The 576,716-nt window shown below is 37.7% G+C and overlaps 2 protein-coding genes, 2 long non-coding RNA genes, 1 other non-coding gene and 1 pseudogene across 7 annotated transcripts; 1 reads left to right on the top strand and 5 right to left on the bottom strand.

Annotated features, from left to right (window-relative positions):
- Positions 1–33,740: 33,740 nt before the first annotated feature.
- Positions 33,741–33,932, bottom strand: LOC123582260. Its single transcript, XR_006704291.1, has one exon. It is a non-coding gene; the product is annotated as a U2 spliceosomal RNA (small nuclear RNA).
- Positions 33,933–72,718: 38,786 nt separating this feature from the next.
- Positions 72,719–73,712, bottom strand: LOC123600357 (annotated as a pseudogene).
- Positions 73,713–171,028: 97,316 nt separating this feature from the next.
- CHSY3 (chondroitin sulfate synthase 3) lies at positions 171,029–455,208 on the bottom strand. The gene is made up of 3 exons (XM_045487784.1): positions 454,058–455,208; positions 451,333–451,616; positions 171,029–173,437 (listed from the first exon to the last, which is right to left on the bottom strand). Exons 1-3 carry the CDS (start codon positions 454,863–454,865, stop codon positions 171,875–171,877), a joined length of 2,655 nt encoding a protein of 884 aa, XP_045343740.1. The 5' UTR covers positions 454,866–455,208; the 3' UTR covers positions 171,029–171,874.
- Positions 455,209–468,327: 13,119 nt separating this feature from the next.
- LOC123603205 lies at positions 468,328–540,212 on the bottom strand. The gene is made up of 4 exons (XR_006714786.1): positions 539,992–540,212; positions 522,523–522,626; positions 471,724–471,770; positions 468,328–470,627 (listed from the first exon to the last, which is right to left on the bottom strand). It is a non-coding gene; the product is annotated as an uncharacterized LOC123603205 (long non-coding RNA).
- On the top strand, positions 538,461–550,419 carry LOC123603198. Of its 3 annotated transcripts, XR_006714783.1 has the most exons (5): positions 538,461–538,601; positions 539,104–539,155; positions 541,199–541,304; positions 542,603–542,736; positions 550,322–550,419. It is a non-coding gene; the product is annotated as an uncharacterized LOC123603198 (long non-coding RNA). The 3 variants fall into 3 exon arrangements; XR_006714780.1 differs by lacking the exon at positions 538,461–538,601 and having other exon boundaries at positions 538,979–539,155; XR_006714779.1 differs by lacking the exons at positions 538,461–538,601; positions 539,104–539,155 and adding an exon at positions 540,322–540,454.
- An 8,795-nt stretch (positions 550,420–559,214) lies between these two features.
- On the bottom strand, positions 559,215–576,472 carry MINAR2 (membrane integral NOTCH2 associated receptor 2). Its single transcript, XM_045482441.1, has 3 exons — positions 576,213–576,472; positions 562,941–563,168; positions 559,215–559,402 (listed from the first exon to the last, which is right to left on the bottom strand). The coding sequence occupies exons 1-3, from the start codon at positions 576,375–576,377 to the stop codon at positions 559,223–559,225; spliced, it is 573 nt and encodes a 190-aa protein (XP_045338397.1). The 5' UTR covers positions 576,378–576,472; the 3' UTR covers positions 559,215–559,222.
- Between the last annotated feature and the right edge of the window lie 244 nt (positions 576,473–576,716).

The following is a 576,716-nucleotide window of genomic DNA, read 5'->3' as shown; positions in this document are numbered from 1 at the left end:
TTAAGTAATTCTGCTCATTATTCATTGTCTCACCGAGGCAACCATTATTGACCATCCTATCATGGAAAATACAATACTACCAACATTAGGATCTGGAAAAGTATCTTTAGGAACCAAGGTGTGAATATACACTGGCACTTCTCATAAACAAAACAAAAAAGACCACAGAGACAATCCTTAAACTTGGGAAAGATCATACCTTGGCTTAGATAACATACTTCAGATGGCCCTTCTCTGGTTTGTCTTTCACTGTGCCCTAACGGCTATGAGTTGGGACTCCAAGGGACAAACTCACTGTGATACTGTACGCTGCCCCTGACCCCCACCAGTAAAGTCATGCATCTGGTGCCTGAAACCCTGGTAAATTCCCAGCCCAAATGGCGCCAATAGCATATCCAATACCTGTAACCAGCCCTTTTCCGTAGGAGCACTTTCTTGAATTTAGACATCTTCCGGGTGATCATTCCTAGATTATAGGAATTGCCAAAGACCATTGACTTGTTTGAGAAAGAGAAGCTGGATAAGACAAACAGCCGGGGGAAGGAAAAAAAGGAAGGTGGGCTAGAGGCCAGAATTTCCCCCATGGCCACCTCTGCACCTTTGCTCAAGCTGTTCTCTCCATGTGCTGCTCTCCTTTTTCTCCTAGTAAATTCTTATTCTTCCATGCTAGCTTCAAGGCATACCAATGATTACTCAATTTATACATGTTTCTACTATTGTACTTATGACATTATGTTTCTTTGCTTATCTATTTCCCCGTTTGAGCTCTTGAGTGCTGATAAAATATTTTATTAATTTTTTGTATCCCTAGTGCCTTCCCAAGTGCATGTTCCAAATTATCATATGATGGACATCAGTGAACTCTTTTGAGCTACATAATGATCACATAATATCCATTTAAATAAAATCTGAGATTCAGTTACAGCTGTTTAGTGAGGGACCCATATGAATTTATTGTGTAATATCCTTGTCACTGTGTAATTGTTATTCTAAACATGTATTATGGAATATGTAGGGGGGGTTGATTAATATTCTCTTTGTTAAATTGGCATGTAAGTACAAAGGAAAATTTAAAAAAAGGCTAGAATTAAGTTAAAATCACTAATTCCAGAAAGTTCTGATTAACTGTTGAACTCAGAAAGTACTCAGAAATCTAGAGGATGACTGTTAATGGACACAAAATCCATGGTGTAATGGAAGTTTGTGTTTTAGTCTATTTCAAGGAGACTTTATACTTGGTAGTATAAATGTGTCATCCACATTAAGAGCAATAACCCCATTTCTCTGTGTCTTATACTACTCTGTGGCAAACTGGGTCTTGTATTATTCTGTATGATTCTGTGTAAAATTGTTCGTGTGAAATGCTAAGTAAGTCACCACAAATACGGCTTTATAGAAAGCGTCAAGAAGCCTATAAATCCCCCAATATTTACTTCCACAGTTATGATGATTTGAAATTCCTGCCTAAACATCACTCCATTTAATACTTCCAGTAAGCAAATAACAAATTCTACTATTGAAACTAATGTTACACTATATGTTAACTAACTGGAATTTAAAAAATATCTCTAGGGGCGCCTGGGTGGCGCAGTCGGTTAAGCGTCCGACTTCAGCCAGGTCACAATCTCGCGGTCCGTGAGTTCGAGCCCCGCGTCGGGCTCTGGGCTGATGGCTCAGAGCCTGGAGCCTGTTTCCGATTCTGTGTCTCCCTCTCTCTCTGCCCCTCCCCCGTTCATGCTCTGTCTCTCTCTGTCCCAAAAATAAATAAACGTTGAAAAAAAATAATAAATAAATAAAAAATATCTCTAGTAAGCACCTCTTAAAGTTCTATTCAGTTACCATCTGTTGAACATTTTTTTTTTTTAACTTGGCCCTATGCCATACAGCTTCCAAGAGAAATAATAACATTGTATGTCATAATTCAAATCATGAGGACTTTCTAGAAAATAAGATCAGACATATTTGGAGAAACAGAAAGGAGCAAGAATAAAATAAGTAAAGTATGCAGCAAGGGACTTGGAAAATTTAGGAAGAAGGACTTAAGAGTAAGCTAAAGGTTTCAAGTTGGTTCATGGACAGCAAAGGCTTGCCTGGGCCTTGTAGGGTAGGTAGAAATTAAATAGCTAAAGTGAGGGGCAGGGGCTAGAAGTGGACCATGGTCCTCTGTAAGATGGAACACTATTAGAGCCATGTAGAACAGAGCAAGTAGATAGCTGGTTTAAGATGACATTTTAACTCATGAGAACCAAACATTAACCAACTGTCTTATTAGATTGGCTCAGAATGGGACACAGAGACAATAGATTTGACTGGAAATAAAAAAACAACAGCAACAACAGGAAATTCTAAAAAAAACACAACTTATTCATTACTATACTATTTAACCCAAGGTACTACAGAAAAGGAAGGGCTCTGTGATACACCCTCCAGAGACCTGACACGGATTATTTGACTGGTGGCCTGAAACATCTGAATATGGCTTTTACATGTGTGGAAGATGAGGAATGGGAGGACTTCTAGGTCACTGGTATTAGAAGCGGTGTGCAGTGTTTTATTCAATAATATATAGGAAGACAGGTAAGGGGGGCTATAATCAAGATTGATAGCAAGGACACAAATGCTATTTGCATGAGTTTTAATTGAGTTGTACTTAGTTCTGAACATATGACATTATCAGTAGAAAGGAGAATTCTCTCACAAAATCTATATATTGATGATCTCTAATTATATATTTGCGGGGCACCTGGGTGGCTCAGTTGATTAAGCATCGGACTTCAGCTCAGGTCACAATCTCACGGCTTGTGACTTCAAGCCCCATGTTGGGCTCTGTGCTGACAGCTCAGAGCCTGGAGCCTACTTCAGATTCTGTGTCTCCCTCTCTCTCTGCCCCTCCCCCACTGGCGCTATGTCTCTCTCAAAAATCAATAAACATTTAAAAAATTAATAAATAGATAAATATATATTTGCAACCCAAATCACTCCTCTGGGTTCTACACTCCCATTTCCACATGAACTCCTAACAGTTATAACTGAGTATTTCAAACAGGTCAACTCAACATGCAGAACAGAATCCTTTTATTTTCATTCATGTATCAGTTTCCCACTTATGATTAAATGTTCTACCATACATCCAGTTTAAGGCAGAAGTTTAGAAGTTAGTATATTCTTCCAGTTTGTTGCCAATCCCTGCTTGCTACCACATGAACTTTGTCATCAAGTTTCAACAATTTGTTTTAATTGATCTACCTCTGAAACATATTATGAATACCTCTACCTTTCTGTATCTACTCCTACTATACCTGTCAATCCTGTCATCTCTCACCTGAACTCTTGTAGCCTCCTTTCCAGTTGTCCCTCCTGCTTGTACCTCTGACACCACCAATCCTTCCCTACATATCACCTCTGTTCCTTATCTACTTGAAACCCAAAGCTTTCCCATTGCACTTGGGATTGAAATTCAAATGACGAACACACCTTCTGGTCCTTCTTTGCTTTCACCCTGGTTTATTGCTCCAAAAGACCTTACTACATAAGATACCACTGATCAGCGTGATCCTGCCACATTTTTTATTATTGACTTCTGTTTGTTATTCACATGGCTACTGCCTTTGATTTATTCAATTCTCAGTTTAAACACCCATTCCTCAAAGACGCTTTCCCACATACAAAGTAATTCCATTCCACACACACACACACACACACACACACACATTTTTCTCCATTCCACTTCATTTCGTCAGTAACATTGACCACAATTTATAAAGATTTTTTCATTTGGTAGCTTTTATGCCTATGTCTTTTATTCTGTGAGAGCAAGAACCATTTCTGCTTGATTTGCTACTGTATTTCCAACACACAGCATACTAGTGCATAATAGGCACTCCAGTATTATCTGTTTAGTAAATACATGGACTTTTTTTTGTACATTTACTGATATACAGCCTTCTAAAGCAACCTAAAAATATTTTAATGTAAACCATACTGATATTTTTCTCTTAAAACTGTATTAGGAAAAAAATGGGATTTAAGTTCATAAATAATCAAGCAATACAATTTTAGGTTCAAATTAGAAAAGGTAAAATGATAGAGCCAAAATGTAAAACAGTATGGAGATTCCACAAAAACTTAAAAATAGAACTACCATATGTTCCAGCAATCCCACTTCTGGGTACATAATCCAAAGGAAATGAAGTCAGTACCTTGAAAAGATATCTGTGCACTCATCATCCCTGCAGTATTATTCACAGTCAAGATATGAAAATAACAGAAGTATCCATCAAAGGATGAATGAAGAAAATTTGGCATACACACACAAACACACACACAGGAATATTATTCAGTCATAAAGAAGAAAATCTTGCCACTTCCAACAACATGGATGAATGTAGAAGATAGCATGCTAGGTGAAATAAGCTAGGCACAGAAGGACAAATGCTGTGAATTCACTTACATGTAGAATCTAAAAAAGCTGAACTTTTGGAACCAGAGAATAAAAATGAGGTTGCTAGGGCCTGCAGGGTACAGGAAATGGTGAGATATTCATCAAGAGTACAAAATTTCAGTTGTAACATGAATAAGTTCTAGGGATCTATGTACAGCATGGTGACTATAGTTAATACAAATTTTTTTACACTTGAAATTTGCTAAGAGAGTAGATCTTAAGTGTTCTCACCACACACACACACAGACACACACACACACACACACACACACACACATACACACAAAAGGTAACTATGAGGTGATGGATGTGTTAATTAAGTTGACTGTAGTAATCATCTCACAATGTATACATGTATCAAATCATCACTTTGTATACCTTAACTATATGTAATCTTTATATGGCAATTTGGCCTCAATAAAGCTGGAAAAAATGGTGAAGGTAATATATAATTCAATATATCACTATTCTACAACCCTCAGTAATCTTTGATATACCAATCAAGAACATACCAAGGCTTTTCAAAATATCCATCCTGAGGATGGTGAAAGGCATTTGCTATTTTCAAACTAGGTTGATTCTTATAATTGCATTTGAGGAAGATGAACCCCTTAAAATGTCAAATTTCACCTATAATTTCATATTCCACCTCATAATTTAAAGGTGACTTCCATCTGTCAGCGAGGTATCTATCAAAAATAGGTCTATAAATATCCTTTGCTCATTTTTGAAATGAGGGAATTGAGGTGTGAAAGAATATTCAAAGTTTTTACAATTTCATGCAAAAAACAGTCAAGTTTTCTGAAAAAGAAAAAGCTATTCTAGGCATGCTTGTTTTTCATAGTTTGGTTTGGGTTAAATTAAACAACACAATAGATCAAATCAAATATGTTGTGATATGCTAAACTAGCCAGTTTAATATTTTCACAATGTGCTAGATTTTGTCACATGCATGTAAACAAAACCTGTGCCTAAATGCTGAAAATGAAATGGATGTTTAAAATGACAAAGATACCAAATATATGACAATGATACAGATGGCCAGATCAAATAACAGATAACTCAGATCTTAATTAAATACTCCTTTGGGCTGAAATTTTCAGGTAACTGAAATAGAAAATGTTTTGTTTTGTTTTGTTTTGAACCCAAATAACCCCAATGTTGTACTTGTTTACTTTGTTTTGGTGTAGACTCAGTCTATTTTTGGCCATTATAAGACCAAAGAATTTGTCCTTAGGTATAAAGTGGAAATTCATTCCAATCCGTGTTTTCTCTACAATTCTGTATCTTGGGGAGAATGCTAGTAAAGAGCCTCTGTAAGTAGTAATATGAAAACAAACCATGCTAGATGAGGTATGAAATGAGATAAATTTTAACATTTATATGTTTATTTTTCTCTCTTCTGTAGAACCTTAGTGAACAACTGAATTATTATGAAGCAAAGAAATATTTGTGTTTTTATTTATTTTTGAGACAGAGAGAGACAGAGCATGAGCAGGGGAGGGGCAGAGAGAGAGGGAGACACAGAACCTGAGCAGGCTCCAGGCTCTGAGCTGTCAGCACAGGGCCCGACGCGCGGCTCGAAGTCACGGACTGTGAGATCATGACCGGAGCTGAAGATGGACGCTTAACCGACTGACCCACCCAGGCACCCCATAACAAAGAAATATTTATAGTAAAAGAATTACATTACTGAAAGACACATTTTGTGTTTTAATCCTACTGTTTTGAAGCAACTTCTCATTTTGGTACAAGCTTCACTGTGATTTTTCTACTTGCGATGAGTAAAAAACTTCAGAACACTAACAGAAAGGAAACAGTTAAAGGATTTATATTTCTTTTCATGCCCTATGGGGGAAAAATGTGTAAACCACATTCAGCTTTTATTCATTATGCTTTCCACTATCTCTGCCTGTTGTGGCAAATTCAATGGTCCATGCAGACTTAGGCCCCAAGCTGTTGCTGTTTTGATATTTTGGGGGCAAACTGGGGAGAGGGTGGATCATAGCCTCTATCTGCCTGTAAACATGATGTGCCAGTCTATTTTTAATTTTTTTAATGTTTATTTTATTATTTTTGAGAGAGAGACAGAGTGCAAGCAGGGGAGGGACAGAGAGAGAGAGAGACACAGAATCTGAAGCAGGCTCCAGGCTCTAAGCTGTCAGAACAAAGCCTGATGCAGGACTCAAAGTCATGAACTATGAGATATGACCTGAGCTGAAGTCGGACGCTTAACCAACTGAGCCACCCAGGCACGCTGCCAGTCTATTTTTAATAGACTAATGTGTCCACAATCTAAGAGTGCAAAGTTGAGGCAAATGATAAAATTCATACAATGCTACACTGCTGTATGCTGTAATTCCTAAGTAAGTTCTTAAAAAGAACAATAGATATTTTCCCAAATAGGTTTATAAAGAGCAATCATAATATTTCTGAACTAAAAAACTTAAAACCAGGACATACATTCAATACTATACAACCAACTTGTTACATATTTTTACAGAAAAAAGGGAATACTTTGTGAGAGCACAGTTTATAATTCAAAAAGGTATCTTTTACTATAAGCAGAGTTATTGTGTGGGTGGAAAAGAGATTAAGGTTTCTCCTAACTCTCCCATGAAAATCCTAGACTATAAAATCAAGACTGAACCACCATATCAACTGGGTCTCTATTAACACTGGAATGAATTTTATATTTAGGAACCATCATAAATATAAAAGCCATATGTAAGCCATAACATATAAACCATTATAAATAGTCTAGCTTATTTTGTGCATAGGAAGATACTATGATGGAGGGGAGAAAGGCAAGCTTTTAAGAGCCACACATTTTTAATGATTTCACTTGATTCAAGAGATTTTTGCTATGGAAGTTTTAATAGCAAGACAGTTCACAAACAGGCAATTTTATAAGATGTAGCTTACCAAATGGTATTAGCCAAAGCATCTAGTAATCCAAAGTAAGAAAAAGTGAGATTTAAATGAGGAGAACACTTGAATTAAATCAGCATATCTGCCTGCGAACCTGATGAGCTTACATTATAAGTATTCTTTGATTCACTCCAGCAATCCAAAATTGCTTAAGCATTCAGCTGAGCAGTAATTTTATTTGAAATTACTTGGACTTCATATATGTAGAATGGTGGTGACTTGTATTTTTGTTTGTTTTGAATCAAAAAGATAGCCTTCCTAGGTATTCTAGAGGTTAACATTCTATGTAAATGTTTCTTTTTAAGAAGAAGCTGCACATTTATCTCAAATACACTGCATATTCTTAGCATATTCATGAAACGCTCTGTCTCACCAGCCTCACCCAAAACAGGTCATCAGTTAGCTCATCCTTCCAATGGCCATACTTTCTACCTCCTTCCTGTTTACCCACAGATTCTTATATACTCATGTACTGCCATCAGCACCTGGGAACAGTGATTTGTTTGATGTTCAGACCCATCTTCCTGAGAGCCACAGCCACGAGGGGATTTGTTACTGCTATGGAAGGTCCAATCCTGGCCAACCCTCCAAAAAGGACACGCAATGAACATTTGCAGTTTCGCCATGTGGAAGAAGGCCAGACCTGTGAAACTTCAGGCATGTTTCAGCACATTATGAGGAAGAATTCTAAAATGTCAGCCATTCAGCATCCCTCAGAAATTATGGTTGCCACCACTAGAGTTTTCAAACAGATGGCAAATGGCCAGTTTGTCTTAAATGTCAAAGAGATTTGTATTCATCCATTGAGGGTTATACAAGCTAACTATTAAAGTCTCTTGAAGTCCAAGGTAATATTTCATAGTATTTTGCCCTTCTAATTCTGGGAGGAAAAAAATCTTTACCCTCAGTTTTTAAAGAAAAAGTCATTTGACAAATGTGGGAAGCAAGACAGTCTTTAACATATATATTGGGCCTGGAGTATGTAACAGATTACACATTGGGTAAGTCCTATGATGCAAAGACATCAGACAGACTGGAGTGAACAGGGCCATGAACAACAACAACAAAAACCAGAGTTTAAGTCTTCTATTCTATATGCTGAACCTTGGGCAAAAGTCTTATCTAACCCAAGGTCTTAATCAACCCATCCACAAAATAATGGGGGTGGACCTTATTTTATTCATCAAATATTTCTTGAATATTTTCTGTATTTCAGGTTCTGAAGATAAAGGTAAAGATATATTCTTCAAAGTACTTACAGTCAAGTTACATATGGTGTGATAGAGCCCAGTGGGGATGGCATTTCAGGAAAGCCTTCCTGGAGGAGGTGAACTCAGAATCTGAAAAAGACAGGAATTGAGTCAAGGAGCTTATTGAGAATGTGATAGATATGAACCCCAGGCCTGGCACAACTGGAAAGTGTTAGTGGGCAAAGTATGTGTGATGGGATTTGGGTAATGGAGAGAAGTGATGACAAGTCCTACTAAACTTTTAGCTCCTCTGATTGTTTGCTGCTATACTGATCTTTTAAAAAATTTGTTCATGTTCCATTTCTCACTTCATTGTTATTTCTTAATGACAGAGATCATATTTTAATGTTCCTTTGGATTTTTCTTCCTTTCCACTCTAGCTTTCTAAACCTCTACCCTAGTACCCTCCACTTACAGTGACTGTTCCTGGGAGACCCCACTAAGTGGGCTGAGAAACAGATGCTATTTTCCTTTTCCCCTAGTTAAGGGTGCACAAGCTTCCAGGCATTTAAGTGTAACCTTGGCTTTTTGCATACACGAGTCTTGGTTCTCCTCCCTCTATTCCATCCTGCAAAGTTTTTTTGTAGTTTCCCTCCACTTCCTCCCAACTTCTGTACCTCAAAATGATCTAAATGGAGAATTGGTATCATGCTTAAGGGACATCAAGGTGAAATGGAGTCTTTAACTATGAAAAATACTATGTAACATCCCCTCAACCTCCCTGGAGGGAGAACCTGAGAAAGCAGTTAACAGGGTGCTAAAATTTGGTGGTAGGCTAAGTCTGTTTTGTCAAGCAGTTCTGTGTCTTGGGGTTTTCCTGAGAGCTCTCTAGAGCTGCTTTATGCTATAGCCTTTTTTTCAGACAAAATTATTCCTATGTTTATTCATTGCTCACTAAGTGGCTGGCACCAGCTTCAGAGAAACTATATACAGGAACTCTCTAGAAGGTGGTAAAGGCAGCTATTGTGCATGAGACACAGGTTTGCTGTTGAGTATTTCTGTGCCAAGCTAAGGAACGAATGTCTTTAACTGGCCACTTAAACAATTACAGGGACTTGATTCATTTCAAAGCCAGTAAGTATAAGTATCAATCAACAATCAACACTGTGTTTTTATCATCCAGGAGTAGTAAATTCTCCATGTGTCGAGTGAAAAAGGAATCTTGCATTAGCCCTGCTAAGGGCTGTGTATTTGAGAACAGTCCTTTTTCCTTTGGTTTCAGCTTATTCTGGTGGCTTAAATGTGTATGCTCAGGTCCAGAGTCTGAATCAGGTGAAGTGATTTCCTTTTAGTAGTAGGAGTAGGAGAAAAGAGTCATTTGTCCCATCACTAGAATATATTGATTTGGTACTAGAAAGAAGTAAAACAAATGGGCCATGTGGGCTACGTGTCTAACTCCCTTTAACAAACATTGACATAATTTGAACTAGGAAAAAAAAAATGGTCACTTGTGAGAGAAGTCCTTATGAAAAAACAAGAGAATAATATTGAGATCTCTCTTTCTTGGACATTTGAAAGTAAAATATACCTCAATTCTACAGAAAATTATATAATGGCATTTGTAATGATAATTCACTCATAACATAGGTTAGCGCTTTGAGAAAGATATCTAATACTTGTGTACTTCCCTAATAAATGCTCACATAGGGTACATTAAACTTTATATAAGACAATTTTCTCATTACTGATAGAGGAGGAAATTACAGAGTATCTTTTATTTGTTAAGTCACTAGATATTGGTAAAGAATTCCTTGAACTTCCTCAGTCCTCAGTATAACACCCATGGAGAGGCACAGTAGCATATGAATTATATCATAAACTTTGGAGTCATGCAGAGCTGAGTTCAAGTCCTATCTCCATTACTGTATCACAAAACAAAGTTTCAACTAGCCTAAGCAAGTAAAGGGAATTTGTTTGCACATATAATTGAAAATTTCCAGCCTAACTAAAACTTTGTACCCTTTCAGCAACATCTCCCTATAGTGTCTACTCCCCAGCCCCTGACAGCCACCTTTCTACTCTCTGCTTCTATGAGTTGGGACTTTTTAAGATTCCACATATAAGTAGTATCACGCATTTGCCTTTCTCATTCTACCTTATTTTACTTTGTATAATGTCCTCCAGGTTCATCTATGTTGTCACAAATGGCAGGATTTCCTCCTTTTTCAAGACTGAATAATATGCTTGTGTGTGTGTGTATGTGTGTGTGTGTGTACAGAACACATTTCCAAGGTTTCAGTTATGGAAGGTGAATAAGTTCAGGAGATGAAAAGTAAACCATGATGACCAAAGTTGTTAATAGTGGATTGTGTACTTGAAATCTGCTAAGACAGTAGATCTTAAATGGTCTCATCACACACACACACACACACACACACACACACACACACACACACACACTCTTACAAAGGTAACTGTGAGGTGATGGATATTTTAATTAGCGTGACTGTGAAAATCATTTCACAATGTATACATATATCAAAACATCACCTTAAGTATATAAAATTTTATCTGTCAATTATACCTCAGTAAAACTGGAGGAAAAAAAGAAAAATTACAGGGGAATCTGGATTTAGGGAGAATCAAAATTCAGGAATCAAACAGTATCATCAGGACTGAATTGCTCTCCAACTCTTGGCATGATTTTCTCTCTTCCATGTTATGATTTTATTATGTTGGAAAATAAATGCAACTCCATATTATCTCAGGTTACATACCAGCCAAGAAGACCATGGGTTTGTAGAGTTTGCAAAACACATGACCTGAAAATTGAAGGCTATTATTGCAGGTGAAGTAAATTGTTGCTTGGTGACAAAAATGCCATTTCCCCTTAAATTCATTTACTAACTGTGTGATCTTGGATAACTTAATTAACATATTCAGCTTCAATTTCAATTATAAAATGGAGATCACAATGTTGACTACTTTCTAAGGTGTACTGAGATTTAAATAAATTTTTAAAAAATTTCTAAGGCTCTTGGCACAATGTATAACCAGAAGACAATAATAAACAGAGGACAAAACTGCTGAAAAATGCTCCTGAGAAAACTAAGCGGAGGAAAATGGGGTCCTGATCTCAACCCCTTGTCACTGGGACTGAGGATCTCTCTAAAGCAGAATACCACATTTCTGTGACAAAAATGCATTTGAAAGTGTGTGACTAAGTGAACACAACAGCTTAAACTTACCAAAGAAAATTACATCAGCGTTTATGAAAGATGTAGCATCTTTGGCGGAGAGAAAGAAATAGAAAAAAATAACCATATCCTCGCATATGAAAATCCATCACTTGTTTTTAATACTTCCTTCCACCTACAGGGGAAAAGAAGAGAATCCAGGACAAAACCATAGCTTCAGGCATATGCATCACTTGGGTATAGAAAATTGGTGAGAATTCTTTCTAACTGGCCATGATCTTCAGAAGGATTGTTCAAAGTCACCCACTGGACTAGAATGATGAGAGAGAGAGAGGGAGGGAGGGAAAGTAGGGACTGAGGGAAGGAGGGGAGGAGGCAGAGGGGGAAGGGAAAGGGGAAGGAACAAAGGATAAAACACAGATATGTACATTATTCCACACTGGCAAGTGAGGGAGGGGCTCCTGAACTCTTTGAAAACATGCTAATACCCTTATCCTGATTTCCCTATAAGCAATATGGATTTCCAGGAGAGCAACAAGAGATAATAGCCCTAATCAGAGAAATGACTGAAATTGAAGCACTGATTTCAAAAGCTCTCTGATACTCCTGGGATGCCTCAGTGCAAGGCATATTTCCTGGAGACAGAGAGTAGACTATGGAGGGGAAATGTGGTGGTTACTCCAGCACTTGAGGTGTGCTCACTTTACACTTTAGGTGTAAAGATAGTACCAAAAGTCCAACAGAGCAAGCTGGTTGATATGCTATGATAGGTTTGGCAATTATCTTCTTTTAATTTCTGTCTCAAAGTCACATCAGGCACAATACATATTTTTACAGAATGATGTTCAATATACGTGTATGGTTTTATGACAGAGATATTTCAATTCATCAGCATGCTTTCATAATCAAGTATGGAGCAACTTGGAATGGATAATTATCAAGAATATTTTAACATAGTACATTGAAGATATCCTAGTGATTAAATTTTTAAGGGCAGAAATATTAGGAAGAGCAATTAAGGACTCCAATCATTCATATGACAAAGAATGGTTGACAAAGCCACCTAAAACTCAAGGGCTGACCCACAGTTTGAAATTTGGGGGAATTATTTAAGATGGTACAACCAACATTTTACTTCTTACTAACCTTGCACTAAACAAGAAACCACCCACTGATGTTACATAAATCTCAAATACATTGTGTTCTTTAAACTTTAAATTGTCAATTATTTTTAGAGTGATTAAAATTAAGACAAAAATGTCTTTTATATTTACCCTTAATTTTACCTTTTCTAGTCTTTTCATATTTTTTATGTAGATCCAAATTTCCAGTTTTTATAAAATTCCCTGCAACTGAAGAGCTTCCTTTAATATTTCTTCGATGGCAGGTGTGTTCGCAATGCCTTCTCTCACATTTTCTAAGAAAATCTTTGCCTTCTTATTGAAGGATATAGGTGCTGACTATAGTAATTTGGCTGAGTTCTTTTAATTTCAGAATAAAAAGATATTATTTGTTTACTATTTTTTGACTCACATATTTTCTGATGAATGGTATGCTATAATTCTTACTTTTGTTTCTCTGTACCTAACAATTTTTTTCTCTGTATATTTTCAAGGCATTTTCTATATTTCTGGTGTCCAGAAACTTGACTATAATGTGTCGAAGTAGTGTTTTCTTTTGTTGTTTATTTTTTAAATTTTTGTTTATTCTCTTAGGGTTTTATAAGTTTCTTCAGTATATTCTTTCACTAATTTTAAAAATTCTTGGCCATTATCTCTTCAAATATTCCTTCTGTCATGTTCTGTCTTGTCTTTTTTGAAGTCTAATCACATCTATGTTAGACTCTTCAATATTGTCACACAGCTGTCTGTGCATCATAGGTTTCAAATTCTTCCAGCCCTAGGCTGCTGTTAGCATATGTTCAGTATACGGCCTGAGATGCCAGAGTATTTTACTCACTCTATTCCACCTTCAGTTTCCAGTGCTTCCTGATGTCTGTGCCACAGAGAGGGCATTTTCTTGCTTTTCACTGTTGATAAACTTCTGGGCTTATGTGGTGCAGCAGGCAAGTTCTCAGTTCTATTTGTTGCGCCTCAATATTATGCAGGCCTGTGCTGAGCACTGTATATGGGCCTTTTTAGCATTTCCACTCCTCTCTTTGGCAGCTAAACTCTACCTGTATCCATGCTAGGTCTTGGGCAAAAGAGAAGGGGTGCCTGGGCAGCTCCATCCGTTAAACATCTGACTCTTGATTTTGGCTTAGGTCATGATTTCACAGATTCATGGGGTCAAGTTCCATGTCAGACTCTGCACTGACGATACAGAGCCTGCTTGGGATTCTGTGTCTCCCTCTCTCTCCACCCCTCCTCTGTTGGTGCGCTCTCTTTCCCTCTCTCTCAAAATAAATAAATAAATAAATTCAAAAAAAAAAAAAAAAAAAAAAGGAGAAGAAGAAGGAGAGAATTTCCTGCTTCTCTTCCAACTGAACAGATTCCTGTTTTGTGTTGATGCCAAAGCCTGGAACCAAGTGAATTTCCTACATCTCACCTCAGACAGAAGGCCTTTTTGTCTCTACCCTTCTCTAGAAGCAGTGGATCTTTTTCTGAGTCTTAGGGTTGGGGAGGGGGGCGGGGTGTTTATTTTAAATGAAAGTAGGATCCAAAAAGGTAGCCAGTGTTTTGTGCCTGACTCAAATGGTGTTTGATAACCATTTGCATACCTGAACAGTGAAGGAGGCACTTTCCAAACTCCTGCTTTATTGTGGGCACCAGGTAGATAAATAACTATGGAAAAGAGCCTTCAAGTAAAATGGCCTCCCTTCCTGACTGGAGTTCTCGGTTATTCTGAACTGATCTGTCAGCCCTGGTTAGTTGCCCTACTTGTTAAACAGCTATAAAGGAGGTAAAGGGCTATGGGCTATACTCTATTACAGAGGATATAACCATTGCCATGAATGCACAGGAGATCAGGAAGAGTGGCTTTTTTTCTCATGCCCTTAAACTTAAAGAGGAATAAGTGGCTTACAGAAAATTAACACATTTTAAGAAATGAATTTTCAAATTTTTCAGCAGCATAAATCTTTTTTCATAAGAAATGTTAAGTGGCATCTCAAAAATCAAGAGAAAAGAACCGAATTTTATTAATATTATTTAACTATGTAGGATTAAATACATAACATTTACTCTTTAAAAAGTAAATGAAATGACAAAGTAAGTTTTTGATGAACATAGGCATTTACAATTTGGAGTCATGGGCAATGGCTGAAAATAATACATGCATCCAAATTTCACTTACATAGACAACTGAGGGGTTATGGTAAAATGTTTTTAAAGTTTATCTTGAAATCTTAGAATATTCTTCAGTTAAACAGAATTGCCAAGAAAAGATTTTCTCCTTGAAAACTGCATAAATATGAAGAAGTCAGCATACTAATCATCTTAGTATGTTAAACTAGGCTACATAAAACATTTGTGTTTTTAATTATGTTTTTAATAATGTATAAACATATTTAGTGAAATTTGAGCGAAATTCTGTGAGATCTGAGGAACCATCTCTAGAAACTTAGCACCCACCTGAGGCATTATTTTAAAAGTAAGAGTTATCATAAAAATACTGAAATAAAAAATATATACAATTTCTAATTCGTCTGATAGAGATAAATATACTAGTTCCCACTCTCAGCTACATATTTAGAATAAGATTCAACACCTTGTTTGCTCTCACATTTTCCCCTGAAAATAATTAGCTATGATTTTAGGATATTCAAAGACCTTTTTCAAGAAATTTAGCTTCATAATACCAACTAAAATAGTTCTCTTGAGAGGGACTGAGCCATTATATCACTTTGGTAAAAGCATACAAGTTATTTTTGTCTGTGTATAATTAAATTCACCTAAAATCTTTTAGAGGTGTGTGTGTGGGGTGGGGTGGGGGGAACAACTCCCAGCATCAAAAAAAAAAAAAAAAAAAAAAAGAAAGAAAAGAAATATGCATTGTTGTGCCATAAAAACCAACGCAAGATGTGACAAGTCAAGTCCTTAAAATGATCATGTTTATGCCCAGGACATGTCTATTTCAATGACAGCTTTATCCATGGGAAAGTACATTTTAGCTTCCCAAACTCACTGCTACAAATTCAGCCTCTACCAAACTAAGAACGTTTTAATCTCTCCACAATGCCCTCTGGCTAGAGATTTAGACACCTTTCAAATATGAAGTGATTAGCATTCAAACATTTCTGCCTTTCAAAAAAATCTTCTGGACAAATTGATGTGTAAATTGAACAAACTATCAGCTCCATCTCATTATTAAAGAACAGCATTTTGGCACTTTCTCTGCCAGGTCCTTTGTTTTATGAAAAACCAGCCTACTATTTATGATAGATGGAGTCCACTGGCTTATTTACAATGCTTTCATCAGGTCTCCTGTGTGTCTTGGAGACCAGCTGAATCTCATTTTCCTTCCATTTTGGATTATACATTTGGAGGACCATGTAATGGCCTTGGCTATGTGAGGAGTAGCAGAATGATTCCAGAACTGTTCCAACCATTGCTTTCAGCTTTAATTCACTTTCATTAGTCTTTGATTGTGTTGACAAGACCCAGCTGTGAATTTGATTATTAATGCTTCTATAATGTCTTGGTGCTTATGATACCATCAGTGCAGGAGAAATCAGAATGGGTATCTTAACTAAACAGATTATAACTTCAAGTGATGTTAAATTATCTAATAACAATGTGATGCCACTTTTTGATCAAACAGAAGATGATTCTTCTACCAGAGCAAAGAAAAAGGAGAAAAACTTTGTATATACTAACATTATGGTTTTGCTCATAGTTTTGAACAAATGGGACCTATAACATTCAAAAATTATTGACATACAGTCAGAGAAAGACAAATATCATGACTTCACTCATATGAGGAATTTAAGATACAAAACAGATGAACATAAGGAAAGGGAAGTAAAAATAATATAAAAACAGGAAGGGGGACAAAACATAAGAGACTCCTAAATACAGAGAACAAACAGAGGGTTGCTGAATGGGTTGTGGAAGGGGGATGGGCTAAATGGGTAAGGGGCATTAAGGAATCTACTCCTAAAACCAGTGCTGCACTATATGCTAACTAATTTGGATGTAAATTAAAAAATAAATTATTGGGGCGCCTGGGTGGCGCAGTCGGTTAAGCGTCCGACTTCAGCCAGGTCACGATCTCGCGGTCCGTGAGTTCGAGCCCCGCGTCAGGCTCTGGGCTGGTGGCTCAGAGCCTGGAGCCTGTTTCCGATTCTGTGTCTCCCTCTCTCTCTGCCCCTCCCCCGTTCATGCTCTGTCTCTCTCTGTCCCAAAAATAAATAAACGTTGAAAAAAAAAATTAAAAAAAAAATAAATTATTACAAAAAAGTTACTAACATAAAACTAGGATTAAACAAAAAGAATTTCCACTGGCAAATATTTTAAAAAGCCATTAATTATTACACAAATTCCTATAGAAAATACTATCACTATTACTTTTAGGTTCATTTTTAGCCTAACTCATTCTGTTAGACATGTGGGAAGATCATTTTGTTGGCCATTTGCTTAATATTTTTTCCAGTTGTGGTGGATAAAATTTCAGGTAAATCATTTATCATTTGGGGGGAATAGCAACGGCTATGTAATGTGTCACTTGGTTAAGTTGAAAACTACATTACCCAGAACTGCCTTTTTTGTATGTTTCCAATTAGGGTGAGCCAGAAGGAAATTCTTGCAAGACTTGGAAGAACTAGGAAAGGAAGCAACCATTTTACTGCTTACCTCTACTGCTGCTGATTGCTTAACACATCTCAAAGGCATGAAGCACCAGCAATTGTTCTGCCTTCTCTAGATTCACTTCCAGTTTTTCTGATTCCTAAGGCAAGGTACGTGGTTAGCTCTGCAATTAAGACTTCTGCAGGATACTCTTTTCACCAAGGTCAGAGGCAACAAGAATAGACCTAAGTTTCAGTTCATCTTCATGGAGTTTCAGCACATATTCATGGGGTTTCAACTTATGCTCACAATTTTCCCTTCCTAAGGGTCTGACTGTGGACTTCAAGTCCAGTTTTAAATGTGGAAACAAACATAGCTTTAAAAAGACTGTTTAACTAGTCCTGATGATTGTGTAAGCTGATTACCTGTAACAAATGTATGTAAGTATATATAGGTATGTATGTGTACATAAAATGTCTCTTATTGAGTCTACTTCCCTGGTTGAAGCCAGAATTCCTAACCAAGCACTGACCCTAGCTGAAGAATATAGAATCAACCCTGTATCTGCTGTGGGAGGTATGGTATTTTTTGTGCTAGAAGAAGGGAAGGCTGTATCCAGAAAAAAAGGAAAGGGAAGAGACTAAGATTGTGGATGGTAAAAAGCATGTGAATATAGTATCCTCCTGGGTTTTGTGTGTGTGTGTGTGTGTGTGTGTGTGTTTTGTTTTGTTTTGTTTTGTTTATTTATTTATTTATTTATTTATTTGGCATCTTGTTTCTCTCACCTTTCATGAACTCAGTGTATTTACTTAAAGACATGCACATCTAAAATTATCTTCATTTCTTTCTTTCTTTATTTATTTAGCATCTTGTTTCTCTCACCTTTCATGAAATCAGTGTATTTACTTAAAGATATGCATATATAAATTATCTTCATTTCTTTTTCTCATACTTAATAAAATACTATTTCTGCAGTTAAAACCATAGATTGATAGCCAATATAGTTATTACCTAGTTACATAAACAAGTTGTCCCCAAAGATATTAGAATTCTCACAATAAATATAATTACCACCAATACTCAAGAAACTAAAAGCTAGAAGAAAATGGACAAGTATCTTCACAGCTCTGGAGGGAAATAATTTTGAATCTAGAATTTTATATACAGTCAAACTTTTAGGCATAGAAGAACTCAGAAAGCTTTCTTCCTCTATACTCTTTCTGAGAAAATTAACTAACAGGCAGTCTACAAAAGCAAAAGAATCCAAGAGAGAAAGTACATGGAATCAGAGAAAAAGGGACACTAAACCACAAGAGCAAATGGAAGAAAACAGGAAAGACAGCTAGGCAGTAAGCCTGAAAAGTAAATAGTCCAAAATGGATGAGGGAAGTCTTAAAATTTCAAGACTATACTTAGGAAGAAAGTAGACTTACTGCAACAAATAATATGATGAAGACAGTTTACAAGCTTAGGGGTAAAAGTAATTCTTAATCTCTTCTTTTCATCAAGAAAAAAGAACGGTCACTATTAACTCCAGAGCTACAGAATACAGACAGTAGCACAAGGAAATCATGTTCAAAACATATAATTTTTAGCAATTTTGTGTTAGAAAATAGGATGTATCAGAGACAAATATTATGCCTTTTGGCTGCCGTAAACCTTTTGCATATCCCTTCCATGCTTGGAGAGTTTTTGTCCCTGTATATAACCAACCCCAAGGCAGAAATCCCAAAGTGATTTCTGCAGCCTTCCTTTCAGTCTCATTTGTGATCCAGGCTCTGCCATTCAGATGAACCTTGTAAAACCTTGACTGAAAAGCAGATAATATGACGAAGCAAGCACCACTGTCCATCATGGAGTTGGCAGGAATGTCCAGCATTGACTGAGATACAGTTGGAGAAAGTGATAGAGATGACAGACCACAGGCTGACTGATGAGCAGGACCTGGGCAATTAGAGGCTTCTCACCCTTTCCTCTGTCCTTGGAATACACATTCTCCCTCCTGTTTCCCCAGTAGGTGCTGTTCCAAGGATACAGTCCTGAGAGAGTAAAGTGTTGTTGAAACTCTCTTGGTAGAACATATGACGGAACCCAGTTAAAGTATCTACATATAAATTTTTAAAATTTGGCCACTTGGTGTGGAGATCTTCTCATCATGTGACCACTCCAGACAAGCCTCGTATGTAAGTCCTCTTGCTTATTAAAACTGCCACTTGCCAGTCTGGGGGCAGGGGGTGGTCCACCATGCCCTCGGTCTCTCCCTACCTTTTATGTATGGGGTCAAATTATGAATCAACAGAGAAGAGGCAGAAGTTTAAACATCAAGTGGCTAGGATATACACATGTACTCTGGCAACTGGGTTTTGGGTGGTAGCAATGAGGCTCTGCTGGATTGTTTTCACAATATTATTTGTCAGTGTTGCTCCTTATATTGCTTGCAAACCTCATTGTCTTGCCCTAGCACAGAATCTGTAAATGAATTTATTTTCTGTTTAAACCACCCATAATAGATTATGCCATTTGAAATGCAGAAAAATCACTAATGTAGCAATTGGTACTGACAGTGGTGGCAAGAAGCAGAATTTGAAGGAAATGAGAATTAAAAAGTGGTTATCTGACATAAGTGAAAATCTCACTAGTATTTGGGCATCCAACCCTGGCAACCCACCAGTGACAGAGGTAAAATAGTTAGCTGAATTAGCAAGTGTAATTTCCTGGAATAAAGAATAGAGTGAAGGCAAAACTTCTGAAAACTTGTAATTGCTGCCTATTAACAATATAAAGGACTCTTTAAATACTGGAAAGATTAAAGAAATAGATTGACATGTTCAGTGCTCTAAATTAATGGCTCAAATCATGGATGAAGAGTCAGGGACTTTTACAACCTTACCAAGAAACTTTCTAGTCTCTTGCTTTCATGGTGCTGAAGTAACTTAAAAATCAATAATAATTTAATTTTATAAATTGCTAAATTATGTCATTTTAATTTGACATATCAGCTGGGCTTTTATGGGATAATTAGAATACTGGTTAGAAAAGAGTGGCATCCATGGGGCACCTGGTGGCTCAGTTGCTTAAGCACCCGACTTCAGCTCAGGTCATGATCTCAGGGTTCATGGGTTTGAGCCCCACATCGGGCTCTGGGCTGACAGCTTGGAGTGTGGAGCCTGCTTTGGATTCTGTGTCTCCCTCTCTCTCTCTGCCTCTACCCTGCTCACACTCTGTCTCTCTCAGTCTCTCAAAAATAAACGTTAAAAAAATTAAAAAAAAAAAAAGACAAGAGTGGCATCCTAGGAATTAAAAAGGGAGCCACATAAGTATATTAGGATAACTTAGAAAAGTCCAAATTTCAGGGTACTGCAGTCATCTTAACAAACTGGCAACCCCTTCTTTTCTGCCTGAGAAGGCTGTTCCTTCCTGACACAACTATCCACCACTTCTTTTCTTCTCTTCTCATTATTCTCTCTGGAACCTTAGACCATAGTTAACAAACCTATCTTGTTGGGAACTCAATCTATCACTCAACTCTTTACACTCCTTTATATCCCTTTATAACAGGCTCTTATAAGGATCTTGCAAGTTGCCACTACATTCTAAAAAGTAAAGAGCTGAATAAACTGAAACCTCAACAACTCTTGGGGCACCCAGATGACTCAGTTGGTTAAGTGGCCAACTCTTGATTTCTGCTGAGATCATGAGCTTCTGGTTTGTGAGTCTGAGCCCAGGTCAGGCTCTGAACTGACAGTGCAGAATCTACTTGGGATTCTCTCTCTCTCTCCCTCTTTCTTTGCCCCTCCTGTATGTGCACATGTGCGCACTCTCTCTTTCTCTTTTTCTCAAAAGAAATAAATAAACTCAAAAAACAAAAAAAGAAAGAAAAACCAACAACTCTTCTTAGAGCCATAAGAGAAGTGAGGTCACAAGGCAACATGCTACTCCTAAAACTAGAGAGACCAACAGGTAAGCAGAGAATCATAACTTACTAGCAACAGAAACTCATGAGCCAAAACTCTGTGGCAAACAATTTCTGGGAGGAAAAGCTGAATTATAATTGAAAAATTGCTGAAGGCTCAGAGGAAAAGTCTGAGAGTTAAAAATCCTAAGAGACTCAGTATAGGGGTGGGGAGACGGCACAATTTTCTAAGTTTTACCTCCAAGATCATTACCACAGTCTCAAAATAAATATCAGAGAAAAACACCCTCATGCTTCCTGCAGGGGGGAGGAACAAAGGAACCATTTTGAAAAACTTGAGAACACCCTGTTCTTAACAAGTCATGGTGGTAGGAGAAGCCAGTTAACCAGAACCTGACCTGCTGGGGTATTATCAGAGCTTAAAGGGCCTGGAAAAAGGGAAATACTGAACTCTAGCCCACTTTAGTCATTCTCTCCTACCTGAGGAAGAAGATGAAAACTGAGAAACACTTACAAAACTCATAGTCCAGAGGTATAGGTGCACTACAAGACTAAAACAAATCAAAGGACTATAGCTCATCTTCCCTCCCCCACACCTCACATCAATTACTAGAGGCCAAATACAGCAGTTTCTTTTACCCAGTATTTCATGTCCAGTAATCAAGAAAAAACTACAAAGCATAGCATGAGGCAAAAAAACATAATTTGAAGAGATATATCTCAAAACCAAGCATGGCAGGAATGTTGTAATTATCAGATCAGAAATGTAAACAATAATGGTTAATATGCTGAGGACTCCCATGGGTAAAGAAAGCATACAATATGCAATAAAAGGAAGATAGTGTAAACAGAAATGCAAATCCCAAGAAAGAACCAGAAAGAAATGCTAGACACAAATAAATACTCTCAGAAATGAAGAATGCCTTTAAATGGTTTATTAGCAAGCTGAATTCAACTGAGAAAAAAAATCTCTCAGCGTGAGGATATCTCAAAAGAAACCTCTAAAACTGAAAAGCAAAGAGAATATTGAAAAAAACAATATCCAAGGAGTATGTTATATATACATATATGTTATATATATATATATATGTTATATATATATATGTTATATATATATGTTATATATATATATGTTATATATATATGCTATATATGTTATATATATATGCTATATATGTTATATATATATGCTATATATATATATGTTATATATGTTATATATATATATGTTACATATATATAATATATATATAAAATGAGATGGCCCAAAGGAGAACAAAGAGAGAAAGAGAAAGAAAAAGTATTTGGACAATATGACTGAGAATTTTCCCAAATTAGTGTTAGATAACAAAGCACAGATCCAGGAAACTCAGAGAACACCAAACAGGATAAGTGCCAAAAAAATTACACAGAAAATTAAAGATAAAAAAATGCGAAAATAAGTCAAAGGAAAAAAAACACCTTACACAAAGAGGAACAAGAAGAAGAATTACATCTGACTTGTCCTCAGAAATCATGCAAACAAGGAGAGAGTGGAGTGAAATATTTGAAGTGTTGAGGGAAAGAAACCACCAACCCAGAATTTTATACCCTGAAAAATTATCTTTCAAAAGTGAAGAAGAAATAAAGCCTTTCTCAGACAAAAATATTAAGACAATCTGTTGCCTGTAAACCTGGCTTGTAAGAAATATTAAAAAAAATTCTTTAGAGAGAAGGAAATAATATAGGTCAGAAGCTCGGATCAACATAAAGGATGAACATCAAAGAAAGTAAAAAAAAAAATTTTTCTCTTTCTTTTTCCTAATTGATCTAACAGATAATTTTTCAAAATAATAGCAATAATATATTTGATTATGCAAGCTTATATGTATGTATATATGCATATACATACGTATATATACATATATACACACATACACACACATGCTTTGTATATTTATATATAAGTGAACTGAATGAGAGTAACAGTACAAGGGATGTGAGGCAGGGTTTAAGATTATTTGGTTACTATAAGAAACTTACACAACCAATGAAGTGCTTTAGTGTTTATTTGAAAGTGGACTTGAATTAGTTGTGTTAATTGTAAACTCTAGGGCAATCACTAAAAACAGTTAAAAAGGAAGTATAACTCATGTGATAAGAAATGTAATTAATATGCAATAGCCCTAGCAAACTAATATAATAGGAATATAAAAAAATTGGTATTAATTATATATTAAATAATAGATGCCCTGTATAGGATGCACAAAGGTTTTATACTCGTCATATATAAATAATGTCTACATTGCAGTAAGCAAAAGGTAAATGATTAAAAGTGGAAAAAGACTAAGTAACAACACACAGGAGTAAAAGCAGACCATATTTATACAAAAAGATGACCTACCTCACTAAAAATCAGAAAAATACATATTAAAACAATAATATATTTCATTTCTCAGACTCAATAAAATTACAACAACTATCGTGGGATCATATGTGAAAGTCAAAGGAAATTAACAAAATTATTGACAGCAGTATACATGGTACAATCTTTTTTGGAATTAAATATTGAAACAAACATGGGATTTATATATTGTTTGGACACAGAGATCTAATTTTGTAATCTGTTTCACAGGAATACCTACATCAATCTACCTATATGTGTACTTAAATTTTTAATGTGTGTTTATTTTTGAGAGAGAGAGAGACAGAATGTGAGCAAGGGAGGGGCAGAGAGAGAGGGAGACACAGAATCCAAAGCAGGCTCCAGGCTCTGAGCCATCAGCAAAGAACCTGTGGCGGGGCTCAAACTCATGAACCGTGAGACCATGACCTGAGCTGAAGTCGGATGGTTACCAACTAAGCCACCCAGGTGCCCCACTATAAAATAGAATCTCTAAAAATATCTATAACATATGTATAAATATATTCATTATGGTAATGATTATATTAGTAGAAAATTAGTAGAAACTTAAAAGTTAACCAGTAAAGGAATGGTTAAATGAATTGTTACCTCCATAGAAATTTGCAGAGTAGTTAAATGAATCTGAATGTTCTGCAATGGAAAGACTGCGAAATCACACTGCTAAGAGTAAAAATAAAATTAAGAAGCATTTATACCATGATTCCGTTCAGGCAGAAGTTTATATTTCTTTCTATATAAATTATTTATTTTTATAAATCCATACAAAAGTCTGAAAGGCGGACATTAAACTTTAAAGCGGTTAAGTGTCCCTGGAATGGGATTGGAGTAGAGTCTAATAAAGCAAAATCCCTACTCTTTCCTTTAAATCCTGGGAATATATTATATTCATGTTATTATTGTGTATTTACTTTTTAGAAGTATAAAAAACATTCAATTTGTTTACAATTTTTCCCATCGCTGTATCCCTGCACTCAGGAAAGTATATGACAAATAATAGATACCCATTAAATATTTTGGAATCAATGAATAGGAGGAAGATGAATGGAGGTAAAAATAAATCTTAAAAGAAAAATTATTTATAATGAATGTCAAAGGCACAAAATGAAAAAAGTAACATAAAGAATAAGATATGGTTAGGAAAGAACGAAACAGAGTTAAATGTAACTGTATTTTGGAAATCTACTGGTTAGGGAGGAGGGATACAAATCAGAAAAATCAAGTTGGAAATAAATCCTGCTTTTCCCTCCATATAATGGATGTGGGGCCAAGCAGTATGTGAGAAACACAAATATCATAGAATTTTGACAGCCTGATTTAAGAAAAGTTGTGGCCTTTCCATGTAAGCAAAACGAATTTATTAAAATTCTCCTACTATTCTCTGGCCAATTAATTCATATATACAAAGACTTTCCCTAACATTTCTCCAAATATGAAATGTTTTGTTATGTTAATAAATGGAACATAAAAAAATATGAAGAGAATCTGGACACTCTACATGGCAATTGGTAAAAATAAAATCATCAATAATAAAGCAGTTCTAAAATGAAAGGCGAACCCCGGCTTAAATTTCTACTTGCTTTGTGGGTGAGAAGACATATCTCTTATATTTAATAAAAAGAGTAAACTCCTGTGTTTTTTTTTTTTACTTTTCTAATTCACGTTAGAATAAGCAGGTTAATCAAATGTTTGGTACGTGATATGTGGTATAATAATCAAGCTAACATCCATACCACTTTAGTATTTTAAATTTTTTAAAATAAAATTTCGTATTTTCTTTGAAACACATCTGACAATCTCAACTAAATGTGAGTTCGTATTTACCCTTTAAAAAGTATTTTTTTGAATACTATACACACACACACAATACTTAAATTTATATATTATTTTTGAGAGACAGAGAGAGCGAGAGAGAGCATGAGCAGGGAGGGGTGAAGAGAGAGAGAGACAGAGGATCCGAAGCAGGCTCTGTGCTAACAGCAGACAACCCAAAGCACGGCTCAAACTCACAAACCACAAGATCATCACCAGAGCCGAAGTCAGACATTGAACTGAATGAGCCACCGAGGCACCCAAAAGTATTTTAATATAAACTTTTGTGTGCAACCTAAATGATAATCTTGCCAATCTTGTCAACAGTCTTTTTAATGATTAAGATCAGGTAAATGATAAAATAACAGCTATCTTTACCATTTAATAAGACCTTGTTAAAATACCTGTTAGATCTCTTATGAAGACTCCTGAGAACAGTATCCTCCAAATTATTAGCTAATTTTGATATGGAAAAAATTTTTGACTAATTAAAATTTATCTTGGGATTTCTAACCTTTAATCCTATATTCCTTCTCTCTTTATCAGAGCTGTGAAAAGTGGAAAATTTCACATCATCCTATGTAATTAAACAGCTGCTCCATCTTCAAGTTCAGCTTTCCTAATCTTATTTATAAGATCAAGTCTCTTAAATTTGCAGAAGCCAGTCTCTTCCTAAACATCAAAGACTATAAATATCCCTTGTATTCATAGGACATATAGGAACAGATGTTACATGATTAAATTCTTTCCCATTTAGAACATTTCAGTGAATTTTACCACTGGTTTGATATGGTGTGATATTTGATATTTTCTGAATCCCAAAACAAGTGTCTTACTTCACATCTCCCAGGCAATACTTATTATATCTTATGTATGAAACTGATGTATTATTATTTTCCCACCATCTATGTGACAAAGAATACCAACTTGTAAAGGTGAAATCTTCATATATATTCTAAAGTTAATATAAGGTCACCATGACCCAACAAATGACCCGTCATTTTCTATCATTCAGAGTTTTTTGCAGACAAAAGATATCATTCAAGGTATTTAAGCAAGAAGCTTAATATAAGGAATTATAACAGCATTCAAAGAACTGAAGGAGCTGACTGTAAGCATAAGCAATACCTCCAGGAATAACTTCCAGAAGAACAAAATTATTGAAAAAACTCAATTTACAACAGCATGAGAAAGAATAAAAGACGTAAAAATACGTTATAAAAAAGAAGTGCAAAACTTAAAACAGAATTTAAATTTGGTCAGGAAATTCCTGAACTGAAATGAATTTCTTGAAAACATCTAGACTAAGTTGCATACAATAATGCAAATTAGGGTTTAATTATAAAATATATAAAATTCCATTTTTTGACATCTGAGCTTGGAGACCACTGGAACCGTGCAGTTACATGAATCTATACACTCTGAATTTCTGAAGACACAAAAACTGTACCTTCATATTTAGAACACATAAGCTTAACTGAATTCAACCCAATGACTTTTTAAAAAGGTATTTAAAAATCTACTAGATAATGAATAATTAATTTGACTCAGTTTTTCACTTCCAAATGAGTTGGGTATTTTTCCTGCAGGATATATGGCAAATACTTATAAAATATAGATGTTGGCAAGTTTTTATTTTAAAATACAGCTTTTATTCATTGTTTCAAGCTCATTTCTTTTAGCTCTCATTTGATTGCTACTAAGCCCATGGGATGTTATAATACACTGTCACATTTTATTAAAAATATTTTTGTTATGGAAATTAATGTGTAACTGCAATTAAAGAATACTGCATCATATCCTAACCCAAATTTACTTAACTGCATGAGGCAACTACGCTGAGTTTTAGCACCTAAAAATTTTGTAGCACATTCAAATCTTTCTTTCCCATTATTCAGAGAATAAATTACAGGGAAAGTCACAAATAAAACCTATTCCCTGAACCTAGTTACTGATGATGGTACACTTAGTTGTATCCAAAATGAGTAAGACTGTGGAGCATAGAGGTAGGAGTTAAGAAGAAACAGAAGAGGGCCATAATAGCTGATATTACAAGGTATCAAGGGAAATCATTGAAAATGATTCATAAAGCTTTCAAAGTAGACAAATGGTCCCATATATGTTATTACCCTTAACAGCAACTATTTCCACTTCTGACAGCTCAGAGGTACAGGAAGGAGCTATTAGAGGCCATCAGAAATTACTTGTTTGATTCTGTTGTACCTGCATCATTTAACCAATAAAAAAGAAACCCAAGGCAGCTGCAGCTAGAAATCAATTTTTCTGCTGCTTCATTTTAAAAATGTTATTGGCTAAGTCGACACTGAATTATAATGCAACTAGATTTTTTCACTGCATTTAGCAGATTCTTCATTTGAAATTCTGCTTCTAAAGTTTCTACAATTAGAGATCTTAATTTGTGTACACTAAAATGTTACGGTTCATTAAAAATCTGTCCCTCTGTTCTAGGGATTTCCTCGGACCTCATATTTTGCAACTGGGAAAGTGACTTCTCTCTCCCAAGTTTAGTTATTTGGGGGCAATGAAAGCTAAACAGAAAATTGGAATTTATAGTTGATTTATATTCAGGATGTAAAAATTTGGCAGGGAGAGAATTATTTTCTATAATGCTTATGTAACATTTACTATACTCCATTATATATTTAATATTCTTTTGAATATCATGTCTTTCAAAATCTGTGGTTAGGGGTCATTGGTGTTAACTTTCCATGTCCCACCAGAGCATGTAACTTCACATGCAGTCAAAGAATACTGGAACCAGAACAGAATCAATTCATCAACACCCTCATATCACAGATGAGCAAACTGAAATACATCTGTTCAGATGACTTTCTCAAGGTCAAAGAATTGCCACTGTATCCACCCTTAGCTCCAGAGCCCTGGATTTAGAGATTTTAGGGGGGGGGGGGGGTTTGGAGAAACAGCTCCTAATCTCTTCCCAAAAGAATTGATTTCACCAGAGAAAGTGAAGCCTAAGGTTACTCTAAAAAAACAGTAGAGGCTGCAGTGAAAGGCAAGTGGGATGTGATTTCAGATTAGGCTAATCCGTAGGTTGCCTCATTAATAAGAGAGAACTATAGACAAACTGGATAAACAGAAGATCAGCAAAGAAATAGAAGGTATAAGATACCTATGGAATACTCCACACAACAGCAAGAGAATATAGGAGGAGGTGGTTCATGATGGCAGTGTAGAAATATGGGGAATACCCCTCCTCCTATGGACACAACAGGACTACAGCTACAGATGCAACAATCCCCTCTGAAAAATCTGAAAACTACCTGAGCTGCTTCTCCACAGCAAAAGACAGAAGGGCCACATCAAGATGGGGAGGAGAAACAGAGATGGGATATTACCCAAAACCCCCACACCCAGCATGACAACCCACAAATGGGACGGATCTCACAAGCATGAAGCTTCTCCTTGAGGAGCAAGGTGTTTGTGCCCCACATGAGGTCCCTGAGCCTTGGGACCTACCTCTGAGAGAGAAGCCCACAAAACATCTGACTTTCAAAACCAACAGGGCTAATATCCAGAACCATAGGGCTGTAGGGAATGGAGATTCAACTCTTGAGGGCTTGCTTGCAGATTCACTACCCCGGGCTCAGTGCAAACACAGCATTTGAAAAGCACAAACACCATATGAGAAAGAGATTCACTAGCTAATCTTAAAGCATCTTCTACATGAGCAGGAGTCTGTTAGAACTTTCTGTGGGGACTGAGGCACTGGTTCACACAATTTATTGCATTCTCCCTCTGCCTCGCTAGCACTAGAGGCACAACCTACCCCCATGCCACTCCCAGGGACTGAGTAAGGACAAGGGGAATGACTCGCCCCCACACCACTCCTATGGCCACATGCATGGCCCACACAGTATCCCCTTGAGCACCTGGCTCTGATGGCCAAGATAAATTGTATTCTAGGCCCTGTGGGTTCAAGATAACCACAGAAACAGTTGTTGGCAGGCCCTTAGGCCAATACAAATAAAGTAGTCTAAAACAGAACTCTAGTCTTCCTGTAAAAAAAAAAGGCTTATTTATTTGTTCTGGAGCTTCAGGCTAAGGGATGGGCTTCAGGCTTACCACATATCTAGAGTCTATGGACATGCTCTCCAGAAACATACACTGGAAGATGCCATCTTTTCACTCCCTCTTGGCACTACAGCTTGCCAGCACCTCCCAGAAAGGACCTTATACACTTGTCTGGAGCCCTGATTTTTCAACTGTTGTCAAGGGAACCCTTTAGAGTTCCTGGTCTGGAAGCCAAGAGGATTTATAATTGTGGTGTCATATGTCTGTATATATTTTCATACCTTAATAGATGCTGCCTTAAGGTACAGCTTCCAATCAGCCTGAAACTAGGTGCTAAGATCCCTCCCTCTGGAACAATGATCTTGTTAGCACATTCTCAACAGCTGGACCCTTCCAAGAAGAAATCAGGCTGCTTAGATAATCACAAGGTTCCAGAGACAATTAAGAGCTAAAGCAAGATGAAATATTGAGGTTCAGGTCCTATACAAGGCCACTCTTTGAAGAAAGAGCTATTTTGCTTAATACATAGAAAGAAACACAGAGTCAAGTAAAATGAGGAAAGAGAGGAGTATGTCCCAAAGAACATGATAAAACCCTACCAAAATAAAGCACCTTAATGAAACAAAGATAAATTTAAGTCTAAGCTAAAAATAAAAGGTACAAATTAATAACAAGAAAACACGTGAAAGTAAAAATCACACTGGTAAAGATAAATATAGAGTAAAGGTAGTAGGCTAAGCATGTATAAAACTAGTATGAAGGTTAGACAAAAAATGGTAAAAGTAACTATAACTGGAATAATTAGGTAAGGGCTATGCAAAATAAAAAGATGTAAAATGTTACAACAAAAACATAAAATGGGAGAATGGGAATGTAGCATTTTAGAGTGTGTTCAAACTTAACTTGCAATCAACTTAAAAGAGACTATTATATATGTTCACTATTCTATTTGAGCCTCATGGTAATCAGAAAGCAAAAACACATAGTGGATATATAAAAAATAATGAGAAAGGAGTCTAATCATAACACCACAGAAAGTTATCAAACCACAAGGGAAGAAAGCAAGATAAAAGAGGAACAGAGAGGAAGTATAAAAACAGCCTGATAACAATGAACACAATTGCAATAAGTGCATACCTATCAAAAACTACTAAAATATAAATACACTAAATTTTACAATCAGAAGACATAAAATGGCTCAATGGAAGAAAACAAGGCCCATCTATAATATGCCTTTAAGAAGCTTACTCCAAATGTAAGGACACACACAAACTGAAAATAAAGGAATGGAAAAAGATGTTTCATGCAAACAGAAATCCCGCCACCCACCACCCCACAAAAAAACCTGGGGTAGCTACACTTATATCAGATAAAACAGACTTAAAAAAAAAAAAAAACATAATGAGATGTCTGGGTGGCTCAGTTGGTTGAGCTACCAACTCTTGATTTCAGCTCAGGTCATGATCTCAGGATTGTGAGATCAAGCTTTGTGTCATATTCCGCACTGAGTGTGAGCCTACCTGGGATTCTCTGTTTGCCTGTGTCCCTCTCCCCTGCTCACTTAAATTTTAAAAAAAGACTGTAATAAAAGACCAGGATGGGTATTACATAAGGATAAAGGGGTCAACCCAACAAGAAAACAGAACATTTGTGGGGTGCCTGGGCAGCTCAGCTGGTTAAGCATCGAACTCTTGATTTCGGCTCAGGTTATGATCTCACAGTTATGTGATCAAGCCTTGTCTTAGTCTCTGCTCTGGGCCTGGAGCTTTCTTATTCTTTCTCTCCATCTCCCTCTGCCATTCTACCCCTCAAAAAACAAAAACAAAAACAAAACAAAAAACCAAAATATAACATTTGTAAATATTTAGGTACCCAACAGTAAAGCACCTAAATATATAAAACAAATATTAACAGAACTAAAAGGAGAAATTGAGAGCAGTATAATAATAACAGGGGACTTTAATACCCTAATTTTACCAATGGCTGGATCATCATGACAAAAAATAAGTAAGGAAATATTCGTCTTAAATGATATATTAGACCATACTGGACTTGCTAGATATATACAAAATATTCCACCCAAAAGCAGCAGAATACACATTTTTCTCAAGTGCGCATGAAACATTCTGCAGGACAGATCATATTTTAGGCCATTAAACAAGTCTCAATAAATTTAAGAAGACTGAAATTTTAAGAAGTATTTTCCATGACAAGAGTAGCATAAACATAGAAATCACTTAATTTTGTTTAATGTTTATTTATTTTTGAGAGAGATAGACACAGTGTGAACAGGGAAAGGGCAGAGAAAAAGGGAGACATAGAATCTTAAGCAGGTTCCAGGCTCTGAGCTGTCAGCACAGAGCCCAATGCAGGGCTCGAACTCATCAACAGTGAGATCATGACCTTAGCCAAAGTCAGATGTTTAACCAAGTGAGCCACCCAGGCACCCCAAAACATGGAAACCATTTAAAGAACACTGAAAAAAGTCACACATATGTGGAAATTAAGCCATAAGCTACTGAACAAACTATAGCTCAATGAAGAAATCAAAGGGGAAATAAAAAAGTACCTTGAGACAAAAGAAAATAGAAATACAACAATTCAAAATCCACAGAAATACAGCAAGAACAGGTCTTAGAGGAAAGTTTACAGTGATACAGGCCTACCTCAAGAAAGAGGAAACATCTCAAATAAACAATCTAACTTGACACCCAAAGAAACTAGAAAAAGAAGTATAAATAAAACCCAAAAGTATTAAGAAAGAAGGAAATACAGATCAGAACAGAAATAAATGAAATAGAGAACAGCTAGAAAAGACAACAGAAAAGAGCAATGAAACTGAGAGCCAGTTACTTGAAAAGATAAAGGTGACAAAACTTTACCTGGATTTACTAAGAAAGAGCTCAAATAAATAAAATCAGAAATGAAAGAAAAGTTACAAGTGATAGTGCAGAAATACAAAGGATATCATAAGAAATTCCTATGAACAATTATATACCAACAAATATAACAACCCAGAAGAAATGGATAAATTCCTATAAACATACAATCTCCCAATACTGTATCATGAAGAAATAGAAAAGCTGAATAGACCAACTACTAATAAGGAGATTGAATCAGTAATCAAGGGTGCCTGGGTGGCTCAGTTGGTTGACTGCCCAACTTGTAATTTCAGCTCAGGTCATGAACTCACAGTTTGTGGGTTCAAGCTCCAGGCTGTCAGCACAGAGCCAGCTTAGGATTCTCGTTCTCTCTCTCTTCTCCTCCCCTGCTTGTGTGTGCTCACTCTCTCTCACCAAAAATTAATAAATAAACATTTAAAAAAACCTCCCAAACAAATGTCCAGGACCAGATCATCCAAGCGTTGAATTTAACCGACTATTAAAAGACTGAATACCTATCCTCCTCAAATCTTCCAAAAATTGAAGAGGTGGGAACACTTTCAAGCTTATTTTACAAGGCCAGCATTACTAAAACCAGACAAGGATACCACATAAAAAGAAAATTATAGGCCAATATCCCTGATGAAAATGGTTGCAAAAAGCCTCAACAAAATCTTAGCAAACAAAATTCAACAATACATTAAAGGATAACTTACTATGATCAAGTGTGAATTATCTCATGGATTCCAAAGACAGTTTAACATCCACAAATCAACCAATGTGATACACCACATTAACAAAAAAAGGATAAAACCATATGATTATCTCAAGAGATGCAGAAAAAGCACATCAAAATTCAATATCCATTTATGATACCAACATAAACCAAGGTGGACAGAAAAAATGTACCTCAACATAATAAAACCATATATGATAGGTTCTCAGCTAACATCATACCCAAAGGTGAAAAGCTCAAAGCTTTTCCTTGAAGAGAAGGATACCCACTCTAGCCACTTTTTTTTTAATGTTCTTATTTATTTTTGAGACAGAGAGGGACAGAGCACGAACAGGGGAGGGGTAGAGAGAGAGGGAGACACAGAATCGGAAACAGGCTCTAGGCTCCGTGCTGTCAGCACAGAGCCCAATGCGGGGCTTGAACTCATGGAGTGTGAGATCATGACCTGAGCCAAAGTGGGACGCTCAACCGACAGAGCCACCCAGGAGCCCCTCTAGCCAATTTTATTCATAGCCCTGGAAGTCCCAGACAGAGTGATTAAGCAGAAAAAATAAATAAAAGTCACCCAAATTGGATAGAGGACATATTAGATATTAAACTGATAAGAACAGATACTACACATGATCCTACCTAAAAGGCCGAGAAGCGATAAGCAAATTGGAAAGGAAAAAGTAAAAGAGCCACTATTTGTGGATGACATGGTTTTATATACAATGAACCCTAAAGACTGCATTAAAAACAAAACAAAACAAAACAAAAAAACAGAACTTGAGCACTTGGGTGATTCTTTAAAAGCAAAAAACAAAAAACTATTAGAACTAATAAATACAGCAAAGTTGCAGGGTATAAAATCAATATATGTTTGTGCTTTTAGACACCAAAACAAATTATCAGAAAAAGAAATTAAGAAAACAATCCCATTTACAGTTGCAACAAAAACAGTAAAATATGTAGGAATAAATTTTAATCAAGGAGGTGAAAGACTTATCCAGTGAAACAATAACACGCTGAAAATGATACAAATAAATGAAAAGATAGTCCATGCTCATGTATTAGAATTAATATTGTTTAAATATTTATATTACCCAAAGCAATGTACAGATTCAGTGTGATTCCTACCAAAATTTCAAAAGCAGTTTTCAAAGAAATCAAACAAACCATCCTAAAATTTGTACAGAACCACAAAAGATGCTGAATAGCTAAAGTAATCTTGACAAAGAATAGTACAAAGTGGTAATAATCAAATAGTATGGTATTGGCATAAAAACAAATACAAAGATTGATGGAACAGTGATCCCAGAAATAAACCCACATGCATATGGTCAGTTAATTTAGAGCAGAAGAGCCAAGAATTTACAACGAGGAATGGACAATCTCTTCAATACATAGTGTTGGGAAAACTGGACAGCCAGATCCAAAATGACACAACTGGACTTGAACATTAGACATGAAACCATAAAACTCCTAGAAGAAAACATAGTCAGTGAGCTTCCTGACACAGGTCTTGGCAATGATTTTTTCGATCTGACTCCAAAGGCAAAGTCAACAAAAGCAAAAATAAACAAATAGGATTATATCAAACTATAAAAGTTCTGTACAGTGAAGAAAACCATCAACAAAAGGAAAGGCAATCTAATGAATGGGAGATATTTGCCAATCATATAACCAGTAAGGGGTTAATATCCCCCAAATATGAAGATCTCAAACAACTCAATAACAAAGTAAAAACCATCTGATGAAAAAATGCCAGAGTAACTAAATACATATTTTTTCCAAAAAAGACATATAGATGACTAACAGGTATATGAAAAGATGTTCAACATTACCAGTCATCAGAGAAATGCAAATCAAAATCAAAATGAGCTATTAAAAACATAAGAAATATCAAGTGTTGTCGAGGATGTAGATAAAAGGGAACCATGCATGGTTGTTGGGAATATAAAGTGGTGTAACCACTAAGAAAAACAGTATGGAGATTCCTCAAAAAATTGAAAATAGAAATATCATATGATATAGTAATTCCACTTCTGGGTATTTATATGAAGAAAACAGAAACACGAATTTAAAAAGATATATGGCACCCTGTATGTTGTTTCAGGATTACAAAACCCCTGGGGCCCTGATTTTCTACTCTTCTGTTTAATTTATCTACTAATGGACATGTCTGCATAAAGTCATTAATGAAAGTGTTGAATAAAAAGGGTCTACATCATAGACCTTTGCTATTCCACTGAAGATATTTCTTTACATACCACCTAGTTACAGGTTCACCTTTTTATACTAAACTCTGTCCCATTTAATCAATTTATACAATATTAAGAACTTTGCACAATTTTTTTTATTAATACCCCATCTCTTACTCTATTTAGGCTGCTCTAACAAAAACACCATAACCTGGGTAGCTTATAAATAATAGAAATATATTCCTCACAGTTCTGGAGGCTGGGAAATCCAAGATCAGGGCAATGGCAGATTCTGTGTCTGGTAAAAGCCCCTTTCCAGGTTGTAGACTGCCAACTTTTCTCTCTGTCCTCACATGGTAAAAGACATGAGGGAACGCATTCAGGCCTCTTTTATAAGAGCATTAATCTCAGGGCACCTGGGTGGCTTAGGCAGTTAGGCATCTGACTTTGGATCAGGTCATGGTCTCACAGTTCCTGGGTTTGAGCCCTGCATTGGGCCCTGTGCTGACAGATGGGAGCCTGGAGCCTGCTTTGGATTTTGTCTCCCTCTCTCTCTGCCCCTCGTCCACTCACATTCTGTATCTCTCTCTCTCTCTCAAAAATTAATGAACATTAAAAAAAATTTTTTTAAAAAGAGCATTAATCTCATTCATAGGGCATCTGCCCTCATGAACTAATTGCCTTTCAAAGGCCCACCTCCTAGTATACAATAATAATAATAATTATTATTATTATTAAAGCCTAATACTAATAATATAATAATTATTACTATTATAGCCTAATACTTGGGCATTAAGATTACAACATATGAATTTTGAGAACACACAAACATTCAGCCCATAGCACCTGGTATATTTTTATCTACCTCAAGTTCCTTAAAAAACAATAGCAACAATAACAGCCATAAAATAGTTTACACTTTTTGAGCTGCTATCATGTATCACACAGTGTTCTAATGGCTTTAAAACTAGTATTCATGTCATAAGAGCTCAAAAGATGAAAGTGAACATTATTGCTATTGTTATTATCCTTACAATTATTTCTATTTTTATTGTCCTTAGTATTTCTATAAACTACCAATCTCATAACCTTGTCAGAAAAAAAATTGTAATAGTTATTCTGACATAGTTTATTTTAATGAGGCCATGTAGCTTTAAGGATTACTGCTTTTCTTCCCAACTGGTCATATATCAACCTTTTAATAATGGATTTTAAATTTGGGCCTAGAATGAAGGCCAAGTTTTCTGGCTTACAGACTGTACATATTAGAACTACTTTTTTCCTGTTTTTGTTTGTTTCTGCAGAGTACCTTAGATTTACTTAACATTATCAGTAAGAGAAATATACAATTCTTGGAATTCTGGGGTCAAATTATTAATTAAATTCTATTTATTTGAAAGGCAGGAGTGATTAATACTTCAGTGCTATTTAGACCACCAAAGTACTGATTAATTTGTCTAAGTAATTCATTTTATATATTCTAAGGAGGATTATATTACTCTCTGTATAGGCATATGTGATTACCTAAGGGTTTTTGAACATTAAGTTGAAATTATCTTGATTACAGCAGAAGACAGCATTTAGACCTATAGGCAGTCTGTAAAGATGTTATTTGTTATGACTAACATGTAATATTATGGAGGAATCTCCATTCCCCTGGTTTCATTTCTTCATGCAGAATGACAATGACCCTGTAATACCTAGACTTCTTTCCTCATCCCTTGTTTATTCCACTCCATATATAAGGAGTGGAATATATATGTCCTTGATTACCAAGGGTCTGATAGGCATTGATTCATGTTTTGTTTTAATTAGCAAAACTAATCTATTAAACATCTGTAAGAACTAGGGATTAGTTTTTTTTCTTCTCTGTCCATTGAAAGCAGTTACCCCTGGACAGTATATTTGCTTTAAGAGACCCAAAGTTTCTTTAGCAAGTCCTTTGGTCTGCACACTAAAGCCATATTCTATGATTAGCTTTATCAGCATCAAAGCCAATATTAGATCTCTACCAGTTTCTTTTCCAGGGCTCTAAGTTCAAGATGGAAAAAAGATGTGATTTACTGGTTTTCCCACACCCCTGCACCTTCACTTCCTGTCTCTCCTCTTGTTTTCTTAAGATTTCCAAGCACCTGGCACTCTGCAGCCATGCAATGAGAGAAAACCCATTTTACTACATTACTCTGAGCAATTGGCAATGACATTTCCAATAGGTTGTTCTGGCTTTGTGTCAAGGGTCTACACCTACAGTAAATATCCAGTTCTTATAATGGCCATCCTTATCAATGAACATGTAAAGATGGGTTTACATAATGAATCATCTTCAAATTAAAACAGAAGTAGATGAAGTGTTACTCATCAACAGTCTTCCTCTCACTCATGTTCTCTCTCTCTCTCTCTCTCTCTCTCTCTCTCTCCACACACACACACACACACACACACACACACACACACACACACACACAGAATGAATTAATGTGAATGCTACACCACCTCATAAAATGGACAGCAGGTGAAGAGTTTTTTCCAAGCTGAAAAAAACAATGGACTCCTAATAGTGATGGGGAACAGAGGTGATAGGAACTTCTGGAAACCTCATAATGATCTATTTCTTGATCTGAGTGGCAGTTACATTGACACTGATCACTTAGTGAAGTTTCACCAAGCTGTACGACTTGTGATTTGTTCACTCTTTAATATGTATGTTATATAAGAAAGAAGCTTACTTTAAAAGTCACGTAAGAACCAAACAAATTAAACAGTGAAAGCTCAAAGAGTGGATGAAAGTTAAATTTGAAATTTAACTGAACCCTAAAATATTTGTAAAAGGAATTAAGTTCCTATTTTTATTGGATGTATTCAGATTTTCCACTGGCACATTATAATACTGAGAAGCTCTATATTCTATATTTGTTAGCAATTACACCTGACAATACTGAAAATAATCACAAATGGTGGCAAATTATTGGATGTTTTCTAAACATTATTTGTCTAAAATTGTAGTGTGCATGAAAACAAAAAGATTGTACCTGCAATAATACTTCTGTTAAAATATTTCCATATTTTATTACAAAAATTATAACTGACCATATTTTTCATTTAGGAGAATTTTATCTGAGGTTATCAGGAATTTCTTAGCCATAAGAATGCAATTTTAATAAGACTAGAGGAAACATTATGAGAAAGAAAAGAAAGAATAAGGCCATAAAACATGCATTCTTGACAAGAACTCCATTGACCTGATACTAGACGTAAGGCTGGAAAAAATTACAAATATGTAACAAAAATAATTATTTTGCTCATGTCACTTTTCATGATCTGATAATCAATATAAAGAAGCTTTTGTTTTAATGTACATAGATATGTTCTCCCTATTTTTCAAAAGAATTTTAAAAAATAGTTTCCAATGGGTGTATATCATAGATTCACCAGTACATTAAAAGCAATTTGTAGGGGCGCCTGGGTGGCGCAGTCGGTTGAGCGTCCGACTTCAGCCAGGTCACGATCTCGCGGTCCGGGAGTTCGAGCCCCGCGTCAGGCTCTGGGCTAATGGCTCAGAGTCTGGAGCCTGTTTCCGATTCTGTGTCTCCCTCTCTCTCTGCCCCTCCCCCATTCATGCTCTGTCTCTCTCTGTCCCAAAAATAAATAAATGTTGAAAAAAAAAAAAAGCAATTTGTAAACACTCAAAAAATGTAATACTAAGCCATGGTATCGAGATACTTCACAATCCTGCAATCTGCGGTGGCATGCAAGAGAGCAGAGTGGTGTGTCAAAGGAACTTCCCCAGGTCTCAGATCCTCAGGGCTACACTCTGATGGCGTGGCCAGTGACAGCAGGCAAACAGGAGATATCGAACTATTATCAAAACCCTACTGTTAGAATCTTATATACCTTATTTAATCCTGTATTTCTGACTTTTCTAATTCATTAGTCTATCACTTTAATTCCACTTAAAGTGGAATTTGGTTCAAATCTATAGCCTCACTGACAAAAGAGAGAAATGAAAATTTTACTCTGTTTAATCATGTAGACATTTCTCAAAGCAAATTTCCAAAGTATCATTCCTTTCCTGGTCTACCCTTTGCCTCTCCTGAGATTTAAGTCATGCTCCATACTTGCCTAGTGACTCAATTCTTGAAGAGAAGAGAAGATAGTAATGTGCTGTTTTGCTTATTTTTGAAACATAATGGACAACAGAACAGGAAAAGTCCTAGTAAGAAAATAAAGACCTGTTCAATTTTAAGTGATACAAACCCCATTTCAACTAGTTTAAGCAAAATAAAACAAAACAACTAAAAGGACCTCAAAGGCTCTATTAACTGGAAAAGGAGCAAAGGATGCTATGTTACAAAAATGGCAGGCAAGCACCACATTCCACTACTTAGCCTCCTTGCATGCACCCACAAGGACTTCCTCCCAAATATAAAGTGCATTTTTTACTGTTTGTTTGGTATTATCTATACCATGACACAAGGAATATAGAATACACTCTCATTGTTAAAAAAAAGAAATATTATAGATTAAAGTAAAATCCACTCTGACTACCACAGATAATCCCTGTTATCAGATTAATAAGTATATTTCCAGGCTGTTTTATGTTTTAAATATACACACACACATTCACTCAAGTATTTAGAGAAATATACAGTGTTAATGTGTGTATGTGTATGTTTATATTTTTGGCAGAAACTCCCTATTATATGTATTATTATAAAAAGCAATTCCTTCCCTCTTCCCCCTTCCAACCACAATTCCCTCAGAAACTTTTCCATGCCATTTTCAAAACTGACATATAGTATGACATAATGTGTACAGACCATGATTTGTAGTTTAATTAGTTCCCACTAAAAGAAATAGAGGTTGTTTCCAGTTTTTTTTAACAATAATAAACAACAATATAATGAAAATCTTTGTTATTCCTTCTTGTTCTTAAGTGTATTAAAACTGGAGGGGCGCCTGGGTGGCGCAGTCGGTTGGGCGTCCGACTTCAGCCAGGTCACGATCTTGCGGTCCGTGAGTTCGAGCCCCGCGTCCGGCTCTGGGCTGATGGCTCAGAGCCTGGAGCCTGTTTCCGATTCTGTGTCTCCCTCTCTCTCTGCCCCTCCCCCGTTCATGCTCTGTCTCTCTCTGTCCCAAAAATAAATAAACGTTGAAAAAAAAAAAATTTAAAAAAAAAAAAAAAAAACTGGATATATAACAAGAAATAAAACACACAATTTTTAAATTTTTTGATATTACCTATTTCCCATAAGTCTATCATATTTAATATTAAACTCTTCAGCCAAGTGAAAACAATTACTTGACTGTTTTCATATATTTCTTGACCATACGCATTTTCTGCTGTGTAAATTAGTGTTTATATTACCTGCCTTATTTTCCATTAGTCTGTTATTTTCATTTCATAAACGCTTCACATATTTTAATATGAATTCAATGTCTGTTATATATGTACTCTTCCCTATCTGCATTTTCCTTCTAGTACTATTTATGGTAGAGTTTTTTGGTAACAGAGACTTTTTAATTTTTATATAATCAAATTTATCAATCTAGATTTATGGCTTATAATTTTGGTTTACATAACCCAAAGTCACAAAATCATTCTCAATTATTTCCTTTTAAAACTTTAAAATTTTTGTTTATTATATTTTAGAACCTTAATTCAACTAGAATTCATTTTTTGTGACTTAAGTGGTGAAGATGGGTAACTCTAGGTTTTACCAAATACTTGTCAAGTTTTCCAATTTTTAAGTAGTCTGTAGGTTCTCTACTAATTCAAATCAGTTATAATTATTCGGTAATAATTTTCCATATACATGCAGGTCATTTTCTTTCCAAATGATCAGTTTTTTTAATTATGTACCAAATAACAAGTATTTTCATTATTTTCTACTATGGCAAATTCTCTCCTATCTTAGCTGTAAATTGTCTTAGTTGATTTCTACTTTCAACTGAGATGGAATGGGAGGGACCAGACTTAACCTCCTAACATAAACAATGAAATACATACAACAATATTTTTCAAGACATTTAATTTTAAGTAAAAAAGGAAAGAGTGATCACTCACAGCCAAGAAACAAGCAAAATTAGCCCTACAAGCGCCATAGCCCACTGTCTTGAGTGTTTCAGAAAATGGAGCAGGGAGGGGAAGCCCACACACAGTCTAGTAGACTTCCTGACTTGAGATGCTGGAGCTGGAAATCTGAGGAAACCCAGGTAGCTTTAAATAGGCCTGACCTAAACGGATGCTATGTTACTCACCTAAAAAAATCTCACAAGTAGGAACTGTTGCCAAGTAACTTAACTGCATCCCAGAACAAGTTCAATCATACTTATATCAACACAAAAATGTCCAGCACCTAAGAAGGTAAAAGTTACCACATCTAGCATTCCATTTTAAAAAGGAATGGGAGGGGCACCTGGGTGGCTCAGTCAGTTAAACAGCCAAATTCGGCTCAGGTCATGATTTCCCGGTCTTGTGAGTTCGAGTCCCGCGTCAGGCTCTGTGCTGACAGCTCAGAGCCTGGAGCCTGTTTCAGATTCTGTGTCTCCCTCTCTCTGACCCTCCCCCGTTTATGCTCAGTCTCTCTCTGTCTCAAACATAAATAAACGTTAAAAAAACAAAAAAATAAAAAGGAATGGGAAAAGAAATACAACCCCAAATTAAGAGAGAAATTACCAATCAAATGTAAACCAGAACAAGGTATTAATATTAAGGGTAATGGCACTAAATTGGTTATTACAACTGTATTCCACATGCTTGAAAGTTAAGGGAATTATAATAGAGTATGCTGAGTAGAGACATGGAAAATATAAAAAATATTAAAAAGAGTCCAAATCAAAATTCCAGAGCTTAAAATTGCTATGTTGGAAATGGAAAAATCCTCTGCATGGCTGATTAGATATTATAGCAGAAATAAATGATCAACTTGAAGACCTAGCAGTAGAGACTATAGAATATGAAACAGAGATCGAAGGCTAAAAATATAATGAAGAGAGAATTACTGAGCTATATGACAACTTCAAACAGAGTAATGTAGATGTGTAATTAAAAGTTCCATAGGGAGAGGAAAAGAGCGTGTACAGAAAAAAAAATTGAAGAATAATGGCTAAAATTCTACAAGTTTGAGGAAACTAGAGAGGACAGTATGAAAAATTCCCCAAATGCAAAAGGCAAGACACTTATTTAAAAACTGCACCAAAGCATGTCATGATCAAATTGCTCAAAGTCTTAAAAGTGACCAGAAAAAAGGAGACACATTACATATAAAGGAATAAAGACAAGGATGACAAAAGATTTATCAGAAACAATGTGAGCCTAGTCATAGTAGAATAACATCTTCTAAGTGCTGGAAAAAAACCTGTCAACTAGAAATCTATACCTAGCAAAGGACATGGAGGTAAGGATGGAGGGATTATAAAAGACACAAGGAAATTTGAGGAGGGATGATGAATACGTTCACTATCTTGATTGTGGTGATTTCACAGGTATATACATATGTCAAAATTTATTAAACTATGCACTTTTGCGGACTTCAAGCTGTATTACAAAGCTGTAATCATCGAGACAGTATGGTACTGGCACAAGAATACTCTGATCAATGGAAAAGAATAGAAAACCCAGAAACGGGCCCACAAACACATGGCCCACTAATGTTTGACAAAGCAGGAAAGAATATCCAATGGAATAAATATAGTCTCTTCAGCAAGTGGTCCTGGGAAAACTGGACAACGACATGTAGAAAAATGAACCTGGACCACTTTCTTATGCCATACACAAAAATAAACTCAAAATGGATGAAAGACCTAAATCTAAGACAGGAAGCCATCAACACCCTCGAGGAAAAAGCAGGCAAAAACCTCTTTGGCCTTGGCTGCAGCAACTTCTTACTTAATTAGTCTCCAGAGGCAAGGGAAACAAAAACAAAAATGAACTATTGGGACCTCATGAAAATAAAAATCTTCTGCACAGCATAGGAAACAATCAGCAAAACTAAAAGGCAACCGATGGAATGGGAGAAGACATTTGCAAACGACATATCAGATAAAGGATTAGTATCCAAGATCTATAAAGAACTTAACAAACTCAACACCCAAAGACAAATAATCTAGTGAAGCAATAGGCAAAAGACATGAATAGACACTTCTCCAAAGAAGACATCCAGATGGCCAATCGACACATGAAACAATGCTCAAAATCACTCATCATCATCAGGGAAATACAAATCAAAACCACAATGAGATACCACCTCACACCTGTCAGAATGGCTAACGTTAACAACCCAGGCAACAACAGATGTTGGTGAGGATGCGGATAAAGAGGATCTCTTTTGTACCACTGGTGGGAATGCAAACTGGTGAAACCACTCTGGAAAACAGTGGGGAGTTTCCTTGAAAAATTAAAAATAGAACTACCCTACAACCCAGCAATTGCACTACTAGGTATTTATCCAAGGGATACAGGGATGCTGTTTTGAAGGGGCACATGCACCCCAATGTTTATAGCAGCACTATCAACAATAGCCAAAGTATGGAAAGACCCCAAATGTCCATCGATGGATGAATGGATAAAGAAGATGTGGTATATATATATATATATATATATATATATATATATATATATATATATATACACAATGGAGTGTTACTCGGCAATCAAAAAGAATGAAATCTTGCCATTTGTAACTACGTGGATGGAACTAGAGGGTATTATGCTAAATGAAATTAGTCAGAGAAAGACAAGTATCGTATGACTTCACTCATGTGAGGACTTTAAGGCATACTTATTTTAAAAATGCTCCAACGAACTCTTCAGTGTATAAACAACAGTGGAATTATCCCTTCACCAAAGGATAACATCTAGTTTTCTATCCAATAACATCCAGTTATTGTCCAGTAATATCTATTTCCTCTACACTATTTCAAATTTCGCACCTCTGACTAATCAGATTTGGAAATGGTTTCTCAGGATTCCATAAAGTGTGATGAATCTATCTAAAACACAAATAGGGGAAAAGGTACTGGTGGTAGTGACTACAGTCCAGAACTTAGCTCATATCCACCCAGATGGGCAGAATCAGCAAAGTTTTCTTACTCTGCACTTGGTGCAAGTTTCTCATTCTGCCTATCTGGCTGTCTCTGGCTGTGCTCACTGCAGCATCTCTCTCCCTCACACTTGAAAGTGCACTGGGAAAACTTCCAATGCTGGTGACTATGCCAGGTCAGCCGTCCAATTGCTCTTGCTGCCAGTTTTATGGCCTAAAAATCAACATAGGTATTGGGCAATAAAATGCCCCTGGATGTCACCCTCAGACTTCTCTGACAATCCAGCTCTCATAAAACTCCAGCTGGCTGGCTATTCATTTTGCTCTTATGGATTCTATCGCCTAAAAATCAAAGTCAAAATTTTTATCAGTGGAAGCTTTGAAGTGAGGGAATGTTGAGTATTTTCTATACCTTAGCAATTGGCATGGGGGTTTTATCCTTGGTCCTAATTACCAACTTAGAGCTAGTGTTGCATGCTGCCTAACAGCAAGATAAAATTATATGCTGGGATTTGAAGGAAAGATAATTTGTACTTTCCCCCATCCCCAAGTTTCATCCCAGGAAATGCATATTTTAATGCAGGAAATTATCATGTTGCACAGCATAGAGGATTGCACAGCATCAGGTAGTTGTGAATAATGCTGCAAGGAACATGGGAATGCAGATATACTGTTTTTACTTCCTTTTGATAAATACTGAGAAACGACAATGCTGTATCATATAGTAGTTCTAGTTTAAAATTTTGAGGAACCTCCATACTCTCTTCCATAGTAGATACACCTATTTACATTTCCACCATCAGTGCACAAGAATTCCTTTTTTCTCCACACCCTCACCAACAGTCGTCAGTTCTTGTCTTTTTGAAGATGGCCATATTAACAGGTATGTATGAGGTGACATGTCATTGTGTTTTTGATTTCCAGTTCTTTGATGATAAATGATGCTAAGTACCTTTTCATGTGCCTGTTGGCCATTTGCATTTCTTCTTTGAAAAAATTCAGTTCCTCTGCCCATTTTCAAATCAGAATTTTTTTTGGTACCGAACTGTGTGAATTCCAATATATTTTAGATATTAAGTCCTTACCAAATATACGATTAGCAAACTTTCTCTACCATTCTACAAATTGTCTTTTCATTTTAATACAACTGAGTTGATTTCGTGTGTGGTGTAACATAGGGATCCAGTTTGCCCAACATCATATATTGAAGACTGTATCCTTTACCAATTGTATATTCTAGTAGTCTTTGCATTTCTGTACCTCCCTCACAAGGTGAACCCTTCTGCTTCCCTCTATGTGTGTGTCTCATTCCCTCCTCCGTATGTGAGCAAAAGATGATGAGGGATGACATATTTGCAGACAGCCTCAGGTTTACATGATGCCAGCTTGCTGATCCCCAAGTATGCTCTATATATTAATATCTACATAAAGATAAGCTAGCCCTTCTTTTGTAACATTTAGATAATACACTGGTTGTCTGGCCAGGCCCTGATCATATTACCCTTGTTAGGTTTGATAGAATATGATTGACATCCCTGTCAGGGAAGGGAAATTTTCAAAGGAAATTGTGTGTACTTACAAGAAGGTGGAAATGATCCTCAGCAGATAAAAGAGTGAATGTTTCTTATGGGAAGAAAAAGAGAAGCTCTAAAAGCAAATGAATCAAGGACTGACATGACCTCATGCAAACCAGTTCTTTTCTTTGACCCTAAACTCCATCAAGTAAGCAAAAGACCTCTCACATGTGATAGAAATTCCAGTGGATAAACAAAAATATGTACGTGCTTAGCACACCAAGCATTCTTTGCTTTGCGTTGGCCGTCTCTGATTACAGAAAATTCATGCTTATGAAGTGAAAATAAAATATTAATAATTGTCAACATATATATAGTATTCATTATTTGCTACATTCTAAGTACTACACATATATTAACTTATTTAACCTTCCCAACAACCCTGTGATGAAGCTATTATTAATATTGCTAGTTAAGAGGTTAGTAAACAGCAGAGCCAGAATTGAGACTCAGTCACTGTCTGCTGCGGAATGTGATCACCTCTTCCTATGCTTCCTTTATCTCAGTATGTAGTTGACTCACAATATGACTTTTCAGAATGTGGAGTACACAACAAAATATAGGCATTATAACAGAAGAGCCTTGTATATTTTCTTTTTTCTTAATCATGAAACACTACCCTTCTCTGGGTAAACTTTAAGGAACGATTTTAATTCTCTTTAAAAATTTCTCTACTATGGGGTGCCTAGGTAGCTCATTTAGTTAAGCATCTGATTTCAGCTCAGGTCAATATCTCAGTTCATGGATTCAAGCCCGACGTCAGGCTCCACACTAGGAACCTACTTGGGATACTCTCTCTCCCTTTCTCTTTGCCCCTCCCCGACTCGTGCTTTCTCTTTCTCAAAATAAGTAAACCAAAATATTATTTAAAAATTTCTCTATTAGCACATTTGGTTTCATAACAGCTGTGTTTCTTATCTTTAGGGTATTCTTAAGATACTGGTCACTTCTTTTTTTTAATTTCACGTGTTATAGGTACTCTGATGCATTCAATCTTTTGAAAGGCCAGAAAGTGTTTGCTATTTAAGAGTTGCTTAACCACGGGAAGAATCTTAGTTCTATATACCACTTCGCTAGAGATGAGAGGTTTTGAGGAGGTTAACACTTTCTTCACTGCTGTTTCACAGGAATAATAATTCGGGTGCCTATCCTGTACCAGGCCCCATGGTGAATACTTTTTCACCTCTATCATCCCCTTAGTCAGAGGTATAGAATCAGCTCTCCATAAGCAAAGGCTATTCTGTGTACACACATAATTGTATGTCTTGTTATCAAAGGGGTTCTCAGGCCCTCTTTCATCATCATCACAGGCAAAATTCTCTTAATTGAGCACAAGTCCTCTAAGTGGGTCTCTGAAATAGGCGGAAAGTAATTTTCTGCTGAATTAAGCAAGGTTGTAAACTCAAAGAGGATAGCTCCCTATAAAGGCTTATGGGATTGCAAATCAATGTAAACAATTTACTTCAAAGGCCTCTGCCTGATTTGGCATTTAATGGGGAAATGTGCTTCAATAGTACTTCTAAAGCTTAAATAAAATTGTCATATAGATTCTCCACATTCTGACATTTCTAATTATTATAATAATTTGACAGATTTTGGGGAATGCAAGCTGGTGCAGCCACTCTGGAAAACAGTATGGAGGTTCCTCAAAAAACTGAAAATAGAACTACCCTACAACCCAGCAATTGTACTACTAGGCATTTATACAAGGTATACAGGTGTGCTGTTCTGAAGGGACATATGCACCCCCATGTTTACAGAAGAACTACCAATAACAGCCAAAGTATGGAAAGAGCCCAAATGTCTATCGATGGATGAATGGATAAAGAAGATGTGGTATACACACACACACACACACACACACACACACACACATGATGGGGTATTATTCGGCAATGTAAAAATGTAAAAGAATGAAATCTTGCTGTTTGCAACTACATGGATGGAACTGGAGGGTATTATGCTAAGTGAAATTAGAGAAAGACAAAAGTCATATGACTTCACTCATATGAAGACTTTAAGAGACAAAACAGATGAACATAAGAAAAGGGAAACAAAAATAATATAAAAACAGGGAGAGGGACAAATCAAAAGAGACTCATAAATATGGAGAACAAACTGAGGGTTACTGGAGAGGTTGTGGGAGGGGGGATGGCTAAATAGGTAAGGGGCACTAAGGAATCTACTCCTGAAATCATTGTTGCAGTATATGCTAACTAATTTGGATGTAAATTTTTTAAAAATGAAGTCTTCAAAAAAAAAGACATAGGGTACTGAGTAACATTACTCTATTTTTCTTTTTACTAATTTACTCTAATACTGTACTAAAGAACATACATGAAATTTCCCTATTCTAAAGGATGTATGCCTATTATAAAGGATAAATACCTATTCCTGCAAATGAGAAGTCCAGATGCCATTATATGGTGTTTTGTACCCTTAAATCAAATATTTTTTCTTTAAAATTATTTTCCATATTAAACTAAACAAAAATATTTGAAGTAGCCAATTTATAAAAAAAATTTTAAATGGCATCTATATTATATCTTAAAATCAAATTAAACATACAAAATTATACAAACCTGTTTAAATACTTTTAGGTAGGAGGAAATCTGAGTGTGATTTTTAGAAAGTGTTACTGATCACAGAAGTTAAATTAATGACCCTCTAAATCACCTGCATGGTATCAACACCATTCTCAAGTAACAAATAGAGGTTTTGAGTAAAGGTCTGACTAACCTACAGGTTAGTTTCTGAATCTAACATTTAATAATTCTACAGAAGTTTTGCTTACCTAGAATCATATTACAATAATATTTGCTGTTTTGAGGACACATTATAAAATAATGAAAACAAACAAATAAGAATACTTCATACTACTACAAAACCCCTATTATGAAGCCTGTAAACAGTGTGTCAGAAAGAGTATAATTTTTCTCATACTTCTCAGCTAAATGTCCACAAGTGTATGCTAACTAGTGACTGAATAATAAAAGTTAATATGCTGGCATTTTGCAGTATCATGTTTTATAACCTATGATAGCGACTCTATAGTTTAAAATCCACTATTTTCCTTAATGTAGAACCAACAAACCCATGTTTAATTCAGACAGTACCTGAATACCATCTAAAGATGAGAGCATTCTTGGGCATCTCTGCCCTAAAGAACTGTAATTTTGTCTTCACATATGGACCACCGTGCTTGTGTAAATATTCTTCAAATCAATAACCTGTATTTAATATGTGTAAAAAACAGAGAAATGGGGTTCAAATGCTTTGGCACAGACCTTTATTCCCTTGTTCTGTTTTATTACTAAAAAAAAAAGTCAGCCATGTGCATTTCAGTTATTTTATTATTGTATCATTACTTTTGACTACACTGAGAAGAATTTTCATGGACCAAGTTTCATGAAACTTTACTCTCAAGTAGATGAGAATAACAGAGACAAATTCTCATTGTGAACATGTTTATAAAATGTCTTTTAAAAAAGATTATTCACACAATTCTAATAACATTCTTTTCTTTAAATTTTGGACTTTAGTATACAAGTTACTACCTCAAAGGACAATGCAAGAAAACTCTTATTTTAATTTTTTATCCCCCTTTCCCCCTATTTCTACACCTCCTTCAACTTCTGCAACCAAACAACCATTCTATACTGTTAAGTGATTTTTTTTGTTTCATATGTGTTTTATAAAACATGTATTATTGTATTATGTATATGTATTTTTAATTTTTATGAATGCTAATGGACTTAATGGCTTACTTTGGTTTGTTTCACTCTCCTCACATGAGCACTTAGGTTTTTGTTTTGCTTTGATTTTCATTTTTTATCATAAAATTTACCTACAGTAAAATGCACAGATCTTAAGAGTACATTTTGATGAGTTTCAATCAAAGCATTAATTTGTATAACTATTACCCCCAATGAGATATAGAATAGTTCTATCACTGCACAAAATTTTCTCTTCACTCCTTTTATCAGTCCTCAACCACTATTTTGATTTCTATCAATAATATGAAGACAAAATTTGCAAATCAGAAAATAGTTAAAATTATTCCAGAACAAGTGAGGAACTGAACAAACTGAATGCTAAAATATCAAACAGTTTATAAGACTTATTCCTGAAATTCTGCAATTGAATTGTATGATATCATGACTTGTTGGAAGAATCTTTTGACAGAACGCCTATTTTTAATTGGAAAAATTTACATTCTATACTAGAGGATTAAATTGTGAAGGCCTATGATTTGCATCCAAATATGGTAAAATATTCAAAAGGATTTTAAATAGAATGTATGAGTTTGGGGTTTAGAAAGAAAGGTTTTATCAAAGAAACTTCTAAAGGAGGCTAAAGTCCGGAGGGAAGATGGCGGCGTAGGAGGACGCTGGGCTCACGGCGCGTCCTGCTGATCACTTAGATTCCACCTACACCTGCCTAAATAACCCAGAAAACCGCCAGAGGATTAGCAGAACGGAGTCGCCGGAGCCAAGCGCAGACAAGAGGCCCACGGAAGAGGGTAGGAAGGGCGGCGAGGCGGTGCGCGCTCCACGGACTGGCGGGAGGGAGCCGGGGCGGAGGGGCGGCTCGCCGGCCAAGCAGAGCCCCCGAGTCTGGCGGGCAAAAGCGGAGGGGCCTGACGGACTGTGTTCCGACAGCAAGCGTGACTTAGCATCTGGGAGGTCATAAGTTAACAGCTCTGCTCGGAAAGCGGGAAGGCTGGAGGACAAAGGGAGGGAGAGCTGCTGAGCCCCCGGGACGACAGAGCTCAGTTTGGTGGGGAAAAAAGGCGCTCGCCAGCGCCATCTCCCCCGCCCACCCCCCAGCCAAAATCCCAAAGAGAACCAGTTCCTGCCAGGGAACTTCCTCACTCCGTGCAAACACCCAACTCTGTGCTTCTGCGGAGGAGCCAAACCTCTGGCAGCGGATCTGACTCCCTCCCGCTGCCACAGGGCCCCTCCTGAAGTGGATCACCTAAGGAGAAGCAAGCTAAGCCTGCCCCTCCTGCCCCTGTGCACCTTGCCTACCCACCCCAGCTAATACGCCAGATCCCCAGCATCACAAGCCTGGCAGTGTGCAAGTAGCCCAGACGGGCCACGCCACCCCACAGTGAATTCCGCCCCTAGGAGAGGGGAAGAGAAGGCACACACCAGTCTGACTGTGGCCCCAGCAGTGGGCCAGGGGCAGACATCAGGTCTGACTGCGACTCCGCCCACCAACTCCAGTTATACACCACAGCACAGGGGAAGTGCCCTGCAGGTCCTCACCACGCCAGGGACTATCCAAAATGACCAAGCGGAAGAATTCCCCTCAGAAGAATCTCCAGGAAATAACAACAGCTAATGAGCTGATCAAAAAGGATTTAAATAATATAACAGAAAGTGAATTTAGAATAATAGTCATAAAATTAATCGCCGGGCTTGAAAACAGTATAGGACAGCAGAGAATCTCTTGCTACAGAGATCAAGGGACTAAGGAACAGTCACGAGGAGCTGAAAAACGCTTTAAATGAAATGCAAAACAAAATGGAAACCACCACGGCTCGGATTGAAGAGGCAGAGGAGAGAATAGGTGAACTAGAAGATAAAGTTATGGAAAAAGAGGAAGCTGAGAAAAAATCCAGGAGTATGAGGGGAAAATTAGAGAACTAAGTGATACGCTAAAAAGAAATAATATACGCATAATTGGTATCCCAGAGGAGGAAGAGAGAGGGAAAGGTGCTGAAGGGGTACTTGAAGAAATAATAGCTGAGAACTTCCCTGAACCGGGGAAGGAAAAAGGCATTGAAATCCAGAGGCACAGAGAACTCCCTTCAGACGGAACTTGAATCGATCTTCTGCACGACATATCATAGTGAAACTGGCAAAATACAAGGATAAAGAGAAAATTCTGAAAGCAGCAAGGGGTAAACGTGCCCTCACATATAAAGGGAGACCTATAAGACTCGTGACTGATCTCTCTTTTGAAACTTGGCAGGCCAGAAAGAATTGGCACGAGATTTTCAGTGTGCTAGACAGAAAAAATATGCAGCCGAGAATCCTTTATCCAGCAAGTCTGTCATTTAGAATAGAAGGAGAGATAAAGGTCTTCCCAAACAAACAAAAACTGAAGGAATTTGTCACCACTAAACCAGCCCTACAAGAGATCCTAAGGGGGACCCTGTGAGACAAAGTACCAGAGACAACACTACAAGCATAAAACATACAGACATCACAATGACTCTAAACCCGTATCTTTCTATAATAACACTGAATGTAAATGCATTAAATGCACCAACCAAAAGACATAGGGTATCAGAATGGATAAAAAAACAAGACCCATCTATTTGCTGTCTACAAGAGACTCATTTTAGACCTGAGGACACCTTTAGATTGAGAGTGAGGGGATGGAGAACTATTTATCATGCTACTGGAAGCTAAAAGAAAGCTGGAGTAGCCATTCTTATATCAGACAAACTAGACTTTAAATTAAAGGCTGTAACAAGAGATGAAGAAGGACATTATATAATAGTTACAGGGTCTATTCATCAGGAAGAGCTAACAATTATAAATGTCTATGCGCCGAATACCGGAGCCCCCAAATATATAAAACAACTACTCATAAACATAAGCAACCTTATTGATAAGAATGTGGTAATTGCAGGGGACTTTAACACCCCACTTACAGAAATGGATAGATCATCTAGACACACGGTCAATAAAGAAACAAGGGCCCTGAATGAGACATTGATCAGATGGACTTGACAGATATATTTAGAACTCTGCATCCCAAAGCAACAGAATATACTTTCTTCTCGAGTGCACATGGAACATTCTCCAAGATAGATCATATACTGGGTCACAAAACAGCCCTTCATAAGTTTACCAGAATTGAAATTATACCATGCATACTTTCAGACCACAATGCTATGAAGCTTGAAATCAACCACAGGAAAAAGTCTGGAAAACCTCCAAAAGCATGGAGGTTAAAGAACACCCTACTACCGAATGAGTGGGTCAACCAGGCAATTAGAGAAGAAATTAAAAAATATATGGAAACAAACGAAAATGAAAATACAACAATCCAAACGCTTTGGGACGCAGTGAAGGCAGTCCTGAGAGGAAAATACATTGCAATCCAGGCCTATCTCAAGAAACAAGAAAAATCCCAAATACAAAATCTAACAGCACACCTAAAGGAAATAGAAGCAGAACAGCAAAGACACCCCAAACCCAGCAGAAGAAGAGAAATAATAAAAATCAGAGCAGAAATAAACAATATAGAGTCTAAAAAAACTGTAGAGCAGATCAACGAAACCAAGAGTTGGTTTTTTGAAAAAATAAACAAAATTGACAAACCTCTAGCCAGGCTTCTCAAAAAGAAAAGGGAGATGACCCAAATAGATAAAATCATGAATGAAAAGGGAATTATTACAACCAATCCCTCAGAGATACAAACAATTATCAGGGAATACTATGAAAAATTATATGCCAACAAATTGGACAACCTGGAAGAAATGGACAAATTCCTGAACACCCACACTCTTCCAAAACTCAATCAGGAGGAAATAGAAAGCTTGAACAGACCCATAACCAGCGAAGAAATTGAATCGGTTATCAAAAATCTCCGAACAAATAAGAGTCCAGGACCAGATGGCTTCCCAGGGGAGTTCTACCAGACGTTTAAAGCAGAGATAATACCTATCCTTCTCAAGCTATAGAAATAGAAAGGGAAGGAAAACTTCCAGACTCATTCTATGAAGCCAGTATTACTTTGATTCCTAAACCAGACAGAGACCCAGTAAAAAAAGAGAACTACCGGCCAATATCCCTGATGAATATGGATGCAAAAATTCTCAATAAGATACTAGCAAATCGAATTCAACGGCATATAAAAAGAATTATTCACCATGATCAAGTGGGATTCATTCCTGGGATGCAGGGCTGGTTCAACATTCGCAAACCAATCAACGTCATACATCACATTAACAAAAAAAAAGAGAAGAACCATATGATCCTGTCAATCGATGCAGAAAAGGCCTTTGACAAAATCCAGCACCCTTTCTTAATAAAAACCCTTGAGAAAGTCGGGATAGAAGGAACATACTTAAAGATCATAAAAGCAATTTATGAAAAGCCCACAGCTAACATCATCCTCAACGGGGAAAAACTGAGAGCTTTTTCCCTGAGATCAGGAACACGACAGGGATGCCCACCCTCACCGCTGTTGTTTAACATAGTGTTGGAAGTTCTAGCATCAGCAATCAGACAACAAAAGGAAATCAAAGGCATCAAAATTGGCAAAGATGAAATCAAGCTTTCGCTTTTTGCAGATGACATGATATTATACATGGAAAATCCGATAGACTCCACCAAAAGTCTGCTAGAATTGATACATGAATTCAGCAAAGTTGCAGGATACAAAATCAATGTACAGAAATCAGTTGCATTCTTATACACTAACAATGAAGCAACAGAAAGACAAATAAAGAAACTGATCCCATTCACAATTGCACCAAGAAGCATAAAATACCTAGGAATAAATCTAACCAAAGATGTAAAGGATCTGTATGCTGAAAACTATAGAAAGCTTATGAAGGTAATTGAAGAAGATTTAAAGAAATGGAAAGACATTCCCTGCTCATGGATTGGAAAAATAAATACTGTCAAAATGTCAATTCTACCCAAAGCTATCTACACATTCAATGCAATCCCAATCAAAATTGCACCAGCATTCTTCTCGAAACTAGAACAAGCAATCCTAAAATTCATATGGAACCACAAAAGGCCCCGAATAGCCAAAGGAATTTTGAAGAAGAAGACCAAAGCAGGAGGCATCACAATCCCAGACTTTAGCCTCTACTACAAAGCTGTCATCATCAAGACAGCATGGTACTGGCACAAAAACAGACACATAGACCAATGGAATAGAATAGAAACCCCAGAACTAGACCCACAAACGTATGGCCAACTCATCTTTGACAAAGCAGGAAAGAACATCCAATGGAAAAAAGACAGCCTCTTTAACAAATGGTGCTGGGAGAACTGGACAGCAACATGCAGAAGGTTGAAACTAGACCACTTTCTCACACCATTCACAAAAATAAACTCAAAATGGATAAAGAACCTGAATGTGAGAAAGGAAACCATCAAAACCTTAGAGGAGAAAGCAGGAAAAGACCTCTCTGATCTCAGCCGTAGCAATCTCTTACTCGACACATCCCCAAAGGCAAGGGAATTAAAAGCAAAAGTGAATTACTGGGACCTTATGAAGATAAAAAGCTTCTGCACAGCAAAGGAAACAACCAACAAAACTAAAAGGCAACCAACGGAATGGGAAAAGATATTTGCAAATGACATATCGGACAAAGGGCTAGTATCCAAAATCTATAAAGAGCTCACCAAACTCCACACCCGAAAAACAAATAACCCAGTGAAGAAATGGGCAGAAAACATGAATAGACACTTCTCTAAAGAAGATATCCGGATGGCCAACAGGCACATGAAAAGATGTTCAGCGTCGCTCCTTATCAGGGAAATACAAATCAAAACCACACTCAGGTATCACCTCACGCCAGTCAGAGTGGCCAAAATGAACAAATCAGGAGACTGTAGATGCTGGAGAGGATGTGGAGAAACGGGAACCCTCTTGCACTGTTGGTGGGAATGCAAATTGGTTCAGCCGCTCTGGAAAGCAGTGTGGAGGTTCCTCAGAAAATTAAAAATAGACCTACCGTATGACCCAGCAATAGCACTGCTAGGAATTTATCCAAGGGATACAGGAGTACTGATGCCTAGGGGCACTTGTACCCCAATGTTCATAGCAGCACTCTCAACAATAGCCAAATTATGGAAAGAGCCTAAATGTCCATCAACTGATGAATGGATAAAGAAATTGTGGTTTATATACACAATGGAATACTATGTGGCAATGAGAAAAAATGAAATATGGCCTTTTGTAGCAACGTGGATGGAACTGGAGAGTGTGATGCTAAGTGAAATAAGCCATACAGAGAAAGACAGATACCAAATGGTTTCACTCTTATGTGGATCCTGAGAAACTTAACAGGAACCCATGGGGGAGGGGGAGGAAAAAAGAAAAAAAAAAAAAGAGGTTAGAGTGGGAGAGAGCCAAAGCATAAGAGACTGTTAAAAACTGAGAACAAAGTGAGGGTTGATGGGGGGTGGGAGGGAGGAGAGGGTGGGTGATGGGTATTGAGGAGGGCACCTTTTGGGATGAGCACGGGGTGTTGTATGGAAACCAATTTGACAATAAATTTCATATAATAAAAAAAAAAAAAAAAGGAGGCTAAAAAGGCCGTACCTGGAAAATACATGGATTAAAATATTTATATATATCAATAGGGGCAGAATGAAGATTGAGAATATTTACCATTTAGATAAAAACCTGCTTGGATGTTTCCAGGTGACTCACCAAGGAAAGAATATTTTCTCTATTTAAAAAATATGGTCTTTCGAGAAGGAGTTCATTAAAAATATAAAACGTTTCAAAATTACTAATTATAAAATTGTTTTTTTAATATTTTATTTTTTAAGTAATCTCTGTACCCAACATGGGGCTCAAACTTCTAGCTCTAACATCAAGAGTCTCATTCTCTCTGACTGACACAGCTAGGTATACCAATAATAAAATTACTTTTTAAAGTACTGGAATCATCTGGCAAAATAAAAATAAAACCTGTTGAAAAAAGGGTCCTTCAGAAAAATACCTGTAATACAGTATTATAAAGTTTAAAAAGTGATTAAAATATGTGCATATGTACCAAAATTAAACATTCAAATTGTGCTATTTCAACGTTAGAAAATCAATGATTCAAAAAAAATTTTGCTTTAATGTACACAAATGCATGTTATTTTCATTTTGAGAAAATTAAAATTAAAAATAATTTGAGAAAAAATATTTTATAAATTCATACAGATAATAAAGCTAATTTCTCAGTCAACAAATATTTAAAAACTAAATTACTTCAATTATTTTAGCACCTTAGTGCCCTTGTTTAGACAATAAATTATACAGTTGTCATTATAAAAGGGAAATGTCCTTGAGACTTTTAAGTTTATTTATTTGAGAAAGAGAGAGCATGTGTGCAAGTGAGCAGGAGAAGGGGCGAGAGGGAGAGAGAATCCTAGGTAGGCTCCATGATTAGCATGGAGTTCTGGAGCCTGACATGAGGCTGGATCTCTCTAATCATGTGATCATGACCTAAGCTGAAATCAAGAGTCACACGTTTAACCAATGTGGCCACCCAGGCACCCCTCCTTGAGACTTTTTATATATGACATTTGCTCTCTAAGAACATAAAAGTAAAATCTACAATTATGGATTACCTTTTTTGTTTCTTCTTTGGATACTTCTTCCTCCCTGGAATGGTAGCTCTCCATGGGAGCACAGACATTCTGTCTCCTTCACTACTTTAAGGCTGAGCATTTAGAATACTGCCAAAAGTAGTACAGGATGACTAACAAATTTTCAAATATGGTCTTTCATATGGTATAGGTTCATTTTCATCAGAATTAATAGGAATTTGCATTCCCCCCGTATCCACTTTTATGAAATTGTTTTTATTTGTGACCAGACGGTCAGGGCAGTAAAATGAATTTTACCTTATATTTATTGTTTATAACATTTTTAAAACTATTTTTGTATTACTAATTTATGATAGAAAAAATACTTACAATATTCAAGAGTTTTAAAAGTTCAATATTAAAAGATTCTCTATTTTTAAACACAGCCAGAATTTCCCCTGGAATAACGGTATTGAGTTATTTCTCAGTATTTCTGCCTAAATAATCAATGGTTCTGCATTAATGTATATTTACCATATCAGTCAGCAGTAATGGAAACTTGTGAATTAATGATTTGCAAATCACAATGATTTTATGTTTTTAGTGGGTGGCAAGAAGCATGAGCAATCAAAGATCACCTAACTCTTTTCTAAGCATTGAGATTTTTTTTGAAGATACATTTCAGTCCCTCCAAGTAGTGAATCATGAGGTTGAATTCCAATAAAAAAAAAAAAAAAAGGTTAGAGAGGGAGGGAGCCAAAACATAAGAGACTCCTAAAAACTGAGAACAAACTGAGGGTTGATGGTGGGGGCTGGGAGGGACGGGAGGGTGGGTGATGGGTACTGAGGAAGGCACCTGTTGGGATAAGCACTGGGTGTTGTACGGAAACCAATTTAACGATAAATTTCATATTAAAAATTAAAATAAAGTAAAATAAAATTAAAAAATAAAGATAGAAATCCCCCTGTAAGTTGATACTAGCATTTGAATCTGCTTTCTTCCTGCAAACATGACGATTCCAGAAGAGGAGGCAAAGAGATTAAGAAAATGAGTAGTGCTTTTGATAGCCTACCAGGCCAGGAAGACAAAAAATAAGAAGCATATTATTATTAGTTTCCCTAAGAGGTTTTACTGTCCAGCAGATAATAGACTGACCTGTACATTTAACTCATCTCTTAAGAATATTTAATTATTTTGTAATACAACTATGTTTTTATATAAATCATATTAACTTTTCCCTTTTGAATATCATTAAGGAGTAGTAGATTCTCACAGACTCAATTTGTTCCAATTAGCAATAATTATTAGTCTTTTCAAGTCTTACTTTGTACCAATTTAGCTAATGGAAACACCATAAACTTGGCTTCTTCAAGGCTATGCTAGTATTTCAAAAGACCTTTGACTTCTGGCAATAAGATATTTCAAACACTTTTTATTTTTAACGTTTCCCTGGCCAGAGACATGAAATCATGTACTCTTCAAATAATACTTCTAATGTACAGTGAAATAGAGTCTAAAATATAAGTAGTAGGTATGAATATTATATTTTTTCCTCAATACCCATTACTGGTGTTTACATTCTGTTGGTTCTCTTTGGTGACAATGCTGAAAAATACACTTTTACTAGAGTCATTAGTTCATACTCAAATTTCCTAATGAACCTCAATTAATAAAACACTTAATTTTTTTCCATTATAAAATTTTAAGTAATCTTTCTACATTGTACCTTCTTGATTTTTACCATTCTCCCAAGCTTTAATTTTTCCCAATTTCCCTTACTAGAGTTTGCACTGACCATACCTACACACACACAAATAACCTACTACATTAGATTCAGCTCAGGCTCAAACTATCACTACCAAAAGCACAGTAACAGAATATCTGTGAACAATTAACTGGGATGTGAACTTATTTTTACTAGTATGTCAAAACCACATTTGCTAAATTAATCATTGTTATACAAAGTTTAGCCCCACTCAAAATTATGGATACCCATTGCCAATTATCACCTCTAATTTTGATCATTTCTCCAATAACATTTTCTTCATGTCCCTAGCTTAAAGAATTTAGAGTCATTTCTTACTTCTGGTCAAATAAAATTTACTTACTTCAGAAAATATTTAATTATAACTTAATTTTATTTTGATCAAAGGGTTACAGATACTTACTGTTATGCCCAGAATTCATGATCCCCAAAGACCACCAGGGAGCCGAGTCCGATGCAAAAGCAAAAGAGCCTTTATTCGAGCTAGCTCGAGCTCAGTCCCCTACCTGCACCGATGCAGCGGTGAGATACCAGGGAGAGAGAGAGAGTTTCAAAAGCACAAAGGTTTTATAGGGGTCTAGGGGCAGCCGATTGGCTGGGGAAGGGGCGTGGCCTCGGCCGATTGGCTGGGGAAGGGTCAGAGTCCCGCCACGCAGGTCGCTGGGCGTGTTTTGATCAGGAAGCTTGAATGGGTGAGCGGGAGGTCACTCAAAGGGAGGAGGCATGGTCTAGGTGAAGGACACATAACAAGATGGAGCCGGCCGGCGTAGGCCCGCCCTTTCACTTACTAATATAATAAGATGAGAGTAAGAATGGAACTTCCTCTTCTAATAATCACAAGCAAGGTAATTCAAACCAATAGTCCCAGAGAGAATAACTAGTAACTGGACAAAATATTAATAGTATCTGCTGAAGGCACTGGAGACCCAACAAGGCACTAAAAATTTTGAAACGCAGACCCAAAAGAAGGCAGTGAGGGGAGTCCAGCATTTGGAGCTACATTTCTCCAAATGCTACTTGCTAAATTGAGAAGAGGTTGAGAAGATGAAAAGCTGAGGTATGATTTTGACAACCGCATGCTAGTGGAACAAAATTAGAGTCAGAACGTAAGAAGAGGCACCTCACATGTCTCGACTCTCTGTGCTGAGGTCATTTAACATGGGAATAAGCATAAATGTGGAAACATACTAGCTCTATGACTTTAACTTGCTTGAGCTACCTGTCAGAAGCAAATACATTCCTGTGAAGGAAGAACATCACCCAAAACTTAAAATTATTTCTACATTTTGTTTTCATACTACATGTGTGACTGCCATTCAAAATTAAAGTGGACTATGAGGAATAAAACAACATAAATATAAAAGAAGAGAAACAACAGACAATAAAAATGAATGCTCATGGAATACAGATAATGAAGGCATAAAGCCTATAATTAAAATAAATGTAGTTACAATGTTCAAGGAGATAAGATGAAAATAAAATAAGGCTTACAGGAGAAAACTGGAAAAGAAAGTCTAAATTCTAGAACTGAAAAATACAATCTCAAAAGTAATAACTCTAAAAATGGATTTAATAGCATATTATAAAAATAATTATTCATTTACTGGAAATAATCAACAGAAATTTTCTAGCAATAAGTATGGAAAAATTTTTTAAAAAGAAAAGAAAAAAAGTAAAGAAAAATACAGAAGAAAGAGTAAAAGACCCAGGGGATAGAAAGAAAAATTGCAATATATGTATGTGTGTAATTGGAATGGCAGAGAAAAGGGGATAGAAGATAGGCAGGAACAAGACTGGAAAAGAAATGGTGGAGAAATTTCGAAACTGAAGGAAAAAAATCAAGCCATAGCTGCAGAGCACCCAACAAGTTAAATCAAAATAAAAACATACGATTTCTACTTCTATCCAGATTCACCAAAAAATAAGAAACAAGTTAAAACTGAAACACAATATACAAAAGAATGGTTTTCAACATATAACACATCAGGAAATGAAAGACAGTAATTCCTGAAAGGAAGGAAATAAATGAGCTGAGGCCTACAACTGCCAGAATTTACATCCTGGATAAAGAATCCAGTTCATGTACAAAGAGTGGGAAGCCAATAGTGTCTTGATTCCCTGAGGTGAGGTAACAGAGTTGTGAGTCCTACACAGCTATGACATATATAGTAGAATTCCAGAGACAAGAGGGCTACACCAACAGAAACTCTGGAAACCTACAGAGGTTTCAAGTCTTCAGTTGAGGACTCATTTGCAAAGGTGTACGAGGACACTATATGAACAAAGAGAAAGCATCATGGAAAAAAAGGAGAGGAAACAAACAGCAATGGTCTTCCTTCAGCCAAAGTGATAAATCTCAATTACAAAAATATAGCACAAAATATGCAGCACCAAAAAAGTTAAAATTCACAATGCCTACCATTCAACAAGAAATTACTGGCAAAAAAAAAAAAAAAAAAAAAAAAAAAACAAGGAAGAAGGAAAATATGGTACATAAGAAGGAGAAAAATAAATCAAGAGAAAGTGACAGAGTAATAACAAAGATAATAAAACTAGTAGACAGGAACATTAAAACAGGTTTATAGCTGTACTTTATAACTTAAAAAAACCATAGGAAATAATGACTTATTAAAAAGAGATGAGAGATATGTATTCTTTAAAAAGACCCAAATTGTACTTTTAGAGATGAAAATAATAATATCAAAGATAAAGCACACGCACACATACACACAGGCTATGATTAATAGCAAAGTGGACACTGCTGCCAAAAAGATTAGTGAACTTAAAAACTAAAAAAAACTGTACAAAATAAAATAGAAAAATAAAAATACATGAACAGTGTGTGAGTGAGCTGTTGGACAACTTTGAATTGTCTAATATATATGTGCCCATAGTTCATGAAGAAAAAGTAGAAAGAGAAGGAAAAAACCATGTACCTAAACAAATAATGCTTGAAAATTTCAATCTCAATTAAAACTACCAACCACACAGACCCAAAAACCTTAAATCACCAGAAGCAAAAGAACCAAAACTACATCAAAGCACATCTAAATTAAACTGCTTAAAACTAGAGGTAAAGAAATAATCTTACAATTAACCAGAGGGAAAAATACACAGTATACACACATGACAAGAAATAGAGATGACAGCATACTGCTCATTGGAAGTAAGGCAAGCCAGAAGACAAGAGAATAACATCTTAAAGGACTGAGGTGGGACGGGGGAATACTTGTCACTCTAGATTTATATTTCCAGCAAGTATTTTTAAAAGATAAGAAAAAAGTGAGGTTTTTTTAATCACACAAAATCTCAAAGAATTATCACCAGAAGACTTGCGATTAAAGAAATGTTTAAAGATGTCCTTAGAGCAGAAGGAAAATGGTAACCAAATGAAAATATGAATTTATACAAAGTAAGAGAAAATACCAGAAATAACTCAATGGGTATCAATAAAATATATTCTTATTATTTACATATTTTTGAAAGATTACTGACAGCTTAATGTAAAAGGAATAACAATGCACTAAGGGAATTAGAACACATGGAGAAGTAAAATATATGACAATGAAGGTACAAAAGTCAGGCAAGGAGAGATGGATATATTCAGTTTTAAGGTTCATGCATCATAAATGAGGTGGCATAACATCTATTTGATGGCTGATTGTGATATATCAATGATGGATACTATATAACCCCAAAACAACTATAAGCATAATACCAAAAAAAGTTATAGCTAATAAAATAACAAAGAAGAGAAACAAAATACTAATAAAATTAATTCAAAGAAGGCAGAGAAGAACAGAAATAACAGCATGATAGTAGATTAGTAGCATGCTAGATTTTAACTTAACCATATTAATAATCACATGAAATATAACTAATCTAATCATTCCCATCAAAAAGCAAGGACTATCAGGGGATGGGAGGCTGGGAAGATGGTTGAGTAAGAGGACCCTAACTTCACCTGGTCCCACAGATATAACTAGATAACATTCATATCAGTATAAATAGCCCAGAATACTACAAGAAAACTGACAGAACTCCACAACTAAAGGTAGAGAAGAGGACACATCAAAGACAGTAGGAAGGGCAGACATGCAGTGGTAAGCTAAAGGGACCACAGTATCCACACAAGGGAGGGACCTGTAGGCACAGATAAGTGAGAGAAACAGACTATCACACCAAGCAGCCCACACAGGGAAGATGAATCCCCCTAACATTTGGCTAAGAAAGCAAGAAGTGCCAAATTTCATGAGTTCTTACAACCAATGGGACTTAAAGCCTGGAATTTCAAAAATAAACCAGCTTGGTTCTGGGAGGGTCCCAAGGGAGATGGGAAGTTGAGTGACTGCCCTTAAAGAGAAAGCACAACAAACAATCTGCAGAAATATAGTGTACAACCAGCAATTTGAAAAATGCCTGGAACACATGGGAGGGAGAATTATTTACTCATCTCACAGAGTACCTGGAGGGTCAGGATTCACAGGAAGACTCCTCCAGTAACAAAGGAGCTGGCAGTCACCATTTCCCTCCCTTGACTCACAGCATAAATTCAGAGCCACCTGTGGGAAGCAGCACGGCACCCACACACACTACCTAACTTGCTTACACCAAGCCCTGTCACCCATGAACTTCTGGGGATCTTCCATTTCTAGTCACATTTGCCTTGGTCCTGGTAATGCTGGTCCACTCCACCAGAGGACTGACACAAACCTTGCCAATACAATGTCTCTCCACCTGTACATTTCACCTGCCTTGGTCTGGTGCCAGCAGGGAGCCCTGTTGAACCCCACCCACACCTTGTTAAAACTGTGCACCCCACCCAGGCACACACTGTGGATGGGCCGAAGCACCCCTGGTCCAAGTGGCAGGAGGGGAAGGTCTTATTTTATAAGCAGACTGGTGCATACCTTATTAAAACTATGTAACCAATCCCAGCGAGGGATCAAACACTGCTCACAATAAGCAAAGAGAGCCACTGCAGATGAGTGGACTGAAAGAAAAATCAGCCAGAACATAACAGCAGGGCACATACAACTTACATAGGAAAAAACCTGAAGCACCAGGTTCTGGTGAACAGGGGACATGGCACTGCAGTGTACTACAAGAACTTTCTTCATAAGGTTATTACTATAATGAGCAGGAGAAATAGATGAATTTCCAAACACACAGAACCAGATGCAGAGAATTAGATGAAATGAGGAGAGGAATATGCCCTCAGTGAAAAAACAGGACAAAGCCACAACAGGAGATCTAAAAGAAATGGATATAAATAATACGTCTGATAGAGAATTTAAAATAATGATCATAAATATACTCCCTGGACTTGAGAGATGAGTGGAAGACATCAGTGAGACCCTGAACAAGGAGATTAAAAAAGAACCAATCAGAGATGAAGGACACAATAAATGAAAGTAAAAATACACTAGATAGAATATATAGCAGGTTGGAAGAAGCAGAGGAATGAGTAAGTGACCTGGAGGACAGACTAATGGAAAGTAATCAAGCTGAGCAGGTAGTACAAAAGAAAAAATAGATACAAAATAAGAATAGACTTAGATAACTCAGTGACTCATCAAGCATATTAATATTCCCATTATAGGAATCTTAGAAGAAAAACAGAGATTAAAGTGGGCAGAAAATTTATTTGAAGAAATAATAGCCAAAAACTTCAGTAATCTGAAGAAGGAAACAGATATCCAGATCCAGGAAGCACAGGATGCCCCAACAAAATCAACCCAAGGAGCTTCACACAAAGACACATAGTAATTAAAATGGCAAAAAGCACTGATACAGAATTTTAAAAACAAGATGAAAGAAGACAGTTACATACAAGAGAAACCCCAAAAGGAAACCCCATAAGTAGATTTTTCAACAGAAACTTTGCAGACTAAAAGGAAGCGACATTATAGATTCAAAGTGCTGAAAGGAAAAAAAAAAATGTGCAGTCATAAATACTCTACCCAGCAAAGCTATCATTCAGAAGAAAAGGAGAGTTAAAGAGTTTCCGAGACAAACAAAAGCTAAAGGAGTTTATGACTATTGAATTAGTCCTACAGGAAATGCTGGAGGGGATTCTTTGTGTGGAAAGGAAACACTGTAAAGAAGAGTAACAAAAGTAGGAAACACAAAAGCAGTAAAAAGAAGTATATCTGTAAAAATCAGTCAAGGGACTCACAGAATAAAAGATGTAAACTAGGACACCATATACCTAAAATGTTGGGGTGGGGGGGAAGGTGGTAAGAGGGGTAAAGAATGGGTTCACTTTAGTGACCATCCTTAACAAAGACTACTATATGCAGTTGTTATGTACAAACCTAACGGTAACTACAAATTAAAGAACCAGTAATGGATACACAAAAGATGAATAATAAAGAACCAAAGTATATCACTAAAGAAAGCCAGCACACCATAAGAAAAGGTCACAGAAGAACTACAAAAACAACAACAAAACCAGTAACAAAATGGTAATAAATACCTATCAATAATTAATTTGCATGTAAATGAACCAAATGTTCCAATCAAAAGATGTAGGGTGACAGAATGGTTAAGAAAATAAGACCTATCTATATGCTGCCTATGACAGACTCATTTCAAACCTAAAGACACATGCAGACTGACAATGAAGAGATGGAGAAACACTTACCATGCAAGTGAATGTCAAAAGAAAGCCAGGGTAGCAATACTTATATTGGACAAAATAGACCTTAAAACAAAGACTGTAACAAGAGACAAAAAAAGAACAACAAATAATAATAAAGGGGATAATCCAACAAGAAGATGTAATGTGTAAATATTTATGCACCCAACAAAGAAGCAAGATAGTAATACAATAATATCACAGGACTTTAATACCCCACTTCCATAAATTAACATGTCACACAAACAGGAAATCAACATGGAAAGAGTGACTTTGAATACCACATTAGACCAGATAGATTTAACAGATATATTCAGAACATTTTATCCTAAAACACCAGAATACACATTCTTTTCTTTTTAAAATTTTTTAAAATGTTTATTTATTTTTGAGAGAGAGAGAGAGAGACCACAAGGGGAAGAGAGAGAGAGAGAGACACAGAATCTGAAGCAGGCTTCAGGCTCTGAGCTGTCAGCACAGAGCCCAACACAGGGCTTGAACCCACAGACCATGAGATCATGACCTGAGCCAAAGTTGGACGCTTAAGCGACTAAGCCACTCAGGCACTGCCACATTCTTTCCAATGTTCAATGCAATCTTCCAATGTTCAATGGAAGGTTCCAATGGAACCTTCTCCATAACAGATCATGTATAAGGTCACAAAACAAGTCTCAAAAAAGTCATAAAGATCAAAGTCATACAGTACATCTTTTCAGACCACAACACTATGAAACTAGAAATCAACCACAAGAAAAATTCTGAAAAGAACACAAATACATGAAGGTTAAATAACATGCTATTTGGGAAAACTGGGAGGTTCATTCAGTTAGGCATCTGACTCTTGATCTCAGCTCAGGTCTTGATCTCAGAGTTTTAAGTTCAAGCCTCATGTTGGGCTACAAGTAAAGAGCCTATTTAAAAAATAAATAAATGTCACTAAACAATGAATGGGTCAAGCAAGAAAGCAAAGAATATCAAAAATTACGTGGAGAAAAATGAAAATGAAAACACAGCACTACAAAATCTTTGGGATGAGGCAATTCTAAGAGGGAAGTTTATACTAATACAGCCCTATCTCAAAAAGCAAGAAAATGTCAAACAACCTAACCTTACACCTTGAGGAACTAAAAAACGAACCAACAAACACAAAACCAGTACAAAGAAGGAAATAATAAAGATTAGAGCAGAAATAAATGATCTAGAAACTAAAAAAACAATAGAACAGATCAATGAAACCAAGAGCTGGTTCTTTGAAAAGATCAACAAAATTGATAAACCTCTAACCAGATTTATCAAAAAAAAAGTAAAATAACTGACACCACAGAAATACAAATGATTGTAAGAAAATATTATGAAAAATTATATGCCAACAAGCTGGACAACCTAGAAGAAATTGATACATTCCTGGAACAGGAAGAAAGAAAATTTGAACAGATGGATTAACAGCAAGGAAATTCAATTAGTAATAAAAAAAACTCCCAACAAACAGAAGTCCAGGACGAGACAGCTTCGTAGGTAAATTCTACCAAACATCTAAACAGGAATTAATGTCTATTCTTCTCAAATTATTCTACAAACTAGAAGAGAAAGGAAAACTTCCAAATTCATCTTATGAGGAGAGCATTATCCTGATACCAAAGTGAGATAAAAACTCAACAAAAAAAGAGAACTACAAGCCAATATCCCTGATGAACACAGATGCAAAACCCACAATATATTAGAAAATTAAATCATACAATACATGAAAAGAATCATTCACCATGATCAAATGGGATTTATTCCAGTGATACAAAGGTGGTTTAATACTTGCAAATCAATTCACATGATATGTCACATCAATAAGAGAAAAATAAAAACCATATGATCACTTCAATAAATGCAGAAATGTATGTGACACAGTACAACATCTATTCATGATAAAAACCATCAATAAAGTATGTGTACAGGGAACATAGCTCAACATAATGAAGGCCATTTATGAAAAACTCACAGCTAATATCATACTCAATGGTGAAAAACTGAGAGCTTTTCCCCTAAAACTGGGAACACAATAAGGATGCCCATTCTTACCACTTTTCTTCAACATAGTACTGGAAATTCTAGCACAGCAATCAGATACCTAACTAAATAAATGGCATCCAAGTTGTTAGGGAAGAAGTAAAACTTTCACTATATGTAGATGACATGATACTATATAGAGAAAATCTAGACTGCACCATAAACTTCTAGAACCAATAAATAAATTCAGTAAGGTAATAAGATACAAAATCAATGTAGAGAAATCTGTTGCATTTCTATATATTAATTATGAAGCACCAGAAAGAGAAATTAAGAAATCAATCTCATTTACAACTGCACCACAAATAATAAAATAGCTAGAAATAAACTTAATCAAAGTAATGAAAGACCTGTATTCTGTAAACTATGAAAACACTGATGAAAAAAATTCAAGACGATCACAAAGAAATAGAAAGACATTCCATGTTCATGGTTTGGAAGAAAAGGTAGTGTTAAAATGTCTACACTACCCAAAGCAATGTACACATTTCATGCAATCCCTATCAAAATACCAATAGTATTTTTCACAAAACTAGAACAATCCTAAAATTTATATGAAACCACAAAACCAAGGAGAGTCAAAGCAATCTTGAAAAAGAAAAACAAAACTGGTGGTATCACAATTCCAGACTTCAAGTTATATTACAAAGCTGTAGTAACCAAAGCAGTATGGTAATGGCACAAAAATAGACATGCAAATCAATGGAACAGAAGTGAAAACCCAGAAATGAACCCACAATTATATGGTCAATTAATCTTCAACCAAAGAGGCAAGAATATGCAATGGGAAAAATACAGTGTCTTCAACAAATGATGCTGGGAAAACCACACCTCTTCATGCAATAAAATGAAACTAGACCACTTTCTCACTCCATACACAAAAATAAACTCAAAATAGATTAAGGTCCTAAATGTGATATCTGAAACCATAGAAAAAAACCCTAGAAGAAAGCACAGCCAGTAATTTCTCTGACATTGCTGTAAGAATATCTTTCTAAGTGGGTGATGGGCACTGAGGAGGGCACCTGTTGGGATGAGCAATGGGTGCTGTATGGAAACCAATTTGACAAATTTCATACAAAAAAAAGGAGCATCTTTCTAGTTATATCTCCAGAGGCAAAGGACACAAAAGCAAAAGTAAACTATTGGGACTATATCAAAATAAAAAGCTTGTGCACAGCAAAGGTAACAACCAACAAAACTAAGACAACCTATGTAATAGGAGAAGACATTTGCAAACAACATACCCAACATATGTAAAGAAATTATACAACTCAACGCCCAAAAAGCAAATAATCTGATTTAAAAACGGGCAGAAGACATGAACAGACATTTCTCCAAAGAAGACATCCAGATGGCCAACAGACACATGATGCTTATGATGTTGATGCTCAACACAACTCATTGTCAGGGAAAGCAAATCAAAACTGTAGTGAGATACCACCTCACATCTGTCAGAAGGGCTAAAATCAAAAACACAAGACACAGTAATTGTTGATGAGGATGTGGAGAAAGAGGAACCCTCATGCACTGTTGATAACAATGCAAACTGGTGTAACCACTCTGGTAAACAGTTTGGAGGTTCCTCAAAAAATTAGAAACAGAACTACCCTATGATCCAGTAATCATACTACTGGGTATTTACCCAAAGAATATGAAAACACTAATTCAAAGGGATACAAGCAGCTCTGTATTTACTGCAGCATTATTTAAGATAGCCAAACTATGAAGGCAGTCCAAGTGTCAATCCAAAGTTGAATGGATAAAAAAGATGTGGTTTATATATATAAGGTAATATTATTCACCCATAAAAAAGAATGAAGCCCCGTCATTTGCAACAATATGGATGGTTCTAGAGAGTATAAAGCTAAGTTAAATAGGCCAGTTAGAGAAAGACACCTCCTATATGATGTCACTCAAATGTGGAATTTAAGAAAAGAAACAAGTGAACAAAGGGAAAAAAGAGCAAGAGATAAGGCAAAAAACAGACTCAACTATAGAGAACAAGCAGATGGGGGAATGGGTGAGATAGTTGAAAGGGATTGAGTACTCTTATCTTACTGAGCACTGAGTAAATATATGGATCTGTTTAATCACTGTACTGTATACCTGAAACTAATATAACACTGTATATTAACTACACTGGAATTATAATTTTAAAAATGGAATAAAAGATTAAAGGGAAAAAATGGGGGGGGGGGAAGCAAGGATTGTCAGATTGGATGAAAAGATGACACTCAACTATATGCTGCCCAAGAAATACTCTTTAAATATAATACCACAAAGAAAATCAATGGTAAGATATATTTAATGTTGGGGCACCTGGGTGGCTCAGTTGATTAAATATGTGACTCTTAATTTCAGCTCAGGTCATGATCCCACAGTTCATGAGTTCAAGCCCTGCATCGGGCTCTGTGCTTATGGCTCCTGATTGTCTGTCTCCCTCTTTCTCTCTCTCTGCCCTTCCCCCTGCACATGTGTGCTTTCTCTCTCTTACTCTCTCGCAAAAATAAACATTTTAAAAAAGATATTTAATGTTAAGCTAGCAGTAATCACAGATTAGAATCTACACTCAAAGTAGATTACAGAGCAAAATATTATCTGGGTAAAAGAAGGTCATTTTATAATGATAAAGGGGTTGCTTTCTCAAGAGGAAATAATTTTAAACATTTATGCATCTGATAACAGAGCTTTAAAACACATGAAGCAGAAATTGATAAAAAAGCAGGGAGAAATCGACAAATACATATTTAGATGTCAGAGATTTTAACAGTCCACTTTCAATAATTAATGGAATAGAAAATTAGGAAGGGTGAGGGGCATGTGGGTGGCTCAGTGGGTTAGGCATGTGACTTCAGCTCAGGTCGTGATCTGACAGTCCATCAGTTTGAGCCCCACATTGGGCTCTGTGCTGACAGCTCAAACCCTGGAGACTGGTTTGGATTCATTCATTCATTCATTCATTCTCTCTCTCTCTCTCTCTCTCTCTCCCTCCCTCCCTCCCTCCCCTGCTCACACTCTGTCTCTGTTTCTGTCTCTCTCTCAAAAATAAATAAACAAACAAAAGAATATCAGAAAGGGTGAATATTCCCCCAACAACAAAAGAATACAGTCTGCATTTAACTATACATGGAATATTTACTAGTTAAACTATAGCCAAGTTTCAATCAATTTTAAATAATTCAAGTCATACAAAGTATGATCACTGACAAAAATGGATTTAATTTCAATAACAGAAGGATATCTCTAAACATTCAGAAACTAAGAAAACTTAGTTCTCAATCATCCATGGATCAAAGAAGGTATTACAAGTGAAATGAGAAACTATCTTTAATGAAAAGAGAACAGGGAACACATCAAAATTTGTGTAATGGAACTAAAGCAGAATTTAGAGGGAAATTTATAGTATAAAATATCTATTTGTATATAAAGAGATACTAAAACTATGGCTTCAGCTTCTACCTTAATAAACAAAAACAAACCAAAAAAAGAAGTGTAAATGAAATCCAAAATAAGCATACAAAAAGGAAAGGATAAATATCAGACCAGAAATCAGTAACATAGAAAACATAATCAATAAGGAAAATAAGTGAAGACAAAAGTTGTTTGTCTTAAAGAACAATTGATATGTAATTGATAAGCTGCCATACCTAAAATGCACATTCTGACATACAATGCCACTGCTAGGAATTTTCCTATATAATACTCATGAATTTTTACCAAAATTTATATACTCATTTTAGCATGAAACATTATAGCAAAAACTTATAAGCAACCAAAGTAACTAGATCTAGTATAATTACTGAGATGTCTAGATATATTCTGACACTTTGTTTATAATATGATTTATTTTTTCTTGTTTTCACTGACCTTCCCTAGCTGTGGGTCATATTGGTAAGGTTTTCTTAACTCTTCTTCGCTACCTGGAAATTATAAATTCTATTTCTAAACTTTTGCCGATTACTTTTGAATTTTCAGTAAACTTATGTAAGCATACTTTTTCATCACTGTGGTCAAACATGAATCTCCCAACTAAAAAAGACAAGATCTTCAGCACCTTTAAATATAACATGTTACACATCTCAACCTAACTTATTAAACACTAACCTCTGGGTTACCTCTTACTTAAAACTATTAATTCCTGGTATTCCCATTTCAATAGATACCACCACTATCTACCCTGTTGCTCAAACCAAAAATCTAAGAATCAGCCCACTACGTGGGTCCAAGACACCATCACTCTTGTCCAGACTACTGTCACAAACCAGTCATTGGTCTCCCTTCTTTTACATTGCCCTTATTTAGCTCATTTTCCACATGCCCTTATTTAACTCATTTTCCACATAGCTGATATACTGGTCTTGTAAAAAAATAAAAACCAGATGATGCCACCTTCTGGGTAAAACCTTCGATGGAAACTAACTGATAAGAAATATAATCCAGACTCTACATTGTTCCACAGGGCATTTCTTGATATGTACACTACCTGGCCTTGCATCATTCATACCCTTTCTCATTATGCTCCAGTCACACTGGCCTCATTTAAATTTCTTAAAGATCACTTCCTTCACCCTTCCCATATAAACAGGCCCCATTGCTTACTATTCCTCTCCTTGGAATGCTCTGCCTTCTAACTTTTCATATGTTTGGTCATTTTCTTCAGATTTCAACTTAAACCTCACATCGCCACAGACTCTTTTGATCACCCCACATAAAAGTGATTTCCGTTGCTCTTCAGCATCTCACCTGAATTTTAATCTTTTCCAGACTTTATCATAATATGTAAATTTCTTTGTTTGCTTATTTACCATTTGTATCCTCTAAATTTTAACTTTTTTTTTATTGGTGTGTGTGTGTGTGTGTGTGTGTGTGTGTGTGTGTGTGTGTTTAATTGAAGGTCCCTTACTGGTCCTGCCTCCATCAGTGGCGAAGACCAGGGGCAAAAGGGAAGGGAACCAGTGGCGCAAGGAGGGGTCATCTCCACAACATTCCTTTTATACACAGGACTAAACAGACAAATACAGTCACTATTGCCGTTAAAAGTTGGCAGCATGGGAAAAGGGGGGTACAGGTGGGGAACTGGGGTATCGTTAAAAAAATACAGCCCCCCCCAAACTGGGGTACCTGGGGGGGGGACTTGGTCTGCTTCAACCCAAGAGGAATGAGAAGATTAAAAGCAGTTTGGGAAGTCCAGAACTGTCAGGGATGGAGGTAGGAGGAAGGTCCAGGGGGTGAGGAGGCTGTTTGGCAACTGAGGTGAAGGGATTGTCCTTCCCCTGCTGGGATCCCCCCAGCCCCTCGGGTCTGGCAGGAAGGGGGCAGCCTGCAACCCCCATGGGCAGGTCTGGGGCTGCCAGATGCTCCAGGCAGGGGGCTGGAGGGGGCTCACAAAGGCTTGCCCTCCAGGGAGATGATGGCGCTGCCCCCAGTTTCTCGTCCAGGGTGCAGCGGTCCTTGACCTCCTCGTAGCAGTTTGCTTGTAATTCATGCTTGATCCCTGTCAGCTTCTTCTTGGTGGCGTCCTTGGATCTGGCATAAATCATTTTGCTCTTAAGAGGTGCACATTCAGGTGTCCAGAAGGTAAACACCAGGTCCTCCTTCTGCTCTCCTTGGTCTCGTAGGTGGCATCATAGAGGGCATAGTGGCAGCCCTTGTCTGGCAGCATCCTGACAAAGGTGGCATAGGGGTCGTCTACAGTCTGGTCCACATCACCCACCAGGATCTACTTGCTCTCCTCCAGGATGATGTTTTCTTGTCCTCGCTCAGGCAGAAGGGTACCGCCTTCTTGCGCTTCTTTACCTCCTCTGGTGTTGAGGACTTACGAACCTTCATGTCATGGAACACTTTGATGACACCATCAGAGACCGCCACACCAGAGGCCCGCCAGCCGAGGGAGGGTGAGGGAGGGTGAGCAGAGGCAGTAACAGCCCTTGGGTGGGGTGCGCGCGCCAAGACCGTTGGCGCACTTTTCCTTCCCTGACCCTGTGGCCGAGTTCCGATGCTGCATGCTCCCATTGAAGGAGCTCCCCGACTTGCCTCAGTGCCCCCACCCCCCTGCCCCACTGCTGCGCCTAAATTTTAACTCTTTGATGACAAGCACCTTGTTTGGTTTGTTCATGTCTGAGTATCTCATGCCTAGATCAGTGCTTGTCGTATCATATGGACTCAAAAATGTTTTAGCTGAATCAAACGATTTAAAAAGAGACATTTATAATAACTGACATAGATAGGTACGTTACTTGAATTGCTTAAATAACTGTGAAACTAATTTACCCACCAGGCTTCTTTATAATGAAAGGGATGAATATTGACTCTGTATAAGTGGAACTTTTTTTGAGATAAATAGATGGAGAGTAGGCATTCAAGATGGGGCCTCTAAGATAGCTAACACAATGGATGACTTATACTGGGAAGAACACCAAATGCATCTGCCTTTTCTTACTATTTTCTCTATTTTCATTTTGGTATTACCTTAGGCTGTGACTTGTTTTCTTCTATCCCATATGCCCAGTGAGGTGAATGCCCACTTTGCTTAGTTTACTGTATCACCTGGGCTTCAGATTACCAAAACCAGACAAAGACAGTGGAAGAAAAGAAAGCTACAGGTGAATATCCCAGATAAATAAAGACGCAAAAACTCACAATAAAATTAAGGAAAATGAACTCAACAACATATTAAAAGGATCATACACCATGGACAAGTGAGATTTATCTGGGATGCAAAATCCACAAATCAATAATGTGGTATATCACATTAATGAAATGAAAGCTAAAAATCACATGTTCACCTCAATAGATGCAGAAAAAGCAGCTGACAAAATACAACTTCCTTTCATAAAAAAAGTGTCAACAAATTGGGTAGAGATGGAATATAACTCAACATAATAAAAGTCCTATACCACAAACCCACAGCTAACATCATAGTCAACAGTGAAACACTGAAAGTTTTCCTCTAAGACTAGGAATACCACACCACTCTCATTCACCAAAGTACTAGAAGTCCTAGTTAACAGCAATTAAGGCAAGGCAAAGGAATAAATTATATCTAAATCTTAAAGGAAGAAGTTAAATTATTATGTGTATATATGTTCTTACATACAGAGAATCATAAAGCTTGAGTCAAATTTCCCATTCTGAGAGTTTCTGAGAATGTAAATGGCATGTCCTACCCAACACCTGACAGGAAGGTCTGTGATCACCTACATTCTCCCCTTAACTCCACATTTGGAATTTCTAGCAGGAAAACCAATCCTCATCTTGGCAGGAGGTATGTGCATTGTGTACATGGTCTCCAGTGACTTTGTTTTAAATTTACCTATCAATCCCAAACCATGTTTTTACTGTTAACTGAAGGTTCCTCAAAAAACAACCATTCCCGTTAGCTTTTTTTTTTTCTAGTTACTCTTTGTTATTTCAAAAGGAATTTGGAAACAGGAAGAAATGGTAATGCCACATTTTCAATGTGCCATCTCAATCAGATAATCATTAAGTACAATTTTGAGTAACTCCAACTGTACATTTAAAAGAAAACTGGCCATGGATGATGGGTTCAGGAAAAGATCATCACAATATTTAGTTGCCTGAAGAACAGTTGGTGAAATCAGTTTAATTTGTGATGCTCTACAGGAAGTAAAATTGAAGTTATGCAAATAAAAGGGATTATAAAAGTATGGTACCAAATTTCTAACTTAGACTAAAACTTGGATGAATATTTCCCTACATTTACATTGAACTCTTCGAGAATGGAATGCATGACTTATTCATTTCTCTATTCCCAATGTATGCACAGGATTTTCTACATATTCAGGCAATGTTTATTCAATAACTGAAAACAAAGCCTAACATTCTAACATTTGCACTGAATTTTAAGCAGCAGGGGCACAATTTTATTTACATTTTTGGCAGTGGTTCAACATTTCTATCAGTTTGGAGGCCCTTCCAATTAATACTTTTTTTTTTTTTTTTTTTTTTTTTTTGTTAGAGTGAGAGTGCATGAGCAGGAGAGAGGGGCAAAAGAAAGAGAGAGAAAACCCTAAGCAAGCTCCATGCCCAGCACAGAGCCTGATGTGGGGTTCCATCCTATAACCCTGGGATAATGACCTGAGCTAAAAATCAAGAGTCAGATGCTCAACCTCCCAGGCACCCCTATAACGTATAATTTTTAAGTCACATTCGTTTACCTTGTGCTTCCCTGATAATTATAAATGAGTGTAACAAGAAGTGAAGGAGCATGAAGCCCAGGAAAATACTGTTCCTGCTAGAAGAACAAATCTGTCATCATGTACCAACTTTCAAAAACAAATAAAAGCATGATTTTATTGGGTGAATATATAAGAATCCAAAAAAATCTGAAAAACATTGCTCTGCTGACTAATGGTCAGAATTTTTTTGTAGAAATTTCCAAAACAAGTTTGTGAGAAAGTGTTACCCTTTCTGTCCCTTTTTTGGCTTGTGTTTGATTTTAGTTATTTTAATCAGTGTTTTTTCCAAGACTAAAGATGTTGTTTTCTAGTCTCCCCATGCTACATCAAATTAATTTGAATATCCTCTGAGACATCTAAATAGCAACAACAGTAAATATTCATCATGTGGACTTAATAATGGCATCTTGAAATGTCCTTTTTTCTTTTCTTTCTTTCTTTTTTTTAACCACAAAGGATTACCATCCAATATGGTATTAAAAACAAAAGAGGGCCATGGATAGATTTTATATCACACTGACAGGAGAAAAAGCAGAACTGTGTGAACACCCTGGCGATAAGTGCTGAATAACTCACCTGCAAAGCTTCAAGGTTTATCAAGTATACTGGGAACAAGAGAACTGGGTTTATGATGACTCAAGTGAAATGAACTAATTACTTACGGATTGACTGGATAAATGAGTGTCTAGGAAATACTAATGTGCAATGCAATAAAATTTCAAATGAAATAGCTTTCTATTGGTGCCAAATACTTATCAGACTTATAAAAGTGAACATTCTCAGTCAGATGTTAAATAGAGCAAATAAAGGCACTTTGCAGAATGATATTAAGTGATTTATGATTTATGGAAAAAGCTTTATCTTGAATCACATTCAGTTAGTAGACCTTGTTTATTTGTTATTAGTGAGTGTAATAGAGAAGGAAATGAAAGAAAAAGGGGCAAGATGAATAAAATAACAGAGGACTGAAGTCACTGAGATTTTTTTTAAATGTGCTTTATTGGTTGGGTGGTGCTTGTTTTTGGCCTATATTCTCGCCTTTCGTGTTTAAAATAAACTTTAAAAGCTAGAAAAATAACTAAATCTGCCAATTGTTGTGGTCACTTTTCCTTCTGCCACTTTTCTCATTAACATTTTCTTGGAAAAAGAAAAGACTCCAAGAATTGGTGACAGTAATTTTAGTTCCATGTGTTAAATTTATTTTATTGAACTGTTTGGAAATTTCACAATTTCAGGCTAGCTTGATATCAAAATTAATATATTTAAAATGTGTTTATCTCTACTAACCACCAAAAGATGTTTAAATGCCTAATTTCCAAACAACTAGAATAAAGAGAAAAGAACAAAGAAAACTTAATGAGTTAGTAAAAGGCAGGAAAGATAGAAAAATTTAAAAAAAAACCCAAACTTCAAAAAAATAATAATACAGATCTTGACAAACCCAGAGTGTCTGTTAGTTAGATTGACTTTACAGACTATTTGGGGCACAATTTACATATTCTCTCCTTTATAAACTTTTCTTAAAACTCCATTAAATATTGAGATTAAAGGGTCCACTGGTTCTATTTTCCTGGCAAACAAAAGAGTTTCCATTTTGTCAAACATTTGGAAATCAAATGTTGGTATTTTTCTTACAATTTTTGTCAAGAAACATTTCCTAAGGGGTATCAAACTGGTTGTCACTGGAAGAGACTCAAAAAACACATTTCACCATTTGTTCTTCCTCCAGAGATCATTTCCCTTTGCCACCTCTGTACCAATTGGTAATGAAAACACATCTGAACAAATTAAAACTAACAATCTGAACAACACCCACTGCCTTCAGAAGAGGCCAAAGAAATGTCACTGGTGCCACTAGTATAATTTGAATTTAGATGCAATTAGACTTTGACCCCTGTTTTATTAATGCTGAAATCTGATCTGTTTGCTACTATTTCTTGAAGATCCTTGTACTTCACCAGAATGTTTACTTCAAAGGCACCATAAAAATTCTTCTTATGAGAACACATGACTTTTTAGAGATTCTTCACTTAAGCAAAAGGACTTTCCTTGTCTCCTTGTCTCCTAATATGTATGTGAGGGTGGTGGGGTGGGGCGTCTAATAAAGTTTCCAAAGATGGCTAAGGAGAAATCAAAATTTTAAAAATATGTTTAAGCAGGAGTATTACTTCTATTAGTAATTGTAGGTGCATGTTTTCTAGAAAGAGTTGAATGAAACAAAACAAAGCTAAAGTTAGACAAAGATCAAAATGGATGATTTTCTTTTTTGTCTTTTTTCTGTTTTGGGGAAAGAAAATAGGAAGATTTAACTATATATATTTGAATTTGTAGGAGTCCCACTTCATGTTTATTAAGAATTTATCCGGATGGACTTGACAGGCCCTGGGGCAGTACTAGAAGCTGAATAAATAACAAGTATTATTATAATCTATTGTAAATTAGAAACAAGATTGGAAGTTAAGGTTAGTCAAATTAGTAAACTCAGGTTTCCCAGGGAAAAGTCTCAGAATACAGGTGACTGAGAAGTATAAAGGTGTAAGTCGAGAGTGTTCCTCCATAGACTGATGGACAAAACAGAGAATAGACTACTTATGAATGATGAAATTTAATATGACACATTTTAAGATGGAAAATACTCCTGGTGACCTAATCATGAAATTGATCACTGATGGTTTAGTTTTTTTTACAAATAACCAAGAATAAAAAATCCTAATATTAAATAGCATATCAATATAGGTACCTGCATTCACTAGTGATTACAGGGCACATCTTCCAAAAGCACCAAGGAACAAGTATATCAAGAAATGCGGTGGTGCCTGGGTGCCTCAGTCAGTTAAGCATCCGACTTCAGCTCAGGTCATGGTCTCATGGTTCATGAGTTTGAGGTCGAGCCCCTGCATCTATCCGGCTCTGTGCAGACAGCTCAGAGCCTGGAACCTACTGTGGATTCTGTATCTCCCTGTCTCTCTGCCCTCCTCCTCCCACGCTCAGTTGCTTGCTCATGCGTGTGCTGTCTCTTTCCCTCTCTCAAAAATAAATTAACATTACATTTAAAAAAAAAAAAAAGAAACATAACGTTGTGGTATTTACCCTAATGAATTTAACTTTTAACATTTATTTATTTTTGAGAGAGAGAGAGAGCGCGCTCACACGAGCATGAGCAGAGAAGGGGGAAGGGCAGAAAGAGAGGGAGACACAGAATTTGAAGTAGGCACCAGGCTCGGAGCTGTCAACACAGAACCCGACATGGGGCTCAAACCCATAAACCATGAGATCATGACCTGAGCTGAAGCAGGACACTTAACCAGCTGAGTCACCCAGGCACCCTCCAATGAATTTACCCTCTGTCTATCTATCATTATTTTTTTGTGTGTAATGAGAAAAAAACCTAAATACCAAAGAATGACCACATTACCCTTGCGGATATCCTAAAAGATATACTGTGCAGGAATTAAAGATGCTTATATTACACTTAAAGTGACATGAAAATCTTACACTGTTATAATGATAAACTAATAAAACTTAGCACAAAAATTCGCATACAAAATTTGATTATGTAGGTAAACCACAGCTTATGCACGGATACACACCAAAATCATCACCAAAGTTTTCCTTAGGAGCTGATGCCATCAATAATATGTATTTCTCTTCTTTTTACTTTCCTCCAACTTGTAAATTATAAATCTTGCAGTACACTGCACTTTTATAAAATGTAAATTTTATTTAGCATCACCCAGGCTCTGCAAAAGTGTCCCATTTCTTTCTCTTTCAAGATATTATTTATTTTCATTGCATTCACTTACGTCTCCTGATGAGTTGGAAATTCTTTTACAGATCCTGCGGCTTTTCTTTCATTTGTTTCTTCTTTAGCCTGAATTTAAATGAACCAAACAATCAATTGACAAAAAACTGACAATAAAGAATAATAATTTTGTTTTTCTCACATCTGACAGATTAGATCTTTTTCTTTAATTAACTGATTTATTTGACAGTGTAATGCTTACCCCAAGAACTGCATTCTATTCTTCCAATATATTCTTCAACCATGATACAATTAATGTTACTGCCCCCAAATATGATATCAGACGCAAAACAGTGTCATATGTGTAAGCTGATGGAAAACTCTACAATACCCAAATTTAGTTTTTTAGGCTAGCAACAAGAGAAACCCAAAACAATTTATCCCACTAAGCCTGGAATTTAGTTTGTTCCTTTCTCTTAATTTCCTAAAGCATTCCATCAGTTTTTAAAACTTTAATTGTCTTCAGTTTTTACATAACTATTTTAATAAAGAGTTTTTCCTTAAGGAAAAAGGTCATTACAATACAAGGATGACATCTATTTCCAGTCTTTAATGATATGAATAGAAAGGCATCTAGCCACAGCTAAGACATTCAGAATATACAGGTCTACAGGAATCCTTGCATTTGGTACTTGTGTAGAGTCACAGATTTTATATCATTTAATTTTGCTAATTAAGTTTCATAAAGGCCAAAGTTCTAGTATATCCCTACATCCTAATGACTTCAATTTGTGTCTAAATTTTGTTAGTACTTCCATGCATAGTTGAAATAAAATACATAAGACAAATGACCATGTCTAATTGGTCTATTGTGACAGGTGGAAATATTTCAATGCTCATTAAAACTTATTTTAAAATATGAGAAAATTTTCTTCTCACACTAATTCTATTTATACATGATTAAAGACCAAAACCAGCAAATTCCAACAAGAGAATGAAAAGAAAAAGAGCACGTTATTAAGAAAAATTGTGACTGATTAGCGTAATTGCTCCTATTTGCTTGATGGTAGTCCCAGTTTTGCTCATATATAGTAGGTATTTCAATTTAAAAAACTCTGAAATCTTCATGGAAGTCAAAAATTATAAAGTGGAAATCAAAAGTGCAAAACATAATAAGGTAATTTGTGTAATATGCCATAATGTAATTTCTCATGTTTAGGATTTTGTATTGAGGGCCTCTGATTTTCAGGTATCTATAATTATCAAGTAAATAATGGTATGGGAAGAGAATAGGAAAGGAATTCTGTTCTAATTAGAGAGCCTGTCAATAGAACCAAAAGACATATATTATTACTACATACATGTTGATAGTACCATGGTTCATAGTTTTATTGATAACTCTTTACTGATAAATACAAAATTTTATCCTCTTTTTTGTTTGTTTGTTTCCTTTCTCACAGAATTTCATTCTCTTCCCATACCTGTCTTCCAAGGATAAAGAAGCAGACGATGGGATAAGAGCTTTGCATATGGAGACAATTAGTCACCTTTGCTTCCTAGTTCTCAAGTAACTTATACCAACTGTTATTTTTCTGAACACCAGAAAATGTTCTCCTCTAAAAAAGTATATACATATATATCTGTTTACATCTCAGTAATTTTGAATTTTAATGGAATTATGTTAGTAAAATCACACTGAAAAGTATAGTAATATAATTTCAGTATTCAATCTTAGCATGTAGAAGCTTATTAATAATTATTTCAAGTATTTTAATGATTAACTATATGTAGGATAGCCAAACAAGTTATTCCCCAAAATATATAATGATCTCTCCAGGCAGCACATGTATGATGAACCAACTTAAAACTACTGAGCAGGATGAGTCTTCAGCATATAATTCAACACAAATAAATTCTAGAAGTTAAAACTTTAAAACTGCCAACTTGCCAAATGCCACATATATGTAAAATAACTGAAATGGAATATTAGTATTATTTGAACAATTCAAGCCCAAATGCCTTTTTTTCCGCAAGTAATTGCTTTTGAAGTTACTTACTTACTTACTTACTTACTTACTTTATTTATTTATTTATTTATTTATTTAGAGAGGGGTTGTGAGCAAAGAGAGAAAGGGAGAGAGAATCTCAAGCAGGGATTGTGACAGTGTGGAGCCAGACGCAAGGCTCGAACCCATGAAACATGAGATCATGACCTGAGCCGAAATCAAGTTAGACGCTCAAATGACTGAGCCACCCAGGCACCCTGAACTTAATTTTTTTTAAGTAGATTTGATCTGCTTTTCACTAATTTAATTTTCCAAAAACTCTGCTTAGTGCTGTGCATAAATTCCCTATCATAATAATATTCCCATGTAATCGGTGTTACCATCTTCGTTTTTCAAACATGGAAACTAGTTCCCAGAGGTTACACAAAGTTTTGCCTGAAAAAGACATGAATAAGCTATATTTTGGTGACTATGTAATGTAATGAAGATATACTCCTTAAAGTTATAATGAAAAACATGGTTTGTGTGAATCCAAAGTAATGTCCTTCAGTACTACTCAGTCTCAGTTTTTAAAAATAATGCCTGACATATGGCAATTGCCAAAATGGTCTCTATCATTGTCAATAACATTTATAACAATCACAGACAAAATCATGAGGAATTGCATCATGATAAGAGTCTATAAAGATCTCTTTATACTATTATCAAAATTATTCAAATGATATTTCGGACAGATAATGAAAAGCAAATCAGTTTGGCAAGTTAGAGTGCTTTTTTGGTCATAATTTTACAGGTCACTTATATGCATATTGTAAATTAATCAAATTTCCTGGGTTCTGGCAGCATATCAGAATTAAACTGCCTAGAGTGTTCTTTCGAAAGAGATCATTATATTGCAGCACCATTAGATTAACAACTTCATTGTTTCAGAGGAAAGAGAAAGTCATTTAATTTATAAAAGTGATAAATTACTTTGATTCAAAATTGAATTAATCAGTAAGTACACATTCAGAAACAATGAAGTTCAAATCCTCAGCAGACTTACAGCCCCTTTTAAAAACAAGTATGCCCATTATCTTCAATACAATGAAACATCAAATATTACTAAAAGCAAAATTTTCTATTAAAATCATATTCATTTTTAAAATAGTTACAGAAAGCAATTAGCTATTGAAAAACCCAGATATATCTATATTTTAGTACTCTACTGATAATAACTGTAGCAAAAACTGATTTGGCTTTATAGACAATTTAGATAGCTAAACACAATAATCAGCAATTTCCAAAAACACATGGGAAGAAAGTTTTCCCTTTTAACAAAAGAAAAGATAGTCCACTTAAAACTGGAATTGTCAAAGGTCCACACAGTGTTTACTACTTAAAATTACTACCCTGAGTTTCTGGTTGGTTGTTCTAAACATGAACTTCATCTTGACTGTATTTAGAGTAGTTAACTGAAGAACCTCATGAACGTGGGGCCACGAAATGAGCTATGCCCTATGTTCTCTCCCATGACTTGACTGGTAGCACAGAGACAGTAAGGAGATGTGACCAGATGCATGATGAACCTATGATGGAGACAGCAGAAAAGTACACAAAAGTCATCAGCCACATGCAAATCTTCCTGGTAGCACTGTGAAGTTCTTGAACTTGCAAAGCTTCTTAATTAGATCAGACACTCAAATAGAGACAATTAATACATGGTCTTATTTTTACTGTTTTTCATAGTGCTCCTGGTTGCTCTTTAGATGACATGACTATTGAAATGACATAGCCTCTTGAAAGGCCCAGCTTGGATACCTGCAGGAAACAGGAAACAAAGGAACTTCTGCCAAGGAGTCAACTAAAAAGATTTTTAATGACACAGCTCTGGGCCAAATCTTGTTATGGCATCTTCCCAGGGGCCCCGTTTGCCAGCACTCCTCGCTTCCTATGAATATTGTTTCCTCAGACTCCCTCTTCAACCACTTACTTGGCTGCTTCTACACGTTCTTGCTCTGTGCTATCAATCAATTCTTCTTAAGGCATTCATTACAGAGGACTCAGTAAGATGATAACTCATACAGAAAGTTGTCTGATTTCCCCATCCACTAAAAAAGCCTGTTGTTCAGGGTTGTCCAATAGGCTTGCACTACCTCTGCCACTGGGTAAGCTTGGCGACTTGTCTTTTTTTTTTTAATTTTTTTTTTAATGTTTACTTATTTTTGAGACAGAGGGAGACAGAGCGTGAGTGGGGAAGGGGCAGAGAGAGAAGGAGACGCAGAATCTGAAGCAGGCTCCAGGCTCTGAGCTGTCAGCACAGAGCCTGATGCAGGGCTCAAACCCACGAACCGTGAGATCATGACCTGAGCCGAAGTTGGACGCTCAACCAACTGAGCCACCCAGGCGCCCCGCGACTTGTCTTTTTGAGAAGCAAATTCAGTATAATTGCTACCTTCTTCCTGATTACAAAAGAGAAATCTTCCTTTCTTCCATTCACATAGAACAAATCAAATAAAGAATTACATTGCCACTGAGTTTTTATGAATCCCCCTAACTACCTGAGTCTTGTATAATGGAGGAAATGTGCCACCTGTGTGGGCAATCCACTCACTAACCCACAGCATTTCTTAGAATGATAGTCACTGCTGTGAACAATCCCTGAAGCTAAACTTAGAAATTTGTTTGTCTAGTTTTCCTTGGGTTGCTTTGGTGACTCTAAACCAGTGAAACCACTGATTTGGGGATTCAACTTAACTGTGCTGTAGGTAATAATATGGGTGACCTGGTCTGTGGCAAATTTACTGGCGTGGTCTATATATACTGGAGTATATATAGAAGGGTATCTGCACCAGAGTACATGTGTATGCACACGTGTAAACACACACACACCCACACACACACACCCACGGGCATGTGTGCATATGTGCAGGTGATGGTGCTAGGGTTTTCATGACAACTAACCTATTTTTTTATTTTACGCTATCTTTTAAAATATTTTTTTTCTAGGAGCGTCTGGGTGATTTAGTCAGTTAAGCGTGTGACTTTGGCTCAGGTCATGATCTCACAGTTCGTGGGTTTGAGCCCCACGTTGGGCTCTGCGCTGACAGCTCAGAGCCTGGAGCCTACTTTGGTTTCTGTGTCTCCCTCTCTCTCTGTCCCTCCCTTGCTCTCTCTCTCTCTCAGAGATAAACATTAAAAAAATATTTTTTCTAGCCCACAGTCTGGTAAAAAAAGCAGAATAGTTTAGCTCACATCTTGCTCTATGGAAATTAAGAGTATAAACTACAGAGCATCAATTCAGGCTAAGGAAAAGAATTAGATTCAGTATAAGGAATTAAAATTGTAACCATTTTTAGTATTTAGGATGATTATAATAACTAAACATTATTTAGATATCACATGTGTGCCAAGCATTATGCTAAGTGTTATACATGAAATATTTCATTTGTTGCTTTTAGCAACTTTTTGAGGCAGATTCTATTATTATCTCTATTTCTAAAGTAAAGAACCAGCTCAGAGAGGTTAAGTCCCTAGCCCAAAGTACTAGCCAAGAAGTGGCAAGGCCAGAACTGGAACACGGGTCTCCTTCGGCCTGATGCCAAAGAGCCTTATCTCTATGGCAATACTTTAGAACATTTCTCCCCTAGTTCTCTGTGTCCCAGCCACTTTGGCCTTCCTCCAATTTCTCATATTCTTTATGTTCCTTCATATATTAGGATCTCTCTACATAATAATACTAGTCCTGGACATACCCCATTTTATTTTATAATCATCTATCCATTGTGATTATTTGATTAATTTCTTTCTCCACCACTAGTGAAAGCCAAGTACCATGTCTAGTTTGCTTATGATTATTTGAGAAGAAACATTATAGAGTGATGCTCAAAAGCATTTAGAGCCAGACTGCCTAGATCCTGGCTTTGCTAGCCAACGTCATCATGACTGAGTTATTTAATTTCTATCTCAATTTTCTTTTTTAAAAAATGTTTATTTGAGAGAGACAGAGAATGAGAGAGAGAAAGAGAGAGAGAGCACACACAAGGAGATAAGAGGCAGAGACAGGGGGAGAGAAAGAATCCCAAGCAGGCTCCACGCAGTTAGCGCAGAGCCTGAAACAGAGCTCTGTCTCATCAACTGTGAGATCATGACCTAAGCCAAAATCAAGAGTCAGAAGCTCAACGTACTGAGGCACCCAGGTGCCCTTCAGTTTTCTTTTCTACAAAATGGGGATATCAATAATATCTACCTTATGATAAGTACTGAGGAGTAAATGGGTAAAAAAATAAAGTCCTTAAACCATATCCTGGTACCAGGAGGACTTAGTAAGAGTCAGCTATTGTCTATTCCTGACACCTACTGCAGTGCTGGTTAAATAGCAGGCACTCAATACCTAATTTCTGAATAAATGCATGCATGCATGCATGCATGCATGCATGAATCTTCTGAAGTTACCCGAATACCTTCACTGGTGGCTACTCAAGCTATGATACTGCCTACCAAAACTTTAGCCAAGGGTTAGTGCTAGTGAATACCAAGGCAAGAAACAGTCATCATCTCTTCAGATGCTCTGGAAAAGGTTCACTCACAAATGAATAGTAATGTAATTGCTTGATACGAGCATCTTCAAATACTTTGTTTTTTAAGAATACAGAAATTCATCAGCTACATTTGAGCTCAGAAAACCTCATAAAAAGTTATGAAACTCATAGAAGTTAAAGAACTTGAGCAAAATCACACAGCAAGAAAAGCAAGAAGTGTGACTGGAATATTACACCACCTCATTTCATTCTTGTATATTTTACTCCTTATTCAAAAGCACAAAATACCTTCCAAAAGAAAGATAATTGTTAAAGGTTGCATTTTTAATATGTTGAAGGCAATTAGTAAAGATGTTAAAATATCATCAGTAAATGTGGCTTTCTTTCAAATATCAAAGATAAATATTAAAACATTTTTGGCATCTTTATTGGACATCCAAACTTTGGGAACAAACTAAGGCTATGGTTTTAGTCATGCTTCCTCTGCAACATAGCTAAGATTTAGTGGGTAGATGAAATTTAGTTTGGAGCTACTGTGTGTCACTGTCTCTTTTAAAGCAGATGTTAGATCCTGTCATTGTCATCCTATTTGCAAAAAAGTACACTTTCATTGGCTTTACTGTGTGAAAAAGATCTTTGTTAATAGAGGAACCCTGGAAGCTTTTCCAAGGGGAAAAGCCTATTCCCAAGATGACTATAAAAGCATGAAAAGCATTTATTTATTCACACTTAATCTTAAAATCCTGTGATCAGACATAAATGGCCCAACAAACCTCATTAGGATCTATCCTGCAGGTGAGAATAAGCTGGCTCCACGAGGAAAAGCAGTTAAGGAGTCAATCTAGAAAAGAAAAGTCAGTTTTCCTTATCTTCCTTTAAGTTGAGAGTCAAATACACAGTGATAGGTCCACTCACTAAGACGGCCTTAAGATTCTCCTGTGTGACTGAACTTTAGACAAGTTCCTTTCTCATTATGACCCGGATTTCCTTTACCTAGACCATGTACTTTTGAAAACTTGACATTATAAATTCTCTGTCTCTCTGAAATGCAAATCTTCTCCCAGCCTCTTGCCACTTTTACAACTCAGGAAAGTCTTTCTCAAGGTCCTGAGAGCTATCGCTTGGAAAAGAAATCATCAAGAAAGATACAGCCAAAGCCCCTAACTCCCAGTTTCAGTGCGAGGGTGGGAGCCTAACATAAATGCCAATTAGCAAACACAGATGATCTAATCATGATCTATCTCCGCACCACCAACATCATCTAGTACTTCTCTACTAGATTGCTTCAGTGTGAAAAACTCTCCCATTTTTTTTTTAGATTTTTTAAAAAAGTTTATTTATTTATTTTGAGAGAGAAAGTGGGGATGTGTGTGAGTGCAGAAAGGCCAGAGAAAAAGGGAGAAAGAGAATCCCAAAGAGGCTCCATACTATCATCGGAGAAACTGACGTGAGGCTCAATCTCACCAACTGTGAGATCATGACCTGAGCGGAGATCAAGAGTCAGACGCTTAATCAACTGAGCCACCCATGTGCCCTAGATTTTAAGTAATATCTACACCAAATATGGGGCTTGAACTCACAACCCCAAGATTAAGAGTTGTATGTTCATGGACTGAGCCAGCCAGGCACCTCTCAACCTTTTTTTTTCCCCCAAAAAAGTTCAGTTCAACCTCTAGTCCTCCTGCAATAGTCCTGAATCAAGTCTTCCTTGTACATTTATCTCTATTCAGTGCAATTTTTCTTTGACACCAGAGAACAACTTCTTTCAGAAATATACAGCAGGATGGCCAACTCTCTAAAAGCTCTACATTCCACTCTATAATCAAGTTGCCAATGTATACGCAATACCCACTCTAGCCATTATAGCCTATTACTTGCTTTGTGCATGTTTCCAACATAGAACAAATAACACCAAGTTATGAATATTTTTTTGTCCCTTGGACTGTGACCTACGGGAAGAAATAAAGTTTTTATTCACTTTTCTGTTTCCAGTGTCTCCGGTTGATGCCTACAAGACACACTCATATCACCCTAGGGGGGCACCCAAGCAATCTTCTAGTTCCTTATATGTGGAGTGACCATATAATTTATCATCTACATCAGGAGTTTTGAGAGTAAAAGGAGGCACTAAAATAATGTTATAAATTTTTTCAAATATTTTTACTTCCAGATAAATTCATTTCATTAAGTTATGGTTAAGAACCCCCCCAAATTTATTTTTTTAATGTTTCACTAAATTTAGATTCTAAAAAATCAAGGCTGCCTTCTTTTTTTTTTTAATCATAAGCCTTCTAAATCTCAACCCAGTGCAGTATAGAATATCAATTTAAGCTACAAATACAACTTCAAAGATTCCTCTCATAAGTGGAGATATTCCAAAGCACAGTTAAAGAATTTCGAAATTCATCCATCATTTGAATTTCTCATCGTTCCATTTCTTTAGTACATCCCTTGCTTTTGTAGGGATAAACTTCAATGCCTATTTGCAAGCTTTTTTTTTTTTTTTTCAAAAATTCAATTTGATAAAGCTTAAGGTTTTTTGTGCACTGTTGAATACTTTTATTAAAGATTTTTAATTGATTAAAAAAAAAAAGAAACCAAAATTTTCTAGCAGTGGTCTATACTATGAAAGCATTTAGAATGAAATGTTCTCCCAAAGATCAGCACTAAGCAACATGGCTTCATTAGGAAACAACTTGAAGTCCAGTTACTATATACAATGTCACTTGTTTATTTTAATTATTTTTGCTTCCATGTAAATTGGTAATGCATTTCAACTTTTTTGGATACATTATGAATTCATTTCTGCCCCATAAATGCTTTAATTTGTTAAGAACATTTTTTTTAACTATGATGCTCTGAACTACCAAAATCTGTATTTATATAATCAGCACAAAACAAATCATTTTAACTTCATTTTAACTCCTAAATCAACTGATACGTCTTCCAGTAATGTCACTTTTGAGAGAACTAACTTGTGAAAGCTTTCTTTTCTTCCATGAATTGGATGAAAAAATGCAATCAATGTTAAAATTCACTGGTTTCTATTTCAAGGAAGTGACGATATTGACCTAAAAGTGATATCACTGAGCAAATGCCCTTTTGCTAATGCACTGATAGCTATCAATTCATTCTATGTACATACACAAGAAAACATGAAGTCATAATGAGCAAAAGTAGTATTCATGAAGAAGAGTTATTTAACCTAAAAGAAAAGTCGTGTCACTAAAGTGATAGGCAAATTGACCTTTGTAGATACAAGTGTTAAATCATTGTCTTTGGTCACCATCCTAAAATAATAAGTTCTGAAATGGGGAAGTTTCTTAAGCAGATTTGTGTTGTCTGCTATCTATATTATCAATGTTATCACTTTGGTGCCATTGGTGGATGGATGCTATATGTTCACAAACATTTTAAGTTAAACATGGAGTATCAACAATACTGAAAAACAAAAATGTATTCATTTTTTCATTAAATATGTGCTTTAGTTTTTTAAACATATTGCTGTCCAAATGACTTAAAAATGAAAATATTACCAAACAATAAAATGAATAGCTGTACATTAACAGCACAGAAAAAGTGGCCAAGTCATTGCCGGGAGACAGTGAATATCCCCTTCACATACTCCTCCCTCTAATTCCCCCCGTTTACTCCGACCCTCTCCTGGGAATGGCCCTGTCCCTTCTTACCGCTAGAAGGCTGAGACACCAAGTGGTCAGGAGGAAAAGTAGTGGCAGATACTATCCTCACTAATTCCTGGGAGACTTCACCAGGAAAAAGACAAAAATATAAATCCAAGCTTATGAATAACCCCTTGAAGGAAGGCTGTGCTTGTGTGGGATAATGAATCTTTAACATGATTAGCTCCACGACTTGGCAGCTTCTAGGAGCTGGCCAAGCAGAGAGGGCTCTGAGTGTAGACCAGGTGAGCAAACAGAAGTTCTAAGCATCCCGGTTCGACAGAGAGTTAACAGGAGACGAAGTTGCTGAGGAAAGCAGGAAGCAGGTCACCTAAAAATGGATAATTTAGGCTAAGGAATTTGAAGAGGATGAACAAATAAATAAGTGAATGAAGAAATGAATTAGGAGGAAAAGAATCGTACTTGGGTTTTGCAGGAAGAGGATGGGACGGGATGCGCTGAGCATGAGTGGTGGCGCAGAGAATGCCGGAATCAGGCTGGAGGCGCGCAGCTGAAGCCCCTTGTCTTAAGAGATCCAGGACACTGGCAGGGAAGTCCTGGGATGAAAAACACCTGGGACCTCAGCGCCTAGGACCCTTCCTCCCAGACTCTCTATAAGGTCGTGAACTCACAGTAGCCACTACAAAATCCCCAGTGCTTGTGGATGCCTCTTTATTCCCCCGCTCAGTCACAGTGTAGGTTCACCTGCCCCAGAAATCAGGCCAGGTGCAGGGACTTCACTCTGGCCCTGCTGTGTGTGGGACCCACCCAAGCCAGGATGCGAGGGTCAAGTGCGCTTGCTCTGGAGTAAAATCCTATAGCTTTCCCAGAGCACTAAGGGCTCAGGGCAGTGACCCCAGGTTCTGCCATGGAATGCCAGGGCCCCAATCTAATGTCTCCCAAGGTCCAAGGCCTCAGCAACCCAGATGTGTTTTCCATTGCACATCCTCATGACTCATTCCTCCCGGCATCTGCGAAGTGTCTAAAATTTGTCCCAAGGGACTATTTCCGCCTGTTCCTGGAGCATTTGCCTTGAAGAGCAGCCTCAGGGCCTTAGTGTCTCTCTGTTTCTGACCCAGCACATCTATGAACACTGTGCAGTGGTGAACTGCTGGCTCCTTCACCCGATATCCTCCATCATGCAACATTCTTTCTTTTTGAATTCCATGGTGGATAGAACGGGCCAGGTTCTTTTCAGGTGGGCAGAGCGTGGGGTTTCCCAGGAAGGACTGGAGAATAAGAAAAAAGAGAAACATTTCTTCTTTGATCCAAAGGCAGCCATCTAATGGTACCCAACAACAGAAACCTAAACTGTTGGTTGGATGAGCGTCTGTCACTGCCATGACCACCCTGACTCCATTTTCTCATCCACAGAATTTGAGAATTGGGGTAATGCTCCTTATGCCTCTAAAATCGAGTTTCACAATTCTCTGAAAACATTCTTCTTTCCTTACACTGACTTTGAGGTTGATGTGAACAATAAGTTTCCATCACTCCCTAACTCCAATGTGAATTTTAGTTATTTTACTGTGCTATCTTTTCCAATATTAGGATGACAAAGACGTACTCATCTCTGAACCCCCTCAAAGTGACAAGCAAAGTGTCCAGCACATGTCTGTCATATCAGAAAGACTTTGCCACATGACAAATAACTCCAAAATTTAGTATCTAAACCAGCAAGTATTTATTATTTCTCACAAATCAGGGGTTAAGTTGGCATTTCCTCCAGTATAGACTAGCTGGGTTTAAAATGGTCTTACCTACATGTTTCTTAGTCTATGAAACCCTGACTGGGGTGGCTGAGATGGTCTCCCTCCTGTGGTCTCTCAGCCTCCAGGAGGCTAGTCCAGTCTTGTATACATGATATAATACATGTTCCAAGCAGCCACAGAAGTGAAGCTCCAACTAACAGGCACTTTTCATTCTTCTGCCTAAATCATGTTTGCTAATGTGATCCCAACAGCCATGGGACTACACCCAGATTCAGAGGGTAGAGGAAGACTCTGCGTCATGATGAAATGAAATGAAACACTAGTATTTATAATAAATACTAGTATTCTGTATTATTTCTACTTCATCCTTTAGGCAACACTGAAGCAAGAATGCAAGGAATTTCCAATATATCTCTCTGTCCATGACCTGGTTGGACTATAGTAGTCCCCCCTTATTCAAGGGCAAGATACATTTCAAGACCGCCAGGGAATACCTGAAACCACGGATACTACTAAACCCTATATATACTATGATTTTTTCCTATACACACACAGCTATGATAACATTTAATTTATAAATTAGGCATAGTAAGAGATTAACAATAGTAAAATACAACTATAACAGTACACTGTAATAAAAATTCTATGAATGTGGTCTCTCCCTCAAAATATTTTACCATACTGTATTCCCCTTTCTTCTTGTGATGATGTGAGCTGATAAAATGCTTACGTAATGAGATGAAGTGAGCTGAATGATGTAGGCATTGTGACACAGTGTTAAGCTACTAGTGACCTACTGAGGATATGTAAGAAGAATCATGTGCTTCTGAACCACGGTTGACTGCAGATAACTTGAAAGTATAGGAAGCAAAACCATAGATAAAGGGGTGTGGGGGACTAGTGAATAGGCTTGGGGGAAAATGAACAATGTGGCTCTGTTTGTAGGCAAACTGGAGAACAGGAAAGAAACGTTTCCTCCTTGTGAGTATCTCCAGTACTGTAAAAAATACTGGAATGGAATAGAAGTCAAACAAAAAACCTTGTGATATTATACCTAATTGATGTTCAAGAAATCTCATTTTAAAATGTTCCATTTTATACAACCAAGGTTTGTTAGTGTGGAGAAATGCAAAGACTATATATTTTGGTTTTAGATCATGATTTGAATTCCATCTAGGACATTTACCAGTGTGAGATCTTGACAAAAAAACTTAAACACTTATCCAAAGTTTCCTAATTTCTTAAATGAGATCATACCCCAGAAGACTGTTCTGAAGATTAAACAATGCAACATACAAGCTTTATACATGTTAAGCACTCACAAATTGGTTTCCTTCCTTTCTTATATTTATACTTACTTCTTTGGCTTATATAATATTATGTACTTTTAATTCCTCAAATTTTAAAATGCTTTCTATGTTACCAGCTAACACACACACAAATTCATGTATAAAGGTATATGGTAACACTATTGAACAGAGAAAAAAACTGGAGAGACATCTCTAACACCTGGTAAGAAATGAAGATGAAGTCCCAAGGCAGAGCAGTGTGTCCCGGTATGTCCTCCTAATCACTGCGGTAAGCTGCCATGCCATCTATGACAAAGATTCACTGCAGATGTAATTTATAACACGACTTTAAAAACCAGTCTGTTCTACTAACAAAACTGAAATGTAATTGTGTCTAATTTAAAATAATGACCAGATATTTTTTCATATACTTGAACTTATTCCCTCTCACAAAATGGCTTTGTTTTGGCGGAAAAATCTAGAAAACAAAATACCATCCACACTGAACTGCTTGTTTTCCTAAAATGGTTTTGGGAGATGGCCTAAATTCGAGAAAAATACCACGGTATTATAGTCTTAGTTGGTCACTATGGTGCCTTGCAGTTCAGAACACATAATGTTTTAAGTTTGTCCCAACAAGAACAGGTTGAATATATTAAAATGTGCCTCAACCTCAGTAAATTTTTGGAATTAAAAACGGGTAGTCATTTTGAAAAGGACAAGGATGTGGTAAAATATTCAAAAGGTCAAAGGCAGATTTTGTTACACCTAAAATACTCATGCTTTTTCACACAGTTACAAATACCACCTAGGGTGCAAAACTGTACAACCATTCTAACTCTATTTGCATTTGTGAAATGCTAAAAACATACTGGATAGGCATTTTGATAGAGATGTACATTTTTTTAAAGAAAGAAATTCTTTCTTCCAGAGAATTTAATTCAGTATTAACAAAACTGAGTCCACTAGATACACTCATGTAGCTCAATAGTGAAAATACACGATTGGAAAAATCCAGCATCTCTTACTTCATGGAGGACAGAGCACAAGGTCTTCCTCTAGCGCTGTTTCCTACCTTGCCAAGATTTCCTTTTCTGCCATCTTTACTCAGTGCATCAAATGATTAGTGCCCTTCCTCAGCTTAACTGAACTTTACTTACTCTGCAATTTTCTGCTGAAGGGGCCATTCAACCTTCTTTACCTTAGTTACCTCAAGACTCAGGTTAGGATAAGACTGGTAGTCTGCACAGCATTGCTATTTTTCCCTGGATCACTGCCCATGCCTCAAGCTAAAATCCCTGCATTTCTGAGATTCTGTCACTGGGATCTATAGCATAATACCCTCCTAAACTTCTGTTCTGAAGTTTACCCCATATTTTGGGCAGCTGATTCAACACTCCCCCTTTATTCTCTGTTACAGATCTTCTCTCCAATTTATTCACTTCTTCAGGTCCAGGAATCTTCAGCCCCATTCTAACTACAGCTACTCACACATACATCCTCAATTCCAACCTTGCTATTACCCAGGACACCCTACAGAATAAGCTCCTTTAGCTTATTATAGTATCTCCAGGGTTGAACATTATGTTATCAACAATTAGCATAGCATCTGGTATAGATTAGGTTTTTAAACAGTTATTAAATAAATGAATACATTAACAATACATTTGTTATAAGACATTATATCAAAAAACTTAAACACATCATTTCATCTTTTTCTTTAAAAAAATTTTTTTAATGTTTATTTATTTTTGACAGAGAGAGAGACAGAGCATGAGTGGGGGAGGGGCAGAGAGAGGGAGACACAGAATGAGAAGGAGGCTCCAGGCTCCGAGCTGTCAGCACAGAGCCCGATGCGGGGCTCGAACTCACAGACTGCTGAGATCACGACCAGAGCCAAAGTCGGACGCTCAACTGACTGAGCCACCCAGGTGACCCTCATCTCTATCTTTCTACCCTCTTAGGTCCCAAATTCCACCATTCATTTTATATCACAATAACTACTATCCCCAACCTTTCTCTATTTCCTCCTAATCTCTCAGCCATCCTCTGTATTCCACATATTTTCCGGACCAATACAAATAAGATGAACCTCTCCTTACCAAACACTCCTCCCTATTTATATGCCCATTCCTACAAAGCAAAGAGTCATTTGGCAAAACTCTGAATCACTCTGGTATTGATGCTACTCCTTCTTCCACTACTACTGTGTGAGAGCAAGCACTTTTTTTTTTTTTAAAGCTTATTGATTTATTTCGAGAGAGACATACAGAGTGAGCAGGGGAGGGTCAGAGAGAGAGGGAGACACAGAATCCGAAGCAGCTTCAGGGTCTGAGCTGCCATCACACAGCTGGATGTGGGGCTCAAACTCGTAAACTGCAAGATCATGACCTGAGCCAAAGTCAGACGCCTAACCAACTGAGCCACCCAGGTGCTCCTAAGAACAAGTACATTTTAAGATGTGGTTCTAGAAATCAGAATTGAGACTTGGGGCAGAATTTTAAAATACACAAAAATGTGCACTTGTGATTATATGCATCTATAAAATAAAACAGCAGGGGCGCCTGGGTGGCGCAGTCGGTTAAGCGTCCGACTTCAGCCAGGTCACGATCTCTCGGTCCGGGAGTTTGAGCCCCGCGTCAGGCTCTGGGCTGATGGCTCAGAGCCTGGAGCCTGTTTCCGATTCTGTGTCTCCCTCTCTCTCTGTCCCCCCCCCCCCCCCGTTCATGCTCTGTCTCTCTCTGTCCCAAAAATAAATAAACGTTGAAAAAAAATTTTTTAAATAAAATGGCAATAGAAATGACTCATTGTATATTCATACATAAGACTTACTTAATGAGAGCCTATTCTCTGCTAAGAATTCAACCAGGTTCTGAGGAGATGAAGTAGAAAATATGTGTCCTGCTTTGAAGAGTTTGCTCATAATCTACTAAGGTAGGTGATAGATATTCAGACTTGGTCCTCTCCCACACTGTCCTGTACTCCAACATGTGTTGTGAAGATGGAAAATTTGACAGGAGTGTAAATATGGTGTAAATTATAGGACACCAAATAAAGACTATGAAATACATTTTATTTTATTTAAATTTGTGTCACGAAGCCTGAAAATGATTGAGATAACCAAATTGCCAACACAAATTCTTTACTAAGAAATAATGAGAACTATTTTAAAACAAGTAACATGAAGCATTAATATCAATTTAAAGTTAATAAATAAATAATGTTATTTACTCTCAAATACTGCTCATACACTATCAAATCCTAATGGTTGAAGTCTATTCACCTTGCAAAGGCCATTCCGAAATTGCAGACACTAAAGCCTAGAGCAAGTTAGGAACTAAATAAATACTAGTTCTGTTGCACTTCCTGTACTCTATCCAGTGCTGTCACAGAGTGCCTAAGGCAATGACAAGAAAAGCAATTATCAGAGTTTGAAATTCACAAAAATTTTGAGCAGTGAAAAACTGAGAGGGTAAGACTGAGTTAGGAATCTCACCAGGATTAGGAGAGTTCTTGGGTCAATAGATGATTATTTATTACAGGTATTAAACCACTTTAGTCCATTCTTAGTGAGATGTTGTTACTTAAATGTAACCTGAGGTCCATATGCATCAGGCTCACGAAATGCCCTATTATTCTTTGGCTTTTTGAATCAGTGATTTTGAAGCCACTGGTAAGCTCCAACCCTTTCACAGGATCAAACTTTCCTTAATATGTTTTAAAAACTTATTGACATAGTCTTATCAAATCTGTCACCCCTTAGTAAAGTTAAATTATCTCTGAGATGTGTAACATGTTTCATCAGAAAGCTGGAAGAAGTGGGGTTAATATTATTGTCAAGTAACTTAAACAAACAAAAAAAGTGAGTCTGCCTCAAAAGAATTCATTCCAGGACTGGTTCTCAGTGGGAGGTTTGCCTGAGGAAGAAATCCACATCTCCAAAGGACTAGTTTTAGAAACGTCTTCTTTAATATACCTAAACTTAAAATTTTGCTTTATCACAGAAAATTTTTTTCAGAATTTTTTTCCAGTTTTATACCAGACAGAGCCAAATAAACGCACAAGAATGCTCCTGACATAAGACCCACTCTTGGGAAGCATGTACAGAATCTAACAGATTGGTAAGGTACAATTAACCAAGATAGTATTTGTGATATTGTGATAAGAAGTATATATATTTGCTCTTTGTCTCTATTTCTGGCATAGAGCTCCTAAAACCCTTGGAATTTCCTCAGTAGTAAGAGCCATCAAGGTGTCTTTTGTTATGTTAATGAAGAGACACAGACACCTAAAATTGGGGGTTGGTTACCAAAGGATTCAACCATGTCCTTAGAGGGTTGGAAATTTCAGTCACAACACCCCACACCAACCCTGAGGAAGAGGGGATAGGGGGCTGAAGACTGAATCAACTGCCAATGGCCAATGATCTAATCAATTGTGAATATGTAATGAAGCCTCCATTAAAACAAAAAAGGATGGAATCTGGAGATCTTCTGGGCTAGTGAACACATGGAGGTACTGGGAGCACTTATGAATGCTCCATGCCCTTTCCCCATTGCCCTATGCGTCTCTTCCATCTGGCCGTTCCTGAGTTATATCCTTTTACAATAAACCAGTGATTTATTAAGTAAAATGTCTGAGTCCTGTCATCTGCTCTAGCATATTATTTGAACCCATGGAAGGGGTGGCTGGAACTTCCAATCTATGGCCAGTCAGTCAGCAGCATAGGTAACAATCTGGAATTGTGACTCGTGTCTGAAGTTGGAGGGAAGGGTACAGTCTTGTAGGATAAACTTTAACCCGTGAGATCTGATGCTATCTCCAGGTAGCATCAGGATTGAGTTGAATCTCAAGATGGTGCCAGAGAATTGCTTGGTGGCGTAGGATCACCCCTACCGAAATACACATTGGAAATGACCAGAATTGTTAGTATTTAACTTATGACTCACTGATTTAGGACTCTATGAAGACTTAATTAGATGCACAATACTAATTTTATGCAAGAAGAGCTATAAACATTTTGTTGATACATACTAATGAATTCAAGTTACAAAGACTATTTAGTGGATTCTGGTATCAACAGCCAGACATTCTATACTAAGGCATCAGTGACAATCCTTAATTGAAATGGTTAGGTGAAGAGTCTCTGTACTCTATTTTGGGGAGGTGTAGGGGGCTCCAGAAAGACCTTTATCTATACAGACTCTAGACTTGACCGAAATAGATACTTTATTCTTCACGGCCATTATTCCTGTATCGGATAATTGTTATAATTTCCTTATGGACAGGTTTTTAGAAGCAGAACTTTATTTATCCTCTCCAAAAAGGACTATGACTATGTTTCAGCTCTGGCTTTCTGACCTCAGTGTTTTATTATGAGCAATCTTTGTTACAATGAATGTATTTTCTCTGTACAGTTATAGGAGGGAAGGATCTTTTCTTTCTTGTAGTTTTTGGAGAGAAGGATTTTTTTTCTTTTCGTTTGAAATGAAAATAAGCTTCCTCATTTTTACATCTTTCCTGTGCAACATCATTAAGCATCCTCCAGAAATGACCAAAACAGATGAATCATTTTATCATCACTTACAGTCATAGCATACTTAGAACTCAGGAAAGCTTCTCGCTCAGTGTAACACATTCCAGGGTGGGTGGATGCCTGCAGTCTTTTCTGGAAGACTCCTGGTAAGAAAATGTAGGGGCCAATGGCAGGCTACCCCCCAAGCTAGGCGACTTTATTATGAAGATTATTCTGAGCTGAAGACAATAGAGACCCTACAGACTTAATGAGGTTTTGGGGTGATGGAAGGGGGTCCAGAGACAACGACCAAGAAAGAATTTTTGAAGACATCTTTGGTGCAAAAAGGTGATTTTATTAAAGTATGGGGAAAGGACCCCTGGGCAAAAAGAGCTGCACTGGTATTGTGAAGAGTGACTGGTTATATACTATGGAGTTGGGGGAGGTAAAAAAAAAAAAAAAAAAGGGAGGCCTCCAAAAGGACTTTGATATGCTAAAGAGGACTCCTAAAATACTTGAGGCCTTGTTATTGTCAAGCTAAGGTTGTTTTCTCTCTAGTAAGGTATTAACATTAAGACAGTAGGGAGTTCCAAGAGAAACATTTTATCCTGCCTTCCTCTTATCTGTCAATGGGCTGCAGGTAATAGAGAAATTTAATTTTACCTGCCATTTCCTTCTTGGCTTCATTCCCCTTATCACTGTGGAGGTGTGATGCTGGGGCTCCAGGAACTGAAGTCTACAGGTTTCTGGAGATGACGCTATTGATAAGATTCCCTTTTTCTTGTAATTTACTAAGATATTTGTAAACTGATGGAGACCCATGTCCTGTATAACTGTGATCTGTATCAGTTGGCCATTTGTTTTCTTTCCTTTCCTTTGTCCTTGTGCAGCCAGGAATATCTGAGGAATATCACACATATCCCACCTGGGGTGGGTGGGGGGGTGTGTGTGCTAGCTTGTATTTTGCTCTCAGCCTACCTTATGCTCCCTCATCAGTCTCAAGAGAAACTTTTGCCTCTCCCTTAACTACAGATAAGAATCTAAATTGAGGGTCTTTCCCAGAATAGGGGTTATTAGCAGAGATAAATTTTACCCAGTGACCCATTGGTATGTTAGGGTACACATGGAATTACCAAGAATCTGCCCTTCTTCTTGCCCTGTATACTGCATTCCATTCCTCTGAAGTCCCAGACCCCTAACGCCTTCTCTTCCGTTCAGGATGACTATACACCTCATATTGCCTGTCTTAGGAATTTCCATGTCTGTGTGGATTCCTGTTACATACACTATTAAATTTGATTTTCTCCCGTTAATCTGTCTCAGGTCAATTTGATTCTTAGTCCAACTAGAAAGAACTTGAAAGGGACAGGACATTCTTGCTCCCAAATAGAACAAATCTAGAGAGCATGAGGAAGGTCTTCTCATTTTTTTGATTACTCTCAAAATGTTGGTATATTTTTACATTATTTTAAGCCTGAATCTATTTCTCTAACTGGAACTTCCATCTCTTGATTCAAATTTATTTATTTATTTATTTCAAATCTGGAGCATGATGTGAAAGCCTTTTAGCCATTAGAGTTACCGTACTCTCTTCCCTCTTCTTGCCCTCTGATTTATACACTTTCTATTGTTTGAAGGATAAATGGATTAGTCCATTTTTTTCTATATAGGTGGTAATTTTTTGTACTAAAGAAAAGAACAAAACACAGTTTGTTTAAACAAAAAAAAAAGGGGGGGGGAGAATTGTTAGAAAATTACATGGATATATCAAAGACTACACGAGAAGGGCAGACATGTTCCTTGAAGATTTTAACAGGGAATAAAAGCCACCAGGAATAGAGGCATTTGTGCTTTATTGTGTCTTCTTACTATCAGGATTTCTTTCACCTCTGCTTTTCTCAGTGGATCAGATTCAATCACCACTCTCTCTGAAGAGAGATTTCTCTGGTCCTCTTGCTCCAGCAAAACATCCTCTCAGACCAGCATGACTGACTCAGACTCAGTTTTACATCACTTTTTGTGTTGTGTTGAACTGACCAACAAATAATTTAGACTTTGTGTCCTAATACCAAATTCCCAGAGGAAGCATATAATTAGCTTAGCTTAGACTATGGATTAATATCTACTGATTTGGTCAACTACCTTGACAGCAGGAATTCACCTATGGATTGAAGGTGGGAGTGAGTGTTTTCACAAAAGGAGAGTGTAGAATGAACAGAAATTTGACAATATTTTACCCTCTTATAATGATCTATAGCTGTAATATGGTATTTCAGATATGAACTGAATACACTAGAGTATGTTGAAAGGCCATGATTTCTCCATCCCCACACACATTGTAGCTCACTTAATGAAGCATTAGATTGTATTACAGCAATATTTTTGGAATTTTAATAACTTAATTATCAAAGAGACCAATGATTGCAAAGCTTCTGGAAGCTTTTTCTTTGATATTTATTACTTGATTAAAGAATGGCATTAATATATATTTGAATAGTTGCAGTTCAATGCTATGAATAAGTGCTACTTGTACCTTTCAAACAAATCATTAGCCACATGTGTTACTATTGAGACTAGTTACGTTATAGTATTCCTTTTGTCATGTGACTTGAATCCTGAGTCAAGAAATCCTGCAGATCATCAATGCATCTTACCCAATTCTACTAACCAATTATGTTGATCATAGATTTAAAGTATACAAGTTTTCTTAAGAAGATCGTTAAAATGGTATATAAAATCAAGCAATTAAACTAATGAGTTATTAGTCCATCCTTTATAATAAATCATGATGATTTATGACTTGAAATACATGTGATAACTTTAACAAAGCATTAGCAATTTTCTTTAATATAGTCTCAGCAATTTACCATATTCTCAGAAATTTTAGTAAATTTTATTTACCAAATTCTCAGAAAGTATTGAGGTAGCAAACTTAGCCATGAAAGCATCTTGCATAGGCCAAACTTTTAAATACACTGCGTTTTATTCTTGAACCACCTGTTCTAATAAAAACATACATATTCTTTTACAATATAGAATGTTCTTCAATCCTATTTTTTTCCATTTACTCCCCAGATAGATGTATTTACTGCACTATTTGTATCACTGGCTTAGTACTGCTTCAGGTGAATGAATGAATGAATGAATAATAAAATTACTTATTAGTTTACAGCATGAAAGGCACTTTGTTAGGCAGGGAGGCTGAACGTTCAATCCTAGAAATCTTACAGTTACTGAATTATTGGTAAATTCATTAGAAGTGTGGCAAAAGCCTGAGAAATTAACAATGACAAAAAGAAGTCATGCAGTTGAAATTCTAGTTTATCCTTGCTTTCAGCATTTTAACTGTCAAGAATCCTGGTGGTGTCTTTGCTCTCCTTTTTCATATGAAGACAACAGAAATACAATGAACTTTTTGCCCGGTATTAGTGAAGTTCTTTGAATATTCAAGATACGTATATTTGAAATATAGTTTATAGGTTGGAATTAGTCACTTGCTTCCAAGAACAAAGTATGAAAAGAGAAAATAATAACTTCATAGTGGAGAAAATAAGCAGACACTACCTCAACCAAGTGACCAAGTTTAACATCATCAGTGATGTCTTGTATCGCCTAACATGATGTGAGGAGAACACTTCATCTCTTTCCCAAAACTCATACAGCCCAGTCAAATCATGCAACAGACACCAGACAATTCCAAATTGAGGCACATTCTATGAACTTGAATCCTTAAACTGTCAAACTTATAAAGCAAGGAAACTTGCTGGACTCTTCAAAACTGTTAAGGTCGTGAAAAACAAGGACAGTCTGAGAAACTGTCACTATTCAGAGGACAATGAAGAGACATGACAACTAAGTGCAATTTGATATCTTGGATTGAATCCTGGAACACAGAAAAGATGTTGGTGGAAAAACTGTTGAAATCAAAATTATGTCTTCAGTTAATACTCATGTACTAGCATTTGTTTCTTAATCTGAATAAATGTTTCATGGTTACGTAAGTCGGGAACAAGAGGAGAAACTAACTGAAGCATACGCAGGATCTCTCCATACGATCTTCGTAAATTTTCTATGAAGTTAAAATTATCCCCCAAGAATTAATTTTAAAATATATGATTTAAATAAACAAGGTTTTACCCATGAGAGCTACTCAAAAGTCTCCATTTTTCAATTTTACCATTTTGTACTTTATCATTTTTCTATTTTGTTTTACCTTTGAAGGAAGTAAATGTGTGGATGTTTGACAATTCTTGAAAGCATTTTGCTCCTCAGTTTTTATATGGTTATAAGAACAAAAAAAAAAATGATGGCTTTAGAAAAGGTCTATCATGCAGTCCTTTACAAGCCTGGAGCAGTAACTAATCTGCTAATAATATTTAGGATAGTTTTAAGTGTATTTGATAATACACATTATAAAAAGAGCTATAACTGTTCAGTGTTCTTGGAAGCCTTTTAGACAAACAGTACAAAGTATCTTCGAACACCCTATCATTATTTTTCTTTTGCTAAATTTATTTCAAATGTCACACTCAGTAATGTTCCTGAAGGCAGAGTATTGACAGTTCCCACTCATGGAGGCCTTGCCCTTGCCAGAGCGCTGACAGACTATTTTCCCCACAGAATCCATTTCAATGTTATTTCAAATATAAACATTTTTGGGTAATATTCCAATTGTTCTTCTTTGTACAAAAGGTTAAGGTAAGTGGTTAAATCTCCCTACATTAAACTGAGATGAATGAGCAGGGTTGGTATCTTTGGTGTTTATTAATTTTAAATGCAAATTGTCATGTCTTGCTTTTAAGAACTTTTTGCTGCATTATCCAAGGTTTCTGTCCAGCTTTTGTGAATAGCAAATATCACAGAATGTGGGTAGAAGGAACAAAGAAGTTTGATGTGCACATGTAATAACAGAAACTTCTCTAAAAACAGCCTATCATCAAAGGATATCCAAATTTGAGTCTTTCAACAGAAAATTCAGTGCTCCAAGTTACAGATATCTTCTTTATCATCAATAAAACTTACTGTGGATTTTACTGAGAGTCTAGTCAATGCAAAGAGGCATGCAAAAAGGAAATAAGAGGCAGAATAAAAAACTGCCTCTACTGAGAACTGATATGATTGCCTATGTAGATAATTCCAATAAGCCTACGAAAGCAAAAAATCTATTAGGATTAATTAGGGGTTTTAGCAAGGTAGTAAAATGTAAAGTCAACGTACAAAATCAACTGTATTTTTATGTACCAGCAATGAACAACTAGAAATTGAAACTTTAAAAAATGTTTTTTATATAGTACAGAGAAATGTGAAATACATATTAATCTAATAAATTCTTAGTAAAACAAGTGTACTGGTCACTGCAAGACACTTAAGAAAGCAAAGGGAACCTAAATATGTGATATATACTGTATTCATATATAGAAGACCCAATAGTGTTATTTCTCCCAAAACTGATATAATGCAATCACAACAACAAAAAAATCCCAGCAAAAAATATTTTTTTGCAGAAGTTGGGAATTAGATACTAAAATTTGTATGGAAAAAACAGACTATCTAGAATAGCTGAAACAATTTTGGTAAGAAGCAAAGGTAGAGGAACAACTATCAACACTTACCCTCAAGTTATAGCAATCAAGACATTGTGATATTGGCAAAAGGATTAACACAAAGATAAATGGAACAGGAAAATAAGTCCAAAATAAACCTCACATGTATGCGGTCAACTGATTTTGACAAAGATCAATTTTTGACCAAGAAAATTCAATGGAAAATAGTTTTTAACACAGAGTGCTGGACAATGGACATTCATATGCAAAAACCTTTAAACATCTATCCATGGACCACAGACTTAAATTTAAAATTGAACTGTATAACCCCTAGAGAAAATAAAGGAAAAAACGATTTCTTAGATGTGATACCAAAAGCACAATCCATAAAAGAAAAGGCATGGGAGACAAAATGGACTTCAAAGAAATGTGAAATCTTCTTTTTGCAAGACAGTGTTCAAAAAAAGAACACACAAGTCACAAAATCTGAGAAAATATCTGCAAAGCCTGCATTAAAAAAAAAAAGTACATATATATCCGGAAGATATAAAGAATTCTCAAAACTTCTTAATAAGAAAACAAATAATTCAATTAATAAGCGGACAAGAGATGTGAAAAAACAAAAAGATACACGAATGGGAAATAATCACTAGAAAAGATAATGTACTATGCTAAACATTAAAATCAGTATTAAACTTAAAATTAGTAAGATGTCACCAACCACATACTGGAATGACTGTAATAAAATTATAAAAATTAACACCTGATGATACCAAGTGCTGGCGAGGCTGTTGTGCAAGTAGAATTTTTTTTTTTTAAACATTTATTCAGTTTTGAGAGACAGAGTGGGGGAGGGACAGAGACATAAAGAGACACAGAATTCCAAGCAGGCTCCAGACTCTGAGCTGTCAGCATAGAGCCAGACACAGGGCTCAAACCCACAAATCCCGAGATCATGACCTAAGCCAAAGTCAGACGCTTAACCGACTGAGCCACCCAGGCGCCTCGCAAACAGAATTTTCTAACTGAACAACTGGAATTCTCAAACACTACTGATGGGAATGCAAAATGGAAAGTATCTTGATATTTGTTATAGAACTGAACATCCCATTCACAGAAGCCATCAATCTTACTCCTAGGGATTTATCCAAGTGCAATAAAACTGTATGTGTGGATGCTTATAACAGCTTTATTCATAATTACCAGAAGTTGGAAATAATTCAGATTTCCTTTGGCTGGTAAACTAATAAACTAACAAAGGAATGCCATTATAAAATAGGAAGATATAAACTACTAATACAGGAAACAAGATGGAAGAATTTGAAATGTATTATGCTAAGAAAGAAGCCAGACTCAAAGGGCCAAATACTGTATAATTCCAATTACATAGCACTCTTGAGTGAGCAAAACTATAGGAAGAGAAAACTGATCAACAGTTATTAGGCCTCGTGGATCAAAGGAAAGTTTGTTTTAAAAAGGCACTGACCTTTTAATCTAAAGAGCAGATGATATAGTTAAGATGTGATAGCACTTTAAGCAGTAACAGTAGTTCAATATTAAACATTTGGCCTTATAATAGAATTATTAAATCAACATTATGGAGGCCATGTAACCAATATGCTTTATGCTGATCATTTCCTATCTAATGTTTTCAATTCCTATGTCATATTTCAAAAAGGATATCTGAAAAAAGACATAGAAGCAGTTGTCCAAAATTAAGTGTTTGATAACCATGTCGTATTTTGAATATCTGAAAAAAAGGTTTAACTTAAAATAATTATTTTTTAAAAGGGAGAGAAGAAAATACAAGTGCCACAAAAAAGCACCAGTCTGTACACTTTTTTTTCCCAGAGAACCTAGACATGATGTTGAAGCTATAATGAGGCATGCTTAGGTACCAAATAAAGACAGCCAACAACTAAAGGACTGCACAAGAAGTAGCAACATAATTATACCTGAATACCTTTGGTCAAAAATTGGGTAACCATATGTTAGAATGCTTTGAAAGAGATTATTTTATTGATGAGCAATTTAACTAATTATAGGGGCTATGCTAGTGGTCATGACTATTCATGCAGTAACTATCAATGCACTGAACATTAATACTAAGACAGGCATTGTGCACTAGAGACAGTCTAGTGCATTCAGCCTTCCTCATAAAAATTTTCTATGCCTGATGGAGGAGAGTAACATGATATTGTGATTTACAATAAGGAATATGTATTTGGTCATTGCCCATGGTTTCTGGCTCAGGGCTCCCAAAACTCTTGGAATTTCCTAAGTGATAAGAGCAGGAAAGTTGTCTTTTGTTTTCTTAATGATATATTTGGACTGAACCTAAGGATGGATGCTGGTTGCCAATGCAGCCAACTGTGTGATTAAAGGATTAGAACTTCTAGCCCAACCCTTCTTCCCAGCAACTCTGAGGAAGGAAGAAGGGCTGGAGATTGCATCAATCACCAGTGGCAAATGAATTAATCAATCATGCCCATATAATGAAGCCTCCATAAAAATCTAAAAGACCTGAGTTCAGAAGTTTCCAGGTTGATGAACATGTAGAGGTATCAGGAGAGGGCAATCAAGCTCCATGCCCCTTCCCACTCACCTTGTCCTATGCATCTCTTCCATCTGGCTGTTCCTGAATTACATCCCTTTACAATAAACTGGTAATCTAGTAAGTAAAATGTTTCTCTAACTTCTGTGAGCTGCTTTGGCAAATTAATTGAACCCAAGGAGGGGGTCATGGGAATCTGAGCTGATTGGTCAGAAGCACAGGTGACAAACTGGGCTTGCAAGTGGCATCTAAAGTGAGGCGGGATAGTCTTGTGGAATTGAGCCTGCATTCTGTGGATTCTGATGATATCTCCAGGTATTAGTATCAGAATTGAGTTGAACTTTGGGACACTTAGCTGGTGTCCAGAGAATTGCTTGGTAGTGTGTGTGGGGAACACCGCCCCCCCCCCAACACACACATTGAAATTGGATCTAGAACCTAATTTAGAGACATACACAAATGATTATAATATACTGCAGTAACCGCATGTAAATTTATCCAAAGAATATTGAGAATACTAAGGAAAATGAAATTGACTAACACTCCCAGCCCTCTTAATCCAGGTTAAGAGACTGTTTCCACACAGAGTAGAAATGTCAGCTAAAAGAGTAAAACGATTGGTTTTACAGGAGAGAGAACAGCTTGTACTTTTATATAGCCATGGGAAAGAGATGGCCATGTTCATAAACCACAAGTAATGTATTTCAGCTTCAACAGTGGTCTACAAACCTGGCAGAATATTTAGACTTTGAAAGCATATGAACACATGGTAAATATTAAGGGATTTATTTTTAAATCCTCAATTCTCTAAATTTGTTTTCATAAAACTGATATACTTAAGAAATCACCTTTTTTTTTTTTATGACCTTATGGAGGATGGAGAATCGGAACATTAGGGCCTGTGTTGGGATGTTTTACGTTTCAATGTACTGTCCACTGGGACAGAGGGAATAATGCCAATTATCATATAAAAAACCTTGCTGTTTCTCATATTGGGCTTTCTAAAAACATATCACTCTCAAGGGAAAGAATTAGTAAAAAATATGGAAGCCAACAGGACATTATTTTCTACTGGTGACAAACTCATGGCAAGGTTCTGTGTCTTGCCCATCTATCTTACAATGAGATTTTTCTAAGACTTATATGAAACAGGGAGTGAAGAGTGTCCGAGAAAGTTTTCTCCTACATCCTCATTAAAAAAAGTGCATGGGGAGAACTCTCATACATCAGTGTCTTACATGTTTTGCATAATATTAAGCATGAAGAAATTTAATAATCCTACTTTTATTTCTGACAGATGAATGTTACATTTTCAAATAAAAGAAAACTTATAAAAGAGGCTAGTTAATGCTTGAAATATTCGTGAACATTTACATTTATTCAGACTCATTTAAGATATGGTTCCATTAAGGTTTGCCATGAGATTTATTGGAAGCTATAAATCCATTCTCATTTTTCATTCAAATGAAAGTTTCCTACTCATTGTTACTTGTCAAACACTTCTCTGCTTCTTTAGTCATTTGAACAAAATGCATATTAAATATAGATTAGCTTACTCTGAATGTTTTGCATTCTACTTTAAATAACGCATATATTAAGTCATTAACAAGGTTATGAAGCCCTTATGTACCAGGGGGTCAATGCCTTCTTTTTGGCTGCTAACTTCAACAAATTAGACTAAATTTCATTTTGTAAAATGGAATAATAATATTTGTTCATATACTCATAGGACAAAAATGCTCCCAGAATCCAATTTAAGACATAATGTCCTTAACTTTAGAAAATAGTTTTGTTTCATTTTGATTAATTCCTCCATCTTGCATGTTGACATAGTGTTTTAATTCTGTTAAACCAGGTTTATAAGTGTGATGATTATCAACCATGAAATAGTATTTAAAATATAACTAAGGGTAATAATCTTCAAGTGTTCATATTGCTGGCCTGTGTGGCATGCCTTCATAAGGTCCTTCTAGATAATCTAAAGCAAATATAAAATTTGGCCTGAATGTACAGCTCTTTGTTCATGAAGAGGAAAAAAAAGTCTTCCAGTAGGTACAAGTTATTTTTCCCCAGGGGCATACCATCAACAATGTGCCTTCCAATGAAAGCACAACAAATAAAATTATCATTGAATAAGTCTTGGTAAAATTGTTTTTGGATAATTTCCAAGAAACTGAAAACCAAATGACTGTAATGACAAAAATAAGAGCTATTTTTCAGGTCAGGTGATTTTGATTTTTTGTATTCAACAAAACTGAAGGCAGTCTAATCAAACAGCCAAATACTTTAAGTAATATTTTATGATAGAAAACAATGTGGTTATTATCCTGTAACTCAGGAGTTCAAATAATGAGTGACTTTGAACTAATAAAATTTCTTCCATTCCATCCAGTTATCTGTGAGAATGAAGCTTCTCAGATTTCATATCTATGTAAAGAAAAGCAATGCCATCTATATATTTAAGGAACGGGTTTCTAATAAGTTGTTAATTTTTAAGTTGGATACTTACTATTAAAATGACCAATATAGGGGCGCCTGGGTGGCGCAGTCGGTTAAGTGTCCGACTTCAGCCAGGTCATGATCTCGCGGTCCGTGAGTTCGAGCCCCGCGTCAGGCTCTGGGCTGATGGCTCAGAGCCTGGAGCCTGTTTCCGATTCTGTGTCCCCCTGTCTCTCTGCCCCTCCCCCGTTCATGCTCTGTCTCTCTCTGTCCCAAAAATAAAATAAAACGTTGAAAAAAATAAATAAATAAATAAAATGGCCAATATATGCTGTTTTGATGGAATATTTACTATTAATACTTGTATCATTAGTTCAATCCAGAATAAATATGTTAACACTAAAATCCATTGGTCACAGGAAACTCAAATCAATTTCAACGTTTAAATATATTTTTGTTGGAGAACCTCAGAAAACAGATGCAGTCATCTGGCCATGTGGAGGGGGAGAGCAGAAGAGATATTTAAGAACAAGAGGACTGAGAAAGGGAAAAGAAGGAAAAGAGCCATAAAATTTAATTTGACAGAAGCCAGAGAGGTAGGAGACAAGTTCAAGTGGGGGATTTGGATTCAGACATTTTAAGAAGGAAAAAAGCAAAAAGCAAACAAAAATTTCCCACTATCATCAAATACTGCTGTGAGTAAAGTAAGATAAGAACTAAGTCGTATCTACTGGATGTAGTAATAAAGTCAGTCACTGGTGATTTTTTAGTGCATTACAAGCATATCTCAAATAGCTAAGAAACTTAAAAGATATTATCTACAGGTGGGGAAAAAATTATACTCTAGCATTAGTGCCCCCAAACACAAACAATCTTGTCCAATAGATTAATAGAGTTTATTTCTACATGAGATTTACATGATTATTTCTGTGTAGTCTCTGCAGCTTCTAAAATAAAAAATATTGCTTTAGCCCAAAGGAATCTACCCAATGTATTTTCTTTTTCTATGAATGTTTTTGTATTAAGCCATGGCTAGAAGTCTTAATTCTTGTCTTTCCTAATAATGGTTTATATTTAGCTCACCCATTGCCCTTGACTAATTTCAACAGGACTCACATCAGAGAAAAATAAAAGGCATGTGCTTGAGCATTAAGGAAGTAGTGGAATTCATTATTTTTAATACTTTCTGGCAAACAAACATTTATCAGTGCATTATTTAAAGGTATAGTCTCAAAAGAGTGCTGAACTAAAAAGAATAAACAGAAAAACTATTGATTTTCCAGTAACATAAAGCTGAAAATACCTTAAATTTTAGTAATGAATGTTTCAAAAAATATAGTTTAGAAACAGACTTTGACAAAGACTCTAGAAAGTGGCTTATTTCCTATTTGCCAGTTTGCACAAAATGTACACTACTTATCAACATGATAAACAAACTTTATTTTCAAATTGAAGAAATTTACTAGTGTATATCAACATTTCTCAAGACCTACATTTCTATAAACACTATGAAAACAAAAAAACAACAATTTCACTGAAGACAGTCAAAAAATTCCTTTGGAATTAACTGACAACCTAGAGGAGTAGACGTTCCTCCCAAAAAAGAGACAAATTTTCCAAGGCCTACAAAATCATTTTAATAAATACTTGACTTGAGGGGCACCTGCATGGTTCAGTCAGTTAAATATCTGATTTTGGCTCAGGTCATGATGCTGTCATTTGTGGGTTTGAATCCTGCATTGGGCTCAGCTCAGAGCCTGGAGCCTGCTTCAGATTCTGTGTCTCCTCTCCCTTCCCTGCCCACGCTCTGTCTCTCACTCTCAAAAATATATTAAAAAAAAATTTTTTTAAACAAATATTTGACTTGAATGCTTTGAGGTTGAGCAGCACCCTCTAGGTTGATGAAACTTCCCCTGTGCCCTATGTCTTTCCCTCCAGTCAATGCACTCCTTTACCAGCCTAACCCTGAAGGTTTAGAGTCTATATCCTTGAATTAGAACTCTATTCTGGCCATATTGAGCAAAATGTAGGACAAACACAGTGAATTTTAACCCATATATTTAAAGAGGTGTGCTAAAATTTGTTTATTTGCTATCCTGGGCTTATATATTTGAGGCTAACAGTGATGTGATAAGAATTCAAACTATGTGATATAGATTTATAATGTGTTTAACAGAAACTAATTAATGCCTACTTCATCAAGGTTCCTTTTGTCCTTCCAGCATGAGACACTTGAGGGATATGTCAGGGTCCATTGGCATATCAATAAAATAGCTTGATGTCTGCCCAGAGTTACTGACCTGTTGGCACTGGGTAGAACTTCACCAGATGCTAACTAAGGCAGAATCTAGTTAATGACAGCATCAGTAACCTAGGTAGATTAGTTGCGTTTTAATACATTTTTCTTTAAAAAAAATAGAATGATTTGAGATTTACAGAAAAATTGTGGAAGGTAGAGTTCCCATACAACATACATTCAGTTTCCTCTATTAATATCTCACATTAGTATGGTGAATTTGTTTACTTAACGAATCATTTTTGATACGTTATTAACAACAATTCACTCTTTGCCTGGATTTTCTTAGCTTTCACCTAATGATTATTTTCCTGCTCTAGAATCCCATCCAGGACATTACTTTACGTTTAGTCACTCACTGTGTCTCCCTAGGCTCCTCTTGGTCTGACAGTTTCTCAGACTTTATTTTTGATGACCTTGCCAGATATAAGGAGTACTGCTTGGATATTTTGTGGAATGTCTTTCAATGTGATTTATCTTAAATTTCCTCATGATTAGAACGAGGTTATTGGATTTGGGATGAAGACCACAGAAGTAAAGAGCCATTTCTGTCATGTCTATCAAGGGCATATACTGTCAGTATCATTTATCTGATGATGATGACCTTGACCACCTAAGATAGTATTTGTAAGGTTACTCTACTTGCAAGTTAACTCTTTTTCTTCTCCTTTTTATACCACACTTCTTGGAAGGAAGTCTCCATGTGCAGCCAAGAGTTAAGGAGCGGAGAATTCTGTTTCACCTTCTTGAGGGTAGAGTATCTATGTAAGTTATTTGGAATTCTTCAGGTGAGGTTTGTTTATTCTCCCCCACTGATTTATTTATTCAATTAGTTATTTATATCAGTATGGCCTCATGGATATGTATTTCATACTTTGTGTTATAATACACTACTACTTTGTCACTCAAACTGTTCTAGCTTTGGTCATAGGGAGCTCTTTCAGTTGGTATGTGCATCACTCCATCATTACAGATTTTTTTTTCATTCTTCTTTTATTTTCTTTCTCTTTTTCTCTCTCTTTCTCTTTCTTTTTCTTTCTTCCTTCACTTCTTTCTTTCTTTCTTTCTTTCTTTCTTTCTTTCTTTCTTTCTTTCTTTCTTTCTTTCTTCCTTCCTTCCTTCCTTCCTTCCTTTCTTTCTTTTCAGTACTTCCTTAGTTTCTGACACTATAAGTTGCCCCAGGAATATTTTGTATATTTCCTGTCCCAGGTAAAAATTTTAACAAATGATTCTTCAGGGTAGAGGAAAAGCCTTAATTTGTTGCACTTGCTAATTTCTGTGCTATAAATGCTATATTGCGGTCAGTTTCAAACTACCAGTATAAGGTTACTGAATGCACAGTTGGGAAGGAACATGCAGTAGTAGCACACCATTATACTGTGTTTTAACCATACAGCTGCAATGGACTTTGTGCATTTAACCTCAAGAGCATAAATACTATAGAATATACTAAAATGATCACAAACAGATCTTTTTAGTGTCTATTACATTTATATTTCATATAATTTAATTGTAAGCTTATAAAGTTAAATTTTTAATAATAGCTATGTTTAATAACAGTCTCACAAATTCGTGAAAATTTACAACTGGCTCTCACAAGTCAGCTATGGCATACAACTGAACCTGATCATAGGCAAATAGGTAGAATTTATCGTAATTACCATGACTATGCAGAAAGAAAGAGGATGAGAGATCTGTTTGAGATGTGCTTGTGCTATCAGAAACATGTGAGCATTTTATATGTGTTGTTTTATTTAATTTCACAAATAAACCCATGGGACCACAGAATCAAGGAAATGAGGAACCCCAGGGCAAAAGAAATCCCCACGAAGTAAAAGATAATCATCATCAGTTATGTTTTTTCTTTAAAAAATTCCCTTTCATAATTTCTCCTTATGTCCCAAATTTATAATACATTAAAGCAGGGAAATATATCTTCACTTTAATATTTTGAAAATTCATTAGTGCCACTTACACTTACATGTTTTTCTTTTACTTAAGCCATACAGGGACAAATAATTGGTTACTGACTTTTACAGATTAAGGAGGGAGGTAAGGGTTATGGAAAACATGCAAGTTGGCATAGAAAATAAACATGATGTAGTAATTATATTCAATGTAATTCAGTTAAAAGTAGTTACAACCATAATATATCATAATAATTAATTGCATTTAGGATACTTTGTGACATTAAAGCAGTCTTTGATAATTTAAAAATATAAAATTTCATGCATCATTTCATTAAAAGCTTTAGAGAAGTATGTTGGCACTGGCATTTGGATGGGGTTATTAATAAGTGCCCCATAATAAAACGATAAACTAAAGAGGGTGAAACCATCTGAAGTTTCTTTACTTTTAAAAGTACGCAAGATGTTTTTGCAATATTACTGGCATAAAAATTATCAAGCTGTTACTATCCACACAAAGCCTTCTCTGAAAACAAACTCCCTCATAATATATTACCCCTAATACAGACTATGCTGATTGTACATAAAGTCATTTCTGAAGCTAATGAAACAAATGTTGAAAAGCCCAATGATAATATTGTCTTATGCTGTGGGCTCCAATGCAACCAACTTGAAGATGCTTAAGTACATGGTAAGGTTTCATAGTCCTGTCCTCCAAGATGCCACCCTGGTTTTTAGCCTCAGTAATCAGCATTTATTTGGATACATGATTTCCTATCTTCAGTACCAGATTTTATACTACTCATTGAAAGTTTCTTTATGAAAATTAAATAGAATATTATTAAACATACTTGTGATTTAAGTGTTGTGATATGTGTGTGACACTAATCTGTAATAAGATAATTTATCTTATACCAACAATCCCTTGAATAGTCGAATATGAAGAACTTTAGACTCGTCCTTCCAAGGTGGTAGTCACCAGCCAAAGTGGCAACAGGATGCATGAAACGTGGCTAGTGACACATGCTGAAATAATAGTATTTTGCATCTATCAGATTAAACTAAATATATTATTAAATTTATTTTGCCCATTTTTTTAATGTGGCTACTAAAACATTTTAAATGAGGCACATAGCATGCTTTCTATTTCTACCAGACAGTACCAGTAAGCTATGCCCACGCAAACCATACGCCAAAAAGGAGAAAGAGGCTTTCATTATCAAGAGCAAATGTCAACTATTAGAGGTGGGCTCCTGGAGAAGAGGGTGCTTTCCCTATGGAGAAAAGCCATTTGGCTGAGGGTTGAGGGAAGGGACTTGGGCATTAAAAGAGGTGAGGTTTAAATTTTTGTTCCACTTAAAAGTTTTGTGGCTCTGGGGCGCCTGGGTGGCGCAGTCGGTTAAGCGTCCGACTTCAGCCAGGTCACGATCTCGCGGTCCGTGAGTTCGAGCCCCACGTCGGGCTCTGGGCTGATGGCTCAGAGCCTGGAGCCTGTTTCCGATTCTGTGTCTCCCTCTCTCTCTGCCCCTCCCCTGTTCATGCTTGGTCTCTCTCTGTCCCAAAGATAAATAAACTTTAAAAAAAAAAAAAAGTTTTGTGTCTCTGGACAAGTTATTTAATTGCTCACACTTGTGTCTGGTAAAAAAAAAAAAATGATGATATTACTTTTATGCTAGGAGTGCTCTGGGGAACAAATGAAATAACAGCTGTACAAGCAACTAGGCTGTTGGCTTGGTACACAGTAAGCACAAAATAAATGCTACTTATATTTTTGGCATTCTGATTACTATGATTATTGACATACATGAAGTATATACACCTATAAGGATTAGACAGTGATAAATGATGATCAACACCTGAAATAAAAAATTTTTAAATGTATAGCAAGCATGTTCTTTGACTATCAGCCATGCTCCAGGCACTGTGCTGAATACATTAAGGATTTATCAGTTAAAACTAAAAACAATAGTAAAATGATCTGTGATAGCAGTTTGGTGGAATAAAGTACAGGGATCTTTACTCATTAAGATATGTAAAAGGTACTTGTCTGTAGTCTGCAGAAGTTTAATTTACGTAGACTGTGACCAACCAGGAAATAAATGTTGTTTCACTAAAAGTTGTTAGAAGAGTTTCTTTTGACTTTGATCAACTATTTGAATTTAGTAAATATTTAACATGTCAAATATTACCCATTTTTGTGATTTCAATGAGTAAGTTGACTGGATGGACACTTCTCTATAAATACCTTATTATTTAAAAATCTTTAATGTAAAGATATTCTTATTTAAAAATCTTTAATTTAACCTATTGGGAAGAAATGTAGTTTTCTATTTATTTTATTCGGTGAGAGTGCTTGTAAAATTAGGACATTAAAAACTGTAATTATTTTAACAATTATATTCTAATAAACTAAAAATTTAATAAAAGTTAATAAGACAGGTGGAAGTCTAGCAAACCCACTGCTAACAGAATAAGAACTATGTATTTTATCATTTTAAGACTGATTTTGAAAAATAGCAGTTCCTCTTCAACCGTCAAAGGGGTTTTATCTATGAGAAAGGAATATAATTTTATTATAAATGGAAAAAGGGCCATTTCAGATATTCTTGCAGACAACTAACATCACATTACTGGACAATTTTGCTTTCGTTGTGGCTAAAAGGTGAAGGGAGAAAATTGATCTGGGAAATGCCAATAGGGTCTTTCCAGCTTCTAAAGTTGTAAGCAAGTAGTAATCAATTCTCTCCTGATGGAAAGAAGATTAAAGGCTTTTAAAATAGCCCCCTTTTGTTTTTCTGCAAAACATGTACTTTAAGCAGTTTTAAAGGCTTCTGGAAGGTAGGATTGCTCCAAAATTCTAAGATGATTTATTTCAAATCAAATGAACCAGAATGGAAAAAGAAGATTTTTCTCATGACTACTGTGATCAGTGACTCCTAATATTAAAAATTAGTGAGAAATAGGGGCGCCTGGGTGGTTCAGTCCGTTGAGCATCTGACTCTTGACTTCAACTCAGGTCATGAACCCAGGTCAAGGGATCAAGCCCTACATCAGGCTCTGTGCCGAGCATGTAGCCTGGTTAAGATATTCTCGCTCGCTCTCTCTCTCTCCCTGCGCCCCTCCTCCCTGCTCACACTCTCTCCCTCTCTAAAATAAAAAATATATATATTGAGAAATCTACTTGAGTTGATTCCGTGTTTAGTATTTCTTTAAATCAGAAGCAACTATTATAATCCTTATAAATGAATTGTTGAGAAACACTGAATGTTCATGAGTCTCCTCTTTTTTCAAAGAATTTTTAAAGTTCATACATCTTTAAGGTTAATATAAACACTTATGATATGGGGCAAAACCTCTTAAGTATTTTACATCTATTATTATATTTACTGCTCAATTCATCCAGGAAGTAGGTGCCACTGTTGTATTCAATTTTACAGTGAGAAAGTTGGGATCTAAAGAGGTACAGTAATGAGTACAGGGTTTAGAGCTGGCAGATGTAGCCTGTAAATGAAATAGCCAAATTCCAGAGCCCAACATGAGCAATTAGAAACCATACTAGAAATTAGCTTCACAGATTCCCAAAGTCCTGCCCAAGAAAGTCAAATCAAGAGATCTGAAGAGGGGTCCAGCAACCTTCCTCTTTTACACGTATAATAAATACTGTGTTGGTTTGGTATTCTCTTGTTTCCCCAGGGCTGTCTCCATCCAGTTTTGAGGCCCTGGCTAGAGGCCAATCACTTGCCCTTCCTGAGCAGCTTATTAAAATCTATACCAATCACTTCCCTTACTGGCATTCACACTCTGGGCCACTAAATGCCCACGCTAATTGCCCCAGGGCCAAGTACCAGACACAGCCCCAATACTCTGCAGCCACTGAAATTATTCAGATTAGCTAATCCCCAGGAAGGCCACAAAGCCTAGCTAAACTCACTTCGTTTGTGACAGGCCAGTGTCCCTCTGCTGCTGCAGTTTACCCACATGTGACCTGCTGTGGGCCGAGCCCGGCAGCCTTTCTGTTGGCTTCCATCTATTCAAGTGTCAGGGTGTTGGGTCTCACCATCAGAAGAATCTTACCAGTGACACAGTGAGCAGGATGGCATGGCCATAACCGCTGACTCTTTTTTTTTAATTAATTAATTTATTTATTATTTTTTTTTATTATTATTTTTTAACGTTTATTTATTTTTGAGACAGAGAGAGACAGAGCATGAACAGGGGAGGGGCAGAGAGAGAAGGAGACACAGAATCTGAAACAGGCTCCAGGCTCTGAGCTGTCAACACAGAGCCCTACGCGGGGCTCGAACTCACGGACCATGAGATCATGACCTGAGCTGAAGTCGGATGCTCAACCAATCAAGCCACCCAGGCGCCCCAACCGCTGACTCTTAAATAGCTTCCTGGAGGTCTGTTCTTGGTTTACAATTTCATTCCAAAGCAACCCAAGAGCAGCCTGAGCAGGAACTGGAGCTTCACTTTAGCCTTGCTGCTTACATCTCTGTCTGCCTGTCATAAGAGGGCATTTGAAGCCTGAAATATGAGGTAAAAAAAAAAAAAAAAAAAAGGAGGGAATAGTCCAATTTACTTTGGTAATAATAGAATTGGGGAGGATAAGGAAAGATGTAAGTCGCCACCTCTCTCTGTGGGAATACTCAATACAAGCAAGGCTAACTGGCTAAACCCCAGGGACTTTAAAACTAGGCCAGGTGAAGCCTTCTTAAGGCAGTAGGAGGATGGGTCTCTAGAGCCTTCCTTTCCTGGGATCAGGACCTTTTATATGGGACCTAATTAATGACCAGGTCATTAACCTCACTTCTTTTGCATTGGACAAGCCAATTTTTCCTGTTCCTAACTTTGAAAAAAGTTAAGTGGTGCCTCACAGGGGATTACTGAAAACTTAATGCTGTGGTACCATCCATTAAGGCCTCAAACCCAATACCCAGTATTATTAAAATTACTAACCCTGTCAGGGTGGCTTCATGGCTTAGTTGGTTAAGCATCTGACTTCGGCTCAGAGCATGATCTCACAGTTTGTGGGTTCGAGCCCCACATCAGGCTCTGTGCTGACAGTTCAGAGCCTGGAGCCCGTTTCAGATTCTGTGTCTCACTCTCTCTCTGCCTTCTCCCACTAGCACTCTGTCTCCCTCTGTCTCAAAAATAAATAAACATTAAAAAAATTAAAAAAAATTACTAACCCTGTCTCATCAATAACCGGTAAATATGTTATAACAGATTTGGCTGATAAGTTCTGGTCAGTACTTTTTCACAACTTCTTAGTCACAGTTCACCGTCATCTGTGAAGGGGCACAATGTGTCAGCATTAGGCTACCATGGTGCCTCAGCAGCCATGTCATCACACACAGTCTTGACAGACAAGATCTTAAGTGCATACATCTTTCTCTATGAGCACAGGTATGATATTACATTGATGATGCCTCCTCCAAGGTATATGGTTCACATACTCATTAAGGACATACAGGAGCACCATCTTTTAGTCCTTTTTGGCTCTGGAGACAACATATTTCTCATTCACAAATTTTACTTAATCCCACTGATGCTGCTACTTACGAGTCAGCCCACTTTAAATGGAGCCTGCTCCAGCAAAAGGCTCTGGAATCAGTGTAAATTAAAATCTATAAGCATTCCCATCAGTGCCTCACACTCCTACACTGTAGAAGTTTAAGAAGTTCCTTCTCACGTTTCCTGGCATCTGGACCTAGAATCAGATATTTGATTAGCAGTGGTCCTTATTGCACTTGAAAACACGAGTGCACCATATTGGTGACCCATATTTATACATATGAAATCAAAGAAAAGTCATAAGGGAGCATTTGAAGCCTGAAATATGAGGTAAAAAAAAGTGAGGAAATAGTCCAATTTACTTTGGTAACAACAGAATTTGGGAGGATAAGGAAAGATCTAAGTTTTTATTTTTTTAAGCATTACTCTATTTGAAGAGAGAATAAAGCTCAGAGAGAATAGGTACAAACATACTATAGGAAGGACTCTGATGTATTAAGAAATGATAAGGGCCTAAATTAAGAAAACAAAAGTGGGGCTAAAAAGTTCAGTAACAGTTCTGAGACAGACTCTAATCAACTGATAAGAGTGTTGACGTTAAAGAATTATCTGTGGGGGCTAACCCACCTGACTCTCGATTTCAGCTCAGGTCATGATCTCACAGTGCATGGATTCGAGCTCCACATCAGGCTCTGCACTGACAGTGTGGAGCCTCCTTGGGATTCTCTGTCTCCCTCTTTCTCTGCCTCACCCCTGCTCTCTTGCTCACTCTCTCTCTCAAAGTAAATAAATAAACTTAAAAAAAAAAAGAATTATCTGTGAAATATTAGATATTTAACATGAGACAACAGCATAGCTGGTGACAACTGTCGATTACAGCAGAAGGGCTGACTCTTTTCTAACTTTCTTGAATTGTTTAAGTTCTAGGATTCTGTCCTGTCAAAACAGAGGGGGATGACTTCCTAAAATAACTACTAAGATGGGCTATTCTGTCAAACTTGGCCATGTGGAGGCCAAACAACATGTGATATATTTAGAAAAGAAAAAAAGGGTGGTGATCTATATACCTTATTATGACTTCCCCGAGAAGAATTTATCTTAAGCCACTAGATTTATCAATTAGGAGGTCTTTGCTACCATGGTAAAATTAGTTTCAATATAACATGCTTCTTTGGTGGCAGGTGGGGGTTGTTTATGCTAGGCATTTTGTAACGTATGTTGAGGAGACTGCCTTTGTTAATGGTTGACAGTGCAGGGGTGGGTGAGGGGATAAAGTGTGGGATAAAATGAGTATGTTATTTTTGTTTGATTGTTTGCTTAAGACTTAATTGGAAATGGAGAGGAAAAAGCCCTAAGAAAGGTAAGTACATTAAATATAGAGGAACACTGGCATATCTCAGGAGAAAGTCTCTAGTACATAGGATTTCTAATCTTTTTTTTATCAAATTTTAATCTTCATCACAGAATCCTATCATAACTATATGCAAATAGGATAATATATAAAAGAAGTCAAAAACATTTTGGTGAATAATCATTTTGATTACTCTGAAGTGACTCAGATAACCAACAAAAGATTTCACTGATGTATGTAAGAATCACTAAAAAGAAAAAAATTATTGAGTATTTTTAAAAAGTAACTACAATGGTAAAAACTGAGTCATTGGCCCGAATTATTAACTAAAGAGACAGATTGATTGAACTTGGTGAAGCAAAATGAACTATTTTAAAATGCATTAATTCATTGCTGCTGATGAAAGAACTGAATTCATAAGGAAGGGCCATAAAGTATTTTTAGGAAATCAGTATTATCATTTAATCAGAAGAAAATAAAAGATGAATAGCATTTACACCTACATTGAAGGAAGAGAAAGAGAACTTTGCAAGATGAAGAAAGGAACCATTTAAACCAAGTTTGGGGGGGGCCTGGGTGGCGCCATTAGGCATTCGACTTCAGCTCAGGTCATGATCTCCTGATTCGTAAGTTTGAGGCCCGCGACAGACTCTATGTAGACAGCTCAGAGCCTGGAGCCTGCTTCAGATTCTGTGTCCCCCCTCTCTCTCTGTTCCTCCCCCATTTGCACTCTCTGTGCCTCAAAAGTAAACATTAAAAAAAGTGTGGAGGTGAATATATCATATTGATAGAAAAGCAAAGCAATCAGCCACTGAGAGACTGAGTTTAATAAACAGAATTGGGTTAAGGTTGGGTTAGGGTTAGGTGGCTCAGTCGGCTGAACATCCAACTTCAGCACAGTTCATGATCTCGCATCCATGAGTTTGACCCCCATGTCAGGCTCTTATTTTTTTTTTTAATAAGCAGAATAGGATTAGATCAGTGGTTCTCAATCAGGGCCTATTTTGCCCCTCAGGGGACATTTGTCAATGTTTGGAGACATTTGTGGCTGTTACAACTGGACAGTACTACAGGGTTAGAAGGTAGAGAGTAGAGAGGGTGGTAGGCAGAGTTTAAGTTTGCTACTAAAAATCCTATAATGCACAAGATAGCCTGCCACAACCAAGAATTATCCAAGGGTGACAAACCTAGAGCCCTAGAGCCAAGGGTGACAAACCATGGCCTAGATTAAATTAGAGTTTGGCTTCTTATAAAAGGAAGCAAAGAACCACTAAACTGTTTGATCGGCTGGTGACACAATGTAATCATGCTGAGTGCCTGGACTAAAAGTGATGTGGAGGATGGTAAGTGAGGACACGAAAGCAGGGAGCAAGGAATGTCCCTGCAGGTGCGAGGAAATGCTGAGGAAGTCTGGGCTGTTACCCTGGGCAATGAAAAGGAAGAGCTCAACCAAAGGGATATTCTGAAGAAAAAAAACATCTCATAGAATTTGAAAATAACTGGCTTAATTCTAGAGAGGGAAAGACAGTATTTCTTACTCTGAAAATTTAGAGAACGTTTTTGAAACCTGAGCCCATGTATAATTGATTTACCCCCAATTTTATCCTATCAACTAACAAGACTCTCACGTTCCTCAGTATTCCTAATCTAGTTCTTTTATTGTTACATCATTTTAAATGCTTGGATGAAGGTATTTTAAACTACTGCATTTCCTGGTTTCTTTTTTTTTAAATTTCTGAATATGTAATATTTTTTACAAGGTTCTTAAAATAAAAATGCACAGAAAGTATACATCTCCCTCAACTTTGTTTTCCAGCTGATGGCTCCCATCAACCATCTCCTTTGAAGTTTCTTATACATCCTTGTAGGGTTTTTTCCCTCCTTACTAACTCAACCAAAAGATTCCTGTGTTTTTAAATCAGTAACACTTTATTAATCCTAAGAAAGTTTTTATAAGTGGAGAATAACAATTACAAAAAAAAAAAAGCAACTTTCAACTATTTGAATACAAGTACAGAAAATAAAACAGGGAAGTCAGGATGGGACTTATGTAAACACTATTCTTACCTCTGTTTCTTGTTTTTTTTTTTCTTTTTAAATATTTATTTATTCTTGACAGAGAGAGAGAGCGCGCAAGCAGGGGAGAGACACAGAGAGAGGGAGACACATAATCTGAAGCAGGCTCCAGGCTCCAATCTGTCAGCACAGAGCCCTATGCAGGGCTCATATTCCTGAGCCGTGAGATTATGACCTGAGCCGGAGTCGGACACTTAACCAACTGAGCTACCCAGGTGCCCCTCCTTACCCAGTTTCTATGTGCAAAGAAATGGATGTAAAGAGAAAATCACTGCTACAACTACAGAGTGAAACAGAAGTTTCTTTTGATAGGAAGCCTGAAACACTGAATATGTTTCCAACACAACTGAACTGCTGAATAACTGGCTCACAATAAGCTGTCAGAGAGGATATGACAAGGCGAGCAGTCCAAAAGATCTGGTCTCTGAGTTAGAAATCAAACTGATAATCCCCGGAGAACTCTGATCAAAGTCTCTACAAAGCTTGGGCTACAAAGTCAGATTGAAACCAACTGACAATAAACGATGAAAACTGTTTAACAAACCAAAAAGGTGTTGCTGTGTTAGGATTACATGTACATGAGTATTAAAGTAAAAATATGTTATTAACTAAAAAAGAGAAGAATTGTATGTAAGAGTTATGACATGAAACAATTAGAAATGGAAGTACAAAGATTCCAAGATTTCTTCTTGACAAAGAGGAAATGGGAGATTTTAGTGTAAAGTTGTATATATACAAGATATGCATTTTAAATCATGACAAAAAGACTGTCTAAAACACTTCACTCATTCAACAAATATTTTTTCAGCTCGTCCTGGTGTTCGGACTGATACAGGTGGTGCAAATCCAGCAGGACATGAAGCAAAATTCCAGTGGTCATCATGCTGATATTGAATGGGGGAGAATGGAGACAGGAGGTGAGCAAAATGGATGAGAAATAAACAAATACAAAAATTCATTCCCTTGGAATTCCCTTAGAACTTGGGTAGATGGACAAGGAGAAGAATTCTCCAGTTCCTATTTTGTTTTCTTCTTTCTACAAGAAGAATCATATTCAAAGTAGAAAGGCTAGAGAACACATAGAGAGCAAAAAATAGGCCAGAAGACATGAAGACAGAAATTAGAATAGAAATTCTAGAATAGAAATTAGAAATGAAATTCCCCCAAAATCCTATTTCAGAATATTGGAAAGATGTGCAGATATAATCACAAATCATTACCCACTTTTTGAAGTTGTATAAAGCTAAAGGAAGCTCCAGAAAAACTGGTCAGAAGTTTCTAAATTAGGGTAAAAAAAATTGTTTTATTAAACTTTGGATCTATGAATTATTGATCCCTATGAGAACTGTAGAACTAAATATTACATAGACTGGTTCTAAATCTTTTTGTAAAGGATGTGTTGATTGCTGAACTATCAATGGATTAACTGTGTCCAAGGTGTATAAATTAGAAGAAATATCTTGAAATATGTTACCTTGATTTATCAAGGTATTTGCAAAAATTTCTCCTGAGACTTTGGTACAAAATAGAAAAATATGGCTTTTGGAAGTGCTTAATGTTTCAACTGACTAAAGTGACATAACAGAACTAAGAAACAATTTAGTAGATGCATGTATAAAATTTGGCCTTAAAAAAAATCTTGGAAGTGGGTACCTGGGTAGCTCAGTCAGTTAAGCATCTGACTCTTGATTTCGGCTCAGGTCATTGATCTCACAGTTGGTGAATTGAAGCCTCGCATCAGGCTCCATGCTGACATTGTGGAGCCTGCTTAGGATTCTCTTTCTCTCCCACTCTCTCTGCCCCTACCCTGTTCGTGCTCTCTCTCTCTCTCTCAGAATAAATAAATAAACTTAAAAAAAAAAACTTGGATATATCCATATGGAAATGAAACATAGTGATAACTCAAATTCAACATTTTTCTGCTATAATTAGGAAGAAATAGCCAAACAGCATTCAATTCCTAAAGGATATACCTAACACCACTGATGAAGTCATCTTGCAAATAAAAACTGAACTGAATCTAGTTTTCTCATTTTTTAAATGAAAACTCATATAAAACATTTAAGGAAAATATTGTATTTCAGCTAGTTTTTGTGAAAGCTAACATTTATAACTAATCAGTGGAGAACAGATAAGGAGGCTGAGTGGACAACCATTTAGGAAATTGTTCCTGGGAACATGCCCATTAGCCATCTGGAAAGCTTCAGAAACGGCTGGTCAGATAATTTGGAAAAGTTCACGTGTGGAAATGAAACTGGTGAGTATGTGTTTCAATAATTTGGTTTGCAATAGTGATTGTGATTAAGAATTGCCTTCACTCAACATTTTACCTGAGCTCACATTTTCTCTGGATATTCCCCTGGGGCTCTTCATACCACACAACTAATGACCTCCAATGGTCAATTCCCTGTCCTTATCTTACCTGACCTACCAGTAGCATCTGCCCATTTGACCACACCCTCCTTCTGAATACACTTTCTTTATTTGACTTTTGGATATCACTCTTTGTTCTTCTTCTGTTTCATAGGACATTTCTTCTCAATATCCTTTATGGAGTTCCCTTTTCCTTCTAAATCTCCAAGTACTAGAAGTTTAACTAACACTCATCTTTTCTTCACTTACTCTTCATCAGCAAATCCTGAAAGCCAATGTCTTCCAAATACATCCCAGATCTGGCCAATTATCACCACTATGGCTATCACATTAGCCCATGTTTCCATTATCTGTCACGTGCACTACTGTAAATGGCTCCAAAATAGGTGTGTCAGCCGTCTCTGTTGTATTATAACAGCAGAATAGAATAGAGCACTGTTCAGCCAGAAGAATTCTTTAAAATATGTTCCATCATGTGACTCAGGGACTTAAAACCCTTCAACTAACTTTACTTCTAAGATAAAATCCACAGTCCTGTCTCTAAGGCTGTGATTACCTTCCTGCCCTCATTTCAGGTCACTCTTTGATGTCCTCTGGCCACCCCGACCTCCCTTCTATGCCCTAAATTCCCCATACATACCATGATCGCACCCATACCATACATTACTGGCTCTTTCAAAGAGAGTCCTATCTCAAATAACACCCACTATCATTTCTTTTCAATTACCTCATTCCATTCTTCATATCACTTAGAAATAATTGAAGTTCTATCCTAAGTCTATTCGTTAGGGTCTACTTTTCCTCATGAGAATGTAGGCTTTATGAACATAACATCTTTATCCCTTTCCTGCTATGGTGTACACCTAGCACAAGCAGGATGTCAGGCATGGAAGAGAAGCTCAATGGATATTTGTAGGATAAATGAAACAATAAGCCAATAGCAGAATAAAGTAATAATCCCACTATATTGTGCTCTGGTCAAAACTTACTCAGAGTGTGTTGTTTAGAATTTAGCACCACGTTTTAAGAACATTGGCAAGGTAACTCCAGAGGAGGCTGAAAATGGTATTAGGGGTTGAACTCTGTCCTCCTCCCAAATAAGATATGTTCAAGTCCTAGCCCCCAACCCTTGCCAGTGGATGTGATCATATTTGGAAACTGAGTTGTGGCAGATATAATTAGTTCACATGAGATCACACTAAAGTAGGATGGACCCCTGCTCCAGTATGACTGGTGTCCTTATGAGAAGATAGCTTTTTGAAAACACACAATGCACACAGGAAAAAGAGCACAAAGGCATGACAAAGGCAGAGATTAGCGTTATGCAGCTATAAGCCAAGGAACACCGACATTTGCTAGCAAACCACCAGAAGCTAGGAAGAGGGAAGAAAATATTCCCCTACAAATTCCAGGGGGAGCAGTGCCCTGCTGACAGATTGATTTTGGACTTTTAGCCTCTAGAACTGAGAGATAATAAAGTTATTTTGTTTTAAGCCACTCACTTTAGAGTACTTCGTTATGGCAGAACTAGGAAATGAATACAGATGGTAAGTCTAGAAAATCATGTTTTTGAGGTAGACATCTTTTACCTAAAAAAAAATGCTTGCATAAAAATATGATTTTAAGCAAATATTAACAAGCAACTTTAAATGCTCCTCTGTATACTGTTTGAGTATCTTTGAAGGACATATCCTAGGTTATATATTAATTGGAGTAATGTCACTGTGTTGTAAAATATTGGGTATTTTGGGTTTACAGCCTGAGTAAGAGAAAGCCAGATATGTCTGGTCATATCTGGTGACTAGTCAGAGAGGATGTGCCAGATGCTTATGTAAATGGGAGCTGAGAATTCCGCTGGCAAAGAACTCAAGTGGTATACGTTGGTGAAGTTCAAACACTTCTGTGAAGTTCTGGCAAGCTATCCAAGTAGAACCAAAATATTCACTGTTTGGGGAGTACTGAAGAACTCCAAGGAAAAAAAAATCAAGAAAAAGCAACAAGGCATTCTGAGGGTCCATTAGTTAGGTTCAAGCAGAGAAGGAGGACTGCTGTGAACAATACAGAATGAGGGTTACTATGAGGACTGGATCTTACACAACTGTGGGAGCTGGTAAAGAAATCTATGAAAAGCGGCTGCTTCTCCGTCTGGTGGTGGGCCTGAATTTATTGTAGATCGGTGAGACCAGAAGAGGGGATGAAGTACGGTATGAGGCAGGGGAGAAGGAGGATAAGCTGGAGTCGAGAACCCATAGCAACAAACTGGAATCACAAGGTCAAAATTTAACCCATGTCTATCTCTCCCCACCATTGATCTCAACCACATGGGATATCTTCAGAAGAAAAACATGCCCTGCATGACAGAGCTGCACATGTGTCTGTCCCAGCATTACAGAAGCTGGAGGAAATCTGGCAGGAGCTGGATACAGGGCCAGGAATTGAGACGCTAGACCCTAAAAACGAGTCCCTCACCCATAATCTCATGAGATGCCAAAAACTTAGTAGATGGATAATGTTTTAATGTAATATTATAAAAGTTAAAATTTGTGCAAAAAAATCTGTGATGGACAAAATTTTAAATAAAGACAGTGAATATCCAACACAGATTAGGGTAAGGCTAGTGAGGCCAAGTCATGCAGGGGCAGGCTTAGATCCTGGGTTTGAACAATTCTAAGTGTTAACAGCATACATTTTTGTCAATATAGCAGGATCCTTTTTCTTTTTTTTTTTTTAACGTTTATTTATTTTTGGGACAGAGAGAGAGCATGAACGGGGGAGGGGCAGAGAGAGAGGGAGACACAGAATTGGAAACAGGCTCCAGGCTCTGAGCCATCGCCCAGAGCCCGACGCGGGGCTCGAACTCACGGACCGCGAGATCGTGACCTGGCTGAAGTCGGCCGCTTAACCGACTGCGCCACCCAGGCGCCCCAACAGGATCCTTTTTCAAGAGAACCCAGACTCTGTCATTAGAAGGTCTCGGAGTGGATGAATCAGCCTAAGCTTGGGAGTGGCTAAAAACATTCAATTCAGACTTTTATTTACCAAATGAGAAACTGGATATTCAAAGCAAGTAATACTTTAAAAATTTGCCTCATATATTTCAGTTCTAGGGACAGCTTAATCAATCAGCCAACGCCAACAATCTCTGAAGATCAAATCCATTCTACTTAATCCTCCTCTGGTGCCTGTTATAGTGCCCAACTTGTTGCTAGTAACTTTCAACTACCACTCAGCTTCCAGCACTGTAGGATCCTATCATCTCCACTGAAATCATGCCTTACATTTGATAACAGCAGTACCCAATGTCATTTCTCACCTACCAACCAAAGCTATGACAGAGCCCTTCAAGGATGCTAATGTTAATTTCTCACAACTGTGGTCGAAGACACTGTTCTCTGAAGTTGTGTAAGTAACTTACATAATAAATCCATTTTAGAATTCTGATTTCCTTAAGCCATTAGATACCTTCCTCTATGGTACACCAAATAACTTCTGACAACTCAACTTTTTTCAGTGTGGGCCAACTCTGAGTCCAAGTTTCTTTCAGTTAACCAGTAAAGGAAATTGTCAGAGCCACTCTGAGCTGCCCCAGTTAACACATTGAATCCAGAATCTCTGTTTAGTGAAACCAAAATTACAAATTCAGTTCCGTCCAACTTTATATTTCCATAACCCTGATTGAATATTTCTTGTGATTCATTCTCATATTTGTTCCCTAGATTTGTATCAATATGAAATGGCAAAATCTTGGAAGTATTGATGTGGTATGAGACTCCTCAGAGGCGGTCTTCTGGGACTTGAACCCTGTTACAGGTCTAGGAGGAAGAGAGGTATTGTAGTTAAGTCCTTAGGAGGATCAGTAGTACCTTTGTAATGAAACCACCACCGGGGAAGGAGGTAAGGGAATCCTAACATGAAAGAGGAGGAAAAATTATGTCTATTTAGCAAAGAAATTTGGCAAAATGTAGTGGTGAAGGTCATCAGCTTTACTGATTGCTGCCCTATCCCAACAAAACAAGCCAGCAGATCATCAGCAATGTGTGCTAGGTATGAATGATGGTACCCAGTACCATACAATGACCTTAAGAGCTAAACGGTAATCTACTTCCCCCTTCCAAATCTTAGAATTTCTCCTGTGGCCAACTCCTACTCAAAACCATAAGGGTTATGGGGCGCCTGGGTGGCGCAGTCGGTTAAGCGTCCGACTTCAGCCAGGTCACGATCTCGCGGTCCGTGAGTTCGAGTCCCGCGTCGGGCTCTGGGCTGATGGCTCAGAGCCTGGAGCCTGTTTCCGATTCTGTGTCTCCCTCTCTCTCTGCCCCTCCCCCTTTCATGCTCTGTCTCTCTCTGTCCCAAAAATAAATAAACGTTGAAAAAATTAAAAAAAAAAAAAAAAAAAAAAAACCATAAGGGTTCTTGGAAAAGTAGTTTTAGCATGGCTAATTTTCTGTTTGTCTATATCTATAATTTTGTACATCAAACCACAGTACACTAAATCTCATACTTATATTTTCTGATGAAAAAGAAACATGTTTCTGCAAATATACTTGTAGGAAGGGTACATATGGTTCGAATGCAAAAGAAATATATATATATATATACATATATATATATATATCATTTATTTTATTTTTATATTAAGGCTCAAAATGTTTCATCACTTTCATATGAGCCCAAACCTTGGAGATACTTTAATTTTGGCTCTTTATAATGGACTCACTTTAATTATCATTAATCACTGGATAATAGAAATTGGTAGTGTTTCTAACCTTACCATCTCCTGGATACCACATAATAAAGGAAAAATAAAAGAAAATTACAGAAGGAATTCAATTTCACATGCTCCACTGTAGGCTACTGTCAAAGCTATTTTCTAATATATGAATCAGTGTTTCCTGAGAGAAGACAATAACCGGTAGGAACATCAGCATTGCATGTACGAAATGAGGGTAGGAGCACTGCCTGCGTTTAGAAAAACTGTATCAATTTCTACCTGTGTAAATAAATAAAGTGGTTAGCATTTGCCAAAAATCACATGGTTCTTGACACTGCAAAGTCTAAAAAAAAGCATTTATAGGACTATCACAGGCCAAGTTAGAATATAACTAAATTCTGGTTTAAATTAAGACAGAAGGCTTTGGTATAAATCACTATGGTTAACTGATAGAATCAGATCAGAAGTTTGAGAAAGTGAGTGGTGTGTTTTAGTGTGTTTTCCATGAGAAACCATTTAATCATCCAGCTCCTTTTGACATGAGTCCTGCACTGAGTACCCACATATTCCCAAATGTTCCCTTTGACACAGGAAGTTGTATCCCATTCCTTGTGGGTAGTAGGCATCATAGATCCTATGACAGTGTTATCTACTGGATCCTCTGCCTCAACCTTGCACCCCTCCTGACAGCATAAGAGGGACAACCTTTCTCCATCTTCCCTTCCTGGTGTGTTTTCTCCAAGTGCTTGATATTTTCAAGCTGCTCTTTCATTATCTGAGGTTGCTACTACCCTTTCACCAGCACAGGGTCTTGATTACCTGCGAGGATACCTTTAATTAGATCCATCTAAGTTCACAGCATTCTTACACTTGCAAACAATTCCGTGCAGGTGCCTAAAACAGTTCATTGTTAAACTGTTAAATTCCTCTATCTACTATATATTGTGCTATAGTTAAACACATTATTTCATATCTTACAGTATACATATGAACTTTGGTATGCTTTAAGTTGTATTATCCTAAGTTGTGAATTAGTGGGACCTCACTGATTATCATTATACTTAATATTTTTCTATCTAGAACTTGAAATACAATGAAATCTACATATATTATTTTACCTCCTCTTTTACTATATGCCATAAAAAATGTAATACTTGATAAATATAAAACATATATAGCACACAGGTAAGTTACACATAGGTAAAATAAAAAGGACATCCAGAATTCCACTAACCAATTTAAGTTCTAAGAACACGACTAGCACTTTGTATCTGTTTATTCCTCTCCTAGTTCATTTCATTCCTCCATTCCCTCAACAATATCCTACATTAATTAATCTCTTGCTTTTTCTCTATAAAGTTTTATCACACATGTATGTATTCCAAAAAGACATGGTGCTTGGTTTTGTTTGTTCCTGAGATTTATTTCTGTATGTGGAATCTCTTTAAGGACTTGCTTGTTTAGTGCCAAAGTAAGTTTGTATGTAATTTCCCAGAGTCCTTCTTTATATAGTATTCCATCATGTACCTATACTGCAATGTATTTATCCATTCTCCTGCCAGGGGGCATTTGGGGATGTTTCGGGTTTGCCGCTAGTATAAATAGTGCTACATTCTTGTAAGGTTTAGTGGTTTCCCTTCTTTGTGGTGTATGCCTAGGAGCAGAATTGCTGGATTTTCAGTAATGCAAACAAAGACACAATAATCAAAAATGTTCTCCTGCAGCGGTTGTATCAATTAACTCTGCAGCAGTGGGTAGGAGTTTCCATTTATCGATATACTCTCCACCACTTGTTAGTCTCAATTTAGTAGATATTAGTTTGCAAATCCCAAATGTGAAATAAGGTTTAGCACAATTTTAGAATTTTTATTTATGATTCATCTGTCTACATTTATACAATTTTTCCTACACAATTATTTCTCTTACTGATTTTTAGCCCTTCCTTATATATTCTGGACACTAAGCTTTGTAAGTTTTAAGTTTTGAAAATAAGTTCTCCAAGTTTGTTACTTGCCTTTTGACTTTTTAATTCTGTGTTTTGATGAACATAATTTGTTAATTTTAATGCAGTAAACTTAATTTACGTTTTTATGGTCTTGCCTATTTTAATGACAGATGTTATTAAATATATTCTTATAAGATGTTTAGGTATTTTCTTTTGCTTTTGTGTACTTAATCAGTTGAAACTGAATTCTGCGTTTTTTTCAATATCCGACCACACTCATTTCCACCTCATTCATTAAACAGTTATTCATTTCTCAGTGATAAGAGGATACCTCTACCATACATACTTTCCATGTAAGACTAGGTCTTTTTTTAGTTTATCCATTCTATTCTCTTCCCAATTTATTCATACTTTTGTCCAGAACTGGTACACCGTATCTACTTTTGTTTTTCTGACTTGTCAGACCTTTATTCTGATTGGTCAGAAGTCTCTTCTGACTACTTAGCATCAGCATTTTATGAATCATTAAAAATTTTAATGTTTTCCAAGGTGGAACCATTATATACGGTCTTGATTATTACAATTTGAGAGTTATGATAACTCATAGGGCAAGTTCTTATACTCTTCTCTTAGGAGGTCTTGTCCACTCTTTGGGCTTTGTGCTTCCATATAAATTTTAAAAGAGATTCCTTTCTTTTTCTTAGTTTATTTGAGGGAGGGAGGGGCTGAGAGAAAGGGAGAGAGAATCCCAAGAAGGCTCCACAATAACAACGCAGAGCCTGAGATGGGGCTCAAACTCACAAACCATGACATCATGATCTGTACCAAAGCCAAGAGTCGATGCTTAACTGACTGAGCCACTCAGGTGCCCCTAAACTTTAAAAGAGATTCTCAAGTTGCATATAAAAACTGCTGGCACTCTGAGAGAATCACCTTAAATGTAAAATTGGGAAGACTATTTATGATTTTGTTTTCCTTTCTATAAATATGGAATACATACCTATTTATTCAGAGCTTCTTTAATAACTTTCAATAATACTTATTTCCAGACAAGTCTTACTCATCTGGTTACTAAATAGTTTTGTTTTAATATTATTAATTCCTATTATTAATGGTGTTTCTCCTAATTATATTTCTAAACTCTAATTAGTTTCTACTCCTTGCTTTCTCTGATTTACAACCCATTCATTTTTACTGTGGTTAATCTCCTCAAGCTTACTTGTATTATCTTAACTTTTCTGCTTGTCCTATATTTCTATGCTATTGCCTTTGTTATTTCTTCTTACTGTTTTACCAATCCTATATTTATTTTAGCTTTTATCCTTGAAGATCACCAAAAAATTCTAATATTGAACAATTAACCATTCTTCAGAAAAATATATGACTTTTTTTTAAAGTTTATTTGAGAGAGAGGGAAAGAGAGGGCTAGTGAGAGTGGGATAGGGGGAGAGAGAGACAGAGGCAGAGAGACAGAGGAACAGAGAGAGAAGGAGGGAAAGAATAAGAATCCCAAGTAGGCTCCACACTGTCAGTGTAGAGCCCAATGCAGGTCTTGAACTCACGAACCATGAGATCATGACCTGAGCCGAAAACCAAGAGTTGGCTGATTAACCAAATGAGCCACCCAGGCACCCTGAATATATGACTCTTAAAATAATTTAATAAAACACTATACACACACACACACACACACACACACACACACACACACACACATTCAGTTGGTTTAGGTTTACACACATCTTTCATTTCATTTCCCACCAACTCCTTTATATTTCAGGGTTTTTTCTCCCTTAAAAGCATATTGTCTCATTACGAGAATTTCCGCAGACAAGCAAGTCTGCCATTCTGGCAAAAGCAAAGTATCATGTGATTAATCTTAAAAATATTCTCAAAGAATAAAGCTCATCTATCTGCTCTACCCAGGATGAACACTAAATTCAAAGAGTTTTTTTCCTAGAGTTATAACTATTCATTCCTTAAGCAAATTCCAAATCTGGCAGAAGTATTCACCCAGCTGGTATATGAGACAGTACTACAGCACTTTTAATTTCGTATAGTATTTTATTTTATAGAAGTTCATGTCTCTATTTCATAGATCTTTCCAAAAGTTCTGATTTGTTCTCAAAAATAGTGCTCCATTCAATAATCAAGAAATAGGGTGTTTGTTGTCTTACGGCATTACATCATTTATTTTATTTTTCAGAGATCTCTTGTGAACTGTGATCACAGTCTGAACTACTACACAGGCACCATGAAAAACTAACCCAACTTTCCTTTGAAATCACAAAAAATTCACCTATAAAATTGGGAGGCTAAGAACCAATAGAGTATACAAAAATCATGCTCAGCCAGCTGTATTAGAGATATTAAAATGACACAGGCATTTAGATAGACTGAATGCATCATTAGTGTGGCCTTTTCTGCCAGTTTGGTCATTTACTTATCAAAGGAAACCTCACGGTCAGGATCTGCATTCTTCACTACCTACAGTGATGCACAAAACTTCTGTGAAGTATCTACCCGGCAAATAATTAGTTTCATTTCTAAAAGAACTTTGAGCATTCTTATGTACAGTGTTCAAAAAATACTTTTATTTGCCATACAGTGCTAGCCAAAAGTGTATTTCCACACTTCTCTTGAAGAACCACATTTTAATGAAAATTAGCCCAGAAATCTTGTAGATACTCTAGGTATTTGTGACAATAAAAAATATTTCTTAAAGGCTGGGTAAGCAGATGACACTAGGAGTTATCACTTAAGTGTCTGGTTTTAAATAAAACTCTAGCTAAGTTACTAAATTGCTACATACAGTACTGTGCAAAACAGTAAGTTTTATGCCAGTATATTCTAACATCAAGTTTTTACGATTCCTACAACTGCCTTTGTCTCTCCTCCTTTGGTCAGTGGCCCACTGAAAATCTGCTATTTTCAGATTTGGATTAAATAACACACTGCAGGGTATGGGACTCACTATTTGAGTCACCACTCTAAGTCCAGATGATGCAGTTCAGAATCCTCAACCCTCTTGGGATAAATACTGAAAAATAATAAATGGGATAGAAGTTGCTAGTCAGACAAATATCTTTCTCTCCCTCTCTCTCTCTCTCTTTCTCTCTCTCTCTCTCTCTCCTACAGGTTACTTCAAATTCAATTCTTTGTGTATTTCTTCCTGAGAAACCCTGCACTTGGCCAAGTAAACAAGTAGGCCTCATCACATGCTTTATGTATCATATTATACCTTGTTTCATTTCCATTTTCTCTCACCTTGCATGCCTTGGGCTTCTATTCCCAAAGTACTGCCAACATGATTACTGTCTCTGCTCTGTTTTCCAGAAGACTCAGGCAAAGGCAGTAGTACTGCATCTTTGTAACAAAGATTATACATATAATTAAAATTACACATATAATTGGGATTGTATGTACATAGGTAGTTACAGGAAAAATATATTGTGTCTTTATATAAATGTGTCTGTTATCTCAAATTTCTTTCCTTAGAAATTAAAATCTTTCAGGGGTACCTGGATGGCTGAAATCAGTTAAGCATCGGACTCTTGGTTTTAGCTCAGGTCATGATCTCACGGTTCACTGGTTCAAGTCTCAAGTTGGGCTCTGCACTGTCTGCAGAGCTTGGGATTCTCTCTTTCTGTCTCTCTCTGCACCTCCCCTGCTCACTCACTCCTTCAAAGTAAATAAGTAAAGTAAATTAAAATCTTTCTCATATTCTGAAATTTCAAGAAATACCATTATTAAATTAAATATTAATTATGCTCAGGTACAATATTAAAATAGATTTTCAAGGTTTGATTCAGGCACCAAGACAAGCCAGAATTCTTCAGAAATTATGGGAAGATAATTAAAATTATAAAGTACTGTGATCATTCTGATGCAGTTTTAGAGTGGTGGGGGTCCAGAGCTGATAGCCAGGAAAGAATTCTTCAGATATCTTTGGTGCAATAAGGTGATTAAAGCACAGGTACAGGACCCATGGGCAGATAGAGCTTTACTGAGGTAGTAATGGGTAAAAACTCAGTCATGAGACCCTTCAGATATGTATCAGTGGACCAGAAGCTTGGAGTATGATTACCAATCTCTATATTGGTAGGGGGGAGGTATATAAACCAAGTTTCCAAAGGAATTTTTACATATTAGGGTAGACTTACAGGATGCTGGGGGTTGGGCTAAGAATTCCTTTTGCCCTTAGCAAAGTGTCACTATCAAGGCAGCTGAGTCCCTAGAGGAATGTCACTCTGCCTGTTTCAAGGACTCATCAAATAGGCTGTAGATAGTAAGGAAATTTAATTCTTCATTTGCCTTTGTTTCCCTCATCAATTCAGTAAGAATACTAGACATTAGTTAAGAGTAAGAGTTCCCAGAATAAATAGGAATAACCTTCTGATAAAGTTTTTTCTACCTTCTAAAATTTTCGTTCCCTCATATGCATATAGTGTTGTTTGACAGGGTAAAGTAATACGTGAAAGGAGAATTAAAGAACTATTCTACAGTGAAAAAAAAATTCCTTGTAAAGATTTCTTCTCTGAGTCAGGCTTGGTCTAAGAATTTCCTTGCTTCTATGAATTTGGGAATGCCATGAAGAAATGAAATCATCTCAAGTTTATACAACCAATTGTCTGTGCTTTGCATATTTTTATTTTTAGTTAGCAGTCCCAAATAAAACTTTTTAATTTTTTTTTTTATTTTAGAGAGAGAGAGAGCAAAAGTGGGGGAGAGGGGCAGAGGGTGAGAGAGAGAAACTCAAGGAGGATCCATACTTAGCTCAAAGCCCAATTCAGGGGTGATCCTACAACCCTGGGATCAAGACCTGGGCTGAAATCAAGAGTCGGACACTAAACTAACTGAGCCAACCAGGCAACCCAGACCTCACTGTTTTTCTAAGATATCATTAGATGGCAATAGAAGATTCTGAAAATATGGTCTCATTTAAGCTAACTTATGTGTTGAAATGCCAAGACACAAATCTACAAAGACCACAGAAAGTGAGACTTCATATATTGTTAAAGTTTAAGGGTAAGTCCAACGTTTGTAAAACTACAATTTTTAAACACTTTATTATTCAAACAATAGTCCTGAGATCAGCAGTGCAGGTATCAGCTGAAAGCTTGCTAGAAATGGAGAAATTAAGGCTTTCCTCCATACCTACAATACTAGAAGTTCATTTCAACAAGGTCCCCAAAATAGACTATACACAAATGTTGGGTCCAGCTACAATCAAGAGAAGCATGAATGCAATAAATTGCCTAATTTAACTTTTGCTGAAACCAAGAGGATATGAAAAACTGTTTTCTAGTTTGTTTTATTTTTTCCATACATATATGTATATATACACATATACATTATTTAAAATTTTTTAAATGTAAAATTTATATATATAAATATTTTATATATAAAATAGCTGAAATATATATATAGCTATCTGTATAATATCTCTTTATATATGGACACAATATACCTATATGTATAAATATATGAGAAATAAGATTTATTGGAAGGAAATGGCTCATGCAATTATGGAGGGTGAGAAGTTGTAAGATCCATATTTGGCAAACTGGAGACCCAGGAGACCCAAAGGTATAGGTCCAGTCTGAAAGACTGCAGGCTCAAGACCCGGAAAGAGTTGATGTCTCAGTTCATGTCTGAAGGCCAGAAAACACCAGCAGCCCTGCTCAGGCAGTGAGGCAGTGAGAAAATTCCCTCCTAACACCACCTTTCTCTCTTCAGGCCTTCAAAGGATTGGATAAAGCATTCCACATTAGAGAAGGCAAACTGCTTTACTCAGTCTATCAATTCAAATGTTAATTTTATCCAGAAACATCCACAGAGACACAGAAAACTGACACGTGAAATTAACCATCACATCTGGTGGGGTCCAGAACTAAATGCTGGTAGCTCCACCAGAGAGTGTTTAACCGTAAATCACTAAAGAAATAACCTAAATGCAGATCTGGAATTAAGAAAGCAGTCCTCATGGGGTCCAGGCAGAATCATTTCCCAGTCCTTCATACAATTTTCATTGAGTTTTAAAGTAAATTAACACCTTCAGACCTAAAACAGATTCCAAATTAAATAACTACAGGCAGGTAATTCAAATGAAAAAAGCAGAGCATGTGTTAAAAAAAAATCCAACTATCAGCAATATAATCTCAGAATAAACATTTAGCAAAACAAAATGAAAGTAATACTTTACAAAAAAAAAAAAAGAAGAAGAAAAAGAAAGAAAACAGAAAAGAAAAAGAAAGTAATACTGGACATTAATTTAAATTGTAGCAATATTTAGTTTTTAAATTTTTCTCTTCTGACATGTTACTGTTTTGACTTATAATCTGAAATCTGACATATTTCTATGGCACCAAACTATAAAAATCAGGAATTATTTCAGTTTTTGATCCTTTAACTTGGTACAGTATTTATTTTTAAACAGTTTATTCCTTGAAAGAGTGGTATACAAAAATAGGTACTTACAAGCATGGATAATATTTTGTAGCAGGCTTTGTATTTTTATAGATACGACTACTAAGATATTTATAGAATTCTGGTTTCTAATATTATCCCATTTCATTTTAGTACTATGTAGTCCTATAATTCAGTAACATCCCTTAGTAATTTTGCAGTCACACTTTCAAATGTATGAGAGAAAGTGAACTGGAAAATTATAGTTTATTTTCATAAAGTTTGTAATGAAAGAGAATTTTTTTTGAAAATTGATCTACAACCCCCAAATTTTTGGAATGCAACTCAGGCCATTACTTACATTTTGAAAACCAACTTGGGCTGATGGAGGCAAACCAGTTTGTGTCTCACAAATAATTGAGTTTTGATTGACAGGATTTCCCACAATCATAATTTCACAACAAGTAAGCAAATCATTATACCGTTATACAACGGTACAAATTCTTTTAAAGACCTTGCTAAGAAACAGTCAAAGGATTTCAAGAAGTTAAAATATTCATCCAAAAGGTTCTGATCCAGTCTTCATTGGTTAGCTGATTTTAAATGTTTTAAAATTTCCATAGAAGGATTCAGCACCACTTCTTAAGAAAACTACCTAACCTCAGATGAATAGAGCCAACCACCATACTGTAACTGCAGTTCATCAGTCAAGACTGAACTGTCTCCAGTTCAAGCCAGGAAAACACATCTAAGATAACAGGGTCTATTCTCATGTAGCATATACATCCATTTTCTTCCATCCCAATAGAACCCTGACTTTTTTCCTAGAAAATCTAAGTGTTCATGCATCTCAGGGGAAAGTGACCCAGCTGAGGCTTCCAGGACACGCTTCACTAGTGTACATAAAATCCCTCTTTCCAGTGATTGTTTTTCCTCCATCTGGATATTAACATTTTAAATAAATGTGTTCCGCACCTCATCAGACATCTTGCTAAAGCCTGAATATAAAATTTACATTGAGGAGGAGCAGCACATGGGCGGCTCAGTCGGCTAAGCTTCCAACTCTTGATATCAGCCCAGGTTATGATCTCACAGTTCGTGAGATGGAGCCCATAACAGACTCTGTGCTGATAATGTGAAGCCTGCTTGGCCTTCGCTCCCTCTCTTTCTCTCTTTCCCTCTCTCTTTCTGCCCCTTTCCCTCTATCCCTCCCCCATGCTTGCTCGCATGCACACACACACTTTCTAAATAAACATTTTTTAAATTTTGACGTTGAGGATGTATATGGTCTTTAATGACACAATGAAGTGTTGAATCCATCAATCCTAAAACCCTCCCTTTCTCTGCAAGTTCTGCTTATGAAATTATTAATTTTCCTTTTTTTAATGTTTATTTATTTTTAAGAGAGAGAAAGAGCATGAACAGGGGAGGGGCAGAGAAAGAGGGAGAGAGAGAATTCCAAGCAGGCTCAGTGCTGTCAGTAGTGAGCCCAAAATGGGGCCCAAACTCATAAAACAGGAGCTCATGACCTGAGCCCATACCAAGAGTCAAAACTTAACTGACTGAGCCATGCAGGTGCCCCAATTTTCGTATTTTAAGCCAATTATGAGTTGGAACCTCTTAATCCTTGCACTGATATAATCTTATATAATACATGAAGGATTTCATTTTGAATTTTTTTTAAGTAAGCTCTATGCCCAACGTAGGGTTTGAACTCATGACCCTGAGATCAAGAGTCGCACGCTCTAATGACTAAGCCCACCAGGCACCCCACTTTGAACTTCTGAATACAATTCCATCCTGTTGAATGATACAATGAACTTATGTTCGTGCAATATCACGATATGTTGTCTCCTTCTATTTTTCTCTAACAGATCCAGTGTCAGAAGGACCAATCCTCAGCTGTACTATGTGTAGGCAGTGTTAACAATTTTGACCAGTTGATGTTAAAATTTATAAGATGCTTTTTAAAACAAAAATATAATGTTCTTTATACAGAGCTTGTCATGGGCATCATGTCAAATGCAAGAGTCCTATCCAAATGTTATCTAGGTGGAATTATTTACATCTGTATTCTCAACACCTGCCAAGGAATAATTTAACTCTTTTCATGCAATTGTTCTAGAAATTATCAGCTAAATCTTCAACATGCCGATGAGTAGCATTTCTGGTAAGAATTAATTTAGAAAACATCATTTGTGGTTTTTAGGTTCACCATTTTTGCTGCATTAATACTTACTCTCATCTGCCAGAGGTTTTAAAAACCTAGATAATATTTTTGCTTAAGACTTAACTGCATTCCACATAGTACTAGTTATGTTTTTCACATACTGAAAAAAAGTGAAACTTGTTAAAACTATGGTCACTAAGTATTTTTTTAATTTTCAAAACTTGTAATTCTGACCAAGTAATCATGTTTCATAATAATGTCTTTGTATTTTTCTAACACAGACACATTTGGTTTGCATACAAACAAGTAGCATTCTCTTCCATTCCTAGTAAAAAATCCGTGATTCCCGTTTTTCTTTAAAAATATATTGCTCTCTCATTTTTATTTCCCAATTTTGAGAGAGAACTATTTCTCCTGACTCCACTGTAAGAAAGCAAGAGCACAGCACAGTAATAAACGGCAATTGACACTTTGTTTCATTGTCAAAGAAAAAACAGGAAGTGGTAGAGACTGGAGAGAACTAGAGAGGGCAAGACCCAAGTGAAATGGGCTGTTGCTATTCAGCACCAGCCACTTTGTGTCACACTGGAAGGTGACCCAAGTGTTGCCAGAATCTGATTTTTCAAAGGAAACCGGAAATTTTGTGTGTATGAATCACCCAACTTTAGACGATGGAACCAATTTACACTTGAAAAGCCCTCTTTGGGCCAACATTGTGCAAAACATAAAACACCCATCTGTGGACCAGGTATAAACTTCAAGCTACAAGTAGAAAACCACTGGTCTAAATGTTAATGAGTATTCAAATTCATCAGAGAGTATCAAAGAAAAGGTCAGTATCCAAAATATATCAAGAACTTACAAAACTCAACACCAAAAAACCAAATAAACTAATCTAAAAATGGGTAGAAGACATGAACAGATATTTCACTATAGAAGACATACAAACTGCCAACAGGCACATGAAAAGATGCTCAATAACACCCAGCATCAGGGAAATGCAAATCAAAACCACAATGAAGATACCACCTCACACCTGTTAGAATGGCTAAAATCAAAAACACAAGGAACAACAAGTGTTGGAGAGGATGTGGAGAAAAAGAAACCCTCACGCACTTTTGGTGGGAATGAAAACTGATGTACCCACTGTGGAAAACAGTATGGAGGTTGCTCAAGACATTAAAAATAAAAATTATCATATAATTACAGTAATTCTACTAGGTATTCACTCAAAGACTACAAAAACACTAATCAGAAGGAATATATGCAACCTTATGGCCACTGCAACGTTATTTCTAATAGTCAAAATATGGAACTAATCAAGTGTCCACTGACAGACAAATGGATAAAGCAGATGTAGTATACACAATGGAATATTACCCAGCCAGGAGAAAGAATGAAATCTTGCCATTTGCAACAGTATGGAAGGTTCTAGAGGTATAATGCTAAGTGAAATAAATCAGTCAGAGAAAGACAATTATCATATGAATTCACTCATATGTGGAATTAAAGAAACAAACCAAAAAAACAAAAACAAAACAAAAAAACCCAGAATCTTAACTATAGAGAATAAGCTGTTGGTTAGCAGAGGGGAGATGAGCGGGAGGATGGGAGAAACAGGTGAAGGGCATTAAAAGTACACTTATCATGAAGACTACTGAGTAACATAGAGAATTGTTGAGTCACTGTAACGTACACCTGAAATGAATATAAGACTGTTAACTATACAAGAAAGAAAAGAAAGAAAGAAAGAAAGAAAGAAAGAAAGAAAGAAAGAAAGAAAGAGGGTAGGAGGAAGGAAGAAGGAAAGGAGATTGATTCATCAAGGAGCTGTTACCAGGCAATAACCAACAAGCTATGAGCTAGGAAGCTTTAAGATTAGGGCCTCTTTTTAAAAATGTAAATTTACCTTTTATTTCTCTAAAAGATATTCATGCACAATTTGAAGGGAAAATGGTAACGAAAGCTTTAATATGAAAAACAGTAGTCCTCCTTTCAAAAGAAAGCTAGAGTAGTCAAATTTATATCAGATAAACTAGATTTTAAAACAAAAACTATAATAAGAGAGGAAGAAGAGCAATATATCCTAATAAAGGAGACTATCCAACAAGATCTAACAATTGTAAATATTTATGCATCCAACTTGAAACACCAAAATATATAAAATAATTAACAACAAACATAAAGCAACTCATTGGTAATCTACAATAGTGAAGGACTTTAACACCCCATCTATAGCAATGGACAGACCATGTGAGCAAAAAAACCAACAAGGAAACAGTGGCTTTGAATGATACACTGTACCAGATGGACTTAACAATTACATTCAGAACATTTCATCCTAAAGCAGAATACACATTTTTTTCTAGTGCATGTGGGACATTCTTCAGAATAGATCACATACTAGGTCACAAATCAGGTTTCAGTCAAGTACAAAAAGAATGAAATTATACCATGCCTATTTTCTGACCACAATGCTATGAAGTCAACTATAAGAAAAAATTTGGAAAGACCACAAACACATGGAGGTTAAACAAGTTACTCAAGGATGAATGGATTAATCAGAAAATTAAAGAAAAAATAAAAAAAAAATACATGGAAACAAATGAAAACAGGACAGTCCAAAACCTTTAGGATGTAGCAAAAGCAGTCATAAGAGGGAAATATTTAGCAACACAGGCCTAACTTAAGAAGCAAGGAAAATCTCAAACAAACAGCCTTATCTTACACTTAAGGGAGCCAGAAAAAGAACAAAAAATGAAGTCTAAAGCCAGAAGAAGAAAAATAATAAAGATTAGAGCAGAAAGAAGGAAACAAACAACAACAACAACAAAAATAATAGGACAGATCAATGAAACCAGGATCTGGTTCTTTGACAAAATTAATATAATTACTAAATCTCTAGCCACACTTACCAAAAAGAAAAGAGAAAGGACCGAAATAAATAAAATCACAAATGACAAAGGAGAAATAACAACCAACACCATAAAAATACAATTATGAGAATATTATGAAAAATTATACAACAAATTGATAATCTGTAAGAAATGGATGAATTCCTAGAAACATATCAACTACCAGAACTGAAACAGGAAGAAACATAAAACTACACATATCAATAACCAGCAAAGAAATTGAATCAGTAATTAAAAATCTCCCAACAAACAAAATCCAGGGCAAGATGGCTTCATAGGGGAATTCTATCAAACATTTAAAGAGTTAATATGGGGGCATGTGGGTGGTTCAGTCAGGTAAGTGTCTGATTCTTGATTTCATCTCAGGTCATGATCTCAGGGTCGTGGGATCGAGTTCCATATGGGGCTCTGCGCTGATAGCTTAGATAGCCTGCTTGAGTTTCTTTCTCTTTCTGCCCCTCCCCAATTCATGGGCACACGCTTTCTCCCTCCTTCAAAATAAACATTTAAAAAAAAGGAGAGTTAATACCTATTCTTCTATTCTGAAAAATAGAAAAAGAAGGAAAACTTCCAATCACATCCCATTAGGCCAGCATTACCCTGATTCCAAAACCAGATAAAGATTCCACTAAAAAAGAGAACTACAGGACAATATCCCTGATGAAAATGGATGCAAAAGTTTTCAATAAAATACTAGCCAACTGAATCCAACAGTACATTAAAATAATAATTCACCACAATCAAATGGGATTTTTTTCCCTGAACTGCAAGGGTGGTTCAATATTCACAAATCAACCAATGTGATACACCACATTAATAAAAGAAAGGATAAGAACCATATGGACCTTTCAATAGATGCAGAAAAAGCATATGGCAAAGTACAACATCCATTCATGATAAAAACCTCAACAAGGCAGGTTTAGAGGGAACATATCTCAACATCATAAAGGCCATGTAACAAAATCCCACAGCTGGTATCATCCTCAATGAGGAATAAATGAGAGCTTGTCCTTTAAGGTCAGGAACAACAGAGGAATGCCCACTCTCAAAACTGTTATTTAATGTAGTCCTGGAAGTCCTAGCCCCAGCAATCAGACAGCAAAAAAATATAAAAGGCAGTCAAATTGGCAAACAAGAAGAAAAACTTTCACTATTTGCAGACAACGTGATACTCTATATAGGAAATCCAAAAGACTCCTCCCCAAATTTTCTGGAACTGATATACAAATTCAATGAAGTCAGAGGACACAAAATCAAAGTACAGAAATCTGCTGCATTTCTATACACCAATAATGAAGCAACAGAAAGAGAAATGGAGGATTCAATCTCATTTACAGTTGCACCAAAAACCATAAAATACCTAGAAATAAACTTAAGCAAAGAGGTAAAAGAGCTGTACTCTGAAAACTATACAACACTGATGAAAGAAAGTGAAGAGGACACAAAGAAATGGAAAAGCATTCAATACTCATGAATTGGTAGAACAAATATTATTAAAATGCCCATGCTACCCAAAGCAGACTACACATTTAATGCAATCTCTATCAAAATATCACCAGCATCTTTCACAGAACTAGAACAAACAATCCTAAAATTTTCATGGAACCACAAAAGGACCTGGATAGCTAAACCCATCTTGAAAAAGAAGAGCAAAGCTGGAGGCATCATAATTTTGGACTTCAAATTATATTACAAAGTTTTACTGATCAAGACAGTTATGGTACTGGAACAAAAAGAGACACATAAGATCTTTGGAACAGAATAGAAAATCCAGAGATGAACCCACAACTATACGGTCAACTAATCTTTGACAAAGCAGGAAAGAATATCCAATGGAAAAAAAGACAATCTTTTCAACAAATGGTGTTGGGAAAACTTGACTACAACATACAAAAGAAATAAAAGTGGACAACTTTATTACACCATACACAAAAATAAATTCAAAATGCATGAGAGACCTAAATCTAAGACAGGAAACCATCAAAATCCTAGAGGAGAACAAGGCAGTAACATCTTTGACATTCACCATAGCAATTTCTTACCAGACTCATCACTGGAGGCAAGGGAAACAAAAGCAAAAATAAACTCTTAGGACTTCATCAAGATAAAAAGCTTCTGCACAGCAAAGGAAACAATGAACAAAACTAGAAAGCAACCATTAGAATGGGAGAAGATATGTGCAAATGACCTGATACAGGGTTAATATCCAGAATCTGTAAAGAACTTATAAAACTGAACTTCCAAAAACAAGTGATCTAGTAAAAAATGGGCAGAAGACATACGTAGACATTTTTCCAAAGAAGACATCCAGATGGCTAATAGATACATGAAAAAGATGTTCAATATCACTCATCATCAGAGTTATACAAATCAAATTACAAAGAGATATCACCTCGCACCTGTCAGAATGGCTAAAATTAACAACACACAGGAAACAACAGGTGTTGGGGAGGACACTCTTGAGCTGTTGGGGGGGATGCAAATTGGTATAGCCACTCTGGAGAACAGTATGGAGGTTCCTCAAAAAGTTAAAAATAAAATTACCCTACAACCCAGCAACTGCACTACTAGGAATTTACCCAAAGGACATAAAAATATTCATTCAAAGAGATAACATGCACCCCAGTATTTACAGCAGCATTATCAACAATAGCCAAATTATGGAAAGAGCCCAAATGTCCATCGACTGACAAATGGGTAAAAAGTTGTGGTAAGTGTGCATATACGTGCGTGCGTGCACGCGCATGCACACACACACACACACACACACAATGGAATATTACTCAGCCATGTAAAAGAATGGCGTCTTGCCACTTGCAACAATTAAATTCCATTGTACATGTTTCCATTCACTATGACAGTGTTTAGGCAAATTTGGAGTATCTGTCCACCTTCCTCCCTTTATTTGACTCCCCTAAAATCTTTTACAATCTAAGTAAGATCGCAGCACTTCTCTGTTTACAGTGTCCTAAGGCTTTCCATTTTTTAAGTTAAAGCCAAAGTCATTATACCTTATAATGCCTTATATAACCTCTAAGTTACCATCACTTACCACTTCGATCCCCACTGCTGTTTTATAACCACATGTGCTTCTTTGCTCTTCCTCTAAACTCAAGTACAGTCCCATCTTAAGACTTTGCACTTACTATTCTCTTTGCTAAGGAAACTCTTATCTCAGATATAAGTCTATCCTTACTTAATTCAAATCTCTGCTCAACTGTCACCTTACTAGAGAGGGCTTCGCAACCTCCATGTGTAAGGCAGCAACCTCTGGTCACTCTGGTCCTGTCTTCCTTAGCCCACTTTACTTTTCTTCATAACACATAATATACTCTGACATATTTGCCTGTTTTGTTTTTTGTTTCCTCCAGTGGAATGTGGGTATGGCACTTTTCATCTCCAGTGCCTGGAATGGTACTTGACAGTTAGTAGATCCTCATTAAATACTCACTGGAAGGTTGAATTCCTAAAGCATTTGGTACTATTTCTGTGTTGCTCATTATACTCAGATTCACACTGCAGTTCACATTCACACCTGGTTTGTTTTGTATATTACACTGCCAGATTTCTGAGTAGTAACATTATGCAAAACCCCAGTATGAGCACATAAGAATGGAAGAGATAAACAAATGCATATTGTTGCAGAGACACAAGACACATTCCTTGATAAGAAAGAGGATACTTAGAGGAATAAAGCATGCACATGTCGAAGAAATCAAATATATAGAGATATCTTTTGTCCACTTAGTTCATCCAGAACTTTGAGAGGGATCAATAGCTTTTAAAATATATTGAAATACTGAGGACCTGACGAGACCCTTCTTTCTTTTATGTGATTCACCTTACTCAGCAGCCAGTATGCTCCATCTCCTAATTGAGTCCTATTTAATTTAGTCCCGAATATTCTCAGACTTGGTTTATAATGAATAAAATAACTGAGAAGCAAAATAGGATGAAGTAATAATTTTTCCAAATATCTTTCCCCAGGGAAAATTCTGCTTGTTAGTACTAGCCTGAGTTGATCTGAAGGCTTATAAAGAGAAAATGAAGATTTGTAAATGGTTCTGTTTGTTTTAAGTAAAAGTAAGAACGCATTATTTTTATTCTCTAGGGGGAAAGTATGCAGCAACTTGATTCTACTCTTTCCACTGCAGCAGCCAGAAGCAATTTCTTCATAAGCATTTCCATTCTTTTTCTCCAAGTTCTCTATTAAGTATTTTAACAGCAAAATGTTCACTAAAATAAACAGGGGAGTTACGTGAATATAAAACAAAAGTGAGTATTTAGGTTGTTTAGGTTAAAAAGGAAATCAATATGATCTACATGACTTCTACTTTTGTGAATTTATGGAGGTTGGTTTTTTTGTGTGTGTGTGTGTGGCCTAATAAATAATCAGTTGTACAAGTTTTATCAGAATACACAAAGAAAAAGTATTCTCTATTGTCAGGGTATTGTGTTTGAGACATGCTGATTAGGTCAACCACCTGATTTATCATATAATGCACTCTTACATATGTTGGGGTACCTCATCAATCATCAACTGACAGAGTTTATTTAAATTCACCTACAACTATTAAGAATTTCCACTAGCATTTTGCTTTATGTATTTTTGTGGTATGACAGTTGGTAAATAAAGATGCCTCAAAGTTATAGACTTCTTGTGGACTGCATGCTTTATCATTTAAAGGGCCCTCTTTTTCTCATTTAATATTTGCTTGGAACTAAACCAATTCACCAAGTCCACTACTTTGTTAAATATCCAAATACATCCTTCATTCCATTTGTAACTATTTCAATATCTGGCTATTTTTTATTTCTAACTTTAGTCACAGTGCTACCATGATATACTGAAAACTCAGAACTAAATTATACCTTTAACCACCACCAGCACATGAAATAGTAAGGAAAAAGAAAAAAAAATGGGAAAACTGATTAAGTTCATAAATATACAAACAGCAAAATTGGAAACAAATGAAAATACACAGTTTGTAATTAAAATTGATTCTTTAACTGGTACTGAGGTCAGAGTTGGTATGATCATAGAGCCATGTTCTTCAGATGGTAGAGTTGAGTGATACAAATCTTTTTTCCTGTGGGGGGCTGAACTTTGGTAGTTGTGGTGGTTGTAGTTACTATTATTATTATTATCATTATTATTATCATAATCATCATCATCACTGGTTTGTTTGAAATCTCCATGAACATTTTCAACTGGATGTGTAAGCGCTAAGAGGCATCCTGAGATTTTCTGGAGTTTCAGACATATTTCTCCTTTACTGTGTAATAACATCAATCATATTCACTGTGGAATCAGTCACCAAAGTTTATCAACTACCTTCTTAATAATGATTCAAGGGCAGGAGAAGCCCCAAAGGTCAACAGCATGAACAGCGAGGTCAACCGAACCATTATTTTGCACCCTTGTGAAAACATTCTTGCCTTTGGAAACCAAAAATTCTAAATTATCAAAAGCACAGACGGAGAGAATGAAAGCAAAATCTTTACAAGAGAGTGAAATAATGAAAAGTACTATGCCCTTAGTGGCTGTATTCTGGCTCTGGGGCAAAAGAAAAGAATCAGATATTAGCTACCGGTTCAAAGCAGACAGAGCACCCTGTGGGACAGCACCTCAAATTTGAAAGTTGTTGTCCTACTGAAGTAATTTATTGACAACTGCACCATTTTGTAATGAATTCTTTAAGCATCAGCATGTTTTCCCACTTTTTCACCATAAAATGGTTTCTTTGTTAAGAGCAATGCATAAGGGATACAATAATGAGGAATAAGGCATTTATGATTGTCTAAAAAAGACAAATCGGTATCTAGAATAAATGTTTATTCCAGGAAAGGGGAATTTCTGCCCCATCCATGCTGATGTGGTTGGTTTTACCCTCCCTAACGTAAGGAAAAAGGGTCAGTTTTTGTCTCTGCTGTTAGCAGATGAGGCACTTAGCAATGGGGTTCAGTTCAACTTTGCTGAGCGAAAGCCAAAGTTGTGGAGAATCCTATAAATCCCATCTTCACCACCTTGGCCATTTATTAACCCAAAAAGCAAACAAAGCGCTGAGATAACTGGAAAGAATTACACAGACATAAAAAAAAAAAAAAAAAAAAAAAAAAAAAAGTCATGTTGTCCACTTCATAACAGAAAGCCTGTTCTGCAAAGAGCGCCCTTGATGACGATTCAGATGGGACACAGGTGTTCTTACACTCTGGGCCCATTCTGAGAAGACTATCCTTAAAGTGGGCTCAAATCTTGTTCCTAGTCCTCAAATACTTCTTCCAATTATCTGACCATTCCATCTAAACATCAGCCACTGTTTATGAATCGGTTTACAGTCACACTTCTTGCCATCTTTTTCCAAGCCCTCCAGACATATATTAGGACACAGCCAACAAGACACGACCACTTGCTTATTACAGTTCAAGGACACCCCGGGGATAGCGCAGGAGTTCATTTCTGGGTAGTACCATCATATTGTGCATACATACCTGCAAATCAGGTTTAGTAATTTACTTCCTCAGTCAACTCTGTCTCCGGGAACTTGACATGTGGCCACAGATACAGGCTGAGGCAGAGAGAGCTGGGCCACAGAAGGAGATGCACTCAACATCCAAGCGCACACGTGTGTGGAGTATGCAATCTTTCAGCAGGCCTGGACCTATGAGCCCCCCAGGGCTGCGGGGCCGCGGTCTGTCCAAACCACCTGACTATTGTTTTGGGTGAGGGGTCCCCCTCGCAATATGATCTGATACTTGGGACGGCAAAGGAGAGGACGGTGAATCCGCATTTGGTCACGCGGCTTGTCTGGACACGGGCTTCTCCACGAACCAGTACTCCCAGGTGTCTCTCATTCTACGACCCACAGTCCTCGCCAATGAAGGCTGCAGTGTTCCTGTATCTGACTTCAAGATGAATAAAGGTCTCTGCGCAGGTGTGAGCGGAGACCACGCCAGATGCCTGGTTTGCCTCAAGAATTCCCGAGTGGAGCCTGGAAACAGGCCTCTCCTGAACTGGGTCATGCCGCTGGGTTCCATCTCCCCTCACTCCAGAGAGCAGCCACCCACCAGCTTGCGCGGGATCCTGGGCGGGCGTATTGGCATGCGCACGCGCTCTCCGATGGCCCCGCCCCCTAGCAACCACGCCAGCAACCAGGATTCCCAAATGCGTCTTCCAGGAGGTTCCAGGCTATCCCCTTCCCATCGTAACCTGACAAAACCTTTGAGTTCCTTCCAGCTCTGCCTTCATGGGGAACACGTGACATTAGGTAGGGTAGGGGTTGGAATTAGATGCCTCGGATACCTCATAAACCCCTACAGTGACCTGGCGCTTCCCTACCCTTCAACTGTTCCAAATCTCAGTTTCCCCGAACTTTGAGGCATGGGCATGCGCAGAACGGGCCTTTCCCCTAGGCGTTGGGCTTTGGGGCTATGCAGGCCTGTGGGGCCTTGGCGTGTCCAAACCTCCTGCATTTTGTCCTGTGTGGCGGGGGTCCCCTGCAATACGATCTGAAATGGGGACTACCAAGGTGGCGACAATCAGTCTGCTTTGGAACCTTCATGCAAACTACACAAAAGATATAAAATAAGACAGGTATAAGCATCTGAAACATCTGAAACAACAGTAAGGGCTGTAAAAATGGGAATACCGAAGCTAGTGACATTTGTCCATCTCATTACATGTGTCCACAAAGTGAGAAGGAAATATAGGAGGTAGTGTCACATAGTGGTTATGATTGTGAGCTCTGGAGACAGAGAATACTAGTCCAACCACTTAATAACTGAGTGATGGGTCAGCTAGTTTTTTGGGCCTCATGTTTAACTATAAAAATGGCAATACTTGAGGTATGTACCTCATAAGGTTGTGGTGAGGCTTAACTAACATAATATATATAAAACATTTAGAATAGTACACAGCATATGAAAGAGCAGAGTAATGTTAGCTATCAAGATTTAGATTATAAAAAGAATCTCCCTTGGGATGCATGAGTATAAAAAAATACAAAATACAACGTAGGATGCAGATGATCTGGGGGAAGCAGAGAAATGATAGATATAATTGTAAAGTTGAAAAAGCTGTAGAATAACTATATGAAAAGTATTAAACAATTGATACGCAGGCGAGAAAAAAGGGCTCCAACTGAGAGATAATCTCATTGGAGGACAGCACAAGAGGAAAAAAAGTGCATGAAGGAAGGGAATAGCATCCCAAAAATTTAATGGAAGGAAAGCACAAAATAGCAATAACTTTTATAGAAAGAGAAAACACTCAAGAAAGAGGGAGGAGGAAGAAACAGAAGAATTCAGAGGACAATTTAAAGGGTGAGAAGGAATAGGTGGCATCTACATTCAGTAGAAAGTTGGGGTGATGGGGATGGATGTGTTGTTAAATTGGATGTTGGGGCACCTGGGTGGCTCGGTCGGTTAAGCGTAGTACTCTAGATTTCTGCTCAGGTCATGATCTCATGGTTTGTGAGTTTGAGCCCCATATCCAGCTCTGGGCTGACAGCACAGAGCCCGCTTGGAATTCTGTCTCCCGTATTCCTTTCTCTCTGCCCCTCCCCAGCTCATTCCCTGTCTCTCTCAAAAATAAATAAACTTAAAAAAAAAAAAAAAAAAAAAAAAGGTTGGATGTTGATCACAGGAGCAGACATAAAAAGGCTCTACTCTGTAAATGATTAGAAGTAAAATACCTCACGAGGACAGGGACAAAGTTATTACTTCAGGAAATTTTTACGATTACCTACTGTGTGCTAGGTCCTATGCTAAATCCCAAGACTAAAGAGGTAAATAAAACATAATCCCTGCTTTCCAGAGTTCAAAGTGTAGTGGAGGAAAGACAAGAAAAGCAACCAATTATAATGCAGAAGGAATAAGTAACTGTAGAGTTTAAAACGTAGTTCTTTAAGAGAATAAAGGAAAACTACAAAAGAAGGAAGTGTGGTTAAACTGGAAAGACTGAATCTAGCTTCCAAGAGGTTATTTTCCTCATTCATTTATTCATTCATTCAATGTTTAGCAATCCCATGCAATAATTCCTGATAGCATCTCAAAGAATGAATAGTGACTGGTCAGGAAGGCAAAGCAGAAAAAAGAAAGGGAGTGGGAGCATACTTGGTATACAGCTGGATTACAATGTGGACAGAGGATACTCTCCAGCTCACTTCCTTAAAGAGAAAAGGAATTGCTTGAGGGAAAGATGATGGAAAGGGGGAGTTACATATACAGTAAAGTAGGAATTACACTGTCCTTACATTCACATGGAAAATAATCGAGAAGCTGGAAAATAATGGAGTAGTATAGTTGCTTTATATTCTCCTTTTCCCTTTCTAGGACTCCCTTTCCCTTTCTAGGACTCCACTTTTTAGTGGAGTATATTCTCCCTTTCCCTTTCTAGGACTCCACTCTTATCTCCTGGTTCTTGTCCCCAAAAGCTGGTTTTTATGCACTGCATCAATTATACTACTTGTCCTCTGGCTTCTTGAAGGTTTCAGCCAATAGCAATGAGTAGTACCAGGAAATAAATATGGGGTTATTTATTCCCCCCAGCTTCCTCTCTGCCAGGCCCTGCTTTGACAATTACTATGTTCCTCTACCTAAGACCACAGCTCCTTCTCACCAGTTCTGTCCCTCCGGATGACACATTTTTAGAAGAGAGATAAGAGAAGTGGCAAGGTCTTTAAATGAAAATTGACACCATTCCCTCTGCCTCACTACACAATATATTGCAATTTAGAACATTCCAACCCAGGCCGTAATACCGTGAATCTCTATCCACGTTGAGGAGGACTTAAAAGAAGGCACTTTCACAGGCACATCAAATCTGGAAAACTTGAACATCTTGAAATAAATCCTTTAATATTTACCATGTGTTCACACTCGTTTAAAGTCTTAATATGATACCCATAGTTCATAAATCCAATTTGAAGACTGCTTTCTAGCTATATTAAATACTTATGGTTTATGAACATCATCATTCCTTTCCTAAAGCTATATAAAAGGGTATTAGCTGCTCTCTCTTCTTTAAAACCAGTTATTTCATCCTTTACCAAAAGATAGTAATTCCTGTTTTCTTCACCTCTAGTGGGCTTCCATCAACCATGTCCAAACCTAGTAAATATTCCCTTCCTTAAACTTTCTTCATTTCTGCATTTTGAGTATGCTATCTCTTTCCTGGCAGAAACATGACTAATAGAGCCAATGTAATGAAGTTTTATGAATCATGTCTTCATGCTTCTTTGCACCATTAACTGACCCCATGATTCAGGTAGTGGAATAATTTCATATATCCATTGGTTAATGTGGAAGACAAATATAGGTAGAAAAAAGAAGTTAATTAAGCTCTTAACAGAAAAGATCATCTTAAAAACTATGAGTCTTCATTTCAAGAGCTAGAGAAAAGATTTCCTTGAATTCCAAATGATTGACTTCTCATATTGAGAACCAAAGCCAAGAGAACTATAAATATGGGCTAGTAACATAAACCATAAAATAGGAAAAGATTCAATATTATGAGAATAGGGTTTTTTTGTTTTTGTTTTTGTTTTTGTTTTTGTTTGCCAATGTGGAGCAGGGACGCTTTTTCAATTATAAAAGGAGGAGGTGGTATTTTGGAGAGAAATGTCTGAAAAAAAGTAGAAAAAAAAAAGCATAGATGCAAATGTGAAATCCTGTCTTTGGTTCTCCATTGGATTGAGATCCTCAGGATCAGCTGAAAGGAATTCCACATAGATTTTGGTGAATCTGAGAATAGATAAACTTATTCTTCACCTTGTGTGCTCTAAGGCTTTCTTGTGCCTCAGAGGAATACACATCTAAATAGTACCCAGGCAAGGGCTGAGTGGGTGACCTAGGCAAACGGTCCAGAGGCAAATTCCTGGAGTCCTTTATACACCACAGCAGTGATGGAAAGCATCAGACAAGAGTCCCAGCAGGAAGAGAAGTATGACTAAGAAAGAATAAGGAAGACAAAGAAGATACAAATTACAGGGATATCTTTAGTATTATCTGATAGCTCAGGATGATAGGGATCAGGTGTGATGCTCTTCCTCAACAGAAGCCAAAACCAAGACTCAAAGGGTATGACCACATGATAACTATCTCTTAGTGCCACAATGGTAAATGGCACATTAGACTCTAGGTATGTAACCAAGTAAGAATGAGAAAGAGGAGGTGGGGACCTGGATTGGACTGGATATTTACCCAAAGTGATTGAATTCTAAAGCAGACATGACTGAGTTACTAGAATTGGCATATTTAAGTGTTCTACCATCAACAGAAATGGTAGTGCTTGATCTTTCTAATTGATTTATATATAAATATTTTCATCTTCATACTTCTAAATATTGTGGATTGTCATAACTAGCAAAGATGTAGTGATGGACAGAATTCCAGAGCAAATCAAGCCCTTTATAGGCAAACAGAGCCATATTAGCATTCATACTCATAGAAAGGTGACTGCTCTGGGTACAGGTAGGGATATAGGGGATGTTGGAGAAACTTTACATGAAGAAGGGGAAATCATCTGGGTTTTTGAGAATAGAATGGATTGCAACTAGAAATGAGTTAACTATAAGAAGAAACAACTGGATCATTAATTCTCCATCTTTTAATTTTGGTCAGAAAACAATGTTAAAGGAGGGATTGATGAACAGAAAGAAATCACATAGTGCATCACCAATGTAATTGGATTCTGCAGCCCATCTAAGTTGAATCCAAAGGTGAACCACAAGTATCTAAAATTTCTGCCAATCCTGTCCCTACACAAATAATGAATATAACAAAGAGATGGCACCTCGGAGAATAGTGACTTGAGATAATCATGGTAAATTCAATCTATTTACAGCTTCAGCCTAGCTCCAGCTCAACATAGCCTGGAAGGAATCTGTATAAACAGCCCTGAAACAAGCTGCTAGACACAGGAAAGGGCTTGCACACTCTGAGAAATAAACAAAACATATACATTTAGTCTCCAAGATTCTTTTATAAATAATTCTCAGAATATAATAAAATACATTAAAAACATAAAGAAAGTGGAAAGTGTGACTCAGAATCAAGAGAGGGAGTCAATAGAAGCAAACTTGCAAATAGGCAAGTTACTGACATTAGCAGACAAGGAATTTAATACAGTTATTAACAATATATTAAAATATTTAAAGGGAAACATGGATGTAATTTGTAAAGAGATGGGACACTTTAAGAAAAAAATAGGAACTCTAAAATAGAACTAGGTAGACATTTTAGATCTTAAAACTCAGTAACTGAAATAAAAATTTTAATGGATTGTTTTCCTTGCAATGCCCAATCTGTTTTTAAGTCATGATCCAGTGATAGCTGAGTAAAGTGAGGTTAAAACCAAAATAAAATATCAGAAAAACTAAAATTAGAAAGACTTACGTGTACTGAAGACATTGTAAAGAAAAGTGGTTCTCATACATAGCTGGTAGGAGTACAAGTGAAACAGTAAACCACTCTGAACAACCCGTTGCACATAGTAATAAGATTAAATATACACCTATTCTATACTCTAGCAATTTTATTCTTTGGATTACGTGGCGAAGGGAAACAAGGGCACATACACACAAAAAGGATTTATTCATGATAGCCCCAAACTGAAAACAATTCAAACATCCACCCATAGTATAATTGATTAAGAGTGTGGCATACTCACTCAGTGGAATACAGCAAAGAAAAAGAAAATTACTGCTACATGTAACTACATGGGTAAATCACAAAAACGTTACACTGAACAAAACAAACAGGACTCAAAGATATACCTACTGTATGCTTCTGTTTATATGAAATTCAGAAAGGGAACAAAACTAATTTATGGTGGCAGAGTTTAGGATGGTGGTTACGTCTGGGTGCACAGTTATTTACTAGAAATCTTTAGGGAAAAACTACTGGGGAAAAGGGATATGTTTTGATCTGGGTGGAATTAATATGTTTACATATGAAAATTCATTGAGTTGTACTAAGATTTGTGCATTTTATTGAATTCATATGATACTGCAATAAGTAAAAGGAGGACACACTTTAGCATCAGCTATTACAGCAAAGGAGACATTTTGAAAATTTCAGGATGACACAGCTAAATAAAAAAATAAAGTAGCAAAATAATAAATATGATATGCTTAGAAATTGTCAGAATGTAGGACAATATCTATTAAGTGGCTACTGGTACCATATTTTGGGGGGGGGTCTCTTATGTGAAATAGTTTACACACTCTCAAATCTTGGTGCCTGTATTACAGTCCTTGGTGTTCCATCTCTTGGCCAAGAGACCTGGGCAGAGTAACTTAATCTCTGTGTTTCTGCACCCTCATTTGTAAAATAGAGACAATCATAATACTTAACTCGTAAGGTTATTATAGAACAAAATGAGAAAATGTCTATAATCAGTAGAGTACTAGAAAATGACCAGACATCAATAAACTTATTATTTTTATTATTATTTGCAGTGTTATCTAAACCTGTATCCTTTTCAGATACAAATATTGGTTAAGAATAACCCATGTATCTTTTTCAAAGAAGGTCACAAATACCGGATAAGGAATTCTTTCATGATAAAATATTTCTGAGGATTTATTCTAAAAAGTAAGAAAAGATATGTAGGAAGGCAAACTCATTCAAACAGAAAGATCTAGGGAAGGGAGAGCACTTTACAGTCTTATATGCATGCATGGAGAGACAATTTTATAGACAATATGTTGAAAATTTTCACAAAATTGAAGATAAAGGTCATAGACTTTAACATTTGGTTGTGAAAAATAATTGTAAATGCATGTTTATTCTTGTCGTTATCTAGCCCTTGTTTACAGAATAAATTCCAAAGTCCTTAGTATGACACTAAAGGTCTTTGGCCTTTTGTGGAGAAGATGATGCCTGCCTTCTCTCTTTTGTCCAGAAGGGTAATTTGCAGACTCTGTTGACTCTCCAGTGCATTCCTCTACCATGGCATTCCATGTGTTTTGCAATGGCTCTTCTTCCTCTTTTGCTAGGCTATAATTTCCTTAAGGGCAACAGCCCTAAGAAATTAGCCCCAGAAATTAGCGCCGTGGTCATACGGAGAGGAATATAGTGGGCACACCAAAACTATTTACAGTATGAATAACTATTTAAAAGTCTAGAATTAATAAGAGAAAGTGGGAAGGGGAAAGTCAGAGAACACACACAGCTATCTAAAGTTATCAGAAACATTTATTCTTTACATCAACGTATAATGTGACGAGCAGGAGAGCCAGCATCTGCCTAAGGGGAGAATGCTAAGAAATAAAGATAAAAATAAACAACTTCTTTATGTATCATTTTCAGAGCAATAAGCAGTTATTTGGAGCCATACATCAACAATGACTTAAGGGAGGAAAAACGATGATGATGATGATGATTTACTACAATGGAAAAAAAGAAAGGAAATAATTTGGAAAATCCCATTATTGAAAATTAAAAGTTTCCATGAATATTGAAATGTATGTAAATCAAAACTGTTCTGAATGATAAAAAAAAAAAAATCCCAAACATAGGGTACAGAAGAGGGTGATAGATTGAAAGGAAACAAATCACTAGATTTATAAAACCCATGTATGTATTATCTATTGGAGTATAAGTGATATGGTTTGGTTGTAGGACAATTTGAAACATGAGATTTATCTATCATTCTTTTATGTAAAAAAGAGTTCCTCTTTATTTTTCAGGTTATCTTATGAACGGATAAACAAAAATGCTGGATTTACCTGTGTGAAAGTGCCACATTCTTCAGAGCACTTGAAAATGGCTGGAAAGATAAAGCAAGTAAACATGCTCTTCTGAGATTTAAGTTTCCTATGTCTAACACTTTTCTCTAATCACGACTCTTGATTGACACATTCTCCCATCATGGCATTTGCAGCCTGCTAGAAATCCTTTGTCTCTGTGAGAGACTGACAGGCAATGTTATAAAAAAAAGTGTGCTGCGAAGTGCTTTTTAAACCTATTTTCAATGAATACACCTGCCTTCTTGAGAAAAAAAGAAGTTCAACTCTTGCTCCTTTTCTTTACAGTTCAGTACATCGTTTTGTTTATTTCAATTTGTCTGATGATACTGAGATTGAAATTTCAAGCTTCAAAGATAGTTGGTGTTTCTTTCCCTGGCTTTAATCTGCAGTTTTTAGGGGAGGGAGATGATGAAATAAATTTCTATGCATACTGAGTGTATTGTAGATTTAAAAGGGCCACATGTTCTTTATAATTATTTCCAATCCTCCTTCCTGAGTGACTTCCTTGATGAGCAAACAGAATGTGGCAGATTTCTTTTTTTTTTTTTAATGTTTATTTACTTATTTTGAGAGAGAGGGAGAGAGAGAGAGCCTGAGTGGGGGAGGGAGACAGAATCCCAAGCAGGTTCTGCACTTTCAGCACAGAGCCTGATGTGAGGCTCAAACCCACGAACTGTGAGATCATGACCTGCGCCAAAATCAAGAGTCGGATATTTAAGCAACTGAGCCACGCAGGCACCCAAGTGTGGCTGATTTCTAAAGGTAGGTTACAGGAAGATTTCCAGACTCTGTCTTGTTCTCCTGGAACACTTGTTCTTGGACCCCCAAGCTACCTCATAAGAAGCTAACTATCCTGGGGCAACCATGCTTTCTGAAGCCCTAGTCACATGAAGAGGGCTCTGGAGGATGGGACACCATGTGGAGAGAAACAGCCAAGAGCAGCACAGCTCCAGAAATGGCAGTGAAGACTCCATCCTGGACGTGGACCCTCCTGCCCCAGCCATCCCAGCAGATGCCATGGGAATCCTCTGAGCCCTTCTTGTATTCCTGACCCACAACATTATGAGCAATAAAAAATGTTTGCTTTAAGCCACTAAAGCTTTTGGGAGTAGTTGATTATGTAACAAGAGTTAACCAGAACAAACGGGAATCTACTGAAAACTTCTCAAAAAATTTTTTTATGTTTATTCATTTTTGAAAGACAGAGAGAGAGAGAACACAAGTAGAGGAGGGGCGGAGAGAGCGGCAGAATCTGAAGCAGGCTCCAGGCTCTGAGCTGTCAACACAGAGCCTGATGCGGGGCTCAAACTCACCAACAGTGAGATCATGACCTGAGCCAAAGTTGAACGCTCAACCAACTGAGCCACCCAGGCGACCCTCTACTGAAAATTTCTTATAGATTTGTAACATCAACTCTGCCTTCTATTTGAGTTTCAGTAGAGCATTTGGATAAATAATGAAATAATGATTAAATTATAAAGGCTGGAAGAGTTGTCCAATTTGCATATAATAAGGTTACTCAGAGAATGTTAAACTAAAATACACCTTTTGAGTACAGAAATAATAGTAGTAACAAAAAATTGATATTCTTCACACCTATTCTTAATTTTCACCTAAGCAGTGATAAAGTGTCAAAATTTCTACTACCTAAAAATTTCTGCAGAATGTTGTGTGCCTTTTTGACCTGGCTTAGAACTGATGAGAGAAGAGGATGTCAAGTTCATAAAAATGACAAATGCTTCTGTCATTAGCAGATGCATTCATCTCTGTCAGGACAAAACCTTTGATTTGAAAGATAAGTTAAATAAAATTCTAATGCTGAAATTCCATTCCAATTGAGAATAACCCTTTAATACCTAAACTTTCATTTGGGGTGAAATTGTTTTGTTTTGCTTTACTCATAAGTGTAGACACTTAACATAAAATAGTCACATTGCCACCTAAACAATAAAATCTCTACGAATGGTTCCAGATCTCAAAGTAAACCATGACAGAGGGAATCCCTGTTACAAATGAGCAGTATTTTTTCAGGAGCAAGTTTCTAAGTTTTCTAGACAAAAACATTAAGTCACTCTTGATTTTTACCCCCCTTTTTTTAAAGAAAAAGTACTTAATCGCTTCTTTTAGTTTTCTGAATCAATATAAAAGTGAACCTTCAAAATCTAACTTCATGAGTTACTGACAGGTAAGAGAACAAGAAGACGAGAAACTCACCCTGATCTCCAAGGACTAAAAGAAGTTGCAGCATTTTGTTTTTAATGTTTTTTTTTAATGTTTACTTATTTATATTTTGGAGAGAGAGAGAGAGAGAGAGAGAGCGAGCACAGCAGAAGGGCAGAGAAAAAAGGAAGACACAGAATCCGAAGCAGGCTCCAGGCTTCCAGCGGTCGGCACAGAGCCCGACGTGGGGCTGCAACCCATGGACTGCAAGATCATGACTGACCTGAGCCGAAGTCGAAGACTTAACCAATTGAGCCACCCAGATGCCTCAAGAAGATGAAGCATTTAGAAACAGGGACTGAGACAAAGTATAGTTACTTTCCGACCCAATAGAAAACGAGTGTATGGCTCCAGACCCTGCCATGTTGTGTCATATACTGTCACATCACTATCATCTTGCGATCTTGCAAGTGAGTACACCGAGTTTCAGGAGACATTGTTCCATGACTCCTGTCATGTTTCTTTATGGTCAGAGCTTTCTGAGCAGACATTGCCAGAAACTGGGGTTAAGATGAAAGAGTGGCACACACACCATGGAAGCTAAATTGAGATACACCACAGAGAAAGATTTACAGATATAGTGCCCCTCCAACAAGAGTTTAGGTTACAAGGGCAATGGTTCTGGCGTCCTTGCTCTCTTCTGGTCAGAGAGGATTTATTCATATTAGAAAGATAAGGTCTCTCCTCCTGAGTAGACAATGGGCAACTCTGCCAGGCATTCTATGAAAGCTCCAAGATTCATAATTTGAGAGTTCATCTCCTGTGATATGAGTCTCCACCCCTTGCACACTTTCAGGTATGTCTTGCTTTCATGGCATCACCCCGTAGGCAGCTGGGGTATAGGAAACCAATGCGCGATGTTCCATAAGTAAACGATCGACTGTTCTCTAAGACAGATACCTCTTGTATCAGCACAAAATAAATATAGGTTTAAAAACTTAACGGGTTTGGGGTCTTTGGGGATCAAGTCCCCAGCCTTGTAGTGAACGTTATATTGTTTGGGGCTTAGAGGTCCCTGAGTCTGCTTAATCAGGTTTCTATTCTTATTCTTTTTCTGTAATTTTCAAAAAATAAAATATGTTGATAAAGGCGGTGGAATCTGTTGGAAAATACTATTAAAGACAAGAAATAAGCATTTTAAAAATAGAATCATATACAGATTTTAGCTAGACTCCCATACTCTGTGCAGGACTAGAACTTGATTGCAAGGGCAGAAATGGTCACCAGTGAAGTGGAAAATTATTTCTCCCACTTACATGAAATGGAGAATGGGGATGAAGTACAGGCTTTGCCAATTTCATACCTCTAACCTTGGCACAGAGCCTTGTATTAGCTGGTTTTAATAAACTCGAATAGAGGTGTGTGGTTTCTGGGACTACAGACCCACCCCCAGACCTCATGGATTCAATGTAAGGATGAAGTCAATAAAAAATAATCTGGAGCACCTGGGTGGCTCAGTCGGTTGAGCGTCCGACTTCGGCTCAGGTCATGATCTCACAGTCTGTGAGTTCGAGCCCCGCGTCGGGCTCTGTGCTGACAGCTCAGAGCCTGGAGCCTGTTTCGGATTCTGTGCTTCCCTCTCTCTCTGACTCTCCCCTGTTCATGCTATGTCTCTCTCTGTCTCAAAAATAAACATTAAAAAAAATAAAAAAATTATATAAAATAATCTGTAATCTAACCGTATTTAACACATGCCTCATAAAGCCATATTGTCATGATAGAAGAATAATGTTGTGCATACAAGCTAGAACAGGGGCAAGAACAAGAGGCATTTCTTACAGTACCTCCATGATTTTAGAGAGACTGGCAGACTGGAATTTTCTAGCTGCTTGGTAATTACTTGCTTACAGTTAAGAAGTCAGAGCTGGTCTGGATTTAGTAAAGGTCAAGGTGAAAGTCACACCTCAAACAGTTTGTTTTCTGTATAACCCAATTCTCTCTCATTTGTACTTACATGTGTGATGGATATGACATATCAATTAGCAATTAGTCATTAGCTGTGGCTAGTCACTTTCTCAATAACGTAGAATTTGCTGCCTTCATGTACTGCTTTTTCAGTTTAGTTGCAAAGCACACATTTGATTGCAAAGTTCAAACAGTTGAGTTAAAATAAAGTGTGTAACTGAAGTGAGTTCAAGGCACTGAAAACTTCTGAATATTTTTCTCTTTGTCTTTTTAGCCTGATCATTAGTCACCGATGCACATTAGTAAGAATGCAGGTTTTTTTTTATAATTGCTCTTGCATAGAGTGCAAGATTTTAGTTTGCCCTAGTTGATATTTTAAAAATATAATTTAATAAGCTCTGAAGACTGAAAGAGTCCAAAATATTTTGCCCTCTAAAACATGGCTGTACATGCACTAGGATACTAGACTTTATTCTAACAGTGCTGTAACTGAAGAGGGAATATAGTAACATGCATTGGAAGGATGATTAGTAGCCCATCTGAGATAAAGACTTATGGTCCAGGGACACTCTTGCTTTACGCCTTTGACTCTCAGCCCCTCAGAGCTTGATGGCAATATGGCTTATCATCATCCGTTTTCATTAACTCCAAACCTGTGCTTACCAGATACCCCTTTTTCTTGAATTTTGCTTCTAGGAAGCTCTGGATATTGAAAAGATAATAACATGGAGCCAGCCAATATGCCTTTGTAAATTAATCAGCATTGTTATCGTTGTATTGAGGAGCCACTGGAATTCTTTGCCTTGTAAGATTTGTTAACACAGATCAGTCAGTCTCAAAATCTGCTTAAAACCCTTGATAAGGTGGATCCCTGAGTCCACGACGGTCACTGATAGACCCCAGGGGTGTTTCGATTTCACAGAAGCGTAGACTCCCTTAAATCAGAGTCTTTGATCTACAATTTCAAACATAGGAGAGATCTGAGAGCATGGATTAGGTGATAGTACAATGACAACTGGAGACCTGGTTTATTTCCATATTCTGGAAATAAAAACAGCTTTTAAAGGGAAGCACTGCCACAACTGTGCAGAGTAGGAGGAAGAAAGAAATAAGCAATAGTATCCTTGCTGATATCAGGGAGAACCCTTTGAACTTGGGGTTGGTTTTTTCGTGTTTTGTTATTCTTTAAAAAAATTTTTTTTAATGTTTATTTATTTCTGAGAGAGACAGAGACAGAATGCGAGTGGGTTAGGGGCAGAGAGAGAGAGAGCCACAGAACCCGAAGCAGGCTCCAGGCTCCGAGCTGTCAGCACAGAACCTGATGCGGGGCTCGAACCCACAAGCTGTGAGATCGTGACTTGAGCTGGAGTTGGACGCTCAACCAAACTGAGCCACCCAACTGCCCCTCATGTTTTGTTATTCTTATGAGGAGGGAGGTATTTTTCCCCCCTGTATTGCTTACTATTTAACAAATATTCAGCTTATGCTAAAATATGAAAAATTTGCTGATGGATGGGCAGAGGAGTAAAAGGAATAAAATGATGCATGACACTGAATACAATGAAGCTACAAACTCACAGAGCTAAAATAAGTGAAAAGGTGCGTTAAGGAAGAAGAATAATTGCAGGGATAGAGAAGAGAGAAATGGAGAGGAGCCTGATCAATACAAGCAGTGTTCTTTAAGTCAGGGTCACGCTCCCAGCACTGAGATCCCTGAGCCAGAGTGAGAGTTCAGCTAAGCACTCGTCTAGAGCCTGAGTGCACAGCACTGAGCAAGACAGTAATGGCCCGTGCTCTAATGGAGTGTATTATTTAGAAAGGAAGGAGACAAGGAGAGAGGTATATAAAAAAGCAAACAATGAAAAAAACACCAGATTTACACAAACAATATGCCAGACAAAGGTATATGAAATGCTTTCTCAGGGTAATCATGATGATCTGATGGTGATAAACAAGAGAGGTTAAGGAACATAGATGAAGTGGCAGGTTGCTATTTAAGACTGATGGTGAGCAAAACCTCTCTCCAGAGATGACTTCTGTGGTGAGATCCGAAGTACAGAAAGGAAGCCAGCCATGAGAAGAAGATCAAGATCTCAAGGATGATTTTTCCAAGTTCAGGAGACAAGTAGGGCAGGGGCCTAAGCATGGGAGCGAGTTTGGCATGCTTAAAAATCTGAGCAGAGGCCAGTGTGATGGGAACAGAACACAGCAGGGTGTGGGTGAGGAGACAGGGGATGGGGTAGGGGAGAAGCAAGGGCAGATCACCAGGCACAAGCATTTGGGTTTCATTCTGAGTAAGCTTGGAAAACTTTAGAGAGTTTTAAGAAGAGAGTAACAATGAAACTATATATAATCAAAATCCTGCTTACTTGTGGAGTTTTATAACATACTAATTCAAACAACCACAACTTGGGTCTTCAAAAGTCAGTGCTGAATCTTATCCAAATGGAGATTAAATATCCTCAGATATTTTTTTTTCTACATTTTAAAATTTAGATGCAAGTTAGTTAACACATAGTGTAGTATTGGTTTCAAGAGTAGAAACACCCAGTGCTCATCACAATTGTCTTCCTTTAATGTCCATCACCCATTTAGCCCATCCTCTGCCCACCTTCCCTCAATCAATCCTCAGTTTGTTCTCTGTATTTAAGACTCTCTTCTGGTTTGCCTCCCCCTCTGTTTTCATCTTATTTGATTTATCTTTTCCTTCCCCTATATTCATCTGTTTTGTTTCTTAAATTCCCCATATGAGTGAAATATTAGTTTAAAACAAAGGTGACTCTGGACATTTCTAAAGCAAATTCTAGTTTTTAAAATTACAGTAACAAAGTGCATCTTTCTGAAGTCATTTTGCTCATCTGTAAAATGGGGATAATGGTACATACTTGAGAGCTGATGAAGCTCAAAGGAGAGGTTTCCTAAGTAACAGTGCAGAGTAACATTTAATGAACAATATTGTTTTGCAGCACAGTAAGGAGTCAAATAACATAAACAAATCACTTTGCCTTTTCCCTTTCCTTATTAAAATGACTTCCTAAGTGAGGTGATAGGTGGCAGAAGTGTTTGGAAACAAAAGGATCCTTTTCTAAATTAACGACACATTGTCTAAAGGGTAGGGGTAAAAGAAGTATGGGTAATTAATTATGAGCAATAATGGTTCCTTTCTCTTCAGAACTCTCTCTGAGTCTTAGCCTTCGTAAAAGAATTCTGCTTGTCTTATGTAGCATATGAAAATATGAACATTATTGATATTGGGAAAACACACCGATAAGTTTTTAAATCATATGATTATTTGATATTCTTAAGGAAGATCTATGTAATAATGGATCACCAGAGGGGTGTTTGGGTGGCTCAGTCAGTTAAGTGTGGCACTCTTGATTTTGGCTCAGGTCATGATCTCAAGGTCATGAGATAGAGCCCTGTGGCTGGCTTCACTTGCTGAGTGTGGATTCTCTCCTTCCTGCTCCCCATGCCCCTCGCCCACTTGTGTGCCTGAATTCTCTCTGTGTTGATAAAAAAATAGATTACCAGAAAAATACTATAAAATATATGCAAATCGGTATCTTTTATGATAAATTTAGTTTACAAAAGCAAAATGATTTCAAAAAATACACATTAAGATTTATTCCTAAAATCTATTTTCTTTTAACTGAATGATTAGCTCAGTAAACATTTTGATGCAACGTTTTTTCCATCAAAGCACAAACCTGAATTTAATGTTGAACAGATTAATTGAGAAACGGGAAGCACTTGGAGCCGATCAAAGAGTTTCAAAGTTCTCTTCTTTCAGTTTCTAGTCCAAATGCGCAAGGGGCTTTGTAAAATCCGTGCCCTTGAGATTCCAGTTGGCTAACAAGGAGGATAGATGAATCCCAGCGTACTTAAATAGACCAGGGTTGCTAATGAAAAAGAGTTGAAAAGTTTATCTTAACTTCAGCCTTCAAGCTCATGATTTATATAACTTCTCAAAACCAATACCAGGAATTTACAGTCTAAAGCTTACATAGTATCAAGTAGCTCCAAGTGGGAGTGGGGGGAGGGACAGGGAAGAACCCAGTGGCAGAGAAAATAAAAATATTAAAAAGAAGAGTAGGTTATCGGCCTATTAGAATGGCATGAAAACTAGGAGACAAGTGAAAAAATAATTCAAGGATACACAGAACACTGCTTTTCCTCCTCCATTTTCTTAGTATTACTGCGTTTAACATTTGACTTACCACCTATCAAGATTTTGGTTTCAGAAACAGGTGTTGGAGCCACTTTGGTAAGTTTGGGAAAGAAGGGGAAATAAACCTGAGGCTGATTGTGAATAGTTAACAGATTAGATACAGAAAGCTATTACTCCTAATGTTGTGGTATATATTTTCACTTTTATATGAACTTCTGGCCCTGAGTTATTTTTGACTGATGTGAAGTTGAACACCTGCTGCCAGAATCAAGGCAAGAATCAAGGTGGGTTCATATTTCTGTATTTGAAATTCACCTTCAGATCTCAGATTCTATTTGGCATATACACATACTTCTCCCCACTTGGATAAAATAAGGAAATGTGAAGGCTGTGGAGATTTAGGGAATAGGAGTTGGGGAAGACCTGATAAGGAAATGGAGAACAGCTCCATAGGAAGCCTGAGTGAAGCTCTAAGTTTGCCTTCAGGTGACGCATATTTTCAGTCTTCGAGTTCCTGCTTGAGCTTTTTGTTCCCAAGAAGTTCTCAATAAATATTTGCTAACTGGTTAACACTTTACCAAAATAAAGAGCATTCTAGGAAAAAAGAAAAGCATCTTTTTTTTTTTTTCTGTTGAACACTCTCTTTTTATATGATAGGTCTATTTTATTTTATTGCTTTCGAAATGTTTATTTGAGGGGCACCTGTGTGGCTCAGTCGGTTGGGTGTCCGACTTCGGCTCAGGTCGTGATCTCAGAGTTTGTGAGTTTGAGCTCCATATCGGGCTCTGTGCTGACAGCTCAGAACCTGGAGCCTGCTTCGGATTCTGTGTATCCCTCTCTCTCTGCTCCTCCCCTGCTCATGCTCTGTCTCTCTCTGTCTCAAAAATAAATAAAAACATAAAAAAAAATAAATGTTTATTTGAGAGAAAGCATGGTTGGGGGGGGGGGAAGGAGGGGCACAGAGAGACTAAGACAGAGAATCCCAAGCAGGCTCTGCACTGTCAGTGCATAGCCCACTGCTGGGCTAGATTCCACAAACGATGAGATCATTACCTCAGCCAGAATCAAGAGTCAGATGCTTAAATGACTGAGCCATCCAGGCACCCCAACAGGCCCATTTTAAATCATTGTAAATACATTTTTTTTCCTTCCAATCTTATACTCACCAATTCCATCAAAATTGATCCTATAATGACTGCAGCAGGGAATGGAATATCAAGAATGTATACTTGTGCATGATGGATAATAAAAACTCAGTATGTCTGCTTTTTATTTTTTATTTATGTAAAAAAATGTTTTTAATGTTTACTTATTTTTGAGAGAGAGAGAGAGAGAGACAGAGTGTGAGGGGGGAGGGGCAGAGAGAGAGGGAGACACAGAATCTGAAGCAGGCTCCAGGCTCCTAGCTATCAGCACAGAGCAGGACTCAGCACTTGAACCCATTAACTGTGAGATCATGACCTGAGCCGAATCAGACGCTTAACTGAGCCACCCAGGCGTCCCATCTCTACTTTTAAATCAACCTACAGATGAATACATATCTATTTAATTCAACTGAAGTAAAATCCTTCATGGAAGAGAACGCTAAATATGGCACAGCCCTTGGCAGCTTCCAACATGAGAAAGGAAGAGGGAAACAGACAAGTGGATGTCAAAATTGAAGATGGAAATGAAAATGCTGGCAGCTTTGTGCCAGCACCAGGTGCTTGGCAGATGTGACTATGTCGCCACCTGGGGGCATGAATCACCGCCGAAGGAAGTCTCCTCATCCCCACCATCTGTCAAGGCAACGTTGGCAGTGCAGCTGGTGCCTGCGAGAGGCTGGGGGGCACACAGAGGCCGAGCTGCACTGGCATCTATTCTGCATCTCCATCCTGCCTCTACTGTTGGCACTGCTCAAAAACTGAAGATCTAGAAGGCTTCTGGACTCAGCACGTATTGTATGTTTGACAATAATTGGGATGCTAATAAGAGTGGAGATGGGGAGGGGCGCCTGGGTGGCTCAGTCGGTTGAGCGTCAGACTTCGGCTCAGGGCATGGTCTTGCGGACCGTGGGTTCGAGCCCCGCGCCGGGCTCTGGGCTGACAGCTCGGAGCCTGGAGCCTGTTTCAGATTCTGTGTCTCCTTCTCTCTCTGACCCTTCCCCATTCATGCTCTGTCTCTCAATGTCTCAAAAATAAATAAACGTTAAAAAAAATTAAGAAAGAAAAGAGTGGAGATGGGGAGGGTAGACAAGTCAGCAGCACTAAGAAGTGATAACAGATATCTGTGTTGTCCCTTAGGACACGATTTTGCCCACTTGCCTTGTAATATCCATAATCACAGAGATACGCCTTCAATAATCAAGCACAAAGGAGAGCTTAAGTGTACAATTTCCTGCAGAATTTAGCAGTCCCTTCTTACAGACATCCCTAGGGTAAGAACTTTGAAGGGGACTTGCAGTGACTCAGAAAGCAAGTGGTATGAAAAGAAAGGCAACTTGGCCACATAATTCAAATGTGTTGATGCCTTCCTTCTCCTATACAAATCTCATCACCACGGCTGAAATAGAGCTATAGCTATTTTACTGGCTCTTTGCAACTCATCTTGGTATATTTTACCTGCTTAAAAATATTTTGTGTTGGGTGCAGAGAGGTAAAGAGGGAAGACACCAGTCTCTTTCTAGGACCACGTCTGGCTTAGGCCATTCCCTCAAGAACAAGACAGTACCAGGTGAGGGCTTAACAAACCTGGCAGCATGACAGGCAATCTGGGCAATCCAAGCCATTAGAAAGGACCCTTGTCTTCTAGGTCCTCTTCCTGGAAGAAGGAACTGCCCAGGCCTGATCTGAAAATGCAACCACGTGAAACCAGAGTAGCCCCGAAATGGAGCTGCTGACTGGAGGAGATGGGCTCCAGCTTTCTTATGTTAGAAACAGTGGGACGTTATAGTTTCCCTTTCAAGGGAGTATTCCATTCTGTTGTTTGGACTATCAGTTCACACACTTGGGGATTTTATTCCTATTGTTCTTCGTCTATTACTAGGCACAATGGGTTCAACTCTTAGATTCAGAAATAGCTCCAACAAAATTGCTTTATGCCAAGTCTGTATGGCTCAAATGACATAAATAATCACACAATTACATGGTGGTGCTCATGGCAGACAGCTTCTGTACTCAGCAGGCTGACACCACAGAGATAAGGGCTGCTGCTGGCATCAGGAACGCTCAGCATTTTTTTTCTACTGGCTGATATCCAGTGACCTGTGAGCAAGCAATTAGAAGAAACCTTTCCCCAACACAGTGCTACTCAGAGGGAGCTAGCAAAGTGGTGGAAGACTGGGATGAAAGCCTGAACGGGCTCTTACTGACCAAACATCAGCAAACTAAGTTTGGCCCAGAATGAGCATACAGCAGACGTAAGCTGAACGGCAGATCAAACGTGTTCATGGTGTCAGCCAGAACTTTGCCCACTGTCTTCTATATCACCCCAACAGCTGAGAAGCCTTGGGTTCACGTGGAAAGAGAGCTGCTCCAGATCTGGACAAGAGTTAACTTAAATCTTAAGGACAGTATGCCAGTAGTGTAACTCAGGACATGTGACTTCATTATTCATGGCCTCAGTGTCCATATCTGTCGAATAAAGAAAATAACATCAGTAATCTGAGAGATGTTGAGAGGATTATGTTTAAAAATACAATGCAAGTAGGGGCACCTGGGTGGCTCAGTCTGTTAAGCATTGAACTCTTGATATTGGCCCAGGCCATGATCTCAAGTTTCATGAGACTGAGCACCGTGTTGAACACCACGCTGAGTGTGGAGCCTGTGTGGGATTCTCCCTCTCTCTGTCTGCCCCACCCCTGCTCATGCTCTCTCTCTCTCGCTCTCTCAAAATAAATAAATAAACTTTAAAAAATAAAAAAAATTAAAGGATAATGCAAGAAAAATGCATAGAATGATATTGAGTGGACAGAAGATGATCACTAGGATTGAACTATTGGAGTGATGCTTAAACAGGAAACTCGCAGCTATCCAAATAAGGTAATGGTGGTAACATACATATATGATGCTTCAGGTTGCATTCATGCTGTGTTGCCCTTCAACCTTAAAGGAGTTTTAAATAATAGACACTGCATAGACAGGAAAACACTCTTAATTTCACTAATATAATTCCAATAAATCTTCAGTCAGGAAATACTGCAGTGCCTGAAAAAAAAAATCATAGGAAAGCCTAATGCAAAGTCACAAAACAGAACTTAAATGCACTTATCTTAATTTTAGTACAGTATGTGTGTATGTAATTAAGGTCACATGAGATCTCTGCATTTCCTTGTTTCATCAGTATAATTCCATGAGTATTACAGAGAATGCCACTTCATCCCTGGGTAGTTGCCTCACAACTCGGGCTCTTTTTCAGTTGTCTAAGCTAAACAGATGAGCAGACCCTGATTTCTTTTCTTCATTAATGAAATAACAATTATTAGTTTGCAGTAGATCTTTCCAAATGACTATCTTTACTGCATGATAATATATTTACTGCTCAGGAAAATAAAACCCGCTGAAAAAGTAAGCCACATGATGTAGGAAAATATGCTATTAAAGTAAGGGTTTATGAAGGCTGAGAAAATATTAGAGCAGAGATCAATTCTGAATTGTTGGCCCTGTCAAGATTTTTAACGTCTAAAAGTGCCAGTACTTCCTTTCTAATGAGTCTGACATTATTAAGATTATATGTTATGGTCAAGGAGAGTGCCATCATATTTGTCACAACATTAAGCAATGTTATCTATTTTTGAGGCTCCCCAAGTGTCCTCTCTAAAAGAGACTATTACCCTGTACAAAACCCATCGCTAAGGCAAATGCTGTATGGCCTCCTGGCAATTAGTTCCAAATAATGGTAGCAACTTACAACAACTTTCAAATCAACTTTGATGCAACTTTTGGTCCTATTGTGTGAAAAAAGAAAACGAGAGTGTAGAACAATATGTACAATATGCTACATTTTGTGAGAACCCAAATTAACCCCAATTAAAGGCAGTTTCTGACCTGTTCTTGGTTCAGTTTGATCACAAAGCTGAAGAGACTGAGGAAGAATGCTTCTCCTGGAACGTAAGTTATTGAATAAAGAAGCCACTCATTTTAATCAGTTGTGAAGGCCAGGATTTAAAGCGTAACAAAACAAACAATATGCCTATAATCCCTTGTTAACTTTTCCAGTCTCTATAATAAGCACATTTGGGTGAGTATGACCCCTAAGAATTACATCAAGTATGACTGAAAGGAAACAACACAAACTTTTCAGTGTTTTTGAAAAAGACTATTGTTATACCTGTGTTTTATTATAAATAACCAGGTTCTGTCATAGTTTATCTTCTTGCCAGCAAATGAAGGACATCGTTTCATAAAGCTTCTAAAATGTACATGAATATTTAATTAAATCATATTTCCTTGAGAAAATAAAGTTCATTCGCATTTATAGCAGACAGTTGTGAGGAGTACATAATTGTCAGAAGACCAGGGTAGCCCGTACCGGTTGCTTGTGGAACAAAACTCCTCAATTTTTAAAACTTTTTTTAAAAAATAAACATACAATCATAAGTGTTCATTTACTTTAAAAATTCTAAAGATGAAGAAAATTATTGTCTATATTTTTAAGTCCTTGTATAAATTACAAAACTCAAGTTTATGTTACAGAGTCCCTTCCCCATAGGAAGCATAAAGCACTTTTGTGGTACCTTTCACCAGTAAATATTTGTATCACATTGAATTTAACAAACGAAATAAAAGTCGATATTGCATCTTTAAGCCCCAAGAGAACATTCTTCTAAGCTGTCTCTCACGATGAATGAGCTTCAAAAGTCATTTGATTGCCACGATTTAACTCAATCTCGAATAAAGATATATAAAAGTAATACATAATTGACTTCAGTAGAAATCTGAAATATCAGTGAACTGCAGACTCTTCTTGCTTGAGGTCAACAAACACTCTTTGGAAGATAACCAAGAGTAGTTTAAGACCAGGATAACAAAATAAAATTATAACAATAATAATTATAATAATAAAAATAACAATAATAAAATAAAAATAACAACAACCAACAATGAGGTAAACTCCCCTTTAAAAAGGCAATATGTGTTGCCTGGACTGTCAGGAGAGAGTTCGATTATACCTGACACCCAAATGTTTTTCCAACCAGAGTTCAGCCAGTTGCATGGTCGAGGCAAAAGTACTTGCCTTGGATCCTAAACACATCTTATACTGCTTAGGGTCCAAGTTAGGGTCACAATGGACTGGATGGAAAATATGCACCACTCCTACTTCTTGGCTTCTGAAGGGCCTTAAGCCAGATAGAATGACTTTATTGTAGAGATCTACATCTTCCAGTCCCCAGCCTTGTATTGAGGTATCAAATCCACCTGCACCCAGCAGATCACTTTTATAAATACAGGTAATTCCATAGCCATAGTCTCTCCAAAATCCAGTCTTCTTTGAGAAGACAAAGTCATCATCAGTGGGAGGATTTCCCCCATTGGTTACCTTTGGGTCATACTGGCTAAAGATGATGGGGTAGTACACCTGTTGTCCCTGAATTGTATTGTCCCTACATCGTTGGAGAAAGTCTCCTCTGAAGATCAAGTCAACGTCACAAAATAGCAGCAAAGTATCATTGTCAAACTGGGAAGAAGCCATTTCAAGACCAAGACCTCTGGAAAACTCTCCCTTCATTGGGATCAGGGTCATTTCTGCTTTAGGGTACTTATTCTGATATTCCTTGATCAGCTCAATATGCTTGTTGGAATCTTGGCCAGAATCCCTACTGAAAAGGGTGATGACCAGCTTTACATTCTGCTTTGGAATAAGACAAGTTTTTTCAAAGTTGTCCATGAATCGCAAGAAAATGTCATACCTTCCAATGAGAGGAACAAGAATGTGTATTTTCTTTTCATTGTGCCCTCCCATGTCTTTGGCACCTTGAAAAGAAGATAGTATCTTTAAAGAATTAGATATAAAGGAGAATGACTGAGTGTCACTGTTAATGCTCTCAACAAGCCTGTTGACATCTAGCTCTTCAGTTTCTCTAAAGAAAGGCTTGCTGAACAACTGCTGAAGATAGGCATGACGTCTCACTGGCACAGTCAGTTTCCTCCCCTTGTGTCTTTTATATAAGAGGAGTAAATCCAAAATGTACTCCACCCCATGCATGGGATCAACCCTGCGGTAGCCATACTGAATTTCCTTGAAGTCAATGAGCCGTCCCCTACTTTTGGCATTTTCATTGATCATCTCCATCACCTGTAGGACTGTGTCATCCAGTGCTGTTCTTAGGATGCTGTTGATGCTCTGTCGAGGAGGCTGGTTCTCAGATGCTGAGTAAAGGAGCTTCCCTGTCAGGAACTCCCATTCTATCACTTCATCTCTCTCCCGAGGCTGGAAGTGGTTGAAAGAAGGCATCACTCCCAGCTGCTGGTCCTCTTTACTCACTTCACTGTTACTGAGCTTGCTCATCAGAGCACTCTCCCGGTGGAGCTGGATGGTGCGGTAGCGAAGTTCAGAAATTTTGCGGCTGAGCATGTAATTGTGAAGCCTGTATTGGTAGGCAGGCCTTTTGTTGGGATGCAGTGTTATGGCTGCATGGATTTTGCTGTTGTGAAGGTCCTGGATATAACCCTTCCGATTATGTTCGTAATTTTCATGGAACAGTTGTTGCATCTGAAAAGTAAAAGAAATCAAGAAGTTACAATAAATTTAAAAATAAATAAAGCAATAAGTGAAAACCTTTAAACTTAAATTAAAATATTTAAAGAAATTAGTTGGAAAATGAATTGTCAAATTTATATATAAAAGAAATGAAAACAGTTTTAAAATGTCAAACTCACACGCTCAAACACTGTAACCTAACCTCCCGTTACATACATATACTGCACACTAAAGTCCAGCTGTGTATTCCAAAGTAAAGAATCTTTGTCCTTCTATTCCTTTTTTTTTTTAATTTTTTTTTCTACGTTTATTTATTTTTGGGACAGAGAGAGACAGAGCATGAACGGGGGAGGGGCAGAGAGAGAGGGAGACACAGAATCGGAAACAGGCTCCAGGCTCTGAGCCATCAGCCCAGAGCCTGACGCGGGGCTCGAACTCACGGACCGCGAGATCGTGACCTGGCTGAAGTCGGACGCCCAACCGACTGCGCCACCCAGGCGCCCCTTTCTATTCCTTTTGAAGTCAACGCAAAACATCAAAGAAAATATGAATTGAATACATCCAAAACCCATAAAGGATCATTGTGAGGGACAGGCAGTGTGGAGAGATCATGGGCTTTACAAAATAGAGGGTTAACCTTGAGGAGTAAACCCCATGACTTGTTGCTTGGAATGGCCATAACAGCCCCAAAGGAGACCTAAGTTTTATTGAGCATTCTGATATACCATGTTTACAGAGTAAGTTCTTTTTTTCTTAATTTGCTTTAATGCTTATTTATTTTTGAGAGAGAGCATGTATGTGTGCATGAGTGGGAGAGGGGCAGAGAGAGAGAGGGAGAGAGATAAAGGGTCTGAAGCAGGTCCCAAGCTGACAGTAGAGACACCGATGTGGGGCTTGAACTCACGAATTGTGAGATCATGACCTGAGCTGAATGAAGTCAGACACCCAACTGAGTGAACCACCCAGGAACGCTCAGAGTAAGTTCTTGTTAAGGTAATGTGGAGCAGAAATTATATTGATCTACACTACTGATCTAAAGGATCATGTCCCAAATTAGACATGTTTCACACCCTTACGAGCCAGAAGGTTTCTATGCTGGTGTATGACAAGTTCACTACTTCAAATAGAAACAAAATGAGGGAAAATCTAGAGTTATGAGATCATACTGCAAACTGCCAGCTGACTCTTTCTTCTCTGTCAATAAAGAAACCTCCATTACACTCGTTCAAGAGAAGTACCAGTGGAGAAGGAAAAGGAGGGGGCGGAGGAAGAACAGAAGGAGAACTACCAGTGGCAGCAGCGACAGGAGATAGCTGTAAGTATATTGATGAATAAAGAGGAAAAGAATATTGCAAACTTATGAATACATATCTAAAGCAAGTGAAAATTATAGACAAGTCAAAGAAATTTAAAAAAATACAATCTCTATAAATAAGAATTCAAGAAATAGATACATGAGCTTAAAGAAAAGAACTAAAATGAAAGATAATCACATTACAAGAACCCAAGAAAAAGATTTGTGGAAAACTCAGGAGAAAGATACTTGAGAAAATTTAGCCGAATAATGGAAACATAAAAGAGGGGATAAGAAGTTTGGAGATATAAGTCTTTGTGTATACATGCATACACATATATAAATATAAATATTTATACGCATTTAAACGCTTGAATATATGTTCAGTACACATAGATATACATTTAAGATAAAATTATATATGTGAAATATACCTGAGGGACATGTTTCCCTGAAAATAGAGGCAGATATATATCTATGTGTCATTAAGCCAAGAGAAAAAAAAGAGAAGAATGAACAAACAAAACCCACTTTGGCTCTAAGTGGGAAAAGAACAAGTCTTGTCACAACATTTTCCATAGCAACATCAGTGCTGAAAAACAGTAGAGTACAGCCTAGGAAGACCTCAAGGAAGCAAATTAATGACTAATTATTTTTTAGTCAATCAAGGTAGGGGCTCAAGTTTACTGCAAAAAATAACTAGCTCCTAACTTGTAAAAGAACTTGTGGCAGAATAGCACTGATAAATTCTCTGATGCTCCTCCCATCGAGAGACAGGTCTTTGTCCCTTTCTCTTGGACCGCGGTGATTCTGTCACTACTTTAACTAAGAGACCACACTAGAAACAACACTGCACCCGTTTCTAGATTGGCAGCTTCCACTTCTTGTCTGTTGGAACTCCCACTCTGCAGAAGCCAACTGCCAAGTCACAAGTCTGAGTTAGTTTCCTTGTTTCGGGCCAGGATCTTCAGTAAAACGTGGTATAGCACAACCTTGTTCCGATCCCAGACTCAGAGAAGAAGTTGTCATTTTCTCTCTTTAAGACATTAAATAAGTTCCTTTCTATTTCTAGTTTGGTAAGAGCTTTCATCATGAATGACATTTCAAGTTGATCCAAGGTTTTTTTTCCTGCATCCATTGAGAAGACTGTGTGATATCTTTCTTTCTTTCTTTCTTTCTTTCTTTCTTTCTTCTGTTATGGTGAATCACTAATTGAAATTCCAATATTAAACAACCATTTTGTCCACTGACTAAACCCATCATCATCCTGATATATCATCCTCTTTATACACAGCTGGATTATATTTGCAAATGTTTGTTCAAAATATACCATGAAATACCAATTCTCAATTTGATATATAGGTTCAATGCAATTCAATACTAATCCCACCCTTTATTAAAAAGAAAATGTTGCTCTTGATATTAACAGGATGATTCTAAAATTTACACAGAAATGAGGGGTGCCTGGTTAACTCAGTCGGTTAAGAGTCCGACTTTGGCTCAGGTCATGATCTCACTGTTCATGTGTTCAAGCCCCACATTGGGCTCTGTGCTGACAACTCAGAGGATTTGGATTCTGTGCTTTGGATTCTGTGTTTCTCCCTCTCTCTTCCCCTCCCCTGCTCATGCTCTGTCTCTCTCTCTCAAAAATTAATAAACATTTAAAAAATAATAAAAATATAAAATTTATAGAGAAATGAAAAGCCAAGTATATTCATGACAACGTTAAAAAAAGATATACTGCAGATTAAAAAGTTATAGAAATTTAGACAGTATGATCCTGATACAAAGATAAACAAATAGAACAAAAGACCAAAATAATCCATAAATAAACCTACCACATGATTTACAATATCACATAATTTACAACAAATAAAGACACAGAAGAGTGGAGAAAGGATGGTCTTTTCTGTCAATAATGCAAGGATAGCTGGATATTCATGTGGAAAAAAAGGAAAAACTGGTCCCCTTCCTCCCCCTGCCCTCACATGGAAAATATATCCCAGATGGATTGTTGTTATAAATATAAAAGTTTACCCAATAAAATATCTGCATGACTTTTGACTGTGTGAAGAACTCTTAAATATGACACAAGGTACCAACTATAAAAACAGATTGATGAACTGGACTACATTAAAATTAATAATTCTGTTCCTCAAAAACATCATTATAAGATTATAAAGGGTAAATTATGTACATTTGAAAAAAAAAAGAATTCACACACACATACATACATACACACACAAACATACACACACAGAGGTAAACTACAGAATGGGAGAAGACATTTTTTAACAGATCATACCAAAAGGACTAATACCCAGAATATGTAATAAACCTATACAAATTAGTAAGCAAGAAGGACAAACCCAGCTGCAAAATGGAAAAAAAAAAAAAAAAAAAAAAAAAAAAAAAAAAAAAAACCCTTAATGGGCACTTCACAAAAGAGAATATGCAAATACACAATTAACATACAAAAACATTCTCTATCTCATTCATCATCAGAGTAATGCAATTTAAAGTAATGATGTGATAACATTACAGACCTATAAGAATGGCTAAAACTAATCAGACTGATAATGTATTGTTAGGATTTGGAACTCTCATACATGTGTGGTGAGGTTGTAACTTGGTTCAACCAGTATGGAAAATGTATCAAGTAAAATGACCCCACACATTTCCTATGACTCAGTAATTCTACTCTTAGATATATACCCAATATAAATACAACCATCCATACACCTAAAATATATATATATGAGAATTTTCATAGAAGCATTATTCAAAATACTCCCAACTGAAACCAACCCAAATGTGTATCAAGAGTAGCATAAATTAATGTCACATATTCATATAATAACAAATAAAACATCAGTTAAAATAAATATACTACTACAACAATATGGACAAATCTCACAAACAAGTGAAACAAGACATACACAAAAGAATGTGTTTTGTTTGACTCTATTTACATGGAATTCAGACACAGGTAAAGCTAACCTATACTATTAGCTGTTAGAATAGTAATAAAAATTCAAGAAAGAGGACAGGGAGCTGTTAATGCTCTATTTGTCGATCTAGTTCATGGTGGCATGTACATATTCTATTTGTGAGCATTCATTGAAATATTACTTAAGATATGTTTGTCTGTTATATTCCAATTAATAAAAGATTTTATTTTGAAACTGTGATATACACGTATGTAGAATTAGGTAGGATTTTCTGATATGTATGTACATAAATATGTGTGGATATGTGGCTGGAGGGGAGGAAAGGAGGGTGGGGAAGACAGAGAGAAAGAAAGAGAGAATATAAATCATAGAAGTTTTCCTATAGAAGGTCACCTAAAAGGGGTAGGACCCATACTATAGGAGATTCTTTATCTCCAGTAAAACTGAGATACTCAGATTTTCAAATCACCATGATACGACTTTGAAGAATATAACAGCAGATATTTTGAGAAGGATTTTGGACTTAACTCAAGACATAGTTTAACTGCATCCATTTTCTTTTCTCAAAACACATGATAATTTTTATTTAACATTCTGATTGATGATAAATCAAACTGAATCCATAATTTACAGTGAGCTGTTGTATCTCTACTTCTGTGGTATTAATATTTTATACCTGAAATTGCTTTCAATATTTTACTGTATTTAACTTTCCATGCTTTTTTTTGTTTGTATGGAAGAAGGCAAAAAAAATATTTCTGATCATATATGAAAGACTAATTATACCACCTGTAAAAGGTATTGGCTATATGAAACTATTCTTTCTTAAGACATGCTTTACAGTACTAAGAAGAAGGGGCAATGTTAAATTAAACAGGAAACAATGTTCAGAGGCAAACTGGGAAATTGCTGACTTAATCTTGCTCTTTTAGTGCTATTAAAGGGATTAATACAGCACAATTTGATAAAGGTGACATTTTGTTATAAAACAAATACTATCTAAGTATTGAAATGTTTAACTAACTCATATCACTCACATCATTATAGCCCAAGCTGTATCCATGGTGCTTATCTTTCTAATGTAATCCTTTGCAGAAATATTACAAATAGACAAAGACCACGATGGAGGCAATCCTTGGAAACCATGTATTCAGACACATTCCAGGAAGTACAGTAATGATGAAAGCATCTTGAATTCGTGCCACATTTTCCATGAAGAAACATAGAACATATCCAAATTTCCTATTTTTATATGTAGGGAGGAGGTCCAAGCTATACAGCATAAATGTGAGAACATTTAAGAACCTGGCTATGGAGTTAGCCAGATTGGGATTTGAAGACTGGCTCTACCTTTCTAAGCCATTTCCTAGCCAACCTGTCTAAATCTCAGCCTCCCTATCTATAAAAGAGAAAATGTTAACTGCCACACTGTATATTAAAATGTTGCTCTATAAGAAAAATATATACACAATGCTTAACATTGTGTCTGGCATATGGAAAACACTCAGTAAATGGCAACTGTACATAAGTAACAGTTCAAGGATTTGCCAATCTCCTCCTGAGGCTGTTCTTTTTAGCTAGGAATTTTCATAGAAGGAGAGTGGCACCCTTTCATTGGCTTGCCTCATCTTTGCTCATCTCTGGAAACGCTTGGAAATGGTTACAATTTGGCTGCATACACTCAGTGCTTCAATACATCTAACATGCCACTGAGGCATCCTCTCCTAACAAGAGTCCTCCTAACAAAAGATAAGTTGTTGAGGAAATTTCAGGAAACCAAGGTTCATGCTTAAGTTATTTAACCCTGAGTCAACTGAGATATAAGAGATCACAACTACAACCAGAATAAACAGCTGGTTTTATTGTTTATCACATTAAATTGTGAATGTAGCAAAATGGTTTTAAGAAAAAGTATAAAATTTACTTTTAAAATTATATTAGCTTGTTTGAAATAATTCAGGAACTCCAGTGCAGACGGGCTGCTGCTTCTTTCTAGAACTTCCAATTGATTTCTCGCTACTTCCAGAGATTGATACGGGAAGGGGAAAAGCATTCCACACCAACAAAATCACAGCAACAATTAACATCAGTGGGTCCTGACAGACCCCAGTGCTTCAACTGTCCCCTCCAACAAATCTCACTCTCTGATAAGAAAATTACCTAAGAAGCTATAGAAAACTCTATTATAAAAATCAGAGAGAAGAATAGATGCCAAGATACAGTTGTATATTATTATTAGTCTCCTACTATATTAACCTTCCATTTCCCCCCTTAGATTTATGAATAATGAAAACATAGCATAGATAATTTTTGGAATGATCATAGCCATATCAGTAAAGGACTTCCATTTCAGCAAATACATTTTCAAAGAAACAGTAAGGGGTTGACCGCAAATAGGCACAACAAAGTCGCTTTTGGAGCATCGCAATGTTCAGAAAACTAGACTTGTTAATGGTTGCACAACTGTATAAATTTACTAACTATTACTAATCTGTACATGTACAGGGGAGACTTTGGTAGAATGTACATTAGACCTTGATAAGACTTTTTAAAAGACATAGCAAATATTAAAAATCATATACAGCCAACTCCATCTTTAAAAAGCAAGAAGACCAGAACAGTACGTAGTCACCAAAATATGTGTGAGTTTTCCAAAAGCTGAGATTGAGCAGGGGCATCTGGAAGCAACTGGGGACAAAAGGCCAAACACAGCAATGTCAGGGGCAAAAGGGTTCAAAGGACAGTAGATCTCTGAAACAACCAGGAAAGACACGCTGCCTGACAATGTAGGGTATCAAACCTACTCTGTGTAGACAATTATGGGTGCAGGAGCTGAGGTGATTGGGAAGGGCCGAATAAGCCCCGGATGGAAACGGTTTGTTTCAGAGAAGAGAAGGAGCTACAGAAGTCAAAGAATTAAGTCATGAAGTCATGTTTAAAAAAAATTTTTTTTAAGTTGATTTATGTATTTTGAGAGCAAGAACATGAGCTTGAGCCAGGGAGGGGGAGAGAGAGGTGGAGAGGAAGAATCCCTAGCAGGCTCTGCGTAGTCAGGGCAGAACCTGTGAAGGGCGTGGACTCACGAACTGTGAGATCATGACCTGAGCAAAAGTCAGGTCACTTAACAAAAGTAACGACACTTAACTGACTGAGCCCCCCAGGTGCCCCTAAGCCATGTTTTCAAGAAGCAAGTTTACCGTGAGGTAGTAGAGAGGACCAAAGCCTTTTCTCCATTGAAATCAGTAAGCCTAGAACACTAACAAGCATCCCTGCCAAAATATCTATGGTGAAGAGCTTGTCCAGGGAAAAGGAATTTTTCCAGGGATAAGTATGTTTTCCAAAAAAGGAACACAGACACATTACCCCAAAGTTTCCATATTAAAAAACAAACAAACAAACACTAGATGAAAAACTTGCCTCTGCCCTCTCCTCCACACACCCTCCTGAAAAACAGAAGCCACGGAACTGAGGGAAACATTAAGCAAGTGCTTTAAAATCATAAGAAACAATTTCCTCTATCTTTTTTTTTAAATTTTTTTTAACGTTTATTTATTTTTGAGACAGAGAGAGACAGAGCATGAACGGGGGAGGGTCAGAGAGAGGGAGACACAGAATCTGAAACAGGCTCCAGGCTCTGAGCAGTCAGCACAGAGACCGACGCGGGACTCGAACTCACGAACCGCGGGATTGTGACCTGAGCCGAAGTCAGCCGCTTAACCGACTGAGTGACCCAGGTGCCCCAATTTCCTCTATCTTTGAAAACAACAAAGGAGAAATAAAATATCTCAGAGATGTGACAGGGAGACGAAATGTCAGTTCACAGAACTAAGAAAGAAAGAAAGCTTAAAAAGTAAACTATGAAAAAATCAGGAGGAAAGGAAAAGAAGAGACATCATGGGGAGTTCAGTAAGGGACAGAAAAGATAGAAAGTAGGAAAGCTTAGGGGTGTCTTGCTGGTTCAAGTCGGTGGAGAGTGCAACTCACTCTCGAGTTTGTGAGTTTCAGCCCCTGTGGGGTATAGAGATTACGAAAAATAAAACCTTAGGGGCACCTGGGTGGCTCTGTTGGTTAAGTGACCAACTCTTGATTTTTGCTTCAGGGCATGATCTCACAGTTTGTGAGTTTGAGCCCCACAGTGAGCGCATAGCCTGCTTGGGATTCTCCCTCTCTCTCTGCCCCTCCCTCCCTTGGTTGCTCTCTCTCAAAATAAATAAACATTTAAAGAAAAGCAAAATATTTTTTTTAAAAAGGCAGGAAAGCTTAAAAAATGGAATAGAAATAGTTACAAAGGATTAGAGAAATTAACATACCTAGAAGAGTACTAGGTATATAGTAATTGCCATTAACAAGAGTATTAATAATCATTAGGTATTATTACTGTAGTTATTTGTTTTTACTATTATTATTAGTGTAGGTATTGAAAAAGTGAGCAAATGAGAATGGCCTTAAGTTTTCCTTAAAAATTAATTCAAGTATGCTCAGTGTAGCCATCATTTGACTTCATATCATCATCTAAAAACTAAAAAGCTAAATTGTCTTTATGAGGTCTCTGTCGAAACAAAGGAGAACGTGAAGGCCATGCCATTATCAGAAACCTGTTCATGAACATCTTTCCTGTTCTCTATTAAGAACGTGGCTGCATTAATTTTTTCTCCTCCAAGGAGAAAATTTCCTTACTTTGTGTAAAGAGGCTCTTTCAATTTAGTGCAAATTCTTTTGTTCTCCTTATCCTGCTCCATTTTTTGTTATAAGAAAGGATCTTCTAACTTAGAAAATTTTCTTTGAATCTCTTCCTACAAATGAGATTCAGGAGAATTTGTAGGAGAAAAAAAAGTCATTCTTGTTCTAGGAAGTACAGACTCTCTGTAAATCAGAATAATGTATGGATGTGAACAAGAAATAATAAATCATTAAAGTGGTCTAAAATATAATGGCAAACGTGTACCTAAGAGTTGGTTCATTTGCTTTGCAAATGTTTAAACTCATTTTATTCTCTATGATGTAGTGATGCAATACTACATAACTAAATGAGGAGTCTTATTACCCTCAATGAAAATGCCTTATGATCTTTCTTTTATTTTATAAAACCAGTAAATATGAAGGTAATAGGCAAAATAGTGGATTTTCAAATTAACACTATTATTTTCCCTCAATTATTGTCTTCAAATATTAATAGTAAAGTTCTTACAGTATGTCCTACTTCTCCAGTGATAATGCCATAATGAAAACTGTACCCAATTCTAAATATTAAAGAGAAGACATGAGTTTGGTAAAAATAAATATTCATATATCATTCTCTAATCATACAGTAAATGACAAAAATCTTAAAGGGTACAGCTTGGATAAGTTGTTGAATGCAAAGTTTTTATTCTTATTTTTATATAAAAACATTTTTTTAAAGTAAGTTTTTATTGGGGCGCCTGGGTGGCTCAGTCAGTTAAGCACTGACATCAGCTCAGGTCATGATCTCACGGTTTGTGGGTTTGAGCCCTGCGTTGGGCTCTGTGCTGACAGCTGGGAGCCTGGAGCCTGCTTTGGATGCTATGTCTGCCTCTCTCTGTCCCTCCCCCACTCATGCTCTGTCTCTCTCTCTCTCAAAAATGAATAAACGTCAAAAAAATTTTTTTAAGAAGTTTTTACTTTTATTTATTTTTATTTACAATTTTTTTTTTTAAAATAAGCTTCGGGGCACCTGGGTGGCGCAGTCGGTTAAGCGTCCGACTTCAGCCAGGTCACGATCTCGCGCTCCGTGAGTTCGAGCCCCGCGTCGGGCTCTGGGCTGATGGCTCAGAGCCTGGAGCCTGTTTCCGATTCTGTGTCTCCCTCTCTCTCTGCCCCTCCCCCGTTCATGCTCTGTCTCTCTCTGTCCCCAAAATAAACAAACGTTCAAAAAAAAAAAAATTAAAAAAAAAATAAGCTTCACATCCAGTAGGGAGCCCAAAGTGGGGCTTGAACTCACAACCCTGAGAGCAAAACTTGAGCTGAGATCAAGAGGCAGGCACCTAGTCTGACTAGTTTAGTTAGTAAGATCTAGTTTAAATATAAGATATGCTCTTCCTCATATCATCTTTATATGTTTGTCACATAAAGTTAAGAGCATTATTTTGCTACTAAGATAAATAAAAATAATAGCATCTTGGAAATAGCCACATCTAATCCACATACTCTAAAAATTCAATGTACACATGTGATAAAATTGCATGGAACTAAAGACACGTGTGTGTACATACCCACACATACCCACACACAAAAATAAATGCCAGGAAAATTGCAGTAATCTGAATAGGATCCGTGGAACAGATCAATGTCAATGTCCTGGTTGTGATATTTAACTACAGTTTTGCAAGGTTTTGCCACGTTAAGGTGCACATGGGATTGGATTTCCTTGCAATACTTTTTTTTTTTTTTTTTTTTTTTTTTTACAGAAGTACACAAATCACCTAATTACCTAAAAGTAAAAGGTTTAACTAAAAATCACATGCAAAAATTTTAAAAGAAAATGTTGTAAGGGCATCTGGGTGGCTCGGTCAATAAAGTGTCCTACTCTTGATTTTGGCTCAGGTCATGATGTCACAATTTGTGGGTTCGAGCCCCTCATCAGGCTCTGTGCTGACAGTGAGGGGCCTGCTTGGGAGTCTCTGTCTCCCTCTCTCTCTGCCCCTCCTATGCTCTCTTTTGCTCTCAAAAATAAACAAACATTAAAAAAAATTTTGTCACATTTCTTTTTTTTTAAATCACCCCCAAAGGATACTGAAAACAGCAAGCGTTGAAAACTTGTAGTTCAAAGAATGCAGATGTGATGGTGACTTTTTTTTTTTTTTTTTTTTTTTTTTTTTGGTAAGCCAATGGTCTAAATGAATTTGAGTTTAAAAAATGTTAAGTGAGCAGTGCATTTTCTAGCTATTGTCAGTCTCATAGAGTTTCTTTATGTTTCCTTCGTGAATTTCAGTTGCCAGAGGGTATCTGAGTTCTTGGATATCATTTTCTTGTAACTTTTAAAAAATGTTTACTTATTTTTGAGAGAGAGAGAGAGAGAATGAGCAGGGGAGGGGCAGAGAGAGAGGGAAACACAGAATCCGAAGCAGGCTCCAGGCTCTGAGCTGTCAGCACAGAGCCTGACGCGGGGCTCGAACTCACAGACTGTGAGATCATGACCTGAGCCGAAGTCAGACGCTTAACCGAGTGAGCCACCCAGGTGTCCCTGTTGGATATCCTTTTAAAGAAACTTAAAAAATCTTAAAATGTCTTTCCCTGTCGAAATCCTGTCACATGCTACAACATAGATGAACCGGGAAGACATTATGCTAAGTGAAATAAGTCACAAAAAGACAAATTCTTTATGAGTCCACTTATACAAGTACCTAAAGTCGTCAAACTCATAGAAACAGAAAGTAGAATGGTGATGTCCAGGGGCAGGGTGAGTGGGGAATGCAGAGTTGTTCAATGGGTATAGAGTTTCAGTTTCGCAAGAGGAAAAATTCGAGAGATTTATTGCAAAACAATGTGAATATAGTTGGCACTATTGAACTCTACACTTAAACACGATTAAAATGGTTTTAAAAAAAAGTTCTTTGTTTTTTATTTCACGTGATCCTCACCTTTCCTAAACCAGAATACAAGTCACAGTGTGGCTAATTAATATACTTTGTTATAAATGGTTTACTTCAATTAAGCTTTATTTATGGGCAAGTTCTCTCTCCTGATAGCAAAAAATGGCTCCCGTTGGCCATAGGTACACATTCTATTTTTTTTATTTAAAAAAATTTTTTTTAAATCTTTGTTTTTGAGAGAGTGAGAGAGACAGAGTGAGAGCAGGGGAGGGGCAGAGAGAGAGGGAGACACAGAATCTGAAGCAGGCTCCAGGCTCTGAGCTGTCAGCACAGAGCTGGACGCGGGGCTCGAACCCACCAACCGAGAGATCATGACCTGAGCCAAAGTCGGACACCCAACCGACTGAGCCACCCAGGTGCCCCCACAGGTACACATTTTATACATTATAATTCCACAGTAAGAAAAGCAGACCTTGACACCCACACAAGGGCAGAGAAGTGATAGAGGAAAGACTGAATGCTGTTGACAACAATGAATACAGCACTGAGCTGTACCTCAGGCCAGACTACTGTCAGACTTTCTGGTTTCCAGGGACAGTACTTCCTTCTCTGTTTCAGGTAGTTTAGGTCTGCAGCTTAACTTGCAACCCAAAGAATCTTGTCATAAATGATCTGATAGGTTGCTACATTTTAATTTCAGCTCTGTACTAATGCTCTATATGATTTTCCCCTGTTTAATTAGCTAATTTAATCTTGATTGAAATCCTATGGGGGCGCCTGGGTGGCTCAGTCGGTTAAGCATCCGACTTCAGCTCAGGTCACGATCTCACGGTCCGTGAGTTCGAGCCCCGCGTCGGGCTCTGGGCTGATGACTCAGAGCCTGGAGCCTGCTTCTGATTCTGTGTCTCCCTCTCTCTCTGCCCCTCCCCTGTTCATGCTCTGTCTCTCTCTGTCTCGAAAATAAATAAACGTTAAAAAAAATTAGAAAAAAAAAGAAATCCTATGGACAGTCTGTACCATTAAAACTGGTACTCATCTTCCTGCTACAATTCATTTTCTTAGCTATGTTAGTTAAAAAAACAAAACAAAAACTGTCAGACAACACAGAAAATAGCTTCCAGATACCAATTCTTATATGTAAGTTTTCTCAGCAGTATGTATTCTCTACAGTTTAAAAATACTTCAGACAACACAGAAAATAATCATGTGATATAGATTCCCCAGCAGGGAAATTCTAAACACATACTTTCTAAGGCAAATATCAAAGAGATTTAAAATCAGAAAGAAACCACTAAGTTAATGAGCTTTCATTTCATAATAGTATCATGACACATAACCATTTCTTAGTTTTTTTTTTTTAATTTTTATTTATTTTTCTTGAGTAGATTCCAAGCCCAACGTGGGGCTCAAACTCAGGACCCCAAGATCAAGAGTTTCATGCTCTGCTGAATGAGTCAGCCAGGTGCCTCAAGCATTTGTTAGTTTAAATAAACCCATACACCTTAATTAAAATAAAATAAATAAATAAATAAAATAATACTCCAATCAAAAACACAAAACTAAACTAATGATAATTTAACTTGGCCGCACATTAATTTGCCTGATTTAGCTTGACTTACCTAAATTTAGCATAAAGATGCTTCCTGATGTATAGTTAATAGTTGATGATTGTTGAAATGTAAACAATTCATTTCCCTTGTAGACATTTTAAAAGTTTTGGTAAATTGTCAAGTAAATGTTCTGTACTCATTCTTTCCTTAAACATTTTTTTCTACTCACAATTTGATAGAAGAGGCAAAGAGGAATTTTAAGGCCTTTTCAAGTTGCCACTTTGCAAACACGCACACAACCTTCATTCATGCAATACCAACATAAGTTAACTACTCCCTTCACTGGCGATTTGATTGTCACATCACAAGTAATAATAGACTATCCAAGAGATATAAAAATGCTAATTTGAAGGAGCACATGCACCCCAATGTTTATAGCAGCACTATCAATAACAGCTAAATTATGGAAAGAGCCCAAACCTCCATCAACTGATGAATGGATAACAGTTGCCACAACATTGTGAAAGGCATAAACACAATTAATGAATGTATTGTATCCAGTGGAGGAAATTCATTGACTATTTGATGGCACTGACCATGTATAAAATTATACCTTGATTTTCAAATAAAAAAAGAGAAAATGATCTCTTTTTTTAAGTTCATGGATTTTATTCCAGTTATGAAAGCTTTCAAACTCCAAGTAGAGTCCTATTTAACTAAAGTTAAAGGCAAAGATTTTCTTTGCTGTTGGTGCTAATTTTTTATTTCCTTTTTTCCTAAATTCAAGCCACCAGTCATTTATCCTAATGAAAGACTTATCATAACTTATCTAATTCTGTCTGAATATCAAGTCATCCACAAATGTAGAAGGTATAAGAATGGGACAGATAAGGACTGGGGCTGTTAAAATAAAAAAACAGAAGAGTGACCAGTCTTGAAAATTCCCTGAGCTGACAAAAGCAGTGTAGGCATACTGTAGGCATCAATTTAGCTTATTTGGCAAGACTAACTTGATCTGGGTCACTTCTTGCTTATGCCCCTGGAAATCATAAGCAAAACTTGAAAGGTTTCCCAAGGTCGATATGAGGTAACCACTGAGCAATTCCTTATCATTTAAAAAAATCCTAACATTCGACTCAATCACTGAAGAATAAACAGTCACTGCCATCCCACTATATAAGCTGCCTCATAAAAATAGACCGCTGAGCCTCTTTGTATGTTTTGGTTTGAGTGCTCCTGGTTTTCACACTGTCTTTTTGGTGTGTGCACGATAAACTTTTACTAATTGCTACTTCTGCTGATTCACCGGTTTTACTTCTGTTATTTCTGAACTTTTGACAGGGCACACTTAACGATATTTTGTCTAAAGAATGACATACACTTCTGTAATTATGGACTTTGGCTACAGGACAATTTTTAGTGATAGTCATTAATATTCCTGTAGTAACCCTCAGGGCAACTTGGAGTGCTGTTTGTAAGAGGCTAAAACTTGATGACCTTCCAACAAATAGAAGGAGGGCCATTATACAGCATTCAATGTTAATTCGTTTGTGCAGTGTCTTATGTCAGTAGAAGGTCTATGTTCAAATATAGTTTGAAATGAAAATAAGACATTATATTGTTAAGATTTAGGAGTAAAAACTTCGTATTCATTATGTATAAAATCAACTTCAGCTGCCAGTACATTCAGAATACAGTCTAACTGGATAAATTGGATTAGAGAACACAGTGAACTGGCATGTGCATTGTAGATGCTCAAGAAAGGTGGTGGCATCCATTTGATATAAACATTGAACACATGAGAAAGATAACATAATACATTCTATGACAATTTCTTTTGGTAACTTTCCCTGCCCACACCATTCCTGATTCGGTCCTCCCCAACCTTTTGACTGCCTCTCTTACTTACAGAATAAATGACTCCTTCATCCATTTAAAAATATTCACTGAGTTTCCAAAACGTGTCAGTGGCCATGCATACAGCCACAAAAGAAACATGGTCCCTGTGCTCGTGGAGTTAACTGCCTAATGAGGAGACAAGCAGTAAATATACAGATTCATAAGTAGCTGTCTGATTTTGACAGGTGCTCACTGCACTAATTATACCATATTGTATTTGTTGCTTTACTTGACCGTGTGCCTTTCGAGATGGCCTATTCCCAGAGGGTAGCCTGGGTCTAACACTTGATGAAATATTTATAATTAATTTTTAGTAAGTTAACATATTCCACCCCACCAAACAAGTTGGTAACCAAAACAGGGATCAAAATATTTACTGTAAGAACTTTAATTCCCTCCAAGAAAATTCTCAGCGTTCCACTTTATTTCCTAGGCCTCTAAATGTTTCCTCAAGTTAAAAAGTAAAATGTAACACAAGACTTCAAATATCTATGTTGTGGATGGCTTGGCACTTATCTTACAGCTTTTATATCTTACTTAAGTAGAGACTCACAGTCCGTACTACCGTACCATGACTGATGGTGGTCATACATCTCTTTACTATTTCCATAATTGATGCAGTCATCCAAGCAGGGAGAAAGGTCGAGGACACCCATCATCATTTCTGCTTTGTGCCACTGGAATGTGAAATGATTGTAGGAAACTAAACTGATTCTAAATCATTGTGGGTTCTGTCACATTAATAATTTCTGCACAAATAAATGAGGTGCTGCTGGGAGACCACAGTTAATGAGAATAAAAGCAATGCTAGAAGAAGGTCCTTCCACCTGTATGGAGACAAGAGTCTTCCCTTCAAGAAACAGAACTGTGGTTTATGTAGGAATTGTTAAAGGACTGTGGAGTTAGGCCTGGCTTTGGGGGACATTTCAATCATTTAAAAGAAAGGAAAAAGAAAAATGAAACTCTACTGTCTGTTTCTCTGTCATTCTTTTGGCTCATGTTCATGTGTATCTATCTGGGGCTAAAATCCCGGCTTTGCAATTCCAGGCCCAGTTTTGAGATATGTTCTTCCACTTCCAGTGTGACGTACAAATGACAACTTCTAAGACAAGAGGGACTGCTGGACTATTTTCTATATTATATGAAACATGGTTAAAACACTGTCTGGCATAGATTAAGTACTCAACAGGTGTCTCTGTATTAGTGCTTAGTAAACTTTAGATGTTGAAATTTCTTGCACTCTAAAGCAGATTGCAAAGATAGCCCCATTATCTCTAATTTGGCAGGTTACTAATGAGCAACTTTTAGTTATAAAGTTTAAAGATTGTAAGATTGTGTATCCATTTGCCTGTAGGAAGGGACTTGTACTTTTAGATCAGTTCCCAGATCATCAGCTAAAATCTAGAAGTCCACCAATGGGTGACCAACGTGGCCTTAACACTCCCTTCAATTTGACTAAACTTTAGACAGACTTTCTCCTGACTACAGGTCCCTGACCTCCCTTTTCTTAGAGCCTTTACTTTAGAAACCTTGCATACATTCTTCCTCTGCTCCTTTGATGTGGACATCTTCTAGCCTCTCGCCAGCTTTACAACCCAACAATGTCTTTCCCAAGGACCTGGGAACCATTCCTTCGAAATGTAATCAGTGGGAAAGAGCCCCTATCTCCCAGTCTTTGTGGGAAGGGAGGGAGCCCAAGTTCAATGAGCACTCATTAAAAACACAGATGGCCTAATAACATTGACCAACATCCTTGCTAAAGTCCTCCAGTACCTTTTCATTAGCTCACCCTAGTGCTTAAAAACTCTCCTGCCTTTTATTTCAGCAGTGCTTGAATTCAATCTCTCTTCCATACTGCAATAGTTTTGAATAAAGTGTTTCTCGTGGGTCACTGGCAACACTGGGCTTGTGTTACAGCCCTTAGATCCCTTGATCTGCTTAAAACTCTGCTCTCATTAGCTTAAAAAAAAAGAAGAAAAAGAAAGGCTCAAATTAAGATCCTATTCCTTATGGTGTAATCAAGGAGATAAGTAGCACTTCCTTCCAGCTGATTTTATTAACATTAAAGTTTCATGATAAATTATGATGATCCCTAGAGCTAAACACCCAATTAAAATAACATAAGCATGGCAGGATGTCTATTATAATGTTTTTCCTAGAAGAAAATTCCTAATTATAGTGTTGTAGACTTCTGCATGGGCACACACTGCTGTGGGAATGGATGGGAATCACAGCTTTAATTAGCAGGTAGGTGTTTCCAAGATGGTGCTAACTCAGAATAAGTGAAGCCTAATCTTTTAAAAGTCAAGTTTTCTGGAAATGAAAACACAAGGACTTGAGTCATTTTGACCCTGCTAATTACAATGACATTTCCTTACTGCAGACTGGGTATACCTCATCTGTGTTTCTCATATATAAAGTTGTCATAACAGGAAAGTGTAATTTACATTAAAAATTAATAAAATCATTTCTTCGGACCCAGTAAGTGTCACAATACACTCATTACCTTTAGTAAAAGAGTAAAGGATAATCTGGGTTTCACAGCTGCACAGTGATCCTTCAAAATGGGTTAAAAGGAGTTTAAATCTTTGTCCTTCTTGAGAAGATAAAATAAAATAAATGACTTATTTTTAGTCCTAAAAGTCACAGGTAGAATTCCAAGGAGAAAATGAATGAGAACTCAGGAAAATAACAATGATTAGTATATTCAGTGAGTTAAAAAGCTGTATTTGATAAATAAGAAAACTGTCCACTCCAGATCTCACTAGTTATTGGATTTGTTTTCAACAGTACTGCTCCCAATATTGGACAGCATTTTAAATTTGTCTTACATAATGTTTACAGTGTTCTTTTTAAAAAACAGATCACTTAAAATTTTCATATGAATATCAAATCCAATTTTTTAATGCTTTGTAGGGCTAATGTCAGTGGAATATTCATCGTGAAAATAGTTCACAAAAAGGCAAATGACTTGGAATCACAAATTAATATACAGGTTATAGGACAGTTAACTATTTACAAGGAAAAACAGGTCCTTGGTTCTTTCCCTACCTCACATCTTATACTGAATACATTATATGCATATATATATATATATGTATATGTGTACGTACATATATGTGTATGTATCTCAGATGTATTAAAGACCTAAATCCTGTTAGTTCCACACCTACAAAAAGGAAAAATACAAAAAAATAATGGAAAGAAAATGTAGGGAAACATTTACATTTTCTAAGCATGTTCGGAAGTCCTGTTTTTAATCAAAAAATTTTGTTTTTAATGTTTATTTTTGAGAGAGAAAGAGAGAGACAGAGCCTGAGCGAGGGAGGGGCAGAGAGAGAGGGAGATACAGAATCTGAAGCAGGCTCCAGGCTCTGAGTTTTCAGCACAGAGCCTAGCATGGGGCTCAAACCCATGAACTGTGAGATCATGACCTGCGCTGAAGTCAGACGCTCAGCTGACTGAGCCACCCAGGCACCCCGGGGATGTCCTTTTTAAGCAAAAACAAAAGCATAAACAAAAAATATAAATGAAAAATAATAGGTTTTAATAATACATTACAATAGTCCCATATCAAAAGCACCATAAATAAAATTAAAAAGCAAACATTAAGTTGAGAAAGTGATTTTTGCAACAATGATGCCATGTCAAGAGTTACTATATACTTAATATATCATTAATCTAACTTTGCTTTCCTTTAACCCTCATCATCAAGTCCAATCTGTTTTACGTCCTTTATGTCTCTTGGATCTTGATTCTCTGCTTTACATCTTCAGGACAGCTGCTCTGGTTCAAGATACCAAGAACTTTTTCTGCGTTTATGCAGCAGTCACCTGTCTGTGTCTCATCTGGCCACACTCTAAACAATTCTCCAAGATGCAACACTAGTCATCTTTCCAAGACCCAGAAATGATCGTGTGACTCTCCTTTTCCCTATCAATGAAATCCAGTGCCCTTAGAATAATAATGCTCTTAGAAAAATGCATTCCTCTCCAGCTTTCTCTGTTACCTCTCACCCTCTATGCTTCAGCCATAATGGGTTCTTCCCTCCTTAGTGTCTTTGCACATGCCCTTCCCTTTCCTTGGGATGTTCTCCTACCTGTTAATTCCATTTCTTCTTCTATTTAACTATTTAACTATTACTATCTTCTATTTAACTATTACTTAGCTATTACTTAACTATTATTAGTTATCTTAACTATAACTATTACTATCTTCTATTTAACTATTACTTAGCTTGACTATCATTGCTTCATGGATCCTTTCTCTGACTAGTCCAGGACTGGTAGATGTTCTTCTGGCACTAGGTACCATTCTGCTCCACGTATTTAGCACAGTTTTAATTTTACGTTGGTTTATTCATCTAAAAATTAATTTGGGAGTTCTCTGAAGGCTAGGACCAGGCCTTCTTATTATTCTATCTCCAGCGCCTAATAGGCCATAAATAATGCAGGACTAGGGCTGTGTGGGGATAGGAGCCTTGATGTACATCACAAGTCTATGAGTAGATTCCAGATTTTCAGACAAGATACACACTTAAAGATCCAACTAGTGTAAATTTGGTCCTTAAGTCCGTGCCTTAAAACCCATCTCAGCACAGTGATATATTGAAAGGGGAAACAATAAATAAAACATATACATAGTAAAACAAAGAAGCCAATATAATTTCTTCTGATTTCCCAGTTCTCTACCTGGTACAGTTATTTTTTTTTACTGATATGTATACATATATACATATCACTTCAGCAACATCTCAGACTACTTTTTTCTACTTCCCACCATCCTTTTAAAAACATTTTATTTCCTTTTAACGAGTGCTTCCTAATTATCCTTTCTTTTTCTTTCCCTTTTATGGCTTGGATCATGGTTCAAGTCTGAATTATTGCAAACATCCCCATTATGGGATGCAGACATCAAAGAAATCACAAAAGATAAAGATACAAATGAAATTTCATGGATAATTTTGAACATACTAAATCAGAAATTCTGGAGAAAGCAGGAGGACATATTAGCAGCACCCTGGTCCCTCCTCCATTCAGAGCAGCTCTGATGCAAGCTGTTAGATACTAGGTTTGTAAGTAATATTTTACTTGAAAAAAGTTTCTGCAAAAGGTAAAAAAGTGTTTGAAAATCACTCTTCTCAATCACCTGAGATTGCTCTCTCTGCATAGCCCTACCAATTCAAATGCTACTCATCCTTTAATTACAGCTACATTCCTACTATACACACGCATCTTCTATCAATTCTAGGACAGGCTTATCTTTCTCAGAGCTCCCTATATCATGCAGTTTGGTGTTTACTATAACATCTGGCTTTCTCATTTTTTCTTCTGTCAATTAGAGATCTATGTATGTATGTATGTATGTATGTATGTATGTATCTATCTATCTATCTATCTATCTATCTACCTAGTTAATTATTTTCAATCCTCCCCTATCCACAGTTAGGTTGTAAAGTTATTTTGGCAAAGATGCTATCTAACAGATTTTACACTGACCTCACTATGACTAGTGTTGAGATGGTTAGGGATAACAAAATCTGATTAAATGATCATAATATTAATGAGGAAGAAAAAAGAAATACGTTGTTTTAGGAAAAAAATATTCTTAGAGAAGAATTTAGAACAAATAAGAGCAGCTCTTTGGGACCCCAAGTTGAGAAATATTCAGAAGTTGAAGGGAAAAAATGCCATGATCCACTGGGAATGAAACCCATGGGACTGGCATCTGGCATTTGTGGTAGGAAATCAAATGCAAAGTTACTCTCTTTCTGCTTAAACATGTTTGTCAAGACAGAACTCCTATGTATGTTTACACGAGTTATCTAAAAAGAAGGAAAAACATTTAAAAATAAATAAAAAGAAGGGGGTGCTTGGATGGCTCAGTCAGTTAAGCACCCAACTTTGGCTCAGGTTGTGATCTCATGGTTCATGAGTTCGAGCCCTGTGTCAAGCTCTCTGCTGTCAGTGCAGAACCCGTTTTGAATCCTCTGTCTCCCTCTCTCCCTGCCCCTCCCCCATGCTTTCTCTCTCTCAAAAATAAATAAACATTTAAAAATAAACAAATAAATCAATAAATAGAAGACAAAATTAGCCAAGCACAAAATATACTTTATGTTCATTTTTGACAAATATTTTCCATTTCTCTATAAAATAAAATCATGTATATTACTAATAAGTTTATTCTACTCTTCACACATTAAGTTTTATCTTGAAAAAAATTATTTTGAGAATAAGAACCAACTCAGATATTCCCTTTATATTTGCTTTCCACGTAATCGTTCCTTAAACTTCCTGATCTTTTTTTTTTCAGGAGAGTGTAGCTGGCCATTAAGAAGTGCATGATAAATGAATTAAATAATTCATATACCAGAGTGCTGATTTGCACAAGCTGCACTGATTGAAAAATTGCTTGTTTGATGACAAAATAAACTTGAAAGTAATTGCAATTACATAGAGAAGGTACAATATTGCTACATTCACATCACCTGAGTTTAGATCTAAGTTGATTGTGCCATTGTAATTTATTCCCTTTATTACTGTGAGATCAACACTATGATTGGCATGGACTTTCAAGAAGCTCTTCTTACGTGTCCTTGTAGCTCTGCCCCAGAACTGCCACTTGCAGAAAGCATAATGAGAAATAACATACAAACGAAAACAAAACCAAGGATATGAATCTTGATTGTTGGCTTCATGGCTTTTTGCAAAGGTTTATAGGAAGGAGTTGATTTTCCAAGTAAGACCATTGGACTGACAGTCTACTGATCAGCCCTGTGATAGTGACCACATCACATGATTTGTCTGTGTCAATCTTCTCACCTATTAATTGGGGAGAATAAACCATTGCCCATTCACATGTACAATGTAGGTGTGAAGATCAAAGTACAGTTTTGAGGCGCCAGGGTGGATCATTTGGTGGAGTGTTCGACTTTGGCTCAAGTCATGATCTCACAGTTTCTGGGTTCCAGCCCTGCCTCGGGCTCTGTGCTGACAGCTCAGAGCCTGGAGCCTGCTTCAGATTCTGTGTCTTCCTCTCTCTCCCCCTTCCCTCTTGCACTCTGTTTCTCAAAAATGAAAAAAACACTAAAATTTTTTTTGAATTACAGTTATGTGAAAACATTAAATATATTTATATCAATGATACATTATTTAAATTTTTTAATGTTTTTCTTTATTTTTGAGACAGAGAGAGACAGAGCATGAGCAGGGGAGGGGCAGAGAGAGAAGGAGACACAGAATCTGAAGCAGGCTCCAGGCTCTGAGCTGTCAGCACAGACAGCAACGTGGGGCTTGAACTCATGAACTGTGAGATCATGACCTGAGCAGAAGTCGGAGGCTTAACTGACTGAGCCACCCAGGCGTCCCGTCAATGATACATTATTTAAATGAGCGGTTTAAAATAAGAGATGTAGAAAATATGTATCTTCGGTTATATGTTAATGTTTAATAAATGTCCCAACAAATCAAGGAATGACATTTATTACATAGACATATTTATTGATAAAAGCTCTTAAGAGAAGTAAAATCAATTGACAAAATAATAATTAAATAAAAGTCTTTTCTAACCTAAATTCAAAACATTACCCAAGGATACTGTTAAGTTTTCAACTATTTTTCTAGTAAAAAAAAAATCAAGCATTATTCGTCTGAGGTCAGTAACTCTCAGTGGGGTAACAGTGTATGAAAAGCTTGGGTAGGATATATAGATAGTACAGTTTGAACACATTCTAAAATTATCATTGCTTTAATATTTTATTAACCATGTTTTCTCAATCTAAAGGGTTTTTTTTTTTTTTTGGTCTTAATTTGAAAGAGAGAGAGAGAGAGAGAGAGAGAGAGAGAGAGAGCGAGCGCACCAGCAGGGGAGAAGGGCATAGGGAGAGAGGGAAAGAATCCCAAGCAGGCTCAGCCCTGTCACTGCAGAGCTTTATCTCAAGAACTGTGAGATCACAACCTGAGCTGAAATCAAGAGTTAGAGGCTTAACCAATTGAGCTACGCAGGTGCCCCTAACTTACAGCAAGGAAGGACAGTAGGTTAACGGAAGTTAGTTGACACAGACCAGAAAACTTGGTTTTCAATAATTTACTTTGGAACTCAAGATTTGTTTTAAGTTTATTTGTTTATTTTGAGAGAGAGAGACTGGGGGAAGGGCAGAGAGAGAGGAGAGACAGAGAACCCCAAACAGCCTCCAAGCTGTCAGCACAGAGCTGGACATGGGGCTCGATCCCATGAACCCTGAGATCACGACCTGAGCAGAAACCAAAAGTTGGACACTTAACTGACTGAGCCACCCAGGCACCACAGAACTCAGGATTTCTTATGACCCTCCTTTATCAGGAAAATTAAGGATGCTTTCATGTTAGATATTATCTTATTTCTGAGTCCCAAAAATAATTTTAGGGTCTTTTTTTAAGACAAAATAGTCAAACTACATTGTAAGGGATTAAAATCACTCAATTCTAAATCAGAAGCATTATGTTAAAATGAAAGTGGTGAGAAGACGCCTTGAGCATTCTCTTATTGTGACAAGTTTGTAATGATTGTGTAATTGACTGATACACTTTGCAAAATAACCATGCCAACTTTATAATATGCATTACAACGTACCTTCAAAAATCCTAGTAAGAAATGTGTAATAGTTACTAAAGAGAATTTAAGAATACAAACTCTGAATAAATTAGAAAATTTATCAAAATCCTGAATGAGGAAGCAAGTCTTTAAAAATTAATTGCTATATTAGTTACAATTACTTAATTAGAATTTATTAAAAGGCCTTTTAAACAAACAAGGCAGTTCCCGAAAATATATCAACTTAAAAAATGTAACTCGGCAGGCTTGCCCTAAAATATCTACATTGGTTTAAAAAAACTAGACAGAAAAGTTTTGAAAAGAAGGTCATCACATTTCTTTGAGTAATGTAAATAGTATGGTAACAGTACAAGAACAGAGAAATAGATCAATAGAATGAAAAAAACAGAAAGAGACCTACACATATACGGAAATCTAATAAATTAAAGGGTAGTATATCTAATAGGTAAGTAAAGCGATTATTCAACAAATGCTATGTCCATAATATAGGAAAAATAAATTTGATTCCTAATTTTAAACACACCCGCAAATATACATTCTGGATGATGACTGATCTATATGCAAAAACACAAAATTATGTAAGTATTGCAAGAAAATTACCTTTCTCACATGTGTGTTCTTTTAAGATGGGATACTTTATTCATTTTTAATGTTTGTTTATTTTGAGAAAGAGAGAGAGAGCGGAGCAGGGGGAAGGGCAGAGTAGAGAGAGAATCGCAAGCAAGCTCCATTCTGTCATCATGGAGTCCCACGTGGAACTCGATCTGACAAACCATGAGATCATGACTTGAGCCAAAATTAAGAGTAGGCTGCTTAACTGATTGAGCCACCCAGGTGCCCCAAGATGGGATACTTTAGACTTGAATAATGATAAGAAAGATTTTCATAGGGGAAAAGAGCACACGTTATGGAGTATACACAGAAAAAAAAAAGCACCAAATGGAACCCAAGAATTCTGTTCTGCCACTTTGGGACTTTACTTTCATAAGAAAAGACTCAGATTAATACATTCTACTCTTTGTTCTTTCAACTAAGGCACATTAAACATACTGAGTATATGTGTCTATGGGAGAACAGGACACTTTTTGTTGAGACTTCTTGATGTTGTCTTCCTAAACAGATCACTGAGAATCTTGCAACAGGGATGAGTAGGCTGGCTCTGGTATCAGACCACCTGATAGGACCCAGCATAAATCATTTAATATTTCTTTTTTTAATATTTATTTATTTTTGGGAGAGTGCAAGCAGAGGAGAGGAAAAGAGAGGGGGACAGAGGATCTGAAGTAGGCTCTGTGCTGACAGACTAACAGCAGCAAACCTGATGTGGGCTTCAAACTCATGTGGCACGAAATCATGACCTGAGCCGAAGTCGGACGCTCAACCAATTGAGCCACCCAGGTGCCCCTCATTTAATATTTCTTGATCCTGGTTTTCATACCAGTAAAATGTGGAAAACATTATGATGATCATGAAGGTTACACAGTATACACAGCATGTTCAGAATGGCTGACATATGGTAAACATATAATAAACAAGCATTTTACCATGAAGAGAAGTAGTAATTGAGTATCACCCTAAGCCCATAGGCTATACCTGCTGGAAAGTAATAAAAAGGACCAGAAAACTTTGCTCCACATTCTGGAGCTTCCCCTGGTCTTCCCTCCAAAGGTTTAGCTGCCACTATGATGAAACACCCTCTCTTGGCCACCCCTTCATCCTTTACCTTTACCCTCTTTGGCCAAGTGAGCAACGCCATCCAAGTTAGAACCTGACTAACAATTGAAGATTCCTTTCTGGAGGCGCGAAGCTGAAACCAATATAGGTCCCTTCTAGCAGCTGTTACAGTGTTGTACTTAACGACACAGGGAAATGGAGGTCTCTGAGCATCTTCCTTCTGTGATAATGAAACAATCAAAACTCTTTGGCTCAGAGACAGGAAGCATAGGAGAAAAGACACTGACTGTGTTACAATAAGAGACAATGAGGAGACAGGAGTGCAGACAGGCAGGAGTAAAGATTGGTGGTGGGAAGATGAGGGTCTGCTTGCATTGTGACTTCTAAGGAACTACTTTTAAGTAAGGCAAGTATTGGGAATAAGACGGTCAGGGAACTTGATTGCTGTCGATTCAACTCTGCTTTGTTGAAATGAGTAAATCTGTGGTTCTGATTTACATAATCTTTCTATGAATAAAAATAGGATGCAAAAACTCAATCTGTTCCAGATTTAGATCCAAACTGGAATGCAAGATATGACAGAAATCATCTTCTAAGATGGAATTGTCTTTAAATGGTGCTAATGAATCTCAAAATAGATTATCCTTCAAACACATATGCCTCCCTTTTCTGTAACCAGGGTGACACCTTCAAGCTCTTTTCAAACCACTATGCTGCCTATGATTTTTGTAAAACAAAACAAAACAAAAACAAAACAAAGAAACTAAGATTAGAGATTTTTTGGTTGGAAACATTCCATGTCACATTAGGTATGCACTTCTACCAAGATGCTGTTCCATGGGAAGTATTGCCAGTAACCAATTACATTGGATACATTTCTTGGTTGACCTACAGCAATCACCGATGCCCATCTCTAACCTTCCTTGCTCTTCCTTTCACATACTGCCAATACCCACGTCCCACTCCTCACACCTCTACTCATGTGTACAAAAATTGCTAAGTATAACTGACATGCTAATTTGGTTGCTTAAAGTCATTAGATTTAATTTATATTCCTACAGAGAAAAGTCATATTACATAATTAAGATGCTGCATTCCAGCTTTTATTTCATTTATTCATGATGCCTCAATTGAACGTGTTGAAAGGACACAGAAGAGAAGATCCGATATGTAAAAGAAAAGTACTTACAACTAAATTTATACTTGACTCAGGTACAGCTTCTGGGTGCAACATGCTTTAAAACATCTTAATACACAACTAAGGAACACATTTTTTTTTTTTTAATTTTTTTTTTTTTCAACGTTTATTTATTTTTGGGACAGAGAGAGGCAGAGCATGAACGGGGCAGGGGCAGAGAGAGAAGGAGACACAGAATCGGAAACAGGCTCCAGGCTCTGAGCCATCAGCCCAGAGCCCGACGCGGGGCTCGAACTCACGGACCGCGAGATCGTGACCTGGCTGAAGTCGGACGCTTAACCGACTGCGCCACCCAGGCGCCCCATTTTTTAAAATATACTGAAAACCTCCCTGACCACAGTTTTCTTTTTCTCTCTTTACACTTCAGTAACACTTTCGGAGACATGGTGCAGAAGCTTGGAGACAAACTTTCAACTCATTTGTATTTTCCTTTATGAAATATCACCACTTAAAAAATTTATTCCCCTGTTTAATGTCTGCCCCTGATTAAGAAATCAAAGGCTCTCCAGGGTATAATATTGAGCCCTTTGAAGCACATCTTGTCTAGTCTCTAACTGATGTTAAATGCATTCCATTTAGATCCCTTTAAACTAAGAAACTGATATTAAGTATTTACCAGTTGCTCTTGTTGGCCATGAAGTACTTCGGGAAATTTAATGTAAGGTAGATCCTGTGGTTACTTGTTTCTTTAAGGGCAAGGTAGCATCAGAGCCAGTGGTAGAGTTGAGACTCACACTCTTGCATGTCAGGCTCCAAAGGCATGCTCCTGCCATTCACTAAACCATTCAAAGGACTTTAATGGTTGGGATCTGGTACCTTGCTGGTTCATTGATTTATTGCTTGGATATAGCTGACCATCATAAAGATGTTCTCTCCTAAGATCTTTGGCCCTCTAACTCTTAACCACTGGTGTTAATTCCAACATGTAGTGGTTTAGCGCCTACTGAAAAAAGAAAACTGCAGGATTAAAATGGTGTCACTTACACTGAGTTCCCAAACCCAGGCTTAATCCACAACAAATTGCAGTTTCAACCTCCCCCAGAAATGGGGCCTGAACCAATCAAGTCAGGAAAACTTTTCTTTCCATCAGCACCTACGAGTTTGTCACCCAGGTCCTTTCCATCCCCCAAAGAGAGATCAAGAAATCTGTGTAAGATGCCTTGCTTTTCCCTTAGCAAGCAGCCTCACTTGGAGCAATCCTTTTCTTTCGCTAATAGCTTTCTTGCCCAGTCCTCTGTCTGTAAAAACCTTCCATTTTGTACACCTCCTACGAGTGCCTCTCTACTTGGTAGGTGGGGTCCTGCCAATTCATGAATTGTTTAATAAAGACAACCAGATCTTCAAATTTACTTGAATTAGAAAAAATTAATGTTTATTTATTTTTGAGAGAGAGAGAGAGAGAGAGACAGAGAGACCGAGCACAAGTTGGGGAAGGGCAGAGAGAGAGGGAGACACAGAATCCAAAGCAGGCTCCAGGCTCTGAGCTGTCAGCACAAACCTGAAGCAGGGCTCCGGCTCACCAACTGTGAGATCATGACATGAGCCAAAGTCGAATGCTTAACCGACGGAGCCACACAGGCACCCCTGAATTCTGTGATTTAATAAGCCAAACCTAGATCCTATTTCTTCTTCCACACAACACATTTTCAGGTAAAAGAGGGCTATGATCAGTTGGATCTTCTGCTATACAACCTAAATAGCTCCTATTGGCACACTAATTACTTATTCTAAACATGTTTTTGCTGGTCTTTAGTACTCTTAGAGTATAATAAACCAAACTAAACACTCACCAGCTCTTTAGTGTGGCCTGATTAGCATAACATTTGATTTGCCTCACTGTCTTGGCCTTTTGAAAATTTAGTGTATTCTTAGGGTGCCTGGGTGGCTCAGTCGGTTGAGCGTCTGACTTCGGCACAGGTCATGACCTCACGGTTTGTGGGTTTGAGCCCCACGTCGGGCTATGTCCTGACAGCTCATAGCCTGGAGCCTGTTTCAGATTCTGTCTTTGTCTCTCTCTGCCCCTCCCCTGCTCACACACTCTCTGTCTCTCCCTCTCAAATATAAATAAACATTTAAAAAATTTTTTTAAAAAGAAAATTTAGTGTATTCTTATTCTCCTAACATTTATTCTATTAATCTACACAGGGTTCTTTTTTTAAAAGTTTATTTTTTTGAGAGAGCACGAGTGAGTGGGGCAGGGACGGGGGGTGGGTGGGAGAGAATCTCAAGCAGGCTCTGTGTCATCAGGAAACAGCCCAACACAGGGCTTGATCCCATGAAGTGTGATCATGATCATGACCTGAGCCAAAATGAAGGATTGGACACTTAACCAACTGAGCAACCCAGATGCCCCAATCTACACAGGGTTGTTAAACACGACGTGCTTGCTTTCTGTGCCTTTGCCTGAGCCACTGATAAGAACAAGAGAAAGAGAAGTCAATGCTGGGTAGTTTGCCAGGAAAAGTCTCCCTCCCGACTGACACTTAACCTCATCACTTGCACATTTTGGACCACAAGTAAACCCTTCGTGAACTTGTGTTTGGATTTAAGCCTTATCTTGAGTCAGTTAAGTGACAGGGACAAGGAATTTAACCTATAAACCTTAATTCCTTAAATCCATCAACCAGGATTGGTAATACCACCTCATAGGTGTCACAGCAATGACCTTTGTAGATTCTAAGATCATTTGCATGCAGGGTGGATGCTAAATAAAAAGTATTTCCTTATAACTAAAAACAATTTCTATGATGTCACAGAGATGATGCCAACAAGCCTATTCTATGGTTTCAGTCAGCAGGTCTCCATGTGACACAGCTGGCTTACACACAGGAGAGCTAGTTCCTGTAATAATCAACTAGATGTGCCTTAGTGGCTTAGTCCATTGAGCCTCTGACTCTTGATTTGGGTTCAGGTCATGATCTTGTGGTTGGGGGGATTGAGCCCCAAGTCAGGTTCTGTTCTAACTGTGCGAGTCTGCTTGGGATTCTCTATGTCTCTCCTTCTACTCCTTTCCCCCACTCTCTCTCTCTTTCTCTCTGTCTCAAAATAAATAAATAAATAAACACTGAAAAATTAGTCAACTAAACTCTCTACTAATTCGTTCTTTTGCTGCTTAAGCAAAACTATCTTTGCATTTACTAATAGTAAGCACCCTCTTAACACTGGGTGGAGGGGAACCAATGCTCAAGAGAGTGCCACACGTTTGAACTCGAAGGCTGGTTCAATGAATCCACTCTATTTCACTCTTCTGCCATCCCATGTTTCTGATCTGTAAAACGGAGATAATGACAGTGACCTATCTCACAGGCATCCTGGGAAGAAATGCTAATTAACGTTCAGAAAACACTCTGAAAATGCAAATTGCTATTTAAATGCTAAATATGTGTATTCAACAGTAGACAAGTGTACCTCGGGATTAACATGTCCTAGATGCTGAAATGGCCTCCACTGGCTCAAAGTAGGAAACCAAATAAACAACCTTACACCTGCTCAAAATACACACTTGGTCAGGCTCCTACTGTATTTTGAAGCAACACAATTTTTATAGATTTTGTGGCTGAAAGTTACAAATAGGCGGTAATGTGAATGTCTCTCTTTTCAAAAGGTAGGGGCTATCTTTTAAGGGAATGTCAGAAAGAGAAGCAACTACGTTGCTGGGGGGTGGTGTAGGGGGGGTGATTTCAGGTAGTATATGGTTAGAGACCTGACAGCTCAGGATTCTTTGCTATAAAAACGCAATATTAGTAATAAAGGTAAAACTGCACTCTTCTTAAGCAATAGAGCCATTGATTTGGATTAACAGACACAGCTTGCTCTCACATTCGAAACTGTCAGGTTAAGACAACATTTTGAGATTGCAAAATAGATCAGGAGCATAAACGTTTAAAACCAGGAGACTACATGAGCCATCCCAGCCTTCTGCTAAGGCAGCTCCTACCAGGGATGAACAGCTGCTCAGCAGAGTGTCACTAATGTATGATACCCAGCAACTATGCAGCGGCCTTCACGGGCTTCTGGGAAAAAAAAGAGCTGCGAAATATTCCTCAAAATGACTTTTTACTAACTCGTCCAGTTTAGGATTCCTCCCTTGCTTGGAGAATATAAAGAACATAATGCCTAAACCATCTGGAAACGTTTTATTTGAGTTGTCTTTTTACCCCATCAGGGGCCTGTGGCAGGATTTGCATTTTTAGGGCTTTTCAATTTTAAACAGTTAATCATCTTAGAGGATAGGGATATGCAAAGCTGGCAGTGTTTCTTGGGAGACTTGATAGCAACTCAGTAGAGGAAAAGAAACATTTTTAGTTTGAAGTAGAAGGTTGCATTCAACATGAAATAAACACTCCTTCCTGTACTGCCAGAGTCTAAAAATAGGCCCCTGAACAGATTTTAAAGTGCCATTCTATGCTTTCTCCAATGAAGCCACTGGCACTATTAGCCTGATTACTCCACAAGGAGAGAGCCAGATGGCTTGCCCTTGAACTGAAATCAAAGGGTCTTCCTTTATGTGAACATTTTTTCAGAATAAGGGAATCCTAAATACATAAAGGTACCATGTTTACTATGCACAGGGAATCTGTTGGCCCATTACAAACTTGTAATGCAGAGTCCAGTATTCAGTTTTCTTGGCACACTGAATAATTAAGGCCAAAGTTAAGTAAACTCCTGTAAACACCTCTCACCGCCCTTTCTTCAGATTGCAATGTGTCCTAGAGAGGTGGTCTACCACTTAACCAACATGAAATTCTCTATTTCTAAAACTTTTTTAAATTCTTTCTTTTTTTAATATTTATTTATTTTTGAGAGAGGGGTGAGGTGGGACAGAGGATCCAAAGCAGGCTCTGTGTTGACAGCAGAAAGCCCAATGCAGGACTCAAACTCGTGAACCGTGAGATCATGACCTGAGCCGAAGTTGGATGCTTAACCGACTGAGCCACCCAGGTGCCCCTGAAATTCTCTATTAAAGAGTCAAATATATATGAATTCTTGTCCAAGGTGTCAGCATGGGTATCACCTTGGAACTTGTTATAAATGCACATTCTCAGGTCCCACCCTGGACCATCTGAATAAGGAACTACAGTTTAACAAGATCCCCAAGTAATGTGCAGGCAAGTTAAGAGTTTTAGTAGCAGAGGGTTAGTCAGTTCTATCCATTTCCCTGTGTCCTCAGGAAGATCTCTAGGTCCCTGAGTACTCCTATTGTCTCATCTCACCTTCAGAACAATAACTTATAATGCTACAATATAATATTGAATGGAAAAGAATTTAATCTGAGAGTCATACAGTAATACCACAGAGACACTTCATGTCAAAGTTACTTAATTAACACGTTTTAGGCATACCTGGGAGATACGGCAGGTGCAGTTCTGGACCACTGCCATAGAGCAATTATTGCAGTAAAGCAAGTCAAATTAACTTTTTGGTTTTCCGGCGCATATAAGTTAAGTTTCCACTGTACTGTAGGCTGTTAAGTGTGTGACACATCTAAGAAAACATGTACACACCAAATTTAAACATACTTTATTGACACAGAGGCACAAAGTGAACAAATGCTGTTGGATAACTGACGCTGGTAGATTTGCCACAAACCTTCAGTTTGTAAAAATTGTGGTAGCTGTGAAGCGCGATACAATGAGACACGGCTTTACTACTGATTGAACATCTATGTGCTATATAACATTCACAAATAAAAAAAGACACACTCTCAACCCAAAGAGTTATCAATGTATGAATAATCACATTGCTGCTAGCTAGGATGCAAGAAGTTAGGAGGGCTGAGAGCTATCAGTAGGAGAGTGGAGGGAGAAGGAACAAAAGCAAGGAAGAAATGTGTTTTGTTTTGCAGAACCTGCAATTCCTGCCAAGAGAGATACCCAGCTAGGTGTTTTGCCTGATAGCCTCTTATGTGAGCCAGTTTGAGCTGGTCTGGAGCTGAGGACCCTAGCAGAAACCCCCCTGAGTTGTCCCGAAATTACTTTTAGCTCATTATAATACAAAAATCTCCTCCTATGGGTAGGGTTTTCTGCCATTTTTAAAACATATGTATGATGTATGTTCTAGTATGTTGACATGCTAGGTATGTGCAATTGAACTGGAGTGCTTAACAGAAGATGTGTAAGTTCCCCTTAATATGTACACATTCCCTGTCCTGTCTCCAACACACTACATAAAAGATTCCTGCACTAACCCCAGGGAGAGACAGTGCTTCGAGAGCTATTTCCCCGTCTCTTTACTTGTAATAAGTAATAAAAGTTGTTTGCTTTCAACACTTCCTTGGGTTGTGTTCAAGTGAATGCACCGCAAACGGCAAACCCCTTGAGTTCATTTATAAGTCTGATTGGATAGACACAGAGAAACGTGGCATTTAAGGAAGCTCTGAGACATTGTGAAGGGGGTAAAGTAAGAGCATATGAGGGTTCATTGAGATACACAGATACTCTAGGATTAGCTATATGATGTCTTGCACTCCATTCTAGGGCATCTGGGATTTAAATGTGGGGGTGGGACACAAATTCGATTAGGGTCAGGAACAAATAGATGAAGGGGATTAAGTGAAAAGGTATTTATCCTACTTGAAAAGTCAGCTCCAATCTGTTGGGCCTAATGCTGCTATATCTTCTGACTTTTATTTATTTTTTTTTAATTTTTTTTTTCAACGTTTATTTATTTTTTGGGACAGAGAGAGACAGAGCATGAATGGGGGAGGGGCAGAGAGAGAGGGAGACACAGAATCAGAAACAGGCTCCAGGCTCTGAGCCATCAGCCCAGAGCCTGACGTGGGGCTCGAACTCACGGACCGCGAGATCGTGACCTGGCTGAAGTCGGACGCTTAACCGACTGCGCCACCCAGGCGCCCCTCTTCTGACTTTTAAAAATAGCCAGAAATCCAGATTTGTAGGACATGTGCTATCACCTAACTTTTAAATACTGTGTACAAGCAATCAATCAATCCATCAATCACCAACCGACCAACCAACCATGAATGGACCAAACAAAACACCTCTGTGGGCTGAAGTCTGCAGCCTCTACTTTAAACTCCAGGGTATACTGACCCACCAAAAGCTGGGCAGCAGCCTCACGGTGGAAGTTCCATGATGAGTAAAACTAGTTGTCACTTTTCCAGGGGCAGACAGTGTGAGGAAGCACAATGTGATGTGTGCTGAAATAGAAGCCTGTGTGCAGGCAGCTATGGATGAAAAAGAGGCTAATTTCCCAGAGCAATGAGGAAAGGCTTTCCAGATTGGGAATTATATGCTGAGGTTTTAGGGAACAAAAGGTGCAAAGTAAAAGGGAAGAGAGACATGGCAGAAAATGTTCCAGATCAGAAAAATTAATTTGCAACACTTAAAGGCTTGAGAGAGAGAATGATATTTTGATGAAATGCAGAGTTCAGAATGACTAGGAGGAGAGTATACACAGGCAACAAATATGCTTAACTTTAAGCAGCTGGTGAATAACACCATATGATTTCTTCTTAAAAATGATCATTCTCCAGGATGGGGCAAAAAAAAGTAGGGAACCTTCTTTTATGAGTAGTTGCTTTTGTAGGATATATCTGATTTGACTGGAGATATGGAGAAAATCCACATAGAAGAATTGTATAATATTTCACTGAATATAAACTTATCACGCTACACCAAAAGGCTCATAATAATTCCTTCAGTTGTTAGAAATTACTGAAGGGGAGCAGAATTTGTCGCCCCCAAAATATGGTTCTTTGGCATACGGACTGTCTTGAGCTGATTATTTTTAAGAAACAGCAGACACAGGAAAAGCACTGAAAACCAAGTAGAATGTATTCTTTTTTTAGTAAGGGATGTTCACATTTATAGGGGAAATCTCCATTTGTAAGGATGTCTCTCCTCTGTAGCAAGAAGAAAAAAGGATGACTAAATCACTAGAAACTCATTAATGGGGAAAGCAATGACTCAGATCTAACAACTTTACCTTTGTTTATTGTGCTTTTCTAATAACTTCTGTAACTGGTCTTCCCCCAACCCCCAACATCTTATTTTGTCTCCAGCTGGAGATGGTATTTAAGGTGATGGCTTGGGCCATTGTGGGGAGTTAGTTTTCCTGGGTCTCTCCCATGTATACAGGAGGTATATATGTTATTAAACTTCTGTTTATTTTTCTCCTGTCAATCTGTGTTTTATTATAGGAGGTTCTTAGCCAAGAACCTGGAAGGGTGGTGGGAAATTATTTTTCCTCCCCTACATTATCAAACATGAAAGAAGAGATTTTAACAGATGTTCAAAGGGCATTAAATATTATCAATCAAGCTGGCTTCATATTTCTTCCCCAAAAAGCTTTAAACAACAGCTGTGATTCTTTTATTTGCTGCTTTTGAAGAAAAGTTTTATGTCTATTGCTAGATCTGTAATTTTAATTTTAAGTATTCCATCTGTGATTTTTAATTATTTATTTACCTCTAATGTTAGAGAAAGTGCATTGATTAGGAACTTAAATAACTCTCCCCTCTTGCTCACCATCATAGAACTGATAGGAAAAATTTTAATTGCTCTTTAGTAAAGAAAAAAAAACTCAGCACAAAAATATCTATAAAAATTACAGGAAGAAGAAAAATGATGAAATTTATTAGAATATTAAAACATGCTGTTGGGGCGCCTGGGTGGCTCAGTCGGTTGGGCGGCCGACTTCGGCTCAGGTCATCATCTCACGGTCCGTGAGTTCGAGCCCCGCGTCGGGCTCTGTGCTGACAGCTCAGAGCCTGGAGCCTGTTTCAGATTCTGTGTCTCCCTCTCTGACCCTCCCCCGTTCATGCTCTGTCTCTCTCTCCCTCTGTCTCAAAAATAAATAAACGTTAAAAAATAAAATAAATAGAACATGCTGTTAAACATATTTTACTTAATTTTTAATATGTGCTCTGGAAATCATTAATGTAGTCAGTGTGAAGCTGCTTCTTTCCAAATATAGAGTGTTATAATGGGAAGACCACACCTTTCATGGCAAATCAAAATTTTGGTTTGGTTATGGTCACAAATTTGCAAATTACTCTGGCCTCAAATGCTTTTCTCTCTTTATGTCTGCATAAAAAATATTAGAAACAAATGCCTGCACCAGTGGTTTTTGTGTATTTTTTTAATTTAAAAACATTTTTTAAGTTTATTTATTTATTTTTGGGGAGAGAGAAAGAGAGAGAAAGCAGGGGAGGGGCAGAGGCAGAAGGAGAGAGAAAGAATTCCAAGCAGGCTCTGTGCCATCAGAAATTTTAAATTAAATTTTAAAATTAAAATTTTAATTTAAATGTAAAATTTTAAATTAAAATAAATTGGAGCCACTTAATTGAGGTATGATTGACAGGAAAAAGATGTATACATTTAATATACACAATTTGGTGAGTTTGAGGATAAGTACACACCCATTACCACCATCAAGGCCACAGACATATCATCCATTACCTCCTAGAATTTCCTCTCATCACCTCACCATTATTATTATTATTATTATAATATTATTATTATTTGCATGTATGTGAATACATTAAGAACACTTAATATAAGATCTATCTTCTTGGATCATTGGTTTTAATATATTTTTTTGAGTTTATTTCTTTATTCTTAGAGGGGAGGGGAGCAGAGAGAGAAGGAGAGAGAGAATCCCCAGCAGCCTCCATGCTCAGCACAGAGCCCAATGTGAGCCTCAATCCCACGACTGTGAGATCATGACCTGAGCCCATATCAAGTCAGATGCTTAGCCAAATGAGACCCAGGTGCCTCTGATCCCATTTTTCTTAAAGGTGACCTAAGTGATTATGATGCAAATGTTTCCAAAACTATTTTTTCAAAGATGCTGGGCTAATCACACACACTGAGTGTCTGGCCCAGCCACGTCTTCATGGAATGGAAAGCTTTTGAGATGTATCCACAGTGATAATGCAAGTCACTACAAGCTCTGTGATGGAATGGATTTTGCTTGTTTTGTTCACAGCCATGTCCCCAGCAATGAGATCAGCACCTGGCACAAAGGGGGTACTCCATAACCATAGGTTAAGTAAATACAAGAAGAAAGAATTGAACATGTCAACACTTGCTTTCTGAAATTCATGACCTTTACTTGGTTGGTTCTCTGTCTCACACAAACCATCAGGCAGATAAAGGACTCATCACAACTGTTCATCAACAGTGTATTAGCATGCTCAGAATGATGACATCCTACACAGCCATCAGCAGTCTTGAAACTATAATGTTAATTAGAGTTTTCCTCTCTAACTACCTACAAAACTGAGACTGTGCCTGAAAGAGTTGCACATCCTTGGTGGGTGATGATGAGTCAGCATCCACATTCCACATATCACTTAAAATATGGCACCCATAGTCCCAGGAAAATGTGTGCATCTTAATGACAGTGGACTACAGTTTCTTCTTCTTTTTTCCAGACATTGTGAGCTCGTGAAACATTTCTGTATTAGTCGTCAAGCTCTGAAACTAATTTGGTGTGGTGTTGCAACTAGATCTAGAGGTAATGGTGGGGGGGGGGACCCACACAAACACATGATTTCTTTTAAAACATCTTTTATTATTTCTCTAGGGTGCATGGAAGTATTTTTATGGAGCCTCAAAGTTACATAAAACACAGAAGGAGAAACCAATATAGCTGCAAGTTTTATTCCTCCTTGGGGATTCAGAAGAGATGGAAAATCCATGGTATTAATACTGGAGCAGATCCAGTGCTACTTCAAATGTGCTTTTCATTAGCAAGAACGTAAGTGCTAATGCAGTTTATGATTCTGACTGAGGTCCTAATTTATGTGTAAGTGAGCACACTTAGCATAAAAGGTCACCATGCTCTTAACACTATGGCTAAAAGTAATCCTTCAGAGACTGCCTTAGCTCTAAATATCACGTAATCATTAGAATTCTGTTAAGAGTATATCATCAAGTATTTACTGTTATTAATCAATACCAGTTGACTAAACATTTCTCTGCTTATCAGCAGTATTTTCAGTGGTTTCTCTAGCACATCATAATTTCTAGTATTTTTTTACCTTAAAGTAGTAAGTAGTAAAGCCAAAAGAAAGTTGGGGTAGCTATACCTATATCAGGTAAAATAGACTTTAAAACAAAAACCGTAATAAGAGAGAAAGAAGGGCAATACATAATGATAAAGGGGTCAATCTAACAAGAGGATATAACATTGTAAGTATTATGCGCCCAACATAGGAGTGCCTAAATATATAAAGCAAATATTAATAGATGTAAAGGTAAACATAGCAATACTATAATAGTAGATATCACTAACATCAATGGACAGATCATACAGACAGAATATTAATAAGGAAACATCAGGCTTAAACAATGTGTTAAAGCAGATAGACTAAACAGATACTTACAGAACACTCCATCTAAAGCAACAGAATCTTATTTTGTTTTCAAGTGTACATGGGACATTTTTCAAGATATATCTAGTTTTGGTCATAAAATGAGTCTTAACACATTTAAGAAAATTAACATCATATCAAATACATTTTCTAACCATAATGGAATGAAATCAGTAATTAATTACATGATGAAAACTGGGATGTTCACATATGTAGAGATTAAGCAACATGCTACTGAACAACCAGTGGGTCAAAAAAGAAATTAAAAGAGAAATATAAAAGATACCATGAGACAAATGAAAATGGAAACGGAACATACCAAAATTTATGGGATGCAACAAAAGTAGTTCTAAGAGAGAAATGTGTAGCTATCAATGCCTAACTCAAAAGCTGAAATAAGTGAAATAGGGACTAAAAAGATAATAGAAAAGATCAAGAAAAGTAAGAGCAGATTCTTTGAAAAGATAAACAAAGCTGACAAACCTTTAGCTAGGCTCACCAAGAGAAAAAGAGACAACTCGAATAAATGAAATCAGAAATGAAAGAGGAGTTGTTGTAACTGCTACCACACAAATACAAAGGATCAGGAGACTACCATGAAAAATTACATTCCAATAAATTGGATAACATAGAAAAAATGGACATTCCCATAAGTATACAACCTACCAAGACTGAATCATTATAAAACAGAAAATCTGAAAAGACCAATTACCACCAAGGAGATTGGAATGGTAATCAAAAACCTCCCAACAAACAAAAGTCTGAGACTAGAAGGCTTCACTGGTGAGTTCTACTATCTCTTCAAGGAATTAATACCAATCCTCCAACTCTTCTTAAAAATACAAGAGTGAGTAACTCTTCCAAGCACAATTTAGAGGCCAGCATTGTTCTGATACCAGATCCAAAAAAGGATGCCACACACACAAAGAAGAAAATTACAGATCAGTATCCCTGATACACACAAACGCAAAAATCCTCAACAAAATATCAGCAAATCAAATTCAACAATATGTTAAAAGATTCATTCATCATTATCAAGCGGAATTTATTCCAGGATGCAAGATGATTCAACATCCTTTTATGATAAAAATCTCAACAAAGTGGGTTTAGACGGAATATACCCTCAGCATAATAAAGGGCATATATGACAAGCCCCTAACTAACATCATACTAAATGGGGAAAGGTTGAAACCTTTTCCTTTAAGATCATGAGCGAGACAATAATGCCCACTCTCAAACTTTTATTCACACAGCACTGGAAGTTCTAGCCAGAGCAATTAGGCAATAAAATAAGTGTCATCTAAATTGGAAAGGAAAAAGTAAAGTTGCCACTGTTTGCAAAAGACATGATATAATCTATAGAAAATGCCAAAGACTCTATCAACAAACTGTTAATACTAGTAACCAAATTTAATAAAGTTGAAGGATCCAAAATCAATACACAAAATCTGTTGTTTCTTTACATTAATAACCAACTATCATAAAGAGAAATTAAGAAAACAATCTGATTTATAATTACATCAAAAAGAATAAAACACCTTGGAATAAATTTAGACAAGGAGGTGAAAGTCTTATATATAGAAAACTGCAAGACATTAATAAATTAAAGAAGACACAAATAAATGTAAAGATATTTTGTGCCCAAAGATTGGAGGAATTCATAGTGTTAAAATGTCCATACTACCCAAAGCAATATATAGATTCAACGCAATACCTATCAAACTCCAATGGTATTTTTCACAAAACTACAACAAATAGTCCTAAAACTTGTATAGAATTTCAAAAGATCCCAAGTAGTCAAAGCAATCTGGAGAAAGAAGAACTAAGCTGGAGGCATCATACTCCCTGACTTCAAACTAAACTACAAAGTTACATTAATTAAAACAGTATGATACTGGCATGGAAACTGACACATAGATGAATGGAACAGAACAGAAAGCCCAGAAATATACAGATAATTAATTTATGACAAAGGAGACAAGAATACATAATGGGGAAAGAATAGTCTTTTCAATAAATGACATTAAGAACATTGGACAACCATGTGTCATAAAATGAAACAGGACCAGTGACAACATACACAAAAGCTAACTCAAAATGAATTAAAGATTTGAATGTAAGACTTGAAACCATAAACTTCCTAGAAGAAAACAGAAACAGTAAGATCCCTGACATAGGTCTTGGCAATGATTTTCTTAATCTGACATCAGAAGCAAAAGCAACAAAAGCATAAATAAGCAAGTGGGACTGCATCAAACTAAAAAGCTCCTATACAGCAAAGGAAATGATAAAACAGAAAGGCAACTTACTGATTAGGAGAAAATAATTGTAAATCACATATTTGATAAGAGGCTAATATCCAAAATAACAAAGCACTCAGACAACTCAATAGCAAAAAATTAAAACACTCTGATTAAAAAATGGGAAGAAGATCTGAGTAGACATTTTTCCAAAGAAGACATACTGCAGATGGCCAACTAGTACATGGAAAGATGCTCAACTTCATTAATCATCAGGGAAATGCAAATCAAAAACACAATGAGATATCATCTCACAACTGTTAGAATGGCTGTTATCAAAAAGATAAGAAACAACAAGGATTGGCAAGGATCTGGTGAAAAGGGAACCCTTGTGCACTGTTGGTGGGAAAGTAAATTGGTTCAGCCATTTTGGGAAACAGTATGAAGGTTCTTCAAAAACTTAAAAATAGAATACCATACAATCCAGCAACTCCACTTCTGGGTATCTATCTAGAGAAAATAAAAATACTAACTTGAAAAGATATATGCACCTACATATTGATTGCAGCATTATTTACAGAAACAACCTAAGTGTCCACTGACAAATAAATGGATAAAGAAGATGTGAGATATATATATATGTATATATATCTATATATATATATATATAGATAGATATAGATATATATAGATATATATAGATATATACATATATATCTCCAATGGAATATTATTCAGCAATTACAAAAATGAAATCTTGCCATTTGTGACAACATGGATGAAGCTTGAGGGCATTATGCTAAGTGAAATAAGTCAGAGAAAGAAAGACAAATACTGTGTCATCTCTTTTATATGTGGAACCCCCTAGCAAACAAACAAACAAACAAACACCAAAAAAACATGCCCATAGATCTACAGAACATATTGGTGATTGTAAGAGGCATGGGGTAGGGAGTGGAAGAAATGGGTGAACTGTTACTTGTTTTGTTTTTTGTTTTTAGTTTAAATTGAGTAAAATTTTAAAAGGCTTTTTTGTTTTTTTTGGGGTTTTTTTTGTTTTTTTGTTTTTTTGTTTTGTTTTTTTTTTTTCCTGTTTAGTTACTTTTGAGAGACAGACACAGCACACGCAGGACAGGGGCAGAGAGAGAGGGAGACTCAGAATCTGAAGCAGACTCCGGGCTCTGAGCTGTCAGCACAGAGCCCTGTGAGGGACTTGAACTCACAAACTGTGAGATCATGACCTGAGCTGAAGTCAGATGCTTAACTGACTGAGCCACCCAGGCACCCCAAATTGAGTAAAATTTTTAAAAAATGAATACTTATGTACAAAATTTGGGAAGTATAAAAAAGTTGTCAAAATATACTCTTGCTTTCAAGATCACGAGTCACTACATTTTTATATGTTTTCAGTCTTTTTCTACATATCATACATAGTTGTGATCATAAGGCACATATCATTTCATAATATACTTCTAAAGCTAGTTATTTCAAATAGTTCGTAAGCATTGTTAGTGACTGCACAAAAATTCCAATCATAATTTACATTTAAAAAATTACTGTAACATTCCACTTCACTAAAGAAGCTTGGACATAGAGGCTGGTGTTTCTACTAATAACTGCACAGCAGCAACTCTGTCCAGTTCTTGGAATTGATATGACCCTTGGTATACCAGACTTTGTATCCAAAATGCAGTTCTTATTCTTTGCATGCTCAAAATTGGTCCCATTTAATGTAATAACCTGTTGTAATGAGGTGCCATTACATGCAGTCAAAATCCTCAATGTTGTAGAAGTTAAACACATTTTAACTGAAACTTGAGGAATGGACTATCACCTTCCAGTAATATTAAGTAAGACACTTAATCTTTCTCTGACTTGGTCTCTAATTTTTTTTCAAAAGAATACTAACATATAAATTAAGATAAAGTGATCATGCAAATTAGTAGTGGTACTGAACACCTGGAATCAATAAAGCCCAGGTGATACAATAGTAATTCTTATTTACTTCGAAGACTCGTTCACAGATCAATGTCTACCTGTGGGAAGAAGGAGCTTGCACCCTGAACGTCTGAATCTCAGGCTAAAACTTAATGTAGAGACATTTTCTCTAAACAAAGGTTTCTACTTTTTAACTGCTCAGGATCTCAATTGTATCATGTGAACAGTACTGTCATTAGATAACAATATGTGAAAACCCTTACAGGTTTTAGAAAGATATTTCTGTGTTCCATTATTGGAACATACATATAAAGTACCGTTATTCATATCAAAGTCATTCAAAGGTTTGCCATTAGTAAACATGGAAGTACTTCTGAATAATTTTAAAACTTGGAAGAATATCTTTAAAGAATGAATACATCTGGAACTCTTTAAAGATAGTGACCCAAAGGTAACCTACAAATCACTCCCTTCGATGTCTATACACCCTTAGATTGAATGACTTCGAAACAGAAGACAATGTGAAAGTGCCCCTCTGATGTTTATTTTGTGACATGAGTTCTCCTGAATATAAAAGTAGTATTTTCATCTGCTATTGGTGGAAGTATAAAACTGGTTTAACCACTCTGTGAAATTATTTGGGAATATCCAATACAGCTAAAAATCTGTATCTTCTGTGACCATTAATTCTACTCCTTGATATGTAAAAAACACGTATATACGTTCGCTAAAAGGTAGGTGTAAAACTTTTCATAGTATGTATTACTCATAGTAGCAATAGCCCCAAGTTGGATACAAATATCAATCAACCAGTAGAATGAATGTATGGTGAGAATGAACAAACCAGAACTCCACAGAACAGCATAGGTGATTCAAGTGTAATGCTAAATGGCAGAAGCTAGACACAAAACAGCACATACTATATGAATTCATCTATTTAGATTTCAAACAGCTTATATTAATTTGACCTATCTTTAGAACTCTGGTACCTCAGTGGGTCTTTTCAGACTTTTTGGCTTCATGTTATACTTATTTTTCCTAGTGGATTTAGTATTATATCTTGCTATTACAACCATTCTCATACTTACCTAACTCCAGAGGAGGGCTTCCTTTTTGTTTCACCTGGTGGAACTCAGACCAGCTGTGACAATTATCGAAGGAAAGAAATAGTCTCAAGAAAGTACTAGCTCCTTCTACCAAGCAACCACTACACTTTTATCTACAAAGAATTTTGCTATTGTAATTAAGGATTTATTTTTTTCAGATAGACACATGGAAATCATAGCAATACATATTAGTTAGAAAACAAATGTATTTAGGCTTTAATACATTTCCATACTTGTAGAGAAGAACGCAGGACCAGTTCCAGGTACATGATTTCTGTCTCTTGAAACTGTGGCTCCTTGTCTCTTTTTTGCCATCTCCTATGTTCTGACTGATGGGAAATCTTAAATTCCACCCACAAAATTTCATCTGATTTTGTCCTATTTCCAGGAGCTCGGCTCTTCCAAGTGCAATAGAAAACTCACTAATGCAGCCATTAAGGGGAAGGACACCAATTTTCCATCCTTGGAAAGTCGAGATTTGGGACTTGACCGGATGTTCTAGGAACTCCCTACATATTTAACAGCAGCCAAGATAATTTTTGCTCAGAAACAGTATCAAAAGTAAGGTTTTGATGATTTAGTTCTTGATATTATGCAATTAATTCCTACACCACCACCACCACCACTACCAATAACTCTTTAAAAAACAGATTGGCTTTGGGGTGCCTGGGTGGCTCAGTCAGTTGACTGTCTGACTCTTGATTTCCATTCAAGTTATTATCCTGGGGTCATAGGATTGAGCCCCTTATAGGGCCCAACACTGAGTGTGGAGCCTGCTCAAGATTCTCCTTCTCCCTCTCCCTCTGCCCATCCCCTGCTTCCCTTGCACACTCTTTTGGAAGGAAGGAAGGAAGGAAGGAAGGAAGGAAGGAAGGAAGGAAGGAAGGAAAGAAGGAAGGAACGAAGGAAGGAAGGAGAGAAAAGAAAAGAAAAGAAAACAGATTGACTTTGATGCCATACTTGAAAAGTATTTTCTCAAATCTAATCACACTGGAATATTTTATTTCCTCTTTAGCTAAAAGCAACATTTTAGGAAAGCAAGGTTTCAACTCTCCAATTGGAAGAGAAAAATTATAAACAAAAGACTAAGATTCTTACATCAGAGAATAAATGTTTGAGTCACCAAGTGAAATAATAGCTATCAAATGAAGTCACAATTTGTTTTAAATAAATGAAATCATTGTCTATCAATCCATCCATCCGTCCGTCCATCTAACCATCTATTGAGTTTCAAAGTACTACAAGATCCTCATCTCTTCTATCTGTGGCTTTAAGTATCGGCCCTGTGAACCAGATCTAAATAAAATTCAGAAAATACTGATTGCTAGTCCAGTGATGTGAAAACCACATTACTATTGCAATTTTAAAAAATGCTTCAAAAACCGCCATGGACCTTGACTTGATAGCTAAATTTTATGAAAAGTAGTTGCAGTTTTGGGGTAAGGTTTCCTGTAAACACATTGGCTAAAAGTTTGTTTTAAAACCACACTACTAAGAAATCTCGTAAGACAGAAGCCTTAAAAATATGAGGTTTGGGGCACCTGGGTGGCTCAATCAGTTAAGTGTCCAACTTCAGCTCAGGTCATGATCTCATGGTTGGTGGGTTTGAGTCCTGTGTTGGGCTCTGTGCTGCCAGCTTAGAGCCTGAAGCCTGTTTTGAATTTTGTGTCTCCCTCTCTCTCCCCCACTCCCACTCTGTCTCTTACTCCGTCTCTTTGTCTCCGTCTCTTTCTCAAAAATAAACATGAAAAATTTTTTTTAAAAATATTAGGTTTGCTTCCAGTTCTCCACAATAGTCAACATCTATTATAATGGCACCCCTAATGATTATTGTGAATATTCTTTGCCATATTTTAAGTACAGAGTAATCAGAGTGTAACTGCATGGTTTGGTATTCTGTTGTAATAACTCAGAGGGCAGCCACATGTTCCCAATAGCAGGACAGAAGAAAACCTCTTGAACGTAAAACAGCAATTATTCTAAAAATAATTAGATCTTGTTTAGATCTTCTAATGAAGTGTTAGTTAACGCTCATCTCTTATGATTAACAGCTTCCTGCTGTACCAGCTACCTAGGTTTCAGTTTCAAGATGTAAAGTTATCATATTCATTCTAACCAGGAGCTCACTCGAAGAGTTCAGTGTCCTGTTGAAGTATGATAGAGCCCACACAGCTTGCTCTGAGCTTCTGAACCTCAAAAAATGGGAAACATCATCAATTACTGTTATCTGGACTTCTCTCTTCAAGGTTATTTCCCATGTGTCTTGCCTAAGGGAACTCTGATCCAATCAATTACTAGCCTTGGAAGAATCACACCGTTTTGGATAGATTTCTTTTCTTTTTTAAAATTTTTTTAAAAACATTTTTATTTATTCTTGAGAGACAGAGAGAGACACAGTGTGAGCAGGGAAGGGGCAGAGAGAGTGGGGGAGACACAGAATCGGAAGCAGGCTCCAGGTTCTGAGCTATTGGCATAGAGCCTGACGTGGGGCTTGAACCCACCAACTGTGAGATCATGACCTGAGCTGAAGTTGGATGCCTAACCGACTGAGCCACCCAGGTGCTCCTGGATAGATTTCTTTTGATAGTCTCATCACTGCTCTATTTGAACAAAAGGGATTCAGGTCCAATCTGCAGGAACTGTATCAGCTCTTGAGTTAATACATCATTATATTATAATTCATCACTATTTTAGCTATCTCTTGCTGACTGCTAAAGCAGAAGAAGGGATTATTTCCCATGTGGCCTCTATTATCTCTATATTATCTATGCAAATGATTATGAAATGTAGCCAAATTGGCTACGATGATCCATTTTATACATATTACATAAGATTGCTCCCCAAAAGATAGTTCCTTAAAAATTTATGACTACGATTTAACAGTTAATATTTTAATATGTACTAGTCTACCCTTTTGGGGTCTGCAAGTAAACAAACGCTGACCTCAGAAAGTTTTTTCACCATGAAACAAAATCTTCTAATCCTGTTATTAATCATCATTCTTATGAAAAATGCATCTCCCATAAGCACAGATTAAGAGGGAAATTTCATTTACCTCTCTCTTAGAAGACCTTAAACCACCTTCCATACTGTGAAACATTTATTCACTCAACAAATACTAATTAAGTACCAATATACACCATATGCTATACCAGACTAGGTATATGCTCAGTGATACAGTACGGCCCTCCAGACTTTTCTTTAGGCAACTTTCTTTTTCTTTTCATACAGTTGATTTCAGAATCTTTTTTTTTTTTTTAATTTTTTTTTTCAACGTTTATTTATTTATTTTTTTTTTTGGGACAGAGAGAGACAGAGCATGAACAGGGGAGGGGCAGAGAGAGAGGGAGACACAGAATCGGAAACAGGCTCCAGGCTCTGAGCCATCAGCCCAGAGCCTGACGCGGGGCTCGAACTCACGGACCGCGAGATCGTGACCTGGCTGAAGTCGGACGCTTTACCGACTGCGCCACCCAGGCGCCCCTGATTTCAGAATCTTACAAGGATTATCAATATTAGCTGTAATTATGAAAACAGCTAATTTTTGGTTATTATATTTTGGTTCTTATCCACATGGGTAGATGAATGTGATTTTTAAATGTTGTAAAAGTTCCTAGAACCCCCTTCCTGTCTACCTCTGCAGAACAGATAATTACATATAATGAACCTTGTATAATTTTTGAGGCATATTCCATTCAAAAATAGGTAGGGTGTGATAGCCTTCCTTGTTTGACTTCCTAAGGAAAAGATAAAACCATTATACAAGAAAAGTTTTGGAATTACAGCTGCAATAGAGATCTTTGATCCAGGATTCCTTTCCCTAAAGGCCCACCTTTCTCCAGAATCTCTGATTTTCTTATGTGAACCTCATTTTTAATTTTTTTAAAGCTTTGTCAAGGGAGAAAGAACAAGAAGATGTACTAGAGATCTTGCATACAAAAATTTCTCTTCAAGGAATTCTGTTTTAGGAATATAAATATACATATGTAGGCTTTAAATTTATATATATAAGTTATTTGATATATAGCATTTATAGGCTAGGAAGATTATATAATATATATCTTATATGTCTCATATATATAAAAACTCTAGCCTTGGCTGAATCAAGATATTTTCCTTTGATAGTTTCATCATTGCTCTACTTTAATAAAAGTGAAGATACACACAGACACACACGCACACACACAGACACACACACACACCTATTTGCATATTTCAAATTATCTTTAATCCTAGGGTTTTTAGGTAAAGAATAAAATTGCCTCTGTGATAACAGAGCACTTTTTTAAAAAAAATTTGTTTACCACACTTATGTTTGCCCTGCCCTCCACTTTGTCACCTGCACCCCATCCCTCACCTTCTACCTGCCAGGTGCAGCCTCACTCTCAGCTCTGGAACCAATCCTATTTCTGGGTATAAGGAATGTAAGGGCCTCGGCTAATAGTTCAGCACGAAATCAGACTTGATTTGCTGTTCTATTACTTGCTCTCCGTCTTGCCTTCCCGGTAACCTACTTCTGCCCTGAAAACTGTATCACTTTCAGAATTTCTCCCTGGCTGACTGCCTCTGAATTCCCTATCTCTAAGCTATGCCCATTACCTGGGCTTCTATGGAGCCCTTCTTCTTTGCTGCACAAGCCTTTCAGGTAAAGCCTGCTCATGTTTAGGTAGTTGTGAGACCTCCTTAGTGCTGCTGACAGACTATGTCACCTTTGGCCACAGCCTGTCACCAGACTCCTAAGGAGATGCTGCCCTTGGCTCATCTAGATATATCCTGGCACCTGGTCCTGGCTCAGCCCTTGCATGGCCTCCTCAGCCCAGCTGTGCCTCTTTGGCTCCACACTTCTGCCAAATGAGCTTCAGTTCTAAAAACAACATCTGGAAGCAGTGGTTGGTAAGCAGGAGTTACAAACCTGCCATGTCTGGCCTACAGATGTATTCATGTGTTTTGCTTGGCTAGCACAGTATTGATATACAGAGATTTTTTCCTTTCTTTCTTTTTGTTAAGTTTACTACTGACTTCTACAAATTAGAAAATTTCGCACAAAAAGGCAAGCAAACAAGAATACAAAAACAAATTTCCAGGCTGACTTGAAGGTGGAAGCTGTAACACGTCAGATCCATGCTGCCACGTGGCAACCCCCTACTTGAAATGAGCAGTCCTTGTTTACTCAGGTTGTGTGTGATTTCTGTCTCCAGATGGTACAGTTGCTGGGTAACCTATTGTCTTCTGCAACTGTAACCAAATGTCAATGATCCTGGACATCATGTTGGTACTGCTGCATTTTTCCATATGCCAGATTTAAGTGGAAAGTTGATAAAGTCTTCTAACTTGTCTCAACTAAAAGTGGGAAAACAAATAATTGATCTAGTTACATGCTAATAAAAAAGAAGAGAGAATAGTTCTAATGGTATGGAAGCATTCCTAAATGTGCAATATGCAACATTTCTGACATCTTTCCAGTTGAATTCACACATTTGTGTTACTAGCCCAATTCTTGTTGGCATTTAAGTTTTTTTATCCATAAAATAGACCACTTCGGAGAAAAGGGTCAGGATGGTGAAATGATTCAAGACCAAGAAGAAATACTAAGAATATTGAAATATGTAGCTGGAAAAGAGAAAACTTAGCAGATCACAATAATCTTCACATATCTGAGGAGTCATTAGAAGAAGAAGTAAGTCTTTTTTACTATTTTTTCATGTTTATTTATTTCTTTTGAGAGAGAAAGACAGTGCACAGGTTGGGGAGGGCCAGAGCGAAGGAGAGACAGAATCCCAAGCAGGCTCCATGCCATCAGCACAGAGCCCAATGTGGGCCTCAAAGTCATGAACTGTGAGATCATGACCTGAGCCGAGATCAAGAATCGGACACTTAATAGACTCCCCCACCCAGATGCCCCAAGAATTAACTCTTGCTGTGTGGTTTCACAGGACTGATGATGGGAAAGAGTTGTAGGGAGACATGTTTTGGATGCATGAAATAGTATGGAAAACCACAGGATGTGACAAGTTCTCTATCCCTGCTATTGTGCCAGAAGCATCTACAGCAACACCTATAGACCCTAATTTTGCCTTCAGACCTAAATGCCTATGATTTTTCAGTAAAAAGAGACATTACACTGAGAACACTGATTTTTTTTAAAAAATCAGTTTTATATAAAGAGTAGAGGCGGGATAAAGGGAGTGTGTAAGGGAAAAAATGCAGAAAGAATGAAGGTAGGTAACGGTTTTGAACATTAAGCATTGTTTGGGGCCAGTGAAAGATAAGAAAACCCTAAGAATTTTGAGGTTATACTAGTCATTTTCAGGCTTATTAGGCTTTTGGCACTGAAATACACGCTTCAATTCAGAGACAATACATTTGGGTATTTCTATTGGTTTCCATCCCTAGAACATACTTTGGTGATTCATCATAGAGGTACCTACCATTTCTGTACAAGTTAAATGCCAACCAAGGCCTTTTCACATTTACTTTAGACATATGTAAGGATCATCAAAATAATATATACTTTTTAACAAGAGTGACTCTTTTGGTAAAAATATATTCTTGTCCTTGAAAATAATCCCTAGAAAATACTCTGTGCATATCAAATGAATCTTTTACTCTAGAGTACTTTTTGCTCATTGAAAGAAATAAAAAATCAAAATATAATAGTTCATTATTTTTTTCCTCCTCATGTATAAGTTTTTGATGAGTTAAGGTATATGTTTACTTAGCACATAACCCAAAGCCCTGTATACAGGGGTAGTTTAATAAATGTTGAACACTGAACACATTTTATTAAAGAAATCTATAACTCCCCTGACATTTTTACATGTGACCCCCACGTAATTTCAGTTGTTCAGTTTAGTTTTGCCTCAAAATTCACATGTAATTATGGAGTACTTTAAAATCTCAAAACTGATTTCCTTCACACATCATGCTATCTGTATAGATCAGCAGTGATTAAGATGAAGTCTAAGTGTAAGCATTTAATCGATTTTCTAAATGGGAGGGAGAAGAGTGTCAAGAAAATACAAATCTAAGTCTCTCCAGCAAGACAAGGAAATGATTTAGCATGTTCAGAATGCACAGGCCATTTGTGCATTCTGCTTTATCACAGCCAATAAAATGGAACCACTATCCCAGGAAAAGAGCAAACATGTACTCAGGGTAATTAGCAAGACCTTCAAAAGGATATCTATATTAAAAGGTTTCCTAATAAACAATTCTGACAATATTCTCTTATTGTTGTCTTTCAGAGACCAGATTTAACATTCTCTGTGGTATTTCTTTCTTTCTTTCTTTTTTTTCCTGCTCTAACTTCTTATCTTTGAGGAGGAAATGTTAGGAATATTTAGAAAGAAATAAAAACAACTTGTCAGTTGGAAAGGAAGTGTTTCATCAAAGATAAAAGGGGGAAAACCCACTTTATTACTGGTTCTACAGCCTTCTCTCATATCTTCTTTCAAACCTAAGTCTTAAAGATGTGATGACACCATGGGAATTTCAACATTTTTTTTCTAGTTATACAATGCATTCACCAGTCCTTACTTGTCATTTTGTGGTATATCTTCACGTTATTATATGGAACAGTTGGATTATCCATTTCCCTGATATTTTGAATTTGCAACGGAATAAAGGAATCAAAAAGATATATATGTGTGTGTATATATATATATATACACACACATATATATGTACATATACATATGTATATATATATGGATGCATGATTATATATGACACACATGATATATATATATCATATGTGTGTATGTGTGTGTGTGTGTGTGTGTGTGTGTGTGTGTATATCAAGGACCCATTTGTTCTGTCTCTGAGCCCAAGCTTCCTCATTTGCTAAACAGAAAAAAATACTATCATGCCTCCATTAATATTCTTTAAACATGTCCGAAGTGTCCATCTTATGGAATGCATAGACATAGCTACAATACCATCTATACCTTACGTCTTCTCATAAAATTTGAGGAAGTATAGGCACGAATATTTTTTGATGCAGTGAAACTTGCCTCTAAAGTGAAAAGGAAAGTCACAAACTGGGAAAAGATATTTACAGTACATACAGCTGGCACAAATTTAGCATATAGTACACACACACACACACACACACACACACACATACACACACACACAAATAACCAAATCAACAGAAAAACAGGCAAAAGACACAGACATTTCACACAAGAAGAACATGAATGGTCAGTAAATTTTGAAAAGATGTCGCCTGCAAAAGTAGTCAGGGAAATGCAATGAAACCTCAATAAAAAATCATTTATATTTATCCAACCTGCAAATAGTAAAAAGCCAGAAAATATCAGTGATGATTGGACGATACAGGGACCTATACACTGCTGCTGGGAGTGTAAGCCAAGACAGTGATTTAGAAACAATTTTCATTACTTGGCCAAGTATAACCCTATGGCAAGTCGATTTCTAAGACTATAAGGCAGTGCTTCTCAAAGTGTGTCCTCAAACTTTTTTACTGTCTGCAATAAGATTGGCACAGAATAACGACACCAGAAAAAAGAGAACTACAGGCCAATATGTCTCATGAATATTGATGCAAAGACACTTGACAAAAATTAGCAAACCGAATCCAACAATATATTTAAAAAAATCACACACCACAGCTAAGTGGGATTTATGCCCAGGATACAAGGATGGTTCAATAGTGCTAAAACAATCAACATGATACATCACATTAATAAGAGAAAGGATAGGGGTGCCTGGGTGGCTCAGCTGGTTGAGTGCCCAACTCTTGGTTGCTGCTCAGGTCATGATCTCACAGTTTATGGCTTCAAGTCCTGCATAGAGCTCTGTGCTGCCAGTGTGGAACCTGCTTGGGACTTTTTTTTCTCTCTCTCTCTCTTAAAATAAATTTAAAAAAACTTACAAAAAACAAAAGAAAGATAAGAAAAAGGATTAAAACCATAAGATCATTTCAGTACATGCAGAAAAAGCATTGGACAAGGTACATCATCATGATAAAAACTCTCTGCAAAGTAGGTCTAGAGGGAACATATCTCAAGATAATAAAGGCCTTATATGAACAACTCATAGCCAACATCATACTCAATGGAGAAAAACTGAGAGCTTTACCCTAAGGTTAGAAAGGATGTCCACTCTTACCACTTTTATTTAACATAGGACTTGGAGTCTTAGCCACAGCAATTAGACAACACAAAGAAATAAAAGACATCCAAATTAGTAAAGAAGAAATAAAACTCTCACTATGAAGATGACATGATATTATGTATAGAAAACCCTAAAGACTCATCCAAAAACCCTACCAAAAAACTACTAGAACTGCTAAATTAATTCAATAAAGTCACAGGATACAAAATCAACACACAGAAATCTGTTGCATTCCTATACACCAATAGCGAAGCAGCAGAAAGTGAAATTAAGAAGAAAATCCCATTTACAATAGCACCAAACAACGAAATACCTAGAATAAACTTAATCAAAGAGGTGAAAGACCTGTATTCTGAAAACTATAAAACACTGATGAAAGAAATTCAGGAGGATGCAAGGAAATGGAAAGACATTCCATGCTCATGGTTTGGAAGAACAACTATTGTTAAAATGCATAAAGCATTCTAGTGATTTAATGTAATCCCTACCAAAATACCAACAGCATTTTTCACTGAACTAGAACAATACTAAAATTTGTATAAAGTCACAAAAGACTTTAAATAGCCAAGCAATCTTGAAAAAGGAAAACACAACTGAAGTATCACAATTCCCGATTCGAAATCATATTACAAAGCAGTGGTAATTAAAACAGTATAGTACTGGCGAAAAACCAGACACATAGGTCAATGGAATAGAATAGAACACTCAGAAATACACCACAGTTATGAAATTAATCTTTAACAAAGGAAGAATGACTATCCAGTGGGAAAAACACAGTCTCTTCAATAAATGGTGCTGAGAAAACTGGACAGCCACATGCAAAAAAAAAAAAAAAAAAAAAAAAAGAAACTGGACCACTTTTCTTACACCATATGTAAAAATACCCTTAAAATGGATAAAAGAGACCTGAAACCCTAAAAATCCTTGAAAAGAGCATAGGCAGTGATTGCTTTTGACATCATCCATGGCAACATCTTTCTAGATATGTCTCCTAAAACAAAAGTAAAAGGCAACCTCCTGGATGGAAGAAGATATTTGGAAATGACATATCCAATAAAGGGTTAGTAGCTAAAATATAAAAGAACCTCTAAAACTTAACACCCCAAAAATGAATAACCCAATTTAAAAATGGGCAGAAGACATGAAGAGACATTTCTTCACAGAAAACATACAGAAGGACAACAGACACATGAAAAGATGCTCAACATCACTATCATTAGGGAAGTGCAAATCAAAACTACAATAAGTTGTCTATCGCCTCACATCTGTCAGAATGGCTGAACTTGAAACACAAGAAACAAGTATTGGTGAGAATGTAGAGAAAAGGGAACCCTCTTGCAATGGTGGTGAGAATGCAAATTGGTGCAACCACTGTGGAAAACAGTATGGAGGTTCTTCAAAAAAAATTAAAAATAGAACTATCCTATGATCCAGAAATCTCACTACTGGGTACTTACTCCCAAAATACAAAAACACTAACACACCCCTATGTTTACTGCTGCATTATTTATAATGGTCAAACTATGGAAACAGCCCAAATGTCCATCAACTGATGAATGAATAAAGAAGATGTAGTATATATACATACAATGGAATATTATTCAGACAATAAAAAAAAAAAAAAAAGAATGAGACCTTACCATTTGCAATGACATGGATGGAGCTAGAGAGTATAATGCTAAGTGTAATAAGTCTGTCAGAGAAAGACAAATACCATATGATCTCACTCATATGTGGAATTTAAGAAAGAAAACAAGCAAAGGAAAAGAAAAAGAGAGAGAGAGATAAAGCAAAAAACAGACTCTTAACCATAGAGAACCAACTGATAGTTACCAGAGGGGAGGCAGGTGGGGGGAATGAGGGAAGTAGTGGATAGAGATGAAAGAGCTAGTCAAGATGAAAAAAATTAATAAAATAATGAAAAAAAAAGAGGCACAGAATAAATTACTTCAACAGAGTAATTCACCTCTGTTAAATGTGACCCCAAAATTAGGAATGGCTTTCACGTCTTTTTTCATTTGAAAGAAATAATTTTTGTTGTCTTCTCCCTCTCCCTCTGTCTTTTACACAGGATATTTTAAATCTTTGAAGTATTGGAAATAAGACCACTAAACAAGAAAAACAAAACTGATTATTCAACAAAGTTTGCGAAGCAGTGCCCTAGAGAACTCTTACTGCTAGCAGGCTGTCAAGAATGTTCATCATGATACCGTTTGCAACAGGAGAACAAGTACAACAAAGACCCTGAAATCAAAAGTGAGACAACCCACTCTCCTTCCCCCCAAAATAAAGGGAAAAATAGGTAGGTAAGCCATGGTATATTCACACAATGGAATATTATGTGATGGTAAAAATTAAGGAGCGATAATGATGCAAAATAACATGAATGAATCTTTAGAAAAGTAATGCTCAGAAATAAAAGCAAGCCCCAGAAGTCTCTATATAGTGACATCATTTTATAAAGCTCAATAACATAATTAATCAATTGGTTAATTAATGTATTCATTAATACAGTTTTTAGGCATATATACTCTCATGATAGAACTAATTTTTTTAAAGCAGGAAAAAGATGAGCTCCAATCCAATACAGTGGATATTATGCCAAAAGAGGGGGATGAGTATAAGAAGAAATAAATAGACTCACTTACTGCTGATGATCTGGTTCTTGAGTTAGATGATGGGCTCAAAAATGTTTATGTTATTATGATGCATTATATTTTAAGTAAATGTCATGTATATTTTGGTGCATAAAATAACATAAAAATAGAAAAGCTGTTCCAAATAAAATCCAATTTCTTTTGGAAAAGAACTGTCAAAAATTTTGTGGCTACAGTGTACAAATAATGAGATTCTGTCTCAGATCTAAAGATAATGAAAATCTCCACTTACGCTATGCAATCTAAGTATAAAATGTTTAAAGTTAGGTGCTGTAGTAATACATGCTAAGATAAAAACATATATAAGACATATGAACATAAAAAAAAACTGTCAAGATCTTTCTGGAAATGCACACTGAGTTGAAAACAGGAATAAAGCCAACAATTATACAACCCATGTATATAAATAAAAACACATCTGGCATAAGGAATTTGGCATTCTTTCATAGTTCATATATTTCTCAAGCACTTAATATATCTTGGGCACAAATCTGGGGCTGGAAGTACAGTGGCAAAAATGATAGGTAAAATCTTATTTCAATGTGCTTCAAGATGGAGGGATTTAGGACAGATATGCAACACCAAACATGCGATCAATCAGAATCCTAGTGCTATGTGCTACGAAGAAAGTAAAAGAAGGGTAATGTAGTAGAGACAACAGGGATGTGAATGGGGAGAGTCTAATACAGGGTGCTCAGAGATGTCTTCTCTGAGGAAGAAGCCATCAAGCAGACCATTTTCTGTAGGAAAAAAAAAAAAGTTCTAGTTTAATGGCCTTAAAGGGGAATGAAGTTTTGGAGTATCAGAAAACTCAACAAGTTCTATAAGACTGAAGCCATGGAGGGGTCACAAGGGGAGGTCACAGAGCCTTACCCATCACTCAAAGGATTTTTCAGAAGTTTGTTCATCAACTTCTTTGGGGCTCCATTAGCACTCTCTTCCTGCACATTCTGATTTATCTTCATAGATTCAGCCACCAACTGGACTTCTCTGCTTGATATTTCCACAGGTTCCCAAAACCCAACAGAACACAAACCTAACATATCATCTTTCCCACTAATGCAACCCATCTGGTGATGCTCCTGTACTTATTGGCCCAGTTGGCCATTCCAGAATTTAGGAGTCATCCTTAACTTTGTTGTTCCACTCACCCATCTAATTTATAACTGAGTATTACTGATTCTAACTCATAATACCAGCCTTGTTTGTGTCCTCCCCGTCTTCTGACTATGAGTTTAGCATTGTCACCTCCCCTAAATTATTCAACTGGCCTTTTTACTGTTGCCCCGCCTGAGTTCTTGTCCCACCTCCAAGCTGTTTTTCATATGATTTTCATGGTAAACTTTCAAAAAAGGCATATCTGGCTTAAAACCTGCCAACTGCTGGGCCCCCTGGATGGCTCATTCGGTTAAGCATCCGACTTCAGCTCAGGTCAGGATCTCACAGTTCATGAGATCAAGCCCGGCATCAGGCTCTCTGCTGTCAGCGTGGAGCCTGCTTCGTTCAGGTCCTCTGTCTCCCTTTCTCTCTATCTCTGCCCCCCTCTCTCAAAAATAAACATTAAAGCAAAAACAAAAACAGGCAAAACAAAAAACAAAAACAAACCAATCAAAACCAAAACAAACAAACCCCCCCCCCAAAAAAACCCCCAAAAAACAAAATAAAACCTGCCAACTGCTTTCCTTGCTTAGTGGACAAACTCCAAACTCTTATGAGGCATGTGAGGCCTCTGGGATCTGTTCACTGACTCCTTTCCATGCCATTCATATGCACAGCTCTAGCCTGAGACTAGCAGTTCACAGATAGAAGTGATTACTCTCTCCCTTGGTCCTCATTGCACCAAGTATAAACTCCCAACGCAGGGTGGAGACTATCATTGCTCCCATTTTGTCTGTTTTCTTCATACGCTCCATGGATCCTCAGGATTTGAGGCAGAGCTTACCAGTCAGTAGGTCGTGAGTACTTTCTTGTTGAATGACTCAGGAGTGAATTAAGCCCTGTCTGTTTAATTTCTAGATAAATCTCAAACTATTTTTTTTTTTTCCATCATCCCTGCCAGTACTTAGGTCTGTGTCTCATCAGCTCTTGCCTGGACTATTTCAGTAGCTTCTGAAATGGCCCAGTCTCCTCTTTCTCCACTCCATCTGCCACACAGCTGCCGGAGTTAAAATCCATTGGTACTGCTCCCTGCCTCCAGTTTTCAGTTGCTCAAAGCTCCTTGGCAGGAGGCTCCATGACCGTCCTGGGATTTCTCTGTAGCCATTGCACACGCAATGCATTCCAGTTACACAAAACTACTTACGTTCTCCCAAATATATTATGCTGCTTCTTGCCTTGGATGGAGTTTATTCCTTGTGCCTGGACCCTTACCCACTTCTCTACCTCTTGCACCACCCCTCCCCAATCCTTCTCTCTGTGGCTTAATCTCCTCAATCATTAAGATTCAAATCAAGCATTGCTTTCTCAGTGAAGCCTTCCACTGACCCCTACATGGCTACATGAGATAGTCTTCTGATTCCCACAGTACCAATGCAAACCCTGTTTATATAATACCACGGCCAATTATTTTTACCCACTTGTTTATCTCCTTCATTAACTTTTACTAAACGCAAGGGTCTGGAAATTTTCTTACCGAATCCTGAACACATGGCTTAATACCTAGGAAATGGAAAACCTTCCATAAGTGTTTGGAAGAACAAAAAATACTTAACGGTCTTAATTTTGCTATATTGGTCTTAGATAGTCTCTAAACAATTATATAAATGATTGTTTATATAAACAATTGTTTATATAAACAATTGAATTTTTAAAAATTTCCTCTAAGTCAAAGATTAATGAGGGTAGCAAGATAATTTTCTATCTCTTTTGCCTTTATGAAGAGATATATGATCAAGACATGGTCCCTCTTGAGAAGTGCTACCTTATTTCCAGAGAAATGAGTAATGAGTTCAGTACTAGCTGAAAAGCCTGAGAGCTTTCTGAACAGTTTTTCAGTGACAGTTTTGACATGAAGGGAAACCAATTCATTGTGATACAACGAGGTGGAGAAAAACGATGGTAACAAACAACAAACATAATTGAATCTGAAAGCATAAAAAGTCACGAAAGGATATGACTGTCATGAGCTCCAATGCTGAACAAATGAAAATCTATGAAAAAAAGAATCAAACGTTTACTTCAGACAGTTAAAATCCTTCATACCCTGATTTTCCAAAGACAAACATCAACATCTCTAAAGCAATTCATTTTGTAGTCCTTAAAAGGAATAGTGTAAATTTGTATTTGTTAGTGTGGAGTAGGTTTTAAGAGAAATTTAAGTTTTAAGAAATACTATGGAGTGAACGTAAACAAAACTATATAACACTTTCATATAATATCTTCACCTTTACAGCCAGAAAGAAGAGACCACACACACACAAGTATGTGTATGGGTCTGTATATAAATGTGAATGTGTGTATCTATATCTATGTCTATTTATGTCTATATGCAAATAATTTTTTTTTTGGAAAGGTAAGATTGACTCTGGAGAATGGGCTTTAAGAGTCTGGTGTTACAGGGGTGCCTGGGTGCCTCAGTCGGTTGAGCGTCCAACTTCAGCTCAGGTCATGATCTCACAGTCTGTGAGTTCGAGTCCCGCATCGGGCTCTGTGCTGACAGCTTGGAGCCTGGAGCCTACTTCAGATTCTGTGTCTCCCTCTCTCTCTGCCCCACCCCTGCTCATGCTCTGTCTCTCTCTGTCTCAAAAATAAATAAAAATATTTTTAAAATTTTTTAAAAAAGAGTCTGGTGTTAAAGAGAAACATACTTTTCATTATTTACCTTTTGTAGTTTGTGAATTTTTAGTCACATATGTGAATTTTATGTCACATAATACTCAAAGGAAAAACTCCACAAAATGTGAACGAACCCTTAAGTAAATAAAACTAGAGATGACTGCAATTTAATCATTCACACTGTTTTAAGGAACGTCTGTGCTAAAGTTATCCTTACCATTAAAACAATGATGTATGTGATATTTTGTGGGTAGGTAAATGCTGCAAGCAAAATTGGAATTACTGTTTGTTTGTTCTTTTAGCTAAAGCCTTAAATCAGAGATCTTAAATCATTATAGTGGTTTCAATAGTAATTTGTGATGTTAAGATGATACAATGATTTTTAGGAACAGCATTAAAATTTTTTTAATTTAATTTTAGAAAGAGAGAGAGAGCACAAACAGAGGGAGGGGGGCAGAGGGTGAGAGAGAGAGAGAGAGATAGAAAGAGAGAGAATCCCAAGGGGGCTCCATGCTCAGTGTGGAGCCCAGCGCAGGGCTCTATCGAATAACTCTAGGATCATGACCTGAGACAAAATCAAGAGTCAGCCACTCAACTGACTCAGCCATCCAGGCACCCCAGGAACAACCTTCTAAACTCAGCTAAGTTTCTCCTCAGCAGATGAAGGCCCTCTTCAAGAAAGGTAATGTCTTTAACACATGTAAGTAGAATGTTACATAACCTCATAATTGTAGTTTACAATTGGTGAATATCAACAGGATTCAGAAAAATGCTGTATGTTCTTGACTGTTACCTGCCAATGTCAAAGTAATAATCCTAAATCATTGTGTGCCTTACCAAAATTTTACAGTATATATTTCAATTTCTAAGGTTCCCCTTCTAAAATTATCATAAAACTTATGAATGTACCAATGGAAGCAAAAAACAAAACGAATTAAATTGTTCAAATGTTAAAATAAATCACCATGCATGCTAGTATAGCAATAACTTGGAGATTAGGACCAGAGACTGCGCATGCAACCAGACAAACCTGGACTTAAATCCAAATCATCCCCTTATAAGCTCTGTGACCCCAGGAAAGCAATATAGCTTCTCTAAGCCCCATTGTCCTCTTCAGAAACAAGGGAACATATCTCACTGAGTTGTTTAAAAGATTAGTGGGATTAAGATGCACAAACTTCCAGTTATAAAATAAATTAAATCATGGAGACAAAAAGTACAGCATAGGGAATAAAGTCAAGAGTATTTTAATAATGTTTATGGTGACAGCTGGTGACTACCTTTATGGTGGAGAGCTTTCCATCAGGTGGAAAGCAGGCAATCAGAATAAAGGGAGTGTAGATTTTGGAGCAAACCAAAACCAGCTTTGTCCACTGCTTCTCTCCCTTAGGTTGGTAGCCCATTATCAGAGACATTTTGACTGTCTTCTTACATTATAAACTTATCTTTATGTTTAACCTCTTCCGAAAACCCACTCTTTTGAAATGTAGTGAAAATCATAATATTCCATTAATTCCACATTTCCAACAGCCGAAAGTATAAATTAGGTGTCCCAGATGACACCCTAGGCCACCCAACAATCACGCATGTCTATGCACAGCAAGGGGTCAATTCCAAGACTGACTGAGAGGAGAAAAATTATACAAGTCATCTGCACAATTATCTCACAGACGATTGAGAGTTTAATGGAAGTAAAATTATTAAAACTTTCTGACTCTCGCCCTTGTAATACTGCTGAGACTACAAGTCCTTCTTATATCTACCAAGAGGAACTTTTGGTAAATTGGCAAATGACTATAAAACGTTTTAAGTAAAAATCCCAGGACTCAGTGCTAATAGCACCTCTCTCCAACATGTCCTATATTATTGAAAGAGTCAATAAGGGGCACAGTTTATACTCCCACAGTAATTTCTAATAAAGATCTTCTGAATGAATTATACCTAGTAAAGGGGCTTAGGAAATATTAACTATAATGTTTATGATGGTTTTGGGGAAAGACTATAGAAGTCTGATTTTAGTCTATATTTAGTCTATATTAGGCTATCTCAGAGTTTTCCAAACTTGGTAATATTGGCTTTGTGGGCTAGAAAATGATTTTGTGTGTGTGTGTGTGTGTGTGTGTGTGTGTGTGTGTGTGTGCTCACGTGTGCACGCACATGCAAAGGAGGACACCCTGCACTATAGGATGCTTGGTAGCATTCTGGCTTCTACTGACCAGATGCACCTCCCCCATTGTAACAATTGTAAATGTCTTACTGGAAAATGTCTCCTGGGGTGGGAGGTAAAATTGCTTCCAGTTTAGAAGCATTGGCTATTTGTATGAACCAACTCAACTCTTGCTACCTTAAGCCTATTCATTTTCTCTAAGAGTGTACATATTAAATATTTAATTTACTTCGCAGGTGGGGAAGGAGGAGGTCCCAGTCTTTTAAGCAGTTTGACAATATTATTGTTCCCTCATCAATTTATTTATTCTATTTCTAAAGAAACGATCAGTAGCTATAAATACTATTTTAAAAGTCCTTTGGTGATATTTATGAACCTACGCTGCTCCATTATGTCAGAATGATGAAACTTTGACTAACAAGGTTTTTGTTTGTTTTTAATTTTTTTAATGTTCATTTATTTTTGAGAGAGAGAGACAGTGTGCGTGGGCAAGGGGCAGAGAGAGAGAAGGAGACAGAAAATCTGAAGCAGGGCTCGAACTCACAAACTATGAGATCATGACCTGGGCAGAAGTTGGACGCTTAACCGACTGAGCCACCCAGGCCCCCACTATTTGTTTTGTTGTATTTTGATTTAATTTCCTACTCATTCTCTTCAGTATAAATAACTAGAACAATGCCTTAGTTACTATAATAATAATTATTATTCTCCTTCCTGTTTAATTTCTCATTGTGGACACAAGTCCACTGTACATCTTATTTACTATGTTGGCGATTTTGATATATCTGTGGGGAGATACATATGTATCTTCATAAACACATGCACACACACACCCATGTGGAAGCATTTGATGGAGACTAGAGGTAGACAGGACATGGCAATAGTTGCTGGGAAGGATCTTATGTGGCTCATAGCTGCAGCCATCTCTCAATATAGATTTGGTGCTCAATTTTTTAAAAAAAGCATTTAAATTCAAATTAGTTAACAGACAGTGTAGTACTGATCTCAGGAGTAGAACCCAGTGATTCACCACTTCCATATAACACCCAGTGCTCATCCCAATAAGTGCCCTCCTCAATGCCCATCACCCATTTAGCTCATCCCTCCCCCCACCTCCCCTCCATTTTTAAGACAGATTATTGAGAAATTCAACAAAAAAGGGTAAAGCTAAGTTCATTACAGTGGGGGCATGAGATGCTGTAGACAGAGGGTGAAATTGGATCTCTGGGGAGTTAGGGACAAATGTATGAATAGAGTAGAATTAGATACAGTGTTACAAGAAAGAGTAGAGAAAAAGAACAAGGCAGGGGAACAACAGACATGAAAGAAAGCATGCCTTCTAGAAAGGTCTACTCATTGTGGAGTCATTACTGCTGAGGCAGAAGCCAGAGCTTGAGAAAGAGCTCACATCAGCAGGAATCACCAAGCAATATCATGTGCAAAGCAAATTGCTATTTGTCCTCTGAGGAAGGTCAAAATCAAAGCAAAGAGCATCTTCTTGTTGAAAGATTTAGGGCAGACTATAGTTCAGATCCAACATGGCTCCCTTTCTGAAGTATCTACCTAGGATATTACACTACATATATTATGTATATACATTGCAGGTCTGTCAGAAAAGGTCATATATCAACTTGGAATTTGGCACTGTGGCTTAAGATACCAACAACATGGGTTATTCTGTAATAACTTATCATATTATAATTATTTGATGGTACGTTATTTTTAATGTTTTCTCTTTTGTGGACTGTGAGCTCTCTGAAGTTCAAGACCATGTTTAAACTTCTCATCGTGGTATCTCTAGTTCCTAGGTGAGTTCCTGGGCCTCATAATAAATGGCTTAACATCTTTGGCATTTATGAAGGTATCAGGAATAACTATGCTTGTCTGAGATCTCTGAGGGTAAAGAGAGCTCAAAGTTGAAAATGGAAAGTAGGTTCATTCACCAAATATTTCTTAAATGTCTGCTATGGGGGACACTAGATTTACAACAGTAAAAATGTCTATGCTCTTGTGGAGTTGACATTCTACCAGGTAAGTGAAAAAAGAAAAGAATAGGGGGCGCCTGGGTGGCTCAGGCAGTTAAGCGTCTGACTTCGGCTCAGGTCATGATCTCACAGTTTGTGAGTTCGAGCCCCGCATTGGGCTCTGTGCTGACGGCTCAGAGCCTGGAGCCTGCTTTGGATGCTGTCTCCCTCTCTCTCTGCCCCTCCCCCACTCATGCTCTGTCTCTCTCTCTCTCTCTGCCAAAAATAAATAAACATTAAAAAATAAATAGAAAAATAAAAAATATATAAAAAAAGGAAAATAATAAATTGGTTAATAATAAGTTTAAATTTGGATACACAGAATGAAGGAAATTAGTTGAATTATGAGGTAAGAATGGTCAGATACAACTTAGTATACATAGGGTGGTCACTGGGGGCCTTTTTGCGGGATTTGAGAATAGGAATTAGTTTAGATAGCATCTTACATACAAGGAGGATGTTTCTATATGGTATGGTTAAGAATTGTGTCCAGAGGGGTGCCTGGGTGGCTCAGTCGATTAAGCGTCCGACTTTGGCTCAGGTCATGATCTTGCAGTCTATAGGTTTGAGTCCCGCATCTGGCTCTGTGCTGAACCTGGAGCCTGCTTTAGATTCTGTGTCTCCCTCTCTCTCTGCCCCTTCCCCCTCATGCTCTGTGTGTGTGTGTGTGTGTGTGTCTCTCAAAAATGAATAAACATCAAAGAAATTAAAAAAAAAAAAAAAAGAATTGTGTGCAGGTAGACGGACCAGCATGGACAAAGTTCACGGGCGGGTAGAGCTTGCCTGCCAGTACACACATTGTTCCACATATGGGAACATAGCAATTAATCAAGTTGATTAACATCTTCCTCCTTGTGGAGCTTATGGTCTAGTGGATACAGTCAGGCTGAATGGGTGAACAACGGGCACCTGTGCAGTGCTTTTGAGCAGCAAACCTGCACTCATGATAGAGACTCTGGAGGCACCTGCCTGGGTTTTCATCATGCATTCACCCATTATTATTAGTGATGTTGGACAGTTTCCAGTCTTCTCTGTGCCTCAGTTCCTTCTCTATTCAATTAGGTTATTAATGGTTCTTCCCTCATGGGGTGTTTGTAGTTAAATAAAAAGACACATTTAAATATTCATTATTATCTTGGGCTTCAAAAAGAGACTTGTTGTTTTTTAATGTTTATTTATTTTTGAGAGAGAGAGAGCAGAGGAGGGGCAGAGAGAGAGGAAGACAGAAGATCCAAAGTGGGCTCTGCACTGACAGCAAAGAGCCCAAGATGGGGCTTGAACTCACAGACTGCGAGATCAAGACTTGAGCCGAAGTCGGGCACTTAACTGACTGAGCCACACAGGCGTGAAGATACTTGTTTTTTATTTTAAGTAGCAATATAAACATTCCTGGGTTTTAAATAGGCAAATGGCATGATCTGATTTATAACTGTAGAGGTGCTTTTTGGTTGCTGTGTGGGGAGCTGAGTGGAGACAGCTGAGCTTAGGTACAAGGCTTTCGCTCATGTCCCTAGTAAAGCCCACTGTGGTGTGGGCAATAGTGGTGTGGAGACATAGAAAAGCGCACCAAATGAGGATATGTTAGGGATGCTAGTGAGAGAAAGGGAGGAATCCAAGAACATTCTGGAGTTTTCAGCTTGACCCATTCAATGATTTCCTAAGGTGGAGAAGACAGTGAGGAAATGAATTTGGGGGAATATTCCGGAGCATAATCTTAACCGTGGGTGGCCCTGCCTTAGGATGTTTGAGTAGGTGATGAGCGGGCAGTGGGCTTTGCAAGCAGTGAGAGTAAATGGTATCACTTAGCCAGATGTGTGGGGATGAAAAAGGATGAAGGGTGAAGAGTAAGCTCTGAACAAGCTTCAGGGAGCAGTGAGGAATTACAGAGTATGGAGAATCACGACAAGAGAACATGTCTGGGAGACCGCCATAGGGACAGCAGGAAACAGAATACAAGATGACGCGTTACTTCTTAGAAACAGCCTCTGCTAGAAATGGGTCAGAGAAGTACCTCTTAAAAGAAAACAAACACTTGTGTGAATGTTTGTGGACATGAAGGAATAAAGAGATTGGGAAACATGCATGTGAACACAGAGAAAGGGGAGAGAATTACAATCATCACAGGGATAAGTTCCAATTGCCTGGGTGGATTGAAGGAAAGCACAGGCACTCCTGATGTCGTGAACCAAGCGGGGGGCGGGGGGGGGGGTCAGGAAGTGTGCTGGAGTGAATGTCAATAATTGGGTCATCTTCTGTGAGTCTCTCTCAAAGACTAGGAGGAGTCTTAGGGTTCCAAGGAGGAGATGTGACTGGAAGATGGGGTCTTGTAATCCTAACGCTGGCTGCTGAGGAGAAATGAGTTAGTGAAATAATGACAAGCCGAAGAAAAAGTGATTGTTAGAATCCCAGGGATTGCGAGAGCTAGGGAGGGAAGAGTAGAGCGGAATTTCAGGTACACGCAGATTTAAGAATATAGGTTTCAAAATAGTTACATGGTATGGAATTCTGGGAGAGAGGGTTCAGAAGAATTGACAGTATGAAATTAAAACAAGTAAGTCATTCAAATGAAAATATGTATTTACACCATTGGTTTATAAACCCTGATTTCCTAATAGAATAAACATTTTAAAAAGTTGTATTATAGTTAAGATAATTAATTTCCTCTATTTCTAGTTTCTCATAAAATCCTTTTGGTGTAGAAATTTGTGAAATTAATTGGTTTTTAAAAATCATTGTGAGGATGGACTGCCTGGTTGGCTTAGTCGGGTAAGTGTCTGACTTCGGCTAAGGTCATAAACTCGCAGTTTCTGGGTTCGAGCCCTGCGTCAGGCTCTCTTCTGTCATCGTGGAGCCTGCTTCCGATCTTGTAAAAGAAATCATTGTGATGGTATTTTCCGCATCCAAAGCCAATTTTGTTTCACTTAAGATTTAGGAAAAGTATGTCAAATGAAATATTTTTAAAAATACCAGTTTATATGTATATAGTATGGTATAATTTCTTAAGGACTATAATGTGCTTTCTTTCATTGTGTAGTCATGGTCACTCTGAGAAATCTGGCATCGTTGGCTCTTTACTTACAAGAGAAATGAGCCTCAGATGCTACAGCTTTTTCTACAGGCACACAGTTAGCATGTGGCAGATTGCCCATTGTTCTTGCCATTATAACAGGTTTTATGACGAAACTCAAAATTAATTATTTTAATATTTATTTTTCTAAACTTCTTTGTGTACCTGCATCATCGTATCTCTCTAGGAGGCGAGAGGCCTCAAGATTTTCATAGTTTTGTAAATAGCACATGTATAACCACACATGGGAAGGTTATCATTCCATTTTGTGACTTGGAAAGATAAACGAGATAATGAAACTCTTGTGTGTTAATAAATTAATTTGTGTTCTGTAAACAAGGAGAAGGCCTGACAAAGCCAAGTGGTTCCTTTGCTCACCTAAAACCTTAGGGACATGTAACTCTATACTACAAGTAGCACACCACGAATAGGGAGCTTAGAAGTCCTTGTTTAACCCATCCTTTTAGAGCGATGCCACGTTTCAAGTTGGTCAGACAGTGATTCAACCCATATGACATGGCCTTTCAGTCCAGGGAAGATCTGAGCTAAACTGATGATATCTTTTGTCAGTGTTATACTTTAGGCATATTAAATAGTAGAGAATAAGACAATAAGCACTGCGGACCTTCCACATAATCAGCATTGATAATCTTGAGGGAACTTGACACACGGGACTGACTTTCTATATCTGGCCAGTTAAGATGTGTATCACTAGAAGAGAACAGAGCAGATAAACGTGTGCCTATGCACATTTCCCTAGAGTAGTGGCCAGTTAAAGTAGCCATAACTCTGCTTGAGGATTCTCTAGACAGAGATGTTGAAAAAAGGAAAAAAAAAATCTCAGTTTCATCAACGCACACATCCTTTCCTTCAATGAGAAATAAAGGCGGTTAGGGAGAATCTTTCAATCTTGGTAAACTCTGAGAGCAGAATTTTTAAAAGAGACTGGCATTATTTTTTTTTCTTTCTTTCCTTCTTTTTTTTTTTTTTTTTTTTTTTTTTTACTTTGTGGGATTTTGGTGTTTTCATTCCTCAGAATGTGTTCATTGTTAGAACTGGAAACATTTCCTTGGAACAAGCTAAAAACATTACTTTCTGTATTAAGTGCTCCATTAAGGATGAAGTTGGGATATATTTCTTTCAAACTCTGCGAATAATGTGAAGTTGCACATTGTCAGTGTGGTGGTAATAATTTAGGTACATGCTTCCTTTCTTGGTTGATAAGGTGCTAGAATTGCACCTCACTGCTATATTTTAAAGCATATATTTATAGAATTGAGAGCACCAATAACGTAAAATCATAATAAAGCATCCCACGCTCTGAGATAATCTTTAGACTAGAACAAAACCTTGTTAGTTCATCTTCATGGAGAAAAATCACAAGAAACAGGTTAACCCTTAAGCAGCTAACGCTGTGTTAACAAGCCCTTACTTACCTAACCTGAGAACTTGTTAATTTTGTGACTGTCTATTTTCTTAATTTATTGCTTAACAGTGATATAAGTAACATTAGAATAAAATACTTTATTCACAAATGTATAGAAAATGGCTGTGGTCAGATAGCTCAGGGTAAAACATAATTATGTTTTAGAGAGTTGATGGTGGTTATTAATTAAAGAGACATCAGGGTTTAGGAGAAGAACATGGGCTTATAGTTAGATAGATCTAAGATACAACCCACAATCTACAGTTTACCTGACTAGGCAAATTTCTTAATTTCTCTCTCTTCTTTTTCCTTCCGATTTCACATGGGGATATAACACGTAGCTTGCAGGGGTGTTTTAATGATTAGAGATAATGTAGGAAAGTGTCTGGCACAGTGTGTGGCATGAAATAGAAGCTTACTTTGGAAATATTAATATGATTGGTATAATTACCACAGATTGAAATTTAGCAATTTCATTAAGCCCATGATGATTTGGTTCAAGAGAAAAATGTGAAATCAGTTACACTTATTCATGCTACAGCATTTTTGTTCATCGTGGTATATTGATAATATATACTTGGAAAACAAAGTTGCTGCTTGATTCGGATTAGATTCCCTGATAGTGCCCATATATGTATCAAAGAAAAATAAGTACAGCCTTCACTGGAAGATGCTGACATCTTTTACATCTCTTTGAAAGATGTTCCACTTGATGCAAAGCCAGAAAGCATTAGGAGAGCCACACAGCCAGGAGCAACCAAACCACACCAAGGCCCTTTCTGGCATCTGTTGACGTCAGATCAGGGGTGCCTCACAAGTGAAATAACAGCTTAAAGGGGGGAAAAACCCAATAATGACAAGGTGACTTTACAGTGCCCAATTGTACTTTTCATTCTTACATAATTACAAAAGTGTCCCTTTTATTAGCCACGTGTCCTTGTATGTATGATCTATTATGTGGTCTTACTACTATTGGATTTTATGACCAAAAAAAAAAAAAAAAAAAACCAACCAACCAAACAAACAAACAAACAAAAGTCAAGGAATGAAATATGAATGATCTAACCATTCAAGTTTTAGCCTACCAGAACAAAAACGCAAAATCCTAAGATCAGTGTGCATTTTTCCATTTGCAGACAGAGAGCTCTTGCTCTCTCCTAACTGAATTATAAGCCAATCTTATAATTACAGGAAAGAAAAGACAGGCGGGCACCATTCTTACTAGGACATTCTGCTTAATACCACAAGCATAGTTATGTCCTCATTGATTCAGAGTTAGTGTCTTAATGAGTATAAACACAAGCTCAACAAATTGCATAAGAATTTGGAAGCACAACAGCAAGATTATCTAATGCTACAACCTAATACCCAACATTTTCTACTCAATCTATATAGCCAATAATCATTGGTCTTTCTTCCTCAGGTGAGCTTAATGAGCCCAACAGAGGGCATTCAGCAGAAAATCAATACACATATACTTATCAAGTACCTGCAATGTGTTAGGGATGCTGTATTGATAAGAAAGCCATACCGGAGGCAGACATGAAATCAATTTTCATGCAACTTCAAAATGTGATTATTAAATAGAATAGCATTCGACAAAGAACAATGAGAAAATAAGTATATAAAAAAGGAATTGCAAAAGCTAAACCCAAGTTATCCTAATGATCAATATCATTTTTACATATATTTAAAAAATAGTGTGTGTGAGGGAGGCATCTTCAAAGCGGAGAGGCTACTGTCAGCTTAAAAGCTCTAATTAACTGTTCTCATTTTTATCAGCTATAGAGTGGGAGGGATGACATTCATGGGATCAGTTTGCACAATGATAAGAGACAGATTCACAAAATATAAAATTCAGGCTTGCTATCCAAGGGGACCTTAGACAGCAGCACACCCTCACAAAAGCAGCTCTCTGGGATCACTTATCGCTTTGCTTTTGGTCCTGCCACCATCAATCCAACAGATTCCAAGGCAAACAGACCTGTTTCCAAGTGACCATCACACTTGTGTACAGCTTTGAGACCAGACTGGAGATCAAGAGGCTAAATTTTGCCTCTTCCCCCCTTATTCTTATCTTAAATTAGATATTTACTTGGAGTTCATCACCTTCTCTATATTGAAATTTTATTATTTATAGCTCAGCATTCCATTTCTAACCCTTACTCTTTTGTTCTCCAAGGATAAAGTGAAAAAGAAGAAAAATGCGTCATGGCTGCTATTGAATCCATTTATTTTTTAACAAGCATTTTCTCTGCTAGAATTTTTACCGACACTGACAGCAAAATGTGAGAGAGAGGCCTGAAGAATAAGGAAAGAGAAATCACACTTAGAGTCAAATTTAAAAAGCTGCATTTTTAAAGATTATAGGAACATAATTCCTATAGGAACATAATGTTCATATGGAACATATATAGGAACATAATTTTCATATGGAACACATATAGGAACATAATTCAACAGGAATGTTTCTTGGTATTCTTACTGAAATAACTTCCCAGCAAATTGAAGCATGGATACATCTGTAAGACACAAACATCACTTCCTCATTTTACAGATACGATTATAAGGATTACTACTGTTGGTTCATTCTCAGTAGGGTGTTCCCACGAAGCGGATTTAAGGGCAGAGAACATAGCAGGAAAATAGGGGATACAAGTTGGACCATACAGACTGAGGCTGGCTTAGAGAGGCTATTTCAGACCTCTGAGACCAATCTTTTTCTTTGCCCAAATCTTAGCTGAAGATCTAAAAAAAGTTATAACTCAACTCCAAGAAGAAATATGGTCTAATAATTACAGAGACAGGGGGGAACAACAAAAATAGCAGACCTCTGAGACACTATCTTGACACCAGGGCACTTATCCTAGGGACTGCATGCTATCCAGCAAATTCTGTCTCTTCTGTTTTATCACACGACTTTTAAAAATCTTGTAGTATTCTATCCATTCTGTGCTTTCCCTCCTTTGCTCTTAGAACTGCATATCCTTATTCCTTACATTAATTTTGTTAACACTGTCATAAACTCTTTTTGGACACTGATTGTGTCTGTGTGTCCTGGCACTTGAGAATTTGCGAAAAAGACAGAAAGAACAGTAGCTAATGGGCTCTAATAAGCTCATTCAAAAAAACCAGCATATTCATTAGACTGAAAATGGTGAATTGAAAACCTACTCCTTTTCTCAGTCTCCCTATTTTGAGTCTCAAAAGAAATGTTTTCAAATTACTATAATTTTATTTTTAACACAGTGGCAACCTATAAAATTAATCTTTTATTTTATAAATATATGATGGAAATGTTTTTAATTGATGGCTCTGTGCTATTAAACTTTTAAACTAACCTTTTTTTTCCACTTTATTGAGTAGGGATCACACCTACCAATTCAAGAAAGGGCCAGTAGTATGGAAGCCAGAATATTTGTTCCAAGTACATAAAATCTAAAGGTGGGGCAGCATCTAATATCACAGAAATACTGTCATGTGGTGAGTCAACATCACCTCTCTTGACCACTGAAGTGAGAGCAAATAGATACTGGAAATGCATTTCTTATGTGTGTAATTTTCTCACATTATATGCTGCTTTTAATATGTGTTGGTATGAAAGAACATTTATAAATGACATGAAAGGGAAGCACACAGTATGCTTTAATAAACTTATTCCTGGCTGGCAACCACCTTTTTTTAATCATTAGATATTTACGTACGCCAAAATATTTATCAGTTTCTCCAGAAAACAGTATTCAATTTTGGAAGCAGCATACGCAAAACTAACAACCTCAACTCTCAACCTAACAGCAAAGGCTGGCTGTTGCCTATCTACAACTATGGAACTGTCTGAATGTTTCTCTTTATAAACCGACACAAATACCCTCTGGAAGACAGTGTTGTCAGGAAGCTGAGTGCTGTCGTTGTGTTACTTGCCCCAGGCTTGGAGAAAGATGTATACTTCTTTTTTGTTTTCTTTCCAGAAAGCCATCATGTGTTGAATGATATTCACCATTAAGTAAAGGCCACACAAAGCAACAGTTCTGCTCAGATGAGACCAATCTTTTGCTTTGCCCAAATCTTAGCTGAAAATCTAAAAAAAAGTTCTAATTCAACTCCAAGAAGAAATATGATCTAATAATTACAAAGACGGGGGGGGCAACAAAAATAGCAATAAATTGATGAATGTCTACATCTCCTGTTATCACAGATGGGTGTCATTTATGTATGTATGTATGTATGTATACATGTTTTCATTCATTCAATTACTTATTCCTTCATGTAATTATGTATATCATGGCAAGTCACACATATTCCTGACTTGAAGAAAGGAAAAGGGGGTTGGGGTCACCTAATATAAGGTACTCACTTACACTGCCTCGGGTACAGGGAGGGGTCTTTACACTCAGTAAGCACTCAATACATACGTGCTGCGCAGACGACGCGTGCAGCGAAAGGCACTGAGGTCTGCTGCCGCCTCCATGATGCCCAGACTCATCCTTTTCAGCGGCCAAAATGAGATCAGCAATTGGGAGATGTATGTGGCTCAACAAAACAAAATGTGTTTGCTTTTATTGCCTGTCTATCACCAATGACAAAGTATGTACTTTTTGTTATTTCTTAAGGGAAAACAAGTAAACACTGAAATGAATGGTTTCAAGTCTATTCAACAAGATTACTGCCCTAAATTCCTCAAAAATTACATAAATGTCACAACACACAAATAATTTACAGCAGTTATTTTAAAATGGGATGCATCCCTTCTATCTATGTCTATGCTACTGTGGAGGTGAAGCTTTATAATTAGGGCTACAGGGGAGCTCTGAGCAAAAACACAGAGAACTCCTCTAATGGATTTATGGTCTGGCCTGAAACTGTTTAAGAAAAAAAAAAAGGTTTACCTAAGGAAAAAGTTCACAATTCTCCCCTGTAATTTTATCTTTTCCCTAAATTAGAGAAATGGAACTTTAAGTCTCTGGTACGTATGAAATACGCTTCATCCCTCTATCCCTCTCTCCCTCCCTGCCTTCCATTTTCCCATCTAGTCAAGAATTCTTTATGGAGCCCCTACTATATGCTAAAAACATGACTAGGGTTTAGGATCTGCTATTCAAAGTGTGGATCAGTAGCATCAGTACCCAGAACCACCTTATCAGAACCTGCACTTTATAACAAGACCCCAGGTGATTCATATTCGCATTAGGGAAGCACTAGGAAGACACAGTGCCTTCCAACTGAAGTGTACAAAGTCTCTCAGAGGAAACAGCCAGGGCCACACCCAATCCAAACAGAGCTGCTGGGCACATTTTCTTTTGATGTTTTATTTATTTTTGAGAGAGAGAGAGAGAGAGAGAGGCAGCGATAGAGGGGGACAGAAGATCCGAAGCAGGCTCTGTGCAGACAGCAGTGAGCCCAATGTGGGGCTCAAAGTCATGAACTGTGAGCTCATGATTTGAGCTGAAGTCAGATGCTCAATCAACTGAGCTACTCAGGCGCTCCCGCCGGGCACATTTTTAAAAGGTGCTGATCTCCAGATGGATGAAGCCCTGTGAGCACATGGTTTGGCAAGTGGAGGAGTTTTTGTGCAAATTAAAACAAGAAGTCTCTCCTTCCAGGCAGTCTAACCCATGTGCCTAGACTCAGGGCAGCAGAAAGCAGCATGCAGGCCAGAGCTGAGCAGTCAGGTTGACCTGTGCAGACAACAGTGCTGTACAGTGGGTCCCTGAGACAGACGTTTTCTCTTCCTCCCTCCCTCCCTTCCCTCCTCTCTCTCTGTTCCTCTTTCAAGAGAGACGGATACTACCTCCCCCGCTCGGCCCCCAAGGAGTGGCTTGTAAATATTCTGGGAAGACTGTATGTTATCTAAAGGCAACAGAGAACACATAGGGACACACCAAATTGTGCTAGATCAGGTTTGCTTTTCAGGATGATGACTCTGGTAGCAATGTAAGAAAAAAACATAAGAGATATGTGAGGGAAGTCCCTAGAATTATCTAGGCAAGAGGGAATGAGGCCCTGGAGGAGGTCAAGGTCACCAAGGAGCAAAGGCTGAAACACTCTCCACACAAATGGGCAGGTGGGAACAGGAAGGGCAGAGTGGTGGTTTCTAATGGAGGAAATGTCGTAGGTGATGAGTCAAGAATACAAGCAATGAACGTCCACTGGGAAAGAGAATTCCTTCTGTTGGGAGTATCAGGTTGAATATGCCAAACAGAAGCCTGGAAGAAAGATGGAACCTCAGGAGCCAGTGCTGCTCCAGGCAGGAGAGGGCATATGAGCGGGTATGAGGGAGCTTGTCGATGAGGTCTGAGGCTCCTCAAAGGCATTCACACACTACATACCCACGTAATGCATCAACCGCAAAGAGTAATGGCTAGGGTGTTAAGCACAGTTCTGTTTTGCTCAAGCATTTGACTCTTGTTCCTGCAGTCATGGCCGCAAAACGGTATGTTTGTGTAAATCATCTGGGAGCTGTTGAACGCCATAGAAAGAAAGCATGGAGGAGACTGCATCTGTCTGGCAGTCAAGACAGTCTGGAGTTGGACTCCTGGACATTTCACTTTCTAAATAGGATGCTGGGGCAAATTATTTATCCTCTCTAAACCTTAGTTTTGCTACCTATTCGATGGGAGGCTCTGATGTTCTTGTCTAGGAGTCAAAAATAAGATGACCTCATTTCCTGGTGTCTTTGTTTCTATCGATTGCCCCTAAGTAATTATTTTGTTTTCACCTTTGGAACTTACTTTTTAAAAAAATTTTTTTTACAATATGAAATTTATTGTCACACTGGTTTCCATACAACACCCAGTCCTAAGTAATTATTAATAATGTCCCCTTTCATTCTAAGATGTGTCCAGTTTGAAAGAAAATTGTACGCTTACTTTTAGTCCCAGGGACATTAAATGACACAAGCTGGGTTTTTAGTCATCATTCTTCCTATCTGTAGAAGAAAGAAGAAGGGAAAATTGGCAGGATCTTCATTACTGCAGTTGCCCTTAATGACATACCTGGAATACAAAAGCATCACACACTCCTATTTCATGGACGCTTAGCTAAAGAATCACTTAGGAAAGTGCTTTACTGAGGGTAATTTAGGGAGGAAAATTTCACCTCCATTAGAAGAAAAGCACAATTCTTCATTTTTAGGTTACATGTAGAGAAAAGAAATTGATGGTAATTGACAAAAATACTGCTGAAAAGTACCATACTCTGTAGTCCAGGCTCACATGCTCCGATTTTTCTTCTCCATATAGAAATAGCCTAAAGGCAGTGTGGATCATGATTATTCATATATGCAGTAATGCTAGATGTGCTAATTTTCTGTGTAGAATAACCTGGATTATTGATAAAACAATTGGCAAGGTCTAATTGTTCTAGTAAGTCTATTTGCATTTAAAACCCTACGAATGCCCTGATTTATATATATTGAAAACAAAGCTAAAATATTAATTCTTAACATTGAGAATGTTGTGGAAATGCAGCAGTATTACTCTGAGCACCAAAAAAATGGTCTGGAAGCATCAATATTCAACAGATGTATGGTATGTGTTACAGAAGATGGGTTGCTTATTCCTAGTTCTGCCACTATCTAACCATGAGATCCCAAGGGGGCATCTTTGGGCTTCAGTTTTCATTGGCTGTAACTTAAATGGTTTGTATGGCTTTGTTTCCAACAATTCTTCCATCACCAAAGTTCCATGAGGGCATGCTTGCTTAGTATAGAGATTACTAAGATATGACACATCTTTCAGGTTCCTCTACATCCTGAAGGCACATCAAAACCATTGCCCTTCCATGTCCACTAATTCCTTGCACTCACCAGGAGGGTACCCATATGGAGGTATGCCCTCCATACCAGGAGGGTGCTCATTGCTTTCTACCACTTTCTGCTGTGGGTTTCTTAATTCTCCTTGACATGCTCCCATACAGTCCCATTCAAACGACAAGGAGTTGCTAAGTAGAGGAGGAAAAGACTGGAAGAATCAGGATGCTCTCTGTTCCTTTTTCACCTCTCTCCTCTGTCCTTCAAAAGGTAGCCTGTCTCCCTCTGAAATCATGCCAAATTTCTTTATAAGCTACAAAAAATAGAACACTTACTACTCAATCAATGAATCTGTTTTTGCTGCAATAACTTTCCTTAGTCAGATGATTTAAGCTGAAGCTCAAAGGTGATTTCCACTTGGGGCCAGTCAGCCAGGTCCCTTATACTGCTGACTGAGCTCTCAGGAGAACCAATTCTGAGTAAGTGGATCATATGATTTTCACTTGCTGGTGCTGCCTTCAGGCTGTCATTCCTATGAGAGGCATGCATATAGGCTCTGTGTGATCTCAGGTGATACATACAGGTAGTGAATTCTCCATTTCAGGAGGAGCGATGGACTAATGAAATCAGGAAGAAGCACTTCACTTGGCATGCACCAACTGTCCACAGAGGTGGAGGAATTCATCACCGCCAAGTACACTGACCAATTACATCAGGAATAAAGAAAAGCATATGCCAATTAAGCTTCCTGCCCAGGCTGTTAAAGTCACAGGATTAATTCTGCCCATCAATCCTCCCCACACTTTGATTCATATGAAGTCTTGTTTACTCCATAGGAACAAACACACCAGAAGAATTAAATGTTGTATATAAAAAGTGACACACTTATTTCAAGAATATATTTAAAAGCACAGTGCTTGCTCTGATTGTGAATATCATATTTATAGCCCAAATGTGTCAGAGAGTGAACATTACAATTAGTACTCTGTCCTTGTCACACATTGAAGTCCTCTAGGATAATTAGTATGATTGCTTAAGACTGTGGGAGTATAACCCTCCTCTTTTTACTGCTGGAAATGTTGTTGTTGCTATTTGGGTCAAATATCTTAAAACTTCCCAGAAAGATTTTTCAGAAAGAATTCTGGGAGGCAAATGGAGGAATCACCAGGGAGATTCTGGAGAAAAAAGAGGCACTGATGCACTTAGACTGGGTCACTTTGGGATAGTTAATGAATTGAGGATTAAAAGCCTTCCCTAGATCAGAAATGAGAACCTCTTGCACCATCAGTAAGGGGGAGACAACTTGGAAAGAGGAGGAGAGGCGTCTCTGAGCCATTTTAAAGGATACTGACATGAGAGGCCATTCTGGGTTCCTGAAGGCTGCTTGTCTGGAGGAAGAATCCCCAGGACAATGTCATTCCAAAGAGCAGCTCTGTCTTCAGCATCATCACATAACCTGACTGAGCTCAGTCTAAATGTTGTCAATTTTATTTTTTATTTTTTTAACATTTATTTATTTTTGAGAGACAGAGACAGAACATGAGCGGGGAAAGGGCAGAGAGAAAGATACAGAATCAGAATCAGGCTCCAGGCTCTGAGCTGTCAGCACAGAGCTGGTAACGGGACTCAAACCCACGAACCATGAGATCATGAACTGAGCCAAAATCAGACACTTAATGGACTGAGCCACCTTGGTGCCGCGAGTCCAAATGTTCTTCAGCACTAACAATCACATGCACCTTGTTCTTAGTTGTTCAAAATTCACCAACATACCTAGGCATAGACAGGAAGTCATGACAGACAGTGCTACCATAACCCAGGTGAGCCATGGATAATTGGGCCCTAAATTGATAAACTATTGACAGATCAGGACAGAAGTCCTTGAGGAAGTAAAAGATACTGCAGGAACAAAGTGAAAGGCTGAATCAGTGGTTTAAGAAAGAGGAGGAAAGAACAACACTAGTGTCAAATTCTAGCTCAGATAGAATTATCAGGGCCTTCAAGTTCAAGCAGTATCATGAGGAGGAAAAAATTTGGTTTTGTAACCTATGGGACTCTGGAGATATAAAAAATAATGGAAAATGTTAGAAACTGGTAACATGGAAAAGCACTTGATGGGAATTGGGAAAATATGAAATTCATGCATCACATTGAAGTGACTTTTTCAGACCTAATATTGCAATTTAGGAATATAAACATATTGCCACCAAAACATTAAAGTTGGTTATTTGCTCACAAAATTTATGGAATTTTGGGGCATAAAACTGTATTTATGGGGGCGCCTGGGTGGCGCAGTCGGTTAAGCGTCTGACTTCAGCCAGGTCACGATCTCGCGGTCCGTGAGTTCGAGCCCCCGTCGGGCTCTGGGCTGATGGCTCAGAGCCTGGAGCCTGTTTCCGATTCTGTGTCTCCCTCTCTCTCTGCCCCTCCCCCGTTCATGCTCTCTCTGTCTCTGTCCCAAAAATAAATAAACGTTGAAAAAAAAACTGTATTTATGGAAGTAAAGACATGGAATGAAAAAGAAAAACCTAAAATCTTAAATCTTCTCATTCTAATGTGTGTTTTGGCGGTGGGGGGCGGGGAGGAGGGCTGGAGATGGGCTTTGAAAAATAATTCCTCTCTGCAATCATTCATATTATAATCTTCCATTGTGTAAGATTTCTAAAAAACTCAAGAAAAGAAATAAAATCACCTAAAAGCCAATAAACTCTTATTTAATATTGGCTTAATTTTCCCCCTGCACATACGTGTATTTATATTTTGGCATAGTTGTGACCATACTCTGTGCACATCTTTTTATCTTCATTTCTGTTTTAACATGTCAGTTGCACATTCCAAAGTGATATCTACAGACCCCACTGAGAGTGGATAGATCTGGGACTAATTGAGGGAGAACTGTTTCATCCATACCAGAGTGGCATCTTCAGGAGTCAGCTAAGGACAGATGTTCCTGCAGGCAACAGTCAGGAAGAGAAACAGGTACAAGGAAAGGGGAGCAGGGGGGTCACGTCACTCAGCCCGGTACCGCAGGATGATGTCCTAAAGGACAGCCAGAAGGGAGCACAATCTGAAGAGTTCTTGCAGATATTCTGAAAATGGCAGGGACAATTTAAAGGGTGAAGCTTTGTGCTTCAGGACCATCACCAAAAGAAGCTTTCAATGAATCTATTTCTGGTTAATTCATCTTTTCATTTCTCAAACACTTCCACAGCACTACATATTCATGACACCTCTGTAAAGTGGATGATAAAATTATTCTCAGGATGCAGAGATGTAAAAAGTATTACATGTTTTTACATTTCTCATCTCACATAAGGGCTCTGGGGTCTTAAGAAGCCAGAAGAGGGGCGCCTGGGTGGCGCAGTCGGTTAAGCGTCCGACTTCAGCCAGGTCACAATCTCGCGGTCCGTGAGTTCGAGCCCCACGTCGGGCTCTGGGCTGATGGCTCAGAGCCTGGAGCCTGTTTCCGATTCTGTGTCTCCCTCTCTCTCTGCCCCTCCCCTGTTCATGTTCTGTCTCTCTCTGTCCCAAAAATAAATAAACGTTGAAAAAAAAAAAAAAGCCAGAAGAACAGCTGTGTGGAATAAGTTTAGGAATTCCCTGAGCCTGCACCAATGGGTTAACAAGACTTAGTATGAAAGTGTCCAGAATAGGTAAACGCCCCCAGCATAGAACAAAAGTGTAAGAGTGGGAAGCGGCTTTCACAGGACAGAAGTGTCCAGATTAGGTAAACAGGTAAACAAGGTGATAGACCAAGGCAGCAGGGTGATATTACCCAGAGGGGAGCTAATTAGCAAAAGAAAGGTGCCTTGTTGACCCTGAGGTAGCATGTTCTATCCATCTCATCCCACAGGCAAGTTAAGGTAGATAGACACACGGGGATTTTGTTTTGTATTGACCCAAACCCCTAAAATCGTCTTTCTCTTGCACACAAGAGTTAATGATCACTGTTTCATTGTCTCTTTCTGCATGTCAGTCATGTTTGTAAGCCTTATGATCCTAATAAATATGGAACGAGGACCCTTACTGGGGGCTCTTGTCTCCTCCCGGACATTAGCCTCTCTCATATTCAATTCTCTGTCTGCTCTCTTGCTGGATAAGAGAGAACTCCAGACTCAAAGTCTGCAACAAACAGCAACGTCCAATAGGTCTTCACTGTATTACTCATTTATTATACACACTTCCCATGCCTTCTCTTCCAAATCAGTAGCCATCACACGAACAAACTGATTCATAATTCTCCAGCTGGAAAAGTCCCTGGGCTTCTGTTTTGTTGACTTTATAAGCCAATATCAAGAACTACCAAAAATAAGGTTTAATAATAACTGCATTTGAGATAAACTATGATCTGAGGTTTTCAGATCTACAATGACTTTTTCTCAGCCTGCCTCACAGAAATCATTTATGGCAACAATGAAGAAAAAGGCTATGAACAAAACTCAAGTCTCACAAAATGATGTAAGTGATATAAGGCACTAGGGGTAGCATCATATCCCCACATTCAAAAACATAATGTAGTTGTTATGGTGGCAATGGCAAAAGAGTATCCTGGAATTATCTACCTAATTCTTATTGATTCTACTAATAGAATTTTTAGTACTTTCCTGCTTCACATTTTTTTGGAAGGAGCAATTGTTATAGAAAATGGTTGATTTTTATGCACCTGTAAAAAGAGCACTACAAAAATGATTCCATTTGCTGGTAGCTATGGTTGGTGAAACAGCTCTGGATGGTACGGTCTCTCCTGCAGGTCTATCATTCCTGTAGTTCCCAGGAAGCATCAGACTGCAGATTAAAATGGAGAGACTGAACCATATGCCAGACAAAGGAATCATGCAACAGGAGAACTCAGACACTGGATGCCTACTCTGTGTGTGTGAAGTCATGGAATAATAGGGCATCCATGCTTTCTACCTGCTGGGTCTGTATTTTTTTCTTTAATTCTGGATTACTACTTATAATAGAAAACAGGATTCTGTTGAATGAATAAAAAAATGTTCTTTTAATAGCTGTATTTTGCTTGTGAGTTTAAATACATATTGTGACATGTATCGATTGAGAAATAATTAAATATACAGAATTGTACTGAAAACATGTTTTGAGAGATCAAAACTCACTTGTAATGGACAAAGCCATCCTGAAGATCTAAGCTCAGACAAAAATATATTGGGACGATATGCCTGATTTATACAAACACTAACATTTTGGAGCTGAAATATTACCAGAGAGATAATCTATGAATCCATCATGTGTTGTCTTCCCTGCTATGAATATTAGCTGATATTCTGTCTCATGTTCTTAAAAGAATTTTTCCCTCTTTCTCTTCCTCTCTCCTTGTCCCTCTCACTCTCCTCTCTCATACGTATACACTTATTATATCACTTGTGTAGCAGGACTCAAGATTATACAATTCCAAATATAATATATCTCTCACCCAGCACAGCTGCAAAAACAAAAGAATAATACTACCAGCTTAAAATGTGACTTCCAATTGCCTCTAAATATCAGCTACAAATGAGACTATAATAGTAATTTTCTGCATTATATTGCTAACCACTGAATTATTTAGCTAAAGAAAAAAGGAGTAAGAATGACATGAAACAAAATACCTAAAGAGGGAAAGAGTTGGATTGTGGCAAAAAAAAAAAAAAAAAAAAAAAAAACCTGAAACGAGGATGCCCTGTATCTACGATGTCATTTGTCTTTTAATGCCTTTTTTTTTTTTGCTAAATCTCACTTTCCCAGTCTCTGATCAAGAACTCACTGGTAGCCTGTGCAATTTACACACTGATGTATCAACTCCAAATGATGCAAGCCCATGCCTCTCCAAATAAACAAAGGTGACTCTGAGTGACAAAAATATTTTATATTTATTGAGACTTGGACTTTCACACTTAATGGTGTTCCATCATTCACAAGAGTGTTCTATATTAGAGCATGGCTGGACGATTTACAGAGGCTCTGCAGTATATAACAATGGTTCTCCAGGTGATAACCACATCAGCAGTCGTAGCAGCAGCACCTCGAAATGTAGAAATATAAACTTTCAGGCTCCCCAGCAGGTTTAAGAAACTCTAGGGATGGGGAGGTCGGAGAATTTGCATTTCTAACAAGTTTCCAACTGAGACCAATGCAGCTAATTCAGGGACCACACTTGGAGAACCAATGAATTGAAACATAGATTCTAAATCTAGGCTCAGCCCCTGACTGACTGAATAAACCTGAAGAAGTTGTTTATCTCAATTTTCTCATCTGTATAGGGGGAGGAGTTAGTACGTAACTTACGGAATTACTGGAAGGGTTGAATGAGTCAACTGCTTAAATTCTGCCTGACATCTAGTAGGTCCTATATATGTGTTGGGAAAAAAATAAAATGTGTGAAATTGATCACATCTGTTATATTTCACCCCCACAGTCAGCTTGTCTTACCTGCTTATACTCTGCCAGCAGGTTATTTCCAGGTGGCTGAAAGAAATCAGTTTAATGCAGTGGTTCCCAGTCCCTGCTGACTATTAGCAGCACCTTGGAAGCTTTCTAAATTTGTTTGATTTCACGGTTTTGACTTGTTCGATCTAGGCTGGAGCCTAGGTTTTAGAAGACTTTAAATATTCCCCCAATCCAAGCTGAATTGGTATGTTTCTAGAATACAATGGTCATATTTGTAGATCCTCTGTTAATCAATATGAAGAACCTTATACTGCATAGAGCAAAGGTCTACTGCCATATAAGAGCTGTTTAAAAACTTGGGCTGATTGCATAATAGGCTCACACACTTAATAACGTCTGGAACTTGACATGCCTGAGGCCTTAGGATAAAATAAAGCATCTCTATTCAGGGTTAAAAAAGGTATCCTTCCAAACACTCCAGTTTGACAGGTACTGAATATTAAACACCTGTCTGGTTGAAGAAGCAATCCTTCAATCTTGGCAACACTACTGAAAACAAAGTATAGCACGTTCTTGGCATTTGAGGGTTTAACCTTACCAGTTTTTCATCCTGAAGGTCCACAGCTATGGGGATATGGATTTACTGAAACAGATTTGAAGAATGCATGCCTTCGGGCTGGTGAACTGGATTCACGAGCTACTCTGCTAGTGACTGAGCATCACCCACCCACCGGACAGCATACTTCCTCACAGTCACATACCACGTTTTCCATGGACAAAAACACGGGGGATTTGTAGATGGATGACAGGCAACACGTAAGAAATAAAGTGTCAGTGAAAGTTGAAAAGGTAGCTCTAAAAAGACACCCACAGCAAAAACTCAATTCTTAACAAAAGCAGAAGACTGTCCAAACGGTTTTATATTCCCAAGCCTGGAGATTTCTAAAGACCCTACAAATATTCCTTTTGAAGATACCAAGAATATAGTGTACACAGAGTTTGGATCTTCTATAATGGTTCATACTTTATTTAGATTTAATAAATCCCCAAGTTAATTAACTGTAAAAAAGCAATGCTTCTTATATGAAATAGAAAATAAGTTGGATGCATTTTTCATCCACGTTATTATAAAAAACTGCTTCTAAGTGTCTATCCATTATAATTATTATCTCCCTATGCCTGAAGATAGACCTTATGAGAACTGAGTTTCACATACTCATTTATGTCTGCAGAAAACCCTCTGGGCAGAATGAAAGCCACAGATTAAATTGTGGTTTACCTGGGTTCTCCCTTGAGAAATGTTAGACCATATTTCTTATGAATTACAAAAGCTAAAGAAGCAGCAGTTCTCAAAAGCAGCTGCCTCTCTTTGTGTTATCATGGGCGTGGCAGCCAGACGAAGCAGATCAGTTGGAGATACAGTTTTTTCTTAATCCTAAATCGAGGTATCCATTGCATTTACGATGCAACCCTTTATGGCAGAAGGTTTGGTTAAAGGCAAAACGTTAGCCAAAATGTTGTCAGGAAATTAAATGGTTTCTAATTGAATTAAACTAAACAGTGGCAACTATCAAAGCCACGTTCACTAGAAGCCAAGACTAGTTTTCCAAGTCACTACAAAAACAAGGTTCTGGAAAATTTCTTTTAGAGTAATTCCAGGGAAAAAAAAAAATTCAGAGGCAGGAAAGTTTGCTATTGATACCCACGATCTCTCAATGTTTTGTCTTCATGAGGCTGATCACATGTTGTTTGGAATCTTCAACTCCAGTCTTTAAAAGTCTTTTTTAAAAAACATTTTTAAATGTTTATTTATTTTTGAGACAGAGAGAATGGGGGAGGGGCAGAGAGAGAGGGAGACACAGAATCTGGAGCAGGCTCCAGGCTCTGAGCTGTCAGCACAGAGCCCAACGCAGGGCTTGAACTCAGGAGCCGCATGATCACGACCTGAGCCGAACTGGGAAGCTTACCCTGAGTGACCCAGGCGCCCCCTTGAAAGCCTTTGTCTTTAGCAAATGGTAAGTGATGGTATGCCAAACAATTCTGAACCTCCCATTCTCTGTCCCACCTTCTTCTACTGCCTAATACCTAATCTCCAGCCCGCCTCCTCTTTTGGAGCTTTGCAGTTTTCAAGTCATTTATGCGTCAGACAAGAAGACTGTGAAGACTACTTGAGACAGTGCATGCAACCTGCCTCCCACAGGGTCTAGCTCTGAGCAGGTCATAGTCATTGTCAGATTCCAACCTCTTTCTCAAGTTTCCACCCAGTGTATCTCAGTATTTATCTGCATGCTGTTTTACAAAGTATTCTATGTGCAAAAATTGGTTTTTGAAAATTATTCTCTTCAGAGCAAGAGACTTTGTTCTTTAAAGAATCAAGCAAGGTAAAAGGTCTCTCTGATAGAAATTCTACTTACATTCTACACTGATGAGAACAAAACTGGAACTCCTATTTGGAAATGGAGGGGAAAAAATGCTTGACTAACCTATTTAAGCTTCAAAGCTATGTGTATGTGTAATGAAGATTTTAGAGTTCTCCTTCCAGAAGCCACCTTCAAAGGTATTAATTTTATTTTCTCTTATTTTTCTTAAGACATTTTATCTCAGAGCTTTCTAGCAAGAATTTCCATTCTCATTGGTAGGGCAAGTGTTTTCAAACCTTTTCTTACTACTTTCAATAGTACGTCACCCCCTACTGGAAATGCAGTATATAATATATGTCTGTGTTTCTCTGGTGAAGATTTAAAGGCAATCCAGGACACTTAAAATGATGTTTATACTCCTAATCAAAGACTGTGAAGAAGGGCTTTCTGTAGGCAAACTAGATTTCTAAACTGTAGTGAGTCTGTATTTGCCTAAGAATAAATTAGTTGATAGTTTTATAGTTTCAAAGACTTGTATCCCAATGTACAAATTGAAGATTATTTCCATTAGAAATTTGATTTTTTATTGTATTTTCAAAGGATGGTGTAACTATCAATGTAAATTATGGAATATAACTTTAGTAGATTACAATCTTCTTTTTGTCCAAGAAACTTGAGAGCTAAGGCATAGTCAACTAAGTAATACCCATGCTTTAGGTTATTTGAGCCCATTTGTAGAGGAAATTTGTAGAGCCCATTTGTGTCCACAAAATATGAAATTAATATTTACTTATATTGAATAGATGATATATACCATGACTATTCTTGGTGATTTACAGATGCTATTCCGCTTAAAAATCTTCAAAAATACTTCTGAATAACAATGCTTAATAACGGTCTCTATTTAGGAATTTACTTCTGGTTGATGATATACCATGTGAATGTTCTAACAAAAACCCCAAGTATCGATGCAGTTATTCTTTCAAATCATATAAAAGCTTTATCACATTTACAAAATAAAATCAATAAATTCAATCTTACTGTTGATTCAACTTCACATTAGTACATCACAGCCTCACATACATATGATCGTGTTTTTATTATAATAGAACTTTGCCATTGCATTACAACCTAAATTAATTGCTACTTTTATTGTTTTCTATCATTCTATGGAAATTTGATTACAAGTACTATTCTTGAAAGAATAAAACTCCAATCTTAGGTAAATGGGAAATTGGCACTCAATACAAATTAGACAAAGGAAAAGTTATTTATTTGTATTAAGGTATGCTAATAGACTCTGGATTGCCCTCCAAAAGGTATAATATATACTATATGCACTAATATAAATATTTAATATAAAACATTAATGCAGGAGGATAATTTTAAAAAAGGATTCTCTGGAATTATACATAGAAATTACAAACTGAGTCTGATTTTTACAGGTAACTTTCAAACACATCATCAACAAATTTAAATATATATGTATCTGTAAGCATTTTCATTATGTAAAAAGTTTTTTCAAGTGCTTTAAAATTAAATGTCCAACAACTAGAATGTGTAAATTATAAAATTAGGCAGGAATATTAATTCTTGCCCCACTTAACTTACAAGGCCATTTGGAGTACCAAAATAAAAAAGTATCTGAAAGTCCTTTCTGAAAGGCATTCACAAATTATAAAGAATTATAAAATTGTCAGGTGGTGTTACGTTTGTAGTCACATGAATTGTTTTGATAATCGAAGTACTTCTCATCATGAGTACTGAAGGCATCTACCAGGCTTATGAAAGCGTGCTAAACAATGAAACAGACATACCCGTTGGCTTTTCTGTTTCTGGCAAAAGGAAGTCAGTGAGAAGAGAGAACTAAACAGCTGATTTGGACAATTGTGGGGAGAGGTGGGAGGCTAGATGCTGATGTGCATACATGATACCAATAATTAGACCTAATTACTAAACTGAATTGATCTGATTTATCAAATATCACTAAGTTCTGCACTGTATCTAGTCCAGTCTCGTCCTTGATTTTCTGAGACCTGCCAGGGTCTGATGCACATATTGGCAAAACATACTTTAACAATACATATGTAATATTTCTAAGACTGAAGTCTGGGCTACTGAAATTGACAACACATTTACACTAGTGATATACGTATGTATAAAGCAGTAGGAAACCAACTTATTTTCAAATTTATTTTGATATCAGTACCATTTCCTTTATATAGATATATACTAGCCCTCTAAGGAATGCTTAATTATTCAGTAAGAGGGACTCAGAGCAAGCCACCTTGATTTTTAAATATATACTACTCATTTTGCTGAGCTAGTGAGAATTCTGCATTACTATTATTAACATTAGCTATGGTAACATTCTGAAGAAGGTCAGGAGAATTTACCCTTTATATAAGGCTTGGATGGCAAAACTGCAATTCAGATCAGTTTTATCTGTTTTTACAGATAAAGATGGAATAATCAAGGCTCTGATCCAAATAATAAAAGTTAGAGAAGTAAAAATGATGTTTCTCTGAAAAAAAAACACACATCAACTGAAGCAACTTTTATCAATGTCATGCTGTATTAATAGCTTTATTAACATTAATAACCATATTAATAATCTTAGTTACTCATATTTTAGTAAAAGACTTAAGATCCTTCAATGGCAAAGCCAGAAATGGATCCATATGGGGGACAAAAGGACAATAATTAATTAAATTTCGTTCAATCTCCACTCCTCAATGCATAACCAAAGTATAACCAAAAAGATCACTGAGATTCTAGAGCATATGTTACATAAAAATACTTAGACTAAAATTATCAGCCCTCCCTAGTATTCATGCAGAGGTAGACTGATTCTCTCTTACTGCAATTTTTCTAACCAGGCTAATTTCCAGGCTTTCCTGCCCATGCAAGTAATAAATATATTAAGTGGTGCATTTTGAGGTACCTATCATTACTCCCAGAACAGGGATAGCTGAGACTAAAAATCTGTCTTTAGGGACAAACATAACTCTATCAGTGTGCCATGCAAGTATGAATATTTATAATAGATGATCCCAAGTCATATCAACGACAGGTTAAACTGTGTTCAATACCTTCCTACCAGCAATACCTTCTCACTCCCTGAGTCACTTTCATTTCCTTCATAAAACTTTATTACCGCTTAAAATATATTCATTTGTTTATGGGTTTACTATCTATATCCTTGCGATAGAATAAAAGCAGCCTGAAGGTAGAGACTCAATCCATTTTATCCCCTGCTGTATCCCCAGAGCTTGGAACAGCGTCTGGCAAGTGTTCAAAGTAATGGGTTGGCCCATGGGGCGTGGATCTCCTCCTGCATTGTGAGAAGAAATATGTTCTGAACGCAAAGTAAAGAATTTTGTGATAAGGATGGTGATTGACATATTCAAAAGCACTGAAATTACGTGACTTAATGAAAAAGGCATAAGTACACGACAGTATAATACACCCACTTAAGCCACTGCAAAACAAAGCATTGTCTCTTCATATGACTAACAGAATAACATTCTCTAACAATTAATATGGTTGATTAAAAGCATCATGTGGTGCAGTAAAATAATATAATTGGCAGCTACTTTGCAGCCTGAGACTCTCATTTTCATATCTAAATCCATTTGGGGTTGTTTGTTTTGAGAGGCTAAATAAAAGCCTCACTCAGAGTGAAACATTTTCACATAATCACAATGAAAACCAACTAAAACCAAAATTAAAACCCCAAAACTCTGTTCATTACAAAGAAAAAAAAATCATCCTAGTCTTTTGGGAAATGCCAGGGAGACATTTTGACACAATTATAAATGGACATAAGTACCAATCATTGGGATTTTCAGAACAGAATACTTGAATTGCTACATAGCACCTTGTACAAATAATGTGATGCCCCCTTTGTTCTATTTATTTTTTATATTTAGTGTTTACTTATTTTTGAGAGAAAGAAGGAGAGAATCAGAGCAGGGGAAGCTCAGAGAGGGAGGGAGACACAGAATCCGAAGCAGGCTCCAGGCTCTGAGCTGTCAGCACAGAGCCCGATGTGGGGCTCAAACTCACAATTCCTGAGATCACGACCTGAGCTGAAGTTGGATGCCTAACCCACTGAGCCACCCAGGTGCCCCCTGCCTTTGTTTTAATAGCCTTGTTTTACATTTGATGTTTCCATAAGGTAATCTGGAGATAACTCAATGCTCATGATAGTGGCAGAAATGCATCTGGAAAGTAAAGGTTGAGGATGGTAGTTAGTGAACTCTAACAGAATTTTCACCAGTCGGAAGGCTATAAATAAAAGCATAATTTTTAAACATCTAGTTAGTAGTTACTGTAGAGGAATGTGCGTAATACGACGGCATGACCACAACCTACTTTCAGAATGAAACAGTGCAGATGACTAAAAGTTACGTTTAATTCCATGCCAACGCGTTCTGAAAATGTGTTACTTCATGCAGGCCCTTCTTGATGTTCGTAAGAAATCTATCTGTCATCTTTGTGTATCGTTGTATCTGGACTGACTCTGATAATTACAAACCATGCCACATTGCAAACGTCAACATGAAGCATTAAATGAATAGCCAACTCTGACCTAGGGACCACTTCTATCTCCATGAATTACTCTGGTAGTGAGACTGAATCATTTTGTCTAAACAACACATATGTGACATAAAAGAGTACCATGCAGTTTCAAAATTTGTTTTCAAAGAATAATCTGAATAATTCTATTCAAACCATGTTTAAGAGAAGAGAGAAAAGGAAGTAAAAAAAAAACCCAAAAACCAAAAACCAAAAAACAAAACACAAAACAAAACAGGGGAAGGATGTGCAGTGGCCTGTATTGCTGAAAGAGTTCATACCTTGTCTATGTATGAATTTCATGTTCACATGTTCTACTTTCTATTGTTGTCACTTAATCACCCCTGAAAATTACTCGGGTTGCCCTGCTCAAACAGCCAGGATAGGTTCTTACACCTGATGACTGTAACCAAAACTCCCCCTTCAACTGGAGGCCTTTAGCACCCATGACAGCTTCTGAAAAAGGATGTCCTAGAGAAGCTGTTGCCCTACCCACCCCATCCCCCGCCTCTGCTTACGGTGCTGTTCCTGCAGTGCTCTTCCTTCTCTCTGTTCACCCGACAGTTCAGGCCACCAGACTGAGACCCTTGCATGTCTGCTGTGGCTTTTGGTATGGTCTTTCCTGAAAAGAGGTTATGTCTCCCCAGCAGCCCGCAAGGCCCCAATTTTTCTTTTTTGAGTTTCACTGTGTTTCACTAACAAAGCACATTACCATGATGGAAGGTGGTATTTGAAAACACAGTTAGTTAATTTGATCAAGAGTGTTAATTCATTCCCGAAGCCACATATATATGTGTGAGAGCTCTTTAGTGAGAACGGATTCCCATAAGAAAACACCACAGCGGAGATGGGCTGAAATATGTGTTTAATCAACGGCTTCAATTTTAATCTGCTGGCAAATATCGTGGAAGCATTTTTTTTTATTAATCACAATAATCAAGCCATGAATGCTTCCACTGAGTGTTATGGGCTAGTGATATAAACAATAAGAGGTAAACCCCCTGAAACAAATATCAACTTAAAAAAAAAAAACACTGAAGTTAAAAACGTGCTTTCCAGTTTAACTACAAAAATAGCAGATGCATTTGGTCATTTATGAAAAAGGAATGCTTAAATTCGAAGTCCATCAACACATATTTACTCTTTGCCTAGAGCAAGCTGCTGCTTTTAAGACAGAAGGCACTTTTAAGATACAAGAGGCTCCTGGCAACCCCATTATTAATGTATTATCATGGAGCAAACAATGTATCTCCGCTAGCTCTAGAAACATGCGGGGCATGTACAAAGCAAGGGATAGCCAGAATCAGGATGATATTTTATAAAGAGAGTGAAATGCAAATGCAAAAAGCAAGACTTGCCTATATGTAAGAAGCCAATGCCCTCAGGTAAACTTATGCATAACATTAAGAATTCCCTATTTGTAGGGGCACCTGGGTGGCTCAGTGGGTTAAGCATCTCACTTCAGCTCAGGTCATGATCTCGCGGTTCCTGAGTTCGAGCCCTGCATCGGGGTCTGTGCTGACATGACAGCTCAGAGCCTAGAACCTGCTTGGGATTCTGTGTCTCTTTCTCCCTCTGCCCCTTCCCACTCACACTCTGTCTTTTTCTCTCTCTCTCAAAAATAAACATTAACAAAAATTTATATAAAAAATTTCCCTATTTGTAGGAGTAAATGTTTATGTAGTTTTAAGATTGTTCACATAGAAACATTTTTCATTTTCAGTTAAAAAAACACTTTTTATACACACACACACACACACACACACACACACACATATTTTCTCTCAACAGTGAGATTTGTCTCCCTTAACATATCTGATTATACAAGGCTACACAATTTTCCGGGTCTGGAGTATGCTCAGCAAAAAGGTGAAGTTTGAGTGGACCAAAATATAAAAAGAAGATTAACAATAATAATAATGAAATTGCGGCTCAGAAAGGGAACATTTATGTAAACCTGATAGGACATACTCAGCGTTCATACAGTGATCTTACTTTCTGCTCTCAATGTGGTACAAAACCATAGGAGCAAAATATTCAATTGGAATAATCCTAATATAATCTTCATAACATACTAATTACAGAATTCTGCAGATCCCTTCACCTATGGAATGCGTACAGCTCATCTCCTACATAAGTAGGATTGTCACACGACTTGCAAATGCGGCCAGAAGGCTAAACAAGACCACAGAATATGCTGTTGCTAGAAATTTTCAACATTCTGGAAATGGCTCTGAAGGTGCATGGCTTGTTCCCAGTAGGAGTCTCTTAATTACTCTCTGCCATATGTTCATCTGGCGGAATCCATAGTTGCATCTAGGAACAAGGAAGCTAGGCAGTCCTACTTTTCTAGGAGGGCGTGGGATTCACTTTTTGTTAAACAAATAAATAACCCTTTGGTTGCCCTTTGAGTTACTTGGTAAACATTTTCATCCTCATGTGACACTGTAAGCTCAAGTCATCATAGAGCCTTTGCTCAGGGAGCAAGCTTCCAGGAAAACATGTAGGTAAGAAGACTCACACAAAAGGGAGCACAATAAACTTCTGAAATAATGTAAGCCAGAAGATTCCTGAGACCCCATTCCCATTTTGCCTCCTCCATAATCAGGCCAATATGTAGAAGCTTAAATTCCAATTAAACAATACTCATAACTTGTGCTTCACCTTTAGATTCAAGGATTATTCAGGGTCAGTAACCTTATTTCATCTTATTAATTAATATCAGGCACCTGCTTAAATACCAGCAAGGACACTAACCCTACCTATAACTGAAGTCATTCTCTTGCTCTTGCTCCGGACCATAAAGCAAACATGGTTATTTATAAAACAAGTGAAAATACTACTGCTAACTAGCTGAACTTCTGTTTTTCTTTTATTGTCGGGGGACGGTGGCTAAAAAACAAAAAGAGAATCTTTCTCAACAGTTAAGTCCCAGTAAGGTTTTCAATTATACTGATTTATTAAAGGATTTCAAATGACACTAGTTTATAAGTAGTAAACATTTTACTGTTTAATTACAACAGTATTCAAGATTGATGATAAAGTAATTCTGAAAGATTTAAAGTCAATTTGTTAGCAATAAAATACAAGATTAATGATAAGATATAAGATATTTATCAAACTTGTGATCGATACTGAGCTCAATTCTTGGTGTGTGTCTATACATGAATGCATGTTTCTTTTTTGTTTCCAGTTTTACTGGGATACATTTTACATATATAACATTGTGTACCTTTAATATGTACAATGTGAGGGTTTGATATCCTTATATTATTGCAAAATGATTCCAACAACAAGCTTAGTTAACACCTCCATCACCTAACATAAGTTATATGTGTGTGTGTGTGCGCACGCGTGTGCACACACATAGCATTTAATATCTTTTTAGTAAATTTCAAATATATACTACAATGTTGTTAACTATAGTCATCATGCTGTACATTATATCCCCAGAACTTATTCATATTATAACTGCAAGTTTGTACCCTTTGACCAACATCTTGTTGGAAACAATATCACTGACATCAAAAAGAAAGCACTTGTATGTAATAATACTGCAAACAATGCTATTTTTCTCTATATAGTCTTATTTTCAACAACCATTGCAAGCTGTAAAATGCAAAAGTAAAACGATGCTTGGAAATATTTTGCTCCTGTAAAGCTAATGCAGAGGGAACAAGTCACCTTGAGAAAGCTCATTAAAAACTGAAGAGTGGGGGCGCCTGGGTGGCTCAGCTGGTTAAGTGTCTGACATCAGCCCAGGTCATGATCTCATGGTTTATGAGTTTGAGCCCTGCGTCGAGCTCCGTGTTGACAGCTCAGAACCTGGAGCCTGCTTCAGATTCTGTGTCTCCCTGTCTCTCTGCCCCTCCCCTGCTCACGCCCTGTCTCTCTGTTTCTCAAAAATAAATAAATGTTAAAGAAAATTTTTTAAAAACTGAAGAGTGATACAGAATTAATACGGTTTACTTTTCAGCCAATGGCAAATTTCAATTACTTCTAAATCAAAATACTGAAAGAAATCAATTGTAATTATCCATTTTATTATATAATCACTGGATCATATAATCATATACATATAATATATAATCATATCATATATAATCATATAATCACTGAATCTCCCTATACATGAATTTCTAAATATAATAACTTGTACTATCTTACTTATGATACTTACTCAGCATCTTCTTTAAGAATGATATGTTTTGAAAAATAATTATGTAGATTTGATTGACATGGTCATGCCTTTTTGGTGATTTTTTTTCCCAGGAAAAACTTTTGTGCTGTGCAGTGCTTCTCAGAAGCTTGTAATAATTGCTGAATTGATGGTAACAATGAGTGATATATACCATATTATTGTATGGGGGAAGGGATAAACTATAAGATGGCACTTATTTGATCTGGCTGGAATTACTCTGACAGAACTAAATTGACAAAACAAAACCATGGATGAGTTTTTTTTTAAGGTTTTGGGCAGTGTGATCACTAGTGAGAAAATGGAAGTATAAAAATAGTTCATTGAATGTTTCTTCTTTAGAGATACTCTACCTTTCAGACAATTGCTAGCAATCTTGGTTTTCTATTAAAGAGCACTTCAAGAACTGTTTAATACACTTAGATACAGAGATAGTTTATACTCTGGGCAACTCAGAGAAGGTTAGACCAGATTAGACAAATGAAACATTAACATTTTGAAGCAAAGTTGTGGTGAGCTTTTTGATTATCCTACGGTTGATGTTTGGCTACATTAATTGATCAAATTGTACCTTTTCTAAGACTTCTCTAACAGTGTTGAGATAGTAATTACAAATTTACAAAGTATACATTTCCCAAATATTTACAACTGCCTCAGTTATTTATCTTATTTAAGCCTCAATTTACTTTACTATAACATTTATAATGAAATATCAATTTCATAAGGTTAGTTTCAGGTTTATTTAATTCATGCAAAGCACTTAACCCAGTGCTTAGAACATAACAAGCACTCAATTAATGGCAACTACTTTATTTAACTATTATCAGTAAGGGACCTAAATTTGACTCTTCCATTCATACTTTAGGTGGAATCCAGAGAAGAGTCAGTAATTAACTGACAAATGGATAATTTGATAATTAGGTATAAATAAGCATAAAACATATAAATGATTAGAAGTCTAAGTCTTCAAATAGAGTATATTAAATGCCTTTTTATCCCTGTCCTTCTATGAATATGTCCATTCTTTGTCCTTGTGCTCATAAAAACATTCTCCCATCAATCCTTGATACTTTCCCAAATACAGTATGTAGTTTCTAAGTTTTCCATGCAAAACATTGTCTATTTCTTGTGATCACATTTCATATAAAGTAAAAAATAAATGGCAGATGACCAGGGATTTATTAGAGATGAGACACATCCCACCAGACTCTGCGCAGTCTATAACTGAGCCTGATTTAGCCTGCACCAGACTTTCTCCTATGGTGACCAGTCAGATCTAAACCTCTGGCAGACATTAACTTTAAGAAATTGACATGTGCCACACCTTACTTTATGATTTTATCCTGAGAATCTGTGCAAGAGAAGATTCTCCTGGAAATGTTTCGTCATTTGCCTCTGACCCAATTCCAGGTTCACAAATGCAATTTATAATAATAATCTCCTCATGCACGCATAAAAGAAAGGAAAAGATGGAATGCTCTATGTAACTTTTATAGGTAATGACCTGGATATGAAAAGAATACATTACATTCAAAATAGAATTGTCACATACTCGTGTGAGCCAATATTTATTCACTTATAAAAGGAGGAGAATTCTGGGGCCCCTGGGTGGCGCAGTCGGTTAAGCGTCCGACTTCAGCCAGGTCACGATCTCGCGGTCCGTGAGTTCGAGCCCCGCGTCGGGCTCTGGGCTGATGGCTCAGAGCCTGGAGCCTGTTTCCGATTCTGTGTCTCCCTCTCTCTCTGCCCCTCCCCCGTTCATGCTCTGTCTCTCTGTCCCAAAAATAAATAAACGTTGAAAAAAAAAAATTTAAAAAAAAGGAGGAGAATTCTTATTTCATTGTCATTGGTAAACCATGTAATTTTGAGAATTATGTAAGACTTCACAAAGGCACTACATCCCTGGCAACTGTGGTAAAATGTGGTCCAGTATTAGTTAAAACAAAAACAAAAACAAAAACAAAACAAAAAACATTGGTAACAAAGGACACATCTATTTTCCTCTGTATTATTACCAGCATGCCAAAGAAGGAGAAAGGGACAGCAGTGCCTTTCAAAAAAAACAAAAAACAAAAAAAACTTTCTCAAAGAGACCTGTTTGAAAAGGAGAGCTGGAAATGCCAGGGTAAAAAAAAAAAAAAAAAAAAAAAAAAAATCAATGTAATTATTTCATTTGTATCAACTGCTAAAGAAACATTAGCAGAGAGTCTTCCAATCAGTTTGTGAGAGGTAGAATTAAGGCTTATTTTAGATGTATACAGCTGCATGACTCACAGGGGGAGGAGGAATAAATGTGTTGATTTACCAATATGTTATATCAATTATAGACAGCGTTCTGCCCAAATGCTCTTGAGATCTGTATGCTTTAGAGAGAATTAATTTAAATCTGTCCAGGTGCACATTTAGGGTTGTGTATGCAAGGTAAAGTTAAACCCATATCATATAATAAAGGCTTTTTAACATTTTATTTGTTTTGAGAGAGCATACACACGAATGCAGGAGGGGCAGAAGCAGGGGGACAGAGAGAATCCCAAGCAGGCTCTGCACTGTTTGTGTGTGTGTGGGGGGGTGGGGCTCGATCTCAGGAGAAGAAGCTTGAGATCATGACCTGAGCTGGTACCAAGAGTCCCACGCTCAACTGTTTGAACCCAGGCACCCCAGGAATTTTTTGAAGGGGAAATTCTAAGTAATTAAAAAGCTTGAAGGACACTAATGGATAGGTTCTGAGTGTAGAAAATGAAACGTGAATGTCATTGGTCCCTTTCAAAATTAAAATACTGATCAAGAATCATTTCTAATTTTTGCAGAACTCTGCAATTAGTAGATGTGGAATGTGGGGGGGGGGTAATTTCACACTTTCTCAGTATCTTAATAATGATCCCTTTTGGTGAATAATCTTGTATAAATTTGTTTTTTTTTGTTATTTTTTCCTCCTGGACTCGCAAAAGTAGAGTTAAAGATTTGGATGTCACTTGCCTTTTCCTTGTGTTCTGCACCCCATCAGTGCCATCCCCACCTCATAATAACTCCAGAAGAATCAATTAGTATATACCAACTGCTATGTTGGGTAACCTAGTTAAACCATCTCAGGTACTTCTCTCTCCAGGACTTTAAGGTACATATCATTATGGTCTTCTTGTTACCTCTGGCTTTCCAGGTGAGAAAACTGTCTTAAAGAAGTCTCCTAAGTCGTCCAAGGTCACACAGCTAGTAAGGGGCAGTGTGATCATCTGATCCCTGGTAGCTTGGTGCTGAGCCCTGTGAATTTATCACCAAACCATGAATGTACCAATTCTCACAAACATCCAACTCAAAAATCAATGTTCTTCATATAGTCTACAAATGTGGTGCTATCTACCCGTCAAGTTAGAGGAGAAAGACTGCCTTTCATTGGGAAGAAGGTAAATCAATCTGTCTTTATGATTTTTTTTTAAGTGCATATAGAAATAGAGGACTGCCGGTTGCCAGGAATTAAGGGATGGGGGATGGAGCAGGAGGGAACTAGATGTGGCTATAAAAGGACAATATGAGAGATCCTTCAGAGGACAGAAATATTCTGTATGTTGGGTCTGCCAATACCCTGTGCTACAAATTGAATATTTGTGCCCCTCCAAAATTCTTTTTTTTTCTAAAAATTTTATTAATGTTTATTTACTTTTGAAAGAGAGAGAGAAAGAGATAGAGAGCAGGGGAGAGGCAGAGAAAGAGGGAGACACAGAATCCAAAGCAGGCTCCAGTCTCCAGGCTCCAATCTATCAGCACAGAGCCTGATGCAGGGCTTCAACTCACAAACCATGAGATGATGACCTGAGGCAAAGTTGTACGTGTAACTGACTAAGCCACCCTGGTGCCTCAAGTGTCCCTCCAAAATTCTTATGTTGAAAGCTAATCACCAATGGGGATTTTCCAATGGATATTTCTAATGGAGTCCTTCCTCCTACGTTTATAATAGGAATTCCTCAACAAGAAAGTTTTTGTTTAACCCCCTTATCTACTTATTCAATTATTTATTTTTATCAGTACAGGCTTGTGGCTATTTATGGTTTTCATCAGATCCTAATGGAATACTATCATTGTTCTGTCACTCAAGCTCTTCCAGGTTGGGAAGATGCCTCATCCCCCATCCCGTTTTTAGCACCTCTCACTTTCTAGCGTCACAAGATGCTCTAAACTCGTGTTTTTTTTCCCTGCCCCAATCCTGGCATCAACAAACCGACCAAGTAGATTCCAGGGCTTATGCACAGTTCTTGTGGACCTCGCTTACAGTATCTGGTCAAAACTCTGCTTTTCCCAAAGTTAGTCACATCCTCTTCAATATGGCTATGTGGTTCATAGGTAATACAGTTGGATTCATCTGTCATGGTCTTCATTCTTTTTTTTTTTTTTTCAACGTTTTATTTTATTTTTGGGACAGAGAGAGACAGAGCATGAACGGGGGAGGGGCAGACAGAAAGGGAGACACAGAATTGGAAACAGGCTCCAGGCTCTGAGCCATCAGCCCAGAGCCCGACGCGGGGCTCAAACTCACGGACCGTGAGATCATGATCTGGCTGAAGTCGGACGCTTAACCGACTGCGCCACCCAGGTGCCCCTGTCATGGTCTTCATTCTATCTTTCCCCTCATCTTCGATTTTGTTTTTTTAATTACAAAGTAAGATCCACTCTTTGTGGTGTTCAGTTCTGTAGATTTTGACCAAGGCACAGAACTGTGCTTCAGTCTCCACAATCCACACAGAACAGTTTCTTCAACCCCTGAATTTCTCGGAACTACCTTTGTATAAATAGCCCTTCTCCCAAACACTGACCAAAGCAAGCTTTAACTTCAATTATCCTCATATATGGTTTGGAATTAATGAGAATTAAATAGAGCATTTTAACCATGTTATAATAATAATGCATCTCAAAGTCAAAAGAGACAAAGTCTAATCTGTAAAGCTCCAAACTGCTGTTGTTCTAAACAACGTTAGTGCTGAGATTTGGCCTTTAATTGGATCTAAATAGCTCAAAACTTACACCATGGATTTTTTGTCATTGTTAATTTTTCCTTCTTCGATTGCTTACATTTGGAATCTTCTAAGTAGTCTATATAGTTCAGCATTACTATTTACAGAAAAGGACGGAAATACTTGTTTGCGCCTTTTTTCGTCCATGTGGTAGACAGCCATGTTTCAGGAAAGCAGTTGGTTATTTGCCAAAGATCCCTAGAAAATCTGCCATATCTACTCCCACTGAACCCCTCTAAAGCGTGTGCTGACAGCAAATGGCTCGTGCATAGTGTGCTAGTGCAGTTTTGTGTAAAATCATGATTTTGTAATTATTGTGGGTAACAGTGGATAATGGTGAAGTGGAGTGAAAGGGAAGTGCCTGGAGCGTGTTCAGAGAAGGAAATAAAAGAAATATGTAGCACTATTTTAACAGCAAAACAAATTTTAAAAACCACTTGTAATTATCCTTATCATGATGTGATGATCACTCATTGGCCTTTTTCTATGCCTAAACAGCAATTTCTCCAAGTGTACTTCCTGGTAGTTACTACCTGTGGCGGGCTATAAAGATGTACATGAAATAATGAATAATGAGTGAAATGATCATGAAATAATTAATAAAAATTAACCACCCTTTGAGAAGACTCTCTGTATCCTTAAAGAGGAGGAGGTAACATCCAAAGCACAAACTTCACAGTTGCCCTAGACCAGCTGTTATGTGATTCTGCACAACCTACTATGTCCCTCACTGAGTTTCCTTCATAAAATAAGCCATATAATACATAACTATCAAGGTTGCTATAATAATTAAGCAAGTTCGAGCATTTGCAGTACCTAGAACATGCACATATTTTCTTAGATGATAGGGAAATCTGATTATATGAGAGTAGTGGTGTTTAATATTTTCATCCATATATTTTTATTAAATAACTATGATTCCAAGGAAGTTCAGTGTGGTCAGATTATTCAGATAAACTTAGTAGTACTCGTCTTTCAGAAATGATGAGATAATATGTACTGATATGTCTAAATTCTTCTCTGTGGTTGCTATTTTATAGACTGTGCAAATTCCTGGAAGACTGACCCATGCCTGTTTCTTGTCTGTATGTATATATCTTCCAACAGTAGGCATACAAAACCACTGGAACAAGTGAATAATAAATGTTCATATCATGGTAAGACCAATATATAAGGTGAAAGATAGTCAGGAAATACACTGGGCACATTAAAAATGTCCATGATTTAAGTTCTTTGAGGAATCAGAGTGACACTCGTCTTGGGATGAGTGAGTATGTTGTAGCTCATTTGAGTCTATACTTTTTTTTCTTTTGAGGTAAAATTCGTATATTAGTTTTAGGTGCAGAACATAATAATTAGGTATTTGTATATACTACAAAATAATCAGCACAATAAGCCTACTTAACTTCTGTCACCATACAACTGACCCCCTTCATCCATTTTGCCCACACTTCAACCCATTTCCCCTCTGATAACCACCAGTCTTTGCTCGGTTTCTATAAGTTTTGTTTTCTGGATTCCACATAAAAGTGAAATCATACAGTATTTTTCTTTCCTGTGTGACCTATTTCATTATTAACATAATGCCCTCAAGATCCATCCATGTTGTTGCAAGTGGCAGTGAATCTTCCTTTTATTACAGCTGGGCAGTATTCTACCGTGTGTGTGTGTGTGTGTGTGTGTGTGTGTGTGTGTGTAGTCATGTGTGTCTCTTCATCCATTCACCCACCAATGGACATGTAGGTTGTTTCCATATCATGGCTATTGTAAACGATTCTGCAATAAACATGAGGGATGCATTTATAATTTCAAGCAAGTATTTTTGTTTTCTTTGTTCATTTCCAAAAGTGGAATTGCTGGATCATATGGTAGTCCTATTTTTAATTTTTTGAGGAACATCCATACTGTTTTCCAAAGTGGCTGCACCAATTTACATTCCCACCCACAGAGCACAAGAGTTCCTTTTTCTCCACATCCTTGCCAATGCTTGTTATTTCTTGTCTTTTTGATAATAGCTATTTAACAGGTGTGAGATGATATCACATTATGGTTTCGATTTGCATTTCCCTGGTAATTAGGGATGTTGAACATTTTTTCATGATTGTTGGCCAACTGTATGTGTTCTTTGGAAAAATGACTATTTAGATCCTCTGTCCATTTTTTAACTGTTCTTTTTTTTTTTTTTTTTTTTTTGCTTTTTGCTATTGACTTGAGTTCTTTATACATTTTGATTATTAATACCTTCCCAGATATATGATTTGCAAATATTTTTTCCCATTCAGTAGGTTGCCTTTTTATTTTGTTAATGGTTTCCTTTACTGTGCAAAGCCTTTTTAGCTTTGGTGTAGTCCCCTTGTCCATTTTTGCTATTGTTTTCTTTGCTTTTGAAGTCAGATCCAAGAATTCAATGCTAAGAATGATGTCAAGGAGTTTACTTTGCATGTTTTCTTCCAGAAGTTTTATGGTTTCAGGTCTTACTTTCAATTCTTAAACCATTTTGACTTAATTCTTGTGTATGATGTGAGACAATGTTCTAGTTTCACGTTTTTTTGTTTGTTTTTTTGTTTTTTTGTTTTTTTGTTTTTTTGCATGTGGCTATCAGTGTTCCAAACACCATTTATTGAAGACAGCCTCTTTTCCCCACGGAATATTCTTAGCTCCAACATCATAAAGTAATTGACCATACATGCAAGGGCTTATTTCTGGGCTCTTAATTCTATTCCATTAATCTGTCTGTTTTTATGCTGATACTATACTGTTTTGATTACTATAGCTTTGTAGTACATCTTCAAATTGGGAAGCATGATATCTCCAACTCTGTTCCTTTTTTCCTCAAGATTGTTTTTATTATTTAGGTCTTTGGTGATTCTATACAAAAGTGTGGACTGGGTAGTATGGACAAAATAATATTAATTCTTCCAATCCATGAGTGCAGAGTATCTTTCCATTTTGTTTGTGTCTCCTTTAATTTCTTTTATCAATGCCTTACAGTTTTCAGTGTACAGTCCTTTCACCTGTTTGGTTAAATTTATTCCCAAGTATTTTATTCTTTTCAAGGCCATTATAAATGGGATTTTTTTTTCTTAATTTCTCTTTTTGATAGCTCAATATAAGTGTACGGAACCAAAATAGACTTCTATATATTGATTTTGTATCCTACAACTTCACTGAATTCATTTATTAGCTCTAAAAGTTTTTTGGTAAGGTCTTTAGAGTTTTTCTATATGTATTATCATGTCATCTGCAAATAGTGACAGATTTATTCTTCCTTTGCAATTTAGATTATTTTATTTCTTTTTCTCACCATATTTCTCTGGCTAGGGCTTCCAATACTATGCTGAATAAAAGTGACAAGAGAGGGCATCCTTGTCATGTTCCTGATCTTAGAGAAAAATCATTTAGCTTTTCACAACTGAGTGTAATGTTAGCTGTGGGCTTGTCATGTATGGCCTTTATCATGTTGAGGTACATTCTCTCTATACCCACTTTGTTGAGAGTTTTAATCATAATGGACATTGAATTTTGTCAAATGACTTTTCTATATCTTTTCTATATGAGATAATCATATGATTTTTATCCTTCATTTGTTAATGTGGTATATCATGTTGATTAATTTGTAGATGCTGAATCATCTTGCATCCCTGGAACAAATCCCACTTGATCACAGTGAATGAATCTTAGCATATTATTGAATTTGGTTTGTTGATATTTTGTTGAGTATTTTTGTGTCCATGTAGATCAGGGATACTGAGGTGTAATTTTTTTTTTTTTATTGGTGTCCATGTTTGAGTTTGGTAGCAGAGTAATACTGGCCTCACAAAAAGAGTTTGGAAGCACTCCTTCAACTTTTTGGAATAGTTTTAGAAGAAAACATAGTAAAACTTTGAATGTTTGGTAGAATTCACCAGTGAAACAGTGTTATCCTGGACTTTTTTCTATTGGAAGGTTTTAAATTACTATTTCAATCTTCTCACTAGTAATCAATCTATTCTGATTTTCTATTTATTCATGATTTAGTCTTAAAAGATTGTATGTTCTTAGTAATTTATCCATTTCTTCTGTTTTGTTCAATATGTTGGTGAGTAATTATTCACAGAAGTCTCTTATGATCCTTTGTATTTCTGTGGTATCACTTGTAACTTCCTATCTTTCATTTCTGATTTTACTCATTTGTTTCCTCTCTTTGTGAGTCTACCAAGTTTTGTCAATTTTGTTCTGTCTTTTCAAAGAAACAGCTCTTGGTTTTATTGATCTTTTATTTTTTAATCTCTATTTAATTTATTTCTGCTCTGATCCCTATTATTTTCTTCTTTCTACTAATGTTGAGCTTTATTTATTCTTCCTTTCCTAGTTTTCCAGGCATAAAGTAAGATTGTTTGAGATTTTTCTTGTTTATTGAGGTAGGCCTATATCATATAAACTTCCCTCTTAGAACTGCTTATGCTGTATTCTATAGATTTTGGGTCATTGTATTTCCATTTTCATTTCTTTCAAGTTATTTTTTAATTTCCTCTTTGGTTTCTTAATTGACTTACTGATTGTTCAACAGTATATTATTTAATTTTCACACATTTATGGTTTTCTATTTTTTTCTAATTGATTTTTAGTTTTCTACCATTGTGGCTGCAGAAGATGGTTGATTTTAATCTTCTTAAATTTACTGAGTGTTGTTTTGTAGCCTAACATGTTATCTATCCTTGTGAATGTTCTAGGTGCACTTGAGAAAAATGTGTATTTTGCTGCTTTTGGATGGAATGTGCTGTATATATATCCATTAAGATCATCAGTCTAATGTGTCATTTAAAGACAATATTTCCTCATTGATTTTCTGTCAAGATGATCTATCCACTAATGAAAGTAAGGTACTAAATCCCCTACTATTGTATCACTGTCAATCTTTCCCTTTATGTCTGTTAATATTTGCTTATATATTTAGGTACTCCTATGTTGGGCGTATAAATATTTATAAATGTTATATCTTCTTATGGAATTGACTCCTTTATCATTATGTAACGTCCTTCTTCATATTTTATTACAGTCTTTGTTTTTGAAGTCTATTTTTCTGGTATAAATATAGCTATACCAGCTTTATTTCCATTTGTTTGTAATATCTTCTTCCGTAGATTTTCAGTCTGTGTGCCCTTAGATCTAAAGTGAGTCTCCTGTAGGCAACATATGGATGTCTTGATTTTTTTTTATTCATTTAGCCACTTCATGTGTTTTAGAGAATTTAGTCCATTTACATTTAAAGTAATTATTATAGGTGTGTATTTATTCCTATTTTATTCATTGTCTTCTGGCTGTTGCTATAGTGACGCTGTTCCTTTCTTCTCTTACTCTCTTCCTTTGTGGTTTGGTGACTTTCTTTAGTGTTATGTACAGTTTTTTTTCTCTCATTATTTTTTGTGTGCCTACTGTAAGCATTTGCTTTGTGGTTACCATGAATTTCACATATAATAGTCTATATATAAAAAACAGCCTATTTTAATTTAGCAACAGCTTAAATTTGAATACATAGTAAAAACTCTACATTTTTGTTCCACCCACATTGTTTCTGATGTCATGTTTTACATCATTTTATTTTTTGTACATCTTAGCTAGTTATTGTAGTTACAGTAATTTTACTACCTTTGATTTAACCTTCACATTCGTTTTATAAGTGGCTATTTTGACTGTGTATTCACCTTTATCAGTGAGGTTTTTACTTTTATATTTTTTCTTATTATTAGCTAGTGCCTTTTATTTTCAGCTTAATGAAATCCTTTTAAGATTTCTTATAAGACCAGTTTAGTGGTGATGAGTTCCTTCAGCTTTTGCTTGTCTGGAAAATTCTCTTTCCTTCAATTCTGAATGATAACCTTGTGGAATAGAGTATTCTTAGTTAGAAGCTTTTTCCTTTCAGCACTTTTAACATCTCATGCTATTCCCTTCCAGCCTGCAAGGTTTCTGCTGAAAAATCAGCTGATAGCTTATGGGGGTTCCCTTGTATGCAAAAAGTTGCTTTTCTCTAGCTGCTTCTAAGATTCTATATTTATCTTTAACATTTGGCATTTTCATTTTAATGTGTCTTCATGTGGATTTCTTTGAGTTCATCTTATATGGAACTCTCTTGGCTTCCTGGACCTGGATGTTTGTTTCCTTCTCCAGCTTAGGGAAGTTTACAGCCATTATTTCTTCAAATAAGTTTTCTGCCCCTTTCTCTCTCTCTTCTCCTTTTGGAATCCCAATAATATGAATGTTATTCTGCTTGATGGTGCCCCAGGGTCCCCTTAAGGTATCATCACTTTTTAAAATTCTTTTTTTTTTTTTTTTTTTTTTTTTTTTTTTTTTTTTTGCTACTTTGGGTGCATTCCGCTGCCCTCTTTTCCAGGTCACTGATCTGTTCTGCTCCATCTGGTAGGCTGTTAAATCCCTCTAGTGCCTTTTTCAGTTCATATATTGTATTCTTCAGCTCTTTGACTTTTCTTTGGTACCTTGTTATATTTTCTATTGCTTTGTTAAAGTTCTCACTGTGTTTATTCATTTATCTTCCTAAGTTCAGGGAGGCTTTTTGTGGCCATTATTTTGAATTCTTTATTAGGTAGACAACTTACCTCTGTTTCATTAAAGTCTTTCTTTGAAGTTGTCTTGTTCTTCCATTTGGAACATATTCCCCTCTTTACTCATTCTGTTTGACTTTGTATTTGTTTCCGTGTATTATGTGAAACACCTATCTCTCCCAGTTTTGAAAGAGTGCCCAGTGTAGGAAATGAGCCTCCCTGTACAACCCTGCCCCAGCTCTTGGTTGTCTCCTGAGCCTTTGTGATTGTCTAATCAGCCTGCTATATTCTTGATAGGTTCCAGTTGTTGAGGGTATGAGTAGGCCTGTCAGTGTCCCAAAGGGAGAATCTCAGTCAGCACATAGTTTCAGGCTGACTGGAAGCCAGATCCTCAAGTAGCAGCTTTTAAAGTATGCCAATATACACAACCCTGTGGGACTACAGTTGTAAGCCCTGCTGATCTCCACCCCAGAGTATCTGGAGGTGTTCCTGTTTGATTTTTACAAAAATTGGGCTTTAGATGATTGTATACACTCCTTTCTGGGAGTTACAAGCAAGCTGTGGCAAGGCAAAGGGAAAGCTCAAAGATGGCACTTCTCTGCCTATGCTCCCTAAGAGCTCCTTTACGGCCTCTAGGTGCGTGGCAAACCTAAAGCCTGTCCCTCAGGTTGAAGTTACAGGACAAGTAGATGGGCTTTTTTTCACAGGCAGACCGGTGGTGCATTTGAGTCTACTCTTTGTGCAGTGCCCTCACTGGAGTAGCCTGCCAGAATAGTTTTTCTGATTGTTACAGTCCTGTGGGGCCCAGAAACACAAGCCTCTCCAGCCACAAATGATGGCCAGATGATGAAAGGCATTCTCTGTGTGGATTGTGTTTGCTGGCTTTCTTGAGGCTGTGGGACGGTTCCGGAGCAGGCCATGTCTGTGAGTTTCATGAGGCGGGGGAAGACCACTAGAGGCAGGACACATGAACAGCTGTTAGGAGGCCAGGAAAGCATGCTGCAGGGGAGGCACACTTGGGGTTTTCAGGAGTCCAGAAATGAGTGCTGGGGGCAGAGCATGACTATAGCTGTAATGAGGCTGTGTCCATGAATATCTGCCTGCACTAGCAAGGGAGAGGGAGAGTGCAAAAAGGGTGCTCGCCAGTGTCCCTGTCTCCCCAAAAAAGTCCAATCCTGTCCCTGCCCCTCCAGAAGACACTTATTAACAGAGAAATGTCTTTCACATATAACACAGTCATGTCTTCAAGTGTTGTCTTTGCACTGGGTCCCAGCATGAGTGAGTCTGCACGTGAGCTTCTCCAAAGCAGTATCTTACATCCCCACAGCCTCGTCAGGGTCCCATGGACATAAACCCCATTGGTTTCTTTAAAAAAAATTTTTTTTTTGGAGGGGGACCTGGGTGGCTCAGTTGGTTAAGCATCCGACTTTGGCTCAGGTCATGATCTCACAGTTCATGAGTTCTAACCCCGTGTCAGGCTCTGTGCTGACAGCTCAGAGCCTGGAGCCTGATTCGGATTCTGGATCTCCTTCTCTCTCTGCCTCTCCTCCATTCACACTCTGTGTCTCTCTCTCTCTCAGAAATAAACATTAAAATATTTAAAAAAATAAACAAATAAAATTTTTAAAAAATGTTTATGTATTTTTGATAGAGAGAGAGAAACAGAACACAAGTGGGGGTGGGACAGAGAGACAGAGAGAGGGAGACATAAAATCTGAAGCAGGCTCCAGGCTTTGAGCTGTCAGCACAGAGCCTGACATAGGGCTCAAACTCATGGACCGTGAGATCATGACCTGAGCCGAAGTCAGACGTTCGACTGAATGAGCCACCTAGGTGCTCCAAGCCCCATTGGTTTCTAAAGCTAGATGTTTGGGGCACCTTTTCTCTATGGTACAGGATTACACTGACAGTGAATAAAGTTCTAAGTATTTTATATAGAGGCACAAACCCAAACATCATCATCATAGAGGTCCCAGCTTAAGACTATGATACTATCACTGTGAGTTTTGGCCAACTTATGCAAATTTGACCTGCTAGCACAGTGGACCTCCAGCACTTACTATATTAGGCATTTATAACTCAGATAACTTGATTGATCCCCCAAACTAACCTCTTCTCTACTGTGTGATGAAATAGAGCAGGATGGGAAGAAAACATTCTCCCATATCATAGGCAAGGAACCAGAATGGGATAAATGGGATACAGTGTTTTGAAGGTTTCATAGATTATAGGCCCTTATGCCTCCTTGAAGGGTCTGTAGCATGGGAGCTCTGCAGCACAGGGGCCAGGGGAGAATCCAAAACACTGGGGAGCTTTCCTACGATTCAGCAACAGACCTCACTCAAAGAGGCAGGCACAGAAAGGGAGCCAATGACAGACTCCAGACAGGTACTGACTGCATTTGTTTATGAGAACAAATGAAAGCCTTCCTTCTCTGGGGATTCCTAAATGCCACTGCTGGTGACGTGACATGGGTAGGAGTCAGCAAGGTAGGGATTGTCACTATGAATGCCATCCTATTTCAAACGCCAGGTTAGGTAGCCTTATGAAGTCTGAGGGATCCAGAAATGTAATTAACTTTGCAAGAAGACAATAAAATTGGCATTAAAAAAATTCCCTTTCTTCAAGGGCAGTTTTAGAAATAACATTTTCCTTTAGCAAATACACTGCATTGTTAGAGAGAACAAGCATTTATTTCATGTTTCCTGTTTCAGGCACTATTATGCCACATAATGTTCCTATGAACTTGAATGAAGTAGAATCAGCTTATCTTACAGATAAAGGATGTGGAAATTAAAGACATGAATTTTTTTTCAGAAGTTCATGTTCTTACCCTATATAAAAGGACAGACTTAGAAGGATCTTCAAAAGATCATGTGGCCTCGTCCTGCCATTACTCTGTTTTACAAATAAGGCATGGATGCTTAGACATTTCCTCCTTGTTTTTATTAATTTATTTCAAGATTAATTCTTGTTACTGAGTAGGAATTCAAACTTGTGTGTTTACATTTGGGACCACAAAGGCACAACTAAAAACAAAATGCTGCAAAAGGTTTCCAAAGCAGAACAACGTCCTGCTTTCTTACAAAAATAGAGAGATTCTCACTTTAGCAAATCAAGTACACTTGGGATAATTACACACTAAAGGGACTGAATCATGGTCCTGATAAGAGGAAAGCAAAAGCCTACATAATTAAACAGAACAAAAGCAGAGAATTTTTTTTTTTAAAGTTCAGAAACAGCAGACCTGGTGCTTTGGGCAACGATCCAAATTCATTTCTGGTAAACAGGAATTATAAATACTTCATAAATAGAACATCCCAAATGAAAAAAAAACAGATCTGAAAGGGAAGAAAGCATGTCAGACAGACAGGCTATACTAACAGCATGCTTCAAGCCATAAATTCATTCACTTACTTCACAGGTGAAAGCAAATTAGGTTCCCCTTTATCCACATACACACACACACACACACACACACACACAAATGTATAAAGTTTCCATTTGGGAAGCATCAATCTGAGATGAGGCACTTTTCATTAAGTGATTGCTTCCTTCTCTCCTACCGGTGAGACTTCACTGAAGGAGCACGGCACTCTTAAATGGAAACAACTCCACAATATGTGTGCACCATGAATAAAGAAATTATGTGGGGGCGCCCGGGTGGCTCAGTCAGTTAAGCATCTGACTTTGGCTCAGGTCATGATCTCGCCATCTGTGACTTCGAACCCCATGTCAGGCTCTGTGTTGACAGCTCAGAGCCTGGAGCCTGCTACAGATTCTTTGTCTCCCTCTCTCTCTGCCCCTCCCTCACTCAGGCTCTATCTGTCTCTCAAAAATCAATAAACGTTAAAAAAATTTTTTTAAATAAATACATAAATAACGTGCATTCAAGTCCATGGGCAAGGAACATAATCCATGGACAGAGAAATGGGTGGGTCATGCAATGTGATACATGCTGTTCAGAGTTTGGAGGATGCAGGGGATTGGGATAAGCACACAGCTGAAATTATTTAAATGCTCAACAGACCTCCTAGAACCTGCAGGAGGAGGTGAGAGTATTAACAGTGAGAGGTGGACCCTTGAGAAAGGAAGCCAACCTTGCCTTCTCCTGAAAGTGACTCCGCCCACGTGGACCAGTGGATGGGAGAAGCTACCAGATGGGAAGCACTGGCAGTCAGGTACCGAGGGGGAGTTATTTGTTGGGGGCTGAATGGAGGGGCCTTGAGCACGAGAGAGACTTGGAACACCCCAGGGAAGGGCTCCTGGAGAAACCCACAAAAGCACCACACAAGGAAAAAAATTGCATTTGGATCTCCAGCTCTCTCAGGGGGCACCTTCTCAGAGGGCCCGATCTTCTCTTTTCCTCTCCCCTGTCTCATCTATCTCATCTAACTCTCCAAAGCACAGACAGCCTAGTGAGTGTAAGAGGAGGCAAACAGTGAAGAAGCTAAGGGAAGCCAGAGCAGGGGAAGACAGGAACTTGCAAGGTAGTTAGAGAATGAAGATTTGACATTAGGCTGCGGGGCACTTTTTATTGCCTGAAAAACAAAACCACTTTTTAGTGCCTGGAGTGAATGCACAAGCTGTGGGAACTGCAAGGAATTTTAGCCAGGAGCATGACGGAAAGATACTAACATTAAAGAATAAAGATGCGTGCCCCCTACTGTGTTCAGCTAGTTCAATAAATCAGTTACAACTGCATTTTCACATTGAAGTGTAAATATTGGATGAACAACCTTGTTAGTCCACTGTTGTTATCTGGACACATGCTGACAATAATAAGCTTCCATTTCTCTTATCATCAGGACTTCATGGCTGCCAATTTACAGGGCTCTGTATTTCCCTTACTGATCTGCCTCCACATATCCACACAGAGAGAAATGTATATAGTTACACACACACAAGTAATAGGAATCCAGTTTTCAAAAAGTAAATGAGAAGAAATCCAACAGGCAGGGTCAAGTCAGGCAGTGCCTATTCTTTTAACATCAATTCGGCAACTATTTTTCAACCAATGCCTGTGTGTCCACGGTCACAAACAGATCAGAGATACTGGAAAGTTAAATCATGGTTATGCAACCTAACACATTTTGTAACATTTGCAAACTGAAACTATTAATAAGAAAAAATTATAATACCCACTGGAAGGCAGCATTTTTTCTTTTGTTCACTTCATGCTTAATCTATTAAAAAGTGAATTTTTTGGTGTTGAATAAAATAATGCCATATCAGGTGAGATAGAAAATGCTCTGATTTAAAAATCATCATAATTAGGGACATCTGGATGGCTTGGTCGATTAAGTGTCCGACCTCAGCAAATCATGATCTCACGGTTTGTGAATTAGAGCCCCACATCAGGCTCACTGTTGTCAGCCTGTCAGTGCAGAACCCACTTTGGATCCTCTGTCCCCCTTTCTTTGACCCTCCTCTGCTTGCGTGCTTTCAAAAATAAATATTTAAAAAATTAAAAATATAAAAATCGTGATAATTATACACAAATTTTCTAACACCAAACTAATTTTAATCTGTTCGTGAAATTTTGAGGGTGCTTTACACACTCCACATCCATATCAATATTTGATTAACAATATGTATTACATTTTCCTATTTAAAAGTCTGATACAAGAATTTCCACTTGTTGAAGAGGATATTTTTAGCAATTAAAGGTAACGGAAACAATCATAAACCCAGAAATAAGTGGAGAAAGGGCCTCTTTCATAAAATCACAGAGCTAATGTAAATTATGTTAAGGAGACTATGAAAATTCTTAGACTATAGGAAACTTCAGTTGTGCCTACATTATATTAACTGGCTTAACAGGATTAGTCTTTTGGCTAGATTAAAGGAGAGAGAGGTAAATATGAGGGGTGGACAATAGGGCTACTTGAAGGATAAAAATACATTTTTCACATTTAGAGAAAGGAAAATACTTGAATACAATCTCCAATTGGAAAAAAAGGAACATGTTGGGGCACCTGGGTGGCTCAGTTGATTAAGCATCTGACTGCAGCTCAGGTCATGATCTCATGGTTTGTGGGTTTGAGCTCCATGTCGGACTCTACGCTGACAGATTAGAGTCTGGAACCTACTTCTGATTCTGCGTCTTCCTCTGTCTCTGCCCCTCCCCCACTCATGCCATGTGTCTCTCTTTCAAAAATAAATAAACATTTAAAAAATTAAAAAATTTTTAAAAAGAAAAAAAAAAAAAGAACATGTAAAAAGAAAGCAGAAAGACCAACACAAGTCTGCTGATAAAAATGCCCAAAAAATGTACACCCCTTAAAGGCTTCTTAGGTATTTCAGGGACGCCTGGGTGGCTCAGTCAGTTGAGCATCCGACTTTGGCTCAGGTCATGATCTCATGGTTCGTGAGTTCGAGCCCCGCGTCAGGCTCTGTGCTGACAGCTCAGAGCCTGGAGCCTGCTTCAGATTCTGGGTCCCCCTCTCTCCCTGCCCCACCCCTGCTTGTGCTCTGACTCTGTCTTTCAAAAATGAATAAACATTAAAAAAATTAAAGGCTTCTGAGTTATTTCAGTACAGAAAAAAATCCAAAACAATAAAAATATTTTTTCTGATAATGATCTTTGTTCATCATAAAAATGTTTGCTGATATTCAGAATAATATATTTCAAGAATTCATACACATATAAATGTGTTCTAGAAAGATGTATTAGAGAAAACTTACTAAAAGAAAAAAAAAGCACTTTTAAGGAAATAATACTTTATCATCTAAAATATTCATTTATATTTATTATCTAATTCCTTAATAATTCCATAAAAATTAGATGTTGCTACATGTGATGATCCAAAGTGATTTTATTATTTTTCTTGTCATTGATGGCTAAGTGATAATGCCTGCTTATAACATGGAATTTATATTAATTAGCCTTAGGGCGGTACAAATGAGTTTTGAGAAAAGAGAAAGATATATTTTCCTATGCGTACATTTCCATAAAATGCTAACACAGCAGAGTAACATTTTTAAAATAACAGAACAGGATCCAGTGAAAAAAGATGAGTTGCCTGCCTAGTATTTGCTTATTCTCACTTGAGTATATATGTAGGAAGATGAGGAACGGAGAAATGATCATCTTTACTGATGATCAAATGTACAGCCCCCAAATACAAAATAAAGTAACGCAAAGGAGACAAAATAGTACTTTTGAATAAACTAATCCCTTGTTTTATATAACAGAGACACAAATAGTCAGGTTTTGAGTGCATTACGTTTCCTCACTATTGAGTGGGAACTTGCAGCACTGAAAATAAACGAAGCTCCTCACTTCTATCACCTCTGTTTCTATGACAAATACAATTCCTTCTTTAAAAAAAAAAAAAAAAAAAGGTTCTCAAAGATCAGTGGTTGCCAGGGGTTGGAGGGTGGAATAACAAGAGGAACACAGAGGGTTTTTAGGGCAGTAAACATACCGTGTATGATACTATAGTGATGGATCTTTGTCATTATTATTTGTCTAAACCTATAGTATATACAACATGGTGGGTGAATCGTAAACCCTGGACTTTGAGTGATTATGATACATCAGTGTAGACTCAGCAATTGTAACAAACATGCCATTCTGGTGGAGGATGTGGATGGGGAGGCTATGCATATGTGGGGGCAGAGGGCAGATGAGAAGTCTCTGTACCTTCCTCTCAATTTTTCTGCGAACTTAAAACTGCTCTCAAAAAAATAAAGTCTTAAAAGAAGTTGTCCAGTATCTCAGGAGAAGTGCTGTCACCCAAGCACATGAGAGTAATTAAACACACCACACTTCTGTAATTAAAAAACTAATGTTTATTCTACGTTTGTTGAAGGCTTTTTATAAGTACAGCCCAAAATGTGAGAACATATGTTCCCACCCTTGCCCCACCCCTACTCAGCCATCCATGATCTTTGGGGATAAAACACAATATGCTCAACAGGAAAACAATCATTTTTTTAAAAATCAGTAGACAAGGACTTTGGTCAGATTCTTTAATTTAGAGATTAGCACTAATGGGATTTATTTATAAGCTCTCATAACAATAGAAGAAGAGAGACTCCTTTCACAGCATTCAGTACCAAAGATAAAGCATTATAAGACAATATTTCATTAGGGGCGCCTGGGTGGCGCAGTCGGTTAAGCGTCCGACTTCAGCCAGGTCACGATCTCCCAGTCCGGGAGTTCGAGCCCCGCGTCAGGCTCTGGGCTGATGGCTCAGAGCCTGGAGCCTGTTTCCGATTCTGTGTCTCCCTCTCTCTCTGCCCCTCCCCCGTTCATGCTCTGTCTCTCTCTGTCCCAAAAATAAATAAAAAACGTTGAAAAAAAAAAAAAAAAAAAGAAAATATTTCATTAGATCAAACATATGATTTGAAATAAACTCCACTGTGTTTTGGATTTATGTCTGAATAAAATATACTAGCAACTGCTTCTCAAAGTCGCCATATTCCAAATCCCTTGTATTGGTTTTCTTACAGATTCATGTCTTTACAAATGTAATTAATCATACTGCAATGATCAATAACTTGTTACGTTAAAAAAATCAAAGCCCTTTTTCACATAAAAGTAAAAATTCAGCAATCTCCCCTAAATGCCATTTCTGCTGAGCTTTTGAAAAGTGACCGTCATCATCATAACTCCATGAGCCTCCAATACAGATGATTAACACTGCCATTTGGGTTTCCATTAGCCTGGACTCGGGTGAGAAATACAATCTCCCCCATATTCCTAGAATGTGCACTGGTCTGTGGGTGTTTCCAGGAGAAATACTACGCTTCCATGTAGAATGTCTTCAGGATTTACTTCTGATGAAACGCACATAAGTAGAGATAATTTCTAGTTTTAGCAATGACTTGAAATTTCCTTCCTTAATTCCTCTGTCAAATAGTTGTAGCAAATATGTGAAAAGAGGCAAAAAATAGAGGTTGGGTACAAGATGCCGTTTTGAGATATCATGCAACATATCTAATTTAATCTTCGTACTATGCCTTTGGGGTATATAGTGTTCAATTCGAAAACAAGGGCTTGGAGATTCTAAAAGATTGACTAAGACTGCACTGGAAGTGAAGCATCTTGGATGCACTCAGCTCTTTTCTGCCTAAGTGCTTCCCATAATTTTTAGGTATTAACGGAATGAAACAATACAGATGGTCCTTTTTAAAGAAGCCAATCTGTTCAGCTCAGCATACACTGACTTCTGGTCTTGATTATTTTCCAAGAATTACATTAAATAATTGCTGAAATTTTGTTTACTTTCCCAGATTTTACCTAATATCCTAAGAACGGGGCCAACACATTATCAACAAAATAATGTGCTTGTTACAAAGTACCTTGCTTGCAGAAATGAACTTTGAGAAGAAAGAGATTCCAGCCGGCTTCAGTTGGAAATTCACAGAAATAGGCCAAGGTGTAAAACAGTCTCAAAGTCAATGTGGATGAAGTCCTTACTAGGCACTAGTCCCCTACAGGCACTGTGTGGGTAATGGGCAGAAAAGATCTCACCGAGCTTACAGAGCAGTGGAGATGCCCTGGTCATACAGAGGGATGGGTACACAGTGCAATGAGAGTGTGTAACAGAGGTGTGATCTGGTTAGAGGGTAAGGAAAGGCTGCCTTAGTGAGGTGGTTAGTATTATATAACTATATTATATTATATATGACTGCATTTGAAGATAAAAAGAAAGGATACATTAAAAATCTTATAGGTTGAAAATTGGGAGTTCATCTACTTTCAACTTTTGATTTTATAGATGAATAAACGGACAGCCAATCGACTCATCTTGGCCTCACAGCCATTAAATGGATTGTTTGTGGCTTTTGGCATCAGCCTTATGATACATAGACAGATAGATGTATGTATGTAGGTCTATACACACACATTTTATGCAAATGTTGAAGTGTATGTATAAACATTCAGGTGTATTTCTTTAGTGCTGAAAATATTTTCCCGAGCATGGCTAACCATAATCTTGCCAAAAACAAACAAACAAAAAAATTAATGGTCATAACACCACTTGGATCATTAGAAGGAAGCCAGGGAGAGAAATGTTAGCCTTCTAATTCATGTACTGATGCTGTACCCACAGATCTCTTTGCTTTCGATACGTATTTTAAAAGCACACAAGCCATCGCGAGCAATGACCGTTCATTTGAAACTTGTGCCAAGTGTTTCATATGAATGCCTGGTTTCCTCATAACATCTCTATACAACAAGTATGACTATTATTCTATTTTTACGGAAGAAAAAGTAAAGATATACGAAGACTGAGCTGTGTGTCTAAATTCAGGCAGTTAGTAAGCGTCAAATTCAGCGTTTGAACCCACGTCTGAAAGATTAACATCAATATTCTTATATTCTTGTGATCTTCTTTGGCCTCTCTCTAAAACCATTTTCCACAGAACCTGGAGCAGGACTACATTCTACATATGAGAACATCATTGAAATCATAAATGCAAGTAGCAAAAATATTTGCTCTTAAACCTAACAAAACATTCTGTTTTCCCAATGCTGAAGTTTATCCCAATGCCAAAAATTTAAAATACCACAGCCAGATACAATGTTCCTTGTAAGAGGTGGCTTCAAGTCTTTTAAAAAAGAAAGTTCCATTTGTCTAATTACATCTATGGGGGCATAACGTATATTTGAAAGGAAACATTCTTTTTAGAAGAGATGACAGCCATACAAGTCGGACATCAATGTCTAAGGAAAGCCTTTCTGGTCTCCACTTGGAGCTTTGTCCTCTTTACCTTCTCCCCACCAGCTGGGGAAAACGGAGGATGAATGTTGTCATGGGTCTCAGAGGGAAACAAGAGAAAAAGGCAGAGAAGAACGGGGTCCCGCTTCAAACATAGCAGCTCCTGCTATACAGGCAATGCTTTTCATTTGATGTTTGCTAGAAACTTTCACAAACATAATCTCATCAATCCTCAGAATAACATTTGCAGGAAAAGGGATCTCAGTACTTAATGCCCTGCTTTGATGACTACAGTATATTAGACAAGCGAGCCCAGAGGGGTGGGTGATTAAAGAGGCTGACAGGGAAGACAAGGTTGGGGTCAAGTACCAGCGGATCCGTCTTATCCTCCAAGGCTCTGGTTGTCATTCCTGATGGTCACGGCAGTTTTCCAGACAGATGCCTGTCTTTCTCCCTCTCCTCTGGATCCCAGCTGGGCATCAACAAAGGTTCAAGCGCTGAGCAAAACAATCAGGCCTGCTTTGATGAAGTCAGTAGGAATTTACTTTGGGGTTCTGCATTTTGGTTTTCTAAGGTCCAGTTATTCATCCTCCCGCCACATGGTTTTCAACTCATTGCTTCTATTCCTAAAATAGTGGCCAGGGAGCAATCTGGCTTAACAAGGACTGGTTAGAGCAAAAAGTACAAGTAATATGTATGCTTTCTGAAAATCTGATAAAGTGAAGCGTCACCGCCCACTGGTAACAAAACAGATGTGTGAACCTTTGAGAGCCTTTACCAACGATCTCAGGACTGAATCCCTGTTTAATCCCAGAGTGATTTATCACTGAGATGGGGCAGCTCTGCAGAGATCACAACATGCGTTCCTTTATGCGGCAGCTCTATAGCCAAGCACTCGCTGTTAATTTTCCTGGAACAACATGCAGACCCAGGGAGTAAAAGCATCACGGCATGATGAGCAGAGAAAATTTATGGAAATGATATGTGGGGTTCCTGAAGTCCCAGCTGGTAGGCTGGCAAGGAGGCATTTCTGACTCAGGCACCAACGACAGGACAGGTAAAGTTGTACGGATTGTTCTCTGGCACACATGGAAGATGTGGAGCCAGATGGCCTGACTGAAAAGCCTGTTGCAACCATGCATAAGCTATTTCACCCGGGGTTAGTTCTCTGAGTTCTCCATCTCAGCTTCCTCGTCTGCAAAATGGAAACAATACTTCAAAACTTCAAAGTGTTACAGGGTGGCTAAAGAGAATGCACGTAAGTAAGTTACTTAGTAAGTGCTCAAAGATGTTAGCTGTTGTGACTACGTACTCATTTTAAATTTTCCTGAGAAATGGTCTTACTAGAAGGTTTCTATTTGGTCTATACAATAAAACGCCAAAAATTTTTCTTCAGGATGATTTCTGAATTAAAAAGGGATATAAATACATATATAAATATATCTGTGTAGACACACATATGTATGTTAAAACTACTAAGTTAATTAAAAAGGCACACACAAAAGTCAGGTATCATGAATTTAAAGGTTATAAGATCTTAGAGTGTGTAATCTGGATACTTCTGGATCATCTCTCTTGATATTCAGACTTCTCTGATAATTTCAAATTATTGGTACAGAGCATGTGCTTAAAACAAAATATCATATACACTAAGAAAGAATTTTCCAGCTTTTCTTCTTGCCTACCTTGAACTAAACATACCGTCCTGAATAGTGCAGAAAATTAATTATATTTCATACATCTTTTACACACAGCATACATGACATTGCTGGACCAACATGTCCACGAGGAGAACTTCCATGTTTATCTCCTAGCTTCGTTTAAAATTCTTACTTTGGCTTTTGCTATACTCTAGCCATGTGATGGTATCTAGCTACTTCAAATTAGAAGGCAGGGGCACTGCTTGAAATTAAAACAAACTCCAGCATCACCAGGGATATGGCGGATGGGGAGAATTTTAAAAATTTGCAAAGCAGGCCTCAAGTCTCCCCAGCAAGATGTATCCCTCTAACTATTGTCACTGTTTTTCCTAGTTTAAAATCTTTAACTCCAGGGAACAACTATTACACTCCACCCCCAACCATGTTACATTTAAATCGTGAAGGAATAATGTAGCATTCTTAGGAAGAAGACATGCTTTTTATACTGAGAGTAAAAAAAGTAAAATCCTGCGTGTATACTGAGAGTAAAAAAAGTAAAATCCTGCGTGTATGTATCTAAATATACACGTACTTCTTTAGAACATTTGTAAAGAGCGTATATAGAAATATTTCCAAAAATATTAATCTCAAGAAAATGTTGAACCATTTACATCTGACATTATCTATGGTTATGTATTCATATATTCATTCATTCATACACAAGCATATATTCCTACCTTACTCCACAAGACTCAGAATAGCCACATGAAAAGGAACAGTCCTTTAGCTTGAGGGCCTTTAAAGCTAGTTAAGGAATAAGGAATGTTCTCAGTTAATCATTATGTGGTGCAGCATGGGATAGAGCCACCGAACAGAAACTGAGGAATATAGAATTTTGAAAAAAAGGATTCACTTACAGCTGTTCTGAAGCCAGATGCAAAGGTACGTGGTACAAAAGAGGACAGGCAAGGTTCATGGACAAGGCTGCATCTGAGTCTGCTATTGACAGCCCTCCATAAGTCATTATAGAGGAAAGGCATTCCAAGTATAGGAAAAGAGATGCAGAGTGCCGGGCAGCAGTGGCATCAAGTGTGTTAATAAAGTGGGAAGTAGTTAATTCAGAGCAAGGCTGGAACCATGAAAGCAGCAGACAAAGCATAGTTGCAAACAAGGCATGAATCCTGTGCTTGTGGAGTAGGTATATAGACAATGGGAAGAGTCAAAGATTACAAAGACTTTAAGCCTCCATAGCCAAGATGGCGGGGCAGGGATGATACCCTTAAAACAAACAGGAAAATCAGGTTAAACACAAATAGTACTTTTTGGAAACCATGACAACTTTAGGTTTTAGATCATTGAATTTGAGGTGCTAGGAAAGCAAAAGAAACAATCACAAATAAGATGAATAAATTATGTCAGCCCATATGAAAAACACCTAAGATGAGACACCTTCTTCTTATGCCTTAGTCTCGTATCACTGACCCTGTCTTCCTCAGAGATGATACGGAAAGTCCTGTTCCATTTTCCCCCAGGCACTCCTGCTTACTTCACGTTTTGAATTTCAATATGTATCTCTAACTGATTGGCCTTTATCCTACTATGTGCTGAGCATTTTGAGATAAAGGTTTATACGTTTTATCACTATATTCTTCATGGTGCTTAGCAAAAGGTCTTCTCCATGTAACAGTCCCTTGCAAAGGAAAAGCTCTAACGAATTGGGGAAGAAGACAAGTCTACCTCAGGAACCTAAAGCAAATCAAGAGAAAATGCACAGAGAGGAACTACGGTTATATTCAAAAAGGAGTTCTTCCAGAGAGTGAAGACTACTGCACAAATTGAATTCACTAAAGTATATGATATAGAAATACAGCCAATCTCTTTGAATTGTATACTGCTTTTTGCATTATCACTGCATTTCAATTCGTTGTAAAATATTGTTAACACCAGAATGTTAAAACAAAACAGGGTGTTTGAGTTTTGTTTTGTTTTTTTGTTTTTTCATTTATTTTTGAGAGAGAGAGACACACACAGAGTGTGATCAGGGTAGGGGTAGAGAGAGAGGGAGACACAGAATCTGAAGCAGGCTCCAGGCTCTGAGCTGTCAGGACAGAGGCTGACAAAGAGCCTGAACCCAATGTACTGAGAGATCATGACCTGAGCCGAAGTAGGATACTTAACCAACTAAGCCACCCAGGCACGCCCCACCTTTTAAAAAAATTTTTAAATTTATTTTTGACAGAGACACACACAGAATGTGAGGTTTTTTGTTTTTTGTTTTTTTTAATTTTAGATCCAAGATCACAAAGAAAAAGGTATGTTTACATTTTGTAAAAGCAAGAAGAAAATAAAGAGTTGAGTATATCACTGGGCCTAGAACATTTTACACACATTTAAGATAGATATACCATAATATCCTTATGCTGTTGTTTAAAAAAATGTAACCATACTTTTAAAACAAATGGTATAGCACCTCAATGTGTGTTAGACTTTTAGTGTCAAAAGTGCTTTATGCCATTTCATCCTGACAACATTCCAATAAAAGAGGAATTTTTTTAATATCTTCTTTTTTTAAATGTTTATTTCTTTTGAGAGAGAGACAGAGCATGAATAGGGGAGGGGCAGAGAGAGAGGGAGACACAGAATCCGAGGCAGGCTCCAGGCTCTGAGCTGTCAGCACAGAGCCCAACGTGGGGCTCGAACTCATGAACTGCGAGATCATGACCTGAGCTGAAGTCTGACCCACCCAGGCATCCCAAAAGAGGAATTTTTTTTAACGTTTATTTATTTTGAGAGAGAGAGAGAGAGAGAGAGAGAGAGAGAGAGAATCCCAAGCAGGCTCCCTGCTGTCAACACAGAGCCCAACACATGGGACTCAATCTCATTAACTTTGAAATCATGACCTGAGCCAAAATCAAAAGTCAGACACTTAACTGACTGAGCCACCCAGGTGCCCCAGAAGAAGAATTCTTAATTCATTTACAAGTGATGACAGTGAACCTCAGGGTAAGTCCCCCAAAGTTATGTGGCTACTAAATCAAACACCATGATAAGTAATCCCCTTCTTTGAATTTTTCTTATTGTTATGTATTTATTTAACTCCAACTGGCTATTCTCAAAAATTCAGCTTTCCTCCGCATTTAGTATAAAAGCAAAGCTTCCAGCTGCATTCAATAACCACCGAATCCTAAACATAGAAGCAATATTTTTGTGTGGCAGTACTGAACATTTATGACACTGCTAGGTTAATGTAAAAATCAAAGGAATGAACAGTCTTACAACCTTTAATAAATTATTTCTTCTCTCAAGACCATTTACTAGAACAAACTGTTTCCTACTCCCAGAACCAAAAAACAGGGGTATTCCAAGTATTTTCCACACACACACAGTTGGATCTTTTATACTGACGTTTGGGGGAATTACAGAGCAACTTTATATTGTATCAAGATTTTACAGTCATTTTAAGTGAGCTAATTTCATTACTCCCAAATCTATTTTTCTGTATTGTTCTAGTTTTATTTTACTCTGTTGCCATATCTTTTAGAAATGTCTACCACACTTTCTATTAGGTAGTGCACCATTATGGAAAAGAAATGATAGCTGAATTCTAGCTGAAGGAGAACTATTAGACTGTCCAACGTGATATCATTTTACTAGGACACAGACAAGGAAGCAAAAAGTCAATGAACTAAAAAGGTCTGATTTCCCACTTGGAGAATATTGCACTTTCCATAGGACTTCTGCAAACTTGAGTTTGTCACTTCAAATCTCTGTATCTCATTTCTCCCTATATGTGAGGTTTATTATGAGAATAAAAATAAATGTGAATATGCTTTGAGGTTTATTATGATAATAAAAAAAGTAAATGTGAATATGCTTTGAAAACTATATATAGTGTCCTAACATGAAAATTTGGGAGGATACTATTATAGTTTATTTCAATACAATGTTGTCAGTGGTGCTATTTTTCTACTCATCTATACATCTGTACTTTGGTCCTGTACTGTGGGGTGAAGTGAAGCTGCTTAGTTTTCTCACACAGACACGGTGGGTGTTTTCACTCATTTCATTCACATCCAGGCTGTTCAAGGGATGGACTCAACTTTCTTCCTGACAATATGCAAACATCAAGCTTGAAAATTAATTTTCAATGAAAACTTTCATTCATTTCCATGCAAACAGCTAAATTTAAAAGATTAGGCCACACAAAAAACTAGTTAGTTTTTCACTTAACGTGCTACTTCTGTTGTACAGTTATCAAAATATGCCTTTGATAATTTTCCAATTAGCTAAGAAACAAAAGATGTGCTTAGGAGGTTCCGTATATCTTCATAGTGATATTACCGAGAGAACGCGGCATTGATTTATTGACAGTGCTGGGTATCAGGCTGAATTCCAAGCTATTAAGCTGTACCATATTACAAAATATAGTTAAAAGGCATTACATATGAACACACTGACATCTGACAAAAGCCCGTGAAACCTCAAAACCCTTCCCCTACAATTGAAAATGAATCAACTATAAGTGACTTCCAGTCTTTACTAAGGTATCAATAAAACAGATACGAGTTTGAAAGCAGTCAAAATCTGACTGTTTTTATTGTGTTTATTCCTAGCCAGTTTTATTTAGGCTGCTGAAGACAGCTTTAACACTACTGAGATTTATCTTACTTTTATTAACATTTCAACAGTATTGAAGAGCTGTATATTTTCCCCAAGTAGTAAAAGCTGAATTTATTTTTCTAAAACTATAATAAATAAGTCAAGAGTTACAGTCTCTAGCCAAATAAATGATTAGTGACCTTAAAATTATTTTCTAGTTTCAACCTCAATAAAATCAATCGCATTTAATTGTTTCAAAACTGCAGTATGACTTCAATAATTAACTGCATGTTTGTATCTAGAAGATTTTTTTTATTTGATGATTTTAAGAAAGCAAAATAAATAGAAAACATACTATGATGAAACAGGGAAATCTGGATTTGGAGGGTTCATTCAAGCAAACATCTTTTGCTTTTCAATCACTGCACCCAATTCTTGGCTCAGTTTTGGCTGAAAACCGGATAAATCCCACTCCCTTTACTAGCAAGCAGCCTGATAATACAATCAGTATCATCAATTCCAGGAACAACTCAAATTGCTTGATTACTTTAGTAGCTCCCTTTTCTTTTAACATTATATGACAATGAGTATATAACAATAATCCAAATGAAATAATAACAAATACGCAGGCTCTTCATGAAAGTCATATATACATCTTTCACATATCTATCATATATATACACATATGATTTTCATGAAGAGAAACATTTGCATACATAGCAATCCCATTGGCTCATATTGAATGAAAAGATGTTTCTGAAGTTCTGAAGAATGCTATGCTTGTAAGACAGCTCATAAACTCTAAAATCCAATTTTCCATTATGTCTATTATTGATCATTTTTCTTAGAATTGTTATTTCTTGTTTTCTTAGACATTGGTTTTTTTTATGACCTAGGAACTGTCAACCAAAATCTTAATTTAGGAGAGAAAAGATTGGTGAGAAGAAAAGGAATATAAATGTAAGTGGTACATAATTATTGTTTTCCAAACTCTAAGATTCCTACCTACTAGCTTCATCTAAAGCGCAGTCCACAATATGTTGTGTTTCCTGGAACTTCAATCTAATGAGAACACTAATAGTAAGAAGTCAAATGATAAATGATACACTATGCAAATACAGCCATGAAATTATATAAACGTTAAAGAGCCAAGTCAACAAAGATTCATAGGCATACACTTGCCAAATAAGACTTGGCACATCAAAAAGAAAAAAAGAGTTCTATGAGAAAATTGCTCCTTATAAGTTTTTCTTATATCTTTGTTTAATATAATTAATGACATTCAAATGTATATTTTATTTCTGCCTGTTCTTTTGGTTGCAAATCGATATCAATGATAATTTCCTCCTTTGTAGCCTCCTATCTTCAAATCCATTTATCTCCCATGGCTGGGAAGATGATATACAGGCTGTGTGTCCATGTGTTCATACACAGTCTCTATGATGTTAAGCCTGAACTGGGACACATCTGTCACTGTAATACCATTCACCATCCAATGAGCTAACTAGTACTTATGTTTTCAATTTCTGCAACCTTGATTTAAAGGTTAAACCCTGGAGCCTAACAGAGAATAGGACTTTCTATGACAACCTGCCTACAAACAGAATGAAATATATGCCTATCTTTTGGGTATTTCATCCATTTATTTATTCATTCAAAAATAATTATTGGGGCGCCTGGGTGGCGCAGTCGGTTAAGCGTCCGACTTCAGCCAGGTCACGATCTCGCGGTCCGTGAGTTCGAGCCCCGCGTCGGGCTCTGGGCTGATGGCTCAGAGCCTGGAGCCTGTTTCCGATTCTGTGTCTCCCTCTCTCTCTGCCCCTCCCCCGCTCATGCTCTGTCTCTCTCTGTCCCAAAAATAAATAAAAAAAAACGTTGGAAAAAAATTAAAAAAAAAAATAATTATTGAGTTCTAGCCTGGTAATGCACTCTAGTACTAGATCCTGCAGATGTTCAATTGAATAAAACTAAATCCCTTTCCTCAGCTGGCATGCTTTATAGTGGTTACTGAACTACCCATATAAGTCACTCTTTACCCCCCACTTGGAACTGTAGTTTTTCTTTCAGAAAGTATAAAACATAAGCATGAATTAATTATACATACAATCAAAAAAATCTCATAAACCTTGTGTTTTTGACACATGATAATTCTAAGCTCTCGATGAACAAAACCAACAAAATACAGAAGTCATCATAGTATGTAAATATTACTAAGTGTTAACAAGGTTTTAAACTCTAAGTTATCTGAAGTAGAGTGAACTTATGTTCTCACTGGTGTGTGTGTGTGTGTGTGTGTGTGTGTGTGTGTGTGTGTGTGAATGCTTTAAATTGAGTGGAATTTCTCATCTTCCCTTTGGTTGAAGCCAATATGGACAATTATTGCAAATGCTCCTAAAGATGGCTATCCACTCACCTCCTCTTTCTATAGGCATGGCCTTTGATGTCTAATAGTGTATGTGCTCCAAACCTGCTCCCTGACCAGAGCTCAGTAAACCCAGGGTAAACACCCTGGTTTCAAGCTGGAGCATTCGGATTCTCTCTCCTAGGAATTTAAAATTTGAAAATCACTGGCAGTCAACTATTGTAGATGGCCAGTAACTCCTACTGCTGTGGCATTCAAAATTATCCTTGTTCTTGGCTTATTTATGCATGTTGCTCAGCAATTTCCTCACAAAGCAAACCATCCAGTCTTTTCTCATTAAATCCCCTGATGCTGAAGTGGGCTATAGTCAACTTATATAACCTGCAAGACACTGAACTTAGAACATGTAAGTAATGTGGTGGAGGGCAGGAATGAAGACACAAAATAAAAGTACTTAACCTCTGGTCTGTGTTCATTAGAGATATTACCAAATGTGAGATGACAATTACCTTTTTATTTTTTTATTTTTTTTCAACGTTTATTTATTTTTGGGACAGAGAGAGACAGAGCATGAACGGGGGAGGGGCAGCGAGAGAGGGAGACACAGAATCGGAAACAGGCTCCAGGCTCCGAGCCATCAGCCCAGAGCCCGACGCGGGGCTCGAACTCACGGACCGCGAGATCGTGACCTGGCTGAAGTCGGACGCTTAACCGACTGCGCCACCCAGGCGCCCCGACAATTACCCTTTTAAAGAGCCTGTTTAGAAAATAGGAAACTGTGAAGAAAATTGAGAGCACTAATATAAAACAATACAAAACAAAACAAGACAAAGCAAAAGGTACAGAGCATCTCCCTCCCTTTTTTTAACTTAAAAAAAAAAAAAATCATTCTCAGTCTACTTAACTTAAAACTGTGAGGTTAAAGAAAACTGATTTTAGTGAATTTTTTTCATTTATGAATATTTTAGAGTTAAAAGTTTAGACGACAAATAAGCATTCCTATACAAAATCACTGTATAAATTCTAAATAGTATGTGAGTATTTAAAAGAATCTTTCTTATTTAAGCCATACTTTTAACCATTTTAAACAAATAGCAACAGACTATAGTAGAGAGAAATAAAGGATATGTATGAAACAATGAATGTCTGACTGCATAAATATTACCAATTATGGCAGGAGGGAGGTCTGAGGGAAAAGGGGAAAATATCTTATGAATAAGAGAAAAAGTTCTAGGGTTTGACAATGTCAAATCTCTAATTTATCTTCCTCCACCTGCCATCATTTGTGGAGAAATACAGAATGAGGGTTGAAAAGGCTTACTTGAACAGTCGGCCATGCTATAGGGACTGTGTGTACATGAGACAAATAGGCATCCAAATGACCTGCAGAAAAATAAGTGTCCCTGGAGTTTGTGAGACTAAGAAGAAAATATAGAACAAGAGACAAAAAAGGATCTGAGGTTTAAGATAAAACTCATGGTAAGTCCTGAAGACCGAAAAATTAAATAACAGATATTAGAAAGAGAAAATGGATGTGCAATTGGGATGAAAGATGTATAGAAATAATTGACTCTACAAAATTTCCAGTTTTCCTACTTATATATATCATATCCTAGAGTATAGAGAAAAATTAAAACTCATCAAACTAATAAATATCTTAATGAATGAATGAAATGTATTTAGAATGCTGGATATAATTTAGGCAAATTATGAGATTGGTCACTAAATGGTTGCAAGGACATGTGCCAGCCTTGAAGAAGTTTTCAATGATCTGTGGGTAAATGAAAAAATACAATTATAGTGTATGGACTATATATATATTTATTTGCATGTGTGTGTGTGCATAGAGATGTCTACCGTCTTTTTTTTAAAAAGGACTAATTTTCATTAAATTATTTTTTTATATTAAAATTATGATATAGTAAGCATATGTTAATGTTTTTCTGTTTTCTTGAATATCTCTTTTGTGAAAATAAAAGACCTTTAATTCTAAAAAAAGAGAAAAATTAAATACTGTTGAGATATGTATTCAACTATACCTTATTTAAAAAAAAAACGACTCCAAAATATATATGTATTTGCTGTTCTGTTTGATGTTTACTAAAATTTAGATGCTTTAAGGATAGATGAATTCTTATAGGCACTATACATTACCATATACACAGACTATTCACAAAGATACTTCTTTCTTTTTAAAAAAATTTTTTAATGTTTATTTTTGAGAGAGAGACAGAGCATAAATGGGGGAAGGGCAGAGAAAGACATGGAGACACAGAATCCGAAGAAGGATCCAGGCTCTTAGCTGTCAGCACAAAGCCTGACACGGGGCCTGAACCCAGGAACCGTGAGATCATGACCTGAGCTGAAGTCGGACGCTTAACTGACTGAGTCACCCAAGCCTCCTACAAAGACACTGCTTCAGAGGGTATCTGGTCTAATCTTTCTTAGAGGACACTGCAAACAAGAGGACTAGTTTTTCCATGTTTGTACTGAAGATTTCTTGAAGTCTGGGAGTTATACACTACTGGTTTTGGTTCCAGTTTTGCAAATAACTACTTTTATGCATTTGGGCATTTTCATTAACCTGAAATATCTCTATTTCATTCACTTAACATGCATTTTCAATGAATTTCTACTGGAAACAAGAGCCTCTATTAATTTGTAATGTGCATTCCTCTGATAAATATGTATAACAATGTTTGTAGCCACTTTCCTGAAAAAAAAATCTTTGCGGATAATTCACTTAAAATACCTGAGTGTGGATAAGGAATACAGCAGGGCCAGACAATACAAGAATGGTTGGCATACTTGACCTTGAGGGTCATTTCTGGTCTTGACATAAGCACTTAATAAAATATTTTTAATCAGTAAATAAATCACTGAATGAATATATATAAGGCTATCAGAACAATCTTGTTTTTTTAAGTTTTATTTATTTATTTATTTATTTATTTATTTATTTATTTATTTATTTATTGTGTGTGTGTGTGAGAGTGAGAGAGAGACAGCAAGCGAGCATGAGCAGAGGAGGGGCAGAGAGAGAGGGAGAGAGAGAATCCCAAGCAGGCTCTTCGCTACCAGCATGGAGCCTGATGAGGGGCTCCAAGTCATGAACTGACCATGAGATCATGACCTGAGCTGTAACCAAGAGTCGGTTGCTTAAAAGACTGAGCCCCGCAGGGACCCATATCAGAACAATCTTTAGCAACTAATTAAACTGACTTGGCCATAGCCTTACTTGTTTAACACCTCGTTTATGAGGAACTAGGTCTTTGAGGGGCAGTTCAGTGTGGTCTCTCAGCTCAGACTGCCTGTCCTGCCCGCTCTGACACCTACAAGCTTTGTGATCTTAGGAAAAGTTACTTCTGGATTCTGGTTTCTTTATCTGTAAAATGGACTTAATAATAATTCCCATCTCCTTGTGTTTTTGTAAAGATTCAATGAAATAATACATAGAAAGTGCTTAACACAGTATCTAGCATTTAGAGAGTGGTCAATAAGTGTTAATTATTTTTAATACATTCTACTGGCTCATCTAAAGTGAAAGATCAGCTCTTTAAGCTAGACCCTGATAGTGGAAGACTAAATAAATTGACTACAAACATCACATACCACCATAACTGATTAAAGCTCTCAGAAAATATTTTATAGAACTATGTTATTCAAGAGTATGTTGTTCATAAGAAATATAGTATGGGCTGATCCTGTTTCCTATTTTCTACTCATATTTTTCTGCTTGGCATCCCTTTTGCCCTGCTATGTTCCTTCCAACAAACACTGAGGGATGCTAAGTGACAAATATTTTTAAGTTAGGAAAAGAGTAGAAATTCTGTTACATAGTTTTTTGAGCATTAGAGGAGCAGTATTTTTCTTACAGTGTTTTCCTATTTGTTATTAACAAATAGGAAATTGGCACAACTGAAGACCGCCCATCCTGTGAGCACCTGGGCCATAATTTATAGTCAGAAGCATCCATTCAAAGCAGCAGAGAGATGCTTCAGTAATTACGAAATCTTGTGAAAGTGAAATAGGCAATTAGTGGATTTCCATTTTATTTTTTAATTTTCATGGGAAACTCAAGTGTATTCAATTCCTTCACTTGCAATTATAGGGCTAATTAACAGGAATTGGTAGTGCTCTGTGTATGATAATGACACTTCGTTGTGGGTTGGAAAACCAATAATGAATTACAAATTAAATTAAATTCAATGTGAAAACAGGCCACAATGAAGAAGGGATGAGAAGAGGAGCTGGCATCTTAAATATTACAGAATACACAGAATATACATTTACAGAATATACATTTACAGTTGCCTGGACATTTACGAGCCAAAGACCTAGTTATTCACTGGGACAGTTATTCATAGAGTGACAAACATTAAAGTTTCACAAACCTAAACTATGGCTGAGATTTGTTTCCTGAAAATGTCCTCAATTATTTTTGGGAACGTCTCCGACATTAAATTATTCAACGATGCTTTATTGTGACAGATACCTGGAACTCAAATATGAGCAAAATACATTCTATGGCTCTGATACACAACTGGGTAAAAAAAGAATGAGAAAGCAAGAAAGCAAGAAAGCAAGAAAGCAAGAAAGCAAGAAAGCAAGAAAGAAAGAAAGAAAGAAAGAAAGAAAAAGAAAGGAAAGAAAGAAAGAAAGAAAGGGAAGAAAGAGATACACCAACATCCATAATCACTCATATTCTTAACCTCTACCGTCATCATTCCTCCCATCTCCTTGTCTAATGTCTCTCTCACAAGGGCACCTCTTTTCCTGGAACCTTCTTGAGGAGTGGCTCTTTCCCCTCCTAAGAGCTCAGTACCATCAAGTACAGAAGTCTGGTAGGTATCTTAACTGCCACTGCTCTTGTTCCCCTTTTTCTCTCCACAAAAACAGCCACTTGAGAATTTGCTATCATCAAATTATATCTACTATATCTTCTTGTCACAGTCAACTATGGCAACTCTGGATGACTGTCCCTCTATCTCTGAAAATTTTAGTTTCTGGTGGTCAGGTAAAAATATCTGAAGTCATCTTTAACTCCTCTCTTCTTCTCACACACACACACTTTCAATTCTTCAGTAAATTCTGTTGACCTGTTTAAAATATATCCAGCCCCTGGTGCCTGGGTGGCTCAATTGGTTGAGCATTCAACTTCGGTTCCCGTCATGATCTCACATTTCATGAGTTTGAGCCCCACATCGGGCTCTGTGCTGACAGCCTGGAGCCTGGAACTTGCTTCAGATTCTGTGTCTCCCTCTCTCTCTGACCCTCCCTCACTCTCTCTCTCTCTCTCTCTCTCTCTCTCTCAAAAATAAATAAACATTTAAAAATTAAAAAAAAAAATAAGTATCCAGCATAGGGGCACGTGGGTGGCTGTCGGTTGAGTGTCAGACTTCAGGTCAGCTCATGATTTCATGGTTCATGAGTTTGAGTCCTGCATCAGGCTTTGTGCTGACAGTGCAGAGCCTGCTTCAGATTCTCTCTCTCCTCTCTCTGCCCCTTGCCCACTAGTGCTCTCTCAAAAGTGAATAAAACATTTTTTAAAAACTTAAAAAAAAAATAAAAAAAAATAAAGCATATCTAGCATGTACACTTCTCACCACTTGTCCTGCTGACACCCTAATCCAAACTGTCATCTCCTCCGTGGGTTGATGGATTCCTGCTTCTGGCGTTGCCTCATTAGGGTATTTTCAACACACCATCTCCTACTACTCTCCTCCTTGTTCACTGCGTACTAACCATAACCTTTTTGTTATTCCCAGAATAATCCAGACACAAGCCAGGGCTTTTGCCCTGACTTTTCCCTCTGCCAGGAATGTTCTTCCTCCAGAGCCACATGGTTGACACTCTCAGAGTGGATGGTAGTTATTGTATCACAATATAGAAGAAGGGATCCAATAAACTGTTTAGAAAAAAGATGGCAAGAACATGAAGATGGTAAGATGATTTAGCAGGTATGAAAACTAAAGAAACAAATATAGGGCAGAAGCTAAGGAAAAAATCCAGAGAAAAGCATGTCCCGTCATACCCCTGTAAGGATCTCTCTAATTGACAGATATGTCCTTAAAAATATAGATAGATCCATAGGGTCTAGCAGTTTGATCTTGATAGTGTTACATATTTGAGTCACACAACTTACCACCTTCATATTTCATGCTTTCCATGAAACTATCTAAGAATTCCTATTTTCATGTAGCTTTCCATTCCAGTACAGAATGCGCTAGTCACTGAATGTTAATGCCCATCTACTAAGTGTTCATTCTACTCAGTGTTTCAGGCAGTCACCACTGTTGTTATAATTTAGTATCTCAGGCACTGGCCTACAGGCAAAGAGTGTAGTGATCACTGATGTATATATGTTGCATTTGATATTGTACATATTTCTAAACAATAAGGGGCCATTTTGGCATCAGCTGCAGTAAGTTTATTTTGTTTCAAGGAAAGACTGCTCATCGATATATTGACTTAATGTTGGTGTTTGCTGACAAAACATGGTCCGGCCATAATAAGTCCAAAAGTAAAAGCTGCTTTGTAGGGTCTCTTGTATACAGTCCCCTTTTAGGGCCTTCTGCCTCACCACTCACCATGGTGTGTTTCCATTTCAAAATCACAATGAGTGTGAATAAAACCTCAAGGAAAATTTCTATACTTATGGGATGTCAGGCTGGCACATACTCTGTTGAATTTATGATTTATTCCAGCAGAAAATAATCACATAGCAAAATGACACTTTGAAATAATATATTTGGTCTTACAGTGTCATAATTTTTTGCATGGAGGGTAACAGGACTGAGGTGGAGGTCAAATCAAAAGAACATAAATTCCAAATTTACACCTAAAATAACATTATTTCGTCTAATTACTCAAAGACATTGCTTTCCTTCCCATCTCCCTCATGGTTATATACTTGGAACAACTTGAATTCTTCTAAATGCACATTTCTACCCCAAAAAGTTTGTTTTATAGAAATAGCCTAGATCCATGCTTTTATTTCATAGCTGTTTGAAAAGTCAGGAAAGAAAACAAAATTTCATTATCTCAAAGAGTCATACGATTAGAAAATATTTGAGGGCCCACTGTGTGTAAACCACTCTATTACATTTATAAAGGATGTGCCAATTTTTCAAAAGGTCTCTGCACTCACACCTATTACAAAACAGAAAGGTAGAGGTATATCTAATAAAAATATAGAAAGTGGCCAAATCACAGAGAAATTTACAGGGTACAAAATGATTGTGATACATAAAAGGGAGAGAGCTATTTTGCCAGTGGAATTAGAGAAGGTTTTAGGAAAGCCCTACTTGGGAGTTTTAGCAAACTACAATGCAACAACTTTAGCAAAGAACCATTTGCCATTCACACCCACTACAACTTGGATTGTACAAGATGCATATTAAAACGATAAAAATAAAATGCAAGCAGGGCAACCGACCTAAGTGTTAACTCCCAAAATTCTCACGCCCTGTTAGGAAACGCATTTGTTCTATTAATAGGCCATTCAAAAGGAATCTAGCACCCTGGTCTGGCTGGCAGTAGCCCGGGCACAGGAAGAAACAACACCCTCCTGGAAGTAGCCACCGTAAGCCTATCATAGATTCTGGGTCCTGGACAGTGCCGAAGAAGTGTCAGGACCGTGAGTAGTATCTAGCCCCGCATTTCAGGCCTTTCCCTGTCCTGAAAGGAAGCTTACACACTCAGAGAGGACTCCTTATTTTCATCAGGGAAAAGATAGATTATACAATGAAAATTACCTAAAAACGTCAGGGTACTTGTGCAAGTTAAATACAAATTAGAAATACAAAAAGGAGACTGGGTAAGTCTTTACATACCCGAGGGTTGGGTGAAATTCCCAGAGAGATGAGGAGAGCTCTCCTTTGGTTTTTCCTCACATTCTTTTTGGGGGGTGGTCAAGCCCTACAGTCCCAAACACCCAAGTTCCACTTTGTTTCGAGAGCAGAGCAGCATAGAAATAATATTGGACTTACAGTGAAGGGTCCTAAGTTCAGATCTCAGATGTGCTACTAATTTGTTGTGGACCTCTGTTCAAGTCACTTAGCTTTTATGCTCATTAGTTCTTTTATTCAAAAGGAGGGAGGCTGACCAAAAGGTTCCTATGTACCTATCATGCTCTGTCATTGTGGGGGTGGCAAAAGATTATACTCAGAGTGTTCTGAAATAATACCCAGTATAGTTATACATGAAATCAATAGGAAGAGAAAAATTTGGTTAGGAGCTCAATAATCACCTAAGTATCTTCTAAAGTATAATAAAAGAAAGAAAAATACAAATGGGAATATTAAAAAGGAAGTAATTTTAATAATTAGCAGAAACCTCGAAAAGAAGCATAGAAAAGACTGATTTGAGGGCCTATGGAGAAATGAGGGCGAAGATTCATGACTTTTTGGATTGGTGCAGTCTCAGGACATGGTGTGTCCAATTTTCGGTGTATTTTCCATGGCAGAAGCCAGTATGCATTTGGGAATAATGAGTTAATGCAATACAACTGAAAAAGCATTGGGGAGATCTTAGTATAATATAAAGCAACCTGAACAAGGAAATTGTTTAGAATTAGGAAAATTTGGGCCATGAACCAATGTGACAAGGGAGGGTTCTCTGTATGAATGAGACATTTCAGTTAATAAGATGGAATCTCACCAAACTGGAAAAATGAATGAATAGTTCTGATTAAACACCGATGTCATATAATAAATTTAGGAACATATTAACAAAGTGGATGACATGTCAATCTAGAAGTACATTTTTTCTCTGATTCTTCTACCCTGTGGTTTAATGTGGTGATAGCTTGAGGATTCTTACACTTAACCAGCTTTTCTTGATTTACAAAGTTAATCAGTAAGGTTCTCAAGGACACACTTTAGTAGTCTGATCTCCATCAGTTTCTCATATGCACCCAAGAACAAGAAGCTGCCCCAGGGGAAAGTGTTACATAAAGGATGGACATTAGTGAACTCCAGACCACTAACAAACAACTTCATTTCATATGAGATGGCTTAAAATACCTGTAATCAGAATTTTCTAGGAAAAGAAACAGATGAAGGCCCACTGACCTCCAGAACTTGTTTTTTTTTTTTTTTTTTTTTGTATTTGTTTTTATTAGAATTAGACAGTGAGCCAAGAGCTACTGCTAATTGCTCAATGAATATTCAAATATTGTTTAAAAAGGACTTCACAAGCCAGTTCTAAAGGTCAATGTTGTCGCTAGCCCGCCACAGAGTTCTTCCTTCAAAGTGACTTTATTCTTTCAAATAATCAACATCAAGTTCTTATTTTAAGGGCCAATCCAAACAACCAATGCAAAAAACAACAGATTTCTAAATAAATACAATTTTTCTGAGGCATTTGCATCTGTTGACTCAGTAGTGGCAAAATAATGGACTTCTTCCAGATGAATGAGTTACAGAAAGCAAGTTCTGTTCAGAGCATATGCAGGAAATCATTCCGCATACAGTAAAGAGGAGAAGAAAAAGAAACTGCTCTTGCAAACTGATATATGCAAAGCATAAACTATACATGGATCCCTGACTGTTCAAAATAAAAATATTCCCCCTAGGCAGCTTCTCAGGCACTTCCATAAACTTAACACAAAAAGGCAGCAACAGAAGAAAGGAACGGAAAACAGTGTTTCATATGCAGCATGATTATTTGGTAACCTCTCCAGTTTTTCTCTTTTCTCATGGTAATGACTTTGGACTTAACTTTCTAGACCCCGCACATTACTTGGAAGAATTCTGGGAGCAGCCCTTGCCCTTGGGAACTCTCTCAGATTTGATCCTAGGTAAAGATTCAGGCGTGTGCATATTTAAACATCATATATTCATTATGTAAAACGTGAAGTCAACGAAGAGCAGGGAAGATTTCCATCTGTTTCCCAAATTAAGTAAAATTATTTGAACTGTTTCGAAATTCTTAACATGTGTCACAGTAGATTTGCTTCTGAGACATGCCTAGAGCAAGTGAAGAACATTTCAAAACCACCTCCTTTCCTCCAAACACAAAACGGAGAGCCAATGAAGAACCGGAGAAATAGACCTCACCTCCAGTCCTGGCTCAGCCACTGCATAATCATGTGCAAATTCCGTAACCTAATGTCAACCTTAACTTCTCCATGCAAGTTGGACCTTATACCTACCTGACAGTCCTGTTGCAGGGACAGGGAATAATATGTGTAAGACACCTGGCAAGTTTCCGACAGAGTATGCATACTTAAAAATAATTACTAGTAATACTAGTATATAGGAATATCTATCAGCTTATGGGCTAATGATGGAAATATTTTTTTAATGTAAAAATGTCTCCAGTCCAAAGGACAAGTCAGTTTTTTCTAAGTCTTCGTTACCACACCTCTGTGTTAATTTGCCAAGCCTCCTGTAATTCCTTTTTCTATAGAGCCTGAATAGAAACACCTATTTAGGGTGATTGCTTCTACAGTCATCTTCAAGTAATTTACTGCTAGAAACCTCCTAGACAACATTCACTTCCCTAATTATCCAGGAAATGGAAATATACTAGTTTTAGAAAAAGATTGGGTACTCTTTTCAGATATTTAATACAACAATAACAATGACAGGTTCCCAAGAAGAAAGATGGGAATTTAGGAGAAAAAGAGGGAAGAGAGATACAGAACTCCTCAGATGTATGTTTGAGATGTAGCAACAATAACAAATCAGATGAAAACCATTTTAGTGCAGTGGAAATTGCACTAGTGAAATACATCCAATATTGGACTTTTTGACATTGGTGCATAAGTATTAATTAAAGTGTGGCTCCAAAAACCTCCCTCCTTTTTTCCTGTCTTCTTTCCTTCCTTCCTCCCTCCCACAGACTTCATGCTCACTGCAGAACCCCATGCGGGCCTTGAACTCATGACCCTGAGATCAAGATCTGAGCTGAGATCAAGAGTCAGATGCTTAACCGACTGAGCCAGCCAGGTGCCCCTAACGGCTATTGTAAAATCACACAGCTCACTCATTTATACTAAAAGTTCTTACTTTGTTACTTTATTTTCAGCTCTTTCCCGCTCATCAAATCAAATACCTGACGAGTTTCAGGCCAGTAGACAATTCACTAAATTATTACTCAGATATTTGAGTATAACCATCTTTTAAAATTACGCTGTTTCAAAAAGCTGAGAAAATAAATTTAAAAATCAAAATAATACAAATTCCCAGTTATAAAATAAGTCATTTAGGGGCACCTGCATGGCTCGTCAGTTATGCATCTGACTCTTGATTTCGGCTCAGGTCATGATTTCATGGCTCATGAGTTCAAGCCCCATATCAGACTCTGCACTGACAGCACGGAGCCTCCTTGGGATTCTGTCTCCCTCTCTCTCTGTGCCTGCCCCCCACGCTGTCTCTTTCTTTCTCTCAAAATAAATAAATAAACTTTAAAAAAATCATGGGGATATAATTTACAGGCATGGTAACTATAGTTAATAATACTGTTTGCATATTTGTAAGTTGCTAATTGAGTGGACCTTAAATACCCTCATCACAAAATTTTTTTTAAATGTAGTTATTTAATATAGAAGACCAAGTTCTATTGTTGAATCTTAAGAAATTTTGAAACGCAAGAAAGAAAAGAATGCTAAAAGGAACCACACTCAACAAAATCCAGGAGCTATTTATTATCCACTGAATGCAAAATTATTCTTAAGTAGAAATCTGTTTCTTATTAGGCACTGACTCCTATTTGGAAAAAAAACCCTTATTTTCTCAACATGCTTTAAAAAAATGGACAGGAGGAGAGGAGTTAATACATACCTTAAAAATACGGTCATTATTTATTTCAGTCTGTTATACAAAGAGCTTGAACAATTTATTCACTGGAAAAACCTCTTCATAAACTCTGTCAAATATGCATATTATGAAAACAAATATAATATGTGCTAACCTCTAGGACTAATGTTTAGAAATTGGGTTTCTAGTTTGTAGAAAGATGGATTTCCTTGTACTTTCATTCCTTTTTTAAGTGTGGCACAGATTCTAGATTTATGTAACAAAACAGCTACATACGTGAATTTTAAAGTCACAATTTACTACACATTATCACTTTCTTTACTCTTATAAGAGTTCAATCTGCCATACATCTGGCATACATATCCATTCTTTGACGTGAATAAATTAATTCTGTACTGGTAATTGTTTTGAGAATTGTCTCACCTCTTGAAAAACTCAGTAACATTCTGTGGTACTCCTAAAATCGAATAGGAATTTCTAATTTACAGAGTAGTTGCACTAGGCAGAAAAATGGCCCCAAAATATATTCATATCAAGTTCCTGAAACTTACGAATGTTACCTTATTTGGATAAAAGGGTCTTTGCAGATGAACTAAATTAAGCATTGGGAAATGACATCATGCTGAATTATCTGGTTGGGTCCTGTATTAGTCATTAGTCAGCGTTCTCCAGTGAAATAGAATAAATATAATATGTATAAATAGAGAAAGAGAGAGAGGTTTAAGGAATTGACTCATGCAGTTGTAGGGTCTGGCAAGTCTGAAATCTGTAGAGCAGGCTGAAAATTCAGGTAAGACTTAACACAGTCTTAAGTCTCAAATTTGGAGGGCATGCCAGCATGCTGGAAACTCAGGCAGGTTTTTTATGTTACAGCCTTGAAAACAGAAATCTTTCTTCAGGAAACCTCAGCTTTTGCTCTTGAGGGCTTCAGCTAAAAACATGAAGCCCACCCACATTATTGAGGATAACCTTGAAGTCAATTGATTACAAATGTTAATCACATCTACAAAACACCTACACTAGATACATCCAGACTAGCAGTTGACCAAACAACGGAGCATCAGAGCCTTGCCAGATTTACACATAAAATTAACCCAAGTGTCCTTAAGGACACACAGAAAAGAACAGACAGAAAAAAAGCCCTATGAAGGTAAAGCAGAAAGCAGTGGCCACAAACCAAGGAAGGTGGCAATAACCAGAAGCTAGAAGTGGCGAAGAAGAGATTCAATCCTGGAGCCTCAGAGGGAGTGCCCTACCAACATCCTGATTTTAGAAGTCCAGCCTCCAGAACTGTAAGAGAACAAATTTCTGTTGCTTTAAGGCACCCAGTTTGTGGGATAGACTGTAACAGCCACAGAAAACTAATTCAGTAGCTATAAATAGAAAATTAATATCTACCTCATCTCAGAAAATTGCTTTTAGCCATTTAATCTAAACTTCTTCTCATGTCATTTTAGGATATGATAATAGGATTTTTATCATCCCCTGTCCATCTTTTATCTTCCCACACCTAAAGGATAATTAACTGATACAATATTTTTAAAGCAATGAGAGTCTTGCATCTAGATCTGATAATAAAAAGTAATTTGATCAATGGACACAGACGGTTAAATACAGTGTTAGCATGGAAAAAGAAAATCAGAAATTGAAGATATTATCCAGAGTCATGACAGGGATGGAAAAGAAGGAATATATAAGGAGAGTCATTCCATGGCCGTTAGAGTGGAAGGAACACAATGAGAGGTACTTAAAGGAAGAGCCACTAAGATTTAGTTGCCTGCTGAATGAATGGATGGAAGAGATTAGGATTGGGTGATTAGAAACACAAAGGCACATCTGAGAAGGATGTTGGTGTGTGGCTATGTGTGCTAACGCAGGGGGAGTAAGGGGAGGGTTGGCGGAGATGACAGGTGGAGGGAAAGAAACATACATGAGGACTTAAGTTTAGAGTATATTGAAATTGAGGGGTTGGATAAACATCTCGGTATGAATATTTTCATCAACAGAGAGTTAACCCTGAAGAAGACACAAAAAGAAAGCAAGACAAGAATTATAGACAATTCCATGACTAGTCTTTTTATATTTACATTAAAGGGCATTGTCATTCAATGCATGTAAAGACTTAATGCAAACTTTTTTTTTTGCTATCAGCTCTGAAAATGAATAAAAATGCTACAAATAGTATCACTGAGCCATGCTATTAATGACAAATATTATTGTTATGGGAGTATGATAATATTTTCCTTCCCAAAGTAGCACATCACATATTTGGTACTTTTTATACCGATCCATCCAAAGGAAGGAAAATGATTTTAATTTCAGAAAACAATGATACTCATAAGAGGAATGACTGTTTAATTTCCATGTTTCCTAATAAGAATTGGGGGAGTTATTTAGCAATCATTTATGACACATGATGTCATAACCATAAAATATATTTTACAAACAACCTCAGAAATCATTTCATTTTATACAGTCTAAGAACTTCAGCTTCCCCCAAATTTCAGGTGTTTTCCTTTAAAAGAAACATTAATTGCAAACACACACACACACACACACACATGTATATAGTCTTTCCATATATACAATAGTCATTGTTCCATGTGCTTTCTGTGTATTGACCCATGTGGTCCTCTTAACAATCATATCAAGTAGATAAAATTATTATTCCTAGTTTATATATGAGGACATGGAGTCACAGGGCAATTAAGGATCTTGCCCAAGGCCACAAAGCTAAGAAAGGGTTTACGCCAGGATTTTACACATGATCCCAGTCACTAAACTATACTCCTCTATGCTGTGCCTGCTATAAATAAGGGCTGATATTCACTTTAGCAGAATATAATAGGTATGTACACTTAGGTGCTTTCTTTTTTACATTTATGGAAGTGGCAACTGGCTGTAAAACAAAAATATCAATTACGAAAGTCAAGCTTCCATTTATCCTTTGCTTTTCTACTGAGATCAGTGAAGATTCACCTTTGGCTCCTTTTGAAATGCCTTTTCGTTCTTTCAAAGGAAATTCTGAAATTTCCTTTTTTCTTACACAGTGCTATTACCCAACTCTATCAAAGCTCTTTAAGCAAAAGAAAAAAAGCCCAAAGACGGGAACCATAATAAATGGAATGCTGTCATTTTAACAAAAGGGCAACGCATTTTAAATTGAACTGAACACTGAGATCTGTTAAATAAACTGCTAGAGTTTTTTTTTTTTTCCTTTTAAACTTTTGCTTCTGATGAACCAGAACTTTCTTTAACTGGCTGAATCAGAGAGTTTGTTTAAGAGCCAAATCAATGCCATCAGATACTTTCTGGGTCAATGAATTGTATCCAACCCAGCGAAATTAGGATGTGCAAAGGAAAGAAACTGCAGCATGAGGTTTTCAAGGCATGTCACCCAAACCTCAGATGGGGTATTGCAAGCATTCCCCTCTTCTGCTAAGGAGAATCTTAATAAGCACCAAATCGGAGGTGATGTTAATACTTAGGAGGTCAAAAGGGAAAGAAAATCAACATCAATTCTCTTCACCCTTTCACATCTTTCTACCGGTATCATTTTTATCAAATGTCGTTTCTTGGTGTTGGTGATGAGTTGCCACAATGACAGCTCTGCAAGGGAGGTATGAAAGTGTCACTGCCATCACCCTGCATGAGCTCAGACATTGAATAGATCATCTCGTCAAAATGCCCAGGACTCACTGGCACCCTGCTTGGAAAATTGAGTCCACTCACACCGTGGTGCTTCTGGCTGTTGTCGCTGTGCTACCAAGCTCCTGGGCAAACTCTCATCTGGGACGTGGAGGCAGCATTCAGATACTGTTAGGTGCTGTGTTCTCTCATCTGCTCATGCCAACTTTCTTCCCTCAAAGACATTATTTCATCCCACGAAAACAATTAAGACAGCTCAGTAAGCTAAGTAACAGTTGAAGAAACCCTCACATCTCTTCCAACATTTCATTAGTACCAAAGAGCCAAGGACTTAAGATGTTTTCCACTTGCTTCCAACTCTTATTTCCAAATTTGTGAGTGAAAATCTCAGCTCACAAGGAAAAATCTATACTCTGTGGTATCAACGGACACATTCAGACACCAGGGCCACATATCATAAGCTAGAGAACGGGACAAAGATCTTATCTTTATAACACTTTTGTGGACTGCCAAACCCACAGCTAAAAATGACCCTTTTGACACAGGGCAAATACTAAATACCTACTGGGAGAGAAGAGGGCAGTTAACAAAGCACAATGGTTTGTCAAACAGAATTATGCAACTTGCATTCAAAACAATCAATGACCATCTCCCAGGTGAGAGTCAGAGCACAGGCTATACTTTACTTTCTCATCATAAAGCCCTACAAATGACATAAAACATAGAGACCCACAAGCAGACATGCTCCCAATAGAAGCATGAAAAGTAGTGGTATCAGATTGGAGCAGCGGGGGGAGTCCTCCACGTGTGCACATACATACACTTGGAGAAAGAACTATCATGTTCTCCCATCCACATCTCCAGACTCCACCCACCCCCGTGGAACACTAAATGTGGGTCTCAAGCAGCTGACTGCATTCGGGAGCAGCCCCATACTTAGAAGATAAACTACTAGTCTACTCCCCAGCAGCACAGCCTAACATCTCATACAATCACTAGAGGCTGGCTACCATAAAATGCTTCAGTAGTCACATAATATTAACAGCTACTATCTATTGGTACTAAACATTTCATTACTCTCCTAACATTAAAAGCGAAGACTTATTGGGTGGTAGGGGTAAGGTAAGGGGATAGCCTGCCTTCCAAAAGCTTTGCATATATTCATCATCTAATTATCACAAAAACCCTGTGAGGTAGGGATGTAACTTCCTGCATTATATACATGAGGAAACTGAAACACAGAAATGTCAAGTCACATCCTAGGCCATGGGGCTCTGGACTTCATGCTCTTAACCACTTCACTAAATCTTTTCTTGAGCTAACAAAAAAATCTCAATGACGAAGGTGAGCACACAGGAAAGCCAACACCGTGAAAAACAGGTAATAAATATTAGTAAGTATGGAAACAAAGTTAACAGAAAAATCTGTTCAAGAATTTAGATTAAGTATAATTAATGTCATCAGGGAAATAAGAGGCTGTAACATCCATAGCAAAGAATTGACTAGTTTGCAGAGAAATGACAAGAATGATCATTGACATTTAAATCCCATTGGACGAGCTATATAAGAGAATGGGCACAGCTGAGGAACAAACTGGAATGAATCAAGGAATCCTCACAGAAGCAGTTAAAAATACAAAGACACAGAAAGAATGAAAGGGAAGCCAAAGGATGTCAAGGACTGAGTCCAATATTTGACAATAGGCTTTGCAGAAAGAGAAGAGAATAAAACAAGGGAACATGTAAATAAAACAAAATGTTCCAAAACTCAGGAAAGTTTTAGAGTCTCAGATTTACAAGTCCCAGTGAATGCTGGGTAAATGAGTAAAATGGCCACATCTTGACACATTATGACAAACTTTTCAGATTTACTAAATGTTTGCATTTTCACTGCTTTTGGTCACCTCCAAGTTAATGTAACTAAGACTTGTATCTCAAACTGAGCTTATCTAATGTAAACAGACGCATTTTAATTTCCCCATTTCTGTCACCAACATTAATATTCTTCCAATCTCCCAGTCTCCAAATGCAATGCCTTCTTTAACTTTTTCCTGACTGCTGCTCTGCTGCTGACTGAATCATGACCCCTGCAAAGTTAAATGTTGAAATTTTAACACTCAAAGTGATGATTTTTGAAGATGAGGCCTCTGAAAGAAAAAGAGTGTCAGATGAGGTCATGAGGGGCAGGGCACTCATGATGGGATTAGTGCCCTTATAAGCAGAAACACCAGAGAGTTTGTGCACATGCACGCTCTCTCGCGCGTTCTCTCTCTCCCTCCCTCCCTCTCTCTCTCTCTCTCTCTCTCTCTCTCTCTCTCTCTCCAATATAGTGAGAAGGCAGCTGTCTACAATCCAGGTAGAGAGTTCTTACTAGAACCTGAATATACTGGCATCCTGATTGCAAACTTGTAGCTCTAGAACTGTGAGAAAACATATTTCTGTTGTGTAAGCCACATTGTTTATGGGATTTTTGTTATGCAGGCCAAGCTGACAGAGACATTGACCATACTTACTCATTATCTAGGGCTCTTCTCATTATAAACAACAGAAATTCACTCAGGTCAGTAGAGTCAATGTAAAGACATGTGAAGTGATAAAGGTGATGGAATCATATGGAAGTTCACAATTCAAAGACTTCACAAGCCTGAGCTCACAGTCAGGAACTGGAAGAGAGTTGTAGAACCAAGGCAGAATCTATAGATCTGAGACTCATCAACATAAGGAATGATCATCATTATTAAAATTCAATTCTATTCTATGAATTCCTTCTATAGATCTGCCTACCTGGCCTTGCTACCTCCAGTGCACTAATTCTTATCTTTCATTCTATATCACTTCCCCTCAATCATAGTTCTTGATTCCTTATAACTTTGAGTTGCTGTGCCCCATTTTGGTCCTGACTCTGTCTCTGCCCTCATCGTCTATAACATTCCTTTGCTGCTTAAAATCAACCACATCCTAGCTCTGGTTTTACTGACTTAGTGTTCCTATAGTCCTGTTCTCCTTTAGGAGGTAGAGTGTGTAAATAGTAGCCATTTTTCCTTTCACAACAAACTCTGTTCTAATTTCTCAATTTAGCGCAAGGAAAATAGCTTACTCTCCCACCATGCTGACTTTATGGAACAGAAGAACCTTATTTCCTCCCATTTGTGAACTCTTAAGGAACAGACATGGTTGTGGACAATATCTCAATTACGGACATGTGAATATATGTAGGAAATGTTTTATTAGTGATTGATTGCTGGCTGTTGAAGAGAACCACCCAGTTATGCACTAATTAATAAGTGTATCAAATAGCATTTTACCATGACATTTACAAAGCAAATCCTAATGGAGGAGTTTATCCTCATTCTTTATCAGTTAAGTAAGCTTATTCTGTAAGAAGAGTACTCTGACAGCCTCTCTTTCAATTAAAACAATATAGATTCCATGTCACATAAACACCTCGAAAGATTTTTCCCAGAAGTCTAGTTAGACTTCCTAACGTTTGAGGAGCTGCTACATGGGTAGCCTTTGGCTCTGTGTGACTTGTAAGGGAACATCTGAGAATGATTGCTTGTTCTTTTTCATGGCATGTGCCAGCTATTTGTCGGCAAAATGTGAGCGGACACATCTTTAACAAATTATTTTCTTTCACAAGAGAACCCTGTACTACGCAAGCATGTTCCCAGCTGACATAAAGGGAAGCGCCAGTCTCTGTCAATGAAAGCATTAAAAAAAAATATCTATCTATCTATCTATCTATCTATCTATCTATCTATCTATCTTCTTGGAGCGATAATTTCTTTCCAACCATGAAAACCAAAATTCCCAACGCTGGCCAGATAACTGTCATATTTTATCAGTTATTTAGAAATTCTACACCAAGTTCTAAAGTGAGAGGTTAGAGATTTATTAACACATCTGACAACGGAGGGTCAGATTATAAATGTTGTCAATTATGCAACCATGATCCCATCTCTTTCCCTGCAACTGTGGGAATGGGAAATTAGGGCCGACTATAGGGTTTGGCTCACAATCCAAGTCTTCATATGTATCCTTACCATCTCACCCCAATGCTGAAAGAAGTTGGGGCAAGATAAGAACTTGGAGAAAAGATAAATAACAAGAGTAAAGAAGAAGAAGGAAAAAAAAAAAAAAACAGAGGAGAAGCAAGAGAAAGAAAGGAAAAAAAAAAAAAAAAGGAGAAATGTGCCAGGGTAATTTACCCAGATCTGGACATGGTGTGTTCCCTAATTGAAGACAGGAATACACTTAGAGACCTGCAGAGACAAGGCTCTGTCTGCCCAGTTCTGCCTCCACCGCAAGCTGAGCTCCACACATTCGAGGGGACGTAGAATAAAAAGAATCACATCTGCTGAAGTAATTATATGTAGGGTGATCATTTTTCAGGGACACACGTTGAAAATTAGTGTAGAGAGCAGCTATATATTTTACTTTATATTAACAAAACTACTTTTTAAACTTTTCCCTCCTGTATTGTTTTGCTTCTCTCTCTTTTATATTTTTTATTATTTTTTAATGTTTATTTATTTTGAGAGACTGCACGTGCATGAGTGGGGGAGGGGCAGAGAGCGAGGGAGAGAGAGAATCCCAAGCAGACTCCATGCAAGGAGCCCGACACAGGGAGTTTCCTTCTCTTTTAAAGCCCTATGTTTGCAAAGGAGATAAAGCTATCCTTCATTTAAATTTTTATTTTAAGAAATCTCTACCCTGAGATGAAGAGCCTCATGCTCTTCCCACTGAGCCAGCCAGATGCCCCAGGTTATGCTTTATTTAAACTGAAGAAGGGAAGAAAAAGAATGGCTACTCCTTAGATTTGCAAGTTAAAAGAAACAAAGACGTGGCAACATAGTCTATTCCGTGAGCACATACAGTGAAACGTTACACTGAAATATGAGTTTACAAAAGCAATTAAACAACTACACATCTCTACATGTATGAAACAACAGTAGCATTCTATCTGATTTGATGAGATAATGACAGAAGGGAAAAGGGCTGCAGATGTTAATGGGTTGGTCTTTATTTCTCGTTTCTAGAGTTCAAATGCAATTAGATATTATTGTTGCTTTGCCATTAGTGAGAGTTCAGTATGTTGCTGAGGGTTTTTAGAATACACTGTGTAAGAAGTATGTTATCTTTGAACTTTATTCACCTCAGCTGAAACCAACAGGAATTTTCCTATTATAAAGAAGTGGGATCTGGACAGAAAAAAAACCTGGAGGATGAACAGAGGATTATGAAGATCTTCAGGTAGCCAATGAATTACTTATCTCAACTCTTTTGGGAAATAGTTTTTTCCTATATAAAGTATTTAACTTGTAATTGGTCAGATCCTTGTATTCGTAAGATCCTGTGGCTGGAGGCGTCTGTCTGGTTTGTCTTGATATCATACTCAGAGCACTTTATATGGTAAGCCATATGGTATATGGTACTTTATACACAGTAGATAAAAAAAATAAGTGTTTGTTGAATGAATGAATGACTCCTCCCCATTCCTAAAAGTAGTTAAATCTTAATGGAGAAATATCAGATAACAGATGAGGTGAGCTAAAGTCATTTCATGTGAATATGAAAGATCACGTTGGTCAAAGACAAAACTAAAACTATTTCCTCTCTTATTTTTATTATACCAAGGTTTCTGCAGAACCAGACTTACAACTTCTCAAATAAACTTTTAAATTTGACTTATTTTATTTTTGTTGTATTTACAGAAGATATGGGAATACCTGTACTCACTGAAACAGAATAGGAGAAACAATGCCATGTTTTAAACTTTTAATGATTTTAGTAAATCTTATAGTTAATTTAATAATGAATTTTAAAAATCTAATTTCTTCCAAACAGATAATAGGCAAATACACCGAATTTGTTTACAAGTAAGCTGGCACCTAAAAGGTCACAAAAAATCTGAATTTCTAGAAGTTTAATACTGAATTCAAAAATTAAAATTCTGATTTCATATGGAGGTCTCTGAATATTATTTATTGATGCTTAGATCTCCCATTTGTTTGTGAGGTCTGCCCGACACCCTGCTCCTGAGATTAGGTTCCCTGGTCTTCCATTGTAGGTGGTTAGAGTGTTACAATTGCCAACTGATTGTATCTTTTAGATGGTAAGTTCATTCAAATCAAGATACATGTCATATTTAATATTGTATCTGTAGGAACAGCTTCCCTCAAATTAGCTGTTCAACAGATATTTGTGATAATCACAAGATCAACTCTATTAGCCTACAAGCTTAAGGTCATGGTAAAAATATCAAGTTTGGAAGCACCTTAATAATGAGAAAGGTTTTTTTTTTTTTTCTTTCAAGATGAACATCCAGCCATCTCTTCAAACCTTAACCAGTTACTGTAGCATACATAGCACAAATGGCATTTAGTTTTTAACCAGTTTAAATTTTGATACAAATAACATAGTTCCCCTTCATTTCTATGCTACATTGCTTCCCTATCTTCAAGGAGATTAGGATGCAAGAAATCTAAGTTTCAAATGCAGTGTCATTTGTACTTAAATATAATGTGATAATAATAAAGGGGCCTCCCTGGGCCAGTACTTTTTTTCCCCTTTGATGAGGTAATTTTAAAGACATTAGTATAATAACATGAGTTATAATAGTTGTTTCCCACTCTGTAGCCTTAGCAGCCTTGGTAGAGTTGAGACTGTTACTTTTACAAAATAGGCAGTGAAGGAGACTGAAGTCGTAACAAATGAGACATGGTTGTCAAGAGCTCAGCAGGGCTAGACATTCATGAGCGTTCATTCCCTTTACTGCTGGCCCTGCCATTGAGCGCAGGGAATTTTCCATAAACAATCAGGTTTGAAGCATACCTTGGCAGAGTTGGGAACCTTGATCCATTCTGAGTGAGCAAAGGGTTTTCATATTTGCTGACATAAGAGTGACATATTTTCTGTCTCAGATGACTCACCAGATTTCACAGGATCCAGACGGAAGGAAGCTAATTAAGAGAGGAGTGCATAAGGCTTCCAGATTCTTCACCGCTAATAACAATCCCAAAGCCAGGGCATCACCATATACTCTCATGGAGAGTACCAAATCTTCCACAGCAGATTAATTTCCAGGGATACAGACAGAACGGATTAGTCTTCCTTCCGCAGTGATGCTCTCAGGACAAATTTCATCTTGCCCCACATCCCTGGCCACCAGCAAAAAGCAAACCTCTCAGATCCTATTGCCCTACCTTTAAAACATAGTTTGTCCTATGCACGTGTGCTAAATCTCCACTCCTCTACTCTTTTCTCAATGCTCCAATGTGCCCTTTAAAACCCTGTACCCATGATCGCTAAACTCTCCTCTACCCTCGATCTCTTCTTTAACATTTCATTCACCTAGCTATACCTAAATTGCAATGTACCCTGAGCACATTGTTTTTGTCATTTATGTTAACCAGCCTGACCTAGAAAAGCCTTTAAAATTCCTTTGAGTATGGCCAAACACAAAGTTATATTAGTTTCAGGTGTACAAAATAGTGATTCAATGTGTCTCTATGTTATGCTCACCACAAATTTACATACAACACTTTTACAATACCAATGACTGTATTTCCTACGCTGTGCCCTTCACTCCCATAATTTATTCATTCCATAACCTGAAGTCTGAATCTTCCACTCCCTTCACCCATTTTCCCCATCTTCCCCACACTCCCTCCTCTAGCAACCATCAGATTGCTCTGTATTTACAGGTCTGATTTTGCTTTTTGTTTGTTTATTCATGTGTTTTACTTTTTAGATTCCACATATAAGTGGATTCATATGGTATTTGTCTTTCCCTAAGTTATTTCACCTAGCATAACACCCTCTAGGTCCATCCATATTGCCACAAATGGTAAGATCTCATCCTTTATAATGACTGCATAATATTCCTTTCTCTCTCTCTCTCTCTCTCTCTCTCTCTCTCTCTGTGTGTGTGTGTGTGTGTGTGTGAGAGAGAGAGAGAGAGAGAGAGAGAGAGAGAGATATCAATCTTTATCTGTTCATCTATCAATGAATACTTTGGGTTTCATATCTTATCCATATCTTGGCTACTGTAAATAAATGTACCATGTATCTTTTGGAATCATTGTTTTTGTTTTCTTTGGATAAATACCTACTAGTGGAATTATGGGGTCTTATGATATTTCTATTTTTAATTTTTTGAGGAAGTTTCATGGCATTTTTCACAATGGTAGTACCAATTTACATTCCCACCGACAATGCATGACAGTTCCTTTTTTCCCCACATATTTGCCTACACTTATTTCTTATCTTTTTTATTTTAGCCGTCCTAGTGAATGCTTTTTTATTTTCTTTTTATATTCTACCTGTTTCAGGGCCAGGAAGTGTTAATGAGTATTTTGCTTCCCCATTTGTAATTTAGCGAGCCCCACTAAAATCCCTAATTCCTAATGCCACCCAAATATGTCACCCATTATACCTTCTCACCAGTGTCATTTATCAAAGGTGGGTCATTCATTGACAACATAGGTATCTTCTTCTCTGCCACCCTTCTGAGTGACATCAACATGTGAATATCCATCCAACACCCTGATGTCTTAATGCCTTGATGTCATCACCCAATAATCTTTTTCTATTCCGCTTCTCAGCCTCCACTCTCATAGTAACGTCCCAGTTCTGGTTTTCATCTGGAAATATGCCACTTCCTCCATCTGGCATATAGGCATCTTATTCTGACTACACCCTTCTAAACTTTTCATTTACTCAAATATATAATTTTAAAGTTCTACTACCTCATAATGATTTTCACTGACCCTTCCACATTTTCACTGCCTATTACCATCCTCTGAGATTCACTTATTTCCTTACATGGCTTTAATTCCATGGTCCATCATAATAGTCACTGCCTCATAAATATTTCCAATGTCTTGGCCACCCAGAAAAATCCTGACCTAGTTTCAACAAAGTTTTCTGTCATTATCTGCATCTGTATTCGAGCATCTAACACTGCTGGAAGAAATCACACAATGCTACCACATTCAATTCACAACAACAAACATCCCACAGCACTCAGAATTGCCAGAACATTCTTTTAGGTTTCCTAATAAACTCAATTTTCTACTCTTAAAAATTATTATTTAACATGTTTTATTCTCTAAACCGTCCTAGTTCCTGCTCCTACTCATTCTTACTGAGTGATTATACTTTCATTATTATTATTTTGAGAGAGAGAGAGAGAGAGAGAGAGAGAGAGAATGTATGTGTACACGTGAGTGGGGGAGGGAAAGAGAACAAGAATTTTAGGCAGGCTCCATGCTAAGTATGGAGCCTGAGGCAGGGCTAGATGTGGGGCTCAATCTCATGACCATGAGATCATGGCCTGAGCCGAAATCAAGAGTCGGATGTGTAACCAACTGAGCCAGCCAAGTGCCCCAGATTATACCTTTTATTTTACTGAGAGCACAGAAGCTATCAGGTGAGGATACTCCATTTTCCCATCAGTGAATTAATAAATCTGCCTGTATGTGTGCCCATCTTCTGTGCCTTCCCTCTCGTCACTATGGAGGAGGAGTTTTCTTCTTTTACTAACGGCTGATTTTTCCAGTTGGGCTCTAGATCCATCTTCTCTTGTTTCCTCTAGGATTTTGTTCTTATAAAATAATATCTTCACCTTGTACCATGAATTTTGCCTTTCTATTAGGTCACCTAATCAGTATGCAAAAACATGGCTAAGAATTTTATATCTTTAAAAAATACATATCTCCTTTGACCTCATATTCTCTCCAGTATCTATTTTTCTTCTCCCTTCTTCCAACCAACGTTTGACTTAACTTTCTTTCTGTCCCTTTTTTCTCTTACTAATCATGCCTCAGGACACTCCAATCTGATGTCGGTCTACCATGTTCTCTGAAACTTCTCATCAAGGTCACCTCCAAAAACCCATGCTGCTAACCTCAATCACATTGTCTCTCGCTTCACCTTCTAGCCACAGCGGACACAGCTGACCTCCTTCCCCCCCTTTCTTGAAACATTCTAGTCTGTTGCTCTCCATGGTACTGCACTTGCTGGTTTTTATCCGGCACTATTAGCCACTCCTTGGTATCATTTCCTTGTTCTTTCTCCTCTACTTGACCTCCAAATGATGGAAGTTCTCCATAAGTTTTCCTGGACCTTTCACATTTTCCCCCTCTGTGCTGTCTTCTTTAAGTAACCTTAACTGATCCCAGGCCTTTAATTGCCATCTATATACACTCTACCCATGTACATCTATATACACATATATTTTAGCTTATATCTTTGTGACTCAGATCTATTCTTTAAGCTACAGTCTCCAGCCAGTCGTGCATGTAACACCTCCATACTGATATCTACCATGAATTGCACCCTCAGCATGGCCAAATCCGAGTTTTGATTCATGCCTTGATACTGCCCCCCAGTCCAACCTCTCTCCAGCCTCCACCTCCTCCATAAATGACACCACCATAAACGCAGTTTTTCTTTAAAAAAAAGAAAGAAAGAAATCCTTAATTTGTTTCCTCTTTCTTTCTAATTTAGCAAGTCCCACTGGTTTTATCTCCAAAAGTATCACTAAGCCATCAATTTTCATCTATTGCCACTGTCACCGCATTCATCTGCATGCATCTCAGCAGCCTAACTAATCTCCCCTGCTTCCACCCTTGTTCCCCCATCATAATTTTCCAGACAGAGCCGGAGAGTCTCATAAAAACACTAATTAGAATACAATAATGCCATGCTTAAAAAATTCTAAATGACTTTCCACTCTTCTGACAATGAAACCTTCACAACTGTCTACAATACCTTGTGAGATGTGGGCCCTGCCTACCCGTCTGGCCTCATGCTCCACAGTCTCACCTTTGCCTGGTATGCCCTGGTGACCTGGCCTTCTTGCCTTGCCTCAACTCCAGCTATCACACCTAGCTATGGCAGTTTCCTCACTCAGCAGCTCGCTTCAAGTAGCTTCTTCCTATTACTTTCTGTCCCATCACCTATTTAACTCTCTTCAATGCATTTTTAAGATTCACATTTATCTTGTTTGCTTTCTGGTTTATTTGACTCCTCTAACAGGTCGTCAGTTTCACAAGCGCAGGGATCTGCTCTCCTGTTAACCTCAATGATCCCAGCACTCAGCAGGGTGAAGAGCACAGAGTAGGTGCTCAATAAATATTTGCTTAATGAGCAAAATGAATGAAGTATGAGATCACCAAATTCATGTTCCAAGTTCTGATTTAGGGTATATCCAAAGCCCAAAGCTGAAAAAAGAAGCCATGCATGGTGAAATGTTTTTTTAACATAAAAATACACTGCTCTTGAATCTAGAATTAAATGGTAACTAAATGCAGAAGCCAATATTTTTCTCCAAGTTAAGTTTTAAAGGCTGATCTTTTTCCAAGATTTTGAGCACAACCATAAACATGGTAAAATTTGTACATACATCAGGTGGTTTTCCAAAGATATCTCCAACTACTTCTGCTTCATGAAATCAAATGCAATAAACAGATAACCAGCATTATATGTGACTTAATTCCACGTTAGAAGGCAAAACACTGTGGAGTGCTACAGCAAATGATACTTGTGCTGTCACTGCCCTCCACTGAAGATGGATTTGGAGGGAGTGTGTGACTTAAACCTCTCTGCCAAAACAGAAAATGCAAACAGACCTATGTAGGTAAGATTGTGATATCAGGGAAATATCTCAAGTAAATTGCTGCCTACCTCCAATTCCTAGGTCCTCAATTCTTTGGACATCTGAATCCATTCAAAACCCTCCTTCCGATCTCTATGCCTTTGTCAAAATGTATCTTTGGGAAAAGTTCTGATGAATCACCCACCTGGTATTATAAATTGTAGGATAAGCCTATTTGAACATTTCATAGAATCTGAACATTTAACAGTAAAGTTCCCTTTCAGCACAGGAAACAAAACAAAGTATAAAAACAACAAAAAGCAACCTTTAAAAAAATTTTTTTAATGTTTATTTCTGAGAGAGAGAGAGCTCTAGAGAGAGAGAAAGAGCAAGCTGGGGAGGGGCAGAGAAGGAGAGGGAGACACAAAATGCAAAGCAGGCTCCAGGCTCTGAGCTGTCTGCACAGAGGCCAACACAGGGCTCAAACCCACGAACCACGAGATCATGACCTGAGCCAAAGTCGGGATGCTCAACTGACTGAGCCACCCAGGCGCACCCCTCCCCCAAATAATCTTTTAAAAAGGGAGATTTTTGCATTTGTGACCCAGTTAGTGGAGGCAGTGTTGAATGAAGAAGGCCTGCTTATTAACATAAAGTTTCTATAACAAGATTTTGTATCAACATTAAGGAAAACATCTCAGTCTGCTCACTGGGTCAGCAGTATTTCTACATAAGTTTCATGTTTTACGATAACTACCTGAGGCCGGCTATCTGACTCCCTATAATCAAGCTGGTTGTGTCATTTCCTGAGGTAGAATTCTGTAAGTTACTATCGTGAGCCTGCTGAGGAACCAGAAAATCAAACTCCTTTTCTGAGTACATTTTTGTATTTCTACTAATGAGGGTTATATAATATATGCCATTAAAACAAGCAGAAACTCCTCCAGGGTCCTACACCCTAGGAACAAAGTAATATATTAATGTTTATTGGGTATATGAAGAAGGAGGAAAATTAAAGACAGCAAGGCCCCCTTTTGTCCCTTTTTAACTCTATCCTGCTAACTATAATGGTTATATACTACCCTACAGGGGAAGCAAATGATTAACTATATCTGTAAAGTATCATCATTTTAAAAATTATGAACAAAATCTTAAAAAGTATCTTTATCAAACTTAGGACATCAACACTATATATCTTAACCCAAAACAGGTAAGCAATGAAATGCTGTTTCATATATTCAGGGTGCTGATCAAAGTGATGAGCTATGTTTGTTACAAACAGTAGACAGAACTGATACCACAATGAGAATTTATCATTTTAAAATTCTAATAGGAGGTGCAAATAATTCAAAATTAGAGTGTAAGAATATTTATTTTGCCTTGATCTAATTAAAGATTTGCCTGAATAATTACTGTCTTGGGGGAAATGCATATTAGTTAGATGCTATGCTACAATAAATTTATATGCAAATTAAAATCTAGACAGTAGAAATGATATCTGGTAACAAAAGAGATTCTTGAATCTTAATTTCAAGCTTCCTTAAAATTTCATAGGAAGTTTTTTTTATCATTTCTACCACTGTTACCCTTTCTGTGCTCTTCCCAATTTATAAAGACACAGGGATCCCTAAAAGATGTGTTAAAATTTTTTACATTTCTTAAAATGTATAATGCAATCACCATGCATTTAATTTCCATCAATGCACTGTTTATCTTCACCTATATCAAAATATAACTTCATGGCTTTCAAATTAAAAGACGACAGAAAAAGAAAATTAAATGACCCACACACCTGTATTTTAAAGCCACTATTTGTACCTTTTTCATTGAGCCTCATCTTTACACAATTAGGATACACTTTTTGAGAAAACACTCATTTTTATTATTCTGTCAGTTTAGTATGATGATTAGAGCTAAGTGGCGGATGGCTTTTTGTTCACATCTGGTGTGTCTTCCATTTGACACTAGCAACGTGATAGTGTAGGTGAATAAATGCAGCATTCACCTTTGTCTTCAGTTTTATTGCCTAGAGGCAGGTTCAGGTGTACATGCCTTATGAGGGGCGCGCTCTTGGGGAAAAGGAAGTAAGAGAAGTGTTTACAGCAGAAGGACCTAAGCCTGGTGTCGTCTACCTGGAGTCTAGCTCCAGCCCGACTGCTTGGGCAGCAATGGGTGCCACTGCACAGCAGAGTGCATTCCACCTTGAAGCAAAGGGGCCACCTTCTATATTCGGATGTCAGTCAGTCCTTGGGTCAGGAAGGAAGCATAACCTATGAGAGGGGTAAGACAACTCTTGTTATGCCACGTGCAGTTCTCGAGAGAAAGAGACAGCTTGACCTGTTGGCAGTCAACACTTAGAGGAGCTTGCTGCCTGGCTCGATGATGGTACAGGTGGGGATCTCAACTCCATTGCAACAGCTCAGTCAGTTAAAATCTTCATTAGTTGTCATATCTGTTAATCAGCACTGATTTTCTGCCATTCAAGAAATAGCCAATATTTCTGTTTGAGATTAATCAATACTATTTTCTCTTCTGAAAATAAATAGACCACTTTGTGTATTTAATTATATAGGTGGCGCCTCAAAGTGATCTGTATGCAATGCACACTGAAAGTGTTCAGGAAGAATACTGAAAGAACCACTTTTTCACTTTCTTCAAGAACTAATGTCAACTTAGGTTGACAACTATTCATTTAGGTATTTGACATAGAATCAGTTTCTCTGAAACCTAACCATTTGCTCATTTTGAAGGCCCATGAAGTTTCAAATAGTTTGTCTTCCTAATTTCCATCATTATGGTAGCATATTATGATTTACAGCTTTCCATGACAGAATATTAAAAAAAACACTAGAGCCATAGAGGATTTATCACAGAACATTTGAGTAAATGTCCTGCTGATTTGAGACTTCCTCACCACTTCAAAATTAAATACGGTCAAAGAAAGGCAGTTTTGACAGTTCAAACCTTTTCACAGCCTCAAATTCACATTATTACATGTCTGAACAATTTGGGGGAGTACATTTTAGAATGAATACTTTGTCACACAATATGGAAATTGGTACTCTGGAAGCCTGATGACAATGTACTGCTGATAGCTGGACAAAGGAAGCTTTCCCTACGACTTGATTTCACACGTTATACTTGAAATGCAAGACAATGATTCAATGTTTCCATGAAAATGGTCACTGATTAGTGGTTGAAACTGAATTTATTTTGAAAGCGGCTTTAACTCAGATTTAATGGAAAGACACCTAAAGGCTCTGATTAAAGCTCAGGTGGTCAGGGCTTCCAAGGACCCAGATGCTTCACAATCAGTGATGTGGTCAAGAGAGCACAAAACTCTGGTCTATAGTTCAAAATGTTTACAGACAACTTCACTTTCCACAAAGAAGAGACGGACTGGTTTCACCATTACCAACCTCCCTAAAACTATGGCGTTGATGTGAAACTGAACAATTTAAAACTAATATCTAGGACCTTTCAAATGGGAACCCTGGAAAATCAAGTATCATAAAAAGATTAGGGAACCACAAATTTGTTCTTAAGAACAAATCCTTTTGCCACAGCTGCTATTTAGGATTAAAAAGTGTTTATACTAAGGAGAAAAATTCTAGAACCCAGACAATAAATATGAAACAATCTTGTAAAATGTTTAACACTCAGGAACATAACCTCATGAATATTATGAAATAATTACAGAGCTGTCACTCCTCTCCACCCCTCCCCCATGCCATACACACACACCAATCTATCATTTGTTTTTATTCTGTGACATTGGCTGCTGCTGGAATTGTATCCTAGTAGATGCTCTAAAAAATTGTAAGGTCCTACAAAGGTAATCTGCTACACATTTGCCATCTTCTTCTTGGTGAATCTTTAATTAGAGACAGTTATATCAGACAAGTGTTTTGAAAATTTTTTAACTCTAATCTCCAAATTTTTCAATTTTTTTCTCTGTCTCTAATAATTTTTAGGAACCATTATGTTGCGGAATCTACATTTCAGCATTTCTTTTAGCAGTGCTTCTGTGTCTTTTCCTTTTGATAACTAGAAGTATATTTAAGCATAATAGATGGGAAAATAGACTGGGAAGTAAGCATAATCTAGTTAACAATGGTTGCTTCTCCTCCTTCCTAAGGACTTCTGTTCCAGGGCTACTAAAACCCAGCATTCACTCTCACCCACAATAATGGTGCACATATTGTTTAGTGCGCTGCAGAGAAACATTCCCTATCCAGCCTGCAGCACACCCATTGTCTTCTCTTGCAGATGTAGGGGGAATAAATCATTTGGCAAAGGAATAAAAGATGAAAATGGTCAAATAGTGCTCTATGGAGAAGAAGGTAGAGAGAGAGTCCCTACAAAAGAATTAGCTGCCTCACAGCATCCCTAAGGCTTTGATGTACTTCAGTCTTTCCGAAGCTCTGTATGCAGGGTGCAAACCTCTGCATGCAAATCTGTATATTACTTGCTCTTTTTTTTAAATACAAATTCATTGTCATATATAAGAGGAAGTTTATCAGACCTTTTTTTTTTCTTTTTGGTCATAATTATGACTAAGGATAGTGTAGGGACCACAGGCAGGCTGCCCTAAAATGTGCCACATTGGAATATTGATTATTTTAAAGTTATGTAAGAAACAGCCACTGCAAGACACTCAGACCCTCCTCTATTGCCCTGAAAGTAGGAAACAAATGTCCCATATGAAACAAGCCCTCCCTATACTAAGAAGTAAAAAGATATCCTAATCACCAGAGATAAGGACTTTAAAGCAGAAAAAGCAGTAGAGACAAACTTCATTACTAGTGTTTTTGTTTGTTTTCACCTAGTACCTCAGCCTAAATTCTGCTCAGGATTCCCTGCTAATTAAAGCTCCCAAACACCTGTTTTCTTTATCCTCTCAACTCCTCACAAATTTATTGTCTCTTTGTCTAAAATGTATAAAAGCTGCCGGCCTTGGCCATTTACTTAGACCTCAATTTAAATATTGGCCTCTGTGCCTGTTAACCAGTCTTATATAAGTTTAATTCTTAGTCCAGCTGGAAGACTTTGAAGGGTAGGGGAAGAATTTTTCCTTCCCTACAATAGCATAGTATTCCTGTGGGTTAAAAAGTATTTTCAAGTATTTGGGGCCCCAAGGTGGCTCAGTTGATTAAGCATCTGACTCTTGATCTCATGGTCAGGTCTTGATCTCATGGGCAAGAGTTCAAGCCCCACATTGGACACTGGGTGTTGGGCACTGGGTGATGGGTATGAAGCCTACTTAAGAAAAAAAAAAAGAACTATTTTCAAGTTTAATAATACTTGGTTGCTTTTATTACTAGAAGGTAATAGAACTATACTACCTTATAACTTTCCAAAGAGATAAACACAAAGAGGTGCTTTTTTCACTACCACTGAATCCTTTTCCTGGACAAATATTCTGAGGATAGGAAGAAAAAGATAATTACACAGTATTAATACTCTGCCCTTTTCCTGGGCAGAAGTATCTAAAGTCATTTCCTACAGATAGTTAAATACAAAGCAAATGTAAATTTCAGCAACTCCCTCTGTGGCAGAAATTAACCTCCTAAAACAGGTGTCTTCTGACTTCAGTAGCACTACATATCACAGGGGCTAATGAAAGATCAAGTTCAGGTTAATAACATTTACCTCACTTAATATCCTCTCACAGCCATTTTTTAAACAGTCAAAGAGCAACAGAAATTAAGGGTCGAGAGGATAAGTGATTCTAAAAATAAATATCTCATTACTAATACTAACGACCCCTGGACTACAAAACAATCTACATTCTTTTCTCTATACATGATCAGATGACTGCTTTTAAATGAAAGCAGGATTGAAGGAACTTCACTTCTAAAACCCTGAGAGGAAGGTTATCTCTTGTAGCAGGTGAGGCTCTGAAATACTACTGCTGTCTATTATAAACCCAGCACTATGCTGGGCACTTAAGACAAAACAGCATTTTCCCCTTCATTTAAAAAGCTTTGAATATTAAAAGAGAGTAAATCGTATTCCTAATAAAGAATTTAAACAGAATGGGAAGTTCTGAAGTGAAAAGGAAAGGCCCCTTCCACACCACCTTCATGAAAAGGAGTCACTATTAAGGTTTCATTACATATAACGTCAAAGAAGTAGATCTGCTTGGCCAATGAAAATGCAAACAGACATCCCCAATGCCTTTCCTGTTGACTTAAAATCTTGTTTGTTTGAAGAAAGTGAGTCTTGCTGTTTTATGTTTTACAAATAACGTTCCCAATGCGTCTTTTTCTTTTTCTTTTACCAAATGTAGCAGCCTGTGCCCTCAGGGTGCAACTTAACTCCGCTTCCTGTATCCTCCTTACAAGAAGGGGATGAGGGCATCAAGAGCAACGGACTCCTTCTCAGCAATCTTTTGGCAGCTTAACAAGGAATATGCTTTTTAAGCAATGAGCAAATTGACTTTACATTTAAAAAGGTTAGCATCTGTTTATCTTTGCTTTTTATTGCTTGTGCTTTCAGTGTTTTCCTCTAATTTCAGGTCTTATATTTAAGTCTTTATTCCATTTCGAGTTAATTTTCATGAGTGGCGTAAGATGTGGGTCTAGTTTCATTCTTTTGCATGTGACTATCCAACTTACCCTGTTTATTGAAGAGACTGCCATTTCTCCAACGAGTCTTCTTGGCTGTCTTGTAAAATATGAGTTGACCGTTTGCGCATGGATTTATTTCTGAGCTTTTCATTCTGCTCCATTGGCCTCTGTGTCTATTTGTGTGCCAGTACCATACTGTTTTGGTGACTGCAGCTTTGTAGTATAGCTTGAAATCAGGAGGTGTGATGCTTCCTACTCTGTTCTTTCTCAGAACTGTTTTGGCTATGTGGGGTCTTTTGTGGTTCCATATAAATTTTGTGATGTTTCTTCTACTTCTGAAAAAAAATGCTACCAGAATCTTTATAGAAACTGCATCAAATCCATAGATGGCTTTTGGTAGTATAGATATTTTAATACGGTTAATTCTGGAAAACAAGGGAAACCATAAACAAAAGGAAAAGGCAACCTATGGAACTGAAAATAGCTGCAAACCACATATGTGATAAGGGGTTAATATCTGAAATACATAAGGGATTCATAGAACTCAATAGTGAAAAATGAAGAATCCAACGAAAAAACTGGGCAAGTGAACTGAGTAGGTAACATTTCCAAAAAAGATAGTCAAACGGACAGCAGGTACCTGAAAAGGTGTTCCCCATCATTAATCCTCAGGGAAACTCCAATGAGATGTGGTTTTGCTAGAATGACTGTTATCAGAATGACAACATATAGTATTAGTGAGGGTGCAGAGAAAAGCGAATCCTTGTGCACTGGAGGTGGAAAGGTAAACTGATGCAGCCACTACTGAGAAAAGGATGGAAGGTCCTCTGAAAATAAAAAATGGAGCTACTAATGAGGCACCTGCGTGGCTCAGTTGGTTAAGCGTCCAACTTTGGCTCAGGTCACGATCTCGCAGTTCCTGGGTTCCAGCCCCGTGTGGGGCTCAGAGCCTGCTCAGATGCTGTGTCTCCCTCTCTCTCTGCCCCTCCCTTACTCATATACTCTGTCTCCATCTAAAAAAATAAATAAAATAAAATAAAATAAAATAAAATAAAATAAAATAAAAATGGAGCTACTATATGATCGAGCAATTTCACTTCTGGGTCCCTCGCCAAAGGAAATGACATCACTATCTCAAAGAGATATCTGTACCCCCGTGTTCAGCGCAGCATTATTTGTAATAGCCAAGGCATGGAAACAACCTAAGCGTCCAGTGATAGATAAATGGATAAAGAAAATGTAGTATACATGAAATGCAATGTTATTCATCCATAGAAAGAAGGTATAGGAGCCAAGTGCAGGCCACCCCACAATGTGCCACTCTGGCATATTAATTATTTAAAAAAAAATTACTTGGGGCACCTGGGTGCCTCAGTGGGTTAAGTGACTTCGGCTCAGGTTATAATTTCACAGTTTGTGAATTCGAGCCCTGCGTTGGGCTCTGTGCAGCCAGTTCAGAGCCTGGAGCCTGCTTTGAATTCTGTGTCTCCCTCTCTCTTTGCCCCTCTCCTGCCCATGCTTTGTCTCTCTCTCTCAAAAATAAATAATGAACATTAAAAAAATTTTTTTTAAATAAATAAAAATTACTTCAGAGACAACCTGGGCCAAAAGGACACTTGCACCCTCTTCTGCCCGGTGAAAGCAGGAAATAAATAAAAGCTTCCTTCCCTGTACCAGGAGGTAAAGTGGCATCCTTATTACCAGAGATAGGAAACTGAGAGCCAGAGGCTGTATAAACAACACTAGTTACTTTTTACTAATTTACTGTGCAGTCCAAATCCTGTTGGGAATTCTTTACTAACTGAAGCTTCCTAAGTTAAGTTTTTTCTGTCTTGTCAATTTCTCACAGATTTATTGTCCCTTCGTCTAAAAAGTATAAAACCCGGCCCCCCTCCCCACCCCGCCTTGGTCATGTCTTTGGGTCTCAATTTCATTAGTGGTCCTCCATTTGCACATAATTAAACTTTTTTTTTCTCCTATTAATCTGTCTCATGTCAACTTAATTTTCAGACCAGCTGGAAGACCCTAAAGCGTAGAAGAAAATAATTTTTCCTCCCCTACAAAGGAAATCCTGCCATTTGTGACAATATAAATGAACCCTGAGGGCATTAAGCTAAGTAAAATAAGTCAGACAGAGAAAGACAAATGCTGTATGATCTCATCTATACATGGCATCTTAAAAAAGCTGAGTTACAGAAACAGAGGACAGATTAGTGACTGCTTGTGGGCAGAGGGAATGGGAGAAGATGGTCAAAAGGTACAAATTTCTAGTAATGAGATCAATTAGCTCTGGGGACGTAATGTACAACATGGTGACTATAGTTAAGAATACTGTATTGAAAGTAGCTAAGAATAGATCTTAAAAAGTTTTCAGCACAAGAAAATAATTTCTAACTATGTGAGGTGATAGATGTTATATAAATTTACTGTGGAAATCGTTTTCCAGTATATACATATATGTCATATGTCAATAATATCTCAATGAAACAGGAAAAAAAAACCTGGCAAAAGAGCTAATATATATATCTATATATATAGATATATATATAGATATATATATATAGATATATATATAGATATATAGATATAGATATAGATATAGATAGATATATAGATAGATATCTATATCTATCTATCTATCTATCTATCTATCTATATCTATCTATCTATCTATCTATCTATATATATATATATATATATGCATCTACAGTATACCAACCCAAAGTAATTGTAAACAGCACTCATTTAAAAAGCAAATTCCATGCATTTTAGATACTTTTTAAATATGGTACTCTGAATAAGTTATGATATGTCAAGTAGATGAATGGAAGAGATATATTAGGGACATCATATCTAGAGAATTTAAGAATGCACATTAAATCTGGTAATCTCCAATACACAAAATGAGAAGATACAATTAATGAAGAGTATGTATGGGAAGGTTGTTGCTACTGTTTTTACTCCGTACATTCCCTGAAGAGTGCATGCTTCATGGGTATTATTTAATTAATTCTCCATGATGTCCTGGAGACGGTGTAAGAGAAGTGTTCACAAATTATTGTCATGCTACATTAGACTGTGGGACAAGGGTGAGATGCTAAACCCATCTGCCTATATTTTGTTACGGCAGCTAGTACATCTGGAGCCAAAGCTACATTTTTCACCAGCCAGGATGGAGTAGAGTGACTTGTAACAGTTTTACCATGTACAGCTTTTTAATTCAGGATGATCATGCCTGACTCAGTGATGTTCGTGAACTCCATGTGAAGCAGCACTAAATGAAAAGCACACTCAATGATCTCGAATTACCCTGAGGATTGGCAGTATTCTCATCAACCACATACCTTGTTCTTAGTTTCAATGTCAATAGTAATTAGCTGCACAGATTTTAGGATGCCATTTGTTTTTTGTTTTTTTTTTCAATATATGAAATTTATTGTCACATTGGTTTCCATACAACACCCAGTGCTCATCCCAAAAGGTGCCCTCCTCAATACCCATCACCCACCCTCTCCTCCCTCCCACCCCCCATCAACCCTCACTTTGTTCTCAGTTTTTAAGAGTCTCTTATGCTTTGGCTCTCTTCCACTCTAACCTCTTTTTTTTTTTTTTCCTTCCCCTCCCCCATGGGTTTCTGTTAAGTGTCTCAGGATCCACCTAAGAGTGAAAACATATGGTATCTGTCTTTCTCTGTATGGCTTATTTCACTTAGCATCACACTCTCCAGTTCCATCCACGTTGCTACAAAGGGCCATATTTCACTCTTTCTCATTGCCACGTAGTACTCCATTGTGTATATAAACCACAATTTCTTTATCCATTCATCAGTTGATGGACATTTAGGCTCTTTCCATAATTTGGCTATTGTTGAGAGTGCTGCTATAAACATTGGGGTACAAGTGCCCCTATGCATCAGTACTGCTGTATCCCTCGGGTAAATTCCTAGCAGTGCTATTTGCTGGGTCATAGGGTAGGTCTATTTTTAATTTTCTGAGGAACCTCCACACTGTTTTCCACAGTGGCTGTACCAGTTTGCATTCCCACCAACAGTGCAAGAGGGTTCCCGTTTCTCCACATCCTCTCCAGCATCTATAGTCTCCTGATTTGTTCATTTTGGCCACTCTGACTGGCGTGAGGTGATATCTGAGTGTGGTTTTGATTTGAATTTGAAAAGAAAGGAATTTAGCTAGAAACAGTTGTTTTCAAAGTGGCTGAAGGTCTGATCTAACTATAAGAATTTTCAAGAACAGAACTGATTACCCCCTTCACACCATAATTTTTACCCATTGCAAATGACCTCAGTGCGTTTTCTGCTTTCTGCATCTTGAGGCATATGTGTTATGTCATTTATTTCTACTTGCTTTCTCAGCATTGTATACAGCCTAAGGTCATCCATAAGCCTCATGTTGCTTTACTTTAACTACAGCCAATTTAATCTATTTTTCTCTTATCTAGCAATACCTTGTACTGTGTCTAGTGAGCGCCATATGCATACATGATTATGAGTGAATTGGAGATACCACATATTTTGGCAATTCATCTTTTTCGTTGTTCAATACCAAAAATCTTGAAGGCAGGCCAGATTCTTTGTTCAATTTCCACTGCCAATCCTTCAGGAAACCCCACTGACGTAATCTTCAAAGCATATTCCAAAAAAGGGCCTCTTCTCCCGTCTCCTCATTACAATGGCTGGTCCAGGTCACCATCACCTCTCGCTTGGATTATTAACACAGTCTCCTACCCAATCTGTTTGCTTTCTGCCTTTGCTACACTGTATTTTCAATGTATGTTGAAGCAGAAGTCATACCATTGTCACTCCTACAATAAAAATACTTCTGTACACTCCCATCTTATTCAGCATAAAAGACCTAGTTCCAAAAATGACTTTACAGGACCTTACCTGCTATGTCCCTATTACTTCTCAAGCCTCATCTGCTCTGTTCCCTGCTCTGTGCCCTCACACTGACCTCTCTGCTCCTTCTTTAATATGCCAGGCAAGTTCTTGCCTCAAGACCTTTGCACTTGCTGTTCTCTCTGCCTGGCATGTTCATTCCCTAGATATTTGTCTGACTCCTTCCCTGACCTCCATCAAGTCTTTACTCAAATGTCATTTTCTCAGTGACCACTTCCTGCTTTAAAATTACAACACACTGTTCGCTTCCAACCCATCGGCACTCTCCGTCCTGACATATTGTTTCATTTTTTTCAACACTGCCCTTATCATCATGTGTGCTAAATGTTTTTATTTTTGATTGTTTACCTCACCTCTCTAGAATATGAGCGTCGTGAAGTGAAGGGCTTTTTGTCTGTTTTGTTCACGGTTTTATCCATAGCCACTAGAATAGTGCCTACACCATAAATATCCACTGGTTGGATCTTTTCTTGGTTTTGAAAGGAAACCAATTAAATGTCAGTGATGAGAATGGTGACAATTGCTCATAATAAAATGTTGCTAAAATTGTCAGTGCTCAGATTTCTATTTGGGGAAATGAACCATTCTTTTAAAAAATGTAAAGTTGTACCTCTTATAAATATGGAAGAGATGAATTCTGAATAACTTAGAAAGTTAATAATGATAGAGTATCCCACAGGAGAATTATGCCAAGATTAAAAGCTAAAAACTATCAGAATATTCACTGTTACAGGAGATAAAATTTGCTTCCATTTCATATGTTCTTTGTAAACAATAATAGCCACCCCCACAAATCTTGATGTCTGCATTATTCTACCATAAAAAAAATACAACTAGGCACAATAAATGTTTATTCTGTTTCAAGTAATAAACACTAAAACAATTTGCCAACAAACATCTGGGAGACCTTCCTGTACAGACATATTTTAGCAGCAGCCCAAGGCAAGATTTAGTAAATCAGATCTGTTACTCTCAGCAACTTCTTTTCTAATGCATTCACTCTTTTTGCAACTTGCTAAAACATATTTTTTTCCTAAAGCAAAAAAGTGTATACTTACATTTAAAACTACCTTCCTAACATACAGGCAACTGCAACTTAAACTTGGATTTAAGATAGTTAATTGTTTTACTCACTTAATTTGTACTAATTGATATAGACCAGTAATTGATAAATATAATAAAACTCAAGAGGGTAGTGGGGGCAAAAGTAATATATAGTACAGAATGGAGAAAACATACAAATAATCTTGGGGCACCTGGGTGGTTCAGTCAGTTAAGTGTCTGACTTCAGCTCAGGTCATGATCTCACAGTTCGTGGGTTCGACCCCCGCATCAGGCTCTGTGCTGACAGCTCAGAGCCTGGAGCCTGTTTTAGATTCTGTGTCCCCCTTTGTCTCTGCCCCTCTGCCACTTGTGCTCTGCCTCTGTCTCTCAAGAATAAATAAAAACATTAAAAAAATGGAAATACATCAAAAGCATCTAACCTCTTTCAACAATGTACCATTTATTACAAAACAGTTCATGAGAAAGAAGCAGTAATTGCACACATAATGGGTCAAAGAGACCCCGGCAGTATCTCCTCTTTCCACTAATGCTTATCCCCTCTGGGTCCAAACTGCAAGGAGAGAAACTACTCCGTCAAGTGGTAGAAAGAAAGTTAAAGACCAAAGAGAAGTAAGTAGTCAAATATGTGTTGGGGATGGAGGGAAAAGAAAACCTTTGAAGAAATTCAACATTTTGATTTACTACGCTTGATTGGAAATTTTAAATTACTTAGATGAGACTGTTTTGTGACTAAAAGTACACAAAGGATTTTCATTTTATGAGTATAAACAGAAAAGCTAGGGGGCTTGTTACAAATGGAGATGCCCCACTCAGATTTCCCTCCAAGAAAGCACTGGAGACCCATCTGTGAGGATTTTGGTTAGTAGCTAGCCTCCAGCTGTCAGCTTCATCAGGGTCTGCCTTAGGTTTTATGCCAAGGGCACAGTCTTCTTAACGTGGCCCCCGGCCCGTGACTGAGCAAGACTCTGGTACAAGGACCTGGCCATTTCCACACAACAGGAGACTCTTCTAAAGTACCCTCAGCTCAGAGCTCCCTATTGGGCTGACAGAGACATTGTCAGGCCCACATGGCTGTTTGATGGCTTCCCTGGCACAGTCTGTCCCACCTCCCTGCTTTTCCTTTCACAGATGCTAACTTTCCAAGAAACCTTTTGTGCTAACTCCATCTCGGCACCTGCTTTCTGAAGAATCCAACCTGTGAGAGGACTTGTGTGAGATTCCTCTTGGGAAGCTCCATCAAAGGTGGGGAGTAAGGCTTTATCCCAAAGCACCCATTCTTTCACTTGCATTCAATTTTGATTTTCCGGGCATGCTTTAGACATGCTGTAGACATGCTTTAGACAGGTGTAAAGGTCTACTACACCTCTAAACTTCAGGGACTCATTTTTTTTTTTAACGTTTATTTACCTTTGAGAGAGAGAGAGAGAGAGAGAGCGCACAAGCAGGGGACGGAGAGAGAGAGAGGGAGACACAGAATCCGTAGCAGGCTCCAGGCTCTGATCTATCAGCACAGAGCCCAACGTGGGGCTTGAACCCATGAACCATGACATCATGACCAGAGCCAAAGTCAGACGTTTAACCAACTTAGCCACCAAGGTGCCCCTTCAGGGACTCATTTTATGCCCTCAGAGTAGACCTGCTTAAATCCTGTCTCTCTTAACCTGAGGTGAAGAGGGTAATACTGGTTGGAAGGTGGGGGTGAAAATGCACAGCAGAATTCCCTCCAATAAATCTCCTTAAAGACTGTATCACTATGCTTAGGGTAGGAGAGGACATGCTCACTCTTATCATTTGGGAAAGAGGGTGAGTACTGAGTGACAGCAGGGTTTTCTCTGAGGGAGGCCTAAACAAGATCTATCTTGATAATGCACCTCAGCCAAAGTTTCCATTTTAACACTCTCGTGCAAAAATAAACACGGCTAACAAAATACTATTAAGTTGGAAGTGTTGAATCCCTATGTTGTACACCTGAAATTAATACTACACTGTATGTTAACTAACTGGAATTTAAATAAAAACTTTAAAAAATAAAGGAAGGGAAATATAAAAAGCTGCAAGACATGCAGAAAACAATGAATTAAATGGAAATAATCCTTTCATATCAGTAATTACTTTAAATTTAATTGGTTTAGGGGCACCTGGGTGGCTCAGTCAGTTAGGTGTCCGACTTTGGCTCAGGTCATGATCTCACAGTGCGTGGGTTCACGCCCCACGTCAGGCTCTGCGCTGACAGCCCCAGAGCCTGGAGCCTGCTTCAGATTCTATGTCTCCTTCTCTCTGTGCCCCTCCTCTGCTGATGCTCTGTCTCTTTTTCTCCCTCTAAAAAATAAATAAACAGTAAAACCCTTTTTAAAATATAACTGGATTAAACTTCTCAATCAAAAGACACAGTTTAGCTGAATGGATAGAAAACACAGATTCTAACAATATGCCATTTGCAAGGAATTCACTTTAGATCTAATGATACATGTAGGCTGAAAGCAAAGGGATGGAAACATTTTTCATACAATGGGAACCCAAAGAAAGCGGGGCCATTATACTAATATCAGACAAAAGAGACTTTAAGTTAAAAAAATTACAAGAGATGAAGAACATTTTTTAATTAAAAGAATTAACTCACCAAGAAGACAAAACAATTATGAATAATTATGCACCAAACATCAAAGTTCCTAAATATATGACATAAACTTTGACAGAATTGAAGAGAGAGGTAAAAAGACAAATAGTGTCAGGAGACTTCAACACTCCACTTTCAATAATGGATATAAGAACAAGACAAGATAAGCAAGGACATAAGACTTGAACAACACTGTAGTGAAAAGGAACAAATATTCTAGACTTATTAGCAAGGTATAGGTGTGTCAGGTGATGGAAAATAAACCTAACAAAAATTTAAAAAACAAAAATAAACATAGACTGACAAAATATTATGTTATTACATATATAATACAATAATCTACATGCTATGAATACTATTTTCCAAACAACTATTTCAGGAGGGAAATATTCTTTTATTGTTTCAAGTTATCTCACATTCTGAATATGTGGGGAAAACATGACCCAAAAATGGCTCCCACTAGATACCCTAACTATAGGGCACAAATGATACTTAGAAGCAACAGATACATTCCAAATCTGCCAATATATAATTACATAGTTGGACTTACTGACCATAAGTAGTACAAGAGCAGGGATCAAACATAACTGAAATAAAATTTGCTTTTACTTGGAATCTGCTTAGTGTTTAACTGAACGCTGACAATCTCCAATTTATCAAGTTGCAAATTTATCAAATTAAATATCTGAGTTGAAGATCATTTCTTTTGCCTAAGAGTTTCTAGCCTATCTCTGGGAATACCAAAATGTTTGGCTTGGCCATATTTCCGTTAAAACAAGTTTATTTCAACAGAGGTAATTTATTTTTAAAACTGAAAGCAAGTATCCTTCCATAGTCACCCAAATGTTACTTTGTAACACCACCGTGCATGCTTTATGGGGGAAGCTATCATATCTTGTTGGTTCACTTTTGTGTCTGCACCATCTTCTGTAACTCAGGTACATGATTAAATGAATAAGCTAACTTTCTTTTCTTTAATTTTTTTTTTCAACGTTTATTTATTTTTGGGACAGAGAGAGACAGAGCACGAACGGGGGAGGGGCAGAAAGAGAGGGAGACACAGAATCGGAAACAGGCTCCAGGCTCTGAGCCATCAGCCCAGAGCCTGACGCGGGGCTTCGAACTCACGGACCGCGAGATGGTGACCTGGCTGAAGTCGGACGCTTAACCGACTGCGCCACCCAGGCGCCCCTGAATAAGCTAACTTTTATCAAATCATTCACGGCATTAGAAATATCTTATAGAGCAATTTACATGGTATTCACAATTGATGCAAAATATGCATGCATGAAGACCTCAACCAATTTAAAAAGTGTAATTCAATGAATGCTGATTACCAATAACAAGTTTATTGGTTTACCAGCCATAGAAATGTTCCCACATGCAATGTCATAAAGTAAACAAATAACCTAATCACCCATTTTTGAAATTTTACAGTATTTTTATAAGTAAAAAGTTAGTGTGGGGTGTCACTCTATTATAAATCTTGTACACACAGTAAGACAACACTATGGTATATTATAATATTTCAAATTTACATTATTTAAATTTCCATATCTACAAAGGATGAGAAAGCAAACAAATAGCTATATCTTAGATGAATAAAAACAATTAGAGTTTAATAGTACCCACCCTTGAATAGACCTTCAGCCCCCTTATGGGTCAGTAAAGGTGAGAAAAATTAAGAGCACATCCAGCTACACGTAAAGAGCATCAGAGTTCAAGTCTTATTTTTACTACAGGATCTGCCTTCTATCTTTAATTAAGTCTTACTCATAATTTTCAAAGGAAAATAAAGACCTAAGATTTTATTCTTCCACAACATGTCTATACTTCTGCTATAGTCTAGCCACTAAAAATAAGAAAGTAGAAACTATTCCCTGTTCTGCTTCTGTAGTGCTGTGCAATTTGGCAAAAAACCTTCCGCTGTTTTTCTTGCAGCAGGATGTTTTATACAAAACTAATATGCTCACACGTCTTACCTACCATTCTTCAGGCCATCTTCAAACCTTCAAATAAAAGTTCAGAAGCCAGAGAGACTGGGCTCATAAGCTCTCTAGGAAAGCAACCTCAGGAGGTTAACAATGAATCCCACACATTGGGATTCAGGTAGGCAAGACTACCCTGACTCAGTAAAGAGCCCACCCAGAGGGCACTGTGGGATCAGGTCTCAGATGAGAGCCTAACAGTACTTCCAAAGTGGATTTTAGAATTAGGAATCACTACTAATACAACATTTTTCAAAAAGAGTATTTAAAAACCACGATTACTCGGTTATTTTCAAACAAGATAATAACTAAGGAATAATATTAGAATTTTTCTATTTTTGAACAGTAAGCTAAACACCAGCAATTATATCAAGAGTTGTGACACACACACTCCTTGGGAGGAAATAACCCTGAAATGGAGTTTAAGCAATGGAAATAACTTCATTCAACTTCTTTTAAACCAGGCTGCATACCTTGGTAGAAGGAATCAAAGAATATCAACTGTTTTTTTTTTTTTTAAGCTCTTCTAAAACGTATGAAAACAGTTAAAAGACAGTGGTTGCCAGGAATTGCTGAGGGTATGGGAAGGACGGAATATGTGTAGCACGGAAGATTTTTAGGGCCGCAAACCTACTCTGCATGAAACCTTAACGGTGGATACATGGCATTATATATTTGCCTAAACCTGTAGAACATACGACACCAAAAAAGAACCTAATGTAGGGGTGCCTGGATGGCTCAGTCCGTTAAGGGTCCAACTGCAGCTCAGGTTGTGATTTCTTCCTTGCTCATGCTCTGTCTCTCTCTCTTTCAAAAATCAATAAACATTAAAAAAAAAAAAAAGAACCTAATGTAAGTTACAGTCCTCTGTGATTATGATCTGCCAGTGTAGGTTCATCAGTTATAACAAATGTACAGTCCTGGTGTGGGATGTTGATAGTGTGGGAGACTGTACAAGTGTAGGGGCAGAGGATATACGGTAAATCTCTCTACCTTCCCCTCAGTCTTGCTAAGAAACTTAAACTGCTGTAAAAAAAAAAAAAAAAAAACAGTCCTAAAAAAAATTCTTCTAAACCTACACACTGAAAAAAATTGGCTAAATGTCACACAACTAGAAAACTATGACATTTAAACCTTCCTTTTTCAATTCATTAGAATGAAATATTAGTGATGCTAAAGATATTTTAAGAGAGAAAATCCTATTTTGGTTAAAATAAACAAAAGAATAAAATTTACAGAATAATCTAGAGAATAAATTAGAGGACCTCTCAAAAGGAAATAGAAACATCAGAAATAAAAAAAAAAACACCAATTAGGAAAAAAAAAATTAATTACAGAACAGATGCAAATATTCATGCCTATAGTAACTGTCACCTATAATATCCAAAGGAAAGAGAGCTAACTCATCACTTCTTACATCTTTAGCTATAGTACAAGGATATGATTTGGCATGTTGTTGAGGATGAGAAGTCCTTGGACTTCAAATCCCTATTTATGAAGGAAAATATGAATGGGCCTGGGGGCTGGTTAGGGAAGCCAACACTGTGAATATAGAGCAACAATGCTGCTTTTCTCTTTGATGGTAAGAAGAGGCTAAGTTACTAGGAGCTCTGATAGATCTGAAACAATGTGTTAAATAAAATCCCATGTTTTGTTATTAAAACACAAAACAGAGCTGAGGACTCTTAGCAGGGGCAGAAGGTGTTTAAATACATTTATAAGGGGCGCCTGGGTGGCGCAGTCGGTTAAGCGTCCGACTTCAGCCAGGTCACGATCTTGCGGTCCGTGAGTTCGAGCCCCGCGTCAGGCTCTGGGCTGATGGCTCAGAGCCTGGAGCCTGTTTCCGATTCTGTGTCTCCCTCTCTCTCTGCCCCTCCCCCATTCATGCTCTGTCTCTCTCTGTCCCCCCCCACCCAAAAAAATAAATAAATAAACGTTGAAAAAAAAATAAATAAATAAATACATTTATAATATACTGCAGATCAATTACAAAATTAACATCATGAGGACCAAATCGTATACATAACTAAATCAAACATCCTATTTTACAGATGAAGAAATGGAGACCCAAAGAATTGAAATTTCTTGTGAGGCAGTGGTATGTAAGGAATTAAGAGCATAGGGCTTGGGCCAGTCTATTTTCTCATGCCAGTTCAGATGCTTATTTGATATACCCTAGCAAGACCCTTCATTTCTCTGAACCTCAATTGCCTCATTTATTGCATGGGGTTAAATATAATTCTTAACATTCAAAGATGTTATGCAGATGTAATAAGATTATACAAATGCATAGAGAACGGCCTGCTACATAGTAAATACATAATAAGCTACGGTATTTATTACTGTTACATACAATCCATTTTGAGTCCAATAGATTTTGGTGGATGAAAGCTCCTGGTTTCAGACCAGGGCAGACACAGCACCTCACTCACTGCTGGGCAAAGTGAGGTACGTGGACTTTAGTTGGAAGTACGGAAGAAATCATATCCTCTTTTCTGTGGAGTCACAGGCATGGGTTTCCATATAAATGGTCAGAAGCTACCCTGACACCAGAGTCTGCAGAGAATTATAACCCCCACAAAGGAAAGGAGCAGGGAGAGAAACAGAATAGGTGAAAAGCCAAAGCCAAAGGGACTGACCCAGACAGAGAGAGAGAAGGAGAGAAAGAGAAGAGACACAGGGCAGGGTGGGGTGGGAGAAGGAAGGCAAGAGGAAAGAGAAAAAAAAGATAGATGCAAAGAGGTAGAGAGAAGAGAGAAAGACAGGTGGAGAGATAGAAGCAGGAAGAAAGAGACAATGAGAGAAAAGATGGAGAGAGACATTTTAGAGAGGGACAGAAGACAAACAGAAGGAAACAGAGAGGCAAAGATAGAAGTAGAAGTGAAAACAGAAAGTAAGAGAGACAGTGAGGAAGAGAGTGGGAGGAAGGGAAGGAGGGAGGACTGCAGTAGCCCCACGGAGGGGGGATCCAAGGGTCCTCATGCTGGGGTGTGTGGAGCCCCCATCCTGGCCTCCCTGACCAGGCTTCTGTCCTGGGCCCAGCCCTCCACTACTTGCCCGGCATTCGATCATTTGCCTGTTAGGGGCCTGACCTGGCACCCCTTCCAGAGAGAAATGGGGGAGGGGGAAGAAAGGGGGGAGGAGGGGAGGGAGAGAGGGAGGGAGGGAGAGGGGGGAGAGAGAGAGAGAGAGAGACAGAGAGAGAGAGAGGGAGGAGGTTGACTAAATTTTCCTACCATCCTCTCTGGATGAACCGGAAACCAGGAATACTCCTGGACTTCGTAGCAATGTGAGACAGTAAGTTCTCATTTTCACTACAGCAATTTAAATTGGATTTCATTTCAACCCAAATCATTATTAAGCAGCTATTATGTATGAGGCAACATGGTAGATTCTTCACATAATAATTAATAATAATAGTTGCTCATAATTATCAAAAACTATTAAATATCTAATGTGTTGCTGCCTCTTATTTAATTTCATCTGTACAGTAATTCCCTTATGACATTTTTCAGTTTTCCCAGGGTCACACACATTTTAATAACCAGCTAACAGCCAGCACAGTGATGGCTACTCTCCTTCCTAACTATATTTTCCTTTAATAAATTTGACTAGGGCTTTAACTTTTCTGGGTATCAAATGGAAGACTAGATCCTTTATGTGATGTAGATTCGTTAGACTAATATGAAATTTGCTAAGTTCAATGCCAAAGCAGATCTTCTAAATGCCAGGGTAAAATTTCTTCACCTTGTCCCAAAAAGTAGCAAGGGGCTAGAGAACCCAAAAGGCTGAATTTCCCATGATGTCTTGGGGCACATATTTAGTCACAGTCCTAAGGGGCTGTCAGGTAGTCACATGAGATAGTATCCCCTCAATAATGAGGGCCATTAATGCAGGAAAAGAGGGCACCAAACACCCCAATGCCCATTATTTTAAATTAGATTTACACACACATGCATGCACACGCACAAAGTTCTTGGGGAAAATATTTTCTTCTCACAAATTATAAAAAAGTGAACTAGCCAGTATTTTTTAAATGCTAGAATAAATGTTATAAGTATTTTGGTTCACTATATATTGCTATTGAATTAAAATTTAACTAGACTAATCTGCCAAACTTCCATAAGGAAGGCAAACTTTTATTGTAATTTGTTTATAATAACTTAATTTTAACACACAACTGAATATAAAATGCCAACAATTTACATACAATTTGAAGCACAGCAAAACCCCATTTTCAGAGAATTGGTTCTGGACTATGGTTATTAAACAGGATTTTCCTGTGAGAATGCAAATTGGCAAATTAGGTTCAGAAATTACAAGGCATAAATCCACTTACATCAATATCACTATAATATATCACTGCTATTTACAGATCCCATCTGACAGTCCACAGTAACATTTTTTTGCTGATGTGAAGTAATGAATTCTATTGAACGAAATCTTGCTTACCCATGTTTTCAGCAGGCAGTCAATTTATTTAAAAAATGATTATCTTTCTTTAGTATAGTATTTAATTATAGTGAAAGCAGTTTATATTTTAATCAGTTCATAACTCACATTTTAATACTTTTCCAAATAAGATGCGATGTTTTTCAAAATATTGGACTGGTAATTAAGAGGACATACTATGGAAAAACAGTAATTCCTATGTATGAATGCCATACCAAACTGCTAAGGAATCCATGGTAATGTAGAAATTTCAAAAAAGAAGAGCTCAGGTTGCAGTGATCAGAGATCAAACACGATCAAAAACGATGAACAGTGGCCCTACTTGGTTTGAGGCAACATGTCCCCGTAAGATTTCCTTCACATCCATTCACTTTTCTCCTTCATTATTCAGTGCCTCGGGCACACCATCATCTCTCACCTGGATGCCTACAAGGTGCTACCGAAATTAGTCAAAGGGATCTATTTCTGATTCTTTCTTGGCCCTTCAGTCCATTTTCAACATGGTGGTCTAAACGATCTATTTAACTATAAATCAGATGATACCACTTTTCTCCTCTAAATAATGCCGCACCTTCTTTTACTAAAAGAAAATCTTTCTGTGACCCAACAAGGGCCTGCACGATTTGGCTTATGTTGGCTCTCCCTCCAGCTTATCTGATTCCCCGCGCACCCCCTCCACCCCCCCCCCCTTCACTCTGTCCACAGTGGCCACCTTCCTAGGCGGGTGCTGGCAATGTGCCTGTCATGTGTTTTTTTCTTTTGTCTATACCACCCTTCACTACATTTTCCACATGGCTAATTTCACCAGTTCTCAACCTAAAGTTTACTTCTTTACAAAGGATTTCATTGATGCCCTTAATAAATCCAAGTTAGAATGCTCTTATTATTTGTTCTCATGCAAAGTCAAGTCAAGAGGCTGGCCAACCAGAAAAATGCTTAGAGCACTAACCCATAAAGGTCCCTAAATAACACTGGAAATTAGTATTACATGGTGAAGAAAATGTAATGTTTGTCAAAGTACTTCTCAAGGGAAGAACTCTTTGCTTTAGTGTTCAAGGCATGACCTGCTCCAAACCATAAATTAATCATTCATCAAACATTTGCTCAATCAATTAATGATTACTGTAGAGTCATAAAACAGAATTCAGTCCCATTGCCACTACTCTCAGTTTTGATCCTGGGCAACTCTGAAACTCACACAACTTATTTGTAAAACTTCAATTAAAATAATAGCTGTCCAGCCTATTTTGTGCTGTTTTTCAAAGGATTAAATTAGATAGTAAATGGGAACAGCTGTTGGAACTCTGTAAAACACTTTTTAATATCTGTCAACATCACTACTTGCCCAGTTAATTCCCACCAAAGTCTCTTCCATTTCTTTGGGCAGTGAGGATTGCAGCTGGGGTTGGAGGGTTACTTCTGGGCTCAGTAATATCAGTTACCTTTTAAATTCTCCTATTATTCACTAGAGCTTATACATAGTAATTAACAAAGCATTGGTAGTGACCAGTCAGAATATGCCTACCTCAAACTTCAGATTTTTCATGGATGCTGCCTCAGTGTTTTGTCTAATTTCTTTTTCATGCTATCCATGGTTACAAAGAACTTCTAATCTCTTGTCACTTCTCTAGGTATGTAGAAGAAAATTAGCTCCCCATAGTGTCAATAAGAAGTCAGCAAAAACACATTATGTGAAATGTTACGTGATTAAAACTATCTTATATTGTGTGGTGCCTGGTCTCCCTCTCTCAAAAATAAATAAGCATTAAAAAAAAACTATCTTATAATGTACCCTTAACTGAGGTTATAACAGAGACTAGATTCTTCTCTGAGACCACTGCATGAGGCAGGAAGCCAGCTTAATGATCTGTATATTATTTTCCGTCCTACAAATAAACCCTCCCCAAACTAACCACTTGTAAATTCAAAGCCCTCAAGGTTTTTGTTTTGTTTTGTTTTTTGTTTTTTATGTTTTTTTGGTTTTTTTTTTTTTTTTTTTTTTTTTTTTTGTGTGTGTGTGTTTCGTATTAACAAAGTAAAGATTCAATAAAATACAGACCTCTGCCATGGGCTTTCACATTTAAAAGATTTAGATGACCTATTGTTATTTTGAAATCTTATCACATTCATTCAAATTGGATTCTATCTCTACAAGAAAAGCTGGGGGCGGTGAGGGGGGGGGCGGGGAAGCTGAACGTATTTTATTCCTATTGAGGAGAAAATTTAGACTTCTCCCAGGGGTGGAGGTTCCACAGCTACACAATTAGCAGACAGGCAAGGAGAGAGCCCCAAATGGTCAAGAGCAGTTTTTAGTATCAGTTGGCTGTGTATCACACTGAAGGACAGGGATAGTGCTGGATCAGTAGAGAGGAGGTATAAGTAGGACCCAGAAAATGTATCTATACTGGTTACATATTTCATACAGAATAAACTGTTCAAAAACCTTGACAGGCACTTCCAATACCTGGTATTAGGAAAATGTGATACTATGCATCATTATAGTAATTCATGCTATACAAATTGCATTTCTCTTCAAAGAGCTATTTTGTTTAAAAAAAAAAAAGGCTTTGCTGTTTTTTTTTTTAAGTAATATGCAATTTAATGCGGCAGATTTAGAGAACAACTATTTCCTGCTATGTTCGTTTAAAGTGCCTGACTCATTTGCCCTCTCTGCATACTTTATTAACATAGGAAACCAAAAACAGAGAAAAAAGTTGTAGGTATTATGTTAAGGCCTGGGTGTTAATTTTTACAACACTGTTCCCAAGATGGTCTTTAATAGCTTGTAATCATGGTTTCTGACCTCATTGTCTTTTATTCATTGCTTACATACATTTTACCAAACATGTGCAATCTGAAGGCATAAGGCACAATGATTAATTCTCACTTAACCTTGGTCAGGATCTTCTCCTTTGTAGAATGTTAAACATACTGGTTTTAAACAGTTAATGAAATTCTCAGAAACGCTCTTTATTCATTTCCAAAATTTAGTTTCCACTATATATTGCCTATATTATTGCTATTACATTATATTTAGCTTCACAATAGTTATCATAAGGCAAATTGGTAGAGAAGTTATTATACAGCATAATCAGAACCATAGACCAGATTATGATCCCTTCTGCCTTGTCTAATGTCTGTAGAAGAAATGTGTGCTAAAAACCCTCTTATTATTCATGAAATTCCCTACAGTTGGGTTCACTAGCGTCAGTAACCCCTTACAACCTCATTTTTTTCTGCAATGGCTAGGGAAAAAATTTTTTTAAAAACAAAAACTCAAAGATTATGCAATTGATATGCAGAAACTTTCCCATTTCTAAAGGGGTTGTTGAGGGTCACATTATCTAAGAGTATGTATCACAGAAATCACTCTAACCTGGAGCATTCTAGAAGGTACTGTGAAGTCTTTCAAGAATTTTTGAGAGGTCCTCTCCAGGAATATCCAGGAACATTCTAGTCATTGTTTATGGTTCCCAATATCTCAATTTTGTAAGTCAATCATTATTTGACTTCAAAATTATCCTTTCCTTATATACAACTATAGGATATATACATATATATATAGGATATATCCTACATATATATGGAGAGAGAGATATATGTAGTTATATCATTTTTATGATCAATATAGTTATCATTCATTTTTACATACATTCTAAAATAAATACAAGATAGGAAGCAATACTTAAATAAAGTGATTTCATTGAAGGCCCCTCTGAACTAAAGACTATGCACTGAATATAAAATGATTAAATTCTATACAGAGAATCATATTAATTAAGTTTATCACTTCATTTCCTGTTCAAAATGCATTTTAAAAAATAAATTACACATTATACTTGACTAAAAAGAGAACACAAATAAGGCAAAATGTCAACGACAGACAGAATACACAGTAAACACTGCTTTCAAAGACTCCTGTATTTTCACTTTTGCTACGATCATACACAAACATACATATAAGTCACTATATTACTATTAGTGGTGCTCTTAACAGCAGCAATTCAAACACAAGTGTACACATAAAGCCCCAAAGAATTACTTAGCACAGTTGATAGTTATGACCACTTATTAAGATTATGTAGACAATGCTAATGTTTGTAGATAAAGAATATAAATATACAGCATAATGATGTGGCTCTCAAACGCATGAAGATCAAAGTGAATAACGCTATGATAAAGTTAAATTATTGAAAATAACAAACTGGTATAGATGGAAATAGGCATTTAGTAATTTCACATACAGAATTAAATTATTTTCTACATTAACACTATAAATCAAGTTGTCAAATCCATTCAGCCCCCATTGAGGGATACGGGGGTAGGGTAGTTCCAGAAAGTAAATTCAGCATTTCAGAGGACAGAAGAAATTTAATCTACCTTTCCAACAAATGATCTCATTCATTTGTACCAATAAAGAATAATGCAGTTAATTACCTCTGTGTTCCATGTGTCTGTCCAGTTATTCAGACCCTTCCAATGACATAAAGTGTATACTGGCAAGACAGTAAGTAAATAATAGGGATAAAAATGATCTACTTCCTAATTTTAGTGAAATCCCAGTAATTAGAGAAGTCTTCATAACCCTGAGAGGTACAATAGATTTTGAAAATGTCACACATTTGCTTCTTTCTCATTTTCTAAATGTGTATCATATACATAAACTTAGATAGTGTTTACCTATTTATGATCAGGGAAATAGCACTAGGTAAGAAAAATGAACTGAAGCAGAAAGAAATAATAAATTTCCTGTGTGTGTGTGTGTGTGTGTGTGTGTGTGTGTGTGTGCGTGAGAGACAGGAGGGGATAAGAGAGAGAGTTCTGCTAGCATCCTTTCCTAGTTAAACACATAGAAGCCTTCATTACCATGGAAACTGAGAAGAAAGCATTTTTTTCATTTATTCTCTCCATAGTTAGCAGATGTAGAAAAAATCATTTTGCATTGATGTAGTCAGAATAAGAATTCAATTATGATTGAAAATAATAGCAATAAAAAATTTCAATATTTCTGGTTAAGTATTATTAGTATTGGGGGGAAATTATTGGTGGTGGTAGTAAGGACGGCGTTACAGCCACAAGTGTAGGCATAGAGACCAAGAATTTCTTAGTGTAGCACTTAGTCATACCCCTTAGCTAAGATTATGTAGATAATGCTAATACCTACTTACTGGAGTTATGAATCAGGACAAGATTCTTTTAAGTAAACCCATCCTCCTAAGCATGTAATAGAGAAAATGTGACAGCAGATGCTACATAAATATAGTCAATAAGACAAGTAAACAGAGGTCCTGCCTCCAAAGCTTACTACTTTGTCAGACAGACGTGCATTCACCTATCTGTCAGGCACTTATGCATAGACATTTGCTGCACATCAAATTCTGGGGATATGATCCTGAAACATGGCTCCTTCACTCAAGAGTCTACAATAGAGTTGAGAAGAAAAAACATGGTAATAACTGAAAACACTATGGTATAGAGGGGAGTTAGATAAAGGTCTACATAAAGACAAAGACAAGCATCTTGAAGACTTGAAACATCCTGACAACATTCTAAAGAGGGGACAGGGGAAGAGGTGACAAGCTTCCCAGGGGAGTGACACAGACACTTCACAGGCCCAAACTAGTTATTGCTTAAGTGAAGGTCAGCAGATACCATGTTTATGAGCTTAGGGGAAAGGCAGAGATTCCTAGGCTCTCTCCCAGAATTTTCACTTCTGTCTGCCTGGGAAACAGTCTGGGGACTCATTTTTTTTTAAAGTTTATTTATTGATCTTGAGGGGGCAGGAGCAGAGAGAGAGGGAGAGAGAGAGAATCCCAAGGAGCCCCGCATTGTCCACACAGCCCAATGTAGGGCTTCCCACATTGTCCACACAGCCCAATGTGGGGCTTGATCCCAAGACCGTGAGATCATGGCCTGGGCTGCAACCGAGTGTCGGACATTAACCAAGTGAGCGACCCAGGCGGCCCTGGGAAGTGATATTTTTAATGTGCATTTCAGGTGATTCAGATACAAGTAGTTCTAGGTAGAGAAAAACTACCAGAAGGGCAGTGTGAAAAGTCATGGGGAGGTAGAGAAGGCTTTTGCAAGCAAGATAGACTTTGAACCTGAATCAAAAGGATGTAAAGGAACCAGAAAAAGGTTAATCTGGGAAGCAGGAGGTCAAATCTGTGTTTTACTAAGATCTTTAAAGACAAGTGTTAGGAAAACATACGCATCTCATTCTGAACATCGCTAACCCAAGAAAATAAGCTGTTCTGATGTTCTTTGGCAAAAGGCTAATTAGAACTTATTTCCCATTATTTTAAGTGGAAAGAATTATAATATGTAGTAAGTCAACCCAAATCCCTAAAATTTTTCTGAAGTATATCTAAAATATCTACAAACTACCATTTCTTGGATGGAACAATATGATCGCTAAGCCACAGAACTGTGTGAAGAATAACATGTTCCCTCACCAGTGTACCAGTGATATGAAAGATGCACAGGACTTTAGGTGGCATCCCAACTGAGGCAACCTAGCTGAATTAAAAATGTACAAAACTTTCTCATACAAAGATCAAATGAAAACATTTTATAAAGTTTCAGTTGTAAAAACCAAAATGACTTCTACCAAGGAAAAAAGAATAAGGGTTAAGTGTGTATAAGCACCAGCCAGACTGGACAAGGATGAATTGGGTAGAAACTGCAATAATCCAGGTAAGGAAAGGTACACGTGTGCAGTAAGGAGGAGGAAAGCCAAGTGAGGAGATAAAAACAGAAAGGAGGTGACATAATTAAAAGATAGTAAGAGGATCGATCAGATAATAATTTTGGGGGGAATGAACGAGTACTGGAAGGCAAAGGATGTCCAGGTTTCTGGTTTCTGAGTAGTGGATGCTGCCATTCACAGAGATTAAAAAAACACATGAGGAAAAAAGAAAAGGGCAAAATAAGATGTTCTAGAATGTATGTTAAGGTCTAATAATATTGCCATGTTCAATGGTAACTATAAGAGCAATTACTCTGCAAACAGATATGAAAATAGTTATGAAAATGAGAACATCAAATACTTAAAAAATTCATATTCTACAAGATATATTAGGATAGACCCATAAAAGATCAATAAAGTTGGCCAGTATTTAATGGTATCAAATCATTTTATAAATAAGGAAACTCCAAGAAATATAATCATCCCACAATCTTTCTAAACAAGAAAATATTCAGGGCACCTCGGTGGCTCAGTAGGCTGAACCCCCGACTCTTGATTTTGGCTCAGGTCGTGCATGATCTCAAGGTTTGTGAGATTGAGCCCCGTGTTGGGCTCTGTATTAACAGCAGAGAGCTTACTTGGGATTCTCTCTCTTCCTCTCTCTGACATCCTCTCTCTCTCTCTGCTCCCCCCACACCCCGCTTGCTCTCTCTTTCTCACTCTCAAAATAAATAACAACAACAATAATAAAAGAAAATGTTCATTCCAAGGCACAAAGCTAAAGAAGAATACTCAAAGAACAGGTTGAACCAGAATAAGAGTACTGCAAAAGTATTTATTATTTCAACTACTAGGACCATTTCATACTTATTCATTAAGTACATTAAACAGTTGTTGAAGTATAGATACTTTTAAGGTAAGCAGTTAATATTTCTGAATAGTTGTCAAAACACTAGGAGATGTCTACCTGGGCAAGAAGCATAAAGATTTATTTGGCAAATAAGAACTTAACTATGTTTCCACTCAGTTAATATGATTTTTTAAACAAATTCAAAATTATGTTCTTCCCCTTTACAAATTAAAGAATCTAAATGTATACCTAAGCAATCTACTTTGATTCTCTCCAAGGATAATTCCCACATAAGATGCCCAGGCACTGGGCACCCGGCTATGACCCCCAGGACACTTAACAAGAAACACAGCAGTTACTACAAAGGAATCATGCATCCTTCAAACCCACTCTCCCACCAGTAAGTTTCCTTGCTCTAGGTGCATAAAGAGGGTCAGGGCTGATTTTCTCATCCCCTAGTGCAATCATAAAAGGAAGCAATGTTTTTGTTATTTTCTGGAGCTCCTATGTTAAATCCATGGAATATCATGTCTTAATACTTTATTATGTTTTCTTTAAATGTATTCCAAAGGTAGGTTTTACTAAGCTTCGCATCCTACAATGAAAGACTGCTCACAGGACATTTTAGAAAATTTACTTCAGAGCATCAGCACTCAATGTGTCTGAAGGCAACAATAAGGAAGCTATAAACATCGTTCAAGAGAAAGGAATATGGACTGAGATTTCCTTTAAAAAAGACTTTTTAAAAGCCTGTCAAACTCTCTTATTGGAGAAAACAGGATAATAAGGGCTTCTCAGGAGATCAGTTTAGTCAAATAACTTTTTCTGTCAATGCTTTCCACTACTGTCAGGATTAGAAAGTTGCCCCCAACCCAGTGCCTGCAGACAGTAAAACATCTACCCGAGAAGCAGCTGGAATTTTAATGACTCAAGAAAGCCTGGGGCAATGGAGAGACTAGCTTGTAAGGGGATCTCAAGTTCAGAGTGGGGAAAAAGAAGCAGCAGGAATGGAGAGGTGGTACAGCCTGTAAGCTTCAGAATATCTGGAGGCAGGTGTTTCCTAAACATAGACCTTACACGTTCGAGCCTACACACCAGCACCGCGGCAACAGAAAACACACAAACAAACAAACTGCCAACATTATCCTTTTTCTCAAAGGACTTCAAATCACCATAAAGAAGACAGTAAAAAAGTAAAACCTACATCAATCTGGCTTGTATCAGTGTCTTTCAAATTTCATGGCTATTAAGCTTTATCCCATCCTTTATCATGGCTCGATGGTTACAGGTGTCTCCAAAAAGACCCAATTATATTCAGACTTTCACCAGGGTCACCTACACTATGCCCCATAACTGAGATTCTGACGCATCTCTTCACCATTCTCCTTCTACCAGCGCATCCTTCCCAATCACCTCTATTACGTCAAAAACCTTTAATGGACGGTGCCCACTGCCCACTAAATAAAAGCCAAGCAGAAATTCTAGGTCTGCTATGCCATTTTAACCTTCATGTCTAATTAATCCTCAATGTGATGAAAATATCTTTTACAACTGTTTGTCTTTCATAGCAGATCAGTAACTGAAAAGATAATTAAAACATCAAGAAAAAAGAAAAGAGTGATGAATCTGTCATAGTATTTAAATGCAGTTGGGGGGCACCTGGGTGGCTCAGTCAGTTAAGCATCCATTTCTTGATTTTGGCTCAGGTCATGATCTCATGGTTTGTGGGTTTGAGTCCCACATTAGGCTCTGTGCTGGCGGTGCAGAGCCTGCTTGAAATTCTCTCTCTCTCCCTCTCACACACACAAAACAAATAAATAAACACTTAAACAAGTAATAAATGTAGTTGGAAAGAATCTGAGAGCAGTATTTCAAATGCAAATCAGCACATAATAATGGAGTATGTTACTGCGCATATACTATACCCTAAGAGACCAACTTAATAAAAATTCCGCTGTACATCTCAAAGCGCAGTCCAAGGACATACAGCAGTGGTATCACCTGGGAGCTTGTTAGAAATGGAGAATCTGTGGCTACACTCCAGACATATTGAATCAGAAACTTGTTTGTTTTTTTTAAGATTTTATTTATTCATTCATTCATTCTTTCATTCACTCATTCAAATGCTTATGTATTTTGAGACAGAGAGAGAGCACATGCTAGTGGAGGAGGAACAGACAGAGTCAGAGAGAGAATTCCAAGTAGGCTCTCACTGTCAGTGTAGAGACAGATGCGGGGCTCAACCTCATGAACCAGGAGACCATAACCTGAGCTGAAACGAAGAGTCAGGACACTTAACTGACTGGGCCACCCAGGCACCCCTTTATTTATTTATTTTTAAGGTAAAGTCTACCCCCAACGTGGGCTCAAATTTAAAATCTCGAGATCAAGAGTCACAGGCTCTAACAACTGAACCAGCCAGAGACATCCCTCAGAATCTTCATTTTTAACCATTCCCAAATGATTATGACATTAACATGTGAGAGCCACTGATCGACAGTTTCTTCAAAGAGTTGATTGGTTTTCTGGGTCATCCAGCACTGTAGTTCGCCAAGAGCCCTCCCATTGCTGCTTATAATTACACGGGATAATATAAATTCCTCAGAAGCCCCAAATACTGAAATATCTCCTTGCTCTGATCTATCCAACACAATTGGTTCTCCAGCACTTGTCAGCCTCAGCTCTTCAGGAGCTACAGAGAACAAACTCATGAGCCTAACACTTCTTCATCTCTATCACCCACTGTCAGACTACACGATCTGTCCTCTTCCAGACACGCATTCGAGACACAATTCTAACTCCACATCTTACTCAAATTTCTACTGCTTAAAAATGTTCCTTCATGTTTTCTGTTTATTTATATATATCCAAGTATAGTTCAAAAACATGAAGTTCAATGACTACCCTTAGACCCCAATGGCCCAAATACTGCTCTACTTCCTGTAGTGTTTATTTGCTTTGGGCACATACATTCAACACACATTAGCATGTACCACTGTGTGCTGTTCATGTTTTTCATGTATAATTTACCTGGTAGATAAAGTTGCATATCTATGTCTCTAGGATTCCCATTATCTTTAGCAATACTCTAAACAGACTAGGGAGGCAATAAATATTTGTCTTTGATAACATAATGAAGATAAACTAAACACAAAAATACATGAATTAATGTATTCTACAGCCAAACATAAATTATTAGGGACTATATATGCATTAACCCCATATTTCACTAGAATACTTTAGTTGACCACATTTCAAGTTTGTAATTAAGAGTGTTACAGTGCTTAGATCTTATTGGAAATACATACAGACTGAAAATGCAATTTTAAAGTTCCACGATATCTTCAGAATGTTAAGTTGAAATTCAATAATGTGTTGCACTCATGTACAGCAATATATACCACTGGAGTGATTTTTTAAAAATTAACTTTTATTTTTACTAGACATGATATAGATTATTTAATGGGTGATTTTTTTAATATCTCATCTGATTTCTTATTTAAATAAAGGTGAAATTTGCAAAACTAGATTCCATAATATGTTTTAAAAATTTAATAGATTGCATTTAAATATGTGGCACTGAAAGAGAATTCTCAAATTATATAATATTAAATATGCACAAACTATAATTTTCAGATAATGTTTCAATAATACTCAATCCATCACTTAACTTGGTATAATGGTTATTTACATATTATAAAAATTGGTTATTTTATATATTATAAAAGTGGTTATTTACATGTTATAAAAATGGTGACACATGAATAATATTGAGATAACATGAGATTATTAGGTGATAAGAAAAAAATTAAAATATGCCTACCTATAATTTTTAAGTGACAAGTCCATTCAAGTCCTGCCTCATTACCTTTTAGTCTTATAAATACTATTCCACAGTCTCTGGAATAATATCCAAATCACTTTGAAACATTCACTTTAAAAATGATCCCTTTTTTAAAGATATGCAGCAAATAAATAACTCAGAGCTACCTCAATCCTAATACCAAGTTTTAAGACTACACTATTTTTAGGTCTTCTCATTCTAACCCTAACTAAATCTCGTATTTTGCTTCATCCTATCTGGTCTTTGTTCAAGTAGATATTATTAAGCAATAAAAAAAGAACAAACAGGCAAGTAGCTAGGTAACTGTAGCTATCACAGATTTACTTACTTTTTTACTTTAACTCATCATTAAGAGTGAGCGAGTTCCAGTTTGGGTTTCTACTTTAGAAAATTTTAAATTTTTGAAGTAAATAGAACTATTATCACTGACATGCAAATATATAAAATTCTTCAACATTGCAAAATACAAACTTATTTAGTGAAGGATATCGCCCTATTTGTTAATTGGTACTCAACAGTCAAGTTCATGTTGTATAGTTCAGGTAAGAAAAAATATAGTTGAAGAGAAGGGAGTTCAATGATCATTATATGTTGAATCCAGAAATAAACAAGAGATGATTTCTTTCTTACATTTTAGCATTTCAAGAGTTACAGTGTGGCGGTGCCTGGATGGCTCAGTTGGTTGAGTCCCTACTTGAGTTCAGGTCATGATCTCACAGTTCGTGGGTTCAAGCCCCAAGTGGGGCTGTGTGCTGATAGTTTGGAGCCTGGAGCCTGCTTTGGATTCTGTGCCTCCCTCTCTCTGTCTGCCCCTCCCCGCTCGTGCTCTGTCTCTCTCTGTCTCTCAAAGGTGAATAAACATTAATCAATTTTAAAAAAAGCTATAATGTGAAGTAAATTAAAGTGAGCATAAAGATGCCATAAATCTAGAGAATATTCAATTCATCAAAGGTTTCAAGTGTTTGGAATATCTACACAGGTAGAGATCTCAAATAAGGAAGTTCTCAAAGGAAAAACAGAAACAAACCAAAAAAATGGCTATTCCATCAAACCAGTCTTGAAATAAACAAATAAATATCCATGTTACATCAGGTTCATAGGACAATTCTAAAATTCCAGTAGCAAGTGTTGAGAAAACATGACAGCCACGTGCAAAAGAATGAAGCTGGATCCCTATCTTATATCACACACAAAATCAACTCAAAATGGATTAAATTTACTAGAAGGCTTAAATTTATGACTTAAAACTGTAAAAGTCCTAGAAGAAAACATTGTAAGTTCCTTGACATTAGTCTTGGCCATAATTATTTAGACTGGACACCAAATGCAATGGAAACCAAAGAAAAGATAAGTGATACTTCATCAAATGAAAAAGCTTCTTCATAGCACAGGAAACCATCAACAAAATGGAAAGGAAAACTTACAAAACGGGAGGAAATAGTTGCCAATCATACATAAGATAAAGGGTTAACATCTAAAATATATAAAGAATTCATAAAATCCAATAGCTGCAAAACAAACAATACCATAGAAGATCTAAACAAGCATTTTTCCAAAGAAAACATATATATGGTGAACAGGTATGTGAAAAGGTAGGTACTCAACATCACTAACTGTCAGGAAATTGAAACGCAAAACCACAATGAGCTAAGACCTCACACCTGTTAGAATGGCTGTAACCAAAAAGACAAGAGATAACAAGTGTTGGCAAGGATGTGGAGAATGTTGTGCACTGCTGGCGGGAATGTAAATCGGTGCAGCCACTGGAGCAAACAGAAAAAAAGGTTCTTAAAAATTGGCTACCATACAATCCAGCAACTCCAACTCTGTACTTATCTGAAAGAAATGAAAACACTAACTCAAAAATGTATCAGCACCCTGCTTGTCTGTGCTGCACCTGTGCTTCATTTACCTTTTGGGTAATTCAATGCAGTATTTAGAAAATACAAAATTTTTAAAAATGTTTATTTATTTTGAGAGAGAGTAAGGGGCAGAGAGAGAGGGAGAGAGCATCATTCACCATAATGCTCATTGCCACATTATTCACAATAGCCAAGACGTGGAAACAACCCAAGTGCCCACTGATGGAATGAGTGGATGAAGAAGAATGTGGTGTATAAAAACCAGAATATTATTCAGCCATGAATATTTCTAATACTCTTCAGAAAAAAAGAACATCTTGCTTTTTGCAACAACATGGACGAAATTTGAGGGCAGTAAGCTAAGTCAGACAGAAAAAAACAAATAATGCATAGTATCACGTATATGTGGAATTTAAAATATAAGTCAAACTCATAGAAACAGAGGGTAGAAAAGTTGTTGCCAGAGGACAGAAAAGTTGGGGAGAGTGGGGGGAAATAAGAGAGGTTAGTAAACAGTACAAACTTTGAGCTACAAACTAAATAAGGTCAGAGGATCTATAGATAAGAACACTGTACTGTATTACTGAAATTTTCTGAGTTGAACTGAAATGTTCTAAATACATACATACATACATACATACATACATACATACATACATAAAAGGAAGGGAGGGAGGGAGGGAGAGGAGGGAGGGATGAAGGAAGGATGAATGGATGTGTTAAGTAACTAGATGGAGAGAATTCTTTCACAATGTACAGTACTAAATCATCACAATGTACACTTTAAATATCTTACAATTTTGTCAATTATATCTTATAAAGCTGAAAAAGAAGGTGAGCAGCTCTCATTCATGTAACTAATTTCTCTATGCAATGTGGACCAAGAATAAAATGCTTAAAAACTGTCCTAGTTATAAGACTTAAAGACTAATTGAATTTGCCACATATCAATTTTATTAAAAGAAACTATTTTCTTGCATTCTCAAATTTCAGCACGAAAATGACTATGAAAGGTATCTGCATCACTCTAAAATGGCCACTTTTCAACAATGGGCAAAAAGTTATAGTGACTCTTAGTAAAACTACATTAAAGCTACTTTTACTTATGTATGCAGTAACTGGGATTTTATAAGTTATCAAAAACACTAATGCTTTAACATCTATCTTCAGGCAGGTAAAAAATAAATCATTACTAAAAAATAGAAGATATGAAAAAAATGGATTCATGACACCTCAAAGGATGATTTTTCAAAATTGTTTTTCTACATTGGAATTAACCTTGAAGTATTTAAGGTCCATAAGCCAGCTCTGCAATGATAATTCCCTTTTTCTCATTATACAAAATTTGGGTAAAGTTATGGGGCACCAGGGTGATTCAGTCAGTTAACTGTCCGACTCCTGATTTCAGCTCAGGTCATGATTTCACGGTTAGTGGGTTCAAGGCCCATATCAGTCTCCATGCTAACAACATGGAGCCTACTTTGGATTCTTTCTCTCTCCCTCTCTCTACCCCTCCCTCACTAAAGCTCTCATAGTTTCTCTCAAAATAAATAAATATACTTTTAAAAAATTTAGGTAAAATTGAACCTCAAAGTCTCACACTGTATGGGGCACCCGGGTGGCTCAGTTGGTTAAGCGTCGACTTCAGCTCAGGTCATGATATTGTAGTTTGTGAGTTTGAGCCCTGAGTCGGGCTCTTGCTGACAGCTTGGAGCCTGGAGCCTGCTTCTGATTCTGTGTCTCCCTCTCTATCTGCCTCTCTCTCTCTCTCTCTCTCTCTCTCTCTCTCTCAAAAATAAATAAACATTAAAAAAAATGTTTTTTAAAGTCTCATACTGTATAGGGAAGAACTTTATAATTTTTGTTCTTGTGGTCTTCGAGATGATTTTTCTGTTCTGCTGTATTTTTTTTTTTTTTTATTGTTTTATCCTGTGTTGTTTACCTCTCCATGCCTTGCTCCTTTAGCACATAAGCATGAGTTAAGGACATGATGCACACTGAACCCACCCCAGTTACCATTTCATCTTGGAGCATTTCATGCATGCCCGATGCCACGCTGCCCTTCTTGAGCCACCACCAACCCTCTCCAATAAGGCTTCAGTTAATTTTTTTTTTTTAAATCAGCTCTCCATTTAGGTGAATCATCTGTCATACACAAATCTGAAAGGGCATCCTGACCACAATAAGCCCCAAAAGGAATGACAAAATATCGCTTTCCGAAAGCTTCCTGTCCAAAGGAAACAAAGACAAATTTTCTTCTTCCAAGCCAGCAAAGTCGATTACGATATAGCACTGTACCTCATGAAAAACTCATTACCTGAATAATAATGCTGCTGACCACATTACAGTATTCAAAACAAGAACCTGAGCTGTCATCGATATCCTGTCCAGAGTCCTAACAATTTAATTAGCAACAACCCTATCGGCAACATCGAAAGCCAGGACAAGGTTTCTAACGACACGCACAGCTGATCTTCAGTCGTTGAAGGACAGCTGAGAACAAATCAGTTTGAGTAGAAAGTTACTTGAGAAGTCCTGATAACATTCCTGTGCAAAGGGACACAGGCAAGTGGGACTGTACACAGGAAATTTAAAAACAAGGCAGATGATAATTCAGAAACAAATGAAAGCATTTATAAAGCCACTTGGGAGCACAACAATTAGGTTGGAAATGCAGCTATATGAATTAAAATAATAAGTCCTCTCCCCCACCAAAAAAGACAGAAAAACACGCTTAGTAAGCATATCAGGTTCCAAATGTTAAAATTTATTTATGTCTTTTTTTTTTTTAATTTGAGAGAGACAGAGAGGGAGGGAGAAAATGGGCAGGGGAGGGACAGAGAGAGAGGGAGAGAAAGAATCCCAATCAGGTTCAACACTCTCAGTGGGTAGCCTGAGGCAGGGCTTGAACCCGGGAACCATGCGATCCTGACCTGAGCTGAAATCAAGAGCCGGGCACTCAACCGACTGAGCCACCCAGGTGCCCCTATTTATGTCTTTAGATTCTAATCTGCTCTCAGTGCCTTCTTCACTGTAGTACAAGGATCAGGACTGTCTGCAAATGACTCTGGGAATATCCACGATGTGTAGACAATAAGCTAGCTGGGATGAGAACTCCCTTTTCTACTGACAGGAAGGGCCATCCAGGCTCAGCTTCCCCAACTTGCATCTATCTGCAGAGGGAACTGTATATAATATGCCAAGAGTTCCGTGGTCTGCAAGTACTAGCACTTGGCATTTCCAGGCTTTTAAACATCTAGCATCCTAAATCCAGGCTCTACGGCACCCATTAGACTATGTATTCCCCTCTGTGATCATGGCCCCAGAAGCACCCTTGCCATGACACATTTCTCTATGGAAACAGGAGGAAGACAGACACCCATATCTTCTCTTCTTGATCCTTGGCTATGTACATTTTCCTAGTAAAGACTGTTTCTTAACTATAAAATTTATAGAAATTGTCCTGAAGCCTGAGCCATAAAAGGTAGAGAGACAGAGTTCTCCTAAGAGACAACAAAATGAGACACAGAAGGAAGCCATCTTGGACTATCTTTATACAGAGGCAACAGAATATTATCTTCTATTGTTAAAGCCATGGGTTAAAAAGACTAGAACAAAAGCATAGAGAGTAATTCAAATTTAAATAAAAGCATTCGCTTACATATCAATAACCTAAAGGAAACTGGGCAGAATTTTAATTAACTTGTCCTGCCACCTTTTTTTTTTTTTTTTTTTTTTTTTTTTTTGCCCTTTTTGGCTTACATGAGATTATGTTTTGGGTTAAATCTCTGAATGTCAATTACAGGGGTGCAGACATTTTGTATTCCCCTAACTGAGAAATACAGAAAGCTGAAAGCTGTTGGTGAAGACATGTTCAGAATAAGGGATGCCAATTTATATGAGCATAAGGATCTTTTAAAAACAATACACTATAATTTTTATGAAATAACCATGAAGAATAGCTAATACATAGGCTTTTAAATTATGTCACACATATTATTACTCCATCTCCTAACCAAGAAGCAACAATAGATAAATTCTCACAGAATGCTCGTAGGATGCTTTTAAACTAAGGTATAGAAAAACATTCTTAGCATGCCCTTATCTCTTGTGAAAAGCAACAGAAGTACTTCAGATTCTGTGTTTCCCTCTCTTCCCCTCCCCCACTCACACTCTGTCTCTCTCAAAAAAAAAAAACATTAAAAAAAGCAACAGAAGGAAAGATATATATTATTCTTAACCATTAGTTTTGAAAACTAAGTGTCAATTCTTTTAAAAAATTATGAGCTCTTTAAAAATAGTGATAATCTTTATAAAAAGCATTTTTTAAATATTTATTTATTTTTGACAGAGAGACAAAGAGACAGAGAGACAGAGCACGAGCCGGGGAGGGACAAAGAATCTGAAGCAGGCCCCAGGCTCTAAGTCCTCAGCGCAGAGCCGAACCCGGGTCTTGAACTCATGCACCGTGAGATCATGACCTGAGCTGAAGTTGTATTCTTAACCGACTGAGCCACCCAAGCACCCCTTTATAATAGGTATTTTATTGGATTGCCTATTGGCTAAGTTGGTTGGGGGTCCAACTCTTGATTTAAGCTCGAGTCTTGATCTCAGGGTCATGAGTTCAAGCCCCATTCAAGCCCCACATTAGACTCTGCACTGAGAATGAGGCCTACTTAAAAAAAAAAAAAAACAAAACAAAAACTTAAAAAAATATATATATTTTCACCACTGTTCAAAGTTAGCTGTTTCTGAGACATACTGCTAAATTTTTTCACAAGTTTCTTGGCAAGCAGGATACTTCAGCTTTCTGAATGAACAAAGTGATGCTGTGTAAGAGAGAAATGAGAAGTATGTCATGGCCTTATGAAAACCAGTGTTCTTAGACCAAATATGAAGTAATTTCAAATATAGTCTTCAACGACTTGTACTGACAAAAAAAGAGTGAAGGATCATATTTTCTTTTTTTAAGATATATTTATATACCTCTGGGGAATACAGCCTGTGATAAACACACATTGGATTATAAGCAGTCACACATTTAAGGTGAATGAATTACATCATATCACTTATTACTTCTTTCCCTTATTCACTCAACAAACATCTAAGAGGCTCTCTACAGCAGGCAGGCACTATGTCATGTGTTAAGCACAACATGGAAAGTTAGAGAAAGATAATGCCTGACCTTATGGAATTTCCAGTCTAGAGAACAAGACAGAAATTGGATGAATGACTTCACACAAAGATGGAATTTTGTTGTGCTAAGTGCTATTAACAGGTGACCTGAAAGACCACTGATGATGGGACATCAAGGCAGAAACTTTGGAAAAGATAAGTAACAATGCATTTTTAAAATCTTTGCGTGAAAAAAAATATGGTAAAGTTGTTTTAAAAGGCCAACAGAAAACTGAAATGATAATTTGTCCACATATGGTGGAGAGAGAGTCAATTTCCATATTGATTCAAGTGTTTCTACAAATCAGTAAGAAAAGATAAAACGCAAAGGAAAAATAGGCAACAAAAAAAGAAATGTGAATGGATTTCAAATACATAAAAGGATCTTGAGCCTTTTACATAATTAAAAATCCAAGTTAATCAGCTCAAAAAAAGACCTGCCATTTCTCACTAATCAGATTAATATAATTTGACAAGATTCATCATAAACAATATCGTTAAGGACCTGACAGGAGCGGCACTTTTACAGACTATTGGTACAAGTATAAATTGTGGCAAATGACTTAGAGCAAAATTTGACAAGATCTATTATCACTTAGAAAGCGCAAATCCTTTGACCTAAGATTTTACTTCAAGAATTCATCCTATACACATTTATTTTTTTTTTTAATTTTTTTTTTTCAACGTTTATTTATTTTTGGGACAGAGAGAGACAGAGCATGAACGGGGGAGGGGCAGAGAGAGAGGGAGACACAGAATCGGAAGCAGGCTCCAGGCTCCAAGCCATCAGCCCAGAGCCCGACGCGGGGCTCGAACTCACGGACCGCGAGATCGTGACCTGGCTGAAGTCGGACGCTTAACCGACTGCGCCACCCAGGCGCCCCGCACATTTAACATGTGTATAAAAATTATTTATATTAATATTTATTGTAGCATTATTTTTAAATGCTAAAACGGTCAGAAACTAAATGTTCACTAATATACTATTGAGCACATGGAATTATATCCACAAAATGAAATACTGTGCAGTTTTTGTTTTTTAATCAGAATCCTCCAGTACTAATACAGAAAGATCTTTTAAAAACATATTTACGGGATGCCTGGGTGGCTCCTGACTCTTGGTTATGGCTCAGGTCATCATCTCACAGTTTGTGGGTTCAAACCCCATGTCAGACTTTGCACTGACAGCATGGAGGCTGCTTGGGAATCTCTCTCTTCCTCTTTCTCTGCCCCACCCCTATTTGGGTACTCTTTCTCTCTCTCTCAAAAGAAATTAAAAAAAAAAAAAAAACAGATTCTCTCTCCCCCTCTGTCCCACTCCTCCGTTCACACTCTCCCATCTCCAAAATAAAATAAATCTTTAAAAAATACATACTTATAAATGGGGAAAAGTAACTAAGGGGTTCACAGCAAAGGTAGTATTCATTTAAGTATACACACACATACAGACGCTAGCATAAGAGTAAAATGTTTCTAAATATTTTACTGTTAAATTACTGCACATTAAATAATTGATTACTTCTGGGCATGAAGTCAAAGAGCCTGAAGTGGCAAAGACACATTCATGACATCATACAGTTTTTGTTTAATTTTTAAAAACTATGCATGGATAGCTTTTTCAATGAAAAGAAAAAACCTAGCTTGAGAAAAGTCGTATTAAACAGTTATCATTATGGCTAGAACTTTACTGTCTGAGAAAGGACGAGCTGGGTGCCATCTATCCATCATATATATGGCATATATTGTCATACTCTGGTTTTGGCAAAGTCAGCACAGACAGAGAGCTAGTCTGGTTTTCTTTAACTTGTTCAAAAAAGTCATCCTTGAGAATGAAACAAAAGAGCTAGAAGTTTTGTTTTTTTTTTTTACACTCAACATTTTTATGTTCTGTTGCATGTGACTTATATCACAATTATTTTTCTAATTTTAACTCCAGTATAGTTAACGTACAGTTTTATTTTCAGGTATATACTATAGTGATTGAACAGTTCCATGCATCCTTTAGTGCTCTTAAATGTACTCTTAATCCTGTTCACCTATTTCGCCCATATTCCCACCTACCTTCCCTCTGGTAACCATCTGTTTATTCTTTATAGTGAGGAGTCTGTTTTTTGGTTTCTGTCTTTTTTTTCTTTGTTCATTTGTATCTTAAACTTCACATATGAGTGAAATCGTATGGTATTTGTCTGACTGGCTTATTTCACTTAGCATTACACTCTCTAGCTTCAATCATGTTGTTGCAAATGGAAAGATTTCGTTCTTTTACATGGCTAATATTCCATTGTGTATATGTATATCTTCTTTACGCATTCATCTATCGATAGACACTTGGGCTGCTTCCATAGTCTGGCTATTGTAAATAATGCTGCAATAAACATAGGTATGCATATATCCCTTTGAATTACTGTTTTCATATCTTTTGGGAAAACACCCAGTAGTGCAATTACTGGATCATAGAGTAGTTCTTTTTTTTTTTTTTTTTTGAGGAACCTCTATACTGTCTTCCACAGTGGCTGCACCAGTTTTCATTCCCACCAACAGTGCAGAGGGTTCCCCTTTTTCTACAATCTCGCCAACACTTGATGTTTTTTGAGTTTTTGCTTTTAATCATTCTGACAGGTGTGAGGTGAAATCTTATTGTGGTTTTGATTTGCATTTCCCTGATGATGAGTGATGTTGAGCATCTTTTCATGTGTTTGTTGGTTATCTGGATGTCTTCTCTGGGAAAATGCCTGTTCAGGTCCTCTGCCCATTTTTTAATTGGGTTATTTGTTTTTTCTTTGAGCGTTAACTTGTATCAGTCCTTTATATATTTTAGGTACTAACTCTTTATCAGATATATCCTTTGTAAATATCTTCTACCATTCATTAGGATGTTTTTCAGTTTGGTTGATTGTTTCCTTTTTTGTATAGAAGTTTTTATTTAGATGTAGTCCCAATAGCTTATTTTTGCTTTTGTTTCTCTTGCCTTGGAGACATATCTAGAAAAATGTTGCTACAAATGACGTCAGAGAAATTATTGCCTGTGTTCTCTTCCACAATTTTTATGGTTTCAGGAATCACATGTAGGTCTTTAATCCATTTTGAGTTTATTTTTGTGTATGGTGTAAAAAAGGTGGTTGAGTTTCATTGTTTTTTTTTGTTTTTTTTTTGCATGTAGGTATCCAGTTTTCCCAACATCATTTGTTGAGAAGACTGTTTTCCGTTGCAGATTCTTGCCTCCTTTGTTGTAAATTAATTGACCATGTAATTATGGGTTTATTTCTGAATTTTCTGTTCTATTCTATTGACCTATATGTCTATTTTTGTGCCAGTACCATACTGTTTTGATGACTACAACTTTGTAATATAACTTGAAGTCTGGAATTGTGATGCCTCCAGTTTTGTTTTACTTTTTCAAGATGGCTGTGGCTATTCAGAGTCTCTTGCAGCTCCATACAAATTTTAGGAATGTTCATTCTAGTTCTGCAAAAAAATGCAAAAGAGCTAGAATTTTTAAAATATGCTTCAAGTCATCTGAGAAATGTGTCCATTGATACGGTTCAATCGTCACAGGTTCATGCCAGTATTATTCTAGAAAGACAAACAGCCAGACATCGGGAGTTTACAGGTTTCATTCATCACTTTAATTTAAAAAACTGATGTAAATGTAAATATAAATGTAAATTCAGGAAATGTGGTTTGCAATGGGGATACTGAAATCATATTCAATAAATACATTTATGGTTTTTTGAGTATGGCAAGAAAGATACATCACAGACAAGTGAACAAATAAGATTGTTACATACATGATAAATGCTATAAAGAAAAGAAAATAAAGTCAATGATGTAATGTGTATGTACACATGACTTTGTGTACTGGTGATGGCAGACTTTAGAATTGCTATTTGTTTATCATTAATAATAATTGCTACGTGTTTGGAACATCCAGTCTAGTTTAGAAGGCCTCTTCCGCAAAAACTTGACCACATGAAACTTATCTATAACATTCATCAAGACAGAACTTGGCTGTGCATTTTAAAACAAGTTCTGTCTAGCAATGAACCAGGAAACGAATCAAGAAATCCACTATATTGGTTGGAAGAGAGAAACTGTTGCTGGCATTAAGTTCTACATTTAAAAATGTAGGAAGATGGAAAAATAAACATAACTACAAATCCGAACAACTCCAGGACTGTGAGTGTAAAAAATGCCACCATAATTCCACTGGGCATCTTGTATAGTTTGTTAGGAGATTTACAGACAGATGTATGAAATAACAGTTTCTCAAAAGATCTTATAAGCAAACGATTCCATCAGCTCTAAAGCATAAAGCAATGACAAGGCCATCAGGCTGCACTGGTTGAGTGTATCAATGACAGCAGCATTGAAAGTGAGGCTCCAGTGTGACCTGAAGTAATAATACGGACAATAATAACAAGATTTAATCACAATAACAACAGCTACTATGGTTAGGCACTTCTCAGACACAAAATCATTTACACTGAAATTATTCTGACAAAGGTACTATTACCCCTTTTCAAGATGGGAAAACTGAGTTTCAGGGCAGTTCAGTAACTTTCTCAAAATTCATAGGATAGAAGAGGAAAACCAAGCGCTGACATGAGGTCTATTTACTTTTAAAGTTCGATGTTCTATAGCTAGAAGTTAAGAGAGAGAAAAAGTTGGAGTGGCGGGGGAGGGATGGAGAGTGAGAGAAAGAGGAAAGGAAGGAAGGAAGGAAGGAAGGAAGGAAGGAAGGAAGGAAGGAAGGAAGGAAGGAAGGAGTAAAGAAAAGGAGGAATAAAAGAAAAAAAGATCCTAAACAAACAAATCCAGGGTTTTCCAACCTGTGAAGTGTAGCCCTGAAAAGGGGCTATTTACTACAGTTGGAAATTTCTTCATGCACTTTCAGTGTCTAAAAGCAATATATATAACCTCTATTAATGTGCCTTTTTTTTTTTTTAATGTACACCTATGCTTTGGAATAAGATCATCCTTTTTTTTAATTTTTAAAAGATTTTTAAAATTTATTCTCAAGTTAGTTGACATACAGTATAATCTTGACTTCAGGAGTAGAATCCAGTAATTCATCTCTTACGTATAACATGCAAGGCTAGACAGTAATGTGGCCAAATACTGGAGTCAGAATGAATGATCAAGAACCAGAATCCGGATTCCAACAAATATAATTTGCCATCTAAACTTGAGCAAGTCACTTAAACTTTCTGAGCTTATCTTTCCCATCTGAAACAGCATATAACAGTACCTATTTCTAAGAGTCAGGATGAAAATTATGTGACATTTATACAATATTCAGAACACAATTTTGAGCCCCAAATCAGTGAACAGAAGTTTGTTATTCCAAACACTGAAACACAACATAAAACACACCAACACTCAAAGCACGGAACTAAACTTATTTTATCTATTACAATAATAATAAAAATAATTAATAATAATAATAATAATAATAATAATAAAAGAATATGTGTGAAATTTAAACATAGGACTACTGCTTTAGAGCAAAATTTGACATAACTGAGGACTTACTAGGAAATTGTGTCAAGTAGAACATGTTACAATTAAACATGGCTTGGCTCTTTCAAGCAAAACATTTAGGCAAATCAGAGATTTCAAAGCCAAAGCCACAAAAGGCGATAGCAACTACAGATGATTGCTGCAGCCATAAAACACAGGATATATTGAAGGGTCAGGACTACTGATCACAATCCACCTCCTCTACTTATAATACCATCAAATAACAGACATCAAGATCGCTTCCTTGCTTCCCAGGGATGGTATACAAACGCAGTCCACTTGAAAATCTAGAGTATGTAAAATGTGTTCAAGAACTGAAGACAAAATCTTTAAGTACCAAAGAAGGTCAGTTTCTTTCCATGACGTACATTATGTTGTTTTTGTAGCTTACTTCAGCACCATTTTGGAAGGTAAAAAACAACAGTAAGTCCGTGATTTCTGGTTTCCAACTGAAAAGTTTATATAAAATCAAATGCTATGAAAAAATAAATAGGATGGCTCACTTGGTTAAGTGTCCAACTTCAGTTCAGGTCATAATCTAGTGGTTTGTGAGTTTGAGCCTTACGTCGGGCTCTGTGCTGACAGCTCAGAGCCTGGAACCTGCTTCATATTGTGTCTCCCTCTCTCTCTTCCCCTCCCCCCACTCACATTCTCTCTATCTCTCTCTCTCTCAAAAAAAATAATAATAAACATTAAATAAATAAATAAATAAATAAATAAATAAATAAATAAATAAATAAATAAGAGTAGAGGAGATATTCTTATTCTTAAGAAAAAACATGTTGGTTTAATCAAGGAAATCATTTGTTAGGATGCCAAGGTAATGTACTATTGAACTCTAGATTTTAATTTGCTTTTATGGTTGTATGTGATTTAAAGGTAAAGAAAGTGTGTGCCTTAGCAAACGTGTATAACATCCTGGAAGAGAATGCTTCCAAGTTTTCAGTTTTAGCAAGCTGGCCTACACGTTCACATGTTGGGTCTAAACTGCTGAAGAAGGGCCCAGAAAACTTCAAAACAAAGCTACAAAACAACTTTAATTAATTTTCTTTCTTCATCCTTGACTATTTCCAACGCTTCTTAGAATGAACTGGAGTAACAAAGAGTAGTTTGTGCTATGAGGCTATCCATATACTCTAGACACAGGGAACACATTAAACACAGTACAGCTATTTAGACAGTTCCAAGAAGCAATTTCATTTCCCCTAAAATCCCTGGGACAACATTACTCCTTGCATTCTTTTTTTAATCTAAGGACTAAGAATTACCTGCTTCCCTGATTCCCAGTCTGAATCAAGACCCTTCCCCTTCTCCTCTTCCTTCTCTTTTTTCTCTTCCTCTTAATTCTTCATCCAGTGACAGACTGCCCATGCTATGTGAAATCTATTACCTATGGCTGCTTCCCAGTAACATTACTTCAAAATCCAAATTTCACAACTGTTAACAATGGCAGGATAACCTAACCTAACAGGATAGGTTTATAGGATTATGGTAGAAACTGATTACAATTCAACTTATAGAAAAACTCAGAAGCTTGTTGATCAGATCTCAACACCTCATCTAGTGTTTATTACTGTTACACTATCCAAGGAAGCAAATCTTGAACACATCAACACTATCATTAGTTTGTGAATCAATACATAGTATAATAATTAATGTATGTTGAAATTTCACACTGAAGGTGCCAAACCTAAAAAAGAGCCAGAAATCTATAAGTTATCCTGATTCTATCTAAACATTCCCTTCCCACTCTGAATCTACCCTCAATCTTTTAACTCTGCCTCCTAAATTTCCCTTTAGAAGTCCAAGCTGGCATCATCCTCCACCTGGATTACTACTCCAAGACTCTTAATTTGTCAACCTTCATACTCATCTGCCTCCAATCAACCTCCCCTCCCCCCACCCACAGATGTTCTTCCAAAGGGTAAGTACAATCATGCTATTCCCCAACTTAAATGCTGTGGTCACCATCCCTGTAATTACACCCACAGAAACCAACAACCTCTCTAGCTCCCTGTGCTGTTACTCACCCCTAGTGAGCTACGTGACATCCCCCTGTGGTCTCTTGCCTTGATGTTCCATCTGTCTGAAACACCCTTCCAGGCATCCTTAAACCTGCTAAGAACCTATCTACTAGGTCTTAGCTTAGGTGGCAACTCCTGGGGAAGGCTAGATTGTGTGCTCTCTCCTGCACATTTACAGCCCTCTGGGTGTCTTTCTATGGTACCTTTGTCAACTATGATGTCATCACCCTACTGCTTCTCTACTGTCACTATTCTACTGTAAACACCCTGATTTCTGGGACTGTTCTCTCTCTCTCTCTCTCTTTTTTTCATCTTATTGTCCTCATATCCTATTCTAGAGAAGGTACTCAACAAAATTATTACTAAATGAATCAATGAACAAATGAGTCCAGAAATAAATGAATATAAGTGAAAATCACAACTGCATAAACAAATGAAGTTTGACTGGATGAATCCAACCTTGATATAAACGAGACCGAGGTAATATTTTTAGCAGTAAGTCAGGTACAATCAGATAGTGAAGTTAAGGTCTATAAAATTGGAAGTTTGAGTTGACAATATATTATCTACCCAATTTCAAATAAGCACAATGCTTTATATTCAATTTTTTTTCTGTCTTCATATTCAATTTCTCTTTGGCTAAAGGCTAGACATTCTGAATCCAATCATACTTAAGACAGGCTGGTAGAAAAACCATAGAACCAGAAGGCAGGGTTGTGCGCACACACACACATGCACACATGCACACACACACACACACACACACACACACACACACACACACACCCATCCCTTTAGCACCTATTGCTGCTGCTTCCCAGCTGGACTTGATCCAAATCATTGAATGTCTTTAAGCCAATTCCATTTATATTTACAATAAAATTTCCAAATCATATCCTTCAACTAACTTGAGGGTTTACCACCAGAAAATTTCAGACATCATTTCACATTATAATCATTTGGTATTTTTGTTTAAAAAAATAGATTTTCAAATATGATACTTCATTATACATTGAGAATTCTGCGTGTCCATGATAGGTTAAATGATAAAAAACTTCAAAAGGTGGGATAAAATACCTAATCCTTTAGAAACCTGATTATGTATTAAGCAATATTTTTTTTATTTATTCAGTAAGTTTTTACTGAGTACCTGCCACACCTGATATACATTTGATGCTAATACCATTGCATTTATCAGTATTCTCTGTTTATACATTCCTTCTTAAGCACTATTTTAGACTAACTGTCTGCAATCTTTGACACTTGGATTACCTGTTTTGGTAAATACATTTTTACTGGAAAAAAACCACATTCATTCATTTAGGGATTATCTACCCTGCCTGAAAACCACAACGATGGAGTGCAGGAGGTGCACAGGCCTAAAATATCTACAGTCTGTTCCTTTACAGAAAAAGTTCTCTGATTCCTGCTCTAGATATTTTACCTACATTAAATCACTAAATCACAAACAATCCTATGAAGTTAGCACTATAATTACTCCCATTTTACGGATGATAAACTGAGGTACCATAGTTTAAGTATCCAAGCGTGCGTTCTTTATTTTTAAGTGTTTAAGTTTATTTATTTATTCTGAGAGAGAAAGAGAGAGAGAGAGAGCACAAGTGGGGGAAAGGGCAGAGAGAGAGGGCAAGAAAATCCCAAGCAGGCTCCGCACCTCTGGAGCAGAGCCCGATGCGTGGCTCGAACCCACAAAACGTGAGATCATGACATGAGCTAACGTGGAACACTTAAGTGACTGAGCCACCCAGGTGCCCCCCAAGCCTGTGTTCTTAACTACTGCCTCATTTAACAGAAAAAAAACTGAGCAAACAATGCTAGTCAAAATCTCTTTTTGTTGTTATTTAATCTACATGTTGTTTTCCACTGTGGCACATCAATTTTATAAAACTTGATGCGAGACAAAAAAAAGAGTTTCTGCAAGTTGACCACCCTGGATGTCACAGTGTTTTTATTCAAGTTAACTTGATGTACTTTATTTAATGAACAGTTTGCTAGTTTTAAAAATGACCATGATTGTATAAATATTTGATAATAATAATAATATATCACAAATAGTAAATACTTACAAATAAAACACAGTAGTATCCTTCAGAGTCATGCTATGGGTTCTAAAATCTAATAAAATCTACCTGAAATAATTCTTAATCTTGCTGCTTTCTTCCTTCAATGACACACTTTTTCTGGTTTGCTTCTTAATGATGAAGCTTTAGGGCTAAATTGTTAGAAAGCATGAGGATTATCAATTATTCCAAGTAGATTTTACTGTACTTCAAAATCTTTTTTTATTAAACAAATTTTTTTAATGTTTATTTATTTTTGAGAGACAGAGAGAGACTGAGCACAAGCCAAAGGAGGACAGAGAGAGTGGGAGACACAGAATCCAAAGCAGGTTCCAGGCTCTGAGCTGTCAGCACAGAGCCTGACGTGGGGCTCGAACCCACAAACTATGAGATCATGACCTGAGCCGAAACGGATACTTAACCAAGTGAGCCACCCAGGAGGCCCTGTACTTCAAACTCTTTTAATGTGCAAGTACTTTTATTCTGGAGGCACCCCTCACTGAAATGCAGCTGTGTGAAGTAGGCCAGATGTGAAACAGTAAGGAGAAATGTTCCAAGCTGCCCTTCCAGGAGGGATAAGGGGCCCCTCTAACTATGTTGGTACAAAAGTACAGGTTTTAAGCTCCTTCACTGATTTAAATTCTATACCATGGATTTATATACTTCCACACTTTCTAAAATCTTGAATAGTAGTTAAAATTACTGCAGAAGATCAGAGCTCTTTCTTAAGAATAGAGTATCTGCGAATGGCAGAACCTTTGACTTGATCGGCCCACACAATGACACACAAGTGGCAATTCTAACAGAATATACATAATGTATTCATTTATTAATATTTCTTGAACACCTACTACGTGCCAGGCTCTGTTCTAGGTGCTGGGGATATAACCCTGAACAAAACTAATTAAAACACCTGCTTAATTATCCTTAAAGTTTACCGAAATTACACCCTAAATTACGTATAAATGAGAAGTCCTGCTCTGGATTTTAAAGAAATTTTTTAAAATGTAATAAGTGTGTATTTTTACCTTTCAAAATTAATACATAATAAGTAAAAGAAGTTTTATTATTTGTGGCATTAAATTATAAGAAGATTTCTTCACCATATGCCCCTTTTGCTTTTTTTTTCATTAGGTATTTTTATACATGTTCTTAAAATGCTAATATAATTAATCCTCTTTTTGGAAACAGGCTTTTTCAAGTGAAAGTGAGGACTTGGAAGGGTAAAGGGGGATATGACGTAATTTTTGCGCAACACCATGAGAATACAGTCAGTATCAGTCCATTACTTATGTGTGGAGGTTATATACACTCATATATGTGAGTGTATATATGAGACAAAGCATGAAACACAGTGACGTAGAATAAGCAGAATCCACAGCAGTCCTTCTGCTTTCTAACATATACATGAACTCACATGTTCTGAGATGTGAAGCTAACAACATCATCCACACAAAAAAGAATAATTCTAGAATATTCTATGAAAGCTAAGGGGGCTTCATGGCCATCCTTACCACTGCCTGATTCTTTAACAGCGTTTATAAATAGGTCTGCTTGAGAAAGGTATATCAAGATAAGGAAGGTAAGGTAAAGGAAAATAATGTTAATCTTTCAGATGAATGATCAAAGTATGCCTTTTATCAATAATGCTTTCATCCTGTGTATTTCTCATCTTGAGTTAAATGGGATTAAAAGAATCTGAAGATCCGGACTCACACATAAAATGGCTCTGGTGCCATTACTCATCCAAATTCAGGGAACAATATGCCATTATCAGAAAAGTGCACTTCCCTGGACAAGGACAGTAACCTGTTTTCAGCCCTGAGTCCAAATGTCATTTTGAAGCAAATGTAATCTTATGCATATAAAGTTTTCTATAAATTAATTATGTTGCATTCCTTGTTTCACTAAATATATATATATAACTATATATAAAGAGTTTTACACACACACACACACACACACACACACACACATCTCTATGTATATACAGATATAGCTTTAGCCACCTAAAAAATTCAACTGCTTATTATAAACTTCACAGCACAATGTAAGGTAAAAGGGAGATTTTGAGAATGATGTGAAACAGGCAGAGAGGACATCTTCAGCTGATGTCCAAATAAATGACATAAGGTCCACAATTGTAGCTATAAGAGTTATCAACTCTTTAACGTATTTAACAACAGAAAAAAATAGCCCAAATGTTAAGAGTGTTCCTATCAAAATATTTACTTATTTTTCTTACTATTTATGCTACTATTTAAGTATGATTTATAGTCAAATAATACATAGCACAAACACGCCAATTAATGTGTGACCAGAAAAAAAAAATGAGTTGACATGGCGGCCTTCTTTTGAGAGTAGCTAAAACCAAGCTAAAGCCAACACTAAATCTCTAATATCTTTGAATAAGATAATTATTTCTCTTGAGAGGTCATTCCTTTAACCCTCAGTGATTACATCTATGCCAGAAAACCAGTATATTTTAATGAAAAGACTACCCCCAAAATATTTCCTGGGAGCTAACATAATAAATTAAGAAATATCTCCTGTAATTAATTACACAAAATCTGTCCTATGATCCAATTAGTAAAAAAAAAAGTTCTATTATATTAAAAACATTTTGCATTCATTTCATATGACCAGGACAACATTTTGCATCTCTATTAATACATCATTAAATGAGATGCGTGTTTAACATAAGTTTTGTATTACAGAATTACTCTATTTTTCAAACAGCCCTGCTAAGGACATAATGTTGAATTCCCTACTACAGTCCAGAGAAATTTATTAACAGACTGATGAACATAATTCTGTCTATCACAAGTTGGATTCTAGAGCGTGTTGCAATCTTTTATGTTTTCTGTATTCTTTATTTTAATATTTAATATTTTAAATATTTTTAAATGTTTTAATATTTAATTATTAAATATGAAGGTCTATTAACTAAACTTTGCAAAAAACATAACTTGAATAAAAGCAAATTTTTAGCAATTTAAATAATTATAAAATAAATGAAAAATATTGCTGCAGCTTTTTATAGAATCTATTTTCTAGCTTTGTCCAATTTGTTTTTAACCAAAGAAAACTCATTAACAAGAAAACTTTTTTTGAAATATAGAAAATGGCAATAAACCGATCACATTGGTATTATAAAAAACCGTAATATATTAAGAATTAAGATAGTCTCTGCCAAATAAAGTGAGAGTCCTTGATTAGTAATACCATTCAAGAGATGAGGTTACTGATGCACTTTCTACTTAATCATTGAGCAGACAACCCTCCTTGTTTACTACCCTTAATTTTTTTGTACTAAAATGCATTAGGACGTTTTGTTTAATATTCAGGAAATTACCATGATCACAAGTGAATCTCTGCTGATGACTAAGGATGTGGTGATAATTCAGAGGGATAATTCTGAATACAATTATCTGTCCACCTTCTGAAGAGTTGTTTGGACTGAATTCATTTCCTGGAAACTGGATTAGGTACTTTTCTGACACTCATTCCCCTAGCAATTTATGCATGAATTGGCCTTAACACTTAATAAACTACTTCGACATGAGTTTGTAGGTGCCTGAGCATGCCAGAGTCAATTTTCATGGTTTTAGCATTCGCATAGATCCTAACACTGGGATATAGTTGCTGCTCAATAAGTATGTGTTGAACAGAATCATTTATAGCCCATATCAGACAAAAATTAAAAGATTTCACCTTCTTCAGAGAGCAAAGAATATTTAAGCTTCAGCTAAGTGTATATGGTAGAAAAAATGCTGATGTGCTTCTAAAAATGGAGCAAATCATAAACTTATTTTATTTCACAGTAAGTAATGTATCACATTGTTCAGGTTTATAATATTGACAAATATAGCTCCAGGAAGACAAAGAATACTAAGGCAGAAATGAAGTAGATTGAATCACATTGTCTCTGTGAGGATGAATTTAAAAGAATGACAGTTTAGTACAGCACCAGAGACCTAAATGAGAAACTCAAAGCCTAAAGATGTCATCTTTCCATTCTGGGAACAGTTACAGGGCTGATAAATGAAGAAAATGAAGAAAAATGAGCCAAAGGCACAACTTAAAGTATTCAAAAGATGTCTATTTTATTATACTTTTTAACTTGGTAGATATACAATACAGTCTTTTTAAACCTCTATCTTAAAAAGTCCATTTTTATTTTAAAAAGCATCACACTTCAGTATATGAAAGGCACGGAAAATTACTAACTTGTTAATTTAATGACAACAAATAAAATTCTTATTCCAATCAGAAAATTGTAATGAACAGTAACCATTAATAAAAGCTATTCATTGAGTCTTTAATTGTGCAGCAGGTACTTCGTTAATCCCTTTATCTACATTAGGCCATTTAATTCTTAAAACCTCTTTGTGAGGGAGTTACCCTCATTTTTGCTTCTATCAGATAAGGAAACACTAAGAAGCTAGAAAACTTCATGTTTAAATCAAAAGCTAAAAGTATATACACTTCTAATTAAGCTTAACTCTGTTAGGGTTTATAGAACTTACTGAGTGCTGCTTCTAAGACTTTGCTTTAATTAAATTAATATAAAAATTTTAAAGCCTAGAAAGAGAATGTTTCATTTACATTAGGATTTGATGAGACCCATAAAATACATTGGCAAGAATGAATGAAAGGTATTGTATTAAATACAGTAACTGTTCCCTTTTTAAAAGAATTCTGAACTGTTCAAAATAAAACTCCAAGATACAAATTTTCATCAAACTGCTTTAAAGATAATACTCGACACTCCAAAGGGGACATGATTAAAGAAAAGTGTTCACATCTACATGTAACACAAGGGCAACAGAAATACATTCTTTCCTTGCCCTGTGTTTAAAAATATTTGTGATTATGAAGAAAACCAAGCCAATTATTATATGCAGAATTCGCAGAGTTGTTTTTCACATCAGAAGAATACACTTAAATAGAGAAGCATATGAAAAGAATCACTGATGACTGAACTCTTACCACATAAATGAATTAAATGAAGAGTGTAGTATAAAGAACCAAAAGAGGATTTATAAAAGAAACTAAATTATGGAACTAGGTTACTAAAAGATAACACTTACATTGGTAAAATTAAAAATATACATGGCAGTCAAATTTCATTAAAAAGCAAGCCAGGGGGCGACCAGCTGACTTAGTTGGTTAAGCATCCGACTTCAGCTCAGGTCATGATTTCAGGGTTCTTGGATTCGAGCCCGGCATCAGGCTCTGTGCTGGCAGCTCAGAGGCTGGAGCCTGCTTCCGATTCTGTGTCTCCCTCTCTCAATTCCCCTCACCCACTCCCTTCCTCCCTCTCTGTCTCTCTGTCTCTCTTTCTCTCTCTTAAAAATAAATAAACATTAAAAAAATTTTAAAAACGATTTAAATTTTTTTTAAAAAAGGCAAGCCAGGATCTCATTCTAATTGAACCACTTGTTACGAACTGAAAAGCTGAAATGCCACATGTTATCATCCAGTGAATGAGTATGTAATATATAAAAAGAGAGATCTAAACCATAAGTCCATGAGTATGTGATATATGAAAAAGAGAGATCTAAACCATAAGTCCATTTTTAACCCTCACTTATGATTTATTTAATATGATATTTTTCACACTAAATTAATTTCTGGTTTATACTGCTTGCTACTAAATTCGTAGCAATTTTTCTAATGACAGTGTAACACTAACAGCCCTCTGACCTCTTCAATAGCTAAATAAATATGTAAATAAATAAATACACTTGTGTTTTATGCCATATACTAACCATAATTCAAGCTTAAAAATAATTTATCAAGGGCACCTGGCTGGCTCAGTCGGTTAAGCATCTGACTCTTGGTTTCAGCTCACTTCACAATCTCATGGCTTGTGAGTTTGAACCTCACATTGAGCTCTGTGCTGGCAAGGCAGAGCCTGCTTGAGATTCTCTCTCCTCTCTCTGTCCCTCACCCACTCATGGTCTCCTTCTCAAAATAAATAAATAAACTTAAAAAAATTATCAAACATGCTCCGTTTGTTCTTTTTTTCCCAAGTAGATTAAATCTATTTTTATATATTTAGATAAGCTAATATATAGCCACTGTAAAAAATTCATTTCAGCATAAGAAAAAGGCAAAATATTTACTGCTTGAAGGCAAACTTCTTTAATATTATAAATTATCTTCAGGATAATTTGTGCATACAAATACATGGTTCCCTCTAAAGAAAATAATTCTAAACCTGTGCTGTTCCACAATCTGCTTTTATCTTATAATGTATCAGGAAGATCTTTCTAAAATAATAAATATAGGTAATAGACATAATACTTTTTATTGCCTGCACCACATTACATTTTACCAATATGCTATGATATTTTTAAAATACACCCAGTAGTAGATATTTAGGTTGCTTCCAGTTTTTCCTCTATTATAAACAATGTTTCAAGAAATACCTTCATTCATATTTCCCCTAATTTTTTTAGATTTGTCCTAAAAGTAAATGATGAGGAGTAGGATTATAATGTACTGAAGTGACATTTCACTCAAAAACCTCTTACTAATTTTAACTATTGTTTAATACACAGAGAAAGTACTTAGCATAATTTGTAAAAACTCCTTCTTTCTACATCCCTTCTTTCTATATCCCTACTATTTTCTGTTAATGAACAATCCTCTTTTTCTCAATTTAATTCAAAATAACCAGAGGGTAAGGGTCACAATTAACATAGAGATGATTTTTTTATGTACATATATTCTTTCACACAGATATGTCATATTCAGATGAGCCACATCAAAACCACAAAATTTAAACCAGCCTTGTTACACATTTCAAAACTAGAACCATTTTAAACAGAATCAGACTCATAAATACTGAGAAGCTGATGGTTGCCAGAGGGAAGGATGTTGGAGAGATGGGCAAAATGGGTGAAGGGGAGTGGGAGATACAGATTTCCAGTTGTGAAACGATTAAGTCATGAGAATAACGTCAATGATATTATGATACCAATCTATGGTGACAGATGGGAGCACCACTTAGGGTGAGCATAGCATGGAATTGTTGAAAATCACCACATTGTATACCTGAAACTAATGTAACATTGTATACTATACAATTATACTCAAATTTTTGAAACATTTTTTAAAAGGCGGGGGCACCTAGGTGGCTCAGTTGGTTAATTGTCCAACTCTTGATTTCAGCTCAGGTCATGATCTACACGGTTGTGAGACGGAGCCTAAGATATTCTCTCTCTCTCTCTCTCTCTCTCTCTCTCCCTCTCCCTCTCCCTCTCCCTCTCTTTCTCTCTCTCTCTTCTCCCTCTCTTTCTCTCTCTCTCTTCTCTCTTCTTTCTCTCTCTCTCTCCTCTCTCTCTCTCTCTGTACCAGACTCTTCTCCACTTGTGCTCTCTCTCTCTCTCAAGAAAAATATTTTAAAAATCAAATAAAAAATAAAACATTTTTAAAAAGGAGAGTTAAAAATAACAACTACCTTTTCTTTTCAATCCAGCAGTGGATACACTCAAATGAGGCTTAACAAAGGTTAAATCTCTCCGTTTTTAAGAGGTAGGAAACAGAGAGACTACAGTATCGAATGCAAGAACGTTAGAATACCTTAAATGGTAACATCAAACCTATTCTACTTTTATAAACCAAATTCATACATCCTCACAAGACCATGAAAATCAAGAATATTTACATACACACACATACACTTTAAAAGATAAATACATAGCTGTTTAGAAAACTCTTACAATTAGTGTTCAATTCAATAAATGTTTCAGAGCCTGCTACATTTTAGAAAATGTAAAGATGAATTACCTCTGGGTCTTAAGCTCAAGGAGCTTCTTATATATCTAACGTAAGAGAAAAATATTAATGAAGCTACTAAAAAACTCATATTAGCATAATTTCCACTGGCAAATTACTGTATATTAAATAATTTATGTGTGATTAAAATAAATTGTTTCTATTAGACATTATTATAAGCTTGGGATCAAAGATATACTACAAACATTCCAGAAATAGTTCACTAGAAGCAGAACTTCAGCCATTTTCCTCACAAGTAAAACACAACCATGAAAGCTAACAAAATCATTAGAAACCCAAGTTTGGAATATTTAAAAATAAATAAAACTAATGTTCAATTCACAGCATTGTAAACTCCTATATAAGTAATTAACATAGTTCCTTTGTAGAAAAAAAATTGCATTTAAATGGGAAACAAGAACAACAAAACTGACAAAGGAAAAGGGCTGAGGACATTGGTAAAAGAAATTTTAGATGGATTTCTTTCAGTATTGCATTTTATATGCTCCATTTGGAAATTTACCTCTGCTTTATCTTTTTCCCCTGAAATAACTTATTTGTTTTGCTTTTTCCTTACACATATAATGGTAATGCTGAGCAAGCCAAAATCAAGGAAAGGGCTTAATATTTCCATGTATGTTGTTAAAAATACTTATTTTCAATTACAGTTGTAGAACAGATAATCTCATCATTAATCTTTTGTCATTTGTATGGCCATAATAAAATGACATTTTTCAATCTTTGATTTTCTTCCCAAGTGAAAAGAACACTTAACTTCTTTAAGGAGAATAGTTACCACTAAATGTGGAACCTGGTTAAATGCTGTTCAATGAATTCTTTTCTCACGTTTTGATGAATCAACAGCATATTTTACTTATTGTCTGTCTACATGGCTAAAATTTTCTTACAGATAACTGACACCAGCTTTAGGTGATATGTGACAAATGTGTCTTATATAATTAATTGAGTTAATAAAATTAATAAAATAACTTGATAACTTATCTGATAAAGATACATTTTATGCACAAGGAATGGCTTTGTTTTGAGCTTCCATAGCAGTGAGCATCAAGATTTCACAAAGGTTGTTAGTCCCAAATAGTCTGTGTCCAAACAAAGCACTGTTCTTAATTTTTTTAATGTGTATTTATTTTTGAGAGAGAGAGACAGAGTGTGAGCAGGGGAGGGGCAGAGAGAGAGGGCGTCACAGAATCTGAAGCAGGCTCTGGCTCTGAGCTGTCAGCACAGAGCCTGACGCGGGGATGGAACCCACAAACTGCGAGATCATGACCTGAGCCAAAGTCAGACGCTCACCTGACTGAGCCCACCCAGGCACCCCAAAGCACTGTCCTTAAAAGCTTGCTTATACTTTATCATTTTGCTGCTAATCAGTAGTTGAATATATAACCTATCATTTAAATTACTTTCTCTGGATTCATTTTCCCCTTGGGGCCAGTGGGATATGTTAAACCGTGTGATCTTTAAGACACTGGAGATTGGAATAATAATACAATGTCCTGTATGACTGTTGGAATGTCATTTTACATAAAATTATCTGTGCTTTGGCTTTCTTGTAAGTAAAGCAGGGTTATAATTTCTACCTCATATACTTCTTCCTTGCAAAGTAGCTGCTCAGTTAAATGACATCAATGAAAATATTAGACTATTATCTTCAACAAAAATAGGCAAAACTAAAACAAACAAGAACATCTCATTTATATACCATAACATCTTATATCTAGCTTATTGATATCTATTTAATAAGCAAGAAAGTTGCTTTCTCTTAACAAATTAAAGAATACAGTTTTAGACATTTTTAAAGAATTGCTCAAGTGAACCACCCCCGGTCAGAGACCATCATAAGAAAAATAATGTGTTTATGTAGCTCTTTTTTTTTTTTTAATGTTTATTTTTGAAAGGCAAATAGAGAGTGTGTACATGAGCAGGGGATGGGCAGAGAGAGAGGGAGACAGAGGATCAAAGATCCGAAGCAGGCTCTACGTTGAGAGTGGAAAGGCCAATGCAGGGCTCGAACTTAACAAAGTGTGAGATCATGACCTGAGCTGAAGTCAGACGCTTAACCGACTGTGCCACCGAGGCACCCCATATGCAGCTCTTCTTTTTAACAAATTCGTCTCAAGTTAGTAGAGTTTTCTTCATCATAGGTAAAAATGCCGTAGTAGAAAGTTGATAATACAAACCATTGTATGCATAGACGGAAATCCCACCATTAAAAAATAAATCAACGTGTGACATTTTTTATGTACATGTAAATCTTTCAATCAGAAAGATCTATATTAAAGGGTGCCTGGGTGGCTCAGTCTGCTTAGTGTCCAACTCTTGATTTTGGCTTGATTTCGGTTCGAAAGTTCGAGGCCCATATCAATCGGGCTCCGCCTTGAGCCTGAAGTGCAGAGCCTGCTTGGGATTCTCTCTCTGCACTTATCCCACTTGCGCTCTCTCCCTCTCTCTCAATATAAATAAACATTAAGAAAAAAGATCTATATTAAATATTGATAACAATACACAATTTCAAGAAAAGTCCACATCCTCAGATATTCAACCATCTCCTTTTATAACATTTGATTATAGTATCCCCATAAAATTCACAGTGTCTTTAGGTGGACATCTGTTACAGCAAATATCTGAGATATTCCCTGGGATGTTATACATGAAACCAAGACAGGAATGGCTTTTGAGCTCAAATCACTATACATTTGCTTCTTTTACTTTTCAGACTTTACAGCCTTCACCTATTTTTAATATGTTTTCCGTAATGTCCTTCAAATAGTTCAGAGGAAAACAACATGCTCCATGTTACAAAACATGGAGCATGTCACCCTAAACATTTAGAATTTGTTTACTTTTGTATTATACTCTTACTAAAAGAGAACTGTGTTTCAGAAGACAATGCATAAGGACTTTTAAGTAAATTTATGCCTCGTTAATACCAACAATACATCTATACACACATGAATAATCTCATAGAAAATTCTGATACCAAGTTAAGTTGATGACAATACTTCTAAAATAAGTACAAAGACCCTGAATTCTTGAATCTGCCCCTATTTCAGCAGGTAAGGAGGGAATGTGATTTTAAGAGTGGCAATACCTGACCTATTAACAGAACACACATATGATCTCCCAATGTGCCGGTACCTAAATATAATGTGCAAGAACCTGGAATCTTCATTGACTAAGATAGCTATGGAACGATGTTGACCGTGAGAACACAATCTGAATCCACAGTGGGGAGAAAAGTTACAAAGACACCACATCTGTTGATGGTAGAAGGAAAGGGTTCATTCAGCAATTCAAATTGGTTAAGGTACTCTGTGTGGCAGAGTTCCAGTCTTCTTCCTCAGGAATCTTCTGCCAATCAGTACAATTTCCAGTTCACAAAACACTGATTCGAATTCCAAACTGACTGATCCCATCTTACTTTTTTGTGAGACCTTCACTGCAAATCTCCAGTAGCTGTGGGGTCCAAGATAGGGACATTTTCAAACCAACTACTATACCAAGATGAGAGCAAATAAAACAGCTGGTATTCTTGAGCAAGATGAAATTCTCGCCAATTGTTTCATTTCTGACACAGTTTTCAAGCGTTCTCCTGCCCAATCCCAGGGGAGCTAATATAATGGCTTCAGGTCTGAGCCAGTGAATTCAGCCTCTAAAAAGCCCCTAACAGTGGATCGCCTTTAATAAGTGTCTAAGTCACCTCTAGTGTGGAGAAAGAGATGGCCCCAGTGCCTATTAAGTAATGGACAAATATGTGACAGATGTTGACGTAACAGACGCCTGAAACACACAAGTTGCATTCAAGTAAAACTAAATATGAGGGCAAATCATGTAGCAGAAACAACATTTGACTTGAGTAATGAGATTTCAGTCCTAACTGGCTACTGATATGTGACCCTGAGAAGGCACAGGGCAGTCACATGGTCTCTCTATTCAGCAGTGTCTGAATTTATGAAACAAAAAGCTCAGACAAATTTTTCAGTTCAGATTATGCAACGAAACCTGTAGACATTTGGGGATGCTATGCAAATGGATATAGATTGTGGCCCTAATTTCAATCAGAGAAGCTCTCATTTTCTTTTTTTTTTCTTTCTTTCTTTCTTTCTTTCTTTTTTTTTTTTTTTTTTTTTTTACAAACAGAACATAGAATTAGGTCAGACCATCTGGGATGCAACTCTGATTGCAGCCATTTACTAACGTGGGCAAGTTAGTTCAATTCCCCGAGCTTCAGACTCCCTGCATAAAGAGGAACATGATGGCATCTACCTGATAAACCATTTCCTTTAATCTATGAAACAACCTATACAAAATCCTTAGAACATGGATTTTCACATAATATGAGCTGAAATTTCATACCATAATCATCATAATACCATCATCATCAATGTCATCATCCCTGAAGAGAAATCTCATAAGAAAGATGGGTTAAAAGTAATTCATTTTTAAAATTTTTTAAAATGAGAGAGAGATAAAGAGAGAGAGCATGAGCAGGGGAAAGGCAGAGAGGGGGAGAGAGAGAGAATCCCAAGCAGACTCTGCACCACCAGCACAGAGCCTAATGAGGCACTTGAACTCACATACCATGAGATCATGACCTTAGCCGAAACCAAGAGTCAGACACTGAACCAAATGAGCCAGCCAGACACCCCTAGTCTTACTAGGTTTTATTTTTTTTATTATGTTTTTTAATGTTCATTTATTTTTGAGAGAGACAGAGACAGAGACAGAGAGAGAGAGAGAGAGAGAGAGAGAGATTGTGAGTGGGGGGAGGGGCAGAGAGGGAGGGAGACACAGAATCTGTAGCAGGCTCCAGGCTCTGAACTGTCAGCAAAGAGTCTGACACGGGGCTCGAACTCATGAACCGTGAGATCATGATCTGAGTCGAAGTCAGTCACTTAACTGACTGAGCCACCCAGGTGCCCCATAGTCTTACTAGGTTTTAAATGTCATCATGCTTAACATGACTTCTCTATGCCCTGTTTTATGCCAATAACATATTTTTCAGCATAAATTATAAATTTAGATCTTTTCTGCAAAAAAGAACAAAGGATCATGACCTGAGCCAAAACCAGGATTCCGATACTTAAAAGACCGAGCCACCCAGATGCCCCCCTAAAGTAATTTCTTCATTGCCTCACTATGCTGACCATATGCAAAGCTTCAAAGGAAAATATTTCAAATACTCACAGAATGACATACTATCATTTACAGAAAAAAATTGTTGATAAAGTTAAAAAAATTATCAGATTAGGGAAAGCATTTTTTAAAATTTCTATTTGACCATCTGAGACAAAACTTCAAAAATGTTTTTGTTTCATATGAATAATTCTTTATTGTGTAAACTAGTAGCATTTTAGCATTAAACATCAGTACAGTCAGCTGATAATCAATGCTTTGGTTACATTCTTTAACCTGCTACTTCCTTTACAAGTTAAAGGTCAAGTAGAAGTCATTTTGTCACATCATAAATTATGAAGTAACCATACTTAAGTAATAATTACACACAGTTTATAACCTAAAGTTCTGGGTAGATGCTATTGCTACTGTATCAGAAACAATGGAAACTATAGTCTTACTAGGTTTTGTTTTTTTTATTTGTTTTAAGTTGATTTATTTGAGAGAGAGAGAGAGAGTGAGCGAGCAGGGGAGTGGCTGAGTGACAGGGTGAGAGAGAATCCCAGTGGACACCACGCTGTCAGCACAGAGCCCCATGCATGGCCTGAACTCACATACCGTGAGATCATGAACTGAGCCGAAACCAACAGTCAGACACTGAACCAACTGAGCCACCCACGCGCCCCTAGTCTTACTAGGTTTTAAATGTCATCATGCTTAACATGACTTCCCTACACTGTATTTGATGCCAATGGCATATTTTTCAGCATTAATTATAAATTTAGATCTTTTCTGCAGAAGGAACAAAGGTCACACTCTACAGTGCTGCTGCTAGGATTCTTTCACCATCTCCTGTTCTGCTCACCACACCACCTGGTGAAGGAGCCCCATGCTCAGCTTTCTGTCCTCAGTGCACCCCTTATAGCTATGCTATGCTTTTGACCCTCACCCATGGTATTTGCATTTCACCAGAGATAATTTAAAAGCTTCTGATGTTTTAAAATCCCAGTTTAAAGATGAGTAACAGGAACTATATCAAAAGCACTAGAGGGTAGGGGTGGGCACAAACACATTTCAAGTATTTCCACTGAAATTACTGTTTCTCTGACCGGTCCAACTCAGAGTTAGACCACAAAAGGGCCAGTGAGTTTCTCCTTCCGGTGGTGATAATTTGCACACCCAGACTGGCACATTCCATCCCTTATGTGTGATTCCCAAGGAAGACCAGGCCGGAGGTTGTAACCAAATCTGTGTAAAGGGCTTCAAAAGCTAAAATGTTTCCCTTCTGATTTAGGACTACTAGATTAAGCTCTGTGCCAGAAAACCCTATTTACTATAAAACGGAGATGTTGAAATTCTATATTTTATATCCACTTCTTCAGGATACTAAGTTATTTTTACAACTATAAAAAGTTCAGGGGTATCAATCTATTAAGAATGCATGGCAAATAGGGATTTGCCCAACAGACAAAAATAAAAGCATTCCAGACGGAGGTTCTAGTGTATAAAGAGTCATGGTATTGTGAAATAGCATAGCATTATAAAAGAAAACACAAGTCGTTTGGGTTTTACAGGAAATAGGGTAATATTTATTGAAAATATCAGCTGGGCAGATCTTGCCGTCTCGTCTAGTTTTTGTCAATGGGGAGATATTCAAAAACTCTAAGCATAAAAATGCCTTATCAAGAATGACATGTTTTAGAAAGAATACTGTAGAAGCCATCATTTGGAAAGGACATGAACTGCGAGGGTGCAGTTCATCATTCTACCAGAAGAGGAAATGAGGCCTTTCATCGAAGCATTGCCTGCAAAAACTGAGGAAAGGTGATCTTACGAAGTCACAATATAGACTGCTGAAAATCTCTAACAGAAATCATACCAAACAACAATGGGTAGTAGAAAGAGAGAGGGAGAAAAACATAATCATTTTGAAAGAAAATATGGAAGAAAATTTTGAAAGATAATTTTGAAGAAAATTATCCTGAAGATAATTTGAAATTATCTTGAAAATTTAGCAACTATTCAAAAAGAAACATTTTATATTCATTAGAACAGGACGAGAGTTTTATATTCAGAAAATAGCTAATCATAAAAGAATATAATTCAGAGAGATATATAAAGACATACAAAATATGCTCAGTTCACTTTAATATGCAGTTAGAGGTAGCTAAGCTAGAATTACAATAAAATTCTGGATCCTCTTTAGAATTCTTCATAAAAAGGATAGTTAGAAGAAATAAAACAGGAATGGGTTCTTTTTGGAAAACACGATCTTGCATTGAGTGACATGTTGTGAATCAACAATCATGGTAGATGCGACTAAATTCCTGATAAGGCATCATTAGCATAGGCAGGATCTATGGCACAAAGGTTTATAAACACCACATCTAAAGGATAACTCACAATAGGGGCACTTAATGAAAGAGCCATCAAAGCGGAGAGAGAATCAGGGACCATCATGTGAGATGGTTAGAACGACCACATGAGGGCAAGAGAAGGCATGAGGCTCATCATGAGATGAGAAAGCTGAGTGACTCATCACAAGGTCCGGTCAGTGGGCTAAAGGTCTTCTAAGACGGGAGAAGGAAGTGCATGGGAGAAAAGAGCAAAGCAGGCAAGACAAGCCTGCAAGACAGAGGTGACGGCCATAAGAAGACACAAGGCACAAAATTAAGACCCAAGCAACCAGAGCATACAGGCAACAGACAGAAAGCAAGATGGCAATATCTAAGAACTGGACAGTGGGAGAGGAATCAAGAGAAGAATCTCCCTATTTATTCCTGAACTTAACTACAGCCTGATTTTGAGTGCACAATGGATGGGGGAAGTATTTTTGAGAGTCCAACTGCAAGGCATTTTCCCATAGTCATCCAGATACACAAATAACACAAAGGCACAAACACACACACACATGCATATCTACTCACACACACTTGCCTACAGCAATAGTCCAGTAATTGTTTTCATGGCACAGACTTCCCAGAACAGAGCTCCTAAAACAAACATGAAGAATTCTACCAAGCAAAGAAGGGCCACTAACACCAAGAATTTTCAGTTAATGAAAAAATATCAGGATACCTCCTTCTATATATACCCTGTGAGGGTATGAGGACTAAACTGGGCTACCACATCCTGGAATACCAGAAATAGAAAGTGGGAAGGGAAACATTCCAGGGACAGTGTTAAGTGTCCTCAAGGCATCCCCTCTCTCTTGCATGATTTTTCACCCTTCTATCTTTCTAGAACTCTAAAGTCTGCTTAGACACTGGGATTTTCTTAGAATGCTTTGGCATTTATATAGCTGGAACTATTAATAAATTCTTCATTTAAATGAAAAATCCTTTTTGTTGTTTTTTCCAAATGAACATACATTAAAATACTAAATATAAATAAAACACATAAGCATATGAGCAACAACCCTTTTGAAGAAAGGTCTACTGAAGGAATTTGAGTTCAAACCATGATGTTGGGCAGAAAATGGTCAAAGGGCACTCCAAATGCAAAGAGTGATCACAGGCACATATTAGTAGAACATTATTCACTTCAGACACTGAGGAACTCTCCCCACGCCCTGCACATCACTTACCTTTCATAGTAGTTCCCAAACTAAGTATTGGGTTAAACAGAAGGTAACATTATGGTATAAATATTATATATGGATTTTGTTACTGAGATCATAAAAAAAGTGGAAAAAGATGAAACTATATTTATATATGCCTACAGATGGCACCCTGACAATGGTGTATTTCAGGAAATTAGGCACATTTAAGTCTTATTATCTAGTTAAAGGCAAAAAACAAAACAAAAAGCACAGGGCCCATGATGACATCGTCAGAAAGACAATTAGACTGAATGGAACAATACGACAGTCCACATGTTCGTGGCGATGATATTATATGTACATTTTATGTTCAATTAAGCTTTTAACAGATTTCAACATGACAGTTCTCATTTTAATTAGAATCAGTTACCCTTTTTTGAATATTTAACATTTAAGTATCAAACCAGGTATAAGTGCAACTTCTTTCACTGCAGAGTCCTTAGGACTAAAAACTTTGTGCCTTTGGCCCTTTGTCTCAGAGATGATTAACAGTCATCAGAAGCAGAGATTTCTGCTTAGAATCTTTCCCCTATTCTCAAAGGTAACATCCCTCCCCATTGAAATACTCAGTGTGGATGAATTAGTCCTAGTCTAATGAGCTTTCACCTTGAAAGAAGGTAAATAACCACAGTTGTTGGTCCCTAGAAATTAGAAATGCTCACCTAGTAATTGAATTTATTAACTGAACCAAAGAACATTAAATGCCAGTTGGATCTGTAGTACCAGACGAGCATTGCCAAAACAAACAAACAGAATGAAGAGACGATGTGATCCCTTACCATCAGAGGTGTACAGCCTATTTGAAAACACAGTCACACATTGAGGATAGAGACGAATGAGTATATAAAAGTTTGGGCAGCAAGGGCATGTGAAACAATATGGGCTAAAGAGTTCTGGGAAAGGATGATTAATAGGGATGAGAACAGTTGAAAATGTCTTTGCCAGGGAAGTTGACTTGAGCCAGACGTGAAATACGAGTTAAGATCTGCCAAAGCAGCAAAAACACTCCAGGCACGGAAAACCCTACAGCAAAGGATTTGTGTCAATAACCACCAGGGTAAATTTAGGGAATAAGGAAGTAGATAACTGGCCTTTGGGCTCTGAGGGTTCAGAGAGGTAATCTAGAAACACCCTGGAATGTTCTTAAATTTAGAGACTGGGGATATATTTTTAAAATCAATCTAAGTAATTTAATTTACTCCATAGATAGCAGGCAGCACTGAAGTTCTTTTTGTTCAAATTACCTACTTTAATTCAGTCAAAATTCCAATCTGATTCATAAGGGAAAATCTGTCTCTTGCCAGAATGATTTAGTCATTGTTGGTTAAACAAGGCACACGAAGAGTTGCTCTAGGGGAGGCACCCTTTCACGCTTTTGCATTAGCTAGAGATGAGAAGATGTGTAAAACAGTGTCGCTGAATTTCCAGTAGCATCCAAGCATGTGCAGAAATCTACAGCTGCCAGCAACAGTCTCCTTTTACAAAAATAAGGTCCTCAGAGACAGGTTTCGTGCATAATTTTAGGCTATCCCCAATTCTCAGTTCAGCGCCTCATCACTTCGTATAAATGTTTGTTGACTGACTAACTGGAAAACACAAACTATGTTAATAATGTCTCTGCATAGTCTCTTAAATTGCTGAAGTTATTTTCTGGAAGCAGTGATAGAGCATAAAGAATTTGGGGTTTGAAACCGGATAAACTTGACTCTGCAATTTAGCAATATGGCTTTAGACCAGTAACTTTTGTAAGCCACAATTTTCTCATTTGTAAAGCAGAGATAATACTACTATGTGCAGAGTCGTTATGAATATAGATATATGAAAAACTTGCCTACCTCAGTGCCTGCAATATAATGTAACAGTAATTCAACCTACAGTGTTTGGGATTCTGAGGCCAGTCTTTTACTAATCAATGACTGAAGATTTATAAAGCTAAATGAATAGCACGTGAAGATAAAATTAGGAATCAACACCATGTTTTTACAATTTTTTTTTGCAACAGTCTTACTATATTTGACTAATTCAACAATGTATTAAATATGTACTACCTTTCTCTGTAAAATGATGCCAATACTAAAACGCATGGTTTCCTACCTTATTATTAAAATTAAAATACATGCAGAGTTACTTTCATCTTATTATAAATTAGAGAACAGAATAATCTTGAAAACTACTCACTTTAAATCTCTTGGCCCTGTTCAGCACACTCCTTTTGAATTCCAAGTATTTCATTTTCTTCTAAGTGTTTTCATGTATTTTTAAAGAGAACACTGAGAAATGTGCTAAGTATATATTTCATAAATACCCACTGCAGCAAACCTTAATTTCCTAGTTTCATGGAAAGGAGCTGCCATGGCCTTACATTTATCTGGCTTGGTAGAGGATTTTACATCGATATTGAACAATAATAATTTAGCACTGCATACATCAACTCACTTTTTCCCTAGCACTGTCCACGTATCACCAGGTTTAAATAAGTACCAACTTCAAATCACAGCATGACTTCTGGCAGCATGACTTTATAGCTTAGAATGGCTGGTGGCATGGGGCGCCTGGGCGGCTTGGTCGGTTAAGCGTCCGACTTCGGCTCAGGTCATGATCTCACGGCCTGTGAGTTCGAGCCCCGCATCGGGCTCTGTGCTGACCGCTCAGAGCCTGCAGCCTGTTTCAGATTCTGTGTCTCCCTCTCTTTCTGCCCCTCCCCTGTTCATGCTCTGTCTCTCTCTGTCTCAAAAATAAATAAACGTTAAAAAAAAAAAAAAGAATGGCTGGTGGCATGAGTAAACAAATTATATCCACAAAACATGTCTTTTTTATAAAAAGGAGAAGAAAGTATGTCTACAGGTACACAAAGAAAACGACACGTACAGTTTGAACCAACTCACACAGAACCATGTAAAGTACAGGATCTCAGAAAAATGACACAAGCTACAAAATGCTCCAACTTGATTCGTCCATTTCCATCCAAGTGGTTTAGGTAAATGTAACATTACTCTGAAGGTTTACCTGTCCCTCATCACTGATCAAATAAATGTAAGCATCATTTCATGTGAGCATGCCATTGAACATTTCTCTCTCTGTAAATATCTTCCATCCACGAGCACTTATTATTTAGCCCTCTATCCGCCCATCCACCCACCCATTCATCCAACTCTGAACTCAAACAAACATACGTATGGAGTGCGTCCTATGTGGCCATCATTCTGCTAGGCTCAGGTGACACAAATGTTTATGAGACAAATATTTTCTCTGATCTCAAGTCGCTTACAGCCCAGGGGAAAAGACAGACAAGCAATGAGTCAAACAAAACAATTACAACTGTAACTCTTAAGAAAGAAGCAAACAAAAGGCTAAAGCGGAGATCCACGCCACAGAGAGCAAACAGAACTGATCTGAGAAGACTGCATTCAAATGTGAGTCTAAAGGATGAGAAGGAGGCAGGTTTGCAAACTTGGGGGACCTCTTTATAAGCAAAGTACAGCGTGTGGTGAGAACTTTCAGGCAGGAAACAGGATGGAGAACTGTAGAAACTGGAAAAATGCAGCATACATTTTATTTACTCAGCAAATAAATACATGCATAGTGCTTCACTAGTCTTTGGTTTTAAGTTCTCCCCCCCATCCCCACCTCTACCCCTGGAAGATTCAAACAGAAAGAACTGTCCTAATGAATTAATTAAGGTAGAACATTTTGCTCGAGATTATATTTTGGCTGACCTTCAGCTACTGTAGAAATAGCACTTAAGAATACCTTACCAAGCTGATTACACCGCTGAGTGAAAGATACAAGAATTTAAAATATGGAGAAGGATATATTTTACTCCAAAGAACCTAGCAAATCCATTTACATCATGCTTTGAAATAGTATGTCTTTTATATAAAGAGAAATAAATTAAATACTTCATGATAAAGTTTCTATTCAGGCCTGAGTTCAGTCAGAGGCAAAGAAAAATAACTGATAGTTTTTCTTACGGTATTTCAAATTAAATGTCTACCAAGAGCAGAAAATGTGTTTAGCATGCAGTCGGTATCTATAATGGCTTAAGCACAATTACCAAACGCTTAGCTGAAGAAAATATGCATCATAAAATATGATTCATTTAATTACATTAAGTAATGTTTAAGCATTAAACATTAATGAGGAAACCATTACCTTGATAACGGAATTAATATCAATTACTTTAAATATAGTGGTATTTCTAATGACTATAGAAATCTGGTCCCAACTTATACCAATTTATTTAACCCAAACCATGCCACCTGTTAACTTCATGTGTGTTCCTCTGTGTGTTTCCGTATATATGTACAAACTATATTTTTTGAAGTATCATTTAAAAAAAAATAGGAAAGTACTTATCACAGTGGCATCGATTTACTTCTAAAGAGCCACAGATCCCTTTTTGGAAAGTTACAGTAATTCCTTAAAATACATACCAATACCAATCTTATTTAACTATAATGTGATATCCACTAAGTATAAACATTTTTCATAGATATAAATCACTCACTACCCTACATGCTGGAAAGATAAATCAGTGGTTAAGAATCACCTGTGGAATGGGTTAAATGAAGATCCCAGGCTCTACTTCTAGAGATTCTGACTCAGTAAGTCAGGAGCAGGGCAAGAAATCTACATTAACAAATACCCCATAGATCACATAGATAGGTGGACCTACTGGTACCCCGAACTTTGGGAAACTGCCCTCCATAGCCTGGAAAACCTCAAGAAGAGTGTTTAATATCCAGTGTCCTATTTACTCCAGGATCTTGTCACATAATGCTTACCATGTAATAAAAATATACAACCAAAATTATTGGTTTCCATTAGCTTTCATTCCACCAATGTGTAAGAAATATCTGTCATTTACAGACATGGTTACACTCAAACTCATAAAAATTAATGAGAAACTAACGGATCAGATCAGATGACTAAACACTCCATCCACACCGTGAGTGGGGGCTGGAAAACCCTCTCTTCTTCACCTTGCTTTTCAAGTGGTAAGGGTTCCAAGTTTTGGCCACTCATAAAAATGGTTTAATGTAGAATAATGCGTATGCACTCTCTGTGTAAGTTTGCCCAATTACATTAAGGCAGATAATTTTAATACTGGAAAGGATACGAATTTTGCATACAAAAATTAGATGTAAGTTTGACTTTTAAAAGAAGCCAAACTTGACAGCATGTTGCCAAATTTCAAAAGCATTAGCTACACAGATAAAATTGAAAACAGAGTTCACACAGAATTTATTGCAAAGACATCTTAATCTATACTTATGTGTGAGTTTATAAAAATATATTATGAGAAGATGTCACTCTAATACTAGTGAAAGCAGAATACAGATTTCTATTACAGTCAGTATTTAACAAGACACAATCTACTTCTTGATCTCTTAACAGTGAGTATGAGGAGTGCCTGTTCTTGTATCTTTACAGTAAGAGAACATGTTATTTTAACTTGCAGTGGATTTTCAGAAAAGCACACCATCATAGTTGATGACGGACAGGACAAGGGTTTAGTTCGTAAAAACAAAACTAGCTTCTCAGGATGTATTCCTATGACATCATATATGCTCCTTTCTTGCCCCTTCAACCAAGCAGTCATGCAAACCCAAGAAAAATGACTCAGCAGTAAATTAAATTAATTGACAAAAAACTAGACGTTAATGTTGCTTCTAAACATGTCCTTTAAAAACTCATACTATGGCTGCCTCTGAACACTTAGGCAAATGAACGCCTGTCAAATGAAGTGTATAATGCTTGAGGACACAGTCAGGTTTAAGCATGGTTTGCCTTTGAACGATCCTTTCTATTCACTCACCGTCTTCTGTATAATTAATAGCCACTCTCCCAAATCACATGCTACTTAATGAGATGCAGATAAAGGCTTAAAGGTCTGTACTGCAATTCAGTCTTAATGAAAGTCAATATCCTTTTGCCAAGAAAGCCCAGATCACATTTGGCTTTCTCAGATAATTAGGAGGGTTTTTATGGAAGCAAATAGTAGCAGAGACTGGTAAATATTAGACCTTTTAAATAAATGCCATATTTAGCCAGAAAAAGAACAGTTAGAAGTTATTTCTCACTTTCCACAGAAATAAATTTATTTTATCCCCTTCAAAGAATATTTAGAAGTAAACCAGATACACATATATGTGCACACCTGTAACCTGTAGGTCAAAGAAACACTGTTCATCATGAATGATCATTTAAAAATAGTCTTCATTCACATCACTTGACTCTTCTTGGATCAAGTGTTAACTCTTGAGACGGGTGTAAAGGGCCTCCATTAAACGATTCCATCTTCCTTTAAACTCTTTGTCATCCCATACACATGTGGCCTATGAAGTTTACCATACTGTCCTATAAAACCAGTCTCATTTGCATCCTTCTTAAATTGATCCTTTTTGAACTGCATCTCATACCCTAAAGTGTGCTTTGGATTTCCTGCCTACCACTATGCATTACAGGACACGTTTTCACTTGGAATTCTACTTGGGATGTGCTCTGTGCTCATTAATCCTGCCTGAGCCAGATGTCTCAACACTTGATTATGGCGTTGCTCAGGACCCATTTTCTAGAACTCCTTCCTACAGCCAAATGTTATCCTATTGATTATGTTAAAAGACCTTTAGGAGCGAGGGCGACTTCTTCATCTTCCCCGGGTCCCTGGCACCTGAGTTATGCAGCTTTTTTGCAATAAATTTGATTTTAATCAATCTCAGTAAACATAATTATCTGAAGAGTGATAATGTTTCCATTATCCTCCCTCCCATTTTTAATCACAGGAATATCATGCCCAAGTTGGAGAAAGAAGAATGAAGGGAATTTTAAGGGGCAAATCTAATTAAAACATCTACACACACACATTAAAAAAAGAAGAAGAAAAAAAACCACGCCTGACTTTTTGGCTCACTCATTTATCTTTCATTAATGGCTCAATACCTAAAATCTAATCACCAATTTTGAGAATTATTACAAATTGAATTGTAAAAACTATTTTGATGACAAGTTTAAAGACTTAGTGTTGTTAAATTTTTTTTTAATGTTTATTTATTTTTGAGAGAGCGAGACAGAGTGCAAATGGGGAAGGGGCAGAGAGAGAGGGAGACACAGAATCCAAAGCAGGCTCCAGGCTCTGAGATGTCAGCACAGAGTGCAACGCAGGGCTTCAACTCACAAACCGTGAGATCATGACCTGAACTAAAGTCAGCCACTAAACGGACTGAGCCATCCAGGCACCCCAAGACTTTGTAATGTTAAATATTTTGAACAATTTTAACAAGGGATAATTGGTATTCAATTCTGAATTTAAAAAACTGGAATAAGTGACTCTAGTAGCTTTAAGCTATTTTGTACCCCCATAAATACAGGAGAACCAATTTGTTACACACATGGAGATGTACTATAGGTCAGATCAACACCTAAATGACCACACTTTCAAATAAGTTGGATTTTGATGTTTCTCCCAACTCATGTGTAAAAATCAAGCTGACTTCAAATAATAATGTATAGGGGGTACTTATGTATGAAGCACATTAAAACCAGGAAGTCTATGAGAGAAGCATATTATTTTTATTTTACAGATGAGGACACTGAGGGCACAAGAGGAGTGAAGTCTGATTTTAAACATAAGGTCCTTTGATTATGAGTGTTTTTTCCATTACAACCCTGTCACTCTGAATTGGTTATATAAATAGAAGATGGTCAGAATCATTCATTTATTACCTTCTTAAATTGCTTTCGACACAAGTAACACTAGACATGTTGAGACCCTACACAAGGAGTCCTTTGACTTTAAGTATAAAATTACTTACAGTATGCCCAGTGTACGACCGGCAACTTGGTCACCGAGAGAGAAAATAAAGTCAGGCATTGGCTCTCTTCTTATTGTTACTTCTCACTGCCTTTTTTTCTATCCCTTTTCAAGGCCAGAACCAAACACATTTCAAGAACACTGATCCTCAATTGTAGGTTAGAGTATTTCCCTCAAGTGGCTACTGGATAAAACTGGAAATTTTTATGGAACTGCAAAATCCCCCACTTAGTAAAGAATCTCTCCTTGATGTGCAGGCTCTATAAACTCCAAAATGACTCAATGGTTCTATCTTGGGAATTTTTCAGCTTGGATTCCTCTAAAATGTACTAAGCCAAAAATAAAAATATTTATTATTAAAATTCTATTATTTTAGTAACATCTTATTATCAACCTTAATGCTCCTAACAACTCTATGACATGGGTCTTATGAATTGCCCCTTTTTCAGATGAGCCCACGAAGTTCAAGAGTGACAGGTCATCAGGCAAGCAGGTGCTAGAGCCAGGACTCATACCTGGGCAGTGTAACAAGTTACAGAATGACCCACCTACCAGCTGAACTGTACACTGATGAACGAGATGTTGACTATTGACATTCACCATACAGAACATCCTGTTATGTACAAGGCACTAAATAGTTTTTAAATGTCATTCTACTGATCATGTGAAAAGGCCAGGAGTTAGAGCCACTCCTCTGTCCTCACCAGGTCATCATATTCATGTTATACGAGAAGAGTTAGTTAACTATGCTTCATCTAGTAACTTTATTTTATTTTTTTTTTTTTTTGAAAGAGAGCAAGAAAGAGCAGGGGGAGGAGCAGAGAGAAAGAGAGAATCCTAAGCAGGCTCCACATTCATTACCCTGAGATCACAACCTGAGCTGAAATCAAGAGCTGGACGTGCAACCAACTGAGCCACCCAGGCACCCCTCATTGGGTAACTTTTAAAACAATAATTTAAACCACTGATCTTACTAACTGAAATGTTTTTCTACCAGAAAATTTTGTAATACAAAAGATAGTCTCGGGTAACTCAAAAAAAGACATCTCTACAATTCCTTTCTTACAGGTGCCAAGAATAATTACTGAAGAAAACGTTTGGCTAATGTGGAATGACAATTACTCTTTATTAATTATATGTCAGAATTAGTAATCTAGGTTTCTTTTTGAAACCTGTCAATTAGCTTGCTTCAATGAAACAAGGTACAACGAAAACTTTTCATCAACTATTCTCAGAAGCATTATATTCATATAAAGTATGTTTAAATGGAACAACCCCAAGGCTCACTGCGGCACCAAAATAGCCTATGACAACCAAAACCCAGAGGTCCACAAAACAAAGGCGTACAATTTTTTATGTAACCACCACTACTGTCCGTTAAAGTCAACTTCTGATGAGGTGCATGTCAAACAAACTGCACCAAGTAGATTATGACTTGGAAATTCTTCAATAAAATGATGTGATGGTGTCACAGAATTTAAAGTTGACTGTAATGGACTGAATGTTCGTGTCCTCCAAATGCCTAAGTTGAAGCGTCCATTTAATGGTACTTAGGAGGTAATAAGCGCTGTTACAGGAAAAGACACAGAAGGAGGCTGTCTGCAGCGCAGGAACTCTTACGAGGAACCAAAGTGGCCTACACTTTGATTTTGGGACTTCAAGCCTCCAGAACTGTGAGAAATAAATTTCTATTGTTTAAGCCACCCAGGCTAAGGCAGCCTGAGCTCTCTAACATACTGACTAGCAAAATCTTTGGAATACACCTAGGCAAATTCCACTGATTTTAAATGACAGATACATGTATTTAAGAGGTAACATCATTTACCCAAGGTCATATGGCAGTGTTTATCAGAAGCTGACCTGAAAACCAGATTTCTGACACCCATTTCAGAGCTTTATCTAAGATATAATGTGTACCTACATGACTGTCCAATCTCATCTTTTACTCCAGAAATGCAAACTCCTCTTAAATCCAAGTCTTTGCTAACACACACATTCAGAGAAGTCAAACTAATGTTAAAATGTAGAGTAACAAGAGGAGCGTGGGTGGCTCAGTGGGCTAAGTGTCCAATTTCAGCTCATGTCATGATCTCATGGTTTGTGAGTTCGAGCCCCACATCGGGCTCAGTGCTCACAGCTCAGAGCCTGGAGCCTGCTTTGGAATCTGTGTCTCCTCTCTCTCTGCCCCTCCCTCATTCGCATTTACTCACCTACTCTTTCAATCTCAAAAATAAACATTTTTTAAAAATGAGAGTAACAAAAAATTAAAAGGAAAATGTCTGTTAAATAAATGTGTACTGATGGGTTAGAGGCATGGATCAGTGGTGTCAGTTTTACCTATAGATCTCTCTTGGGCTAGCTCTGTTTAGAAATATGCTGGCCTGGGTAATAACCATCATAATTCTGCAGACACCATGGACATAACGATGGGTAGCTCTCTAATAGCCAACCTGCCAGAGGTGATGGCCAAGGTCCTGCTCGGCCTCCTTGATGATCCCACTACCAAGTCATTCAGAAAGCCTCCATCAGCTTCCAACCTCACTCAAAGGAAAAACAGCAAGTAACTTAGAATGGATTCCAAGCCCACAAATGGTCTGCTCCCACCCCAGTATTTCACTGACTCCACGCTACTATTCTTAGCCTCGCCCACCCTTCTAGAGCCTCACTGGCCTTCTTGTTAAATGAATTCACCCAGCATGCTGCCACCACAAAGCCTATGTACTTTCCCTGCCTACAATTTTCTTTCTTTAGATGTTCACAAGGATCACCACTACTTTCCCTTCAAGTTTCTGATACATGTTACCTCACAGAGAGTTTTCTTGATTTTTCTTTATAGCACTTGACATAGAATAATTTATTTGTTGGTTTGTTGCCTCTTCTTCTGAACTAAAATGTAAATTCCAAGAGGGATGGGATTTGGTTTTTCTCATCTTGGAATCCCTAGGAACTAAAACTCTTCTTGACATATAATGAGCACTGAAAAATAATTTGAATAAATAAGTTTAATATGCAAAGCTTTTATTAATGCTCTTAATCTATTTATGAAAATGTCACACTGAGAACAGAGTTTAGAAAACAATGACTTAGATCAATTTGTGCTCTGGTTACAGAGGGTAGTTCAGAGTATTCGTATCTGAGCTGCCTTGAAAACCAGTTCACTCACTCATTCAAACGCTTATTTACTGAGTGCCTACTATGTACAAGAAGGTAGAGATAAAGCAGTAAACAAACACATTAAAAAAAAAAAAAACTCCTGTCATGAGCTTATGTTCTATGAATTGCCAAAAGACTTAGTCACAATCCCAGTCACTTAAATCTTCAAGGAGATGAGAGATATTACCTTTAACTAGAAGAACACACTTGGAACACAAATAGATATCAGCAGAGATGGCTCCTGCTGTGTGTGGCCTAGCAGCCTGAAAGTTTCTAGAACCTACCAACCATCCTGCATGCCCACACCACACACACACACACACACACACACACACACACACACGCATGCACGCACACGCGGGTGCTCCACTCGCTGCTGTATGGCTACCAGCACTGACATAGATCTTTCCAACTGCAGCCGAGAAAATACTTAAAGGGTACTGTCCTGATGGCAAAGTAAAAGGGATAGCTACAGCACTTGATGCTAATGACAGTGACCCTCAAAGTTCACCATGCTTAGGCTGGTGATTCTTATGACCATGTATGTAAAAATGTTTTTCTCATTAAAAAAAAAACAAAGTTTAAATTGGTAGAAATGAAAGGCTATAAGTGATTCAACCTGTATTTTCTGGTAACAGTCAAAACATATTTCCAAAAAGATATGTAGTTGAATGAAGAAAATTCATGGTGGGGAAGAAAGATCAAGAATCTTTTGTGTTTTTGTCACAGGGATAAAACTTAAAAAAAATAAAAAGAAAAGAAAGAAATGTTTACACTGTGAGCAGCTTCACAGATCCATAGTTGGTACAGTGAGGAATAAAGACTCTTCAGATTAATTTGAATTTTAAGCACACCAGAATTACTAATAAGTTGTCTTATGTCAGTAATTAAGATTATTTCTAAAGTGATTAAGATTCTGTACATGCTATTTACTATCCACAAGGGGGAAAAACATACTGAATAACTCAATCTTAGACTGTTGGCTGTTAAAATAAGAAGAGCTGGAGACCATGTGCTGTTTCTATCTGGGAATCCCAAACATAAAAGAAACATATAGCATTGGCAGAGATGGGTTGGGACCTACTGGAATCATCCATGCTTCACATGGATGCATAGTTGGGCTATGCCAGCCCCTAGCTTCAAGGAAACTTAAAACCACGTTCTTCTCTTTCCTAGACCACTATCACCTTCTCCTGCCTTGTCTTTCCCTAGCTAGGCAAAAGACTGACTGATGAGACAGGAGAAACTATGGAGGTACTATTGGGAATGCTATCTTATCCAAAGAAACACCCTGTCTCCTAAATAAATAGGTACATTCAGAGTCACTCAGACCTGCAGTCAGTCACTCTAGGATCACATGGCCAAAAAGCCTGGCTACTGAAGAAGGAGACAAACCATTACCTCATTCCCATACAGCATACACTCCCCTGCTGCCATGAGGTGAGGTTGATGTGGGGGTTATGCACTGACTGGCACACACATTCTGAAAAGTGAGGATGGAGAAACTAAGCACTACCATGACTCAGACATTGCTTTATCACAAGCGAATTACAGGATACACACCCACACATGAGCATAAACACACACACACACACACACACACACACACACACACACACACAGAGTCATTTTTTTAGGGTTTTTTCAACCTGTTAAAGGAAAACAAGCACCCCAAAAAATTCCTTACATGATAAAGGACTCAGGATCAACTGAACCAATACCACAGCAAACAATGAAAATGTGTATTTTCTGAGTCAGATGACATCAGAAACATTCAAATGATGATGAAGGGCAAGTAACACCAAACAGAAGGTTGTAGATTCTGCTCAGTACTGCTCTGGGCCTCGTCCCAAACACAACTAAAAATAGGTCGATTTAACTGCTGAATAGAGGGCTGCATTGTGAAAACCAGCTGAAAATTGATTCCTTAATGTCATGTGCTAGTTATTTTCCCAGTACATCACACTTCACTAATATGTTAATAGTACACACTATATTCTATATCCAGAATAGGGTTGAATTTTATACCAACCCTGTGAGGACGAGCGTAGAAATCAGATGTGGCTGTTTGCTCTAGCTGTGAAACTTAAGTGACATGTGAAGTTGTAACCTTTCTTTGCGCTCCTTCACCCATACGAAAAAAATTTGAAAAATGGGCGTTGTGTCTACCTTAATAAGTGAATTATCAACCGAAGTGGTAGATGAACAAAGTTTCATAAACACTAAAATGCTACAGAGATGTAAGGCATTTATAGCAGCTGCAATCCACTCATCTTGCCTAAGAAATAAAATGAGGTCCTATTTTCTTTACTCATCTAGCCCTAGGGTCAGCACAGAGATTCTCACGCTCCATCACACCCTAGTTTTGCTGGACTGATTGTAAGTATAGTGAATTCTGGTCATTCTGGCCTCACCATTGAAGCCGGAACTGTGTTAACCACCCCAAGTTTCCTAGAACCAGCATGAGGTAGACAGAATTTCAGCAGCAGAAAATTTAATACAAACCCCACCTAAAAATGGATGCTCTGAAATGGCTACGAGTCCCCAAGGTGGCTGCATCCTAGACCGACTCTCACAGAGTCAATTTATTCTTCTAGATAATTTCGATAACTCTAGAAAATTCTCCTCTTTCTGCTGGAGTTTTCATCTGAATGCAATCCTTGAAGACAGAATTATGCCACTGAGTTACTATTTGCAAAAAAGCCAGAGTCCAGGGACTCGGTGTCATCATCAAAGAGGAGAAAGAAGGAGTCCTGAGTTTGACCAGAAAAACAAGGCTGGTGTGGACGGAGCATGGGGAGAGAAAGGCAAAGGTGCAAACGGAGGCAGGGGGGGTCAGTCCATGCAGGAACTCACAGGCTACGGAAAGAAATATTTGACTTTGTTACGGGGAATGACTAAAGAGTTTTGAGCAGAGGAGTGAGAGGTGGTATTTATAATCAGAAAGGATAAATACAGCTTCAAATTGGAAAACCGTCCAGATGAATTAAGAGGCTTTCATAGTCTCACTGGCAAAGGTCATGCTAGCCTAGATGAGGATGTTGAGAGGGGACATGGAAAGAAGGAGGTTTACTGCAGACCTTTAGGGAGAAACAGCAATAACACTTGGGGATAGACTGAATTCAGAGAGTGAGAGAAGAGTGCCTCACGTTTCTGTGTGCAATTTCCCAGAGTGGTGCTATTTACCTAGATCAGAGGATCAGAGGCAGGGGATGATGCTGAAGGTCATGCGTTCGAGCACGGAGGAGTTGAATCTGAGTCACGACTGAAACGATTCCTTTGGGATGAAACAGTTGATATGAGAAAGAGAAAAGAGGAATTTATCGCGGAAATTTTTTGAGTGTTGGGGATACAGGAAACAAAGCCCAGATGAAGGGATGGGTATAATACAGGCAGGGCCCCTCCTATGTAACAAGTTGAAAGGATGGCTCCAGATATGGGTAGCTTCCTGGTTTGGGCTGATGGAAGCTGAGTTTCCAAATGATGCCTTTTATTTTCTTTTGGGTGGAAGAAAAAGGGTTATCGGTAGAGAATGACACAAGAAATGCAAAGTGTGAGGGTAGAAAGTTTGAAGTAGTTGTTGAAAGCTTAAAAAGTATGTAGATCACAGAAATAAAGGGCAGTTACACCAGTTGACACCAGGCTGTGCTTGGGCTTAAAGGGAGTTGGGATATAAAAAAGTTTGGGCTTAAAGGGAGCTGTAATATAAAATGTTCCTGAAATTGTAGACCATGGTGTGGAAATTACGTATGTATGTACATGTGTGTGTATGTATGTCCATATGTGTGTACTATACACACATGTATGCACACATACATATGTATACATATATAGTTAGAATTATTTATGAGTTCTAATTAGGACTAATTAGAATAATCAATCATATATATATATACACATACATATACACATATATATACACACATAAACACACATATGTACATATGAAAGAAAAGCAAGAGTAAGACTAACAGAGGGAAAAGCAGGGACTAGATAATTATGCTGAAAGAAAAAGAACAACTGTGCTCCGAGAAGGGGTTGAGATATTGTTTAAAATCTGAAATACAGGGGGATGAGTCAACCCCGGAGAGCTTCAGGGCCTTTGGGGTGTCAGGGAAAAAAACCAGGGCTAAGAGTATATTGTGCATAGTACATTCAGACATTAGGTGAAGAGGTCATCACAATTGACCACTGTTCTTTATTTTTTTTTTTAATTTTTTTTTTTAACGTTTATTTATTTTTGAGACAGAGAGAGACAGAGCATGAACGGGGGAGGGGCAGAGAGAGAGGGAGACACAGAATCGGAAGCAGGCTCCAGGCTCTGAGCCATCAGCCCAGAGCCCGACGCGGGGCTCGAACTCACGGACCATGAGACCATGACCTGAGCCGAATGAGACCATGACCTGAGCCGAAGTCGGACGCTTAACCGATTGAGCCACCCAGGCACCCCCAACCACTGTTCTTTAAAAGACGTAAGTAAGCGATTTAAAATTTCACTCTCAAATGAAAGGATTCAACTTGAGTTCAGACCATCTTTGAGCAATAATCTTCTCTACATTGCTATGGTTTCACACAGAAGTACTGTAAGAGGTAACAGGCCAGTGGGAACATATTTGTTACTCTCTCTCAATTCAAAACCCTTTTTTTATTTTCACTCACCTCCCCTGCTTTTACTGAGTCAATATGTCACAATTAGGAAAGAGAGCCTTTTAAGCAACTTGAGCAATGTAAGAAGTACTAAATTTAAAGAGGGAAGGAAGGAAGCAATTACCCCTTTTGGTGTATTCCATGCATTAGCTGTAATTTCCACTGCCCATTTTCTGAAAACTCACGTCTGTACCATTTATGGTGAAAGGCAAGTCAGACTTGCCGCAATCAACCCAACATTCCAATTCAAGTCACTCTGGGAAGAATTTCAACTCGGAAACAGGCTGCAGAAATCTTCTACTGGTTTGAACATACCCACTGGTGGACACGGTATTCAGAGTATATTAGAAAATAAATTCTAATTTGATAACACTAGATAAAAAGTAAAACTATTGGGAGAGCAGTCCTTTCTAACACTCTCCCCTATCCATGTTCACATTGCAAGTAGGGTATATTTAAATGTTCCTTAAAAACCTGCTAAATAGATCTCAGGATAAGTAAAAACTAGCTTACTTCTTAAACAACGAAACAAATTCATCACTTAAAAGATAATAGTGTATAAAACAAGTGATTTACTAAAACAATGATGATGCAAACTTTCATTTCACATTTACCAAATTATGAGATTACTACACTGAGAGCTGCAAAAACAAATCTAACCGAAACCAGAATTGGACTTAAATTACCTTTTTAAATCCAATGTATTCAAGTAAAATGTGCAAATCCTTGCTCATCTCACCACAGTTTTCTTTTTCAGAGAACAGAACTTACACATTTATTTCAGCCATTCCATAAAAAAATCAATCTTTGAATTTCAATATTTATTTAAAAATATGAACCAAGTAACAAAATCCCAGTATCAACGGCCATTTTAGAGTATCAGGAAATAATATTTTGGAGACGGATTTTTCACCCTGGTTTTTTTTTGGTTGAAAACCTTCAAAGGTGCGTTAACAGTCAGGAAATCAGACTTCATTCATTCCATGGTTTTAATGAGTATCAGCTAAATATCAAATCCTACCCAAACTTCTGTGCACAAAGTCAAATGGAGAAAGAGGCCCATTAAGGCAACAAAGGCAGCATATAGTCTGTGTTAAAAAGGTGTGGTCAATCCTTTGGGAACAGAAATAATTTGGGCACATTGCTATCTGTAGGATGGGAAAATTGCACTGACAGAGTCCCAGAAAAGCCACTTTAACCTCATCAGATGGACGTCTGTTGTCATAAAATGAACTTAGTGCATTCATATTTCTGAGGATTTGCAATTTTCCGAGGTTTTTCTCAATGATGTTGCCAGCATCATCAGAAATGCTTTAACACTCCAAACCACTCAACTCTGTGGTAATGAAATAATCCAATAACCTATCAGGGAAATTTTATAGTGTTATCAGGAAGTTTCTAAAACAAATACATAAATTATAATAACAGGGAAAACAGTACCTTAAACTGTAATAAAATGTACATGAAAAGTAAAACTGTGATTGAAGAAAATTTCCAAATTTATTATAGTTCTCAGCATCTCTCCCAAGCTGGTGATGTAGAAATCTTGATGCAAACAAGTCTAAAAATGCTATCTATGGAAACCACTTACATTTATAATCTTGCCGCTTTAGTTGCGTATTCAAACTGAATAACAATGAGCTCAACTATTCCAGATCATAAATATATGTTTATTGTTATTTTTCCCTACTTAACAATATTGAAACTGACACATCTCACATTCTTTTTCATGCTAACTAGGAGTTTGTCTGCACTACTGAGTTACAATAAATATGAATGTGAAAAAACAGAAGACATTAAAATTTGAAGATGCAAACCCTAAGTCAAAATACAAACAATAATCCCAGATATAAACTTAGGAAATACGAAAGGAAATCATCAAAAAGACAGCAATATTCTCAATATATGCACAGTATTTTTTGCCAAGAAGCAAGTAACAAATGATTACTGAAAAATTATGAGATTGGCATTACTCCAATCATTAGACCAATACTATTTACTGTCTCCTAGGCAAAAACATCTAAGAAATATACAAAAATTACTAAAAGTTAAAATATTTTTCACATGATTAACCTCTAACATTAATATTAGCACACACATCAGCATGTGAAGCAAAATATGGCAAGTCTAACAAGAAAGAGGAAAATAAAGATTTAAGTATATCAATAAACTAGACAGAGTACATTCAACTGGGGTTTATCCAAGAAGACTTTGTTAAAAGAGTCAAGATTCAAAACGACCTCTGAATGAGAAACAGAAATATGCTATGTGTGGCTAACAAGCTAGGATAACAACTCATGCATTTAAGATAGCAGGGAAATGCCAAGTCCTGAATTTTATACTTTCAAGGATTAATCTTTTTTTTTTAACGTTTATTTCTTTTTGAGGGAGAGAGAGAGCATGGGCGAGGAGGGGCAAAGAAAGAGAGACACAGATTCCGAAGCAGGCTCCAGACTCTGAGCTGTCAGCACAGACCCCGACGCGGGGTTCGAACTCAAGAACCATGAGATCATGACCTGAACTGAAGTAGCCCCTTAAATGACCAAGCCACCTAGGAGCCCCTCAAGGATTAATCTTTATACATTTCTTTGGCCCTTCAAAAATAATCTCCATCAAAGAAATTACTTCTCTATTTTCTTAAAAAGAAGCCACTGAAAACAGTTTAATTTGGAGATTATAGGACTTCTTCAGACTGCACAGCTTTATATTCTATTTATTTGTGGTCTCCAGCAGGCCACCTACTTCTAACCATACCTCTTTTTTTGTTTTTATTTCTTCTCTTTTTCTATGGGAAATGGAAAAAGAAAGTAACCTAATTAGAAAAACAGGAAAAGGGGGAGCCTGGGTGGCTCAGTCTTTTGAGCATCTGACTCTTGATTTCAGCTCAGGTCATGATCTCATGTCGAGGATTCAAACCCGCCCACCCCCCCACCCCCCCCCATCCCCCCCATCAGGCTCTGCTCTGAGCACGGAGCCTGCTCAGGATCCTCTCTCTCTCATTCTCTCTGCCCCTCCCCTGCTTGCACTTTCTCCCTCGCTCTCAAAATAAATAAATAAACATTAAACACAAAGATTCTTTCTTTCTCTCTCCCTCTGCTCCTCTCTCCTGCTTGTATATTTTGAATCTCTAAAAACGTAATTAATTAGTTAATTAATTCATTAAAAGAAACACAGGGAAAAGTAAAAATGAATGAAGTCCTAGAGGAAGGATAAGAAATAAAGTTCACAGTTTTTCTCTAAGGTACCTGTGGCAGATACTCTGGAATCACAGTGCCTTGTGTTGTTGTTTACTTTCAGTTCTGCTTTGCAGGTTAAAAATAATTAACTCTTAACTTGTTAATATGATTTCCCTGAATACAGAACCAGCAGTAAAGTGAAATTTAAAAGAATAATAAAGGTAATTCAGGGAATCTAATGAGCACCCCAGCTGATTCAGTCAGTGGAGCATGTGACTCTAGATCTCAGGGTTGTGAGTTCAAGTCCCATATTGGGTGTAGAGATTACTTAAGTTACAAAAATTATAAAGTAACCTGGAGGAAAGCTTCTTTGCTCTTTTTTTTTTTTTTTGAAAGAGAGAGAGAGTTTTGCACTAGCGAGGGAGAGAGAGAGGGAAAGAGAGAATCTTAAATAGGCTCACTCTCAGCTCTGAAATAAAGAGCCAGACACTCAACCAACTGAGCTACCCAAGCCCGCCTGGGGGACAGTTTATTTATTTTGAGAGTGGGGAGAGGTACAAAGAAGAGAGAACCCCAAGTAGGCTCCCTACGCAAGGTGTAAACCCACAAACCCCAACACACCAATGCCAGCCAAAATCAAGAGCCTGATGCTCAACCGACTGAGCCACCCAGATGCCCCCTGGAGGGTAACTTGTTCATGAAGGCTTGTGATCATCCACTTGACCACTACTCGGCCCTGCACTCACCCTAAGTAATACTTTTCACTCAGTCTATCTTCTTCCTACCTATAGTTCCCAGTCAGATACCCTATGCCAGAGAAAGGCCCAGCACGAAATGGGTCTAGTTATACAACACTGAAAAAATCCACACGGCCTAATTAAATAATCAACCAAAGCTTTCACTCACATACGGGCAGACAACCAAAAGTCACCATATCTCCAAGGAAAAGCAACAACATGAGCAAGAAAGAACAGAACAAAGTGCTAATTTAAGCCACAAAAGAAAAACACACAAACGAATAACATTCACATAATCAAGAGGGGTGCTACAGCCATAAAAATAACTACATGATCTAAAGAGAAGCAATTAAAACATTAGAGAACATTAAAACATTTAATGTTTTTAAAGCATTAACACATAAAATAACATTTAGAAAGCTACAAGATTGTCAGTTTAAAAATCAACCGAAGGTCTGTAACACATAATTGAATATACTGCCCAGGATGTAAGTATGAGGAGGAAAATACGAAAGAAAAACAAAGAGAAAAATAAAGCAAAAATAAAGCAGGTAAAAGATGTGACTAATGAGCATTAATATCAGGGGGAAAAAAGTGAAAACAAAACGGAACAGAGGAATGAATCAAAGAAATAATGGGGCAGGGGGATCCTAAATCGGAAGGGCACAAGTATTTATAATAAAAGGAATATAAACCTTTAATACCTAGACCAATCATAATTAAGGCTTCCCATGCAGTATCAGTATTGTTCTTTTGTTAGAGCCAAGTAGTACTTTCTTCATTACCATGAGTGAAGGGTAGCAGAAAAAAGTCAGATTTAATATGGACATAACACATTAGCACCAAAATGAAGATTAAAATATCATCAATGTGCACTATGACAAAGGTTGTATAGTAATTCAGAGAGAAAGATGACTACTTTTTCAGCTGTTACCATCTGCTGAAGGTTGTAACAAAACTATTATATTTGGTAAAAGAAAATTGATAAGATTTAAAAAAAATTCTTAGAATATCTGTGTATGTGTTCTAATTTAACCATTCTTTTTTAAAATTTTTTTTGAGTTTATTCATTTTGAGAGAGAGAGAGAGAGAGAGAGCACAAGCAGGGGAGGGGCACAGAGAGGGAGAGAGAGGATCCCAAGCAGGCTCCTCAATGCCAGCACACAGACCAATGTGAGGCCAGAATGATGAACCACAAGATCATGACCCAAGCCGAAACCAAGAATCAGAAGCTTAACCGACTGAGTCACACAGGTGCCCCCTAATTTCACCATTCTTGAACAGAAGCAAATTCTAAAACCTATTCTCTAAGTTTCCATAGTACTCTAATATTTTTGAATATTAATTAAACAGTATATATTCCACTTTTTATTTATACTCTTCCAACTGTTTCAAAAAAATGTTAGTCACAGTGAAAACCTTATATGTTATTTCTTATACTAAGTTACACATTCCAATTTATAGACCCAACAAAAAACTGAGAAATATTAACTCTCAAAATGTGAAAAAGGCGTTATAAAAATTCTTATATTTTGCTTAAATGTATCTTTCTAAATTATAAGTATAGATTAATGCAAAATTATCTATTAACACTTACACAATTTCAATGCAAACAAAAAGTTCACATAAACTTATAATTATATTTGGATTGTTAGGTTTAAAACATATACTTTTTTACTTTTAATCCTATAATCTTATATTTTACCCTGACTTCATCATGGATAATAATTTCTTCATCTGGAGAAATCCTTTCTGGAAATAAATTTACCTCCCAAATCCCCTAATCTGTCTTCAAAATATTCTCTAGAAAGCATCTATGAAATGAGAAATTAAAATTTCTAGAAATGACTATTTAATGAAAATTTTTTAAACTTTTAACCTTTTAAAAATGTAGGGGTGCCTGGGTAGCTCAGTCAGTTAAGTGTTTGACTCTGGTTCAGGTCATGATCTCACATTCCGTGTGAGAATATAAATATGGAGGATGTAAGGGGTCGGAGGGGCTCTTTAGTAAAGAGTTCTATGGCGTCTGCAATAGGCTGGAGTAGACCATATGGCCCTACAATGTTTGGTCCTTTGCGGAGTTGTATATATCCTAATACTCGGAGCCTGGAGCCTGTTTCAGGTTCTGTGTCTCCCTCTCTCTCTGCCCCTCACCCACTTGTGCTCTCTCTCTCACACAAAATAAATAAAACATTAAAAAAATAAAATAAAAATTTTTTAATTTACTTAAACTATACTACCTAACATCTTCCCACATATTTAAGGCAAAAGAAATAGCTGATGAACAACATAGGGGTATCCATAAATGTGGAAAAACTCAGCCCAGCACCCCCAAGTACTTTAGAGAGTTAAGCTACGCTTCTCCGATGCTCTTAGAGTTACTGCTGTGTATCAATAGACTGTTAGAAATAAGTTTTGTGGGAAGGGAAAGTCCAAGATGGTGACATAGCAAAGGCCTGAACTCACCTCCTCTCCTGGACACACCAAATCTACAGCTACATGTGGAATAACTCCTGCAGAAAAAGAACTGAAAAGTTCTCCCTCCACTTCTCCCTCCTTATTGTGAACAACTCCCTCCACAATAAAGGATAAAAGTGCAACAAGGAAGGGCACCTGGGTGGCTCAGTCAGTTGAGCGGCTGAGTTTGGCTCAGGTCATGATCTCACAGTTCATGAGTTCGAACCCCACACTGGGCTCTGTGCTGACAGCTCAGAGCCTGGAGCCTGTTTCAGATTCTGTGTCTGCCTTTCTCTGCCCCTCCCCCATCATGCGCTGTCTCTTTGTCTCAAAAATAAACATTAAAAAAAAATTTGTTTTAAGTGCAGCAAGGAGATCACAGAGATATGGTTTCACCAAAAACCCCACCCCTGCACGGCAACTTACAACAGGGAGGTAACTCCCATGTCTGGAGCCTCTGCCTTAGGGATGAGAGATTCGTGTGATATAGGAGGCACCCCAACTCTGGGAACCTGCACTGGGCAGATGAGCCCCTAAACATATCTACCTATGGAGACCAACAGGGCTTATGTCTAGGGGATGGAGGGAAGGAAGATTGTGGGGACCTCAGATACTCCTCTTGAGGGACTCAAACTATCAGAAACAGAGTTCTAGCCAGACTACCAAACCCAGTGCACTGCACAGACAGCAGACTGAAACACACCCCCTGCCTGTATGAAGGGCCCATCTACTCATCCTGGAGCTTCAACCTGAGAGATAGGCTTCAGGTATACCACACACCTAGTGGCTACAGAGAAGCTCCCAAGAAATGTAGGCAGGGAGATACCATCTTTGAGCCCCTCTTGGCCTCACCACACTTCCTTGGTACCGCCGAAAAAGGAGCTCATACACTTGTCTGAAGCGTTGCAAGATACACCTAAGGGACACATCTAGATCTCCTGGTCTGGAGGTCAGCAGGGTTTATGACTGCAGTCTCTCAGGATCGTGTATACTGGTATGTTTTAAAAGGTGTTGCCTGAGGATCTGGCTTCCAATTAGACTGAAACTAGAAATTTTCCCTTTGGGAAAGTGACAGGCCTCGTCACACCCTAAAGAACTGGGACCTATCAAGAACACAGTCAGCTACTTCAACAATCACAGAGGTTTGAGAGATGAAGAAGGGCTAAAGCAATGGTGAAGGAGAAGATGGCATCTCTTAAACAAGAGGCCTCACCATCAAGCCTGAGAGGGGTAACTATTTCACCTAACACACAGACACAAACACAGAGTCAAGCAAAACGAGGAAACAGAGAAATACGTTCCAAACAAAAGGACAAGACTTCAGAAAAAGACCTTAATGAAATAAAAATAAGATATCTACCTGATAAAGAGGTCAAACTAATGACGGTAAAGATGCTCACCAAATTCAGAAGAATGAACACAGTAAGAACCTCATCAAAGACATAAAACAAAGTATCAAAGTGAAGCCACAGAGATGAAGAATAACAATCATTGAGTTGAAAAATACACTAAAAGGGTTCGAAAGCAGACTAGATGAAGCAGATCAGCAACCTGGAATCAACAGGGAAGTGTCTCCCACACAGATGGAAATTGAATATATGGGAAAGATGTTTCATGCAAATGGAAACAAAAAGAAAGCCAGAGTAGTCACAAAAAAATAGACTGTAAAACAGTGGCTGTGGGGGCCTCAGTCGGTTAAGCATCCTACTCTTGATTTAGGCTCAGGTTATGGTCTCACGGTTTCATGAGTTCAAGCCCCACAGCAGGCTCTGTGCTGTCAGTGCAGAGCTGCTTGGGATTCTCTCTCTCTCTCTCTCTCTCTCTCCGCCACTCCACTGCTCACGCTATCCTTGTCTCTCTCAAAAAAACTTAAAAAAAAATATCGATTACAAAATAGTTTAAAATAAAATTGTAACAAAAGACCAACAGGGCATTTCATAATGATAAAGGGGGTTAACCCAAGAAGAGGACACAACAGTTGTAAATATTTATGAACCCAAGGAGTACCTAAATATACAAAGCAAATATTAATAGACCAAAGAGAGAGATTTAAAGCAATACAATGATAGTAAGGAACTTTAATAATCTACTCACATCAATGGATAAAGTATCCACAAAAAATAAATAAGGAAACATCAACCTTAAACAATACATTAGACCAGATGGACTTAATAGATATGTATAGAATATCCCATCTAAAAGCAACAGAATACACCTTATCCTAAGGTGCACATACACTATTCCCCAGGATACACCACATGTTAGATACAAAATAAGTCTCAATAAATTTAAGAAAAATGATATCTTATTAAGCTTCTTCTCTGACCACAATTGTATGAAATGAGAAATTAATTACAAGAAGAAAAATGGAAAAACCACAAATAGGTGGAGATTAGATAACATGCTACTGAACATGAATGGATCAATGAAGAAATCAAAAAGGGAAAATAAAAAAATAAAATAGGTCAAGACAAATGAAAATGGAAATATCACAATCCAAAACTGCAAAAGTAGTTCTATCAGGGAAGTTCCTAGTGATACAGGTCTACCAACAGAAATAAAAACATCAAACAGACAATAAAAAAAGAAGACAGTTGATGGACATTTAGGCTCTTTCCATAATTTGGCTATTGTTGAAAGTGCTGCTATCAACATTGGGGTATAAGTGCCCCTATGCATCAGCACTCCTGTATCCCTTGGGTAAATTCCTAGCAGTCCTATTGCTGTGTCATAGGGTAGATCTATTTTTAACTTTTTGAGGAACCTCCACATTGTTTTCCAGAGCGGCTGCACCAGTTTGCATTCCCACCAACAGGGAAAGAGGGTTCCCGTTTCTCTACATCCTCGCCAGCATCTATAGTCTCCTGATTTGTTCATTTTAGCCACTCTGACTGGAATGAGGTAGTATCTCAGTGTGGTTTTGATTTGTATTTCCCTGATGAGGGGTGACGCTGAGCATCTTTTCATATGTCTGTTGGCCATCTGGATGTCTTCTCTGGAAAAGTGTCTATTCATGTCTTCTTCCCATTTCTTCACTGGATTATTTGTTTTTCAGGTATGGAGTTTGGTGAGTTCTTTATAGCTTTTGGATACTAGCTTTTTATCTGAAATGAAGACGTGGTTTATATATACAATGGAATACTATTTGGCAATGAGAAAGAGTGAAATCTAACCATTTGCAGCAACATGGATGGAAGTGGAGGGTATTATGCTAAGTGAAATAAGTCAGTCAGAGAAAGACAGATACCGTATGTTTTCACTCATATATGGATCTTGAGAAACTTAACAGAAGACCATGGGGGAGGGGAAAGGGAAAAAAAAGTTACGGGGGGGGGGGTTGGGGGGAGGGAGGCAAACCATAAGAGACCCTTGGATACTGAGAACAAACTGAGGGTTAATGGGGGGGTGGAGAAGAGGGAAAAGTGGGTGATGGGCATTGAGGAGGGCACTTGTTGGGATGAGCACTGGGTATGGTATGGAAAACAATTTCACAATAAATTATATTTTATTTTTTTTTTTCAATGTTTATTTATTTTTGGGACAGAGAGAGACAGAGCATGAACGGGGGAGGGGCAGAGAGAGAGGGAGACACAGAATCGGAAACAGGCTCCAGGCTCTGAGCCATCAGCCCAGAGCCTGACGCGGGGCTTGAACTCACGGACCGCGAGATCGTGACCTGGCTGAAGTCGGACGCTTAACCGACTGCGCCACCCAGGCGCCCCTAAATTATATTTTAAAAAAAGAAAAAAAAAAGAAGACAGGAAGCTCAAAGTTAGTAGAAGCAAGGAAATAACAAGGATTAGAGCAAAAACAGAGACAAAAAAAGACAAGAGAAAATATTAAAGACACTAAGAGCTGGTTGTTTGAAAAGATAAAACTGATGGCACCAAGAAAAAAAGGATCCACAACTAATACACAGAAATATTAAGGATCATAAGCAACTACTATTAAAAATTATAAGCCCACATATTGGACAACAAAGAAGAACTGAATAAATCCCTAGATACATACCATCTATCAATACTGGATCATGATAAAAAAGAAAATTTGAATAGACCAATTACCAGTAGAGATTGAATCTATAAGAAAGAAACTTCCAACAAACAAATGTCCAGGACCAGATGGCTTCAGGGATGAATTGTAACAAACATTCAAAGAGTATTTAATACCTTTTCTTCTCAAATTCTTCCAAAAAATTGAAGACAAACGAAAGTTTCCAAAGTCATTTTATGAGGCTGGCATTACCCTGTACCAAATCACAGAAGGACACCACAAACCAAGAATATTATAGGCCAATGTCACTTATTAACCTAGAGGCAAAAATCCTCAATTTTTAAAATATTAGCAAACTAAATTCAACAATATATTTAAAAATTCATTCACCATGATCAAGTGGGATTTATTCAGGGATGGAAAGATGGTTTAATGACCAAAAATCAATATTATTCATTTACCACTTTAAAAAAATAAAGGAAAAAAATCATATGATCATCTCAATAGAATCAGAAAAAGCATTTAACAAAATTCAGCATCAATTATAAAAACTCTCAGCAAAGTGACTATAGAGGGAACATATGTGAACATAATAAAGGCCATATATGACAAACCCGGAGTCAACACGATACTCAATGGAGAAAAAGTGAAAGTTTTTCCTCTAAGATCAGAAACAAGACAAGGATATCCATTCTCGACACTTCTATTCAACATAGCACCAAACATCCTAACCACAGCAGTTAGGCAAGAACAAAAATAAAATAAAAAGCATCCAAACTGCAAGGGAGAAAGGAAAACTGTTCTGTGCAGATGACATGATACTATATATGGAAACCCTGAAGACTCCACCAAAATACTATTAGAACTAATAAGTTAATTTAGTAAAGTTTCAGGATACAAAATCAATACATAGGAAACTGGTGCATTTCCACACACTAATAACAAACTATCAGCAAGATAAGGTAAGAAAATTTACTATTGCATCAAAAAGTATAAAATATCTAAGAATAAATTTAATTTAATTAAGTAGAAGAAAGACCTGTATGATGAAAACTCTACGACAATGATGAAAGAAACTGAAGGAGACACAAATAAATGGAATATTCCATGCTCATGAATTGGAGGAATTAATATTTTTAAATGTCCATAATCCCCAAAGGTGTCTACAGAGTTTATGCTATTCTTATCAAAATGTCAATGACATTTTTTCATGGAACACAAAAAAAAATAATTCTAAACTTTGTATAAAACCACAAGAGATTCTGAATAGATGAAGCAATCTTGATAAAGGACAAAGTTGGAGGCATCATACCTCCTGATTTCACACTATACAAGAATACAGTAATCAAAACATTAAGGTATTGAAATAAGAACAGACACATAGATCAATGGAACAAAAAAGAGAGTACACAAAATGCCCCCCATATACATGGTCAATTAATTTACAACAAAGGAGCCAAGAATGTAAAATTGAGAAAGGAAAGACTCTTCAATAAATGGCAATGGGGACACTGGACAGCCACATGCAGAAGGATGAATCTAAGACCCCTATCTTACACCATACACAAAATTTAACTCAAAATGGATAAAGACTTGCATGTAAAACCTGAAACCATCAAACTCCTAGAAGAAAACATAGGCAGTAAGCCTCTTGACATAGGTATTGACATTCAACTTTTAGAACTGACTCTAAAAGTAAATACAACAAAAGTAAAATAAACAAGTGGGGCTCCATCAAACTAAAAAGCTTCTGCATTGGAAAGAAAATCATCAAAAAAATGAAAAGGCAACCTAATCAAGGGAGAAAATATTTTCAAATCATATACTCAATAAGGATTAATATCTAAAATATCAACAATAAAAACAGTTTAATTTTTAGAAGATGAGCAAAGGATTTAAACATTTCCCAAAGAAGATATAACTATAACAACAAACACATGAAAAGATGTTCAACATGGCTCATTATCAAGAAACTACAAATTGGGGGGCGCCTGGGTGGCTCAGTCGGTTAAGTGTCCGACTTCGGCTCAGGTCACGATCTCGCGGTCCGTGAGTTCAAGCCCCACGTCGGGCTCTGGGCTGATGGCTCAGAGCCTGGAGCCTGCTTCCGATTCTGTGTCTCCCTCTCTCTCTGCCCCTCCCCCGTTCATGCTCTGTCTCTCTCTGTCTCAAAAATAATAAAATAAACATTAAAAAAAAAAAGAAGAAACTACAAATCAAAGTCACAATGAGATACCATCTCACACCTATTAGAAGAAATAACAAACATTGGTGAGAATATGGAGAAAAAGGAACACTCATGCACAGTTGGTAGAAATGCAAACTGGTGCAGCCACTATAGAAACCAGTATGGAGGTTCCTCAAAAAATTAAAAAAAGAATTACCATACGATCTGTTCAGTCCACTACGGGGTATTTACTTACCCAAACAAAATGAAAACACTAATTCCAAAAGATATATGCATCCCTATGTTTACCGCATTATTATTTACAATAGCCAAGATATGGAAGCAACCCAAGTGTCCATCCTTAGATGAATGGATAAAGAAGATGTGGTATATAAACACAATGGAATATCACATATAAGTTCTCACTTCGCCAAAACCTAACTACTAGGAGCCTAATGTTGACCTGAAGCCTTAACAATAATATAAAAAAGCAATTAACATGTATTCATGGGTATGTTACATGTATTATATACCGTATTCTTAGAAAGACCACATATAGGCAGACCTGCACAATTCAAACCTATGTTGTTCAAGAGCATACCAGAAACTAATAAAATGTTATATACAATTTTGCCTGAATAAAAAATACATAAAAACAAGTTTTGTGGCTCAAGTAATATTTTCATAGTTTCATTTCTCTCAAATTCTTGTTCTTTTTTGCTCTCCACGAGTCAGAGCTTCTTACATTTACAGGATTAAAAAAAAAAAGTAATAGTTGAGTTTTAAAGAAAACTTACTAGCAAAATTTGGGAGCTAGTACCCTATTCCAGCATGATTTTCCTTAATAAGAAGAGAAACTGAATCAAACAATCCATAAGTATTTTACATGTCCTATCACCTGCAAGGTGTTGTACTAAATACTGTAGGAAATTTAAAAAGGAGAAATCTTCAGTTCTTTTTCTTCCTGTCTTTTCTCCCATACTGTCCAAAATAAAAAGTCCATGAGTGTCTTCTCTGTTCTTTCCTCATTTCCTTAACATACAGGAGAGTTTCTCAAATTTTCCCAAACAGAATTACTCTTTTTTTTTAGTGTTTATTTGAGAGAGAGAGAGAGAGAGAGAGAGAGAGAGAGAGAGAGAGGCAGACAGAGGGAGGGAGAGGCAGAGAGAGAGGGGGACAGAGAATCCAAAGTGGGCTCTGTGCTGACAGCAGCAAGCCAATGTGGGGCTTGAACTCAAGAACCTGACGCTTAACTGACTGAACTACCCAGGTGCCTATCAAACAGAAGTACTCTCATGAGGAAGGAGGTGAGCTACGTACACTCAGGTATTAATGGAATAAGCTCAATGCTTAAAAAGAATTTCTTTCTGTTAAAACTTGAAAATTCCTATGAATTAGGCATTTAATTTTATTCCTTACATAGCCTTATTTATTTCATTGTAACTGCCCTCAAAACTACAAGCAAAGCTAATACTTCAGTAAACTTACCATATTTAGCCTGTGGCATTTCTTGGGGTGCCCAGAGCAATGTAGAAAGAACAGACTAGCGATTTTTGGGTTTTTGCTTTCTCCAAGCAGGCTCACGTGCCATGTTCCACATTCCTCCTGTCCCGCAGAGTCCCTAGACGCCTATCCTCACCTACAAAACCCAGGGCAGTAGCTCACAGAAAACTTCAGGATGATTCATGGACTTTGGATATTGGAATAATCAGGTATTAAAATAGACATCTGTTTTTACTGAAGCACAACAAATCCAACCTGTAGGCTCAATTTATTTTCATTTCCAATCCAGTTAATTTGGGCAGACAAATTTAAAGAAATAAAAAAGAAACTAATAGATTTCCTAAGAGTATTAGCACACTAAAATTATCATGTGACATTAGCATTTGCAAAGAAAATTATAAATTAATCCTTGCTGTGCCATTCATTTCTATTTATTTATTTTCAATTTACATCCAACTTAGTTAGCATATAGTGCAACAATGATTTCAGGAGTACATTCCTTAACGTGCCATTCATTTTTTAACAAGAAGCGAGATTTGTTTAAAATGTGGACACACATTATGAAGGGTACAGAGAAAGGAGGCTCTTACTTTCTTCCCCTCACCTATGTGTGCTGTTACTTTTTAAGAAGAACACGTTGCTTTTGTAATTAAGAAAAGAAGAAGAACTAGAGAGCTTGATATTTTTATCTATACACAGGACAAATTTCTTTTCTCGTAACCTTTTCAAAAGTGCATTGACCTAAAAGAATTAATGTACTAGTTACAAATATATGCTCTAGTCAACAGCTGAAAATACTCAATCTGTTTCATTGTCCCAAGTGAATGACCTGAAGGCCCCTGACCACTGGCAATTTATAAGGCCATCTCTATGCATGGCTTGTAATTCTGTTTAAGCAAATTAAAATCAAGCTTATCTTAAACCATCAGTCCAGAACAACTAGTGTTCCACCTCCTCCCCAATTCTACCAGCAAACTGTCACGGATATTCAGATGGGTCACTTATCTCAGTCCAAGAAAGGAGACCTCCAGGTTAGAGGTGTTCTTTCTGAGATGAATTTCACCTGGCCCTTTTCCAAGCACCATAGGAGAGGGATATTATAGACTCCGTGTACAAGCCCAAAGGAAAACCATAGTTCTGTGACTATCACTTTCCAATTCGACACTCGAAGTTTGATAAGAATCCTTGAAGAGCTATCATTAGAAAAGAGAGTAGCACTGAATAGTGGAAGACAACCTCACTACAACTCTCGTACATATGTGCTCCTTAGCTCTGTGCAGCATGGTACAACTTGCCAAGATATCATCTAATCTCACAAGATTTCCAGTCAATGCCTTCCAAATTCCACAGCAATGCTTAATAGTGAAACTCCAAAACTTATATGCTTATTATTATAGTGTTCTATGTGCATGACCTTAATAGCCACAAATGTAACGTATGATACAATTTAATTCTCCACAAATTTATTGAAAACACCTATGGTCTAGAGCTCTGAATTAGACCTGGTCCCTGTCCTCCAGACATGTGAAATATCCTAACCTACCCTTTATGAAATTTTATTGACAAAACACTTTTATTTTTTTTTATTTTTTTTTTATTTTTTTTTCAACGTTTATTTATTTTTGGGACAGAGAGAGACAGAACATGAACGGGGGAGGGGCAGAGAGAGAGGGAGACACAGAATCGGAAACAGGCTCCAGGCTCTGAGCCATCAGCCCAGAGCCTGACGCGGGGCTCGAACTCACGGACCGCGAGATCGTGACCTGGCTGAAGTCGGACGCTTAACCGACTGCGCCACCCAGGCGCCCCAACAAAACACTTTTAAAAGAAAAAAAAAACCTGAAGGATCATGATTGTTGATTTAAGTTATTACAGTATTACCTAAATATATATAAACATATTACTAAATATAAAAGCTGTGGACTTAAATCCTACATAATAATATAATTTTATTTATACATAATTACTTCACAAATTAAACTACACTGACACAAACATGCAAACATTTAAAGTTGAATTAACATTCGTTTGGCAATATTTTAATGTGACAATGGTTCTTTTGCAAATTGTTTATGGTACCACCTGCCTACAATGGCACAAGTTCTTTTGAGTTCAGCATGTGTATATAATCACCATTTCATGAAGCAATTCCTCCAACAGTTTTCTCTGCTTGCACTACTGAAAAACTCTTTTCATAGAGTGCCCTGATGATATTTTAATCCTCATTTTGGTGCTACTGTATTATGTCCATATTAAGTCTGACTCTCCTCTGCTACCCTTTACTCATAATGAAAAGCGTCCGATTTAGCTCCAATGAGAGAGTAAACATGATTATAAATATACTGATTCTGCATGGCAAGACTCAATTATGACATTGTCCAATGATTCAGAATCTGTTCATGTGTCATTATATTACTTTTAATTTATCATCAAAATAAAACACAGAATAACTTCTGTCGAGAACTTTCAGACCCAGAGAAATGCAACTGTTGGGGTGCCTGGGTGGCTGAGCTGGTGAAGCATCCAACTCTTGATCTCTGGGTGGTGGTCTCATGGTTCATGAGTTCGAGTTCCATGTAGGGCTCTGTGCTGACAGCAGGGAGCCTGCCTGGAATTCTCTTTCTCCCTCTCTCTCTGCCCTTATCCCACTCCTGCTCTCTCTCTCTCTCTCTCTGTCTCTCAAAATAAATAAATAAAAACTTCAAAAAATGTAAAAAAAAAAAAAAAAGAAAGAAAAAGAATGCAACTGTTGATTCCTGGAGGTTCAAGAAAACACTCCAATGGAGAGTTTCCATTAGAGGCAGGATAAATCTAAGGATCAAATGAAGCTTATCTTGTAAACTATTATTGACTCAATTTGCAACATGCTTGAAATAAAGAAAATGTTAAACATAAGCTCTACCTCTCAAATCCATTATCAAATAAAAGATACTTTTAGAAATCCAAACCAAAGTGTGCACTCTCTCCCTGATCTGATGAGGCAGAGTGCAAAGAGCACAGGCTTTGCAATCAGACAGACTTTAGGAAGATGATTAAACCTTCTCTTTAGCATCAGTTTTCATCATCTGTAAAATGGAGATAAGAATACATACCAGCAGGGTTACCGTCAAAGCTAAACGAGATAATACAGATCGTGTTATACATAGTGTGTGATCCAATAAATGTGACTATACCTTCTTTTACTCCAGCTTATTGGGACCATGTCCTTTGGAAATAAAATTTTTAAGTAATAATTATTTTATTTCATTATTATACATGAATAAAATGTATATTCAAGAATACAACATAGATTAATTTTATGAAAATTATAAAAGGTTGACAAATGTAGTTTTGCAAATATTTAATAGAAATTTTAGAGATTAACATTTATAAGAGAATGATAGACTTATTTAAATAAAACAAATGAGCAGTATTCTTACAGTTTCAGTGAGTGTTACTCTGTGGTAATCTTCACATGTGAGATGGTTTTTATGAGCTTAGTATTCATATCACGAGAATTGAAGTCATAAATTTGCTGTATCAAAAGTGATGTATTCAAAAATTTGGGTAAGTTTCATTTATGCCAAGAAAAGTCATATAAAAATCATAACCAAGGACTTCATAAATCTGTCTACTATAAAGCTGTGTGTGTGTATACATAATTATAGACATACACAGAGACACATATGTATGTATAATTATTATTTAGGTAAATGAATATATTATTATATAATGTATATATCAACTGCACACATTTTCTATCATATAAATCTGTAATCTGTATATACTATATACATATATGTATTATATACACACACATAAGGATACGCAATTCATTTTTTTTGTAATGGTGAAATTTTAAAGAACAGTTTATAAAAGAGAGACAAGGTCAAATTTATGTAATTTCCCCCCCCAAAAGCATATGTTCACATCTTTAAGACTCTATCTAAAATTACCAATGTGTGGGGGCGCCTGGGTGGCGCAGTCGGTTAAGCGTCCGACTTCAGCCAGGTCACGATCTCGCGGCCCGTGAGTTCGAGCCCCGCGTCGGGCTCTGGGCTGATGGCTCAGAGCCTGGAGCCTGTTTCCGATTCTGTGTCTCCCTCTCTCTCTGCCCCTCCCCCGTTCATGCTCTGTCTCTCTCTGTCCCAAAAATAAATAAACGTTGAAAAAAAAAAATTAAAAAAAAAATAAAATTACCAATGTGTGGATCTGTTCTCAGTGTAATTTATAAAAGGTTAACATAATGCCTCAAGCTTATCTTCCTGAAAATAAAATTTTTACAAAAGTCTGATGACATATTTTTGCCAACCATCTCTTCTGGAAAACTTTAATCCCTGATTCACACACAAGTCATCACGACAAATGCTAAGAATGAGTTCAACTAGCAATAGACAAAAGAAGATTCATCACATCAATTTATTCGTAATTCAATGCTCAGAAATTCATCTCACATCTGCAATAATCAAAGGTTTTGTTTGCTTTTTAAAAACAAACAAACAAGGAAACACCCCCACAGTCCTTTAGACCTAAAAAATAGGTTTAATCTCATATTCCTTGTGCATTCCTAAGGTAGCCCATACTGAAAAAGGGAATTAAGAACATTTCTATTTAGTGTCAAGCCTTTAAAGAATTCCTTCAAAGGCATTATAATTTGATTAGCATAAACTATTTAGAACCTAAGATAATGTATCAAGATCATACTTTCTTTAATAGTTCTATAACTCAGATAACAGAAAATGGTCCCCAGTGAATGGGAATAATATCTGCCACTATCACATGAAATAGAATAATTAGAATTTAACCACGTATAATCTTTACATCTTAATATTCTCAGGCTTTAAGTTGTCATCTGGAGGCAGTGCTTATAAAAGGATTTCCCATGTTAATTGATATTACAGGCTCTGCGTGAAAAAGTGAGGAGCACCTTTACTTTGAGCCCATCATTTTCAATACCAGCGAAGAATATTAGTAAATCCAGACTCACTGATATAAAGTTCACTACATGATACAAATTCAAAGCCTCATTCAGAATAAGACTTTCCATATTCCAAGCCTTCACGTGGTAATAAAATAGGTTTGTATTTTGTCTTTTATTTCTAATCTGAAAAATTATTTTTTTATGATAACCTACCAATATAATTGAACCTACACTGAGACAAGCAGGTAGACAGGCTTGTTTTCTCAGCCAAAGCAAACGTGTCTTAACATTACACATTTGCAGAGAAAAATTCAAAATATGTAACTTCCAAGATTGTTTTATTTTTCACACTACGCATAAAAATAATACCTAAAGCTAAAAGCAAAATAGTGTTTGGAGGAAATAAGGGAAAATGTAAATTCCCATTCAAATATTGCAAAATTAGAGTCTTAATGAGTCATATTTTAAAAATTTCCTTTGACAAGAGGATGGACCAATGAATACAGCCAAATGATCAGTATGACATAAAGCTCCATAAAAATGAATGAAGTTGGCATAGGCTTTCATTCAAATAGGGATGAGACAGAACTCCAAAAGACAGTAAGAGAACAAGAGAGAGAACTCCAAATGAGAAAAGATATTTCTTCCCAGGGGGGTAAAAAAAAGGAAGACTTGGGGCGCCTGGGTGGCGCAGTCGGTTAAGCGTCCGACTTCAGCCAGGTCACGATCTCGCGGTCCGTGAGTTCGAGCCCCGCGTCGGGCTCTGGGCTGATGGCTCGGAGCCTGGAACCTGTTTCGGATTCTGTGTCTCCCTCTCTCTCTGCCCCTCCCCCGTTCATGCTCTGTCTCTCTCTGTCCCCAAAATAAATAAAAACGTTGAAAAAAAAAAATTTTTAAAAAAATAAAAAAAAAAAAAAAAAAAAAAGGAAGACTTTGTGGAACACCTGGCTACTGAGGCAGCCTTTGAAGGACAGTACACATAAATGAGAGAATTTCAAGCTCAGGGAGCAATATGAGCCGAACCACACTATCAGAAAGGTATAAGGGATGCTGAAGGGATGATGAGGACTCTACGGCCAGAATGCAGAGTATACGGGGCAACATGAGAGTGGAACAGAATAAGCTATGAAGCTAGTAGTTGAACACCTTGCATGCATACACACTTTAATTTTCTTCTGGACTCTCATCATCTATATCCCATTGTTATGTTTGAGGAATCCCCTCATCTTACATCTGTCCAAGAAGCAAAAATTGGAATACAGTCACGTTCACAGCCTTCCTTAGAGCTGGGGTATGGAAATCTAATCTAGGATTTCCCCACCCAGAAAGCTAGTGAGGTGAATGGTGTAGACTGCTTCCCTGCAAGAGTGGTGGCTGCTACATCACATGTGACACCTGGTATCTTAGGAGACAGGGACAGGAGCATAATTCTGGGACCTGCCTCGGGGAGCCTAGCCTTAACCTGTTTCTCAGGTTCTGGCAGAGTTCCTTGAACTGCCCAAGATCCTCTTTGATAAATTCCCACCAGAGGTAGGAATCCATGAAGGTGCTTTCAATGAAGAATTCTGACTGATACGCCCTGCAAAAGTACTTGACCTTTATTTTGCAGGGTATGTAAGACCAAAAGTCAGAGGCAAATTAATGTTCTCCAAATGTGAGTTTGATTTAGAAGTGTTATTTCTTTTTAGCCACTGAAGAATTTAATCAAGTTGATCACTTTTGCCCAAAATTTTACATCAAGACATATGTATTACTGAATGAATACTTAAAAGCAGTATGAATATAGATAATCTTTTAATTAGTACTCTGTGAAAGATTTGAAATCCTTTATTTTTTTAGCCCTCAAGTTATTATTTTTTATACCAAAAATTGCCTTCTGAATCAACAAATAAGAAGTTGTTCCCAGCCCTGATCCCAGATCAGTCTCATAAGAAACTACTCTGTAGCAATGTGGTTGTAAAAAGGACTTGGGTGGCTCAGTCGATTTAGGATCTGACTTTAGCTCAGGTCATGGTCTCATGGTTCGTGAGCTGGAGCCCCGCGTCGGGCTCTGTGCTGACAGCTCAGAGCCTGGAGCCTGCTTCAGATTCTGTGTTTCCCTCTCTCTCAGCTGCTCCCCTGCTTGTGCTCGGTCTCTCTCCTCTCTCTCTCAAAAATAAATAAACATTAATTTTTTTTTTTTAAAAAGGACTTAACAGGACACTGTCCTGCACCAACTTTGCCAACAAATACTGTTTCAACAGGGGCCAGCGATTTATGAGCTATGCAAGTGAATGCCTGGATGTGTAGCTTCAGTTTAGAGCGTGAGAGCTGTAACTAGTGTGCTACAACACCTATTTAAAAAGGCAATATTTTCATGTGACTCACTTAGAATTTGGTAAAAAGTAAGTAACTCCAAAGAGCACCCGCATCTGATGTCTCAGTACAATTTTAGGCTGGCTTTTCCATTCATTCTACTTTTTATTCAGGCAATTTATGTGAAGAGCTCCTCTTACACAGCTATTTGTTACCCTTCTTGCGGATGAATGAACTCTGGAAATGCAAACTGTGTGAAATGAGTATTTTATCCAAACGACAGACTGTCAAGAACCAACGTTTTAATTGGATGAATGATAGAGTGGCCTCAGGAGTGGTATCTGTCCTTCATTATTTGGCACAAGAAAATGAGTGTTCTGAAGTAAGGCTGTGTTGTGAGTCTAATTTAAGAACAGAGAATAAAGAGATAGACTTTCCAAAACCAACAAATATGTTCTTTGATTTTCTTATTTCCTATTTCATATATAACTCTATATGACCACTAGGAAGAAAAATAGTATATAATATGATATTTTCATGGGTGTGATCAGAAAGAGAGATTATTTAACCATTAAAGGAACTTCCCAAAACAATACGTTTCAGAGAAATATATCTGAAGAAATGTCAATTTGAATACTTAAAATTTTCTCACAGTAAAAAAAAAAAAAAAGTAACTGCACAAGAGAAACATGTTACAACCAAGGAAATTTTATCTTTACTAGAAATGTACTTCTTAGAACAGTAATTAAAATAGCTCTTTGAGGCCTCTGGTAGCTTAGTTGGTTAGGCATCCAACTCTTGATTTGGGCTCAGGTCAGGATCTCATAGTCCACTGGATAGAGTCCCACATCCAGGTCTGGGCTGACAGCGTGGAGCCTGCATGGGATTCTCTCTCTCTCCCTCTCTCTCTCTCTCTCTCTCTCTCTCTGTCTCACTTCCTCTCTGTCTCTCTCTTGCCCCCCTTTGTCCCTCCACTGCTTGCAAAAATAAAATAGCTCTTTTAATAGTTTGTCTTTCTTTTATAGCCCAACTCTCACTATGACTGATTTAATGTAAGGGTCTAATTCTTATTATGAGTGAGAATTTCCTTCTGTATTTCTAAGGGCCACCTTCTAAACTCAGGGCTCCTAAAATTAGTAGGGTTATCTTCCTGGGTAGGCTAACCATAGCAGTGAGACTCCTTTCAACTGTCAAACTAAACCTCTGTAGAGCAATCTGTTTCCCCAACGCTTCTCTTTTCTTTTCTCCTATCTGATTCATAGCAGACCTCTATTGGAAATAAAAAGCTGCTTGTATCATTTTTTGAAAACAAAATCAAGATATCTAAATTTAATCTTATGTTCTCCAAGAACCAATCCCAAGCCTATTTTACACCCAACTACCAAAGAACAGCCTATCATGAATGACAAATAAAAGGTTCCCATCCACCATTTCAAATACAATCACTCTTCTAGAATTTTCCACATACTGCTACTTTGGGTATCTTCCTACAAGGCTGTTGTAATCATGAATCTCCACTACTGAAGAACATAGGACAGACAGTGCCTACCACATTAAATTCAAATCAATTATGCTATAGTTGACTCCATGCCCATCATCTGGCAATATGTCTGGTTTTTTTTCATTTCCCCACATAAAAATGCACTCAATTTCATTAAACAGATGACTCCCAGTATCAATTTCATTAAACAGATGACTCCCAGTATTATACATATTAATATATTCTTACCAAGAATAACAGAGAGCAATGTAGTAGTATCCCCAAAGACCTAATTATACTGCAATATATAATTTATATATTGAATTGAGGTTATGATTTATATTCCACTTTTAACTCATTCTTTTCACATTACATCTTAAGTATTTTTTCTATTTCATACTGTAAATGTAGGCAACCATATTTAGTGACTACAGATCTATTATATAGAGGCACAGTACTGTAATCATTTTCTCTAATGGTAAGGGTGCCTCACTTACTAAATACTACAAATTTAAAATAATCTCAACTTTCCTTACAGTAAATGGCAGCAAAACTGCTAGGAAAGAAGAAAGATTACTTGTAACCAACATTGAAAACTTGAAGCCGACTTTGAAGTTTTAAGTATCCACTCCACATGAACATCAAGAAAAAGTGCTAACAACTAGTGTTTAAGAGTTTCAACATCAATATTCTCGAAAGGAATTAAATTGCTAGATACATCTTCTGCATTTTGTAAGAAAGTTGCTATCCTACACAAACACATTCAAAATCATTCTTTGAAAGGCACTGAGAATTTTATGGAAGAAGTCAGTAATTAATGGTAAATATAGTCAGGGTTATATAAATCCTACTCTGCAGGTATACTTATTATCAACTCTTTGTGGAATTTTAGCTGACTTTTATGTGCTTTAAATGATGGGTGAATGAACTAAGAAATTATCAATGACTATTAGTTGTGGTTAGTTATTCTATATACAAGTAAAATTAATTTAAGCAACATCACTTGGGATTACTCACAGGCTGTTCTTAATAAATGTAACATTAGGTAAACTCTTCTGTTATTCCCTTATTTAGTATTGTTTTTGAAGTTACTACGTATCTCTAGAAGATTTTATTCTTAAAATGAAGTATTTCTTAAATCATATTCTCCCAATATTAGTTGAATGTTGTGTATGTCCAAAGAGAACACGGATTGAAACAGCTGTCATGCTGACCAAATCTAACAGTCTGATGTGAACTTCAAACATTCCTCATTCTGCAAGGAAATGGCCCTCCTATTGCTTTCCACAGTCACACTTTCATGGGACGGATGTTCCTCTGAGGCCCTCTGCACTAAAGCTTACCCTGTAAAAAATTAGGAACGGATCTTTCAGCTCTAACCCTCATCTGACAGCTCACCAGCCCTGCCATCTTCAAAGCTCAGAGAAGGTTATTACAAGACACTTACCTTTATATTCTGGTTTATACTCATGTATTTTATCACTCTGCGGTTCATAAAGCATTTTTTAGATCCATTATCTCATGTAAGTGTCACAATCTAGCTGGAAGGGTAGGAGATCTATTATTAGGTGGTTCTCTTACATGGTTCAGAAAAGAAAGGTGATGAACTAGGTATCCCAATTTCCAGGCCAGTCAACATTCCACTATCCCTCCTAACATTCTCTGGTCCATTACAGTGAAAGTAATCTTATTGGTTAAAATGCTGTAAGTCATTTACCACCTTAGAACTAAATAAGACCCTAAGAAAACTCAAATTTTTTTCCTTAAAAAATTCTTTCCCTTCTTTAAACAGATATTAGTAATTCTGCCTCCAGACTACTGTTAGATTTCAGTTGCAACATCAATTCCTGTCAGAATTTCCAGACCTCTAGCCTTCCCTGAAGACTTTAGACTTGCAGCACCCCTCACCCATCCCACCATGTGAACCAGTTCCTTAAAATATCTCCGTCACTTGATAGATCAATAGACAGATAGACAGCTACCCATACATCTTATTGGTTCTGTTTCTCCAGAGAATTCTAATACAGCATGTTAGCCTTATTAACACCCATTTCCAAGCTCTTCTCCTTGGCTTTTTTTTTTCCTACCGTGGAAGCTAGATTCCCACTTCTCTTGCAGTCACAGATGGCTATATGACACAATTCCAACCAAGGATATGTAGGCCGAAGTCCATGGGGTAGGACCTCCATCCTGAAGAAAGGACTAAACTCACGGCAATGGCAAGTCTTTCCCCTTCCTACCTGGAACTAGGATTAGATCCTTAACAGTGCCTGAAATCAGTAAGCATGAGGACAAAAGCTAACATTCTAAGCAAAGGCAGAGCCAAAAAGACAGTTAAGCATGGGACCATGATGATACCATTTAGCATCTACTTAGTCATGGAGTCATCACCTACACTTTTGGAAAATTGACAAAAGCCACTGTGTACAAATTTTCTGTTGTGGGGGTTTTTTTTTTAGTCAAATACATTGTTATGTGACACAATAACTCATAAAATGGCTTTATACACTCCTACCCAAATACCTATCCCATTAAGCTGGTAAACTGTTTCCATATAGAAAGGTTAAAAAAAAAATTAACACACATATTAAAAGCCCAGGTATAATTTGTTAAGCACTTAATAATTTACTTAGTTAAAATATGAGACAGAAATTAATGAGTGTCTTCTGTTAAAAGGCCTTCATTTACAGAAAAATGCTGGAAGAAATCAGCGCTGCCAATCAATTGAAACACACAAAGCAAGATGAGGTAGTCAGTTTGTCCATAGATACAAATGGTTGTAGAACATCGTCGATTAGAGTACTGCCACGTTTTTAAGCTAGATATATTTTTCACAAATACACATTTTAAATTTTTCTTAAAGCTGTATTAAACAGGAGCTGTTTTCAGTGGATTATTCAAAATGAGAAAAAAAAATTGTTTTCAATTGGCATGATATGTGAGTCTATAAATGTTGCCAAGAGGGAGGTTGTGATAAGATCGGGGAGGCTGAGAAAGGCAATTTATTTATTTATTTATTTATTTATTTATTTATTTATTTATTTATGTACTTATTTATTTTATTTATTTGAGCATCAGGCAAAAGTTTATTAGAGTGTAAGATCAGAACGTAAGAACAGTACAAAAGCTCTCTTAACAGAGAGGGGACATTCGAAAGTGAATGCCACGACTATAGGCAAGGTGCTTTGTTTTATAGGGTTTTGATCAACCCCCTTCCTTCCCCCTTGTTCCTTCTCAGGTTTTCCCCTTATTGGCTAGGTAATTCTACATGCCTAGTCATTCCTTTTTGCTGGCTCAGTGCCACTGAATGAGGGGTGGAGATAGAGGCAATTTACAATTAACTGGATTGGAAAGAATGAGTTACATTGGATAAGAATTTGAATATGGCAGTTTTCAAAGAGATTAAGTTAACCTAGTAGCCTAAGAGTTCCTGGAATTCCAAGATCTTACTTTAACTGGAAGCCTAGAAGGTTCCCAGGGGTAAAAGAAGATTCTCACTTCTTCTTTCCAGGATTCACAGATCATGTCTCCTCTGCAGTCTTTGCATTGCTTTCTGCCAACAGTTTGGCTCTTTGGTACTCACTGACACAGTCATCCTTATGATAGAAGAATGTCCAATTTTCTCTTTTGGTGCTGTGACTCCTTCTTCTACAGCTTTGACCTAGGGGAGGTGGCAGGTCCCAACAACCATGCCCTCAGGGCACCATGTACAGCCCATCTTGGCTCATCTCTTCTCTATGCTTGGAAAACTGACATACCTTCTATTCAAAGTTAAGATCAACTTCTCCATGAAGCTCTTCTGCCAAATTTCATAGCTCCCAGGGATAGTTCCATATATATATATATATATATATATTTTTTTTTTTTTTTTTTTTTTTTTTAGTGTTTAGTTTTATTTTTGAGAGAGAGCGTGAGCAGGGAGGGACAAGGAGAGAGGGGGACAGAGGATCTAAAGCGGGCTCTGAGGTGATAGGAGTGAGCCAGACACAGGGCTTGAACTCAGAAACCATGAGATCATGACCTCAGCCAAAGTCAGACACTCAACTAACTGAGCCACCCCGGTGCCCCCAGGGATGGCTCCTTTTGAACATGCTATAGTGAAGATTATCTTTTTTCCTAGCTATACTCTCAACTCTTTAAGAGAAGTTTATGTCTTTAGAACAATACATGCAATCTTATATTGGTAAGTGCTTGAAATGCATTCATTCTGACATGGGCTGTTGTTCAATATTTCCACTGTATGACTTTACTGTAAGACTCTAGGATTCTAAAGCTGTTATCTGAAGCACTATCTCTATTTTCATATTCTATCTAGAGCTAAGCATTCGGCTGGCACTCAACACAAGCCTGCTTATTATGACGATTCTAATAAAAAATGGTAATAAACCCATTTATCTGCAGGGATTTTCACAAGAATTTATTAACAATGTAAGTCCATGTAAAAGGCACTCCTAGAAGCTAATAATTAGGAACACTCATAATAAAAATCTCTGAAATAATGATTTCTACAAAGTTTCAGCTTTTTTAAAAACAATATGTAACTACTTCTGAAAATTTTCCTCTATGTATATGCACTTCTGAGAAGTACATGAGAAATCTTCATTCTAACATAAACTAGTTAACAGAACAAAGAATATATTTAAGATAAATTCATGCATTCTCAGAATATACCCCAACAAGTGAAATTCTAGTGTGATACACATGCCCATGTGTACTTTGTTCCTAAACAGTACAGCTGAAAGAAAAAAAAAAAAAATAAGATAAAACTGACAGCCTACATTTTTACTCTTGCCCTGAGGTAAAGTAAAATATACAATTTTCTGCTTCTATAGAAAATGAAAACTTTAGTGTCGGATATTTTTCCTGTAAACATACACGCTTAGGACTAGAAGGACTATAACACTATTGGTCCTTTTCATTCACTCTTTACAGGTCTCTCCCAGAAAGATGAAGACACTCTTTATCTCCAACAGGAAAGGATGTGGCAAGGATGCTAAAACTGATGGCAGCAGCTCTCCATTCTGGTCTTTACTGTCTGACCTTTGTAGCCTACGTCATTTCTTTCCAATTTCCTCATACTGAATATACTTGAACTTGTCTATTCCAATCTGACAACATAGTTTTAAAATAAAAATGAAATGTCATTCTTTGAAAGTTAAGGCAGAATGTCAATGTAATATTACGGAGAAAAATATGGTCTTTGGAATCAAATAAACCAGAGTTCAAAGCAAGACTCAAACAGCTCTCTGGCTGTGTGAATTTGGGCAAGTTACAAAAGTGCTCTGAGTATGGTGCCCATTTATACCCTAAGACAAAAGAAAGGATACTTTAACTCACTTAATCACCCTTACAGCACAGAAAAGCATGTTAAAGCATCCAGTAAAGTGTTTGGCATGCAACTAATGATCAATAGCTATTTTTATAGCTATGTATCAATATAAACCAGTTTGATGCTTATATTATTATTATTATTATTATTATTATTATTATTATTTTATGTACTCAAGTTAAAAAGCTTAGGTGGGCAATTAGGTAATTGCTCATCATATAATAAACACTAGACATTTTAGACATTTCCTAGCATAGTCTTTGTTCTTAACGAGACAGAGTAAAATGAATAGAACCACACTAAGCTCTGGATCAACATTAGACTGGGTTGTATACACTGCTTTTTACACTACCCTAAATCCTTACTCTGGTTTCCATTTTCCCATGGGCTACATACCTTAACTGTTAACATGATGTAGAGATGCAACTAAATTTATTTCAATATCAAGAAATTGCACCAAAGATTCTAAGATACCTGAGAATAAACCTAACCAAAGAGGTAAAAGATCTGTACTCTGAAAACTATAGAACACTATTGGAATTGAAAAGGACAGAAAGAAATGGAAAACCATTTCATGCTCATGGACTGGAAGAAAGAAATATTGTTAAAATGTCTGTATGACCCAAAGCAATCTATACATTTAATGCAATCCCTATCAAAATACCATCAGCATTTTTCAGAGAGCTAAAACAAAACAATCCTAAAATTTGTATCGAACCAGAGAAGACCTAAGATATCCAAAGCAATCTTGAAAAAGAAAAGCAAAGTTGGAGGCATCGAAATTCCACACTTTAGGAATGCCTGAGTGACTCAGTCAGTTAAGCTTCCAACTTCATGATCTCACAGTTTGGTTCATGAGTTCGAGCTCCACATCAGAATATGTGCTTCTTCTCGGTCTCCCTCTCTCTCTGCCCCTCCCTGATTCATGCTCTCTCTCTCTCTCTCTCTCTCTCTCTCTCTTTGTCTCTCAAAATAATTAATTAATTTTAAAAAAGAAGTTCTTCTTAAAAAAAAAATTCCAGACTTCAAGTTATATTACAAAGCTGTAGTGATCAAGACAATATGGTACCAGCACAAACATACACACACAGATCAGTACAACAGAATAGAAAACCTAGAAATGAACGGACAACTGTATGGTCAATTGACAAAGCAAGAAAGAATCTCCAATGGAATAAAGACAGTCTCTTCAACAAATGGTGTTAGGAAAACTGACAGTAACAAGCAGAAGAATGAAACTGGACCACTTTCTTATACCATACACAAAAATAAACTCAAAATAGATAAAAGACCTAAATTTAAGACAGTAAATCATCAAAATCCTAGAGCCAAACATCGGCAGTCACCTCTCTGATATGGGCTGTATCAAAGTCTTACTAGATACATCTCCTGAGGCAAGGGGAACAAAAGCAAAAATTAACTATCAGAATTTCATCAAAAGAAAAAGCTTCTGCACAGTGAGGGAGACAATCAACAAAACTACAATGAGACCTCACCTCACATCTGTCAGAATGGCTGAAATCAAAAAGACAAGAAGCACCAACTGTTGGTGAGGATGTGGAGAGGATGTGCACTGCATGCACTGTTGGTAGGAATGCAAACTAATGCGGCCACTCTGGGAGAACAGTATGGAGGTTTCTCAGAAAGTTCAAAATAGAATTACCCTATGACCCAGCAATTGCACTACCAGGTATTTACCCAAGGGTACAAAAAATACTGATTCGAAGGGACACATGCTTATAGCAGCATTATCAACAATAGCCAAGTCACAGAAAGAGCCCAAACGTCCACTGACTGATGAACGGATAAAGAAGAAGTGGTATATCTATACACACACACACACACACACACACACACACACACAAACATATGCAATGGAACATTACTCAGCCATCAAAAAGAATGAAATCTTGTCATCTGCAACAATGTGTATAGAGCTAGAGTGTATTATGCTAAGTGAAATAAGTCAGTCACAGAAAGACAAATACCATATGATTTCATTCATATGTGGGATTTGAAACAAATCAACAAGAAATGAAGAAACAAAACAAATGAGCAAAGAGGGAAAAAGAGAGAGAGATGTAAACCAGGAAACAGACTTTACAGAGAACAAAATGATGGTTACCAGCGGGGAGGTAGATAGCGGGATGGGCTAAATAGGTGATGGTATTAAGGAGGGCACTTATTGTGATGAATACTGACTATTGTAAGTGATGAATCACTAAACCCTATACCTGAGAATAAGATTATACTGTCTGTTAGCTAAATGGAACTAAAACAAACACTTGGAAAGAAAAAAAACAAAAGAAATAAATCTGACCAATACAGCTCTACAAAATGATGCCAACATTATCCACCAATTTTTTAAATAGAAGAAAATCTATTAGATTCAGATCTAGATTAGTTTGTCTAAGCCACATTAATTCTCCTTTACAGAAGAAAGTACAGCAAATGTACTAACAAAAAAAGCATTTTCACAAATCTCTAACATTCCAAAATGTGACTAATAAATGTATAGGAACTGGCCATGAGAATAATATACTGCTAAAATCATTCTTTATTCAACTTACCTAAGAGCTGTGGAAACTGGATGACTCCCATAGAGTCATGCATGTAAACTGAAAACCAATACTAGTATGGAGAAATGGAAAACTAAAAAAGGGATTCACCACTCACATTCCTAAAAATATTTTTTTCACATACCATTTTCGGTCACAAATCATCTCTTGGACAAGGAATAAAGTGAAAGCAGGGTTCTTTAAAAAGGTAAAAGGGGGCACTTGGGTAGCTCAGTCGGTTGGATGGCCAACTTTGGCTCATGACTATAAGCCATGAGTATAAGCCCCGGGCTGGGCTCTGTGCTGACAGCTCAGAGCCTAGAGCCTGCTTCAGATTCTGTGTCTCCCTCTCTCTCTGCCCCTTCCCTGCTCATGCTCTGTCTCTCTCTCAAAAAAATTAATAAACATTAAAAAAAATTTTTAAATAAAACATTTTATATAATCAGGAATTATCAGCATCATTACTTACATACTTTATACAACTGGTAATTGCTAGAAAATAAAGCCTGGAGAGCATCAGAACAGATCTGCTCGCCATTATTTCCAGACACATTTTACAACTATCTGTCAAAGTTGATAAAATCAATTTCACTCATTATGACTGTTTCAAGCAACTCTTCAAATGAGGTACTTGGAGAAATGGAACTCTGGTCTAATGCAAAAGAGATTTAAGTTTTACAAGCCTTAGAGAGTTTGAGGGTGTCTGCCAGGCTGGTCCTGGCATTTAACAACACAAAACCATGTGACCTTGTGTTAAAAGTGTCAAAATTGAAATAAGGTGATGTATTTTCTTCCTTAATATGGCAATTTAGTTTTATAAGAGAAGTGTAATCAAAATTCATAATGCCACTGTGGCTATATATCTGCTAGCTAAGGTATTACTTTTAAAATGGATTGAGGCAGAATAAAACCTGGTAATTGCATTTCAACACTAAGAGTGCTAGAAAATGAAGAAACATTAAGAGAATAAAGGACAGGAAATTAAAATTTTGTTAAGATTATAAAAATTAGAACTTGGTTGAGATGAGAAAAAAAGGACCAAAAATTAAAATGTATTCAAATTAGGACCTTACAGGACCTGACGAAAATACCTACATTTACACTAATTTTGCTTTATTATAAAAGTATCATAATTATTTTATAATTATGTATGTATTTTGTATTTCAATGAATATACTACCATTTATTATATTGCTTAGGTTTCAAAAATCTAATTTATGGTATACTGTGAAATGCTCTTCAAATGAAAAAATAAATCAATTCAAATGGATTTGAAATTATTTTAAAAATTGATTAAGTGTTAGACCATCTATATGCAGAATTTACTGGAGTAAATATATAAATATTATTGCAACAAATGTGTATAACAACAAGAGTAATCATCAGTCGCATGGTGACAACCAATAAAAGCAAACATTCACAAACACTACTACAAAATGTATTGTCAGAAAAGCAAATACTGATTAACAAAGGCTATTTGATTATACTGGATCTTTCTATAGACTTTTCAAAGTCAGCAGACATTCTTGCCATGATTTAATTGACTATAATTTTGTAAATCTTTAAGGCTATTTAATTAAAATGGGAAACCGAAATAAGAGAAAGGTTAAATATGAGAAATGCAGAAAGGAAACATATGAATAAAGGAAACATATGAATCTTAATGTAAGCAATTATATGGGTAGGATATTAAGGATGATGGATTTATATGCTATGTAATTAATCTAACGTATTCTGCTCTAAATCTATTTGTAGCAGAAGCTCCTAATGTTCTATTAAGACATAAAATAGACTATATGTTCATAATTCCTAAACTCTAGTTTCACAAAGGAAGATATGTATCTTAAGGTATTTAAACACTAAGCAAAAGCCATACCAGATAGAAACCTTGTAACTTAGTTCTATACTGTAAGAATAACCTCCAGATATAACAAAGAATATCCTATAAGTATGCAATCAATTACTTATCTAAAACTATCAACAAAATTTTCAAGAGAAGTAAAAATAACTTTAGTCTATTGCCAAATAATATTGTGTAATATAGATCCACACTTTAATGACCCTAAATTTGTTTGGTAATTCTACTGCAGGAAACTTTACAATGACATAATATATTGCATACAAGATCTGGCAAATAACGTATAAAAAATGGAAGCCCAAATTTATGACTTGACATTTATTATGCTTTATGCCCGTTATCTTCTTACTGGTTGTTTAGTAGTAAAGCACTTCTGTGCCTCTCGATTAAATCTGTCCTCAGAAGCTCCTAAGTTAATAAATTTAAATATGCATATTTACATACATGTTTACATTAAATATAACAAACATACTTAACATATTATACGGTAAATGTAATATATTATACATATTTATTTATTTCCTTAATATTTAATCCATATTTAAATATTTCCTTCATATTCAAGAAATATAAAATATGCTTTTGGGGTGCCATCTGCCTGGCTCAAGTGAAAGAGTAGGCAACTCTTGGTCTTGGGGTTTTAAGTTCCAGCCCCACATTGGGTGTAGAGATTATTTACATAAATGAATAAACTTTAAAAAAAAGATGTAAAATATGTTTTTAATATTACAATTTGTACCAGGCTACCTTTCAGATCACACTATACATATCTTAAATAAATAAATCAGATAATAATTTTACATATTCAAATACACATTTTTTTAAAAAGGGTTAACTATGTGGGGAGTCTGTTACTCTTTTTAAAAATTTATTTATTTTAGTTTTGGATTTTCAGGGATTTTAAAAAATTGTTTTTAATGTTTATTTATTTTAAAGATACAGAGTGTGAGTGGAGGAGGGGCAGAGAGAGAGAGAGAGAGGGAGACACAGAATCTGAAGCAGGCTCCAGGATCCGAGCTGTCAGCACAGAGCCTGACATGGGGCGCAAACCCACAAACTATGAGGTCACAACCTGAGCAAAAGTCGGATGCTTAACCAAATGAGTCACCCACGTGCCCCAGTTTTTTGGTTTTGTTTGTTTGCAATTGTTGTGATGAGCACTGGGTTGTATGGATGCAATGAGTCACTACATTGTACACTTGAAACTAATGTTACACTGTATATTAACTAACTGGGATTTGAATAAAACCTTAAAAAAACACACAATAAAAAATTTTAGCAATTGGGGCACCTGGGTGGCTCAGTCGGTTGAGCGTCCGACTCGGGCTCAGGTCATCATCTCATGGTTCGTGAGTTCGAGCACCATGTCAGGCTCAGTGCTGACAGCTCAGAGCCTGGAGCCTGCTTTGGATTCTGTGTCTCCCTCTCTCTCTGCCTTTCCCCCACTCATGCTCTGTCGGTCTTTCACAAATAATAAATAAACATTAAAATTTTTTTTTTAATTTAGCAATCCAGAAAAGATGGAAATATATATACTGATTGCAGGCTGTTGCACTGTCCATTTTCCTTTTGCTCTCACATAAATGCATGCAGTGCCTCTTAAAATAAGAGACAATTTTCAGTTTCATTTTTAAATACTAGGCAACAATAAATAAGAGAATAGGGTGCCTGGGTGGCTCTGTCAGTTAATCATCCAACTTCAGCTCAGGTAATGATCTCACAGTTCTTGAGTTTGAGCCCCCCGTCTGGCTCTGAGCAGCCTGGAGCCTGCTTCAGATTCTGGATCTCACTCTCTTCTCTGCCTTCCTCCACTCGCTCGCTCTCTCTTTCTCTCTCTCTCTCTCTCTCTCAAAAATAAAACATTAAAAAAATTTTTAAATAAAAGAGAATGATGATTTTCTGAAAGAGAATGAGATTAATGAAAATGAGGTAACAAAGGAATAACTTCAGGAAATGTTCTTTATTGAAAAAAGCAACATTCACAGCAATGTATATAATATGCCACCTCTTGTGAAAAATGTAAATTCGAGAGGTGGGCAATACTATACATGCATAGTCTCACATGCAAAAGAAACTCTGGAAAAAAGAGTAGACAGTTGTTAGGGGGAAGGCCTCTCCAGGCAGATGGAGACCAGGAATTGAAAGATTTTTAACTATATCTATTTCCATGCCTTGTTTTTGAACCATTTTATAATATTACTGGTTCCAATCACCAAATAAAATTTGAATTGTAAACAATTTAAAAATCAATGACTCTTAATAAATTAAATTTTAAACAATCTTTTAATCCTATGGCTTTGGCATGGTTTTTTTTTTTTTACATTTTAAACAATAACCGTTTCACCCATGAGTGAAGCTTGCCTAAAACAAATGCATTCACGTAGTCTGATAATACCTACAGTAGAGCCATACTCCTACCAGCTTAATCTCAGAGAGCAACAGCTTTGTAGGCCTCAATCTTCTACTAAGAAGTACTTACAAAGGACTGCAAAGCTGAACATGATGTCTTACCCCTTATCCCCTCAGATCTCACCCTCCTGGCCTGTTATTCAACTCTAGCTTCCCTTCTGCCCTCCGGCAAGTTCTTGACTTGACTGCTGACTGCTTTTGGCAGGAGAGCTTCTTCCTCACATGGTTCAAATATCATCTTCTTAGTAAAGCCCACCTAACCACCCTATTTAAAATTGCACACCCACTGTCTTGTGTTCTTTTGGCCTTCCCTTACTGATTTACTCTCTTTCCCCTCTAGAAAACAAGGCAGTAATTTTGTCCATTTCTTTTCTTTTTCTTTTTTTCTTCCTATAAAAGGGCCAGGAATATTCATTGTTCAGTAAGTATTTGTTGAATAGATAAATAATAAACAAAATTCAATGTATCCAAAATGGACCTCCATTTTCCTCACCCTCTGCCCACACCTGAAACACACCAATCACCCACACTCACCCTTCTTCCTTTATTCGCGGTCTCTGGGAATAGTACTAGCATATGAATCCAAAGCCCAGGAGTTACCTTGTAACTCTCCCCCATTACACCCTGTATGTAATTAATCGCCTACTTCTATCAATTTTCTTTCTTCACTAGGCTCCCCTCTACCGCCACTTTTACTCTTTCATCAAGACTCATCTCTCATGGGTCTGGTACCATAGCATCCTAGTTGTCTTTTGTTACTATCCCTAGGAACTAAAAAGTCCATCCTTCCATGCTACAACCATTACCTGTAGCATAATGTAATCATGGCATTCACCAATGAAAAAATAATCTTCAAAGCTCCCCATGATCTATGGAACTGATTTTCCACTCTGACTACTCATTACAATTGCCCAGAGATTTTTAACAATTCTACACAAGTGCTCCATCACAACCACAGTATCTAAACCAATAACATCTTCCCAGGTGATTCTAAGAATCAGTGATCTACAAGGTATAATCCTAAACCTCTGAAGATGATGTACAAGGCCTTTCCTGAGTTCTACCAACAGCTTTTGAGCCTCATTTCTCCTACCTCCAGACATACTTGAAGCAAACACGTTATTTGCCATCATGCTGTTCTTCCACCTTTGCCTCCTCAGGCATCCTGACTTACCTGGCAATGCACCTGTGTATGACATCTAGTTTGAAGGAAGTACTGCACTTTGCTCTTCTCCTTGGGGACTTCTTCCCTTACAATCCTGTGTATCCTATATTTTTCTCCATTATAGCAGTCAACTATAGCATGGGCATGGAAATACTTGCTGAAAATACTGGCTGAAATCAAATTTACCCAAAAAAGTTTGTAAATAAATTACTGTTTCCGCAATCAAACAGATACTACGTTATCTTTTATCCTTTTGAGCTCCAAGTCACCAGTCAATGTTAATGCAATCAAGTCAATGAAAACATTCCACCAATAATTTTAAGAACTCTGTTACTATACATTACTCAAACATATTAAATAAAAACAGGTATAAAAACTCTAGCCTTGCATGGGTTAAAAAATATTTTTTTTCTAAGAATGTTTTAAAATCTATCTTTAATTAAAAAAAAGAAAAGAGTAATATGTGAACCATGAAAAGCAGACCATAAGAAAACCTACAGTTACGAGTGATGGCTTTAAATTTATTATCTTAAATCCAGTCACTAACTCTTTGGAACAGGTAAGTAACAAACATAGACAGAAATGCAGAATGTCGATTTCCCTCCTATGATCTACCCCAAAGTAAAACAGAACAAAAAGTCATTTTTAAGGAATAAAGAATGGACTGGATATTTGAATACAGAGAGCAATTAAAAAAAAAGTTATACAGAGGTCTAAATCTTAGAGCCACATTAGAATCACCTAGGGAGTTTGAAACATCACCTATGTGGCAGGTCTCACCTGTTAAGAGATTCTGATATAATGAGTCAAGGATGGGTTCCAGCATCAGATTTTTTCCGAAGTCCCCCAGGGGATTCAATTGTGCAGTCAGGCTGAGGAAGTACTGAATCAGCACGTTCCCTGCTACAGCAAAGCCCATCTTTCAGAAAGCAATTGCAATAAACCCTTTCCAATCAACGTTCTCTTTCCCATGAGGGTAAAAAAGAATATGAACATTGTACACTGGAAAACATTAATAGTAGCTAAGAGTTATACAGGACTTATTATGTGTCAAGCATTATTCTAAGGCCTTCTAATACGTTTTTACGTCTCACAATGGCTCTGTAAAGTTGGCACCATTTTATACCATTCTGCTTCTGCGAAAATAGCTAACAGCTGCAGAACACTTAACAGTGCCAGGCATTATTGTGAGTGCTGTTATATACATTGACTCATTTAATCCTCACAACCGTTCTAGGAGGTGGGTACTGGGATTATATCCATTTGATAGATGAGGAAACTAAGGCACAAAGAAGTTAAGTTACTGTCTCAGGCCATACAGCTAGTGAATGGCAGATCTACAACTTGAAGCCAAGTATTCCAGCTCTAGATTTGGTTAAAAAACAAATTCTTAGTGGCCTGTGCTTTACCAAAGGCAAAAAATATATCTACATGCCATCAAACCACTAAACGTGCCTTTGTTTTACTCCTCTTCAGTAAATTAATACAAACAAGAGAGGAAGATGTTCACCTAAGAAAACTCAGATAAAGACCCCGTGATCCCAGTCCCAACACACACATCACTGGTGAACCCAAGTGGAGCTCTCCTGACTTAGAATGAAAGAGAATTCGGAAGGATGACAAAAATGGGAAACCCAACTCTGTATCAGACGTGAAAGCAAGACCATGTTAGAAGCGGGACTCCCTCCTCTCTCTGAGCTCCATGAGGACAAGGAAGGTCTATGTGTGTTCACTGCTGATGGAGACATATTTGGGCAAATGAAACCGGCCATCTATGTAAGATGTGAGATGACTGAATTCTAAGGCAGACTAGTTTAAATTTAATTTACCACTGTAATTTTTCTCATACTTCATAACACTCATCATGGGTATTAAATATACTCAACTCACATAAAATTTATTTCTATATATAGGAACATTAGCTTAAAAGAGATTTTTTCATTAAAATGTTGATTGTTCAATGTTTTCATTTGGGCGTGCAAATTTTACCTAAAATTAAACTTACATTTATATAAAAATGTAATAAAAATTATATAACATATGATTATACAATAAGTTATTGAATTAATGAAAATAGACATTTCTAACAATCAACTTGATAGCGAGGTAACCACATTGCTAATTCTAGGCCAAGATGTTAGGAATTCTCTTGGACTTCACTCTGTGCTCCTCAGGTGGGACGGCCATTGGGTCTCTAATCTGGTTTGATTTCTCCATGTGTAGCTAGGGTTTCCATCATCCTCTTGATGAGCAAAGCACAATCATGTACCTGTCCTTAACCAATGACACAACAGATGCATTCTGGGTTCTCACCAGAGAACATGCGTAACTCAAACTTCCTGTTGGCCAACCTACTATGAAACATCTTAGCGAGAAGCAATATCCATGAAGGGCTTTCTGAAAGCTATTCTAAATTTTAAAATAAAATCAAGTAAGGCAGGAGGCAATGGTGCACTTGAACATAATTGCACTGTCTCCAAGTAGAACTCCTCATGCAGAACTGCCCATCTGTGTGGCACTCCTGGCTTATGTTGAGGTGATTTACAAGAAATATTGAAACAATTCATACTGTTCTACTCACAGAAGTGGTGCTGAGTTTTGTGATCCCTCAGAGCCCCTCTCTGTTCTACGGGAAAGATCTCTTTCGGGTCTCAGTATCTAGGTAAAGTTCTCTTTAACAACAGCAAAACATGAGCCCAACCCACATTTTTAAAGATTTTTTTTAATTTTTCTATATTTTCCTTTTTCCTTTATTTCTTCACATTTGAATTTAATTTTATTGCATACTACTTTTATTAGCATGCATATATTTTTTTAAGCTCTCTTTAATGAATGAAACTGAAAGAGACAATGAAAAGTGAAGATGCCATTGACAGTGAAGAATGAGGGACGGAGCTTGAAAAATGACAAATGGTGAGTAAAGATTTTAGAAACTCAATGAATTAAGAAATCCATTCCATTCATTAGTTAGTTCCAAAACAGGGTTTGCTGATTTTTTTTTAGCATTGTTTTGATTTAGTTAATTTAGAAACTTATCACATACTGTGCCATAAATGTCCCACATCTTTCTAAGACAGGATCACCTTAAATGCATGTTACCATTCAAAATTATTTGTATGTGGTTAAGCCTTAACTAGAGTGTTCTTTAATAGTTAGGACAGTAAATGAACAGAACGTTAGAATTCTGAGGGAACGGCAATTCCTTAATTTTTCAGTTTACTCAGGCTTTCTTATTGCTCAATCATATCAAATAATGACTCAGATGACTAAAGACGCTGAATTTTTTATTTTAAAGAAGTTTATGGCTAGCTCAAATACCTCATTATTAAAAGGCACACCTTTGCTCAAAACATGTAACATGTTATTATCAAAGGAAAATGCCGTATCAGTTGCATTACTGAATACATTTATTTGCATGATGAACACTAATTCATTCGATAGAAAAGAGACTGAAATAAATGTTTCTAAAAACATAGGGGGTTTTTTGGAGACCAAGACAAAGCAAGCAGAAGTAAAAAGTTGACTTGGAATTTCTTCAGGAAATTAGTATACTTATGATCAATTAAGGAGGAAAAATATCCAAAGCTTTTAATCTAAGATAGTATTTATGTCGTCATGGAACTTATTTGAAATTGTGTGGAGGCATCTTTCTCACTTACTATTTTCCACAATTTGTCGGAATCATCTTATAAAGCATATGTTGTCACAATTCAAGTGATAAGGCATCCATTAACAATAACAATAAACTAGCTAAGACTACAAAATATGGAAAAACCACACCATGTTTCTCCTTCAACTTGGAATGCAATTTCATTTCGTACAAGGAAGAAAACAATGTAGCAGAAAAGAAGCTGCATAAAATCAATGCATGATTTCATCTGACAAGCGAAATGGGGGTGGGAAGGGTAGGTGTGAGCAGGTTACCACTTTTAGTTAAAAACTAAACTGTGAATAAGAACCAAGAAAAGATGTTTGAACGACTGAATTTTTGATCCAAGTCCCCACTTATGCTTCTCCATACATATTAATATACTCTGGGGGAATAAACCATGTTCATGATACAGCAAAATTAGCATTGTAGAAGAGTGAAGCCCCTAAGTTAACAGGAAGATGCCAGGGAGGATGTACAATAGCCCTTTAAGAATGGCACAACTATTTTAACCTTAATGGTTATGTTATGAAGAACTTATATGTAGTTAAGTTTTTTATGGTATAGCTCTCTGGTATTATAAGCCCAGAGAAACACTTCCAGAACATATCCTTTTGTGAAATAATGGAATTTTCTAGGGTGTTTATAGCCTTTAGGGGGCCAAGATGAGACATAAGACATTCTGGCTTGAAATTAACTCTTTAAGGAATCTAATAAAAAATCTGTTTAGTCCTAAGAAATGGTTTTTAAGCCCATAGAGAAATATCTTTATCAATATAGAGCTATATTTTATTCAAAACAACATTTAATTGAATGAAATAAAGACACATGCATTCTCTGGCTCCATTTAACTATAAACATTAAGAAGATAAATACACACCGTCTGAAGATGAGTCTTAGATGAAATGTAAAACTCCCTCATAGGGAGAAGAAGAATCATTGAAATTAAAATTACTTAATGCTTGAATATAAAGGATCGCACTAAAACAGAAACCAAAGAAATAGAACTTGCAATTCTCCTAAGGCACATGCTGAAACTGGATTGGCTGAACTATTTTTTTTTTTTAACAGTGAGGACTTTCTAGTTACTAAAAATACACCTACAACAAAGGAAGTATAACTATATTATATGACACACAATTCTAACAGCCAAGTTGGAAAAAAATTCTTCTGTAAATTATAGTATTTAAAATACATATCTCATTCTCACTAGAAAATCATTTCATCTTCTAGAGAATATTTTAATAAAAATTTCAACATGTGCGTTATCTGCCTCAAAATATCAGGACTCATAAGCATACCTGGGCCAGGCAGTTAAAATAAACATGCAAGGAAAGCCTGTTGTTAGAATTAGGATATGAAGGGGACTGAAGACTGCCGGCCTCTGCTAAAAGCATCTGAAAACAAAAACAGAAAACCTTAAAACACTCCATGAGCCAAACAATGTTTAAGAGCCATATGCAGCCTCCCAAGCTGCCAGATTGCAGCTCAGAGAACTAGAAAAACAGTAGCCAAGATAGAGCTCTACCACAAAAGCAAACTTAGCCAACAGTAGATGCCAATAAATTCTCACACTCACAGAATGAATAAAATAGAATGATTTTTCACGAACATGCTTTAGTTAGTAATCTTTACTTATACAATTTGAGGTATAAATGAGTACAACAGCAACCCATGAAGTGTGTTGATTAACATATGCCATATGTCCTAGGACTCTAGATGTTTCTACCTCCAAGTACCAAAGGGAGAATCATAATTCTGACTCTCCAATGGTCTTAGGCACACAGAGAACCAGTCCATCTGAGGCTGATCAGCAACTAAAGGCCTCCTTAGTCAGGAGAGGTCAAGTCATTCCTGGGCCCTAGGAGTGATCTGGGCGCACATTCTGTGATCTCTTGCGACATAGGGGCTGGTCTATCATAAGCACGTTAATTTACTAAGAACTTGATGAAAAGTGGTGCATACCAAATGCATTTGTAATCTATTTTATATATCATTAAATACAGAAAGAAAAAAGTAAAAGGGGAGGAGATGACAGAGAGAGAAACAAAGCAAGAAGCCCCCATGCAAGACATTCTTCCCAGACCATGAGGACCTTACCCCAGGGAGGAAGTAAAGCTATCCATCATTTCCTGCAAAAGTGAGCACCACAGGAACAGGTTCTAGCTACTTGAAAGCCAAGTTCCTGGTGTTCATATAGTTGATTGCAGAATGAGACACTATTAACCTCTGTTTCTACTGAAAATTCCAGAGAAACTTAGAAAAAGGGGCTATTGTTCTGGCAACCCATCTAGAAACCTATACAATAATTTTTTTTTTTAATATTGAGTCTGATCTATTTGAGATTCCTTAAATATATATATTAGATCATCACTTGTTATATAATATTTTCCACACTGTTATTTTAAGATAAACTATTATTATGGTGCTCAAAGACTGAAGCAAATATGTGTAATGCATCATTTAAACATGCAGACTTCCATGTTTTATAGTAAGTTCTACTGACATGGAATCCCCATACTTTCAGTATTTTTGAAACTTTCTTGTTCTTTGCCAAAAAAACCTTAAAGTTGGATTCTTTAACTGAAAAGAATTCAGTTTATTTTTAGTTGGACTCTTTTGATATAGACAAATCATTCATTACTAATCATTAAAAAATATAATAAAATATCGATGAATCCATGTTATGTATAATACATGATCTATTCAGCAACAATTATGGTTATAATAATTAACATTTATTGAAAAATTACTGTGTACTAAACACTATATGAAGGGCTTTACGTAGGTTTTTTTCGCCAATTCACTTAATCTTCTCCAAAAATTATGTAGCAGACACTGTAATAATGTCCAATTTCAGTTGAACTAAACAAGGCTCAAAGAACTAACTTACCAAAGACAACAGAACTCAAACCCAAGTTCAAGTGTATCCTCTTTTTCTCTCAATTAATGCTAAATTGTATATAAAACAGAGAAAGTACACTTTCATTGAACAGTAAATAATACTAAAAGATTTCTAGGTTTTATAAAAATTGTAATTTATCATAAAGAAAAGCTACAAAGTCTATATAGTTTAATTATGTTTGCCCAATCCACTTCCTGGAAGATCTTCAAGCCTGTTTATCATTTTTAAAAGATAATATTGCACCATGAATGCTTCATATATTTAAACTCAAAATTCATAGGCAGTGCTCTTAACTCTGTAAGAACTTTCATTAGGAGGAAAAGCCAAAGAAAATTCTGAAATCCATGAAAGGTATAGATAAAGGAAATTCAAGATTTTAAGAGAATTCTATCACAGATGGATCTTTTAAAAGAAAAAAGAAAACAAAGTTAAAGATCCTTTCATAGCTTGTTATACGACCAGATGTACAATTTCATCTTTACTGAGGACACCAATGTACAGTAAAATAGAGGAATCTTTTCAAATAATGTGAACAGTAGCAAAGAATGGACATCATATGAACTAACCTAAAATCTAAACTGGAAAACCCTAGTTTGGCTGTGATCCAACTGATCTACTCAGGAGTCCCATATAACACAGAACGCATCCTAATATTAACATGCTTAAATTATTACTTAATTGTATATTTACCATTACTAAATTTATTAACAGATGCTATTTAATAAATACCTTGGCCATGAAATGTTCCATCATTCCTTTAAATAAGACCTGAGACTTTGTACTACCAAAGCAATGTCCCCTCAAAATTCTGTTTAAATAGCCGTGAAAAACTGATATTCCAAAACAAAGTAAATTCTATGTAATTGTTTAGCAAAAGATAAAGTCAACCTTCTAAAACAGCACAACTTGAGAGAACAATATTTTCTTTTGCGAGGAACAAAAGATAGAAATGATTTCTTCATATAGATTGTGAACTCAGTTGATAACCTAGTATGAGTGTAAATTTAAATGTATTTTGAAAAGTTAATGAAAATACTGTGATCCTGATGTTACATCTTGTAAGATTTGCAATTTCTTGGTTTATCTGTTCTTTTATGTCAAGTTTATGATACGACCTAAAGTTCCACTATAAAATGCCTATATTAAAAATAAAATATTAAGTCGATTCTTGAGCATGTAGGTCACCTGAGTTTACTTTACTCTCCTGGAACATAAATGGGTACACAGCTAGATGAAATGGGTTCACAGCTAGATGAAGACGGCAGGATCAACGAAAACTTGAAGGGAAGGACATTTAAACAAAAGGTTCCTTAAGACCTTCTATGTGATGTTAAGGCAATAAAGTACCAAATAAAACATTATAAATTTCCATCTCTATTTTTAAATATCAATAATTTTGTTTACTCATCCATACAGAGTGAATGTCTCCAAAGTTGTATCTTCATATAAACAAAATCAACCTAATGTGTTTTCTATACTGTGTATTTGTTTTATGCCTTTCAGTTAGTTTTATGGTAAATGGAGAAACAAATATTTTTCAGTGAGTTTATTCTAAAATACCTATTTTTAACTATAATGTTCTTGCATTGCAAATATTTTTATTCTACAGGGTAGCCATAGTTATACAAAAGAAAAATTACAATTTTGGTATCAAAAGAAGTGAGGTAATAACAATTTTAAATTTGTATAGTACATATTCCAAATAACTATTTATTGATAATTTTTAGTTTCTTTAATAGACAGAAGAAATATTCCCTAAAAGTGTAAATACCACAAAGTATTAAAGATAAAGCAAAATTAACTAAAGTAATTACACAGTAATTACTAAAGTAATTACAAAGTAACTGTGTAATCTTGAGGTATCGTGACTTCTCAAGGAACCTATTTTCATGTTTCTTCTATACCGGGAGACAAGAAAAATTTGAAAAGATAAAAAAATGAGTTAAGTTATAATTTACATATGTGTGCAACTGAGTATATCAAACTCCAACGACCTGAAAACCAAACTACTCAAAACTGCAATACACCAAATGTTAAATCAAATTTTTACGAACACTAACCTTTAGGAAAACTATTTCAAACAAAATTGTATTTCTCTTCAAAACAAATTTCTGAAGGAAAAAAAAAAATCCCAGAGTATTTCATAAAACTAATTACCACAATAAAAGAACAGTTCCTAACTCAGATTATATAAACAACAGCTGCTGTTCAGGAAATAGAACGGCAGACAGAGACCAATTGTAGGGAACCAGTCATAATACTAAACAGTTACTTAACATCTTCATAACTTCTTCTATTTTCCCAGGTAACAAGCCCCCTTTATTTTGTGAATAAATCTATCATAAATGATACCCTATGAGTTAATTTTTCCTATGATTTAAAAACATACATGTTAAATTTCCACTTGAAAATCTCCCAAGAAAACTTAAACTGTTCGGAAACAAAGAGATGCAATTATACACCTAACCAAAACAACAACAGCAACAACCAACCAAGTACCAAATGCTAAAAGTTACAACCCAAGAGAATAAAATTAGTCCCCTTGTTAGAGACAGGAAATGGATAAGCACGTTTATCAACACCAATAAAGCAAATAGAGGGGAAAGAGCATCTTCCAGAGATGTGACCATATATACAGATTCCTGCTGAAAGTTAAGGGCCATGCTAATAAAAAACACCTCCCACAGGCCTCGGCTCTGTGAAGAAAGTTATTCCCCACAATCACCCTTGTGTCCATACACGGCTGATGCTGTTATTTCCAAGCAAGAGAATAAACATAGTCATTGCCCCAGGCAATAAACTGGCAAGAATCTATAACATGTGAACATTTTCATCACAGCCTGTCTTACCTCGTAAGACCAGACGCACTGAGTTCCACCAAAGCGTCGAACACATCGTCCTACTTCCACGTCCTCATGAGTCGTGTACATTTCTCTGAGGCATTCACCAATATGTGGCACCATCCTCCTGAGAACCTCTCGACTGAAGATCATGCCAGGTCCTCCCATACAGAAGTTCTCTCCAGGCTCCAGCCCCAATTTTCCAAGTTCTTCAATGTTCCCCAGGCCAGTCTGGCCCAGGTAGAGAGGCTTGCTGCTATTGAGTGATCGAAGAAACTCTTCTAACTTATCACCTACAAAGAGAAAGGCAACAATCTCTCCTTTTCCTAATTTCGTAATCATTTAGAACATACAAAGTAAGGGAAAGACCTTTCAACATTGTGCACAAACTCCCCAAAAGTCATAATACAGCTGAAAGGAAGAAAGACCTCTCTGAATATTCTATTACTTTAAAACTATGAAATTTCCGTTACTAATTAAGTCATAATAAAATGTTCTTAACCTTCTACTCAAGGTCACTGGAAAACCTTAAGTATAATAATCACCAGACTTTTTTTTGTAAAAGGTGAGATTATGATAAAGAGATTAATGATAAATTTCTTAGCATATCTGAGTTAATGATAAAATTTTCAGAAAATAACAACATTTATATTCAGCACTGATTGGCAAATTGTTGATATCCGATTAGTATTTTTTCCTGATAAATTGGCCGTGTTTTGTCCTGAACTAAACTTGAGTCACATACAAACAAAAATTGAGAGAGAGAAAGAATATTAAAGTTGTGTTGGAATTTAACTTGGGAACGTCGAAAAGCACCTTTTTGGAAAAAATAAACATTTGTTAAAATAATAATATAATTGGTTTCCTTACAGTATGTAAGTTCATCAAGAAAAACCATTTAAACGTCAAATTGTGTAGCTAAAACACATTTGGTATTCTACAAAGCGACACAATGAAGTAGCCACCTTCTTTATATTCCCAGTCAGCATCTTTACTATCGTTTTTTGATGAGAACTCATCTGCAGTCATTTATCTTGAAGCCACGCCACACCTCCCCCCCCTCCCCCTTGGATTTCAGTGAGTGTTAGCTATTATTGGGTTCTTAATTCAAAATGCATTTCATTCTTAATAGAGATGGAATGAATATGGCACTTCAGTGTTCTGAAGGACAGTCTTTCAAACCATTAAGAGAAATGACAGAAGTGGATGCTGTTCGTGCATTTTAGAAATTCTCTGTCAAGTGTGGCAAACTTCTGCCAGGAAACCTTTGGGACTTCAACCATACGCAGAAGACAAGGGGACTAGAAGGGATCTATCACTTACAGCTATAGGTAGCTATACATCTGAAATCTGTAAGATACCGTATTCATTAGAAAGGCAACCATTTATTTTTGTATCGAATCACCAATGGAATGACTTCGCTCTTCCCAACCTAGCCCCAAGAAATCTCTAGTTATTACTCCACACCCACTCCCTGAGCCAAAACGGAATTTGTTTGTTTTTCCTTGAATCCTGTGAAAGACCACCTGGATAAGGAGAAAGCAACGAGGCTTTCTTAACAGTAAGGGAGCGCTGCCCCCCTTTGACCAAGAAGCTGGGAAATGGAGGAAGCCCTGGGAGACCCTACTTCAACACAACCCTGAGACTTCCCTTGCGCCCATCTCCATCTCCACAGCGGGCGGTACTGGGAAGATTTACTCCCGCTCTTAGGAACTTCTCTCTGCTGAGTTTAGAAATCTCTGGCCAGAGCCACCCACGATGAGGGTGAAAGACCGCGCCTCTTTTAAAACTGACAAAGTTTTCTCCTGCTGTGGCTGCGCGTGGTTTTGGGGAAGGACTCCAAGCCTCTGCTTATCGCCGCCGCCACCAAGATGGACTGGAAAGGATCCACACTAGTACATAACATGCTCATACAGCTTGGAGCTCCTGGGGTCTGGATAAGTCACCCGCGCTCTCACCTTCTGCGCACCACCAATTCCTGAAAATGCTCTCCTCCGCCCGGGGTTTTATTGAGGTGGGCGGGGGGCGGGGTGGGGGTTAGGGCCCGACTCTGTGCAACACTGCTGTGGCTGGAAGGAGGTGCGCGCTGGAGCGATGTGGGTGTGGGTGCTCAAGGACTCCCGGTGCTTGACGGGGTCGTAAGAGAGGGAAGGAAACGCAGACGGAGCGGTCCCGAATAGCGAAAATAATTCCTTAATCTCACCATTTCTGAAACCGCTCTAGATCCAATCAAAACAAAAGGGTTGTGGAATAAAGCTAGAACACCCGTATCCAGACCGGCTCTCGCCCGCTTCCTCGGTCTTCCCTTCCTTTACTGAGGACACGCCCCTCTAGATAGATTTGGGAAACTACTACCACCCGGGCTTTCGGAGGAGGACAGAGTAGGAAACGCCTTTGGCTAACCCTAAAGTCCCTTTCCTCAGCGTTGACACAGAGTGAGGAGTAGGGGCAAGCGCTGGGCGGAAAGGAGAACAGCAAGAGTGAGAAAGGCTAATAAAACCGGTCAGGTGTGAGGAGGGTCCAGACTGCAGCAGAAGAGGAGGAGCGGACTAGGCATGGTGGGCGGATGCGAGGGGTGGGGACCGAGGGCTGGGGGCTGCAGGAGCTCAGAGCACGTGCTGGCAGCCAAGCAGAGAGGGGCTGGGCAGGGATTAGGGCTGGTTGCAGAGGAAGGATTCGGGAGAAGAGGGTGGGGGGCAGCGGGCAGGCGGGACAGCCGGCGCTGGGAGGTCACCTTTGATGTAGACATCGTCGTCGGCGCGCATAAACCACTCATACTTGTCCAGGTAGTGGTCGTGCATGTACTTGATCATCATGAAGGACTTTTTCTGGGGAGGGTAGGAGTCGTCCACCCCCGGTAGCGCGATGACAGGCAGGGGTGGCGGGGGCTGGCTCATTCCGGCGTTGGGGGGCTGCTCACTGGAAAAAAACTCCACGCGGCCGGGGATGAAGCGCGCCCAGGTCCGCTGCGCCGCTAGCGCGCGGCTGCCCAGGTACTTCTGCGCGGTCATCACTCCCACATACAGGAAATCCCGGGGTCGGGAGCTCGGGGCGGCAGCGCCCCCGTCCCCGCTGCCGTTGTGGCTACTCCCCGGCCGGCCGCTTCTCCGCTGCCCAGCCGCGCCCCCGTCCTCCTCCTCGGGTTCCCCTTCGGCCCCGGGGGCGCCTGGCAGCCCCGTTGCGCCTTCGGGCTCGCGTCCTCGCCGCCGCTGCTGCAGCGGAGGTGGCTGTTGCCAGGGGCTGCTCCGAAAACTGGTTGCTCCAGGCGCTGCCTGTGGCAGCGGCGGCCCCTGAAGCTCCTGGCGCGCGGGGGGCGGCGACTGCTCCAGCCGCGGCCGGGGCTGAGGTTGGGGGAGCGGCCGCTGCGCGCCAGCGCCGGGGCCAGCGGCCGAGCGGCCGTAGTAGGAGCAGAGGCTGGAGCCGCGTCTCTTCCTCTCGCTCAGCTCGGCCACTCTGGGGGCGATGAGCCAGGACGCGGCGGTGAAGCCCAGCACCAGCCCCAGTGCCACGCTCATCCACGGGCGGCGGGAGCGCACGGCCATCGCGACTGCCCCCGGCGCGGACGCTAGCTGAGTGGCTGCGGCGCTGCGCGCGGGTCCCGCGGCTCACACCCGCCCCTCCTCCGCCTCAGCGCCCCCAGCCCGGGCCGCTGCCCGCCGCCGAGGCGCCGACGCCGGCTCACGGTCGGGGCGCTCCGGGCGCCTGGCCCACTGCGGGTTGCCGCTGCCGGCCGCGCTCCCCCGCTCGGCTCTAGGTCCGGGCTCCGAACGAGGGTCGGGAGTGAAACTTCTCCCGGCGGCGGCAGTGGCGGCGGCAGCAGCGAGAGGAGCTGCTGGAGGAGGAGGTGGAGCGGCGGCGGCGGCAACGCGTCCGCTCCTAGGCTGCCACCCTGTCACTGGCGCGCCTGGTCCCTCCCTCCTCCCTCCTTCCCGAGCCCCCGCCCTCGCTCTCCGCCTCCCGCTCCCCCCCGCCGCCGGGCTCCGGACTGGCCCCGAGGAGGAGCCACGAGCAGCACCGCTGCCAGCCCGGGAGAAGCGAGAGCCGCGCTATTTCCCCGTCACCCGCCCTTGGACGCCCCCCGTCCCCGCCTCGGTCCAGAGCCGGCCTCCTCTCCGGAAGGAAACGAGCCCGGTCGGGCCGCCTCCGGCTTCCAGCGCCGACGCCCCCTCGTTCCTCCTCCCACGGCCCTAGCTCTCCGTCCCATTTCCCGTCCCGTCCCGCCCCTCCGCCGGCCTCGCAACTCCCGCGTCCGGGGGCTCCACTGCCCTCCTCCCGGCGCGTCGGATCCACTGACCTCATCGGCGGAGCTCGGGTCCCAGAGCCCCCGGCAGGCGCCCGCAGCTCCCGCCCCGCTCGCCTCCCCCGGCCCACAGCGGGTGACGTCCCGGCGTGACCCTTCCCCACTCTGCCCCGCCCAGGTCCGTGCGCGCTCCCCTCTTCGCGTTTGCGGTGCTTTTCGCGTCTCCCCTGCTGCTGCTCCTCCGTGTCTCTGCTCTCCGCTCGGTGTCCCGCGCACTGCTGGGGGAACCATCTGTCCCATCCTAGGTCCGGGCTCTAGGACCTAGGACCTCACCTCCCAACCTTCCTAACTTCCCAGTTTCGCTTGCCTCCTTCACCAGTCCTCTCCAGTCTATGCAGAGCACCGCTGTCCCTAGGTGTGTCTCCTAAGAAAATCTCAGAGGCAGACACTGACAGATAACGGTGAGTGGGGACCCAGTCCCCAAAGAACATAAAAATCCCATGTTCCCCACCTGTTGAGTTGGGAAGTGTGGGGCTGGTTCCTGGTCTCCGCCTCAGTTCTCCTACTGGCCTCTTGTCTAGAAGTGAGAACCATGAACTATTTTCAGTCTTGGTAAAAGACTTATTCACTGGGAGAGGCCAATGATGGAGAAATGTGAACAAATTCTAGAGCCAATACCCAGAAGATTCAATTTAAGAAAATTCTTGTTACCCGCCCTCAATAAGTAAGCTTAATCAGAAAATAAAATAGAAAATGTAATTTTTATTCTTGCCTATAAACTTTTTTATTTTCTTAGGCATGACAGGAAATGTCTTATTTGTCCAATTAGCAAGAAAGACATTCAGCGACAGAATCTCAAAGGAAGTTCAATTATATTGGCCAAGATTATTGAAAGTTACATGATGAAGAAATTGCCTGAAGATAGGTAACATTTTGAGGAAGGGGACATTTAAAAACTCTACAGAAGTTGTGAGTCTAATAGTTTGAGGTGCGCTTTGGCATTTCAAACCCTTTCCTCTTCAAATTTCATTCTTCTGTTTTGTACATCAAACGCAAAGGGATGGTATTGAATAGCATTAGACATAGGGCTCAATCCCGCCAGGTGCTGGCGGCTTCCCTGGAACAGTAGGCCTGGCCAGAGCCCTCAGAGGAGTGGTTCTTTCCACACCAGTCACTGGCTGTGCATGAGCTCGTCTGACTAAATGTTTCATCCACTAGACAATGAAGCTCCTTTTCCATGTCGGTGTCTTGCCCAGAAACACTTGAGAATACAGATTATTAAGCTCTTTTTCAAAGTTTAATTTTAGTTAGAATACAAAACTAATCGAACCACCCCTTTCTGATTTAAAAATACATCCTCCTAAGAATTTTTTAACTTCCTAGAATAGTTCATTAGAACTCTCCCTATAATGGAAATTTTATTTATCTGTTCTGTCCTAAGGCAGCCACTAGCCATGTATGACTGTTGAGCACTTGAAATGTGGCTAATATAGTTGAGGAAATGAATCTAATTATTTTTTAATTTTTTAAAATGTTTGTTTATTTTTGAGAGAGAGAGAAATAGAGTGTGAGTGGGGAAGGGGCAGAGAGAGAGGGAGACAGAGAATCTGAAAGAGCCTCCAAGCTCTGAGCTGTCAAAACAGAGCCCGCATGGGGCTCAAACCCACAAACCGTGAGATGGTGAACTGAGCTGATGTCCAAATGCCCTGAACCACCCTAATGTGCCCCTAATTAAGTTTTATTTAAATAGCCCTATATGTCTACCATGTTGGACAGTACATCTCCAGAGGAAATCCATAAGGTGTGGTGTGGACCATAAGACGTGATCATAAGGTACGGTCAAGTGTGAAGAACACCTATACACCAGCTTACTTTCCCCTGAAATATCCAGCAGGGTTTCATTCTAATGAGTGCCATTCTTTTAGAAGATCTACAAAATCATTAATTCTCATTGGCCACAAATAACCCACTCATCAGCTGTTATAATATTGCAAGATAAAGTTAATTTTATTCATTCATGTATTCAATAAATATGTACTAGAGATTAAGTATTAGGGTGGAAATATCAACAAGATATTCACTGCCACTTCTCATGAAGTTTATAATTCAGCGAGAAGACAGACATTAAGCGCCACACTACAAAATGAATACAGTGGTGACAAATTATATGAAGGGGAAGTACTTAGAAATTATTTACAAGAGCATCTGATTCATTCTGGGAGTCAGGGGAGCTACTTGGAGACACTGAAATAAAAAGTATTGAAATGATGTTCCATACTGGCTAAATGACCTAGGAAAATTATTTAAATTGTCTGAACTTTAGATATCTAATCTGCAAATACATTTCTGTGAGGATTAAGACATTATATATAAGTGCTTAGCCCAGTATCTAGTTCATTGTAGGCACCCAGGAAATGTTAATTCTTCTCATTTTCCAAACCTTCATGATAAAATGCCTCAGATATCTCTTTACTTATTTTTAGTGATATTTATCCTTTCATTTATTTAACACATATTTATTTAGTATCTACCAAAATCCAGGTACTATTCCAGAGGAACAGGAATAAACAAAACACAGTCCCTGACTTCATGGGGGTTATTCTACTAAGGAAATATTACACACACGCACACACACACACACACACACACACACACACACACACCCATGCAAGCATGCACACAAACACATATAATATGCTAGGTGATACAGGTTTTTTAAAAAAGTGGGTAGGTACAAGTGTTCTGTGAGGCCATCTTAAATTGATTGGTCAGAGAAGTTCTTTCTGATAATTTTAGCACAGAACAGAAAAAAGTGAGGAAACTAACCATAAGGATATCTGTGGCAAGACTTTCCAGGAGGAGAGAACAGCCAACACAAAGGCTTGAGATATACATGGTTATGTTGAGGAATAGCAAAGAAGCTGATGTGAGTTGGAACTGGGAGGGAGCTGGTGACCTGGTGGTCATTTAGGCTAGCGCCATTCAACAAAATCAGAATGTGAGCCATAAATGTCAGTCCTGTAATTTAACTTTTTTCTTGTGGATAGAGTTTTTTAAAAAGTGGTGAAATTAACTTAAATAACATATTTTACTCAACTCAGTGTATCCAAAATATTATTACTGCAACTTATATATAAATAATAATATAAAATTATTACGGAGAAAAGTTACATTCTTTCAATCAGTCCTAAGTTTTCCAAATCCATTGTGTATTTCACATCTTAATAGCACATCTAAATTCAAACTAGCTACATTTCACATGTTCAAAAGACACATCTAGCTAGTGTCTATCACATTAGACTGTGAATATTTTGAGGCTTAAAGACATTTGTAAAGTCTTGGTCTTTCATTCTGATTGATAACGAAGGTGTTGAGTAGAACGGTAGTATGTTTTTTATTTACTTATGTTTTACAAGGACCACTCTAGCTCCTGTGAGAAGAAAAAGTTAGGGAAGGACAAGGGTAGAATCAGGGAAAGCATTTAAAGCATTACTGAGGTGACCTCCGTGACATCCCACACAGTGGGATTTTTATTAAGTAGAAGTTTTAAGAAAGCTTTTCCTAAGAGTGTAATTTCGTATATGTTGAGATTCCTCAGGCTATTTATTTGGTATTTCCCAAGGTCAGTGAAGTAATTTTCCCATACTTACTTTAATTTTGAGATACATGAGTTTTCAGGTAGATGCTTTTCTGGAAAATTTCTACCAAGGACTACATTTTTTTATTAAAACAAAGAATAGGGTAAAACATTCTAGGGAAAAGTTAACAACAACAACAAAACCTGTATTTGAATAAGAGGGGTGGTAAGTGACAAATTTGTATGGAAACTTTTTATCATTGAATAAACATACTAAATGTATACTAAAATATAGCCAGATCTGAATACTACATTGAAAGAAAGCTTGCAGAAGTGTATATAATTCTAATATTGCTGACCAAAAATGATAAGATTGTTGTTCTTACCTAAACAAGAATGTTTCAGTAGGTACACTAGTGAACCACTTGATTAATCTTGATGAAGCAGCTCAGCAGATTTTGAGGAAAGTAATAACAACAAAAGCTCCTAAAAAGTATGATGTTTTCCAGAAAAAAAATGCAAAACTGATTCCCTGTCTTCTGTCAATCCTTAGCAACTTTAACCAACCCGAAATCAAGTCTGACACACTTACAGAGAGCCATTCAGCAGACTTCTTGGAAGGTACTCCATTCCATGTTTGAACTGATTGGAAAGAATTAGCAAGAACTTCAAAATCATAGACAAAGGCACAGATGCATTTAAAAGGGTGGCTATCATAGTTTGCTCAGGTACAAGAGTTAAAGGTAAATATTTAAATATATGGTTCAATGTACGGGTCTGCTACTAGGTGCCAGTTTAGGCTAGTTCTGACACTTCAATTTAGTATTTTACTCTGATATTTAGAATGTTATCATTTTTTCTTGACAGACCAAGGCTGAGCTGATTTCATTTGTGTGAAACAACTGTGGCATCTAGTGGCTAATAATCATAATGTAATTCTGTTTGTTTCTGAGGGGTAGATTGTGTTATATGGTATTTTTGACATTGCCAATCAATAGCTAGAGGAATCTCAATACACAGAGAATTAAGCATAGACACATAACAAGATGACTAATTATATGTTTGTTTCCTCAGAAATCAGCACATGAGGGAGTGATAGAAGTTCATATACTGAAATAGGAAAAGGTAATTGTTTAGAGCACATGATGAACCTAGGTAAGTTTTAGAGCCTAATTCTAATTAACATTTAGTTAATCAACTTGAAAATGTAGGGTTTTGGTTTTTTACACTGACTGGCTATTTGATCATGCTAAGGAATTATTAACTCCTTGTTTAGATATGATAATTATATTGTGGCTATGTTTCCAAAATAAAGTTCTTATTTTTTCAGAATTATATACTGACATTTTTGTAGATGAGCTAGCGTGCAGACTGGAATTCAAATAACATAGGATTGAGGGAGGTGCTAAGTGGATGGCGATGTGGGTGGAGCTTGGCTGACCAGGGATTGATAACTGGACTGGGTTATTACTTTTGGGTAGATTTGGAATTTGCTGTAATAAAACCCTTAAAGAAAATATTTTGTTTAAAATCAACACACATACGACTTTTAAAAAAAATATTTATTTATTTTTGAGAGACAGGGAGACAGAGCATGAGTGGGGAGCAGCAGAGAGGGAGGCACAGAATGTGAAGCAGGCTCCAGTCTCTAAGCTGTTGTACAGAGCCCCCGACATGCGGCTCGAACTCACAAACCATGAGATCGTGACCTGAGCTGAAGTTGGATGTTTAACTGACTGAGCCACTCAGGCACCCTGACTTTTATTTTCTGTAGATTTATCTGAGTATGAAGATGGTTCTTTCTTCAAAATCATCAATGTACTTTGAGAAGAAATAAGACTCCCGCTGTCACTTATGGAAGAGACAAGAGGTGACCCTCTCAGAATTAAAACTTCTACTTCTTCCATCATCCCTGGGCTCCAACACGGTCTCTTAGACATAAGTAAAACGCCCAAGCATGCTTTAACAAATAAAGAGGCACTATTTATGATGAGGACTTTTTTTCTTTTTAAGTACTAGTAATCTATGATTAGGCAGTGAGCTGTAAAATCTTCAGAGAGCTCCTAATCACCAATCTGAATTTATTCTAAAAAAGTTGTTTTTATTTTTCCTCCTTTCAGTACTCTCCAAAATATTAATAAGCTCCAATTCAATACTTTAATCTATCAAAAATTAAAATGCACATGCTACCTTCCTTCCTGTTTCTTTAACTTTTTAAAACCCTGTAAATTACTATCTTTTCCTCTCCTACAGATGACTGCTGTTGAAAAGAAATATAATATGATCCACATATGTAAAGAAAAATTTTTAGTTGCCACATTCTGTAAAGTAAAAACAGGTGATGTGAATCTTAAATAAAATACTTTATTTTAGGGGCGCCTGGGTGGCGCAGTCGGTTGGGCGTCCGACTTCAGCCAGGTCACGATCTCGCGGTCCGTGAGTTCGAGCCCCGCGTCGGGCTCTGGGCTGATGGCTCAGAGCCTGGAGCCTGTTTCCGATTCTGTGTCTCCCTCTCTCTCTGCCCCTCGCCCATTCATGCTCTGTCTCTCTCTGTCCCAAAAATAAACGTTGAAAAAAAAAAAAGTAAAATACTTTATTTTATTTTATCCAGCATAGCCATTTCTGACTATTAAGTCCCAAAGCTCATTTTCTGATTAACAAAGACAAATGGATTTCAGAACATTGGCAGGATTTATTGTGCTTTCTTAAGTATCAATATACAAATACTTTGCATATGGTTACATAAATATGATGTATACATGTGCATGCAGGTGTGTGTGTGTGTGTGTGTGTGTGTGTGTGTGTGTGTGTGTGTGTGTGTTTATAGCCATACTACCATTACAGAATAAACATAAGAAGAGAAATTAGGGGGACGTTTCTGTCATGCAGCAATTTCAGGATATTTTACTAAGATGCAAGAAAGGTTAAATATCACATCTCTCAACCCATTGTCATTGCATTTTGAGAGAGTAAGGCAGGTATAGTTTTAGTTCATTTGACGACTGCTACATCCAGTGGTGGACTTTTATTTAAATTCATAGTGAGCTAATAATGACACATCTTTCAATAGTCTTGAAAATCATGGAGTGCAATAAAATATTAGCAGTGGGAGGACAGAACTTTTATTTTCTGCCACTCTCCAACTTTTTTTGTTTGTTTTGGAACATATACAAACGTTCATAAAATGTTTTTTCATTTAAAATATAGTAGGTTTGTTATTTCTGGATGAGTTATTATGTCACTTTTTTCTAATTTTTAATTTCTCACACTAAAAATACTTGGGATCCTCATTGATTTTTAAGACTGTAAAGAGCTTTCAAAAACCAAACACGTGAAACCAATGGTCTAAGGAAATACCTTCATTTGCCTTTTTCTTCTACTAGAAATAGCATGACAATTTTTTAGGAGGAAAAATTAAGGGTTAGAATGCCTTCCTCCTGATGGAACACTGGTCTAATGGTTTGGGATGACAAGAGAGTGACCATCATTGAATTTGTATTTTTAAAGCTGTGACATGATTTAAGTATACAATTGCCTCCATGTGTTCAGATTCACCCCTGTTGCATTCTGGAATCTGGTACCTTGATGTCTTGTTTTGTTTTGTTTTGTTTTTGCATGTGTTGCTTTCAGAAGGGAATGTCAGAAATGAATCTTTTGAGACAAAAAGAATTTAAATCACTCAGACATTTAGAATTCTAATTTGTATCAAGTAGCAATTAGTAACTTTAACACATTTGGGAGCATATACTTTTCACTTCTACAAAAACCAACTCTAGGACGATGCATCATTCTAAGGCTCCAACCATTTTGTGTTACTGTGCCAAAAAGAACATGTCTCAGTAAGTGACTTTTAGAGGTTAAGAGTCATACAACGTAGTGAGGAAAGAGGAAGATACCATTGCCATACCAATAAAGTTGAAGGTGCAGTTATATGCCCTTTGAAGCCAGTTGGAGCTCCAGGAATAGACAAAATGTAAAATCCAAATAAAACTGCGTTAACTAATTGACAAGGGTGAAGTGGCTCTCCTAAATGAAATAAGTGGTCATCATTTGGAAACTGCTCTCAGAATAGTGTTCCAGATGTAAAATAAGAGTGTGGGGAGGCCTGGGACATGGTGATACTTTATCTCACTGGCTCCCTGTGGCCTTAGCTCTGATTTTTCACTGGGCAGTAAAGACTAGAAGAGCCTGAAGAGAAGATTAAGAGCAAATGTTAGCCTCATAGCTAAGTGATTTCCCAGCAGTGCTTTCTGCTTTCATCTCCCAACTGGGCACAAAGAGATTCAAAAGGAAGCATGGCTGAGGCACACCCAAGAAATAAGTGAGGGGTGGAGCACTGCATTTTTAAGACCTTTGCTACCGTTCTGCTTACCACACCCTTCATACTACACCACACGTTTTTCTTCCAGACTGCACTTCCCACGTCTACCTTTGCAGAAAACGGACAGAAATAGCCACAGTACCATATGAACCAGATTAAAATTAAATGTAAGTTTTAGCATTAGCAGCATAGAATTGGGACTCCAGGACATGATATAGCCAATCAGAGGCAGATGAAACCTTCTGATAGGCATATAGAACCCAAATGGCCACGAGGTCTTAAAAGTAATGAAAACTTTGGCATCCAGGTCAGTGTTTCTCAAAGTAAGGTCCTCAGGACTCCTCTGTAAATATTTCTAATGTTTTAATGTGCATAAGTATTAATAGTAAATCTGGAGTTCTTCTGAATCAGAATCACTGAGGGTGGGGGCCAGGAATCCACATTTTAAAAAACTTTTTTTATATTTATTTAGTTTTGAGAGGGAGAGACAAAATGCGAGCAGGGGAGGGGCAGAGAGGGAGACATAGAATCTGAAGCAGCCTTCAGGCTTTGAGCTGTCAGCACGGAGCCCGATGCAGGCTCGAACTAACAAACTGTGAGATCATGACCTGAAGCTAAAGTCTGTCCGACACTTAACCCACTGAGCCACCCAGGTGCCCCCAGGAATCCACATCTATAAAAAGACACCTAAGCATTTCTTAAACATACTAAAGTTTGTAACCTACTGTTCTAATCTTCCTTGATAAATGGGATAATTCAAAGTCCTAAGAACATACATTAAATTTAAAAATTAACATAAAAGCAGAATTGTTATACCAGTTTACTGACATTTATCACCCTCAGAAAACAAAAACAAAAAACAAAACCATGAATACATAGCTGAAATTCTAGGTTCGCCAGCCCGAAATGATAGAATCACCCTTATTCAATTGCTTTTTACCAATTGAATGTAAATTGGTTTGAGTTCCTCAAGAAGTGACTCTGATGCAAGAATTTGAGAGCAAGTGGTTTATTTGGAAAGTGATCCTGGGGAATACTGATGGGAGAGTGGAGAAGTTAAGGGGAGAGTTCAAGGAATGGAAAGAAACCAATAAAAGGTAAGTGCTAAAGTCAGTTACCACTGAAGAAAGCTAGAGTTTAATTCCACTTGGGAAACCCTTGGAATCATTGTAGACCATGGGCCTCAGACTCATCCCATAGGAAGAGCAAAGAGGCCAGGTATGTTTATAGACAAACTTCTGTCAGTCTTGATCAAGGGCTGCTCCCAGGGGACACATTCCCCAGTACTTCTAGCCTGCCCCTTGCACAGTTTGAAAAAGCCCTTCATCAAAGAGTTAAAGAGCTCACAGTTGGAAGACAGATCAGTGGCAAGCACGGAAGTGGTAAAGGCAAGGAGATGTGGGCAGGACTCTGGCATCCTCTGCTCTAAGCCACAAATTAAAGTGATACTCATTCCCAATGCCATACTTCTGAACTTTCTGTATTACATTAGATACAAACCATGTAAGTAACATTTACTACACAAAGTAATATTTTCAAAAAGTGTGCCTTGCAAATTCAGATTTCTATTCATTGAGGAATGTGTCTTATATAAAAAATCTTCTTATGGGGCTACTGGAGTTGTTGATGTTTTCCTATTACTATCCCCTTTTGAATTACTAGAATTCTTGGTGGAGGGCCACTATGACCATTTTAGTCGGTTTTGAGATTTCCCTTTGGCTATCTTTTAAAAACATTTTGCAATGCAAAATTTCAAGCATATACAGAGTACATGTACTGGAACCTCCTGAACCCATCATCCAGCTTCAACACTTAGCTCATAACCAGTCTTGTTTTATGTATGTCCTTGACCACTTAACTCCTGCTGGAATTTTTTTAAAGCAAACTACAGACATCATTTATCCATAAATATTTTAATATGTAGCTCTAAAAACTGAAAACTATAAAAATGCCATCACCTTATATGAATTCGATAATTATTTCTTAATATTATCAAATATCAAATAATCATTCAAACTGTCAATAGTCACATCAATTCCATGTGTTTTACAGTTTGTCTTGTGAATTGCATAATTGTCTTATGAATTTATACTTCTATTTTTTATTATCAGTATTGTTTTATATATCTCTCAAGCTTCTTTAATAAGTTCTGCCTTATTTTCCTTATATTATATTTGGTTTTTTAAAAAAAGTAGATTGGGGCATCTGGTTGGCTCAGTCGGTTAAGTGTCCAACTCTTGATTTTGGTTCAAGTCATGATCTCACGGTTCACAAGATCCAGCCCATGTCGGGCTCTGTGCTGACAGCACAGTCTGTGTGGTGTTCTATCTCCCTCTCTCTCTGCTCCTCCCCGGCTCTCTCGCTCTCACTCTCGCTCAAAATAAATAAACTTTTTAAAAAAGTGGATCATTTGTCCTATGGGGATTGCTACCATCTGAATTCTGCAGATTCCATTCCTGCAGTGTCATTTCACATGCTTCTCTGTCTCCTGTATGTCCTGTGAATTTGTGAATTGGCATTAGGACCTAGAGAATTTCCAGATACAAGTTCAGGGTTGGTTTTTTGTTGTTGTTGTTTGTGTTTTTTGTTTGTTTTTTAACAAAACTACTCAATAGATGATATTGTGTGCTTTCAGTAGGAAACACAAAATATTTGTCTCTGTTTCTGACATAAGCTGCTATTAATAATGAATTCCTAGATTTGTTAATTCATTAGAAGTTACATGGTAATAATTCTAATTCACCATTGTTTCTTCCTTTGTTAAATGGAATACTTCTGTGAGGAGAAAACTTATCTGATGGTACAATCTTTTTTTATCTTAAATTTTTGATGACCGAGAGGTTTTAAAAGATGATTGAACATTAAAGATGTCTATACTCAGTTCCTGAGAAGGTCTTGCTCAGTTAAACTGATAGAAATAATCCAAAAACAGAATCTCATTCCTACCAGATACAATCTCATTTCCTGCTATTTCATCTTTAGTCATCACTAATATTCTAATCTACACATCAGGACATAAAGTTGTGGCTCTGAGAAGAAAAAGATGCTGTATTTTTCTATATTTACGTTTTCTGTATTTTTTACTTTTTTATTCACTAAATTGGCATTGTAAGAGTAGGAGTTAAATTTTTATATATGTATATATAATTCCTAGACATCTGGAATTTCTGACTTATTACATAGGAAATTATACAAGAAGTATAAGAAATTTTCCTTTGGATACAAAAGTAGGGTTCAATATGGGGAAGAAAAAAACCTGCTAAACATGTTTATTTGTTTGTTTTTTAATGTGGTCATATTCTATGTGGTTTTGGCTTTACCTGTGGTGTGGAGCCTTTTTTTGTTTTTTTTTTTTTTGGTTTTTAAGTTTATTTGGAGAGAGAGAAAGAACATATGAGCACAAGCAGAAGAGAGAGGGAGAATCCCAAGCAGGCTCTGAGCTGTCAGCGCAGAACCCAATACGGGCCTCGACCTCGTGGACCATGAGATCATGACCTGAGCCAAAATCAACTAACTGATTACCTAACCGACTGAGCCACCCAGGTGCCCCTGGTCTAGGGTCTTTGGATGTTTACATCTGGGCCTCTTTTCTTGTTAAGTCTTCATTAACAATCAATCCAGCAGTGTCAGACACCGAGAGGCCCACAGTGCAGTTCACGCTCTTCTCTCAATGCTGCCACAGTGCCTATAAACCTTCCATAGAACATTCACTTCTGTTAAGTATTTCTTGACCTACAAAAAAAATGATGTTGGGCTAGCACAGAGGTTGGCATACTACAGCCCACAGGCCCCAATCCAGCCCACCACCTTGGTTTGGTGGCTTCAAAATTAAGAATGATTCTTGAACTTTAAAAATGGTTTTACATTTTAAAAATTATATAAGTACATCATATCCTCAGTTTTGCCTTTTGGCTTGAAAAAAATAAATATTTAGTATTTGGCCCTTTCAGACAATGTTTACCAACCCCTTGGTGACAGCAGTGAATTTTAAACTATTTTGAGTAGCAGAACCTTAAAGAGAGAGAGAGAGAAAATCTTATTCTAAAACCCTTTGCTTAAAACAAACAAGTGTATATTTATTTAAATTAATTTAAAATTTGTAATAATTGCTTGCTGAAAAATTCAATCAGGGACAATGATGCTGCTTTGATGAGTATGATAGACTCAAGGAAGGAACAACAACTTTGACATTGGAGACTGTAGATGACAATTAGTCTTAGAGAGAACTCAGCCTACAATTCATTCCTGTGGAGTTTTCGTTAGATGATTTCAAAAATAAAATCCTGTTTCAAGCAGATAAGTGGTTATTAATAGTAGCAATTTTTTAACAGTTCACCTTGCAATCTCAGGACACTCTGAAATTAAACTGATCCAAATTCTTAAAAGAGAAGTAGGGGGTTTTGATTTTTACTTACAATATCAAAAAGGAATAAAAAAAGCTCTCATAATCAAAATACAGCAATCAGACAGAAGCACCAACAATTTGGAATGGGAGATAAAGCTGTCTATATATTCCAACACTTGCAGTGTTTTCTTGTCCTTGTATTGCTGACAACCATGCTGTGAAGAGCAGACACAGAACAGATGAGTTTGCTGCTGTGATTTTATGTGAGCGGACACAAGCAAGTTTGAATTTTAAAGAGAGTGGAGAAGAACAACAACCTTCTTGTTCCAGCGTTGCTTAACAAAATGTTTAGGTATGTGCACACATATGACAGTTGAGGGGCGCCTGGGTGGCTCAGTCGGTTTAAGCGTCCGACTTCGGCCCAGGTCATGATCTCACAGTTCGGGAGCTCGAGCCCTGCCTCGGGCTCTGTGCTGACAGCTCGGAGTCTGGAGCCTGCTTCAGATTCTGTGTCTCCTCTTTCTCTGCCCCTCCCTAGCTCACTCTTGCTCTCTCTCTATCAAAAATAAATAAAGTTAAAAAAAATATATGACAGTTGAAGCTGTATTCTGAAGTTCAGGCAAAAAGAAACCAGGTAACTTGCAATCACAATGAGGTTCATGTTAAGACAAAACTGAAGTGACATTTTTAACAGGTTAAATTAGAAAATAAGCTAAAAATCAGGTTGAGTAAAAATTACTCTTTATAATCCCTATTTGCCTATGGAGTAGATTATACATGATCTTCCATATATATCCCTGTGTGATGTATTTAATGCCATTTCAGTTTGAGGACTGTTGAACTAGAATAAGGAAGAGTCTACTCAAATATGTGGACTTTCTACCTTTATGATACCTGTCAAATCCTTGCAGTGACTAGAAGGTAGGTGGAGAATTCTAAAATCCCTCTTTCTCTTGCTTTCAGGGTTTAACTTCTATTGAAATACCTTAATAGCTTTGTAAGTTGTTTTGCAGATCAATTGAGTTAAACGAGATGAACAATCCCAGTATAAGGTCTGGACCACAGAAGGTGCTTAACAAATATAGACTATATTTGAATATGATTCGTGTGTGTGTGTGTGTGTGTGCGTGTGTGTGTGTATTTAAGCAAGTGATCAATAAATGCATGGGCACCTGTGTGTGTATAAGACAAACTGCAATAACGATTTGGAATAAGAGATAAAAGTGTCAATATATATTTTAACACATTCAGTGTTACAATACACAAACACAGACACAAATGTATAAAGAAAATTTGATCACTTACTCTGGCCTTTCTGAGGTGGCATTTGATCTTTTATTCCACTGATCATCTAGCCCTGTATTCATTTATTCAACATGATTTACTAAGCACCTTCGATGTGGTGAGGTTCTAGGTATAATAAAGCGAACCAAATTCCCTTGTCCTTGTCTTGGAGAGCTTGCACACTAGTGGGGGATGCCAGACAGTAAAATAAAACACAACACTGAATTGCACAGTGTGTAAGATGGTGAGAAAATATATGAATACATGAGTAAGAGAAGAGGATTAGAGGCTTAGAGACAGGGAGTCAATTTTTAAATACAGTGGTCAGGAAGGGTCTCATTCACAAGATGGCATATAAGCAAATTCTTGAAGGAGGCGAGGAAGCAAAATACAGTGGTGCCTATGGAAAAAACACTGCAGGCAGATAGGAGCAAGGGTGATACTTTCTAGGAGCAGCAAGGAGGCTAATATGTGAGCAAAGAAAACGTGGTGAGAAATGAGGTTGGCAAGGTAAGGGGTGTGTCCTGAAGCGCCTGTGGGCCTGGGTTAGGCCCCTATAGTACAGTGGGAAGCCAGTGTAGATGTTGAACAGAGGAGGGGTGTAGCATCACCTGGGTTTAACAGATATTCCTCCAGGATGGGCCCCGTGGAGTCCCATCTTATGTGAAAGTCAGGATCTCAAGTTAAGTTGTATTTTACACACCCATTTGGTATCCCTTCACAATATATTTAAGTATATTTACACAATATATTTAATATTTAAGTTTACTTTCTGTTTTTTATTACAGTGTTACAGATAGCAAAAAACAAAAACAAAAACAAAACCAAAAAAAAAAAAAAACAACAAAAAAACAAAAAGAAAAAAATCCCACTATTTATAAATGGAATACCAATCAAACATTTCCAGAAAACTTTAAGCCCCTCCATGGACCCACAGAATCTACATGATGATTTCTGAGTTAGATGAGTTTAAAGACTCCCTAAACCAAAAATTCTATATATCCTTCAGTTTCAGAATAGATGGTAGACTCACTTTCCAGCTGTAGGTATTTTTGTCTGACCTCTTAAACTCTTCTCCAACGGTTTTAAAATATTTATTCCGCTTACCCCACTAATGGAATCTCCTCATTCCTTCATCTAGCTGCTGTTTATGGATCCTGCTGGCATCCATTTCAGGTATAATCACCAACTCACAGGAGCTGAGACGTGGTTGATTAGCCACACTTCCAGGTGGCTTGAGGTAATGAGACTTTCTTGTCATATGCCACATGATTTCAGAGGTGCAACACTGATGAACCTGTATATAATTCAAGCTGTAGATCCTGGTGATATACACATGATAGAACAGCATTTTTAAGACAATAGTTGGTGTTTGTCTTCTATTTCTTCCTCTTCCTCTTATTTCAAGTTGGGAGCCAGGCAGTTTGTGTTTCCTTGTTTCTGGACTTTCTGCAGAGCTTGAAGTAGAATCATCTTATGGACAACAGCCATTCCTATTTTTTACAGAATTACTTGCTCATGGGTGAGATCATTTTGGCTGTCCCAGCAGATGAGGAGAGAGGGTAGAAGAGAGGAAAGCCATCAAGGCCAAATAGAGAGAGATGATACTTCCACAATGTGTCAAAGGGACCAAAATTTATGGGTCCTTTAACTCCTCTTAGGTAGCAGCCTCCACAGAGCCTGGACCCTAGACACAATGGTTTCAACCTCGACAAGGGGAGGCTTCCAGGGGAACAGAGATACTTGATGATGCACACAACCTTTAGATTTTAGACACCCACACGTAGGGGGCATAACCTAGTAATGTCTTAGATTTAATTTCTTTTTTTTTTTTCAACGTTTATTTATTTTTGGGACAGAGAGAGACAGAGCACGAACGGGGGAGGGGCAGAGAGAGAGGGAGACACAGAATCGGAAACAGGCTCCAGGCTCTGAGCCATCAGCCCAGAGCCCGACGCGGGGCTGGAACTCACGGACCGCGAGATCGTGACCTGGCTGAAGTCGGACGCTTAACTGACTGCGCCACCCAGGCGCCCCAGATTTAATTTCTTAATATCTACTGCAAATGGAGGCTTAGAGATGGACTTAAGATGACTAAAAAAATAAAGAAATATGAAATGCATGTACACTGGGGATATAGATGCATATGAAATGTCATTCCCCCTTCCTTAGGCAATAATGACCTTTACAAACATTAATAAGTTCCTTTCCCTGATGACACTTCTGCTTTACATAGACTGTTAATCAGGTACTTGCTGTTGCTTCAAGTTCTTATAACTTCTGAACCTATTTTATTCAGTATGGTTTCAACCAATCACATTCATTCAACTAAAGAAAGTGAATAAAGCTGAAGCAAATTTTCCATTCTGATTCTATACCCTCAGGAAATGCAAGTAAAATGATGCATAAGGCATTAGAATATTTTTTTAAAAATTAATTATCATCAAATCCTGAAGGACTAAATCAGACTGATGTCTAATTTCATCCATTTACATATATTTAATCTTTAAAAAAATTGATACTGAGATTGATGCCTTAATGTTCAGGTCTAGGCTTTGAATTCTGTAAGGTTTTTCCCCTAGGTAGCAATGCATTTGGATACATAATTATCTATAAAAGGTGTGATAACTTACACATGATGTGAACTTGGCCAAGTTGTATCAGTTTTTGCTTTTGTTATCTGAAAAAAATGAAGATAACGGTATTTTTCTAAAGTTTTATGTAGTGTCTTTGTGTTTTTTATATTTAGTAATTCACGAAGTCTAATGCCAGTGTGCATTAATGGATGTTGAATGTTTTTGTTTTTTGTTTTTTGTTTTTGTTTTTTTTGGCCTGCCCAATATCCTTCTTTAGTCCCTATCGAACCCTTCTTCTGCAGTAATCCTGTTCAGTCTTTATGGTTTAGATAGGGCTGACTATTGTTCACAGCTGTCTTTAAAAATCCTGACCACAATTCTGGGATGCCTGGGTGGCTCAGTCAGCTGAGCATCTGACTTCAGCTCAGGTCATGATCTTGTGGTTCATGAGTTCAAGCCCCACGTCCGGCTCTGTGCTGACAGTTCAGAGCCTGGGGGCTGCTTCAGATTCTGTGTCTCCCTCTCTTTCTGCTCCTCCCCTGTTCACACTATGTCTCTCTTTCAAAAATAAATAAAGATTAAAAAACAACTTTTTAAATATCCTGACCACAATTCACCTTTAAGCATGTGACCCAAATAATGCTAATCATAACCCTCCCTAGGATTATTGCCAGAAGTACCAGGAAAGATGCTCTCATTTCTCTAGGATCTCTGGCTGCCAAGGCCAATGAGACTACAGCCACCAGTGGCCATTTTTCTAGTCACATGGAGGCAGTCTGAGAGGGAAGAGAATGAAGCCAAAGGGTGACAAGAGAGACCCTGTTGTTAGTTAAGTATCTAAATCCAGTGTGTATGGAAATACACTCCTGGATTTTTCATATAGATGATGCATTTTATGCCATCTTTTATAAGCTAGTTTCTGATAAATTTCCATCACAACTAATAGAATTTTCACTAGAATACTCTTTTTTTTTAATGTTTATTTTTATTTATTTTGAGAGAGAGAGAGACGGAGAGAGGGAAAGAGAGCAAGAATCCCAAGCAGGCTCCATACTGCTTGATGTGGGGGCTTGAACTCATGAATTTGTGAGATCATGACCTGAACCAAAACCAAGAGTCAGATGCTTAAGCAGCTGAGCCACCCAGGTGCCCCTTCACTAGAATACTGTTAACTGTGCTTCAAAGTCAGACCACAAGTCATGAAACCTCACCTCTTTCACTTGCTAGCTTTGTGACCTTGGACAAGTTACTTTACTCTTTTTCTATGTGTATGCCTTAGCTTCCTCTTCTGTAATAAAGGTAATAGTAATACCAGCCTCTTTAAGTGGAGAAAGTAATTGAGATTATGTGTGCGTGCGTGCGTGTGTTATAGTACAACACTTGGCCTATGATAAGTCCTCGATAAATGCAAATTATCATATTAAATAGTGTACACACAGAAAACAAAATACCTGTTTGGGAATAGATCCATTCCAAACAACCAAGTAATAGTACACAAATGGAAAAACAATAGCAAAGCAAAGCAAAGGTAGAGAAAAAATAATACGTTGAAATTAAATGAGAACTAGGGGGTGCCTTGGTGGCTCAGTGGGTTGAGCATCTGGCTCCGGCTCAGGTCATGATCTCACGGTTTGTGTGTTCAAGCCCCGCATCAGGCTCTTTGCTGACGGCTCGGAGCCTGGAGCTCGCTTCAGATTCTCTGTCTCCCTCTCTCTCTTCCCCTCCCCTGTTCATGCTGTCTCTCTCTCTCTCAAAAATAAATAAACATTAAAAAAGTAATAAATTAAATGGAACTCAAAGAAGCGTGAAGAAATACTTAGCAAAAATTGGAACATAAAAAAAGTGAAGACATAAATTCTTACATTTGATGACACCAGCAGCACGAAATCCATGAATCAAAAGTTGCCAACCAGTGGCCCAGACATACTATTTATTTTATTTTTTAAAATGAATCTTTGATTCTGGCATTAAAACAAAAACTCTATGGATAGCACCAAACCAGCAGATATTCTAAACTGGCAGAATTTTTGTTAGCTACTTCAATACCTTAGTCATAAATTTTCCTTAATGTTTTTTCTAAGAGTGGTCTTAACAGAATTATATAAAACTTGAATATTAAGTTTCCAGTTTCCTGAGAATTTTATACACATAGAGCAGACATTTCTACAGATGTGTTGTAACAGATATTTAATAGAATGTTGTTCCAGTCTGAGGCTTTTAATTATTGTATGAAGCAAATAAAATAACTCATTAAAATCAAATTATTCTGTATTAAAATAGGAAAATAAATTATATGGCAGCAACTATTATATAAAATGATAGTTTATATTACAATGTCTCATTTTGGGGCACCTGGGTGGCTCAGTCAGCTAAGCATCCGACTTCAGCTCAGGTCATGATCTCACGGTTCCTGATTTTGAGGCCTGCTTCGGGCTCTGTGCTGAGAGCTTGGAGCCCAGAGCCTGCTTTGGATTCTTTGTCTCCTTCTCTCTCTTACCCTCCCCAGCTCATGCTCTCTTTTTCTCTCTCAAAAATAAATAAACATTAAAAAAAAATCCCATTTATAATGTTGTCTCATTTTAAATATAGCTAGTCAATGCCTAGGCTTAAATCAAGATGTAACTATGTAAGCTGGGTGAAAAATAAAACAATGTAAAAAAAATAGAATAAATCCTCAAACTTTCGAACTAGAACAGATTTTTTTCATAGCTGATAACTTATAAATGCAACCATTTATTCTGTGAATAGTGGTCTTTTACAAATAATAAAGTAATTTTTATTGTTTTTTCTTTGAAGTAAATCCAATAAGAATGCTCTTGAGTAGAAATAAACTCAAATATCACAAAAGATTGAAAATTGTACACTTTTACATGAGTGAACCTATTTGACTATTATTATAACTAATCGCTTCTTGCTATATAATATCAACATTGCCAAATAGTTTAAAGAAATATTTAAACAGTATAATCCCCACATTTATCTATTTGGAGTTCTGTCTCCAAAATGCCTGTGACTTAGATTATATGTAATTATGTGCCTAGAGCCCTTATCACCAAGCTCTTTTAAATCAATAGATAATTATTGTGAAATTAAATTCACACATACACTACACAGATGTCCAAAGAATGCAAGCATCCATTATTATCTGTAGCTCTTCTAAACTATCCACAAGGGACAACAGCCACTGGGATTGGAGGGAAATTTTAACAATAGCTTATTATTTTTTGTTTTGCACAGTGTCTTTCAATTAAAAATCTGTACTGCATTAACATTCTCTCAATCCATAGTTAAAATTACCACAGGGATCTTTCTTTCTTTTGCTTTCCTCTTGAAAATGAAATCAGGATATAGGGGAAAACATGGCAGTCCTTAAAGCATGGGGCGTGGCTTTCCTAGTCCCGTGAGATCCTTGTATCAGCCTTTGTTAGGCATAGCCAGTAAAGGTACCTTAACTCTTTGCACTCAGCTCTCCACCAATCGCCTTATTTCCCTTTATGGTGGAGAAGGGTCAGCTGGTGTGTGTTATACCAAGGTTCTGAATAGAAAACATGGTGAAAGTTATTCTGTTTCCTACTTTCTCCAGAACATGTCTCATACATACCCCCCATGATGCTTGGACCACTAGTCTGGAAAAGGGGATGTGAGGACATAGAACACAGGATACAGACCTTTACTTCCATGATGGCTGTGGCCTTCTTCCCCCCATTCAAGGTCAATCAGGCATGGTCTCTCTCTCTCTCTCTCTCTCTCTCCTCCCAGTATGACAAGAACTGCCCCCCTTTATTCTGATTTTGTTCTATTCTTGGCTTATGATAAAATCCTATGATCGGATCAACATAGCTTGGCCCCAGATATGTTAATGAAATCCTCTTCTCAACAAACTTGTCTTTCAAGTTTATTTTTATGTTATTGACTCAAAAATCCCATTTTGACATCAAATGCTAAATGGTGACTCCATCTTCCTGTTGGCATCCTTCATATAACAATTAAAATCTGTCGTGAAAAAAAATGCCTGTAGATGATGAAGGGAGAAGAGGTGCATAAAAGGAATTTAAAAAAGGATAATAATACACTAATGTATTTAAATATCTATTATTTACATTTCAATTAGAAGAAGCCAAGAGTTCCTTTATTCAGAAGTACTGAAAGATCAAACACACATTGTTATGATCAGTAACAATATCAAGTTAAATATGTTTAGACATCATGAAGGTTCATGGAAGGGTATGGAAAATAATGTTTATTGGATAAAAAATTAACTGTATAAAAATAGGAAGAGAAGAAAGTGAGCATATTTGGAGAATGAGAGATGCTAGAATGATCTGACAATTTTGGACATGTAACTATCTCCTTACACTCTAGAAAATGCTAGGTAAAATATACTCAATTATAACCCATTTTTAAAATATTATTTTCAACACAAATAACTGTCAGATCCAAAAATGTCATTTTACTTGGTGAGCAAATTCAAGAAAGATGTTCAGATGGGTAGAATGTTGCCTGCAAAAATGAAAAAGCCTACCAAACATTATGACTCTTTTTGTAATAAGTTGTAAAAAATATATATATATATATATAGAGAGAGAGAGAGAGAGAGAGAGAGAGCGAGCAATGTGCCTTTTTCCCTTTGAGAGGATTCTCCCCATGGCACTATCTCCTCCTTCACTAGTATTGTATAAAAATTTTGTGTAACGGTTGTCTTTAAGTAATACAGGGCGCCTGGGTGGCTCGTTGGTTAAGTATCCGACTCTTGATTTCGGCTCAGGTGATGATCTCACAGTTCGCGAGTTCGAGCCCCACATCAAACTCACAGGCTCTGTGCTGAAGGTGCTGAGCCTTCTTGGGATTCTCTCTCTCTCTGTTCCTCCCCCACTTGTGCTGTCCCTCCCTCTCTCTCTCCAACTAAATAAACTTAAAAAAAGAAAAAGTTGTCTTTAAGTAATACAATAGTTAGTTGGACCCATGAGTGAATTTTCATGACTAATTAACATAGCACAGAAAGGGACAGTGCAGCTGTCTTCCAGAGATGAGGACAATGGGTGTTGGAATTTTGCTTCCCTTCCCGTTTGGGAAAGCTCAAGTGCATCTCCATCTGTATGAAGGATAGTTACATCGTGTTGGGGAGAAATAGGGAATTTCAATTTCCTATCTCAACTTTAAATACGGATGCTGAGTAGTTTAGGTAGATTCGCTAGTCATTGATTAATCTATTCTCTGTCAGTTCCATACCTATCCTTCCATATTCATTTTGAGATATTATGGCTGAAAGTTTCCACATCACATCGCTGCTGTGGGCTGGCTTCCTCTTGTCTAGCTGGTATCTGGCACTAGAAGGAGACAGTCAGAGCTTTAGGACACAGAAAATAAACTTGTTCCATCCTGTTGCCTTGTGCTTGCTTCCTGTTTGCTTCCTGCTCCTATAAGCATCATCTTTTCTTTGCTCTTTAAAAACATTTCCAGGGGCTCCTGGGTGGCGCAGTCGGTTAAGCGTCCGACTTCAGCCAGGTCACGATCTCGCGGTCCGTGAGTTCGAGCCCCGCGTCAGGCTCTGGGTTGATGGCTCAGAGCCTGGAGCCTGTTTCCGATTCTGTGTCTCCCTCTCTCTCTGACCCTCCCCTGTTCATGCTCTGTCTCTCTCTGTCCCAAAAATAAATAAACATTGAAAAAAAAATTTAAAAACATTTCCAACAAAGGAAGTGTGTCCCAGTCTGCAGCAGTGTTTGCATCCATTTTATATTTTCCCCAATACTTTTAGAATCAGCCTCAACATACTGCCTGTAGAGACTCTTGCAAAGCCAGTCATGCCTTCCTCAGAGACCAGGGTTCCAGCTCTGTGGGGGCCCTCCAAGTTTCTAATTTTAATTAATTTCCATGTCTTCGCTTTGTTTTCCTAAAGCTAGGGGGTGAGAGCTGCCTCCTTATGATACTGTTCTTCTCTGCCTTTTCAGTTAACTAGACAAAAAAATTACTTATGTTAAAATTGTCTCCTTTTGAAATATAAATCCTTTCTTTTGGGGCACCTGGTTGGCTCATTCAGTGCAGAGTCTGCTCGGGATTCTCTCTTCCTCTCTCTCTGCCCCTCCCCTGCTCATTCTCTCCCTCTCTCTCTCAAGATAAATAAACATGAACTTTTTTTAAATATAAATCCTTTCTTTTAAATTACTAGACTGATACAAATGATAAAGTTTTATGATTTCCTGTGTGACTTTTTCTTATTAAAATAAATTATTTGCTATATTTTTGGGGTGTGATGTTCTATATAATAGTAAAGATATGTTCCAGACATTTTCTAATGACATATAGAATTACATATAGTCATTCATTTAACTAAAAAAAAAAAAAAAAAAGTAAGAAAGAAACCCCTGGGTGACAGCAGGTAGGCAATATTATAACTCTCATTTACAGGCAAGAAAACTGAGGCATATTAAAAAAATAAAACTGATATGAGATCACACAGCCATTAAGTGTTAGAGCTGGGATTCCAAACTTAAGACCTGTCAGAATATTGCTATTAGCTGCCATAGGTCATAACTCTGTATTGGATTCAAAGGCCTATCAATCAGAGTTCAGTGCAGAAAATAGACACCCACCTAGATATTTCAAGCAGCAAAGGATTTACTCCGAAGGGGAGGTTTTTTTTACTAACCCATTGGATGAAGTAGAGGGGCAGAAGCTGTAACTGAATTTCTGAATTAAGAGTCACACCCTGACACTGTAATCCAGAATTCAGGAAACTCTTGCTGTCACTCACAGTTCTGGGGACTGTGGCTGTCACTACATCACTGTGGCTGAGACAGCTATGCTGAAGCAGGTACTTTACAACCAAATACCAATTCTCTTCATGTGCCACTCATTCCCATTTTCTTGCCTCTAAACCCGCAGCGAACATCAGATCCCTATGTGCTCTAGCTAGATTAGACTTAATAACAGACCTCAGAGCCCAATGCAGGGATCGAACCCACAAACTGTGAGATCATGACCTGAGCCAAAGTCAGACACTCAACCAATAGAGCCACCCAGGTGCCCCAGGGAAGGGCTTTTTACAGCAGTTGCAGAAGCAAAACAAAGGAAAATATACGATAGAGCACTTACAGAAATTGACTCTGGCTTAGGTTTTGGTTTGCTTATATGGGCTACCAATCATTACAGCCACCTCAATTGAATGGCCTCTTGTTCAATAACAATCCTAATCCTAATCCTTGGGACCCTTGAATATGTTATTTTACAGAAGGGACTTTGTAGATGTGATTAAATTAAGGTTCTTGAAATGGGAAGATTATCCCGAATTATCTGAGTGAGTTCAGTATAATCACAAGAATCCTCATCAGAGGGGGAGAGAAGGGTCAGATTGACAAAAAGAGATTCAAAGCTGCCACACTGTTGGCTTTCTAGGTGGAGGATGGGGCTATGAGTCAAGGAATGCTGACAGCCTCTGGAAGCTGGAAAAGGCAACCGATTCTTTCCTAGAGCTTCCAAAAGTCAGCCTTGCTGACTCACCATTAAGGGATTCTGATAACCAGAACTCTAAGGGAATTAACTTGTGTGGTTTTAAGCACCAAGTCTGTGGTAGTTTTGTAATAGCAGCCATGTGAAACTAACAGGTCAGGGAACAAACACAAATTCTGACCCAGGAGATGGTTTATACCCAAAAAGAATTGCAAGATTTTGCCAAATTATATGAAGAACTTGAGGGTATATGTGTGAAATGCTCCAGGAAATGCCATGTCCTTTCTTCTATGATCCAGCACTTTAAAAATCCATTCTCCAGGCACCTGGGTGGCTCAGTTGGTTAAGCACCAGAATGCGGCTCAAGTCATGATCTTGTGGTTTGTGGGTTCCAGCTCCACATCAGGCTTTGTCCTGACAGCTCAGAGCCTGGACCCTACTTCGGATTCTGTCTCTACCTCTGCCCCTCCCCTGCTAGTGCTCTGTCGGTCTCTCTCTCTCAAAAATAAACAAACTTAAAAAAATAAAATAAAATAAATCCATGTTCACATGCCTGCTTCAGAGGAGGTCACTACTTCAGAGGAGGTCTTTAAGTACAGCAAAGCCAGCTCATTGGAGGACAAAAGAAAGGGGGCCTCTGCTGGCAAAGGGAGTTCTGTGAGATTTGTGGGTTCAGAATTCTTGGATACATTCCACCCCAGCCTAACCTCAACATTCCAAGCCTCAGGGACCTCTGAATCTCCACCAATCCCCATACTTCCACAGTCCTAGAGAGCCTGGGTAATGCTGTGATTGAGGATCAGATATGTGAAGTAGGATCAGACTCTGATTTCTGGCTTATTTTGCTACCATTCTCACTTGCCACTGGAACTTTATGTCCACTCTTCCTCAAACACATTTGTGCTTTGCCCACATCTCCACACTGTTACTCACACATCCCCCTTCTTCTTGTCCCTCAATGTCCACTCCATTCTCTGTGTAAGAAAATTACACCTATCTGTGTACCTGGGTGATTCAGTCAGCTAAGCATCTGACTCTCAATCTCAGCTCTAATCTTGATCTCAGGGTCATAAATTCAAGCTTCATGTTGGGCTCTATGGTGGGTGTGAAGCCTACTGAGAACGAAAAAAAGAAGGAAAGAAAGAAAGGAAAGGAAAGGAAAGGAAAGGGAAGGGAAGGAAGGAAGGGAGGAGGGGGGAGGGAGGGAGGAAAGAAGGGAAAGGGAAAGAAAAGAAGGAAATAAGAAAGAGAGAAAGAGAAAGGAGGGAGGGAGGGACGGAGGGAGGAAGAAGGAAAGGGAAAGGAAGAAAGAAAGGAAGGAAGGCAGGAAGGAAAGCAATTTCACCTATCTTTTAAGATCTAGTTCATATTTAATTTCCTTTTTGAGTTCTTTCCCCAGTTATCTCTTCAGAGCGATCTATACTTCTGAATACTCATTATACTTAGTGTCCATTAAATTACTTTGGTATTTGATTATATAAGATATAATTGCTACTCACTATCCCATTTTAAGTAAACTTAATCATTCAATTGTGCTAACGAGTGCTTTATGAAGGGTAGAAAGTCCATAACTCAAGGTTGAATGACTAAAAGTAGCATAATATATAGGAGTAGGTAGTTTCTGTCATTTCCTAAATGAAAGAAATATTTTTACTGTGTTTCCAAGTTTCACAAATCAGACTGGCTGTGGTTGCAAGCTTTTGGCTTTCCAAGGTATTTTGATTTTCTTCATAGATCACACTACTTCCCCTGAAGTTTTTTTAAAAACATTTTTTTTCAACGTTTATTTATTTTTGGGACAGAGAGAGACAGAGCATGAACGGGGGAGGGGCAGAGAGAGAGGGAAACACAGAATCGGAAACAGGCTCCAGGCTCTGAGCCATCAGCCCAGAGCCTGACGCGGGGCTCGAACTCACGGACCGCAAGATCGTGACCTGGCTGAAGTCGGACGCTTAACCGACTGCGCCACCCAGGCACCCCAACTTCCCCTGAAGTTTTAAAATATCCCATGGAAACAATCCATTCACAAAAAGCATTAGTGAGCAACTGAGAATTTGTTGAAAATTTTATGGGTGAGATGAAAGAAAAGATTTAAGTAAAAGTCACTAACAAATAATTTGGTAAATTCTCACTAGATATGCCTGGTCTTTTGAAAGTGTTTTGTCAGCAATACTAACCATTTTCTCCACCCTTAGGGCAACACTGAGCATCCCTTTACTTCCCCCACCTTTTATGTTGCAGAATTGCTTTCTCTTTCATCTGGGAACTAACCTGAAATGCTTTTGTCCCGTTAACAAGCTTATCAAAACATCTCACTCAATAAAGCTGTTTTCCCTTGAATTGTTGTGCTATTCACTTAAAAAAAAAATCCCCCCCCCAAAACATATTTACATTGTTATGTCCGTAGAGATGACGTTGTCTAGGATTTTATGCATAGGTGGTTAGAGCCATATATTGGTTGATATCTCCTAGTTACATGACTTTATTGCACTGAAATACTGACCTCTTATGTCACAGCCTAAGTGCTTTCGAGACATACATTTCTCTCTTCATTATTTCTTAATTCTCTTTCGTATCGTACCAATCTTTTTTAAATCAATTCTTTCCAAACTCCTGATTCTCTTCCTTCTGTGGCAAAGTGAATCTATTTCCATTAATTTTTCTGGATTTCTAATTACTTTGTGTTTTTGTACACAGCCCTTGATATTTTAAGAATATGCATCCAAAAAAACATCAGGAACTTGTTCAATTCGGAGTAGTTATTTCTGTAATTCACGGGGTGCGTCGTCCTTCATCTCCCGAATCTTCATATTTCCTCCACTTCATTAACTTTGTAAGCCACATCAACTCTGGTTCCTGTTAGCTTCTATTTTCTCTTTCAATTAATGACAAGGAACAGTGGGTGGTGAAATTCTGGGTAAACACACACGGAGTCAGCTCCAACTCTCTGTTCACAACTAGCCTCCAACACAGCGATACAGTGGAAAGTAAGAACTAAGTGGAACATGCCAATGTAGAAAACAAAAAAGGTAGTGCAAAAAGGCGGATTCATGACTGACAGACCCTGCATGTTTGACTCCAAAGGAAAAGGAAAGCAAGTGGCTAGGAGAATAAAAATAATAAATGCAAGACGTCATGAGGATTAACATCTTCCCCTTGAGTGACTCTTACAACTATTTGAAAATAAAATCTAAATGTTTGTGCTGTTTTTGCATTAAACGAAGTACTGAGTATGAGTTATATTATGTTCAAATTTGATCTAAGGCATACTGCCTCCGGAAACGTTTGGTGAGTTTCTGTATCAATCGCATTTCACAAACAAAATATAAATAACCCCCAATGATCTATTGTTTTCTCATTTACTCAATCAATCCCTTTCTCTGGATTTTAGCATAGAGACCACAATAGCCATGTATGTCATGGCTTTGCCTTCCTTACAAAAAATGCAGCTTCAATTACAGATTAAATATCAAGTCTAACTCATAGGGGCTCCAATAACAGGAAATGTTGGCACAACAAAACCAGCAAAATGGGGAATTCCTTAAAAACATAAAGCGGACAGGAACAATTTGGTCTCAAAATCTAGATGAGGAAACTCTGAAATTCCAAAAAAAACAAAACAAAACAAAACAAAAAACCTTAAAAAAAAAAAAGACACAAATCCAAAAGTTCAGGGATTTTTTTTTTTTTTTTTAAAGCAGGACCTATCAATAACCACAAGATGAGAAACTACAGCAGGGTCGGGGGGAAAAATGCAAATATATAAAACCTTGGATTGCGAGTAACTTGCTCTGTGAGTGTTCTGGAAGATGAGCAAATATTTCTAATAAATTTTAACTTGATAAGCGAGTAATGTCTTGTAATATGAGTAGTATGTGACACCGAACGTCACATGATCACAACTGAGCCAATGGTACTCCTCTTGTTCTCTCTCTGTGTCCCCCTGCAGGACTGTGGGTGATCGTCTCCCATCCTCAGATGCTTGGTCTCAGGCCATGGTGTTTGCCAAAAATCAGTGATTTTTCAGAATGTTGGAAGGTGCCAGCAACTGACACTAGTGTAGTTTTTGTCACTTCAAAGCATCTCTGGACAGTCCTTTGCTTTTCCCTATAAGAGTGAGCTTAGGAATGCTTTGCTTCATTCTAGGTCAGGCTGCCTGCAGATACAGACCCTTTCCTCTGCTGCCATAGTGCCAATTACATTAAATACAGTATGTAACAAGAGTTTATTAATACTGTACTGTAGTCATCATCTGTGCAAGTGAATACAATGGCCCCATGCAGAAGAAGAATCCATTGAGCCGATAGATAGCAGTGATTCTGTTAGTGATAGTGACAGTTGTCCTGCACAATAACCCTCCTCTCTCTTGTCTCCCTCACACCAGCCATGAAGGTTTTCAAAGGTAAGTTGAGGTTAATTTGTTTATTTTTCTTTATATTTTCTATTTTATTATTTTGTATTGTATTACAGTATTATAATCATTTTATATTAATATTTTTGGGTTACGGAACAAATCTTCTGAGTTTCCATTATTTCTTATGGGGAAATTCACTTTGATATACAAGTGCTTTGGATTACAGGCATGTTTCCAGAATGAGTTATGCTCACAAACCAAGGTTTTACTGTAATAAAAGCACAAGAACTGAGGCAGTCTGAGTCACTGGCTCTTGTGTTTGCCCTTGAATCATTCAACAACCCCCACCACAGCCACCAATATTGGATGGTTTTCACCCAGAAACTGTCATGTGACACACGTCCCCTCTGCTCACTCCCATACCTGTGCAATCAGTGGAGGCTGGGTTTCATATCAGAACTCTTTTTGATGCCTGGGGAATAAACTGCCAGGAATGATATTATTTAAATTTGTTTCATCAACCGAGAAGTATAGAATGAAATGCTAGTACTTAGAAATAGGAAGTTGGCCATTAGAAAAGTAGAACTCTATAATAGTAATATCAAGTTGCCAGTACAAGACAAGAAAGAGGAGGAAAAACCAGATTCATCCAGCAAAAGCAAAGCAAAGGAAAAGGAGAAAACATATTATAACAAATACGGTTTTTAAACGGAAAGAATAAGGCAAAATGTTATTCCCACCACATCTGCCATTACATTGCCATTGATACTTTATCCATCCAGGTATTCCTCTGCACTCTCTTATGTGAGGATGAAATTATTAAGACACCTCAGGACACCAACCCCAAAAGTCAATCCGTTTGAGTCCCATAAGCTAGTTCTTAGGGTAATGCTTATCACAGTGAGAACAGAAGGCTGCGTTTGGGTAATAAAAATTAAATTTACTCTGCACCACAGTGGGTAGCTGTAATTAGAATATTACCAAACACAAACTTCAAGTCTTACTTGCCTTATTTCCTCCCAATGGCACCCACGAGTGATTTATCTCCCTCTCTTCCTTCCCCTTCCTTTTTAGTAATGCTCCTCAGGCTGATTAGCTTCACTTTAATATTTTGCTGTGTTTATTATACAGGAAATGACTTAATTACCATCTTCTTCAGTTTGGGGATGCTAGAGGAAAATGTCACCAAGCTTTCTATATCATTAAGTTTTACTTGTTTGTTCTAGCAGAAAAGGACAGTTGAATAAGTCAGTCTTGGGCAACATGAGCCTGTAAAGGAGTGGTGAGTCTCCCACAGACCTTCTTTTTGTGTGCATCTTACTCGAGAAGCAGTACGGAAGTTCAGCAGAGATAAGCACTGAACAGAATTGATCAGGATTTTGCTCTGCACTCATGCTGGACCCAAACCTCTGGGTCTACAAGAGTCTCTAGGCAGCCTTTGGTCTCTGAAACTAGCTTGACTGACACAAGGTGTATGAGGGAAATACTGTTCCCTTCTGTTGGGCTATGGCTTTGTCAGTGAGCAAAACAGGCAAACAATGTGGATATGTTACCCCAGCTTTGCCAGAAGAAGCAAAAAGTGGATGAGATTGGAAGCTTTCTAGGTATTCAGACATAGAGAGTTGTGCTGCCCCCTTAACACTGGAAAAGATGGAAAAACATATACTCAAACATGTATCCATCCCTCCAGGCTGAAAGAGGTCTGATTTTCAACTTGCCACCCAGTGGCTGTTTGGTTTCTTGAAGAACGGGGCCATATTGGGAGGTTAACATCCTTTTTTTTTTTTTTTTTTTTTTTTTTTTCTTTTGATTAGTTGAGATTCAGCAATGGTAGTAAATGTATACTAGCTGGGCAGCCTTTAGCATACATGTGTAAACCTTTATCCTTGATGTTCTGAGTACTCTGTTTAAAGGCCAATTTTTCAAGCACTGTGCTGCCATGGATATAGTTAGAGTGTCAGGGATATAGGCACATGCATAGTCTTACCTCAGATCACTTCCCTTCCATACCTACTTGATGACCGTGTATACCATTCAAAGTTCTGCCCATAGGAGGATTTTGCCATACTGATATCTTTCAGGACAATCTTGAGTGCGATTAAAGCAGCAATACACTCTTGAATTTTGCCAACATGACAGCCTGAACCCATCATCTTTTGACAGCTGGTCATAGGGAAATGCATTAGTGAAATAAGGAAAGGTGTCTGGAAGAGGAAATTTGGATTATCTTTAACTTCTTTCTGCCCTCCAGGCTCCTTTGGGTCTGAACTTGAATGTATCATTTCCTTCATATGCTTTACCTTCAATATGATTACTTGGTGGGTCGACAAAACCCAGGTACAGATGGACATGTACCATAGATGTCAAGCATCTGTTATGGTCCAGCAGCAGAGTAGGGCAAGGGAGGGGCAGAGAGAGAGGGAGAATGAGAATCCCAAGCAGGCTCTACACTGTCAGCACAGAGCTGGATGTGGGGCCCAATCTCAAGAACCATGAGATCATGACCTGAGCCGAAATCAAGATTCAGATGCTTAACTGAATGAGCCACCCAGGGACCCCAAGGAGTTACTTTTCAAAAGATGAAAGTTCCCTGTAGTAGATGATGTCATATTGTTCCAGAAGTGTGGGGTGTCTATGCTATGATGCTTCTTTTGGGGCTTGCAGAAAACGTACATGGCATCCTTATCAAGAAATCTCTAGCACATAGGATCTGCCATGACATATGGCCCAAGTAGCAGCAGGGCTGGTAATGCAGGCTGAACATACCGAGGAGTCCCATTCTAAAGTAACAGCCTTCCGTGTTACCCAATAAATAGTTTCACATCATCTGCCATAATTCATCTCACTTTTGTACAACCAGACTGGTAGGTTAAATGGGGATATAATAGTAATTTGTATCCTTTTATGTTTTTGAGGTTAGCACTGATCCCTGTAATTGCACATAGAATGACGTATTGTTTCTGACTTATTATCTTGGCCAAAGTCAGCAAGCTCAAGAGCTTCTACTTGGCCTCTTCTCCCCTTCTGGCTCTTACTCCACAGGCCAGAAAAACAGCATGAGGGTACAGCGAGCTACCAAGTATATCCACACCAATTGTGCACTCAGAGACCAGGAAAAATGACATACTGGGCCCACTGTGAGACAAACTTTGAGCCAAGACACTATCACTGGCCCCCCTGCACTCTTGCAGGGGAGACATGATGATGTTTTCATACCCTCCTTTAAAGTCCTCTCGCACCCTGTATCAAACTACCCTGAAAGATATTCCTTTCCCCGTAGAATACATGTTACCTGTGAAATGGTCATAGGTTCCCAAGAAGGAGGACTAAGAGAATCACAATATAAACATTACATAGACATTTAAGAATCTTTCCTCAAAGGAAGTTAGTTTTTAAGTCTTTGAACTCTAGGTCTAAGAACTGGCTCATGTATGGAAACTGGCAAGGGATCATGACTTTGCTATGGCTGACATAAGCCTTCTCTTCTTACACTCTTGAGCATTTTTTATTTTAGATGTTACAGTATACTTTTGCTGGCTGCCCATCTATCTTGACCCTACGATCACCATGGTCTATAAATCATTACCATTGACCGATCCCTATGGGTCAGGGCTCCCTGGTTGGCTCTGACAGTACTTCCCATGATAGTAATTGCATCCATCTAGACTCTGATCATTAAGTGCTGCCACGTGGCCTTTGCTAGCCTGGAATCCTATTACCTTGAGGGAACCCAGACCCTTAAGAGTAGAGCATACTCTCTGCCCTGCCTACAAAGAACAGCCATCTAAGCTTCTTTATCATGCTGGTCCTCCTTCACTAGAAGATTCCTAAGGCTCAAGTGAATGGGAGTTTCCTTTGGGACCTTCTGGGAAACACAGTCAACCCTTCGCTGGTGTTACCTAATAAATCTTTTCTGACGTGACTAGTTGTCTGAGCTTTTTGTTAGTATTTATCCATGCATTTCCAGCTTTTCCAGCTATCATTTTTTCCCCCCAACTTAAAGGAGCTATATTGGCAGCCTGTTAGGAATAGCTAGAAGTACACTTGCTAAGACATTAAACCTTAAATTATAGGTATCCTTATCCAGTACCCAGCATGCTCTTTTGGTCCCTGCCAGTACACATTAACTAGGTCCTGAGATTTTTTTTTTTTTAATGTTTATTTATCTTGGAGATAGAGCGTGAGCGAGGGAGGGGCAGAGAGAGAGAGATAGACAGAGAGAGAGACAGAGAGCCCGAAGCAGGCTCCAAGCTCCACGCTGTCAGCACAGAGCCTGAGGCAAAGCTCAAACTCACGAACTGTGAGATCATGACCTGAGCCAAAGTCAGACACTCAACCAACTGAGGCACCAGGTGCCCCCTGAGATATTTTTGATGAATAACCTATTTCCTCCCAATATTTCCCTGGTCAGGCCATATTGAGACTGAATCTAGTTTGTGGTTCAGAAGCCATGGGGGATGTTAGGGCAGATTTTGAGGCCAGAGACACCTTGAGAGGCACATCTCTCACTTGAGGACTTTAAGTTGTCTCCAAGCAAGGAGAGGGTGCTGTCCAACAGCAAGGGGAAGGAGACACTCCTGTTGGCTTAGAAGGCTCAGGGTAGAGCTGAGAGTCTGGGTGTCCAGGACAGTCATCTACACATTCTTCATCCATAGCTCAAGATCTCACTCCTTTATCAGCGCTTTGACATTAACCAAGGAAAGTTTTGAGGGCTGTTAGTTCAACCATCTTTGTAAATCTGCTAGTCTGAAAACCAGGTCCTGGGACTGAACTTTACAATGGTCCTCCCTATGACTTCAGGAGATGAGGAGGTCTTTAAATGCTACCATGGAGGCCCTCAGCTTTCACACGTTGACCTAAGAGTTAAGTCCTCTGCCACTATCATTTTCTTCCCTTGGTGTATAAGGGAAGCAGCTTACTAATCAGCGTTACAGCCCTTACAATTACACCTGCTCCACCTTGCTCAAACGCTGGAGATACTTTATAAGCCAGTGGATACCCCTCGAGTCTCATTCCTTCATCCGTGAGACATCCTAGCCCTATCCCACTCCGCTAGCAATTAGGCACTCATTGGCATCAATAGCTCAAGTGGACTTACTTCCCTGCCTCTGAACTGAATGTACTTCCTTTTCAAAAACAAACTGCCTGATCCTTCTCACTCCTCTTCTCCAACCCCCACCCAGAACCTAATCTGATAAGGTTACTGCATGACAGAAAGCAGATGAGATTGCAAAACACCTACAGGCAAGAAAAGCTCTTGTGGGAAAAGGTACAGCTGAGAATGCATCTTCTTGCCAGCATCTGGCTGAAATGGAGGGAGAGACACTGAAACAGACAGAAACACAGAGAAACAAAGAAGTTGCCCTGAATGAGCTCTCAAACTCTCTATTCAGATAAATCCTCTTCCTCCACCTCCTCTGAGGAGAGAGAGACAGGAAGGGAGAGGCCTCCTCTGGTAAAGACCTCAAGGGGAAGCCTGAGGAGGTTCCAAGAAGCGAGAAAGCATTCCCTGCTAATATAAGGATAACCCAGGGTTTCCTTCCCGAAGTATCTTCAAATCATAATTTGTTTAAAAAATAAATTCTTAATAAACAAAACATAGTAAAACAGCTCTTATGTAATAAAACATTTGAATGACTAATTCTGGCTTGTCTTCTGTAATCAGCGAGAATCACCACTGAGCACAGGGTGCCCTGGAAATGAATCAAGCCTGCTGAACACAGGTGAATGCTTTCAGGACACCAGGCTATGACTTAGAAAGGTGTATTTGTTATCTTGCAGCAACACTGGAAGAAAACGGGCTTCTTTAAGGAAGAGTTTTAAACCCAATAGGAAATAAAGACCATGCTATTGAGTCACAATAATATTCCTAGCATACATCATGCATGATGGAATTTTTTCTACCTGCTGAGCTCATTCTCCCTTTCTGTAGAATTTGGTGGTTTGGCCAGACAGTTGATTCTCTAAGGCACATCTGGCTATGTCATTAACAGTTATTCCTGAATGTTTTGGCTATTGCCAAAGTGGTCTGCTGGTTTACAAAAAAAAAAAAAAAAAAAAAAAAAAAAAATCAGAGTGCCATCTTGGGAAATATGACTCTTGCAGACTGTTGTTTATAATCCAACTCAGTTATCCAGACAAAACTATTTTCTAGCATCTCTTAAAATTCTTTAAGAGAAAACGCATCATAGAGTTTATGTCTTTAGTTGTATTTAAGGTTAGTCACTGTAAAGTCCATGACCTGCCTTGTCTTATTTGTTTTCTTCTTTATTTGAAATACACTAATTAGAGGTGTCAAAATGCTCTTAAGTGTAGAGGTTCCTCCAACAGATTTCCATCTTTGGAAAATAGCAAACATCTACCAAGAGCCTCTCCCTTCAAATTCTTAATAGAAAAGAGGACGTAAGTGGAAACCCTAGATGTTCCTTTCATTTTCCTTCTTCATTTTGCCCTTTTGCTGATGTTGGATTTTTTGGGTGTTCAAGTTGGCAAGAAAGTATTTCCAGTACGTGACTCATCTCCAGGTTGCACATAGAAAAAGTGAAACAGTGTACTTTTATGCTTACTTTAAATATATAACCCTCTTATTGGTGACAACTTTTCAAACTATTTAACAACCGCATACTGATCTTTCACAAACTTAAAAGCTAATATTTTTTAACAAGGCTTATATGCCAGACGTTCTTCTAAACACTTACTTTATATTACTCATTCCATTATCCCAACAACTCCATGCAGTGGGTTCTATTTTCATCTTCATTTTATAGATTTAAAACTGAGGCATAAAGAGATTATGTAACTTGCCCAACCAAGTGGAAGACGTGAAACAGAGGTGAGGCAGTCTTGTATCATAACCCGTGTTCTTACTTATGAAATTATGCTGCCTCTGTGTGCACCTTCCTTATTCACACCTGAGAGGAAGGTGAACCCCTTGATAGAATAAGGAAGGAAGAAAAGATTCTTTCTAAGCCGCATTTTCATTCTCTTCTTTGGTACCTGCTTGGAAGTCAGATGGTCAATGTGACATCAGAAGTGTTTCCTGTTATTCTCTAATGTGACACAAATAATGATAGACTTTTAATGTATACAACTCAGAGAGTTATCTCTGATGGTCTACCTAGGTAAACAGACAAATGAAAACAAACTCCAAAAAACTGTGGTTTTAATTCAATCAGTTGTGCTTCTAATTACCTCATTTTCTTCATTCTAAAATGCAGGGCGTTATGTGTGCATAAACCACATAAGAGAAAAAGAGAAAACAAAATGGAATCAAGAGAAAGCAAATTCCCCCCAAATCAGCCAATGTGTCTATTTTTATCCATTCTAGTTCAAGCTATAAACCCGGCTCAGCGGAACCATTTCAATAATCTCTTAACTGGTCTCCCTGCTTTTACTCTTGGTCTCGCTTCAGTAATATCAATCCCAACCTTAATGGCTTCCCCCTGCAGTCTGAGAACCTCAAATCTTTTCAAGATCCTTCAAACCTCAAATCTTTTTAAGATCCTTCAAGTTCAGGCTTCTGGCTACTTCTGCAGTTAACAACTACCCTCCTATCAACAGCTCCTTCTATTAACAACTTGTCAGCCTCACTGAGCTTTTTGCAGTTTTTTAAATACGTTGTTTCTATATTCCTGATGATCTTTGTATCTGCTACTTCCCTTACCATTAACTGGGGTTGGGGTGGGGGGGGGTGGTTAGACTGACTCCTATAATCATTTAAGTTTTAAATGTCACCTCCTCAAAGAGGCTTTTCCTTACTTCCACTCTCAATAAAATATTTTTGTTCTATTCTATTTACCACTGTTCTTATTCTCTGAAATTATCAGTTTGTTATAATGAACTTAACTTGTGTCATTGTTTAAGTCTGCTTTTTTTCTAATCAACCCGAGTACCCAGCGCAAACATCAAAGCATCTGTCAAAGAGCATCCACCACCAGGTGGCACCAAAGCACAGCAGGGATCAAGGTAGATTTGTATCACAAGACAGACCTTTGGACCCCAAGTCCATCACGGTTAAATTTCCTGAACCTCCTTGTACCACTAACCAGCGTTTTAATTTTGGGGCCATGCCCCTCGCCAAATATATTATTACAGTGAGGTCTGAAGGTATTGTGCTCTGTTCTGATTCTTTACTCTGGAAGAGGTTGATAAATGAGAGAATTAAAACATAGTCTCGATGAACTGGATATATTTCGGTTCCAACAACTCAAAAGTTTCAGAGATGTAGAACTTATATCAAAATAAATGACTCTTGGGGCGCCTGGGTGGCGCAGTCGGTTAAGCGTCCGACTTCAGCCAGGTCACGATCTCGCGGTCCGTGAGTTCGAGCCCTGCGTCGGGCTCTGGGCTGATGGCTCAGAGCCTGGAGCCTGTTTCCGATTCTGTGTCTCCCTCTCTCTCTGCCCCTCCCCCCTTCATGCTCTGTCTCTCTCTGTCCCAAAAATAAATAAACGTTGAAAAAAAAAATAAAAAAAATAAATGACTCTTCTAGTAGTCAGAATTATACTGAATCCTATTTTGGAGGTAATGACTAAGTTCCCTGTCCCTCAAATTGTTCAGTAGGATACCAGATGCTCAGTGGCCCAGACACTGTGTTAGAGATCAAAGCTGCCAAGAGAGGATGGCTTAGAGGACACCAGAGATTTTTCAGTCTTGAGAGTCTATGCATCCAGAATCCAATTTAAATGTTTAAAATAAATAAAAGTTCTTTCAAAATAGCTTGGGAGCCGTTGATACTACTCTACAGGGGAACGACAACTCTCCTTTATGGCCATACTATAGTCAAAAGTGCTTAGCTATTAGAATCAGAATGATCTGAATTAAAACCTAAATTCTGCCAGTTTCTAGCTATGTGCCCTCAGACGAGATATTTTACCTGTTTCCTTATCTCTGAATGGATGGAATTACTGAGTTATCATTATGCCTCTCTTAGGCTGAAACCATTAATTACATTTGACTTTAAGAACATAGTCCACTCTGCTATGAAGTATACAATAATTAAAAAGCAACAAATGGTCCATTATCACCATCAATGTAAACAACAAGAGCCCAGGGTTTTTCTTTTGCCCATGCCAAAAACGAAGATCGTTTCTGAGTCACTTTTAAATGGCAAATAATATAGAAGATTGAAGCGAAAGAGATTTTCTACTTGTTAAGTCTATTTTAAAAGTAGGAATAGTTTGGAAACTATTTTCCCCTGTTCCAGTATGGGCTGGGCACAAATGCTCTTTTCTTTTGGTTTTCCATCCTCTGGATAATTAAGAAACGAGAGGATTTAGTGCAAGAGAACATAGAAGAAACATTTCTGCATCAACGGGAGTGCTACAGAGGCAAAAAGACCTTTACTTTTATTAGCTTCAGCAGCTTAGTGGAATTAAAAAGATCACCCGTGGCTCATACAGTGAGAAGTAATATCCAGCAGCTGAAAGACAAGTTGCAGGGGCTTTGACAATAAACCAGCCCAAGCCAGAAGCGACCCAGGCTTAAGCCCTGAAAATGAATGTGACACTAAGCTAAGATTCAGGGAGGTTTACTCAAATGTTCTGATCAATATCTGATAAAATAAACCTTAGAATAATATAAAATATATTTAATTCTTTTTTTAATAAGTATCTACACATGTCACAGGGCACTGGACTCAGAGGTCAGATGACTATATAATCATCGCAATCTTGCTTCTCACTTGTGGGGTGAGGGTCACTGGATCTATAAATCCCTACAGTCTGGGTCCCGATCTTCTTATCTGTGAAACTGGATGGATGAAGCATATGATCTCTCAACTCTCAGATTCCACTCACTTCAATTCTCTGATTTAAATTCTTAAATTCTCTGATTCCCTGCAAGTTTGCTCGTTTCTTCAGTAAGTCAATCAGTCATTAGTTGAAAATGTACCCACCAGCAATGTGTTTGCACTTAGATACAATTTATTCAAACGCAAATATGTAACGAGGTTTGCCTGCCCGGCCCAATTCTTAGCTCTGAAGATATAGTGCGTACAAAAGAAGACAGAAGTTCCTACCTTCCTATGCTTTAAGTTCTGAAAGGGAAATAGATGTAAAATATGCATGGAAGTAAAATACATACTCTGTTAGAGAGTGGTTAAGTGTTACAAAGAAAGCCAGGAGGAAATGTCAGAGATTGAGATTTTGAGTCTCTCTTGGAAGATCGCTTTTCATGAAAGAGGAAGAAGATGAAGAAATGAACCTTGTGGGAAACATTTCAGGGAGAGAAAACAAAACAAAGGTGTGCCTGGCAGGTCCAAGGGTCAGCACAGAGGTCAGTGTGGATGGAACAAAAGGCATGAGAAACTGGATAACAGGAGGTGACATGTATCCATTCAGATCCTGAAAGTCACAAGTGTGACTGGAGAAAATGTGGTAAGTTATCATCCCCACCACCTTGAACCTTCTTCTTTTTTTTTTTTTTTTTTTTTTTTAAGAGAGAGTGCAGGTACGCAGGCAAGCAGTTAAAGAAAAGAGAATTTCAAGCAGGCTCAACACCCATCCCAGAGCCTGACATGGGGCCTGAACTCATGAACCTGAGCTGACATCAAGAGTATGCCAGCCAACCTACTGAATCACTCAGGAGCCCCTCACCCGGAATCTTCTTAAATGAGTTACTCCTGAGATACTTTTTGTTAAGGGAAATGATAGATGACCATGCAAAACCATGGATGGAGGAGAGAGATACATTGTGCTACATAAAAAAGACAAAGAGAAACACTCAGCAGATGATTCAGAGTTAAGGGAGAAGAGGAAACACAGGTTGAGGGGGCCCTGAAAACAGCTGAAAGGGAAGGAAAAGAGAGACAATGAAAACTTATAAGAACATTGGAGTGATCTTAGAAAAAATAAAAGAGTAGGGGCGCCTGGGTGGCTTGGTCAGTTAAGCATCCTACTTCGGCTCAGGTCATGATCTCCAACGTTGGTGAGTTTGAGCCCTGTGTCAGGCTCTATGCTGACAGCTTGGAGCCTGGAGCCTGCTTTGGATTGTGTGTCTCCCTCTCTCTCTGCTTCTCCCCCACTTGTGCTCTGTCTCTGTCTGTCTCTCAAAAATAGACATTAAAAAAAAAGGAAAAGAAAAATTAGAGAGTAGAGATGGTTAATTGATTGTTGAGAACTTCACTCTGAACCATGAGATGCTAACTCCCTCCTCAGTATGCCTGAAAAGGTTTCAGTAAAATTCTACCTGGAGTTTGTTATTTTTGTCATTGTTGGTATTAGTTTTATTAGTATTCGACATGATGATTTGTGAGACCATTCCTTCTGGGTGTCCTATGAAAGCAGGCCTGTCTGAGGGAGCCTCTCTCCTATGTATGCGGTGGCTGCGCATTGTTTGGAGGTAAACCACAGCTACCTTACGTATTGGCTCAACCCTGCCTGTCCAGTATATGAACACTACTGTGTTGGCATTACAGTTAGTGCTGCTGGATTCCTTGCTACATGAATGTCAAGCTCAAAAATAAAATATAATAAAATGGGAACCACACACTTTCCTATATAGATAGAAGCAATTCAGTACTATAAGGCTGTAGGCCAAGTTTCCACTGTCTCTCTTCCTAGTATCACCAGATTCAGCAGAGGGGGGAGCATGCTGGCTCTGGCATCCCACTGTGCAGTCTGACAAGTATCCATTTCTGAGCAACCTTGGCTACTGTGTTAAAATGTCTATGTTCAGATTCTTCACCTGTAAAAATTGGTTTAATCACAGTTCCTGCTAAAGCATGTAAAATCCTTAGTACAGTGGCTGACACAAATCCCTTAATAAATGTTAGCCAGTATTAGAGTTATAATAATTCCTGGCTTTGGAACATTCAAATCCCTATTTCTCATTAAGGCAAAGTCCAAATTAACTTTGTAACCTGTATTTACTTTCCCAGATTCAAGGATGCTATTAAACAAGCATCTGGTCAAAGAACATATATTGATGACTACACCAATATTTTTGGTTGCATGTTTTCTAGCTTGTTTGGTTTGCTTATCAGAAAGAATATCAACATCCATTTAAAATCATTCTTTCCTAAAGGTGGGTTTTTAAAGGATGTCTATGTCAGAAAATATTATGGGTTAACTGGTTAATAATGTTTCCTTTTTCTCTTTTATTTCTCCAACTACTATTCAAAACTCCATAGACTTTTACCCATATTTTCACTACTTTTTAAAAAATAAGTATTTTAGGGGTGCCTGAGTGGCTCAGTCAGATAAGTCTCCAACTTCAGCGCAGGTCATAATCTCCCCAGTACGTGAGTTCGAGCCCCAAGGCAGGCTCTGTGCTGACAGCTTGGAGCCTGGAGCTGCTTTGGATTCTATGTCTCTCTCTCTCTCTCTCTGCTCCTTCCCCACCCACGCTCTGTCTCCCTCTGTCTCTCAACAATAAATAAACATTAAAAAAAAATTAAAAGTAAGTATTTCATAATTGTCAAAACTTTTTAAAAATAGGATTATCACTGGGGTGCCTGGGTGGCTCGGTCAGGTAAGTGACTGACTTCAGCTCAGGTCATGATCTCACCGCTCTTGAGTTCATGCCCCACGTCAGGCTCTGTGCTGATAGCTCAGAGCCTGGAGCCTGCTTTGGATTCTGTGTCTCCCTCTCTCTCTGCCCCTCTAGCACTCACACTCTGTCTCTTTCTCTCAAAAATAAATAAACGTTAAAAAAAATTTTTTAATTGGATTATCCTTTTTTTTTTTTTTTTTTTTTTGCTGGTATCATCCACAAATAACTTCTCTATTATTTCACTGTTTATTCTTTATTTTTTAAAAAATGTTTATTTTAGAGAGAGAAAGAGAGGGTACAAGCAGGGTTGGGCAGAGAGGGGGGAGAGAGAATCCCAAGCAGGCTCCAAGCTGTCAGCACAGAGCCTGTTGTAGGACTTGAATCCATGAACCGTGAGATCATGACCTGAGCTGAAGTCAGATGCTTAACCAGCTGAGCCACCCAGGTCTTTCAATGTTGGCCTCCAAATAACTTGGTTCATAATATGCTTACCTTGGTTTCTAAGCATCATTCATTCCAGAAACATGCTTATAATCCAAAGCACGTGTATATCACAGCAAATTTCAAGAACCACTGGCTCAGTTGCCATCGTGCGACATTCGGCATACGGACTACTCGCAATTACAAGACATTGCTCGTTTGTCAGGTTAAAATGTATTAGAAATGTTCGCCCATCTGGTGGAACACTCACAGAACAGGTTACTCGCAATCCAAGGTTTCACTATCTATCTCTAGGGCAACTTCATAGTTACTCAAAGTCCTATTATTTTTAAATGGGCTTAACTCTCTTGCATGTATTTTGCATTATAATGTCTGTTTTGTAAAATTCTCTATTATTTATTATGTTCTGCTCCTGCAACTTAATTAATGCCTGTTAGTTATATTCACATCTGATACTATTTCACTATTTTCCTTTCCATTGTTCTCTCTAATATTCTTTGTTGTCATGGTTGTAGAGTCATATTTTCATCTCCTACCAATTCATTCTTTTCTAAGATCACCTAGTTTTTCTCCAGCTGATTTTAGTATTATGCATATTTTTGCAAATTTGGCAGTTCTTAAAATTTTTTCAAATTTTTAGAGTGACTTATAAACACATTTCCTGATAAAGAGCTACTATCTAGTAACTATCAATGTCAGCAATAACAGATTAAGGGACTGCTTTTTCCTTGATCGCTTGATGTTTGTGTACTTGTCATTAGGATCACACAAAAACCTCACCTAGCTGAAGCTGGAGGGAAAGAACCTAACTTTATATGTGTATCACTGATTAATCAATCAACAAAAATAGCATAAAGGTAGGTAGTAAATAAAAAAAGATAGAAGATAGGTAGATAGATAATAGGATCCTGAATGCTACTCTATTACTTGGATTACCAGAATCTCCATGAAATCTTTCTTGGCAAAATGTTCCATTTTAGGGGCGCCTGGGTTGCCCAGTTGGTTAAGCATCTGACTCTTGATTTCGGCTCAGGTCATGATCTCATGGTTCTTGAGACTGAGCCTGAAGTTCAGCTGTGCCCTGACAGCCCAGAGCCTGCTTGAGATTCTCTCTCTCCCTCTCTCTGCACCACCCCAACTCAAAATAAATAAACTTTAAAAAAACCTATATATTTAATGTCAAAATAAATACACAATAAATACAGTGTATTGATTCACTGCAGCTCCCTCACTGGTAGATCTAAATGACTGCTCAGCTCCTTTTGAACAAGGCTGAAATGAACTTGACAAGTCCTCTCTCTGGATGGTCCACCATGATTAGATAATTTACATGTAAAAGATCAATAAATCAACACTCTCACTCAGGATGAAATTAAGGATTAGTTTTCAATAAAAAGTTAACCCAAAATCAGAATGGCTGCATTTAATAGACATTTATTTCTTGCTATCTTGACAGTCCTGGATGGGCCCACGAAAAGGTGTGGTGGTTTGTGGACCCAAGCAGGGTGAGGTTGTCATTCCGTTTTGGTGTACTATTTTCTAAGTTTTCACATCAAAGAATCTTGCGTTCTTTTCCATTTATTTTTCTTAATGTTATTTCTGGCACCAAGGCACAATTTTACTGAGTGATCTGCTCTCTAAAACAGGCTGCATTTCTTTTTAATAATCTAAAGTGGTAGCAAATAACAACAAAATAGATTGACTAAAAAACATGCCATGATCATAGCAAGAGTATCTCCAAGCTATAACAGAAGTATAATTGACACAATCTGCTTCTGAAAATTGAGTTAGGGACTGGTGGGCATCCAACTATGCAATTTATAGACATTTAGTCTTCAGAGATCATTTAGATTATGTAGCAGATTAAGCAAGGTCCGTATAGCTCACATAGCAGTCAGTTTTGTCTCAGGTTTGGTCTAAGTGTTCTTCCCTTTTAATTGTATTCTTTATCTTGGGGCGCCTGGGTGGCTCAGTCGGTTAAATGTCTGACTTCGGCTCAGGTCATGAACTCACAATCCATGAGTTTGAGCCCCGCGTCAGGCTCTGTGCTGACAGCCCAGAGCCTGGAGTCGGCTTCGGATTCTGTGGCTCCCTCTCTCTCCGTCCCTCCCCTGCTCATGTTCTGTCTCTGTCTCAAAAATAAATAAAAACATTAAAAATATATATAGTGAAATGTATTCTTTATCCTAGGTAATTCCGTCTTTGTGCCCATGGCTTCTAACTCCTGTATTCTCAGGTAAGGATCAGATTATACATCAGTCCAGACCTCCTCTCCTGAATGGCAGACCTGAATTTCCATTAACCTACTTAGCACTTCCCCTTAGATATCTCAAAAGCATTCTGGACTCATCATGCCTAAATTGAAGTCTTGATCTTTCACCCATATCTGGCACTCAGTAAATGGGACTATTACCCATCAAAATACACAGGCAGAGAGTTAGGAAATATATATTATGCCTCCAGTTTTATCACCCATAAATACATAACCTTTAGCAAATCCATTGTGAGGACTAACTAAATATCTTTTCTCTATGTCCTTCTCTCATACTCCAGTGCTACTAGTCTTGACCAACTGGATATATGGTTATTGCATTCTGCCTCAAGACCAAAATCCTTAGTTTAGCCCTGCAATGTCTATATGGACTGGACCTTGACTACACCTTAACCTTAGCTCATCCTCTTTGCCTCCATGTTTCAGCCTCACTGAACTTCTTTTAGTTCCTACCATATACAAGCTCTCATTTCAGGAGCATTTGTCCATTCTGCCTTGTCAGAAGGCTCTTTCTCCCTCTCTTTGACTGGTTAACTCAGCTTTGTTATTCAGCTTTCGTGTCAAATGTCTCCTCCTCGATAATTACCCGACCAGATCCTGGCCCCATCTCACAGCATCCTACAACTCCCTTCTTAGAACTTATATAGCATAGCTGGTAGCCATAGGGAAGAGTATTATCTTGGCTTATTTACCACTGCACCCCTACACTGTATCACTATCTACCATGTGTAAATTGAAGGTGGTGAAAAAGCCCTTGTTTTATCAATGAACGCATCGACATCGCTAGGAAATGCATTGCAACTTCAGTCTTGGTTGTATTCCTCTTGGTCTCTTGGCACAGCATCTAGCAAGCCTCAAAGGGAGAGGAAGACTACCACTCTGACTGCCCGTAACACTAACTCATGTGTGGACAAAATGTTTAAAATGCAATTTTTGTATACGTGTCTCTTTTGGTCCTTAATGAACTCAAATCATTATTTTTTCAAATGTGAGAAATAACACGGGCGATCTGAAAATGTGAGACAGGCTAAAGATTGCCAAGTCAGAAATTATGCAGGTGGCTCTAGAAACCAGACCTCTGACTCTTCCATCCTGTTTTCTAAGTGAGCCAACAACCCAGAGATCGGTCGTTGACTCTTTATTCTCACTTCTATTTCAGGCAGGTAGCACAGGCCGTCTTACCCAGCATCCCTCTACCTCCCGTCTGCCCTCTCCTCCACTTCCTGATTCTGCCACCTCTGTGTGGCATCACCACTCATGAAAACTGTCCCTACTGTTAATATCATCTCATGCTTATCGATACTTTAGACAAACACTTCTTTCCTGTTTTCAATTGTTGAGCTAATTCTCATCCCAACCCTTAGCCAATTCAGCTGCATATCCTCAGGAGAAATGAAATCAATTACTTAAAGCCAACCTATTAATTTAAGAGTTACTTCAAGTACAGTTTCACCCAAGATGAATGACCAGTTAGTGCCACGGGGAGCTGTAAGAGACTTTAATATTCTTAGGGTATAATCAAAATTTTGAAGAAATTCAGATATAATAGTAATAGTAATTATATATAATTTATTAAAACCTCTTATGCATAGCCATATTATACGTATTAATTGTATCCTTTTTAGTAGTCCTACTACTTAAAGATTACATTTTATACATGAGGAATTCGAGATTCAGAATAGTTAAATGACCAATATCACCAAATTAGAAACTGTTAGACCCAAGATTCAAAGGCCGCTTTCTTCTACACCCCAGTACTTGAAGAAGTATCTAATGCCAGGGATTAGACAATGCCAGACAAATGTCAGCCATCAGCATTTGTTTAAAATCTAACAAGTGGAACAAAAGACAGTAACAGAAAGTGAAAACAAATGGCAAAAAATAATGGTATGAGAGAAGACCCCAAATGAAAAGGGATTTGACAATTAATAATTTTTACTGTTATTTTTCTTATTTCAGTCATGATACTGGTTTGTAGTGGATAATTTATTAATTACAGATAATTTGAAAATAAAAATATCACCATTTCACAATCCAGAGATGCCAGTATACTGTTCAAAGGTTAGTATACCCTTCCAATTTTCATACTTACACCTCCTGTGATTTTTGTTAATAAAAATGTGATTAAAGTACAGGCATTGCTGTCACATACAGTTGTGTGGAAAGTTCACTGCGCCATAGTACCTTTCCAAGGGACCAAGCGGGAACTAAAATCCAGTTTGCAGCTCCCTTGACAATATGGCCCCATCATGGCATTTTATTCACCCGTAGGGATGCTTGCAGTTTTGCGATTTGCCCAAAGGCATAACCTGCTTTCCTGCTTGAATATGCAAAAGACTGTTTGACCCAGAGGGGGCGTCATTTTCTTGTTAGCACCAAGGATGCTTAAAGGCTAACAGTGACCCTGACTGTAGTCTGCTTTCTTTATTTGTCAAAGAAAGAATTTTGTGGCATCCCCTGGTCTAGCACCCCCCTTGATAAAAAGGAGTCTTATTACGGTAGTATACTGTTAGAGAAACTTATCTGATTCAGTTATTTCCTGGTGTTATGTATTTTTTCATTAACCTACTTTTGTTTTGTTTTTGGTAGCACTCATACATAATTAAAAAAACAAGGTTCTCCTACCGTGTGAAAATCAATGAAGATGGAGGAAAGATTCAGTATCAATTTCTATTGCACCCTCTTCCTGTTTATTTTCTGATATTTTAATATCATTAATTGTTTTTGTGTGCTTACAGCATAATTTAACTCCAGACTGGACCTACAGGATATTTTGGGTTCAAACTGGTGCTCCATCTTGAAGAAAAGCCTCAGAAAGTACCAGCTTCTTGTCTCTCAGTCACCATAAACTGCTAGCCCTCTGGATTTCATCTAGCGTGTTCTGGGGTTTGCTACTTGGAACTCGGGCTGGTGTAGATTTGGGGGAAATTGTGGCATCTTCAGTATTTTTCAATTGCTCTGTAATTTTGACCAAACTTGCAATGTCTCAACATTTTTTATTCTTCCTTGGGTAAACATGATTCGGAGCCATAGATCACTTTCACACGCTCTTTTCCCTGCCAGGCTTTCTGCCAGCAGTTTTGGTTTTGAGCAATCCACTGCAGTTCTTCTCCACATTGCTGCCCTTGTTGATGGCGACAGTACAGATAAAGTTTTTCCTTGGGGGACGGGCCTGGCACAGGGTGCCTCTAGATGAGAAGGGCCTCAAAGCAGCATGGTACCAAGGTTGTATAATCAGTGATCCAGCTCTCATTGGGACTTAGACTTCCAGATCATCAGTTTGAGTCCAGCAGACCAATTATCTTTGTCCTTCTATGGTGCACTGTCTTCTGTGTTGCAAAGGACATTAAACCCATCCTCTTTGCTTGATTCTTCTGTACTAGCCAGACACACAAGACTGACTTCAGAACAAGCTGCTCCCCAGAGTGCTCTCTGCAGAAAGATGACGAAGATGGAAACGGAGTTCAACCAACAGGTGTTCCGGTTCACATGCAGTGATTGCAGGCGGGTGAGCTTCTCTCCTCAACCAATGCCAAGCCCCGGCATTATGAAGGCTACATCCTGCAGGACATTGAAACGCCACCCACAGAAACACGGTGTTTCTTGCCCATTGGTGCCTATCACAAAGCAAATACTTCTGGCACAGATCATCTTAGTGGTGTCATCCCAAGTCATGCATCCCCAAGAGTTCTAAGACTGGCCCCAGAAAGCTTTATCTCACTTATTTTTACTGACATTGTTATTAAATCCAGACATTTACCTCTAACAAAATACCTGGAGAGTTCCTTTAACTTTGGGGAAGATACCTATACCATTTTTTAAAATACACTTAGCTTAGCACAATTGCCTTAATCACACCAGTCATATACAGCCAATTTCTAGTATAACTTTTTCATTCTTCTTTGCAGAATTTGGTTAGAATCCTACGTTAGTGCTTCACTAGTTCTCTTGTTGAACTCAGGGAGGGGTTTGTCCTTTTTAATCCGTCAGGTTGGCCTGAACCTCTTATATTTCTACCATCTCTTCTTGTCCCAAGATGTTCTGGTCAAGAATGGCTACTGCTTGTGTTACTATTTTCAGATAATCCTCAACTTCTACAGCTGCAATTTATTCAAGATTATGCAATATATACAAAATATTCACTGTGTTTTTATGCACATTGGTTTTCTCCACAAATATTGCCCATTCCCAGTGGGAAGAAATGCCTTTCTCTTGCATTTACTGTCCTTTCACTTGCGTATGATTTTTGCCTATCCTAATGTATCTACATTTTATATCTACCAGACATGTTTGAGAAATGGATGTTTACACACACACACACACACACACACACACACACACACACACTTAAGAATATTTACAATTTAACCATTTTATGTTCTTTTAGATTTTAAATTATTTCAGTTGTTAGGACAAAGATTTTGTGAGGAAGAGGGTAGATGGTATCGAACATTTCATAATGATGTGCAACTTGAAGTTCATAGTTGACATTATGCCCTCCACTTGTTGGGACGAGCACTGGGTATTGTATGGAAACAAATCTGACAATAAATTATGTTAAAAAATATTATGCCCTCCAAAGAAGTTTAATTAATTACTCAACAACAACAACAAAGATGGCTTAGAACTAGTTTCACAGACAGGGCTAAATTAAGGAGTCCAGTGTCTTCTGTCGTGCAGCTGTGTCAATTTTGAGACTTTAATTTTTTTTTTTTTTTTGAGAAAGTGAGAGCAGTGAAGGAGCAGAGGGACAGGGAGAGAATCTTAAGCAGGCTCAATGCCCAGTGCAGAGCCTGACCTGGGACCCCATCTCACAACAGTGAGATCATGACCTGAGTGAAAATCAAAAGTCAGATGCTGAACGGACTGTGCCACCCAGATGCCCTTAGAGAGCTTTTGATCTTAATCACAGTACCACTTATTAGCATATGATCTTGGGTATGTTACTAATTTTCTTATCTGTAAAATAGAAAGGATAATATTATCTGCCTCCATTAGCCTGTTGTAAGAACTGAATGAGGTTATAGGTTTAGAGCACTGAAGACATTGCCTTCTACATAAAAAAGAGTTCAATAAATACTATCAATTATGGTTGTATTAGAACATAAAATCTGTGTTTTTCCATCTGTTCACTCTGATGCTTTTGGCTTTTTCTGATGCGAATTTCAATTTTTTTAACCTCTATTGCTTAAAAATTCCCTTGAAAAAGTGCCTACTTTCAAAATCTGAGTTGAGAAGGCAAGGAAAAAGTGCTGATCCCAAGAAGCCGTGACATTTGGATCCAGTAGATGTCTCCATTGATACAGTGTTCTAGAGTTAGTGGTTCAGTTGCTATTTTCAGAAAATTGGGAAAATTTGCAGGGACCCTTGAGAAAGATCAAAGGATGGCAAGTATGTTGATCTCCCTTGAGACCAAGGGAATGGGCAGGTAATATGATGTCAGCTTGACTTCAACTTGGAGAAATGGTCTGACACTTGTGGATTATGCTGAAGAGGAACGGGCACGTCACGGACAGTCTGGGATCCCACTGCACTTTTACCATCAGTTTTGAGCTCACTGCTGAATGAGAGAGCGAATGAAACAGGCACATGCTGACATGTGCATCAAAAGTTAAGAGATAAGAATCTGCGTTTGCCACAGGCAAAGCGATAAAAATCAGTAAGAGAGGAAACACATTTCATTTTTCAAATCTGCTAGCAGAGAGGGGAGATGAAAATATCTTTACAATTACTTTGCATGCCCTTTCAAATGTAAATCATCAAAAGGCATACCAAACAGAGCACCCCACGTGGAGATAGAATACGGAAGAGCAAAAGGTAGCCTCTTACTAATAAAATAAGTCAATTTTGCTTTAAAAGTCCTTTGAGAGGCGCCTGGGTGGCTCAGTCCATGATCTCACAATCCGTGAGTTCGAGCCCCGCGTCAGGCTCTGTGCTGACGGCTCAGAGCCTGGAGCCTGTTTCAGATTCTGTGTCTCCCTCTCTCTCTGACCCTCCCCCGTTCATGCTGTCTCTCCCTGTCTCAAAAATAAATAAACGTTAAAAAAAATTTAAAAAAAAGTCCTTTGAACGATCAAGTCATGGATACTGGTCCCGCATATTTTTCACTAGTAAGGACTGTTTGGTGGATTGAGAATGGATTATACACCAAAGGCTACCTCACGTGGGACCCCTTGGTTTCTAAGAAGGCATAGATTCTACCTTCTGAAATGATTGTCAGGGGAAAAGGAGAAGAGTCCTGCCTTTGAAACAAAACAGGCAATGTAATGCAGATAGATGACTGTCGAAGAAAATAAGGTGGAAGGAAGGAAGAGAAAATGCATTTCAACCTTGCCAGAGTTATTAATGTTTGCAAGTATGGAGCTACAGCTTACATTATTTTCTTCAGCATATACATAGCCACCTAGGATACGGAGTAAGAGCAAGTGTATGCCCAGAGATGAAATGAAAAACATCCCCTTTAATGAAACCTTTTAAGTCTGCTTGAAAGCTCAGTATTTCAGAGGCAGTACTATAGTCAGGGAGGAATTCAAATGTTGTTAATATGCATAAATATACATTGAAGACATTCATCAAAATTCCACTGAGAACCATAAGCTTCTAAAATCAGTATCGCCAATATGGCCTCTCATAATTTACTCTCAAACATCTATGTGCACTCTTCAGCAAATTCTTCCAAACTGGGAAATAAAGCAATTTTGTAAAAGTGAAAATGTTGTGTAAAGATATATTTCTCACTTTTAATGACCACTTTTCAAGCAATTATGTGATGTAGTATTTTTCTTACTGGCATGCAAAAAAGAGCAAGGCTTATATATAAAAATGATCTTATTATGCCTTGTCATGAAGAAAAGGTTTTAACATGCACATGAAATGATTCTTGTAAGTACTTCCCATTATCTTTTGAACCAAAACGTTACCTGTGAAATTTCTGGCCTCAAAGATAAAACATTCAGGAAAAACTAAGGAGGTCACTACTTCCTTTTGTCCAGGTTTTTCTCCATGTATTTCATTAGAAACACGTGCATGTCTGTGTCTGAGTGTTGTGCATATATTAGAAGCACTTCTCAAAAATACATCATTACAAAGATGATCTTCTAATTTTCATAAATTTTAGATACAAAACGTTACTATCTTGTGTGATATAGTCTGCAATGTCACCTTTGTATTTCTATCCAATGTTGTATTGTTACATTTAACTGGGTTTTAAAATTGAGGCTCTTGGGAGCACCTGGGTGGCTCAGTCGGTTGAGCGTCCATCTTCGGCTCAGGTCATGATCTCACAGTTCGTGGGTTTGAGCCCCGCATCGGGCTCTGTGCTGACAGCTTTGAGCCTGGAGCCTGCTTCACATTCTGTGTCTCCCTCTCTCTCTGCCCCTCCCCTGCTTGTGCGCGCTCTTACGTGCGTGCTCTCTCTCTCTCAAAAATAAACATTAAAAAAATAAATAAAATTGAGGCTCTTGAATAGTCTTTAAAAAGAACTATAACCCATTTAAGAATGAAGGTTTCTTGGATCTAAGATTAAACTATAAAATGGTAGGAGACCTGAAAACAATAGTAAAACTGTGCTGGCAATAGTCCATAGAAAACATGTAGTCAAATGTTGTTCACCTTTCAAGGTGAAGTGTTCTATTGAAAATACAGAATTAATTCCTTCATGGTGGCAAAAAGTTATCATAGATTCAGGAATCATATAGGGAACAATACAGACCCCATCTTTGATAATGGGCATGAAGTACAAATTTGAATAAAGAAAGAAAGGAACAAGGTTAATAATGAAATGGGTAAACTGATTAGCAATGCCTATGGCAAAGAAGAACAGGGATCACCAGGTGTTTTATTTCTTGGTGAAGTTTAGTTGCCTTGGAGCTAACTACGGATCTCTTCAAGAAAAGTAAGAAACAGTTACAGGATATTGTTCTATTCAAGTTCAGGAGAACTACAAGTAGTTTTGATTTGCATTTCCTTAATGACTAACAATGTTGAGCATCTTTTCCTGACCTCATTAGTCATTTGTAGATCTTATCTGGAAAACTATTTAAATTATTTGCCCATTTTTGCATTATTTGCCCTTTTATTGTTAAATTATAAGGGTTTGTTACATTTCAGAAAAATAACAGAGGTTGATGAGGCTCTGAAGAAATTGGAACCTTCATACCTTGCGGATGGGAGAGAAAAATGGTGCCTCCTCTGTGTAAAGTATTTTGGCCATTCCTCAAAATGTTAAACATCGAGGTATTGGACCCAGCAATTCCTCTTAGGTACCTATCCAAAAGGACTAAAAACACGTTCACACAAGAATTTGTACACTAATCATGTTTATATAAAAACTTGTTCATAGCCACAGTATTCACGGTAGCCAAAAAAGTGGAAATAACCCAAATGCCCCTTAATGGATTAATAGGTAAACAAAATATGTTATGTTCACACAGTGGAAGATTATTGAAAAATAAAAAAGAATAAAGTACTGAGAGATAAACCTCGAAAACATTATGCTAAGTGAAAGTAGCCAGACACAAAAGGTCACATATGATATGATTTCATTCATATGAAATTCCTATTAAAATAGGCAAAGACAGAGAGAAAGCAGATGAGTAGTTGTGAGCAAATGGGGGGATTTGGGAGTGGCTGCTGAGAAGTAGGAGATATTCTGGGACACCTGGGTGGCTCACTCAGTTAAGCATCTGACTTTGGCTCAGGTCATGATCTCATGATTTGTGGGTTCGAGCTCCACGTCAGGCTCTGTGCTGACAGCTCAGAGCCTGGAGCCTGCTTCCGATTCTGTATCTCCCTTTCTCTCTCTGCCTCTCCCCTGTTCATGCTCTGTCTCTCTCTCTCAAAAATAAACAAACATTAAAAAAATTGAAAAAGCAAAACAGGTAGGAGGTATTCTGCAGGATGGTGATAGATATGTTCTGGAATTGGTTGATGATTGCACAATGTTGTAAATATCCTAAAACCAATGAATTCCACACTTTAAAATGGTATATATATATTTTTTTAAATTTTTTTCAACATTTATTTATTTTTGGGACAGAGAGAGACAGAGCATGAACGGGGGAGGGGCAGAGAGAGAGGGAGACACAGAATCGGAAACAGGCTCCAGGCTCTGAGCCATCAGCCCAGAGCCTGACGCGGGGCTCGAACTCACGGACCGCGAGATCGTGACCCGGCTGAAGTCGGACGCTTAACCGACTGCGCCACCCAGGCGCCCCTAAAATGGTATATTTAATATGAATACTATCTCAACAAACAAACAAACAAACAAACAAGAGATTGGTACCTAGTTGGCACCTAATTGTTTAGGGGTTCATTTATAGATTCAGTAGTACAGTTTTGCAACTCAGAGTGAACTTAGCATACCTCTTAGAGGCTGCAGTACCAGGAGCACAGCCTGTGAGTGGTTTCAATTCAAGAGAGATATTCCTGTTAGAGCCAGCTATTGAATGCAGAATTTAGTTCTAAAGGGAGGACTTCATTTCTGACACTGTTAATTGAGAATTGAGGTACGATTCTGCCAGACCAAAAAAGGAAGGAAGGAAGGAAGGAAGGAAGGGAGGAAGGAAGGAAGGAAGGAAGGAAGGAACAAAAGGGGGAAAAAACCCTTTTCTGCAAACTAGCCATTGTTTCTCTTTCAGAGAAGGGACTCAGTGGGAAGATTATTCTTATTACTCAGTTTTTTATTTTTTATTATTTTTTAAATGTTTATTTATTTATTTTGAGAGAGAGAAAGAGAGAGAGGGACAGAGACAGAGACAGTCCAAGTGGGGCAAAGAGAGAGAATCCCAAGCAGGCTTCATGCTGACAGTACAGAGCCCAATGCCACACTCGATCTCACAAACCGTGAGATCATGACTTAAGCCAAAATCAAGAGTCAGACACTTAACCAACTGAGCCACCCAGGTGCCCCACTTAGTTTTTTTTTTAAAGGTAAAATTTTTCTGAACTTTGTTTTGATTCATAAAGTCCAATTTTGTGTTAAAATTTTTTTGTTTTATATAAAATTCTGCTGCCAAGATTTCCTGGCAACTGATATTTTTTTATGTATGTATGTATGTATGTATGTATGTGTGTTAGGATAGCATTACCCTAATTAAATGGTGAAGAATGCACACCAGTTATTTGAAAAGTGTGCGTATTTGAGAGCGGGGACGATTCTGTGGTCAGGTCCTTTGGGGACAATGCATACTCTAATACCTTCTTAGAGAAGCCACAAAATTCTTATTATCATATGAAGACTTTGAGAAGTCTTGTAAAACCCAAACCCAAGACAAGACAAAAACAAGCCTTTCCAAATTTGTTTAACCCTGCATCCCAAGTTTCTTTGCCACATTTTTTTTTTTTTTAATGCCCTATGTTTGGTGCAACTCAGGTTCACAAATGGATGTTTATTATCTCTTTAAAAAAACTACATGCTCTACTGGTCCCTGGGCAGTAGTGTGGTCTTTGTATACAAAGAACAGTATTATATTCAGAGTAAGTGTGCCAAATCAGTGAGGTGTGGTATTAAAAGGAATGAGGTTTTATTTAAGAATATATTCAGTAAGAGGCACCTGGGTGGCTCAATCAGTTAAGCATCTGGCTTTTGATCTCAGCTCAGGTCATGATCTCAAAGTCATGAGATTGAGCCCTACATTGGGCTCTGCTCTGACAGTGTGTAGCCTGTTTGGGATTCTCTCTTTCCCTCACTCTCTGTCCCTTCCCTGCTCTCTCTCTCCCTCTCTCAAAATAAATAAACTTAAAAAAAAAAACATTCTGTAAAGGTTAAATGCTTTTTCAGTTCACCTTACAATGTTAGTATTGATTTTTTTTTAATTCTAATACTTTAGAAAAACTGCCCTATGGGAGAATGTAATCCTCATATAACCCGTTACATTTGTGGATTTTTTGCTCACAATGTATACATGTATACATTTTGGAAGATATTAAAATTAATGGTTATGCCCTATTAATGACACTGAAATTCTAATTTTGTGAGAAGTGGTGTTCATTAACTTTTTAGAAAATATTTTAACCCTAACTTGAACAGAGAATTTTTTAGGACAAAGCTTCCTGGCTCAGGTTAGTAAAGTTTGTTCCTCACTGTCAACATTGAGAACATACCAAGTGTGGAAAACAGACTATCAAGTTCCAGCTTGCAATTATCTCAAAATCATAATCTAATTTTTAGGCCTTGCAAAATACTACTAAGATTTCTACTGTAATCACTGTCCCCCCCCCCCCCCACAAATAGGCGGGACTACTCAACTCCAGCTATTAACATTATACTTTCGGCAAATAACGTTTAATATATGGTATACCCACCCTCAAGGATCTGATGGTCTAGTGGAAAGAAACAGACCAGTGAAGCCTTAATGATGGAACAGTATGTTCAATGCTGTCACAGATTATGCACATCTAAAGCAGACCAAGTTTAGAAAGGCTTCCTGGAATGAGTGACATATGAACAGAGTTTTAAAGAATGAGCAGGACTTAAAAAAAAAAAAAAAAAAAAGAATGATAAGCAAAAGAACTTTCAGGCAGGGGGAATATTAGAAATGAGACTGAAAAAGAAAAATACAAAATGCCTTTGGTCAATTAGTAGCTCTCTGTGGCTGTATACATACCCTGAAGGGTGCACACCTGGATGGATGTGCAAAATGACCAAAAGCTCCATCAGTAGTGGGAAGGCTATGCTCTGTTTGGAGCGGAGGGTGTAGAAAGAGAGTTTAGAAGAAAGAAGAAAATTAAAGGCTATGAAAATAATCTAAGAAAGAAAAAGTCCAAGTGAATTAAGGAGTAGAGAGAATGGAGAAGATAAAAAGCTTATTAAGGAGACAATATCCCCAGAAGGGGCACCTGGGTCGCTCAGTCATTTGAGAGTCTGTCTCTTGATTTCAGTTCTGGTCATGATCCCGGGGTTGTCGAATCAAGTCCCACATTGGGACATAGATATTCTCTCTCTCTCTCTCTCTCTCTCCCCACCCCCCCCCCCCCCCCGTTTCTCTCCCTGGCTCACGGTCTCTCTCTTAAAAAGAAATATGTATCTACTCCTGAAACCATTATTATGCTATATGTTTACTAACATGGATTTAAATAAAATTGAAAAATAAATAAAAATAAATAAATCTAGCATCAAATAAATAAACAAATAAAACTGAAAGCCTGTTATGAAATAAAAATACGAAGTACCTAGGCTACCTATCAGGCTTCTAGTTTGGGTTGGTGTTGTTCCCCAAGACAAAGAACAGGGAGAGAAGCAGGTCTGGAGGACAGAATCACTTCATTATTGACACATAGTATAAGGGGCCTATGAGCAAGACATCCTGGTCAAGTAATGTGAAGAAACAAGAATTATGATACACTGGGAAATAGGTCACGAGTGGGGTGGTGGACACTGCAGACTGGCTTGTCATTATTTCCAGGTCCCCTCTTGAATACATTCCTCGAATGCAAAGGCTGAAAACTTCAGGCTGCATTTCCCTCCTCTCTCGCAGGGAGGGTATCAGATCAGGATTTGGTTTTGCCAATTAGATGCACTCACATGAGCCTTGGATTCAAAATCGAGTAAGAGAAGGACAAGCTGGACTTGAGACTTGTCGTGACGGCCAGGACTTGGCAGAGGTGAAATGGTTCTAGAGAAAGAGAGGCGACAGCCACTTCCGATTCTATAGCTTGTGATCACAGCAGAGGTGGTAGGCCCTTGAACAGCCCGAGTCTTATGTATTGCTTTGATATGTTTTCCCTAGAAGTTTAGCCTATTCTATTTCTTCAGTTGTCCTAACCATTCTGGAAGAATGGTCAACATTTCCCTTTTATGTTAAACCAGATACTGCCTATTTCTGAAACAATGCACTTCTGAGTAACAGGGATGTGTGTAGCTCATGGAACTCTCAAGGAAATGGGAATCTGGGACAAATAATCCTACCTGGAAAGAAATGCATGAACATCAAATTATAGGAAACTGGTCCATGTAAACCATGGGAAAACAATTAATTTTCACATATGGTCATTTGATGGGAAATGAGGCTAACCCTTTGTTAGGCCTAGCAGCTATTACAATGAACCACTGGAGCATGAAGAGCACAATCTCACTGCCTCTAACTGTACTAGACAAAAAAAGAAAATAACCAACTCATAGTTTGATGTTCTCAGTACAAGGCACAGTCAGAGGTTGAGAGCACTGCGATTTTCCTGAAACAATCTTTTATCGCTGGCTACAGATGCTGGTGTAGCTGAACATCAGAAACATCTTAGTATCATGAAACATTAAAATACAGTGTAGAACAATGATGCTGAATGAAGAGGAGGGAATTGGGGATGATTACAAGGAATGTGAGATTTAGGCCTCAGAACTCCCCTTTGACACGCACATCCAGCTACGTTGGAATTCAGCGGCTCATCCCTCCAGGGGAGAATAGTTAGCCCAACACAAATTTGCTCTGAAATACAAAATTGTCTGTTGGAAGGGATTAGAGAGTTCCTGAGGCAACCAGAACATGAGAAATAAGATCACAAAGTGACCTGAATTCTGCTGTTCCCATCAAGGTATTTGACAATTCTTGTAGGGGGTACTGGGGAGGCAGGCAGGGAAACTAAGAGGGGCACCACAGAGAAGAAAGAGAGGGGCCCACACAGTGTTGGCCACCTGCGCAGATCCAGAGAGACAGACACCTAGACGTGGGGTGGCCAAGATGCAGAAGAGAAGCAAGGCACGGAGATGAGAGCCCTACCCAGCAAGGTGTCTCTCCTCGAAGCATCTGCACAGAGACGAAGAAGCCACACTGGAAAATTAAGGTAAATGCCCACCCATGAGGCACTACAAAGTTTTACCTCGATTCCGGACTAAATCTTAACCCCAATAGGTAACAACAACTTTACTGCACTGAGATAATTAGGATCAATCACCCAGTCAACATATATTCCTATCTAAATAGAGAACATGGATCTGAACATGAAAATAACCTCCAGAAGTTAAACAAGAAAAACAACAATGCAAAAAAATATTTGATTAGACGCTGCATAAATAAGACTAGCATAGGGACTACACATATTGAAAAGATGCATAACTTTATTAGATATCATGGAAGTGCAAATTTAAATCACAAGAAGATACTGTGCACACTCACTAGGATGGCTAAAATTATTTTTTTTTTTTTTCAGGAAACTAACTTTTATTTATTTATTTATTTTGTTACCCATCAGCATTTTATTTTTATTTTTTTTTTTAATATATGAAATTTCTTGTCAGATTGGTTTCCATACAGCACCCAGTGCTCATCCCAAAAGGTGCCCTCCTCACTACCCATCACCCACCCTCCCCTCCCTCCCACCCCCCATCAACCTTCAGTTTGTTCTCAGTTTTTAAGAGTCTCTTATGCTTTGGCTCTCTCCCATTCTAACCTCTTTTTTTTTTTTTTTTTTTCCCCTTCCCCTCCCCCATGGGTTTCTGTTAAGTTTCTCAGGATCCACTTAAGAGTGAAACCATATGGTATCTGTCTTTCTCTGTATGGCTTATTTCACTTAGCATCACACTCTCCAGTTCCATCCACGTTGCTACAAAAGGCCATATTTCATTCTTTCTCATTGCCACGTAGTACTCCACAGTTTCTTTATCCACTCATCAGTTGATGGACATTTAGGCTTTTTCCACAATTTGGCTATTGCTGAGAGTGCTGCTATAAACATTGGGGTACAAGGGCCCCTATGCATCAGTACTGCTGTATCCCTTGGGTAAATTCCTAGCAGTGCTACTGCTGGCTCATAGGGTAGGTCTATTTTTAATTTTTTGAGGAACCTCCACACTGTTTTCCAGAGTGGCTGCACCAGTTTGCATTCCCACCAACAGTGCAGAAGGGTTCCCGTTTCTCCACATAGGATGGCTAAAATTAAAAAGGCAGGCAACGCTAAGTATTAGCAAGAATGGGATGCAATGGGAATTTTCACACATTGCATGGAAAATTGCAAAGTGGTATAAAAAGCATACTCTGTAACCAAGTGATTTCATTTTCCAGTATATACCCAAGAATAAGCTGCACATATATTAACTGAAACACATAGGCAGATAATATTCAAAAAGCATTATTAGTTATAGTAATTTTGGAAATAATCCAAAAATCTTCAAATAGGTTGGCTAAATAAATTGCAGCATATTTATAAGATAAAATACCGTTGTGTATTGCTTCTCATGTGGGAGCCATCTTGGCGGTTTCTGGAAAACATTTCTGAGTGTCACAGCTAGGGGAAGTACTAATGGCATTAAAAATTTTTTTTTAATTAACCAATTTTAAGTTTTTCTTTAAATTTTAGTTTGTTAACATATAGTATAATACTCGTGTCAGGAAGTAGAATTTAGTGAGTCGTCCCTTACGTTTAACACTCGCTAGCGCTAACGGCATTTCGTGGGTAGAATCTAGAGACGCTGCTGAACATCTTACATTACACAGCGCGGCCCCTGTGACAAAGAATTATCTGCTCCAAAAGGTCCGTGGGGCCAAAGATGGGAACCCTTAGATATTAGTTTTCCATAACATCACAAATTACCACAAACTATCACAAACAACCACAACACGAGTGGCTTAAAACAACACAAATGTATTCTCTTACAGTTTTGTAGGCCAGACGTCCACTGCAGGCTGCCCTGGGCTGCAATCGCAGGGTTGACAGGCCTGTACTGTTTTCTGGAGGCTCTAAGGGAAGAACCTTTTCTAGCTTCTAGAAGACACTCAGTTTTCATTACTGTATTTTATACTTTTTAAATTTTGTGGCCCCTAGACCACTTCCTTCATCTTCAAACCTAGCAAATCCGGCTGAGCCCTTCCCACAAAACTATCTCTGACCCACGGTTCCTCCTCTTCCACTTTTAAGGACCCTCATGATTACCTTGAGCCCACCTGGAGAATCAGAATAATCCCCCTATATTAAGGCCAGCTGATTAGCAACCTATTTCCATCTGCGAATCAATATTCCTTTGCCTTGTGCTGTAACTCAGTCACAGGTTCTAGGTGTTAGCATGTTGACATCTCTGGAAGACACAATTGTGCCTACCTTACCCCTCTAGAAAGCAACGAAAAAGACTGCACCACGACTGCACAGAGCAGAACTCCTGGATCTCACAAACATGATGGTGAATGGTTGACACAAAAGAGTATTTACATTATGGTTCCGTTTGTACAGAGTTCAAAAACAGGCCAAACTCAGCCTATTTTTAGTTTGATGGGGATTGAATCATGATTTTCTGATCCCGCAGGGAGCGTCCTGACCATAACACAGGTGGTAGAGCCAGCCCTTTAGTAAAAGCTTTCTAGTTACCAAACAGCATCCTGATGCTACACTTGACCGGTCAGAACTGGGATAGCAGCTTTCTGTTAGCATATTCTGAGGGTGGCTTTGGGGCTTTTCTAGAAGTTCACCCTCACCTCCATTTCTTCAGCCCTCCCAAACATCCTGGAAGTGATTTAATCCTCTAAAATAAATCCCTTTCTGCTTAAAGTAGCTCGAATGGATTAGATGCTCTGTAACTGAAAATTCACCATTATGAGGCATTAACAATAGCTGAATGAAAGCTCTTTGTCGGTCAGCTTGAAGTATGAAGCATTGCGGTAATACTTTATAAATATTATCCCATTTAATCCTGACAATTATTAGGTATTATTATCATCTATCTTAAGTGATACAATTAAGAATCAAAGAGAGGAAGTTACTTATCCACAGCGAATTATGGTGGTGTTAGGAAGCAAATTCAAACCTGGGTGGGTCAGGCAATTCTTGCACTTTGCTGCTCAGTTTCATCGGCCTTTCAGACTGGAAACATAAGGTCTTCCAATAAAGACTCAAATAGCTCAAAGGAGCATGGAGACCTTGATTCCCAGCTCCCCCCATTGACGAGCTACGATGGTGTACCACTCATAACACTTGATGTAAACAATAGATTCTGTTCTGACTAGTTGAATCAGAAAAGCGATGTATGAAGAATAACAGATGGTTAATGAATTCACCGGGATACTTTGGGGGCAAAAAGAGACTCAAAACTAAGCTTTTGCTGGTAACACTGCAAAACATGACATGGGAATGGACTGTGAAGGAAACTGTGCCCAGTGCCTCTGCTGGGTGCCAAAGAGCAGACGTTCAGCGTGACTGCACAGCCACCAGGGCTAATTGTGCTTGTGCGCCCAGCAAGCCCAGCACTGCCACCTGTGGGAAGCCAGTGCTGTCCCTGCTCCTACATCCCGCATCCACTTGTTCCCCCTCGTTTCTGACTAGAAGGCTCAGCAGGTGTGTCTGACTGTGGTGCTCTGGTCACCTGCCTTCACACTCTCTGCAAAGGAAGCTAACAATTTGCTTCTGATTTTCACGTTGTAAATGTCATACCGTAGACATTTCCCCCGAAAAGAAAAGCCCTACAAAGATGGTGGGGAACGAAGAACGTGATAGATATCTATCACAAACAAGGTTTAAGTTTAGTACCTACTGTATTTTGTACCGACATACTGAAAGAGTGAAGAGTTTACTAGTCCTGTTTCGCATCGGTAATTACAGCTGGATGGCATTTACTGATAACATTTTGAGAACCTGTCATTGGCTCTGCTCTGTGGAAAATGAGCTGCTAGTTTAAAAGAAAAGTGTTTCTTTAATGAAAAATTATGGTAGACAGTGTTCACTTCACCAGTTAGCCACCTCACAAATGAATAAAACAAATGGTCATTAGCATGCTGCTGATTTCTCAGTTGTGCATAATTCTGTTATAGTTTTGAGCCTATAGAGGCTTCCTTGTGTTTGTAATGGAATTTTTTTATACACAGATGTTAGAGTACTGTCATGAAAATAATTGAAGAATTATGAATTGGACATATAAATTTTAATCACCAGCACTTTTAATTAGGCTCATTTTATTTTTCTTCTGAACATATGATTTTCCGTGATGATTTCACTTCACTAATTCTTTATAGACCTTTAAAAGATCACTGTTAATAACTACAGTGTATATTTAGGATTTCAAAGTTCCACTCTCTAGATATAGATAAACAGATGAACTGAGCACATCTTTACATCAGTCAAATTTCAGTTCCTTTCTCAGAGCTCCCACAATTGGTGACTCTCCCCTGCTTTCCCAATTTCACTGGCTTGAAAATAAATGCGGTCAATACACAACCCCTCATCAGGGAGAAACTAGGAAAACATATTTTTCTGTGGGTTAAAAATGATTTATTTTCATCCATATTTTTCAGGAACTTTTTTATATGTTAGTCTCTGGCCTAAGTGGTATCGATTTAGCTGCCATGGCCTTATTAACATGAGCATTTTAAGACTTGTTTCAAGGGGCGCCTGGGTGGCGCAGTTGGTTAAGCGTCCGACTTCAGCCAGGTCACGATCTCGCGGTCCGTGAGTTCGAGCCCCGCGTCAGGCTCTGGGTTGATGGCTCAGAGCCTGGAGCCTGTTTCCGATTCTGTGTCTCCCTCTCTCTCTGACCCTCCCCTGTTCGTGCTCTGTCTCTCTCTGTCCCAAAAATAAAAATAAACATTGAAAAAAAAAATTAAAAAAAAAAAAAAAGACTTGTTTCAAATGGGATGGGAGCTAGCTCTTTATTTCCTTTTTTAAGAATGGTAAGCTTGGGTACCCAGGTGGCTCAGTCAGTTAAACGTCCAACTCTTGATTTCTGCTCAGGTCATGATCTCATGGTTCGTGGGTTCAAGCCCCACATCTGGCTGTGCACTGTATCAGCACAGAACCTCCTTGGAATTCTCTCCCTCTCTCTCTGCCCCTAACCCACTCTTCCTCTTTCTCTCTCCCTCAAAATAAATAAATAATTAAAAAAAATAAAAAAGAATAGTAAGCCTGCTTTATATTAAAAAATAGTAAAAGAGTTCATTAATTAAACAAACAAGTATGACCTTTCTTGGATTTGTCTGATAGGAAGCAGATGCTAAAAATATAGAGATGGGTGTTAAATGGACCAGTTGGCACAAGGTACTAACATTTACACAAGGAAGACAGACATAGGGCAATAACTATATAAATAGACCAATAAGCCACTTTGTTGGGTAGATTAATATTCCCTGTAACAAAATCCTGACCCATCTTATGTTCCTTCCTCCCCAGTTATCCTATCACTTCCCTCCTTCCCTTTTTTAAAATGTTTTTTATTTATTTATTTTTTTGAGAGAGAGAGAGAGAGAGAGAGAGAACAAACAGGGGAAGGGCAGCGAGAGGGGGACAGAGGATCTGAAGTAGGCTCCACACTGACAGCAGGAAAATCATGACCAGAGCCAAAGTCGGATGGTCAACAGAATGAGCCACCCAGGGGCCCCTCTCTTTCTCTTTTAAGTAAATTGTTTTGAAAGTTGCTCTGGAAAATTTTCCAGCTTCTGCTTCATCTAAAACCATTTATGTGTGAATTCTGCCAACCTGTTCCCCGACAAGGTCACTGAAACTTCTCTCACCAAAGTCACCATACTCCTCTTCTTACTTGGTCCTGTGGCAGGATTTGCCAGATGTCCTGCTGACTGCTCTGTTCTTATGGAAACACTTGACCCTTCCTTTCTGTGACACTTCACTGCCCTCAATTCCTTCCTGTGTTTACACATTTCATTTGGGCCTTTTTGCAAACTCTTCTATTTGTGTCTATCTTTTCAGGTTGCTCTTTCTTGGGAATTGGTCCTAACTGTCCTCTTATTGTGTATATTCCCTGGGACATTTCAACCATAGTTACTGCTTAAGTGGTCATTTACACATTAAAAACTCAAAGCTCCAACACATCACTCATCATCCATTTCCTGAAACCCACACTCACTATCCAATTGCTATGGACCATGATATCTGGAGTTAAGAGCACCCTGGCATAGCACTTTCCCCAAATGTTCACAAGTGAGCTCATGTTTCAAAACAGTGATTTTAAAACATTTTGCTTTCAGTCTTAACAGCTATTGAGCCCTGCAGAGCTTTTCCATTTGTGCATTATATCTACAAAATTTTGCCACAGAGCCTTTGAAAACTTTAAAATTTATTTATTTATTTGGAGCGACTGGTTGGCTCAGTCGGGTGTGTCTCCAATTTTGGCTCAGGTCATGATCTCTGGTTTGTGAGTTCCAGCCCCACATCAGGCTCTGTACTAACAGCTTAGAACTGGGAGCTTTGGATTCTCTGTCTCTCTGTCTCTCTGTCTCTCTCTCTGTCCCTCCCCTGCTTGTCCTCTCTCTCTCTCTCTCTCTCAAAAGTAAAGAAACATGAAAAATTTTTAAATAAAAAAATAAAATGTATTTATTAAAAAATAAACCCATTACACATTAACCCATATAACATTTGTATGAAAAAAAACTGTATGTGGAAAGCAAAAAGCTTAGTGAGAAAAGTAGCATTGTTTTTAATTTTTTGCAACTCTCTATAATATATGGTCAAACACAAAATAGGTTGATTCTCATATCTGCTTCTATATTCATTCTGGAAAATTCAGCGGTGCACTACCAAGAGTAAATGAGAATTAAAAAAGCAAATGACATGAAAATATTAATGTAAAATTGACTTTTACCTCACTGACCCCCTGAAATAGTTTGAGAGAGCTTTAGGGATGCCCAGATGACATTTGAGAACCACTGATACGAAGTATTACTAGAACCAGTGAGGGAATGGCTGAGTTGACCTACATTAAGGATCTCAGCTAGATAGTTGTAACAGAGGATCAAAATAAATACATAGTGCTGGTAAAAGTGGGGTTGAAAAGGGTGAGCATGGGCCCAAATTGGGAAAGGAAGGATAAAAGTCAGAGAGAAACTGTCTGACCAAACCAGATTGTGGATTAAGTATACATACGAGAGGGTTCTGAGGGCCCACCTAAGATGGAAGGCCCATGACTTAATGATGTCTATGAAGGTACTGATGAGATGGAGGGAAAACGACACAGCTAGGATAATAACCAAGACATAAGAGCCTACACTAATGTGAGTTAAGGGGACAAGACATATTGTGGACAACAGAAAGAAGAGTCAAGAGCATGGAATAAAGATAAAAGTACAGGAACCCTGACTGGGCAAGGAAGCCACCTTTCAGAAAAAGGGTAGGCATCCCAGTGTTCAATTTTGACTACAATCAGCAGGGGCCCAGCATTTTAAATATGATGCATCACATGAAACACCAAGACAGAAACATCTCAAGAGTTGGGTACCACAATGCAAAAAGCTTTCAACCAGGAAGATGGTGCAATTTGGTTTAGTAATCTAATGGATATAGAAACAATGGATGGCTCCAGTTCAGGATTTTCTGTGGGTCTTTTTTCCTGATGTGTCCAGCTAGATGACCACAAAAGAAAGGTTTCCAGTTGTTCCAGCTGTTCTAAATCGCCCCAAGAGTAGAACCACCACCAACGGCCAGATTATGCATTTACACAAAGCTCCAGGCCATCAGGCCAGGAGCAGCTGAAGCTCTGTCCTTGCTCTGCTTGCCAAGTTATAGACCTGACTGGTGGTCATCGTTCAGACAGTGGCTTTTCTAACACCATCCTAGAAGGGGGGTGTTTTTCTAATTTGCAGCAACATGTCACAGGGGCAAGCTGTGGCCTTGCATGAGAGAAACGTTTTCAAAACTGAACAGCATGATGGTGCTTCAGAGGCCAAATGACATCTTTTCTCCTGGTAAGAAGAAAAGACCTAAAACAAAGTTACCACGGCAGGAAAATCTAGTTCTTGTGTTAACAAACACACAAAGAGTTGGTGTTTGTGAAAGCAAAGCATTAGCTATAATCTTTAACTGTTATCTTGTAATTTGTCATTTATATCTAGCTACACACAAAAAAGAGATCACCTAATTAGAACTTTAGCAGAACTGGCACCTTTGGAGGACCTTGAAGGGATGGTTGAGCACTAAGACAGCCAGGAAATCTTGATGACCAGCCCCCTTCATCATCGTCTCATGTTTCTATTTACAAATCCCTTGAGCTCATCCAAGATAAGTGAAGGCCCAGTTTCAGAAACCAGAGTGTGTAGAATCTATGCCCTGGAAACAATTTCCACAAGGCTATGACTGTGGCAGCTGAGGTATGTGGTCGTACTGAGAATACTTAGCATCATTTGAGTAATCTGATTTCTTTCCCAGAATTATCACACAAATCAATAAGAATTCTTAAGCATCTTGCATGTGTAGGGGATATTCTTTTAAGTCTGTACATACGTATAGCTTTCCCAGCTTCCCTTCTTGGGTAGTGGAGCGGGGATTACTCCTTTCCTAAACTGTATAATTTGGGAGGAATTGTGGGGCCCAGTCTATTCCTCATCAACACAAAGGTGGGTGCATGACCCATGCCAGAAAATCAGACTTTCTACTCTTGGAGTTACACAGTAATTACACAGAAACACCCAGAGGCAGAAGGAAATTGGAGAGGTTTGTCTGATTCCTGAGTCTTTGCTATTAAAATACCTGAAACTATTCTGTTTAGTCTGCTTTAAGGTTTAGTTTTCCTATTTGTCCTTTGATTTTGTAAGCTACATACTTTTCTTCCACCACATTCTTTTCTCCTCCTTAAGTGAAGCATGATTGTTTTCTGTTGATTATAAGCAAAGAAATGTAACAAAATTAGATAGAAAAATCGGGTTCTAGCAAAATACTCTCAGGAAAATGTGATTTGGATTTGGTTTTTGGATGAGATGCAGTAAATGTAGCAAGATTTCTGGATGAGGAGAGAGCCGCTCATGGCCAATCACAGCAATCAGGATGAATCAGTCTATTCGGACTAGTGACCTGGACCACGTGCCCACTGAGAATGACACTCTGGGATCAGGTGTTCGTCTGCAAAGCTAATTGAAATGTGATAGAGAATGCCAGACAGTGTGGTGGAATATTTGGTCCTGATGGACAAAGCTAGAGAAAACAAACTCCTAATGTACAATACTCAGTGAAAACATAGGATGAGACCACTAGCCTCCTGTGACAGTGCTAAAAAAAAATTATTATTGACTCCAGCAGTAGGTTAGAGATCACTGAAAATGAAAATGAAAGAATGATTTTTTCTGAGTTGCTGAATTATAGAAGCCTATGGATTAATAACCTTGTCAGAGTTTTTCAGGTGAAAGTTAGAGCTTTGATCAAATAAGAGTGAGATTTGGATAACTGAAACAATGAAATAGGCGATGGTTTTGAAGGCCTTGAAAGCCCTGGACCACTAAATGCATCTGAAATAATTTTTTTTTTCAAGTTTATTTATTTATTTTGAGAGAAAGGGACAGAAAGAGAGAGAGGAAAGAAAATCCCAAACAGTCTCCTCCATGTCAACGCAGAGCTTGACAGCCCATCACAGGCTTGATCGCATGAACCATGAGATCATGACCTGAACCAAAATCAAGAGTTAGGCTTAATGGACTGAGCCACCCAGGTGCCCCTCTGAAATGATTTTCGCTGCTACTCTCTTGGATGAATAAAATGTGCCTCCCTGAAGAAGAAAAGCTAAAGCTTCTACTAGTGCCTTATTCTAAGTAAGCAGGATTTTAAAAATCTCAACTTTGCTTAGGTGATAAAATGAAAAATAAGACTAAAAATTATTACAAGAATTCATAAATGTAAAGTGCCTGGGGAAATGAATATTTTGCTTAACCAAGGATGATGAAAATAAATTTTTGGATTAGGCTAAATTTTTTATGAGAGAACTTTTGAGAGTTTCTATATCAAACATGGGAGCTCTATTTAGACGTAAACATTTTCCAGGTTCATTAAGACAACTTAGAGTGAACACAGACCATAAGGAGCAAAGGAGAACAGAAACATCTTGACATAATTTGGAAGACAGACTTGAAAGAGTTTGGGACACAAAAGTTCTAGATTGAAAATCCCATGCTTTCAAAAAAACAAAAATAAAAACAAAAACAAAAACAAAACAAAAAAACAACTCTACCTCATTCCAGGGCTTTCACACTTGAGATGAAGAACAGATTGATGAGAGAGGGATGAGAATCTTTAAAAACAATTTTGATGGATGTTCATTCCAGGTCAGGAATTCTAGTGGAAAAGATGGAAATTGAAATGGACAAAATGGGTGACTCAGTAGGTTAAGCATCAGACTCTTGATTTTGGCTCAGGTCATGATCTCACTGCTCTTGAAATCAAGATCTGCGTCTACTTCCAGCATGGAGCCTGCTTGCGATTCTCTCTCTCCGCCTTTTCTGCCCCTCCCCACTCATGTGCACATGCTCTCTCTCTCTCTCTCAAAATACATAAATAAACTTGAAAAAAAAGAAATGGGCAAAATTGGACTCTATGATTTTAGCAAAAATGGGAAGACCGTGGAGGGCAGTGCCTATATAGTGGCAAATGGAGAAGAATGGGAAGAGATGGTGTCTCAGGGAATGATTGACACTCAGAATTCTCTAGAAGGGTTACATAATTATAGAGGCCCACCAAAATAAAATATTCAGAAAGTAATTTAGGCTTTACTTAAATTGTAAAAACCCCAAATTCTAGGTCTGGTAAACAGAGGCCTGATTTGAGTCTTAACAGTAGGAAGTCCCAATCACTACCTAGGTCTCGTGCCTGAGTTATATTAAGAGTCAGAAGGCTTTGGATAAAGAAGTAGTCATGTACCATTAAGGAGGTGTTAAGAATTCATCAAATTAACACTTAAGTGGAGCACAGGATACAGATGGTAGGTTGTGGTGGTTCAGCAACAAACCTCAAGAGACAATGAAATACCAATGTTGATTACTCATAGGTACTGGGGGAAGTACCCCAGCATACCTTGGGGCCATCACATGGGGAAGTCAAGGCAGAGTGCAGACAGAGAGCCCGGACCTGGGCACATGCCTTTATTAAGGTATATGGGTGGAGTACTTTGGAGTTCCCAGGTTCAGTCCAGATTGGTCAATTCAAACTGAAAGAGGAGGGTTTTGGGAATCCCCATGGTCAGGTCTTACCTAAGGGGCATACTATGGGAAGGCCCTGGGAGGCAGGGGAGGCTATTGATCACAAGAGCTATTGGAAACATCAGATCATGAACTTGCACTTGCTGGTGACTCTGTGGGCTATTATCTAGAGCATGTGCGTGCAAGCACATGGGGGTGGCGGTGGTGTGCTTGTGTCAGTTTAAGATCACTTCAGGTTGCTTGGCCAAACAAAAGGGATGCCAAGGCAGCAATAGCATGGGGGAGATTAGCTAAACTCATGACAGAGAGACACTGTGGTAACGCACAGGTGTGTACCTCCATCTACTTTTTCCTAAAGAAACTCGAGTAAGGAAGGACTGGTAGCTGAGAGATGACATTACTTTCTGGAGGTCTAGGGTCCCAGTTCAGCCAGATAGACCCAACGGGCATTACCTGGCATGAAAATGTGCCTAAGCTAAGTTTGTTTCATGGTACATGAAGGGGATCTTCAGTATTCTTTGTGGTTATTTCCCAAGTCCCTTATTGTATAGTTGGAATACATATCTCAAGCAACTGCAAGAATTCTTTACCCATAAAATAAGTCCTTTGGTCTCTTTTGTTCTCCCAAACTAGCAAATTCAAAGTGAAATAATTTCACTGGGGGAAATGCAACATTGGTATCTACAGTCTGATCACATCCTCATTAAATTCCACAGATGGGGAATTAGAAATACTGAAAAGTCTTCGGGAATGGCAAAGGGTTATTATAAACCTAATCAGATGATGACGTGAATTGCTGTTTGTGTTTCAGATGTGGTTTTCTTACTGAGGCAAATTAATGCAACTCCCGGCACATGGTAGGAAACTATGTCAGCTGAATATATTTGTCTATTTTTATAAATAGCATAACAATTTTGCTTTAACCTAGCAGCACAGACTACACCCTTACCATCTAGACTCAGATTTATTTACTCTTATAACAAATGCTACTTTCTACTTTGGACTGAGATTTGTCACGGCAGTATACCACGGGCCTTCGCAGTGTGGTTTACATATTGATAACATCATGCCTGTATGCCTCGGAGAATAGGAAATAAGAGGGACTCTAGATGTCTTGGTGTTGTTTCTGATGGTGAAACCTTTGGTCAGATTTCCCTATTTAAATCCAAAATCACTTCACACATAAAATTAAAGACTTCTCTCTCTCTCTCTCTCCCCGCTTCACTTCCCTCCAGGAAAAAGAAAGGATATAATAGTAGCAAATAGCAAATGTAAGAGAGTAAAATACAGCATTTCAGAAAAATTAATTTACATGTTGTAGCAAATGGAATGTGTGACATTTTCTGCATTCTTCTAAGAAATACATGTCTTAAATAATGACATTTTATATCAATGACACTTATAAAGGACAGGAAGGACCTGCACAATGAGCCTTCCTTATATGAAGCAGTGAAGATTTGGTAGAACTCACCTGTGAAACCATCTGGGCCTGGTGCCACATGTATTTCCTTAGGGAATTAACCATTCAGCCTGTTTTCAAATTTATTCACATAATTCTACAAAATATAATCTTAGTATTAAAAAACCCCTTCTATTTAAAATATTATTGCCCATTTTATCACTATTTTGTATATCTGTGCTTTTGCCTTTTTTCCCTTGATCAAGTTAGCTATATTTTTTTGTTAGTTTGAGCTATTTTGCTGATCTTTTCCAAAACGAAGTATTTTCATTTATTAAGTTTTCTAGTTTTTCTATCCTCTAACTCATTAATTTCTGTCCCCTCTCTGGTATTTGTTTTTCTTTTAGTTCTATCTTTTGCCAGGTACCAATAATATCCCATTCAAAAAAGAAAATTTGGCAATATGAAGAGCTCAGAATTATTGTCTTCCTGCCAAGAGATGGTAAAGATAATTAGAACAAAATGTTTTCTTATTAAAGTCTTGTGTATTGTGCCTAATAAAGTATTATCTGATTCATTAAACATTTATATTACCAAAAATATTTTGAAAGCCTTAGTCTGGACATAACTTATATTAACTAATAAAAGAAATACGTCAGAAAAGGAAATGGTTTTGCCTGAAAGGCATATTTATCACAATATTTTAAAAAGCTTTACTTGCCAGGGCTCCTGGGTGGCTCAGTCAGTTAAGCGACTAACTTCGGCTCAGGTTATGATCTCACAGTTCATGAGTTTGAGCTCTGAGTCAGACTCGGTGCTGACAGCTCAGAGCCTGGATCTTGTTTCAGATTTTGTGTCTTTCTCTCTCTGCCCCTCCCCACTTGTGGGCTCTCCATCTCTCTCTCTCAAAAAATAAACGTTAAAAAAATAAATAATTTTATTTATCAGTGACAAAAGAATGTTGAGGAAAATATATCTCACTGTTTTATATTTTATTCTTATCAGAACATTCAATTTATAAAGCTTATTAAAATGCAGATTTTAAGGCAGTCTATGGGTCTTACTTCATTGGAAAAGAGTGGGAAATTACATGAAAAATACTGAAGTGATGGGAAAAGAAGCATGTTTACTCTCAGGCTGATAAACTAAACAACAGAAAATGAAAACATTACTCTTTTTTTTTCTGTTGTCTTTTTCTGAATGTAAAATGAGTTCTCTCTTTCATCTCTCTGAATCTTCATAATACTCAGCACATTATTAGAGTCATGAATTGTTAGTGCACGTGTGTGTGTGTGTGTGTGTGTGTGTGTGTGTGTGTTTACTTTGATTTTTCAATCTAGGCTGTAATCCTAAAAGGACAATGGCCAGCATTCTCTTTGGGCTCACCTGAACTCCAAGCTAAGTACCAGGCATACTGTGGCTAATGAACACAGAATATATTTCATTCACCTAAAAGAAAATCTTTTAGTTATCCACTTTGTCATGTTCATCCTGTGTTCCTAAATTAAAAAGTAAAAGCCTATCATCAAATTCCATATAAAGTAAATTCTGGGTCAATTACACCCATTGCTAAGGCTGTAAACAGTGAGAAAGACTTGTGGCTATGCGATGCTTTTCCATGGTGATGCAAGGACAGGCAGATACTGGAAAACAACATCCTACTCAGGGAAAAGAAAAAAGGACAGAGATGTGTTGGCCCAGAAGTAGGTGAACACTAAAGACTGAAGATAAAATTCCTCACCTATTTCATTTATCTATCTATCTATATATTTTTTTGTGGTGGGATTTAATTTTTTTTTTATTTTGAGAATGAGAGAGTGTGTGTGTGTGTGTGTGTGTGTGTGTGTGTGTGCATGGGGGAGGGGCAGAGAGAGAGAGGGAGAGAGAGAGAACCTCAAGAAGGCTCCACATGACCTGAGTCGAAACCAAGAGTCAGATGCTCAACTGTATGAGCCACCTAGGTGCCCCAGGATTTTTTTTTCAAAATTTTATTTAAATTCTACAGGAGTAGGGGCGCCTGGGTGGCGCAGTCGGTTAAGCGTCCGACTTCAGCCAGGTCACGATCTCGCGGTCTGTGAGTTCGAGCCCCGCGTCGGGCTCTGGGCTGATGGCTCAGAGCCTGGAGCCTGTTTCCGATTCTGTGTCTCCCTCTCTCTCTGCCCCTCCCCCGTTCATGCTCTGTCTCTCTCTGTCCCAAAAATAAATAAACGTTGAAAAAAAAATTTTTTTAAATTCTACAGGAGTAGAATTTAGTAATTCATCACTTACATATAACACCCAGTGCTCATCATAACAATTGCCCTCTTTACTACCCATCACTCATCTAGCCCATCCCCCACCTACCTCTGTTCAATAAACCTTCAGTTTGTTCTTTATCTTTAAAAGTCTCTTCTGGGGGCGCCTGGGTGGCGCAGTCGGTTAAGCGTCCGACTTCAGCCAGGTCACAATCTCGCGGTCCGTGAGTTCGAGCCCCGCGTCAGGCTCTGGGCTGATGGCTCAGAGCCTGGAGCCTGTTTCCGATTCTGTGTCTCCCTCTCTCTCTGCCCCTCCCCCGTTCATGCTCTGTCTCTCTCTGTCCCAAAAATAAATAAATAAACGTTGAAAAGTCTCTTCTGGTTTGTTTCCCTCTCTCTCTTTCTCTCTCTCTTTTTCCCCCTTCCCATATGCTCATATGTTTTGTTTCTTAAATTCCACATCTGAGTGAAATCATATGATATTTGTCTTTCTCTATTTCTTTAATTTTTTAAATATGGGATTTCTTATGGTTAACAGTGTACTGATGATAAAAATTTCAACATAAGTAAACTGATACAGTAAGTCTAGCCTTCATGCACCTGAGTATTCCAAAATGGCCTGAGATTCTACATTGTCAATTTAGTCACTTAAAGAACTTGCCTTTTTCTATTCCCAACAGAATTTTTTTTCATATTCTTTTTTTTTTTTTAATTTTTTTTTTTCAACGTTTACTTATTTTTGGGACAGAGAGAGACAGAGCATGAACGGGGGAGGGGCAGAGAGAGAGAGACACAGAATCGGAAACAGGCTCCAGGCTCTGAGCCATCAGCCCTGAGCCTGACGCGGGGCTCGAACTCACAGACGGCGAGATTGTGACCTGGCTGAAGTCGGACGCTTAACCGGTTGCGCCACCCAGGCGCTCCATTCATATTCTTATTTTCTTCCAAGTAGATGACTGAGCCCAGAGCTGGAGATAATAATGGTCAACTTCTCTATCTCAAAGAATTTATAATAAGGCAGTGGTTAACTTCCCATCTTGGGAGACTGTCCTCATAAGATAATTTCACATTGGAAAACCACAGAACTGAACATTAAGTTATGTTTAACATATTCATTAGGAGACACTGCATTACAAAAAAAGAAAAAAGCAATACACCCTTTAGAATGGATATTAAATGGAGATTAAAGATTTTAGAAATGCTTAGACAATTGTTTTGAGCAACCAACAATTTCTACCAACACATATCCAACACAAGAGGGAGAGAGAAGAAATATTGTAATGATAACAGCATTTAAATGCACTCAGGAACAACTGAGGCAAAAAATAATTTAAAGAAATCATAAATCTAGAAATGCCCAGATTACTTTTTTTTTTAATTATTAAAAAGTACTGTTTTCTGTCTATAAGATGCTTTGCTACATGTACTTTTCATTATTCCTCAACTTCAGATGGCTGAGACCCTCCAAAGCTAACCTGATCTTCTAATCTAGACAACAATGGTGGGGTTTTTCTATCTATGAAAATACTCCTTCTTATTCAATGCTAGGGAGGGACTGGATGGCTTCAGTGTCCAGTGGGCTAATGGTAAGAGATGGTCATCCTGGGGCAATCAGACACTGATATTTTCTGCATTGCATATGAAGCATCCAGCTGAAAAAAACCAGAATTAATGCCTTACCTCCAGAAGATGAGTCTAAATTTAATCATTTCTGAGATCTTAATCTAAGGATTTTTACATTTTTTTTTTGCTAGTATTGCCTAATGGATTTGTTAAGAATGCAGATTTCTAAAACCCATTCCCAGAGTCCATGATTCTAGAGCTCAAAACGCCATTTTTTTTTTAAAAGAGCTTTCTATTTGGTTCTAACCTAAACAGTCTATGTAGCACATTTTGATATTGGTTTAAACTACATTCTGGATACCTTATAACCTTAGATAATCAATTACTGTACTATGATATTTCACACAAAATGTCACATCATATAATTTCTATATTATTTCTACTGCCATGGATGACAAGCTTTAGAAGCATTGTAGACATTGAGGAAATGGAATCTGAAAGAGGTTCTCTGATATTTCATAAAGGTTTAAGAAACAGGTTAAGGTCAATTGATGGGACTGTTGTGTTTTGTTGATGTTACTAGCTCACTGGTATGTCTGTCTGGTGACTTCTTTTCCTCACTGTGGTTTTTCCTACAGTAAACATAGACAAAGAGATAAAGTCCTAGATAAGTTTGTCACCTTTAAATGTCTTCCTGTTTGGGGCGCCTGGGTGGCGCAGTCGGTTAGGCGTCCGACTTCAGCCAGGTCACGATCTCGCGGTCCGTGTGTTCGAGCCCCGCGTCGGGCTCTGGGCTGATGGCTCAGAGCCTGGAGCTTGTTTCCGATTCTGTGTCTCCCTCTCTCTCTGCCCCTCCCCTGTTCATGCTCTCTCTCTGTCCCAAAAATAAATAAACGTTGGAAAAAAAAAAATTTAAATGTCTTCCTGTTTGCTGAGGCCACCCCTTATTTACATTCCAGCTTCATGCTGTAAGCGGCCTAACGTAACCATGAACAGAACTGCTGAAGACTTATGAGAAAATCCTGAGTTTTGGACCTTATTTTGTTGAACCTTGTTCAAGTGCAAAGTTTTGGTCAGAATTTTGAACAAATACAGGCAGTCATGTTGTTTCCATCCTACATTTGGCTCATAGTTGGCTCATAAGACAACTAAAACGCTGGCTCCCTCAATTAGCTTTGTTAAAGATTCGTTATGGCCACTGGCAATACCACCTTAGACTTAAGCAAGCAAGACCCTTGCTCTGGCTACTCCTCAGAGGGTACCATGCTTTAGAGTTTCTTCCTCAAAAATTTATAACTCCCAGGGCACCTGGGTGGCTCAGTCGGTTAAGCGTCCGACTTCGGCTCAGGTCATGATCTCACAGTTCGTGAGTTCGAGCCCCATTTCAGGCTCTGTGATGACAGCTCGGAGCCTGGAGCCTGCTTCAGATTCTGTATCTCCCTCTCTCTCTGCTCTTCCCCTGCTCATGTGCTATCTCTCTCTCAAAAATAAAGATTAAAAAAATATTTTTTTTTAATTTATGAGTCCCCTTCTGGTACCTGAAACCAGACTGTGCCAGCAATGTCATCTAGGCTGAAGCTCTATGCCCAGCTGAGGACCTAGTGGATCCAAGTCCCCATTTTTTCCTTTGGGGAGCCCTCTGACCCTATAGTCCTCCCAATCATGTGAGGTTGATTGGACGTGCCAAAAAGCTTGAGGATTCTGCCTAATGCATCATCCCGTGAGCCAGTGGCCAGGTCCCAGTACCAAGTGGGCAGCTTGGTGAGCATATCACTCCTACTGCCAATATGGTAAGTGTTTTGTGAAATGGTGCAAATTCACGCCTCCAGAATGATGCTGACATGCTGACTGTGGCTGACACTCATTCACACTGGGTGTGGGATAAGTGCATGGCTTTGGGATACTGAAGGCCCACTGCCAAATCATGGTCCATGTGTATGAGCCTATTGATTGGCACCTACCCGTGTGCATTCCAACCATCATACAGGTACTTCTTTAATATACAGCAGGATATTGTGGTTATTCTTTACCCTGTGTAGAGGGGGCTCCACCGGCACCCAGGATGTTTGTACCAACTGTGCTTGCAAGCTCACCACCCTGAGTGAGTAGTCCTTCTTGCAGGGCTACCCCTATCTCTTCAGAGGCCTTGAGGGCTTTCAGGACTGCTGCTAAAACACCATTGGTCCTTCTGATGAAAGTCTTCTCATGCTTCAGATCTAAGCAACTAAGAATTCCTAAACCATGGTGGTGACTGATATTCTGTTCACTCTGTGGATGAATACCTCCCTTATCCTTCTCACTGGTGGCAACAAGTAGAAGGGAGCAGTGTGGCCAAAGATGAAAAAGATTACATTTTAGGAAAGCTGTGATCATGTGTGACCTAGAGTGACATAGAAGATATATTCTTCTTCATTGTATGCAATAAAATTTGAAATGATGAATTTAACATGACCAGGAAATAAATTATTGGTCTCATTTCCCTGCATAATCTGGGTGCATATGCATTTGTGGTCATTATCTGTGAAGGTCAGTAACAGCCTTTGAGAGGATCATTGAAAGTCAGTGATCATGGGCCCTATTAAGGATGATACACTGTCATGAGTAATGATGGAACCAGCAGTAAATGAATGGTATTAGGGAATTACAGAGGCAAGGAAGTCTATGCTTCAATACAAAATACAAACACAAGTTCTGAAGAGCACAGCATTGTCTATAATAACACTGTTGCCACCTTTATTCTCACAGTGGGAGATATGAAATTAAGATGGTGCATGTGACAGTAAAGGTCACAACAAGTGGTTCTTCTACCCAAACAGGAAAAAATGGTATCTGAACACCACAAGGAATATTTATGTCCACTGGCTGGACAATAAACTCACATGTAAGTGGGGCACCTGGGTGGCTCAGTTGATGAAGTGTCCAACTATTAATTTTGGCTCAGGTCATGATGCCACCATTTGTGACTTCGAGCCCCATGTTGAGCTCAGTGCTGACGGTGAGAAGCCTGTTTGGGATTCTCTCTCTCTCTCTGCCCCTCCCCCGTGCTCTCTCTTTCAAAATAAATAAACTTAAAAAAATAAATATGTAAGTACCTTTTTTCTTCTCATTAAATATTCATCAATAAGCCAATAAACCCTACCAGTTTCAATATATGTTACAATAATGTCTTTAAATCAAATTGTTTCTATGAAAAGCCCCATACAAATATGTGGCCAGGGATCTCCACACCCAGGGGCAGCCCCAGCGATATGTATCAGTGACCAAGGACCTAGGATCCACTGTGTGCTAAGCACTCCAAGCCTGGGACATGTATTAACACTAATCTCTAATCCTCACATCCTCTCTGTTGGGTAAGTTTTTTTTTTTTTCTAATTAACATCTTAAAAAGAGAAACAATTGAAGCTAAGCAACTTGTCCAAGGCTATGAATACAATAGGAGTCAAGCGTGGATTTATTTCTACCCTGTTCAGCTCCCAAGACCAAGCTCTCTCTTATTAAATCATGAATATGAGCAATGGCAATGTATAACTCTACAAAACAGATGTTTGGGAAGACATACATACGTATACATAATTTTGCTACTAGCAAAAATATCTTTTGGAATCACCTCATTTGAAACGCCTTGAAAGAGTGTTTAAACCATGAAAACCACAACAATGGATAACAACCATTATCTTTACACAGGGGCAGAGACAGTCATCATTGGCCCCAAACCTCTCTTGTATTCCCTGCTTCACTTGCCTGGCCCCACAGAGGAGGAAAAGTAGAGGATTATGGGAACACGTGAGAGGTCAGATGAATGTGGGTCTAGTACCCAGAGTACATTAAGGAGAGTAGCAGATTGAGGTTCATTTCTGCGCTCTCTGCTGGCAATGAGTACAGTCAATTGATAACACAGATATAATTGGGCGAAGGCTATAAAAGAAAATTGCTGGACATCATATTGCTGCACACCAAGGTCTACTTATATGGTACATTTAACTTTTCAAAGCACTTTAATATGAATTATATAATGTCAGCCTCTTCAGGCTGTGTGGGGACGGTTAGAAATGCAACTTGTCAACTCTGTACTTGAAATGTGTTTGTAGTCTGAAAATATGTACTCACAGAATGCTAGTGCTGCTTAAGACCGGTGTAACCTAGGATCAGCTAAGTTTTTATATTCTGACATCAGAAAAGTTGTGTAAACTTGAAATGGAGGTAACGATGAATGATGTAATATTAAAGTTACATGTTTTTGCCCTCATGAGCTAGTTGGGCTTAGACAATTGTAACTATTAATTTTGACCTTAGACTAATATCCTATCGTCTAAAACATTATACGATTTATGTTAAAATGGGATAGTTCTCTGTATATAGCTACATGTGGACAGGAAGCATTGTCAACGTAATCATTCAATGAGGTAAAAGGCCGTTAAAATTCACTGATTTTTCAAGAAATTTCAGTACTTTCTCTTGTCATGATCTTGGGTCAGAACTGGATTAAATGATGGGTCAACCTAGTAGTTGTCACAGTGGCTTCCTATAAGAGATGCTTAAACATCATGGAAATTGATGAAAACCTAAAATAAAAACACAGATCCAGTCCACCCATTCAGGTTGTTACTCACAGTCTTTAGATAATCAGAAAAAAAAAAAAATACAATTTTGTCTCTCTCTTCTCTGCATATAAAAAAATGTCTTATTTTGAACTGAAAAGCATTACAGTATTAAATATGTAAGCCCAGGCCTGGGTGGTTCAGTTGGTTAAGAGTCTGACTTTGGCTCAGGTCATGACCTCACGGTTTGTGGGTTCAAGCCCCACGTTGGGCTCTGTTCTGACCCTGGAGCCTGCTTCGGTTTCTGTGTCTCCCTCTCTCTCTGCCCCTCCTCTGCTTGTGCTCTGTTTCTCTTTGTCTCTCAAAAATAAATAAAAATGTTAAATTTTTTTTAAATGTGTAAGCCAAAATGCCTCCTAAGGGAGATGGGGCCTAGGTGCTGGGGAATCTTTCACTTTCTGAGCATAATCAATATGTCTCCCCTCATCAAAATGGCTTTAGACAGACAGAATTTATATGAAGTAGTGGGTTAAGTCATATGGTTTGCAGTAAGAAACTGGGATAGAGCTAAATTACTATATATAATAAATCAAGAGAGAATAGTGGTGGTTTTAGTGGTATTGAGTGGAGAGGGCTGTGGTAACACAGAATGGAGGCAGAGCAGAGAGAAGGGAAAGGGGACGCCCGATGTATGGGAGGTCAAGAAGGGAAACTTGGGAGAGGAATATATAATGAAAAATTTTGAAGTGAATATTATACACTGAGAAATACAATCCCTTTCCATGTGACCTGTGTTAAGTTTAATAAAATCACCATTATTTATTAATGTTCCTTTGCAAAGAGAGTTTTATTTGGGGAGAGCCCAAAGGAAAGGGCCAAGTTACAAACTTAAAGAAAGAAGTATATAACTTTCTTATCATTAGAGAATTATTTTCATAAAAAAAGTAAGCTGATAGAATCAGGAGAAAGAGACAAACCGTTGTGGTTAGAGAGTTCTAGTACATGCTTCTCGCAAGCAGATAGGTACAGGAAACAAACCATCACAAATATCAAAATTAAATAATGTAATTAATAAGCTCAAACTAGGGGTGCCTGGGTGACTCAATCCAGGTTAAAGCATCCAACTCTTGGTTTTAACTCAGGTCATGATCTCAATTTTCACGGGTTTGAGCCTCGCATTGAGCTCTGCACTGATGTGCAGAGCCTCCTTGGGATTCTCTTTCTCTTCTCTCTCTGTCCCTCCCCCACTCTCTCTCTCTCTCTCTCCCTCTCAAAATAAGTAAATATTAAAAAATAAGCTCAAACTAATAGCTATAAACGTTAGATACTGTGCAGAGAATACATACGTTAAGCAATCACTAAATATATTGACATAGTTCAATTACCCTAATGTTTGGATAACTGACTCTGTAGTATACCCAAAACCTGGCACTTCAACTTAATTTAGCATAGGCCACCTTTGAGTCCACATTTTGGATAGCTAACCAAGAAAACTGCTAAAGTCATTTCTAGCCCTTTAGCTTTGAATACAGAATCTCTGATGAGTGAGCCCTATCATTACATTTATCCTGATATAATTTTAAAAAATATAATGTTCATTTTATTTTTGAGAGAGAGAGAGAGAGAGAGCATGCAAGGGAGGGGCAGAGAGAAGGGGAGACACAGACTCCAAAGCATGCTCCAGGCTGTGAGCTGTCAGCACAGAGTCTGACATGGGGCTTGAACCCACAAATCACGAGATCATGACCTGAGCCGAAGTCAGACACTTAAATGACTGAGCCACCCTGGCATCCCTATGCTGATGTAAATTTATATTGCTTCCATCTCGATCCTATACTTTAAAAATCTTTTCCTACATATATTTCCCAGCGTTCTGGAAAAGTCATTATACTGTGTATAGCAGATCTCCTCATGGATCATACTTTGTGTTTCATCCTTTGAGACCTTCTGAGTCCTGAGTTTAGTTATAGGTCTGTAAGCAAATAGAGATAGTGAGAGTAGTTCCTGAGGAATATCAGTTGTACCTTGCCAGATAACTACCTCCAGAGAAGCAGGTACAGGTTCTTCAGCCAAGAGAAGACTAACCTCATTAGGCAGAGGTTCAAAGTCTTCTTCTATAGACAAAGAAGGCTTGGCAGAATTTTGAGGTTCCAAGTATGAAGCTTCACTGGAATATGCCTATATGATCCCTTTTCAATTATTCAGGTGCTACTCCAACTATATCAATGATCTAACTTTAAAAATAGAGATCCTCTAGAATTCAGAACTCAATCTGCATTTGTAATTCAGGCATCCCCAGGATAAGGCACTGGGTTTGATTTTAAGAAATATCTTCCTTCTGGCTGTAACAGTTAAGAGTTTCCTTTAGGACAGTTATTGAAGCTTTCAGTCCCTTAGGCAGACCTTAAACTTGGAATTTAAAGCCCTGAGCTCATTATTTTCCCTTCCCTCATTTCTGCAGCCTAACAGCCAACCAACCCCATTATACTCCTTATTTTCACTAGAATGTTCTATGGCAGCCATTACTAGGCCTCCCGGAGCAATTGGCTTCTATAGGCACATGTTTACAGTTATCTGTAGGTGATAATTTAAGTAATCATTGTGAAATTGTGTGCCATGCATGGCCAAGATACTTTTTCCCCTGGAAATGAGGTCATTAAGGCCTATAAGTCTAATCTGACCAGAGGATCCAGTCCAGAAAACTCAAAACCATTTCAGAGAACTAATCCTAAAGATTCTATTCCTCTGGAATCACTCTCGACACCAAATTCCATACCAATCAGCCTTCTATACCATAATCAATTAGGATTTGCAGCTTATATGTATGAAGTAGATGTAACTATGGCCATAGATACAGATGCAGCTATATAGAGATAGAGGTACATAAATACAGATCTAGATTGGGTACAAGATTTGCTATACAGATGTGACCTTTAGACAACCATGGGAGTTTGTGAGTCAGTGTCTGTAAGGCTACTGTCTTTGCATTTAATGCTGGAGCCAGTCTGCAGGACAGGCAGTCAGGAAGGAAAGATGATGTAATGTAGGGAAGAGAGCAAAGACAAGCTGTGACCTCAAATAAGAGCTGGAACCTAAAAGGATAGACTGAAGCACACCTGTGAACTGGATAGTATGGATGTAGAACAAGAGAGGCTATTGCCACTGTCCATCATTACAGAATCTGACACACACCTGGCTCAAGAATCAGGGTGACTAAAGGAGGATCAGGGGAAGGAGGGGCTCAGGGCAGCCCTTTTACTATCTCATTGTTCTGTCAGTTTCTGACGGGGGAGTATTGAACTCAGCTACAAATGTGGAGATGTCTATTTCTCCTTTAAATTCTATCATTTTTGCTCCGTGTACTTTGAAGATTTATTAGGAGGAGCATACTTATTTGACTGTGATATTTTTTTTTTTGAAAATTGACTACTCTGTCATTACAAAATGTCCCTCTTTGTCCTCAGTGATATTCCTTTCTCTGACCTCTATTTTGTCTGATATTATATGCCTATTCTAGCTATCTGTGTGGTTACTGTTCACATGACACAGCTTTGTCAATTCGTTTACTTTCAACCTATATGTATGCTGTTTTTTATTTAAAGTGTGTTTTATCAGATATCATCCAGTTTAGCTTTAAATCGCTAAACTAAAAACTAAACACCCTCTGTAAGGCTTACTGCAAAATCCCCTTTTGTTGGTTTTCTACAGTCAAATTCTTACTCTTGAAGTGCCACTGTATTAATGTATGTTTTCAGAAGGCCAGCTTAAAATAGAAATATATTTCTTGAGCTGAAGGTCACGTCAACAAATTTGTTATCAATCATCACCATATGAGTAGAAGGAATATTCCAGAGGGATTGCAACCCAGTGTAGGTAAACTCTGAAGCCTAGACAGGATTTAAAACGGAAATGCAGGCGCACCTGGCTGGCTCAGTCAGTTAAGCGTCCGACTTCAACTCAGGTCATGATCTCATGGTTCGTGAGTTTGAGCCCTGCGTCGGGTTCTGTGGTGACAGCTCAGAACCTGGAGCCTGCTTTGGATTCTGTGTCTCCTTCTCTCTCTGTCCCTCCCCCTCTCACTCTCTCTCTCTCTCTCTCAATCTCTCTCTCTCGAAAATAAACAAACATTTAAAAAAATGGAAATGGAATATGTAGGATGGCGTAAGTGACCATACATAATATAAAATAGATATACAAGTTGGGGGGGGGGTGGTAGACAAGAGAAAAGAAAGGAAGTAGATGTCTAAAAAGCATCAAGGGCAATGAAAAGAATTTCATGGTAGGTTTTAGAAGGAGAGAAGTAACTATTTAAAAAAAAAGGCTTAGTAAATTTCTCAGTTTTTCTTAGGGCCAGAACTATATACTATCCTCAGTTAATCTCATTTCGGCTGGTCTATTTAGGATGTGGAAACCCTCAGAAAGGCCATCAGAAATAGGAGGACAGAGGTTTAATATGTCCTGAGTTAACTCACTTCTCCCAAACTGTTCTTTTGTAACTTAACATTTTAACCTGTTAAATTCTGTATCATCTCCAAATTCTCACTATCAAGAGAGATGTCTCACTGCTTAGACCAACTATGGGCTTACACTATATATGTGGTTCAGTTTTTTCTTCTGTGGAAACCATCCCATTTTTTCTGATGGCACATTACTTTCATAATTCTCTTTTTGCTTGGGGCACAAAATGACTTTTTCCATCATAGTTAGCTACATACCCAAAGTCTTGCTTATATCACAGTACTTAGGCTACATTTCTTTTCGGGCTTAGAGTGGCTGCATAATTCTCAATATCCTATCTGGCTTCAAATTTTTTAACCTAGTTAAAAGCTCTCCCAGCAAATAGAAAATGATCCCCACCTGCAATAGCCGAGGAGCACAAAAGCATAGTGTCACTTTGGATTCCAGATAGGCTAGGGACATATATCCTTACCAACAGTCATTGCACATGGTAACATGTGAAAATGCTGAGTCATAAAATACAATGGTATGCCACCACATCCTTATAAACTTTCACATTTGCCATAATTATGCTGCAGACGGGGTGGGGGGCAATGGAAAATGGTAGAATAAAGCTGTCTTTCTTGGGCAGAACACTTCACTGCTTACAAAGAATTCCTGCAGAATGTTCACTCATGTGATCATTCCAGTGTTGTGAAGAAGGCCTGAAATGATTCATTATTTTTTAATGGATGAAGAAGTTCCAGCTGAGTGGGAGACTTTCCCAAGGTCACACCGGTAGTAACTAATTGAGGCTGAATTCTAGCCTCCCGACTTCTGACCTATTGTCTCTGCTGGTTGATTTTTGGCAGGGAAAGATAAAATGGACAGAACTGTCTGGTTCTGTGAGGCTGAGAACTCAAGAAACCGACAGAGATCACTCTGTAAGTAAAGCAAAGCCAGAATTTCACTTTTGCTTGAGTTATTAATTTTTTATAGCATAGATCCATTTTCAGTTATTTTCTTAAGCCAAGTAAATGTCAAAAGAAAATCAACATTCACCTGTTCAACACCTACGGCAGCTGCCAACCTCCATGGCATATAGTACAAATAGTTTGGTCTGACTCGCTTTTATGGACCGATTGCCTCCTTCCATTTACCTCTGCCTGCTAAATTTTTTAAAAAAATATTTATTTATTTTGAGACAGAGAGAGAGAGTGTGTGTGTGTGTGTGTGCATGCATGCATGTGCAAGTGAGCAGGGCAGGGGCAGAGAGGGAGAGGGAGAATCCCAAGCAGACTGCTTGCTGTCAGCACAGAGCCCAATGTGGGGCTCCGTCCCACAAACCAAGAGCTCATGACCTGAGCCAAATTCAAGAGTTGGACGCTTAACCCGCTGAGCCACCCAAGCATCCCCTGCCTGCTAAAATTTTACCGGTTCTTTCAGATGTATTTCAGAGATCACTTCTTCCATGAAACCACTGATCATCGTCAACCAGGTATGACCTTTCTTCTTTTGAACTGTTATTTTAGTTTACTTGTGTTTATTTGTTCTTTTGTAATACTTTCTTTGAGCTGTTCAATTAAACAAGGAGGCCATTAGAAAGAAGGGGTTCTCATGCCATGGTGGCCTACGTAAGCAAACCAAAATCTAAGTCTGAAAATGCTTTAAGGCTGCAAAATCAAAATGTTAATGATAACCAAACCAAAAAGCCAACTAGACTTTAAGCTACAGGCAATCGATCATTTCCTTTCTTTGTTTCTGTGCTTTCTCTGCAGGAATATTTCCCCTGGTGCCTGTTCACAGAGTGCCCCTAAGCACTTCTGGTTTGGCAGTGTAAGATTCAAATTGATACTTTCCCAAAAACACTCTTAAAAATTTTAATATGCCCCACTTTATCTTGAAGAGGTCTAGCACCACAAGAGGAAACCAAAAGAGATCACAGACACCCCCAGGAGTAAAGAGCAAGCAGACACAGGTACCTGTTGAGCCCCTTAAGCTTGCTGCTTTCTCCTTGCCTTGGAAGGTCCTGGGTATGTCCCTCTTAGATCCTAGTTCCACGGCATTTGTGTTAAGAGCTTTCAGACTTCATTTGAGCATTTCTTTTTCTGAACTAAGTCTGAAACCCGCCATATTTGGACTGGGTTCTGAGCTGGACTGGGTCCAGTATAAAGCCTTGGGTAAATAGACTTCTGTTTTAATGCTTAACAGCTAGGTTAATCTTACCAACGCTAAAGTGGAATTACAGTGGCCACAGTGGAGAAATTTTAACCTGATAAATGTATCCATTTTTGAGATACTCTTGAGAAAAAGGAGTCTTGCCCAAGTACTCACCATAAAGGGTGAAGGAGAAATAATCTTTCTTCCTCTACAGTTTCTGGTGACCAAGATGAGATCCACTGGGACACCCCACTCACTCCAGAGCCTGCAGATAGGATCTGGCGAAAACTGATAGAAATCAGCAAAAAGTAAGAATCCTTACTGAAGTCGGCTCTCCCAGATTTCCCTCTATGGTACATAGTGGAGAAAGAAAGATAAAATCTTTCCTTTCCAAATTCAAATTGTCAGGAAAAACATTTGTAAGAATTAGACCTTTGAACTGTGACTCATGGATTTGCTTCTGGGTACCAATTGGTTATTGATCCTTTCCCAGAAACAGTTAGTGCCTTTTTATTTGTCTAGTGGTGTGTGCTGAGAGCCTAGCTTGCCTTTCTGCCTGCCTGGACATGTAGGTTCTTATATGCACAGGCAGGTGAACCTTCAGGTTGGGGGCTCTAAAATATGGCTGAACAGAAGTGTGAGTTGCCCGCCATTTGCTGCTAGGGCCCTACTAACTGTTGTTAGATCTCAGGGGAATTGTCTAAGTCTCTGTTTCTTCTGGCTATTTTTTGGAATGGCTCTTGATCTTGAGAGGGCAGTATCTTCTGCACCCTCTGTGGGGACACCATGGGATTTTCCATTGCCTCCAGGAATAATTATTGTTTGTCCAGGCTGAAAATGGACAACATATTCAAAAGAATTTTTTTTTAAGTCGCTCTGTGGTCAGAAGTTGGCCACCTTGGAGGCTGCTATTTAGAGCCTGATAGGAACTTTTTTTCAGGCCTTCTCCCCTAAGTGAAAATGAAACTATATACCCAGAGGGAAAGAAAAATTCTCTGAAGCTGTTTATGGAAGGATTTACTAAAACATTCTCAAGACACACAGCTCAAAATCTAAGACATAAGAATCTTTGATTTCTATCATAGTTGAAGGTCTTCTACCTAATATAAAGAAGAAAATTGATGATATGGTTGGATGTGTTCATAAACTTACCACACTATAGAATGCTATTGCAACAGGCTCAAAAGCTGCTTACTGCTAAATACTTTCACTAGAAATGAATGTTTCTAAGAATTCTAATCAATATATGCAATTCGAACTACTACGAGAGCTAAGGCCAAAAGAAAACACCTGTACATGAAAAATATGTTTGAAAAAAGTTGAATGTGTATTCAGAAAAGGAAAAGTATGAAGGAAATGTTTTATTTTTGTTGTTGTTAAGGTGTAAAAGAGAGTAACTGTGACTTAAAGTAAAATGACTGGTCGTTCCAGAGTGAGAAGGAGGAAAAGCAAGAATGGATAAGAGTGTTGCAGAAAAGGAATCTTGGGTAAGGAATGTTATGTGTGGTCAAGCTGGTTAAGATATTTTAATTTTAAAAGAATGTGTCTTAATATCAAAACTACACTGGTGCAAAATTAGAATCTGTTGTCTTTTTTTTTTTTCTGTGTTAGAAGGACAAAATGCACCTGAGTGGCCCAGTTGGTTAAGTGTCTGACTCCTGATTTCAGCTCCGGTCATGATTTCATGGTTCATAGGATAGAGCCTCACATTGGGCTCTGTGCTGCCAGTACAAAGCCTGCTTGGGTTTCTATCTCCTCTCTCCCTCTGCCTCTCGTCCTCCTCTATCTCTCTCCCTCTCTCTCTCTAATAAATAAATAAATTTTTTAAAAGAACAAAATGCTCTTGGACTACTGATCTGATCTTGATAAGAGATTGTGGAAGGTTGTGTGTGTGTGTGTGTGTGTGTGTGCATGTGTTTTAACCATTTAAATAACCTCCCTAGAAAACCAAGATCTTGTGTCTTAAAATTATTTCTTGTGCCTCACGTTATCTTTATCAGGTTTCTCATTACTTAAGAAAATCTACTCTTCTCAATATTAAGAGCTAAGTTTTGTCCAAAACTATGTAACCTTCTGTATTTGCCTTTAAAATCTTCTATTGCCACTTTGGTTAAATAGTTATTATTACATAACTTTGTGTGATCCTATTTAGTCAGATATTTAAAACTTTTGATGTTTTAACAACTTCCCAAAATCAAATTCTAAATGGAGTCTATTTGACTTCAAAGTAACTTGGAGATTTCCCAGAAGGTCCCTGAAAAAAAAAAAAATCTCAAAGAATTTGTCTCCATCTTGTAAAGGAGAAATATTAAACTATTCTGGTTTACTTGGTATGTTAAATGCCATGGGAAGCATTACCAAGCAAGAAGTGATAATAAACCTTATTAGGGCACATGTGTATGGTTATATATTACTGATATAGGTATTCCAGAAATTGTGTGAAGTTTCTAAAAATTTGTTAGTACTCTCGCTGTCCAATTATTATTCTAAATTATTGTATGCCATGGAAATAACTGCATTTCCTTATCAAATGAACTCTCAGCTTTAAACGTGGCATGCATAAAGAGAGAGAGAGAGAACCAGGAAGGGGCAGAGAGAAAGGGACAGAGAGAATCTCAAGCGCCTCTCACGAACCGCGAGATCATGACCTGAGCTGAAACCAAGAATCAGACACTTAACCGACTAAGTCACTCAGATGTCCCTAACCATGGCCATTTTTTAAAAAGTCCTTTTGTCATTTACAGCTATTTACTCTGAAACTTCTGCAAAAATGCTTCATCTTCAGGAAATTCATGGAAAAGTCTCTGCGAACAACTCTGGAATACAGATTTCTGATAACTTGATGATCATGGAACTGAATGGGAGAAGAATTTCCAGAACTAATGGAAAAACCACATTCAAGAAAATGAGAATAAAAAGGTATTGAATGAAATGATGAGGATAATTACGATTACTTTTACAACTTTTTCTGTGAAGCATTCCTTATTGTTTTGATTTTCTAGATTTAAGGGAAGTTTCTTCTCTTTTTTCTTAATTACCTATGACTTAATGTTGTAAATATACCTTTGTCAAAAGAATGGAAACATTTACTTTTTCTCCCTATATAATCCCCCCATAATTCAGAAACTTATTGAGCATTCTTAATTTCATAGCAATATAATTATTTGCACAAGTTCAATAGGAATCAGATCTCCTTATAATAGGACACAACTAGAAACATGGCTTTGACTAGACTATCATTTTTGAGAATAAGCATAAAATCAGATATAACCAGATAGACTGAAGGAACTAATGTTGACTTTATGGAGACAATAAAATGCCCTTGGAAAAACTGGCCTGATATCCTGCTGACAGGATACCTTGAAGCTTTACCAGGTGAGTAAGGATGGTTACTTCCTGGCAGTCCTGGGAACCTCAGGATATTGTGGAGACCTCAAAAAAAGAGGATTTAACATGGCCAACAGACACATGAAAAGATGCTCAACGTCACTCATCAGGGAAATATAAATCAAAACCACACTCAGATATCACCTCACGCCAGTCAGAGTGGCCAAAATGAACAAATCAGGAGACTATAGATGCTGGCGAGGATGTGGAGAAACGGGAACCCTCTTGCACTGTTGGTGGGAGTGCAAACTGGTGCAGCCACTCTGGAAAACACTGTGGAGGTTCCTCAAAAAATTATAAATAGACCTACTCTATGACCCAGCAATAGCACTGCTAAGAATTTGCCCAAGAGATACAGGAGTACTGATGCATAGGGGCACTTGTACCCCAATGTTGATGGCAGCACTTTCAACAATAGCCAAATTATGGAAAGAGCCTAAATGTCCATCAACTGATGAATGGATAAAGAAATTGTGGTTTATATACACAATGGAATACTACGTGGCAATGAGAAAGAATAAAATATGACCTTTTGTAGCAATGTGGATGGAACTGGAGAGTGTGATGCTAAGTGAAATAAGTCATACAGAGAAAGACAGATACCATATGTTTTCACTTTTATGTGGATCCTGAGAAACTTAACAGAAGACCATGGGGGAGGGGAAGAGGAAAAAAGTTACAGAGAGGGAAGGAGGCAAACCATAAGAAACTCTTAAAAACTGAGAATGAACTGAGGGTTGATGGGGGATGGGAGGGAGGGGAAAATGGGTGATGGGCATTGAGGAGGGAACCTGTTGGGATGAACAGTGGGTGTTGTGTGGAAACCAATTTGACAATAAATTATATTTAATATAAAAAATAAAAAATAAAACTGAAAAACAAAACAACAACAACAACAACAAAAGAGGATTTAACCCCAAATGTATACAAGTATTCCAGGTGAAGTCAGATGGTGGTCCTTGAGTGGGCCTTTTAACCTAGAGAGGCTTTATAAGACTGAACTAAGATTATCTATTAATAGATTTTGCAAAGCAAATTTTATAAGAGCCTCAATGGTCAATCACTACTCTTTCTGTACTTATGTAAATAACCAGGCCAAGTTAATGAGATTAGACTTATTTTGCAAACAAAATTAGTCCTGCTCTCAATATCTTTGATAGAAATGAGGGCTATTATAGAGTAAAAAGCTATGTTTGAGGAGAAAACGATAACATAACTTTGTGAATATTAGATTTTAGTCTTCTTCATTGTCTTTGAAGTTTTGTTATACACCCCTAAACCAAACTGGATCCTGAACTCTTCTAATTTCCTCAAATATCAGGCTACAACTTTCTAAATGTTTTCAATTTTCTCCCACACTTCTGATTTGGAATCACTAAGAATAAAGCCCAGTCTTAAAAAAAATTTTTTTTAACATTTATTCATTTTTGAGAGACAGAGAGACAGAGCACAAGCTGGGGAGGGGCAGAGAGAGAGGGAGACACAGAATCTGAAGCGGGCTCCAGGCTCCGAGCTGTCAGCACGGAGCCCGACGCGGGGCTTGAACTCACAAACTGTGAGATCATGACCTGAGCCGAAATCAGATGCTCAACCGACTGAGCCACCCAGGTGCCCCTAAAGTCCAGTCTTGAACCTACGTGGAAGGGATCATGCCAGGTTCTCCACGGTACCCAGACAGCAGCCAAATTCAAGAGGCCTGAACTTTCAGTCCACATCTCTCAGTGAGAAAGGACTCCACCAGCCTCTTGGAACTATATGCCACCTAGAGATCTAAAAGTAAAATTGACCAGAGAGGGAATGATGTCAGCAAGATGGCAACACAGATTCTTCCTGACATGACTCCCCCTCCCAAGAAGAACAACTAACAACTGTGCAAGAACAAGACACCACTGAAAGAATCCTAGAACATGGAGGTAAGGCTGAAGCCCCTACCCCGCACCACAGAGACCAAGTCAAGTCTGCATTAGAAGTGTAAGAGAGGCAGCTACAGGCTGACTGCATTGCCCCTCCACTGCACCAGGACAGCACCACCTGGAGAGGTCTCCTTAGCCTCCACTTCCTCCAGTGGAAAAAGAGAACCTGGGGGGGACGTCAAGCCGCCCCACCCCCAGCATTGTGGATCACTTGGCAGGAGCCCTTACTCTGATCTCACACCATTATGGACTCAGGGAGGTCTGTGGGGCCCAGCCACTAGGAATGTGACGGTGATGAAGAAGGTGAGAGGGGCCTGCAACAACTGGCACAAGGACCTTGGCAAACTGAGTTCATGTCTGCAGTGGTTGAGTAGAAATCTTAACTAGTGGTTTTTGCTCATCTGCAGAACCAAGTGAGGGGTGCGTTCTGACCGGGGAACTCAGTGGGGGTACGTATCTGATTTAGTTCCTCAAATGAATTTTGTCAGCTCTACAGCCTGGTTTGCCTATGCCCAGGCAAAGAGCTAAATCAAAGACCCAGCCACTTGGAGAATATCTTCCAGGCCTATCTGACCAGAAGGGCTGGCAATGACTCCTGGAAGCAGTGTGACTTACCGGCAGTGGAGCAGAGAGGCAAGGGGGCAGAGCTGATGTGCCGAGAGCACAACTACCAGCACAGAGCATTCACGGGCTACACACAGGCAGGGCGGTTCAATGGTAGCCAAGACTGAGGGTAGCTCTCAGCCCGTCCCAGCTGCAGAGCCTATTGGGGAAAGGGAGGGTAGCTTGGAGTAGCTCCTCCGTGCACCCCTCCCCCCACCAACTCCCTCCCAGGCAAAGGAGCTGAGACATAGCCCCAACTGCTGTGCAGAGTCTTCGGGCTCCATGTGACCATAAAGCCTGGGGACACAACTTGTATTGGAAAAACAACTCCAGTGGCACTCAGGCTATGAGGCAGGTGTGCAGAGCTGACAGTTGGCAAAACAAAGCCAATGGTCCTGTTTGGTCAGAGAATTTGGGATGTGGGTTGGTGGGTCAGCACAAGTTAAGGGAGCAAAGAGCTTTAAGAGCTCTAAAGCTGCTTCTCGTGCTGCACCTGCGCAGGGGATCAAATGTGTAGCCCTGCTCCCTCATTGCTAAATACAGCCTTCAGCCTGTCTGACAGAGAACCTGACCAAAGCACACTGGAGCTACGTAGCCCATTCAACAGTCCTATGTACAGTGGCACCTGAACAGAGAGCACGGCCCATGGCCTCACTCATCAACATATGCAAATTAATGTGATACATCACATTCATCGAAAGAAAGAAATCATACAATCATCTCAATAGACACAGAAAAAGCATTTGACAGATTTCAACATCCATTCATGATAAAAACTCAACAAATTAGGCAGAAAAGAAACACATCTCAACATAATAAAGGCCATATATGACAAGCCCATAGCTAAAATTGTACTCAATGGTGAAGGGTTGAAATATTTTCCTCTAAGATCAGGAACAAGACAAGGGCACCCACTCTCACCACTTCCATTCAACAGAATGGAAAGGCAGAAGTAAAATTGTTGATATGTGCAGATGGCATGATTTCATAGATGGAAAGTCCTAAAGATTTAACGAAAAAACTGTTAGATCTAATCAATGGATTCAGTAAAGCTGCAGGAAAGGTATCTCGCGATACACAGACAGGAAGTCTGAGACACCTAAGTGGAAAGGTATCTCACGATCACAGACTGGAAGAATGAATATTGTTAAGATAAAGCCATCTATAGATTCATTGCAATCCCTATCAAATTCCAATGATATTTTAACGGAAATAGAAAACTCAATCGTGGAACCATGAAAGACCTCAAATAGGCAAATAAATCCTGAGAAAGGAGAACAAAGCATCCCACTTCTTTTTTTTAAAAAAATTTTTTTTTTTCAACGTTTATTTATTTTCGGGACAGAGAGAGACAGAGCATGAACGGGGGAGGGGCAGAGAGAGAGGGAAACACAGAATCGGAAACAGGCTCCAGGCTCTGAGCCATCAGCCCAGAGCCTGACGCGGGGCTCGAACTCACGGACCGCGAGATCGTGACCTGGCTGAAGTCGGACGCTTAACCGACTGCGCCACCCAGGCGCCCCAAAAGCATCCCACTTCTTGATTTCAAGCTATCCTATATAGCTATAGTTATCAAAACAGTATGGTACTGGCACAAAAACAGGCAAATGGAATTGAGAGCCCAGAAATAAACCCATGAATATATGGTCAACTAATATCTGACGGGGAGCCAAGAATACTCAATGAAGAAAAGAGAGCCTTTTCAATAAATGATGCTAAAGCAATTAGATATTAACATACTGAACTGATATCTTACACTCACAGAATTAACTCAAAATGGATTAAAGACTTAAATGCAAGACAAAACCATAGAACTCCTGAAAGAAAACAGGAATAAAGCTCATCGACATGGGTCTTGGTAATGATTTTTTTGGCTGTGACACTTAAAAAATACAGAATTACAATGAAAAATAAACACATGGAAGTACATCAAACTAAAAAGCTTCTGCAGGACAAAAGAAACCACCAACAAAGTGAAAAGACCACCTGCAGAATGGGAAAAAATATATGCAAAGCATATATCTGATAAAAGATTAATATCAGACATATATAAAGAGCTCATTCAACTCAACAGCAAAAAAACCAATAACCCAATTAAAAACAGATAGGGGCAACTGGGTGGCTCCTTCGGTTGAGCATCTGACTCTTGATTTTGGTTCAGGTCATGATCCCAAGGTTGTGGGGTTGAGCTGCTACCCGTCGGGCTCTGCGCTGAATGTGGAGCTTGTTTGAGATTCTCCCTCTGTCCCCCTGCCTCTCTCCCCTACTAGCGTGCTCTCTCTCTCTCTCTAAAAATTAAAATTAATTAATTAAAATGTATAAAAGACCTGAATAGCTATATCTCCACAGGAGATATACGAAAGGCCAACAGGTTCATGAGAAGATGCTCCAGATCACTAGTCATTTAGGGCAAAATGCAAATTAAAACCAGAATGAGATGTCATGCCATCTTCATTTCCAGTATGAAAACTTTTATTCCCTTTTCTTCTTCACTGCTTGCTTTGTCTCTCTGCTAAATGTCATCATACAAAAACTAAGAGACAATGAATGCCGGCGTGGATGTGGAGAAAAGGGAACCCTTACGCACTATTGGTGGGATTGTGAAATAAGCCCAACAGTGAAAGACAAATATGGTTTGATCTTGCTTCCATGTGGAACCTTAAAAAAAACTTACCCCCCAAAAAATTCAAACCTGTAGTTACAAGAGGTGAAGGGTCTGGGAGAACAAACTTCCAGTTATGTAAGGTAAATGAGGGCTAGTGATGTGCGGTGCCATGACGACTGTGGCTAGCACTGCCACGGGATAACCAGGAACCCTGGTGAGAAAGTAAATCCTATGACTTCTTATCACCAGGAGAACGTTTGCTTCTTTTTTTCTATTATTTCTGTACAAGAAAATGGATGTCAGCTGAACTTATTGTGGTCATCATTTTGCCATATATGGAAATCAAACCACCATGCTATATACCTTAAATCCACGTAGTGGTGCACATCAGTTATTTCTCAAAACAACCGGCAGAAAAAAATTGACTAGGTAAGCTCCTCCCCAGAAGGAGACATGGTCTTGAGGCAGACAGTTCACAGATCAAGATCTTCATCTCCAGTATGAAACCTTTATTCCTTTTGCCTTTTCGCTATTTGCTTTCTGTCCATGTTAAGGCATGTGACAACAGTGCCCCTGAACTCTAGCGACTACTGCTGAATCCACTGCTAAGGCCACAGCTGTGCCACAAAAGTCCCTAGGCTTTCTTGCTAAGGTGGTTTTTAGGTAATGGAATTACTAATTCCTGCTTGGTAATTGCTTTCAATTACTTATTGGCTGAACAAGGGGAGTCTATGCCATAGCAAATACCTCCTGCTGTACTTGGATCAACACTTCTGGGATTGTAGCAAATACAAGATATTAACAAAAGAAGCCCCTTGCGTAAAACAGGCTGATGCACGTTCAGGTACATTCTTTGATCTTCTTGACACAACAAACACCTATACTAGATACAACAGGATGCAATTTTAGAGCATAATTTTGGGTAAGAGAGTGAGAACAACAAAACTGTTTTAAAATACTGAATGAAATGGAAAGAGTTCCCCAAATATTAAATGGGTACACTAGTGAAAAGATTAATGAATCTATAGGCTGGACATCGTACTATTGTTTTTGGTGATAAAGAATTTATGGAAATCCTCTGGAATATTTGTTTTAGGAATTCATCTGCAGGTGGTAGAACCAGCCTATCTCAGGACATAAACACAACACAGAACTCTAAAATAATCCCAACTTTCACTTACTTTTTCCTTTCTTTTTTTTTAAAGTTCATTTATATTTATTGTGAGAGACAGAGAGCGAGGGTGAGGGGCAGAGAGAGGGAGAGACAGAATCCCAAGTAGTCTCTACGCTGTCAGTGCAGAGCCTGACGTGGGGCTCAAACTCACAAAGTGTGAGATCATGACCTGAGCTGAAATCAAGAGTCAGACACTTAACTAAGTCACCCAGGTACTCCTTCACTTACGTTTTAAAAGGCAGCTCATTTAAACCTACTTATAGAAACTATTTGATGTAGAACTTTCTGAGAATAAGCTTTCATATACCATTCAAGGATGGATGGATAGATAGATAGATAGATAGATAGATGATAGAGTCCAATAAAACTGATATTTTGGTGCATAGTTTTTTAAGGTTTTAATACATGCATAGATCTGTGTATTTACCAGCAGAATTAGGATATAGAGCAATTCCATCACCGCCAAAACTCCTTCAGGCTGCCCTTTTGTAGGCATGCATTCAAATCTCCCCATACCTTGGCCACAGTTGATCTTTTCTCTATGGCTATAGTTTTGACTCTTGTCAAATACATTTTACTCAGCGTTTCCCACAATGGTTCCTAACACTCTGGGGAGATTCCAGAAATGCCTTACAGCCTAGATGAAAGTGGTAACATTGATCATTTCCTTGTGGATAGGTTCTCAAAGGAAATGCAATGAAATAGATAAAGGGGGTTAAGATGATGTCATGATTCACTCTCCATGGGTACCCATGCATGTGGCAAGACAAAATGGGAAGGACTAATGAAATACTGACAATTGATCTCTTTCTCTTTCCCTAGCATATCTCCTGCCATCGTCCCAAATGATTTCTAGCTCAGACTGCACTGACAAACGTGAAGGAGACTTCCACGGAGGGCAAGGACCAGAATCTAAATCACATCATTCAGGGCGCCTGGGTGGCGCAGTCGGTTAAGCGTCCGACTTCAGCCAGGTCACGATCTCGCGGTCCGTGAGTTTGAGCCCCGCGTCGGGCTCTGGGCTGATGGCTCAGAGCCTGGAGCCTGTTTCTGATTCTGTGTCTCCCTCTCTCTCTGCCCCTCCCCCGTTCATGCTCTGTCTCTCTCTGTCCCAAAAATAAATAAACGTTGAAAAAAAAATAAATCACATCATTCAAAGAAGCTGCTCTTATCACAAAACAGGACAGACTCAAAAGGGGTATACCAGATCACACCAATTTCCTTCCTGCCTTGGAATGATAAAAAAAAAAAAAAAAAAAAATCAAGCTCTAGGAGGACACAGCTGACTAAGGAATGTTGCTTTAGATGGACAGAGGAATAGAGATTCTCACTTATGCCCAAGGGTGGGTGAAGAAGGGAAAGGAAGGTAATTTAAGTGGGTACCTTGAAAAATAGGGGGCTTCTGAGAGATGAAACAAATTTGCCATTCCTTGGATGTAGCTTAAGAACAGAAACCTCAGAGATGTACCCCCTTCAAGGAGTTCTGGGGAAAGAGTAAAAATAAAAAAACGGCACATGTGGACGACAGAAGAGTCATGTTTTACTCGCTGTTCCCTGTGGCATGGGAGTAGCATCGAAGGGGTCCATACTGTTCCCATGGCTCCAGGGGAAGCTGTGAAAATGAACTTGGAGAATGAGCTGATGACCATCCCGAGAGGCCACTTGACCAAAAGAAAGTCACAGAGTGAAGGAGATGCACATTACAGTGAGGCATGGGGACCTTTGGAAGACAGCCAAAGGCTGGCAATCCCAGAACACTGTATGGGTGACTATTGTGTCACCGTAGGAGCCAGTACCACATAGCACTGATGCCACCAACAAAGGAATGCCACTCCCCCTGCCATGGGTGTGCAGAAGATTATCTGGATGGACTTATCCTTCCCAGACTTGTATCCCCTCCAGAAAAGGGTGCAGGAAATTCAGAGTTGAAATACGAACCTGAATGAGACTGACTTAGTACTCCTGATCAATGGCTGATTGAATTTGCCCCGACACTATTTTCTGGAGGTAGATCAGTAGCTCCTTTTCTCCTCACTCAAGTCGTGGCTGTAGAATTGAAACCTGAGACATAAATTTGGGATCAGATGGATTCACTTTGTATCCCAGAAACCAGTGTTAAAGACAATATGTGGCAAGAGTGCTAACCTCTAACTCACACAAAAATCTTGCTGACACACAAGAAATCACTATTGTATTACCCGTCATGGCCCAGGCTTTCTCAGTATTTCTTCCTGCACAAAACATATTTCTAAGATTCCATTTAAAACGCAGTACCAATTTCAGTACAACCATTTTTTTTCAATGTTTACTTCTTTTTGAGACAGAGATATAGCAAGCAGGGGAGGGGCAGAGAGAGAGGGAGACACAGAATCCAAAGCAGGCTCCAGGCTCTGAGCTGTCAGCACAGAGCCCGACGTGGGGTTCAAACTCACGGACCGCGAAATCACGACCTGCCTGAGCTGTAGTCAGACTGAGCCACCCACACACCCCTCAGCACAATATTTTAAACTAAGTCATTATTAAATAAAGATCAGGTTTTCAATATGTTAAGGGTTATACTGCTCATGAGTTTAGTGTTACCAAGGACAGTATAAAGGCAGGGAGATAGACCCTGGACAAAGAGAGCACTTAGATCTCCATATCTGCCTTTTCATTCCAGAGGGAAATGCTACCAAGTAGACTGTGCATCCATGAGAGCCTGGAGTGAGTATTTTGACATTCGCAAAACAACCCCGGATCTTTATGGGCCCCTCATCCCTTAACCCCAGCTTTGAAAGAGTTTGCTAAGGAGCCCACACTCTTCAAGATCTTTTCTCAACCTGAAGAGAGAAAGAAATCAGTAGGGGAGCTTGTTAAACAAGAAGATTCGGATTGAGCTGTCCTGGAATTCTGCATTTCTTAACAAGCATGAGCCACAATTTGAGCAGAGACTGCATGGAGGACTTGGTTAATGAGTTCTGGGCGCGCAGCTTGAGCTGCTCCATCTGAAGACTTCTCAGTATGGGACCTCAATTACTGTCACCTTCCTGCACCGCAGCACGCTCGACAGTCTCGGCAGGGCCCTGCTCCCCATGCTAGGGCTTCATCAGCACAATTAATCACTCCAGTTCTCTGCAAGTTCTCCGCTCATTTGTCAGGATTTCCCTGTTTTGACACCAAAGAACGACATCTCTCAAATCGTTTAGGAAGTAGTTTCCCATCCTGGTGCACACCTGCCATCTGGTGGTGAGAATTTAACTCCAAGTTACAGGGAAATAAGAGCCATCCTTTAATTCTGCCTCCCCTGCCCCCTTTCTACTCCCTCTCCACCCCTCTCTTGCCATGGTTAACAATTCAAAGAGTGTTTGGTGAGTGTAAAATTTGAAAGGTGATGTTGCCACATTGTGCCTCGGTGCCTCACCTGGCAGGATTGGAGAATGGGCATTTGAGAGATTCATTCCAGGAATGCCTCTGAGGCTGAGGTGGAACTAAAAGCTTGCAGGAGGTTATAATCGCCTCCAAGTGGGTTTGATGCCAATGCCTATGGAACCAGGCTCCTCCCTAGACCCTAGAGGAGCTGGGGCTTCCTGGGGCTGACATGATCCAAGGAAACGCTGGAGAAATCAGGTCTTGTGCTCTGGAACACTGTGATAGAGGAAAGACATTCTACCAACACTACTTACTAAGAAAGGATAATTAGCCCATGAATATTCTTAATCAAGAGGTCTAGGGTTGGCTTCTATTTCATTTATTTTTTATTGATTGATTGATTAATTTTATTTGAGAGAGAGAGAGAGAGAGAGAGAGAGAAAGCATGAGTGTGAGGGGCAGAGAGGGAGAGAGAGAGAGAGAAAGAGAATTCCAGGCAGACTCTCGGCTGTCAGCACTTCTTATCTTACAGAGAAGCCACATGAACTTAAATGGGCAAACTGGCATGACCTTAGGGCATTCGCCTTTACTGGCACAGCGGGCGCAACTGTGTTTGCCCTTACTTACATCATGCATTTTCTGTATCACTCTTGGAGACTGGAGGTGAAAAAGAATACGCTGAGCTTGGAGGGGAGAAGAGAGAAACTGCTCCTGTTTCTGCCAAAATCTGGAATCTACCAAACTCTCATGCTGGTAATGAGAAGATGAAAATGAGGGTGGAAAGAACACCAGAATACGTTTAGATCATGGAGGCTCTCACTCCGGTTTTTATTCTGACAGGTCTTCCGACGGCTCTGCACCTCAGTCTCGTCTCTTATAAAATGCAGGTTTGATACGTCTCCCACAAGACTGTAGTTGAGGTGATATGAGACTGTGGAAGTGGAAGGGTTTTGAGACTATCAAATATAGAAAGAATGACCATGTCTGTTGTGTTGATACTGGCCCGAGACAGCTCAAATGAAGGCCAAACGGACAGGCTGAGGTGTGTGTGTGGCAGGTATGGGCTGCTGTCCATGGGTATCCACTGAGAATCTTTCTGAATAATTCAAAAATGGCTCTAAAGTTGTACATTTATGTGTTGATAATAAACAAAAGAAGAAGAAGAAGAGGAGGAAGAAGGGGAGGAGGACGAGGAGGAAGAGGTGACCACAAACCACAAAGCAGACTCTTAATGATAGAGAACAAACTGAGGGTTGATGGAGGGAGGTGGGTGGGGGATGGGCTAGATGGGGAATGGGCATTAAGAAGGGCACTTGTGATGAGCATTGGCGGTTGTATGTAAGTGATGAATCACTGGTTTCTACTTTTTTTTTTTTTTTTAATTTTTTTTTTCAACGTTTATTTATTTTTGGGACAGAGAGAGACAGAGCATGAACGGGGGAGGGGCAGAGAGAGAGGGAGACACAGAATCCAAAGCAGGCTCCAGGCTCTGAGCTGTCAGCACAGAGCCCGACGTGGGGCTCAAACAGCCCAGAGCCTGACGCCGGGCTCGAACTCACGGGCCGCGAGATCGTGACCTGGCTGAAGTCGGACGCTTAACCGACTGCGCACCCAGGCGCCCCTGGTTTCTACTTCTGAAACCAATATTACCTTATAGGTTAACTAACTTAGAATTCAAATGAAAACTTGAGAAAAAAAATAAAAAGAACACCATTAAAAAACTAAGTTTAGAATTCATGAAAAAGGCTTATGATCATTGTATTAAAAAAATAAAACAATGGCAGGAAATAACAGTGACATTATTCTCTTAACGAAGTGTTGATTCTAAATGGTTTAGCCTTTTAAAAAATAGATATTTAGAAAGTTTCATGAACTACTATTTCACTTATACTGACTGATAAAGTTTGGAATCTAGCACAGCAATCATTTTATTATTCAGGTAATTATCTAAACAACGTTTCACCAACCTGGACCACTTGGACATGAATTCAAATGTGAGGGAATTTATTTCATAACCTGGAAGAAAAAAAAAAAACTAACAAATTTAATTAGCCTAACACGAATGCTTACTTTCTTGTTTTTGTCAGGAACTTGAAAACAGTAAGCATAGTATGAATAAAACTGTGTGAGCCTCGAACCTCATTTCTTCCGGCCAGAGAAACCTCTTCAGGGAACTTTTTATACCAAAAACATGGATTTCCTTATTTAAAATATACTTTTAATTTCAAATTTTCCTTTTGAAAGAGAGCCTTTCGTCTTTGTTTTTTATATACACATGGAAGCACATAAAACCAACACACGCAGAATTTTCTACCTAGTAGTCTATCTGTTCAGTAAGCCTAAGGTGTGGAGAAATAGTAAGAGCCCTGTGAGATGCCATCTATTTGAGGCAGAGAGGAAGATGAGGCAAAGGACGGATTATGAGATGGAGCCTTGAATGAGAACAGCACACGAGGAAGCCCAGCACACTTCCTAAGAAGAGAGAGCCCAGTTTGCTCCGGAGTTTTTCCAGCAGTCTGCACAAAGACGGAAATGTGATCAGGTACATGAGTCATAGTTCATAAAATAACGGCAGAACAACCGCTCTGGCAAGGAGCTGTGTTCCGTTTCTGAAATTGCTCACTTCAGTTGAATATTCTCACCTCAAGTTGGGCAAGAGCCTGGACTAAGTGAGTTTTTGGAAGGAACCAGAAAAGTTATCTTCCCTCTACGAAGCACGGTCCGTTAGACTCTGTGACTAAGTAGAAATCCAGAGAGCTTGATATTTATCGGCCCTATCTGATGCCAGTTTTAAAATTATTTTTCATATCTGATAAAATTACCTCTTCAATAACATGAGGGGAGAATTTCAAACCTGGTACTAAAGGATAGGTAGAGGGAAGAGAGGAATTAAAACATATTTTAAAAAATATTTACAGAGAGCTAAAAAGGAAGCAATTCAGACCATGCCTTACCTGAAATACTGGTAAATAATTTAATATTCCTAAATTCTTAACCAATTTGAGGTTGGGAAGGAGGCAATCTCTAAGAATACCTCTACTTTTGACTTTAGCATAACTTGTGTGGTAGAGCCACGAGTTTATGCCGAGGATCCCTCCTCGGTCTTCAGGAATCAGTCTGACTCTAGGGCAGTCATGTCTCTTTTCTTGCAAGATGAGAGGAAATCAAAATTAGCGGTTTTGAGAGGGAAGGTAGGAGCTATTGGCCACCTGATCACACTCTTGCTAATCACAGCAGCATACTTGGGCTTTCACCTGCAAAACGCCTTTGGTAAAATACATTTTCATGGACTAATGGCAGACGGTATATTTCACCACCAGATGGCAGCAGTGCACTCTGGATAAATGGTGCGGCCAAGGACGCTTTTTCTTTGTTTTCTACCCACTAAACTCTCCACTAGGTGACAGCAACATGAATATAATTGGAATAGCCATTAATGGGTTATGTAAAAAACAATTTCATTTATTCTTTTAAATCTGAGAGCAGCACTTTAAAACAGGATCCACACTTGGAATGTTTTTCTCTAGAAAATTACCAGACTATGCTTTCAGGCCTCCCACACACTAACCTAATATCCAAAAACCAAAACAAAACACAACAAAGCAACAGAATAAAACTTTTGTGGGGAGCATCTTCTAAAGAGCCTGGGAAAGATCACTGTTTGAAACCATTATCACTGAGGAATTTGGGGAGCCCAGACTTCCTCACCCAATTTAGAAAAAAAAGTGGTGACTAAAACAGTCATTTTTTGAACATAATAGTAATTACTATTTATTGACCACCTATTAGGTACCAAGGATTGTACTGAAATGCTTTAAAAATATGTTCACTGAATCTGGATCAGAGGTTGTTTTAAAAAGCCCAGATTTGAACTTAAGCCTGTTTAGGGCCATCACCTCTGTATTTTCCATGACCTTATGCTTTTTCTGCTAGAGCCATTTTCAAAACCCATACAGAAGAAGAAACTGGAACGGCTTTCACGGTATGATTTTGAGGGCACACAGGAATATACTGACTCGTCTTTTGACTTTCCCTTTCATGTAGATGCATCGCATTAATCCAATGAGGGATAACATATTTTGATTCTATAGTTACACTGAAGGCTAAACGTGAAGATTGGTTTGGGAGCAATGCAAAGTAATAAACACATCATGTTGAAATCTAAATGACTGCTAGCTAGCATCATGGACGAGAAGCAGAGGAGGGCTGGAGACAGCAGGGGGGATGGATGCCAGGCTCCTGACTGGGCAGAAAAGAAAGGTAATGAGATGGGGGTAGGGGCCAAGAAGTTGAGGCAGGCAGGTTGACACAGCTGTCCTGTGGTTATCCCTGCTGAGTGCCCCTAGAGAGCCTTACCTGTAAGTGACCCTGGACAGCTGGTTGTAACCTGGTGCAGCACAAATGCTTTCCACGTGTAGCAGAGACCTGAACATGGTTTGAATCCCTTAGAGGCGAACTTTGGGCAGACTTCACAAACTGGGTTAATAGCAAGAGGTTGTCTGCCAGGCATCCACAGTGAGCGGGCCTGCCCTTGGAAGTCCCCCGGACCTTTGTTCTCCTTAATTCAGTTCTAAATTGGATGACAACGTATTATAAAGGTGGAGAGGAATAAGAAGTCAAGTACTACAAATATGGCTCAGACTACCGTTGTGCACGATGATTCTATTGTACGGTAAAGCTGCACTTCAATAATTTTCATTTCAGGTAACTCTAAGAGAAATACAGTAGAATGGTGTGCTAGTCCCAAAGGGCAAAAGCTGATGAATGGGAAGAGGAAAAGGTCCCTTTTCTGTTTTATGCACTAAACAGTGTGGGGGTTGGAGTGGGGGTAGTCCTGAAAGAAGAGAAAGGAGTGGGCGCGTGATGTAGGGTCCAGTGTTCTAGGAAAAAGATAAGGGAGGTGACTTGATTCTCTATCTGTAGCCAGAATCATGTCCCTGGTTATCTGTAGGCAATGTCAGGTACCTCAGGGTACGTATAAACTAGCACATACTAGTTGCAACAATTGTCCTTAACTATGCAACTACTTACTAGGACCCAAGTATTGTTCTTATCTGGCTCCTGTTTAGTCCTTAGGCAAGCCCCACGGGGGAGCTGATTCTTATCCTTTCTCAGAGACAATAACTTGCCCAGGGTCCCACAGTTAGCAGAAGACAGGATTCAGATCCCATTCTCTTGGCTGTATTTCCTCTGCTTTTTGAGGGCCTTCCTCTGAGGCCATGGCTGGTGATACATACTCACTGAGAGCCACCAGGGGTCACACTAGCCAATGCGGAGCAATTAGTAAGCAAGATTGGCTGGAAAGGTAATTAATTTTGGGGTGCCTGGGTGGCTCAGTGGGCTAAGCATCCAACTTCGGCACAGGTCATGATCTCACAGCTGGTGGGTTCAAACCCGGCATTGGGCTAAGTGCTGTCAACTCAGAGCCTGGAGCCTGCTTCGGATTCTGGGTCTCCCTCTCTCTCTGCCCCTCCCCCACTTGTACTCTGTCTCTTAAAAGTAAGTAGACATTAAAAAAAAAAAAACTAAAGAAATGTAATTAATTCTATAACTATGGCCTGTTCAAGTTTAGGTGTACTGACAGTGCGACATCAAACTGAGGCATTAAAAAGGAATCCTGGGAAAATAAGAACATGTTTGAGTCAAGCCCCTCCACCACCCCTTTTTTTCTGGCTTAAATAGGAACAAAACGAGATAAGGCAGCTTGAATCCAACGCAATAGATAGCACAACCACAAGTTTTTAACCTGTATATCTGGCAGCTAAAAAATGATTTGCCCAACTTCCTTCCTCCCTTCCTTCCTTCCTTTGAGAGAGAGAGGGGCACACGTGAGTGAGGGACAGAGAGAGAAAGACTCCCAGGAGAGGCAGAAAGAGAGGAAGAAATGGGGCTCCCCGGGCGAGCTACTCACCCAACCACGGGGGACTCAAGCTCAGGAACTGCCAGGTCATGACCTGAGCGGAAGTCAGGCACTAAACCGGCTGAGCCACCCAGGTGCCCCTGATTTGCTCAGCTGTCTTAGGGAGGAAAGGACGGTGGGGGTGGCAAGGAGGTAAGACAAAGCTGCTGACAATTATTGGTGCGGTTTCGTTCTCTATTCTGAGTGTTAACTTTTGGTTGTATATGGTGACTTTTCTGTGATCCCCAGAAGTCCTGCCTCCCAAAGGAAAAAAGCCATTCTGGGATTCTTACAAATTTCGTAGAACAATGGAGAGAAAGCCAGCTTATCTCCAGCAACATTTGTGTTCTACGAGACAATTACATTGAGCTGTACATTCAACCATACATTCATACTACTTGAACCTGTTTTTCTGCGAATGTTTATTTAGAAAGATTTTTAAGAACTTTCAAGTGTCTGTGTCTGCGGCAGTTTCTTTAGGTGAAAAACATGCAAACGGTCACTATGAAAACCAAGATGCAGGCAACAAGGAGCAAAATCAGACCTATACGACAGTATTTCGAATGCTTTTCTTGTTCCTCTTCCTTTTTCAGTAAGGTATCAAAACCGGGCGTGTACATGTCTCCCAACCAAAACCGTAGGTCATTAGGATTTTCCTAAAAAAAAAAAAAAAAAATTACATAGGAGACTAGGATCAATCATCAGTCAGCGTTACAGACTCCTTGATACTATAGAACAAGATACTCTCAGAGGTTTGAAGGCCAATAGTCCTATTGCCCTGGGTGAAGCTTAAGGGTCATGGTTGCAGTAAGAGAGGCTAGGCTTCCCTGAATAGCATCATTATTTCTCATCATCAATGGCTAGCAGCCAGCCTGCCCACCCTCTCTGCCTCTCTAGCCTCAGGGGTCGATGACTTACCTTTAGGCTAGCACTGCCAGGAGAGGAATGGCTCACGTATAGGGAGGTGGGTGGATACTGATGATGGCAATACCATTCTTCGACCACATGGCTACTACTTTCAATGTCCTGCTCTTAGAAAAGCTAAAATATTAAAATAAAATTTGGATGAACTGTGCAGAAGGATAGATGATCTTGAAATCCTTGTCGAAATCCTCTCTTACATTTTGCTTGTAGTTTGCCCTGGTAACTAAATATGGGGTTTCTTTTCTCCTTTCTTACTGATAAAACTCTTAGTATTTTAGAAAAATGGGACTGACCAAAGGCACTTGGAATTTTATAGCCTGTAAGAGGTGGAAAAGTTTCAGAACATACGTTAGGGGCTCTTTCTGCTAGTTATGAGCTATGGATAAGGATGGCGATGAAGAAGTTGAATTCATGAGGTATAGAAAGAAATTCTAATGAGAACAAACATCATGACTTCCAGAAACATCTCTTTAAAAACTTAGTGCTTGGGGCACCTGGGTGGCTCAGTCAGTTGAATGTCTGACTCTTGATTTCAGCTCAGGTCATGATGCCAAGGTCTAGGGATTGAGCCCTACATTGGGTCTGCACTGAGCATGGAGCCTTCTTGGGATTCTCTTTCTCTTCCTCTGCCCTTCACCCATGCCCCACCCCTCTCATATTAAAATAAAAGGGCTGAAAAATAGTATCATGAGGTCTATAAAAGCTCTGAGGTAACTGTATATGTGGAGGATGGTTAGGGAGGGGACTGACTTTGGTTTTAGTGAAGCAATACATCTATCATATTTACATTTGATCCTCCTAAACATAACTCATGGAATTTTCCAACAGAAACATTATTCCTCATTGCCAATGATGTTCAATCTCCTCAGCCATACATTCGAACTTTTCTGTTTAGTGGTTTTGAGAGCTATTCTATTACTTACACTACAGTGCCAGCAACACTGGACTATTTACTGTTCTCACAAACTCTCTCACTTTCTTTTTTTGTGCCTTTTTTCTTGCTACTCCTGACAGAAGAGCTTCCCCACTCATGCAAACTCTCCATATCTTTTGGAATTCTACTGATTCTTCAAGTCCAGCATAAATTGACTTTCTCATGAAGCCTTTTTATAATCCAGTGTGGTTTTGTCCTCGTTTGAATCTGCATAGCACTTTCTACTATTATTACAAACACTATCCTCTTCCTCTATCTTGTTTTATAGTTATGGTTTGTTACTTTGATCAGTTAGATTAACTATTTGACAACAGGGACAGGAATACTCATCTTTATAGTCCCTTTGCCATTCATGTGAACAACATGGAGTGGAGAAGAAGCTCTAGCATACAGTCAAGAAATGCTTGCAAAATAAAACAATACATTTTTTCCTAATTGTAGAAAGTGACTTCTTAAGCAGCCCAGGTATCCATCGATAGATGAATGAATAAAGATATGGTGTATACACACACACACACACACACACACACACACACAATGGGATGGTATTCAGCCATAGAAAAGAATGTCACCTGCCATTTGCAAAAACATGGATGGAGCTAGACAGTATTATGCTAAGGGAAGTATGTCAGTCAGAGAAAGACAAATACCATATGATTCTACTCATGTGGTATTTAAGAAACAAAACAAACAAGCAAAGGAACAAGAGAGAGAAGAGAGAGAGAGAGAGACAGAGACAGAGAAAGAGAGAGAGAGAGAGAAAGAAACCAAGAAACAGACTCTTAAGTATAGAGAACAAACTGATGGTCACTAGAGGGGAGAGGAGAGGGGGATTGGGTTGGGTGAGATAAGTGATGGGGATTAAGGAGTGCAATTTTCATCATGAGCACTGGGTGATGTATGGAACTGTTGAATCACTATATCGTACAACTGAAACCAATATAACACTGTATTTTAACTACACTGGAATTAAAATAAAAACTTAATAAAAAAAAAAGAAAAAGAAAAAAAGAAAGTGACTTCTTAGAGGTCCTGATCTTCAGACTCCTGATAAAAACAAAACAAAACAAAACAAAACACAAGATTACTGTTGCTAGGGGGGAGTGTCTGTTATGGAAACTTCCCTGGAAAAAAAGGCTAGATTAAGTAGATACATCAAATCTATTAGGAGATTAAAAAACCTCAAAGTCTCTGGACAAGAAGATATTTCAAGAGTGCACATAAGAGATTTTTAAGTGTAAGATTTTAAGGGGACACAATGCTATCCCCTTTTCAACAGAAAGAAATCTTCAGGTGCTTAAGTTACGGGGCTCAGAGCAGATACACCTTGTTACGTGAAGGGTATATGGAAAATATCAGGCCTCCCTGACCCTAGGGCAAACCGAGGCTGAGGAGGAATCTAGTAAAAAATACAGGGCCACCCTCCCTGATGTTCAGGTATGTCTAGATCTTCTATACATGTGACAGAGGACACCACCAGTGGGGTTGGGGTGGGAGTGCGGGTGGGCGGTGGGGAAAGAAAAACTGAAGTTGGGTTTAGGCTGGGTGAATGAGTTCATTGCATACTTTTCCTGTGTTGAAATGTTTTTGTTTTGTTTTGTTACTGAGACACAGGAAAATGTCCAAAATGTAAATCTGCAATCTTAAATCATTGAGTGGGCTTGGAATAAGATGACCTTTGATGAGAACTGCCTTGCACAGTGCCTAAGACAGAGAATTTAATAAATATTTTTGAATAAATGCAGAATAGGGAATTCTTAAGTATTCATAAAATAAATGGTCATAAAACTAGGGGAAAACATACATAATCTGCCAAATTAACTTTGAAAAACCTTTTACCTTCTAGGTAAACCTTTCTGTATCACATCATTTCCTCCTCTCTACACTATACAGATGCCAGAAATTGCTGACACTGTAAAACTCAGAACAAATCAATAAACATGTACTGACTGGGACAGAGAAAAGGATGCCAGATGCCACAATGATCTGACACCTGGACATCTGGGTCTAGCGAAAAGGGGTGGTCACCTAAACACCCATTTAAAAAAATTTTTTAATGTTTATTTTTGAGAGAGAGAGAGAGACTGACAGAGCATGAGTAGGGGAGGGACAGAGAGAAATGGAGACACAGATCTGAAGCAGGCTCCCAGCTCTGAGCTGTCAGCAGAGAGCCCGATGCGGGGCTCAAACTCATGAACTGTGAGATCATGACCTGAGCAGAAGTCGGATGCTTAACCGACTGAGCCACCCAGGCACCCTTATATCCATTTTTAAAAAAGGAAACTTCAACTGATCTTCTTCAGCAACTGAAGAAGGTGATTCTTTGCTTTGAGTACCTTCAGGTGTCCAGAAAGGTTTGTGTGAAGGGAATGCCTGTCATATTCTTCAACGGTCCATGAGGGGTTCTTTTTTCTTTCTTCCATAGCTTCCTCCAAACTTATGTCACCGTACAGTGGGTTATTCTTCAGAACAGAGGACAGGGATGGTGGGGGATGATCCGTAGCAACAGCACGCTGTGCACTGGGTCCTCTCATTCGCTGAGCAGTGATAGTCTTCTTCTCTCTCTGTTAGGAGGCACAGAGACAAGTCTCCTCTTACCAATGGGCCACTCACTGATGGCGGAGGATGAAACGTGACATAACTGCCCCTGAAAATTTGCTGATTCTGCCTGGAACCCCAACAGATTAGGACAATGAATGAGGAAACGATTCTAGGATCTGGTCTGACCTAGAATCCTGTCCTTAACTGAGTTTTTTCTTTGCATGTGATCTTGCTCAGCTTCAGTAATCATTCATTAAAATGCTATTTTATCACTACAGAGAAAGAACGCTGTCCTTTAATTCCAATCATAGAATTCTGAACAAAGCCAATTTCTTTTCCAGCTCACTTGCACTGAGATTTAATAACATTTTACTTCTTTCTATTTGTGCATTCCACGACCGATAAAAATAATATTTAGCATTGCTGGATTAATCCAGCAAAGTGAAGATTACAAACATTTTATAGATGTGCCTTGGCTTTTACAAAAACTCTCTTGGGACTCCTATTTCAGGCAGTTTGGAGGACAGAACAGCATCATATTCCTTTATATGTGTAAAGACCAGGTGGCTATTAGATGGCTCTAATATTGACTTTCAGATTTTTTAAACCTTCTTTATTGAAGCAAAATATACAATAGAAAATCGCACATATCATAAATGTATAGCTCGATAAATTTTCACAAACCAAATAAACCCAAGACGCTACCAAGAAACAGAGCACCTACCAGCACACCTCACTCTGCCTTGCCCTTCCCCTGCCTAAGGACAACCAGTGTCTCAAGTTTAACAGTGGAGGCCAGTTGTGTTTTTGTGTCTGATCTGGCCTTCAGGTTTGTATTTTGCTTTTTTTTTCTTTCTTTCTTCTTATGGCTACAAAAGTATCATGGAGGTAGAAAATATTTCCATTAAAATTTGTTCATTGGTTAAATAAAGTTGAGAAGAAACAAAAGCTTATAGAGTAATGCCTCAGTTATCATGGGGCTTCAAGGGAGAGGAATTTCACATAAGTTAATTTTCAGAAAACTTAGGGTTAACCCTTAAAAGCTAGTGACACATTTCACTAATTTACAGCAATTTTTTAATGCATATGTTTCACATATTTCAGACTTCCTAAACAGGTTCAATAGCAATTGATATTCCTCTTAGTCATCTTTATTATCACCATTATACTGATTCCTCAGCATATATTGGGGTATATAGGTCACATTGAATATGTATTTATGTAAGCTAAATTGTAAACTAATTTTACATACAGTTTCCTTCTGAAATGGCTGATAAGCCAAAAAAAATCATCTAGGTAAAACCATTCACATTCTCTTCAGCCTTACATTTCCCTAATTTTCTTAACCCATAGATTTTTGACATGCTTAGCGGTCAACTTGGAGATCTTCTCTGAATTTATTATGTTGTTGGTCTGAAAATCAATTTATATTCTACAATACTGAAATTTGCAATGAAATAATACATCATCTTGACTTAGCATTTGTCTTTAAGATGGTTGACCTCATAAAACATGTTTCTGAATTTGATATGAAAACAGTTTGATATGAAATTAGATCATTTCAGCTTCGCATAATTCTGACTCAAGGCTTTTTTGTTTTTTTCGAGGATAGATATCTTTGATCATCTTTGAGAAGGATAATTCTTTGGACACTGACAAATTTGCTTTGTCAGTTCTCTTGCCTACTAGACTATTCTTTGAGCTTCTTAAATAAGAAAGCTCTGTAAATGAGGAAAATACAGTTCGGGGGGCCAGGAAAAAATAACAGACTCTATTACAGTGTATAAAGACCCTGAAAAACTAACATGCACAAGATAAAAATTTATCAGACCTATAGTGTAAAAAGAACATGCAAACCCTTAATCTAAACCATATTCTTGGAAGTCTGGGGTTTATCTTAATACATGGTGCCATTTATTTTTCTGTTGCATGACAATTTCATGTCTGAAGGCATGTGAAGGGAAAACTAATAGAATATTTTTACTAAGATATATAATAGAATATTCTTTACTAAGAATATGATAGCAATATAAAAAATACTAATGATGGTTGAGGTTCATTCACATTTTGATAATTTTTCTCAAATAGCCTACGGGAAAAAAAAGCATGTATTTGATTCTAACTCTCGACCCCACTAGATTATATTTACCAAAGGAAAATTCAACAGTAATTCTATTATTTTAGCCATATGGACTCTACAATAATTTGTATTTTAAAATATTCAAGGAAAGTAACATTTCAAAGCTTACCTGGACTTTTCCGTATCACCATTACTTTGTCCATTTATCTTTTATACACTTAAATCATTATTTACAACATTTATATATAAGTAAACTATCAACCAGCAAAATTAGTGAAATAGAGTGCACGTTGAGACAAACAAAAACTGAGAGTATATAATTAATAGACCAATAAAGAAAGAGCCTCTAAAAAAACTGTACTCCAGAAAGAAGAAACTTGATAATAAAAGGAAAAATTAAGAAGAAATGCCGAACAAAACAAAACAAAACAAAAAGGAATATGGAAAAAATATTGATAAGTCTATCTATATCTCTCTGTATATATCTAAGTTAAGTATTGATTTTATGGTAAAACAGAGATAATAATCACCAATTTGGGAACTTAAACAATTTTTAATTTATTTTAATTTTTTTTTTATTTTAGAAAGAGAGCAATAGCATGAGTGGAGGAAAGGGGTAGAGGGAGTGGAAGAGAGAGATGGAGAGAGGGGGAGAGAGAGAGAGTCTTAAGTAGGTTCCACACTCAGTGCAGAGCCCAGTGCAGGCCTTGATCCCAAAACTCTGGGATCATGATCTGAGCTGAAATCAAGAGCAGGATGCTCAACCAACTGACCCACCCAGGCACCCCTAATTTGTGAGTTTTTGAATAAGGGATAACTAAGTCACTTGACAGTAAAATTTAACACAAATATTTTTTATTAGAACATTTTAAGAAATCAGGTTAGTGAGAGGATAGATTTATTAGTAAAAAATAGAGAAAGAATCCATAGTTTCTTTAAAAAAAATTTTTTTTTTCAATGTTTATTTATTTTTGGGACAGAGAGAGACAGAGCATGAACGGGGGAGGGGCAGAGAGAGAGGGACACACAGAATCGGAAACAGGCTCCAGACTCTGAGCCATCAGCCCAGAGCCTGACGCGGGGCTCGAACTCACGGACCGCGAGATCGTGACCTGGCTGAAGTCGGACGCTTAACCGACTGCGCCACCCAGGCGCCCCAAGAATCCATAGTTTCTAAATCAGTACAGCAATAGAAAAAAAGATAAAGGAAACTTGATAATAAGACAATAAAATTGAAACCAAGAATGGGGGAACTTCAGCAAAATAGAACAATTTTAGAAATAATCATGTTAAATGTAAATAGACTAAATTCTTTATTTAAAGACAGAGATTGTCAGGTCAGATTTTTAAAATTAAATGAAATTATGTAATATTTATAAGAGGAGAACCTAAAATATAAGGACTCAAAAATGAGAGTGAAAGAATGTGAAAAGATATACTGGCAAATGAAGAAGAATGGGAGCTATGTATTGTGGTGACTGGTTAAATGCCTATGAATTTTATCCTCTTCTCCTAAGCATAAAGGATGGATGACTGTCTTTCCCAGTCTGGCTTGAAGTTAAATTGGGGCCAGCTAAACCACCTCCAAGCCTGGCCCCTGAAATCTTCCACAAGATTTTTGGCTCATTTTCCATTTTTGTGTCACTGTTAAGTAAGGGTTCTGTGATGGCAGAACTACAGGATGAAAGAACTTGAGGCCATGGGTTATTGCTTGAAAAAGAGTTGCCTCTAAAATCCACCTGCCCTTTTTTAGGCTTCTCGTGAGCATGAACATTCTTTTTAGTTACTGGTATTTTGTGGGGTTACGTGTTAGCACAGCCTAGTCTATCCTCCCTAATAAAGTAGTAGATCTTGAAATTCCACAAACATGTGGCATGGACTTGCAGCCAAAAAGTTGAAAGGGATGAGAGAAACATCAGAAGCTGGAATGATGGTTATTCATATCCTATAGGAAAAAAATTTTTTTTGCATAAATGTCATTTGTTGTAATTTGGAATCTAATCACCTGTAGCTCTAGGAGAGATACTTGTGAAATAATCAGAGAATTCATGTACATATAATGACATTACAATAATCATAGCATTAATGTGCTACAAGAAAGAGATGAGATTAGAGACAGCTGCACAGTTGGAAAGAAGAAAGAAAGTAGAGAGGAATCTAGGCATCTAGAAATGTGATGCCTTCTATTGTTGAAAGTCTGTTTGTAGATCTCAATACTAAAACACAGAATTATTTTTTTTTAAAAAGCATTGAGCAAAAAATACCTATTGAAATTTCTCAACTGAATAAAATGACTCAAGATAAAGATCATGCTAGGCTGTGCTTTCATAACTGTTATCCCTGAGAGCCTCTATGCAGTTGTCACTGACTCTAAAAATACAGAAATGGAGGCAGAAAAGCAAGGCATTACAGCCTATTTGAGAGCTATATCTTCAAAGAACGTAGGTGTGTTTACTGACATATAAAAGTGTCTGCAAGTAGTCAGTTATGTCAGGTAAGATACATTAATAAATAGCTTCCTAAATTCTGTAAAGAATGTATTACCAAAGAAATCACAAGCCTACACCTAAAAGCTTTTAAATGTTTAAAATTAAAACAAAACAAAAGAAAACAATGACAATAACCCTAGATTTCTAAATGTCCTTGAGTAGGAGTAAACTTTGAAGTCTATCCTTGAAGCAGGGTCTACTTCTGATGTGGCAAAAGAGAAAAGTGAACAAGGAGATGCTTCCTAAAGAGTGTAATCAAGGACTATAGAGAACAATGCATCAGAAATCCTTCTAAAAAGCAGAATCATGTCCTAATCAATCTTCCATATCCTCAAAGAAGGAGGCCATGCAAACTACTCCCATGGGATCTCAGAATTACTTTGGAATAGTGACAGCTGTGTCTTTAATTTTTCCCATTCAGAAAGGGAGAGTTTATATATATATATGTGTGTTATTTATATATTGTGTACATATATAATATATGTTATGTAAATATTTTTAACATATAAGTGTATTTATATATGTATATGCACTATATATATGCTGTATATATATATATATATATACACACACACACACACACTATACATACATATATATACACATATACATATATGTATATATACATACATATACATGTATATGTATATGTATACATATACATATATGTATACATATACATATACATATATGTATACATATACATATACATATACATATACATATACATATACATATATATATATATATATGCATATATAGTGTGTAAATATATTTGACAGAATGATAAACTGTGGCAAAGCCTAACTAGCAAATCCATTTCTTCTTAAGGGCATACAATGGCAAGGACATATGACTAACAACTCATGGTTGACCCCTAAAATCCCTTGAAAGATTCCTGGGTTACTCTCTTTCCAATGTTCAGACCTATGGAGATTCTGATATAGTAAACCCTCAAAAAGGAACAGTCTGGATTCCACTTGGAAGCCAGGCCTTTAGGACATCTACATCACCCACATCAGATGTTGTGAAAGATACATTTTATTGTGTTAACTCAAAATTTGTTTCCATAACATAACTTAGCCTGACTAACCACTAAGAAAGTATATATTTAGCAGACAAAATAGGTATTAAAATAAAAGACTTTGTTAGTTACAGAGAATTGCTATAAAGTGAATAAAGACAGATATCATCAGTAAAATATAACAATTTTAAACTTGTATGTATCTAATAAAATAGTATCAAAATTTATAAAGCAAAACTTGACATAATTACAAGGAGAAATTTACGCAGAGAATTTTTATCAAGCAGACAAAACAATTACTAAAGATAAAGGATTTGAGCAATAAAACCGAGTTTGATCAAGTCACATATACTGACATCTTCATTAAACAACTGAATACATTAATTTTAAAATATACACTGGATAGGGGCGCCTGGGTGGCGCAGTCGGTTAAGCGTCCGACTTCAGCCAGGTCACGATCTCGCGGTCCGTGAGTTCGAGCCCCGCCCCGCGGCGGGCTCTGGGCTGATGGCTCAGAGCCTGGAGCCTGTTTCCGATTCTGTGTCTCCCTCTCTCTCTGCCCCACCCCTGTTCATGCTCTGTCTCTCTCTGTCCCAAAAATAAATAAACGTTGAAAAAAAAAATTAAAAAAAAAATATACACTGGATATTTACAAAAGTTGATAATGTACTAGACTTTAAAACAAATTTCAAAGACTCAGTATTATATGGATTGTGCTGTTTGAACACAGTCAACTTAGTTAGAAATTTGTATATTTATATCAAAAAGTTAAAGTACCACGTTTTGTAGAAAACTAAAACACACACTTCAAAGAAATAATGGAAATTAAAAATTTAGAATAGAATTAAAATGGAAAATGCTACATTTGTAAAATTGTTGGGTGGAGTTGAAATGGTATTTTGAGGGAGTATTACAAAAATATTTTCTTGCATTATAAAGGCAGAATGAGAAAATGAGGTAATAAGAAACAATAAAGATAGAAGTAGATATATTACATTGTATGTTAACTGCAATTTAAACAAATAAAAAAGATAGTAGAAATCAGTAAATATTACAAATTAAAAAACGAATAGAGAGGATGAACAATGTTGAAAAATATTTCTTTGGAGAGGCTAAACAGATTAAAATATCTCTGGCAATACAGCTCAGGAAAAATAAAAAGACACAAATCCAGTGTTAGAAATGTAAAAGAAAGAATGAAAGAGATGTAGCAGAGATTAATAAATGTAATAGGAGAATAATATGAGCAACTTAAAAACTTTATATGCAACTGGGCAGTTTCCCTCATAATATAACTTATCAAACTTAATTAAGAAAAAAAATAGGGGGGCTTGGGTGGCTCAGTCTGTTAAGCATCTGACTTAAGCTCATGTCATGATCTCATGGTTCATGAGTTTGAACCCCGTGTTGTACTCTGTGCTGACAGCCCAGAGCCTGGAGCCTGCTTCGGATTCTGTGTCTCCCTCTCTCTCTGTCCCTACCCGCTTGCACTCTGTCTCTTTCTCTGTCTTTCAAAAATAAATAAACATTGAAAAAATTTTAAGCAAAGAAAAAATAGAAAATGATAATAAACCTGTGATAATTTGATTAATTGAATCAATAAGTTAACATCTACCCCAAACTGAAAATTATCAGGCCAAGAGAATATTGCAGTCAAATTCTACTGGATATCCCTGAAACAGATCATTTATATTTTGTCAAACACTTCCAGAAAATAAGAAAAGAAGGAATACTCCCCAATTCACTTTATGAAAGCTTGGTATAAACTCCAGACAAAGACAGTAAGTAAAAGAAAAGGTAATTTAATTATAGGACAATTTCTCGTATAAGCACAATGCAAAAGTCATGAATAGGCTATTGCTAAAAAGAATCCTACAATACATATAAATTATACATACCAGAATAAGATTTATATCAAGAAATAATTTTTACCTGGAGGATGATTTAAAATTAGAAGATGAATGTAACTCATCACATTAACAGGAAAAAAAAAATGCAGCATTTTACAACAGATTCTGAAAAAGATTTTGAAAACATTCAAATGTCTTTAAGCAAACTTTCCTAACCACCGGGGAAGAGTAGGGGATCTTTAAAACTTAATTAAGAGAATCTATGTAAAACTTCCAGGGCATAGTTTACCAAATGGCTGCAATATTAGAAACATTTGTTTTAGTTTCAGAATTAACACGAGGATGTCAGTAATCACAAACATTCACATATTTTTTCAGTGGAAGCCCTAAGCAATACAATAAGAACAGAAAAATAAATAAAAGGAATAGGGTTTTAAATAAAACAAAATAGCAGATAGCATGATTAGCTGTAGGGATGTTTACAGTCAAAATAAAAGAGATTTAACACTATTCCTGGATTTAAGATTAATATATAACAATTAATAGTCTACAAAAATCAATGGCATGCATGAGTAACACTTTATTATGAAACATGATTTAAAAGGTTCTAGTCTTAAAAGCAATGGTGCTATAAATATTTAGATATACACCTAACAAACTTTATGAAAACTTCTATGTGGAGAATTATAAGATATCATTGAAGGGCCATATGAAGAACTGAATAAATAAAAAGATATACCATGTTTATGGATTGGGAGAATCAAGATTATAAAGATTTCCATTTTTCCCCAATTTAATCTGTACATACAACAAAGTCCCTTTCATAATCATAAATGCCTTGAAACAAGGCATTTTGTTTATCTATTACTTGTGGGTATACAAACAAAATCAGCTCCCCAGTGACCCCAGTAATTCTGTTTCCCAAATTGCTAGAATAAGTTTTCACCAACCCCTCAAAATTTTCAGGATAAAATTTAAAATCTCAGACAACAATTACCAAACCTTTGTTGTCTGACACAGGCCTTTCTTGAAACTTGTTTCCTGCCTTCTCCTCCACCTAACCTCCCACACATGCTATTGTAATACTCAGGGTGTCCTTAATAAAAGCTTTAGTGCAAGAGGCATTTGGGTCTGATCTGAGAGCAGTATGATGAGACAGCTTAGGTGTTGTTTCTGGCAGCACACCATCCAAGGCTAAATTCCAGACCCCACTGGAGATTTTGTGAGCTGCATAAATTTAGCATAACTTGATAAATCATGTTCTGATATTTGCAAGTAAATCCCTGAATAACTGAGCGGTGCCCGTCACTCTACTTCCTAGATAATAATTTAAGAGCCTCAAAGGCTCTTCCCCAAATACAGGCTTAAAAATGGGAGTCTAATGCATATGCAGGGCATTCTTTTCAGAACGCTAATTGGAGGATTAGGAATAGAGACATTTTTAGAGAAGGCAAAACAGATTTCAGGGACCTGTCCAGAGACAGATCATTAAGAAGTACAATTATAGTATGCAAACAAGCAAAACAAAACAAAACAAAAAACTGAGATAGAAGAGACATTAGAACATAGGGGAAAAGATAGCTCTTAAGACTGTAATAAAAAGCGAAGAAAATGATTAGGAAATAAACCCAGGAAATGACACTGCCTAGAAATCAAGGGAAGAGCAACCTCTTATCCTTGGTCTTTTGCTCCAGCTCACAAGTTTAGCATGGAATGCTCTTGGGTTCTGAAAAAGATGTGATGGAAGCCAGGAATGATAAAACAATTGTGGTTTATATACACAATGGAGTACTACATGGCAATGAGAAAGAACGAAATATGGCCCTTTGTAGCAACGTGGATGGAACTGGAGAGTGTGATGCTAAGTGAAATAAGCCATACAGAGAAAGACAGATACCATATGTTTTCACTCTTGGGTGGATCCTGAGAAACTTAACAGAAACCCATGGGGGAGGGGAAGAAAAAAAAAAAAGAGGTTAGAATGGGAGAGAGCCAAAGCATAAGAGACTCTTAAAAACTGAGAACAAACTGAGGGTTGATGGGGGGTGGGAGGGAGGGGAGGGTGGGTGATGGGTAGTGAGGAGGGCACCTTTTGGGATGAGCACTGGGTGTTGTATGGAAACCAATCTGACAATAAATTTCATATATATATAAAAAAAGATAAAACAAAGAGATTAGTCTGAAATGACTCTGAAGTCTGACTGCTAATCAAAAAAAAGGGGGGGGCACTACATTATCTGAAACAAAACATATTTTATCATTTAAACTAAAAAAAAATCACCCTTTTCCTTTCATTACCTCGTTTTATAAAGCGATTGGCAGAAATATTTAGAATACAATTCCACATGCCTTCATCAGATACATGCCCCAAATTATTTTAACAACCAGAAACATTAGATTTTGGCGAACATTTGTTCATTGCACTGAGATGAAATTTATTGTGAAGCTTCTTTGCTTCTTTACTGAAAGAATTTAAGAAGGAGTAAATATAGTGGAATCAAGAAATATATGCTCATACTCTCTCCCTGCAAACATGGATGACCTGTGTATTTGCCTGGCATGGAATTCACAGCGTCCTGGACTATAGGCATGCGTGAGAACGAGTGCTTGCTTTTCTATATGCCCACAATTGCTTTCATGTGTAATAATGGCTTAAAGAATTTCCCCTGAAAATGTTATGTGAATTTTTATAGAAAAGCTTTGAGATGGATAAGGATATGCTGCATATAGTTAGGAATTCAACTTCACATTCGGGATTATGAGATCTGTGTTTTAACTGCTGAATTACCACTCATTTTGAAGGCAATTGTTGCTAGGTTAAGTCCTTTGACATTTCGTGATGTAGTCTGAATCCCAAACACCATGCACCTGGGTGGTGTGAGACCGAGCGGTAAGCTGACACAACTCTGAAGTCTGTGTAGATTTCATGTGAGTAAAAAATCTACTGCTTGAGTTATGGATTCACAGATGTATTGACTATATTCCCTAACACCACCATCTACACACACGCACAATCATCCCTCCATCCACACTATAAATAAAAAAATGCAAGTAGTATTATCTACTGTTTTGCAATGTCTAATGAAAGGATAATTTCAACACACACAACAGACTGCTGTCTAACAACAACAACAACAACAACAACAACACACATTTCTTAAACTTTTATGGGAAATATTTCCTCTCAATTGTTTTACCTCATGTTATTTTACTTGTTCTCATTTTAAAACAAATATGTAAAATTAACATTATTCTAGTTTTTCAAGTGAAAATATTGAGGCATGAACCAAGTAAGAGCCACAATAGATGTCTCTTAAAGTGGCTTACTGTGGATGTGAGACAAGAAACCAGGTTTCCACCCTCTTTATTCGATGCTCTTCCTGTTGGTTTAATGCATCCCCAGCAGACTGAGGGTTTTTAATTAAGAACTTCTGACAGGGCCACCTTATGCACCCTTAACGCCTCAAATGCACCTGATACACTTTGTGCCTTCTTCCAGGTATCTCTACAGCTACTTAAAACTTTAGTAAGTCCTTTATTTTAGGTATTTATTTTATCCCACAAATATATCACTCCTCGATTTTTTAAAATACAGCTAATGAGAGAAGAACTAGTTATTCACAAATTGCAAATTAAAGTAGTAAATACAAATAATTGTTAGTCCTAATTTGTGTCATGGCTACCCAGCTAACTGAATTTGTAAGATTTATTTCCCCTCACCCCGTTATTTCAATAGTAAATTAGCCTTTATTCTGTCATTTTAACATTATTTTAGGGTAAAAGGATAATTAAATCGAGTTCATGTGCAGTTTAAAATTACCAATAACAGGGGTGCCTTGGTGGCTCTGTTGGTTAGGTGTCTGCCTCTTGGTTTCTGCTCCGGTCATGATCTCACAGTTTGTGAGTTCGAGCCCCACATCAGGCTCCACGCTGACAGTGCAGAGCCTGCTTTCCTCTCTCTTCCTCTCTCTCTGCCCCTCCCCTGCTCACTCTCTCTGTCTCTCTCTCAAGAATAAATAAATACACTCAAAGAACAATTAAAAAAAATTACCAATAACATATCTAAAGACATTCATAGCAGGTTTTTACCTCCTTGTTTTTTTGTTAAATAACCGCTTCAACTCATCAGGGCCTACCTATTGAAAAAGACGCCCCTTAAAAATTGGATGCATTTCATTCAGGTTTAGGAACAACATTCAACAGAGCTTTAAACTGTGAAGATTCCCATGAAGGAAATAGGTCAACTCCAGTACCAAACAAAAGATGTTAGATTGATACGTTCCAACCTCAAAGGAATTTATTGGATATGTTTTCTTCTACTAAACTTCATAGCATAGGAGGGCCAAGGTTTTCTGAACTGATTTTTGAGTCATTTTATTCCGTGGCATAAACAATGAGGAGGAATTTATTGTGTTTAACTTAAAACACGAAAACAATAACCAAAAAGGTGTGTATGGGTGGGGGGAAGAGTTTGGAGGATTCCAAAAGGGAAGGATGCAAAATTTTTTAAAAAGTCAGTTGTCATAACAGGCTGCCTTATGATGGAAATAAATTAAAACCCTTATAGGTGGAGGAAACACTTACATAATCATTTGAGTGTACTTGATTTTGAATGATCTCATGATAAAGGTCCCGAGGAGCCCACAAACACACCACAAAGGAGTCACTTTACACCAGGACTCATGAGTAGCAACTGTTTCTTAAAAGAAAACAAATTTCTGTTCAGGGAATTTGAACCACTCCAAAGGACTTAATGACTTGCAGGGGTTTGTAGGTCAGTCACATCTGTTCTGAAATGAAATGCTTCTTCCTGTTTCTAAATTGACTAACCCTTAACCCCATTAGCCCTCACGTCTTAAAACAAAGATTATTCCTGTTTCTTGAGCCTTCCAACAGTCAGGGCCTTTATGTTTATTCCAGCACATGGAACTCATCACAGTTTTATTCCTCTCTTTTGGTCAGCAAAAAGAAGGAAGGTGCAAAAGAAGAAAGCGAAAAAATAAAGTGTGCACTGGGTTTGAAGGTCTGATTGTTATGTCTTGTCCACATGGATACCTGCAGAAAATAAGAGTATCTAAAATAAAAGGGAAGAGTTCCCTCTATTTTGTTTTCCTTCAATCATTGGGTTTCCATTGTTATGCTGACTCTTCTCTGCAAGAAATGAAAGGGAGCCAGCCTAAATAAGGCAAGAGCAAGTTCCCCGTGGTCTCAGAGGCTGTGTTTGAGTCCCTTTTTTAAGCTGCTGCTGCTTTGGGCTTAGAATTTACCAGAAGAGAGAGGTAGATTTTCCCCCCAGAGTCTTATTTGCAAAAGTAACAAGTGGTTTGAAAAATTCTGAAGGAAAGGAGTAAAATGAAAACTAGGCAATAAAATGAGGACGGGCTGCAAAGCTAGTGCTTGGCGGGAAATGAATGTTTGCAGGAATTCACATATTTTATAAAGTGATCAGAGAGTTTCCTTACGTTAAGGAAGAGAGAAAGACCTTTTTTATATTGCAAGGGCAGCCACCTTGCACCGTGTTCCCTACAGCCTTCCCCCCACCCTCCCGGCACAAATAAGGAAATAGTAGGTAGTGAGAAAGAACTGATCCTCGCCTGGGGGCTTTATGCTGTCCTGGACTTTACCTGTGAGTACACGAGGTTTTGCCAGTGCTGGGCAGCAGGGTGATTCCCACCTGGAAACCTCACCAGGCTGGCCTGAAGAAGAGCTGAGTTCCTCATGAAAGACTTCACATCGAGCCGCAGGAATTTGTCAGGATGGTTGTTATTTGGCAAAACAGAGAGATCCATGTCTCCCCTCGTCTACGGTGGAAAACAAAGGTAAGTGAGGCTGCTTCTGTCAGACTCGTCCATTATTAATGAGCCTGAGGATGCTCCGGTTGGCATCTGAAACCAGGTCTCTCAGCTACATGGGGGAGCTGTTCTCAAAATGATATGCTGACGCACACAGACAACGCAGCGCCCTGCCTTGCCTTTCACACACAGCACGCCAACACACGCACACACACACACACGCACACACACGCATGCATGCACACACACACATTTAGGAGGCTTAAAAGGGACAGATGGGGTTGTACTCGTTAAATTACACAAAATGCCAAAATTAGATACATAGTGCTTAATGTC

The sequence above is a fragment of the Leopardus geoffroyi genome, chromosome A1 (genome assembly GCF_018350155.1).
Source record: "Leopardus geoffroyi isolate Oge1 chromosome A1, O.geoffroyi_Oge1_pat1.0, whole genome shotgun sequence".
Classification (NCBI taxonomy): Eukaryota; Metazoa; Chordata; class Mammalia; order Carnivora; family Felidae; genus Leopardus; species Leopardus geoffroyi.
Note: the sequence above shows the minus strand (reverse complement) of the source record. Positions and strands in the feature narration are given on the sequence as shown.

Excerpts from the sequence above, each read along its gene's own strand:
- MINAR2 (XM_045482441.1), bottom strand. The coding sequence starts at position 576,377 with ATGGATCTCTCTGTTTTGCCAAATAACAACCATCCTGACAAATTCCTG. Across the intron at positions 563,169-576,212 it reads AAAACCTCGTGTACTCACAG|AGAGAGAAGAAGACTATCAC; the intron begins GTAAAGTCCAGG and ends GCCTCCTAACAG. Across the intron at positions 559,403-562,940 it reads ACCTTTCTGGACACCTGAAG|GAAAATCCTAATGACCTACG; the intron begins GTACTCAAAGCA and ends TTTTTTTTTTAG.
- CHSY3 (XM_045487784.1), bottom strand. The coding sequence starts at position 454,865 with ATGGCCGTGCGCTCCCGCCGCCCGTGGATGAGCGTGGCACTGGGGCTG. Across the intron at positions 451,617-454,057 it reads CGACGATGTCTACATCAAAG|GTGATAAGTTAGAAGAGTTT; the intron begins GTGACCTCCCAG and ends TTCTCTTTGTAG. Across the intron at positions 173,438-451,332 it reads AGTGCGTCTGGTCTTACGAG|ATGCAACAACTGTTCCATGA; the intron begins GTAAGACAGGCT and ends TTTACTTTTCAG.